Genomic DNA, 576,716 nt, shown 5'->3' with positions numbered 1-576,716 from the left:
CAGGTCTGACGCTATATAATAACACTACAGTATAAGAGTGACATAATACCTCAGGTGTGACGCTATATAATAACACTATAGTATAAGAGTGACACATTACCTCAGGTGTGACGCTATATAATAACACTATAGTATAAGAGTGACATATTACCTCAGGTGTGACGCTATATAATAACACTATAGTATAAGAGTGACATATTACCTCAGGTGTGACGCTATATAGTAACACTACAGTATAAGAGTGACACATTACCTCAGGTGTGACGCTATATAATAACACTATAGTATAAGAGTGGCACATCAGCTCAGGTGTGACGCTATATAATAACACTATAGTATAAGAGTGACACATTACCTCAGGTGTGACGCTATATAATAACACTGTAGTATACGAGTGACATATTACCTCAGGTGTGACGCTATATAATAACACTATAGTATAAGAGTGACATATTACCTCAGGTGTGACGCTATATAGTAACACTACAGTATAAGAGTGACATATTACCTCAGGTGTGACGCTATATAATAACACTATAGTATAAGAGTGACATATTACCTCAGGTGTGACGCTACATAGTAACACTACAGTATAAGAGTGACATAAAGCCTCAGGTGTGACGCTATATAATAACACTATAGTATAAGAGTGACACATTACCTCAGGTGTGACACTATATAATAACACTACAGTATACGAGGGACATATTACCTCAGGTGTGACGCTATATAATAACACTATAGTATAAGAGTGACATATTACCTCAGGTGTGACGCTATATAATAACACTACAGTATAAGAGTGACATAATACCTCAGGTATGACGCTATATAATAACACTACAGTATAAGAGTGACATATTACCTCAGGTGTGACGCTATATAATAACACTACAGTATAAGAGTGACATAATACCTCAGGTGTGACGCTATATAATAACACTACAGTATAAGAGTGACATATTACCTCAGGTGTGACGCTATATAATAACACTATAGTATAAGAGTGACATATTACCTCAGGTGTGACGCTATATAGTAACACTACAGTATAAGAGTGACACATTACCTCAGGTGTGACGCTATATAATAACACTATAGTATAAGAGTGGCACATCAGCTCAGGTGTGACGCTATATAATAACACTATAGTATAAGAGTGACATTACCTCAGGTGTGACGCTATATAATAACACTATAGTATACGAGTGACATATTACCTCAGGTTTGACGCTATATAATAACACTACAGTATAAGAGTGACACATTACCTCAGGTGTGACGCTATATAATAACACTATAGTATAAGAGTGACATATTACCTCAGGTGTGACGCTATATAGTAACACTACAGTATAAGAGTGACACATTACCTCAGGTGTGACGCTATATAATAACACTATAGTATAAGAGTGGCACATCAGCTCAGGTGTGACGCTATATAATAACACTATAGTATAAGAGTGACATTACCTCAGGTGTGACGCTATATAATAACACTATAGTATACGAGTGACATATTACCTCAAGTGTGACGCTATATAATAATACTATAGTATAAGAGTGACATATTACCTCAGGTGTGACGCTATATAATAACACTATAGTATAAGAGTGACATATTACCTCAGGTGTGACGCTATATAGTAACACTACAGTATAAGAGTGACATATTACCTCAGGTGTGACGTTATATAATAACACTATAGTATAAGAGTGACATATTACCTCAGGTGTGACGCTATATAATAACACTATAGTATAAGAGTGACATATTACCTCAGGTGTGACGCTATATAGTAACACTACAGTATAAGAGTGACATAATACCTCCGGTGTGACGCTATATAATAACACTATAGTATAAGAGTGACATATTACCTCAGGTGTGACGCTATATAATAACACTATAGTATAAGAGTGACATATTACCTCAGGTGTGACGCTATATAATAACACTATAGTATAAGAGTGACATATTACCTCAGTGTGACGCTATATAATAACACTATAGTATAAGAGTGACATATTACCTCAGGTGTGACGCTATATAATAACACTACAGTATAAGAGTGACACATTACCTCAGGTGTGACGCTATATAATAACACTATAGTATAAGAGTGACATATTACCTCAGGTGTGACGCTATATAGTAACACTACAGTATAAGAGTGACACATTACCTCAGGTGTGACGCTATATAATAACACTATAGTATACGAGTGACATATTACCTCAGGTGTGACGCTATATAATAACACTACAGTATAAGAGTGACACATTACCTCAGGTGTGACGCTATATAATAACACTATAGTATAAGAGTGACATATTACCTCAGGTGTGACGCTATATAGTAACACTACAGTATAAGAGTGACACATTACCTCAGGTGTAACGCTATATAATAACACTATAGTATAAGAGTGGCACATCAGCTCAGGTGTGACGCTATATAATAACACTATAGTATAAGAGTGACATTACCTCAGGTGTGACGCTATATAATAACACTATAGTATACGAGTGACATATTACCTCAAGTGTGACGCTATATAATAACACTATAGTATAAGAGTGACATATTACCTCAGGTGTGACGCTATATAATAACACTATAGTATAAGAGTGACATATTACCTCAGGTGTGACGCTATATAGTAACACTACAGTATAAGAGTGACATATTACCTCAGGTGTGACGTTATATAATAACACTATAGTATAAGAGTGACATATTACCTCAGGTGTGACGCTATATAATAACACTATAGTATAAGAGTGACATATTACCTCAGGTGTGACGTTATATAATAACAAAATAGTATAAGAGTGACACATTACCTCAGGTGTGACGCTATATCATAACACTATAGTATAAGAGTGACATAATACCTCAGGTGTGACGCTATATAATAACACTATAGTATAAGAGTGACATATTACCTCAGGTGTGACGTTATATAATAACACTATAGTATAAGAGTGACATATTACCTCAGGTGTGACGCTATATAATAACACTATAGTATAAGAGTGACATATTACCTCAGGTGTGACGTTATATAATAACACTATAGTATAAGAGTGACATATTACCTCAGGTGTGACGCTATATAATAACACTATAGTATAAGAGTGACATAATACCTCAGGTGTGACGCTATATAATAACACTATAGTATAAGAGTGACATATTACCTCAGGTGTGACGCTATATAATAACACTATAGTATAAGAGTGACATATTACCTCAGTGTGACGCTATATAATAACACTATAGTATAAGAGTGACATATTACCTCAGGTGTGACGCTATATAATAACACTATAGTATAAGAGTGACATATTACCTCAGGTGTGACGCTATATAATAACACTATAGTATAAGAGTGACATATTACCTCAGTGTGACGCTATATAATAACACTATAGTATAAGAGTGACATATTACCTCATGTGTGACGCTATATAATAACACTATAGTATAAGAGTGACACATTACCTCAGGTGTGACGCTATATAATAACACTATAGTATAAGAGTGACATATTACCTCAGGTGTGACGTTATATAATAACACTATAGTATAAGAGTGACACATTACCTCAGGTGTGACGCTATATAATAACACTACAGTATAAGAGTGACATATTACCTCAGGTGTGACACTATATAATAACACTATAGTATAAGAGTGACATATTACCTCAGGTGTGACGCTATATAATAACACTATAGTATAAGAGTGACATATTACCTCAGGTGTGACGCTATATAATAACACTACAGTATAAGAGTGACACATTACCTCAGGTGTGACGCTATATAATAACACTACAGTATAAGAGTGACATAATACCTCAGGTGTGACGCTATATAATAACACTACAGTATAAGAGTGACATATTACCTCAGGTGTGACGCTATATAATAACACTACAGTATAAGAGTGACATAATACCTCAGGTGTGACGCTATATAATAACACTACAGTATAAGAGTGACATATTACCTCAGGTGTGACGCTATATAATAACACTATAGTATAAGAGTGACATATTACCTCAGGTGTGACGCTATATAGTAACACTACAGTATAAGAGTGACACATTACCTCAGGTGTGACGCTATATAATAACACTATAGTATAAGAGTGGCACATCAGCTCAGGTGTGACGCTATATAATAACACTATAGTATAAGAGTGACATTACCTCAGGTGTGACGCTATATAATAACACTATAGTATACGAGTGACATATTACCTCAGGTGTGACGCTATATAATAACACTACAGTATAAGAGTGACACATTACCTCAGGTGTGACGCTATATAATAACACTATAGTATAAGAGTGACATATTACCTCAGGTGTGACGCTATATAGTAACACTACAGTATAAGAGTGACACATTACCTCAGGTGTGACGCTATATAATAACACTACAGTATAAGAGTGACATATTACCTCAGGTGTGACGCTATATAATAACACTACAGTATAAGAGTGACATATTACCTCAGGTGTGACGCTATATAATAACACTACAGTATAAGAGTGACACATTACCTCAGGTGTGACGCTATATAATAACACTACAGTATAAGAGTGACATAATACCTCAGGTGTGACGCTATATAATAACACTACAGTATAAGAGTGACATAATACCTCAGGTGTGACGCTATATAATAACACTACAGTATAAGAGTGACATATTACCTCAGGTGTGACGCTATATAATAACACTACAGTATAAGAGTGACATAATACCTCAGGTGTGACGCTATATAATAACACTACAGTATAAGAGTGACATATTACCTCAGGTGTGACGCTATATAATAACACTACAGTATAAGAGTGACATATTACCTCAGGTGTGACGCTATATAATAACACTACAGTATAAGGAGTGACATAATACCTCAGGTGTGACGCTATATAATAACACTACAGTATAAGAGTGACATAATACCTCAGGTGTGACGCTATATAATAACACTACAGTATAAGAGTGACATATTACCTCAGGTGTGACGCTATATAACACCACTACAGTATAAGAGTGACACATTACCTCAGGTGTGACGCTATATAATAACACTACAGTATAAGAGTGACATAATACCTCAGGTGTGACGCTATATAATAACACTACAGTATAAGAGTGACATAATACCTCAGGTGTGACGCTATATAATAACACTACAGTATAAGAGTGACATATTACCTCAGGTGTGACGCTATATAATAACACTACAGTATAAGAGTGACATAATACCTCAGGTGTGACGCTATATAATAACACTACAGTATAAGAGTGACATATTACCTCAGGTGTGACGCTATATAATAACACTACAGTATAAGAGTGACATATTACCTCAGGTGTGACGCTATATAATAACACTACAGTATAAGGAGTGACATAATACCTCAGGTGTGACGCTATATAATAACACTACAGTATAAGAGTGACATAATACCTCAGGTCTGACGCTATATAATAACACTACAGTATAAGAGTGACATAATACCTCAGGTGTGACGCTATATAATAACACTATAGTATAAGAGTGACACATTACCTCAGGTGTGACGCTATATAATAACACTATAGTATAAGAGTGACATAATACCTCAGGTCTGACGCTATATAATAACACTACAGTATAAGAGTGACATAATACCTCAGGTGTGACGCTATATAATAACACTATAGTATAAGAGTGACACATTACCTCAGGTGTGACGCTATATAATAACACTATAGTATAAGAGTGACATATTACCTCAGGTGTGACGCTATATAATAACACTATAGTATAAGAGTGACATATTACCTCAGGTGTGACGCTATATAGTAACACTACAGTATAAGAGTGACACATTACCTCAGGTGTGACGCTATATAATAACACTATAGTATAAGAGTGGCACATCAGCTCAGGTGTGACGCTATATAATAACACTATAGTATAAGAGTGACACATTACCTCAGGTGTGACGCTATATAATAACACTATAGTATACGAGTGACATATTACCTCAGGTGTGACGCTATATAATAACACTATAGTATAAGAGTGACATATTACCTCAGGTGTGACGCTATATAGTAACACTACAGTATAAGAGTGACATATTACCTCAGGTGTGACGCTATATAATAACACTATAGTATAAGAGTGACATATTACCTCAGGTGTGACGCTACATAGTAACACTACAGTATAAGAGTGACATAAAGCCTCAGGTGTGACGCTATATAATAACACTATAGTATAAGAGTGACACATTACCTCAGGTGTGACACTATATACTAACACTACAGTATACGAGGGACATATTACCTCAGGTGTGACGCTATATAATAACACTATAGTATAAGAGTGACATATTACCTCAGGTGTGACGCTATATAATAACACTACAGTATAAGAGTGACATAATACCTCAGGTGTGACGCTATATAATAACACTACAGTATAAGAGTGACATATTACCTCAGGTGTGACGCTATATAATAACACTACAGTATAAGAGTGACATAATACCTCAGGTGTGACGCTATATAATAACACTACAGTATAAGAGTGACATATTACCTCAGGTGTGACGCTATATAATAACACTATAGTATAAGAGTGACATATTACCTCAGGTGTGACGCTATATAGTAACACTACAGTATAAGAGTGACACATTACCTCAGGTGTGACGCTATATAATAACACTATAGTATAAGAGTGGCACATCAGCTCAGGTGTGACGCTATATAATAACACTATAGTATAAGAGTGACATTACCTCAGGTGTGACGCTATATAATAACACTATAGTATACGAGTGACATATTACCTCAGGTTTGACGCTATATAATAACACTACAGTATAAGAGTGACACATTACCTCAGGTGTGACGCTATATAATAACACTATAGTATAAGAGTGACATATTACCTCAGGTGTGACGCTATATAGTAACACTACAGTATAAGAGTGACACATTACCTCAGGTGTGACGCTATATAATAACACTATAGTATAAGAGTGGCACATCAGCTCAGGTGTGACGCTATATAATAACACTATAGTATAAGAGTGACATATTACCTCAGGTGTGACGCTATATAATAACACTATAGTATACGAGTGACATATTACCTCAAGTGTGACGCTATATAATAATACTATAGTATAAGAGTGACATATTACCTCAGGTGTGACGCTATATAGTAACACTATAGTATAAGAGTGACATATTACCTCAGGTGTGACGCTATATAGTAACACTACAGTATAAGAGTGACATATTACCTCAGGTGTGACGCTATATAATAACACTATAGTATAAGAGTGACATATTACCTCAGTGTGACGCTATATAATAACACTATAGTATAAGAGTGACATATTACCTCAGGTGTGACGCTATATAATAACACTACAGTATAAGAGTGACACATTACCTCAGGTGTGACGCTATATAATAACACTATAGTATAAGAGTGACATATTACCTCAGGTGTGACGCTATATAGTAACACTACAGTATAAGAGTGACACATTACCTCAGGTGTGACGCTATATAATAACACTATAGTATACGAGTGACATATTACCTCAGGTGTGACGCTATATAATAACACTACAGTATAAGAGTGACACATTACCTCAGGTGTGACGCTATATAACACTATAGTATAAGAGTGACATATTACCTCAGGTGTGACGCTATATAGTAACACTACAGTATAAGAGTGACACATTACCTCAGGTGTGACGCTATATAATAACACTATAGTATAAGAGTGGCACATCAGCTCAGGTGTGACGCTATATAATAACACTATAGTATAAGAGTGACACATTACCTCAGGTGTGACGCTATATAATAACACTATAGTATACGAGTGACATATTACCTCAGGTGTGACGCTATATAATAACACTATAGTATAAGAGTGACATATTACCTCAGGTGTGACGCTATATAGTAACACTACAGTATAAGAGTGACATATTACCTCAGGTGTGACGCTATATAATAACACTATAGTATAAGAGTGACATATTACCTCAGGTGTGACGCTACATAGTAACACTACAGTATAAGAGTGACATAAAGCCTCAGGTGTGACGCTATATAATAACACTATAGTATAAGAGTGACACATTACCTCAGGTGTGACACTATATAATAACACTACAGTATACGAGGGACATATTACCTCAGGTGTGACGCTATATAATAACACTATAGTATAAGAGTGACATTACCTCAGGTGTGACGCTATATAATAACACTATAGTATACGAGTGACATATTACCTCAAGTGTGACGCTATATAATAACACTATAGTATAAGAGTGACATATTACCTCAGGTGTGACGCTATATAATAACACTATAGTATAAGAGTGACATATTACCTCAGGTGTGACGCTATATAATAACACTATAGTATAAGAGTGACATATTACCTCAGGTGTGACGCTATATAGTAACACTACAGTATAAGAGTGACACATTACCTCAGGTGTGACGCTATATAATAACACTATAGTATAAGAGTGACATATTACCTCAGGTGTGACGCTATATAATAACACTATAGTATAAGAGTGACATATTACCTCAGGTGTGACGCTATATAGTAACACTACAGTATAAGAGTGACACATTACCTCAGGTGTGACGCTATATAATAACACTATAGTATAAGAGTGGCACATCAGCTCAGGTGTGACGCTATATAATAACACTATAGTATAAGAGTGACATTACCTCAGGTGTGACGCTATATAATAACACTATAGTATACGAGTGACATATTACCTCAGGTTTGACGCTATATAATAACACTACAGTATAAGAGTGACACATTACCTCAGGTGTGACGCTATATAATAACACTATAGTATAAGAGTGACATATTACCTCAGGTGTGACGCTATATAGTAACACTACAGTATAAGAGTGACACATTACCTCAGGTGTGACGCTATATAATAACACTATAGTATAAGAGTGGCACATCAGCTCAGGTGTGACGCTATATAATAACACTATAGTATAAGAGTGACATATTACCTCAGGTGTGACGCTATATAATAACACTATAGTATACGAGTGACATATTACCTCAAGTGTGATGCTATATAATAATACTATAGTATAAGAGTGACATATTACCTCAGGTGTGACGCTATATAGTAACACTATAGTATAAGAGTGACATATTACCTCAGGTGTGACGCTATATAGTAACACTACAGTATAAGAGTGACATAATACCTCAGGTGTGACGCTATATAATAACACTATAGTATAAGAGTGACATATTACCTCAGGTGTGACGCTATATAATAACACTATAGTATAAGAGTGACATATTACCTCAGGTGTGACGCTATATAATAACACTATAGTATAAGAGTGACATATTACCTCAGTGTGACGCTATATAATAACACTATAGTATAAGAGTGACATATTACCTCAGGTGTGACGCTATATAATAACACTACAGTATAAGAGTGACACATTACCTCAGGTGTGACGCTATATAATAACACTATAGTATAAGAGTGACATATTACCTCAGGTGTGACGCTATATAGTAACACTACAGTATAAGAGTGACACATTACCTCAGGTGTGACGCTATATAATAACACTATAGTATACGAGTGACATATTACCTCAGGTGTGACGCTATATAATAACACTACAGTATAAGAGTGACACATTACCTCAGGTGTGACGCTATATAATAACACTATAGTATAAGAGTGACATATTACCTCAGGTGTGACGCTATATAGTAACACTACAGTATAAGAGTGACACATTACCTCAGGTGTGACGCTATATAATAACACTATAGTATACGAGTGACATATTACCTCAGGTGTGACGCTATATAATAACACTACAGTATAAGAGTGACACATTACCTCAGGTGTGACGCTATATAATAACACTATAGTATAAGAGTGACATATTACCTCAGGTGTGACGCTATATAGTAACACTACAGTATAAGAGTGACACATTACCTCAGGTGTGACGCTATATAATAACACTATAGTATAAGAGTGGCACATCAGCTCAGGTGTGACGCTATATAATAACACTATAGTATAAGAGTGACATTACCTCAGGTGTGACGCTATATAATAACACTATAGTATACGAGTGACATATTACCTCAAGTGTGACGCTATATAATAACACTATAGTATAAGAGTGACATATTACCTCAGGTGTGACGCTATATAATAACACTATAGTATAAGAGTGACATATTACCTCAGGTGTGACGCTATATAGTAACACTACAGTATAAGAGTGACATATTACCTCAGGTGTGACGTTATATAATAACACTATAGTATAAGAGTGACATATTACCTCAGGTGTGACGCTATATAATAACACTATAGTATAAGAGTGACATATTACCTCAGGTGTGACGTTATATAATAACAAAATAGTATAAGAGTGACATAATACCTCAGGTGTGACGCTATATAATAACACTATAGTATAAGAGTGACATATTACCTCAGGTGTGACGTTATATAATAACACTATAGTATAAGAGTGACATATTACCTCAGGTGTGACGCTATATAATAACACTATAGTATAAGAGTGACATATTACCTCAGGTGTGACGTTATATAATAACACTATAGTATAAGAGTGACATATTACCTCAGGTGTGACGCTATATAATAACACTATAGTATAACAGTGACATAATACCTCAGGTGTGACGCTATATAATAACACTATAGTATAAGAGTGACATATTACCTCAGGTGTGACGCTATATAATAACACTATAGTATAAGAGTGACATATTACCTCAGGTGTGACGCTATATAATAACACTATAGTATAAGAGTGACATATTACCTCAGTGTGACGCTATATAATAACACTATAGTATAAGAGTGACATATTACCTCAGGTGTGACGCTATATAATAACACTATAGTATAAGAGTGACATATTACCTCAGGTGTGACGCTATATAATAACACTATAGTATAAGAGTGACATATTACCTCAGTGTGACGCTATATAATAACACTATAGTATAAGAGTGACATATTACCTCAGGTGTGACGCTATATAATAACACTATAGTATAAGAGTGACACATTACCTCAGGTGTGACGCTATATAATAACACTATAGTATAAGAGTGACATATTACCTCAGGTGTGACGTTATATAATAACACTATAGTATAAGAGTGACACATTACCTCAGGTGTGACGCTATATAATAACACTACAGTATAAGAGTGACATATTACCTCAGGTGTGACACTATATAATAACACTATAGTATAAGAGTGACATATTACCTCAGGTGTGACGCTATATAATAACACTATAGTATAAGAGTGACATATTACCTCAGGTGTGACGCTATATAATAACACTACAGTATAAGAGTGACACATTACCTCAGGTGTGACGCTATATAATAACACTACAGTATAAGAGTGACATAATACCTCAGGTGTGACGCTATATAATAACACTACAGTATAAGAGTGACATATTACCTCAGGTGTGACGCTATATAATAACACTACAGTATAAGAGTGACATAATACCTCAGGTGTGACGCTATATAATAACACTACAGTATAAGAGTGACATATTACCTCAGGTGTGACGCTATATAATAACACTATAGTATAAGAGTGACATATTACCTCAGGTGTGACGCTATATAGTAACACTACAGTATAAGAGTGACACATTACCTCAGGTGTGACGCTATATAATAACACTATAGTATAAGAGTGGCACATCAGCTCAGGTGTGACGCTATATAATAACACTATAGTATAAGAGTGACATTACCTCAGGTGTGACGCTATATAATAACACTATAGTATACGAGTGACATATTACCTCAGGTGTGACGCTATATAATAACACTACAGTATAAGAGTGACACATTACCTCAGGTGTGACGCTATATAATAACACTATAGTATAAGAGTGACATATTACCTCAGGTGTGACGCTATATAGTAACACTACAGTATAAGAGTGACACATTACCTCAGGTGTGACGCTATATAATAACACTATAGTATAAGAGTGGCACATCAGCTCAGGTGTGACGCTATATAATAACACGATAGTATAAGAGTGACATTACCTCAGGTGTGACGCTATATAATAACACTATAGTATAAGAGTGACATATTACCTCAGGTGTGACGCTATATAATAACACTATAGTATAAGAGTGACATATTACCTCAGGTGTGACGCTATATAGTAACACTACAGTATAAGAGTGACATAATACCTCAGGTGTGACGCTATATAATAACACTATAGTATAAGAGTGACATATTACCTCAGGTGTGACGTTATATAATAACACTATAGTATAAGAGTGACATATTACCTCAGGTGTGACGCTATATAATAACACTATAGTATAAGAGTGACATAATACCTCAGGTGTGACGCTATATAATAACACTACAGTATAAGAGTGACATATTACCTCAGGTGTGACGCTATATAATAACACTATAGTATAAGAGTGACATTACCTCAGGTGTGACGCTATATAATAACACTATAGTATAAGAGTGACATATTACCTCAGGTGTGACGCTATATAATAACACTATAGTATAAGAGTGACATATTACCTCAGGTGTGACGCTATATAGTAACACTACAGTATAAGAGTGACACATTACCTCAGGTGTGACGCTATATAATAACACTATAGTATAAGAGTGACACATTACCTCAGGTGTGACGCTATATAGTAACACTACAGTATAAGAGTGACATATTACCTCAGGTGTGACGCTATATAGTAACAGTACAGTATAAGAGTGACACATTACCTCAGGTGTGACGCTATATAATAACACTATAGTATAAGAGTGGCACATCAGCTCAGGTGTGACACTATATAATAACACAATAGTATAAGAGTGACATTACCTCAGGTGTGACGCTATATAATAACACTATAGTATACGAGTGACATATTACCTCAGGTGTGACGCTATATAATAACACTATAGTATAAGAGTGACATATTACCTCAGGTGTGACGCTATATAATAACACTATAGTATAAGAGTGACATATTGCCTCAGGTGTGACGCTATATAGTAACACTACAGTATAAGAGTGACATATTACCTCAGGTGTGACGTTATATAATAACACTATAGTATAAGAGTGACATATTACCTCAGGTGTGACGCTATATAATAACACTATAGTATAAGAGTGACATATTACCTCAGGTGTGACGCTATATAGTAACACTACAGTATAAGAGTGACATAATACCTCAGGTGTGACGCTATATAATAACACTATAGTATAAGAGTGACATATTACCTCAGGTGTGACGTTATATAATAACACTATAGTATAAGAGTGACATATTACCTCAGGTGTGACGCTATATAATAACACTATAGTATAAGATTGACATAATACCTCAGGTGTGACGCTATATAATAACACTACAGTATAAGAGTGACATATTACCTCAGGTGTGACGCTATATAATAACACTACAGTATAAGAGTGACACATTACCTCAGGTGTGACGCTATATAATAACACTACAGTATAAGAGTGACATAATACCTCAGGTGTGACGCTATATAATAACACTACAGTATAAGAGTGACATATTACCTCAGGTGTGACGCTATATAATAACACTACAGTATAAGAGTGACATATTACCTCAGGTGTGACGCTATATAATAACACTACAGTATAAGAGTGACACATTACCTCAGGTGTGACGCTATATAATAACACTATAGTATAAGAGTGACATATTACCTCAGGTGTGACGCTATATAATAACACTATAGTATAAGAGTGACATATTACCTCAGGTATGACGCTATATAGTAACACTACAGTATAAGAGTGACACATTACCTCAGGTGTGACGCTATATAATAACACTATAGTATAAGAGTGGCACATCAGCTCAGGTGTGACGCTATATAATAACACTATAGTATAAGAGTGACATATTACCTCAGGTGTGACGCTATATAGTAACACTACAGTATAAGAGTGACATATTACCTCAGGTGTGACGCTATATAATAACACTATAGTATAAGAGTGACATATTACCTCAGGTGTGACGCTATATAGTAACACTACAGTATAAGAGTGACATAAAGCCTCAGGTGTGACGCTATATAATAACACTATAGTATAAGAGTGACACATTACCTCAGGTGTGACACTATATAATAACACTACAGTATACGAGGGACATATTACCTCAGGTGTGACGCTATATAATAACACTATAGTATAAGAGTGACATATTACCTCAGGTGTGACGCTATATAATAACACTACAGTATAAGAGTGACATAATACCTCAGGTGTGACGCTATATAATAACACTACAGTATAAGAGTGACATATTACCTCAGGTGTGACGCTATATAATAACACTACAGTATAAGAGTGACATATTACCTCAGGTGTGACGCTATATAATAACACTATAGTATAAGAGTGACATTACCTCAGGTGTGACGCTATATAATAACACTATAGTATACGAGTGACATATTACCTCAGGTGTGACGCTATATAATAACACTACAGTATAAGAGTGACACATTACCTCAGGTGTGACGCTATATAATAACACTATAGTATAAGAGTGACATATTACCTCAGGTGTGACGCTATATAGTAACACTACAGTATAAGAGTGGCACATCAGCTCAGGTGTGACGCTATATAATAACACTATAGTATAAGAGTGACATTACCTCAGGTGTGACGCTATATAATAACACTATAGTATACGAGTGACATATTACCTCAAGTGTGACGCTATATAATAACACTATAGTATAAGAGTGACATATTACCTCAGGTGTGACGCTATATAATAACACTATAGTATAAGAGTGACATATTACCTCAGGTGTGACGCTATATAGTAACACTACAGTATAAGAGTGACATATTACCTCAGGTGTGACGCTATATAATAACACTACAGTATAAGAGTGACATATTACCTCAGGTGTGACGCTATATAATAACACTACAGTATAAGGAGTGACATAATACCTCAGGTGTGACGCTATATAATAACACTACAGTATAAGAGTGACATAATACCTCAGGTGTGACGCTATATAATAACACTACAGTATAAGAGTGACATAATACCTCAGGTGTGACGCTATATAATAACACTATAGTATAAGAGTGGCACATCAGCTCAGGTGTGACGCTATATAATAACACTATAGTATAAGAGTGACACATTACCTCAGGTGTGACGCTATATAATAACACTATAGTATACGAGTGACATATTACCTCAGGTGTGACGCTATATAATAACACTATAGTATAAGAGTGACATATTACCTCAGGTGTGACGCTATATAGTAACACTACAGTATAAGAGTGACATATTACCTCAGGTGTGACGCTATATAATAACACTATAGTATAAGAGTGACATATTACCTCAGGTGTGACGCTATATAGTAACACTACAGTATAAGAGTGACAAAGCCTCAGGTGTGACGCTATATAATAACACTATAGTATAAGAGTGACACATTACCTCAGGTGTGACACTATATAATAACACTACAGTATACGAGGGACATATTACCTCAGGTGTGACGCTATATAATAACACTATAGTATAAGAGTGACATATTACCTCAGGTGTGACGCTATATAATAACACTACAGTATAAGAGTGACATAATACCTCAGGTGTGACGCTATATAATAACACTACAGTATAAGAGTGACATATTACCTCAGGTGTGACGCTATATAATAACACTACAGTATAAGAGTGACATATTACCTCTGGTGTGACGCTATATAATAACACTATAGTATAAGAGTGACATATTACCTCAGGTGTGACGCTATATAGTAACACTACAGTATAAGAGTGACACATTACCTCAGGTGTGACGCTATATAATAACACTACAGTATAAGAGTGGCACATCAGCTCAGGTGTGACGCTATATAATAACACTATAGTATAAGAGTGACATTACCTCAGGTGTGACGCTATATAATAACACTATAGTATACGAGTGACATATTACCTCAAGTGTGACGCTATATAATAACACTATAGTATAAGAGTGACATATTACCTCAGGTGTGACGCTATATAGTAACACTACAGTATAAGAGTGACATATTACCTCAGGTGTGACGTTATATGATAACACTATAGTATAAGAGTGACATATTACCTCAGGTGTGACGCTATATAATAACACTATAGTATAAGAGTGACATATTACCTCAGGTGTGACGCTATATAGTAACACTACAGTATAAGAGTGACATAATACCTCAGGTGTGACGCTATATAATAACACTATAGTATAAGAGTGACATATTACCTCAGGTGTGACGTTATATAATAACACTATAGTATAAGAGTGACATATTACCTCAGGTGTGACGCTATATAATAACACTATAGTATAAGAGTGACATAATACCTCAGGTGTGACGCTATATAATAACACTACAGTATAAGAGTGACATATTACCTCAGGTGTGACGCTATATAATAACACTATAGTATAAGAGTGACATTACCTCAGGTGTGACGCTATATAATAACACTATAGTATAAGAGTGACATATTACCTCAGGTGTGACGCTATATAGTAACACTACAGTATAAGAGTGACACATTACCTCAGGTGTGACGCTATATAATAACACTATAGTATAAGAGTGACATTACCTCAGGTGTGACGCTATATAATAACACTATAGTATACGAGTGACATATTACCTCAGGTGTGACGCTATATAATAACACTACAGTAGAAGAGTGACACATTACCTCAGGTGTGACGCTATATAATAACACTATAGTATAAGAGTGACATATTACCTCAGGTGTGACGCTATATAGTAACACTACAGTATAAGAGTGACACATTACCTCAGGTGTGACGCTATATAATAACACTATAGTATAAGAGTGGCACATCAGCTCAGGTGTGACGCTATATAATAACACTATAGTATAAGAGTGACATTACCTCAGGTGTGACGCTATATAATAACACTATAGTATACGAGTGACATATTACCTCAGGTGTGACGCTATATAATAACACTATAGTATAAGAGTGACATATTACCTCAGGTGTGACGCTATATAGTAACACTACAGTATAAGAGTGACATATTACCTCAGGTGTGACGTTATATAATAACACTATAGTATAAGAGTGACATATTACCTCAGGTGTGACGCTATATAATAACACTATAGTATAAGAGTGACATATTACCTCAGGTGTGACGCTATATAGTAACACTACAGTATAAGAGTGACATAATACCTCAGGTGTGACGCTATATAATAACACTATAGTATAAGAGTGACATATTACCTCAGGTGTGACGTTATATAATAACACTATAGTATAAGAGTGACACATTACCTCAGGTGTGACGCTATATAATAACACTATAGTATAAGAGTGACATAATACCTCAGGTGTGACGCTATATAATAACACTATAGTATAAGAGTGACATATTACCTCAGGTGTGACGTTATATAATAACACTATAGTATAAGAGTGACATATTACCTCAGGTGTGACGCTATATAATAACACTATAGTATAAGAGTGACATTACCTCAGGTGTGACGCTATATAATAACACTATAGTATAAGAGTGACATATTACCTCAGGTGTGACGCTATATAATAACACTATAGTATAAGAGTGACATATTACCTCAGGTGTGACGCTATATAATAACACTATAGCATAAGAGTGACATATTACCTCAGGTGTGACGCTATATAATAACACTATAGTATAAGAGTGACATATTACCTCAGGTGTGACGCTATATAATAACACTATAGTATAAGAGTGACATATTACCTCAGGTGTGACGCTATATAATAACACTATAGTATAAGAGTGACATATTACCTCAGTGTGACGCTATATAATAACACTATAGTATAAGAGTGACATATTACCTCAGGTGTGACGCTATATAATAACACTATAGTATAAGAGTGACATAATACCTCAGGTGTGACGCTATATAATAACACTATAGTATAAGAGTGACACATTACCTCAGGTGTGACGCTATATAATAACACTATAGTATAAGAGTGACATATTACCTCAGGTGTGACGCTATATAATAACACTATAGTATAAGAGTGACATATTACCTCAGGTATGACGCTATATAGTAACACTACAGTATAAGAGTGACACATTACCTCAGGTGTGACGCTATATAATAACACTATAGTATAAGAGTGGCACATCAGCTCAGGTGTGACGCTATATAATAACACTATAGTATAAGAGTGACACATTACCTCAGGTGTGACGCTATATAATAACACTATAGTATACGAGTGACATATTACCTCAGGTGTGACGCTATATAATAACACTATAGTATAAGAGTGACATATTACCTCAGGTGTGACGCTATATAGTAACACTACAGTATAAGAGTGACATATTACCTCAGGTGTGACGCTATATAATAACACTATAGTATAAGAGTGACATATTACCTCAGGTGTGACGCTATATAGTAACACTACAGTATAAGAGTGACATAAAGCCTCAGGTGTGACGCTATATAATAACACTATAGTATAAGAGTGACACATTACCTCAGGTGTGACACTATATAATAACACTACAGTATACGAGGGACATATTACCTCAGGTGTGACGCTATATAATAACACTATAGTATAAGAGTGACATATTACCTCAGGTGTGACGCTATATAATAACACTACAGTATAAGAGTGACATAATACCTCAGGTGTGACGCTATATAATAACACTACAGTATAAGAGTGACATATTACCTCAGGTGTGACGCTATATAATAACACTACAGTATAAGAGTGACATATTACCTCAGGTGTGACGCTATATAATAACACTATAGTATAAGAGTGACATTACCTCAGGTGTGACGCTATATAATAACACTATAGTATACGAGTGACATATTACCTCAGGTGTGACGCTATATAATAACACTACAGTATAAGAGTGACACATTACCTCAGGTGTGACGCTATATAATAAAACTACAGTATAAGAGTGACATATTACCTCAGGTGTGACGCTATATAATAACACTACAGTATAAGAGTGACATATTACCTCTGGTGTGACGCTATATAATAACACTATAGTATAAGAGTGACATATTACCTCAGGTGTGACGCTATATAGTAACACTACAGTATAAGAGTGACACATTACCTCAGGTGTGACGCTATATAATAACACTACAGTATAAGAGTGGCACATCAGCTCAGGTGTGACGCTATATAATAACACTATAGTATAAGAGTGACATTACCTCAGGTGTGACGCTATATAATAACACTATAGTATACGAGTGACATATTACCTCAAGTGTGACGCTATATAATAACACTATAGTATAAGAGTGACATATTACCTCAGGTGTGACGCTATATAATAACACTATAGTATAAGAGTGACATATTACCTCAGGTGTGACGCTATATAGTAACACTACAGTATAAGAGTGACATATTACCTCAGGTGTGACGTTATATGATAACACTATAGTATAAGAGTGACATATTACCTCAGGTGTGACGCTATATAATAACACTATAGTATAAGAGTGACATATTACCTCAGGTGTGACGCTATATAGTAACACTACAGTATAAGAGTGACATAATACCTCAGGTGTGACGCTATATAATAACACTATAGTATAAGAGTGACATATTACCTCAGGTGTGACGTTATATAATAACACTATAGTATAAGAGTGACATATTACCTCAGGTGTGACGCTATATAATAACACTATAGTATAAGAGTGACATTACCTCAGGTGTGACGCTATATAATAACACTATAGTATAAGAGTGACATATTACCTCAGGTGTGACGCTATATAATAACACTATAGTATAAGAGTGACATATTACCTCAGGTGTGACGCTATATAATAACACTATAGTATAAGAGTGACATATTACCTCAGGTGTGACGCTATATAATAACACTATAGTATAAGAGTGACATATTACCTCAGGTGTGACGCTATATAATAACACTATAGTATAAGAGTGACATATTACCTCAGGTGTGACGTTATATAATAACACTATAGTATAAGAGTGACATATTACCTCAGGTGTGACGCTATATAATAACACTATAGTATAAGAATGACATTACCTCAGGTGTGACGCTATATAATAACACTATAGTATAAGAGTGACATATTACCTCAGGTGTGACGCTATATAATAACACTATAGTATAAGAGTGACATATTACCTCAGGTGTGACGCTATATAATAACACTATAGTATAAGAGTGACATATTACCTCAGGTGTGACGCTATATAATAACACTATAGTATAAGAGTGACATATTACCTCAGGTGTGACGCTATATAATAACACTATAGTATAAGAGTGACATATTACCTCAGGTGTGACGCTATATAATAACACTATAGTATAAGAGTGACATATTACCTCAGGTGTGACGCTATATAATAACACTATAGTATAAGAGTGACATATTACCTCAGTGTGACGCTATATAATAACACTATAGTATAAGAGTGACATATTACCTCAGGTGTGACGCTATATAATAACACTATAGTATAAGAGTGACATAATACCTCAGGTGTGACGCTATATAATAACACTATAGTATAAGAGTGACACATTACCTCAGGTGTGACGCTATATAATAACACTATAGTATAAGAGTGACATATTACCTCAGGTGTGACGCTATATAATAACACTATAGTATAAGAGTGACATATTACCTCAGGTATGACGCTATATAGTAACACTACAGTATAAGAGTGACACATTACCTCAGGTGTGACGCTATATAATAACACTATAGTATAAGAGTGACATTACCTCAGGTGTGACGCTATATAATAACACTATAGTATAAGAGTGACATATTACCTCAGGTGTGACGCTATATAGTAACACTACAGTATAAGAGTGACACATTACCTCAGGTGTGACGCTATATAATAACACTATAGTATAAGAGTGACATTACCTCAGGTGTGACGCTATATAATAACACTATAGTATACGAGTGACATATTACCTCAGGTGTGACGCTATATAATAACACTACAGTAGAAGAGTGACACATTACCTCAGGTGTGACGCTATATAATAACACTATAGTATAAGAGTGACATATTACCTCAGGTGTGACGCTATATAGTAACACTACAGTATAAGAGTGACACATTACCTCAGGTGTGACGCTATATAATAACACTATAGTATAAGAGTGGCACATCAGCTCAGGTGTGACGCTATATAATAACACTATAGTATAAGAGTGACATTACCTCAGGTGTGACGCTATATAATAACACTATAGTATACGAGTGACATATTACCTCAGGTGTGACGCTATATAATAACACTATAGTATAAGAGTGACATATTACCTCAGGTGTGACGCTATATAGTAACACTACAGTATAAGAGTGACATATTACCTCAGGTGTGACGTTATATAAAAACACTATAGTATAAGAGTGACATATTACCTCAGGTGTGACGCTATATAATAACACTATAGTATAAGAGTGACATATTACCTCAGGTGTGACGCTATATAGTAACACTACAGTATAAGAGTGACATAATACCTCAGGTGTGACGCTATATAATAACACTATAGTATAAGAGTGACATATTACCTCAGGTGTGACGTTATATAATAACACTATAGTATAAGAGTGACACATTACCTCAGGTGTGACGCTATATAATAACACTATAGTATAAGAGTGACATAATACCTCAGGTGTGACGCTATATAATAACACTATAGTATAAGAGTGACATATTACCTCAGGTGTGACGTTATATAATAACACTATAGTATAAGAGTGACATATTACCTCAGGTGTGACGCTATATAATAACACTATAGTATAAGAGTGACATTACCTCAGGTGTGACGCTATATAATAACACTATAGTATAAGAGTGACATATTACCTCAGGTGTGACGCTATATAATAACACTATAGTATAAGAGTGACATATTACCTCAGGTGTGACGCTATATAATAACACTATAGTATAAGAGTGACATATTACCTCAGGTGTGACGCTATATAATAACACTATAGTATAAGAGTGACATATTACCTCAGGTGTGACGCTATATAATAACACTATAGTATAAGAGTGACATATTACCTCAGGTGTGACGCTATATAATAACACTATAGTATAAGAGTGACACATTACCTCAGGTGTGACGCTATATAATAACACTATAGTATAAGAGTGACATATTACCTCAGGTGTGACGCTATATAATAACACTATAGTATAAGAGTGACATATTACCTCAGGTGTGACGCTATATAATAACACTATAGTATAAGAGTGACATAATACCTCAGGTGTGACGCTATATAATAACACTATAGTATAAGAGTGACACATTACCTCAGGTGTGACGCTATATAATAACACTATAGTATAAGAGTGACATATTACCTCAGGTGTGACGCTATATAATAACACTATAGTATAAGAGTGACATATTACCTCAGGTATGACGCTATATAGTAACACTACAGTATAAGAGTGACACATTACCTCAGGTGTGACGCTATATAATAACACTATAGTATAAGAGTGGCACATCAGCTCAGGTGTGACGCTATATAATAACACTATAGTATAAGAGTGACACATTACCTCAGGTGTGACGCTATATAATAACACTATAGTATAAGAGTGACATATTACCTCAGGTGTGACGTTATATAATAACACTATAGTATAAGAGTGACATATTACCTCAGGTGTGACGCTATATAATAACACTATAGTATAAGAGTGACATAATACCTCAGGTGTGACGCTATATAATAACACTACAGTATAAGAGTGACATATTACCTCAGGTGTGACGCTATATAATAACACTATAGTATAAGAGTGACATTACCTCAGGTGTGACGCTATATAATAACACTATAGTATAAGAGTGACATATTACCTCAGGTGTGACGCTATATAGTAACACTACAGTATAAGAGTGACACATTACCTCAGGTGTGACGCTATATAATAACACTATAGTATAAGAGTGACATTACCTCAGGTGTGACGCTATATAATAACACTATAGTATACGAGTGACATATTACCTCAGGTGTGACGCTATATAATAACACTACAGTAGAAGAGTGACACATTACCTCAGGTGTGACGCTATATAATAACACTATAGTATAAGAGTGACATATTACCTCAGGTGTGACGCTATATAGTAACACTACAGTATAAGAGTGACACATTACCTCAGGTGTGACGCTATATAATAACACTATAGTATAAGAGTGGCACATCAGCTCAGGTGTGACGCTATATAATAACACTATAGTATAAGAGTGACATTACCTCAGGTGTGACGCTATATAATAACACTATAGTATACGAGTGACATATTACCTCAGGTGTGACGCTATATAATAACACTATAGTATAAGAGTGACATATTACCTCAGGTGTGACGCTATATAGTAACACTACAGTATAAGAGTGACATATTACCTCAGGTGTGACGTTATATAATAACACTATAGTATAAGAGTGACATATTACCTCAGGTGTGACGCTATATAATAACACTATAGTATAAGAGTGACATATTACCTCAGGTGTGACGCTATATAGTAACACTACAGTATAAGAGTGACATAATACCTCAGGTGTGACGCTATATAATAACACTACAGTATAAGAGTGACATATTACCTCAGGTGTGACGTTATATAATAACACTATAGTATAAGAGTGACACATTACCTCAGGTGTGACGCTATATAATAACACTATAGTATAAGAGTGACACAATACCTCAGGTGTGACGCTATATAATAACACTATAGTATAAGAGTGACATATTACCTCAGGTGTGACGTTATATAATAACACTATAGTATAAGAGTGACATATTACCTCAGGTGTGACGCTATATAATAACACTATAGTATAAGAATGACATTACCTCAGGTGTGACGCTATATAATAACACTATAGTATAAGAGTGACATATTACCTCAGGTGTGACGCTATATAATAACACTATAGTATAAGAGTGACATATTACCTCAGGTGTGACGCTATATAATAACACTATAGTATAAGAGTGACATATTACCTCAGGTGTGACGCTATATAATAACACTATAGTATAAGAGTGACATATTACCTCAGGTGTGACGCTATATAATAACACTATAGTATAAGAGTGACATATTACCTCAGGTGTGACGCTATATAATAACACTATAGTATAAGAGTGACATATTACCTCAGGTGTGACGCTATATAATAACACTATAGTATAAGAGTGACATATTACCTCAGTGTGACGCTATATAATAACACTATAGTATAAGAGTGACATATTACCTCAGGTGTGACGCTATATAATAACACTATAGTATAAGAGTGACATAATACCTCAGGTGTGACGCTATATAATAACACTATAGTATAAGAGTGACACATTACCTCAGGTGTGACGCTATATAATAACACTATAGTATAAGAGTGACATATTACCTCAGGTGTGACGCTATATAATAACACTATAGTATAAGAGTGACATATTACCTCAGGTATGACGCTATATAGTAACACTACAGTATAAGAGTGACACATTACCTCAGGTGTGACGCTATATAATAACACTATAGTATAAGAGTGGCACATCAGCTCAGGTGTGACGCTATATAATAACACTATAGTATAAGAGTGACACATTACCTCAGGTGTGACGCTATATAATAACACTATAGTATACGAGTGACATATTACCTCAGGTGTGACGCTATATAATAACACTATAGTATAAGAGTGACATATTACCTCAGGTGTGACGCTATATAGTAACACTACAGTATAAGAGTGACACATTACCTCAGGTGTGACGCTATATAATAACACTATATAATAACACTATAGTATAAGAGTGGCACATCAGCTCAGGTGTGACGCTATATAATAACACTATAGTATAAGAGTGACACATTACCTCAGGTGTGACGCTATATAATAACACTATAGTATACGAGTGACATATTACCTCAGGTGTGACGCTATATAATAACACTATAGTATAAGAGTGACATATTACCTCAGGTGTGACGCTATATAGTAACACTACAGTATAAGAGTGACATATTACCTCAGGTGTGACGCTATATAATAACACTACAGTATAAGAGTGACATTACCTCAGGTGTGACGCTATATAATAACACTATAGTATAAGAGTGACATTACCTCAGGTGTGACGCTATATAATAACACTATAGTATACGAGTGACATATTACCTCAGGTGTGACGCTATATAATAACACTATAGTATAAGAGTGACATATTACCTCAGGTGTGACGCTATATAATAACACTATAGTAGAAGAGTGACATATTACCTCAGGTGTGACGCTATATAATAACACTATAGTATAAGAGTGACATAATACCTCAGGTGTGACGCTATATAATAACACTATAGTATAAGAGTGACATATTACCTCAGGTGTGACGTTATATAATAACACTATAGTATAAGAGTGACATATTACCTCAGGTGTGACGCTATATAATAACACTATAGTATAAGAGTGACATTACCTCAGGTGTGACGCTATATAATAACACTATAGTATACGAGTGACATATTACCTCAGGTGTGACGCTATATAATAACACTATAGTATAAGAGTGACATATTACCTCAGGTGTGACGCTATATAATAACACTATAGTAGAAGAGTGACATATTACCTCAGGTGTGACGCTATATAATAACACTATAGTATAAGAGTGACATAATACCTCAGGTGTGACGCTATATAATAACACTATAGTATACGAGTGACATATTACCTCAGGTGTGACGCTATATAATAACACTATAGTATAAGAGTGACATATTACCTCAGGTGTGACGCTATATAATAACACTATAGTAGAAGAGTGACATATTACCTCAGGTGTGACGCTATATAATAACACTATAGTATAAGAGTGACATAATACCTCAGGTGTGACGCTATATAATAACACTATAGTATAAGAGTGACATATTACCTCAGGTGTGACGTTATATAATAACACTATAGTATAAGAGTGACATATTACCTCAGGTGTGACGCTATATAATAACACTATAGTATAAGAGTGACATATTACCTCAGGTGTGACGCTATATAATAACACTATAGTATAAGAGTGACATATTACCTCAGGTGTGACGCTATATAATAACACTATAGTATAAGAGTGACATATTACCTCAGTGTGACGCTATATAATAACACTATAGTATAAGAGTGACATATTACCTCAGGTGTGACGCTATATAATAACACTATAGTATAAGAGTGACATATTACCTCAGGTGTGACGCTATATAATAACACTACAGTATAAGAGTGATACATTACCTCAGGTGTGACGCTATATAATAACACTATAGTATAAGAGTGACATATTACCTCAGGTGTGACGCTATATAATAACACTATAGTATAAGTGACATATTACCTCAGGTGTGACGCTATATAATAACGCTATAGTATAAGAGTGACACATTACCTCAGGTGTGACGCTATATAATAACACTATAGTATAAGAGTGATACATTACCTCAGGTGTGACGCTATATAATAACGCTATAGTATAAGAGTGACATATTACCTCAGGTGTGACGCTATATAATAACACTATAGTATAAGAGTGACATATTACCTCAGGTGTGACGCTATATAATAACACTATAGTATAAGTGACATATTACCTCAGGTGTGACGCTATATAATAACGCTATAGTATAAGAGTGACACATTACCTCAGGTGTGACGCTATATAATAACACTATAGTATAAGAGTGATACATTACCTCAGGTGTGACGCTATATAATAACACTACAGTATAAGAGTGATACATTACCTCAGGTGTGACGCTATATAATAACACTATAGTATAAGAGTGGCACATCAGCTCAGGTGTGACGCTATATAATAACACTATAGTATAAGAGTGACACATTACCTCAGGTGTGACGCTATATAATAACACTATAGTATACGAGTGACATATTACCTCAGGTGTGACGCTATATAATAACACTATAGTATAAGAGTGACATATTACCTCAGGTGTGACGCTATATAGTAACACTACAGTATAAGAGTGACATATTACCTCAGGTGTGACGCTATATAATAACACTATAGTATAAGAGTGACATATTACCTCAGGTGTGACGCTATATAGTAACACTACAGTATAAGAGTGACATAAAGCCTCAGGTGTGACGCTATATAATAACACTATAGTATAAGAGTGACACATTACCTCAGGTGTGACACTATATAATAACACTACAGTATACGAGGGACATATTACCTCAGGTGTGACGCTATATAATAACACTATAGTATAAGAGTGACATATTACCTCAGGTGTGACGCTATATAATAACACTACAGTATAAGAGTGACATAATACCTCAGGTGTGACGCTATATAATAACACTACAGTATAAGAGTGACATATTACCTCAGGTGTGACGCTATATAATAACACTACAGTATAAGAGTGACATATTACCTCTGGTGTGACGCTATATAATAACACTATAGTATAAGAGTGACATATTACCTCAGGTGTGACGCTATATAGTAACACTACAGTATAAGAGTGACACATTACCTCAGGTGTGACGCTATATAATAACACTACAGTATAAGAGTGGCACATCAGCTCAGGTGTGACGCTATATAATAACACTATAGTATAAGAGTGACATTACCTCAGGTGTGACGCTATATAATAACACTATAGTATACGAGTGACATATTACCTCAAGTGTGACGCTATATAATAACACTATAGTATAAGAGTGACATATTACCTCAGGTGTGACGCTATATAATAACACTATAGTATAAGAGTGACATATTACCTCAGGTGTGACGCTATATAGTAACACTACAGTATAAGAGTGACATATTACCTCAGGTGTGACGTTATATGATAACACTATAGTATAAGAGTGACATATTACCTCAGGTGTGACGCTATATAATAACACTATAGTATAAGAGTGACATATTACCTCAGGTGTGACGCTATATAGTAACACTACAGTATAAGAGTGACATAATACCTCAGGTGTGACGCTATATAATAACACTATAGTATAAGAGTGACATATTACCTCAGGTGTGACGTTATATAATAACACTATAGTATAAGAGTGACATATTACCTCAGGTGTGACGCTATATAATAACACTATAGTATAAGAGTGACATAATACCTCAGGTGTGACGCTATATAATAACACTACAGTATAAGAGTGACATATTACCTCAGGTGTGACGCTATATAATAACACTATAGTATAAGAGTGACATTACCTCAGGTGTGACGCTATATAATAACACTATAGTATAAGAGTGACATATTACCTCAGGTGTGACGCTATATAGTAACACTACAGTATAAGAGTGACACATTACCTCAGGTGTGACGCTATATAATAACACTATAGTATAAGAGTGACATTACCTCAGGTGTGACGCTATATAATAACACTATAGTATACGAGTGACATATTACCTCAGGTGTGACGCTATATAATAACACTACAGTAGAAGAGTGACACATTACCTCAGGTGTGACGCTATATAATAACACTATAGTATAAGAGTGACATATTACCTCAGGTGTGACGCTATATAGTAACACTACAGTATAAGAGTGACACATTACCTCAGGTGTGACGCTATATAATAACACTATAGTATAAGAGTGGCACATCAGCTCAGGTGTGACGCTATATAATAACACTATAGTATAAGAGTGACATTACCTCAGGTGTGACGCTATATAATAACACTATAGTATACGAGTGACATATTACCTCAGGTGTGACGCTATATAATAACACTATAGTATAAGAGTGACATATTACCTCAGTGTGACGCTATATAATAACACTATAGTATAAGAGTGACATATTACCTCAGGTGTGACGCTATATAATAACACTATAGTATAAGAGTGACATATTACCTCAGGTGTGACGCTATATAATAACACTATAGTATAAGAGTGACATATTACCTCAGTGTGACGCTATATAATAACACTATAGTATAAGAGTGACATATTACCTCAGGTGTGACGCTATATAATAACACTATAGTATAAGAGTGACATATTACCTCAGGTGTGACGCTATATAATAACACTACAGTATAAGAGTGATACATTACCTCAGGTGTGACGCTATATAATAACACTATAGTATAAGAGTGACATATTACCTCAGGTGTGACGCTATATAATAACGCTATAGTATAAGAGTGACACATTACCTCAGGTGTGACGCTATATAATAACACTATAGTATAAGAGTGATACATTACCTCAGGTGTGACGCTATATAATAACGCTATAGTATAAGAGTGACATATTACCTCAGGTGTGACGCTATATAATAACACTATAGTATAAGAGTGACATATTACCTCAGGTGTGACGCTATATAATAACACTATAGTATAAGTGACATATTACCTCAGGTGTGACGCTATATAATAACGCTATAGTATAAGAGTGACACATTACCTCAGGTGTGACGCTATATAATAACACTATAGTATAAGAGTGATACATTACCTCAGGTGTGACGCTATATAATAACACTACAGTATAAGAGTGATACATTACCTCAGGTGTGACGCTATATAATAACACTATAGTATAAGAGTGGCACATCAGCTCAGGTGTGACGCTATATAATAACACTATAGTATAAGAGTGACACATTACCTCAGGTGTGACGCTATATAATAACACTATAGTATACGAGTGACATATTACCTCAGGTGTGACGCTATATAATAACACTATAGTATAAGAGTGACATATTACCTCAGGTGTGACGCTATATAGTAACACTACAGTATAAGAGTGACATATTACCTCAGGTGTGACGCTATATAATAACACTATAGTATAAGAGTGACATATTACCTCAGGTGTGACGCTATATAGTAACACTACAGTATAAGAGTGACATAAAGCCTCAGGTGTAACGCTATATAATAACACTATAGTATAAGAGTGACACATTACCTCAGGTGTGACACTATATAATAACACTACAGTATACGAGGGACATATTACCTCAGGTGTGACGCTATATAATAACACTATAGTATAAGAGTGACATATTACCTCAGGTGTGACGCTATATAATAACACTACAGTATAAGAGTGACATAATACCTCAGGTGTGACGCTATATAATAACACTACAGTATAAGAGTGACATATTACCTCAGGTGTGACGCTATATAATAACACTACAGTATAAGAGTGACATTACCTCTGGTGTGACGCTATATAATAACACTATAGTATAAGAGTGACATATTACCTCAGGTGTGACGCTATATAATAACACTATAGTATACGAGTGACATATTACCTCAAGTGTGACGCTATATAATAACACTATAGTATAAGAGTGACATATTACCTCAGGTGTGACGCTATATAATAACACTATAGTATAAGAGTGACATATTACCTCAGGTGTGACGCTATATAGTAACACTACAGTATAAGAGTGACATATTACCTCAGGTGTGACGTTATATGATAACACTATAGTATAAGAGTGACATATTACCTCAGGTGTGACGCTATATAATAACACTATAGTATAAGAGTGACATATTACCTCAGGTGTGACGCTATATAGTAACACTACAGTATAAGAGTGACATAATACCTCAGGTGTGACGCTATATAATAACACTATAGTATAAGAGTGACATATTACCTCAGGTGTGACGTTATATAATAACACTATAGTATAAGAGTGACATATTACCTCAGGTGTGACGCTATATAATAACACTATAGTATAAGAGTGACATAATACCTCAGGTGTGACGCTATATAATAACACTACAGTATAAGAGTGACATATTACCTCAGGTGTGACGCTATATAATAACACTATAGTATAAGAGTGACATTACCTCAGGTGTGACGCTATATAATAACACTATAGTATAAGAGTGACATATTACCTCAGGTGTGACGCTATATAATAACACTACAGTATAAGAGTGATACATTACCTCAGGTGTGACGCTATATAATAACACTATAGTATAAGAGTGACATATTACCTCAGGTGTGACGCTATATAGTAACACTACAGTATAAGAGTGACATATTACCTCAGGTGTGACGCTATATAATAACACTACAGTATAAGAGTGACATTACCTCAGGTGTGACGCTATATAATAACACTATAGTATAAGAGTGACATTACCTCAGGTGTGACGCTATATAATAACACTATAGTATACGAGTGACATATTACCTCAGGTGTGACGCTATATAATAACACTATAGTATAAGAGTGACATATTACCTCAGGTGTGACGCTATATAATAACACTATAGTAGAAGAGTGACATATTACCTCAGGTGTGACGCTATATAATAACACTATAGTATAAGAGTGACATAATACCTCAGGTGTGACGCTATATAATAACACTATAGTATAAGAGTGACATATTACCTCAGGTGTGACGTTATATAATAACACTATAGTATAAGAGTGACATATTACCTCAGGTGTGACGCTATATAATAACACTATAGTATAAGAGTGACATTACCTCAGGTGTGACGCTATATAATAACACTATAGTATACGAGTGACATATTACCTCAGGTGTGACGCTATATAATAACACTATAGTATAAGAGTGACATATTACCTCAGGTGTGACGCTATATAATAACACTATAGTAGAAGAGTGACATATTACCTCAGGTGTGACGCTATATAATAACACTATAGTATAAGAGTGACATAATACCTCAGGTGTGACGCTATATAATAACACTATAGTATACGAGTGACATATTACCTCAGGTGTGACGCTATATAATAACACTATAGTATAAGAGTGACATATTACCTCAGGTGTGACGCTATATAATAACACTATAGTAGAAGAGTGACATATTACCTCAGGTGTGACGCTATATAATAACACTATAGTATAAGAGTGACATAATACCTCAGGTGTGACGCTATATAATAACACTATAGTATAAGAGTGACATATTACCTCAGGTGTGACGTTATATAATAACACTATAGTATAAGAGTGACACATTACCTCAGGTGTGACGCTATATAATAACACTATAGTATAAGAGTGACATAATACCTCAGGTGTGACGCTATATAATAACACTATAGTATAAGAGTGACATATTACCTCAGGTGTGACGTTATATAATAACACTATAGTATAAGAGTGACATATTACCTCAGGTGTGACGCTATATAATAACACTATAGTATAAGAGTGACATTACCTCAGGTGTGACGCTATATAATAACACTATAGTATAAGAGTGACATATTACCTCAGGTGTGACGCTATATAATAACACTATAGTATAAGAGTGACATATTACCTCAGGTGTGACGCTATATAATAACACTATAGCATAAGAGTGACATATTACCTCAGGTGTGACGCTATATAATAACACTATAGTATAAGAGTGACATATTACCTCAGGTGTGACGCTATATAATAACACTATAGTATAAGAGTGACATATTACCTCAGGTGTGACGCTATATAATAACACTATAGTATAAGAGTGACATATTACCTCAGTGTGACGCTATATAATAACACTATAGTATAAGAGTGACATATTACCTCAGGTGTGACGCTATATAATAACACTATAGTATAAGAGTGACATAATACCTCAGGTGTGACGCTATATAATAACACTATAGTATAAGAGTGACACATTACCTCAGGTGTGACGCTATATAATAACACTATAGTATAAGAGTGACATATTACCTCAGGTGTGACGCTATATAATAACACTATAGTATAAGAGTGACATATTACCTCAGGTATGACGCTATATAGTAACACTACAGTATAAGAGTGACACATTACCTCAGGTGTGACGCTATATAATAACACTATAGTATAAGAGTGGCACATCAGCTCAGGTGTGACGCTATATAATAACACTATAGTATAAGAGTGACACATTACCTCAGGTGTGACGCTATATAATAACACTATAGTATACGAGTGACATATTACCTCAGGTGTGACGCTATATAATAACACTATAGTATAAGAGTGACATATTACCTCAGGTGTGACGCTATATAGTAACACTACAGTATAAGAGTGACATATTACCTCAGGTGTGACGCTATATAATAACACTATAGTATAAGAGTGACATATTACCTCAGGTGTGACGCTATATAGTAACACTACAGTATAAGAGTGACATAAAGCCTCAGGTGTGACGCTATATAATAACACTATAGTATAAGAGTGACACATTACCTCAGGTGTGACACTATATAATAACACTACAGTATACGAGGGACATATTACCTCAGGTGTGACGCTATATAATAACACTATAGTATAAGAGTGACATATTACCTCAGGTGTGACGCTATATAATAACACTACAGTATAAGAGTGACATAATACCTCAGGTGTGACGCTATATAATAACACTACAGTATAAGAGTGACATATTACCTCAGGTGTGACGCTATATAATAACACTACAGTATAAGAGTGACATATTACCTCAGGTGTGACGCTATATAATAACACTATAGTATAAGAGTGACATTACCTCAGGTGTGACGCTATATAATAACACTATAGTATACGAGTGACATATTACCTCAGGTGTGACGCTATATAATAACACTACAGTATAAGAGTGACACATTACCTCAGGTGTGACGCTATATAATAAAACTACAGTATAAGAGTGACATATTACCTCAGGTGTGACGCTATATAATAACACTACAGTATAAGAGTGACATATTACCTCTGGTGTGACGCTATATAATAACACTATAGTATAAGAGTGACATATTACCTCAGGTGTGACGCTATATAGTAACACTACAGTATAAGAGTGACACATTACCTCAGGTGTGACGCTATATAATAACACTACAGTATAAGAGTGGCACATCAGCTCAGGTGTGACGCTATATAATAACACTATAGTATAAGAGTGACATTACCTCAGGTGTGACGCTATATAATAACACTATAGTATACGAGTGACATATTACCTCAAGTGTGACGCTATATAATAACACTATAGTATAAGAGTGACATATTACCTCAGGTGTGACGCTATATAATAACACTATAGTATAAGAGTGACATATTACCTCAGGTGTGACGCTATATAGTAACACTACAGTATAAGAGTGACATATTACCTCAGGTGTGACGTTATATGATAACACTATAGTATAAGAGTGACATATTACCTCAGGTGTGACGCTATATAATAACACTATAGTATAAGAGTGACATATTACCTCAGGTGTGACGCTATATAGTAACACTACAGTATAAGAGTGACATAATACCTCAGGTGTGACGCTATATAATAACACTATAGTATAAGAGTGACATATTACCTCAGGTGTGACGTTATATAATAACACTATAGTATAAGAGTGACATATTACCTCAGGTGTGACGCTATATAATAACACTATAGTATAAGAGTGACATTACCTCAGGTGTGACGCTATATAATAACACTATAGTATAAGAGTGACATATTACCTCAGGTGTGACGCTATATAATAACACTATAGTATAAGAGTGACATATTACCTCAGGTGTGACGCTATATAATAACACTATAGTATAAGAGTGACATATTACCTCAGGTGTGACGCTATATAATAACACTATAGTATAAGAGTGACATATTACCTCAGGTGTGACGCTATATAATAACACTATAGTATAAGAGTGACATATTACCTCAGGTGTGACGTTATATAATAACACTATAGTATAAGAGTGACATATTACCTCAGGTGTGACGCTATATAATAACACTATAGTATAAGAATGACATTACCTCAGGTGTGACGCTATATAATAACACTATAGTATAAGAGTGACATATTACCTCAGGTGTGACGCTATATAATAACACTATAGTATAAGAGTGACATATTACCTCAGGTGTGACGCTATATAATAACACTATAGTATAAGAGTGACATATTACCTCAGGTGTGACGCTATATAATAACACTATAGTATAAGAGTGACATATTACCTCAGGTGTGACGCTATATAATAACACTATAGTATAAGAGTGACATATTACCTCAGGTGTGACGCTATATAATAACACTATAGTATAAGAGTGACATATTACCTCAGGTGTGACGCTATATAATAACACTATAGTATAAGAGTGACATATTACCTCAGTGTGACGCTATATAATAACACTATAGTATAAGAGTGACATATTACCTCAGGTGTGACGCTATATAATAACACTATAGTATAAGAGTGACATAATACCTCAGGTGTGACGCTATATAATAACACTATAGTATAAGAGTGACACATTACCTCAGGTGTGACGCTATATAATAACACTATAGTATAAGAGTGACATATTACCTCAGGTGTGACGCTATATAATAACACTATAGTATAAGAGTGACATATTACCTCAGGTATGACGCTATATAGTAACACTACAGTATAAGAGTGACACATTACCTCAGGTGTGACGCTATATAATAACACTATAGTATAAGAGTGACATTACCTCAGGTGTGACGCTATATAATAACACTATAGTATAAGAGTGACATATTACCTCAGGTGTGACGCTATATAGTAACACTACAGTATAAGAGTGACACATTACCTCAGGTGTGACGCTATATAATAACACTATAGTATAAGAGTGACATTACCTCAGGTGTGACGCTATATAATAACACTATAGTATACGAGTGACATATTACCTCAGGTGTGACGCTATATAATAACACTACAGTAGAAGAGTGACACATTACCTCAGGTGTGACGCTATATAATAACACTATAGTATAAGAGTGACATATTACCTCAGGTGTGACGCTATATAGTAACACTACAGTATAAGAGTGACACATTACCTCAGGTGTGACGCTATATAATAACACTATAGTATAAGAGTGGCACATCAGCTCAGGTGTGACGCTATATAATAACACTATAGTATAAGAGTGACATTACCTCAGGTGTGACGCTATATAATAACACTATAGTATACGAGTGACATATTACCTCAGGTGTGACGCTATATAATAACACTATAGTATAAGAGTGACATATTACCTCAGGTGTGACGCTATATAGTAACACTACAGTATAAGAGTGACATATTACCTCAGGTGTGACGTTATATAATAACACTATAGTATAAGAGTGACATATTACCTCAGGTGTGACGCTATATAATAACACTATAGTATAAGAGTGACATATTACCTCAGGTGTGACGCTATATAGTAACACTACAGTATAAGAGTGACATAATACCTCAGGTGTGACGCTATATAATAACACTATAGTATAAGAGTGACATATTACCTCAGGTGTGACGTTATATAATAACACTATAGTATAAGAGTGACACATTACCTCAGGTGTGACGCTATATAATAACACTATAGTATAAGAGTGACATAATACCTCAGGTGTGACGCTATATAATAACACTATAGTATAAGAGTGACATATTACCTCAGGTGTGACGTTATATAATAACACTATAGTATAAGAGTGACATATTACCTCAGGTGTGACGCTATATAATAACACTATAGTATAAGAGTGACATTACCTCAGGTGTGACGCTATATAATAACACTATAGTATAAGAGTGACATATTACCTCAGGTGTGACGCTATATAATAACACTATAGTATAAGAGTGACATATTACCTCAGGTGTGACGCTATATAATAACACTATAGTATAAGAGTGACATATTACCTCAGGTGTGACGCTATATAATAACACTATAGTATAAGAGTGACATATTACCTCAGGTGTGACGCTATATAATAACACTATAGTATAAGAGTGACATATTACCTCAGGTGTGACGCTATATAATAACACTATAGTATAAGAGTGACACATTACCTCAGGTGTGACGCTATATAATAACACTATAGTATAAGAGTGACATATTACCTCAGGTGTGACGCTATATAATAACACTATAGTATAAGAGTGACATATTACCTCAGGTGTGACGCTATATAATAACACTATAGTATAAGAGTGACATAATACCTCAGGTGTGACGCTATATAATAACACTATAGTATAAGAGTGACACATTACCTCAGGTGTGACGCTATATAATAACACTATAGTATAAGAGTGACATATTACCTCAGGTGTGACGCTATATAATAACACTATAGTATAAGAGTGACATATTACCTCAGGTATGACGCTATATAGTAACACTACAGTATAAGAGTGACACATTACCTCAGGTGTGACGCTATATAATAACACTATAGTATAAGAGTGGCACATCAGCTCAGGTGTGACGCTATATAATAACACTATAGTATAAGAGTGACACATTACCTCAGGTGTGACGCTATATAATAACACTATAGTATAAGAGTGACATATTACCTCAGGTGTGACGCTATATAATAACACTATAGTATAAGAGTGACATATTACCTCAGGTGTGACGCTATATAGTAACACTACAGTATAAGAGTGACATAATACCTCAGGTGTGACGCTATATAATAACACTATAGTATAAGAGTGACATATTACCTCAGGTGTGACGTTATATAATAACACTATAGTATAAGAGTGACATATTACCTCAGGTGTGACGCTATATAATAACACTATAGTATAAGAGTGACATAATACCTCAGGTGTGACGCTATATAATAACACTACAGTATAAGAGTGACATATTACCTCAGGTGTGACGCTATATAATAACACTATAGTATAAGAGTGACATTACCTCAGGTGTGACGCTATATAATAACACTATAGTATAAGAGTGACATATTACCTCAGGTGTGACGCTATATAGTAACACTACAGTATAAGAGTGACACATTACCTCAGGTGTGACGCTATATAATAACACTATAGTATAAGAGTGGCACATCAGCTCAGGTGTGACGCTATATAATAACACTATAGTATAAGAGTGACATTACCTCAGGTGTGACGCTATATAATAACACTATAGTATACGAGTGACATATTACCTCAGGTGTGACGCTATATAATAACACTATAGTATAAGAGTGACATATTACCTCAGGTGTGACGCTATATAGTAACACTACAGTATAAGAGTGACATATTACCTCAGGTGTGACGTTATATAATAACACTATAGTATAAGAGTGACATATTACCTCAGGTGTGACGCTATATAATAACACTATAGTATAAGAGTGACATATTACCTCAGGTGTGACGCTATATAGTAACACTACAGTATAAGAGTGACATAATACCTCAGGTGTGACGCTATATAATAACACTACAGTATAAGAGTGACATATTACCTCAGGTGTGACGTTATATAATAACACTATAGTATAAGAGTGACACATTACCTCAGGTGTGACGCTATATAATAACACTATAGTATAAGAGTGACACAATACCTCAGGTGTGACGCTATATAATAACACTATAGTATAAGAGTGACATATTACCTCAGGTGTGACTTTATATAATAACACTATAGTATAAGAGTGACATATTACCTCAGGTGTGACGCTATATAATAACACTATAGTATAAGAATGACATTACCTCAGGTGTGACGCTATATAATAACACTATAGTATAAGAGTGACATATTACCTCAGGTGTGACGCTATATAATAACACTATAGTATAAGAGTGACATATTACCTCAGGTGTGACGCTATATAATAACACTATAGTATAAGAGTGACATATTACCTCAGGTGTGACGCTATATAATAACACTATAGTATAAGAGTGACATATTACCTCAGGTGTGACGCTATATAATAACACTATAGTTTAAGAGTGACATATTACCTCAGGTGTGACGCTATATAATAACACTATAGTATAAGAGTGACATATTACCTCAGGTGTGACGCTATATAATAACACTATAGTATAAGAGTGACATATTACCTCAGTGTGACGCTATATAATAACACTATAGTATAAGAGTGACATATTACCTCAGGTGTGACGCTATATAATAACACTATAGTATAAGAGTGACATAATACCTCAGGTGTGACGCTATATAATAACACTATAGTATAAGAGTGACACATTACCTCAGGTGTGACGCTATATAATAACACTATAGTATAAGAGTGACATATTACCTCAGGTGTGACGCTATATAATAACACTATAGTATAAGAGTGACATATTACCTCAGGTATGACGCTATATAGTAACACTACAGTATAAGAGTGACACATTACCTCAGGTGTGACGCTATATAATAACACTATAGTATAAGAGTGGCACATCAGCTCAGGTGTGACGCTATATAATAACACTATAGTATAAGAGTGACACATTACCTCAGGTGTGACGCTATATAATAACACTATAGTATACGAGTGACATATTACCTCAGGTGTGACGCTATATAATAACACTATAGTATAAGAGTGACATATTACCTCAGGTGTGACGCTATATAGTAACACTACAGTATAAGAGTGACACATTACCTCAGGTGTGACGCTATATAATAACACTATATAATAACACTATAGTATAAGAGTGGCACATCAGCTCAGGTGTGACGCTATATAATAACACTATAGTATAAGAGTGACACATTACCTCAGGTGTGACGCTATATAATAACACTATAGTATACGAGTGACATATTACCTCAGGTGTGACGCTATATAATAACACTATAGTATAAGAGTGACATATTACCTCAGGTGTGACGCTATATAGTAACACTACAGTATAAGAGTGACATATTACCTCAGGTGTGACGCTATATAATAACACTACAGTATAAGAGTGACATTACCTCAGGTGTGACGCTATATAATAACACTATAGTATAAGAGTGACATTACCTCAGGTGTGACGCTATATAATAACACTATAGTATACGAGTGACATATTACCTCAGGTGTGACGCTATATAATAACACTATAGTATAAGAGTGACATATTACCTCAGGTGTGACGCTATATAATAACACTATAGTAGAAGAGTGACATATTACCTCAGGTGTGACGCTATATAATAACACTATAGTATAAGAGTGACATAATACCTCAGGTGTGACGCTATATAATAACACTATAGTATAAGAGTGACATATTACCTCAGGTGTGACGTTATATAATAACACTATAGTATAAGAGTGACATATTACCTCAGGTGTGACGCTATATAATAACACTATAGTATAAGAGTGACATTACCTCAGGTGTGACGCTATATAATAACACTATAGTATACGAGTGACATATTACCTCAGGTGTGACGCTATATAATAACACTATAGTATAAGAGTGACATATTACCTCAGGTGTGACGCTATATAATAACACTATAGTAGAAGAGTGACATATTACCTCAGGTGTGACGCTATATAATAACACTATAGTATAAGAGTGACATAATACCTCAGGTGTGACGCTATATAATAACACTATAGTATACGAGTGACATATTACCTCAGGTGTGACGCTATATAATAACACTATAGTATAAGAGTGACATATTACCTCAGGTGTGACGCTATATAATAACACTATAGTAGAAGAGTGACATATTACCTCAGGTGTGACGCTATATAATAACACTATAGTATAAGAGTGACATAATACCTCAGGTGTGACGCTATATAATAACACTATAGTATAAGAGTGACATATTACCTCAGGTGTGACGTTATATAATAACACTATAGTATAAGAGTGACATATTACCTCAGGTGTGACGCTATATAATAACACTATAGTATAAGAGTGACATATTACCTCAGGTGTGACGCTATATAATAACACTATAGTATAAGAGTGACATATTACCTCAGGTGTGACGCTATATAATAACACTATAGTATAAGAGTGACATATTACCTCAGTGTGACGCTATATAATAACACTATAGTATAAGAGTGACATATTACCTCAGGTGTGACGCTATATAATAACACTATAGTATAAGAGTGACATATTACCTCAGGTGTGACGCTATATAATAACACTACAGTATAAGAGTGATACATTACCTCAGGTGTGACGCTATATAATAACACTATAGTATAAGAGTGACATATTACCTCAGGTGTGACGCTATATAATAACACTATAGTATAAGTGACATATTACCTCAGGTGTGACGCTATATAATAACGCTATAGTATAAGAGTGACACATTACCTCAGGTGTGACGCTATATAATAACACTATAGTATAAGAGTGATACATTACCTCAGGTGTGACGCTATATAATAACGCTATAGTATAAGAGTGACATATTACCTCAGGTGTGACGCTATATAATAACACTATAGTATAAGAGTGACATATTACCTCAGGTGTGACGCTATATAATAACACTATAGTATAAGTGACATATTACCTCAGGTGTGACGCTATATAATAACGCTATAGTATAAGAGTGACACATTACCTCAGGTGTGACGCTATATAATAACACTATAGTATAAGAGTGATACATTACCTCAGGTGTGACGCTATATAATAACACTACAGTATAAGAGTGATACATTACCTCAGGTGTGACGCTATATAATAACACTATAGTATAAGAGTGGCACATCAGCTCAGGTGTGACGCTATATAATAACACTATAGTATAAGAGTGACACATTACCTCAGGTGTGACGCTATATAATAACACTATAGTATACGAGTGACATATTACCTCAGGTGTGACGCTATATAATAACACTATAGTATAAGAGTGACATATTACCTCAGGTGTGACGCTATATAGTAACACTACAGTATAAGAGTGACATATTACCTCAGGTGTGACGCTATATAATAACACTATAGTATAAGAGTGACATATTACCTCAGGTGTGACGCTATATAGTAACACTACAGTATAAGAGTGACATAAAGCCTCAGGTGTGACGCTATATAATAACACTATAGTATAAGAGTGACACATTACCTCAGGTGTGACACTATATAATAACACTACAGTATACGAGGGACATATTACCTCAGGTGTGACGCTATATAATAACACTATAGTATAAGAGTGACATATTACCTCAGGTGTGACGCTATATAATAACACTACAGTATAAGAGTGACATAATACCTCAGGTGTGACGCTATATAATAACACTACAGTATAAGAGTGACATATTACCTCAGGTGTGACGCTATATAATAACACTACAGTATAAGAGTGACATATTACCTCTGGTGTGACGCTATATAATAACACTATAGTATAAGAGTGACATATTACCTCAGGTGTGACGCTATATAGTAACACTACAGTATAAGAGTGACACATTACCTCAGGTGTGACGCTATATAATAACACTACAGTATAAGAGTGGCACATCAGCTCAGGTGTGACGCTATATAATAACACTATAGTATAAGAGTGACATTACCTCAGGTGTGACGCTATATAATAACACTATAGTATACGAGTGACATATTACCTCAAGTGTGACGCTATATAATAACACTATAGTATAAGAGTGACATATTACCTCAGGTGTGACGCTATATAATAACACTATAGTATAAGAGTGACATATTACCTCAGGTGTGACGCTATATAGTAACACTACAGTATAAGAGTGACATATTACCTCAGGTGTGACGTTATATGATAACACTATAGTATAAGAGTGACATATTACCTCAGGTGTGACGCTATATAATAACACTATAGTATAAGAGTGACATATTACCTCAGGTGTGACGCTATATAGTAACACTACAGTATAAGAGTGACATAATACCTCAGGTGTGACGCTATATAATAACACTATAGTATAAGAGTGACATATTACCTCAGGTGTGACGTTATATAATAACACTATAGTATAAGAGTGACATATTACCTCAGGTGTGACGCTATATAATAACACTATAGTATAAGAGTGACATAATACCTCAGGTGTGACGCTATATAATAACACTACAGTATAAGAGTGACATATTACCTCAGGTGTGACGCTATATAATAACACTATAGTATAAGAGTGACATTACCTCAGGTGTGACGCTATATAATAACACTATAGTATAAGAGTGACATATTACCTCAGGTGTGACGCTATATAGTAACACTACAGTATAAGAGTGACACATTACCTCAGGTGTGACGCTATATAATAACACTATAGTATAAGAGTGACATTACCTCAGGTGTGACGCTATATAATAACACTATAGTATACGAGTGACATATTACCTCAGGTGTGACGCTATATAATAACACTACAGTAGAAGAGTGACACATTACCTCAGGTGTGACGCTATATAATAACACTATAGTATAAGAGTGACATATTACCTCAGGTGTGACGCTATATAGTAACACTACAGTATAAGAGTGACACATTACCTCAGGTGTGACGCTATATAATAACACTATAGTATAAGAGTGGCACATCAGCTCAGGTGTGACGCTATATAATAACACTATAGTATAAGAGTGACATTACCTCAGGTGTGACGCTATATAATAACACTATAGTATACGAGTGACATATTACCTCAGGTGTGACGCTATATAATAACACTATAGTATAAGAGTGACATATTACCTCAGTGTGACGCTATATAATAACACTATAGTATAAGAGTGACATATTACCTCAGGTGTGACGCTATATAATAACACTATAGTATAAGAGTGACATATTACCTCAGGTGTGACGCTATATAATAACACTATAGTATAAGAGTGACATATTACCTCAGTGTGACGCTATATAATAACACTATAGTATAAGAGTGACATATTACCTCAGGTGTGACGCTATATAATAACACTATAGTATAAGAGTGACATATTACCTCAGGTGTGACGCTATATAATAACACTATAGTATAAGAGTGACATATTACCTCAGGTGTGACGCTATATAATAACGCTATAGTATAAGAGTGACACATTACCTCAGGTGTGACGCTATATAATAACACTATAGTATAAGAGTGATACATTACCTCAGGTGTGACGCTATATAATAACGCTATAGTATAAGAGTGACATATTACCTCAGGTGTGACGCTATATAATAACACTATAGTATAAGAGTGACATATTACCTCAGGTGTGACGCTATATAATAACACTATAGTATAAGTGACATATTACCTCAGGTGTGACGCTATATAATAACGCTATAGTATAAGAGTGACACATTACCTCAGGTGTGACGCTATATAATAACACTATAGTATAAGAGTGATACATTACCTCAGGTGTGACGCTATATAATAACACTACAGTATAAGAGTGATACATTACCTCAGGTGTGACGCTATATAATAACACTATAGTATAAGAGTGGCACATCAGCTCAGGTGTGACGCTATATAATAACACTATAGTATAAGAGTGACACATTACCTCAGGTGTGACGCTATATAATAACACTATAGTATACGAGTGACATATTACCTCAGGTGTGACGCTATATAATAACACTATAGTATAAGAGTGACATATTACCTCAGGTGTGACGCTATATAGTAACACTACAGTATAAGAGTGACATAAAGCCTCAGGTGTAACGCTATATAATAACACTATAGTATAAGAGTGACACATTACCTCAGGTGTGACACTATATAATAACACTACAGTATACGAGGGACATATTACCTCAGGTGTGACGCTATATAATAACACTATAGTATAAGAGTGACATATTACCTCAGGTGTGACGCTATATAATAACACTACAGTATAAGAGTGACATAATACCTCAGGTGTGACGCTATATAATAACACTACAGTATAAGAGTGACATATTACCTCAGGTGTGACGCTATATAATAACACTACAGTATAAGAGTGACATTACCTCTGGTGTGACGCTATATAATAACACTATAGTATAAGAGTGACATATTACCTCAGGTGTGACGCTATATAATAACACTATAGTATACGAGTGACATATTACCTCAAGTGTGACGCTATATAATAACACTATAGTATAAGAGTGACATATTACCTCAGGTGTGACGCTATATAATAACACTATAGTATAAGAGTGACATATTACCTCAGGTGTGACGCTATATAGTAACACTACAGTATAAGAGTGACATATTACCTCAGGTGTGACGTTATATGATAACACTATAGTATAAGAGTGACATATTACCTCAGGTGTGACGCTATATAATAACACTATAGTATAAGAGTGACATATTACCTCAGGTGTGACGCTATATAGTAACACTACAGTATAAGAGTGACATAATACCTCAGGTGTGACGCTATATAATAACACTATAGTATAAGAGTGACATATTACCTCAGGTGTGACGTTATATAATAACACTATAGTATAAGAGTGACATATTACCTCAGGTGTGACGCTATATAATAACACTATAGTATAAGAGTGACATAATACCTCAGGTGTGACGCTATATAATAACACTACAGTATAAGAGTGACATATTACCTCAGGTGTGACGCTATATAATAACACTATAGTATAAGAGTGACATTACCTCAGGTGTGACGCTATATAATAACACTATAGTATAAGAGTGACATATTACCTCAGGTGTGACGCTATATAATAACACTACAGTATAAGAGTGATACATTACCTCAGGTGTGACGCTATATAATAACACTATAGTATAAGAGTGACATATTACCTCAGGTGTGACGCTATATAGTAACACTACAGTATAAGAGTGACATATTACCTCAGGTGTGACGCTATATAATAACACTACAGTATAAGAGTGACATTACCTCAGGTGTGACGCTATATAATAACACTATAGTATAAGAGTGACATTACCTCAGGTGTGACGCTATATAATAACACTATAGTATACGAGTGACATATTACCTCAGGTGTGACGCTATATAATAACACTATAGTATAAGAGTGACATATTACCTCAGGTGTGACGCTATATAATAACACTATAGTAGAAGAGTGACATATTACCTCAGGTGTGACGCTATATAATAACACTATAGTATAAGAGTGACATAATACCTCAGGTGTGACGCTATATAATAACACTATAGTATAAGAGTGACATATTACCTCAGGTGTGACGTTATATAATAACACTATAGTATAAGAGTGACATATTACCTCAGGTGTGACGCTATATAATAACACTATAGTATAAGAGTGACATTACCTCAGGTGTGACGCTATATAATAACACTATAGTATACGAGTGACATATTACCTCAGGTGTGACGCTATATAATAACACTATAGTATAAGAGTGACATATTACCTCAGGTGTGACGCTATATAATAACACTATAGTAGAAGAGTGACATATTACCTCAGGTGTGACGCTATATAATAACACTATAGTATAAGAGTGACATAATACCTCAGGTGTGACGCTATATAATAACACTATAGTATACGAGTGACATATTACCTCAGGTGTGACGCTATATAATAACACTATAGTATAAGAGTGACATATTACCTCAGGTGTGACGCTATATAATAACACTATAGTAGAAGAGTGACATATTACCTCAGGTGTGACGCTATATAATAACACTATAGTATAAGAGTGACATAATACCTCAGGTGTGACGCTATATAATAACACTATAGTATAAGAGTGACATATTACCTCAGGTGTGACGTTATATAATAACACTATAGTATAAGAGTGACATATTACCTCAGGTGTGACGCTATATAATAACACTATAGTATAAGAGTGACATATTACCTCAGGTGTGACGCTATATAATAACACTATAGTATAAGAGTGACATATTACCTCAGGTGTGACGCTATATAATAACACTATAGTATAAGAGTGACATATTACCTCAGTGTGACGCTATATAATAACACTATAGTATAAGAGTGACATATTACCTCAGGTGTGACGCTATATAATAACACTATAGTATAAGAGTGACATATTACCTCAGGTGTGACGCTATATAATAACACTACAGTATAAGAGTGATACATTACCTCAGGTGTGACGCTATATAATAACACTATAGTATAAGAGTGACATATTACCTCAGGTGTGACGCTATATAATAACACTATAGTATAAGTGACATATTACCTCAGGTGTGACGCTATATAATAACGCTATAGTATAAGAGTGACACATTACCTCAGGTGTGACGCTATATAATAACACTATAGTATAAGAGTGATACATTACCTCAGGTGTGACGCTATATAATAACGCTATAGTATAAGAGTGACATATTACCTCAGGTGTGACGCTATATAATAACACTATAGTATAAGAGTGACATATTACCTCAGGTGTGACGCTATATAATAACACTATAGTATAAGTGACATATTACCTCAGGTGTGACGCTATATAATAACGCTATAGTATAAGAGTGACACATTACCTCAGGTGTGACGCTATATAATAACACTATAGTATAAGAGTGATACATTACCTCAGGTGTGACGCTATATAATAACACTACAGTATAAGAGTGATACATTACCTCAGGTGTGACGCTATATAATAACACTATAGTATAAGAGTGGCACATCAGCTCAGGTGTGACGCTATATAATAACACTATAGTATAAGAGTGACACATTACCTCAGGTGTGACGCTATATAATAACACTATAGTATACGAGTGACATATTACCTCAGGTGTGACGCTATATAATAACACTATAGTATAAGAGTGACATATTACCTCAGGTGTGACGCTATATAGTAACACTACAGTATAAGAGTGACATATTACCTCAGGTGTGACGCTATATAATAACACTATAGTATAAGAGTGACATATTACCTCAGGTGTGACGCTATATAGTAACACTACAGTATAAGAGTGACATAAAGCCTCAGGTGTGACGCTATATAATAACACTATAGTATAAGAGTGACACATTACCTCAGGTGTGACACTATATAATAACACTACAGTATACGAGGGACATATTACCTCAGGTGTGACGCTATATAATAACACTATAGTATAAGAGTGACATATTACCTCAGGTGTGACGCTATATAATAACACTACAGTATAAGAGTGACATAATACCTCAGGTGTGACGCTATATAATAACACTACAGTATAAGAGTGACATATTACCTCAGGTGTGACGCTATATAATAACACTACAGTATAAGAGTGACATATTACCTCTGGTGTGACGCTATATAATAACACTATAGTATAAGAGTGACATATTACCTCAGGTGTGACGCTATATAGTAACACTACAGTATAAGAGTGACACATTACCTCAGGTGTGACGCTATATAATAACACTACAGTATAAGAGTGGCACATCAGCTCAGGTGTGACGCTATATAATAACACTATAGTATAAGAGTGACATTACCTCAGGTGTGACGCTATATAATAACACTATAGTATACGAGTGACATATTACCTCAAGTGTGACGCTATATAATAACACTATAGTATAAGAGTGACATATTACCTCAGGTGTGACGCTATATAATAACACTATAGTATAAGAGTGACATATTACCTCAGGTGTGACGCTATATAGTAACACTACAGTATAAGAGTGACATATTACCTCAGGTGTGACGTTATATGATAACACTATAGTATAAGAGTGACATATTACCTCAGGTGTGACGCTATATAATAACACTATAGTATAAGAGTGACATATTACCTCAGGTGTGACGCTATATAGTAACACTACAGTATAAGAGTGACATAATACCTCAGGTGTGACGCTATATAATAACACTATAGTATAAGAGTGACATATTACCTCAGGTGTGACGTTATATAATAACACTATAGTATAAGAGTGACATATTACCTCAGGTGTGACGCTATATAATAACACTATAGTATAAGAGTGACATAATACCTCAGGTGTGACGCTATATAATAACACTACAGTATAAGAGTGACATATTACCTCAGGTGTGACGCTATATAATAACACTATAGTATAAGAGTGACATTACCTCAGGTGTGACGCTATATAATAACACTATAGTATAAGAGTGACATATTACCTCAGGTGTGACGCTATATAGTAACACTACAGTATAAGAGTGACACATTACCTCAGGTGTGACGCTATATAATAACACTATAGTATAAGAGTGACATTACCTCAGGTGTGACGCTATATAATAACACTATAGTATACGAGTGACATATTACCTCAGGTGTGACGCTATATAATAACACTACAGTAGAAGAGTGACACATTACCTCAGGTGTGACGCTATATAATAACACTATAGTATAAGAGTGACATATTACCTCAGGTGTGACGCTATATAGTAACACTACAGTATAAGAGTGACACATTACCTCAGGTGTGACGCTATATAATAACACTATAGTATAAGAGTGGCACATCAGCTCAGGTGTGACGCTATATAATAACACTATAGTATAAGAGTGACATTACCTCAGGTGTGACGCTATATAATAACACTATAGTATACGAGTGACATATTACCTCAGGTGTGACGCTATATAATAACACTATAGTATAAGAGTGACATATTACCTCAGTGTGACGCTATATAATAACACTATAGTATAAGAGTGACATATTACCTCAGGTGTGACGCTATATAATAACACTATAGTATAAGAGTGACATATTACCTCAGGTGTGACGCTATATAATAACACTATAGTATAAGAGTGACATATTACCTCAGTGTGACGCTATATAATAACACTATAGTATAAGAGTGACATATTACCTCAGGTGTGACGCTATATAATAACACTATAGTATAAGAGTGACATATTACCTCAGGTGTGACGCTATATAATAACACTACAGTATAAGAGTGATACATTACCTCAGGTGTGACGCTATATAATAACACTATAGTATAAGAGTGACATATTACCTCAGGTGTGACGCTATATAATAACGCTATAGTATAAGAGTGACACATTACCTCAGGTGTGACGCTATATAATAACACTATAGTATAAGAGTGATACATTACCTCAGGTGTGACGCTATATAATAACGCTATAGTATAAGAGTGACATATTACCTCAGGTGTGACGCTATATAATAACACTATAGTATAAGAGTGACATATTACCTCAGGTGTGACGCTATATAATAACACTATAGTATAAGTGACATATTACCTCAGGTGTGACGCTATATAATAACGCTATAGTATAAGAGTGACACATTACCTCAGGTGTGACGCTATATAATAACACTATAGTATAAGAGTGATACATTACCTCAGGTGTGACGCTATATAATAACACTACAGTATAAGAGTGATACATTACCTCAGGTGTGACGCTATATAATAACACTATAGTATAAGAGTGGCACATCAGCTCAGGTGTGACGCTATATAATAACACTATAGTATAAGAGTGACACATTACCTCAGGTGTGACGCTATATAATAACACTATAGTATACGAGTGACATATTACCTCAGGTGTGACGCTATATAATAACACTATAGTATAAGAGTGACATATTACCTCAGGTGTGACGCTATATAGTAACACTACAGTATAAGAGTGACATATTACCTCAGGTGTGACGCTATATAATAACACTATAGTATAAGAGTGACATATTACCTCAGGTGTGACGCTATATAGTAACACTACAGTATAAGAGTGACATAAAGCCTCAGGTGTAACGCTATATAATAACACTATAGTATAAGAGTGACACATTACCTCAGGTGTGACACTATATAATAACACTACAGTATACGAGGGACATATTACCTCAGGTGTGACGCTATATAATAACACTATAGTATAAGAGTGACATATTACCTCAGGTGTGACGCTATATAATAACACTACAGTATAAGAGTGACATAATACCTCAGGTGTGACGCTATATAATAACACTACAGTATAAGAGTGACATATTACCTCAGGTGTGACGCTATATAATAACACTACAGTATAAGAGTGACATTACCTCTGGTGTGACGCTATATAATAACACTATAGTATAAGAGTGACATATTACCTCAGGTGTGACGCTATATAATAACACTATAGTATACGAGTGACATATTACCTCAAGTGTGACGCTATATAATAACACTATAGTATAAGAGTGACATATTACCTCAGGTGTGACGCTATATAATAACACTATAGTATAAGAGTGACATATTACCTCAGGTGTGACGCTATATAGTAACACTACAGTATAAGAGTGACATATTACCTCAGGTGTGACGTTATATGATAACACTATAGTATAAGAGTGACATATTACCTCAGGTGTGACGCTATATAATAACACTATAGTATAAGAGTGACATATTACCTCAGGTGTGACGCTATATAGTAACACTACAGTATAAGAGTGACATAATACCTCAGGTGTGACGCTATATAATAACACTATAGTATAAGAGTGACATATTACCTCAGGTGTGACGTTATATAATAACACTATAGTATAAGAGTGACATATTACCTCAGGTGTGACGCTATATAATAACACTATAGTATAAGAGTGACATAATACCTCAGGTGTGACGCTATATAATAACACTACAGTATAAGAGTGACATATTACCTCAGGTGTGACGCTATATAATAACACTACAGTATAAGAGTGACATATTACCTCTGGTGTGACGCTATATAATAACACTATAGTATAAGAGTGACATATTACCTCAGGTGTGACGCTATATAGTAACACTACAGTATAAGAGTGACACATTACCTCAGGTGTGACGCTATATAATAACACTACAGTATAAGAGTGGCACATCAGCTCAGGTGTGACGCTATATAATAACACTATAGTATAAGAGTGACATTACCTCAGGTGTGACGCTATATAATAACACTATAGTATACGAGTGACATATTACCTCAAGTGTGACGCTATATAATAACACTATAGTATAAGAGTGACATATTACCTCAGGTGTGACGCTATATAATAACACTATAGTATAAGAGTGACATATTACCTCAGGTGTGACGCTATATAGTAACACTACAGTATAAGAGTGACATATTACCTCAGGTGTGACGTTATATGATAACACTATAGTATAAGAGTGACATATTACCTCAGGTGTGACGCTATATAATAACACTATAGTATAAGAGTGACATATTACCTCAGGTGTGACGCTATATAGTAACACTACAGTATAAGAGTGACATAATACCTCAGGTGTGACGCTATATAATAACACTATAGTATAAGAGTGACATATTACCTCAGGTGTGACGTTATATAATAACACTATAGTATAAGAGTGACATATTACCTCAGGTGTGACGCTATATAATAACACTATAGTATAAGAGTGACATAATACCTCAGGTGTGACGCTATATAATAACACTACAGTATAAGAGTGACATATTACCTCAGGTGTGACGCTATATAATAACACTATAGTATAAGAGTGACATTACCTCAGGTGTGACGCTATATAATAACACTATAGTATAAGAGTGACATATTACCTCAGGTGTGACGCTATATAGTAACACTACAGTATAAGAGTGACACATTACCTCAGGTGTGACGCTATATAATAACACTATAGTATAAGAGTGACATTACCTCAGGTGTGACGCTATATAATAACACTATAGTATACGAGTGACATATTACCTCAGGTGTGACGCTATATAATAACACTACAGTAGAAGAGTGACACATTACCTCAGGTGTGACGCTATATAATAACACTATAGTATAAGAGTGACATATTACCTCAGGTGTGACGCTATATAGTAACACTACAGTATAAGAGTGACACATTACCTCAGGTGTGACGCTATATAATAACACTATAGTATAAGAGTGGCACATCAGCTCAGGTGTGACGCTATATAATAACACTATAGTATAAGAGTGACATTACCTCAGGTGTGACGCTATATAATAACACTATAGTATACGAGTGACATATTACCTCAGGTGTGACGCTATATAATAACACTATAGTATAAGAGTGACATATTACCTCAGTGTGACGCTATATAATAACACTATAGTATAAGAGTGACATATTACCTCAGGTGTGACGCTATATAATAACACTATAGTATAAGAGTGACATATTACCTCAGGTGTGACGCTATATAATAACACTATAGTATAAGAGTGACATATTACCTCAGTGTGACGCTATATAATAACACTATAGTATAAGAGTGACATATTACCTCAGGTGTGACGCTATATAATAACACTATAGTATAAGAGTGACATATTACCTCAGGTGTGACGCTATATAATAACACTACAGTATAAGAGTGATACATTACCTCAGGTGTGACGCTATATAATAACACTATAGTATAAGAGTGACATATTACCTCAGGTGTGACGCTATATAATAACGCTATAGTATAAGAGTGACACATTACCTCAGGTGTGACGCTATATAATAACACTATAGTATAAGAGTGATACATTACCTCAGGTGTGACGCTATATAATAACGCTATAGTATAAGAGTGACATATTACCTCAGGTGTGACGCTATATAATAACGCTATAGTATAAGAGTGACATATTACCTCAGGTGTGACGCTATATAATAACACTATAGTATAAGTGACATATTACCTCAGGTGTGACGCTATATAATAACGCTATAGTATAAGAGTGACATATTACCTCAGGTGTGACGCTATATAATAACACTATAGTATAAGAGTGACATATTACCTCAGGTGTGACGCTATATAATAACACTATAGTATAAGTGACATATTACCTCAGGTGTGACGCTATATAATAACGCTATAGTATAAGAGTGACACATTACCTCAGGTGTGACGCTATATAATAACACTATAGTATAAGAGTGATACATTACCTCAGGTGTGACGCTATATAATAACACTACAGTATAAGAGTGATACATTACCTCAGGTGTGACGCTATATAATAACACTATAGTATAAGAGTGGCACATCAGCTCAGGTGTGACGCTATATAATAACACTATAGTATAAGAGTGACACATTACCTCAGGTGTGACGCTATATAATAACACTATAGTATAAGAGTGACATATTACCTCAGGTGTGACGCTATATAGTAACACTACAGTATAAGAGTGACATATTACCTCAGGTGTGACGCTATATAATAACACTATAGTATAAGAGTGACATATTACCTCAGGTGTGACGCTATATAGTAACACTACAGTATAAGAGTGACATAAAGCCTCAGGTGTAACGCTATATAATAACACTATAGTATAAGAGTGACACATTACCTCAGGTGTGACACTATATAATAACACTACAGTATACGAGGGACATATTACCTCAGGTGTGACGCTATATAATAACACTATAGTATAAGAGTGACATATTACCTCAGGTGTGACGCTATATAATAACACTACAGTATAAGAGTGACATAATACCTCAGGTGTGACGCTATATAATAACACTACAGTATAAGAGTGACATATTACCTCAGGTGTGACGCTATATAATAACACTACAGTATAAGAGTGACATTACCTCTGGTGTGACGCTATATAATAACACTATAGTATAAGAGTGACATATTACCTCAGGTGTGACGCTATATAATAACACTATAGTATACGAGTGACATATTACCTCAAGTGTGACGCTATATAATAACACTATAGTATAAGAGTGACATATTACCTCAGGTGTGACGCTATATAATAACACTATAGTATAAGAGTGACATATTACCTCAGGTGTGACGCTATATAGTAACACTACAGTATAAGAGTGACATATTACCTCAGGTGTGACGTTATATGATAACACTATAGTATAAGAGTGACATATTACCTCAGGTGTGACGCTATATAATAACACTATAGTATAAGAGTGACATATTACCTCAGGTGTGACGCTATATAGTAACACTACAGTATAAGAGTGACATAATACCTCAGGTGTGACGCTATATAATAACACTATAGTATAAGAGTGACATATTACCTCAGGTGTGACGTTATATAATAACACTATAGTATAAGAGTGACATATTACCTCAGGTGTGACGCTATATAATAACACTATAGTATAAGAGTGACATAATACCTCAGGTGTGACGCTATATAATAACACTACAGTATAAGAGTGACATATTACCTCAGGTGTGACGCTATATAATAACACTATAGTATAAGAGTGACATTACCTCAGGTGTGACGCTATATAATAACACTATAGTATAAGAGTGACATATTACCTCAGGTGTGACGCTATATAATAACACTACAGTATAAGAGTGATACATTACCTCAGGTGTGACGCTATATAATAACACTATAGTATAAGAGTGACATATTACCTCAGGTGTGACGCTATATAGTAACACTACAGTATAAGAGTGACATATTACCTCAGGTGTGACGCTATATAATAACACTACAGTATAAGAGTGACATTACCTCAGGTGTGACGCTATATAATAACACTATAGTATAAGAGTGACATTACCTCAGGTGTGACGCTATATAATAACACTATAGTATACGAGTGACATATTACCTCAGGTGTGACGCTATATAATAACACTATAGTATAAGAGTGACATATTACCTCAGGTGTGACGCTATATAATAACACTATAGTAGAAGAGTGACATATTACCTCAGGTGTGACGCTATATAATAACACTATAGTATAAGAGTGACATAATACCTCAGGTGTGACGCTATATAATAACACTATAGTATAAGAGTGACATATTACCTCAGGTGTGACGTTATATAATAACACTATAGTATAAGAGTGACATATTACCTCAGGTGTGACGCTATATAATAACACTATAGTATAAGAGTGACATTACCTCAGGTGTGACGCTATATAATAACACTATAGTATACGAGTGACATATTACCTCAGGTGTGACGCTATATAATAACACTATAGTATAAGAGTGACATATTACCTCAGGTGTGACGCTATATAATAACACTATAGTAGAAGAGTGACATATTACCTCAGGTGTGACGCTATATAATAACACTATAGTATAAGAGTGACATAATACCTCAGGTGTGACGCTATATAATAACACTATAGTATACGAGTGACATATTACCTCAGGTGTGACGCTATATAATAACACTATAGTATAAGAGTGACATATTACCTCAGGTGTGACGCTATATAATAACACTATAGTAGAAGAGTGACATATTACCTCAGGTGTGACGCTATATAATAACACTATAGTATAAGAGTGACATAATACCTCAGGTGTGACGCTATATAATAACACTATAGTATAAGAGTGACATATTACCTCAGGTGTGACGTTATATAATAACACTATAGTATAAGAGTGACATATTACCTCAGGTGTGACGCTATATAATAACACTATAGTATAAGAGTGACATATTACCTCAGGTGTGACGCTATATAATAACACTATAGTATAAGAGTGACATATTACCTCAGGTGTGACGCTATATAATAACACTATAGTATAAGAGTGACATATTACCTCAGTGTGACGCTATATAATAACACTATAGTATAAGAGTGACATATTACCTCAGGTGTGACGCTATATAATAACACTATAGTATAAGAGTGACATATTACCTCAGGTGTGACGCTATATAATAACACTACAGTATAAGAGTGATACATTACCTCAGGTGTGACGCTATATAATAACACTATAGTATAAGAGTGACATATTACCTCAGGTGTGACGCTATATAATAACACTATAGTATAAGTGACATATTACCTCAGGTGTGACGCTATATAATAACGCTATAGTATAAGAGTGACACATTACCTCAGGTGTGACGCTATATAATAACACTATAGTATAAGAGTGATACATTACCTCAGGTGTGACGCTATATAATAACGCTATAGTATAAGAGTGACATATTACCTCAGGTGTGACGCTATATAATAACACTATAGTATAAGAGTGACATATTACCTCAGGTGTGACGCTATATAATAACACTATAGTATAAGTGACATATTACCTCAGGTGTGACGCTATATAATAACGCTATAGTATAAGAGTGACACATTACCTCAGGTGTGACGCTATATAATAACACTATAGTATAAGAGTGATACATTACCTCAGGTGTGACGCTATATAATAACACTACAGTATAAGAGTGATACATTACCTCAGGTGTGACGCTATATAATAACACTATAGTATAAGAGTGGCACATCAGCTCAGGTGTGACGCTATATAATAACACTATAGTATAAGAGTGACACATTACCTCAGGTGTGACGCTATATAATAACACTATAGTATACGAGTGACATATTACCTCAGGTGTGACGCTATATAATAACACTATAGTATAAGAGTGACATATTACCTCAGGTGTGACGCTATATAGTAACACTACAGTATAAGAGTGACATATTACCTCAGGTGTGACGCTATATAATAACACTATAGTATAAGAGTGACATATTACCTCAGGTGTGACGCTATATAGTAACACTACAGTATAAGAGTGACATAAAGCCTCAGGTGTGACGCTATATAATAACACTATAGTATAAGAGTGACACATTACCTCAGGTGTGACACTATATAATAACACTACAGTATACGAGGGACATATTACCTCAGGTGTGACGCTATATAATAACACTATAGTATAAGAGTGACATATTACCTCAGGTGTGACGCTATATAATAACACTACAGTATAAGAGTGACATAATACCTCAGGTGTGACGCTATATAATAACACTACAGTATAAGAGTGACATATTACCTCAGGTGTGACGCTATATAATAACACTACAGTATAAGAGTGACATATTACCTCTGGTGTGACGCTATATAATAACACTATAGTATAAGAGTGACATATTACCTCAGGTGTGACGCTATATAGTAACACTACAGTATAAGAGTGACACATTACCTCAGGTGTGACGCTATATAATAACACTACAGTATAAGAGTGGCACATCAGCTCAGGTGTGACGCTATATAATAACACTATAGTATAAGAGTGACATTACCTCAGGTGTGACGCTATATAATAACACTATAGTATACGAGTGACATATTACCTCAAGTGTGACGCTATATAATAACACTATAGTATAAGAGTGACATATTACCTCAGGTGTGACGCTATATAATAACACTATAGTATAAGAGTGACATATTACCTCAGGTGTGACGCTATATAGTAACACTACAGTATAAGAGTGACATATTACCTCAGGTGTGACGTTATATGATAACACTATAGTATAAGAGTGACATATTACCTCAGGTGTGACGCTATATAATAACACTATAGTATAAGAGTGACATATTACCTCAGGTGTGACGCTATATAGTAACACTACAGTATAAGAGTGACATAATACCTCAGGTGTGACGCTATATAATAACACTATAGTATAAGAGTGACATATTACCTCAGGTGTGACGTTATATAATAACACTATAGTATAAGAGTGACATATTACCTCAGGTGTGACGCTATATAATAACACTATAGTATAAGAGTGACATAATACCTCAGGTGTGACGCTATATAATAACACTACAGTATAAGAGTGACATATTACCTCAGGTGTGACGCTATATAATAACACTATAGTATAAGAGTGACATTACCTCAGGTGTGACGCTATATAATAACACTATAGTATAAGAGTGACATATTACCTCAGGTGTGACGCTATATAGTAACACTACAGTATAAGAGTGACACATTACCTCAGGTGTGACGCTATATAATAACACTATAGTATAAGAGTGACATTACCTCAGGTGTGACGCTATATAATAACACTATAGTATACGAGTGACATATTACCTCAGGTGTGACGCTATATAATAACACTACAGTAGAAGAGTGACACATTACCTCAGGTGTGACGCTATATAATAACACTATAGTATAAGAGTGACATATTACCTCAGGTGTGACGCTATATAGTAACACTACAGTATAAGAGTGACACATTACCTCAGGTGTGACGCTATATAATAACACTATAGTATAAGAGTGGCACATCAGCTCAGGTGTGACGCTATATAATAACACTATAGTATAAGAGTGACATTACCTCAGGTGTGACGCTATATAATAACACTATAGTATACGAGTGACATATTACCTCAGGTGTGACGCTATATAATAACACTATAGTATAAGAGTGACATATTACCTCAGTGTGACGCTATATAATAACACTATAGTATAAGAGTGACATATTACCTCAGGTGTGACGCTATATAATAACACTATAGTATAAGAGTGACATATTACCTCAGGTGTGACGCTATATAATAACACTATAGTATAAGAGTGACATATTACCTCAGTGTGACGCTATATAATAACACTATAGTATAAGAGTGACATATTACCTCAGGTGTGACGCTATATAATAACACTACAGTATAAGAGTGACATATTACCTCAGGTGTGACGCTATATAATAACACTACAGTATAAGAGTGATACATTACCTCAGGTGTGACGCTATATAATAACACTATAGTATAAGAGTGACATATTACCTCAGGTGTGACGCTATATAATAACGCTATAGTATAAGAGTGACACATTACCTCAGGTGTGACGCTATATAATAACACTATAGTATAAGAGTGATACATTACCTCAGGTGTGACGCTATATAATAACGCTATAGTATAAGAGTGACATATTACCTCAGGTGTGACGCTATATAATAACACTATAGTATAAGAGTGACATATTACCTCAGGTGTGACGCTATATAATAACACTATAGTATAAGTGACATATTACCTCAGGTGTGACGCTATATAATAACGCTATAGTATAAGAGTGACACATTACCTCAGGTGTGACGCTATATAATAACACTATAGTATAAGAGTGATACATTACCTCAGGTGTGACGCTATATAATAACACTATAGTATAAGAGTGGCACATCAGCTCAGGTGTGACGCTATATAATAACACTATAGTATAAGAGTGACACATTACCTCAGGTGTGACGCTATATAATAACACTATAGTATACGAGTGACATATTACCTCAGGTGTGACGCTATATAATAACACTATAGTATAAGAGTGACATATTACCTCAGGTGTGACGCTATATAGTAACACTACAGTATAAGAGTGACATATTACCTCAGGTGTGACGCTATATAATAACACTATAGTATAAGAGTGACATATTACCTCAGGTGTGACGCTATATAATAACACTACAGTATAAGAGTGACATAATACCTCAGGTGTGACGCTATATAATAACACTACAGTATAAGAGTGACATATTACCTCAGGTGTGACGCTATATAATAACACTACAGTATAAGAGTGACATTACCTCTGGTGTGACGCTATATAATAACACTATAGTATAAGAGTGACATATTACCTCAGGTGTGACGCTATATAATAACACTATAGTATACGAGTGACATATTACCTCAAGTGTGACGCTATATAATAACACTATAGTATAAGAGTGACATATTACCTCAGGTGTGACGCTATATAATAACACTATAGTATAAGAGTGACATATTACCTCAGGTGTGACGCTATATAGTAACACTACAGTATAAGAGTGACATATTACCTCAGGTGTGACGTTATATGATAACACTATAGTATAAGAGTGACATATTACCTCAGGTGTGACGCTATATAATAACACTATAGTATAAGAGTGACATATTACCTCAGGTGTGACGCTATATAGTAACACTACAGTATAAGAGTGACATAATACCTCAGGTGTGACGCTATATAATAACACTATAGTATAAGAGTGACATATTACCTCAGGTGTGACGTTATATAATAACACTATAGTATAAGAGTGACATATTACCTCAGGTGTGACGCTATATAATAACACTATAGTATAAGAGTGACATAATACCTCAGGTGTGACGCTATATAATAACACTACAGTATAAGAGTGACATATTACCTCAGGTGTGACGCTATATAATAACACTATAGTATAAGAGTGACATTACCTCAGGTGTGACGCTATATAATAACACTATAGTATAAGAGTGACATATTACCTCAGGTGTGACGCTATATAGTAACACTACAGTATAAGAGTGACACATTACCTCAGGTGTGACGCTATATAATAACACTATAGTATAAGAGTGACATTACCTCAGGTGTGACGCTATATAATAACACTACAGTAGAAGAGTGACACATTACCTCAGGTGTGACGCTATATAATAACACTATAGTCAGTGATCGCGCTGAGACCAAATAAAAGTGGGTCCCAGGGACCCCTCACTTTTAAAAATTGGGGTCCTACTTGTCCTTTTCTGGGTCCCATCGGAATGAAGGTTTTAATTAGTCTTATTAATGATTCAAACATAAAAACACAAACTTGATTTGGACACTACAAAAGGGGTGCAAGGGGGAGGATGGGGTGACGATGCTGCTGGGCTGTGTAGCATACAGGACACCCCGCACTTTAGATGTAATTAGACATTTTGGTGACCTTGTGGCAGAAAGAGAATTGGTTCTCCCGCACTGAGACTGAAAACTGTGACAGTGCGCGCCGAAGGCGCGCTGGAATTTTTTAGGGGCGTAGCTTCGTGGGGAAGGGGCGTGGTCACATAATAGTACCAATTCACATTATTCCACACAGTAGTGCCGCTTATACACATTGCACCAGGTAGAACCTCCTATACACACTGAGCCAAGGAGAGCACGTTATTCACATTGCACCAGGTAGAGCACGTTATACACATTGCGCCACACATTGCACCAGGTAGAGCACGTTATACACATTGCGCCACACATTGCACCAGGTAGAGCACGTTATACACATTGCGCCACACATTGCACCAGGTAGAGCACGTTATACACATTGCGCCACACATTGCACCAGGTAGAGCACGTTATACGTATTGCGCCAGGTATAGCACGTTATTCACATTGCGCCAGGCAGAGCACATTATTCACATTGCGCCAGGCAGAGCACGTTATTCACATTGCGCCAGGTAGAGCACTTAACAATTATATGATTAAAAAACAGGACAACATTATTAAATAATACATTTTCTATATGTAATGGCTTTATGGTGCCGCTATAATAGAGCCCCAGACTGGATTTAGACACTACAAAAGTGTTGTGGGGGAGGGAGGGTGACAATGCTGCTGGGCTGTTATCATATCGGAAGTATGCATTCAGGATCCTGGCTGTCGGGATCCCAGCAGCCGTAATACCGATGCCGGAATCCTGACAGCAGCCACAATACCAACACTGGCATCCAGAGGTGATCAGGATCCCGGCAACGATATCCTGACAGTCAGGATCCTGAAGGGAAGTATGCACTGCCGCCACTGGTTTAGCGTGCAAGTGGGAAGGGGGGGGGGGGGTTAGGATATGGTGTTGGGGAGGGTTAGGCTGCAGAGGGGGGGGGGGTATAGGTGTTAGGCACTAAGGGGGTGGGTTGGGTTTAGGCTGCGGGAAACGGAGGGTTAGGGGTGGGAGGTTAGGGTACCCTCTGCACTCGTCACTCTTGTCGGCTTTGCTGCGATCGGGATGCTGGTGTCGGTATACTAAATGCCAACATCCTGACGACGACTTCGGACACTTGGTACAACCACTGGATTTGAGTCATGCTGCCTGTAATTTATGTGCTGACTGATCAACTTCAGTGACACTCACTGTGCTGGCTGCCTTTACAGTAACCAGCGGCAACCAGCAGTAACCAACAGCAACCAGCAGTAACCAACAAAGGCAGACAAGCACAGTGAGTGTCACTGAAGTTGATCAGTCAGCACATAAATTACAGGCAGCATGACTCGAATCCAGTGGTTGTATCAAGGGTCCTGTATGCTGCAGAGACCAGCAGCACTGTCACCCTCTCGCCTCACCCCCACTCCATACCACAAAAATGTTGCGTTTAACACCTGTTTGCAGGCGCCATGCAGCCCCCATCTCCGCCATCCCACCGATATGAACAGCCCCCCTGCCGCCACCGTAAGTCCAGCTCACCCCTCCGCACAGCAAGCACAGTCCCCGGTCACCGGCGTTCAACATCCCCGCAGCACAGTGTGTAGCGCGCCGCAGAGCCGTCCTCACTGTCTGTCCGGCTCCCGTGAAGCTCCAGCGGGTGATCGGCGGGGGCGTCCTCACTCTGTCCGGCTCCGTGAAGCTCCAGCGGGTGATCGGCGGGGGGGGGGCGTCCTCACTCTGTCCGGCTCCGTGAAGCTCCAGCGGGTGATCGGCGGGGGGGGCGTCCTCACTCTGTCCGGCTCCGTGAAGCTCCAGCGGGTGATCGGCGGGGGGGGGCGTCCTCACTCTGTCCGGCTCCGTGAAGCTCCAGCGGGTGATCGGCGGGGGGGGCGTCCTCACTCGGTCCGGCTCCCTTGAGGCTCCAGCGGGTGATCGGGGGGGGGGGGGGGGAGGCGGGCCGCACCGCCACAAGAGGACTTATAGAAGACCAGCTTCAGCGGAGCATCTTGCCCCCGGTGTGATGTGTGTGCGCGGTGTAGGGGGCGGGGCCTTCTGGGTGCATGCGGATAGAGAGATGCGGCGGCGATTGGATGAGGAGGCGCGGCGGTGATTGGATGGGAAGACAGAGTCTCCTATTGGTGCAGTGATACACAGCGCGTCCTATGGGACCCGCTCATTTTTTAAAACCGGGTACGTCTCTTCCTGTAGCGCGTAAAAACGCGCTATAGCGCGTATTTTGCGATCACTGTATAGTATAAGAGTGACATATTACCTCAGTGTGACGCTATATAATAACACTATAGTATAAGAGTGACATATTACCTCAGGTGTGACGCTATATAATAACACTATAGTATAAGAGTGACATATTACCTCAGGTGTGACGCTATATAATAACACTACAGTATAAGAGTGATACATTACCTCAGGTGTGACGCTATATAATAACACTATAGTATAAGAGTGACATATTACCTCAGGTGTGACGCTATATAACACTATAGTATAAGTGACATATTACCTCAGGTGTGACGCTATATAATAACGCTATAGTATAAGAGTGACACATTACCTCAGGTGTGACGCTATATAATAACACTATAGTATAAGAGTGACACATTACCTCAGGTGTGACGCTATATAATAACGCTATAGTATAAGAGTGACATATTACCTCAGGTGTGACGCTATATAATAACACTATAGTATAAGAGTGACATATTACCTCAGGTGTGACGCTATATAATAACACTATAGTATAAGTGACATATTACCTCAGGTGTGACGCTATATAATAACGCTATAGTATAAGAGTGACACATTACCTCAGGTGTGACGCTATATAATAACACTATAGTATAAGAGTGATACATTACCTCAGGTGTGACGCTATATAATAACGCTATAGTATAAGAGTGACACATTACCTCAGGTGTGACGCTATATAATAACACTATAGTATAAGAGTGATACATTACCTCAGGTGTGACGCTATATAATAACACTACAGTATAAGAGTGATACATTACCTCAGGTGTGACGCTATATAATAACACTATAGTATAAGAGTGATACATTACCTCAGGTGTGACGCTATATAATAACACTATAGTATAAGAGTGACACATTACCTCAGGTGTGACGCTATATAATAACACTATAGTATACGAGTGACATATTACCTCAGGTGTGACGCTATATAATAACACTATAGTATAAGAGTGACATATTACCTCAGGTGTGACGCTATATAGTAACACTACAGTATAAGAGTGACATATTACCTCAGGTGTGACGCTATATAATAACACTATAGTATAAGAGTGACACATTACCTCAGGTGTGACACTATATAATAACACTACAGTATACGAGGGACATATTACCTCAGGTGTGACGCTATATAATAACACTATAGTATAAGAGTGACATATTACCTCAGGTGTGACGCTATATAATAACACTACAGTATAAGAGTGACATATTACCTCAGGTGTGACGCTATATAATAACACTACAGTATAAGAGTGACATATTACCTCAGGTGTGACGCTATATAATAACACTATAGTATAAGAGTGACATATTACCTCAGGTGTGACGCTATATAGTAACACTACAGTATAAGAGTGACACATTACCTCAGGTGTGACGCTATATAATAACACTATAGTATAAGAGTGGCACATCAGCTCAGGTGTGACGCTATATAATAACACTATAGTATAAGAGTGACATTACCTCAGGTGTGACACTATATAATAACACTATAGTATACGAGTGACATTACCTCAGGTGTGACGCTATATAATAACACTACAGTATAAGAGTGACACATTACCTCAGGTGTGACGCTATATAATAACACTATAGTATAAGAGTGACATATTACCTCAGGTGTGACGCTATATAGTAACACTACAGTATAAGAGTGACACATTACCTCAGGTGTGACGCTATATAATAACACTATAGTATAAGAGTGGCACATCAGCTCAGGTGTGACGCTATATAATAACACTATAGTATAAGAGTGACATTACCTCAGGTGTGACGCTATATAATAACACTATAGTATAAGAGTGACATATTACCTCAGGTGTGACGCTATATAGTAACACTACAGTATAAGAGTGACATATTACCTCAGGTGTGACGTTATATAATAACACTATAGTATAAGAGTGACATATTACCTCAGGTGTGACGCTATATAATAACACTATAGTATAAGAGTGACATATTACCTCAGGTGTGACGCTATATAGTAACACTACAGTATAAGAGTGACATAATACCTCAGGTGTGACGCTATATAATAACACTATAGTATAAGAGTGACATATTACCTCAGGTGTGACGTTATATAATAACACTATAGTATAAGAGTGACATATTACCTCAGGTGTGACGCTATATAATAACACTACAGTATAAGAGTGACATATTACCTCAGGTGTGACGCTATATAATAACACTATAGTATAAGAGTGACATTACCTCAGGTGTGACGCTATATAATAACACTATAGTATAAGAGTGACATATTACCTCAGGTGTGACGCTATATAATAACACTATAGTATAAGAGTGACATATTACCTCAGGTGTGACGCTATATAATAACACTATAGTATAAGAGTGACATATTACCTCAGTGTGACGCTATATAATAACACTATAGTATAAGAGTGACATATTACCTCAGGTGTGACGCTATATAATAACACTATAGTATAAGAGTGACACATTACCTCAGGTGTGACGCTATATAATAACACTATAGTATAAGAGTGACACATTACCTCAGGTGTGACGTTATATAATAACACTATAGTATAAGAGTGACACATTACCTCAGGTGTGACGCTATATAATAACACTACAGTATAAGAGTGACATATTACCTCAGGTGTGACGCTATATAATAACACTATAGTATAAGAGTGACATATTACCTCAGGTGTGACGCTATATAATAACACTATAGTATAAGAGTGACATATTACCTCAGGTGTGACGCTATATAGTAACACTACAGTATAAGAGTGACATTACCTCAGGTGTGACGCTATATAATAACACTATAGTATAAGAGTGACATTACCTCAGGTGTGACGCTATATAATAACACTACAGTATAAGAGTGACATATTACCTCAGGTGTGACGCTATATAATAACACTATAGTATAAGAGTGACATTACCTCAGGTGTGACGCTATATAATAACACTATAGTATAAGAGTGACATTACCTCAGGTGTGACGCTATATAATAACACTACAGTATAAGAGTGACATATTACCTCAGGTGTGACGCTATATAATAACACTACAGTATAAGAGTGACATATTACCTCAGGTGTGACGCTATATAATAACACTATAGTATAAGAGTGACATATTACCTCAGGTGTGACGCTATATAGTAACACTACAGTATAAGAGTGACACATTACCTCAGGTGTGACGCTATATAATAACACTATAGTATAAGAGTGGCACATCAGCTCAGGTGTGACGCTATATAATAACACTATAGTATAAGAGTGACATTACCTCAGGTGTGACGCTATATAATAACACTATAGTATAAGAGTGACATATTACCTCAGGTGTGACGCTATATAGTAACACTACAGTATAAGAGTGACATATTACCTCAGGTGTGACGTTATATAATAATACTATAGTATAAGAGTGACATATTACCTCAGGTGTGACGCTATATAATAACACTATAGTATAAGAGTGACATATTACCTCAGGTGTGACGCTATATAGTAACACTACAGTATAAGAGTGACATAATACCTCAGGTGTGACGCTATATAATAACACTATAGTATAAGAGTGACATATTACCTCAGGTGTGACGTTATATAATAACACTATAGTATAAGAGTGACATATTACCTCAGGTGTGACGCTATATAATAACACTACAGTATAAGAGTGACATATTACCTCAGGTGTGACGCTATATAATAACACTATAGTATAAGAGTGACATTACCTCAGGTGTGACGCTATATAATAACACTATAGTATAAGAGTGACATAATACCTCAGGTGTGACGCTATATAATAACACTACAGTATAAGAGTGACACATTACCTCAGGTGTGACGCTATATAATAACACTATAGTATAAGAGTGACATATTACCTCAGGTGTGACGCTATATAGTAACACTACAGTATAAGAGTGACACATTACCTTAGGTGTGACGCTATATAATAACACTATAGTATAACAGTGGCACATCAGCTCAGGTGTGACACTATATAATAACACTATAGTATAAGAGTGACATTACCTCAGGTGTGACGCTATATAATAACACTATAGTATAAGAGTGACATATTACCTCAGGTGTGACGCTATATAATAACACTATAGTATAAGAGTGACATATTACCTCAGGTGTGACGCTATATAGTAACACTACAGTATAAGAGTGACATATTACCTCAGGTGTGACGTTATATAATAACACTATAGTATAAGAGTGACATATTACCTCAGGTGTGACGCTATATAATAACACTATAGTATAAGAGTGACATATTACCTCAGGTGTGACGCTATATAGTAACACTACAGTATAAGAGTGACATAATACCTCAGGTGTGACGCTATATAATAACACTATAGTATAAGAGTGACATATTACCTCAGGTGTGACGTTATATAATAACACTATAGTATAAGAGTGACATATTACCTCAGGTGTGACGCTATATAATAACACTACAGTATAAGAGTGACATAATACCTCAGGTGTGACGCTATATAATAACACTACAGTATAAGAGTGACATATTACCTCAGGTGTGACGCTATATAATAACACTATAGTATAAGAGTGACATTACCTCAGGTGTGACGCTATATAATAACACTATAGTATAAGAGTGACATATTACCTCAGGTGTGACGCTATATAGTAACACTACAGTATAAGAGTGACACATTACCTCAGGTGTGACGCTATATAATAACACTATAGTATAAGAGTGACATATTACCTCAGGTGTGACGCTATATAATAACACTACAGTATAAGAGTGACACATTACCTCAGGTGTGACGCTATATAATAACACTATAGTATAAGAGTGACATATTACCTCAGGTGTGACGCTATATAGTAACACTACAGTATAAGAGTGACACATTACCTCAGGTGTGACGCTATATAATAACACTATAGTATAAGAGTGGCACATCAGCTCAGGTGTGACGCTATATAATAACACTATAGTATAAGAGTGACATTACCTCAGGTGTGACGCTATATAATAACACTATAGTATACGAGTGACATATTACCTCAGGTGTGACGCTATATAATAACACTATAGTATAAGAGTGACATATTACCTCAGGTGTGACGCTATATAGTAACACTACAGTATAAGAGTGACATATTACCTCAGGTGTGACGTTATATAATAACACTATAGTATAAGAGTGACATATTACCTCAGGTGTGACGCTATATAATAACACTATAGTATAAGAGTGACATATTACCTCAGGTGTGACGCTATATAGTAACACTACAGTATAAGAGTGACATAACACCTCAGGTGTGACGCTATATAATAACACTATAGTATAAGAGTGACACATTACCTCAGGTGTGACGTTATATAATAACACTATAGTATAAGAGTGACACATTACCTCAGGTGTGACGCTATATAATAACACTATAGTATAAGAGTGACATAATACCTCAGGTGTGACGCTATATAATAACACTATAGTATAAGAGTGACATATTACCTCAGGTGTGACGTTATATAATAACACTATAGTATAAGAGTGACATATTACCTCAGGTGTGACGCTATATAATAACACTATAGTATAAGAGTGACATATTACCTCAGGTGTGACGTTATATAATAACACTATAGTATAAGAGTGACATATTACCTCAGGTGTGACGCTATATAATAACACTATAGTATAAGAGTGACATAATACCTCAGGTGTGACGCTATATAATAACACTATAGTATAAGAGTGACATATTACCTCAGGTGTGACGCTATATAATAACACTATAGTATAAGAGTGACATATTACCTCAGGTGTGACGCTATATAATAACACTATAGTATAAGAGTGACATATTACCTCAGTGTGACGCTATATAATAACACTATAGTATAAGAGTGACATATTACCTCAGGTGTGACGCTATATAATAACACTATAGTATAAGAGTGACATATTACCTCAGGTGTGACGCTATATAATAACACTATAGTATAAGAGTGACATATTACCTCAGTGTGACGCTATATAATAACACTATAGTATAAGAGTGACACATTACCTCAGGTGTGACGCTATATAATAACACTATAGTATAAGAGTGACACATTACCTCAGGTGTGACGCTATATAATAACACTATAGTATAAGAGTGACATATTACCTCAGGTGTGACGTTATATAATAACACTATAGTATAAGAGTGACACATTACCTCAGGTGTGACGCTATATAATAACACTATAGTATAAGAGTGACATATTACCTCAGGTGTGACGTTATATAATAACACTATAGTATAAGAGTGACACATTACCTCAGGTGTGACGCTATATAATAACACTACAGTATAAGAGTGACATATTACCTCAGGTGTGACACTATATAATAACACTATAGTATAAGAGTGACATATTACCTCAGGTGTGACGCTATATAATAACACTATAGTATAAGAGTGACATATTACCTCAGGTGTGACGTTATATAATAACACTATAGTATAAGAGTGACATATTACCTCAGGTGTGACGCTATATAATAACACTATAGTATAAGAGTGACATAATACCTCAGGTGTGACGCTATATAATAACACTATAGTATAAGAGTGACATATTACCTCAGGTGTGACGCTATATAATAACACTATAGTATAAGAGTGACATATTACCTCAGGTGTGACGCTATATAATAACACTATAGTATAAGAGTGACATAATACCTCAGGTGTGACGCTATATAATAACACTATAGTATAAGAGTGACATATTACCTCAGGTGTGACGCTATATAATAACACTATAGTATAAGTGACATATTACCTCAGGTGTGACGCTATATAATAACGCTATAGTATAAGAGTGACACATTACCTCAGGTGTGACGCTATATAATAACACTATAGTATAAGAGTGACATATTACCTCAGGTGTGACGCTATATAATAAGAATTTACTTACCGATAATTCTATTTCTCGGAGTCCGTAGTGGATGCTGGGGTTCCTGAAAGGACCATGGGGAATAGCGGCTCCGCAGGAGACAGGGCACAAAAGTAAAGCTTTCCGATCAGGTGGTGTGCACTGGCTCCTCCCCCTATGACCCTCCTCCAAGCCAGTTAGGTACTGTGCCCGGACGAGCGTACACAATAAGGGAGGAATTTTGAATCCCGGGTAAGACTCATACCAGCCACACCAATCACACCGTACAACTTGTGATCTAAACCCAGTTAACAGTATGATAACAGCGGAGCCTCTGAAAAGATGGCTCACAACAATAATAACCCGATTTTTGTAACTATGTACAAGTATTGCAGATAATCCGCACTTGGGATGGGCGCCCAGCATCCACTACGGACTCCGAGAAATAGAATTATCGGTAAGTAAATTCTTATTTTCTCTATCGTCCTAGTGGATGCTGGGGTTCCTGAAAGGACCATGGGGATTATACCAAAGCTCCCAAACGGGCGGGAGAGTGCGGATGACTCTGCATCACCGAATGAGAGAACTCCAGGTCCTCCTTAGCCAGGGTATCAAATTTGTAGAATTTAGCAAACGTGTTTGCCCCTGACCAAGTAGCTGCTCGGCAAAGTTGTAAAGCCGAGACCCCTCGGGCAGCCGCCCAAGATGAGCCCACCTTCCTTGTGGAATGGGCATTTACATATTTTGGCTGTGGCAGGCCTGCCACAGAATGTGCAAGCTGAATTGTATTACACATCCAACTAGCAATAGTCTGCTTAGAAGCAAGAGCACCCAGTTTGTTGGGTGCATACAGGATAACAGCAAGTCAGTTTTCCTGACTCCAGCCGTCCTGGAACATATTTTCAGGGCCCTGACAACATCTAGCAACTTGGAGTCCTCCAAGTCCCTAGTAGGTGCAAGGCACCACAATAAGCTGGTTCAGGTGAAACACTGACACCACCTTAGGGAGAGAACTGGGGACGAGTCCGCAGCTCTGCCCTGTCCGAATGGACAAACAGATATGGGCTTTTTTGAGAAAAAACCACCAATTTGACACTCGCCTGGTCCAGGCCAGGGCCAAGAGCATGGTCACTTTTCATGTGAGATGCTTCAAATCCACAGATTTGACTGGTTTTAAACCAATGTGATTTGAGGAATCCCAGAACTACGTTGAGATCCCACAGTGCCACTGGAGGCACAAAAGGGGGTTGTATATGCAATACTCCCTTGACAAACTTCTGGACTTCAGGAACTGAAGCCAATTCTTTCTGGAAGAAAATCGACAGGGCCGAAATTTGAACCTTAATGGACCCCAATTTGAGGCCCATAGACACTCCTGTTTGCAGGAAATGCAGGAAACGACCGAGTTGAAATTTCTTTGTGGGGCCTTCCTGGCCTCACACCACGCAACATATTTTCGCCACATGTGGTGATAATGTTGTGCGGTCACCTCCTTTCTGGCTTTGACCAGGGTAGGAATGACCTCTTCCGGAATGCCTTTTTCCCTTAGGATCCGGCTTTCCACCGCCATGCCGACAAACGCAGCTGCGTTAAGTCTTGGAACAGACATGGTACTTGCTGAAGCAAGTCCCTTCTTAGCGGCAGAGGCCATAAGACCTCTGTAAGCATCTCTTGAAGTTCCGGGTACCAAGTCCTTCTTGGCCAATCCGGAGCCATGAGTATAGTTCTTACTCCTCTACGTCTTATAATTCTCAGCACCTTAGGTATGAGAAGCAGAGGAGGGAACACATACACCGACTGGTACACCCACGGTGTTACCAGAACGTCCACAGCTATTGCCTGAGGGTCTCTTGACCTGGCGCAATACCTGTCCCGTTTTTTGTTCAGACGGGACGCCATCATGTCCACCTTTGGTATTTCCCAACGGTTTACAATCATGTGGAAAAAACTTCCCGATGAAGTTTCCACTCTCCCGGGTGGAGGTCGTGCCTGCTGAGGAAGTCTGCTTCCCAGTTTCCATTCCCGGGATGAAACACTGCTGACAGTGTTATCACATGATTTTCCGCCCAGCGAAAAGTCCTTGCAGTTTTTGCCATTGCCCTCCTGCTTCTTGTGTCGCCCTGTCTGTTTACGTGGGCGACTGCCGTGATGTTTATCCCACTGGATCAATACCGGCTGACCTTGAAGCAGAGGTCTTGCTAAGCTTAGAGCATTATAAATTTACCCTTAGCTCCAGTATATTTATGTGGAGAAAAGTCTCCAGACTTGATCACACTCCCTGGAAATTTTTTCCTTGTGTGACTGCTCCCCAGCCTCTCGGGCTGGGCTCCGTGGTCACCAGCATCCAATCCTGAATGCCGAATCTGCGGCCCTCTAGAAGATGAGCACTCTGTAACCACCACAGGAGAGACACCCTTGTCCTTGGATATAGGGTTATCCGCTGATGCATCTGAAGATGCGATCCGGACCATTTGTCCAGCAGATCCCACTGAAAAGTTCTTGCGTGAAATCTGCCGAATGGAATTGCTTCGTAGGAAGCCACCATTTTTACCAGGACCCTTGTGCAATGATGCACTGTTTTTAGGAGGTTCCTGACTAGCTCGGATAACTCCCTGGCTTTCTCTTCCGGGAGAAACACCTTTTTTTGGACTGTGTCCAGAATCATCCCTAGGCACAGCAGACGTGTCGTCGGGATCAGCTGCGATTTTGGAATATTTAGAATCCACACGTGCTGTTGTAGCAGTATCCGAGATAGTGCTACTCCGACCTCCAACTGTTCCCTGGACTATGCCCTTATCAGGAGATCGTCCAAGTAAGGGATAATTAAGACGCCTTTTCTTCGAAGAAGAATCATCATTTCAGCCATTACCTTGGTAAAGACCCGGGGTGCCGTGGACAATCCAAACGGCAGCGTCTGAAACTGATAGTGACAGTTCTGCACCACGAACCTGAGGTACCCTTAGTGAGAAGGGCAAATTTGGGACATAGAGGTAAGCATCCCTGATGTCCCGGGACACTATATAGTCCCCTTCTTCCTGGTTCGTTATCACTGCTCTGAGTGACTTCATCTTGATTTGAACCCTTGTAAGTGTTCAAAAAAAATTTTTTAGAATAAGTCTCACCTAGCCTTCTGGCTTCAGTACCACAATATAGTGTGGAATAATACCCCTTTTCTGTAGTAGGAGGGGTAATTTAATTATCACCTGCTGGGAATACAGCTTGTGAATTTTTTCCCATACTGCCTCCTTGTCGGAGGGAGACCTTGGTAAAGCAGACTTCAGGAGCCTGCGAAGGGGAAACGTCTCGACATTCCAATCTGTACCCCCGGGATACTACTTGTAGGATCCAGGGGTCCTGTACGGTCTCAGCGCCATGCTGAGAACTTGTCAGAAGCGGTGGAACGCTTCTGTTCCTGGGAATGGGCTGCCTGCTGCAGTCTTCTTCCCTTTCCTCTATCCCTGGGCAGATATGATCTTATAGGGACGAGAGGACTGAGGCTGAAAAGACGGTGTCTTTTTCTGCAGAGATGTGACTTAGGGTAAAAAACGGTGGATTTTCCAGCAGTTGCCGTGGCCACCAGGTCCGATGGACCGACCCCAAATAACTCCTCTTCCTTTATACGGCAATACACCTTTGTGCCGTTTGGAATCTGCATCACCTGACCACTGTCGTGTCCATAACATCTTCTGGCAGTTATGGACATCGCATTTACTCATGATGCCAGAGTGCAAATATCCCTCTGTGCATCTCGCATATATAGAAATGCATCCTTTAAATGCTCTATAGTCAATAAAATACTGTCCCTGTCAAGGGTATCAATATTTTTAGTCAGGGAATCCGACCAAGCCACCCCAGCTCTGCACATCCAGGCTGAGGCGATCGCTGGTCGCAGTATAACACCAGTATGTGTGTATATACTTTTTATGATATTTTCCAGCCTCCTGTCAGCTGGTCCTTGAGGACGGCCCTATCTATAGACGGTACCGCCACTTGTTTTGATAAGCGTGTGAGCGCCTTATCCACCTTAAGGGGTGTTTCCCAACGCGCCCTAACTTCTGGCGGGAAAGGGTATACCGCCCATAATTTTCTATCGGGGGGAACCCACGCATCATCACACACTTTATTTAATTTATCTGATTCAGGAAAAACTATGGTAGTTTTTTCACATCCCACATAATACCCTCTTTTGTGGTACTTGTAGTATCAGAAATATGTAACACCTCCTTCATTGCCTTTAACGTGTGGCCCTAATAAGGAATACGTTTGTTTATTCACCGTCGACACTGGATTCAGTGTCCCTGTCTGTGTCTGTGTCGACCGACTAAAGTAAACGGGCGTTTTAAAAACCCCTGACGGTGTTTTTGAGACGTCTGGACCGGTACTAATTGTTTGTCGGCCGTCTCATGTCGTCAACCGACCTTGCAGCGTGTTGACATTATCACGTAATTTCCTAAATAAGCCATCCATTCCGGTGTCGACTCCCTAGAGAGTGACATCACCATTACAGGCAATTGCTCCGCCTCCTCACCAACATCGTCCTCCTACACGTGTGTGTCGACACACACGTACCGACACACAGCACACACACAGGGAATGCTCTGATAGAGGACAGGACCCACTAGCCCTTTGGAGAGACAGAGGGAGAGTTTGCCAGCACACACCAAAAACGCTATAATTATATAGGGACAACCTTATATAAGTGTTTTCCCTTATAGCATCTTAATATATAAGCATATCGCCAAATTAGTGCCCCCCCTCTCTGTTTTAACCCTGTTTCTGTAGTGCAGTGCAGGGGAGAGCCTGGGAGCCTTCCCTCCAGCCTTTCTGTGAGGGAAAATGGCGCTGTGTGCTGAGGAGATAGGCCCCGCCCCTTTTTCGGCGGCCTCGTCTCCCGCTCTTAACGGATTCTGGCAGGGGTTAAATATCTCCATATAGCCTCCGGAGGCTATATGTGAGGTATTTTTAGCCAAAATAGGTATTCATTTGCCTCCCAGGGCGCCCCCCTCCCAGCGCCCTGCACCCTCAGTGACTGCCGTGTGAAGTGTGCTGAGAGGAAAATGGCGCACAGCTGCAGTGCTGTGCGCTACCTTTAGAAGACTGAGGAGTCTTCTGCCGCCGATTCTGGACCTCTTCTTACTTCAGCATCTGCAAGGGGGCCGGCGGCAAGGCTCCGGTGACCATCCAGGCTGTACCTGTGATCGTCCCTCTGGAGCTGATGTCCAGTAGCCAAGAAGCCAATCCATCCTGCACGCAGGTGAGTTCACTTCTTCTCCCCTAAGTCCCTCGTTGCAGTGATCCTGTTGCCAGCAGGACTCACTGTAAAATAAAAAACCTAAGCTAAACTTTTCTAAGCAGCTCTTTAGGAGAGCCACCTAGATTGCACCCTTCTCGGCCGGGCACAAAAATCTAACTGGCTTGGAGGAGGGTCATAGGGGGAGGAGCCAGTGCACACCACCTGATCGGAAAGCTTTACTTTTGTGCCCTGTCTCCTGCGGAGCCGCTATTCCCCATGGTCCTTTCAGGAACCCCAGCATCCACTAGGACGATAGAGAAAATAACACTATAGTATAAGAGTGACATATTGCCTCAGGTGTGACGCTATATAGTAACACTACAGTATAAGAGTGACACATTACCTCAGGTGTGACGCTATATAATAACACTATAGTATAAGAGTGACATATTACCTCAGGTGTGACGCTATATAGTAACACTATAGTATAAGAGTGACATAATACCTCAGGTGTGACGCTATATAATAACACTATAGAATAAGAGTGACATATTACCTCAGGTGTGACGCTATATAATAACACTATAGTATAAGAGTGACATATTACCTCAGGTGTGACGCTATATAATAACACTATAGTATAAGAGTGACATATTACCTCAGGTGTGACGCTATATAATAACACTATAGTATAAGAGTGACACATTACCTCAGGTGTGACGCTATATAATAACACTACAGTATAAGAGTGACACATTACCTCAGGTGTGACGCTGTATAGTAAGCAGTATGTAGTACAGTGTGTGTCAGGATCTCCAGGGTCCACAGTGCTAGCATAGCAGGTCAGGAAACAGGTACAACCGTTCCAAAATGGCACCGGAAACAGCCCGTAGTCCGGCCCCATCCTCCGCGTCATCCATGGTAGGCGGGAGTTGTTGCTGTGGTAACGGTGAGACCATGGGGTAATGGCGCCGCGCTGCTGGTGTAATAATAATACGGTAGTGATATAATTCCCGTGTAACCGTTTCATTAGTGATGAGTCAGTGTAGCAGTGACAGTGATCCGCCATGTAGGAGACGCCGCCCGTACTTTCCCCTTCATATATATATATATATATATATATATATATATATATATAGCACAGCTCCGGGCTACAGCAAAATGGCCGCCGTTCACAGACACACAGCACACATCGTGAGTAACTAGCTTTATCACCTCTTCCGGCAGCTTCAGCGCCCTCTACTGCCCAGACTTCTTCCCAACGCTTATTGCTTATATAGATACAGAGGGCCCGCAGTCACACTTTGTAACACTAAGGATCACGAGAGAATAAAAGAGCCATACACAAAAGAAGAAAACCCCCCATAAATATATATATATGAGACCTATACATTAAGCATCAGGCAGATCAGTGATATTAGGCCTGATACAAAGATGGGCACATTGGCACAGGTGCTGTGAGGGGTGGTCTTCAGTATGCCGGCTCTTGGGATCCCGGCGCACAGTATACAGACACCGGGATCCCGACAGCCGGCATACTGACACTTATTCTCCCTCGCGGGGATCCACGACGCCCCTGGAGGGAAAATAAAATAGTGTGGCGCGCGTAACACGCCACCGTGACCGTAGCGTGGCGAGCGCAGTGAGCCCGCAAGGGGTTAATTTACGCTCGCCACACTGTCGGTAAACCACCGGGAGCCCGACCGCCGGCATATCGTAGTGAACCCGCTGTGAGTCTGTACGCAGCGGATGTGTTCATTGTAGCACCCTGCACCTTTCAAAACCTGTGTAGTTCCTCTTTCCTGCCTGGGGTGTCGCTCTCTCTACTGAGATACGGACCAGAGTATGCTAGAAGCACCAGAGCAGAGAGTGACACACCAGGCAGAAAAGAGGTACTACATGGGTTGTGATAGGGAAATGGTTCTAAATTGCACACCCTCCAGTAATGAAAGGTGCTATGCTGCTGAGAATAAAGTAGTACACACAGACAAAAGGGGGTGCAGATGCACTAAGCGATCATTACAGTATAATATAGTAAATCATAAGAGGTTGTTAGTATATCGTTGGCCAATGATATTGGCCTACCCACCAATCGTCCAGGTCACCTCTTGTCGGGCAGGTTCCTAACACTATGGGGCCAACATCCGGAACAAACGAAACCCCCAAACATGATCCAGCAAAGGACCCCCCCCAGGGCATCACACTAAAAAATAGTGATAGTAAAGGGATATAAAGTGTGAGTATATGGAGGTCCCTACTATGAGTTTAAAGGTAGAAAGTATGTGAAAAAAAATGTGCATACATAAATAATAGACAAACAGGATATAAAAAGTGACTGTGTATTTAAATGGTGATGCCCTGAGACAGTCCAGCCAGAACAGGCACGGGGGACCCTACGTCCAAACACCGACCCCAAGTTGACTGACACTATGTATACATAAATAGGACTTACTTGCTGCACAGTGACAAAGGCATAATTTTAAGTAAGTCCTCTTTATTATATTATATATTTATAGCCGTCTATTCCCCATGGTCCTTACGGAGTCCCCCAGCATCCACTACGGACTACGAGAAATAGAATTACCGGTGAGTAAATTCTTATTTTTCCCTGGAAGCTTTCCCCCTGCGTGACTGCTCCCCAGCCTCGGAGACTCGCATCCGTGGTCACTACAATCCAGTCCTGGATCCCGAACCTGCGTCCCTCTAGGATGTGAGAGCTGTGCAGCCACCACAGGAGTGAGATTCTGGTCTTGGAGGCCAGGGTTGTCGTTCGGTGCATGTGCAGATGGAATCCGGACCACTTGTCTAATAGGTCCCACTGAAACACTGTGGCATGGAATCTGCCAAACTGAATGGCCTCGTAGGCCGCCACCATCTTCCCCAGCAACCAAGTGCATTGATGGATCGATACTCCTGCTGGTTTCAGAATTTGTTTGACCAGGTTCTGAATTTCCAGAGCCTTTTCCACTGGAAGGAAAACGCTCTGTAATTCTGTGTCCAGAATAATTCCCAAAAACGACAGCCGTCTCGTCGGAACAAACTGCGACTTTGGCAAGTTTACGAGCCAACCATGTTGCTGCAGAATTGTCAGAGATAGCGTAATGTTCTGCAGCATTTAGTCTTCTCGCCTTTATCAGGAGATCGTCCAAGTACGGTATAATTGTGACTCCTTGTTTGCACAGGAGAACCATCATTTCGGCCATTACTTTGGTGAAAACCCTCTGAGCCATGGACAGATCAAACGGCAACGTCTGAAATTGGTAATGACAATCCTGAATAGCAAACCTCAGGTAAGCCTGATGTGGAGGATAAATGGGAACATGGAAGTAGGTATCCTTTATGTCTACCGACACCATAAAATCCCCCTCCTCGAGACTGGGGATCACAGCCCGGAGAGATTCCATCTTGAATTTGAATTTTCTCAGGTAGAAATGGAGGGATTTGAGGTTCAGGATTGGCCTGACTGAGCCGTCCAGCTTCGGGACCACGAACAGGCTCGAATAAAAGCCTTCTCCCTGTTGTGACGGGGGAACCCTGACAATGACTTGGTTGTGTCACAATTTTTGTATTGCAGTGCATACCACTTCCCTGTCTGGAAGAGAAGCTGGTAAGGCAGATTTGAAAAATCGGTGAGGGGGGACGTCTTGAAACTCCAGTTTGTACCCTTGGGACACTATTTCTAAAACCTATGGGTCCAGGCCCGAACGAGCCCAGAACTGACTGAAGAGCCCGAGACGTGCCCCCACCGATGCATACTCCCGCAGAGGAGCCCAGTGTCATGCGGTGGACTTGGCAGAAGCTGGGGAGGACTTCTGCTCCTGGGAACCGGCCACGGCCGGTGATCGCTTACCCTTTCCCTTTCCTCTAGCAGCAAGGAAGGAAGATCCTCTGCCTTTTCTGTATTTATTGGGCCGAAAGGACTGCATCTGATAGTGTGCTTTATTTTGTGGTGCAGGCACATAAGGTTAAAATGATGACTTACCCACGGGTAGCCGTAGATACCAACTCAGCAAGGCCGTCACCAAAGAATACACCACCTTTATACGGTAGAGACTCCATAGCTTTCTTAGAGTCAGCATCAGCATTCCATTGATGAATCCATGTTCTCCTAGCTGAGACTGCCATGGCATTGGCCCGTGATCCCAAGAGGCCAATATCTCTCACAGCTTCCTTTAGGTAGACTGCAGCGTCCCTGATATGACCCAGTGTCAGAAGAATGCTATCCCTGTCCAGGGTATCTATTTCAGATGACAAGTTATCTGCCCATTTTTAGATAGCACTACTCACCCATGCAGATGCAATAGGTGGTCTGAGTAGCGTTCCCGTGGTGATATAAATGGATTTCAGTGTACTTTCCTGCCTACAATCCGCAGGATCCTTTAGGGCTGCCGTGTCAGGGGACGGAAGAGCCACCTTTTTGGACAGCCTTGATAGAGCTTTGTCCACAATGGGTGGTGACTCCCACTTTTCCCTATCCCCAGAGGGAAACGGATATGCCACAACAATCCTTTTGGGAATCTGAAACTTTTTGTCAGGATTTTCCTAAACCTTTTCACAAAGCGCGTTCTGTTCATGAGAGGGAGGAAAAGTAACCTCAGGTTTCTTCCCTTTAAACATACAGACCCTAGTATCAGGAACAGTAGGGTCCTCTGTGATATGTAATACATCTTTTATAGCCACAATCATGTACTGAATGCTCTTTGCCAGTTTTGGATCTAACCTGACATCACTATAGTCGACACTGGAATCAGAGTCCGTGTCGGTATCCATGTCTGCCAGCTGGGCAAATTAACGTTTTTGTGACCCCGAGGGGGTCTGGACTTGAGACAACACATCCTTTACGGATTTCTTCCAAGCCTGGTTCTGAGACTCAGATTTATCCAATCTTTTATTTATCAGAGCCACATTTGCATTCAAAGCACTCAAAACATTCACCCAATCAGGTGTCGGTGGTGGCGAGAGGATCACTCCCACAGCGTTTTGTGTCCCTAACATAGTCTCCTCCTGGGAAGAACACTCCGCCTCAGACATGCCGACACACGTGCACCCACCACACGCAGATACACTGGGCCTATAGGGGACAGACCTACAGTAAAGCCTGTCAGACACAGCGGGAGATATTGCCAGCTCACACCCCAGCGCCTAATCCCGGTCTGAAAACACTAAGAATGTCCCAGACCTGCAGCGCTTTTATAATATAATATAATGCACCAAAATCACTGTGCCCCCCCCACCGTTGTACAGCAGTGTTGAGGAAGGACCAGCGTCTCTGCAGCTTGTGGAGAGAAAATGGCGACGGGCTGTGTGCTGTGAGGACTAAGCCCCGCCCCCGTACTGGTACGCTTCAGACCAGCTCTTTTTAAAAACTTTTTTATACTGGCGGGGGTCCGGACAGAACCCTGGAACTTAGTCCGCTGTTGCTAGTCCGATATGTGAGGTTTATATGCTGCCCAGGGCGCCCCCCCGCCCTGTAGTACCGCTGAATGTGGGAGCATGGCGCGCTGTGCGGTACCTCAAAGCCGTCACTGAAGTCTTCTGATCTTCTACTCACCTATCTTCTGCCTCTGCTAGGGACCCCAAATATACAGACACCTTGATGCGGCTTTGGGGCTTATTCACACATTTGCGCAAATATGTGTAACGAAGATCTCTGAATTCTGTTATCATGTGGAATTTATATCTGGTTACGGTTATGATTTAGGGTGCTGGGGGAAACAAATGGCTTTTTTTCTCGCTTAGAAATACCCCTCCCTTTCGAGCACCTGAATGATATCACGAAGCTAATTGAGCATCTACCAATATACGTGTCTGTTATGAGAGGCAGAGAGGTTCCTGCATTAGGAGGAGGTGCAGGCCCTGACATGCCACAGGGAGCATTATAGGGTTGCTCCAAGGTAGGTAGCTCTTAACTTATACATATTGTAGCAAGGAGCCATTGTCATGTGGCTCCTTGCTGGTTAATCTTAGACCCAGATTGGGGTAATGGAGGTGTGAGGTGTGGTGCCTCTGGACTAGCTGAGCTGCATGGCCTTAGTGTGGCATACCTTTACATTCTATTAACACTTTTCACTTATTAATTTCTTAACACTATTTCTCTATTTTAATTCTATTTCATTTTGTATCACTTTCTCTATAGCTTCGGCTTCCTAAATACTAATTTATTAACACTATAGTTTTTTCACTAATATGCTACGCTGGGCTTTCTGGTTTATGCTGGTGTTTTGGGGTGCCACACCATGCACCTAGATATAGCGCCAGGGACCCCAAATATACAGAGACGCCTTGATGCGGCTTTGGGGCTTATTCACACATTTGCTCAAATATGTGTAACGAAGATCTCTGAATTCTGTTATCATGTGGAATTTATATCTGGTTACGGTTATCATTCAGGGTGCTGGGGGAAACAAATGCCTTTTTCTCTGCAAGGGGGGTGACAGCGGGCTCTGGGAACGAGCATCTAGGCGTACCTAGTGCTCAAACCCTCAGGAGCTAATGGTGTCCTGTAGCCAAAGAAGCAGATCCTTTAAACTCACAGAAGTAGGTCTGACTTCTCTCCCCTAAGTCCCACGAAGCAGGGAGACCGTTGCCAGCAGTGCTCCCTGAAAATAAAAAACCTAGCATAAGTCTTTTTCAGAGAAACTCAGTAGAGCTGCTCAGTGTGCATCCAGTCTGCCTGGGCACATATTCTAAACTGGAGTCTAGAAGAGGGGCATAGAGGGAGGAGCCAGTTCACACCCCTTTGAAAGTCTTAAAGTGCCCATGTCTCCTGTGGATCCCATCTATACCCCATGGTTCTTGAAGTATCCCCAGCATCCTCTAGGACGTACGAGAAAGGATAACCATGGTGCAAAACTGACGAAGGGGACGTCTTGAAAGAGACTGCGTACCCGTGAGAGACAACTTCTCGTACCCATGCGTCTGAAGTGGTCTTTAATCAGACCTGGGTGAACTGCAGAAGTCAGCCTCCCACCCTCGGGTCCCCCCAGGGAAAGGCCCGCCCTGTCATGCGACAGGCTAGTCTCATTTATAAGCAGGCTGATGGGCCGCCCAGGACTGCTTTGTCTTGGGCATAGTGGTTTTGGAAGCACAAGATTGTCTCGGGTATGCCAGACCTATTGCTTTCCCTTGAGGCCAAAAGGAAAGAAAAGTGGTACCTTTTGCCTTCTGTGCAGGAGTAGTATTTGGGAGAAAGGCAGTCTTAGCTGCCGCCAATTCAGACACAATTTTATTTAGGTCCTCCCCAAATAAAATGTCTCCCTTAAAAGGGAGTACCTCCAAGGTCTTTTTGGAGTCCAGGTCCACCTTCCATGACCTCAACAACAGAATACGGCGAGCCAGGACAGACGTAGTAGACGCCTTGGCAGCCAACACACCCACCTCAGACGATGCCTCCTGAATGTATTAGGCAGTGGTGGTGACTTGCTACATAACTCTGCGCAGAGAGGATAGCGAGCTAAGGCGCGTTTAGACAGAGGGTATTTCTTTCCTTGACTAAACCAGGGTTCCTGCCTGATGTCTACCAAATGTTCAGAATGGGGTAATATGTTTAAAACGGCAGAAGGTCGTTAAAATAGGATTTTACTTACCTCCCGGTAAATCCTTTTCTCGTAGTCCGTAAAGGATGCTGGGGTGCACATTAGTACCATGGGGTGTAGACGGGTCCATCAGATGCCATTGGCACTTTAAGAGTTTGAGAGTGTGGGCTGGCTCCACCCTCTATGCCCCGCCTACCAGACTCAGTCTAGAATCTGTGCCCGGTGAGATGAACATCTTCGAGAAAAGGATTATACACAGATAGTGGCCAGATTCACACCAGCTCACAGATATAAGGCAAACCAAGCTAACCAGCTCGAAACGCAGCAACAGCTGAAACCTTACTTAACCAAGTAACAAGGCAGTACGTAACCAAGAACAAAGTCGTACTGAACCAGATAACCATTGCAGGATAACGACGCGGGCACCCAGCATCTTCTACGGACTAAGAGAAAAGGATTTACCGGTAGGTAATTAAAATCCTATTTTCTCTTATGTCCTAGAAGATGCTGGGGTCCACATTAGTACCATGGGGATGTACCAAAGCTCCCAAAATGGGAGGGAGAGCACGGAGGCTCCTGCAGAACTGATTGACCAAACTTTAGGTCCTCACAGGCCAAAGTATTGAACTTGTAGAACTTAGCAAACGTGTTCGACACTGACCAAGTAGCCGCTCGGCAAAGTTGTAAAGCTGAGACACCCCGGGCAGCCACCCAGGAAGACCCCACCTTACAAGTGGAGAGGGCCTTAACCGATTTCGGACACGGCAATCGTGCCATAGAATATGCATGCTGGATAGTGAACCTGATCCAGCGGGAAATCGTCTGCTTCGAAGCAGGACACCCAATTTACTTGGGATCATACAGAAGAAACAGAGTCCGATTTTCTGTGACGAGCAGTCCTCTTCACATAGATCCTCAAAGCCCTCACAACATCCAAGGACTTTGATGTAATCGAGGAGTCAGTAGCCACTGGCACCACAATAGGTTGGTTGATCTGAAAAGCCGACACAACATTTGGAAGGAACTGCTGATGCGTCCTGAGCTCAGGTCTATCTTCATGGAAGATTAAATAGGGGCTTTTAAAGGACAAAGCCCCCAATTCCGACAAACGTCGAGCAGAAGCTAAGGCCAGCAAAGTGACAGCTTTCCACGTGAGAAACGTAACCTCAGCCTCCTGTAAAGGCTCCAACCAATCTGATTGCAGGAACTGCAACACCACGTTAAGATGCCAGGGTGCCGTCGGCGCCACAAAGGGAGGTTGGATGTGCAGAACCCCTTTCAAAAAGGTCTGAACCGCAGTGAGGGCAGATTAGAAAATGGATAAGGCTGAAATCTGGACCTTTACGGATCCCAAACGCAGACCCATATCCACACCTCCTTGCAGGAAGAGGAGAAACCGTCCAAGGTGAAACTCCGTAGGAAATTTCTTGAATTCACACCAAGACACACATTTTTTTCCAAATGCGATGGTAATGTTTAGACGTTAGCCCTTTCCTAGCCTGAATCAGGGTATAAATAACCTTGCTTGGAATACCCTTTCGGGCTAAGATCTGGCGGTCAACCGCCATGTCGTCAAATGTAGCCGCGGTAATTCCTGATAAGCGAACGGCCCCTGTTGCAGAAGGTCCTCGCGAAGAGGAAGAGGCCATGGTTCTTCCAGCAGTAGGTCCAGAAGATCAGCGTACCAAGCTCGCCTTGACCTGTCCGGAGCAATGAGAATTGCCTGAACGTTTGTTCTCTTTATGAGCTTTAGAATTCTTGTAATTTATGGAAGTGGAGGGAACACATACACTGAATTGAACACCCACCGAGTTACCAGGGCATCCACCGCCACTGCTTGTGGGTCTCTCGGTCTTGAACAGTACCTCTGAAGTTTCTTGTTGAGATGTGAGGCCATCATGTCTATTTGAAGCACGCCCCAACAAATGGTCACGTCTGTAAACACCTCCGGATGGAGGCCCCATAGAAGGGTCGAGCATGGAATCTTCCGTACTGTAAAGCCTTGTAGGAGGCAACCATCTTCCCCAGAAGGCGGATGCACTGATGAACCGATACCCGGGCAGGCTTCAAGACATCCCGGACCATAGGTTGTATCACCAACGCTTTCTCCATTGGAAGAAACACCCTCTGCACTTCCGTGTCGAGGACCATCCACAGGAAAAACAATCTCCTTGGCTCCAAATGTGATTTCGGAAGGTTCAGGATCCAACCGTGATTCCTGAGCAGTTGAGTCATAAGAGCAATGGACTGCAACAACCTCTTCCTGGACACTGCCTTTATCAGCAGATCATCCAGGTATGGAATTATGTTCACTCCTTGCCTGTGAATAACAATCATCTCTGCCATCACTTTGGTGAACACCCTGGGTGCCGTGGAGAGACCGAATGGCAGTGCCTGGAACTGAAAGTGACTGTCTAACAGTGCGAATCAGAGATAAGCCTGATGCGGCTGCCAAATTGGAATGTGGAGGTACGCATCCCTGATATCCAGGGATACCAGAAACTTTCCCTCTTCCAGACGTGAGATCACCGCTCTCAGAGATTCCATTTTGAATTTTAACTCCCTCAGATAGGGGTTTAACGATTTCAAATTCAAAATTGGCCTGACTGAACCATTCGGTTTCAGTACCATGAAAAGGTTCGAACAGTAACCCTTGTTTTGCATATGAGGTGGAACTGGGACAATGACCTGTGACCCTTCCAATTTTTGGATGGCTTCCTGTAGGATAGCCCTGTCAGCCAGTAAAGCTGGAAAGCCTTATTTGAAGAAATGGTGAAGCAGAACTTCTTGAAATTTCAGTCTGCACCCCTGGGATACAATATCCTGCACCCAGGGGTCCAGGCCGGACACCACCCAGATGTGGCTGAACCTTCCGAGCCTCGCCCCCACCGGTCCTTCCTACAGGCTGTATGGTCCACCATCATGCTGAGGATTTTGATGTATCAGAAACAGACTTCTGGTCCTGGGAGCCTGCTGTAGCAGGTATTTTGGATTTTGCCCGACCTCCACTAAAGAAGGTGTTAGGCGGCTTGTTCTTTCTTGTTTTAGGTGACCAAAAGGACTGTGACGCAGCTGAAGAAAAAGGTTTCTTCGTAGCAGGCGCAGCTGAAGGAAGAAAAGGTGACTTATCTGCAGTTGCCATGGAAGTCTACACAGCTAGCGTTTCCCCAAATAGAGCCTGACCTGTGTAGGCTAGGTTCTCTACACCTCTTCTGTATTCTGTGTCAGCAGACCATTGGCGCAGCCAGAGTCCTCTACGAGCTGAGACAGACATGGACGATATACCTGCAGCCATCGAACCCAGGTATGTCAGAGATTCCACCATAAATCCCGCAGAATACTGTGTTACGCAAGAACAATTCCACGTCACTTTTATCCATTGTATCCAATTCTTCAAGTAACGTACCAGACCACTTTACTATAGCTTTAGAGATCCATGCACAGGCTATAGTAGGCCATAGTATCGCCCCTGAAGCCGTGTATATGGATATGAGCGTAGTGTCAATTTTGCGATCAGCCGGTTCTTTCAACGCGGCAGATCCCGGGACAGGTAAAACCACCTTCTTTCATAGTCTGGACACAGATGCGTCAACTATGGGTGGGTTTTCCCATTTCTTTCTATCCTCCTCAGGGAAGGGGGACGCAACCAGAACCTTTCTGGGAGTCTGGAATTTTTCTCCGGGTTTTCACAGGATTTTTCAAATATAGCATTTAACTCCTTAGACGCAGGGAAGGTTAGCAAAGCTTTCTTATTATCCATTAAGTAAGCCTCCTCAGCCTGCTGAGGTAATGCGTCAGCAATATTCAACACATCTCTAATGGCTTCAATCATCAACTGCACCCCTTTTGCAAGAGATGCCCCACCCCTCGCAGCACATCCTCATCACCGTCTATCATGTCAGAGTCGATATCCGTGTCATCTTGCATAATCTACGCTTTTGAGAATGAATTGACAGGGGTCCTGAAGGTGCCGCATCGGTCCAAACTGCCATAGAGTTCTGTAATACCTGAGTTGCAGTCTCATTCTACGCTACCCTAGTATAAATCTGAGAGATCATACCCTTAATAGAGGTTCACCACTTTTACCAGAATCTGTGCTAAAACAGTGCAATCCTGATTACATGGAATGGGATCATCCTGAGAAGACATAACCTGTGCAGCATATGACACAGAGTCCCTAGACATGGCTTTTAGGAGACCACAGTCACTCCACACACACACACACACACACACACACACACGGAGATGGCAGACAGAAGAATGCCAAGAGAGACACAGATATTGGAGCCAACCCACACACAGCGCTTTTTGGATAGAGAACAGCCACTATCCTGCACTTACTGTGCACCTTAATAGTTTACACAGTATCTACACAGCCTCCCCCTCCCATCTACAACCCCCTAGTTCCGTACTAGATAGCTGGAGATGATGAGGAAGGACAGCTCTCCCTTTCAGCGTCTCTGCAGGTAGGGAAAATGGCGCTGAACTCTGCTGGGTCTGCTCTGAAACGCTCCGCCCCCATTCATGGCGCAGCTTCCTGCTCTGTTTGAATTATACTGGCCTGAAGTATGTGCCGGCAGTGATCCGGGGTCCCTGACAGGCTTGCCAACCAGTGTAGGGTGTAGGCGCGGGCTCAGGGCACCCCTCACAGCACCACACCATGTACCGCTGAGCCCCGGAGCGCAGTTAGTACTGCGCTCCCTACCCTGTTGCCGCCATCTTCACACCGGCTCCCCGCTTGCTAGGGGGGCCGGTGACTAACTCGCCATCGATCTTTTGGGTCTGTAAGAGGGTGGCGGCATGCTGCTGGTGTGAGCGATCCCCTGTGGCAGCGATCGTTCAATCCCCTCAGGAGCTCAGTGTCCTGTCAGCGGAGATAGCAGCTCAGACCCCTTAGGGCGGAAACTACTCCCCCCTTTAGTCCCACGAAGCAGGGGTGCTGTCGCCAGCAGCCTTCCTGTGCCTAAACTCTATTTAAAATAATAGAACTAGAGAAACTCCTATTGAGCTTCCTAGCTGTGACCGGCTCCTTGGGGCACATTTACTAAACTGAGTCTGGTAGGAGGGGCATAGAGGGAGGAGCCAGCCCACACTCTCAAACTCTTAAAGTGCCAATGGCTCCTGGTGGATCCGTCTATACCCCATTGTACTAATGTGGACCCCAGCATCCTCTAAGACGTAAGAGAAAAACCTATCAGTTTTCTTAGTTACAGCAGTGGGTTCCTCATCATCAGTAATTTGTAGGATTTGCTTAATAACAACCACTAACGCAGGGATATCAATTTGCATTGTAGAATCCTCTTCAGAAACACCTGATTCAGTGTCTGACAGGACAGTATGCTCCCCCTCCTCTTCAGATGAAACATCTGATGGATTTGTGGATTGTGAGAAGGAAGCAGCCCGCTTAGATGACCCAGAGACACAGGAGTGTCCTGGAGTAGATTTTTGTCTGACCAAGGAATGATTTAACTGCTGCAACTGGTTAGACAAGTTTTCCGCTTTAGGCGGATTAACCATAGGGACTATTTGAGGCTGTAATGACACAGGTGGTCCAATACGGGGGCATAAGGCGTTCCACTAGAGTAACCAGTAGGGTTGAGAATGCTGCCCACGGTGGCTCCTGATTGGGTACAAGAGCTTCAGGTAAATCTTTGGCGCATGCCCTGCATGATGCAGGAGCTTCCACAGACTTACTGCCCTTCTTATAAGACATTGTACACACATGCAACAATAGAGCGGTTTAGTACGATGAAGCCAGAGTATAATACCTGTGAATAAATCCGTTAGTATGTGACTGAATCCCCAGTACACGACACCTGCAAATAAATCCGGTAATATGTGACTGAGTACACAGTGGAATACACGTAATGGGTAAATACTGTGACGCACTATATAAATGAACCTGATGCACCTAGTCCCTTAGGGCACAGAATACAGTGATAGATCATTGGTAAACACTGACCGTGAAACCTCACAGCAGATACAGGCACACACAGTCACATTGGCAATGCAGATTATTAGTATGACAATAAAACTGCACTGGACTAGTATATGTAGATATATATATATACACACACACACACACACACACACACACACACACACACACACACACAATACATGGTACTAGACCGGAGGTATATATCAGAATACACGTACAATATATACTGTAATGGTACACTTTTTCTTTTTTTCAAAAACGTTTTTATTAGTTTTTACAGAAAAGCAATCGGCACAGGGAGCAATATATAATGGTAACAATCATAATCAGACATGTTAATGTTAATACAAATCAGTAAAGTCCCTGACATATACAAATATAAAGTATAAAGAGAGGAGGGGGAGGGGATAGAAAGAGGAAAGGGGGGAGGGGGGAGGGGGGGACAAGGGGTATGGAACATCAAGCATCATCAGTCAATAATTATAACAATCGGACGAACCGTAAATATGGAGAAAGTCCAAAGCGTGAAAGTGAGGTATGGTACAACTTGAAGAGCAAGAAATGAGGAGAAAAAAACAAAAAGAATATAGCAAGCAAAATTGACATAAAATCAGGAAAACAGGTCACTATGTATTACCAGACATCTTGCGAGCAGTCGGCTATATACCAGCAGTAAGGTTACGTCTGAGAGACCAGCTAGTACTTTCAAAGACCTGCATAACTTTGTCTCGGGTAAGGGAGTCGAGTGATTCAACAAAGGGGCCCCATTTCTTATAGAATGAGACTACACCGTATTTTAGAGCTGGAAAAACGGTGTGTCTATCATAATAAAGAGTTTTCAACAAAAGGGATTTAACCGTTCCCAAAAAAGGGGGGGTTGAATTAGTCCAAACACATGAAATCGCCTTCTTCGCAATCGTTACTATATTAGTCAACAAGGGGATGAAGGCAGCGCTGTCGGAACCTAAGGACCAATGATTACAATTTGCGCATAATAGAGCAAGGGGTTCAGCTTGGAGTTGTAAATGAAAAATAGAATTGATATAGTTTGTTACCTTGCCCCAAAATTTACGTATTTTTGGTCACAACCACATGTTGTGAAAAAAGGTTGCGTTCTGGCGCTTACACTTTAGGCACTCACCCGACTCCCCTGGGACAATATACTTTCTCCTGGCTTGGGAGATATACACCCTATTAAGTGTGTTGACGTGAACCTCTTATAAACCAGGTGCAGCGTAAATATTTAATGTAGATTTGAAATGATGAAGTCAGAATAAGATACAGAAGGAAGGTCACGCTCCCAGGCTGCTACAGTCTGCTTCCAAGTTCTAGTAGGTACCGATCTAGTCAATTCGGCACTCAGGTATTTCGTTTTATATGTGTGTAGAACAATAAATGCTTGGAGTGATTGTATGGGATCATGTGACGGCAAGAGCAGTAGCCGTGAGGTAACTGACCTAGCGTAGTGAGAAGCCTGGAGATGCATAAAAACTGCTGGTGTGGAATCTGGTATGTGGCCTGCAAATCAGAAACCTGTAAAATCGTGCTGCCAGGATCAAAAACAGCCATAATTTTTTAAATACCTTTTAATATCCAATGTGAGAACATAACATTGTTTAGCCCAGGGGTGAATTGAGGGTTCCCACAAAAGGGTATATAATCGAGACGCAGTATATGGCCGAGAAAGCTTAAAACAAATGGCCTTCCATACTACATACGTATCATGGAACATAATCTTATTATAGATACTGGGGGGAGAAGGCGTTTCGGGGTGTGGAGCAGTGTGTGCGCAGAAAAAGGAGCAAAAAGAGCTGCCTCAGACAAAGCATGGGTATATATTTCTCTACCCAACAACCAGTCGCTGATATACCTAACAAATATTGAGTTAGTAAACAGTTTAATGTCCGGGAGACCTAAACCACCTTTGGATTTATGGAGCAATAATTTGACAAGAGCTATGCGAGGGTGTCCTCCCTTCCACAAAAAAGCGGTAAATAATTTTACGCAAAATTTGATATCAATGGGGGGAAAGGGCATAGGTAGCATCTGAATCCGGTAAGACAATTTGGGGAGTATTATACTTTTAATTAGCGCTATCCTTCCCAACAGTGATAATGGCAATACTTTCAGTGGCGCACGCAGGGGGGTTTCTGAGCACCCAGAATCCCCTCCTCCAATCAAAAAAAAAATATATATATTTTTTGCTGCATGAGTATTATTAATGGCTGTCTATGGTCCTCTGCAGCCTGCTGTCTTCCTGGTGGCACCTGTAAGTGGCTAATAAAAGTTTACTTTATTTTAATTATAGTACACATATATCCATGTGCATACATACACATATATATACTTACATGTAAACACACACACACATACACGTGATATATATACATGCGTATATATACACTTGTACTGTATGTGTATATATGTGTATACACGGTATATATATATATATATATATATGTGTAGGTATATATATATATATATATATATATATATATATACACATACATACACATACATATATACAGACACACTAGTTTTATGGACCCAGCATATACTGGGTCACCTCAGTCCCCACCCCTGTGCTTGGCTCCACCCAGTTCTGGACCCCCCCCCCCCCCCCATGCAAATCCTGCATTTGCCACTGACTTTCCATGAGTCCAGCAGTTTGAGACATTATTGGGGAGAAATTAGAGCGGTATAAGGCTGACAATGACAACGGGATATTTATACATAAATATTTAAATTGAGTGTGGGTGACACGAAAATTACTGAACACGGAATCTAGGAGTCAGAGGCGTCTGGGCCAGAGAGTGGAAGAAGTTCAGATTTATGTAAGTTGATTTTATAGCACGCAAAGTACCCAAACATAAACAGTATTGATATTATATGTGGAATGGAGGTTTTGGGATCCGAGACAAAAAAAACAGCACATCATCCGCGAAAAGGGACAATTTGAAATCAGACCGACTCAACGTAATCCCTTTAAAACTGTCAGAAGAGCGAAGAACTATAACAAGCGGTTCCAGTGCAATCGCAAACAATAACAGGGACAGGAAAAAATAAGAATTTACTTACCGATAATTCTATTTCTCGGAGTCCGTAGTGGATGCTGGGGTTCCTGAAAGGACCATGGGGAATAGCGGCTCCGCAGGAGACAGGGCACAAAAAGTAAAGCTTTCCGATCAGGTGGTGTGCACTGGCTCCTCCCCCTATGACCCTCCTCCAAGCCTCAGTTAGGTACTGTGCCCGGACGAGCGTACACAATAAGGGAGGAATTTTGAATCCCGGGTAAGACTCATACCAGCCACACCAATCACACCGTACAACTTGTGATCAAAAACCCAGTTAACAGTATGATAACAGAGGAGCCTCTGAAAGATGGCTTCCTAAACAATAACCCGAATTAGTTAACAATAACTATGTACAATTATTGCAGATAATCCGCACTTGGGATGGGCGCCCAGCATCCACTACGGACTCCGAGAAATAGAATTATCGGTAAGTAAATTCTTATTTTCTCTATCGTCCTAGTGGATGCTGGGGTTCCTGAAAGGACCATGGGGATTATACCAAAGCTCCCAAACGGGCGGGAGAGCGCGGATGACTCTGCAGCACCGAATGAGAGAACTCCAGGTCCTCCTTAGCCAGAGTATCAAATTTGTAAAATTTTACAAACGTGTTCTCCCCTGACCACGTAGCTGCTCGGCAAAGTTGTAATGCCGAGACCCCTCGGGCAGCCGCCCAAGATGAGCCCACCTTCCTTGTGGAGTGGGCCTTTACAGATTTAGGCTGTGGCAGGCCTGCCACAGAGTGTGCAAGTTGGATTGTGCTACAGATCCAACGAGCAATCGTCTGCTTAGACGCAGGAGCACCCATCTTGTTGGGTGCATACAATATAAACAACGAGTCAGATTTTCTGACTCCAGCTGTCCTTGCAATATATATTTTCAATGCTCTGACAACGTCCAGTAACTTGGAGTCCTCCAAGTCACTTGTAGCCGCAGGCACTACAATAGGCTGGTTCAGATGAAATGCTGACACCACCTTAGGGAGAAAATGCGGACGAGTCCGCAGTTCTGCCCTGTCCGAATGGAAAATCAGATATGGGCTTTTGTAAGATAAAGCTGCCAGTTCTGACACTCTCCTGGCCGAAGCCAGGGCTAGTAACATGGTCACTTTCCATGTGAGATATTTTAAATCCACATTTTTTAGTGGTTCAAACCAATGAGATTTTAGAAAGTCCAAAACCACATTGAGATCCCACGGTGCCACTGGAGGCACCACAGGAGGCTGTATATGCAGCACTCCCTTAACAAAAGTCTGGACTTCAGGAACTGAAGCCAATTCTTTTTGAAAGAAAATCGACAGGGCCGAAATTTGAACCTTAATAGATCCCAATTTGAGACCCATAGACAATCCTGATTGCAGGAAATGTAGGAATCGACCCAGTTGAAATTCCTCCGTCGGAGCACTCCGATCCTCGCACCACGCAACATATTTTCGCCAAATGCGGTGATAGTGTTGCACGGTTACTTCCTTCCTTGCTTTAATCAAAGTAGGAATGACTTCTTCCGGCATGCCTTTTTCCTTTAGGATCCGGCGTTCAACCGCCATGCCGTCAAACGCAGCTGCGGTAAGTCTTGAAACAGACAGGGACCCTGCTGAAGCAAGTCCCTCCTTAGAGGTAGAGGCCACGGATCTTCCGTGATCATCTCTTGAAGTTCCGGGTACCAAGTCCTTCTTGGCCAATCCGGAACCACTAGTATCGTTCTTACGCCTCTTTGTCGTATAATTCTCAATACTTTTGGTATGAGAGGCAGAGGAGGAAACACATACACCGACTGGTACACCCAAGGCGTTACCAGCGCGTCCACAGCTATTGCCTGCGGATCTCTTGACCTGGCGCAATACCTGTCCAGTTTTTTGTTGAGGCGAGACGCCATCATGTCCACCATTGGTCTTTCCCAACGGGTTACCAGCATGTGGAAGACTTCTGGATGAAGTCCCCACTCTCCCGGGTGAAGGTCGTGTCTGCTGAGGAAGTCTGCTTCCCAGTTGTCCACTCCCGGGATGAACACTGCTGACAGTGCTATCACATGATTCTCTGCCCAGCGAAGAATCCTTGCAGCTTCTGCCATTGCACTCCTGCTTCTTGTGCCGCCCTGTCTGTTTACATGGGCGACTGCCGTGATGTTGTCCGACTGGATCAACACCGGTTTTCCCTGAAGCAGAGGTTCTGCCTGGCTTAGAGCATTGTAGATTGCTCTTAGTTCCAGAATGTTTATGTGAAGAGACGTTTCCAGGCTCGTCCATACTCCCTGGAAGTTTCTTCCTTGCGTGACTGCTCCCCAGCCTCCAGGCTGGCGTCCGTGGTCACCAGGATCCAATCCTGTATGCCGAATCTGCGGCCCTCCAATAGATGAGCACTCTGCAACCACCACAGAAGAGATACCCTTGTCCTTGGAGACAGGGTTATCCGCTGGTGCATCTGAAGATGCGACCCTGACCATTTGTCCAACAGATCCCTCTGGAAAATTCTTGCATGGAATCTGCCGAATGGAATTACTTCGTAAGAAGCCACCATTTTTCCCAGGACTCTTGTGCATTGATGTACAGACACCTTTCCTGGTTTTAGGAGGTTCCTGACAAGCTCGGATAACTCCTTGGCTTTTTCTTCCGGGAGAAAAACCTTTTTCTGAACCGTGTCCAGAATCATCCCTAGGAACAGCAGACGAGTTGTCGGCATTAACTGGGATTTTGGAATATTCAGAATCCAGCCGTGCTGTTTTAGCACTTCTTGAGACAGTGCTAATCCCATCTCTAGCTGTTCTCTGGACCTTGCCCTTATTAGGAGATCGTCCAAGTATGGGATAATTAATACGCCTTTTCTTCGAAGAAGAATCATCATCTCGGCCATTACCTTTGTAAAGACCCGAGGTGCCGTGGACAATCCGAACGGCAGCGTCTGAAACTGATAGTGACAGTTTTGTACAACGAACCTGAGGTACCCCTGGTGTGAGGGGTAAATTGGAACGTGGAGGTACGCATCCTTGATGTCCAAGGACACCATAAAGTCCCCTTCTTCCAGGTTCGCTATCACTGCTCTGAGTGACTCCATTTTGAACTTGAACTTCTTTATGTACAGGTTCAAGGACTTCAGATTTAGAATAGGTCTTACCGAGCTGTCCGGCTTCGGTACCACAAATAGAGTGGAATAATACCCCTTTCCTTGTTGTAGAAGAGGTACCTTGACTATCACCTGCTGAGAGTACAGCTTGTGAATGGCTTCCAAGACCGTCTCCCTTTCGGAGGGGGACGTTGGTAAAGCAGACTTCAGGAAACGGCGAGGCGGATCTGTCTCTAGTTCCAACCTGTACCCCTGAGATATTATCTGCAGGATCCAGGGATCTACCTGCGAGTGAGCCCACTGCGCGCTGAAATTCTTGAGACGACCGCCCACCGCCCCCGAGTCCGCTTGAGAAGCCCCAGCGTCATGCTGAGGCTTTTGTAGAAGCGGGGGAGGGCTTCTGTTCCTGGGAAGGAGCTGCCTGTTGGTGTCTCTTCCCCTTTCCTCTGCCTCGTGGCAGATATGAATATCCCTTTGCTCTCTTGTTTTTAAAGGAACGAAAGGGCTGCGGTTGAAAAGTCGGTGTCTTTTTCTGTTGGGGAGTAACTTGAGGTAAAAAGGTGGATTTCCCGGCTGTAGCCGTGGCCACCAAATCTGATAGACCGACTCCAAATAACTCCTCCCCTTTATACGGCAAAACTTCCATATGCCGTTTTGAGTCCGCATCGCCTGACCACTGTCGCGTCCATAAACTTCTTCTGGCCGAAATGGACATAGCACTTACCCGTGATGCCAGTGTGCAGATATCCCTCTGTGCATCACGCATATAAAGAAATGCATCCTTTATTTGCTCTAAAGACAGTAAAACATTGTCCCTATCCAGGGTATCAATATTTTCAATCAGGGACTCTGACCAAGCTACTCCAGCACTGCACATCCAGGCTGTCGCTATAGCTGGTCGTAGTATAACACCTGTATGTGTGTATATACTTTTTTGGATATTTTCCATCCTCCTATCTGCTGGATCTTTAAGTGCGGCCGTCTCAGGAGAGGGTAACGCCACTTGTTTAGATAAGCGTGTGAGCGCCTTGTCCACCCTAGGAGGTGTTTCCCAGCGCGCCCTAACCTCTGGCGGGAAAGGGTATAGAGCCAATAACTTCTTTGAAATTAGCATCTTTTTATCGGGGGCAACCCACGCTTCATCACACACGTCATTTAATTCTTCTGATTCAGGAAAAACTATAGGTAGTTTTTTCACACCCCACATAATACCCTGTTTAGTGGTACCTGTAGTATCAGCTAAATGTAACGCCTCCTTCATTGCCAAAATCATATAACGTGTGGCCCTACTGGAAAATACGGTTGATTCGTCACCGTCGCCACTGGAATCAGTGCCTGTGTCTGGGTCTGTGTCGACCGACTGAGGCAAAGGGCGTTTTACAGCCCCTGACGGTGTTTGAGGCGCCTGGACAGGCACTAATTGATTGTCCGGCCGTCTCATGTCGTCAAACGACTGCTTTAGCGTGTTGACACTATCCCGTAATTCCATAAATAAAGGCATCCATTCTGGTGTCGACACCCTAGGAGGTGACATCCCCATATTTGGCAATTGCTCCGCCTCCACACCAATATCGTCCTCATACATGTCGACACACACGTACCGACACACAGCAGACACACAGGGAATGCTCTTAACGAAGACAGGACCCCACTAGCCCTTTGGGGAGACAGAGGGAGAGTTTGCCAGCACACACCAAAAGCGCTATATATGACAGGGATAGCCTTATAATAAGTGCTCCCTGTATAGCTGCTTTTATAATATAATTTTTGCCACCCCTCTCTTGTTTTACCCTGTTTCTGTAGTGCAGTGCAGGGGAGAGACCTGGGAGCCGTCCTGACCAGCGGAGCTGTGTAAGGAAAATGGCGCTGTGTGCTGAGGAGATAGGCCCCGCCCCCTTTTCGGCGGGCTCGTCTCCCGCTCTTTAGTGTATACTGGCAGGGGTTAAATATCTCCATATAGCTCCCGGAGGCTATATGTGAGGTATTTTTTTAGCCAAATAGGTTTTCATTTGCCTCCCAGGGCGCCCCCCTCCCAGCGCCCTGCACCCTCAGTGACTGCCGTGTGAAGTGTGCTGAGAGGAAAATGGCGCACAGCTGCAGTGCTGTGCGCTACCTTTAGAAGACTGAGGAGTCTTCTGCCGCCGATTCTGGACCTCTTCTTGTTTCAGCATCTGCAAGGGGGCCGGCGGCGAGGCTCCGGTGACCATCCAGGCTGTACCTGTGATCGTCCCTCTGGAGCTGATGTCCAGTAGCCAAGAAGCCAATCCATCCTGCACGCAGGTGAGTTCACTTCTTCTCCCCTAGGTCCCTCGTTGCAGTGATCCTGTTGCCAGCAGGACTCACTGTAAATTAAAAAACCTAAGCTAAACTTTTCTAAGCAGCTCTTTAGGAGAGCCACCTAGATTGTACCCTTCTCGGCCGGGCACAAAAATCTAACTGAGGCTTGGAGGAGGGTCATAGGGGGAGGAGCCAGTGCACACCACCTGATCGGAAAGCTTTACTTTTTGTGCCCTGTCTCCTGCGGAGCCGCTATTCCCCATGGTCCTTTCAGGAACCCCAGCATCCACTAGGACGATAGAGAAATAGCCATTGCTGGACACTTGTTTTAGAGGAGAGGAATACACTAAAATTAACTGGGAGAGGAAGGAGGAGAGGAATAACCTAAAATTCCCTGGGAACCCAAACCGTGTAAGGGCGTGAAATAAATGATCCCATGTAACTAGGTCAAACACCTTCTCCGTGTCCATAGAAATAATAGGCTGATGAGAGCGGATCGCAGAGAAGGTGGCCACCTCTTGCACCGCAATCACTTTTCTTATGTTAACAGTGGAGTGCCTACCCCAAATAAAACCGGTTTGGTCGGGAGCAATAACAGAAGGCAAAATTAATTTCAATTGTTCAGCCATAACTTTCATTAACAATTTATAATCTACATCTAATAAAGATATCGGGCGATAGGAGGGATGGTAGTTCAGGGTCGCACCCTGGTTTAGGAAGTACCTTTATTACCGCAGAATTAAAATGAAGGGGGATAACATAATCAGAAAGGATAGTATTAAAGAAGGCGGTGAGAGGGGTAGCAATTTTTATGTTGAGTATTTTGAAAAACTCCCCTGAGTACCCATCCGGGACGGGGGCTTTCATGGGTTTCAATGTTTTATGGCAGCTTCCACCTCCTCAACGGTGATGGGGGCTATCAGCACATCAGCATGGGCAGAGCTAATCAGAGGAATATCTGCCGGATTCCAAAAGGCTGATTTTTTAGTTAGATTAATAGTGGGGTAAAAATAAAGGTCTTCATAGAAATCTCTAAAAAGGTTAACTATGTCCTAACCTTTACGTATTACATTGCCAGAGGGATCCCGAAGAATCAAAATGGAAGTGGGGGCAGTATAGCAGCGCAATAGATTAGAAAGTAGCCTGCCTGTTTTATTTCCATTTACGAAAGGTATGCCTGGAGGCTAATTGATCCATAACGCCTTCAAAATGAACTTTGTCTTTCAAATATTGTGAGCAGGTAGATAGAGAAGTTGGAGTCCTATACACTTGAAACGAGGATGTGAGCCTAGCTTGAGCCTGAATATAGAGACTTTCACAGTTTTTCCTATGCTGTGCTACGTAGGCCATAATTTCCCAAGAAGGACAGACTTCGCAGCTTGCCAATACAAGGTAGGATCTTTGGTATGAACTGCATTACTATGGGCATAATCCAGCCACTTTGCTTCCAGCAAAATCCTAAATAATTCTGAACTGGCTAAATATGAGGGAAATCACCAAGGCTTATAAGATCCACTGTCAACAACTGGGATGAAAGTAAACCATACAAGTGCGTGGTCGGAAAAGGAGATTTATGGTAGACTTACCATGGTTAAATCTTTCTGCGAGGTACACTGGGTTCCACAGGGAATACATTGGGGTGTAGAGATGGATCTTGATCCAGAGGCACCAACAGGCTAAAGCTTTAGACTGTCCCAGGATGCATTGGGGCCGCCTCTATATAACCCCATCTCCAGGCACTGTGAAAATCAGTTTTGTTAACCAGTCCAATGCAGGAGCAAGTAAAAGAGAAGGTAGATGTTAGTCACATAGAACCACGTTCTCACGACAAGAGAAGGGACTAGCGGCTAATGCCATACAAACCCCTAGAAGCTAGGTGCGTCAGGGTTGTGCCCTGTGGAACCCAGTGTACCTCGCAGAAAGAGATTTAGCCATGGTAAGTCTACCATAAATCTCCTTTTCTGCAGTGGGGTACACTGTGTTCCACAGGGAATACATTGCGGATGTCCTAAAGCAGTTCCTCAAGGGAGGGGACGTGCCTTAGCAGGTATGAGAACCCGGCGTCCAAAGGAAGCATCCCGGAAGGTGGAAGTATCAAAGGAATAGAACATAATGAACTTGTTAACTGAGGACCATGTATCCGCCTTGCACAATTGTTCAGCGGACGCGCCACGTCGGGCCGCCCAAGAGGGTCCAACAGACCGAGTAGAATGGGCTTTAATAGCAGCAGAAGCTGGAGTCCAGCCTGCGCATAAGCTTGTGCAATCCCCATTCTAATCCATCTGGCCAAGGTTTGCTTATTCGCAGGCCAGCCACGTTTGCAGAAACCAAACTGGACAAAAAGGGCATCTGACCTCCTGACAGAGGCAGCCCTCTTCACATATATATACGGAGAGCCCTTACCACATACAAAGACCGCTCTTTGAAGGACAAGTCAGAAGAGATAAAGGTCGGAACCGCAATCTCTTGGTTAAGGTGAAAAGATGTCATCACCTTAGGTAAATAACCTAGGCAAGTTCTAGAACTGCCAGGTCACGATGAAAGATCAGAAAGGGTGGATGACAGGACAATGCACCTAAGTCCATTATCCTTCTGTCAGAGGCAATAGCCAGTCAGAAGAGGACCTTAGCCATTTCCATGTAAGGTCCACTAACTCAAGAGGTTCAAATGGAGACTCTTGCAGGGCATTTACGACAACAGACAGATCCCATGGAGCCACAGGAGGGACATAGGGAGGCTGAATCTGCAACACGCCCTGAGTGATGTATGAACGTCAGGTATAGACACAATTTTTTCTCTGAAACCACACTGACACGGCATATAAGTGAACCTTGAGGGAGGCCAGACGAAGGTCTAAGTCCAGGCCTTGCTGCAGAAAAGCCAGAATTCTGGAAGTTCGGAATCTGCATGCATCATAATTCTTAGCAGCACACCAGATGAAGAATTCCAGACCCTATAATAAATCTGCGCAGAAGTCGGTTTGCGGGTCTTCAGCATAGTTTGGATAACAGACTCGGAGAATCCTTTGGCCCTCGGGAGCTTTAAGAGCCATGCCATCAAAGCCGGTCCGGCCAGGTCCGAAAACACCAGGGCCCTGAGCAAGGAGTTCTGGGCATTGAGGAAGTAGAAGAGGACGCTCTATAGATAGACCCTGCATGCCTGTGAACCAATGACGTCTGGACCATGCTTGAGTGACTAGAAGTAGGGAACACGTAGGGCAGCCGAAAGTTCCATGGAATTGCCAGTGCGTCCACGAACGCTGCTTGAGGATCCCTGCTTCTTGATGCAAAGACCGGAACTTTGTGGTTGTGTCAAGACGCCATCAGGTCTATATCTGGTAGACCCCACTTGTCCACTAGGAGTTAAAAGACTTTCCGGATGAAGGCTACACTCTCCGGCGTGCACGTCCTGATGACTGAGGAAATCCGCTTCCCAGTTGAGGACTCCCGGAATGAACACTGCTGATATTGCTGGCAGATGGTGTAACGCCCAATGAAGGATTTTTGACACTTCCATCATTGCCATGTGGCTTCGAGTGCCACCTTGATGGATTATGTACGCCACCATGGAGATGTTGTCTGATCGGACTTGAACAGGCCTGTTCTATATCCGATGCAGGGCGAGAGACAAAGCATTGAACACTGCTCGCAATTCCAGCATGTTTATTGGAGGGAGTGATTCCCCCTAGGTCCACCGACCCTGGGAAGAGTGTTGCCCCAACATCGCGCCCCAACCCCTTAGACTGGCGTCTGTAGTCAGTACGACCCACTTGGGGATTCAGGAAGGATGGCCACTACTCAACTGCTGGTCCTGTAGCCACCAGGTCAGCGATAGACAAACCTTCGGAATCAATAAGATCATGTGAGACCTGATCCGATGAGGCAGGCCATTCCACTTGAAAAGGATTAACCAGTTAGTTACCTGTAGTAGTCAATGCCTTGGCTACCAACACACGTGCCTCAGGGGACACCTACTGAATGTAATAGGCGGCGGTGGTAATGTGAAACAGGCACTGTCTGGCAATGTCAGATATATCCTGAGGCAGCTCTTCCTCTAATGCCTGAACCCATGCTTTAATTCCTTTTGCAGCTCAGGAGGCTGCTATAGTGGGTCTATGTACAGCACCTGTAAGGGAGTAAATAGACTTCAGGCATCCCTGCACATGCTTATCTGTCGGTTACTTCAGTGAGGTGATGGTAGTGACAGGCAGAGTAGACGACGCCACTAGATGGGCGATATGGAAATCCATGTTACACAACTCTGTAGGGAGAGGACAGCGAGCTACCATCTGTTTAGACAGGGAGAATTTCTATCCTGGAGAAGACCAGGTTCTTGTCATATGTCCACTTGGACAGAATGCGGTAATATTTCAGTTACCTTTTGACGTTTAAACTTATCAGGTTTATTTTACACCATAGTGGAATTCTCAACAACAACAGTGATTTGTAGGATCTGCTTAATAGCAACCACTAAGTCAGGGATATCAACCTACGTAGTAAATTCCTCGTCAGAAGCAGCTGTGTCAGTGTCTGACAGGATAGTCTACTCCCCATCCTCATCAGAAAAATCTTCTGAGATTAGTGGATTGTGAGGTGGAAGTATCCTGCTTAGATGACCCCATGACGCGAGAGTGACTTGGGGCATTTTTATATCTAACCAAGGATTGACGCATTCGTTGCAACTTGGTAGACAAAATGATCCGCCCAAGGCGGATTTACCATAGGGACAATATGTGGCTGAAATTGCACAGGAGGTCCCATATGGGGGCGTAAGGCGTGTCACAAGCGTATGTAGCATAGCGGAGAACGCCACCCCAGGTGGCACTTGATTGGTTACAGGAGCTGCAGACTGACCAGGAGATATATGGCACATAGTACACAGACGTCATATAAAACTTACCCCGCAGGCAAATCCTTGGCGCATGCGCTGCAGGAGCGTCCTCGGATTTCCCGCTCTTTGTGTTAGACATTATATGTGAATGCAACCGCAGAGCGTATTAGTATAATACAGCCTCAATACAGAGTACAATACCTGCAAATAAATTCCCTAGTATGTGACTGCACACACAGTACACAAATACCAGTGAATAAGTCCGGTATTATGCGACTGAGTGCCCAGTAGACAACACCAGTGAATGAATCCGGCATTAGGTGACTGGGTACACAGTAGAGTACACTTTAATCGGCAAATACTGTGAAGCACTATATATGGACCCTGACGCACCTAGCCCCTTAGGTTACAGAATATAGTGATAGATATAGCTGGGATACACTGAACGTTAAATCCACACAGCAGATACAGGCACACACAGTCACAGTGACAATGCAACTAATTATTTTAGTAACACAAAAATGCACTGGACTAGCATATGTATATTATCTATAACAATCCACAGTCTGAGACCGGATGTATATATCAGAATACTCGTACAATATATTCTGGCAGAGGTGCACTTGTTCTTAACTAACACTGTCTTAATATTGACATGTAGAATACTTAAGTGCTTGTAAAACCACGGCGCTGATGTACAGGCGGGTTTACAAGGGAGACCTTGCCCTGCAGTCTCGTAGACCCGCCGCATCTTTTTTAGAAAATGGCGCCCAGTGTCTCAGTCAGGGAGTGAGGGAGAGTGTGAGGCAGCTCTAGGGTTGGAACACCAGCAGTAGATGGCGCCCTGGGCCAAGGAATGGGCTACAGGTCAAGTGCCGGCTCCCCTATGCTGGACTTCATCACATGGTACTATGGAGTCTTATTAAAGTTGATATTAGTATATCCGACCTCTACTCCTATGCCCTTGTGGATATAGTGGGGTCCCTGCTCGGTCACAGTGTCCACACCAGCATCGCAGTCCGTCTCCCTAGACCAGGGCTGGCCAAACCAGTCCTCGAGATCTACCAACAGTACACATTTTCCAGACCACCTAGCTGGTGCACAGGTGTAGTCATTACTAATTAAGATGTGCTGCATTCATTCCTGACAATTCTACAGATCTCCAGGAGGCCTGGAAAACATGAACTGTTGGTAGATCTCGAGGACCGGTTTGGCCAGCCCTGCCCTAGACTGTGATCAGAACACGATTTAATGGCGGGTCCCGCCTAGGGGACCCTCTTACCTCCTCCCTTCAGTAGCAGCCACGCAAACCAGGAGAGCGTCTGCGACAGTGTGCCTATTGCCGGAGCGCCTCCGCCGCAAGTACCTGGGAACAGAGCCAGCGGGAGTATGCAACGCCGATTGGGAGGTGACGGAGCTGCAGCACAGAATGTCACCCTGACATGTAAGTGCTGCAGCCCTTGAAGTCTTCTTTAAAAGCTTTTTCAGGGCTGCAGAGTTAAGTACAGAATAACCCATAGTGTTAAGCTTTACAAGTTTGAGTGGGAGTGGGGGGGAAGGTGGGTTTCCTGCAGCAGCACTACGTCCACACCTAATTTTCTCACATAGTAAAAGGATTCTCATGCGTTTAATGGAGGAGTTTATTCCTCACACATTCCACGTACAGATCTTAGTGGGTCCATAACAAAGATTAAAGAAAAAATAGAGAACTGGCCTTTATAGTATAGGAGTAATATAATGAAAAAGGCAGAAGAATGTACCCATAATAATTATAAAAATATGTGAAAGTTGACACCATACTTAGAAAAACAATGAACATAAACCAGCGCAATAGGACATACCAACACTTTTGCTTGATGAGAGGGGGAGAATAGAATAAAGATAAACGTGGATCAAAACACAGAAAAATAAAAACAAACAAAAAAAAACACACTGCAAAGGAATAAATTTCCTGCAGCCAACAGGCGTATATTAGACTTCCGGCGAGATACACTCAACAGTCCCTATGTGGTGTACAGAGACACCACATAAGGAATCAAAGCGAACAGAGATCGGATAGGGAGAATGGGAGGGGGGGGGGGGGGGGGGGGCTGGGGGAAGGGTTCCAAGGAGATGCAGCAGGGGGGGGGGGGGGGGAAAGTCCCACCCATCAAATCACAGTAAAACAAAATACATAGTGCGATAAGTTGCAAGGTGGGGATATATACTACCAACAGTCGGACCAGCACCAAGACAACTTTAAAGAGAAAAAGAACAAAAAATAATAATAATACCGTATATACTCGAGTATAAGTCGACCCGAATATAAGCCGAGGCACCTAATTTTACCACAAAAACCTGGGAAAACTCATTGACTCGAGTATAAGCCTAGGGTGGGAAATGCAGCTCTAGCCGTACACAGGCCTCAGTGCCAGATATGCCCTCATACTGCCAGATATGTCCCACAGTGCCAGATATGCCCTCATGCTGCCAGATATGCCCCACAGTGCCAGGAAGGGTACTTACCCTCCATCGCTCCTGCGTTGTCTTCTGTGTCCCTCCTGCGTCTCCGTCTCCAGCGGCGTGTGTGTATTAAATGAAGTGCCGGTTCGTGAGCCAATCAGAGGTCACGAACGCGGCAGTTCATTTAACACTCACACGCCGCCGGAGACGGAGACGCAGGAGGGACACAGGGGAGCCGCACGCTGTGCCCTCCGTGTCCCTCCTTCCACTGACTCGGGTATAAGCCGAGGGGGCTTTTTCAGCACAAAAAAACGTGCTGAAAAAGTCGGCTTATACTCGAGTATATACGGTAATTTCCATAATTGCAATAACAGGAAACAGTAAGTAATAACCAAGGGTACCCTTGCAACCATAGGGTAGAAAAAGCACACAAAAATGCCACTCAAGTATCATAAGAAGTATACATGATACAAATACTTTCCAAAGCAAAGAGGCATGAGATAAGCAATATGTATAGGGAGTAAAGAATCCAAGGAAGAAACAGGTCATATAAATACCATTTATCAAGTATCCAAGGGATTCATACGATACCAAACTCTCCATTCGGAAGGACCAGCAAATAAAGATGAAGTGAAAATGTCCAAGATAGCAATGAACTAGAAAATAGTCCCAACAAATAATGCAGGAGGAGGTCAATCCTGAGTGCTCATGCTGATAGGGGTGCCTATCAGCATGAGCACTCTAGAACTTCACAAACATGTTCTAACCAGACCAAGTAGCAGCTCGGCACAATTGCAAGGCCGAGACGCCCCGGGCAGCCGCCCAGGGAGAACCCACTGACCTTGTGGAGTGGGCCTGAACAGAAGTCGGCAAAGGCAATGTCGCCGAAGAACCGGCCTGATGAATGGTCAATCTGAGCCATCGAGCATTGGACTGCTTAGAAGCAGGACAAACAAATTTGGCAGCGTCATAAAGGACAAAGACCGAGTCAGACTTTCTGTGATGAGTCGTCCTCTTGACGTAAATCCATAACGCCCTCACAACGTCCAAGGACTTTGGAGCAACTGATGTGTCAGACAATACCGGAATCACAACTGGTTGATTAATGTGAAAATAACACTTTCGGCAAAAAGTGTGGTAGAGTCCTGAGCTCTGCCCTATCCTCGTGAAAATTCAAATAAGGGCTCTTACAGGATAAGGCCCCCAGTTCTGACACACATCTTGCAGAGGCTAAAGCCGTGGGAGGGACAAAAGGTGGTTGAATGCGAAGAACACCCTTCAGGAATGTTTGTACTTCCGGAAGCACGGCCAGCTGTTTCTGGAAGAAGATGGAGAGCCGAACTTTGATGGATCCTAATCGTGGGCCCATATCCACACCTGCTTGCAGGAAGAGCAGAAAACGGCCAAGTCAAAACTCCCCCGGAGAGTATTTCCTACCCTCACACCATGAAACATATTTCTTCCAGATTCAGTGGTAATGTTTAGACGTGACCACCTTCCGGGCCTGGACCATAGTTGTGAGGGAAGCCCTTTCCTGGCTAGAATCTCCCTTTCAACCTCCAGGCCGTCAAATGTTGCTGCAGTAAGTCTGGATAGAGGAACATGCCTTGTTGAAGTAGATCCTTGAGGAGTGGTAGAGGCCAGGGATCCTCTAAAGATGGTCAGGAGGTCCACATACCAGGCCCTTCGCAGCCAATCCGGGCAATCAGAATTGCCTGACCATCTTCCCTTTTGAGTCTTTTTAGAACTCTGGGAATGAGAGGAATTGGAGGAAACAGGTACACAAACTGGTAACTCCAAGATGCCATCAGAGCATCCACCGCTGCAGCTGCGGATCCCTCGTTCTGGAACAGTAACGACGTAGCTTCTTGTTAAGACGAGAAGCCATCAGGTCTATCTGTGGACAGCCACACTGGTGAACTAGTTGTTGAAACACCTGGAAGGTGAATGCCCCATTCACCTGGATGGAGGTCGTGCCTGCTGAGGAAGTACGCTACACAGTTGTCCATTCCCGGAATGAATATGGCATGCAGAAGAGCATTGTAAATTGCCCTGAGTTCCAGAACATTTATTGGGAGGGAGGATTCCTGACTCGACCACTTTCCCTGGAACTGAGCCCCTTGGGTCACTGCCCACCAACCTCGGAGGCTGGCATCTGTTGTCAGTAGAGACCACGAATGGGTACTGAAACTTTGACCCTCCACCAGATGAGACTTTTAACCACCACAAGAGGTAGATCTATGCTTTTGGCGACAGAGCAATACTCTGGTGCATGTGCAGGTGAGATCCTGACCACTTGTCCAGCAGACCCAGCTGGAACAGACGGGCATGGAATCCGCTGTACTGGATAGCCTCATAGAAGGCCACCATCTTGCCCAGTTGGTGAATGCAAAGATGAATCAAAATCTTGCGGGGTCTGAGCACCAAGCGGACCATAGCTTTAATAGTCAAAGCCTTGTCCATGGGGAGGAATACCTTCATAGACACAGTGTCCAGTATAATTCCCAGGAACTGAATTCAATTCTCTGTGACGGCTCCAGGTGAGACTTCTGGAAATTCAGGATCCATTCATGATCCGTAAGAAGGCGAGTAGTCAGGTTGATGCTGTTCAGCAGACTTTCCCTGGACACCGCCTTTATCAGGAAATCGTCCAAGTAAGGAACTATGTTGACTCCCTTCATGTGGAGTTGAAGCATCATCTCTGCCATAACTTTGGTGAATACCCTTGGAGCGGTGGAGAGACCAAAGGGTAATGCCTGAAACTGGAAGTCCAAGACAGCAAATCTGAGATAATCTTGATAAGAGGGCCATATCCAGATGTGTAGATATGCATCCTTGACATCCAGCGACACCAGAATTCCCCTTCCTCCAGTCCAGAGATCACCGCACGTAGGGATTCCAACTTGAACTTTTGCAGGTACGGGTTCAGAGATTTGAGTTTCAAGATCTGTCGTACCGAGCCGTCTTGCTTCGGTACCACAAACAGACTTGAGTAAAATCCCGTAGTACAACTGAGGAGGTACTGGAAAAATAACCTTTGTTTGCAGTAGTTTCTGAATGGCATCTTGCAAGGTAACTTGCTAAAGATTAAGCTGGACTTGAAGAATCTGTGAGGACGTAGTGCTTGAAATTCTAATCAGTACACCTGGGATATAGGGTCATGGCCGAAGCTCGCCCAGACATGGGCGAAGTGTTGAAGATGAGCACCTACCTGAAATTTGCCCTGCAGCTGGGGTCAACCGTCATGCGGAAGGCTTAGTGAAGGAGGATCCGGAGGTCTGGTCCAAAGATCCAGCAGCTGCTGATTTACGGGACATAGCTCTATTTCCTCTAGCTGTATTTGAGGCGCCTCTGGCTCTAAATATGGTCACATGGAAGGACTGCAGAGAGCCCAGGATGTCTAGCAGGAGGCGCAGCAGATGGCAGATATGTAGACTTACCCGCCATATCTTGAGAAATCCATTTGTTCAGCTCTTCCCCAACAAGGCATCCCCTGCAAAAGGAAGATTTTCTACGCCTTTTTTGGAATCAGCATCTGTTGACCATTGTCGCAGCCACAGAGCCCTGCGACCCGATTCCGCCATTGCTGTGGCATGGGCATTGATGAGGCCTATTTCCTTGATCGCCTCACATGAAATTTGCGGCATCCTGGATATGATGCAGTAGAGTCAGGACCACATCCTGAGGTAGAGTGTCAAACCCCACTATTATATTATCAGTCCATTTTACCATGGCCCTTGTAATCCAACCGCAAGCAATAGTGGGCCTATGCCCACTGCTGAATAAATTGATTTGAGTGTTATCTCAATTTTACGGTCAGCTGGATCTTTGAGAGAGATAGCCCCAGGTACAGGCAGCACAATCTTACGTGACAGCCTGGACATTGAAGAATCCACGCATGGAGGTTCTTTTCCGATACTTTACTATCTTCGGGCGGGAAAGGAAAAGTATTTAGCAACCGTTTTGGTGTTTGAATTTTTTTGTCAGGATTGATCCATGCTCCTTTAACCAATTAACTGACGATTTATTTCGCAGAAAACCTCTCCGAAATTGTCAGGGTCTTTTATGAGTGAATTAACTGAAGAACATGACTTTAACCCTATCCCAAATGATTATAGTTAAAAAAAAAAAAAAAAAGAAAAAAAAAAAATTATTAAAAATAAATACATTTTGTAACCCCCCCCCAAGCATCGAAACATCGACCGGGAACATCGAGACTTTCATTTTGAAAGCCGGGACAGCCTGCAGGTAGGGTCAGGGGGTGACAAGGGAGGGTTCATTTACTCTCCCCAGCGGCTGCCATTGTCTGCAGCTGCTGGAGGGGGGGGGGGGGGATCCTGCCGTGCTGATCGATCAGCAGTAATCGGCAGCACGGCAATCCATAGGGGAGCGTGCAGGGAGGCAGAGGGACCTTACGGTCCCTCTGACAGCAGCAGCGGAGGGAAGTTTATCTTCCCTGCTGCTGCTAAAACTCTCTGACTGGTCGCATCCTGTGCGACCAGGTCAGATAGAGCATTTGCAGGCATGGTCGCATCTGATGCCACCATGCCAGGCAAGTGGTTAAAGAGCGAATTCAATTCCTTGAATATAGGGAAGGTGGCAGAAGATTTTGGTTTTATATTGAAAAACAATTCTTCCTGACGCTTTGTCTCCTTATCCGGTATGCTGAGGACTTCTCTGGTAGAATAAATGAAAGCCTCCACACCCGCAGACAGAGTACTACCACCCTCCATATCCCCCTCCCCTTCATTCAGATCTAACATGTCATTATCAGAATCAGATTGGAGAACATGTGAAAGCGTGCATTTATGAGAGACCAGCAGGGAGGGCTAAGAAGCCTGTACTTGGTCAGCAGCCCTGATAAAAAAAAATCAACCACAGATTTGTTTAAGGGTCTGCCTTTCCTGTCTGGCAGTGGCCAATTCCGTATTAATATTAGTAATCATGCCTTAAATGATTCTAACCACTCCTGAACACTGCTACCCAGTGAAGGTAGATAACACTGGGTACACATGAGAGATCCCCCTGAAAAAGGGACAAACTTAGTGTTACATGAGGGACACACCCCAGACATTCTGATTGAGCAGAAACACACAGAGTTCAGTTAAATAACACAGCTCAGTGAAAACACAGGAGAGTGACAACACAGTAAACCCCAGACAGCCTGATGGAGTGACAGAGAGGAATGAGACCAGCACACAATACCTCAGTCAAAGCAGTGCTCTGCTGGGTATAATTCCAGAGCCTTAGCAAGGCAGAATGTGTAAACAAACCTTAACGCTCCCCCCTCACTATAAAACCTCCTGGTACCAGTATAATTGGTGATTCAGTGGGTTTTGTGGAGGAGCATCTCTTGCATGCAGCCTGGCAGTCAGCAGCAGCAGTAAATCACACCTTTCAGCAGCTGGTCCCGCTCTCCAGGAAGCCTCGCCCCCTCGATGCTGCGGTCCCTAAATACTTATACTGGCTTAAATAGTGTAAAAAGGAGATTAAAACACCCTTCATGTAGGACCAGTGTTGCTGTCTCAGCGGGCACCTGGCCGACCTGTATGGCGCCACCTACACCAGGGACCCACTAACTGGGACATCGGTGGCTGTACTCACCGCACCTTCAGCATCTGTTAGGGGTGGCGGCATGCTGCCGACGTGTGCGGACACCCTGGGGGCATGTGAAACAGTGCCTCAGGAGATTAATGTCCTCTCAAAAGAGATACGAACCTGTAACTATATAGGAGGTTGGTTCAGTCCCCCTCTAAGTTCCACGATGCCGGCAGACTGGTGCCAGCCAGTGCTGCCTAAAAAATGGGAAGAACTTACCGCTGTTAAATCTCTTTCTGCGAGGTACACTGGGCTATAAACGGATTAACATCGGGGTGTAGAGTAGGGTCTTGATCCGAGGATGCACAGCGCCGCCTCCTCTATAACCCCGCATCCCTGCACAGGAGCTCAGTTTCGTTAACCAGCCCAATGCAGTAGCAAGTACCAGAGACGACAATCGCTCGTAGCCAATTACCCCACACACTCACCACAGGAGAGGGTGTCAGCGGCTATGCCAATACCAACCCAAAGAAACTAAGTGCTTCAGGGTGGGCACCTTGTGGAGCCCAGTGTACCTCGCAGAAAGATTTAACAACCGTAAATTCTTACCATAAATCTCGTTTTCTGCTGCGGGGTACACTGGTATTCCACAAGGATTAACATCAGGGATGTCCTCAAGCAGTTCCTCATGGGAGGGGAGGCACTGTAGCAAGCACAAGAAAACAGTATCCAAAGGAAGCATCCTGGGAAGCGGCGGTATCGCAGGCATAGAACCTTATAAACGTGTTCCTGGAAGACCACGTTGCCGCCTTGCACAATTGTTCAAGGGTCGCACCACGGTGGGCCGCCCAAGAAGGTCCAACCGACCGAGTAGAATGGGCTTTAATGGTAGCAGGAACCGGACGACCAGCCTGTACATAAGCATGTGCAATCAGCATTCTAATCCATCTGGCCCAAGTCTGCTTGGAAGCAGGCCAGCCACGTTTGTGAAAACCAAACAATACAAAAAGAGAATCAGATTTCCTAATGGAGGAAGTTCTCTTCAAATAAATACGGAGAGCCCGTACCACATCCAAAGACCGCTCTTTGGAAGACAACTCAGGAGAATTACAGGCCGGAACCACAAACTCCTGGTTAAGGTGGAAGGAAGATACCACCTTAGGCAAACACCCTGGCCGCATTCTAAGAACCTCCCAGTCACGGTGAAAAATCAAATAGGGAGACTTACATGATAAGGCACCCAAGTACGAGACCCTTCTAGCCAAAGCAATCGCCAGCAAGAAAAGGACCTTAAGGGAAAGCCACTTAAGGTCAGCAGAGGCAAGAGTCTCAAACGGAGACTCTTGTAAGGCCTGAAAAAAAACCACAGACAAGTCCCAAGGGGCCACAGGTGGCACATAAGGAGGCTGAATCCGCAACACACCCTGAGTGAATGAATGGACATGAGATAACCAAACAGACAAGGCAGAGATGTGAACCTTGAGGGAGGCCAGACGCAGGCCTAAGTCCAGGCCCTGTTGTAGAAAGGCCAATAGTTTGGCCGTACTAAACTTGAAAACGTAATGATCGTGAGACGCACACCAAGTAAAGTAAGCATTCCAGACCCTATGGTAGACCGGAGCAGAAGCCGGCTTACGGGCCGTCAACATAGACTCACTAGAATCTTGACGTGAGTCAGCCTTCTGACAAACTTTTGACAAGCGCCCGTGAATTAATGTGGTAATCTTTTTTTTACTTTGCTGTATTCAAAGTGTTGGTGACACTTTTTACCTCATATCCAGGCTGCCTGTCATGGCGCAAGTGTGTGTGATCATTCTTTACATTTGAAATTGTCTGTTTCATCTCTTTGAACGCACATCTGCTGCCATGTTTCGGAACAGAGATGATAGATTGAGGAAGTTTGATTCCTTATTTTCTACATCTCTGGTCGAAAACAGTGTACTAGATGAAGATCTAGATAATATTCTTCACAAATTAGAAATGGTGCTTTTAAAGGAAAATATAATCTGGTGGGAGGTTGTCACCCTAGAAAAATACCTCAAATGTAAAATCATTCCTAGAGGACTTAAGGTTGATAAAAAAGCCATCTTCACCACAGCATCTGAACAATTCCGACATGAATGGGATCAGATCATCAAAGATTGTTCCTTTAAACTTATGGAACTCATCATTGGTGAGAGAAAAAGAGACCTAAGAGCCTTAGATGATGTGATAAAAGGATACAAAGAGATGATCATCCCATTCATGGATCAAATTGAATTTAAGGAAAAAGAGTAAAGGATAGAATCTAGAATAGAGAGAACTGCGAAAACCATCATGACAAGGAAAAAGAGCAAATTCCTAAGAGATAAAAAAAGAATTAGAAACTGGGGATGTAGAACCAAGGGAAAGGGAGGAACCCTCAGTAGTTAATACTACTCGAACCACGACAAAACCAGTCCCAGAGGACAATAGAAGGGAACCACAGAAAAATAGAACTTCTAAGAATAATGGACATCTCTACGATCAGGGAATGTGGCGGAATAAGTATAAACGCCAAAAAGAAAGGGCATATTCCAACATTTGGGACAAAAATACTCCCAATTGGAGGAATTCTAGACCAGAAAGAGGACCAATTAGGAGACAATATGAGAGGAATGAGGGTCAGAGCCCAATTTATACTAGGAACAGATTTCAGCCTTTAGAGGACAAAGAACATCGGACGTCTTTTTTAGAGAGGGGGAGAAGATCCCGGGACCTAAGATAAAGAGACAACATAGGGGCACTAGAGGAGGCCTCAGGAGGAAGAGAAATAGTAAAAGAAAATCGAAATCCATTCGAGAAATCCCGAAGGATCATACCCAAGGAAGTGAGCTTATTGAGAAAGTAAATATTTTCAATTTAAGCGCACACACCCTTCTAGAAGCAGAACGGTCTTTATTTGAAAAAGGACTGAACTATGCTCCCTCCATTAAAGTAAATCAATTTGATCTCTTTATTGACATTGAGAAATTTACCAGAATGTTAATCCTAAAAAAGTTCTTTAAAATCAAAGAAGGTGAAGTGTTAGATACAGAACTTAATCAATCTAACACCTTTAAACCAAAATCTACGTTTTATCCAGCTTATTTGAAGTGATGTTTTATAGAGACTTTTGCACATTCAGTAAGGGAAGATTTTGAAAAATTGGAAAAAGAAAAAATAGGATTTTGGTACCTACCGGTAAATCCTTTTCTCTTAGTCCGTAGAGGATGCTGGGGACTCCGAAAGGACCATGGGGTATAGACGGATCCGCAGGAGGCTGGGCACACTATAAAGACTTAAACTGGGTGTGAACTGGCTCCTCTCTCTATGCCCCTACTCCAGACCTCAGTTAGACTTTGTGCCCAGGAGTGATGTGTCACACACTAGGGGAGCTCTACTGAGTTTCTCTGAAAGACTTTGTTAGGTTTTTTATTTTCAGGGAGACCTGCTGGCTACAGGCTCCCTGCAGCGTGCAAGTGAGGGGAGAGAAGCAGGACCTACTTCTGTGAGTTTCAAGGCTTCTGCTTCTCGGCTACTGCACACTATTAGCTGCAGAGGGTTCGACCACTTGGTGCGCCTAGCTGCTTGTTCCCGGAGCCACGCCATCAATCCCCTCACAGAAGCCAGAAGAAAGAAGCCGGGTGAGTATGAGAAGAACAGAAGACTTCAGTGATGGCAGAAGACTTCAGTAATGGAGGTACAGTGTTAGTGCTGCGCTCCATGCTCCCACACACCAACGCACTCTCAGGGTGCACGGCGCTGGGGGGGGAGCGCCCTGGGCAGCAGTTACTGGGTTTTCCTGGGTCTGACATGAAAGTAGCCCCCGTCAGCATATAGCACCCTCTCCCTCCTTCCTTCCCTCAGCAGTCAGCGCTGGGGAAGGGGGGCGCCCTGGCCAGCTTATAGGGGCCATTGTATAGTTTAGTTTTATTTAAAACGATTTTATACTTTATTGTGTAAAGTTGCTGCCGGGGCTCCGGGTCCCCGGCAGCTCATTGTGGCGCATTACGCGCCATTGCCTGGCCGCCGCTGGTTTTCCCGGGTGCAGGGCGCTCGGGAGGGGAGCGCCCTGGACGACGTAGTTTTACTATAGCGTCCGGCGGGGCCGAGGCGCTGTCCCCCGGACCCCGCCAGCAAGTTCCCGCACACTTCGCGCCGGGGTTCTCTGACGCCGGCTCCAGAGTGGCAGGGCGCCAATGGGGGAGAAGAGACGTAAGCTGTCGGGGCCGGGGTTCTGTAGCTCGGACCCCGCCAGCGTGGTGGAGCGCACTGGGCGCCATCTCTACTCCGCCTCCGGCCTCGTGGGTGCAGGACGCCGGGCGGGAGCGTCCTGGGCGGCAGGTTCTCAGGTGAGCTCTACGATACTTCGCTCCCCAACACCAACGGGTTTCGTGGGTGCGGGGCGCGGCGTCCTGGGCTGCGAGTGATATGTGTGTGTGTATATATATATGCCTATATATATATATATATATATATATATACACACACACACACACACACACACACACACACATTTGTGGGCATATATGCAGGGGTTTAATCCCTTTATGTAAGTGCCTAAATTTCAGATTTAGGTTGTGCAAGCTTAAGCGCGCCGGGAGGGGCGGAGCTTAGCTCTTACACAGGTGTCAACGCCATTTTTTCCCTCAGGTCCCCGCCAAAAGTTACTGAAGGAAGGGGGACACAGTACTATTAATGCTATATGCGTCAAATATAGCATTATGTTAATGAGCGCATACTCCTGGTTGTGTTACCAAAAAGTCGTCGTTTCCCTTTTTACTTACACACTGTTCGTTAACGACATATGTCGACAGGTGTGAGGGCTTTGTCAGAGCTCCTGTGGGGATAACAGTTGGTTTCGCCGACGCTTGCCGGTACTTGATTCATGTAATTAAGTTTTAGCTGGTTGCTTGTGTGTTTTAAAAACAAGTAAATACACTAGAGGAGACCAGACGGTCGGTCGATGTCCTGACGGCATCGAAGGTAATACCTGAGTAAAAGATTTAACAGGCTGTTATTGCCTTGTACCTGTATTGAAAGATATATATATATATATATATATATATATATATATACACAGGTTGAGTATCCCATATCCAAATATTCCGAAATACGGAATATTCCGAAATACGGACTTTTTTGAGTGAGACTGAGATAGTGAAACCTTTGTTTTTTGATGGCTCAATGTACACAAACTTTGTTTAATACACAAAGTTATTATAAATATTGTATTAAATGACCTTCAGGCAGTGTATATAAGCTGTATATGAAACATAAATGAATTGTGTGAATGTAGACACACTTTGTTTAATGCACAAAGTTATAAAAAATATTGGCTAAAATGACCTTCAGGCTGTGTGTATAAGGTGTATATGTGACATAAATGCATTCTGTGCTTAGATTTAGGTCCCATCACCATGATATCTCATTATGGTATGCAATTATTCCAAAATACGGAAAAATCCCATATCCAAAATACCTCTGGTCCCAAGCATTTTGGATAAGGGAGACTCAACCTGTAATGTGTTTTTACAATGGTAGAGGTATGCTTTCCTCAGACCCCTTGGGGTCCCCAGGTTATTATTATTATTATTTCTGCCCGTTTACTATTCCGTGCTGTCGACATTTAATCAGTGTCTGTCGGCCGTAAAGTTCCTGGTAGATTCACATTGGGGGCACGTCAGTACATGGTCATACACATTCACAACACATTTTTGTCACTAGGGACCTGCGGATCTGGACAAATCCTCTTGCGTATAGGTTGTGTCTATATGTGTATAGCTGTAGATATAACTTTATATATGCATGATCCCATGTGGGTGTTGTAGTGTGTATTACATTTATATATATTCATGAATGCGGAAATAATGGTATTCTTCTCGTGCTGACCGCTCTGTTGATTAAGCTCTAGATTGGCCAGGACGAGTCGGTTTCGATCCTCTCAAGGAGTCCAAATATTAGTCTCTTCACAACGCGGAGAGAAAGTTATGATAGTCGTCTCTGGGTCGACGCAGAGCCCGGTCGCAAAGGATCATACACAGGCAGCTAAGTGAAATTTTATTTCTATACGTTGACCTTATATATGCATGTATGCAATGTATGCACTGGAGGGAGTGTAGTAGTCAGGTAGGCATCCGATAGAATGATCCTATCCAGGGTGCGTAGGCTTGCCTATGTTTATTTTTCCTTATACCATTACAGCAGGCTGTCACGTGATGGCAGGTGGTGTGACCGGGAAAATGCGGAGAAGGTCTCTGGGAGATACTGGTGGAAGCTACATGACTGTTGGGGTGGCCTCTCTTCAGTCAATCTCGGCGGTACCCGCTGGTAAGTCTAAATTCGTGAGTTCACCTCCTTCACAACGGTTGATGACCCATTCTTTTGTGGGATGCAGTCTTTTAACCGGCCCGATACCGTTTTTTCTTTACTTTTCTGGGTAGACTGTGTAAGGTGCAAAGGGAGGTGTTCTGCAGCCTTATTAGGTTCGCAGAAGTGGACGTAGTTTCTGTTTCCACTACATACACCTCTTGTCGCTGAGTCTATCTGGCTGATCCTTACTCCGGTGACCATTTGTCTACTAAATTTTAGTTAGTCCGGGAATGGGCTAGGACCTGTGTGTTATTCATAGGAGCCAAAAGGGGGACCATTCTGGGTTACGGTTGCTTCCCCTTGCTGTGTTTCTAATAGATCTTGCCTCTCCCCTATGGAAGGGGAGATAGCATGCTACACCATACAAAAGTGCGTCAGGTTCAGGACATGGGCTTGTGGTCCCTGTCAAAAAGGTACATATAGGTGTTTACCTCTGACGGTTCTTCGGCGAAGGAAGTGGCCTGTTGTTCCCAACGACGCAGATGTCAGAAGTGGTTTTCAGAGAGGTCTGAGGATCCAGAGTTGGAGCACCTTTGAGGTGACATCTCATCAATAGGTTCCATTAAGAAGACAGGTAGCTGCGGCATAAGAGGTCTTTTTCGGTGAGTAAGTCTAATACCAGAGTGGTTTTCATGCGACCAGTTGGATACGTGGTTCGGGTCTCACCTGCGCATGCACCGGAATATAATGAAGATGGCTAGGACATAGCTACTGTGGTGTCTGGTCAGTTCTTTCCTTCTAGAGAAATGAAGGTTAGGGATCCTGGTTAGATCCTGGTGTCTGTGCATATAGATCTCCGAAGCCGGGGAGCAGTCCTTTGCTAGGGAAGTAAATCCAGAGGATGAGGGCAAGTTGGGGTAACTTGTCTGCTGTAAGCTGGCTTGAATGAAGAGCTAGTTTAGACGAACGTATTCTTCGTGTTCTGCTCGTGTTCATTCTGCCAGAAAACTTGTCAGCAATAGAGTAAGTAAGCCGCTAGGGCGTAACAAGGAAAAAGCGGAAATGGCAGAAGATGCACAGTTTGCTGTTGAGTGGGAAGTCTGGAAAACGCTATGTTAGCAGTCTTAGTTACTGAAGTAAACGACGAAAAAATAAATTTTCCTTGAGGACACGGTATCCAGCCTGGAGAAATACTGTCATTATCAGGAAGCTTTCCCAAAGGTGTCAGGTCTTTGTGGAGTGTCGAAATTGGACAGGTTGGCGTCTCGCCTCAACGAGGGGTCTCGAGGAGATTGTCCTAGGTTAAGGGACACTCAGGATATAGCAGTGGATATCCTCGTGACACCGCAGGTGTTTTTAGTCGGTCTCTGTGGCCTCTCCGTTTTCACTTTTCTGACAGTGGTAATCGTAAGATGATCAATGGTTCCAGTGATCCTCTGGAATCCGGTCTAACCAGTGAGGATTGGATATCCAGTTTTTCATGGTTTACTCATAGAAGATTACTGCCCTCTTCCTTTAAGTGAGGTAATGTTACGGCTAGTTCGGGGCGTGTATCAGGACTTACCGCGGCTGCATTTAACGGCGGGGCGGTTGAATGTCGTGTCCTAAGCCGAATGGGTGTTCCCAGTGAAGTAGTTTCTTCAATTCTTCAGGCTAGGAAAGAACTGACGGCATGGCGTTACCACAGTTGTTGGAGTAATGGTGTGTCTCCGTGTGTATCCAGGAAGGCTACTATGGAGGATTTTCAGCTAGGTCGTGCTTATCCATACTTTACAAGCCGATGTGGAGACAAACCTAATACGTTTCTTTAAGGAATTTCTCTTTTGGAAAATGGTCAGGTTATTGTCTTTGACATCCGCAAGGCGGGTGTCGGAAGTGGTGGTTTTGTCTCGCAAGAGCCTTGTTTGATCTTTCAGGTGGATAGAGAGGAATTGAGTACTCGATTGGTAGTTGGTAGAAGCAGAAGCCTTGAAACTCACAGAAGTAGGTCCTGCTTCTCTCCCCTCACTCCCACGCTGCAGGGAGCCTGTAGCCAGCAGGTCTCCCTGAAAATAAAAAACCTAACAAAGTCTTTCAGAGAAACTCAGTAGAACTCCCCTAGTGTGTGACCCATCACTCCTGGGCACAAAGTCTAACTGGGGTCTGGAGGAGGGGCAGAGGGAGGAGCCAGTTCACACCCAGTTTAAGTATTTTTAGTGTGCCCAGCCTCCTGCGGATCCGTCTATACCCCATGGTCCTTTCGGAGTCCCCAGCATCCTCTAGGACGTATGAGAAAATTTACTATAACCTCATCTCCCAAGAAAGGGGAGCAATTAAGACCCTCACCTCTAATAAAGACCTGATCATTAAGCCCGCCGATAAGGGGGGCGCATTGTCTTGTTGGACAGGAAGAATTATGAGGATGAGATTTATCGACAATTAGAGGATAAGTCGATATATAAAAAGATGAGGGTTGATCCTACTAAAAAAATTCAAGCTCAGTTAAAAGAGTTGATAGAGAAGTACAATAAGAAGGGAGTCATCACTGAAACTGAATGTCAATTCCTATTTATTGAATATCCCGTGATACCAACTATATACGTCCTGCCCAAATTACATAAAAGTCAGGTCAACCCCCCAGGCAGGCCTATAGTTTCTGGAATAGGTTCCATGACTGCTAATTTATCACACATGATAGATAATTATCTGCAACCTTTTGTCTTACTGAACCTTTCGCATTTAAGGGACACAGGAGATATTTTACGCATCCTGAAGGACATCACATGGAAAGAGACATATTTCATGGTAACGGCTGATGTGAATGAATTATATACTAATATAGAACATCAACAAGGGTTAAAAGCAATAAAGGAAATGCTATTGAAATCAGATCTGTCTTCTAATATACAAGAATTTTTAGTTGAAAGTATCCATTTCATTCTGTTTAATAACTATTTAATCTTCAAGGATGATTTTTTTTCTGCAGAAATGTGTTACTGCCATGGGCACTAGGTTCGCCCCTAGCTATGCCAACATTTTCATGGGTAAAAATAAAGATATATACAGCGCTAATAAAAAACTGGATATGGGAAATTAATAATCACAATTTATTATAAAACATTGTTGCAACAACTAAATTCATTATAAAAAAGACATTATTTTGTCAATATAAAAATTAGAAAAATATCTATAGGGCAGGCACAGCAATTTTTGTTTTGATAATTTACCACACGAGGAAGCCGAATATGTACACTGGTATGAGTCCTTGGAATGGTAGCCACAGTCCTAGGGTGCAGTTTTCAGTGCTTAGCAGGTAAGGTCCAAATGCAAAGGCAGATCTTTAAGGTGTTTGATCCGGACTGGATTGAGTCCTGTTGGATTGCTGGATCTTTCTACGCCTTATGGACATCCGCTATTTTTCCCAATTTGCTGGTGGACTTCTAGGCTGGTTTCCAAGTATCGTGAAAAAGCTGTGAATACAGCGAAACGCGTTGGTTCTGAGGAGCCATATACCACTGGAATTACTCTCGATACTTGGAAACCAGCCTAGAAGTCCACCAGCAAATTGGGAAAAATAGCGGATGTCCATAAGGCGTAGAAAGATCCAGCAATCCAACAGGACTCAATCCAGTCCGGATCAAACACCTTAAAGATCTGCCTTTGCATTTGGACCTTACCTGCTAAGCACTGAAAACTGCACCCTAGGACTGTGGCTACCATTCCAAGGACTCATACCAGTGTACATATTCGGCTTCCTCGTGTGGTAAATTATCAAAACAAAAATTGCTGTGCCTGCCCTATAGATATTTTTCTAATTTTTATATTGACAAAATAATGTCTTTTTTATAATGAATTTAGTTGTTGCAACAATGTTTTATAATAAATTGTGATTATTAATTTCCCATATCCAGTTTTTTATTAGCGCTGTATATATCTTTATTTTTGTCAATTACTCAGGGACTAACTATCCCTTTAAACAGCAGCTGAAAAGGATTAGCATATCCTCTTAACAGCGCCGGACAAATTACCTTGGTAATTTATTCCTAACATTTTCATGGGTGCCTGGGATGACAGTTATGTCTGGACCGGTGGCACACATGGGGCAAACCTGGTGTCCTGGCATGGATATATTGATGACATTTTGTTTATTTGGGAGGGGGATGAGGAAACCTTAAACCGGTTTTGTACCCATCTGAACACTAATGATCATCATATAAAACTGACATTTGACATCAGTCGAGAACAGGTGAACTTTCTGGATCTCAGTATTTATATCGAGGAAGGAACTATCAAAACCAAAACATTTGTCAAACCCACGGACTCTAGATCTTACATTAATAGGCTGAGCTGCCATCATGATAATTGGTTAGGCAGCATACCAGCCAGCCAATTTAAAAGATTAAAAAGGAATTGCTCTGACCTACGGGTATTCCTGTCCCAAGCTTCCAATATGGAAGATAGCTTTGTGGATGCAGGCTATGGTAAACAGGTACTCAAACAATCTCAGGATACCATTTCTGCAATGGACAAAACAATCCTCATTGAATTTAAAAATAAAGAAAAAATTGATGTCAACGACAATTTCAAATGGGCGTTCACTACCAATTTTTCCTCTCAACACAATAAAGTTAGGAATATTTTGAGAAAACACTGGGCAACACTGAAAAAAGATCCTGTGATCGGTACTGAATTACCGGATAAACCCACTTGTAGTTATAGAAGAGCACCTAACCTACAGTCGAAAATGGTTCGGAGGTTTCATGTTACACCTCCTAACCAACCGACAATAATTTCCAAGGGATTCTACAGGTGTGGGACATGCATTGCCTGTAGAAATATTGCTAATACCTTTGGGAATAAGAAGGAGGAAGTCATCATTAACAATAAAAAATGTGCAGTGAAGGACTTTATTACATGCCACATTACCAATGTGATATACTGCATTGAATGCAGCTGTGATAAATTTTACATTGGTCGGACAAGTAGGGCATTAAAAATTAGGATGGGGGAACATCTCCGAAATTTCCAATAAGGTCTTGAGTCTCATGCCTTATCGGCACATTTTAAGAATATCCATAATTCCAATTCTGCTAACATTAAGAATTTCTATGCTTAAAAAAAAGTAATATCAGATAGAAGAGGGGGCGATCCGCATAAGAAATTGGCTAAGATAGAAATGCAAACCATTTTCACATATAAAACTTTAGAGACAATGGGTCTCATTAAAGATTTTGAGACCAAATGGTTCCTATGAACAATGGCATAGCTACAGATTTGAACTTTTGATATAACAGTGGTTTTATGTTTATTTTTATTAGCGGAGAATGTTCTTATAGTGTATAATTCAATATTCATTCCAGACCTGTGAGTATAGAGTGTATATTTGGATATTAATACATGTCTGTTTTTAACATTTGTTTTGTTTTTCCTCATATGTGACGTTTGGTCTCCATTAAAATGGCGCTCAGCAAACACTGTGAGGGAAGGGACATTCTTCATTCTCTACTGTTGAAACCGCCACGAACGGACACTGCACTTCCGGCTCCAGATATTATGGTGCCGGACAACCTGAGTGACGCACTTCCGCCACAATGAACTACCGCATAATGGTTATGGAGGATAAGGACAACATACGTCGGTGCACTTCCGCCGGAAATGATACCCGCATTGCAGGACGCACAGGGGACGGTGTAAGGAATAGTATTTCCGCCTGAAATAGCATCATCGTGACGAGATACAATTTGGGAAACAATAGAAAGAGACAGATTTGACGGGAACGGAGAGAATGATATTATGGAATGGACATATCGGATTGGTTTTTAATTTAATTGGTTATAGGAAGTTTAGCAGTTAGGAGTTCCATGTCTGGCAATAGGATTTTCTTGTGATTTAACGGGTGGGGTATAAATACCCCAGCTGTATAGATACCTATACACCTTGAAAAAGATAGCAGATTGCTATTGAAACGCATTGGTAAAAGGTATCTGGGAACACGTGGAGGACTTACCTGCCGTTGATAACGACACCTGGGGACGGCTGGTTGAATCTGTAATAACGTGCATTTGTCTACTTATGTTTGTAGACCATTCGATCTGGTGAGCGTCCACTTGCTCTTTGAGTTTTTATGTTGCTGTATTCAAATTATTTTATTGTGGTAATACACTATTGAGCTCCTCTTCATTCACATATCCACTGTGCATGGGTTAATCGAGAGAAGAGCTGTATTCCATAAGAATTGAAGGAGGATCTTACTATCCCTGCGAGTCGGTGATCCGCTCCCATATATAATGAATACTGTCTACTTTATTGTAGACCATCACATTTGCTACGAGTCTGAATTAGAAGGCGATTTGACTTATTGTGTCAATGTTATACAGTTACACTATTATGTGTCCATATTGGTTTAAAGGTCACGATATCACTAGAATCTTGACGTGAGTCAGCCTTCTGACAAACTTTTGACAAGCGCCCGTGAATTAATGTGGTAACCTTTTTTTTTACTTTGCTGTATTCAAAGTGTTGGTGACACCTTTTACCTCATATCCAGGCTGCCTGTCTTGACGCAAGTGTGTGTGATCATTCTTTACATTTGAAATAGTTTGAACAACCGCCTCAGAAAAACTCTTGGCCCTCAGGATGAAAGCTTCAAGAGCCATGCCGTCAAAGCCAAACAGGCCAAGTCCTGGTAAACACAAGGGCCCTGAACGAGGAGGTCTGGTCATTGTGGAAGTAGAAGGGGACGATCCCACGAGAGACCCAGTGCTGGCTGGGCCACACTGGAGCGACCAGAAGCAGGTTTCCTCCCTCTTGCTTGAACTTCCGTATTACTCTGGGCAGGAGTGACACTGGAGGGAACACATACGGTAGCTGAAATTTCCATGGAATTGCCGAAGCATCCACGAACGCAGCTTGAGGATCCCTTGTACTTGCTCTGAAGACCGGAACCTTGCGATTGTGTTGAGACGCCATCAGATCCACATCTGGAAGACCCCACGTGTCCACGAGAAGTTGAAACACCTCGAACACTGTGGATATGGCCGGCAGATAGCGCTCCACCCACTGAAGAATCCGTGATACTTCCCTCATTGCCATGCGGCTTCGAGTGCCGAATTGATGATTTATGTACGCCACTGTGGTGGCGTTGTCCGACTGTACTTGAACAGGTCTGTTCTGTATTAGATGCTGGGCCATTGTCAACGCAATGAACACGGCCCTCAGTTCCAGAATATTGATTGGGAGCAGAGACTCCTCCTTGGTCCACCAACCCAGAAGAGAGTGTTGTTCCAACACAGCGCCCCAACCTCTCAGACTGGCATCCGTCGTCCGAAGGACCCAGTCGGCTATACAGAAGGGCCAGCCTCTGCTCAATTGTTGGTCCTGAAGCCACCAACTCAGTGACAGGCGGACCTCCGGAGACAATGAGATCTTGTGAGATCTGATCCGGTGAGGCAGGCCATCCCACTTGGTCAAAATTAACTTCTGCAGAGGGCGAGAGTGCAAATGAGCATACTCCACCATGTTGAAAGCTGACACCATGAGACCCAGCACTTGAATTGCCGAATGTATCGACACTTGCAGACGAGATAGGAAGCATCGAATCCTGTCTTGAAGCTTCAGGACTTTCTCCTGAGACAGGAACAACCGTTGGTTGTGAGTATTCAATAACGCTCCCAGATGTAACATGCTCCGAGCAGGAACCAGGGAAGATTTCTTCCAGTTGATCAGCCACCCAAGGTCTTTCATACAGTGGACCGTCAGATCGAGATGACACAGGAGAAGTTCTGGGATCAACAAATCGTCCAAGTACGGTAGGATCCTGACCCCTTGACGGCAGAGTGTAGCTGTCATGACAGCCATAACTTTGGTGAAAACTCGGGGAACAGTTGTCAAACCAAAGGGTAACACCTGAAATTGGTAATGAAGGTTGCCCACCGCAAACCTCAGGTACGGCTGATGAGATACCGCAATAGGAATATGTAAGTAGCCATCCTGTATGTCCAGGGAGACCATATAGTTCCCAGGCTCCATGGCCAAAACAATAGAGCGCAGCGTTTCCATACAAAACTTGGAGATATGCACATGCTTGTTCAAGGACTTCGGATTGAGAATGGGCCGCAAGGACCAGTTTGGTTTCGGAACTAGGAACAGCGGTGAATAGTACCCCTTGCCTCTCTGAGCCAGAGGCACCTGTAATACCACTCCTGTGGTCAGGAGGGAGTGTACCCCCGAGTGCAAAGTGTTTGCTTTTGCCTGATCAAGAGGCACATCTGTCAGGCAAAATCGATGAGGGGGACAATTCTTGAAGGGTATGGTGTAACCTTGAGCGACGACTTGCCTCACCCAGGTATCTGAAGTGATCTTCAACCATTCATGGGCAAAACCTAGAAGTCAGCCCCCCCACCCTGGGTTCCCCCAAAGGGAGGCCCGCCCCGTCATGCGGCAGGTTGGTCAGTTTTGGAAGCTGTCTGACGGGCAGCCCAGGCACTCTTCGGTCTGGGCTTGGCAGGTCTGGAAGCACAAGCTTGTTTTGGGTACACCTGACCTTTACCTTTTCCTGGAGGACGAAAGGGACAAGGGAAAGTACTTTTAGCCTCCTGTATGGAAGGAGCCGTACTAGGTAGGCAAGCTGTTTTGGCAGTAGCCAGATCAGCCACAATCTTATTGAGGTCTTCTCCAAAGAGAATGTGACCCTTAAAAAGAAGCACCTCCTTTCTTGGAATCCATATACACCGACCAGGATCTCAACCAAAGGATACATCTTGCCAAGACGGACGTAGTAGCAGCCTTGGGCGCGAGCACCACGGCATCGGAGGCAGCCTCCTTAGGGCTGAAACACACTACCCGGCTTTTGCCGGAAGGGAAAAAGCCGGACGGCTTTTTCCCGTGCCAGCATTGTAGTTAACAGTGTGAGGGCTAGGGTCCCTTCACACTGCACGGCCCCGGCCCGGCTGCCGGGTTGCAGCCGGGTCTCACCACTGGAAGGTCCGGCGGCCGGGCGGCCGCCGGGCCATCTTTGGAGCCAGTAAACAATGTGTGTGAAGGGGAGCTTTCACACACAACGTTTTTTTCTGAAGCCGTGTCTGATGCTGCGCATGCGCACAGCATCACACACGGCTCAAAGCCGTCCTGTGTGACAGACACTGCCGGTTTCTCCCGGATGGCAAAAAGTCGGACAAAGTTTGTCCGGTTTTTTGCCATCCGGGAAAAACCGGAGTGTGTGTTACAGCCCTTAAGGTACAGAGAAGCCGTGGCAATATACGAGACATTGTCGAGCATGCTCAGATGCGTTGGAAGGCAGTTCCGCCTCAAGCTACTGAGCCCACACCTCAACAGCACAAGTTACTGCAATGTTTGGCCTATGCACAGCCCCCGTTAGGGTATAAATAACTTTTAAACAGCCCTCCACATGTCTATACGTCGGTTCCTCCAGAGAGGCAACGGTAGTACTGGCAGAGCAGAGGAAACAACCATACGCGCCACATGAGAATCTACAGGCAGAGGGGTTTTCCAATTCTTACATATCTCCACAGAAAAAGGATAGCGAGCCAACAGTCTCTTTTATTCGGTGTGAATTTTGTCCCCGGATTTCACGAGGATTCCTGACGTATGTCAACCAGGTGTTCAGAATAAGGTAAAACTTGTTTAACCACCTTCTTACGTTTAAACCTATCCGGTTTCTTAGAGACAGTCTCAAGATCATCAGACACCTGAAGAATGAGCCTGATTGCCTCAATCAAATCCGGGACATCCACCAATAACTTCCCTTCCCCTTCAGAAACATCTGTGTCAGTGTCTGTGGGGTCAGTATATGCACCGTCCTCATCAGAGGACGTGTCTGGAATAGCAGTGGATTGGGAGGAGGTGATTCCCCGTTTAGAAGACGACTTAGTCTTAGGTGGGCGAGAGTGACACTTAGATTTAGTCATTGACCGGTTCAAATGCTGTAACTGAGTGGAAAGTTGATCCGCCCATGGCGGGTTAATAGCAGGGACCATATACTGCTACAGTGGCACAGGTGGTCCCACAGGGGGCGTCAATTTAGTTACAAGCATGTTTAACAATGTGGAAACTGTAGCACAAGGTGGGTCATGTTATGCCCCAGGTGCTACCGACGCACTGGGGGGTAAGGAACCCCCTGAACCTGAACACTCAGCTGCCATATTATCCTCCGTCACGTCCGTGGTCTCACTACCACGCAGTGTAGTATCGTTGCCACGTGTAGCAGACATAATGATGTGAACAATATTGGGCAACTTGGTATAAATTGTAGCATCAATATACCTAGCAAGAACACTCGGTGAAGTGTGCCTGCGTCAGCAAAAACCGGGAGTTCAAGCTATATAAACTATATGGTGACTATAAATCACAAGTAAAAATACACTGCACATATATCTTGTGATACAATCCTATATTATACAGAAAGAAACCTGATACACTTGGCCCCCTAAGGTATAACAATGTAGGAATAGCCCACTGAGTGAAATACCCTGTAATAAGGCAACAATGCAGAAGCTACACACAGACACATATATAGTTACAAGCATACCATGCAGAATAAAACTGCACTGGACTAGCAATACAAAATAATACTCAGTATGGCTATATGTGTTAACAATAGATATAACAAAGCACAGTAGATACTGGATGTATATCACAGGATGTTTATACCACACAACCCTGAATGTATGCACTCTTTCTTAACTAACACTGTCCCATTGACAGGTAGAATACTCAAGTGTCTTGTATGAAGCACAGCACTGGCAATCAGGCGGTTCTACAAAGGAGGATTTGCCCCAGCAGTCCCAGGAGCAGCTCATCTCAATCTGTGATGGCTGCTGGTCAGGAGTGAAGGGGAGATATGCAGCTCCAGGGCGGAAACAATTGAAGAAATGGAACCCTGGGGCTGGGGGGAGGGGCCTCAGGTCCGACCTGCTCCCCCTCCTGGCATCTCCAAAGGGCGCTGAGGGCAGTGAAAAGCGTGGTTTATACAGTTAAAAAAAAAAAACTAGACCTGTGCCCCTTAATGTCCCTGGTGGATAGCGGAGCGGTTGCCCAGTAATTAGTGCCTACGGCCGCGCTGGATCGTGGTAAAGTGCGGGCACAGAAGCTCCATACCTCCCCTGTACCTGCGGCCCCACGATCTGGCAGGACGGCGGTGTGTGTGTGACTGATGTTTAGAAGGAACTGGAGCCTCCGCTGCAGTGACCCGGCAACCAGGGCGCGGGAGTATACAGCGCCACTGGGGGTGACGGAGCTGCAGGCAGAAAAGTATACGAGACTTTGCCTGCTGCAGCCTTTGTAGTCTTCAGAAGAATCTTCATTGTTTTCTTTTAAAAAAAGCTATCAATAGGCTGCCTGAGGCAGCCCTCCTGTTAAGTGCCTGCATACTGCATGGCACCAACTTACAAACTGAGCTCCTGTGCACGGAGGCGGGGGTTATAAAGGAGGCGGCGCTGTGCATCTTGGGAACGGTCAAAAGCTTTGAGCATGTTGGTGCCTTGGATCAAGATCCAACTCTACACCCCAATGTTAATCCTTGTAGAGCAGAAACAAACAAATTCTGTAGAAAACTTTCTGGAACTCCAGATAATGCACCCACCTCTTTAAGCACATTTTTCTAAACTGAGTCTGCAGGAGGGGCATAGAAGGGAGGAGCCAGCACACACTGATTGATTTCTTAAAGTGCCAAGGCTCTAATGGCTCCTAGGATGTTAGAGAAATATTGAGCACCACCTGTTGATCTTTTAAAATGTGTCAGTGAGTAATGAGTACATGACCTGAAAATTGTGAACTTTGTGGGGTCCTGAGGACTAAATTTGAGAACCACTGCAAGAGCATCCTAGCGACTGCCATAAAGTTAAGAGAGCATCCTAGTGACCATAATACAATACAGAGAACATCATAGTAACTGATATAAAATAGAAATTTAGTGAGCTCCAAACAATAGAGAGCATAGTAACTGACATAAAACAGAAATCTAGTGAGCGCCATACAAGAGAGCATGTGCATACATTATTTTACCTGTCCTCCATAACTCTGGGAAGTCTACATACTTTTGAGTTTACACTGACAATGCACTTTTGCCTGTGTTTATAGTGTTTCTGAATCATATCAATGTATTTTACATTTAAAATATTACTGAAACTTCATCTCGTGTCTATAAGCTCACAGAAATGTATTTCCCCCTGTGAACATTCTCTGATCAAAGTAGTGATATATGTAAAACATTTCCCGCACTCAGAACATACAAATGGCTACTCTGTGTGTGTTCTGATGTTCAACAAGACTTGCTTTACGTGCAAACACATTCCCACACTCAAAGCATGTAAACGGTTTCTCACCTGTGTGAGTTCTCTGATGTGTAACAAGATGTGCTTTAGTTATGAAACCTTTCCCACACTCAGTGCATAGAAATGGTTTCTCACCTGTGTGACTTCTCTGATGTGCAACAAGTACTGATTTCTGTGTAAAACATTTCCCACAATCAGAGCATGGAAATGGTTTCTCACCTGTGTGACTTCTCTTATGTGTAAGAAGACATGATTTACGTGCAAACACATTCCCACACTCAGAACATGGAAATGGCTTTTCACCTGTGTGAGTTCTCTCATGTCTAACAAGATGTGCTTTAGTTATGAAACCTTTCCCACACTCAGAGCATGGAAAGGGCCTCTCACCTGTGTGACGTCTCTGATGCACAACAAGTCTTGATTTAGATGCAAACGCATTCCCACACTCAGAGCAAGTAAGTGGCTTCTCACCTGTGTGAGTCTCTAGTCTCTGATGTACAACAAGAGCGGATTTCGTTATGAAACACTTTCCACAGTCAGCACATGGAAATGGTTTCTCACCTGTGTGAGTTCTCTGATGTACAACAAGATCAGATTTATTTATGAAACATTTCCCACACTCAGCACATGGAAATGGTTTCTCACCAGTGTGAGTTCTCTGATGTGCAATAAGATCTGATTTCCTTGTAAAACATCTCCCACACTCAGTACATGGATATGGTTTTTCACCTGTGTGAGTTCTCTGATGTACATCAAGTTCTGATTTATTTCTAAAACATTTACCACACTCAGAACATGGAAATGGCTTCTCACCTGTGTGACTTTTCTGATGTTCAACAAGAACTGATTTCTGCATAAAACATTTCCCACACTCAGAACATAGAAATGGCCTCTCACCTGTGTGACTTCTCTGATGTCTAACAAGATGTGCTTTAGTTATGAAACATTTTCCACACTCAGAACATGGGTATGGTTTCTCACCTGTGTGAGTTCTCTGATGTACAACAAGATCTGATTTCCTTCTAAACCATTTCCCACACTCAGAACATGGAAATGGTTTTTCACCTGTGTGAATTCTATGATGTTCAACAAGATCTGATTTACTTCTAAAACATTTACCACACTCAGAACATGGAAATGGTTTGTCCTCAGTGTGTGATCTCTGATGCCTAATTAGACTTTTGTTTGTTTTACAATATTTCCCACACTCAGAACATGGAAATGATTTTTCACCTGTGTGACTTTGATGTATAACTAAAACGCATTTACTATTACCACACTCAGAAAATGAAAAGTCTGTATCACTTGAATCAATTGCACTTTGTGTAGCAATAACAGATTTATCAGTAGAACATTCCTCATGCTTAGAGGGCTCAGCTGATTTATCTGCACTGATAAATACTGGATGTGTTTTTACGGTAATGGTGTTTTCTTCTGAAGAACCTTGTGTGATGTTAATTTCTGTTTTAAAATCTGGATACAAAATGAGTTGTCCCTCCAAAGGATCCCTGCTTGTGCATCCATCTGCTGGAAATAACAGAATTTCATAGTATTAGTCAGTGCAAGAGATCTAGTTGTTTAACGACTTTAGTGCTAAGGGTTAGTAAAACTCATCCTCAGCAATGAACACTCAAAGAATTCAAACGGGGAGGGGTGGGGATTATCTACCTTTCATGTAATGTAACAAGAGGGGCAGAGATAATGCCACTACACTACAGAAAACATTGACAATCGGGTAGGAATGTACATTAACTATCTACTTCAATCTGGCAGATATAAATATGATGGTTCCCCCATTTGAAAGGAAAACACGATTTTAACGCAATGTAAAATCTATTCCTAGAAGGCCACGTGGGGGATGCCATTACCTCTGGGATATGCATAGTGTGCTGTGGAGGCGTGCACTAACTAGTTTGAAATTGTCTCCCACCCCTTATATAACCCCTCCTCCTCCAACAGAGCTTCAGTCAAAGTTTAACAAAGCTGTTAGAGAACTCACCACCAAGGAACTAAACTCAGAAACCACAGGTTATGATTATAAAACCAAACAAGGGAGGCATCCCAGCATCCCCCAGATGGACTTCAAGGAATAGATTTTATGGTTATCATCCATCTGTGGGATGCCATTGGGAACTAACCAATGCAAGCTAATTAATGTAGGGGGGTCGGAACCAGCCACTCTAAGAATTTTACGTCCAACGCAGGTATCTTTTGTGCCAAAAGTATGGAAAAGAGCTGCTCTAGTGGGGCTGCTCCATTACGTACAGCACAGGAAGCCACAACAGCACGAGTCGAGTGAGCCTAGTTGAAGCCGGAACCATTACATTTGAAGCCAAATATACCTGTCGAATGGTGGCTGTGCCCCATAGTGATGGATTCATTAGAGGCTGGACAGTCTCTTTTTGGGGAATCAATACCAGCAGGGATTCCGTACATCTTAGAGACACAGTACGTTCCAGGTAAATGTGAAACGCCTTCACCACATCCAACAGGGCTAAGGAAGAAGCTTTACTAGAAGCTGAAGCATGGTGAAAGGCTGGGAGACCTATGTCCTGATTGATGTGGAATGCTGACACAACCTTAGGAAGAAATGAAGGTTTAGTGGTCTGTCCTAATGAAATATGAGAAGTGGTGGTCTACAGGAAAGGGCTGATAATTCAGAGACTCTTCTAGCTGAGTCAATTACTAGCAAAAAGACAACTTTCAAAGTGAGGTATTGCAATGCCACCAAATCCAAAGGTTCAAATGCCACTTTTTGAAGCGCTCCCAAAACCAAACTTAAGTACCAAAGAGGAACCGGCAGGACATGTGGAGGCTGAATTTGAATAACATCCTGTAAGAAAGTTTGAAACTCCGGATTGGATGCCAATTTCCTTTGAAACAGGAAAGCCCTTGTCAACCCATCCAGCAAAAAAGATAGCAAACAAGATAAGCTAATCATCTCATGTATGAATTTATTATGTTCACAGCAGGAAATATATATCCTCCAAACTCGATAATATATCTTTGAGGTGACTGGTTTGGAGCCTGTATCATGGTTTTCACTACCGACTGAAAACCCTTTAACCCTCAATATCTTGGACTCAAGTACCATGCCATCAAAGACAACGAGAAAAATCGGGGTGACAGCAAGGGCCCTGAACTAACAGATCTGGATGTTTAGGTAGACATAATGGCTCGTCTACCAACATGCTCTGCAGAGTTACGTACCAAAGTTGGCATGGCCAATCTGATGCTACTAGAATGACAGGCCTTGCTACTGATCAAATACTCTGAAGTACCCTTGGTAACATTACCAGACGGGGAAAGATGTACCCCAACTGGAACAACCAGGGTGCTGTCACGGCATCTACAAGGGTTCCGTAACTCGGAAGCTTCCTGTAGAGACAAGAGGCAATCAGATCCATTTCTGGATGTCCCCATCTCACTACTATCTCGGCAATCACTTCCTGGTATAATTCCTATTCCCATTGATGTACTGTGCGAGACTTAAGAAGTCTGCCTCCCAGTTTTCCACCCCTGAAATGTGAATCGCAGAGATTGAAAAATCCAATTCTCTGCCCAATGAAGGAAGTGAGCAACTTCCTTCATTGCTCACCAGCTGCGGGTACTGCCCTGCTTGTTCATGTATGCTACTGATGTAGCACTGTCCGACTGGATATGTACTGACAAGCCACTTACTTGATCCCGACCGCCAGGATCCCATACCCAACCCAGTAAGACACCAGACAGAGAAAATGAGATTTATGGTAACAACTTAACTTTGTTAAATCTCTTTCAGCAAGGTACACTGGGTTCCCCAGGGATAACATCGGGAATGTCCTAAATCAGTTCCTCATGGGAGGGGATGCACTGTAGTGGGCACAAGAACCCGGCGTCCAAAGGAAGCATCCTGAGAGGTGGATGTATCGAAGGCATAGAACCTTATGAACGTGTTCACCGAGGACCACATAGCCGCCTTGCACAAATGTTCAAGGGTCGCACCACGGCTGGCCGCCCAAGAAGGTTCAACAGACAGAGTAAAATGGGCATTGATGGTAGCAGGAGCTGGAAGGCAAGCCTGTACATAAGCATGTGCAATCACCATTCTAATCCATCTGGCCAAGGTCGGCTTATTGGCAGGCCAGCCACGTTTGTGAAAACAAAAAAGGACAAAGAGGAATCAGATCTCCTAAGAGAAGTTATTCTCATTACATAAATACAGAAAGATCGCTCTTTGGAGGACAAACCTGGAGAGGTAAATGCCGGAACCACAATCTCCTGGTTAAGGTGGAAAGACGACACCACCTTAGGCAAATAACCAGGGCGAGTTCTAAGAACCGCCCGGTCACAGTGAAAAATCAGAAAGGCTGATCGATAGGACAAGGCACCCAAGTCTGAAACCCATCTAACAGAGGCAATAGCATAGATATTTTCCTGAGCAGCAAAGAATATTTTTCACTTTTGATTTCAAAGCTAAAAAGCATTTTTTCATCCTTCATCATCTCATTTTTTCATTTTTCATTTTTCTTTATTATCATATTTATTATCATATTTCATTATTATTATTATTGGCTGTAATTTTTACTTTTTCTTTATATGTGTTTTCTGTGAACAATTCAAAAGATCCCTCAAAGACAACTAATTACCCAAGCATAAATGTTTTTTTTGCATAAAAAATCCTCACTGGTTTTTATCATCTCTTTATTATTTATTATTTATTTTTTATTTATTAGTTTTTCATTATTTTATCTTTTTTGTCTGGTCTTTTAAAATAAAATACTGGCTATTGTAGCTCTATTCACAATTTATTCATTAAGTATTATATTAATATAAAACAAACATCTACACATGATCCGTGGGTTTACTATTAGAAGCTACAAAGCATGCAGATACTAAGTGATACAAAAACCCAGATGGACTTTGACAATTGAAGTCCAAATTGATCCTAATTAAATCATTAAGTCTACATTTTAGTAAACTATACAAGATTGACTCAGTACATATGGTTAGTATCTTAGAATATTACTTGTATATGAATTTTATTACATTTATATCTCCAGTATGTCTCTTATTTTGTGTTTAATCGTTTATAATAATTTTAAGTATCAATTAACCACAACTGATTGCCATGAAAGCAATCAGACAGGTATATATTTGAGATCATGGAGAGGGGAAGTATCCGTCTTGAGGAAGTCTCCGTTGCTAGGAGACGAAACGCGTTGACGCCCACTCTCGATACACTTCTCACTTGGTGATACCCGCCGAAAGGACCCAGTCCGCAGCTCAGCATAAACCGTGACAGCTTCGGTCACAGCCTTCTGCCGCACGCTGGATTCATCATTGCCGCACGGCTGTACAAACACTGGTCAGGTGAGTTCTGTGTGACCCCCGCTGTGGGGCCTAACACCTGTTTCCAGTAGTTTGTTCACGGCGGCTAAATCCATCTAAATTGAACATTGCTGCTATATTTACAATTAACAAAACCTTACCGGGAAAGACGGCAACTACCAGCTGTAATTATAACAGGAAATAAAGCACATATTATCACTCCACGTGTATTTCATCTAATGAGGACCCTGTTTATATACTAACGCAGGAACCAGCACGGGAGCATTAATTACAGATTGCACCTTTCCTTTAAAGAACTATATTAATATCTGAGACTGTGAGACTGTCAATTATCCCTGCGGGAATTACAAACCCAAAATAATACACTGGGACGCCAGTGTTGTGATTTTTTATTATCACCATTTGAATATAATCATTTAATTGTTTTATTTTTATCCTTATGTTTATTTTTATTTTCAGTTTAGTTTATCTAATAAATTGTAAAACTGTCATTATTTTAATTCATTCTATATGTGGCATACTCTGCTTTAATTGATACCATAAAAAGTGTTTTTTTTATTATCATTCTGAAGTTGTACTGAGTCTATCTTCTGTGTCCGACTGCACATCTAATTTTTGATATATTGTTTCAAGCGCAAAGCATACTCCCCTCCTTTTTCTCTCTTTAGATTTTAACGTTGCAACCTGGCAAGTTGTTTATGCTTAGCTGCTGAAACATCTCAAATATATAACTATTTACACTATTACAGCGCCGGGTTATCACAAACGGTTTCCGTTTTGTGATCTTTTTCTTTTCTAGAGGCAATAGCCAGCAAGAAAAAGACCTTAAGAGTAAGCCACTAAAGGTCCACAGACTCGAGAGGTTTAAACAGAGACTCTTGCAAGGCATTCAGAACACCCAACAAATCCCAAGGAGCCACAGGTGGGACATAGGGAGGTTGAATCCGTAAAACACCCGAGTGAATGTACCAGGCAGAATCACAATTTCTCTCTGAAACCATATCGACAAGGCAGAAATATAAACCTTGAGGGAGGCCAGACGAAGGCCTAAGTCCAGGCCCTGTTGCTGGAAAGCCAAGTTTTGCAGTACTGAACTTGTATGCGTCATAATGGTTAGTCTCACACCAGGTGAAGTAAGTATTCCAGCCCCTATGATAAATCCGAGCAGACACCGGTTTACGGGCCTTTAACATAGTTTGAATGACCGCCTCAGAAAATCCTTTGGCCCTCAGTCCGGAAGCTTAAAGAGCCACACTGTCAAAGCCATCCGGGCCAAATCCTGGTAGACACAAGGGCCCTGAACGAGGAGGTCTGGGCGTTGCGGAAGTAGAAGAGGACGCTCTATCGAGAGACCCGGCAGGTCTGAGAACCAATGCCGTCTGGTCCATGCTGGAGCGATTAGTAGTAGTATTCATCCTTCTTGCTTGAACTTCCTTATCACCCTGGACAGAAGTGACACCGGAGGGAACACGTACAGCAGCCGAAAGTTTCATGGAATTGCCAGTGCGTCCACGAACGCTGCTTGAGGATCCCTTATCCTTGCTCCGAATACCAGAGCCTTGTGATTGTGTCGAGATGCCATCAGGTCTACATCTGGTAGTCTCCACTGAGGAAGACTCTTTGCAGTTGAAACGCGTTGGTATTTTGGTGTACCTTGAACAAACCATTGAAGGATCCTTGCAGAGTAATCAGGAGGGCAGTTCCACCCAGGTTTCACCATCTGTTCTGTCCATGTGTTTACTTATGCCTTGGGACCAACAAGGCTTCATACGGTACCACGCTTTATTTTTAATGTGATTTTTATCATCAATACATTTTGTTTGTCTACTTATTACACTATGTGGAGCATGTTTATATCTCTTTCAGGGAGATATACATTGGTTACTTAAAGATCCATTACAGTGCGTGAAAGTCACAAGGTGTGAATTCAAAAGGAGCCATGTGATGAATTGTATGTCCTATACGTGAAATTTGGCCTAGTGGAGGCTTCTAAAGAGGGTACAAAGTAAATCTCGTCTCTGTGTTTCTCTATTTGTGCCTTTCACGCTCATTTTATCAAAATTATCTGATGCACACTATGAGAAGTGTTTTCTGTCATTTCTATGAGGTCATTCTGAGGATATAAAGAAGAGTTCCCATTGCGACCATCACAAGACTGTACAAGAGACAATATACAAAGACTTATCACAATTCCAATTTAGGAACTCCTAATCCATTCTTTATTTTGTTATATCATTGTTGGGTGGGTGTCAGGATTATTTGTAGCACCATTTTTGAAGCGCAGGGTACCGCATACTTGTTTCTCATATACTGGAACAGCTGACTCCTGAAGATGGAGTGTGTCCAGGACCATCTCTACCAACAGATACTCTTGATAAAGAATGAGAATCATCCTCCCAATTGGAAGTATCTTCCCAATCATAATCCAACTCGCCCTCTTCTTAAAAAGAGGTGGCTGAAACCTTGTTATCCTGGAAATCTAATAAAGCAGCGCCAATACGCTTTATTCAAAGACGTTTGCCAGCTCTGCTAGGCAACGAACCATATTCTGGGCCCATCTGGGCTCGATAAAGGTATCAGACAAAACAGGAGCTTGTGTGCTGGGTAACTATAGTTAGCCTGAGAGTGGCGCAATTCCTCTGTGGCATCTGCCATGGACCTGGTCCATTCAGGCATACCCGACTGTTCAGCCAAACTTCTGGGTAATGACACACCCTGTGAACAATTTCAACAAAGCGAACCTGGGTCCGTACCGTCTTTTGGCAATTTTGCTCACATTTAGTACAAGCATAATAAGTGACTGTTCCTTTTTTGGAACTCTTGTCTGGTTTTTCCATGATAGAAAGAAAGACAAATCTAACCATACAGAACCTACCTATATTTTTTCAAAAATGCAGTACTGTATAAAAGACCAAATCTTGCAGCAATATACTAAACACACACTTAATGTAGTTTGGTTAATAAGTCACTAATACTTAAAAGTAGTGAGAAAGAACACATGCCATATGCAGATCTCTGTCTGAAACTGCTTCCAGAAAAAGAGCAATAACATAGGTGTATACACATATGTACAACATAAATCACCAATTTAAATTATACAATATAAATAATCCTGCTGTACTGCTCATCTACTGGTTAGCCTTTCCCCCAGCATGCCTACTTCTCAGGCACAGCAGTGCTCAAACCACCTCCAACAGTGGTGTGTGTTTCTAGCCTGTTTCCGATTACAGGCAGCTGCTGCTAATTTTTTTTTTGGGGGGGAGGGGGGGAAATGGGGGGGGGGGGGGGGGGGTGTACAGATGCATGGGGGTGTGTCTGCCAATTTCCCCTCAAGATCAGATAAGCCTGGGCATGTCCAGTGGGGTGTGCCTGTAGGCTCTGAAAAAGGCCTGCTGCAGCATACTTACTCTGCAACACCACACAGCCAGCACACACTTGAGTGGTAACATGCCCAGCTGCTTGCTCTGTAAAATGGCGTGCCGGGATAGCAGCAATACAGCAAATAAGGATTTTACATTTTAAATGTTAACATTTAAATGGTTTACCTTCTTTGTGGCCTCCTCAGATGTGTGTCTGGAATGGTGGGAGAGACACAGGGACCTGTGCGGTTTGGTGACTCTCCCAGAGTACGTCTTTAGTGCACGGTGAGTGACACCATACCCAGACACTCTGGTTATATAAGAAGCAGTGTGCTGGGAAACCGTTTAGGAAACAACAGGGTTTTGGTACATACCGATAAATCCCTTTCTCCGAGTCCATAGGGGACGCTGGAGTTTAGTACCATGGAGTATATAGATGGGGAGATCAGGCGAGGCTGCACTTTAAAATTTTAATGTGTGTGACTGGCTCCTCCTCCTCTATACCTCTCCCCAGACCAGTTAAGAAGGAGAGAGTGCTCGAGAAGAGAGGCAACACGACCAACAGAGTAGGAGGTAAGCAAGAGATCTAGAAAGAGATCTCTCGAAAGCAGGAACAGTAGAAACACACATAGATGTACATAACCATACAAAAAAAAAAAAAAAGGCAAAATGACAGTAACGCAAGAAAGCCTTGCAAACAGGTTCTAAAGATACCCAGCCACCCAAATCTACAGGGGCAACCAGAAAGATAACCAAACTGATGAAAAAAAGCAGCACAGGGTGGGCGTCCAACGTCCTCTATAGACTCAGAGAAAGGGATTTATCGGTAAGTACCAAAATCCTGTTTTCTCTATCATCCATAGGGGAAACTGCAGTTCAGTACCATGGGGACATCCCAGAGCTTACCAAATGGGCGGGAGAGTGCTGAGAATATTGTAAAACTGTGCAGCCAAGCCCAGACTCGAGGCCACAACCGAGAGAACTTGGGAGTGTGACAAAAGATGTCAAGCAACCTAAGATGCAGTATGACCCAGATACAGAGACCCACCAAAAAAACGAAAAGGAGGTGAGACAGATGCCAGGAACAGCCAAGAAAACGCAGCAGCTCTGATTGGCCAAGAAAACAAGATAACTGTGAGACATATATCGCACCAATAGCCCTGCCAGCGAATCAAAAGAACCAACTGCGCTCAATAAAATAATGTAAATTTTATATTGGCCTAAAATACCAAAATACAGATATTCAATAAAAATACATAAACACAATGACAAAAAACAAATAAAAGAAATGTGTACTGAATAAAAACAGAGCCTTATTTAGCCAATCTCTGAACTACAATTACTCTCTCTTATTCCGGCATTTGCATACAGATTGCCCTAAGCAATTTGTGCTGATGAATATAAAGATCCTGCAGGACACACATAAGCATATGTTTTGTAGCATCCAAATTGGAGATGAATAATTACCAAGTCCCTTGTGGTGTTTCAGCTGGGTATGCCACCTAGCGAGGGTACAGTGTTCTTTTTATCCAACGCAATTACAGTGGTGTTTCTCCCTGTATTAGTGTCCACAGGAAAGAGACTGGAAACTCCCAATGTGCATAAGACTTTGTGTACTGTCCTGTGGAATTTTCAGCAGTGCCCTGGTCAGAGATATGGCTCCCTTATACATACATATATACAACATTTAGAATAACAGTCGCTATCAGGAGCCGCTGCAGAGAAGAAAAAGAGCTTGTGTCACTGCCTTTTCTCCTCTATGTGGTATAGCCGCCATTTGACCCAGGAACCACGCTAACGAGGCCCCCGGGCTATACATACCAAGCGTCGTACTTTCAGCCATGCTGTTGGTGGCCGTGGGCTGCGTGGGGCTCCTTCTCAGCAGGGAACTGCTGGATGCGAGACACCCAGGGACTGATGTCCCTGCAGCCGGGAACTCTGGCTACAGACCCCATAGGGTGGGACAGAGCCTCCCCCGGCAGCTCCCTCGTAGCAAACTGCCAGACTGCAGAAGAGTTTTTAAAGTAAAAAATGAAATGCATCTCTTGAGCTCCAAAGTGACTGGCTCTCCCAGGCCCATTTCTAAAACTGGTCTGGGGAGGGTTTAGAAGGGGAGGAGCCAGCCACACACATTAAAATTTTAAAGTGCCGGCTCGCCTGATCACCCCATCTATACCCCATGGTACTGAACTCCAGCGTCCCCCATCGATGATAGAGAAAATGTTTTTTTGCTTACCCTTTTTGCCTGAGGCCTCCTCAGATGTTTGTCTGGAGTAGGGAAGAGACCCGGGAACCTGTGCGGTTTAGTGACTCTCCAAGAGGCCGTCTTTAGAGTGGGACACAGGGATCACACAAACCTTCTTACTAACTCCCACTCTGTTAGTGCTTGCCGTTTGTTTTGCCACAGACTAAGCACCCAAACTTTTAAAGAAAAAAAAGAAATGAAACCGAACTAAAAGCTAGGAACTAGCTAGTGCCTTCTCTAAGGCACTAAAAACAAGACGGAAGCTCTGTTGGAGGAGGAGGGGTTTTAGAGGGGGCGGAAGCCAGTTTCAAACTAGTTGGTGCACGCAGCCCACTACGCATAACCCACAGGTAATGGCATCCCCCAGGTGGATGAAAAAGGAATAGTGTGGTCACTAGACAATAATCCCAACACTATGCAAATAATTCTAAAATCCAGAAAATTGGGGAAAAGCTTAAATAAATTAGTTACCTTCATGTGGAGAAGGGGGTTTTACGGTCTGTCAAATGATGCAGGGATGGGGAGAAAATTTAAGGAGACCAAACTGGCTTGTACTGGCACCTACAGACCCAGGTACCTTCTCGTTCTAGAAAACTATATTATTCCTACAAATACAGTTTCTGCATTTCATTCCAACTATTAAAAAAATAAATAAGATTTTACTTACCGGTAAATCTATTTCTCGTAGTCTGTAGAGGATGCTGGGGACTCCGTAAGGACCATGGGGAATAGACGGGCTCCGCAGGAGATAGGGCACTTTAAGAAAGCTTTGGATTCTGGGTGTGCACTGGCTCCTCCCTCTAAGTCCCTCCTCCAAACCTCAGTTAGAGAAACTGTGCCCAGAGGAGATGAACAGTACGAGGAAAGGATTTTTGTAAATCTATGGGCAAGACTCATACCAACCACACCAATCACACCGTATAACTTGTGATAAACTACCCAGTTAACAGTATGAACAATAACATAGCCTCGGTTCAAACCCAATCAACTATAACATAACCCTTATGTAAGCAATAACTATATACAAGTCTTGCAGAAGAAGTCCACACTTGGGACGGGCGCCCAGCATCCTCTACGGACTACGAGATATATTTTTACCGGTAAGTAAAATTTTATTTTCTCTAACATCCTAGAGGATGCTGGGGACTCCGTAAGGACCATGGGGATTATACCAAAGCTCCCAAACGGGCGGGAGAGTGCGGATGACTCTGCAGCACCGATTGAGCAAACAGGAGGTCCTCCTCAGCCAGGGTATCAAACTTATAGAACTTTGCAAAGATGTTTGTCCCCGACAAAGTAGCAGCTCGGCACAGTTGTAGTGCCGAGACCACTCAGGCAACCGCCCAAGAGGAGCCCACCTTCCTAGTGGAATGGGCCTTAACCGATTTAGGCAATGGCAATCCTGCCGAAGAATGCGCCTGCTGAATCGTGTTACAGATCCAGCGAGCAATAGTCTGCTTTGAAGCAGGAGCGCCAACCTTGTTGGCCGCATACAGAACAAACAAAGCTTTGGTCTTCCTGATCCTAGCTGTTCTGGTTACATAAATCTTCAAAGCCCTGACCACATCCAGGGACTCGGAATCCTCCAAGTCCCGTGTAGTCACAGGCACGACAATAGGTTGGTTCATATGAAAAGATGAGACCACCTTGGGCAGAAATTGAGGACGAGTCCTCAACTCTGCCCTATCCACGTGAAAAATCAGGTATGGGCTTTTATGCAATAAAGCCGCCAATTCCGAAACCTGCCTTGCAGAAGCTAAGGCCAACAACATGACCACTTTCCAAGTGAGGTATTTCAACTCCACTGTTTTGAGTGGTTCAAACCAAGGTGACTTGAGGAAACTTAATACCACGTTAAGGTCCCAAGGCGCCACCGGAGGTACAAAGGGGAGGCTGAATATGCAGCACGCCCTTCACAAAAATAGGATTTTGGTACTTACCAGGTAAATCCTTTTCTATGAAACCATAGGGGGCACTGGAGTACTCTTGGGATATGGACGGTTTACACAGGAACAGGGCACTGAATATTTAAATTTAGAACACTCCACCCCTCCATATCCCCGAGTACTTCAGTGTTTTTTACTGAGCCGAACAGGAACTAGAGAGAGGTTGACAATGGAGTATTACATATAACATAACGGACAACAACAAAGTTGACACATAACGTTACTGACAACTAAACAGTTGACACCCTAACCAGCACTTGACAATTTGAACCAGTCGGTGAGAGTGTGTTACCATAAGATCCTCTGAACTTACCACAAACCAGGTAAAACTGCTCTGGGAGGGCGTCCAGTGCCCCCTATGGATTCAAAGAAAAGAATTTACCTGGTAAGTACCAAAATCCGATTTTCTTTTTCATCCACTAGGGGTCACTGGAGTACTCTTGGGACGTACCAAAGCTTCCCCCGTGGGCGGGAGAGCTGTTTGGCACCTGTAACACTAGGCGGCCAAAGCTAGATGCTGATGCCGCAAACGTATCAAACTTGTAAAAGCGCACAAACGTGTGCACTGAAGACCATGTAGCCGCACGGCAAAGCTGCGTTGTAGAAGTTCCACGACCAGCTGCCCATGAAGTTCCCCACAGAACGTGTGGAATGAGCTGTTACTGATGTAGGCGGCCGTAACCTAGCATGAAGGTAAGCCTGACGTATGGTCAGTTTTATCCATCTGGATAAGGTCTGTTTAGACGCTGGCCAACCCATCTTGGCAGCATCATAGAGAACAAACAACGTGTTCGTTTTACGAACTGAAGACGTTCGGGATACATAAACGCGTAATGCGCGTACCACATCCAGAGTTCCAGAATGTGCTGTTAACACAGGAACTACTATGGGTTGATTCATGTGAAAAGATGACACTACCTTTGGTAAGAAAGCGGGATTCGTCCGAAGTTCCACTCTGTCATCATGAAACACCAAATACGGTGGCTTGCATGACAAGGCACCCAAATCTGAAACACGCCTTGCCGAAGCTAAGGCTAGAAGAAAAATTGTTTTCCAAGTGAGAAACTTTATATCCACTTGCTGTAAGGGTTCAAAATATGAAGACTGTAAGAAATCTAAAACCAGATTCAAGTCCCATGGTGCTGTAGGTGGAATGAATGGAGGCTGTAGTCTGAGGACACCCTGCTGAAAAATGTGTACCGACGGCAATAGAGCCAATCGTCTTTGAAAATAAATTGACAACACAGATACCTGCACCTTTAGTGTAGATTAACGCAGTGCTCCATCTAACCCCTTCTGTAGAAATAGCAAAAGACAGGATAACTTGAAAGATGATGTCGGAAACTTCCGAGTTTCACACCAACCTATATAGGCACGCCAAATTCTGTAATAATGAGCTGCCGTCACTGGCTTCCTAGCTCGTAACATGGTTGGTATAACCAATTCTGGAATGCCCTCTCTTCTAAAGAGGGCGGTCTCAACAGCCACCCCGTCAAACGCAGCCGCGCTAAATCGGGGTAAAGGAACTGTTGTAACAAGTCCGGACGTAGAGGGAGCGGCCAAGGATCGTCTGCGAGTAGTCCGCGAAGATCCGAGAACCAAGCTCTCCGAGGCCAATGAGGCGCCACTAGTATGACTGTGACAGACTGTCTTTTGATCCGTTTTAGCACCAGAGGGAGCAACGGAAACGGTGGAAACAGATACACAAGGCTGTACGGCCACGCGACGGTGAGAGCATCCACCGCCACTGCCTTCGGATCTCTCGTTCTGGACACATACTGGAGCGTTTGGTGATTGTGTCGAGACGCCATCAGGTCCACCTGAGGATAACCCCACCGCTGAACCAACATGTGAAACACTTCTGGATTTAATGCCCATTCTCCTGGATGAAATTCCCGACGACTGAGATAATCCGCTTCCCAGTTGTCCACTCCCGGAATGAACACTGCCGACAATATCACCTGGTGGTATTCCGCCCAATTGAGGATTCGAGCTACTTCCCGCATTGCCATGCGGCTTCTCGTTCCTCCTTGTTTGTTGATGTATGCGACTGCCGTCGCATTGTCTGACTGCACCTGGACAGTGTGAGACCGAAGCATGTGCACTGCTTGTCGTAGCGCATTGTAAATTGCGCGGAGTTCCAGGACATTTATAGACAGCAACCTTTCGTGATCCGCCCAGAGACCCTGGAGCTGACAATTTTGAACTACAGCTCCCCAACCTCTGAGACTGGCGTCCGTCGTTAGAATTATCCAATTCCAGCCGCCGAACAGTTTTCCTGCGGTTAAATTGTGTTCCTTGAGCCACCAGAGCAGAGACACCCTTGCCCTTGGCGACAACCTCACCCTGTGGTGAATCTGCAGATGCGAGCCTGACCACTGTGCGAGCACATCCAGCTGAAATGGACGCGAGTGAAATCTTCCGAACTGAATCGCTTCGAAAGCCGCAACCATTGTGCCTAAGAGGCGAATGCACAAATGTACCGAGACTGTGCGTAGCTAGAGCACTAATTGTACCAGATGACGTATAATCTGTACTTTCTGTTGTAGTAGGTAAATTCTTTGATTGACCGTATCGAAAATCATACCTAGGAATTGAAGGCGTTGAGACGGAATTAGATGTGATTTCCTGAAGTTGACAATCCAACCGTGGTGAACCAGTACATTGTACGTTAGCAGCGCATGTTGGAGAAGTATCTGTTGAGACGGGGCTTTGATGAGCAGATCGTCTAAATACGGAACTATTGTCACTCCCAGGGATCTGAGATGAGCTATCATCACAGACATCACTTTGGTGAACACCCGAGGCGCTGACGATAGGCCAAACGGTAGAGCCTGAAACTGTTAATGGTTCTGGCGTATTGCAAACCGCAAGAATCTCTGATGAGGCTGCCAAATCGGAATGTGTAAGTACGCATCCTTTAGATCTAGCAATCATGAATTCCTTTGGCTCTAAACCCGCAATCACGGAATGCAGAGATTCCATCTTGAATCTGTAGTAAGTTACGTACCGATTGAGACCCTTTAAGTTCAATATTGGTCTGACTGAGCCATCCGGCTTCGGTACCACAAACAGACTGGAATAATAACCCTGATCCTGTGTACAGGAACCGGAATCAAAACTGCTGAATCCAGTAGGGACTGAATGGCAATTTGCAGAACCGCCCTCTTGTCGTCCGACAGAGGCAATCCTGTCTTGAAAAACCGCAGTGGCGGAAGACAGTCGAACTCTATTTTGTAACCTTTTAACACTAAATTGCGGATCCACCCATCCGCAGATGTCTTGAACCACGCCAAATGGAACGTCTGAAGGCGTGCTCCCACAATCGGAGAACCGAGATGGGCTGGTAACCCGTCATGCCACTGGCTTGTCGTAACCTTAGCGTCCTGGCGACTTGTGTTGCTTTGTTGGAAACCACGTCCACGACCACGTCTACCAGGCGTGGCTGTTCCTCTGCCACGTCCTCGAAAGGACTGAGGTCTAAAGGATTTGAACGAAGGTCCAGCGTACCTCCTTCTTGGTACCGGTGGAGGCAAAGGTAAGAAAATCGACTTTCCTCCCGTAGCCTCAGCAATCCATGCGTCCAATTCAGGACCAAACAACTTCTTGCCATCGTAAGGTAACGCCTCTATACCTCGTTTGACCTCTGCCTCCGCTTGATAAGCACGCAGCCAGAGTGCTCGTCGTGCCGTAACTAGCGACGATGAAATACGAGAAGTGAGCTGACAGACGTCAGTAGACGTTGTACAGAGATACTCTGCAGCCTCACACATTTGTTCTGCAAGAAGTATCGGGTGTTCGTCATGTAAGGCAGACTTGAGTTCTGTTATCCATATTATGAGCGCCTTAGTGACCCAGAGATGCCAACCAAGCCAGGTCTCAGCATCACTCCTGCTGCTACATACATGGACTTTAGCATAGTTTCTATTTTGCGATCTGAAGGGTCTTTAAGCGTAGTAGCCGCTGGCACTGGTATGGTTAATTTCTTGGTAAGCTCCGACACTGACAAATCAACTATTGGTGTATTATCCCATGTACATGTTACCGAGTCTGGAAACGGGTAACTAGACTTAAATCTGCTAGGTATAGAAAACCGTTTATCTGGATTCTGTCGTGTTTCTACTAACATCTGATTAAAAGATTCCGACACAGGAAAACTTATTGGAGTTCTTTGTCGTTTAGTAAATACGACCTGATCATTTGTGAGAGGCTCCTCAGTTTCTGTAAACCTCAGAGACTGACGCACCGCTCTGATGAGATTATCAATGCCGGAGCTGTTAAAATACTCACTATCTGACTCCACTTCGCCCTCCTCACCCTCATCTTGTGCCGTGAGGTCTGGCATGGAATCGTCAGAATGCAACATAGCAGAAACTGGTAAATCATAAGACATATGAAATTTATCCCGTCTACCCAAAATGGATTTGGACCTTTCGCAAGGCTGAGACGCCTCTGGTAGTTCTGGCGGTCTCACCCTAGACTCAGATCTTGTCGTTTCCCGCTCCTGTCGAGGGCCGGTCAATTCTGATTGCAACCCAGCCAGTACATTGGCTAGCATTTCCCAAGGAGGGTCCGGGGAGGAAATTGGCTTTAGAACCGGAGCAGAATTTTTATTCGGAACCGAATCCACAAAACATACTGTACATGTGGTAGATCCATCCGGTATCACACTGCTACAGACTTTGCAAATATGCTTTTTAGTTTTTGCTGGTGCCTTACTCATTATGGCGACAGACAATACAATACACCAAAAACAGACACTTGCACGACTCAGTAAAATAGTACTACGGTGTCTCTCTCTCTCTCTCTCTATATATATATATATATATATATATCTGGCCAAGTGCAGTACATCTGGCCAGGACTATGAAATGTGATCCCAAATTCCCACTAACACCCCTACGCCTCCGGTGGAGTAGTACTGGAACGTTCTGGAATTACAGCAGGAAGACACAGGAAGCATGGTTAAAATGGCCCCCATGCTTACACTTATAGTCACAGTACAGGTTACAAGCTTTTAAACTGATATATAACCCTGTATGAAAAATCCTGTGTAATCATCCCTGCAGCCTAGCATCTGCTGTTGCTGCAGGTTTATCTTATGCTGCTGTATTGCCCCCTCTGTTATCTAAATACCGTGCTTAATGCCCCCTCTCCCCCCTGCATGCTCCTATGCAGAGCGGGCGGTCAGCGCAGCGTGTGGGGCCGCCAGCGGGAGCCGGGTATCGGGCGCAGTGACAGAGAGCGGGGATCGCGTTATGAGCAGCGGCCGTACAGCGGTGGGGGCCGGAGCAGCGTGAGCAGCTGGAGCAGCGGAGGAGGCCGAAGCCGGCGGCGGACATCTGCAGAAGGATCCCGGCGCAGTAACAATGTCCCAACACCTCGGGGCGGCAGCGGGAGCTGACCGCCCCGTTCACATACCTTCTGTACAAGCGCCAGCCAGCCTGTGCAGGAGGATCTGTGTGTCGCTGTGAGGGAGCTCATTCAGTGAGGACCGACACGCCACTGCTGCTATCAGCAGCTTGCACTATCCCTGACCCTGCCTTTTGGAACGGGGAAAGGGATGTTAAAAAAAAAAAACTTAAACAAAAATTAGTAAAAAGAATTGTAGACCCAGCCACATATGACTTGTTGCTACTTCGAGCACAGAAAAAACACTGAGGTACTCGGGGATATGGAGGGGTGGAGTGTTCTAAATTTAAATATTTAGTGCCCTGTTCCTACGGAAACCGTCCATATCCGAAGAGTACTCCAGTGACCCCTAGTGGATGAAAAAGAAAGTCTGTACTTCAGGAAGAGAAGCCAATTCTCTTTGAAAGAAAATGGATAAGGCCGAAATTTGAACCTTTATGGACCCTAATTTTAGGCCCAATTCACTCCCGTTTGAAGGAAGTGAAGCAGACGGCCCAACTGGAACTCCTCCGTAGGAGCAGCTCTGGCCTCACACAAGAAACATATTTTCTCCATATACAGTGATAATGTTTCATCACGTCTTTCCTAGCCTTGATCAGGGTAGGAATGACCTCCTCCGGAATCCCTTTTTACGATATGATCCGACGTTCAACCGCCATGCCGTAAAACGCAGCCGCGGTAAGTCTTGGAACAGACAGGGCCCATGCCGCAGCAGTTCCTGCCTTAGCGGAAGAGGCCACGTATCTTCTGTGAGCAACTCTTGCAGCTCCGGATACCAAGTCCTCCGTGGCCAATCTGGAACAATAAGGATTGTTCTGACCCTGCTTATTCTTATTATTCTCAACACCTTGGGTATGAGAGGAAGAGGAGGAAACACATAGACCGATCTGAACACCCAGGTGTCACCACAGCGTCTACCGCTACCGCCTGAGGGTCCCTTGACCTGGCGCAATATCGCTTAAGCTTTTTGTTGAGACGGGACGCCATCATGTCTATTTGAGGCAGCCCCCACCGACCCGTGATCTGTGCGAAGACTTCTTGATGAAGTCCCCACTCTCCCGGATGCAGGTCGTGCCTGCTGAGGAAATCCGCCTCCCAGTTGTCCACCCCCGGGATGAACACTGCTGATAGTGCGCTTACATGGCCTTCCTCCCAGCGTAGAATCCAGGTCGCTTCTGCCATGGCCACTCTGCTTCGCATTCCGCCTTGGCAGTTTACATGAGCCACTGCCGTGACATTGTCTGACTGAATCAGAACAGTTTTTTTCCGAAGCAATTCCTCCGCTTGACGCAGGGCGTTGTATATGGCTCTCAACTCCAGGACGTTGATGTGGAGACAAGTCTCTAGATTTGACCAGAGACCTTGGAAATTTCTTCCCAGTGTGACTGCTACCCAGCTTTGGAGGCTTACGTCCGTGGTCACCAGGACCCAGTCCTGAATGCCGAATCTGCGACCCTCTAGTAGGTGAGCACTGTGCAGCCACCACAGGAGAGATACCCTGGTCCTGGGAGACAGGGTGATCCTTTGATGCATTTGTAAATGGGACCCTGACCAATTGTCCAAGAGGTCCCATTGAAAAGTCCTCGCATGGAACCTGCCGAAGGGGATGGCCTCGTATGAAGCTACCATCTTCCCCAGAACCCGTGTGCAATGATGCACTGAAACCTTTTTTGGCTTTATATGGTTCCTGACCAGGGCTATGAGCTCCTGAACCTTTTCGATCGGAAGAAAAAACCTTTTTCTGGTCTGTGTCCAGAATCAGGCCCAAAAAGGTCAGACACGTTGTAGGGACTAGCTGGGACTTCGTTATATTGAGAATCCAACCGTGTAACTGCAACGTCTTCATGGACAGAGACAAGCTGTCCAGCAACTTCTCCCGAGATCTCGCCTTTATGAGGTGATCGTCCAAGTATGAAATAATTGTGACACCCTGCCATCATTTCTGCCATTACCTTAGTGAAAATTCTCGGGGCCATGGAATGCCCAAACGGCAACGTCTGAAATTGGTAGTGACAGTCCTGCACTGCAAATCTCAGGAACGCCTGGTGAGGGGGGAATATTGGAACATGAAGGTAAGCATCCTTTATGTACAGGGACACCATCCATCCCCCCCCCATCCAGGCCTCAAGTACAGGTTCAGGGATTTTAGATTTAAAATGGGTCTGACTGAACAGTCTGGTTTCGGGACCACAAACAGGGTTTAGTAATATCCCTCTCCTTGCTGGAGATGAGGAACTCTGATAATCACCTGTTGAATATACAAATTTTGGATTGCTGCCAACTCTAGCTCCCTCTCTGACGGGGAAGCTGGCAGAGCCGATTTGAAAAACCGGCGAGGAGGCAAGTCTTCGAATTACAGCCTGTATCCCTGAGAAACAATCTCCAATGCCCAGGGGTCCACCTGCGAGCGAACCCAGACGTGGCTGAAACACCGAAGACGAGCCCCCACTAGATCTGCCTCCCCCCGGGAAGCCCCAGCGTCATGCGATGGACTTTGCAGATGCAGGGGAGGACTTCTGCTCCTGGGAACTAGCTGTGTGCAGCCTTTTTCCCTTGCCTTTTCCTTTGGCAACAAAGGACGATCCCCGTATCTTCTTGCTCTTATTAGAATGAAAGGACTGCATTTGATAACGAGGTGCCTTTTTTGTATGCTGCGGGGGGACATAAGGTAAGAAATTTGACTTACCAGCCGTAGCAGTAGAGACAAGGTCTGAGAGGCCGTCTCCAAACAACTCCTCCCCCTTGTAGGGCAAGGACTCCATATGCCGATTTGAATCGGCGTCTCCCGTCCACTGTCGGGTCCACAAGAGCCGCCTAGCAGAAATAGACACAGCGTTTATTCTGTAGCTTAGTAAACAAATGTCTCTTTGAGCATCTCTCATATGCAAGGCAGCCTCCCTGATATGCTCTATGGTCATTAAAATGGCATCCCTATCTAAGGTGTCAAGCTCCATAGATAAGGAATCTGCCCATGCCACGACAGCACTACAAACCCAGGCCGACGCCATAGCCGGTCTAACAATAGTACCGGAATGAGTGTAAATGTGCTTCATGGTAATTTCCTGTCTGCGATCAGCAGGATCCTTGAGGGAAGCCGTATCCTGCGAAGGCAGTGCCACCTTTTTGGATAAGCGTGTCAGCGCCTTGTCTACTTTAGGAGATTCCCATCGTATCCTATCCGTTTGTGGATAAGGATACGCCATAAGAATCCTTTTGGGAACTTGTAATCTCCTGTCTGGAGATTCCCAAGCCTTTTCGCACAATTCGCTCAGCTCAAATGAGGACGGAAAGGTGACCTCAGGCTTTTTCCCTTTATACATGTGTACCCTTGTGTCAGGGACAGGGTGTTCCTCAGTAATATGCAAAACCTCTTTAATGGCAATAATCATGTACCGAATACCTTTTGCCACCTTCGGCTGTAATTTTGCATCTTCATAGTCGACACTAGAGTCAGTGTCGGTATCTGTGTCATCGATCTGGGATATGGTGCGCTTCTGAGGCCCCGAAGGTCCTGGCGCCACAGGGACAGGCATGCTCTGGCTACCTGACTGATCCCTAGCTTCAGCCTTGTCTAACCTTTTATGCAATTGATTGACATTTGCATTTAAGACATTCAGCATATCCATCCATTCCTGTGTCGGCGCTGCCGACGGCGATATGACATTCAAGCACTCCCCATCCACATTAAGCGAGACTTCCTTGTCAAACATGTCGACACGCGTACCGACACACTTCACACACACACACAGGGAAACTCTTTTCTGAAGACAGTATCCGCTCAAAGTTCTTAAAAAATGGCGGGGGCTCTTTTATATACATGTACAGTGCCTGTACATGTATATTGTCTTTTGCCATAAGAGAGGTGTTATATTGCTGCCCAGGGTGCCCCCCCCCCTGCACCCTTACAGTGACCGGAGTATGTGAGGTGTATGGGAGCAATGACGCACAGCTGCAGTGCTGTGCGTTACCTCAGTGAAGCTCTGAAGGCTTCTGCCGCCTGAGACGTCTTCTGACGTCGTTTCTTCTGGCTCTGTGAGAACAACGGCTCGGCTCTGGGGGTGGATGCCCAGTAAGAACCTGTGTTCACCCCCTCTGGAGCTAATGGTGTCCAGTAGCCAAGGAAGCAGAGCCTATCAATTAAGAAGGTCTGCCCCTCTCTCCTCAGTCCCTCGATGCAGGGAGCCTGTTGCCAGCAGTGCTCCCTGTAAAAATGTAGAAAAAACCCAAACAAAAATGCTTCCTAGGCAGAGAACTCCGGGGAGCTCCCTGCAGTGCACCCATCTCGCTCTGGGCACAGTGTAAAACTGAGGTCTGGAGGAGGGACATAGAGGGAGGAGCCAGTGCACACCCAGAATCCAAAGCTTTCTTAAAGTGCCCTATCTCCTGCGGAGCCCGTCTATTCCCCATGGTTCTTACGGAGTCCCCAGCATCCTCTAGGACGTTAGAGAAATTAGTATTTTAATACCTACCGGTAAATCCTTTTCTCTTAGTCCGTAGAGGATGCTGGGGTCACTTCAAGAACCATGGGGTGTAGACGGGATCCGCAGGAGACATGGCCACTTTAAGACTTTCAACGGGGTGTGAACTGGCTCCTCCCTCTATGCCTCTCCTCCAGACTCCAGTTATAGGAACTGTGCCCAGGGAGACGGACATTTTGAGGAAAAGGATTTATTGTTAAACTAAGGTGAGATACAGACCAGCTCACACCTCAGGCACGCCGTACAACATGGCATTCCACACAACGCAAGTCAACTGCAGGAACAACATCAGCAACAGGCTGACTATAAATGTAACACAACATGTGTGTAACCACAACTAATAACTGCAGATACAGTACGCACTGGGACGGGCGCCCAGCATCCTCTACGGACTAAGAAAAGGATTTACCGGTAGGTATTAAAATCCTATTTTCTCATACGTCCTAGAGGATGCTGGGGTCACTTCAAGAACCATGGGGTGTATACCAAAGCTCTAGAACGGGCAGGAGAGGGCGGATGACTCTGCAGCACCGATTGACCAAACATGAGGTCCTCATCAGCAAGGGTATCAAACTTGTAGAAATTCGCAAAGGTGTTTGAACCCAACCAAGTAGCCGCTCTGCAAAGTTGTAATGCAGGACGAGCCCACCTTTCTGGTAGAATGGGCCTTCACCGATTTCGGTAAAGACAATCCACCCATAGAATGAGCCTGCTGAATCGTATGACAGATCCAGCGTGCAATGGTCTGCTTGGAAGCAGAAGCCCCAATTTTGTTGTGAGCATACAGGACAAACAGAGGCTCTGTTTTCCTAAACTGAGCCGTTCTGGCCACATAAATTTTCAAAGCTCTGACTACGTCAAGAAACTTCAATTCCAGCAAGGCGTCAGTAGACACTGGCACCACAATAGTTTGGTTTAAGTGGAACGACGAAACCACTTTTGGCAGACTCTGCTGACGAGTCCTCAACTCTGCTCTATCTTCATGAAAGATCAAATAAGGGCTCTTGTGAGACAAGGCCGCCAATTCAGACACCCGCCTGGCGGATGCCAAGGCCAACAGCATGACCACTTTCCAAGTGAGGAATTTCAACTCCACCTTTTGTAAAGGTTCAAACCAATGAGATTGAAGGAATTGCAACACCACGTTAAGATCCCATGGTGCCACAGGGGGCACAAAGGGAGGTTGGATGTGCAACACGCCTTTCACAAAGGTCTGAACTTCTGGAAGGGAAGCCAATAGTTTTTGGAAAAAAATGATAAGGCTGAAATTTGTACTTTAATGGAGCCCAACTTTAGGCCCGCATCCACACCGGCTTGCAGAAAATGGAGAAAACATCCTAACTGAAATTCTTCTGTAGGAAACTTCTTGGATTCACACCAAGACACGTATTTTCTCCAAATACGGTGGTAATGTTTAGACGTTACTCCTTTCCTGGCCTGAACAAGAGTGGGGATGACCTCCTCGGGAATACCCTTTCAGGCTAGGATCCGGCATTCAACCTCCAAGCCGTCAAACGAAGTTGCGGTAAGTCTTGGAACATGCACGGCCCCTGCTGTAACAGATCCTCTTCAGAGGAAGAGGCCAGGGATCTCATATGAGTTATTCCTGAAGATCCGGATACCAAGCCTTCCTTGGCCAGTCTGGAACTGTCGAAGTCAAAAAAATATTACATAAAGAGAACATACAAACTACACACATATAAGTCGCTATACTTGCAAATATGCGCAGCGAGCACAGCAATGTATGGTAACACACACATTTACACGGACATGCCATAGAGTGGATTTGACACTTATTTCATACAGTACATAATTATAATAATATCAAGCACCCGACATCATGATGATTTAGAATTGTATATGATGGAGTGGTGTCATGTATGTGTATTATTTGAACGAAACCAGATAGACCGGTCATGTTTACTATTGAAGCAACCAGATTGATGTGTAGATTCATTTGATGCTTGTTGTGGGACATTGCAGCGGATAATTATGATTACATGTATAAAAGCTAAAATCACTTTTATTAGAACAATACATAGACCAAACAGGTAGTGGACAGGAAACTCAGGCCAACCCTTTGGACGTACCCAAGGCTGAACCTGTTCAGCATATACAAAGGAACTGGTGACTCATCGTAAATCCCTCCCCCAGAAACTAGATAACACATTGACCACACAGGAAGTTAGTGGCTGTAAGGTCTGAGACGATGATGGACTTGCTGACAGATCAGTTCCTGTATTTATTTACAGAGAGAGAGAGTGATATGGAAAGACTAATTTATATAACTTAAAGGATAATGGTATTGTATGCTGGCATGTAACTGTATGTAACTATGTATTAACTGCTTACTGTGTGAGTTGTAATCATGTAACTATAGGTATACTATACTTTGTAATATATATTGAACCCATATCCTTCTAATAACAAATATATACATCAATGAGCTTTGGAACTCAGATAATGTGTGGGTGTATTGTTTTCTCTTATGGGATGCAGTGTTTTGCGATGTATAGCGCACATTCATGGGATATGGTAATAAGAGATGCAGACATTTACAATATATATTAGAGCGGGCATTTTAAATATTTGTGAGAAATCAATTTGGCATTCTTAGAACAATGAGGATCGCTTGAACCTTTGTTCTTCTTAGGATCTTTATCACTTTTAGAATGAGTGGAAGCGGAGGAAACACGTACACCGACCGAAACACCCACAGTGTCACTCGGGTGTCCACTGCTATTGCTTGAGGGTCTCTCGACCTGGAACAAGATCACTGAAGTTTCTTGTTGAGGCGAGACGCCATCATGTCTATTTGAGGAATTCCCCAAAGACTTGTCACTTCTGTAAAGACCTCTTGATGAAGACCCCACTCTCCTTGATGGAGATTGCGTCTGCTGAGGAAGTCTGCTTCCCAGTTGTCCACTCCTGGAATGAACATCGCTGACAGAGCGCTTGTATGCCTTTCCGCCGAACGGAGCACCTTTGTGGCATCTGTCATTGCCACTCTGCTTTTTGTTCCACCCTGGCGGTTTATGTACGCTACTGCTGTTATGTTGTCCGCCTGAATCAAGATGGGCCGACTGTGAAGATGTTCCGCTTGCAGAAGGCTATTGTAAATGGCCCTTAGCTCCAGAATGTTTATGTGTAGACAAATTTCCTGCCTTGACCATCTTCGCTGGAAGCTTTCCCCCTGAGTGACTGCTCCCCAGCCCCAAAAACTCACATCTGTGGTCACTAAGATCCAGTCCTGGATCCCGAACCTGCGTCACTCTAGGACAGGCTTTCCCAACCACGGTCCTCAAGGCACACCAACAGTGCATGTTTTAGTGATATCCAGGCTTCAGCACAGGTGACTTAATTAGTAGCTCAGTTATTTTGATTGAACCATCTGTGCTGCAGCCTGGATATCACTAAAACCTGCACTGTTGGTGTGCCTTGAGGACCGTGGTTGGGAAAGCCTGCTCTAGGAGGTGAGAGCTGTGCAGCCGCCACAGGAGTGAGATTCTGGTCCCGGAATACAGGATTATCCTTCGGTGCATGTGCAGATGGGACCCAGACCAATTGTCCAACAGGTCCCACTGTAACACTCTGGCATGGAATCTGCCAAACTGAATGGCCGCCATCATCTTCCCCAGCAACCGAGTGCATTGATGGATCGATACCTTTGCTGGTTTCAGAATTTGTTTGACCAGGTTCTGAATTTCCAGCGCCTTTTCTACTGGAAGAAAAACTCTCTGTAATTCTGTGTCCAGAATCATTCCCAAAAACGACAGCCGTCTCGTCGGAACCAACTGATTTTGGCAATTTTAGGAGCCAACCATGTTGCTGCAGAATTGTCAGGGAGAGCGTAATGTTCTGCAGTAATTGGTCTTTGGACCTCGCCTTTATCAGGAGATCGGCCAAGTACGGGATAATTGTGACCCCCTTGCTTGCGCAGTAGAACCATCATTTAGGCCATTACTTTGGTGAAAATCCTCGGAGCCGTGGACAGACCAAACGGCAACGTCTGGAATTGGTAATGACAATCCTGAACTGCAAATCTCAGGTAAGGCTGATGTGGAGGATAAATGGGAACATGTAAGTAGGCATCCTTTATGTCTACCGACTCCATAAAATCTCCCTCCACCACACTGGAGATCACTGCCCTGAGAGATTCCATTTTGAATTTCCTTAGGTAGAAATTTAGGGATTTGAGGTTCAGGATTGCTCTGGCTTCGGGACCACAAACAGGCTTGAGTAAAAGCCTTCTCCCTGTTGCGACGGGGGAACCCTGACAATGACTTGATTGTGACACAATTTTTGTATTGCGGAGTATACCACCTCCCTGTCCGGACGAGAAGCTGGTAAGGCCGATTTGAAAAATCGGTGGATTTGGCAGAAGCCAGGGAGGACTTCTGTTCCTGGGAACCGGCCACGGCTAGTGATCTTCTTTTACCTTTTCCGTTTCCTCTATTAGCAAGGAAGGAAGACCCTCTGACTTTTCTGTAATTTATTGGGCCGAAAGGACTGCATCTGATAGTGGTGGTTTCTTTTGTGGTGCAGGCACATAAGGTAAAAATGATGACTTACACGCGGTAGCCGTAGATACCAAATCAGCGAGGCCCTCACCAAACAATACACTACCTTTATATGGGAGAGACTCCATAGCTTTCTTAGAGTCAGCATCAGTGTTCCATTGATGAATCCACAATGCTCTCCAAGCTGAGAATGCCATGGAATTGGCCCTTGATCCCAAAAGGCCAATATCCCTCACAGCTTTCTTTAGGTAGACTGCAGCATCCCTGATATAACCTAGTGTCAAAAGAGCGCTATCCCTATCCAGGGTATCTATTTCAGATGACAAGTTATCTGCCCATTTTTCGATACCCACGCAGATGCAATGGCTGGTCAGAGTAGCGTACCCATGGTGACATAAATGGATTTCAATGTATTTTCCTGCCTACGATTCGCAGGATCCTTTAGGGCTGCCGTGTCAGGGGACGGAAGAGCCACCTTTTTGGACAGTCGAGATAGAGCTTTGTCCACAATGGGGGGTGAGTCCGTTTTTCCCTATCCCCAGAGGGAAACGAATACGCCACTGGAATCCTTTTGGGAATCTGAAACATTTTGTCAGGATTTTCCCAAACCTTATCACAAAGCATGTTCAGTTCATGAGAGGGAGGAAACATTACCTCAGGTTTCTTTCCTTTATACATACAGACCCTAGTATCAGGAACAGTAGGGTCCTCACTGATATGTAATACGTCTTTTATTGCCACAATCATGTACTGAATGCTCTTTGCCAGTTTTGAATCTAATCTGGCATCACTATAGTCGACACTTGAGTCGGTGTCCGTGTCGGTATCTGTGTCAGCCAGCTGGGCAAATTAACGTTTTTGTGACCCCGAGGGGGTCTGGACTTGAAACAACACATCCTCTACGGATTTCTTCCATGCCTGGTTCTGAAACTCAGATTTATCCAATCTCTTATTTATCAGAGCCACATTAGCATTCAATGCACTCAACACATTTAAGCAATCAGGTGTCGGTGGTGCCGACAGGGTCACTCCCGCAGCCGTTTGTGTCCCTAACAGTCTCCTCCTGGGAAGAGGACTCCGCCTCAGACATGCCGATACACATGCACCCAACACATGCACTCTGGGCCTATAGAGGACAGACCCAGAGTAAAGCCTGTCAGAGAGACACAGAGGGAGTTATTGCCAGCTCACACCCCAGTGCCCAATCCCGGTCTGAAAACACCACAGAAAATGTCCCAGACCTGCAGCGCTTTTATAAGTTACATATAATGCACCAAAATAACTGTGTCCCCGCCGTTTTGCACTGTTACTTGTACAGCAGTGTGAGGAAGGAAGTGTGAGGAAGGACCAGCATCTCTGCAGCCTTGTGTAGAGAAAATGGCGCCAGGCTGTGTGCTGTGAGGGCTATGCTCCGCCCCCGTAATGGCGCACTTCCCGCTCTTTTAAAAAAAAATTATACTGGCGGGGGTCCGGACAGTGCCCTGGCACTTAGTCCACTCATGCCAGTTAGTTATTGAGGCTAGATATGTGGCCCAGGGCGCCCGCCCCCCACAACCCACTACACCCAGTAGTTCCGCTGTGTAGTGGGAGCATGGTGTGCAGCGAGCGATCACGGTACGGTACCTCAAAGCAGTCACTGAAGTCTTCTGATTTTCTTCTACTCACCTGTCTTCTGACTTCTGGCTCTGCAAGGGGGGTGACGGCCGGCTCTGGGAACGAGCATCTAGGCGTACCTAGCGATCAGACCCTCAGAGCTAATGGTGTCCTGTAGCCAAAGAAGCAGAGCCATTAAACTCACAGAAGTAGGTCTGACTTCTCTCCACTAAGTCCCACGAAGCAGGAAGCCTGTTGCCAGCAGTACTCCCTGAAAATTAAAAACCTAACAAAGTATTTTCAGAGAAACTCAGTACAGCTCCTCAGAGTGCATCCAGTCTGCCTGTGCGCAGATTCTAAACTGGAGTCTGGAGGAGGGGCATAGAGGGAGGAGCCAGTTCACACCCCTTTGAAAGTCTTAAAGTGCCCATGGCTCCTGTGGATCCCGTCTATACCCCATGGTTCTTGAAGTGACCCCAGCATCCTCAAGGACGTATGAGAAATATATATATATCATTTTCCAGAGCAGATTCTGTTATGAAAACCTATCAGTAGTATCCCAGGTTTTGTAGTTTTGAAAAAATAAGATTTTAAAACTACCGGTAAATCTTTTTCTCGTAGTCCGTAGAGGATGCTGGGGACTCCGTAAGGACCATGGGAATAGACGGGCTCCGCAGGAGACATGGGCACTTTAAGTAAGACTTTAGGTCTGGGTGTGCACTGGCTCCTCCCTCTATGCCCCTCCTCTAGACCTCAGTTAGAGAAACTGTGCCCAGAGGAGACGGACAGTACGAGGAAAGGATTTTTGTTAATCCAAGGGCAAGATTCATACCAGCCACACCAATCACACCGTATAACTTGTCTATCTATTAAACAGTTAACAGTATGAAAAAACAACGTAGCATCAGTCCAACCTGATGAAACTATAACATAACCCTTATGTAAGCAAAACTGTATACAAGTCTCGCAGAAGTAGTCCACACTTGGGACGGGCGCCCAGCATCCTCTACGGACTACGAGAAAAAGATTTACCGGTAGGTTTAAAATCTTATTTTCTCTAACGTCCTAGAGGATGCTGGGGACTCCGTAAGGACCATGGGGATTATACCAAAGCTCCCAAACGGGCGGGAGAGTGCGGATGACTCTGCAGCACCGAATGAGCAAACCTTAGGTCCTGTTCAGCCAGGGTATTAAACTTACAGAACTTTACAAAGGTGTTTGAACCCGACCATGTAGCCACTCGGCACAGTTGTAGTGCCGAGACCCCTCGGGCAGCCGCCCAAGAAGAGCCCACCTTCCTAGTGGAATGGGCCTTGACCGATTTCGGTAATGGCAATCCAGCCGTAGAATGCGCCTGCTGAATCGTGTTACAGATCCAGCGAGCAATAGTCTGCTTCGAAGCAGAGGCGCCAACCTTGTTGGCTGCATATAGGACAAACAGTGCTTCTGTTTTCCTGACTCTAGCCGTTCTGGCCACATAAATTTTCAAAGCCCTGACTACATCAAGGGACTCGGAATCCTCCAAATCTTGTGTAGCCACAGGCACCACAATAGGTTGGTTCATATGAAAAGATGACGCCACCTTAGGAAAGAATTGAGGACGGGTCCGCAATTCCGCCCTATCCATATGGAAAAACAGATGGGGGATTTTAGGAGACAAAGCCTCCAATTCCGACACTCGCCTAGCCGAAGCCAAGGCTAATAACATGACCACCTTCCAAGTGAGATATTTTAACTCCACCGTTTGAAGTGGTCCAAACCAGTGCGACTTAAGGAAACTCAACACCACGTTAAGGTCCCAAGGCGCCACCGGAGGTATAAAAGGAGGCTGAATATGCAGCACTCTCTACACAAAAGTCTGTACTTCTGGGAGAGAAGCAAATTCTTTTTGAAAGAAAATGGATAAGGCCGAAATCTGAACCTTAATGGAGCCTAATTTTAGGCCCAAATTCACTCCAGTCTGTAGGAAGTGAAGGAAACGGCCCAGATGGAATTCTTCCGTATTTTCACCATATCCGGTGATAATGTTTTGCTGTCACTTCTTTCCTAGCCTTTACCAGAGTAGGAATGAGCTCATCCGGAATTCCCTTTTCCACTAGGATCCGCCGTTCAACCGCCATGCCGTCAAACACAGCCGCGGTAAGTCTTCGAACAGACATGGCCCCTGTTGTAACAGGTCCTGTCTTAGAGGAAGAGGCCACGGATCTTCTGTGAGCATTGCCAGCAGATACGGATACTAGGTCCTTTGTGGCCAATGTGGAACAATGAGAATTGTTCTCACTCCTCTTTTTCTTATTATTCTCAACACCTTTGGTATGAGAGGAAGAGGAGGAAACACATAGACCGACTGGAACACCAACGGTGTCACTAGGGCGTACACAGCTACCACCTGAGGGTCTTTTGATTTGGCACAATACCTCTGCAGCTTTTGTTAAGGCGGGACGCCATCATGTCTATCTGGGGCAGTCCCCACTGACTTGCAATTTGTGCGAAGAATTCCCGATGAAGTCCCCACTCTCCTGGATGCAGGTCGTGTCTGCTCAGGAAGTCTGTTTCCCAGTTGTCCACTCCCGGAATGAACACTGCTGACAGTGCGCTTACATGATTTTCCGCCCAGCGAAGAATCCTGGTGGCTTCCGCCATTGCCACTCTGCTCCTTGTGCCGCCTTGGCGGTTTACATGAGCCACTGCGGTGATGTTGTCTGACTGGATCAGAACTGGTTGGTCGCAAAGTTCTCCGCTTGACGTAGGGCGTTGTATATGGCCCTCAGTTCCAGGATGTTGATGTGAAGGCAAGTCTCTTGACTTGTCCAAAGTCCTTGGAAATGTCTTCCCTGTGTGACTGCTCCCCTCCCTCTGAGGCTCGCGTCCGTGGTCACCAGGATCCAATCCTGAATGCCGAACCTGCGGCCTTCCAAAAGGTGAGCACTCTGCAGCCACCACAGGAGAGATACCCAGGCCCTGGGGGACAGGGTGATCAGCTGATGAATTTGTAGATGTGACCCGGACCACTTGTCCAATAGGTCCCATTGGAAAGTCCTTGCATGGAACCTGCCGAAGGGAATGGCTTCGTATGTTGCCACCATTTTTCCCAGGACTTGAGTGCAATGATGCACAGACACTTGTTTTGGCTTCAATAGGTTCTTGACTAGAGTCATGAGTTCCTGAGCTTTTTCTATAGGAAGAAAAACCCTTTTTTTGGTCTGTGTCCAGAATCATGCCCAAGAAGGTCAGACAAGTTCGTAGGAACCAGCTGTGACTTCGGGATATGGAGAATCCAGCAGTGTTGCTGTAACACCTTCAATGAAAGTGACACGCTGTTTAGTAACTTCTCTCGTGATCTCGCTTTTATGAGGAGATCGTCCAAGTACGGGATAATTGTGACACGTTGCTTGCGCAGGAGCACCATCATTTCCGCCATTACCTTGGTGAAAATCCTCGGGCCGTGGAAAGCCCAAACGGCAACGTCTGAAATTGGTAATGACAATTCTGTACCGCATATCTCAGGTATGCCTGGTGAGGTGGATAAATGGGGACATGAAGGTATGCATCCTTTATGTCCAGAGATACCATAAAATCCCCTCCTTCCAGGCTGGTGATGACCGCTCTGAGCGATTCCATCTTGAACTTGAACCGTTTTAAGTATAGGTTCAGGGATTTTAAATTCAATATGGGTCTGACCGAAGCGTCCAGTTTTGGAACTACAAACAGGGTTGAGTAGTATCCCTTCCCTCTCTGAAGCAGCGGAACTTCGACCCCCACTTGTTGAAGACACAATTTGTGAATAGCATTTAACACCATCTCCCTTTCTAGGCGAGAAGTCGGTAGAGCCGATTTGAAAAACCGGCGAGGAGGCACCTCTTCGAATTCCAGCTTGTATCCCTGAGAAACAATTTCTATTGCCCAGGGATCCACCTGTGAGTGAACCCAGATGTGGCTGAAAAGTCGAAGACGTGCCCCCACTGGGGCGGACTCCCTCAGCGGAGCCCCAGCGTCATGCGGTGGATTTTGCAGAGGACTTCTGTTCCTGGGAACTAGCTGTGCAGCTTTTTACCTCTGCCCTCCCCTCTGGTAAGAAAGAACGATCCACGTACACTTTTGCTTTTATTTGAACGAAAGGATTGCATTTGATAACGTGGCGCTTTCTTAGGTTGTGAGGGAACATAAGGCAAAAAATTTGATTTACCTGCCGTAGCGTGGAGACCAGGTCCGAGAGCCCTTCCCCAAACAATTCCTCACCCCTGTAAGGTAAGACCTCCATATGTCTTTTTCAGAAGCCATCACCTGTCCACTGCCGGGTCCAGAGGACTCGTCTAGCAGAAATTGACATAGCGTTTATTCTGGAACCCAGTAAACTAATGTCTCTTTGAGCATCTGTCATATATAAGATTGCATCCTTTATATGGCCTAGAGTCAATAAAATGGTATCCTTATCTAGGGTCTGAATTTCCGCTGATAAGGAATCTGTCCATGCTGCTACAGCGCTACAAACCCAGGCCGATGCAATTGCCGGTCTGAGTAATGTACCAGAATGTGTGTAAATGGATTTCAAGGTAACCTCCCGCTTGCCGTCAGCAGGATCCTTGAGGGTAGCCGTATCTTGGGATGGCAGCGCTATCTTTTTTGACAAGAGTGTCAACGCTTTGTCCACCTTAGGGGAGGATTCCCACCGTATCCTGTCCATTGGCGGGAAAGGATACGCCATAAGAATCCTTTTGGGAATCTGCAGTTTTTTGTCTGGAGATTCCCACGTTTTTTCACATAATTCGTTCAACTCATGCGAGTTCTTTCCCTTGTATATGTGTACCCTCGTGTCAGGGACAGGGGGTTCATCTGTGATATGCAAAACTTCTTTTATTGCAATAATCATATCGAATACATTAAGCCACTTTTGGCTGTAACTCTGCATCATCGTAGTCGACAGTGTATTCCGAATCTGTGTCGGTATCTGTGTCTCCTATCTGGGATAGTGGGCACTTCTGAGACCCTGAAGGTCCCGGCGACATAGGGACAGACATCGGTTCACTCCCTGACTGTTCCTTAGCTTCAGCTTTGTCTAATCTTTTGTGCAATAAGTTCACACTAGCACTTAAAATTCCAAATATCCATCCAGACCCCACATTCATATGCTCCCCCTCCTCCCTAGGTGAGCCTTCTACCTCAGACATGTCTACACACGCGTACCGACACCACACACAGGGAACCTTTTATCTGTAGATAGTTTCCCCACCAGGCCCTTTGGAGAGACAGAGAGAGAGTATGCCAGCACACACCCCAGCGCTATATGACCCTGGAAAAAAACTAAATGTTTATCCCGTAGCGCTGTTTATACTTTATATCCGCCAAATTTGTGCCCCCCCCCCCCCCTATTAAAACCCCTCTATCACCGTGTATTAGCAGGGGAGAGTCCGGGGAGCTTCCTCTCAGCGCTGTGCTGTGGAGAAAAATGGCGCTGGTGAGTGCTGAGGGAGAAGTCCCGCCCCCTCGGCGGCGGGCTTCTGTTCCGCTCAAAATTCCTAAAAACTGGCGGGGGCTCCGTTATATACATGTACAGTGCCCATCTGTACATGTATATACTTATTTTGCCAATGGAGAGGTTTTATTGCTGCCCAGTGCGCCCCCCCCTGCGCCGTGCACCCTTACAGTGACTGCGGTGTGTGAGGTGTATGGGAGCAATGGCGGACAGCTGCAGTGCTGTGTGTTACCTCAGTGAAGATCATGAAGTCTTCTGCCACCTCTGAAGTCTTCTTTTCTTCTCATACTCACCCGGCTTCTATCTTCCGGCTCTGCGAGGAGGACGGCGGCGCGGCTCTGGGACGGACGGAGAGGGTGAGACCTGCGTTCCAATCCCTCTGGAGCTAATGGTGTCCAGTAGCCTAAGAAACAGAGCCTTGAAACTCACAGAAGTAGGTCTGTTTCTCTCTCCTCAGTCCCTCGATGCAGGGAGTCTGTTGCCAGCAGGCTCCCTGAAAATAAAAAACCTAACAAATATACTTTCTTTCAGGAAACTCAGGAGAGCTCCCTGTAATGCACCCAGTTTCCTCTGGGCAAAGTAGTAAACTGAGGACTGGAGGAGGGGCATAGAGGGAGGAGCCCGTGCACACTCAGACCTAAAGTCTTTCTTAAAGTGCCCATGTCTCCTGCGGAGCCCGTCTATTCCCATGGTCATTACAGAGTCCCCAGAATCCTCTAGGACGTTAGAGAAAGATGGATTAATGCCGAAGCGAGAACCACAATTTACTTATTTTGGGTGTTTAGTTTTTATAAATTCATACATGCATTTGCTTTTATGTCCCACGTTTGAAATTTCAATGATATTTAGTTTTCTTGTACATTTTTGGTAGACTTTAGAAGATGTGTCAGGAGGAATAAGCAAACTAACGCTACACCCTGGAATGCAATGCCTTCTGGGTAACTAAGGTATAGTGACACTGCAGATTCAATAGAGATGAGAACTGAGCAGACAGGAGAGTAACAGGATAGCGGTAGCAAGTGTTTATTACTCACCTGTGCCGATATCTCTAGGGATTTCCTCCTCCTTACACTGCTGATCACCCCTCACATACGTCTCTTCTTCTACCTCTATATCTTCTGCCTTCATATCAGTCACATACGTCTCTTCTTCTCCCTCTATATCTTCTGCCTTTATATCAGTCACATACGTCTCTTCTTCTCCCTCTGTATCTTCTGTCTTCATATCAGTTACATACATCTTTTCTTCTCCTTCTATATCTTCTTTATTATCATCAGTCACATATGTCTCTTCTTCTCCTTCTTTATCTTCTGCCTTTATATCAGTCACATACGTCTCTTCTTCTTCTTTCTTTATATCTTTTACTTTAATAAGAGTCAGATCTTCTCCCTAAATAATCCATAAATCAATAAAAGAATACTGTAATAATGTATGCATTCATTAACCGAGATTGAAAAGTATAATGTTAGTGCATAAGACACACAGCTTCTCTACACATCATATAGTGACAGTCACTTTTATATATTGGTGAGACCCTAAATCCCACCTACCTGATCCTCCTGCAGAATCCTCTGATTCTTCTCTGTACAATCCTGGGAATACAGAGGACGGGGACATCTCTCTTGGGTATCTCTGTTACTGGGCCCATCTGTAAGAGACACACAGTGACTGAGTACAGTGTATATATGTGATTATCAGGTGATGTGTGTATATAGGGGCACCCATACCTGCTCTACCCTGTACAATACGTGACAGTCTCCTCTTACCCAGTGATGTGAGGGGCCGGTGATTCTCCATCATCACGTTCTTGTACAGATCCCTGTATTCCTCTATATACTCCTCCTCCTGCATGGAGACATAAACAGTGACCTCCTGACACCTTATAGGAACCTGACACACACAGTGATACAGTCATCACCCAGTCACATCCCCTGGTGTTACTGTATAAAGTCCCATTACCGGCAGTCACCTCTACAGTCATCACCCAGACACGTCCCCTGGTGTTACTATATAATGCCCCATTCCCAGCAGTCACCTCTCCAGTCAGCAGCTGAATGATCTTGTTGGTGAGTTCCAGGATCTTCTGGTCATTGTGTCTCTCATGTATCAGTGAGTGAGGTGGATGCACCGTGATGGGGCTCTGGGTCCTGCTCAGTCCTCCTGACACACGGAGAAGTCTGCTGGGAGTCTCACTCTCACGTGATGTCTTCCTCTCTACTGTGTAATCCTGTGTATTGGGCAACACATTACTAAAGGTAAATGAGAAGTATAAATAATTGTAACTTTTGGATTTTATTATTCATGGTCCATAGGCTCTACAGGAATACCATGGGGTGTAGGTGGTTTGGAACGAACCAGGCACAATACAGTTGAAGCTTTTCAGTCCCAGTCAGTTTTTTTATGTACCAGAGCTGAAAGTATCAGATGGCCGATGGACAATGGTGCCGCGACACTGGTGATGAGGTCCAGTGTTTAAGTGGGCACCAGTAAAGCATATACTAGCTATTGCTTTCCTGGGCCCAGAACCACAGGCGGACGAGGGAAGGTAAGTGGTGGTTCAAGGGCTCCAGAGTTGGAGACGCTCTGAAGGCACGGATAGCGTACACCGGGTCACTCGCATCTTCCGCTAGACCACCATGGCATACATATACAAGCATAGGGACGCTTGTAACCTGGTAGCCCAAGGGAAGGGGGAATATCAGTATAGGGGAGGAAGGCTCTCCCCGTTAGCCCCTCCCCCACAACAAAGCGTAATATTTTTAGAGATTCACTACTTTTTCTGGGCTGTAAAATACTACCCTCCACTCCCCCAGTTACACTCAGACAGTAACACTATAGTATAAGAGAGACACATTATCTCAGGTGTGACGCTATACAATAACACTATAGTATAAGAGTGACATATTACCTCAGGTGTGACGCTATATAATAACACTATAGTATAAGAGTGACACATTACCTCAGGTGTGACGCTATATAATACTCTAATAATATAGTGTTATTATATAGCGTCACACCTGAGGTAATGTATCACTCTTATACTATAGTAATATTATATAGCGTCACACCTGAGTTAGTGTATCACTCTTATACTATAGTGATACACTACCTCAGGTGAGACGCTATATAACACTACAGTATAAGAGTGACACATTACCTCAGGTGTGACGCTATATAATAACACTATAGTATAAGAGTGACACACTACTTCAGGTGTAAAGCTATATAATAACACTATAGTATAAGAGTGACACATTACCTCAGTGTGACGCTATATAATAACACTATAGTATAAGAGTGACATATTACCTCAGGTGTGACGCTATATAATAACACTATAGTATAAGAGTGACATATTACCTAAGGTGTGTCGCTATATAATAACACTATAGTATAAGAGTGACATATTACCTCAGGTGTGACGCTATATAATAACACTACAGTATAAGAGTGACACATTACCTCAGTTGTGACGCTATATAATAACACTATAGTATAAGAGTGACACATTACCTCAGGTGTGACGCTATATAATAACACTATAGTATAAGAGTGACACACTACTTCAGGTGTAAAGCTATATAACAACACTATAGTATAAGAGTGACACATTACCTCAGGTGTGATGCTATATAATAACACTATAGTATAAGAGTGATACATTACCTCAGTAGTGACGCTATATAATAACACTACAGTATAAGAGTGATACATTACCTCAGGTGTGACGCTATATAATAACACTACAGTATAAGAGTGACACATTACCTCAGGTGTGACGCTATATAATAACACTATAGTATAAGAGTGACACTACTTTAGGTTCAAAGCTATATAATAACACTATAGTATAAGAGTGACACATTACCTCAGGTGTGACGCTATATAATAACACTATAGTATAAAAGTGACACACTACTTCAGGTGTAAAGCTATATAATAACACTATAGTATAAGAGTGACATATTACCTCATGTGTGACGCTATATAATAACACTATAGTATAAGAGTGACACATTACCTCAGGTGTGACGCTATATAATAACACTATAGTATAAGAGTGACATATTACCTCAGGTGTGACGCTATATAATAACACTATAGTATAAGAGTGACACATTACCTCAGGTGTTACACTATATAATAACACTATAGTATAAGAGTGATACATTACCTCAGGTGTGACGCTATATAATAACACTACAGTATAAGAGTGACACATTACCTCAGGTGTGACGCTATATAATAACACTATAGTATAAGAGTGACACATTACCTCATGTGTGATGCTATATAATAACACTACAGTATAAGAGTGATACATTACCTCAGGTGTGACGCTATATAATAACACTATAGTATAAGAGTGACATATTACCTCAGTGTGACGCTATATAATAACACTATAGTATAAGAGTGACATATTACCTTAGGTGTGACGCTATATAATAACACTATAGTATAAGAGTGATACATTACCTCAAGTGTGACGCTATATAATAACACTATAGTATAAGAGTGACATATTACCTCAGGTGTGACGCTATATAATAACACTATAGTATAAGAGTGACACATTACCTCAGGTGTGACGCTATATAATAACACTACAGTATAAGAGTGATACATTACCTCAGTGTGACGCTATATAATAACACTATAGTATAAGAGTGATACATTACCTCAGGTGTGACGCTATATAATAACACTATAGTATAAGAGTGACATATTACCTCAGGTGTGACGCTATATAATAACACTATAGTATAAGAGTGACATTACCTCAGGTGTGACGCTATATAATAACACTACAGTATAAGAGTGACATATTACCTCAGGTGTGACGCTATATAATAACACTATAGTATAAGAGTGACACACTACTTCAGGTGTAAAGCTATATAACAACACTATAGTATAAGAGTGACACATTACCTCAGGTGTGACGCTATATAATAACACTATAGTATAAGAGTGACACACTACTTCAGGTGTAAAGCTATATAATAACACTATAGTATAAGAGTGACACACTACTTCAGGTGTAAAGCTATATAATAACACTATAGTATAAGAGTGACACATTACCTCAGGTGTGACGCTATATAATAACACTATAGTATAAGAGTGATACATTACCTCAGGTGTGACGCTATATAATAACACTATAGTATAAGAGTGACATATTACCTCAGTGTGACGCTATATAATAACACTATAGTATAAGAGTGACATATTACCTTAGGTGTGACGCTATATAATAACACTATAGTATAAGAGTGATACATTACCTCAAGTGTGACGCTATATAATAACACTATAGTATAAGAGTGACATATTACCTCAGGTGTGACGCTATATAATAACACTATAGTATAAGAGTGACACATTACCTCAGGTGTGACGCTATATAATAACACTACAGTATAAGAGTGATACATTACCTCAGGTGTGACGCTATATAATAACACTACAGTATAAGAGTGACACATTACCTCAGGTGTGACGCTATATAATAACACTATAGTATAAGAGTGACACACTACTTCAGGTGTAAAGCTATATAACAACACTTAAGTATAAGAGTGACACATTAACTCAGTTGTGACGCTATATAATAACACTATAGTATAAGAGTGATACATTACCTCAGGTGTGACGCTATATAATAACACTATAGTATAAGAATGACACATTACTTCAGGTGTAAAGCTATATAACAACACTTAAGTATAAGAGTGACACATTAACTTAGTTGTGACGCTATATAATAACACTATAGTATAAGAGTGATACATTACCTCAAGTGTGACGCTATATAACAACACTATAGTATAAGAGTGACATATTACCTCAGGTGTGACGCTATATAATAACACTATAGTATAAGAGTGACACATTACCTCAGGTGTGACGCTATATAATAACACTACAGTATAAGTGATACATTACCTCAGGTGTGACGCTATATAATAACACTACAGTATAAGAGTGACACATTACCTCAGGTGTGACGCTATATAATAACACTATAGTATAAGAGTGACACATTACCTCAGGTGTGACGCTATATAATAAAACTATAGTATAAGAGTGACACATTACCTCAGGTGTGACGCTAAATAATAACACTATAGTATGAGAGTGACACATTACCTCAGGTGTGACGCTATATAATAACACTACAGTATAAGAGTGATACATTACCTCAGGTGTGACGCTATATAATAACACTATAGTATAAGAGTGACATATTACCTCAGTGTGACGCTATATAATAACACTATAGTATAAGAGTGACATATTACCTTAGGTGTGACGCTATATAATAACACTATAGTATAAGAGTGATACATTACCTCAAGTGTGACGCTATATAATAACACTATAGTATAAGAGTGACATATTACCTCAGGTGTGACGCTATATAATAACACTATAGTATAAGAGTGACACATTACCTCAGGTGTGACGCTATATAATAATACTACAGTATAAGAGTGATACATTACCTCAGGTGTGACGCTATATAATAACACTACAGTATAAGAGTGACACATTACCTCAGGTGTGACGCTATATAATAACACTATAGTATAAGAGTGATACATTACCTCAAGTGTGACGCTATATAATAACACTATAGTATAAGAGTGACATATTACCTCAGGTGTGACGCTATATAATAACACTATAGTATAAGAGTGACACATTACCTCAGGTGTGACGCTATATAATAACACTACAGTATAAGAGTGATACATTACCTCAGGTGTGACGCTATATAATATCACTACAGTATAATAGTGATACATTACCTCAGGTGTGACGCTATATAATAACACTATAGTATAAGAGTGACACACTACTTCAGGTGTAAAGCTATATAACAACACTATAGTATAAGAGTGACACATTACCTCAGGTGTGACGCTATATAATAACACTATAGTATAAGAGTGACATATTACCTTAGGTGTGACGCTATATAATAACACTATAGTATAAGAGTGATACATTACCTCAAGTGTGACGCTATATAATAACACTATAGTATAAGAGTGACATATTACCTCAGGTGTGACGCTATATAATAACACTATAGTATAAGAGTGACACATTACCTCAGGTGTGACGCTATATAATAACACTACAGTATAAGAGTGATACATTACCTCAGGTGTGACGCTATATAATATCACTACAGTATAAGAGTGACACATTACCTCAGGTGTGACGCTATATAATAACACTATAGTATAAGAGTGACATATTACCTCAGTGTGACGCTATATAATAACACTATAGTATAAGAGTGATACATTACCTCAGGTGTGACGCTATATAATAACACTATAGTATAAGAGTGACATATTACCTCAGGTGTGACGCTATATAATAACACTATAGTATAAGAGTGACATTACCTCAGGTGTGACGCTATATAATAACACTACAGTATAAGAGTGACATATTACCTCAGGTGTGACGCTATATAATAACACTATAGTATAAGAGTGACACACTACTTCAGGTGTAAAGCTATATAACAACACTATAGTATAAGAGTGACACATTACCTCAGGTGTGATGCTATATAATAACACTATAGTATAAGAGTGACACATTACCTCAGGTGTGATGCTATATAATAACACTACAGTATAAGAGTGATACATTACCTCAGGTGTGACGCTATATAATAACACTATAGTATAAGAGTGACATATTACCTCAGGTGTGACGCTATATAATAACACTATAGTATAAGAGTGACATATTACCTTAGGTGTGACGCTATATAATAACACTATAGTATAAGAGTGATACATTACCTCAAGTGTGACGCTATATAATAACACTATAGTATAAGAGTGACATATTACCTCAGGTGTGACGCTATATAATAACACTATAGTATAAGAGTGACACATTACCTCAGGTGTGACGCTATATAATAACACTACAGTATAAGAGTGATACATTACCTCAGGTGTGACGCTATATAATAACACTACAGTATAAGAGTGACACATTACCTCAGGTGTGACGCTATATAATAACACTATAGTATAAGAGTGATACATTACCTCAGGTGTGACGCTATATAATAACACTATAGTATAAGAGTGACATATTACCTCAGTGTGACGCTATATAATAACACTATAGTATAAGAGTGACATATTACCTTAGGTGTGACGCTATATAATAACACTATAGTATAAGAGTGATACATTACCTCAGGTGTGACGTTATATAATAACACTACAGTATAAGAGTGACACATTACCTCAGGTGTGACGCTATATAATAACACTATAGTATAAGAGTGATACATTACCTCAAGTGTGACGCTATATATCAGGATTTTGGTACTTACCGATAAATCCCTTTCTCCGATTCCACAGGGGCCACTGGAGCGTAGTTACAATGGGGAATAGTAGGCAGTAATTGGGAGCTGGCACTTTAAACAAAATTCTAACCCTGTGGCTAGCTCCTCCCCTACAATCTCCCCTCCAAGCCAGTCTACGTAAAACTGTGCCCAAGGAGAGCTGTAATAGAGAAACCTATAAAGGTAGAGGAGGTTATTGACGTCTACTGAACCAGGATAATCCAAACTAACCCTGGAATCGAACCTAATAATCATAAACAGGTTAACCTGAACTCAACCAACGGTCATCAATTGAACCGCAGACCGTTAAACAAAAAACAACAAGGAAGAACAGCGCTGGGCGGGCGTCCAGTGGCCCCTGTGGAATCGGAGAAAGGGATTTATCGGTAAGTACCAAAATCCTGATTTCTCCTTCATCCACTAGGGGCCACTGGAGCGTAGTTACAATGGGGACGTCCCAGAGCTCCCAGAACGGGTGGGAGAGCGCTGAGAGTCCTGTAAAACCGCTCGGCCAAAGTGAGATGCAGAGGCCGCAAAAGTGTCAAACTTGTAGAATCTGATAAAAGTATGACGGCCGGACCAAGTAGCCGCCCGACATAAAGTAGTCATAGAGACCCCCCGGGCAGCCGCCCAAGAAGGTCCCACAGAGCGTGTGGAGTGTGCTGAAATAGAAGATGGAGGTTCCCGAGAAGCCGCCAAATAAGCTTGTCTGATGGTCAGTCTAATCCATCGAGACAAGGTCTGCTTAGATGCCGGCCAACCACGGCGGGCAGCATCGTACAGCACAAATAGGGAATCAGACTTCCGAATAGTCGAAGTCCTATCCACATAGATCTTGAGCGCTCTTACCACGTCCAATGATCTCACATCTGGAGAGTCCCCTGAGAGGGCCGGTACAACAATCGGCTGATTGATGTGAAAATCAGACACCACTTTTGGTAGAAAGGACATACGAGTACGAAGCTCGGCCCTATCCGCATGAAACACCAGGTAAGGAGACCTGCAAGAGAGAGCCCCCAGTTCCGACACCCGTCTAGCTGAAGCCAGTGCCAGGAGCAGAACCACCTTCCAGGTGAGATATTTTATCTCTACTGATTCCAGGGGCTCAAACATTGAAGACTGCAGAAAGGACAGGACCAGACTGAGGTCCCATGGTGCTGTCGGAGGACGAAAGGGAGGCTGTATTCGAAGAATCCCTTGAAAGAAGGTCTGAACCTCAGGCAGCAAGGCTAACCGTTTCTGGAAGTAAACCGAAAGAGCAGAGACCTGCACCTTTAGTGAGCCTAGTCTTAGGCCTGCTGAAAAACCCGCCTGCAAAAAACGGAGAAGACGGGCTAAGCTATACACGGAAGGAGAATACTGTCGACTTTCACACCATGCTACATAAGCCTTCCAAATGCGGTAGTAGTGAGAAGATGTAACCGACTTTCTAGCCCGAAGAATAGTAGGTATAACTGTACGAGGAATCCCCTTCCTTGTCAAGATGGCTTTCTCAACAGCCACGCCGTCAAACGTAGCCTGCGTAAGTCTGGATAACAAAAGGGGCCCTGTTGTAGAAGGTCGTCTCGTAGTGGTAGGGTCCAAGGCTCGGCCACCGACAACTGATGTAGAGCGGAGTACCAAACCCTGCGCGGCCAATCTGGAGCTACTAGGAGAACCAGAGCGTCTTCTCTCTTGATGCGTTGCAGAACCCTTGGCAACAGCGGAAACGGAGGAAAGAGGTAAACGAATTGGAAATTCCAAGGAGCCGTTAGAGCATCCACGCCCGCCGCCGCCTGGTCCCTCGTCCGAGAGTAGTAAAGAGGCAACTGATGGTTCAGGCGGGACGCCATGAGGTCGATCTGTGGTCTTCCCCACCGGCGGACCAGTTGCCCAAACACCTGGGGATGTAGCGACCATTCTCCCGGGTGCATGTCCTGCCGACTTAGATAGTCGGCTTCCCAATTGTCCACTCCCGGGATGAATATTGCCGAGAAGGACAGAGCATACTTCTCCGCCCAGAGAATGATGTTGGTGACTTCCCTCATCGCTGCTCGGCTGCGAGTGCCGCCCTGACGGTTGATGTATGCTACCGTCGTGGCGTTGTCGGACTAAACTCTCTGACCGCTCGACCTTGCAGGAGGTGATGTGCCTGCAGCAGGGCGTTGTACACCGCCCTTAGTTCGAGGATGTTTATGTGGAGAGCGGATTCGTGGATTGACCAGCGCCCCTGAAACTGATGTCCCAGGGTCACTGCTCCCCATCCTCGCATACTGGCGTCCGTGGTGAGGAGAGTCCAATCCCATATGCCGAACAGTCTTCCTTCCAACAGATGGGTCGACTGGAGCCACCAGAGCAGCGATGACCGTGCTTTTGGAGATAGCGTCACCCGCTGATGAAGGAACAGATGAGATCCTGACCATTGATTTAGAAGACATAGCTGAAACGGTCGAGAGTGGAAGCGACCGTACGGAAGAGCCTCGAACGCCGCTACCATCTTTCCCAGCAGGCGAATGCACAGATATACCGACACCCGACGGTGCTGAAGGACCAGTCTTACCAGTGTCTGCAGAGAAAGTATCTTGTCCCGCGGAAGGAAAACCCTCTGACGGACCGTGTCGAGAATCATTCCCAGAAACAACAGCCGTTGTGCGGGGCATAAGTGAGACTTCGGGAAATTCAGGACCCACCCGTGTCGGATCAGAAAGTCCTGTGTCATCTGGATATTCTGAAGTAACCGTTCTGCTGTGTTTGCTTTTATTAGCAGATCGTCCAGATAGGGGACAATTGTCACACCCTGCTTCCGAAGTAGGGCCATCATGACCGCCATGATCTTTGTGAACACTCTGGGGGCAGAAGAGAGACCGAAAGGAAGGGCCTGGAACTGTAAATGAGTGTCCTGTATTGCGAACCGGAGAAAAGCCTGGTGAGGAGGCCAAATGGGAACATGTAAGTATGCGTCCTTGATGTCTAAGGATGCCAGAAACTCGTCCTTTTCCAACCCCGCAATAACAGACTGGAGAGACTCCATCTTGAACTTGAACACCTTCAAATACGGATTGAGGTCCTTCAAGTTCAGGATTGGTCTGACTGAGCCGTCCGGCTTCGGTACTAGAAACAGGCTTGAGTAATAGCGCTGTTTTCGATGATGCGAGGGAACCGGGATCACTACCCTTGCAGACAGAAGCTTCTGGACCGCGGTTTGTAAGGCAACTCCCCGGTTGTCGGAAACTGGCAAACCCGTGGTAAAGAACAGCTGGGGTGGTTGTTCCCGAAAAACGAGCTTGTAACCGCAAGTGATGAGATCCCGGACCCAAGCATCTGGGCAGGACTGTATCCAGACCTCCCTGAAATCCCACAAACGAGCTCCCACCCTGTGATCTCCCAGGTGGGAGGGAGGCCCGTCATGCGGTGGCAGTGCCAGAAGACTTAACGTCTGACTGGGTTGAGGCTGCGGAACCTCTACCCCTGCCACCGCCTCTACCTCTATGGCCACGGAAGGTAGAAGCTCCACCCCTGGCCCGTCCTCGAAACCTGGAAGGGGCACGAAAGGATCGAAAAGAGGGACCCCTATATGGTCTGCGAGCGGCTGGAGCAGTAGAAGGAAGATAAGCCGACTTACCCCCCGTAGCCGTAGAGATCCAGGCATCCAGATCCTTACCAAACAGAAACTCACCCGTAAAGGGTAATGCCTATGCCGCCCTTTTGGATTCCGTATCCGCCTGCCAATTTCGGAGCCATAACGTTCTGCGGGCCGCAATTGTTAAAGCGGAAATTCTAGCTCCAAGAACACCTATGTCCTTGGACGCTTCGCAAAGATAAAGGGCTGATTCACGGATGTGCTCCGCCAGGTCTATCAATTGATCCGCCGGTAATTCGTCACGAATTCCAGAGGACAATTGTTCCGCCCAAGCTTCGATCGCCTTGTTGACCCAACAACCTACCTGTGCCGGGCGCTGCAAAACCCCTGCCGCAGAGTAAATATTCTTTAAGGTAGACTCCAACTTCCTATCTGGCGCCTCCTTAAGTGAAGTTGCCCCCGAAACAGGCAGGACCGTCTTTTTGGACAGATGAGACACAGAAGGATCCACGATCGGAGAGTTCTCATAGCGCGTTCTGCTATCTGCGGGAAAAGGATAGGAAGACAACATTTTTCTTGATACCTGAAATCTTGCGTCTGGATGCTTCCAGGCTGTCGTTATGAGTGCATCCAGCTCCTCCGAAACTGGAAAAGTCACCGGCAGGTATTGGTCTGTGCCAAACCTTGAAGGGCGTAAGGTGTCTTCCGTCTCCTCCACCTGTAACACTGAGCGAATAGCAGTAATAAGAGCCTCTATACCCTGTGCTACTGGTTCAGAGTCCCCATATACCTGATCGTCCACAGTATCCTGGATATCCACATCCTGTATATCCTGTACATCTACCTCCGCCTCATCTAATTGAGGCATATCATCGTCAAAGTCCTGTAACACCGAGGCTAGCAATCTCTTTTTTGCAGCCTGTTGGGGGGGGACTAAAGGACGGGGCTTGGGAAGGTATTACAGCCCTGGAAAGTCCTTCCACTGACTTTGCCAATGAGACTGCCCATGCAGGTTCTGGCACCGGTACCGGGACAAGCTGTCGGAACTGGGCCGCCTCTCTATCTTTCCGAGAGGCTTTAAGTTCCCCAGTCAGCAGGGACATCACCTCTGTGAGTTGTGTCGTCCATGTCGGGGCGCTCTGGGGTTCCGAGGAGGTCTGGGCTGATTGTTGTGATTCCTCACTTAAAACCTGACCCTGCTTTTGAGCTGCCTTGGAGCCTTTAGTGGCCATGGCAGCACCTAAACTTGATACCCTTCCCCCACAGGAAACAGCTATAGGCAGAATGGGAGGGAGGGGAGGGAAGCAGGGAAGAACGTAGCCACAGCAGCCTATCTGTCCTGCACGATACTGTGTGCAGTGACAGGCTGCAATAAACAAAACCTGTACCTGCAGTGCCCCCGAGTGCCCCCCCTTCCCCACTGTAACTCACTTGCCGTGTCGCGTGGCCTCCGTCCCGCGCTGCTGAAGAACGGGTCCCCGCCGCGCTGTACTTCCGGGCGCGCAGAGCGGGATTAAGCCCCGCCCCCCTCCTTGACGGCGCCAAATTTAAAACTGCAATGTGGCAATGCGCGCCTATGTCGGATCCCTGTAGCGGCTCTGTGAGCCGCGCTGCCAGGGATCCGAGCAGTGAGGAGAGCGGGCGGCTGGCGGTCGGGCGGATGTGAGCGCGGCACAGCGCTCTTTTTTTTTTTTTTTTTATAATAATAATCCGAGGGGGGGGAGGTGGTGGGTTGGGTGAGTGGGTGGTTGTCAGGGTGCTAAGTCACTTGTAGTCACTGACAGTCTAGTTATAGCTAGAGAAGGAGCACTAACCCTCTAGTCTATAGAAGGGCTCAATATAAAATTAATTCAGTAAAAAACCCCTTGTCACCCCTTCAACCCATGTCTGGGTGGGGGGTATGCACACACTCACCTTTCAGTGGTGGGGGGTGGCCCCGACACACGCCGCACGCAGCGGTGTCCGGCCGCAGATACTCACCGCTGCCATGCTGCCGGAATCTTCTGCTGGGTGGAGTGGCCGCGACACGCGCCGCACGCAGCGGTGTCCGCCAACTCAGGAGAGCTCAGTGTCTCCCTCAGCCGGGGCCCATCCCTAGCCGCACGCAGCTGCGATGGGACCCCGCCGGCAGCTCCCACGGTGCAGACTGGCAGTGGCAGAGCAGCCAGTCTGTGTGTGTAAGAAAAAATAAAATAATAAAGAAAAAATTAAAATTTCTTCAGCTAAACCCAAGTGAACCAGCTCCCTTGGGCACTAAACTAAGACTGGCTTGGAGGGGAGATAGTAGGGGAGGAGCTAGCCACAGGGTTAGAATTTTGTTTAAAGTGCCAGCTCCCAATTACTGCCTACTATTCCCCATTGTAACTACGCTCCAGTGGCCCCTAGTGGATGAAGGAGAAAATAACACTATAGTATAAGAGTGACATATTACCTCAGGTGTGACGCTATATAATAACACTACAGTATAAGAGTGACATAATACCTCAGGTGTGACGCTATATAATAACACTATAGTATAAGAGTGACATATTACCTCAGGTGTGACGCTATATAATAACACTATAGTATAAGAGTGACATATTACCTCAGGTGTGACGCTATATAATAACACTACAGTATAAGAGTGATACATTACCTCAGGTGTGACGCTATATAATAACACTACAGTATAAGAGTGACACATTACCTCAGGTGTGACGCTATATAAGAACACTATAGTATAAGAGTGATACATTACCTCAGGTGTGACGCTATATAATAAAACTATAGTATAAGAGTGATACATTACCTCAAGTGTGACGCTATATAATAACACTATAGTATAAGAGTGACATATTACCTCAGGTGTGACGCTATATAATAACACTATAGTATAAGAGTGACACATTACCTCAGGTGTGATGATATATAATAACACTACAGTATAAGAGTGATACATTACCTCAGGTGTGACGCTATATAATAACACTATAGTATAAGAGTGACATATTACCTCAGTGTGACGCTATATAATAACACTATAGTATAAGAGTGACATATTACCTCAGGTGTGACGCTATATAATAACACTATAGTATAAGAGTGACACATTACCTCAGGTGTGACGCTATATAATAACACTATAGTATAAGAGTGACACATTACCTCAGGTGTGATGCTATATAATAACACTACAGTATAAGAGTGATACATTACCTCAGGTGTGACGCTATATAATAACACTATAGTATAAGAGTGACATATTACCTCAGTGTGACGCTATATAATAACACTATAGTATAAGAGTGACATATTACCTCAGGTGTGACGCTATATAATAACACTATAGTATAAGAGTGATACATTACCTCAAGTGTGACGCTATATAATAACACTATAGTATAAGAGTGACATATTACCTCAGGTGTGACGCTATATAATAACACTATAGTATAAGAGTGACACATTACCTCAGGTGTGACGCTATATAATAACACTACAGTATAAGAGTGATACATTACCTCAGGTGTAACGCTATATAATATCACTACAGTATAAGAGTGACACATTACCTCAGGTGTGACGCTATATAATAACACTATAGCATAAGAGTGATACATTACCTCAGGTGTGACGCTATATAATAACACTATAGTATAAGAGTGACACATTACCTCAGGTGTGACGCTATATAATAACACTATAGTATAAGAGTGACACATTACCTCAGGTGTGACGCTATATAATAACACTACAGTATAAGAGTGATACATTACCTCAGGTGTGACGCTATATAATAACACTATAGTATAAGAGTGACATATTACCTCAGTGTGACGCTATATAGTAACACTATAGTATAAGAGTGACATATTACCTTAGGTGTGACGCTATATAATAACAGTATAGTATAAGAGTGATACATTACATCAAGTGTGACGCTATATAATAACACTACAGTATAAGAGTGACACATTACCTCAGGTGTGACGCTATATAATAACACTATAGTATAAGAGTGATACATTACCTCAAGTGTGACGCTATATAATAACACTATAGTATAAGAGTGACATATTACCTCAGGTGTGACGCTATATAATAACACTATAGTATAAGTGTGACACATTACCTCAGGTGTGACGCTATATAATAACACTACAGTATAAGAGTGATACATTACCTCAGGTGTGACGCTATATAATAACACTACAGTATAAGAGTGACACATTACCTCAGGTGTGACGCTATATAATAACACTATAGTATAAGAGTGATACATTACCTCAGGTGTGACGCTATATAATAAAACTATAGTATAAGAGTGACACATTACCTCAGGTGTGACGCTATATAATAACACTATAGTATAAGAGTGACACATTATCTCAGGTGTGATGCTATATAATAACACTACAGTATAAGAGTGATACATTACCCTCAGGTGTGACGCTATATAATAACACTATAGTATAAGAGTGACATATTACCTCAGTGTGACGCTATATAATAACACTATAGTATAAGAGTGATACATTACCTCAAGTGTGACGCTATATAATAACACTACAGTATAAGAGTGACACATTACCTCAGGTGTGACGCTATATAATAACACTATAGTATAACACTACAGTATAAGAGTGATACATTACCTCAGGTGTGACGCTATATAATATCACTACAGTATAAGAGTGACACATTACCTCAGGTGTGACGCTATATAATAACACTATAGTATAAGAGTGACACACTACTTCAGGTGTGACGCTATATAATAACACTATAGTATAAGAGTGACACACTACTTCAGGTGTAAAGCTATATAATAACACTATAGTATAAGAGTGATACATTACCTCAAGTGTGACGCTATATAATAACACTATAGTATAAGAGTGACATATTACCTCAGTGTGACGCTATATAATAACACTATAGTATAAGAGTGACATATTACCTTAGGTGTGACGCTATATAATAACACTATAGTATAAGAGTGATACATTACCTCAAGTGTGACGCTATATAATAACACTATAGTATAAGAGTGACATATTACCTCAGGTGTGACGCTATATAATAACACTATAGTATAAGAGTGACACATTACCTCAGGTGTGACGCTATATAATAACACTACAGTATAAGAGTGATACATTACCTCAGGTGTGACGCTATATAATAACACTACAGTATAAGAGTGACACATTACCTCAGGTGTGACGCTATATAATAACACTATAGTATAAGAGTGATACATTACCTCAGGTGTGACGCTATATAATAACACTATAGTATAAGAGTGATACATTACCTCAGTGTGACGCTATATAATAACACTATAGTATAAGAGTGACACACTACTTCAGGTGTAAAGCTATATAACAACACTATAGTATAAGAGTGACACATTACCTCAGGTGTGACGCTATATAATAACACTATAGTATAATAGTGATACATTACCTCAGGTGTGACGCTATATAATAACACTATAGTATAAGAGTGATACATTACCTCAGGTGTGACGCTATATAATAACACTACAGTATAAGAGTGACACATTACCTCAGGTGTGACGCTATATAATAACACTATAGTATAAGAGTGATACATTACCTCAGGTGTGACGCTATATAATAAAACTATAGTATAAGAGTGACACATTACCTCAGGTGTGACGCTATATAATAACACTATAGTATAAGAGTGACACATTACCTCAGGTGTGATGCTATATAATAACACTATAGTATAAGAGTGACACATTACCTCAGGTGTGACGCTATATAATAAAACTATATTATAAGAGTGATACATTACCTCAGGTGTGACGCTATATAATAACACTATAGTATAAGAGTGACATATTACCTCAGTGTGACGCTATATAATAACACTATAGTATAAGAGTGACATATTACCTTAGGTGTGACGCTATATAATAACACTATAGTATAAGAGTGATACATTACCTCAAGTGTGACGCTATATAAGAACACTATAGTATAAGAGTGACACATTACCTCAGGTGTGACGCTATATAATAACACTATAGTATAAGAGTGACACATTACCTCAGGTGTGACGCTATATAATAATACTACAGTATAAGAGTGATACATTACCTCAGGTGTGACGTTATATAATAACACTACAGTATAAGAGTGACACATTACCTCAGGTGTGACGCTATATAATAACACTATAGTATAAGAGTGACACATTACCTCAGGTGTGACGCTATATAATAACACTATAGTATAATAGTGATACATTACCTCAGGTGTGACGCTATATAATAACACTATAGTATAAGAGTGACACACTACTTCAGGTGTAAAGCTATATAACAACACTTAAGTATAAGAGTGACACATTAACTCAGTTGTGACGCTATATAATAACACTATAGTATAAGAGTGATACATTACCTCAGGTGTGACGCTATATAATAATACTACAGTATAAGAGTGATACATTACCTCAGGTGTGACGTTATATAATAACACTACAGTATAAGAGTGACACATTACCTCAGGTGTGACGCTATATAATAACACTATAGTATAAGAGTGACACACTACTTCAGGTGTAAAGCTATATAACAACACTATAGTATAAGAGTGACACATTACCTCAGGTGTGACGCTATATAATAACACTACAGTATAAGAGTGATACATTACCTCAGGTGTGACGCTATATAATAACACTACAGTATAAGAGTGACACATTACCTCAGGTGTGACGCTATATAATAACACTATAGTATAATAGTGATACATTACCTCAGGTGTGACGCTATATAATAACACTATAGTATAAGAGTGACACACTACTTCAGGTGTAAAGCTATATAACAACACTTAAGTATAAGAGTGACACATTAACTCAGTTGTGACGCTATATAATAACACTATAGTATAAGAGTGATACATTACCTCAGGTGTGACGCTATATAATAAAACTATAGTATAAGAGTGACACATTACCTCAGGTGTGACGCTATATAATAACACTATAGTATAAGAGTGACACATTACCTGAGGTGTGACGCTATATAATAACACTACAGTATAAGAGTGATACATTACCTCAGGTGTGACGCTATATAATAACACTATAGTATAAGAGTGACACACTACTTCAGGTGTAAAGCTATATAACAACACTATAGTATAATAATGATACATTACCTCAGGTGTGACGCTATATAATAACACTATAGTATAAGAGTGACATATTACCTCAGTGTGACGCTATATAATAACACTATAGTATAAGAGTGACATATTACCTTAGGTGTGACGCTATATAATAACACTATAGTATAAGAGTGATACATTACCTCAAGTGTGACGCTATATAATAACACTATAGTATAAGAGTGACATATTACCTCAGGTGTGACGCTATATAATAACACTATAGTATAAGAGTGACACATTACCTCAGGTGTGACGCTATATAATAACACTACAGTATAAGAGTGATACATTACCTCAGGTGTGACGCTATATAATAACACTACAGTATAAGAGTGACACATTACCTCAGGTGTGACGCTATATAATAACACTATAGTATAAGAGTGATACATTACCTCAGGTGTGACGCTATATAATAACACTATAGTATAAGAGTGATACATTACCTCAGTGTGACGCTATATAATAACACTATAGTATAAGAGTGACACACTACTTCAGGTGTAAAGCTATATAACAACACTATAGTATAAGAGTGACACATTACCTCAGGTGTGACGCTATATAATAACACTATAGTATAATAGTGATACATTACCTCAGGTGTGACGCTATATAATAACACTATAGTATAAGAGTGATACATTACCTCAGGTGTGACGCTATATAATAACACTACAGTATAAGAGTGACACATTACCTCAGGTGTGACGCTATATAATAACACTATAGTATAAGAGTGATACATTACCTCAGGTGTGACGCTATATAATAAAACTATAGTATAAGAGTGACACATTACCTCAGGTGTGACGCTATATAATAACACTATAGTATAAGAGTGACACATTACCTCAGGTGTGATGCTATATAATAACACTATAGTATAAGAGTGACACATTACCTCAGGTGTGACGCTATATAATAAAACTATATTATAAGAGTGATACATTACCTCAGGTGTGACGCTATATAATAACACTATAGTATAAGAGTGACATATTACCTCAGTGTGACGCTATATAATAACACTATAGTATAAGAGTGACATATTACCTTAGGTGTGACGCTATATAATAACACTATAGTATAAGAGTGATACATTACCTCAAGTGTGACGCTATATAAGAACACTATAGTATAAGAGTGACACATTACCTCAGGTGTGACGCTATATAATAACACTATAGTATAAGAGTGACACATTACCTCAGGTGTGACGCTATATAATAATACTACAGTATAAGAGTGATACATTACCTCAGGTGTGACGTTATATAATAACACTACAGTATAAGAGTGACACATTACCTCAGGTGTGACGCTATATAATAACACTATAGTATAAGAGTGACACACTACTTCAGGTGTAAAGCTATATAATAACACTATAGTATAAGAGTGACACACTACTTCAGGTGTAAAGCTATATAATAACACTATAGTATAAGAGTGACACATTACCTCAGGTGTGACGCTATATAATAACACTATAGTATAAGAGTGACACATTACCTCAGGTGTGACGCTATATAATAATACTACAGTATAAGAGTGATACATTACCTCAGGTGTGACGTTATATAATAACACTACAGTATAAGAGTGACACATTACCTCAGGTGTGACGCTATATAATAACACTATAGTATAAGAGTGACACACTACTTCAGGTGTAAAGCTATATAATAACACTATAGTATAAGAGTGACACACTACTTCAGGTGTAAAGCTATATAATAACACTATAGTATAAGAGTGACACACTACTTCAGGTGTAAAGCTATATAACAACACTATAGTATAAGAGTGACACATTACCTCAGGTGTGACGCTATATAATAACACTATAGTATAATAGTGATACATTACCTCAGGTGTGACGCTATATAATAACACTATAGTATAAGAGTGACATATTACCTCAGTGTGACGCTATATAATAACACTATAGTATAAGAGTGACATATTACCTTAGGTGTGACGCTATATAATAACACTATAGTATAAGAGTGATACATTACCTCAAGTGTGACGCTATATAATAACACTATAGTATAAGAGTGACATATTACCTCAGGTGTGACGCTATATAATAACACTATAGTATAAGAGTGACACATTACCTCAGGTGTGACGCTATATAATAACACTACAGTATAAGAGTGATACATTACCTCAGGTGTGACGCTATATAATAACACTACAGTATAAGAGTGACACATTACCTCAGGTGTGACGCTATATAATAACACTATAGTATAAGAGTGATACATTACCTCAGGTGTGACGCTATATAATAACACTATAGTATAAGAGTGATACATTACCTCAAGTGTGACGCTATATAATAACACTATAGTATAAGAGTGACATATTACCTCAGGTGTGACGCTATATAATAACACTATAGTATAAGAGTGACACATTACCTCAGGTGTGACGCTATATAATAATACTACAGTATAAGAGTGATACATTACCTCAGGTGTGACGCTATATAATAACACTACAGTATAAGAGTGATACATTACCTCAGGCTCAGGTGTGACGCTATATAATAACACTATAGTATAAGAGTGACACACTACTTCAGGTGTAAAGCTATATAACAACACTATAGTATAAGAGTGACACATTACCTCAGGTGTGACGCTATATAATAACACTATAGTATAATAGTGATACATTACCTCAGGTGTGACGCTATATAATAACACTATAGTATAAGAGTGATACATTACCTCAGGTGTGACGCTATATAATAACACTACAGTATAAGAGTGACACATAACCTCAGGTGTGACGCTATATAATAACACTATAGTATAAGAGTGATACATTACCTCAGGTGTGACGCTATATAATAAAACTATAGTATAAGAGTGACACATTACCTCAGGTGTGACGCTATATAATAACACTATAGTATAAGAGTGACACATTACCTCAGGTGTGACGCTATATAATAAAACTATAGTATAAGAGTGATACATTACCTCAGGTGTGACGCTATATAATAACACTATAGAATAAGAGTGACATATTACCTCAGTGTGACGCTATATAATAACACTATAGTATAAGAGTGACATATTACCTTAGGTGTGACGCTATATAATAACACTATAGTATAAGAGTGATACATTACCTCAAGTGTGACGCTATATAAGAACACTATAGTATAAGAGTGACACATTACCTCAGGTGTGACGCTATATAATAATACTACAGTATAAGAGTGATACATTACCTCAGGTGTGACGTTATATAATAACACTACAGTATAAGAGTGACACATTACCTCAGGTGTGACGCTATATAATAACACTATAGTATAAGAGTGACACACTACTTCAGGTGTAAAGCTATATAATAACACTATAGTATAAGAGTGACACACTACTTCAGGTGTAAAGCTATATAATAACACTATAGTATAAGAGTGACACATTACCTCAGGTGTGACGCTATATAATAACACTATAGTATAAGAGTGACATATTACCTCAGTGTGACGCTATATAATAACACTATAGTATAAGAGTGACATATTACCTTAGGTGTGACGCTATATAATAACACTATAGTATAAGAGTGATACATTACCTCAAGTGTGACGCTATATAATAACACTATAGTATAAGAGTGACATATTACCTCAGGTGTGACGCTATATAATAACACTATAGTATAATAGTGATACATTACCTCAGGTGTGACGCTATATAATAACACTATAGTATAAGAGTGACACACTACTTCAGGTGTAAAGCTATATAACAACAATTAAGTATAAGAGTGACACATTAACTCAGTTGTGACGCTATATAATAACACTATAGTATAAGAGTGATACATTACCTCAGGTGTGACGCTATATAATAAAACTATAGTATAAGAGTGACACACTACTTCAGGTGTAAAGCTATATAACAACAATTAAGTATAAGAGTGACACATTACCTCAGGTGTGACGCTATATAATAACACTATAGTATAAGAGTGACACATTACCTCAGGTGTGACGCTATATAATAACACTACAGTATAAGAGTGATACATTACCTCAGGTGTGACGCTATATAATAACACTATAGTATAAGAGTGACACACTACTTCAGGTGTAAAGCTATATAATAACACTATAGTATAAGAGTGACACATTACCTCAGGTGTGACGCTATATAATAACACTATAGTACAAGAGTGATACATTACCTCAGGTGTGACGCTATATAATAACACTATAGTATAAGAGTGACATATTACCTCAGTGTGACGCTATATAATAACACTATAGTATAAGAGTGACATATTACCTTAGGTGTGACGCTATATAATAACACTATAGTATAAGAGTGATACATTACCTCAAGTGTGACGCTATATAATAACACTATAGTATAAGAGTGACATATTACCTCAGTGTGACGCTATATAATAACACTATAGTATAAGAGTGACATATTACCTTAGGTGTGACGCTATATAATAACACTATAGTATAAGAGTGATACATTACCTCAAGTGTGACGCTATATAATAACACTATAGTATAAGAGTGACACATTACCTCAGGTGTGACGCTATATAATATCACTACAGTATAAGAGTGACACATTACCTCAGGTGTGACGCTATATAATAACACTATAGTATAAGAGTGATACATTACCTCAGGTGTGACGCTATATAATAACACTATAGTATAAGAGTGACACACTACTTCAGGTGTAAAGCTATATAATAACACTATAGTATAAGAGTGACACACTACTTCAGGTGTAAAGCTATATAATAACACTATAGTATAAGAGTGACACATTACCTCAGGTGTGACGCTATATAATAACACTATAGTATAAGAGTGATACATTACCTCAGGTGTGACGCTACATAATAACACTATAGTATAAGAGTGACACACTACTTCAGGTGTAAAGCTATATAATAACACTATAGTATAAGAGTGACACACTACTTCAGGTGTAAAGCTATATAATAACACTATAGTATAAGAGTGACACACTACTTCAGGTGTAAAGCTATATAATAACACTATAGTATAAGAGTGACACATTACCTCAGGTGTGACGCTATATAATAACACTATAGTATAAGAGTGACATATTACCTCAGTGTGACGCTATATATAACACTATAGTATAAGAGTGACATATTACCTTAGGTGTGACGCTATATAATAACACTATAGTATAAGAGTGATACATTACCTCAAGTGTGACGCTATATAATAACACTATAGTATAAGAGTGACATATTACCTCAGGTGTGACGCTATATAATAACACTATAGTATAATAGTGATACATTACCTCAGGTGTGACGCTATATAATAACACTATAGTATAAGAGTGACACACTACTTCAGGTGTAAAGCTATATAACAACAATTAAGTATAAGAGTGACACATTAACTCAGTTGTGACGCTATATAATAACACTATAGTATAAGAGTGATACATTACCTCAGGTGTGACGCTATATAATAAAACTATAGTATAAGAGTGACACACTACTTCAGGTGTAAAGCTATATAACAACAATTAAGTACAAGAGTGACACATTACCTCAGGTGTGACGCTATATAATAACACTATAGTATAAGAGTGACACATTACCTCAGGTGTGACGCTATATAATAACACTACAGTATAAGAGTGATACATTACCTCAGGTGTGACGCTATATAATAACACTATAGTATAAGAGTGACACACTACTTCAGGTGTAAAGCTATATAATAACACTATAGTATAAGAGTGACACATTACCTCAGGTGTGACGCTATATAATAACACTATAGTATAAGAGTGATACATTACCTCAGGTGTGACGCTATATAATAACACTATAGTATAAGAGTGACATATTACCTCAGTGTGACGCTATATAATAACACTATAGTATAAGAGTGACATATTACCTAAGGTGTGACGCTATATAATAACACTATAGTATAAGAGTGATACATTACCTCAAGTGTGACGCTATATAATAACACTATAGTATAAGAGTGACATATTACCTCAGTGTGACGCTACATAATAACACTATAGTATAAGAGTGACATATTACCTTAGGTGTGACGCTATATAATAACACTATAGTATAAGAGTGATACATTACCTCAAGTGTGACGCTATATAATAACACTATAGTATAAGAGTGACACATTACCTCAGGTGTGACGCTATATAATATCACTACAGTAAAAGAGTGACACATTACCTCAGGTGTGACGCTATATAATAACACTATAGTATAAGAGTGATACATTACCTCAGGTGTGACGCTATATAATAACACTATAGTATAAGAGTGACACACTACTTCAGGTGTAAAGCTATATAATAACACTATAGTATAAGAGTGACACACTACTTCAGGTGTAAAGCTATATAATAACACTATAGTATAAGAGTGACACATTACCTCAGGTGTGACGCTATATAATAACACTATAGTATAAGAGTGATACATTACCTCAGGTGTGACGCTATATAATAACACTATAGTATAAGAGTGACATATTACCTCAGTGTGACGCTATATAATAACACTATAGTATAAGAGTGACATATTACCTTAGGTGTGACGCTATATAATAACACTATAGTATAAGAGTGATACATTACCTCAAGTGTGACGCTATATAATAACACTATAGTATAAGAGTGACATATTACCTCAGGTGTGACGCTATATAATAACACTATAGTATAAGAGTGACACATTACCTCAGGTGTGACGCTATATAATAACACTACAGTATAAGAGTGATACATTACCTCAGGTGTGACGCTATATAATAACACTACAGTATAAGAGTGACACATTACCTCAGGTGTGACGCTATATAATAACACTATAGTATAAGAGTGATACATTACCTCAGGTGTGACGCTATATAATAACACTATAGTATAAGAGTGATACATTACCTCAGTGTGACGCTATATAATAACACTATAGTATAAGAGTGACATATTACCTCAGGTGTGACGCTATATAATAACACTATAGTATAAGAGTGATACATTACCTCAAGTGTGACGCTATATAATAACACTATAGTATAAGAGTGACATATTACCTCAGGTGTGACGCTATATAATAACACTATAGTATAAGAGTGACACATTACCTCAGGTGTGACGCTATATAATAATACTACAGTATAAGAGTGATACATTACCTCAGGTGTGACGCTATATAATAACACTACAGTATAAGAGTGATACATTACCTCAGGTGTGACGCTATATAATAACACTATAGTATAAGAGTGACACACTACTTCAGGTGTAAAGCTATATAACAACACTATAGTATAAGAGTGACACATTACCTCAGGTGTGACGCTATATAATAACACTATAGTATAATAGTGATACATTACCTCAGGTGTGACGCTATATAATAACACTATAGTATAAGAGTGATACATTACCTCAGGTGTGACGCTATATAATAACACTACAGTATAAGAGTGACACATTACCTCAGGTGTGACGCTATATAATAACACTATAGTATAAGAGTGACACATTACCTCAGGTGTGATGCTATATAATAACACTATAGTATAAGAGTGACACATTACCTCAGGTGTGACGCTATATAATAAAACTATAGTATAAGAGTGATACATTACCTCAGGTGTGACGCTATATAATAACACTATAGTATAAGAGTGACATATTACCTCAGTGTGACGCTATATAATAACACTATAGTATAAGAGTGACATATTACCTTAGGTGTGACGCTATATAATAACACTATAGTATAAGAGTGATACATTAGCTCAAGTGTGACGCTATATAAGAACACTATAGTATAAGAGTGACATATTACCTCAGGTGTGACGCTATATAATAACACTATAGTATAAGAGTGACACATTACCTCAGGTGTGACGCTATATAATAATACTACAGTATAAGAGTGATACATTACCTCAGGTGTGACGTTATATAATAACACTACAGTATAAGAGTGACACATTACCTCAGGTGTGACGCTATATAATAACACTATAGTATAAGAGTGACACACTACTTCAGGTGTAAAGCTATATAATAACACTATAGTATAAGAGTGACACACTACTTCAGGTGTAAAGCTATATAATAACACTATAGTATAAGAGTGACACATTACCTCAGGTGTGACGCTATATAATAACACTATAGTATAAGAGTGACACATTACCTCAGGTGTGACGCTATATAATAATACTAAAGTATAAGAGTGATACATTACCTCAGGTGTGACGTTATATAATAACACTACAGTATAAGAGTGATACATTACCTCAGGTGTGACGCTATATAATAACACTATAGTATAAGAGTGACACACTACTTCAGGTGTAAAGCTATATAATAACACTATAGTATAAGAGTGACACACTACTTCAGGTGTAAAGCTATATAATAACACTATAGTATAAGAGTGACACATTACCTCAGGTGTGACGCAATATAATAACACTATAGTATAAGAGTGATACATTACCTCAGGTGTGACGCTATATAATAACACTATAGTATAAGAGTGACATATTACCTCAGTGTGACGCTATATAATAACACTATAGTATAAGAGTGACATATTACCTTAGGTGTGACGCTATATAATAACACTATAGTATAAGAGTGATACATTACCTCAAGTGTGATGCTATATAATAACACTATAGTATAAGAGTGACATATTACCTCAGTGTGACGCTATATAATAACACTATAGTATAAGAGTGACATATTACCTTAGGTGTGACGCTATATAATAACACTATAGTATAAGAGTGATACATTACCTCAAGTGTGACGCTATATAATAACACTATAGTATAAGAGTGACACATTACCTCAGGTGTGACGCTATATAATATCACTACAGTATAAGAGTGACACATTACCTCAGGTGTGACGCTATATAATAACACTATAGTATAAGAGTGATACATTACCTCAGGTGTGACGCTATATAATAACACTATAGTATAAGAGTGACATATTACCTCAGGTGTGACGCTATATAATAACACTATAGTATAAGAGTGATACATTACCTCAAGTGTGACGCTATATAATAACACTATAGTATAAGAGTGACATATTACCTCAGGTGTGACGCTATATAATAACACTATAGTATAAGAGTGACACATTACCTCAGGTGTGACGCTATATAATAATACTACAGTATAAGAGTGACACACTACTTCAGGTGTGACGCTATATAATAAAACTATAGTATAAGAGTGACACATTACCTCAGGTGTGACGCTATATAATAACACTATAGTATAAGAGTGACACATTACCTCAGGTGTGACGCTATATAATAAAACTATAGTATAAGAGTGACATATTACCTCAGTGTGACGCTATATAATAACACTATAGTATAAGAGTGACATATTACCTTAGGTGTGACGCTATATAATAACACTATAGTATAAGAGTGATACATTACCTCAAGTGTGACGCTATATAAGAACACTATAGTATAAGAGTGACATATTACCTCAGGTGTGACGCTATATAATAACACTATAGTATAAGAGTGACACATTACCTCAGGTGTGACGCTATATAATAATACTACAGTATAAGAGTGATACATTACCTCAGGTGTGACGTTATATAATAACACTACAGTATAAGAGTGATACATTACCTCAAGTGTGACGCTATATAATAACACTATAGTATAAGAGTGACATATCACCTCAGGTGTGACGCTATATAATAACACTATAGTATAAGAGTGACACATTACCTCAGGTGTGACGCTATATAATAACACTACAGTATAAGAGTGATACATTACCTCAGGTGTGACGCTATATAATAACACTACAGTATAAGAGTGATACATTACCTCAGGTGTGACGCTATATAATAACACTATAGTATAAGAGTGATACATTACCTCAGGTGTGACGCTATATAATAAAACTATAGTATAAGAGTGACACATTACCTCAGGTGTGACGCTATATAATAACACTATAGTATAAGAGTGATACATTACCTCAGGTGTGACGCTATATAATAACACTATAGTATAAGAGTGCCATATTACCTCAGTGTGACGCTATATAATAACACTATAGTATAAGAGTGACATATTACCTTAGGTGTGACGCTATATAATAACACTATAGTATAAGAGTGATACATTACCTCAAGTGTGACGCTATATAATAACACTATAGTATAAGAGTGACATATTACCTCAGGTGTGACGCTATATAATAACACTATAGTATAAGAGTGACACATTACCTCAGGTGTGACGCTATATAATAACACTACAGTATAAGAGTGATACATTACCTCAGGTGTGACGCTATATAATATCACTACAGTATAAGAGTGACACATTACCTCAGGTGTGACGCTATATAATAACACTATAGTATAAGAGTGATACATTACCTCAGGTGTGACGCTATATAATAACACTATAGTATAAGAGTGACACATTACTTCAGGTGTAAAGCTATATAATAACACTATAGTATAAGAGTGACACATTACCTCAGGTGTGACGCTATATAATAACACTATAGTATAAGAGTGATACATTACCTCAGGTGTGACGCTATATAATAAAACTATAGTATAAGAGTGACACATTACCTCAGGTGTGACGCTATATAATAACACTATAAGAGTGACACATTACCTCAGGTGTGACGCTATATAATAACACTACAGTATAAGAGTGATACATTACCTCAGGTGTGACGCTATATAATAACACTATAGTATAAGAGTGACACACTACTTCAGGTGTAAAGCTATATAATAACACTATAGTATAAGAGTGACACACTACTTCAGGTGTAAAGCTATATAACAACAATTAAGTATAAGAGTGACACATTAACTCAGTTGTGACGCTATATAATAACACTATAGTATAAGAGTGATACATTATCTCAGGTGTGACGCTATATAATAAAACTATAGTATAAGAGTGACACATTACCTCAGGTGTGACGCTATATAATAACACTATAGTATAAGAGTGACACATTACCTCAGGTGTGACGCTATATAATAATACTACAGTATAAGAGTGATACATTACCTCAGGTGTGACGTTATATAATAACACTACAGTATAAGAGTGACACATTACCTCAGGTGTGACGCTATATAATAACACTATAGTATAAGAGTGACACACTACTTCAGGTGTAAAGCTATATAATAACACTATAGTATAAGAGTGACACACTACTTCAGGTGTAAAGCTATATAATAACACTATAGTATAAGAGTGACACATTACCTCAGGTGTGACGCAATATAATAACACTATAGTATAAGAGTGATACATTACCTCAGGTGTGACGCTATATAATAACACTATAGTATAAGAGTGACATATTACCTCAGTGTGACGCTATATAATAACACTATAGTATAAGAGTGACATATTACCTTAGGTGTGACGCTATATAATAACACTATAGTATAAGAGTGATACATTACCTCAAGTGTGACGCTATATAATAACACTATAGTATAAGAGTGACACATTACCTCAGGTGTGACGCTATATAATATCACTACAGTATAAGAGTGACACATTACCTCAGGTGTGACGCTATATAATAACACTATAGTATAAGAGTGATACATTACCTCAGGTGTGACGCTATATAATAACACTATAGTATAAGAGTGATACATTACCTCAGGTGTGACGCTATATAATAACACTATAGTATAAGAGTGACATATTACCTCAGGTGTGACGCTATATAATAACACTATAGTATAAGAGTGATACATTACCTCAAGTGTGACGCTATATAATAACACTATAGTATAAGAGTGACATATTACCTCAGGTGTGACGCTATATAATAACACTATAGTATAAGAGTGACACATTACCTCAGGTGTGACGCTATATAATAATACTACAGTATAAGAGTGATACATTACCTCAGGTGTGACGCTATATAATAACACTACAGTATAAGAGTGATACATTACCTCAGGTGTGACGCTATATAATAACACTATAGTATAAGAGTGACACACTACTTCAGGTGTGACGCTATATAATAAAACTATAGTATAAGAGTGACACATTACCTCAGGTGTGACGCTATATAATAACACTATAGTAGAAGAGTGACACATTACCTCAGGTGTGACGCTATATAATAACACTATAGTATAATAGTGATACATTACCTCAGGTGTGACGCTATATAATAACACTATAGTATAAGAGTGATACATTACCTCAGGTGTGACGCTATATAATAACACTACAGTATAAGAGTGAAACATTACCTCAGGTGTGACGCTATATAATAACACTATAGTATAAGAGTGATACATTACCTTAGGTGTGACGCTATATAATAAAACTATAGTATAAGAGTGACACATTACCTCAGGTGTGACGCTATATAATAACACTATAGTATAAGAGTGACACATTACCTCAGGTGTGATGCTATATAATAACACTATAGTATAAGAGTGACACATTACCTCAGGTGTGACGCTATATAATAAAACTATAGTATAAGAGTGACATATTACCTCAGTGTGACGCTATATAATAACACTATAGTATAAGAGTGACATATTACCTTAGGTGTGACGCTATATAATAACACTATAGTATAAGAGTGATACATTACCTCAAGTGTGACGCTATATAAGAACACTATAGTATAAGAGTGACATATTACCTCAGGTGTGACGCTATATAATAACACTATAGTATAAGAGTGACACATTACCTCAGGTGTGACGCTATATAATAATACTACAGTATAAGAGTGATACATTACCTCAGGTGTGACGTTATATAATAACACTACAGTATAAGAGTGATACATTACCTCAAGTGTGACGCTATATAATAACACTATAGTATAAGAGTGACATATCACCTCAGGTGTGACGCTATATAATAACACTATAGTATAAGAGTGACACATCACCTCAGGTGTGACGCTATATAATAACACTACAGTATAAGAGTGATACATTACCTCAGGTGTGACGCTATATAATAACACTACAGTATAAGAGTGATACATTACCTCAGGTGTGACGCTATATAATAACACTATAGTATAAGAGTGATACATTACCTCAGGTGTGACGCTATATAATAAAACTATAGTATAAGAGTGACACATTACCTCAGGTGTGACGCTATATAATAACACTATAGTATAAGAGTGATACATTACCTCAGGTGTGACGCTATATAATAACACTATAGTATAAGAGTGCCATATTACCTCAGTGTGACGCTATATAATAACACTATAGTATAAGAGTGACATATTACCTTAGGTGTGACGCTATATAATAACACTATAGTATAAGAGTGATACATTACCTCAAGTGTGACGCTATATAATAACACTATAGTATAAGAGTGACATATTACCTCAGGTGTGACGCTATATAATAACACTATAGTATAAGAGTGACACATTACCTCAGGTGTGACGCTATATAATAACACTACAGTATAAGAGTGATACATTACCTCAGGTGTGACGCTATATAATATCACTACAGTATAAGAGTGACACATTACCTCAGGTGTGACGCTATATAATAACACTATAGTATAAGAGTGATACATTACCTCAGGTGTGACGCTATATAATAACACTATAGTATAAGAGTGACACATTACTTCAGGTGTAAAGCTATATAATAACACTATAGTATAAGAGTGACACATTACCTCAGGTGTGACGCTATATAATAACACTATAGTATAAGAGTGATACATTACCTCAGGTGTGACGCTATATAATAAAACTATAGTATAAGAGTGACACATTACCTCAGGTGTGACGCTATATAATAACACTATAAGAGTGACACATTACCTCAGGTGTGACGCTATATAATAACACTACAGTATAAGAGTGATACATTACCTCAGGTGTGACGCTATATAATAACACTATAGTATAAGAGTGACACACTACTTCAGGTGTAAAGCTATATAATAACACTATAGTATAAGAGTGACACACTACTTCAGGTGTAAAGCTATATAACAACAATTAAGTATAAGAGTGACACATTAACTCAGTTGTGACGCTATATAATAACACTATAGTATAAGAGTGATACATTATCTCAGGTGTGACGCTATATAATAAAACTATAGTATAAGAGTGACACATTACCTCAGGTGTGACGCTATATAATAACACTATAGTATAAGAGTGACACATTACCTCAGGTGTGACGCTATATAATAACACTATAGTATAAGAGTGACATACTACTTCAGGTGTAAAGCTATATAATAACACTATAGCATAAGAGTGACACACTACTTCAGGTGTAAAGCTATATAATAACACTATAGTATAAGAGTGACACATTACCTCAGGTGTGACGCTATATAATAACACTATAGTATAAGAGTGACACATTACCTCAGGTGTGACGCTATATAATAATACTACAGTATAAGAGTGATACATTACCTCAGGTGTGACGTTATATAATAACACTACAGTATAAGAGTGACACATTACCTCAGGTGTGACGCTATATAATAACACTATAGTATAAGAGTGACACACTACTTCAGGTGTAAAGCTATATAATAACACTATAGTATAAGAGTGACACACTACTTCAGGTGTAAAGCTATATAATAACACTATAGTATAAGAGTGACACATTACCTCAGGTGTGACGCAATATAATAACACTATAGTATAAGAGTGATACATTACCTCAGGTGTGACGCTATATAATAACACTATAGTATAAGAGTGACATATTACCTCAGTGTGACGCTATATAATAACACTATAGTATAAGAGTGACATATTACCTTAGGTGTGACGCTATATAATAACACTATAGTATAAGAGTGATACATTACCTCAAGTGTGACGCTATATAATAACACTATAGTATAAGAGTGACACATTACCTCAGGTGTGACGCTATATAATATCACTACAGTATAAGAGTGACACATTACCTCAGGTGTGACGCTATATAATAACACTATAGTATAAGAGTGATACATTACCTCAGGTGTGACGCTATATAATAACACTATAGTATAAGAGTGATACATTACCTCAGGTGTGACGCTATATAATAACACTATAGTATAAGAGTGACATATTACCTCAGGTGTGACGCTATATAATAACACTATAGTATAAGAGTGATACATTACCTCAAGTGTGACGCTATATAATAACACTATAGTATAAGAGTGACATATTACCTCAGGTGTGACGCTATATAATAACACTATAGTATAAGAGTGACACATTACCTCAGGTGTGACGCTATATAATAATACTACAGTATAAGAGTGATACATTACCTCAGGTGTGACGCTATATAATAACACTACAGTATAAGAGTGATACATTACCTCAGGTGTGACGCTATATAATAACACTATAGTATAAGAGTGACACACTACTTCAGGTGTGACGCTATATAATAAAACTATAGTATAAGAGTGACACATTACCTCAGGTGTGACGCTATATAATAACACTATAGTAGAAGAGTGACACATTACCTCAGGTGTGACGCTATATAATAACACTATAGTATAATAGTGATACATTACCTCAGGTGTGACGCTATATAATAACACTATAGTATAAGAGTGATACATTACCTCAGGTGTGACGCTATATAATAACACTACAGTATAAGAGTGAAACATTACCTCAGGTGTGACGCTATATAATAACACTATAGTATAAGAGTGATACATTACCTTAGGTGTGACGCTATATAATAAAACTATAGTATAAGAGTGACACATTACCTCAGGTGTGACGCTATATAATAACACTATAGTATAAGAGTGACACATTACCTCAGGTGTGATGCTATATAATAACACTATAGTATAAGAGTGACACATTACCTCAGGTGTGACGCTATATAATAAAACTATAGTATAAGAGTGACATATTACCTCAGTGTGACGCTATATAATAACACTATAGTATAAGAGTGACATATTACCTTAGGTGTGACGCTATATAATAACACTATAGTATAAGAGTGATACATTACCTCAAGTGTGACGCTATATAAGAACACTATAGTATAAGAGTGACATATTACCTCAGGTGTGACGCTATATAATAACACTATAGTATAAGAGTGACACATTACCTCAGGTGTGACGCTATATAATAATACTACAGTATAAGAGTGATACATTACCTCAGGTGTGACGTTATATAATAACACTACAGTATAAGAGTGATACATTACCTCAAGTGTGACGCTATATAATAACACTATAGTATAAGAGTGACATATCACCTCAGGTGTGACGCTATATAATAACACTATAGTATAAGAGTGACACATCACCTCAGGTGTGACGCTATATAATAACACTACAGTATAAGAGTGATACATTACCTCAGGTGTGACGCTATATAATAACACTACAGTATAAGAGTGATACATTACCTCAGGTGTGACGCTATATAATAACACTATAGTATAAGAGTGATACATTACCTCAGGTGTGACGCTATATAATAAAACTATAGTATAAGAGTGATACATTACCTCAGGTGTGACGCTATATAATAAAACTATAGTATAAGAGTGACACATTACCTCAGGTGTGACGCTATATAATAACACTATAGTATAAGAGTGATACATTACCTCAGGTGTGACGCTATATAATAACACTATAGTATAAGAGTGCCATATTACCTCAGTGTGACGCTATATAATAACACTATAGTATAAGAGTGACATATTACCTTAGGTGTGACGCTATATAATAACACTATAGTATAAGAGTGATACATTACCTCAAGTGTGACGCTATATAATAACACTATAGTATAAGAGTGACATATTACCTCAGGTGTGACGCTATATAATAACACTATAGTATAAGAGTGACACATTACCTCAGGTGTGACGCTATATAATAACACTACAGTATAAGAGTGATACATTACCTCAGGTGTGACGCTATATAATATCACTACAGTATAAGAGTGACACATTACCTCAGGTGTGACGCTATATAATAACACTATAGTATAAGAGTGATACATTACCTCAGGTGTGACGCTATATAATAACACTATAGTATAAGAGTGACACATTACTTCAGGTGTAAAGCTATATAATAACACTATAGTATAAGAGTGACACATTACCTCAGGTGTGACGCTATATAATAACACTATAGTATAAGAGTGATACATTACCTCAGGTGTGACGCTATATAATAAAACTATAGTATAAGAGTGACACATTACCTCAGGTGTGACGCTATATAATAACACTATAAGAGTGACACATTACCTCAAGTGTGACGCTATATAATAACACTACAGTATAAGAGTGATACATTACCTCAGGTGTGACGCTATATAATAACACTATAGTATAAGAGTGACACACTACTTCAGGTGTAAAGCTATATAATAACACTATAGTATAAGAGTGACACACTACTTCAGGTGTAAAGCTATATAACAACAATTAAGTATAAGAGTGACACATTAACTCAGTTGTGACGCTATATAATAACACTATAGTATAAGAGTGATACATTATCTCAGGTGTGACGCTATATAATAAAACTATAGTATAAGAGTGACACATTACCTCAGGTGTGACGCTATATAATAACACTATAGTATAAGAGTGACACATTACCTCAGGTGTGACGCTATATAATAACACTATAGTATAAGAGTGACATACTACTTCAGGTGTAAAGCTATATAATAACACTATAGTATAAGAGTGACACACTACTTCAGGTGTAAAGCTATATAATAACACTATAGTATAAGAGTGACACATTACCTCAGGTGTGACGCTATATAATAACACTATAGTATAAGAGTGACACATTACCTCAGGTGTGACGCTATATAATAATACTACAGTATAAGAGTGATACATTACCTCAGGTGTGACGTTATATAATAACACTACAGTATAAGAGTGACACATTACCTCAGGTGTGACGCTATATAATAACACTATAGTATAAGAGTGACACACTACTTCAGGTGTAAAGCTATATAATAACACTATAGTATAAGAGTGACACACTACTTCAGGTGTAAAGCTATATAATAACACTATAGTATAAGAGTGACACATTACCTCAGGTGTGACGCTATATAATAACACTATAGTATAATAGTGATACATTACCTCAGGTGTGACGCTATATAATAACACTATAGTATAAGAGTGACATATTACCTCAGTGTGACGCTATATAATAACACTATAGTATAAGAGTGACATATTACCTTAGGTGTGACGCTATATAATAACACTATAGTATAAGAGTGATACATTACCTCAAGTGTGACGCTATATAATAACACTATAGTATAAGAGTGACATATTACCTCAGGTGTGACGCTATATAATAACACTATAGTATAAGAGTGACACATTACCTCAGGTGTGACGCTATATAATAACACTACAGTATAAGAGTGATACATTACCTCAGGTGTGACGCTATATAATAACACTATAGTATAAGAGTGATACATTACCTCAGTGTGACGCTATATAATAACACTATAGTATAAGAGTGACATATTACCTCAGGTGTGACGCTATATAATAACACTATAGTATAAGAGTGATACATTACCTCAAGTGTGACGCTATATAATAACACTATAGTATAAGAGTGACATATTACCTCAGGTGTGACGCTATATAATAACACTATAGTATAAGAGTGACACATTACCTCAGGTGTGACGCTATATAATAATACTACAGTATAAGAGTGATACATTACCTCAGGTGTGACGCTATATAATAACACTACAGTATAAGAGTGATACATTACCTCAGGTGTGACGCTATATAATAACACTATAGTATAAGAGTGACACACTACTTCAGGTGTGACGCTATATAATAAAACTATAGTATAAGAGTGACACATTACCTCAGGTGTGACGCTATATAATAACACTATAGTAGAAGAGTGACACATTACCTCAGGTGTGACGCTATATAATAACACTATAGTATAATAGTGATACATTACCTCAGGTGTGACGCTATATAATAACACTATAGTATAAGAGTGATACATTACCTCAGGTGTGACGCTATATAATAACACTACAGTATAAGAGTGAAACATTACCTCAGGTGTGACGCTATATAATAACACTATAGTATAAGAGTGATACATTACCTCAGGTGTGACGCTATATAATAAAACTATAGTATAAGAGTGACATATTACCTTAGGTGTGACGCTATATAATAACACTATAGTATAAGAGTGATACATTACCTCAAGTGTGACGCTATATAATAACACTATAGTATAAGAGTGACACATTACCTCAGGTGTGACGCTATATAATAACACTATAGTATAAGAGTGACACATTACCTCAGGTGTGACGCTATATAATAACACTACAGTATAAGAGTGATACATTACCTCAGGTGTGACGCTATATAATATCACTACAGTATAAGAGTGACACATTACCTCAGGTGTGACGCTATATAATAACACTATAGTATAAGAGTGATACATTACCTCAGGTGTGACGCTATATAATAACACTATAGTATAAGAGTGACACATTACTTCAGGTGTAAAGCTATATAATAACACTATAGTATAAGAGTGACACATTACCTCAGGTGTGACGCTATATAATAACACTATAGTATAAGAGTGATACATTACCTCAGGTGTGACGCTATATAATAAAACTATAGTATAAGAGTGACACATTACCTCAGGTGTGACGCTATATAATAACACTATAAGTGTGACACATTACCTCAGGTGTGACGCTATATAATAACACTACAGTATAAGAGTGATACATTACCTCAGGTGTGACGCTATATAATAACACTATAGTATAAGAGTGACACACTACTTCAGGTGTAAAGCTATATAATAACACTATAGTATAAGAGTGACACACTACTTCAGGTGTAAAGCTATATAACAACAATTAAGTATAAGAGTGACACATTAACTCAGTTGTGACGCTATATAATAACACTATAGTATAAGAGTGATACATTATCTCAGGTGTGACGCTATATAATAAAACTATAGTATAAGAGTGACACATTACCTCAGGTGTGACGCTATATAATAACACTATAGTATAAGAGTGACACATTACCTCAGGTGTGACGCTATATAATAACACTATAGTATAATAGTGATACATTACCTCAGGTGTGACGCTATATAATAACACTATAGTATAAGAGTGACACACTACTTCAGGTGTAAAGCTATATAATAACACTATAGTATAAGAGTGACACACTACTTCAGGTGTAAAGCTATATAATAACACTATAGTATAAGAGTGACACACTACTTCAGGTGTAAAGCTATATAACAACACTTAAGTATAAGAGTGACACATTAACTTAGTTGTGACGCTATATAATAACACTATAGTATAAGAGTGACACATTACCTCAGGTGTGACACTATATAATAATGCTACAGTATAAGAGCGATACATTACCTCAGGTGTGACGTTATATAATAACACTACAGTATAAGAGTGACACATTACCTCAGGTGTGACGCTATATAATAACACTATAGTATAAGAGTGACACACTACTTCAGGTGTAAAGCTATATAATAACACTATAGTATAAGAGTGACACACTACTTCAGGTGTAAAGCTATATAATAACACTATAGTATAAGAGTGACACATTACCTCAGGTGTGACGCTATATAATAATACTACAGTATAAGAGTGATACATTACCTCAGGTGTGACGTTATATAATAACACTACAGTATAAGAGTGACACATTACCTCAGGTGTGACGCTATATAATAACACTATAGTATAAGAGTGACACACTACTTCAGGTGTAAAGCTATATAATAACACTATAGTATAAGAGTGACACACTACTTCAGGTGTAAAGCTATATAATAACACTATAGTATAAGAGTGACACATTACCTCAGGTGTGACGCTATATAATAACACTATAGTATAATAGTGATACATTACCTCAGGTGTGACGCTATATAATAACACTATAGTATAAGAGTGACATATTACCTCAGTGTGACGCTATATAATAACACTATAGTATAAGAGTGACATATTACCTTAGGTGTGACGCTATATAATAACACTATAGTATAAGAGTGATACATTACCTCAAGTGTGACGCTATATAATAACACTATAGTATAAGAGTGACATATTACCTCAGGTGTGACGCTATATAATAACACTATAGTATAAGAGTGACACATTACCTCAGGTGTGACGCTATATAATAACACTACAGTATAAGAGTGATACATTACCTCAGGTGTGACGCTATATAATAACACTATAGTATAAGAGTGATACATTACCTCAGTGTGACGCTATATAATAACACTATAGTATAAGAGTGACATATTACCTCAGGTGTGACGCTATATAATAATACTACAGTATAAGAGTGATACATTACCTCAGGTGTGACGCTATATAATAACACTACAGTATAAGAGTGATACATTACCTCAGGTGTGACGCTATATAATAACACTATAGTATAAGAGTGACACACTACTTCAGGTGTGACGCTATATAATAAAACTATAGTATAAGAGTGACATTACCTCAGGTGTGACGCTATATAATAACACTATAGTATAAGAGTGACACATTACCTCAGGTGTGACGCTATATAATAATACTACAGTATAAGAGTGATACATTACCTCAGGTGTGACGCTATATAATAACACTACAGTATAAGAGTGATACATTACCTCAGGTGTGACGCTATATAATAACACTATAGTATAAGAGTGACACACTACTTCAGGTGTAAAGCTATATAACAACATTATAGTATAAGAGTGACACATTACCTCAGGTGTGACGCTATATGATAACACTATAGTATAATAGTGATACATTACCTCAGGTGTGACGCTATATAATAACACTATAGTATAAGAGTGATACATTACCTCAGGTGTGACGCTATATAATAACACTACAGTATAAGAGTGACACATTACCTCAGGTGTGACGCTATATAATAACACTATAGTATAAGAGTGATACATTACCTCAGGTGTGACGCTATATAATAAAACTATAGTATAAGAGTGACACATTACCTCAGGTGTGACGCTATATAATAACACTATAGTATAAGAGTGACACATTACCTCAGGTGTGACGCTATATAATAAAACTATAGTATAAGAGTGATACATTACCTCAGGTGTGACGCTATATAATAACACTATAGTATAAGAGTGACATATTACCTCAGTGTGACGCTATATAATAACACTATAGTATAAGAGTGACATATTACCTTAGGTGTGACGCTATATAATAACACTATAGTATAAGAGTGATACATTACCTCAAGTGTGACGCTATATAAGAACACTATAGTATAAGAGTGACACATTACCTCAGGTGTGACGCTATATAATAACACTATAGTATAAGAGTGACACATTACCTCAGGTGTGACGCTATATAATAATACTACAGTATAAGAGTGATACATTACCTCAGGTGTGACGTTATATAATAACACTACAGTATAAGAGTGACACATTACCTCAGGTGTGACGCTATATAATAACACTATAGTATAAGAGTGACACACTACTTCAGGTGTAAAGCTATATAATAACACTATAGTATAAGAGTGACACACTACTTCAGGTGTAAAGCTATATAATAACACTATAGTATAAGAGTGACACATTACCTCAGGTGTGACGCTATATAATAACACTATAGTATAAGAGTGACATATTACCTCAGGTGTGACGCTATATAATATCACTACAGTATAAGAGTGACACATTACCTCAGGTGTGACGCTATATAATAACACTATAGTATAAGAGTGATACATTACCTCAGGTGTGACGCTATATAATATCACTACAGTATAAGAGTGACACATTACCTCAGGTGTGACGCTATATAATAACACTATAGTATAAGAGTGATACATTACCTCAGGTGTGACGCTATATAATAACACTATAGTATAAGAGTGACATATTACCTCAGGTGTGACGCTATATAATAACACTATAGTATAAGAGTGATACATTACCTCAAGTGTGACGCTATATAATAACACTATAGTATAAGAGTGACATATTACCTCAGGTGTGACGCTATATAATAACACTATAGTATAAGAGTGACATATTACCTTAGGTGTGACGCTATATAATAACACTATAGTATAAGAGTGATACATTACCTCAAGTGTGACGCTATATAAGAACACTATAGTATAAGAGTGACACATTACCTCAGGTGTGACGCTATATAATAACACTATAGTATAAGAGTGACACATTACCTCAGGTGTGACGCTATATAATAATACTACAGTATAAGAGTGATACATTACCTCAGGTGTGACGTTATATAATAACACTACAGTATAAGAGTGACACATTACCTCAGGTGTGACGCTATATAATAACACTATAGTATAAGAGTGACACACTACTTCAGGTGTAAAGCTATATAATAACACTATAGTATAAGAGTGACACACTACTTCAGGTGTAAAGCTATATAATAACACTATAGTATAAGAGTGACACATTACCTCAGGTGTGACGCTATATAATAACACTATAGTATAAGAGTGACATATTACCTCAGGTGTGACGCTATATAATATCACTACAGTATAAGAGTGACACATTACCTCAGGTGTGACGCTATATAATAACACTATAGTATAAGAGTGATACATTACCTCAGGTGTGACGCTATATAATATCACTACAGTATAAGAGTGACACATTACCTCAGGTGTGACGCTATATAATAACACTATAGTATAAGAGTGATACATTACCTCAGGTGTGACGCTATATAATAACACTATAGTATAAGAGTGACATATTACCTCAGGTGTGACGCTATATAATAACACTATAGTATAAGAGTGATACATTACCTCAAGTGTGACGCTATATAATAACACTATAGTATAAGAGTGACATATTACCTCAGGTGTGACGCTATATAATAACACTATAGTATAAGAGTGACACATTACCTCAGGTGTGACGCTATATAATAATACTACAGTATAAGAGTGATACATTACCTCAGGTGTGACGCTATATAATAACACTACAGTATAAGAGTGATACATTACCTCAGGTGTGACGCTATATAATAACACTATAGTATAAGAGTGACACACTACTTCAGGTGTGACGCTATATAATAAAACTATAGTATAAGAGTGACACATTACCTCAGGTGTGACGCTATATAATAACACTATAGTATAAGAGTGACATATTACCTTAGGTGTGACGCTATATAATAACACTATAGTATAAGAGTGATACATTACCTCAAGTGTGACGCTATATAATAACACTATAGTATAAGAGTGACACATTACCTCAGGTGTGACGCTATATAATATCACTACAGTATAAGAGTGACACATTACCTCAGGTGTGACGCTATATAATAACACTATAGTATAAGAGTGATACATTACCTCAGGTGTGACGCTATATAATAACACTATAGTATAAGAGTGACATATTACCTCAGGTGTGACGCTATATAATAACACTATAGTATAAGAGTGATACATTACCTCAAGTGTGACGCTATATAATAACACTATAGTATAAGAGTGACATATTACCTCAGGTGTGACGCTATATAATAACACTATAGTATAAGAGTGACACATTACCTCAGGTGTGACGCTATATAATAATACTACAGTATAAGAGTGATACATTACCTCAGGTGTGACGCTATATAATAACACTACAGTATAAGAGTGATACATTACCTCAGGTGTGACGCTATATAATAACACTATAGTATAAGAGTGACACACTACTTCAGGTGTGACGCTATATAATAAAACTATAGTATAAGAGTGACATTACCTCAGGTGTGACGCTATATAATAACACTATAGTATAAGAGTGACACATTACCTCAGGTGTGACGCTATATAATAACACTCTAGTATAATAGTGATACATTACCTCAGGTGTGACGCTATATAATAACACTATAGTATAAGAGTGATACATTACCTCAGGTGTGACGCTATATAATAACACTACAGTATAAGAGTGACACATTACCTCAGGTGTGACGCTATATAATAACACTATAGAATAAGAGTGATACATTACCTCAGGTGTGACGCTATATAATAACACTATAGTATAAGAGTGACACATTACCTCAGGTGTGATGCTATATAATAACACTATAGTATAAGAGTGACACATTACCTCAGGTGTGACGCTATATAATAAAACTATAGTATAAGAGTGACATATTACCTCAGTGTGACGCTATATAATAACACTATAGTATAAGAGTGACATATTACCTTAGGTGTGACGCTATATAATAACACTATAGTATAAGAGTGATACATTACCTCAAGTGTGACGCTATATAAGAACACTATAGTATAAGAGTGACATATTACCTCAGGTGTGACGCTATATAATAACACTATAGTATAAGAGTGACACATTACCTCAGGTGTGACGCTATATAATAATACTACAGTATAAGAGTGATACATTACCTCAGGTGTGACGTTATATAATAACACTACAGTATAAGAGTGACACATTACTTCAGGTGTGACGCTATATAATAACACTATAGTATAAGAGTTATACATTACCTCAAGTGTGACGCTATATAATAACACTATAGTATAAGAGTGACATATCACCTCAGGTGTGACGCTATATAATAACACTATAGTATAAGAGTGACACATTACCTCAGGTGTGACGCTATATAATAACACTACAGTATAAGAGTGATACATTACCTCAGGTGTGACGCTATATAATAAAACTATAGTATAAGAGTGACACATTACCTCAGGTGTGACGCTATATAATAACACTATAAGAGTGACACATTACCTCAGGTGTGACACTATATAATAACACTACAGTATAAGAGTGATACATTACCTCAGGTGTGACGCTATATAATAACACTATAGTATAAGAGTGACACACTACTTCAGGTGTAAAGCTATATAATAACACTATAGTATAAGAGTGACACACTACTTCAGGTGTAAAGCTATATAACAACAATTAAGTATAAGAGTGACACATTAACTCAGTTGTGACGCTATATAATAACACTATAGTATAAGAGTGATACATTATCTCAGGTGTGACGCTATATAATAAAACTATAGTATAAGAGTGACACATTACCTCAGGTGTGACGCTATATAATAACACTATAGTATAAGAGTGACACATTACCTCAGGTGTGACGCTATATAATAACACTACAGTATAAGAGTGATACATTACCTCAGGTGTGGCGCTATATAATAACACTATAGTATAAGAGTGACACACTACTTCAGGTGTAAAGCTATATAACAACACTATAGTATAAGAGTGACACATTACCTCAGGTGTGACGCTATATAATAACACTATAGTATAATAGTGATACATTACCTCAGGTGTGACGCTATATAATAACACTATAGTATAAGAGTGACACACTACTTCAGGTGTAAAGCTATATAACAACACTTAAGTATAAGAGTGACACATTAACTTAGTTGTGACGCTATATAATAACACTATAGTATAAGAGTGACACATTACCTCAGGTGTGACGCTATATAATAATACTACAGTATAAGAGTGATACATTACCTCAGGTGTGACGTTATATAATAACACTACAGTATAAGAGTGACACATTACCTCAGGTGTGACGCTATATAATAACACTATAGTATAAGAGTGACACACTACTTCAGGTGTAAAGCTATATAATAACACTATAGTATAAGAGTGACACACTACTTCAGGTGTAAAGCTATATAATAACACTATAGTATAAGAGTGACACATTACCTCAGGTGTGACGCTATATAATAACACTATAGTATAAGAGTGACACATTACCTCAGGTGTGACGCTATATAATAATACTACAGTATAAGAGTGATACATTACCTCAGGTGTGACGTTATATAATAACACTACAGTATAAGAGTGACACATTACCTCAGGTGTGACGCTATATAATAACACTATAGTATAAGAGTGACACACTACTTCAGGTGTAAAGCTATATAATAACACTATAGTATAAGAGTGACACACTACTTCAGGTGTAAAGCTATATAATAACACTATAGTATAAGAGTGACACACTACTTCAGGTGTAAAGCTATATAACAACACTATAGTATAAGAGTGACACATTACCTCAGGTGTGACGCTATATAATAACACTATAGTATAATAGTGATACATTACCTCAGGTGTGACGCTATATAATAACACTATAGTATAAGAGTGACATATTACCTCAATGTGACGCTATATAATAACACTATAGTATAAGAGTGACATATTACCTTAGGTGTGACACTATATAATAACACTATAGTATAAGAGTGATACATTACCTCAAGTGTGACGCTATATAATAACACTATAGTATAAGAGTGACATATTACCTCAGGTGTGACGCTATATAATAACACTATAGTATAAGAGTGACACATTACCTCAGGTGTGACGCTATATAATAACACTACAGTATAAGAGTGATACATTACCTCAGGTGTGACGCTATATAATAACACTATAGTATAAGAGTGACACATTACCTCAGGTGTGACGCTATATAATAATACTACAGTATAAGAGTGATACATTACCTCAGGTGTGACGTTATATAATAACACTACAGTATAAGAGTGACACATTACCTCAGGTGTGACGCTATATAATAACACTATAGTATAAGAGTGACACACTACTTCAGGTGTAAAGCTATATAATAACACTATAGTATAAGAGTGACACACTACTTCAGGTGTAAAGCTATATAATAACACTATAGTATAAGAGTGACACATTACCTCAGGTGTGACGCTATATAATAACACTATAGTATAAGAGTGACACATTACCTCAGGTGTGACGCTATATAATAATACTACAGTATAAGAGTGATACATTACCTCAGGTGTGACGTTATATAATAACACTACAGTATAAGAGTGATACATTACCTCAGGTGTGACGCTATATAATAACACTATAGTATAAGAGTGACACACTACTTCAGGTGTAAAGCTATATAATAACACTATAGTATAAGAGTGACACACTACTTCAGGTGTAAAGCTATATAATAACACTATAGTATAAGAGTGACACATTACCTCAGGTGTGACGCTATATAATAACACTATAGTATAAGAGTGACATATTACCTCAGTGTGACGCTATATAATAACACTATAGTATAAGAGTGACATATTACCTTAGGTGTGACGCTATATAATAACACTATAGTATAAGAGTGATACATTACCTCAAGTGTGACGCTATATAATAACACTATAGTATAAGAGTGACATATTACCTCAGGTGTGACGCTATATAATAACACTATAGTATAATAGTGATACATTACCTCAGGTGTGACGCTATATAATAACACTATAGTATAAGAGTGACACACTACTTCAGGTGTAAAGCTATATAACAACAATTAAGTATAAGAGTGACACATTAACTCAGTTGTGACGCTATATAATAACACTATAGTATAAGAGTGATACATTACCTCAGGTGTGACGCTATATAATAAAACTATAGTATAAGAGTGACACACTACTTCAGGTGTAAAGCTATATAACAACAATTAAGTATAAGAGTGACACATTACCTCAGGTGTGACGCTATATAATAACACTATAGTATAAGAGTGACACATTACCTCAGGTGTGACGCTATATAATAACACTACAGTATAAGAGTGATACATTACCTCAGGTGTGACGCTATATAATAACACTATAGTATAAGAGTGACACATTACCTCAGGTGTGACGCTATATAATAACACTACAGTATAAGAGTGATACATTACCTCAGGTGTGACGCTATATAATAACACTATAGTATAAGAGTGACACACTACTTCAGGTGTAAAGCTATATAATAACACTATAGTATAAGAGTGACACATTACCTCAGGTGTGACGCTATATAATAACACTATAGTATAAGAGTGATACATTACCTCAGGTGTGACGCTATATAATAACACTATAGTATAAGAGTGACATATTACCTCAGTGAGACGCTATATAATAACACTATAGTATAAGAGTGACATATTACCTTAGGTGTGACGCTATATAATAACACTATAGTATAAGAGTGATACATTACCTCAAGTGTGACGCTATATAATAACACTATAGTATAAGAGTGACATATTACCTCAGTGTGACGCTATATAATAACACTATAGTATAAGAGTGACATATTACCTTAGGTGTGACGCTATATAATAACACTATAGTATAAGAGTGATACATTACCTCAAGTGTGACGCTATATAATAACACTATAGTATAAGAGTGACACATTACCTCAGGTGTGACGCTATATAATATCACTACAGTATAAGAGTGACACATTACCTCAGGTGTGACGCTATATAATAACACTATAGTATAAGAGTGATACATTACCTCAGGTGTGACGCTATATAATAACACTATAGTATAAGAGTGACACACTACTTCAGGTGTAAAGCTATATAATAACACTATAGTATAAGAGTGACACACTACTTCAGGTGTAAAGCTATATAATAACACTATAGTATAAGAGTGACACATTACCTCAGGTGTGACGCTATATAATAACACTATAGTATAAGAGTGATACATTACCTCAGGTGTGACGCTATATAATAACACTATAGTATAAGAGTGACATATTACCTCAGTGTGACGCTATATAATAACACTATAGTATAAGAGTGACATATTACCTTAGGTGTGACGCTATATAATAACACTATAGTATAAGAGTGATACATTACCTCAAGTGTGACGCTATATAATAACACTATAGTATTAGAGTGACATATTACCTCAGGTGTGACGCTATATAATAACACTATAGTGTAAGAGTGACACATTACCTCAGGTGTGACGCTATATAATAACACTACAGTATAAGAGTGATACATTACCTCAGGTGTGACGCTATATAATAACACTACAGTATAAGAGTGACACATTACCTCAGGTGTGACGCTATATAATAACACTATAGTATAAGAGTGATACATTACCTCAGGTGTGACGCTATATAATAACACTATAGTATAAGAGTGATACATTACCTCAGTGTGACGCTATATAATAACACTATAGTATAAGAGTGACATATTACCTCAGGTGTGACGCTATATAATAACACTATAGTATAAGAGTGATACATTACCTCAAGTGTGACGCTATATAATAACACTATAGTATAAGAGTGACATATTACCTCAGGTGTGACGCTATATAATAACACTATAGTATAAGAGTGACACATTACCTCAGGTGTGACGCTATATAATAATACTACAGTATAAGAGTGATACATTACCTCAGGTGTGACGCTATATAATAACACTATAGTATAAGAGTGACACATTACCTCAGGTGTGACGCTATATAATAACACTATAGTATAAGAGTGATACATTACCTCAGGTGTGACGCTATATAATAACACTATAGTATAAGAGTGATACATTACCTCAGGTGTGACGCTATATAATAACACTACAGTATAAGAGTGACACATTACCTCAGGTGTGACGCTATATAATAACACTATAGTATAAGAGTGATACATTACCTCAGGTGTGACGCTATATAATAAAACTATAGTATAAGAGTGACACATTACCTCAGGTGTGACGCTATATAATAACACTATAGTATAAGAGTGACACATTACCTCAGGTGTGATGCTATATAATAACACTATAGTATAAGAGTGACACATTACCTCAGGTGTGACGCTATATAATAAAACTATAGTATAAGAGTGACATATTACCTCAGTGTGACGCTATATAATAACACTATAGTATAAGAGTGACATATTACCTTAGGTGTGACGCTATATAATAACACTATAGTATAAGAGTGATACATTACCTCAAGTGTGACGCTATATAAGAACACTATAGTATAAGAGTGACATATTACCTCAGGTGTGACGCTATATAATAACACTATAGTATAAGAGTGACACATTACCTCAGGTGTGACGCTATATAATAATACTACAGTATAAGAGTGATACATTACCTCAGGTGTGACGTTATATAATAACACTACAGTATAAGAGTGACACATTACTTCAGGTGTGACGCTATATAATAACACTATAGTATAAGAGTGATACATTACCTCAAGTGTGACGCTATATAATAACACTATAGTATAAGAGTGACATATCACCTCAGGTGTGACGCTATATAATAACACTATAGTATAAGAGTGACACATTACCTCAGGTGTGACGCTATATAATAACACTACAGTATAAGAGTGATACATTACCTCAGGTGTGACGCTATATAATAACACTACAGTATAAGAGTGACACATTACCTCAGGTGTGACGCTATATAATAACACTATAGTATAAGAGTGATACATTACCTCAGGTGTGACGCTATATAATAAAACTATAGTATAAGAGTGACACATTACCTCAGGTGTGACGCTATATAATAACACTATAGTATAAGAGTGACACATTACCTCAGGTGTGACGCTATATAATAACACTACAGTATAAGAGTGATACATTACCTCAGGTGTGACGCTATATAATAACACTATAGTATAAGAGTGCCATATTACCTCAGTGTGACGCTATATAATAACACTATAGTATAAGAGTGACATATTACCTTAGGTGTGACGCTATATAATAACACTATAGTATAAGAGTGATACATTACCTCAAGTGTGACGCTATATAATAACACTATAGTATAAGAGTGACATATTACCTCAGGTGTGACGCTATATAATAACACTATAGTATAAGAGTGACACATTACCTCAGGTGTGACGCTATATAATAACACTACAGTATAAGAGTGATACATTACCTCAGGTGTGACGCTATATAATATCACTACAGTATAAGAGTGACACATTACCTCAGGTGTGACGCTATATAATAACACTATAGTATAAGAGTGATACATTACCTCAGGTGTGACGCTATATAATAACACTATAGTATAAGAGTGACACACTACTTCAGGTGTAAAGCTATATAATAACACTATAGTATAAGAGTGACACATTACCTCAGGTGTGACGCTATATAATAACACTACAGTATAAGAGTGATACATTACCTCAGGTGTGACGCTATATAATAACACTATAGTATAAGAGTGACACACTACTTCAGGTGTAAAGCTATATAATAACACTATAGTATAAGAGTGACACACTACTTCAGGTGTAAAGCTATATAATAACACTATAGTATAAGAGTGACACATTACCTCAGGTGTGACGCTATATAATAACACTATAGTATAAGAGTGACATATTACCTCAGTGTGACGCTATATAATAACACTATAGTATAAGAGTGACATATTACCTTAGGTGTGACGCTATATAATAACACTATAGTATAAGAGTGATACATTACCTCAAGTGTGACGCTATATAATAACACTATAGTATAAGAGTGACATATTACCTCAGGTGTGACGCTATATAATAACACTATAGTATAATAGTGATACATTACCTCAGGTGTGACGCTATATAATAACACTATAGTATAAGAGTGACACACTACTTCAGGTGTAAAGCTATATAACAACAATTAAGTATAAGAGTGACACATTAACTCAGTTGTGACGCTATATAATAACACTATAGTATAAGAGTGATACATTACCTCAGGTGTGACGCTATATAATAAAACTATAGTATAATAGTGATACATTACCTCAGGTGTGACGCTATATAATAACACTATAGTATAAGAGTGACACACTACTTCAGGTGTAAAGCTATATAACAACAATTAAGTATAAGAGTGACACATTACCTCAGGTGTGACGCTATATAATAACACTATAGTATAAGAGTGACACATTACCTCAGGTGTGACGCTATATAATAACACTACAGTATAAGAGTGATACATTACCTCAGGTGTGACGCTATATAATAACACTATAGTATAAGAGTGACACATTACCTCAGGTGTGACGCTATATAATAACACTACAGTATAAGAGTGATACATTACCTCAGGTGTGACGCTATATAATAACACTATAGTATAAGAGTGACACACTACTTCAGGTGTAAAGCTATATAATAACACTATAGTATAAGAGTGACACATTACCTCAGGTGTGACGCTATATAATAACACTATAGTATAAGAGTGATACATTACCTCAGGTGTGACGCTATATAATAACACTATAGTATAAGAGTGACATATTACCTCAGTGAGACGCTATATAATAACACTATAGTATAAGAGTGACATATTACCTTAGGTGTGACGCTATATAATAACACTATAGTATAAGAGTGATACATTACCTCAAGTGTGACGCTATATAATAACACTATAGTATTAGAGTGACATATTACCTCAGGTGTGACGCTATATAATAACACTATAGTATAAGAGTGACACATTACCTCAGGTGTGACGCTATATAATAACACTACAGTATAAGAGTGATACATTACCTCAGGTGTGACGCTATATAATAACACTACAGTATAAGAGTGACACATTACCTCAGGTGTGACGCTATATAATAACACTATAGTATAAGAGTGATACATTACCTCAGGTGTGACGCTATATAATAACACTATAGTATAAGAGTGATACATTACCTCAGTGTGACGCTATATAATAACACTATAGTATAAGAGTGACATATTACCTCAGGTGTGACGCTATATAATAACACTATAGTATAAGAGTGATACATTACCTCAAGTGTGACGCTATATAATAACACTATAGTATAAGAGTGACATATTACCTCAGGTGTGACGCTATATAATAACACTATAGTATAAGAGTGACACATTACCTCAGGTGTGACGCTATATAATAATACTACAGTATAAGAGTGATACATTACCTCAGGTGTGACGCTATATAATAACACTACAGTATAAGAGTGATACATTACCTCAGGTGTGACGCTATATAATAACACTATAGTATAAGAGTGACACACTACTTCAGGTGTAAAGCTATATAATAAAACTATAGTATAAGAGTGACACATTACCTCAGGTGTGACGCTATATAATAACACTATAGTATAAGAGTGACACATTACCTCAGGTGTGATGCTATATAATAACACTATAGTATAAGAGTGACACATTACCTCAGGTGTGACGCTATATAATAAAACTATAGTATAAGAGTGATACATTACCTCAGGTGTGACGCTATATAATAACACTATAGTATAAGAGTGACATATTACCTCAGTGTGACGCTATATAATAACACTATAGTATAAGAGTGACATATTACCTTAGGTGTGACGCTATATAATAACACTATAGTATAAGAGTGACACACTACTTCAGGTGTAAAGCTATATAATAACACTATAGTATAAGAGTGACACACTACTTCAGGTGTAAAGCTATATAATAACACTATAGTATAAGAGTGACACATTACCTCAGGTGTGACGCTATATAATAACACTATAGTATAAGAGTGACACATTACCTCAGGTGTGACGCTATATAATAATACTACAGTATAAGAGTGATACATTACCTCAGGTGTGACGTTATATAATAACACTACAGTATAAGAGTGATACATTACCTCAGGTGTGACGCTATATAATAACACTATAGTATAAGAGTGACACTACTTCAGGTGTAAAGCTATATAATAACACTATAGTATAAGAGTGACACACTACTTCAGGTGTAAAGCTATATAATAACACTATAGTATAAGAGTGACACATTACCTCAGGTATGACGCAATATAATAATACTATAGTATAAGAGTGATACATTACCTCAGGTGTGACGCTATATAATAACACTATAGTATAAGAGTGACATATTACCTCAGTGTGACGCTATATAATAACACTATAGTATAAGAGTGACATATTACCTTAGGTGTGACGCTATATAATAACACTATAGTATAAGAGTGATACATTACCTCAAGTGTGACGCTATATAATAACACTATAGTATAAGAGTGACATATTACCTCAGTGTGACGCTATATAATAACACTATAGTATAAGAGTGACACATTACCTCAGGTGTGACGCTATATAATAATACTACAGTATAAGAGTGATACATTACCTCAGGTGTGACGCTATATAATAACACTACAGTATAAGAGTGATACATTACCTCAGGTGTGACGCTATATAATAACACTATAGTATAAGAGTGACACACTACTTCAGGTGTGACGCTATATAATAAAACTATAGTATAAGAGTGACACATTACCTCAGGTGTGACGCTATATAATAACACTATAGTATAAGAGTGACACATTACCTCAGGTGTGACGCTATATAATAACACTATAGTATAATAGTGATACATTACCTCAGGTGTGACGCTATATAATAACACTATAGTATAAGAGTGATACATTACCTCAGGTGTGACGCTATATAATAACACTACAGTATAAGAGTGACACATTACCTCAGGTGTGACGCTATATAATAACACTATAGTATAAGAGTGATACATTACCTCAGGTGTGACGCTATATAATAAAACTATAGTATAAGAGTGACACATTACCTCAGGTGTGACGCTATATAATAACACTATAGTATAAGAGTGACACATTACCTCAGGTGTGACGCTATATAATAACACTATAGTATAAGAGTGACACATTACCTCAGGTGTGACGCTATATAATAAAACTATAGTATAAGAGTGACATATTACCTCAGTGTGACGCTATATAATAACACTATAGTATAAGAGTGACATATTACCTTAGGTGTGACGCTATATAATAACACTATAGTATAAGAGTGATACATTACCTCAAGTGTGACGCTATATAAGAACACTATAGTATAAGAGTGACATATTACCTCAGGTGTGACGCTATATAATAACACTATAGTATAAGAGTGACACATTACCTCAGGTGTGACGCTATATAATAATACTACAGTATAAGAGTGATACATTACCTCAGGTGTGACGTTATATAATAACACTACAGTATAAGAGTGACACATTACTTCAGGTGTGACGCTATATAATAACACTATAGTATAAGAGTGATACATTACCTCAAGTGTGACGCTATATAATAACACTATAGTATAAGAGTGACATATCACCTCAGGTGTGACGCTATATAATAACACTATAGTATAAGAGTGACACATTACCTCAGGTGTGACGCTATATAATAACACTACAGTATAAGAGTGATACATTACCTCAGGTGTGACGCTATATAATAACACTACAGTATAAGAGTGACACATTACCTCAGGTGTGACGCTATATAATAACACTATAGTATAAGAGTGACACATTACCTCAGGTGTGACGCTATATAATAACACTACAGTATAAGAGTGATACATTACCTCAGGTGTGACGCTATATAATAACACTATAGTATAAGAGTGCCATATTACCTCAGTGTGACGCTATATAATAACACTATAGTATAAGAGTGACATATTACCTTAGGTGTGACGCTATATAATAACACTATAGTATAAGAGTGATACATTACCTCAAGTGTGACGCTATATAATAACACTATAGTATAAGAGTGACATATTACCTCAGGTGTGACGCTATATAATAACACTACAGTATAAGAGTGATACATTACCTCAGGTGTGACGCTATATAATATCACTACAGTATAAGAGTGACACATTACCTCAGGTGTGACGCTATATAATAACACTATAGTATAAGAGTGATACATTACCTCAGGTGTGACGCTATATAATAACACTATAGTATAAGAGTGACACACTACTTCAGGTGTAAAGCTATATAATAACACTATAGTATAAGAGTGACACATTACCTCAGGTGTGACGCTATATAATAACACTATAGTATAAGAGTGATACATTACCTCAGGTGTGACGCTATATAATAACACTATAGTATAAGAGTGACACACTACTTCAGGTGTAAAGCTATATAATAACACTATAGTATAAGAGTGACACATTACCTCAGGTGTGACGCTATATAATAACACTATAGTATAAGAGTGATACATTACCTCAGGTGTGACGCTATATAATAAAACTATAGTATAAGAGTGACACATTACCTCAGGTGTGACGCTATATAATAACACTATAAGAGTGACACATTACCTCAGGTGTGACGCTATATAATAACACTACAGTATAAGAGTGATACATTACCTCAGGTGTGACGCTATATAATAACACTATAGTATAAGAGTGACACACTACTTCAGGTGTAAAGCTATATAATAACACTATAGTATAAGAGTGACACACTACTTCAGGTGTAAAGCTATATAACAACAATTAAGTATAAGAGTGACACATTAACTCAGTTGTGACGCTATATAATAACACTATAGTATAAGAGTGATACATTATCTCAGGTGTGACGCTATATAATAAAACTATAGTATAAGAGTGACACATTACCTCAGGTGTGACGCTATATAATAAAACTATAGTATAAGAGTGACACATTACCTCAGGTGTGACGCTATATAATAACACTATAGTATAAGAGTGACACATTACCTCAGGTGTGACGCTATATAATAACACTACAGTATAAGAGTGATACATTACCTCAGGTGTGACGCTATATAATAACACTATAGTATAAGAGTGCCATATTACCTCAGTGTGACGCTATATAATAACACTATAGTATAAGAGTGACATATTACCTTAGGTGTGACGCTATATAATAACACTATAGTATAAGAGTGATACATTACCTCAAGTGTGACGCTATATAATAACACTATAGTATAAGAGTGACATATTACCTCAGGTGTGACGCTATATAATAACACTATAGTATAAGAGTGACACATTACCTCAGGTGTGACGCTATATAATAACACTACAGTATAAGAGTGATACATTACCTCAGGTGTGACGCTATATAATATCACTACAGTATAAGAGTGACACATTACCTCAGGTGTGACGCTATATAATAACACTATAGTATAAGAGTGACACATTACCTCAGGTGTGACGCTATATAATAACACTATAGTATAAGAGTGACACACTACTTCAGGTGTAAAGCTATATAATAACACTATAGTATAAGAGTGACACATTACCTCAGGTGTGACGCTATATAATAACACTATAGTATAAGAGTGACACACTACTTCAGGTGTAAAGCTATATAATAACACTATAGTATAAGAGTGACACATTACCTCAGGTGTGACGCTATATAATAACACTATAGTATAAGAGTGATACATTACCTCAGGTGTGACGCTATATAATAAAACTATAGTATAAGAGTGACACATTACCTCAGGTGTGACGCTATATAATAACACTGTAAGAGTGACACATTACCTCAGGTGTGACGCTATATAATAACACTACAGTATAAGAGTGATACATTACCTCAGGTGTGACGCTATATAATAACACTATAGTATAAGAGTGACACACTACTTCAGGTGTAAAGCTATATAATAACACTATAGTATAAGAGTGACACACTACTTCAGGTGTAAAGCTATATAACAACAATTAAGTATAAGAGTGACACATTAACTCAGTTGTGACGCTATATAATAACACTATAGTATAAGAGTGATACATTATCTCAGGTGTGACGCTATATAATAAAACTATAGTATAAGAGTGACACATTACCTCAGGTGTGACGCTATATAATAACACTATAGTATAAGAGTGACACATTACCTCAGGTGTGACGCTATATAATAACACTACAGTATAAGAGTGATACATTACCTCAGGTGTGGCGCTATATAATAACACTATAGTATAAGAGTGACACACTACTTCAGGTGTAAAGCTATATAACAACACTATAGTATAAGAGTGACACATTACCTCAGGTGTGACGCTATATAATAACACTATAGTATAATAGTGATACATTACCTCAGGTGTGACGCTATATAATAACACTATAGTATAAGAGTGACACACTACTTCAGGTGTAAAGCTATATAACAACACTTAAGTATAAGAGTGACACATTAACTTAGTTGTGACGCTATATAATAACACTATAGTATAAGAGTGACACATTACCTCAGGTGTGACGCTATATAATAATACTACAGTATAAGAGTGATACATTACCTCAGGTGTGACGTTATATAATAACACTACAGTATAAGAGTGACACATTACCTCAGGTGTGACGCTATATAATAACACTATAGTATAAGAGTGACACACTACTTCAGGTGTAAAGCTATATAATAACACTATAGTATAAGAGTGACACACTACTTCAGGTGTAAAGCTATATAATAACACTATAGTATAAGAGTGATACATTACCTCAAGTGTGACGCTATATAATAACACTATAGTATAAGAGTGACATATTACCTCAGGTGTGACGCTATATAATAACACTATAGTATAAGAGTGACACATTACCTCAGGTGTGACGCTATATAATAACATTATAGTATAATAGTGATACATTACCTCAGGTGTGACGCTATATAATAACACTATAGTATAAGAGTGATACATTACCTCAGGTGTGACGCTATATAATAACACTACAGTATAAGAGTGACACATTACCTCAGGTGTGACGCTATATAATAACACTATAGTATAAGAGTGATACATTACCTCAGGTGTGACGCTATATAATAAAACTATAGTATAAGAGTGACACATTACCTCAGGTGTGATGCTATATAATAACACTATAGTATAAGAGTGACACATTACCTCAGGTGTGACGCTATATAATAAAACTATAGTATAAGAGTGATACATTACCTCAGGTGTGACGCTATATAATAACACTATAGTATAAGAGTGACATATTACCTCAGTGTGACGCTATATAATAACACTATAGTATAAGAGTGACATATTACCTTAGGTGTGACGCTATATAATAACACTATAGTATAAGAGTGATACATTACCTCAAGTGTGACGCTATATAAGAACACTATAGTATAAGAGTGACACATTACCTCAGGTGTGACGCTATATAATAATACTACAGTATAAGAGTGATACATTACCTCAGGTGTGACGTTATATAATAACACTACAGTATAAGAGTGACACATTACTTCAGGTGTGACGCTATATAATAACACTATAGTATAAGAGTGATACATTACCTCAAGTGTGACGCTATATAATAACACTATAGTATAAGAGTGACATATCACCTCAGGTGTGACGCTATATAATAACACTATAGTATAAGAGTGACATATTACCTTAGGTGTGACGTTATATAATAACACTATAGTATAAGAGTGACACATTACCTCAGGTGTGACGCTATATAATAACACTACAGTATAAGAGTGATACATTACCTCAGGTGTGACGCTATATAATAACACTATAGTATAAGAGTGCCATATTACCTCAGTGTGACGCTATATAATAACACTATAGTATAAGAGTGACATATTACCTTAGGTGTGACGCTATATAATAACACTATAGTATAAGAGTGATACATTACCTCAAGTGTGACGCTATATAATAACACTATAGTATAAGAGTGACATATTACCTCAGGTGTGACGCTATATAATAACACTATAGTATAAGAGTGACACATTACCTCAGGTGTGACGCTATATAATAACACTACAGTATAAGAGTGATACATTACCTCAGGTGTGACGCTATATAATTTCACTACAGTATAAGAGTGACATTACCTCAGGTGTGACGCTATATAATAACACTATAGTATAAGAGTGATACATTACCTCAGGTGTGACGCTATATAATAACACTATAGTATAAGAGTGACACACTACTTCAGGTGTAAAGCTATATAATAACACTATAGTATAAGAGTGACACACTACTTCAGGTGTAAAGCTATATAATAACACTATAGTATAAGAGTGACACATTACCTCAGGTGTGACGCTATATAATAACACTATAGTATAAGAGTGATACATTACCTCAGGTGTGACGCTATATAATAAAACTATAGTATAAGAGTGACACATTACCTCAGGTGTGACGCTATATAATAACAATATAAGAGTGACACATTACCTCAGGTGTGACGCTATATAATAACACTACAGTATAAGAGTGATACATTACCTCAGGTGTGACGCTATATAATAAAACTATAGTATAAGAGTGACACATTACCTCAGGTGTGACGCTATATAATAACACTATAGTATAAGAGTGACACATTACCTCAGGTGTGATGCTATATAATAACACTATAGTATAAGAGTGACACATTACCTCAGGTGTGACGCTATATAATAAAACTATAGTATAAGAGTGATACATTACCTCAGGTGTGACGCTATATAATAACACTATAGTATAAGAGTGACATATTACCTCAGTGTGACGCTATATAATAACACTATAGTATAAGAGTGACATATTACCTTAGGTGTGACGCTATATAATAACACTATAGTATAAGAGTGATACATTACCTCAAGTGTGACGCTATATAATAACACTATAGTATAAGAGTGATACATTACCTCAGGTGTGACGCTATATAATAACACTATAGTATAAGAGTGATACATTACCTCAAGTGTGACGCTATATAATAACACTATAGTATAAGAGTGACATATTACCTCAGGTGTGACGCTATATAATAACACTATAGTATAAGAGTGACACATTACCTCAGGTGTGACGCTATATAATAACACTACAGTATAAGAGTGATACATTACCTCAGGTGTGACGCTATATAATATCACTACAGTATAAGAGTGACACATTACCTCAGGTGTGACGCTATATAATAACACTATAGTATAAGAGTGACACATTACCTCAGGTGTGACGCTATATAATAACACTATAGTATAAGAGTGACACACTACTTCAGGTGTAAAGCTATATAATAACACTATAGTATAAGAGTGACACATTACCTCAGGTGTGACGCTATATAATAACACTATAGTATAAGAGTGATACATTACCTCAGGTGTGACGCTATATAATAACACTATAGTATAAGAGTGACACACTACTTCAGGTGTAAAGCTATATAATAACACTATAGTATAAGAGTGACACATTACCTCAGGTGTGACGCTATATAATAACACTATAGTATAAGAGTGATACATTACCTCAGGTGTGACGCTATATAATAAAACTATAGTATAAGAGTGACACATTACCTCAGGTGTGACGCTATATAATAACACTATAAGAGTGACACATTACCTCAGGTGTGACGCTATATAATAACACTACAGTATAAGAGTGATACATTACCTCAGGTGTGACGCTATATAATAACACTATAGTATAAGAGTGACACACTACTTCAGGTGTAAAGCTATATAATAACACTATAGTATAAGAGTGACACACTACTTCAGGTGTAAAGCTATATAACAACAATTAAGTATAAGAGTGACACATTAACTCAGTTGTGACGCTATATAATAACACTATAGTATAAGAGTGATACATTATCTCAGGTGTGACGCTATATAATAAAACTATAGTATAAGAGTGACATTACCTCAGGTGTGACGCTATATAATAACACTATAGTATAAGAGTGACACATTACCTCAGGTGTGACGCTATATAATAACACTACAGTATAAGAGTGATACATTACCTCAGGTGTGGCGCTATATAATAACACTATAGTATAAGAGTGACACACTACTTCAGGTGTAAAGCTATATAACAACACTATAGTATAAGAGTGACACATTACCTCAGGTGTGACGCTATATAATAACACTATAGTATAATAGTGATACATTACCTCAGGTGTGACGCTATATAATAACACTATAGTATAAGAGTGACACACTACTTCAGGTGTAAAGCTATATAACAACACTTAAGTATAAGAGTGACACATTACCTCAGGTGTGACGCTATATAATAACACTATAGTATAAGAGTGACACATTACCTCAGGTGTGACGCTATATAATAATACTACAGTATAAGAGTGATACATTACCTCAGGTGTGACGTTATATAATAACACTACAGTATAAGAGTGACACATTACCTCAGGTGTGACGCTATATAATAACACTATAGTATAAGAGTGACACACTACTTCAGGTGTAAAGCTATATAATAACACTATAGTATAAGAGTGACACACTACTTCAGGTGTAAAGCTATATAATAACACTATAGTATAAGAGTGATACATTACCTCAAGTGTGACGCTATATAATAACACTATAGTATAAGAGTGACATATTACCTCAGGTGTGACGCTATATAATAACACTATAGTATAAGAGTGACACATTACCTCAGGTGTGACGCTATATAATAACATTATAGTATAATAGTGATACATTACCTCAGGTGTGACGCTATATAATAACACTATAGTATAAGAGTGATACATTACCTCAGGTGTGACGCTATATAATAACACTACAGTATAAGAGTGACACATTACCTCAGGTGTGACGCTATATAATAACACTATAGTATAAGAGTGATACATTACCTCAGGTGTGACGCTATATAATAAAACTATAGTATAAGAGTGACACATTACCTCAGGTGTGATGCTATATAATAACACTATAGTATAAGAGTGACACATTACCTCAGGTGTGACGCTATATAATAAAACTATAGTGTAAGAGTGATACATTACCTCAGGTGTGACGCTATATAATAACACTATAGTATAAGAGTGACATATTACCTCAGTGTGACGCTATATAATAACACTATAGTATAAGAGTGACACATTACCTCAGGTGTGACGCTATATAATAATACTACAGTATAAGAGTGATACATTACCTCAGGTGTGACGTTATATAATAACACTACAGTATAAGAGTGACACATTACTTCAGGTGTGACGCTATATAATAACACTATAGTATAAGAGTGATACATTACCTCAAGTGTGACGCTATATAATAACACTATAGTATAAGAGTGACATATCACCTCAGGTGTGACGCTATATAATAACACTATAGTATAAGAGTGACACATTTCCTCAGGTGTGACGCTATATAATAACACTACAGTATAAGAGTGATACATTACCTCAGGTGTGACGCTATATAATAACACTATAGTATAAGAGTGCCATATTACCTCAGTGTGACGCTATATAATAACACTATAGTATAAGAGTGACATATTACCTTAGGTGTGACGCTATATAATAACACTATAGTATAAGAGTGATACATTACCTCAAGTGTGACGCTATATAATAACACTATAGTATAAGAGTGACATATTACCTCAGGTGTGACGCTATATAATAACACTATAGTATAAGAGTGACACATTACCTCAGGTGTGACGCTATATAATAACACTACAGTATAAGAGTGATACATTACCTCAGGTGTGACGCTATATAATTTCACTACAGTATAAGAGTGACACATTACCTCAGGTGTGACGCTATATAATAACACTATAGTATAAGAGTGATACATTACCTCAGGTGTGACGCTATATAATAACACTATAGTATAAGAGTGACACACTACTTCAGGTGTAAAGCTATATAATAACACTATAGTATAAGAGTGACACACTACTTCAGGTGTAAAGCTATATAATAACACTATAGTATAAGAGTGACACATTACCTCAGGTGTGACGCTATATAATAACACTATAGTATAAGAGTGATACATTACCTCAGGTGTGACGCTATATAATAAAACTATAGTATAAGAGTGACACATTACCTCAGGTGTGACGCTATATAATAACAATATAAGAGTGACACATTACCTCAGGTGTGACGCTATATAATAACACTACAGTATAAGAGTGATACATTACCTCAGGTGTGACGCTATATAATAAAACTATAGTATAAGAGTGACACATTACCTCAGGTGTGACGCTATATAATAACACTATAGTATAAGAGTGACACATTACCTCAGGTGTGATGCTATATAATAACACTATAGTATAAGAGTGACACATTACCTCAGGTGTGACGCTATATAATAAAACTATAGTATAAGAGTGATACATTACCTCAGGTGTGACGCTATATAATAACACTATAGTATAAGAGTGACATATTACCTCAGTGTGACGCTATATAATAACACTATAGTATAAGAGTGACATATTACCTTAGGTGTGACGCTATATAATAACACTATAGTATAAGAGTGATACATTAGCTCAAGTGTGACGCTATATAAGAACACTATAGTATAAGAGTGACATATTACCTCAGGTGTGACGCTATATAATAACATTATAGTATAAGAGTGACACATTACCTCAGGTGTGACGCTATATAATAATACTACAGTATAAGAGTGATACATTACCTCAGGTGTGACGTTATATAATAACACTACAGTATAAGAGTGACACATTACCTCAGGTGTGACGCTATATAATAACACTATAGTATAAGAGTGACACACTACTTCAGGTGTAAAGCTATATAATAACACTATAGTATAAGAGTGACACACTACTTCAGGTGTAAAGCTATATAATAACACTATAGTATAAGAGTGACACACTACTTCAGGTGTAAAGCTATATAATAACACTATAGTATAAGAGTGATACATTACCTCAAGTGTGACGCTATATAATAACACTATAGTATAAGAGTGACATATTACCTCAGGTGTGACGCTATATAATAACACTATAGTATAAGAGTGACACATTACCTCAGGTGTGACGCTATATAATAACATTATAGTATAATAGTGATACATTACCTCAGGTGTGACGCTATATAATAACACTATAGTATAAGAGTGATACATTACCTCAGGTGTGACGCTATATAATAACACTACAGTATAAGAGTGACACATTACCTCAGGTGTGACGCTATATAATAACACTATAGTATAAGAGTGATACATTACCTCAGGTGTGACGCTATATAATAAAACTATAGTATAAGAGTGACACATTACCTCAGGTGTGATGCTATATAATAACACTATAGTATAAGAGTGACACATTACCTCAGGTGTGACGCTATATAATAAAACTATAGTATAAGAGTGATACATTACCTCAGGTGTGACGCTATATAATAACACTATAGTATAAGAGTGACATATTACCTCAGTGTGACGCTATATAATAACACTATAGTATAAGAGTGACATATTACCTTCGGTGTGACTCTATATAATAACACTATAGTATAAGAGTGATACATTACCTCAGGTGTGACGCTATATAAGAACACTATAGTATAAGAGTGACACATTACCTCAGGTGTGACGCTATATAATAAAACTATAGTATAAGAGTGACACATTACCTCAGGTGTGACGCTATATAATAACACTATAGTATAAGAGTGACACATTACCTCAGGTGTGATGCTATTGATGCTATATAATAACACTATAGTATAAGAGTGACACATTACCTCAGGTGTGACGCTATATAATAATAACTATAGTATAAGAGTGACATATTACCTCAGTGTGACGCTATATAATAACACTATAGTATAAGAGTGACATATTACCTTAGGTGTGACGCTATATAATAACACTATATAGTATAAGAGTGATACATTACCTCAAGTGTGACGCTATATAAGAACACTATAGTATAAGAGTGACATATTACCTCAGGTGTGACGCTATATAATAACACTATAGTATAAGAGTGACACATTACCTCAGGTGTGACGCTATATAATAATACTACAGTATAAGAGTGATACATTACCTCAGGTGTGACGTTATATAATAACACTACAGTATAAGAGTGACACATTACTTCAGGTGTGACGCTATATAATAACACTATAGTATAAGAGTGATACATTACCTCAAGTGTGACGCTATATAATAACACTATAGTATAAGAGTGACATATCACCTCAGGTGTGACGCTATATAATAACACTATAGTATAAGAGTGACACATTACCTCAGGTGTGACGCTATATAATAACACTACAGTATAAGAGTGATACATTACCTCAGGTGTGACGCTATATAATAACACTACAGTATAAGAGTGACACATTACCTCAGGTGTGACGCTATATAATAACACTATAGTATAAGAGTGATACATTACCTCAGGTGTGACGCTATATAATAAAAACTATAGTATAAGAGTGACACATTACCTCAGGTGTGACGCTATATAATAACACTATAGTATAAGAGTGACACATTACCTCAAGGGTGTGACGCTATATAATAACACTACAGTATAAGAGTGATACATTACCTCAGGTGTGACGCTATATAATAACACTATAGTATAAGAGTGCCATATTACCTCAGTGTGACGCTATATAATAACACTATAGTATAAGAGTGACATATTACCTTAGGTGTGACGCTATATAATAACACTATAGTATAAGAGTGATACATTACCTCAAGTGTGACGCTATATAATAACACTATAGTATAGAGAGTGACATAATTACCTCAGGTGTGACGCTATATAATAACACTATAGTATAAGAGTGGACACATTACCTCAGGTGTGACGCTATATAATAACACTACAGTATAAGAGTGATACATTACCTCAGGTGTGACGCTATATAATATCACTACAGTATAAGAGTGACACATTACCTCAGGTGTGACGCTATATAATAACACTATAGTATAAGAGTGACACATTACCTCAGGTGTGACGCTATATAATAAACACTATAGTATAAGAGTGACACACTACTTCAGGTGTAAAGCTATATAATAACACTATAGTATAAGAGTGACACATTACCTCAGGTGTGACGCTATATAATAACACTATAGTATAAGAGTGATACATTACCTCAGGTGTGACGCTATATAATAACACTATAGTATAAGAGTGACACACTACTTCAGGTGTGAAAGCTATATAATAACACTATAGTATAAGAGTGACACATTACCTCAGGTGTGACGCTATATAATAACACTATAGTATAAGAGTGATACATTACCTCAGGTGTGAACGCTATATATAAAACTATAGTATAAGAGTGACACATTACCTCAGGTGTGACGCTATATAATAACACTATAAGAGTGACCACATTACCTCAGGTGTGACGCTATATAATAACACTACAGTATAAGAGTGATACATTACCTCAGGTGTGACGCTATATAATAACACTATAGTATAAGAGTGACACACTACTTCAGGTGTAAAGCTATATAATAACACTATAGTATAAGAGTGACACACTACTTCAGGTGTAAAGCTATATAACAACAATTAAGTATAAGAGTGACACATTACCTCAGGTGTGACGCTATATAATAACACTATAGTATAAGAGTGACACATTACCTCAGGTGTGACGCTATATAATAACACTACAGTATAAGAGTTGATACATTAACTCAGGTGTGGCGCTATATAATAACACTATAGTATAAGAGTGACACACTACTTCAGGTGTAAAGCTATATAACAACACTATAGTATAAGAGTGACACATTACCTCAGGTGTGACGCTATATAATTAACACTATAGTATAATAGTGATACATTACCTCAGGTGTGACGCTATATAATAACACTATAGTATAAGAGTGACACACTACTTCAGGTTGTAAAGCTATATAACAACACTTAAGTATAAGAGTGACACATTAACTTAGTTGTGACGCTATATAATAACACTATAGTATAAGAGTGACACACTTACCATCAGGTGTGACCGCTATATAATCAATACTACAGTATAAGAGTGATACATTACCTCAGGTGTGACGTTATATAATTAACACTACAGTATAAGAGTGACACATTACCTCAGGTGTGACGCTATATAATAACAACTATAGTATAAGAGTGACACACTACTTCAGGTGTAAAGCTATATAATAACACTATAGTATAAGAGTGACACACTACTTCAGGGTGTAAAGCTATATAATAACACTATAGTATAAGAGTGATACATTACCTCAAGTGTGACGCTATATAATAACACTATAGTATAAGAGTGACACATTACCTCAGGTGTGACGCTATATAATAACACTATAGTATAAGAGTGACACATTACCTCAGGTGTGACGCTATAATAATAACATATAGTATAATAGTGATACATTACCTCAGGTGTGACGCTATATAATAACACTATAGTATAAGAGTGATACATTACCTCAGGTGTGACGCTATATAATAACACTACAGTATAAGAGTGGACACATTACCTCAGGTGTGTACGCTATATAATAACACTATAGTATAAGAGTGATACATTACCTCAGGTGTGACGCTATATAATAAAACTATAGTATAAGAGTGACACATTACCTCAGGTGTGATGCTATATAATAAACACTATAGTATAAGAGTGACAGCATTACCTCAGGTGTGACGCTATATAATAAAACTATAGTATAAGAGTGATACATTACCTCAGGTGTGACGCTATATAATAACACTATAGTATAAGAGTGCCATATTACCTCAGTGTGACGCTATATAATAACACTATAGTATAAGAGTGACATATTACCTTAGGTGTGACGCTATATAATAACACTATAGTATAAGAGTGATACATTACCTCAAGTGTGACGCTATATAATAACACTATAGTATAAGAGTGACATATTACCTCAGGTGTGACGCTATATAATAACACTATAGTATAAGAGTGACACATTACCTCAGGTGTGACGCTATATAATAACACTACAGTATAAGAGTGATACATTACCTCAGGGTGTGACGCTATATAATTTCACTACAGTATAAGAGTGACACATTACCTCATGGTGTGACGCTATATAATAACACTATAGTATATGAGTGATACATTACCTCAGGTGTGACGCTATATAATAACACTATAGTATAAGAGTGACACACTACTTCAGGTGTAAAGCTATATAATAACACTATAGTATAAGAGTGACACACTACTTCAGGTGTAAAGCTATATAATAACACTATAGTATAAGAGTGACACATTACCTCAGGTGTGACGCTATATAATAACACTATAGTATAAGAGTGATACATTACCCTCAGGTGTGACGCTATATAATAAAACTAATATAATAACAATATAAGAGTGACACATTACCTCAGGTGTGACGCTATATAATAACACTACAGTATAAGAGTGATACATTACCTCAGGTGTGACGCTATATAATAAAACTATAGTATAAGAGTGACACATTACCTCAGGTGTGACGCTATATAATAACACTATAGTATAAGAGTGACACATTACCTCAGGTGTGATGCTATATAATAACACTATAGTATAAGAGTGACACATTACCTCAGGTGTGACGCTATATAATAAAACTATAGTATAAGAGTGATACATTACCTCAGGTGTGACGCTATATAATAACACTATAGTATAAGAGTGACATATTACCTCAGTGTGACGCTATATAATAACACTATAGTATAAGAGTGACATATTACCTTAGGTGTGACGCTATATAATAACACTATAGTATAAGAGTGATACATTACCTCAAGTGTGACGCTATATAATAACACTATAGTATAAGAGTGATACATTACCTCAGGTGTGACGCTATATAATAACACTATAGTATAAGAGTGATACATTACCTCAAGTGTGACGCTATATAATAACACTATAGTATAAGAGTGACATATTACCTCAGGTGTGACGCTATATAATAACACTATAGTATAAGAGTGACACATTACCTCAGGTGTGACGCTATATAATAACACTACAGTATAAGAGTGATACATTACCTCAGGTGTGACGCTATATAATATCACTACAGTATAAGAGTGACACATTACCTCAGGTGTGACGCTATATAATAACACTATAGTATAAGAGTGACACATTACCTCAGGTGTGACGCTATATAATAACACTATAGTATAAGAGTGACACACTACTTCAGGTGTAAAGCTATATAATAACACTATAGTATAAGAGTGACACATTACCTCAGGTGTGACGCTATATAATAACACTATAGTATAAGAGTGATACATTACCTCAGGTGTGACGCTATATAATAAAACTATAGTATAAGAGTGACACATTACCTCAGGTGTGACGCTATATAATAACACTATAAGAGTGACACATTACCTCAGGTGTGACGCTATATAATAACACTACAGTATAAGAGTGATACATTACCTCAGGTGTGACGCTATATAATAACACTATAGTATAAGAGTGACACACTACTTCAGGTGTAAAGCTATATAATAACACTATAGTATAAGAGTGACACACTACTTCAGGTGTAAAGCTATATAACAACAATTAAGTATAAGAGTGACACATTAACTCAGTTGTGACGCTATATAATAACACTATAGTATAAGAGTGATACATTATCTCAGGTGTGACGCTATATAATAAAACCTATAGTATAAGAGTGACATTACCTCAGGTGTGACGCTATATAATAACACTATAGTATAAGAGTGACACATTACCTCAGGTGTGACGCTATATAATAACACTACAGTATAAGAGTGATACATTACCTCAGGTGTGGCGCTATATAATAACACTATAGTATAAGAGTGACACACTACTTCAGGTGTAAAGCTATATAACAACACTATAGTATAAGAGTGACACATTACCTCAGGTGTGACGCTATATAATAACACTATAGTATAATAGTGATACATTACCTCAGGTGTGACGCTATATAATAACACTATAGTATAAGAGTGACACACTACTTCAGGTGTAAAGCTATATAACAACACTTAAGTATAAGAGTGACACATTACCTCAGGTGTGACGCTATATAATAACACTATAGTATAAGAGTGACACATTACCTCAGGTGTGACGCTATATAATAATACTACAGTATAAGAGTGATACATTACCTCAGGTGTGACGTTATATAATAACACTACAGTATAAGAGTGACACATTACCTCAGGTGTGACGCTATATAATAACACTATAGTATAAGAGTGACACACTACTTCAGGTGTAAAGCTATATAATAACACTATAGTATAGAGTGACACACTACTTCAGGTGTAAAGCTATATAATAACACTATAGTATAAGAGTGATACATTACCTCAAGTGTGACGCTATATAATAACACTATAGTATAAGAGTGACATATTACCTCAGGTGTGACGCTATATAATAACACTATAGTATAAGAGTGACACATTACCTCAGGTGTGACGGCTATATAATAACATTATAGTATAATAGTGATACATTACCTCAGGTGTGACGCTATATAATAACACTATAGTATAAGAGTGATACATTACCTCAGGTGTGACGCTATATAATAACACTACAGTATAAGAGTGACACATTACCTCAGGTGTGACGCTATATAATAACACTATAGTATAAGAGTGATACATTACCTCAGGTGTGACGCTATATAATAAAACTATAGTATAAGAGTGACACATTACCTCAGGTGTGATGCTATATAATAACACTATAGTATAAGAGTGACACATTACCTCAGGTGTGACGCTATATAATAAAACTATAGTATAAGAGTGATACATTACCTCAGGTGTGACGCTATATAATAACACTATAGTATAAGAGTGACATATTACCTCAGTGTGACGCTATATAATAACACTATAGTATAAGAGTGACATATTACCTTAGGTGTGACGCTATATAATAACACTATAGTATAAGAGTGATACATTACCTCAAGTGTGACGCTATATAAGAACACTATAGTATAAGAGTGACACATTACCTCAGGTGTGACGCTATATAATAATACTACAGTATAAGAGTGATACATTACCTCAGGTGTGACGTTATATAATAACACTACAGTATAAGAGTGACACATTACTTCAGGTGTGACGCTATATAATAACACTATAGTATAAGAGTGATACATTACCTCAAGTGTGACGCTATATAATAACACTATAGTATAAGAGTGACATATCACCTCAGGTGTGACGCTATATAATAACACTATAGTATAAGAGTGACACATTACCTCAGGTGTGACGCTATATAATAACACTACAGTATAAGAGTGATACATTACCTCAGGTGTGACGCTATATAATAACACTATAGTATAAGAGTGCCATATTACCTCAGTGTGACGCTATATAATAACACTATAGTATAAGAGTGACATATTACCTTAGGTGTGACGCTATATAATAACACTATAGTATAAGAGTGATACATTACCTCAAGTGTGACGCTATATAATAACACTATAGTATAAGAGTGACATATTACCTCAGGTGTGACGCTATATAATAACACTATAGTATAAGAGTGACACATTACCTCAGGTGTGACGCTATATAATAACACTACAGTATAAGAGTGATACATTACCTCAGGTGTGACGCTATATAATTTCACTACAGTATAAGAGTGACACATTACCTCAGGTGTGACGCTATATAATAACACTATAGTATAAGAGTGATACATTACCTCAGGTGTGACGCTATATAATAACACTATAGTATAAGAGTGACACACTACTTCAGGTGTTAAAGCTATATAATAACACTATAGTATAAGAGTGACACACTACTTCAGGTGTAAAGCTATATAATAACACTATAGTATAAGAGTGACACATTACCTCAGGTGTGACGCTATATAATAACACTATAGTATAAGAGTGATACATTACCTCAGGTGTGACGCTATATAATAAAACTATAGTATAAGAGTGACACATTACCTCAGGTGTGACGCTATATAATAACAATATAAGAGTGACACATTACCTCAGGTGTGACGCTATATAATAACACTACAGTATAAGAGTGATACATTACCTCAGGTGTGACGCTATATAATAAAACAATAGTATAAGAGGACACATTACCTCAGGTGTGACGCTATATAATAACACTATAGTATAAGAGTGACACATTACCTCAGGTGTGATGCTATATAATAACACTATAGTATAAGAGTGACACATTACCTCAGGTGTGACGCTATATAATAAAAACTATAGTATAAGAGTGATACATTACCTCAGGTGTGACGCTATATAATAACACTATAGTATAAGAGTGACATATTACCTCAGTGTGACGCTATATAATAACACTATAGTATAAGAGTGACATATTACCTTAGGTGTGACGCTATATAAATACACTATAGTATAAGAGTGATACATTAGCTCAAGTGTGACGCTATATAAGAACACTATAGTATAAGAGTGACATATTACCTCAGGTGTGACGCTATATAATAACACTATAGTATAAGAGTGACACATTACCTCAGGTGTGACGCTATATAATAATACTACAGTATAAGAGTGATACATTACCTCAGGTGTGACGTTATATAATAACACTACAGTATAAGAGTGACACATTACCTCAGGTGTGACGCTATATAATAACACTATAGTATAAGAGTGACACACTACTTCAGGTGTAAAGCTATATAATAACACTATAGTATAAGAGTGACACCTACTTCAGGTGTAAAGCTATATAATAACACTATAGTATAAGAGTGACACACTACTTCAGGTGTAAAGCTATATAATAACACTATAGTATAAGAGTGATACATTACCTCAAGTGTGACGCTATATAATAACACTATAGTATAAGAGTGACATATTACCTCAGGTGTGACGCTATATAATAACACTATAGTATAAGAGTGACATTACCTCAGGTGTGACGCTATATAATAACATTATAGTATAATAGTGATACATTACCTCAGGTGTGACGCTATATAATAACACTATAGTATAAGAGTGATACATTACCTCAGGTGTGACGCTATATAATAACACTATAGTATAAGAGTGACACATTACCTCAGGTGTGACGCTATATAATAACACTATAGTATAAGAGTGACACATTACCTCAGGTGTGACGCTATATAATAACACTATAGTATAAGAGTGACACACTACTTCAGGTGTAAAGCTATATAATAACACTATAGTATAAGAGTGACACATTACCTCAGGTGTGACGCTATATAATAAACACTATAGTATAAGAGTGACACACTACTTCAGGTGTAAAGCTATATAACAACACTATAGTATAAGAGTGACACATTACCTCAGGTGTGACGCTATATAATAACACTATAGTATAATAGTGATACATTACTCAGGTGTGACGCTATATAATAACACTATAGTATAAGAGTGACACACTACTTCAGGTGTAAAGCTATATAACAACACTTAAGTATAAGAGTGACACATTAACTTAGTTGTGACGCTATATAATAACACTATAGTATAAGAGTGACACATTACCTCAGGTGTGACGCTATATAATAATACTACAGTATAAGAGTGATACATTACCTCAGGTGTGACGTTATATAATAACACTACAGTATAAGAGTGACACATTTACCTCAGGTGTGACGCTATATAATAACACTATAGTATAAGAGTGACACACTACTTCAGGTGTAAAGCTATAATAATAACACTATAGTATAAGAGTGACACACTACTTCAGGTGTAAAAGCTATATAATAACACTATAGTATAAGAGTGACACATTACCTCAGGTGTGACGCTATATAATAACACTATAGTATAAGAGTGATACATTACCTCAGGTGTGACGCTATATAATAAAACTATAGTATAAGCGTGACACATTACCTCAGGTGTGACGCTATATAATAACACTATAAGAGTGACACATTACCTCAGGTGTGACGCTATATAATAACACTACAGTATAAGAGTGATACATTACCTCAGGTGTGACGCTATATAATAACACTATAGTATAAGAGTGACACACTACTTCAGGTGTAAAGCTATATAATAACACTATAGTATAAGAGTGACACACTACTTCAGGTGTAAAGCTATATAACAACAATTAAGTATAAGAGTGACACATTAACTCAGTTGTGACGCTATATAATAACACTATAGTATAAGAGTGATACATTATCTCAGGTGTGACGCTATATAATAAAACTATAGTATAAGAGTGACACATTACCTCAGGTGTGACGCTATATAATAACACTATAGTATAAGAGTGACACATTACCTCAGGTGTGACGCTATATAATAACACTACAGTATAAGAGTGATACATTACCTCAGGTGTGGCGCTATATAATAACACTATAGTATAAGAGTGACACACTACTTCAGGTGTAAAGCTATATAACAACACTATAGTATAAGAGTGACACATTACCTCAGGTGTGACGCTATATAATAACACTATAGTATAATAGTGATACATTACCTCAGGTGTGACGCTATATAATAACACTATAGTATAAGAGTGACACACTACTTCAGGTGTAAAGCTATATAACAACACTTAAGTATAAGAGTGACACATTAACTTAGTTGTGACGCTATATAATAACACTATAGTATAAGAGTGACACATTACCTCAGGTGTGACGCTATATAATAATACTACAGTATAAGAGTGATACATTACCTCAGGTGTGACGTTATATAATAACACTACAGTATAAGAGTGACACATTACCTCAGGTGTGACGCTATATAATAACACTATAGTATAAGAGTGACACACTACTTCAGGTGTAAAGCTATATAATAACACTATAGTATAAGAGTGACACACTACTTCAGGTGTAAAGCTATATAATAACACTATAGTATAAGAGTGATACATTACCTCAAGTGTGACGCTATATAATAACACTATAGTATAAGAGTGACACATTACCTCAGGTGTGACGCTATATAATAACACTATAGTATAAGAGTGACACATTACCTCAGGTGTGACGCTATATAATAACATTATAGTATAATAGTGATACATTACCTCAGGTGTGACGCTATATAATAACACTATAGTATAAGAGTGATACATTACCTCAGGTGTGACGCTATATAATAACACTACAGTATAAGAGTGACACATTACCTCAGGTGTGACGCTATATAATAACACTATAGTATAAGAGTGATACATTACCTCAGGTGTGACGCTATATAATAAAACTATAGTATAAGAGTGACACATTACCTCAGGTGTGATGCTATATAATAACACTATAGTATAAGAGTGACACATTACCTCAGGTGTGACGCTATATAATAAAACTATAGTATAAGAGTGATACATTACCTCAGGTGTGACGCTATATAATAACACTATAGTATAAGAGTGACATATTACCTCAGTGTGACGCTATATAATAACACTATAGTATAAGAGTGACATATTACCTTATGTGTGACGCTATATAATAACACTATAGTATAAGAGTGATACATTACCTCAAGTGTGACGCTATATAAGAACACTATAGTATAAGAGTGACACATTACCTCAGGTGTGACGCTATATAATAATACTACAGTATAAGAGTGATACATTACCTCAGGTGTGACGTTATATAATAACACTACAGTATAAGAGTGACACATTACTTCAGGTGTGACGCTATATAATAACACTATAGTATAAGAGTGATACATTACCTCAAGTGTGACGCTATATAATAACACTATAGTATAAGAGTGACATATCACCTCAGGTGTGACGCTATATAATAACACTATAGTATAAGAGTGACACATTACCTCAGGTGTGACGCTATATAATAACACTACAGTATAAGAGTGATACATTACCTCAGGTGTGACGCTATATAATAACACTATAGTATAAGAGTGCCATATTACCTCAGTGTGACGCTATATAATAACACTATAGTATAAGAGTGACATATTACCTTAGGTGTGACGCTATATAATAACACTATAGTATAAGAGTGATACATTACCTCAAGTGTGACGCTATATAATAACACTATAGTATAAGAGTGACATATTACCTCAGGTGTGACGCTATATAATAACACTATAGTATAAGAGTGACACATTACCTCAGGTGTGACGCTATATAATAACACTACAGTATAAGAGTGATACATTACCTCAGGTGTGACGCTATATAATTTCACTACAGTATAAGAGTGACACATTACCTCAGGTGTGACGCTATATAATAACACTATAGTATAAGAGTGATACATTACCTCAGGTGTGACGCTATATAATAACACTATAGTATAAGAGTGACACACTACTTCAGGTGTAAAGCTATATAATAACACTATAGTATAAGAGTGACACACTACTTCAGGTGTAAAGCTATATAATAACACTATAGTATAAGAGTGACACATTACCTCAGGTGTGACGCTATATAATAACACTATAGTATAAGAGTGATACATTACCTCAGGTGTGACGCTATATAATAAAACTATAGTATAAGAGTGACACATTACCTCAGGTGTGACGCTATATAATAACAATATAAGAGTGACACATTACCTCAGGTGTGACGCTATATAATAACACTACAGTATAAGAGTGATACATTACCTCAGGTGTGACGCTATATAATAAAACAATAGTATAAGAGGGACACATTACCTCAGGTGTGACGCTATATAATAACACTATAGTATAAGAGTGACACATTACCTCAGGTGTGATGCTATATAATAACACTATAGTATAAGAGTGACACATTACCTCAGGTGTGACGCTATATAATAAAACTATAGTATAAGAGTGATACATTACCTCAGGTGTGACGCTATATAATAACACTATAGTATAAGAGTGACATATTACCTCAGTGTGACGCTATATAATAACACTATAGTATAAGAGTGACATATTACCTTAGGTGTGACGCTATATAATAACACTATAGTATAAGAGTGATACATTAGCTCAAGTGTGACGCTATATAAGAACACTATAGTATAAGAGTGACATATTACCTCAGGTGTGACGCTATATAATAACACTATAGTATAAGAGTGACACATTACCTCAGGTGTGACGCTATATAATAATACTACAGTATAAGAGTGATACATTACCTCAGGTGTGACGTTATATAATAACACTACAGTATAAGAGTGACACATTACCTCAGGTGTGACGCTATATAATAACACTATAGTATAAGAGTGACACACTACTTCAGGTGTAAAGCTATATAATAACACTATAGTATAAGAGTGACACACTACTTCAGGTGTAAAGCTATATAATAACACTATAGTATAAGAGTGACACACTACTTCAGGTGTAAAGCTATATAATAACACTATAGTATAAGAGTGATACATTACCTCAAGTGTGACGCTATATAATAACACTATAGTATAAGAGTGACATATTACCTCAGGTGTGACGCTATATAATAACACTATAGTATAAGAGTGACATTACCTCAGGTGTGACGCTATATAATAACATTATAGTATAATAGTGATACATTACCTCAGGTGTGACGCTATATAATAACACTATAGTATAAGAGTGATACATTACCTCAGGTGTGACGCTATATAATAACACTATAGTATAAGAGTGACACATTACCTCAGGTGTGACGCTATATAATAACACTATAGTATAAGAGTGACACATTACCTCAGGTGTGACGCTATATAATAACACTATAGTATAAGAGTGACACACTACTTCAGGTGTAAAGCTATATAATAACACTATAGTATAAGAGTGACACATTACCTCAGGTGTGACGCTATATAATAACACTATAGTATAAGAGTGATACATTACCTCAGGTGTGACGCTATATAATAACACTATAGTATAAGAGTGACACACTACTTCAGGTGTAAAGCTATATAATAACACTATAGTATAAGAGTGACACATTACCTCAGGTGTGACGCTATATAATAACACTATAGTATAAGAGTGATACATTACCTCAGGTGTGACGCTATATAATAAAACTATAGTATAAGAGTGACACATTACCTCAGGTGTGACGCTATATAATAACACTATAAGAGTGACACATTACCTCAGGTGTGACGCTATATAATAACACTACAGTATAAGAGTGATACATTACCTCAGGTGTGACGCTATATAATAACACTATAGTATAAGAGTGACACACTACTTCAGGTGTAAAGCTATATAATAACACTATAGTATAAGAGTGACACACTACTTCAGGTGTAAAGCTATATAACAACAATTAAGTATAAGAGTGACACATTAACTCAGTTGTGACGCTATATAATAACACTATAGTATAAGAGTGATACATTATCTCAGGTGTGACGCTATATAATAAAACTATAGTATAAGAGTGACACATTACCTCAGGTGTGACGCTATATAATAACACTATAGTATAAGAGTGACACATTACCTCAGGTGTGACGCTATATAATAACACTACAGTATAAGAGTGATACATTACCTCAGGTGTGGCGCTATATAATAACACTATAGTATAAGAGTGACACACTACTTCAGGTGTAAAGCTATATAACAACACTATAGTATAAGAGTGACACATTACCTCAGGTGTGACGCTATATAATAACACTATAGTATAATAGTGATACATTACCTCAGGTGTGACGCTATATAATAACACTATAGTATAAGAGTGACACACTACTTCAGGTGTAAAGCTATATAACAACACTTAAGTATAAGAGTGACACATTAACTTAGTTGTGACGCTATATAATAACACTATAGTATAAGAGTGACACATTACCTCAGGTGTGACGCTATATAATAATACTACAGTATAAGAGTGATACATTACCTCAGGTGTGACGTTATATAATAACACTACAGTATAAGAGTGACACATTACCTCAGGTGTGACGCTATATAATAACACTATAGTATAAGAGTGACACACTACTTCAGGTGTAAAGCTATATAATAACACTATAGTATAAGAGTGACACACTACTTCAGGTGTAAAGCTATATAATAACACTATAGTATAAGAGTGACACATTACCTCAGGTGTGACGCTATATAATAACACTATAGTATAAGAGTGATACATTACCTCAGGTGTGACGCTATATAATAAAACTATAGTATAAGCGTGACACATTACCTCAGGTGTGACGCTATATAATAACACTATAAGAGTGACACATTACCTCAGGTGTGACGCTATATAATAACACTACAGTATAAGAGTGATACATTACCTCAGGTGTGACGCTATATAATAACACTATAGTATAAGAGTGACACACTACTTCAGGTGTAAAGCTATATAATAACACTATAGTATAAGAGTGACACACTACTTCAGGTGTAAAGCTATATAACAACAATTAAGTATAAGAGTGACACATTAACTCAGTTGTGACGCTATATAATAACACTATAGTATAAGAGTGATACATTATCTCAGGTGTGACGCTATATAATAAAACTATAGTATAAGAGTGACACATTACCTCAGGTGTGACGCTATATAATAACACTATAGTATAAGAGTGACACATTACCTCAGGTGTGACGCTATATAATAACACTACAGTATAAGAGTGATACATTACCTCAGGTGTGGCGCTATATAATAACACTATAGTATAAGAGTGACACACTACTTCAGGTGTAAAGCTATATAACAACACTATAGTATAAGAGTGACACATTACCTCAGGTGTGACGCTATATAATAACACTATAGTATAATAGTGATACATTACCTCAGGTGTGACGCTATATAATAACACTATAGTATAAGAGTGACACACTACTTCAGGTGTAAAGCTATATAACAACACTTAAGTATAAGAGTGACACATTAACTTAGTTGTGACGCTATATAATAACACTATAGTATAAGAGTGACACATTACCTCAGGTGTGACGCTATATAATAATACTACAGTATAAGAGTGATACATTACCTCAGGTGTGACGTTATATAATAACACTACAGTATAAGAGTGACACATTACCTCAGGTGTGACGCTATATAATAACACTATAGTATAAGAGTGACACACTACTTCAGGTGTAAAGCTATATAATAACACTATAGTATAAGAGTGACACACTACTTCAGGTGTAAAGCTATATAATAACACTATAGTATAAGAGTGATACATTACCTCAAGTGTGACGCTATATAATAACACTATAGTATAAGAGTGACACATTACCTCAGGTGTGACGCTATATAATAACACTATAGTATAAGAGTGACACATTACCTCAGGTGTGACGCTATATAATAACATTATAGTATAATAGTGATACATTACCTCAGGTGTGACGCTATATAATAACACTATAGTATAAGAGTGATACATTACCTCAGGTGTGACGCTATATAATAACACTACAGTATAAGAGTGACACATTACCTCAGGTGTGACGCTATATAATAACACTATAGTATAAGAGTGATACATTACCTCAGGTGTGACGCTATATAATAAAACTATAGTATAAGAGTGACACATTACCTCAGGTGTGATGCTATATAATAACACTATAGTATAAGAGTGACACATTACCTCAGGTGTGACGCTATATAATAAAACTATAGTATAAGAGTGATACATTACCTCAGGTGTGACGCTATATAATAACACTATAGTATAAGAGTGACATATTACCTCAGTGTGACGCTATATAATAACACTATAGTATAAGAGTGACATATTACCTTAGGTGTGACGCTATATAATAACACTATAGTATAAGAGTGATACATTACCTCAAGTGTGACGCTATATAAGAACACTATAGTATAAGAGTGACACATTACCTCAGGTGTGACGCTATATAATAATACTACAGTATAAGAGTGATACATTACCTCAGGTGTGACGTTATATAATAACACTACAGTATAAGAGTGACACATTACTTCAGGTGTGACGCTATATAATAACACTATAGTATAAGAGTGATACATTACCTCAAGTGTGACGCTATATAATAACACTATAGTATAAGAGTGACATATCACCTCAGGTGTGACGCTATATAATAACACTATAGTATAAGAGTGACACATTACCTCAGGTGTGACGCTATATAATAACACTACAGTATAAGAGTGATACATTACCTCAGGTGTGACGCTATATAATAACACTATAGTATAAGAGTGCCATATTACCTCAGTGTGACGCTATATAATAACACTATAGTATAAGAGTGACATATTACCTTAGGTGTGACGCTATATAATAACACTATAGTATAAGAGTGATACATTACCTCAAGTGTGACGCTATATAATAACACTATAGTATAAGAGTGACATATTACCTCAGGTGTGACGCTATATAATAACACTATAGTATAAGAGTGACACATTACCTCAGGTGTGACGCTATATAATAACACTACAGTATAAGAGTGATACATTACCTCAGGTGTGACGCTATATAATTTCACTACAGTATAAGAGTGACACATTACCTCAGGTGTGACGCTATATAATAACACTATAGTATAAGAGTGATACATTACCTCAGGTGTGACGCTATATAATAACACTATAGTATAAGAGTGACACACTACTTCAGGTGTAAAGCTATATAATAACACTATAGTATAAGAGTGACACACTACTTCAGGTGTAAAGCTATATAATAACACTATAGTATAAGAGTGACACATTACCTCAGGTGTGACGCTATATAATAACACTATAGTATAAGAGTGATACATTACCTCAGGTGTGACGCTATATAATAAAACTATAGTATAAGAGTGACACATTACCTCAGGTGTGACGCTATATAATAACAATATAAGAGTGACACATTACCTCAGGTGTGACGCTATATAATAACACTACAGTATAAGAGTGATACATTACCTCAGGTGTGACGCTATATAATAAAACTATAGTATAAGAGTGACACATTACCTCAGGTGTGACGCTATATAATAACACTATAGTATAAGAGTGACACATTACCTCAGGTGTGATGCTATATAATAACACTATAGTATAAGAGTGACACATTACCTCAGGTGTGACGCTATATAATAAAACTATAGTATAAGAGTGATACATTACCTCAGGTGTGACGCTATATAATAACACTATAGTATAAGAGTGACATATTACCTCAGTGTGACGCTATATAATAACACTATAGTATAAGAGTGACATATTACCTTAGGTGTGACGCTATATAATAACACTATAGTATAAGAGTGATACATTACCTCAAGTGTGACGCTATATAATAACACTATAGTATAAGAGTGATACATTACCTCAGGTGTGACGCTATATAATAACACTATAGTATAAGAGTGATACATTACCTCAAGTGTGACGCTATATAATAACACTATAGTATAAGAGTGACATATTACCTCAGGTGTGACGCTATATAATAACACTACAGTATAAGAGTGATACATTACCTCAGGTGTGACGCTATATAATATCACTACAGTATAAGAGTGACACATTACCTCAGGTGTGACGCTATATAATAACACTATAGTATAAGAGTGACACATTACCTCAGGTGTGACGCTATATAATAACACTATAGTATAAGAGTGACACACTACTTCAGGTGTAAAGCTATATAATAACACTATAGTATAAGAGTGACACATTACCTCAGGTGTGACGCTATATAATAACACTATAGTATAAGAGTGATACATTACCTCAGGTGTGACGCTATATAATAACACTATAGTATAAGAGTGACACACTACTTCAGGTGTAAAGCTATATAATAACACTATAGTATAAGAGTGACACATTACCTCAGGTGTGACGCTATATAATAACACTATAGTATAAGAGTGATACATTACCTCAGGTGTGACGCTATATAATAAAACTATAGTATAAGAGTGACACATTACCTCAGGTGTGACGCTATATAATAACACTATAAGAGTGACACATTACCTCAGGTGTGACGCTATATAATAACACTACAGTATAAGAGTGATACATTACCTCAGGTGTGACGCTATATAATAACACTATAGTATAAGAGTGACACACTACTTCAGGTGTAAAGCTATATAATAACACTATAGTATAAGAGTGACACACTACTTCAGGTGTAAAGCTATATAACAACAATTAAGTATAAGAGTGACACATTAACTCAGTTGTGACGCTATATAATAACACTATAGTATAAGAGTGATACATTATCTCAGGTGTGACGCTATATAATAAAACTATAGTATAAGAGTGACATTACCTCAGGTGTGACGCTATATAATAACACTATAGTATAAGAGTGACACATTACCTCAGGTGTGACGCTATATAATAACACTACAGTATAAGAGTGATACATTACCTCAGGTGTGGCGCTATATAATAACACTATAGTATAAGAGTGACACACTACTTCAGGTGTAAAGCTATATAACAACACTATAGTATAAGAGTGACACATTACCTCAGGTGTGACGCTATATAATAACACTATAGTATAATAGTGATACATTACCTCAGGTGTGACGCTATATAATAACACTATAGTATAAGAGTGACACACTACTTCAGGTGTAAAGCTATATAACAACACTTAAGTATAAGAGTGACACATTACCTCAGGTGTGACGCTATATAATAACACTATAGTATAAGAGTGACACATTACCTCAGGTGTGACGCTATATAATAACACTACAGTATAAGAGTGATACATTACCTCAGGTGTGACGTTATATAATAACACTACAGTATAAGAGTGACACATTACCTCAGGTGTGACGCTATATAATAACACTATAGTATAAGAGTGACACACTACTTCAGGTGTAAAGCTATATAATAACACTATAGTATAAGAGTGACACACTACTTCAGGTGTAAAGCTATATAATAACACTATAGTATAAGAGTGATACATTACCTCAAGTGTGACGCTATATAATAACACTATAGTATAAGAGTGACATATTACCTCAGGTGTGACGCTATATAATAACACTATAGTATAAGAGTGACACATTACCTCAGGTGTGACGCTATATAATAACATTATAGTATAATAGTGATACATTACCTCAGGTGTGACGCTATATAATAACACTATAGTATAAGAGTGATACATTACCTCAGGTGTGACGCTATATAATAACACTACAGTATAAGAGTGACACATTACCTCAGGTGTGACGCTATATAATAACACTATAGTATAAGAGTGATACATTACCTCAGGTGTGACGCTATATAATAAAACTATAGTATAAGAGTGACACATTACCTCAGGTGTGATGCTATATAATAACACTATAGTATAAGAGTGACACATTACCTCAGGTGTGACGCTATATAATAAAACTATAGTATAAGAGTGATACATTACCTCAGGTGTGACGCTATATAATAACACTATAGTATAAGAGTGACATATTACCTCAGTGTGACGCTATATAATAACACTATAGTATAAGAGTGACATATTACCTTAGGTGTGACGCTATATAATAACACTATAGTATAAGAGTGATACATTACCTCAAGTGTGACGCTATATAAGAACACTATAGTATAAGAGTGACACATTACCTCAGGTGTGACGCTATATAATAATACTACAGTATAAGAGTGATACATTACCTCAGGTGTGACGTTATATAATAACACTACAGTATAAGAGTGACACATTACCTCAGGTGTGACGCTATATAATAACACTATAGTATAAGAGTGACACACTACTTCAGGTGTAAAGCTATATAATAACACTATAGTATAAGAGTGACACACTACTTCAGGTGTAAAGCTATATAATAACACTATAGTATAAGAGTGATACATTACCTCAAGTGTGACGCTATATAATAACACTATAGTATAAGAGTGACATATCACCTCAGGTGTGACGCTATATAATAACACTATAGTATAAGAGTGACACATTACCTCAGGTGTGACGCTATATAATAACACTACAGTATAAGAGTGATACATTACCTCAGGTGTGACGTTATATAATAACACTACAGTATAAGAGTGACACATTACTTCAGGTGTGACGCTATATAATAACACTATAGTATAAGAGTGATACATTACCTCAAGTGTGACGCTATATAATAACACTATAGTATAAGAGTGACATATCACCTCAGGTGTGACGCTATATAATAACACTATAGTATAAGAGTGACACATTACCTCAGGTGTGACGCTATATAATAACACTACAGTATAAGAGTGATACATTACCTCAGGTGTGACGCTATATAATAACACTATAGTATAAGAGTGCCATATTACCTCAGTGTGACGCTATATAATAACACTATAGTATAAGAGTGACATATTACCTTAGGTGTGACGCTATATAATAACACTATAGTATAAGAGTGATACATTACCTCAAGTGTGACGCTATATAATAACACTATAGTATAAGAGTGACATATTACCTCAGGTGTGACGCTATATAATAACACTATAGTATAAGAGTGACACATTACCTCAGGTGTGACGCTATATAATAACACTACAGTATAAGAGTGATACATTACCTCAGGTGTGACGCTATATAATTTCACTACAGTATAAGAGTGACACATTACCTCAGGTGTGACGCTATATAATAACACTATAGTATAAGAGTGATACATTACCTCAGGTGTGACGCTATATAATAACACTATAGTATAAGAGTGACACACTACTTCAGGTGTAAAGCTATATAATAACACTATAGTATAAGAGTGACACACTACTTCAGGTGTAAAGCTATATAATAACACTATAGTATAAGAGTGACACATTACCTCAGGTGTGACGCTATATAATAACACTATAGTATAAGAGTGATACATTACCTCAGGTGTGACGCTATATAATAAAACTATAGTATAAGAGTGACACATTACCTCAGGTGTGACGCTATATAATAACAATATAAGAGTGACACATTACCTCAGGTGTGACGCTATATAATAACACTACAGTATAAGAGTGATACATTACCTCAGGTGTGACGCTATATAATAAAACAATAGTATAAGAGGGACACATTACCTCAGGTGTGACGCTATATAATAACACTATAGTATAAGAGTGACACATTACCTCAGGTGTGATGCTATATAATAACACTATAGTATAAGAGTGACACATTACCTCAGGTGTGACGCTATATAATAAAACTATAGTATAAGAGTGATACATTACCTCAGGTGTGACGCTATATAATAACACTATAGTATAAGAGTGACATATTACCTCAGTGTGACGCTATATAATAACACTATAGTATAAGAGTGACATATTACCTTAGGTGTGACGCTATATAATAACACTATAGTATAAGAGTGATACATTAGCTCAAGTGTGACGCTATATAAGAACACTATAGTATAAGAGTGACATATTACCTCAGGTGTGACGCTATATAATAACACTATAGTATAAGAGTGACACATTACCTCAGGTGTGACGCTATATAATAATACTACAGTATAAGAGTGATACATTACCTCAGGTGTGACGTTATATAATAACACTACAGTATAAGAGTGACACATTACCTCAGGTGTGACGCTATATAATAACACTATAGTATAAGAGTGACACACTACTTCAGGTGTAAAGCTATATAATAACACTATAGTATAAGAGTGACACACTACTTCAGGTGTAAAGCTATATAATAACACTATAGTATAAGAGTGACACACTACTTCAGGTGTAAAGCTATATAATAACACTATAGTATAAGAGTGATACATTACCTCAAGTGTGACGCTATATAATAACACTATAGTATAAGAGTGACATATTACCTCAGGTGTGACGCTATATAATAACACTATAGTATAAGAGTGACATTACCTCAGGTGTGACGCTATATAATAACATTATAGTATAATAGTGATACATTACCTCAGGTGTGACGCTATATAATAACACTATAGTATAAGAGTGATACATTACCTCAGGTGTGACGCTATATAATAACACTATAGTATAAGAGTGACACATTACCTCAGGTGTGACGCTATATAATAACACTATAGTATAAGAGTGATACATTACCTCAGGTGTGACGCTATATAATAAAACTATAGTATAAGAGTGACACATTACCTCAGGTGTGATGCTATATAATAACACTATAGTATAAGAGTGACACATTACCTCAGGTGTGACGCTATATAATAAAACTATAGTATAAGAGTGATACATTACCTCAGGTGTGACGCTATATAATAACACTATAGTATAAGAGTGACATATTACCTCAGTGTGACGCTATATAATAACACTATAGTATAAGAGTGACATATTACCTTCGGTGTGACTCTATATAATAACACTATAGTATAAGAGTGATACATTACCTCAGGTGTGACGCTATATAAGAACACTATAGTATAAGAGTGACACATTACCTCAGGTGTGACGCTATATAATAATACTACAGTATAAGAGTGATACATTACCTCAGGTGTGACGTTATATAATAACACTACAGTATAAGAGTGACACATTACTTCAGGTGTGACGCTATATAATAACACTATAGTATAAGAGTGATACATTACCTCAAGTGTGACGCTATATAATAACACTATAGTATAAGAGTGACATATCACCTCAGGTGTGACGCTATATAATAACACTATAGTATAAGAGTGACACATTACCTCAGGTGTGACGCTATATAATAACACTACAGTATAAGAGTGATACATTACCTCAGGTGTGACGCTATATAATAACACTATAGTATAAGAGTGCCATATTACCTCAGTGTGACGCTATATAATAACACTATAGTATAAGAGTGACATATTACCTTAGGTGTGACGCTATATAATAACACTATAGTATAAGAGTGATACATTACCTCAAGTGTGACGCTATATAATAACACTATAGTATAAGAGTGACATATTACCTCAGGTGTGACGCTATATAATAACACTATAGTATAAGAGTGACACATTACCTCAGGTGTGACGCTATATAATAACACTACAGTATAAGAGTGATACATTACCTCAGGTGTGACGCTATATAATTTCACTACAGTATAAGAGTGACACATTACCTCAGGTGTGACGCTATATAATAACACTATAGTATAAGAGTGATACATTACCTCAGGTGTGACGCTATATAATAACACTATAGTATAAGAGTAACACACTACTTCAGGTGTAAAGCTATATAATAACACTATAGTATAAGAGTGACACACTACTTCAGGTGTAAAGCTATATAATAACACTATAGTATAAGAGTGACACATTACCTCAGGTGTGACGCTATATAATAACACTATAGTATAAGAGTGATACATTACCTCAGGTGTGACGCTATATAATAAAACTATAGTATAAGAGTGACACATTACCTCAGGTGTGACGCTATATAATAACAATATAAGAGTGACACATTACCTCAGGTGTGACGCTATATAATAACACTACAGTATAAGAGTGATACATTACCTCAGGTGTGACGCTATATAATAAAACTATAGTATAAGAGTGACACATTACCTCAGGTGTGACGCTATATAATAACACTATAGTATAAGAGTGACACATTACCTCAGGTGTGATGCTATATAATAACACTATAGTATAAGAGTGACACATTACCTCAGGTGTGACGCTATATAATAAAACTATAGTATAAGAGTGATACATTACCTCAGGTGTGACGCTATATAATAACACTATAGTATAAGAGTGACACATTACCTCAGGTGTGATGCTATATAATAACACTATAGTATAAGAGTGACACATTACCTCAGGTGTGACGCTATATAATAAAACTATAGTATAAGAGTGATACATTACCTCAGGTGTGACGCTATATAATAACACTATAGTATAAGAGTGACATATTACCTCAGTGTGACGCTATATAATAACACTATAGTATAAGAGTGACATATTACCTTAGGTGTGACGCTATATAATAACACTATAGTATAAGAGTGATACATTAGCTCAAGTGTGACGCTATATAAGAACACTATAGTATAAGAGTGACATATTACCTCAGGTGTGACGCTATATAATAACACTATAGTATAAGAGTGACACATTACCTCAGGTGTGACGCTATATAATAATACTACAGTATAAGAGTGATACATTACCTCAGGTGTGACGTTATATAATAACACTACAGTATAAGAGTGACACATTACCTCAGGTGTGACGCTATATAATAACACTATAGTATAAGAGTGACACACTACTTCAGGTGTAAAGCTAAATAATAACACTATAGTATAAGAGTGACACACTACTTCAGGTGTAAAGCTATATAATAACACTATAGTATAAGAGTGACACATTACCTCAGGTGTGACGCTATATAATAACACTATAGTATAAGAGTGACACATTACCTCAGGTGTGACGCTATATAATAATACTACAGTATAAGAGTGATACATTACCTCAGGTGTGACGTTATATAATAACACTACAGTATAAGAGTGATACATTACCTCAGGTGTGACGCTATATAATAACACTATAGTATAAGAGTGACACACTACTTCAGGTGTAAAGCTATATAATAACACTATAGTATAAGAGTGACACACTACTTCAGGTGTAAAGCTATATAATAACACTATAGTATAAGAGTGATACATTACCTCAGGTGTGACGCTATATAATAACACTATAGTATAAGAGTGACATATTACCTCAGGTGTGACGCTATATAATAACACTATAGTATAAGAGTGACACATTACCTCAGTGTGACGCTATATAATAACACTATAGTATAAGAGTGACATATTACCTTAGGTGTGACGCTATATAATAACACTATAGTATAAGAGTGATACATTACCTCAAGTGTGACGCTATATAATAACACTATAGTATAAGAGTGACATATTACCTCAGTGTGACGCTATATAATAACACTATAGTATAAGAGTGACATATTACCTTAGGTGTGACACTATATAATAACACTATAGTATAAGAGTGATACATTACCTCAAGTGTGACGCTATATAATAACACTATAGTATAAGAGTGACACATTACCTCAGGTGTGACGCTATATAATATCACTACAGTATAAGAGTGACACATTACCTCAGGTGTGACGCTATATAATAACACTATAGTATAAGAGTGATACATTACCTCAGGTGTGACGCTATATAATAACACTATAGTATAAGAGTGACATATTACCTCAGGTGTGACGCTATATAATAACACTATAGTATAAGAGTGATACATTACCTCAAGTGTGACGCTATATAATAACACTATAGTATAAGAGTGACATATTACCTCAGGTGTGACGCTATATAATAACACTATAGTATAAGAGTGACACATTACCTCAGGTGTGACGCTATATAATAATACTACAGTATAAGAGTGATACATTACCTCAGGTGTGACGCTATATAATAACACTACAGTATAAGAGTGATACATTACCTCAGGTGTGACGCTATATAATAACACTATAGTATAAGAGTGACACACTACTTCAGGTGTAAAGCTATATAACAACACTATAGTATAAGAGTGACACATTACCTCAGGTGTGACGCTATATAATAACACTATAGTATAATAGTGATACATTACCTCAGGTGTGACGCTATATAATAACACTATAGTATAAGAGTGATACATTACCTCAGGTGTGACGCTATATAATAACACTACAGTATAAGAGTGACACATTACCTCAGGTGTGACGCTATATAATAAAACTATAGTATAAGAGTGACACATTACCTCAGGTGTGACGCTATATAATAACACTATAGTATAAGAGTGACACATTACCTCAGGTGTGACGCTATATAATAACACTATAGTATAAGAGTGATACATTACCTCAGGTGTGACGCTATATAATAAAACTATAGTATAAGAGTGACACATTACCTCAGGTGTGACGCTATATAATAACACTATAGTATAAGAGTGACACATTACCTCAGGTGTGATGCTATATAATAACACTATAGTATAAGAGTGACACATTACCTCAGGTGTGACGCTATATAATAAAACTATAGTATAAGAGTGATACATTACCTCAGGTGTGACGCTATATAATAACACTATAGTATAAGAGTGACATATTACCTCAGTGTGACGCTATATAATAACACTATAGTATAAGAGTGACATATTACCTTAGGTGTGACGCTAAATAATAACACTATAGTATAAGAGTGATACATTACCTCAAGTGTGACGCTATATAAGAACACTATAGTATAAGAGTGACATATTACCTCAGGTGTGACGCTATATAATAACACTATAGTATAAGAGTGACACATTACCTCAGGTGTGACGCTATATAATAATACTACAGTATAAGAGTGATACATTACCTCAGGTGTGACGTTATATAATAACACTACAGTATAAGAGTGACACATTACTTCAGGTGTGACGCTATATAATAACACTATAGTATAAGAGTGATACATTACCTCAAGTGTGACGCTATATAATAACACTATAGTATAAGAGTGACACATTACCTCAGGTGTGACGCTATATAATAACACTACAGTATAAGAGTGATACATTACCTCAGGTGTGACGCTATATAATAACACTACAGTATAAGAGTGACACATTACCTCAGGTGTGACGCTATATAATAACACTATAGTATAAGAGTGATACATTACCTCAGGTGTGACGCTATATAATAAAACTATAGTATAAGAGTGATACATTACCTCAGGTGTGACGCTATATAATAAAACTATAGTATAAGAGTGACACATTACCTCAGGTGTGACGCTATATAATAACACTATAGTATAAGAGTGATACATTACCTCAAGTGTGACGCTATATAATAACACTATAGTATAAGAGTGACATATCACCTCAAGTGTGACGCTATATAATAACACTATAGTATAAGAGTGACACATTACCTCAGGTGTGACGCTATATAATATCACTACAGTATAAGAGTGACACATTACCTCAGGTGTGACGCTATATAATAACACTATAGTATAAGAGTGATACATTACCTCAGGTGTGACGCTATATAATAACACTATAGTATAAGAGTGACATATTACCTCAGGTGTGACGCTATATAATAACACTATAGTATAAGAGTGATACATTACCTCAAGTGTGACGCTATATAAGAACACTATAGTATAAGAGTGACATATTACCTCAGGTGTGACGCTATATAATAACACTATAGTATAAGAGTGACACATTACCTCAGGTGTGACGCTATATAATAATACTACAGTATAAGAGTGATACATTACCTCAGGTGTGACGTTATATAATAACACTACAGTATAAGAGTGACACATTACTTCAGGTGTGACGCTATATAATAACACTATAGTATAAGAGTGATACATTACCTCAAGTGTGACGCTATATAATAACACTATAGTATAAGAGTGACATATCACCTCCGGTGTGACGCTATATAATAACACTATAGTATAAGAGTGACACATTACCTCAGGTGTGACGCTATATAATAACACTACAGTATAAGAGTGATACATTACCTCAGGTGTGACGCTATATAATAACACTACAGTATAAGAGTGACACATTACCTCAGGTGTGACGCTATATAATAACACTATAGTATAAGAGTGATACATTACCTCAGGTGTGACGCTATATAATAAAACTATAGTATAAGAGTGACACATTACCTCAGGTGTGACGCTATATAATAACACTATAGTATAAGAGTGACACATTACCTCAGGTGTGACGCTATATAATAACACTACAGTATAAGAGTGATACATTACCTCAGGTGTGACGCTATATAATAACACTATAGTATAAGAGTGCCATATTACCTCAGTGTGACGCTATATAATAACACTATAGTATAAGAGTGACATATTACCTTAGGTGTGACGCTATATAATAACACTATAGTATAAGAGTGATACATTACCTCAAGTGTGACGCTATATAATAACACTATAGTATAAGAGTGACATATTACCTCAGGTGTGACGCTATATAATAACACTATAGTATAAGAGTGACACATTACCTCAGGTGTGACGCTATATAATAACACTATAGTATAAGAGTGATACATTACCTCAGGTGTGACGCTATATAATATCACTACAGTATAAGAGTGACACATTACCTCAGGTGTGACGCTATATAATAACACTATAGTATAAGAGTGATACATTACCTCAGGTGTGACGCTATATAATAACACTATAGTATAAGAGTGACACACTACTTCAGGTGTAAAGCTATATAATAACACTATAGTATAAGAGTGACACACTACTTCAGGTGTAAAGCTATATAATAACACTATAGTATAAGAGTGACACATTACCTCAGGTGTGACGCTATATAATAACACTATAGTATAAGAGTGATACATTACCTCAGGTGTGACGCTATATAATAAAACTATAGTATAAGAGTGACACATTACCTCAGGTGTGACGCTATATAATAACACTATAAGAGTGACACATTACCTCAGGTGTGACGCTATATAATAACACTACAGTATAAGAGTGATACATTACCTCAGGTGTGACGCTATATAATAACACTATAGTATAAGAGTGACACACTACTTCAGGTGTAAAGCTATATAATAACACTATAGTATAAGAGTGACACACTACTTCAGGTGTAAAGCTATATAACAACAATTAAGTATAAGAGTGACACATTAACTCAGTTGTGACGCTATATAATAACACTATAGTATAAGAGTGATACATTACCTCAGGTGTGACGCTATATAATAAAACTATAGTATAAGAGTGACACATTACCTCAGGTGTGACGCTATATAATAACACTATAGTATAAGAGTGACACATTACCTCAGGTGTGACGCTATATAATAACACTACAGTATAAGAGTGATACATTACCTCAGGTGTGGCGCTATATAATAACACTATAGTATAAGAGTGACACACTACTTCAGGTGTAAAGCTATATAACAACACTATAGTATAAGAGTGACACATTACCTCAGGTGTGACGCTATATAATAACACTATAGTATAAGAGTGACACATTACCTCAGGTGTGACGCTATATAATAATACTACAGTATAAGAGTGATACATTACCTCAGGTGTGACGTTATATAATAACACTACAGTATAAGAGTGACACATTACCTCAGGTGTGACGCTATATAATAACACTATAGTATAAGAGTGACACACTACTTCAGGTGTAAAGCTATATAATAACACTATAGTATAAGAGTGATACATTACCTCAAGTGTGACGCTATATAATAACACTATAGTATAAGAGTGACATATTACCTCAGGTGTGACGCTATATAATAACACTATAGTATAAGAGTGACACATTACCTCAGGTGTGACGCTATATAATAACATTACAGTATAATAGTGATACATTACCTCAGGTGTGACGCTATATAATAACACTATAGTATAAGAGTGATACATTACCTCAGGTGTGACGCTATATAATAACACTACAGTATAAGAGTGACACATTACCTCAGGTGTGACGCTATATAATAACACTATAGTATAAGAGTGATACATTACCTCAGGTGTGACGCTATATAATAAAACTATAGTATAAGAGTGACACATTACCTCAGGTGTGACGCTATATAATAACACTATAGTATAAGAGTGACACATTACCTCAGGTGTGATGCTATATAATAACACTATAGTATAAGAGTGACACATTACCTCAGGTGTGACGCTATATAATAAAACTATAGTATAAGAGTGATACATTACCTCAGGTGTGACGCTTTATAACAACACTATAGTATAAGAGTGACATATTACCTCAGTGTGACGCTATATAATAACACTATAGTATAAGAGTGACATATTACCTTAGGTGTGACGCTATATAATAACACTATAGTATAAGAGTGATACATTACCTCAAGTGTGACGCTATATAAGAACACTATAGTATAAGAGTGACATATCACCTCAGGTGTGACGCTATATAATAACACTATAGTATAAGAGTGACACATTACCTCAGGTGTGACGCTATATAATAACACTACAGTATAAGAGTGATACATTACCTCAGGTGTGACGCTATATAATAACACTATAGTATAAGAGTGCCATATTACCTCAGTGTGACGCTATATAATAACACTATAGTATAAGAGTGACATATTACCTTAGGTGTGACGCTATATAATAACACTATAGTATAAGAGTGATACATTACCTCAGGTGTGACGCTATATAATAAAACTATAGTATAAGAGTGACACATTACCTCAGGTGTGACGCTATATAATAACACTATAAGAGTGACACATTACCTCAGGTGTGACGCTATATAATAACACTACAGTATAAGAGTGATACATTACCTCAGGTGTGACGCTATATAATAACACTATAGTATAAGAGTGACACACTACTTCAGGTGTAAAGCTATATAATAACACTATAGTATAAGAGTGACACACTACTTCAGGTGTAAAGCTATATAACAACAATTAAGTATAAGAGTGACACATTAACTCAGTTGTGACGCTATATAATAACACTATAGTATAAGAGTGATACATTACCTCAGGTGTGACGCTATATAATAAAACTATAGTATAAGAGTGACACATTACCTCAGGTGTGACGCTATATAATAACACTACAGTATAAGAGTGACACATTACCTCAGGTGTGACGCTATATAATAACACTATAGTATAAGAGTGACACACTACTTCAGGTGTAAAGCTATATAATAACACTATAGTATAAGAGTGACACACTACTTCAGGTGTAAAGCTATATAATAACACTATAGTATAAGAGTGATACATTACCTCAGGTGTGACGCTATATAATAACACTATAGTATAAGAGTGACATATTACCTCAGTGTGACGCTATATAAAAACACTATAGTATAAGAGTGACATATTACCTTAGGTGTGACGCTATATAATAACACTATAGTATAAGAGTGATACATTACCTCAAGTGTGACGCTATATAATAACACTATAGTATAAGAGTGACATATTACCTCAGTGTGACGCTATATAATAACACTATAGTATAAGAGTGACATATTACCTTAGGTGTGACGCTATATAATAACACTATAGTATAAGAGTGACACATTACCTCAGGTGTGACGCTATATAATAATACTACAGTATAAGAGTGATACATTACCTCAGGTGTGACGTTATATAATAACACTACAGTATAAGAGTGACACATTACCTCAGGTGTGACGCTATATAATAACACTATAGTATAAGAGTGAGACACTACTTCAGGTGTAAAGCTATATAATAACACTATAGTATAAGAGTGATACATTACCTCAAGTGTGACGCTATATAATAACACTATAGTATAAGAGTGACATATTACCTCAGGTGTGACGCTATATAATAACACTATAGTATAAGAGTGACACATTACCTCAGGTGTGACGCTATATAATAACATTACAGTATAATAGTGATACATTACCTCAGGTGTGACGCTATATAATAACACTATAGTATAAGAGTGATACATTACCTCAGGTGTGACGCTATATAATAACACTACAGTATAAGAGTGACACATTACCTCAGGTGTGACGCTATATAATAACACTATAGTATAAGAGTGATACATTACCTCAGGTGTGACGCTATATAATAAAACTATAGTATAAGAGTGACACATTACCTCAGGTGTGACGCTATATAATAACACTATAGTATAAGAGTGACACATTACCTCAGGTGTGATGCTATATAATAACACTATAGTATAAGAGTGACACATTACCTCAGGTGTGACGCTATATAATAAAACTATAGTATAAGAGTGATACATTACCTCAGGTGTGACGCTTTATAATAACACTATAGTATAAGAGTGACATATTACCTCAGTGTGACGCTATATAATAACACTATAGTATAAGAGTGACATATTACCTTAGGTGTGACGCTATATAATAACACTATAGTATAAGAGTGATACATTACCTCAAGTGTGACGCTATATAAGAACACTATAGTATAAGAGTGACATATCACCTCAGGTGTGACGCTATATAATAACACTATAGTATAAGAGTGACACATTACCTCAGGTGTGACGCTATATAATAACACTACAGTATAAGAGTGATACATTACCTCAGGTGTGACGCTATATAATAACACTATAGTATAAGAGTGCCATATTACCTCAGTGTGACGCTATATAATAACACTATAGTATAAGAGTGACATATTACCTTAGGTGTGACGCTATATAATAACACTATAGTATAAGAGTGATACATTACCTCAAGTGTGACGCTATATAATAACACTATAGTATAAGAGTGACATATTACCTCAGGTGTGACGCTATATAATAACACTATAGTATAAGAGTGACACATTACCTCAGGTGTGACGCTATATAATAACACTACAGTATAAGAGTGATACATTACCTCAGGTGTGACGCTATATAATATCACTATAGTATAAGAGTGATACATTACCTCAGGTGTGACGCTATATAATAACACTATAGTATAAGAGTGACACATTACCTCAGGTGTGACGCTATATAATAACACTATAGTATAAGAGTGATACATTACCTCAGGTGTGACGCTATATAATAAAACTATAGTATAAGAGTGACACATTACCTCAGGTGTGACGCTATATAATAACACTATAAGAGTGACACATTACCTCAGGTGTGACGCTATATAATAACACTACAGTATAAGAGTGATACATTACCTCAGGTGTGACGCTATATAATAACACTATAGTATAAGAGTGACACACTACTTCAGGTGTAAAGCTATATAATAACACTATAGTATAAGAGTGACACACTACTTCAGGTGTAAAGCTATATAACAACAATTAAGTATAAGAGTGACACATTAACTCAGTTGTGACGCTATATAATAACACTATAGTATAAGAGTGATACATTACCTCAGGTGTGACGCTATATAATAAAACTATAGTATAAGAGTGACACATTACCTCAGGTGTGACGCTATATAATAACACTACAGTATAAGAGTGACACATTACCTCAGGTGTGACGCTATATAATAACACTATAGTATAAGAGTGACACACTACTTCAGGTGTAAAGCTATATAATAACACTATAGTATAAGAGTGACACACTACTTCAGGTGTAAAGCTATATAATAACACTATAGTATAAGAGTGATACATTACCTCAGGTGTGACGCTATATAATAACACTATAGTATAAGAGTGACATATTACCTCAGTGTGACGCTATATAAAAACACTATAGTATAAGAGTGACATATTACCTTAGGTGTGACGCTATATAATAACACTATAGTATAAGAGTGATACATTACCTCAAGTGTGACGCTATATAATAACACTATAGTATAAGAGTGACATATTACCTCAGTGTGACGCTATATAATAACACTATAGTATAAGAGTGACATATTACCTTAGGTGTGACGCTATATAATAACACTATAGTATAAGAGTGATACATTACCTCAAGTGTGACGCTATATAATAACACTATAGTATAAGAGTGACATATTACCTTAGGTGTGACGCTATATAATAACACTATAGTATAAGAGTGATACATTACCTCAAGTGTGACGCTATATAATAACACTATAGTATAAGAGTGACACATTACCTCAGGTGTGACGCTATATAATAACAATATAGTATAAGAGTGACATATTACCTCAGTGTGACGCTATATAATAACACTATAGTATAAGAGTGACATATTACCTTAGGTGTGACGCTATATAATAACACTATAGTATAAGAGTGATACATTACCTCAAGTGTGACGCTATATAATAAAACTATAGTATAAGAGTGATACATTACCTCAGGTGTGACGCTATATAATAACACTATAGTAGAAGAGTGCCATATTACCTCAGTGTGACGCTATATAATAACACTATAGTATAAGAGTGACATATTACCTTAGGTGTGACGCTATATAATAACACTATAGTATAAGAGTGATACATTACCTCAAGTGTGACGCTATATAATAACACTATAGTATAAGAGTGACATTACCTCAGGTGTGACGCTATATAATATCACTACAGTATAAGAGTGACACACTACTTCAGGTGTAAAGCTATATAATAACACTATAGTATAAGAGTGACACATTACCTCAGGTGTGACGCTATATAATAACACTATAGTATAAGAGTGACATATTACCTCAGTGTGACGCTATATAATAACACTATAGTATAAGAGTGACATATTACCTTAGGTGTGACGCTATATAATAACACTATAGTATAAGAGTGATACATTACCTCAAGTGTGACGCTATATAATAAAACTATAGTATAAGAGTGATACATTACCTCAGGTGTGACGCTATATAATAACACTATAGTATAAGAGTGACACATTACCTCAGGTGTGACGCTATATAATAACACTACAGTATAAGAGTGATACATTACCTCAGGTGTGACGCTATATAATATCACTACAGTATAAGAGTGACACATTACCTCAGGTGTGACGCTATATAATAACACTATAGTATAAGAGTGATACATTACCTCAGGTGTGACGCTATATAATAACACTATAGTATAAGAGTGACACACTACTTCAGGTGTAAAGCTATATAACAACACTATAGTATAAGAGTGACACATTACCTCAGGTGTGACGCTATATAATAACACTATAGTATAATAGTGATACATTACCTCAGGTGTGACGCTATATAATAACACTATAGTATAAGAGTGATACATTACCTCAGGTGTGACGCTATATAATAACACTACAGTATAAGAGTGACACATTACCTCAGGTGTGACGCTATATAATAACACTATAGTATAAGAGTGATACATTACCTCAGGTGTGACGCTATATAATAAAACTATAGTATAAGAGTGACACATTACCTCAGGTGTGACGCTATATAATAACACTATAGTATAAGAGTGACACATTACCTCAGGTGTGATGCTATATAATAACACTATAGTATAAGAGTGACACATTACCTCAGGTGTGACGCTATATAATAACACTATAGTATAAGAGTGACATATTACCTCAGTGTGACGCTATATAATAACACTATAGTATAAGAGTGACATATTACCTTAGGTGTGACGCTATATAATAACACTATAGTATAAGAGTGATACATTACCTCAAGTGTGACGCTATATAAGAACACTATAGTATAAGAGTGACATATTACCTCAGGTGTGACGCTATATAATAACACTATAGTATAAGAGTGACACATTACCTCAGGTGTGACGCTATATAATAATACTACAGTATAAGAGTGATACATTACCTCAGGTGTGACGTTATATAATAACACTACAGTATAAGAGTGACACATTACTTCAGGTGTGACGCTATATAATAACACTATAGTATAAGAGTGATACATTACCTCAAGTGTGACGCTATATAATAACACTATAGTATAAGAGTGACATATCACCTCCGGTGTGACGCTATATAATAACACTATAGTATAAGAGTGACACATTACCTCAGGTGTGACGCTATATAATAACACTACAGTATAAGAGTGATACATTACCTCAGGTGTGACGCTATATAATAACACTACAGTATAAGAGTGACACATTACCTCAGGTGTGACGCTATATAATAACACTATAGTATAAGAGTGATACATTACCTCAGGTGTGACGCTATATAATAAAACTATAGTATAAGAGTGACACATTACCTCAGGTGTGACGCTATATAATAACACTATAGTATAAGAGTGACACATTACCTCAGGTGTGACGCTATATAATAACACTACAGTATAAGAGTGATACATTACCTCAGGTGTGACGCTATATAATAACACTATAGTATAAGAGTGCCATATTACCTCAGTGTGACGCTATATAATAACACTATAGTATAAGAGTGACATATTACCTTAGGTGTGACGCTATATAATAACACTATAGTATAAGAGTGATACATTACCTCAAGTGTGACGCTATATAATAACACTATAGTATAAGAGTGACATATTACCTCAGGTGTGACGCTATATAATAACACTATAGTATAAGAGTGACACATTACCTCAGGTGTGACGCTATATAATAACACTACAGTATAAGAGTGATACATTACCTCAGGTGTGACGCTATATAATATCACTACAGTATAAGAGTGACACATTACCTCAGGTGTGACGCTATATAATAACACTATAGTATAAGAGTGATACATTACCTCAGGTGTGACGCTATATAATAACACTATAGTATAAGAGTGACACACTACTTCAGGTGTAAAGCTATATAATAACACTATAGTATAAGAGTGACACACTACTTCAGGTGTAAAGCTATATAATAACACTATAGTATAAGAGTGACACATTACCTCAGGTGTGACGCTATATAATAACACTATAGTATAAGAGTGATACATTACCTCAGGTGTGACGCTATATAATAACACTATAGTATAAGAGTGACACACTACTTCAGGTGTAAAGCTATATAATAACACTATAGTATAAGAGTGACACATTACCTCAGGTGTGACGCTATATAATAACACTATAGTATAAGAGTGACACATTACCTCAGGTGTGATGCTATATAATAACACTATAGTATAAGAGTGACACATTACCTCAGGTGTGACGCTATATAATAACACTATAGTATAAGAGTGACATATTACCTCAGTGTGACGCTATATAATAACACTATAGTATAAGAGTGACATATTACCTTAGGTGTGACGCTATATAATAACACTATAGTATAAGAGTGATACATTACCTCAAGTGTGACGCTATATAAGAACACTATAGTATAAGAGTGACATATTACCTCAGGTGTGACGCTATATAATAACACTATAGTATAAGAGTGACACATTACCTCAGGTGTGACGCTATATAATAATACTACAGTATAAGAGTGATACATTACCTCAGGTGTGACGTTATATAATAACACTACAGTATAAGAGTGACACATTACTTCAGGTGTGACGCTATATAATAACACTATAGTATAAGAGTGATACATTACCTCAAGTGTGACGCTATATAATAACACTATAGTATAAGAGTGACATATCACCTCCGGTGTGACGCTATATAATAACACTATAGTATAAGAGTGACACATTACCTCAGGTGTGACGCTATATAATAACACTACAGTATAAGAGTGATACATTACCTCAGGTGTGACGCTATATAATAACACTACAGTATAAGAGTGACACATTACCTCAGGTGTGACGCTATATAATAACACTATAGTATAAGAGTGATACATTACCTCAGGTGTGACGCTATATAATAAAACTATAGTATAAGAGTGACACATTACCTCAGGTGTGACGCTATATAATAACACTATAGTATAAGAGTGACACATTACCTCAGGTGTGACGCTATATAATAACACTACAGTATAAGAGTGATACATTACCTCAGGTGTGACGCTATATAATAACACTATAGTATAAGAGTGCCATATTACCTCAGTGTGACGCTATATAATAACACTATAGTATAAGAGTGACATATTACCTTAGGTGTGACGCTATATAATAACACTATAGTATAAGAGTGATACATTACCTCAAGTGTGACGCTATATAATAACACTATAGTATAAGAGTGACATATTACCTCAGGTGTGACGCTATATAATAACACTATAGTATAAGAGTGACACATTACCTCAGGTGTGACGCTATATAATAACACTACAGTATAAGAGTGATACATTACCTCAGGTGTGACGCTATATAATATCACTACAGTATAAGAGTGACACATTACCTCAGGTGTGACGCTATATAATAACACTATAGTATAAGAGTGATACATTACCTCAGGTGTGACGCTATATAATAACACTATAGTATAAGAGTGACACACTACTTCAGGTGTAAAGCTATATAATAACACTATAGTATAAGAGTGACACACTACTTCAGGTGTAAAGCTATATAATAACACTATAGTATAAGAGTGACACATTACCTCAGGTGTGACGCTATATAATAACACTATAGTATAAGAGTGATACATTACCTCAGGTGTGACGCTATATAATAACACTATAGTATAAGAGTGACACACTACTTCAGGTGTAAAGCTATATAATAACACTATAGTATAAGAGTGACACATTACCTCAGGTGTGACGCTATATAATAACACTATAGTATAAGAGTGATACATTACCTCAGGTGTGACGCTATATAATAACACTATAAGAGTGACACATTACCTCAGGTGTGACGCTATATAATAACACTACAGTATAAGAGTGATACATTACCTCAGGTGTGACGCTATATAATAACACTATAGTATAAGAGTGACACACTACTTCAGGTGTAAAGCTATATAATAACACTATAGTATAAGAGTGACAAACTACTTCAGGTGTAAAGCTATATAACAACAATTAAGTATAAGAGTGACACATTAACTCAGTTGTGACGCTATATAATAACACTATAGTATAAGAGTGATACATTACCTCAGGTGTGACGCTATATAATAAAACTATAGTATAAGAGTGACACATTACCTCAGGTGTGACGCTATATAATAACACTATAGTATAAGAGTGACACATTACCACAGGTGTGACGCTATATAATAACACTACAGTATAAGAGTGATACATTACCTCAGGTGTGGCGCTATATAATAACACTATAGTATAAGAGTGACACACTACTTCAGGTGTAAAGCTATATAACAACACTATAGTATAAGAGTGACACATTACCTCAGGTGTGGCGCTATATAATAACACTATAGTATAAGAGTGACACACTACTTCAGGTGTAAAGCTATATAACAACACTATAGTATAAGAGTGACATTACCTCAGGTGTGACGCTATATAATAACACTATAGTATAATAGTGATACATTACCTCAGGTGTGACGCTATATAATAATACTACAGTATAAGAGTGATACATTACCTCAGGTGTGACGTTATATAATAACACTACAGTATAAGAGTGACACATTACCTCAGGTGTGACGCTATATAATAACACTATAGTATAAGAGTGACACACTACTTCAGGTGTAAAGCTATATAATAACACTATAGTATAAGAGTGACACACTACTTCAGGTGTAAAGCTATATAATAACACTATAGTATAAGAGTGACACATTACCTCAGGTGTGACGCTATATAATAACACTATAGTATAAGAGTGACACATTACCTCAGGTGTGACGCTATATAATAATACTACAGTATAAGAGTGATACATTACCTCAGGTGTGACGTTATATAATAACACTACAGTATAAGAGTGACACATTACCTCAGGTGTGACGCTATATAATAACACTATAGTATAAGAGTGACACACTACTTCAGGTGTAAAGCTATATAATAACACTATAGTATAAGAGTGATACATTACCTCAAGTGTGACGCTATATAATAACACTATAGTATAAGAGTGACATATTACCTCAGGTGTGACGCTATATAATAACACTATAGTATAAGAGTGACACATTACCTCAGGTGTGACGCTATATAATAACATTACAGTATAATAGTGATACATTACCTCAGGTGTGACGCTATATAATAACACTATAGTATAAGAGTGATACATTACCTCAGGTGTGACGCTATATAATAACACTACAGTATAAGAGTGACACATTACCTCAGGTGTGACGCTATATAATAACACTATAGTATAAGAGTGATACATTACCTCAGGTGTGACGCTATATAATAAAACTATAGTATAAGAGTGACACATTACCTCAGGTGTGACGCTATATAATAACACTATAGTATAAGAGTGACACATTACCTCAGGTGTGATGCTATATAATAACACTATAGTATAAGAGTGACACATTACCTCAGGTGTGACGCTATATAATAAAACTATAGTATAAGAGTGATACATTACCTCAGGTGTGACGCTTTATAATAACACTATAGTATAAGAGTGACATATTACCTCAGTGTGACGCTATATAATAACACTATAGTATAAGAGTGACATATTACCTTAGGTGTGACGCTATATAATAACACTATAGTATAAGAGTGATACATTACCTCAAGTGTGACGCTATATAAGAACACTATAGTATAAGAGTGACATATTACCTCAGGTGTGACGCTATATAATAACACTATAGTATAAGAGTGACACATTACCTCAGGTGTGACGCTATATAATAACACTACAGTATAAGAGTGATACATTACCTCAGGTGTGACGCTATATAATATCACTATAGTATAAGAGTGATACATTACCTCAGGTGTGACGCTATATAATAACACTATAGTATAAGAGTGACACATTACCTCAGGTGTGACGCTATATAATAACACTATAGTATAAGAGTGATACATTACCTCAGGTGTGACGCTATATAATAAAACTATAGTATAAGAGTGACACATTACCTCAGGTGTGACGCTATATAATAACACTATAAGAGTGACACATTACCTCAGGTGTGACGCTATATAATAACACTACAGTATAAGAGTGATACATTACCTCAGGTGTGACGCTATATAATAACACTATAGTATAAGAGTGACACACTACTTCAGGTGTAAAGCTATATAATAACACTATAGTATAAGAGTGACACACTACTTCAGGTGTAAAGCTATATAACAACAATTAAGTATAAGAGTGACACATTAACTCAGTTGTGACGCTATATAATAACACTATAGTATAAGAGTGATACATTACCTCAGGTGTGACGCTATATAATAAAACTATAGTATAAGAGTGACACATTACCTCAGGTGTGACGCTATATAATAACACTATAGTATAAGAGTGACACATTACCTCAGGTGTGACGCTATATAATAACACTACAGTATAAGAGTGATACATTACCTCAGGTGTGGCGCTATATAATAACACTATAGTATAAGAGTGACACACTACTTCAGGTGTAAAGCTATATAACAACACTATAGTATAAGAGTGACACATTACCTCAGGTGTGACGCTATATAATAACACTATAGTATAATAGTGATACATTACCTCAGGTGTGACGCTATATAATAACACTATAGTATAAGAGTGACACACTACTTCAGGTGTAAAGCTATATAACAACACTTAAGTATAAGAGTGACACATTAACTTAGTTGTGACGCTATATAATAACACTATAGTATAAGAGTGACATATTACCTCAGTGTGACGCTATATAATAACACTATAGTATAAGAGTGACACATTACCTCAGGTGTGACGCTATATAATAACACTACAGTATAAGAGTGATACATTACCTCAGGTGTGACGCTATATAATATCACTACAGTATAAGAGTGACACATTACCTCAGGTGTGACGCTATATAATAACACTATAGTATAAGAGTGATACATTACCTCAGGTGTGACGCTATATAATAACACTATAGTATAAGAGTGACACACTACTTCAGGTGTAAAGCTATATAACAACACTATAGTATAAGAGTGACACATTACCTCAGGTGTGACGCTATATAATAACACTATAGTATAATAGTGATACATTACCTCAGGTGTGACGCTATATAATAACACTATAGTATAAGAGTGATACATTACCTCAGGTGTGACGCTATATAATAACACTACAGTATAAGAGTGACACATTACCTCAGGTGTGACGCTATATAATAACACTATAGTATAAGAGTGATACATTACCTCAGGTGTGACGCTATATAATAAAACTATAGTATAAGAGTGACACATTACCTCAGGTGTGACGCTATATAATAACACTATAGTATAAGAGTGACACATTACCTCAGGTGTGATGCTATATAATAACACTATAGTATAAGAGTGACACATTACCTCAGGTGTGACGCTATATAATAACACTATAATATAAGAGTGACATATTACCTCAGTGTGACGCTATATAATAACACTATAGTATAAGAGTGACATATTACCTTAGGTGTGACGCTATATAATAACACTATAGTATAAGAGTGATACATTACCTCAAGTGTGACGCTATATAAGAACACTATAGTATAAGAGTGACATATTACCTCAGGTGTGACGCTATATAATAACACTATAGTATAAGAGTGACACATTACCTCAGGTGTGACGCTATATAATAATACTACAGTATAAGAGTGATACATTACCTCAGGTGTGACGTTATATAATAACACTACAGTATAAGAGTGACACATTACTTCAGGTGTGACGCTATATAATAACACTATAGTATAAGAGTGATACATTACCTCAAGTGTGACGCTATATAATAACACTATAGTATAAGAGTGACATATCACCTCCGGTGTGACGCTATATATTAACACTATAGTATAAGAGTGACACATTACCTCAGGTGTGACGCTATATAATAACACTACAGTATAAGAGTGATACATTACCTCAGGTGTGACGCTATATAATAACACTACAGTATAAGAGTGACACATTACCTCAGGTGTGACGCTATATAATAACACTATAGTATAAGAGTGATACATTACCTCAGGTGTGACGCTATATAATAAAACTATAGTATAAGAGTGACACATTACCTCAGGTGTGACGCTATATAATAACACTATAGTATAAGAGTGATACATTACCTCAGGTGTGACGCTATATAATAACACTATAGTATAAGAGTGCCATATTACCTCAGTGTGACGCTATATAATAACACTATAGTATAAGAGTGACATATTACCTTAGGTGTGACGCTATATAATAACACTATAGTATAAGAGTGATACATTACCTCAAGTGTGACGCTATATAATAACACTATAGTATAAGAGTGACATATTACCTCAGGTGTGACGCTATATAATAACACTATAGTATAAGAGTGACACATTACCTCAGGTGTGACGCTATATAATAACACTACAGTATAAGAGTGATACATTACCTCAGGTGTGACGCTATATAATATCACTACAGTATAAGAGTGACACATTACCTCAGGTGTGACGCTATATAATAACACTATAGTAAAAGAGTGACACACTACTTCAGGTGTAAAGCTATATAATAACACTATAGTATAAGAGTGACACACTACTTCAGGTGTAAAGCTATATAATAACACTATAGTATAAGAGTGACACATTACCTCAGGTGTGACGCTATATAATAACACTATAGTATAAGAGTGATACATTACCTCAGGTGTGACGCTATATAATAACACTATAGTATAAGAGTGACACACTACTTCAGGTGTAAAGCTATATAATAACACTATAGTATAAGAGTGACACATTACCTCAGGTGTGACGCTATATAATAACACTATAGTATAAGAGTGATACATTACCTCAGGTGTGACGCTATATAATAACACTATAAGAGTGACACATTACCTCAGGTGTGACGCTATATAATAACACTACAGTATAAGAGTGATACATTACCTCAGGTGTGACGCTATATAATAACACTATAGTATAAGAGTGACACACTACTTCAGGTGTAAAGCTATATAATAACACTATAGTATAAGAGTGACACATTAACTCAGTTGTGACGCTATATAATAACACTATAGTATAAGAGTGATACATTACCTCAGGTGTGACGCTATATAATAAAACTATAGTATAAGAGTGACACATTACCTCAGGTGTGACGCTATATAATAACACTATAGTATAAGAGTGACACATTACCTCAGGTGTGACGCTATATAATAACACTACAGTATAAGAGTGATACATTACCTCAGGTGTGGCGCTATATAATAACACTATAGTATAAGAGTGACACACTACTTCAGGTGTAAAGCTATATAACAACACTATAGTATAAGAGTGACGCATTACCTCAGGTGTGGCGCTATATAATAACACTATAGTATAAGAGTGACACACTACTTCAGGTGTAAAGCTATATAACAACACTATAGTATAAGAGTGACATTACCTCAGGTGTGACGCTATATAATAACACTATAGTATAATAGTGATACATTACCTCAGGTGTGACGCTATATAATAATACTACAGTATAAGAGTGATACATTACCTCAGGTGTGACGTTATATAATAACACTACAGTATAAGAGTGACACATTACCTCAGGTGTGACGCTATATAATAACACTATAGTATAAGAGTGACACACTACTTCAGGTGTAAAGCTATATAATAACACTATAGTATAAGAGTGACACACTACTTCAGGTGTAAAGCTATATAATAACACTATAGTATAAGAGTGACACATTACCTCAGGTGTGACGCTATATAATAACACTATAGTATAAGAGTGACACATTACCTCAGGTGTGACGCTATATAATAATACTACAGTATAAGAGTGATACATTACCTCAGGTGTGACGTTATATAATAACACTACAGTATAAGAGTGACACATTACCTCAGGTGTGACGCTATATAATAACACTATAGTATAAGAGTGACACACTACTTCAGGTGTAAAGCTATATAATAACACTATAGTATAAGAGTGATACATTACCTCAAGTGTGACGCTATATAATAACACTATAGTATAAGAGTGACATATTACCTCAGGTGTGACGCTATATAATAACACTATAGTATAAGAGTGACACATTACCTCAGGTGTGACGCTATATAATAACATTACAGTATAATAGTGATACATTACCTCAGGTGTGACGCTATATAATAACACTATAGTATAAGAGTGATACATTACCTCAGGTGTGACGCTATATAATAACACAACAGTATAAGAGTGACACATTACCTCAGGTGTGACGCTATATAATAACACTATAGTATAAGAGTGATACATTACCTCAGGTGTGACGCTATATAATAAAACTATAGTATAAGAGTGACACATTACCTCAGGTGTGACGCTATATAATAACACTATAGTATAAGAGTGACACATTACCTCAGGTGTGATGCTATATAATAACACTATAGTATAAGAGTGACACATTACCTCAGGTGTGACGCTATATAATAAAACTATAGTATAAGAGTGATACATTACCTCAGGTGTGACGCTTTATAATAACACTATAGTATAAGAGTGACATATTACCTCAGTGTGACGCTATATAATAACACTATAGTATAAGAGTGACATATTACCTTAGGTGTGACGCTATATAATAACACTATAGTATAAGAGTGATACATTACCTCAAGTGTGACGCTATATAAGAACACTATAGTATAAGAGTGACATATTACCTCAGGTGTGACGCTATATAATAACACTATAGTATAAGAGTGACACATTACCTCAGGTGTGACGCTATATAATAACACTACAGTATAAGAGTGATACATTACCTCAGGTGTGACGCTATATAATATCACTATAGTATAAGAGTGATACATTACCTCAGGTGTGACGCTATATAATAACACTATAGTATAAGAGTGACACATTACCTCAGGTGTGACGCTATATAATAACACTATAGTATAAGAGTGATACATTACCTCAGGTGTGACGCTATATAATAAAACTATAGTATAAGAGTGACACATTACCTCAGGTGTGACGCTATATAATAACACTATAAGAGTGACACATTACCTCAGGTGTGACGCTATATAATAACACTACAGTATAAGAGTGATACATTACCTCAGGTGTGACGCTATATAATAACACTATAGTATAAGAGTGACACACTACTTCAGGTGTAAAGCTATATAATAACACTATAGTATAAGAGTGACACACTACTTCAGGTGTAAAGCTATATAACAACAATTAAGTATAAGAGTGACACATTAACTCAGTTGTGACGCTATATAATAACACTATAGTATAAGAGTGATACATTACCTCAGGTGTGACGCTATATAATAAAACTATAGTATAAGAGTGACACATTACCTCAGGTGTGACGCTATATAATAACACTATAGTATAAGAGTGACACATTACCTCAGGTGTGACGCTATATAATAACACTACAGTATAAGAGTGATACATTACCTCAGGTGTGGCGCTATATAATAACACTATAGTATAAGAGTGACACACTACTTCAGGTGTAAAGCTATATAACAACACTATAGTATAAGAGTGACACATTACCTCAGGTGTGACGCTATATAATAACACTATAGTATAATAGTGACACATTACCTCAGGTGTGACGCTATATAATATCACTACAGTATAAGAGTGACACACTACTTCAGGTGTAAAGCTATATAATAACACTATAGTATAAGAGTGACACATTACCTCAGGTGTGACGCTATATAATAACACTATAGTATAAGAGTGACATATTACCTCAGTGTGACGCTATATAATAACACTATAGTATAAGAGTGACATATTACCTTAGGTGTGACGCTATATAATAACACTATAGTATAAGAGTGATACATTACCTCAAGTGTGACGCTATATAATAAAACTATAGTATAAGAGTGATACATTACCTCAGGTGTGACGCTATATAATAACACTATAGTATAAGAGTGCCATATTACCTCAGTGTGACGCTATATAATAACACTATAGTATAAGAGTGACATATTACCTTAGGTGTGACGCTATATAATAACACTATAGTATAAGAGTGATACATTACCTCAAGTGTGACGCTATATAATAACACTATAGTATAAGAGTGACACACTACTTCAGGTGTAAAGCTATATAATAACACTATAGTATAAGAGTGACACACTACTTCAGGTGTAAAGCTATATAATAACACTATAGTATAAGAGTGACACATTACCTCAGGTGTGACGCTATATAATAACACTATAGTATAAGAGTGATACATTACCTCAGTGTGACGCTATATAATAACACTATAGTATAAGAGTGACATATTACCTCAGGTGTGACGCTATATAATAACACTATAGTATAAGAGTGATACATTACCTCAAGTGTGACGCTATATAATAACACTATAGTATAAGAGTGACATATTACCTCAGGTGTGACGCTATATAATAACACTATAGTATAAGAGTGACACATTACCTCAGGTGTGACGCTATATAATAATACTACAGTATAAGAGTGATACATTACCTCAGGTGTGACGCTATATAATAACACTACAGTATAAGAGTGATACATTACCTCAGGTGTGACGCTATATAATAACACTATAGTATAAGAGTGACACACTACTTCAGGTGTAAAGCTATATAACAACACTATAGTATAAGAGTGACACATTACCTCAGGTGTGACGCTATATAATAACACTATAGTATAATAGTGATACATTACCTCAGGTGTGACGCTATATAATAACACTATAGTATAAGAGTGATACATTACCTCAGGTGTGACGCTATATAATAACACTACAGTATAAGAGTGACACATTACCTCAGGTGTGACGCTATATAAGAACACTATAGTATAAGAGTGATACATTACCTCAGGTGTGACGCTATATAATAAAACTATAGTATAAGAGTGACACATTACCTCAGGTGTGACGCTATATAATAATACTACAGTATAAGAGTGATACATTACCTCAGGTGTGACGCTATATAATAACACTACAGTATAAGAGTGATACATTACCTCAGGTGTGAGGCTATATAATAACACTATAGTATAAGAGTGATACATTACCTCAGGTGTGACGCTATATAATAACACTACAGTATAAGAGTGACACATTACCTCAGGTGTGATGCTATATAATAACACTATAGTATAAGAGTGACACATTACCTCAGGTGTGACGCTATATAATAAAACTATAGTATAAGAGTGATACATTACCTGAGGTGTGACGCTATATAATAACACTATAGTATAAGAGTGACATATTACCTCAGTGTGACGCTATATAATAACACTATAGTATAAGAGTGACATATTACCTTAGGTGTGACGCTATATAATAACACTATAGTATAAGAGTGATACATTAGCTCAAGTGTGACGCTATATAAGAACACTGTAGTATAAGAGTGACATATTACCTCAGGTGTGACGCTATATAATAACACTATAGTATAAGAGTGACACATTACCTCAGGTGTGACGCTATATAATAATACTACAGTATAAGAGTGATACATTACCTCAGGTGTGACGTTATATAATAACACTACAGTATAAGAGTGACACATTACCTCAGGTGTGACGCTATATAATAACACTATAGTATAAGAGTGACACACTAATTCAGGTGTAAAGCTATATAATAACACTATAGTATAAGAGTGACACATTACCTCAGGTGTGACGCTATATAATAAAACTATAGTATAAGAGTGATACATTACCTCAGGTGTGACGCTATATAATAACACTATAGTATAAGAGTGACATATTACCTCAGTGTGACGCTATATAATAACACTATAGTATAAGAGTGACACATTACCTCAGGTGTGACGCTATATAATAACACTATAGTATAAGAGTGACATATTACCTCAGTGTGACGCTATATAATAACACTATAGTAGAAGAGTGACATATTACCTTAGGTGTGACGCTATATAATAACACTATAGTATAAGAGTGATACATTACCTCAAGTGTGACGCTATATAATAACACTATAGTATAAGAGTGACATATTACCTCAGTGTGACGCTATATAATAACACTATAGTATAAGAGTGACACACTACTTCAGGTGTAAAGCTATATAACAACACTATAGTATAAGAGTGACACATTACCTCAGGTGTGACGCTATATAATAACACTATAGTATAATAGTGATACATTACCTCAGGTGTGAGGCTATATAATAACACTATAGTATAAGAGTGATACATTACCTCAGGTGTGACGCTATATAATAACACTACAGTATAAGAGTGACACATTACCTCAGGTGTGACGCTATATAATAACACTATAGTATAAGAGTGATACATTACCTCAGGTGTGACGCTATATAATAAAACTATAGTATAAGAGTGACACATTACCTCAGGTGTGACGCTATATAATAACACTATAGTATAAGAGTGACACATTACCTCAGGTGTGATGCTATATAATAACACTATAGTATAAGAGTGACACATTACCTCAGGTGTGACGCTATATAATAAAACTATAGTATAAGAGTGATACATTACCTCAGGTGTGACGCTATATAATAAAACTATAGTATAAGAGTGATACATTACCTCAGGTGTGACGCTATATAATAACACTATAGTATAAGAGTGACATATTACCTCAGTGTGACGCTATATAATAACACTATAGTATAAGAGTGACATATTACCTTAGGTGTGACGCTATATAATAACACTATAGTATAAGAGTGATACATTAGCTCAAGTGTGACGCTATATAAGAACACTATAGTATAAGAGTGACATATTACCTCAGGTGTGACGCTATATAATAACACTATAGTATAAGAGTGACACATTACCTCAGGTGTGACGCTATATAATAATACTACAGTATAAGAGTGATACATTACCTCAGGTGTGACGTTATATAATAACACTACAGTATAAGAGTGACACATTACCTCAGGTGTGACGCTATATAATAACACTATAGTATAAGAGTGACACACTATTTCAGGTGTAAAGCTATATAATAACACTATAGTATAAGAGTGACACACTACTTCAGGTGTAAAGCTATATAATAACACTATAGTATAAGAGTGACACATTACCTCAGGTGTGACGCTATATAATAATACTACAGTATAAGAGTGATACATTACCTCAGGTGTGACGTTATATAATAACACTACAGTATAAGAGTGATACATTACCTCAGGTGTGACGCTATATAATAACACTATAGTATAAGAGTGACACACTACTTCAGGTGTAAAGCTATATAATAACACTATAGTATAAGAGTGACACACTACTTCAGGTGTAAAGCTATATAATAACACTATAGTATAAGAGTGACACACTACTTCAGGTGTAAAGCTATATAATAACACTATAGTATAAGAGTGACACATTACCTCAGGTGTGACGCTATATAATAACACTATAGTATAAGAGTGACACATTACCTCAGGTGTGACGCTATATAATAAAACTATAGTATAAGAGTGATACATTACCTCAGGTGTGACGCTATATAATAACACTATAGTATAAGAGTGACATATTACCTCAGTGTGACGCTATATAATAACACTATAGTATAAGAGTGACATATTACCTTAGGTGTGACGCTATATAATAACACTATAGTATAAGAGTGATACATTAGCTCAAGTGTGACGCTATATAAGAACACTATAGTATAAGAGTGACATATTACCTCAGGTGTGACGCTATATAATAACACTATAGTATAAGAGTGACACATTACCTCAGGTGTGACGCTATATAATAATACTACAGTATAAGAGTGATACATTACCTCAGGTGTGACGTTATATAATAACACTACAGTATAAGAGTGACACATTACCTCAGGTGTGACGCTATATAATAACACTATAGTATAAGAGTGACACACTACTTCAGGTGTAAAGCTATATAATAACACTATAGTATAAGAGTGACACACTACTTCAGGTGTAAAGCTATATAATAACACTATAGTATAAGAGTGACACATTACCTCAGGTGTGACGCTATATAATAACACTATAGTATAAGAGTGACACATTACCTCAGGTGTGACGCTATATAATAATACTACAGTATAAGAGTGATACATTACCTCAGGTGTGACGCTATATAATAACACTACAGTATAAGAGTGACACATTACCTCAGGTGTGACGCTATATAATAACACTATAGTATAAGAGTGATACATTACCTCAGGTGTGACGCTATATAATAAAACTATAGTATAAGAGTGACACATTACCTCAGGTGTGACGCTATATAATAACACTATAGTATAAGAGTGACACATTACCTCAGGTGTGATGCTATATAATAACACTATAGTATAAGAGTGACACATTACCTCAGGTGTGACGCTATATAATAAAACTATAGTATAAGAGTGATACATTACCTCAGGTGTGACGCTATATAATAAAACTATAGTATAAGAGTGATACATTACCTCAAGTGTGACGCTATATAATAACACTATAGTATAAGAGTGACATATTACCTCAGTGTGACGCTATATAACACTACTATAGTATAAGAGTGACATATTACCTTAGGTGTGACGCTATATAATAACACTATAGTATAAGAGTGATACATTACCTCAAGTGTGACGCTATATAATAACACTATAGTATAAGAGTGACACATTACCTCAGGTGTGACGCTATATAATATCACTACAGTATAAGAGTGACACATTACCTCAGGTGTGACGCTATATAATAACACTACAGTATAAGAGTGACACATTACCTCAGGTGTGAGGCTATATAATAACACTATAGTATAAGAGTGATACATTACCTCAGGTGTGACGCTATATAATAACACTACAGTATAAGAGTGACACATTACCTCAGGTGTGACGCTATATAATAACACTATAGTATAAGAGTGATACATTACCTCAGGTGTGACGCTATATAATAAAACTATAGTATAAGAGTGACACATTACCTCAGGTGTGACACTATATAATAACACTATAGTATAAGAGTGACACATTACCTCAGGTGTGATGCTATATAATAACACTATAGTATAAGAGTGACACATTACCTCAGGTGTGACGCTATATAATAAAACTATAGTATAAGAGTGATACATTACCTCAGGTGTGACGCTATATAATAACACTATAGTATAAGAGTGACATATTACCTCAGTGTGACGCTATATAATAACACTATAGTATAAGAGTGACATATTACCTTAGGTGTGATGCTATATAATAACACTATAGTATAAGAGTGATACATTACCTCAAGTGTGACGCTATATAAGAACACTATAGTATAAGAGTGACATATTACCTCAGGTGTGACGCTATATAATAACACTATAGTGTAAGAGTGACACATTACCTCAGGTGTGACGCTATATAATAATACTACAGTATAAGAGTGACACATTACCTCAGGTGTGACGTTATATAATAACACTACAGTATAAGAGTGACACATTACTTCAGGTGTGACGCTATATAATAACACTATAGTATAAGAGTGATACATTACCTCAAGTGTGACGCTATATAATAACACTATAGTATAAGAGTGACATATCACCTCAGGTGTGACGCTATATAATAACACTATAGTATAAGAGTGACACATTACCTCAGGTGTGACGCTATATAATAACACTACAGTATAAGAGTGATACATTACCTCAGGTGTGACGCTATATAATAACACTACAGTATAAGAGTGACACATTACCTCAGGTGTGACGCTATATAATAACACTATAGTATAAGAGTGATACATTACCTCAGGTGTGACGCTATATAATAAAACTATAGTATAAGAGTGACACATTACCTCAGGTGTGACGCTATATAATAACACTATAGTATAAGAGTGACACATTACCTCAGGTGTGACGCTATATAATAACACTACAGTATAAGAGTGATACATTACCTCAGGTGTGACGCTATATAATAACACTATAGTATAAGAGTGACATATTACCTCAGGTGTGACGCTATATAATAACACTATAGTATAAGAGTGACACATTACCTCAGGTGTGACGCTATATAATAACACTACAGTATAAGAGTGATACATTACCTCAGGTGTGACGCTATATAATATCACTACAGTATAAGAGTGACACATTACCTCAGGTGTGACGCTATATAATAACACTATAGTATAAGAGTGACACACTACTTCAGGTGTAAAGCTATATAATTACACTATAGTATAAGAGTGACACACTACTTCAGGTGTAAAGCTATATAATAACACTATAGTATAAGAGTGACACATTACCTCAGGTGTGACGCTATATAATAACACTATAGTATAAGAGTGATACATTACCTCAGGTGTGACGCTATATAATAAAACTATAGTATAAGAGTGACACATTACCTCAGGTGTGACGCTATATAATAACACTATAAGAGTGACACATTACCTCAGGTGTGACGCTATATAATAACACTACAGTATAAGAGTGATACATTACCTCAGGTGTGACGCTATATAATAACACTATAGTATAAGAGTGACACACTACTTCAGGTGTAAAGCTATATAATAACACTATAGTATAAGAGTGACACACTACTTCAGGTGTAAAGCTATATAACAACAATTAAGTATAAGAGTGACACATTAACTCAGTTGTGACGCTATATAATAACACTATAGTATAAGAGTGATACATTACCTCAGGTGTGACGCTATATATTAACACTACAGTATAAGAGTGATACATTACCTCAGGTGTGGCGCTATATAATAACACTATAGTATAAGAGTGACACACTACTTCAGGTGTAAAGCTATATAACAACACTATAGTATAAGAGTGACACATTACCTCAGGTGTGACGCTATATAATAACACTATAGTATAATAGTGATACATTACCTCAGGTGTGACGCTATATAATAACACTATAGTATAAGAGTGACACACTACTTCAGGTGTAAAGCTATATAACAACACTTAAGTATAAGAGTGACACATTAACTTAGTGACACATTAACTTAGTTGTGACGCTATATAATAACACTATAGTATAAGAGTGACACATTACCTCAGGTGTGACGCTATATAATAATACTACAGTATAAGAGTGATACATTACCTCAGGTGTGACGTTATATAATAACACTACAGTATAAGAGTGACACATTACCTCAGGTGTGACGCTATATAATAACACTATAGTATAAGAGTGACACACTACTTCAGGTGTAAAGCTATATAATAACACTATAGTATAAGAGTGACACACTACTTCAGGTGTAAAGCTATATAATAACACTATAGTATAAGAGTGACACATTACCTCAGGTGTGACGCTATATAATAACACTATAGTATAAGAGTGACACATTACCTCAGGTGTGACGCTATATAATAATACTACAGTATAAGAGTGATACATTACCTCAGGTGTGACGTTATATAATAACACTACAGTATAAGAGTGATACATTACCTCAGGTGTGACGCTATATAATAACACTATAGTATAAGAGTGACACACTACTTCAGGTGTAAAGCTATATAATAACACTATAGTATAAGAGTGACACATTACCTCAGGTGTGACGCTATATAATAACACTATAGTATAAGAGTGACATATTACCTCAGTGTGACGCTATATAATAACACTATAGTATAAGAGTGACATATTACCTTAGGTGTGACGCTATATAATAACACTATAGTATAAGAGTGATACATTACCTCAAGTGTGACGCTATATAATAACACTATAGTATAAGAGTGATACATTACCTCAGTGTGACGCTATATAATAACACTATAGTATAAGAGTGACACATTACCTCAGGTGTGACGCTATATAAGAACACTATAGTATAAGAGTGATACATTACCTCAGGTGTGACGCTATATAATAAAACTATAGTATAAGAGTGACACATTACCTCAGGTGTGACGCTATATAATAATACTACAGTATAAGAGTGATACATTACCTCAGGTGTGACGCTATATAATAACACTACAGTATAAGAGTGATACATTACCTCAGGTGTGAGGCTATATAATAACACTATAGTATAAGAGTGATACATTACCTCAGGTGTGACGCTATATAATAACACTACAGTATAAGAGTGACACATTACCTCAGGTGTGATGCTATATAATAACACTATAGTATAAGAGTGACACATTACCTCAGGTGTGACGCTATATAATAACACTATAGTATAAGAGTGATACATTACCTCAGTGTGACGCTATATAATAACACTATAGTATAAGAGTGACATATTACCTCAGGTGTGACGCTATATAATAACACTATAGTATAAGAGTGATACATTACCTCAAGTGTGACGCTATATAATAACACTATAGTATAAGAGTGACATATTACCTCAGGTGTGACGCTATATAATAACACTATAGTATAAGAGTGACACATTACCTCAGGTGTGACGCTATATAATAATACTACAGTATAAGAGTGATACATTACCTCAGGTGTGACGCTATATAATAACACTACAGTATAAGAGTGATACATTACCTCAGGTGTGACGCTATATAATAACACTATAGTATAAGAGTGACACACTACTTCAGGTGTAAAGCTATATAACAACACTATAGTATAAGAGTGACACATTACCTCAGGTGTGACGCTATATAATAACACTATAGTATAATAGTGATACATTACCTCAGGTGTGACGCTATATAATAACACTATAGTATAAGAGTGATACATTACCTCAGGTGTGACGCTATATAATAACACTACAGTATAAGAGTGACACATTACCTCAGGTGTGACGCTATATAAGAACACTATAGTATAAGAGTGATACATTACCTCAGGTGTGACGCTATATAATAATACTACAGTATAAGAGTGATACATTACCTCAGGTGTGACGCTATATAATAACACTACAGTATAAGAGTGATACATTACCTCAGGTGTGAGGCTATATAATAACACTATAGTATAAGAGTGATACATTACCTCAGGTGTGACGCTATATAATAACACTACAGTATAAGAGTGACACATTACCTCAGGTGTGACGCTATATAACACTATAGTATAAGAGTGATACATTACCTCAGGTGTGACGCTATATAATAAAACTATAGTATAAGAGTGACACATTACCTCAGGTGTGACGCTATATAATAACACTATAGTATAAGAGTGACACATTACCTCAGGTGTGATGCTATATAATAACACTATAGTATAAGAGTGACACATTACCTCAGGTGTGACGCTATATAATAAAACTATAGTATAAGAGTGATACATTACCTCAGGTGTGACGCTATATAATAACACTATAGTATAAGAGTGACATATTACCTCAGTGTGACGCTATATAATAACACTATAGTATAAGAGTGACATATTACCTTAGGTGTGACGCTATATAATAACACTATAGTATAAGAGTGATACATTAGCTCAAGTGTGACGCTATATAAGAACACTGTAGTATAAGAGTGACATATTACCTCAGGTGTGACGCTATATAATAACACTATAGTATAAGAGTGACACATTACCTCAGGTGTGACGCTATATAATAATACTACAGTATAAGAGTGATACATTACCTCAGGTGTGACGTTATATAATAACACTACAGTATAAGAGTGACACATTACCTCAGGTGTGACGCTATATAATAACACTATAGTATAAGAGTGACACACTAATTCAGGTGTAAAGCTATATAATAACACTATAGTATAAGAGTGACACATTACCTCAGGTGTGACGCTATATAATAAAACTATAGTATAAGAGTGATACATTACCTCAGGTGTGACGCTATATAATAACACTATAGTATAAGAGTGACATATTACCTCAGTGTGACGCTATATAATAACACTATAGTATAAGAGTGACACATTACCTCAGGTGTGACGCTATATAATAACACTATAGTATAAGAGTGACATATTACCTCAGTGTGACGCTATATAATAACACTATAGTATAAGAGTGACATATTACCTTAGGTGTGACGCTATATAATAACACTATAGTATAAGAGTGACACATTACCTCAAGTGTGACGCTATATAATAACACTATAGTATAAGAGTGACATATTACCTCAGGTGTGACGCTATATAATAACACTATAGTATAAGAGTGACACATTACCTCAGGTGTGACGCTATATAATAACACTACAGTATAAGAGTGATACATTACCTCAGGTGTGACGCTATATAATAACACTATAGTATAAGAGTGATACATTACCTCAGGTGTGACGCTATATAATAACACTATAGTATAAGAGTGATACATTACCTCAGTGTGACGCTATATAATAACACTATAGTATAAGAGTGACATATTACCTCAGGTGTGACGCTATATAATAACACTATAGTATAAGAGTGATACATTACCTCAAGTGTGACGCTATATAATAACACTATAGTATAAGATTGACATATTACCTCAGGTGTGACGCTATATAATAACACTATAGTATAAGAGTGACACATTACCTCAGGTGTGACGCTATATAATAATACTACAGTATAAGAGTGATACATTACCTCAGGTGTGACGCTATATAATAACACTACAGTATAAGAGTGATACATTACCTCAGGTGTGACGCTATATAATAACACTATAGTATAAGAGTGACACACTACTTCAGGTGTAAAGCTATATAACAACACTATAGTATAAGAGTGACACATTACCTCAGGTGTGACGCTATATAATAACACTATAGTATAATAGTGATACATTACCTCAGGTGTGACGCTATATAATAACACTATAGTATAAGAGTGATACATTACCTCAGGTGTGACGCTATATAATAACACTACAGTATAAGAGTGACACATTACCTCAGGTGTGACGCTATATAAGAACACTATAGTATAAGAGTGATACATTACCTCAGGTGTGACGCTATATAATAAAACTACAGTATAAGAGTGACACATTACCTCAGGTGTGACGCTATATAATAATACTACAGTATAAGAGTGATACATTACCTCAGGTGTGACGCTATATAATAACACTACAGTATAAGAGTGATACATTACCTCAGGTGTGACGCTATATAATAACACTATAGTATAAGAGTGACACACTACTTCAGGTGTAAAGCTATATAACAACACTATAGTATAAGAGTGACACATTACCTCAGGTGTGACGCTATATAATAACACTATAGTATAAGAGTGACACATTACCTCAGGTGTGACGCTATATAATAACACTACAGTATAAGAGTGATACATTACCTCAGGTGTGACGCTATATAATAACACTATAGTATAAGAGTGACACATTACCTCAGGTGTGACGCTATATAATAAAACTATAGTATAAGAGTGATACATTACCTCAGGTGTGACGCTATATAATAACACTCTAGTATAAGAGTGACATATTACCTCAGTGTGACGCTATATAATAACACTATAGTATAAGAGTGACACACTATTTCAGGTGTAAAGCTATATAATAACACTATAGTATAAGAGTGACACACTACTTCAGGTGTAAAGCTATATAATAACACTATAGTATAAGAGTGACACATTACCTCAGGTGTGACGCTATATAATAACACTATAGTATAAGAGTGACACATTACCTCAGGTGTGACGCTATATAATAATACTACAGTATAAGAGTGATACATTACCTCAGGTGTGACGTTATATAATAACACTACAGTATAAGAGTGATACATTACCTCAGGTGTGACGCTATATAATAACACTATAGTATAAGAGTGACACACTACTTCAGGTGTAAAGCTATATAATAACACTATAGTATAAGAGTGACACACTACTTCAGGTGTAAAGCTATATAATAACACTATAGTATAAGAGTGACACACTACTTCAGGTGTAAAGCTATATAATAACACTATAGTATAAGAGTGACACATTACCTCAGGTGTGACGCTATATAATAACACTATAGTATAAGAGTGACACATTACCTCAGGTGTGACGCTATATAATAAAACTATAGTATAAGAGTGATACATTACCTCAGGTGTGACGCTATATAATAACACTATAGTATAAAAGAGTGACATATTACCTCAGTGTGACGCTATATAATAACACTATAGTATAAGAGTGACATATTACCTTAGGTGTGACGCTATATAATAACACTATAGTATAAGAGTGATACATTAGCTCAAGTGTGACGCTATATAAGAACACTATAGTATAAGAGTGACATATTACCTCAGGTGTGACGCTATATAATAACACTATAGTATAAGAGTGACACATTACCTCAGGTGTGACGCTATATAATAATACTACAGTATAAGAGTGATACATTACCTCAGGTGTGACGTTATATAATAACACTACAGTATAAGAGTGACACATTACCTCAGGTGTGACGCTATATAATAACACTATAGTATAAGAGTGACACACTACTTCAGGTGTAAAGCTATATAATAACACTATAGTATAAGAGTGACACACTACTTCAGGTGTAAAGCTATATAATAACACTATAGTATAAGAGTGACACATTACCTCAGGTGTGACGCTATATAATAACACTATAGTATAAGAGTGACACATTACCTCAGGTGTGACGCTATATAATAATACTACAGTATAAGAGTGATACATTACCTCAGGTGTGACGCTATATAATAACACTACAGTATAAGAGTGACACATTACCTCAGGTGTGACGCTATATAATAACACTATAGTATAAGAGTGATACATTACCTCAGGTGTGACGCTATATAATAAAACTATAGTATAAGAGTGACACATTACCTCAGGTGTGACGCTATATAATAACACTATAGTATAAGAGTGACACATTACCTCAGGTGTGATGCTATATAATAACACTATAGTATAAGAGTGACACATTACCTCAGGTGTGACGCTATATAATAAAACTATAGTATAAGAGTGATACATTACCTCAGGTGTGACGCTATATAATAACACTATAGTATAAGAGTGACATATTACCTCAGTGTGACGCTATATAATAACACTATAGTATAAGAGTGACATATTACCTTAGGTGTGACGCTATATAATAACACTATAGTATAAGAGTGATACATTAGCTCAAGTGTGACGCTATATAAGAACACTATAGTATAAGAGTGACATATTACCTCAGGTGTGACGCTATATAATAACACTATAGTATAAGAGTGACACATTACCTCAGGTGTGACGCTATATAATAATACTACAGTATAAGAGTGATACATTACCTCAGGTGTGACGTTATATAATAACACTACAGTATAAGAGTGATACATTACCTCAGGTGTGACGCTATATAATAACACTATAGTATAAGAGTGACACACTACTTCAGGTGTAAAGCTATATAATAACACTATAGTATAAGAGTGACACACTACTTCAGGTGTAAAGCTATATAATAACACTATAGTATAAGAGTGACATATTACCTCAGTGTGACGCTATATAATAACACTATAGTATAAGAGTGACATATTACCTTAGGTGTGACGCTATATAATAACACTATAGTATAAGAGTGATACATTACCTCAAGTGTGACGCTATATAATAACACTATAGTATAAGAGTGACATATTACCTCAGTGTGACGCTATATAATAACACTATAGTATAAGAGTGACATATTACCTTAGGTGTGACGCTATATAATAACACTATAGTATAAGAGTGATACATTACCTCAAGTGTGACGCTATATAATAACACTATAGTATAAGAGTGACACATTACCTCAGGTGTGACGCTATATAATATCACTACAGTATAAGAGTGACACATTACCTCAGGTGTGACGCTATATAATAACACTACAGTATAAGAGTGACACATTACCTCAGGTGTGACGCTATATAATAACACTATAGTATAAGAGTGATACATTACCTCAGGTGTGACGCTATATAATAAAACTATAGTATAAGAGTGACACATTACCTCAGGTGTGACACTATATAATAACACTATAGTATAAGAGTGACACATTACCTCAGGTGTGATGCTATATAATAACACTATAGTATAAGAGTGACACATTACCTCAGGTGTGATGCTATATAATAAAACTATAGTATAAGAGTGATACATTACCTCAGGTGTGACGCTATATAATAACACTATAGTATAAGAGTGACATATTACCTCAGTGTGACGCTATATAATAACACTATAGTATAAGAGTGACATATTACCTTAGGTGTGATGCTATATAATAACACTATAGTATAAGAGTGATACATTACCTCAAGTGTGACGCTATATAAGAACACTATAGTATAAGAGTGACATATTACCTCAGGTGTGACGCTATATAATAACACTATAGTATAAGAGTGACACATTACCTCAGGTGTGACGCTATATAATAATACTACAGTATAAGAGTGACACATTACCTCAGGTGTGACGTTATATAATAACACTACAGTATAAGAGTGACACATTACTTCAGGTGTGACGCTATATAATAACACTATAGTATAAGAGTGATACATTACCTCAAGTGTGACGCTATATAATAACACTATAGTATAAGAGTGACATATCACCTCAGGTGTGACGCTATATAATAACACTATAGTATAAGAGTGACACATTACCTCAGGTGTGACGCTATATAATAACACTACAGTATAAGAGTGATACATTACCTCAGGTGTGACGCTATATAATAACACTACAGTATAAGAGTGACACATTACCTCAGGTGTGACGCTATATAATAACACTATAGTATAAGAGTGACACATTACCTCAGGTGTGACGCTATATAATAACACTATAGTATAAGAGTGACACATTACCTCAGGTGTGACGCTATATAATAACACTACAGTATAAGAGTGATACATTACCTCAGGTGTGACGCTATATAATAACACTATAGTATAAGAGTGACATATTACCTCAGGTGTGACGCTATATAATAACACTATAGTATAAGAGTGACACATTACCTCAGGTGTGACGCTATATAATATCACTACAGTATAAGAGTGACACATTACCTCAGGTGTGACGCTATATAATAACACTATAGTATAAGAGTGACACACTACTTCAGGTGTAAAGCTATATAATTACACTATAGTATAAGAGTGACACACTACTTCAGGTGTAAAGCTATATAATAACACTATAGTATAAGAGTGACACATTACCTCAGGTGTGACGCTATATAATAACACTATAGTATAAGAGTGATACATTACCTCAGGTGTGACGCTATATAATAAAACTATAGTATAAGAGTGACACATTACCTCAGGTGTGACGCTATATAATAACACTATAAGAGTGACACATTACCTCAGGTGTGACGCTATATAATAACACTACAGTATAAGAGTGATACATTACCTCAGGTGTGACGCTATATAATAACACTATAGTATAAGAGTGACACACTACTTCAGGTGTAAAGCTATATAATAACGCTATAGTATAAGAGTGACACACTACTTCAGGTGTAAAGCTATATAACAACAATTAAGTATAAGAGTGACACATTAACTCAGTTGTGACGCTATATAATAACACTATAGTATAAGAGTGATACATTACCTCAGGTGTGACGCTATATATTAACACTACAGTATAAGAGTGATACATTACCTCAGGTGTGGCGCTATATAATAACACTATAGTATAAGAGTGACACACTACTTCAGGTGTAAAGCTATATAACAACACTATAGTATAAGAGTGACACATTACCTCAGGTGTGACGCTATATAATAACACTATAGTATAATAGTGATACATTACCTCAGGTGTGACGCTATATAATAACACTATAGTATAAGAGTGACACACTACTTCAGGTGTAAAGCTATATAACAACACTTAAGTATAAGAGTGACACATTAACTTAGTGACACATTAACTTAGTTGTGACGCTATATAATAACACTATAGTATAAGAGTGACACATTACCTCAGGTGTGACGCTATATAATAATACTACAGTATAAGAGTGATACATTACCTCAGGTGTGACGTTATATAATAACACTACAGTATAAGAGTGACACATTACCTCAGGTGTGACGCTATATAATAACACTATAGTATAAGAGTGACACACTACTTCAGGTGTAAAGCTATATAATAACACTATAGTATAAGAGTGACACACTACTTCAGGTGTAAAGCTATATAATAACACTATAGTATAAGAGTGACACATTACCTCAGGTGTGACGCTATATAATAACACTATAGTATAAGAGTGACACATTACCTCAGGTGTGACGCTATATAATAATACTACAGTATAAGAGTGATACATTACCTCAGGTGTGACGCTATATAATAACACTATAGTATAAGAGTGACACACTACTTCAGGTGTGACGCTATATAATAACACTATAGTATAAGAGTGATACATTACCTCAGGTGTGACGCTATATAATAACACTATAGTATAAGAGTGACATATTACCTCAGTGTGACGCTATATAATAACACTATAGTATAAGAGAAACATATTACCTTAGGTGTGACGCTATATAATAACACTATAGTATAAGAGTGATACATTACCTCAAGTGTGACGCTATATAATAACACTATAGTATAAGAGTGACACATTACCTCAGGTGTGACGCTATATAATATCACTACAGTATAAGAGTGACACACTACTTCAGGTGTAAAGCTATATAATAACACTATAGTATAAGAGTGACACATTACCTCAGGTGTGGCGCTATTTAATAACACTATAGTATAAGAGTGACATATTACCTCAGTGTGACGCTATATAATAACACTATAGTATAAGAGTGACATATTACCTTAGGTGTGACGCTATATAATAACACTATAGTATAAGAGTGATACATTACCTCAAGTGTGACGCTATATAATAACACTACAGTATAAGAGTGATACATTACCTCAGTGTGACGCTATATAATAACACTATAGTATAAGAGTGACATATTACCTCAGGTGTGACGCTATATAATAACACTATAGTATAAGAGTGACACATTACCTCAGGTGTGACGCTATATAATAACACTACAGTATAAGAGTGATACATTACCTCAGGTGTGACGCTATATAATAACACTACAGTATAAGAGTGACACATTACCTCAGGTGTGACGCTATATAATAACACTATAGTATAAGAGTGATACATTACCTCAGGTGTGACGCTATATAATAACACTATAGTATAAGAGTGACATATTACCTCTGGTGTGACGCTATATAATAACACTATAGTATAAGAGTGATACATTACCTCAAGTGTGACGCTATATAATAACACTACAGTATAAGAGTGATACATTACCTCAGTGTGACGCTATATAATAACACTATAGTATAAGAGTGACATATTACCTCAGGTGTGACGCTATATAATAACACTAAGGTATAAGAGTGACACATTACCTCAGGTGTGACGCTATATAATAATACTAAAGTATAAGAGTGATACATTACCTCAGGTGTGACGCTATATAATAACACTACAGTATAAGAGTGATACATTACCTCAGGTGTGACGCTATATAATAACACTAAAGTATAAGAGTGACACACTACTTCAGGTGTAAAGCTATATAACAACACTATAGTATAAGAGTGACACATTACCTCAGGTGTGACGCTATATAATAACACTATAGTATAATAGTGATACATTACCTCAGGTGTGACGCTATATAATAACACTATAGTATAAGAGTGATACATTACCTCAGGTGTGACGCTATATAATAACACTACAGTATAAGAGTGACACATTACCTCAGGTGTGACGCTATATAAGAACACTATAGTATAAGAGTGATACATTACCTCAGGTGTGACGCTATATAATAAAACTATAGTATAAGAGTGACACATTACCTCAGGTGTGACGCTATATAATAACACTATAGTATAAGAGTGACACATTACCTCAGGTGTGATGCTATATAATAACACTATAGTATAAGAGTGACACATTACCTCAGGTGTGACGCTATATAATAAAACTATAGTATAAGAGTGATACATTACCTCAGGTGTGACGCTATATAATAACACTATAGTATAAGAGTGACATATTACCTCAGTGTGACGCTATATAATAACACTATAGTATAAGAGTGACATATTACCTTAGGTGTGACGCTATATAATAACACTATAGTATAAGAGTGATACATTACCTCAAGTGTGACGCTATATAAGAACACTATAGTATAAGAGTGACATATTACCTCAGGTGTGATGCTATATAATAACACTATAGTATAAGAGTGACACATTACCTCAGGTGTGACGCTATATAATAAAACTATAGTATAAGAGTGATACATTACCTCAGGTGTGACGCTATATAATAACACTATAGTATAAGAGTGATACATTACCTCAGGTGTGACGCTATATAATAACACTATAGTATAAGAGTGACATATTACCTCAGTGTGACGCTATATAATAACACTATAGTATAAGAGTGACATATTACCTTAGGTGTGATGCTATATAATAACACTATAGTATAAGAGTGATACATTACCTCAAGTGTGACGCTATATAAGAACACTATAGTATAAGAGTGACATATTACCTCAGGTGTGACGCTATATAATAACACTATAGTATAAGAGTGACACATTACCTCAGGTGTGACGCTATATAATAATACTACAGTATAAGAGTGACACATTACCTCAGGTGTGACGTTATATAATAACACTACAGTATAAGAGTGACACATTACTTCAGGTGTGACGCTATATAATAACACTATAGTATAAGAGTGATACATTACCTCAAGTGTGACGCTATATAATAACACTATAGTATAAGAGTGACATATCACCTCAGGTGTGACGCTATATAATAACACTATAGTATAAGAGTGACACATTACCTCAGGTGTGACGCTATATAATAACACTACAGTATAAGAGTGATACATTACCTCAGGTGTGACGCTATATAATAACACTACAGTATAAGAGTGACACATTACCTCAGGTGTGACGCTATATAATAACACTATAGTATAAGAGTGATACATTACCTCAGGTGTGACGCTATATAATAAAACTATAGTATAAGAGTGACACATTACCTCAGGTGTGACGCTATATAATAACACTATAGTATAAGAGTGACACATTACCTCAGGTGTGACGCTATATAATAACACTACAGTATAAGAGTGATACATTACCTCAGGTGTGACGCTATATAATAACACTATAGTATAAGAGTGCCATATTACCTCAGTGTGACGCTATATAATAACACTATAGTATAAGAGTGACATATTACCTTAGGTGTGACGCTATATAATAACACTATAGTATAAGAGTGATACATTACCTCAAGTGTGACGCTATATAATAACACTATAGTATAAGAGTGACATATTACCTCAGGTGTGACGCTATATAATAACACTATAGTATAAGAGTGACACATTACCTCAGGTGTGACGCTATATAATAACACTACAGTATAAGAGTGATACATTACCTCAGGTGTGACGCTATATAATATCACTACAGTATAAGAGTGACACATTACCTCAGGTGTGACGCTATATAATAACACTATAGTATAAGAGTGACACACTACTTCAGGTGTAAAGCTATATAACAACACTATAGTATAAGAGTGACACATTACCTCAGGTGTGACGCTATATAATAACACTATAGTATAATAGTGATACATTACCTCAGGTGTGACGCTATATAATAACACTATAGTATAAGAGTGATACATTACCTCAGGTGTGACGCTATATAATAACACTACAGTATAAGAGTGACACATTACCTCAGGTGTGACGCTATATAATAACACTATAGTATAAGAGTGCCATATTACCTCAGTGTGACGCTATATAATAACACTATAGTATAAGAGTGACATATTACCTTAGGTGTGACGCTATATAATAACACTATAGTATAAGAGTGACACATTACCTCAGGTGTGACGCTATATAATAACACTATAGTATAAGAGTGACACACTACTTCAGGTGTAAAGCTATATAATAACACTATAGTATAAGAGTGACACACTACTTCAGGTGTAAAGCTATATAATAACACTATAGTATAAGAGTGACACATTACCTCAGGTGTGACGCTATATAATAACACTATAGTATAAGAGTGATACATTACCTCAGGTGTGACGCTATATAATAACACTATAGTATAAGAGTGACATATTACCTCAGGTGTGACGCTATATAATAACACTATAGTATAAGAGTGACACATTACCTCAGGTGTGACGCTATATAATAACACTATAGTATAAGAGTGATACATTACCTCAGGTGTGACGCTATATAATATCACTACAGTATAAGAGTGACACATTACCTCAGGTGTGACGCTATATAATAACACTATAGTATAAGAGTGATACATTACCTCAGGTGTGACGCTATATAATAACACTATAGTATAAGAGTGATACATTACCTCAGGTGTGACGCTATATAATAACACTATAGTATAAGAGTGACACATTACCTCAGGTGTGACGCTATATAATAACACTACAGTATAAGAGTGATACATTACCTCAGGTGTGACGCTATATAATATCACTACAGTATAAGAGTGACACATTACCTCAGGTGTGACGCTATATAATAACACTATAGTATAAGAGTGATACATTACCTCAAGTGTGACGCTATATAATAACACTATAGTATAAGAGTGATATATTACCTCAGTGTGACGCTATATAATAACACTATAGTATAAGAGTGACATATTACCTTAGGTGTGACGCTATATAATAACACTATAGTATAAGAGTGATACATTACCTCAAGTGTGACGCTATATAATAACACTATAGTATAAGAGTGACACATTACCTCAGGTGTGACGCTATATAATATCACTACAGTATAAGAGTGACACATTACCTCAGGTGTGACGCTATATAATAACACTATAGTATAAGAGTGACACACTACTTCAGGTGTAAAGCTATATAATAACACTATAGTATAAGAGTGACACACTACTTCAGGTGTAAAGCTATATAATAACACTATAGTATAAGAGTGACACATTACCTCAGGTGTGACGCTATATAATAACACTATAGTATAAGAGTGATACATTACCTCAGGTGTGACGCTATATAATAACACTATAGTATAAGAGTGACATATTACCTCAGGTGTGACGCTATATAATAACACTATAGTATAAGAGTGACACATTACCTCAGGTGTGACGCTATATAATAACACTACAGTATAAGAGTGATACATTACCTCAGGTGTGACGCTATATAATAACACTACAGTATAAGAGTGACACATTACCTCAGGTGTGAAGCTATATAATAACACTATAGTATAAGAGTGACATATTACCTCAGGTGTGACGCTATATAATAACACTATAGTATAATAGTGATACATTACCTCAGGTGTGACGCTATATAATAACACTATAGTATAAGAGTGACACACTACTTCAGGTGTAAAGCTATATAACAACAATTAAGTATAAGAGTGACACATTAACTCAGTTGTGACGCTATATAATAACACTATAGTATAAGAGTGATACATTACCTCAGGTGTGACGCTATATAATAAAACTATAGTATAAGAGTGACACATTACCTCAGGTGTGATGCTATATAATAACACTACAGTATAAGAGTGATACATTACCTGAGGTGTGACGCTATATAATAACACTATAGTATAAGAGTGACATATTACCTCAGTGTGACGCTATATAATAACACTATAGTATAAGAGTGACATATTACCTTAGGTGTGACGCTATATAATAACACTATAGTATAAGAGTGATACATTACCTCAAGTGTGACGCTATATAATAACACTATAGTATAAGAGTGATATATTACCTCAGTGTGACGCTATATAATAACACTATAGTATAAGAGTGACATATTACCTTAGGTGTGACGCTATATAATAACACTATAGTATAAGAGTGATACATTACCTCAAGTGTGACGCTATATAATAACACTATAGTATAAGAGTGACACATTACCTCAGGTGTGACGCTATATAATATCACTACAGTATAAGAGTGACACATTACCTCAGGTGTGACGCTATATAATAACACTATAGTATAAGAGTGATACATTACCTCAGGTGTGACGCTATATAATAACACTATAGTATAAGAGTGACACACTACTTCAGGTGTAAAGCTATATAATAACACTATAGTATAAGAGTGACACACTACTTCAGGTGTAAAGCTATATAATAACACTATAGTATAAGAGTGACACATTACCTCAGGTGTGACGCTATATAAAAACACTATAGTATAAGAGTGATACATTACCTCAGGTGTGACACTATATAATAACACTACAGTATAAGAGTGACATATTACCTCAGTGTGACGCTATATAATAACACTATAGTATAAGAGTGACATATTACCTTAGGTGTGACGCTATATAATAACACTATAGTATAAGAGTGATACATTACCTCAAGTGTGACGCTATATAATAACACTATAGTATAAGAGTGACATATTACCTCAGGTGTGACGCTATATAATAACACTATAGTATAAGAGTGACACATTACCTCAGCTGTGACGCTATATAATAACACTACAGTATAAGAGTGATACATTACCTCAGGTGTGACGCTATATAATAACACTACAGTATAAGAGTGACACATTACCTCAGGTGTGACGCTATATAATAACACTATAGTACAAGAGTGACATATTACCTCAGGTGTGACGCTATATAATAACACTACAGTATAATAGTGATACATTACCTCAGGTGTGACGCTATATAATAACACTATAGTATAAGAGTGACACACTACTTCAGGTGTAAAGCTATATAACAACAATTAAGTATAAGAGTGACACATTAACTCAGTTGTGACGCTATATAATAACACTATAGTATAAGAGTGATACATTACCTCAGGTGTGACGCTATATAATAAAACTATAGTATAAGAGTGACACATTACCTCAGTGTGACGCTATATAATAACACTACAGTATAAGAGTGATACATTACCTCAGGTGTGACGCTATATAATAACACTATAGTATAAGAGTGCCATATTACCTCAGTGTGACGCTATATAATAACACTATAGTATAAGAGTGACATATTACCTTAGGTGTGACGCTATATAATAACACTATAGTATAAGAGTGATACATTACCTCAAGTGTGACGCTATATAATAACACTATAGTATAAGAGTGACATATTACCTCAGGTGTGACGCTATATAATAACACTATAGTATAAGAGTGACACATTACCTCAGGTGTGACGCTATATAATAACACTACAGTATAAGAGTGATACATTACCTCAGGTGTGACGCTATATAATATCACTACAGTATAAGAGTGACACATTACCTCAGGTGTGACGCTATATAATAACACTATAGTATAAGAGTGATACATTACCTCAGGTGTGACGCTATATAATAACACTATAGTATAAGAGTGACACACTACTTCAGGTGTAAAGCTATATAATAACACTATAGTATAAGAGTGACACACTACTTCAGGTGTAAAGCTATATAATAACACTATAGTATAAGAGTGACACATTACCTCAGGTGTGACGCTATATAATAACACTATAGTATAAGAGTGATACATTACCTCAGTGTGACGCTATATAATAACACTATAGTATAAGAGTGACATATTACCTTAGGTGTGACGCTATATAATAACACTATAGTATAAGAGTGATACATTACCTCAAGTGTGACGCTATATAATAACACTATAGTATAAGAGTGACATATTACCTCAGGTGTGACGCTATATAATAACACTATAGTATAAGAGTGACACATTACCTCAGGTGTGACGCTATATAATAACACTACAGTATAAGAGTGATACATTACCTCAGGTGTGACGCTATATAATAACACTACAGTATAAGAGTGACACATTACCTCAGGTGTGACGCTATATAATAACACTATAGTATAAGAGTGACATATTACCTCAGGTGTGACGCTATATAATAACACTATAGTATAATAGTGATACATTACCTCAGGTGTGACGCTATATAATAACACTATAGTATAAGAGTGACACACTACTTCAGGTGTAAAGCTATATAACAACAATTAAGTATAAGAGTGACACATTAACTCAGTTGTGACGCTATATAATAACACTATAGTATAAGAGTGATACATTACCTCAGGTGTGACGCTATATAATAAAACTATAGTATAAGAGTGACACATTACCTCAGTGTGACGCTATATAATAACACTACAGTATAAGAGTGATACATTACCTCAGGTGTGACGCTATATAATAACACTATAGTATAAGAGTGCCATATTACCTCAGTGTGACGCTATATAATAACACTATAGTATAAGAGTGACATATTACCTTAGGTGTGACGCTATATAATAACACTATAGTATAAGAGTGATACATTACCTCAAGTGTGACGCTATATAATAACACTATAGTATAAGAGTGACATATTACCTCAGGTGTGACGCTATATAATAACACTATAGTATAAGAGTGACACATTACCTCAGGTGTGACGCTATATAATAACACTACAGTATAAGAGTGATACATTACCTCAGGTGTGACGCTATATAATATCACTACAGTATAAGAGTGACACATTACCTCAGGTGTGACGCTATATAATAACACTATAGTATAAGAGTGATACATTACCTCAGGTGTGACGCTATATAATAACACTATAGTATAAGAGTGACACACTACTTCAGGTGTAAAGCTATATAATAACACTATAGTATAAGAGTGACACACTACTTCAGGTGTAAAGCTATATAATAACACTATAGTATAAGAGTGACACATTACCTCAGGTGTGACGCTATATAATAACACTATAGTATAAGAGTGATACATTACCTCAGTGTGACGCTATATAATAACACTATAGTATAAGAGTGACATATTACCTTAGGTGTGACGCTATATAATAACACTATAGTATAAGAGTGATACATTACCTCAAGTGTGACGCTATATAATAACACTATAGTATAAGAGTGACATATTACCTCAGGTGTGACGCTATATAATAACACTATAGTATAAGAGTGACACATTACCTCAGGTGTGACGCTATATAATAACACTACAGTATAAGAGTGATACATTACCTCAGGTGTGACGCTATATAATAACACTATAGTATAATAGTGATACATTACCTCAGGTGTGACGCTATATAATAACACTATAGTATAAGAGTGACACACTACTTCAGGTGTAAAGCTATATAACAACAATTAAGTATAAGAGTGACACATTAACTCAGTTGTGACGCTATATAATAACACTATAGTATAAGAGTGATACATTACCTCAGGTGTGACGCTATATAATAAAACTATAGTATAAGAGTGACACATTACCTCAGGTGTGACGCTATATAATAACACTATAGTATAAGAGTGACACATTACCTCAGGTGTGACGCTATATAATAACACTACAGTATAAGAGTGATACATTACCTCAGGTGTGACGCTATATAATAACACTATAGTATAAGAGTGACACACTACTTCAGGTGTAAAGCTATATAATAACACTATAGTATAAGAGTGACACACTACTTCAGGTGTAAAGCTATATAATAACACTATAGTATAAGAGTGACACATTACCTCAGGTGTGACGCTATATAATAACACTATAGTATAAGAGAGATACATTACCTCAGGTGTGACGCTATATAATAACACTATAGTATAAGAGTGACATATTACCTCAGTGTGACGCTATATAATAACACTATAGTATAAGAGTGACATATTACCTTAGGTGTGACGCTATATAATAACACTACAGTATAAGAGTGATACATTACCTCAGGTGTGACGCTATATAATATCACTACAGTATAAGAGTGACACATTACCTCAGGTGTGACGCTATATAATAACACTATAGTATAAGAGTGATACATTACCTCAGGTGTGACACTATATAATAACACTATAGTATAAGAGTGACACACTACTTCAGGTGTAAAGCTATATAATAACACTATAGTATAAGAGTGACACACTACTTCAGGTGTAAAGCTATATAACAACAATTAAGTATAAGAGTGACACATTAACTCAGTTGTGACGCTATATAATAACACTATAGTATAAGAGTGATACATTACCTCAGGTGTGACGCTATATAATAAAACTATAGTATAAGAGTGACACATTACCTCAGGTGTGACGCTATATAATAACACTATAGTATAAGAGTGACACATTACCTCAGGTGTGACGCTATATAATAACACTACAGTATAAGAGTGATACATTACCTCAGGTGTGACGCTATATAATAACACTATAGTATAAGAGTGACACACTACTTCAGGTGTAAAGCTATATAATAACACTATAGTATAAGAGTGACACACTACTTCAGGTGTAAAGCTATATAATAACACTATAGTATAAGAGTGACACATTACCTCAGGTGTGACGCTATAGAATAACACTATAGTATAAGAGTGATACATTACCTCAGGTGTGACGCTATATAATAACACTATAGTATAAGAGTGACATATTACCTCAGTGTGACGCTATATAATAACACTATAGTATAAGAGTGACATATTACCTTAGGTGTGACGCTATATAATAACACTATAGTATAAGAGTGATACATTACCTCAAGTGTGACGCTATATAATAACACTATAGTATAAGAGTGATATATTACCTCAGTGTGACGCTATATAATAACACTATAGTATAAGAGTGACATATTACCTTAGGTGTGACGCTATATAATAACACTATAGTATAAGAGTGATACATTACCTCAAGTGTGATGCTATATAATAACACTATAGTATAAGAGTGACACACTACTTCAGGTGTAAAGCTATATAATAACACTACAGTATAAGAGTGACACACTACTTCAGGTGTAAAGCTATATAATAACACTATAGTATAAGAGTGACACATTACCTCAGGTGTGACGCTATATAAAAACACTATAGTATAAGAGTGATACATTACCTCAGGTGTGACGCTATATAATAACACTATAGTATAAGAGTGACATATTACCTCAGTGTGACGCTATATAATAACACTATAGTATAAGAGTGACATATTACCTTAGGTGTGACGCTATATAATAACACTATAGTATAAGAGTGATACATTACCTCAAGTGTGACGCTATATAATAACACTATAGTATAAGAGTGACATATTACCTCAGGTGTGACGCTATATAATAACACTATAGTATAAGAGTGACACATTACCTCAGGTGTGACGCTATATAATAACACTACAGTATAAGAGTGATACATTACCTCAGGTGTGACGCTATATAATAACACTACAGTATAAGAGTGACACATTACCTCAGGTGTGACGCTATATAATAACACTATAGTACAAGAGTGACATATTACCTCAGGTGTGACGCTATATAATAACACTATAGTATAATAGTGATACATTACCTCAGGTGTGACGCTATATAATAACACTATAGTATAAGAGTGACACACTACTTCAGGTGTAAAGCTATATAACAACAATTAAGTATAAGAGTGACACATTAACTCAGTTGTGACGCTATATAATAACACTATAGTATAAGAGTGATACATTACCTCAGGTGTGACGCTATATAATAAAACTATAGTATAAGAGTGACACATTACCTCAGTGTGACGCTATATAATAACACTACAGTATAAGAGTGATACATTACCTCAGGTGTGACGCTATATAATAACACTATAGTATAAGAGTGCCATATTACCTCAGTGTGACGCTATATAATAACACTATAGTATAAGAGTGACATATTACCTTAGGTGTGACGCTATATAATAACACTATAGTATAAGAGTGACACATTACCTCAGGTGTGACGCTATATAATAACACTACAGTATAAGAGTGATACATTACCTCAGGTGTGACGCTATATAATATCACTACAGTATAAGAGTGACACATTACCTCAGGTGTGACGCTATATAATAACACTATAGTATAAGAGTGATACATTACCTCAGGTGTGACGCTATATAATAACACTATAGTATAAGAGTGACACACTACTTCAGGTGTAAAGCTATATAATAACACTATAGTATAAGAGTGACACACTACTTCAGGTGTAAAGCTATATAATAACACTATAGTATAAGAGTGACACATTACCTCAGGTGTGACGCTATATAATAACACTATAGTATAAGAGTGATACATTACCTCAGGTGTGACGCTATATAATAACACTATAGTATAAGAGTGACATATTACCTTAGGTGTGACACTATATAATAACACTATAGTATAAGAGTGATACATTACCTCAAGTGTGACGCTATATAATAACACTATAGTATAAGAGTGACATATTACCTCAGGTGTGACGCTATATAATAACACTATAGTATAAGAGTGACACATTACCTCAGGTGTGACGCTATATAATAACACTACAGTATAAGAGTGATACATTACCTCAGGTGTGACGCTATATAATATCACTACAGTATAAGAGTGACACATTACCTCAGGTGTGACGCTATATAATAACACTATAGTATAAGAGTGATACATTACCTCAGGTGTGACGCTATATAATAACACTATAGTATAAGAGTGACACACTACTTCAGGTGTAAAGCTATATAATAACACTATAGTATAAGAGTGACACATTACCTCAGGTGTGACGCTATATAATAACACTATAGTATAAGAGTGATACATTACCTCAGTGTGACGCTATATAATAACACTATAGTATAAGAGTGACATATTACCTTAGGTGTGACGCTATATAATAACACTATAGTATAAGAGTGATACATTACCTCAAGTGTGACGCTATATAATAACACTATAGTATAAGAGTGACATATTACCTCAGGTGTGACGCTATATAATAACACTATAGTATAAGAGTGACACATTACCTCAGCTGTGACGCTATATAATAACACTACAGTATAAGAGTGATACATTACCTCAGGTGTGACGCTATATAATAACACTACAGTATAAGAGTGACACATTACCTCAGGTGTGACGCTATATAATAACACTATAGTACAAGAGTGACATATTACCTCAGGTGTGACGCTATATAATAACACTATAGTATAATAGTGATACATTACCTCAGGTGTGACGCTATATAATAACACTATAGTATAAGAGTGACACACTACTTCAGGTGTAAAGCTATATAATAACACTATAGTATAAGAGTGACACACTACTTCAGGTGTAAAGCTATATAAAAACACTATAGTATAAGAGTGACATTACCTCAGGTGTGACGCTATATAATAACACTATAGTATAAGAGTGATACATTACCTCAGTGTGACGCTATATAATAACACTATAGTATAAGAGTGACATATTACCTTAGGTGTGACGCTATATAATAACACTATAGTATAAGAGTGATACATTACCTCAAGTGTGACGCTATATAATAACACTATAGTATAAGAGTGACATATTACCTCAGGTGTGACGCTATATAATAACACTATAGTATAAGAGTGACACATTACCTCAGGTGTGACGCTATATAATAACACTACAGTATAAGAGTGATACATTACCTCAGGTGTGACGCTATATAATAACACTACAGTATAAGAGTGACACATTACCTCAGGTGTGACGCTATATAATAACACTATAGTATAATAGTGATACATTACCTCAGGTGTGACGCTATATAATAACACTATAGTATAAGAGTGACACACTACTTCAGGTGTAAAGCTATATAACAACAATTAAGTATAAGAGTGACACATTAACTCAGTTGTGACGCTATATAATAACACTATAGTATAAGAGTGATACATTACCTCAGGTGTGACGCTATATAATAAAACTATAGTATAAGAGTGACACATTACCTCAGGTGTGACGCTATATAATAACACTATAGTATAAGAGTGACACATTACCTCAGGTGTGACGCTATATAATAACACTACAGTATAAGAGTGATACATTACCTCAGGTGTGACGCTATATAATAACACTATAGTATAAGAGTGACACACTACTTCAGGTGTAAAGCTATATAATAACACTATAGTATAAGAGTGACACACTACTTCAGGTGTAAAGCTATATAATAACACTATAGTATAAGAGTGACACATTACCTCAGGTGTGACGCTATATAATAACACTATAGTATAAGAGAGATACATTACCTCAGGTGTGACGCTATATAATAACACTATAGTATAAGAGTGACATATTACCTCAGTGTGACGCTATATAATAACACTATAGTATAAGAGTGACATATTACCTTAGGTGTGACGCTATATAATAACACTACAGTATAAGAGTGATACATTACCTCAAGTGTGACGCTATATAATAACACTACAGTATAAGAGTGACACATTACCTCAGGTGTGACGCTATATAATAACACTATAGTATAAGAGTGACACATTACCTCAGGTGTGACGCTATATAATAACACTACAGTATAAGAGTGATACATTACCTCAGGTGTGACGCTATATAATAACACTACAGTATAAAAGTGACACATTACCTCAGGTGTGACGCTATATAATAACACTATAGTATAAGAGTGACATATTACCTCAGGTGTGACGCTATATAATAACACTATAGTATAATAGTGATACATTACCTCAGGTGTGACGCTATATAATAACACTATAGTATAAGAGTGACACACTACTTCAGGTGTAAAGCTATATAACAACAATTAAGTATAAGAGTGACACATTAACTCAGTTGTGACGCTATATAATAACACTATAGTATAAGAGTGATACATTACCTCAGGTGTGACGCTATATAATAAAACTATAGTATAAGAGTGACACATTACCTCAGGTGTGACGCTATATAATAACACTATAGTATAAGAGTGACACATTACCTCAGGTGTGACGCTATATAATAACACTACAGTATAAGAGTGATACATTACCTCAGGTGTGACGCTATATAATAACACTATAGTATAAGAGTGACACACTACTTCAGGTGTAAAGCTATATAATAACACTATAGTATAAGAGTGACACACTACTTCAGGTGTAAAGCTATATAATAACACTATAGTATAAGAGTGACACATTACCTCAGGTGTGACGCTATATAATAACACTACAGTATAAGAGTGATACATTACCTCAGGTGTGACGCTATATAATAACACTATAGTATAAGAGTGACACACTACTTCAGGTGTAAAGCTATATAATAACACTATAGTATAAGAGTGACACACTACTTCAGGTGTAAAGCTATATAATAACACTATAGTATAAGAGTGACACATTACCTCAGGTGTGACGCTATATAATAACACTATAGTATAAGAGTGATACATTACCTCAGGTGTGACGCTATATAATAAAACTATAGTATAAGAGTGACACATTACCTCAGGTGTGACGCTATATAATAACACTACAGTATAAGAGTGATACATTACCTCAGGTGTGACGCTATATAATAACACTATAGTATAAGAGTGCCATATTACCTCAGTGTGACGCTATATAATAACACTATAGTACAAGAGTGACATATTACCTTAGGTGTGACGCTATATAATAACACTATAGTATAAGAGTGACATATTACCTCAGGTGTGACGCTATATAATAACACTATAGTATAAGAGTGACACATTACCTCAGGTGTGACGCTATATAATAACACTACAGTATAAGAGTGATACATTACCTCAGGTGTGACGCTATATAATATCACTACAGTATAAGAGTGACACATTACCTCAGGTGTGACGCTATATAATAACACTATAGTATAAGAGTGATACATTACCTCAAGTGTGACGCTATATAATAACACTATAGTATAAGAGTGATATATTACCTCAGTGTGACGCTATATAATAACACTATAGTATAAGAGTGACATATTACCTTAGGTGTGACGCTATATAATAACACTATAGTATAAGAGTGATACATTACCTCAAGTGTGACGCTATATAATAACACTATAGTATAAGAGTGACACATTACCTCAGGTGTGACGCTATATAATATCACTACAGTATAAGAGTGACACATTACCTCAGGTGTGACGCTATATAATAACACTATAGTATAAGAGTGACACACTACTTCAGGTGTAAAGCTATATAATAACACTATAGTATAAGAGTGACACACTACTTCAGGTGTAAAGCTATATAATAACACTATAGTATAAGAGTGACACATTACCTCAGGTGTGACGCTATATAATAACACTATAGTATAAGAGTGACACACTACTTCAGGTGTAAAGCTATATAATAACACTATAGTATAAGAGTGACACACTACTTCAGGTGTAAAGCTATATAATAACACTATAGTATAAGAGTGACACATTACCTCAGGTGTGACGCTATATAATAACACTATAGTATAAGAGTGACATATTACCTCAGTGTGACGCTATATAATAACACTATAGTATAAGAGTGACATATTACCTTAGGTGTGACGCTATATAATAACACTATAGTATAAGAGTGATACATTACCTCAAGTGTGACGCTATATAATAACACTATAGTATAAGAGTGACATATTACCTCAGGTGTGACGCTATATAATAACACTATAGTATAAGAGTGACACATTACCTCAGGTGTGACGCTATATAATAACACTACAGTATAAGAGTGATACATTACCTCAGGTGTGACGCTATATAATAACACTACAGTATAAAAGTGACACATTACCTCAGGTGTGACGCTATATAATAACACTATAGTATAAGAGTGATACATTACCTCAGGTGTGACGCTATATAATAACACTATAGTATAAGAGTGACACATTACCTCAGGTGTGACGCTATATAATAACACTACAGTATAAGAGTGATACATTACCTCAGGTGTGACGCTATATAATAACACTATAGTATAAGAGTGACACACTACTTCAGGTGTAAAGCTATATAATAACACTATAGTATAAGAGTGACACACTACTTCAGGTGTAAAGCTATATAATAACACTATAGTATAAGAGTGACACATTACCTCAGGTGTGACGCTATATAATAACACTACAGTATAAGAGTGATACATTACCTCAGGTGTGACGCTATATAATAACACTATAGTATAAGAGTGACACACTACTTCAGGTGTAAAGCTATATAATAACACTATAGTATAAGAGTGACACACTACTTCAGGTGTAAAGCTATATAATAACACTATAGTATAAGAGTGACACATTACCTCAGGTGTGACGCTATATAATAACACTATAGTATAAGAGTGATACATTACCTCAGGTGTGACGCTATATAATAAAACTATAGTATAAGAGTGACACATTACCTCAGGTGTGACGCTATATAATAACACTACAGTATAAGAGTGATACATTACCTCAGGTGTGACGCTATATAATAACACTATAGTATAAGAGTGCAATATTACCTCAGTGTGACGCTATATAATAACACTATAGTACAAGAGTGACATATTACCTTAGGTGTGACGCTATATAATAACACTATAGTATAAGAGTGACATATTACCTCAGGTGTGACGCTATATAATAACACTATAGTATAAGAGTGACACATTACCTCAGGTGTGACGCTATATAATAACACTACAGTATAAGAGTGATACATTACCTCAGGTGTGACGCTATATAATATCACTACAGTATAAGAGTGACACATTACCTCAGGTGTGACGCTATATAATAACACTATAGTATAAGAGTGATACATTACCTCAAGTGTGACGCTATATAATAACACTATAGTATAAGAGTGATATATTACCTCAGTGTGACGCTATATAATAACACTATAGTATAAGAGTGACATATTACCTTAGGTGTGACGCTATATAATAACACTATAGTATAAGAGTGATACATTACCTCAAGTGTGACGCTATATAATAACACTATAGTATAAGAGTGACACATTACCTCAGGTGTGACGCTATATAATATCACTACAGTATAAGAGTGACACATTACCTCAGGTGTGACGCTATATAATAACACTATAGTATAAGAGTGACACACTACTTCAGGTGTAAAGCTATATAATAACACTATAGTATAAGAGTGACACACTACTTCAGGTGTAAAGCTATATAATAACACTATAGTATAAGAGTGACACATTACCTCAGGTGTGACGCTATATAATAACACTATAGTATAAGAGTGATACATTACCTCAGGTGTGACGCTATATAATAACACTATAGTATAAGAGTGACATATTACCTCAGTGTGACGCTATATAATAACACTATAGTATAAGAGTGACATATTACCTTAGGTGTGACGCTATATAATAACACTATAGTATAAGAGTGATACATTACCTCAAGTGTGACGCTATATAATAACACTATAGTATAAGAGTGACATATTACCTCAGGTGTGACGCTATATAATAACACTATAGTATAAGAGTGACACATTACCTCAGGTGTGACGCTATATAATAACACTACAGTATAAGAGTGACACATTACCTCAGGTGTGAAGCTATATAATAACACTATAGTATAAGAGTGACATATTACCTCAGGTGTGACGCTATATAATAACACTATAGTATAATAGTGATACATTACCTCAGGTGTGACGCTATATAATAACACTATAGTATAAGAGTGACACACTACTTCAGGTGTAAAGCTATATAACAACAATTAAGTATAAGAGTGACACATTAACTCAGTTGTGACGCTATATAATAACACTATAGTATAAGAGTGATACATTACCTCAGGTGTGACGCTATATAATAAAACTATAGTATAAGAGTGACACATTACCTCAGGTGTGATGCTATATAATAACACTACAGTATAAGAGTGATACATTACCTGAGGTGTGACGCTATATAATAACACTATAGTATAAGAGTGACATATTACCTCAGTGTGACGCTATATAATAACACTATAGTATAAGAGTGACACATTACCTCAGGTGTGACGCTATATAATAACACTACAGTATAAGAGTGATACATTACCTCAGGTGTGACGCTATATAATAACACTACAGTATAAGAGTGATACATTACCTCAGGTGTGACGCTATATAATAAAACTATAGTATAAGAGTGACACATTACCTCAGGTGTGACGCTATATAATAACACTACAGTATAAGAGTGATACATTACCTCAGGTGTGACGCTATATAATAACACTATAGTATAAGAGTGCCATATTACCTCAGTGTGACGCTATATAATAACACTATAGTATAAGAGTGACATATTACCTTAGGTGTGACGCTATATAATAACACTATAGTATAAGAGTGACATATTACCTCAGGTGTGACGCTATATAATAACACTATAGTATAAGAGTGACACATTACCTCAGGTGTGACGCTATATAATAACACTACAGTATAAGAGTGATACATTACCTCAGGTGTGACGCTATATAATATCACTACAGTATAAGAGTGACACATTACCTCAGGTGTGACGCTATATAATAACACTATAGTATAAGAGTGATACATTACCTCAAGTGTGACGCTATATAATAACACTATAGTATAAGAGTGATATATTACCTCAGTGTGACGCTATATAATAACACTATAGTATAAGAGTGACATATTACCTTAGGTGTGACGCTATATAATAACACTATAGTATAAGAGTGATACATTACCTCAAGTGTGACGCTATATAATAACACTATAGTATAAGAGTGACACATTACCTCAGGTGTGACGCTATATAATATCACTACAGTATAAGAGTGACACATTACCTCAGGTGTGACGCTATATAATAACACTATAGTATAAGAGTGACACACTACTTCAGGTGTAAAGCTATATAATAACACTATAGTATAAGAGTGACACACTACTTCAGGTGTAAAGCTATATAATAACACTATAGTATAAGAGTGACACATTACCTCAGGTGTGACGCTATATAATAACACTATAGTATAAGAGTGATACATTACCTCAGGTGTGACGCTATATAATAACACTATAGTATAAGAGTGACATATTACCTCAGTGTGACGCTATATAATAACACTATAGTATAAGAGTGACATATTACCTTAGGTGTGACGCTATATAATAACACTATAGTATAAGAGTGATACATTACCTCAAGTGTGACGCTATATAATAACACTATAGTATAAGAGTGACATATTACCTCAGGTGTGACGCTATATAATAACACTATAGTATAAGAGTGACACATTACCTCAGGTGTGACGCTATATAATAACACTACAGTATAAGAGTGATACATTACCTCAGGTGTGACGCTATATAATAACACTACAGTATAAGAGTGACACATTACCTCAGGTGTGAAGCTATATAATAACACTATAGTATAAGAGTGACATATTACCTCAGGTGTGACGCTATATAATAACACTATAGTATAATAGTGATACATTACCTCAGGTGTGACGCTATATAATAACACTATAGTATAAGAGTGACACACTACTTCAGGTGTAAAGCTATATAACAACAATTAAGTATAAGAGTGACACATTAACTCAGTTGTGACGCTATATAATAACACTATAGTATAAGAGTGATACATTACCTCAGGTGTGACGCTATATAATAAAACTATAGTATAAGAGTGACACATTACCTCAGGTGTGATGCTATATAATAACACTACAGTATAAGAGTGATACATTACCTGAGGTGTGACGCTATATAATAACACTATAGTATAAGAGTGACATATTACCTCGGTGTGACGCTATATAATAACACTATAGTATAAGAGTGACATATTACCTTAGGTGTGACGCTATATAATAACACTATAGTATAAGAGTGATACATTACCTCAAGTGTGACGCTATATAATAACACTATAGTATAAGAGTGATATATTACCTCAGTGTGACGCTATATAATAACACTATAGTATAAGAGTGACATATTACCTTAGGTGTGACGCTATATAATAACACTATAGTATAAGAGTGATACATTACCTCAGGTGTGACGCTATATAATAACACTATAGTATAAGAGTGACACACTACTTCAGGTGTAAAGCTATATAATAACACTATAGTATAAGAGTGACACACTACTTCAGGTGTAAAGCTATATAATAACACTATAGTATAAGAGTGACACATTACCTCAGGTGTGACGCTATATAATAACACTATAGTATAAGAGTGACATATTACCTCAGTGTGACGCTATATAATAACACTATAGTATAAGAGTGACATATTACCTTAGGTGTGACGCTATATAATAACACTATAGTATAAGAGTGATACATTACCTCAAGTGTGACGCTATATAATAACACTATAGTATAAGAGTGATATATTACCTCAGTGTGACGCTATATAATAACACTATAGTATAAGAGTGACATATTACCTTAGGTGTGACGCTATATAATAACACTATAGTATAAGAGTGATACATTACCTCAAGTGTGATGCTATATAATAACACTATAGTATAAGAGTGACACATTACCTCAGGTGTGACGCTATATAATATCACTACAGTATAAGAGTGACACATTACCTCAGGTGTGACGCTATATAATAACACTATAGTATAAGAGTGATACATTACCTCAGGTGTGACGCTATATAATAACACTATAGTATAAGAGTGACACACTACTTCAGGTGTAAAGCTATATAATAACACTACAGTATAAGAGTGACACACTACTTCAGGTGTAAAGCTATATAATAACACTATAGTATAAGAGTGACACATTACCTCAGGTGTGACGCTATATAAAAACACTATAGTATAAGAGTGATACATTACCTCAGGTGTGACGCTATATAATAACACTATAGTATAAGAGTGACATATTACCTCAGTGTGACGCTATATAATAACACTATAGTATAAGAGTGACATATTACCTTAGGTGTGACGCTATATAATAACACTATAGTATAAGAGTGATACATTACCTCAAGTGTGACGCTATATAATAACACTATAGTATAAGAGTGACATATTACCTCAGGTGTGACGCTATATAATAACACTATAGTATAAGAGTGACACATTACCTCAGGTGTGACGCTATATAATAACACTACAGTATAAGAGTGATACATTACCTCAGGTGTGACGCTATATAATAACACTACAGTATAAGAGTGACACATTACCTCAGGTGTGACGCTATATAATAACACTATAGTACAAGAGTGACATATTACCTCAGGTGTGACGCTATATAATAACACTATAGTATAATAGTGATACATTACCTCAGGTGTGACGCTATATAATAACACTATAGTATAAGAGTGACACACTACTTCAGGTGTAAAGCTATATAACAACAATTAAGTATAAGAGTGACACATTAACTCAGTTGTGACGCTATATAATAACACTATAGTATAAGAGTGCCATATTACCTCAGTGTGACGCTATATAATAACACTATAGTATAAGAGTGACATATTACCTTAGGTGTGACGCTATATAATAACACTATAGTATAAGAGTGACACATTACCTCAGGTGTGACGCTATATAATAACACTACAGTATAAGAGTGATACATTACCTCAGGTGTGACGCTATATAATATCACTACAGTATAAGAGTGACACATTACCTCAGGTGTGACGCTATATAATAACACTATAGTATAAGAGTGATACATTACCTCAGGTGTGACGCTATATAATAACACTATAGTATAAGAGTGACACACTACTTCAGGTGTAAAGCTATATAATAACACTATAGTATAAGAGTGACACACTACTTCAGGTGTAAAGCTATATAATAACACTATAGTATAAGAGTGACATATTACCTCAGGTGTGACGCTATATAATAACACTATAGTATAAGAGTGACACATTACCTCAGGTGTGACGCTATATAATAACACTACAGTATAAGAGTGATACATTACCTCAGGTGTGACGCTATATAATATCACTACAGTATAAGAGTGACACATTACCTCAGGTGTGACGCTATATAATAACACTATAGTATAAGAGTGATACATTACCTCAGGTGTGACGCTATATAATAACACTATAGTATAAGAGTGACACACTACTTCAGGTGTAAAGCTATATAATAACACTATAGTATAAGAGTGACACACTACTTCAGGTGTAAAGCTATATAATAACACTATAGTATAAGAGTGACACATTACCTCAGGTGTGACGCTATATAATAACACTATAGTATAAGAGTGATACATTACCTCAGTGTGACGCTATATAATAACACTATAGTATAAGAGTGACATATTACCTTAGGTGTGACGCTATATAATAACACTATAGTATAAGAGTGATACATTACCTCAAGTGTGACGCTATATAATAACACTATAGTATAAGAGTGACATATTACCTCAGGTGTGACGCTATATAATAACACTATAGTATAAGAGTGACACATTACCTCAGGTGTGACGCTATATAATAACACTACAGTATAAGAGTGATACATTACCTCAGGTGTGACGCTATATAATAACACTACAGTATAAGAGTGACACATTACCTCAGGTGTGACGCTATATAATAACACTATAGTATAAGAGTGACATATTACCTCAGGTGTGACGCTATATAATAACACTATAGTATAATAGTGATACATTACCTCAGGTGTGACGCTATATAATAACACTATAGTATAAGAGTGACACACTACTTCAGGTGTAAAGCTATATAACAACAATTAAGTATAAGAGTGACACATTAACTCAGTTGTGACGCTATATAATAACACTATAGTATAAGAGTGATACATTACCTCAGGTGTGACGCTATATAATAAAACTATAGTATAAGAGTGACACATTACCTCAGGTGTGACGCTATATAATAACACTATAGTATAAGAGTGACACATTACCTCAGGTGTGACGCTATATAATAACACTACAGTATAAGAGTGATACATTACCTCAGGTGTGACGCTATATAATAACACTATAGTATAAGAGTGACACACTACTTCAGGTGTAAAGCTATATAATAACACTATAGTATAAGAGTGACACATTACCTCAGGTGTGACGCTATATAATAACACTATAGTATAAGAGTGATACATTACCTCAGGTGTGACGCTATATAATAACACTATAGTATAAGAGTGACATATTACCTTAGGTGTGACGCTATATAATAACACTATAGTATAAGAGTGATACATTACCTCAAGTGTGACGCTATATAAAAACACTATAGTATAAGAGTGATACATTACCTCAGGTGTGACGCTATATAATAACACTATAGTATAAGAGTGACATATTACCTCAGTGTGACGCTATATAATAACACTATAGTATAAGAGTGACATATTACCTTAGGTGTGACGCTATATAATAACACTACAGTATAAGAGTGATACATTACCTCAGGTGTGACGCTATATAATATCACTACAGTATAAGAGTGACACATTACCTCAGGTGTGACGCTATATAATAACACTATAGTATAAGAGTGACACACTACTTCAGGTGTAAAGCTATATAACAACAATTAAGTATAAGAGTGACACATTAACTCAGTTGTGACGCTATATAATAACACTATAGTATAAGAGTGATACATTACCTCAGGTGTGACGCTATATAATAAAACTATAGTATAAGAGTGACACATTACCTCAGTGTGACGCTATATAATAACACTACAGTATAAGAGTGATACATTACCTCAGGTGTGACGCTATATAATAACACTATAGTATAAGAGTGCCATATTACCTCAGTGTGACGCTATATAATAACACTATAGTATAAGAGTGACATATTACCTTAGGTGTGACGCTATATAATAACACTATAGTATAAGAGTGACACATTACCTCAGGTGTGACGCTATATAATAACACTACAGTATAAGAGTGATACATTACCTCAGGTGTGACGCTATATAATATCACTACAGTATAAGAGTGACACATTACCTCAGGTGTGACGCTATATAATAACACTATAGTATAAGAGTGATACATTACCTCAGGTGTGACGCTATATAATAACACTATAGTATAAGAGTGACACACTACTTCAGGTGTAAAGCTATATAATAACACTATAGTATAAGAGTGACACACTACTTCAGGTGTAAAGCTATATAATAACACTATAGTATAAGAGTGACACATTACCTCAGGTGTGACGCTATATAATAACACTATAGTATAAGAGTGATACATTACCTCAGGTGTGACGCTATATAATAACACTATAGTATAAGAGTGACATATTACCTTAGGTGTGACACTATATAATAACACTATAGTATAAGAGTGATACATTACCTCAAGTGTGACGCTATATAATAACACTATAGTATAAGAGTGACATATTACCTCAGGTGTGACGCTATATAATAACACTATAGTATAAGAGTGACACATTACCTCAGGTGTGACGCTATATAATAACACTACAGTATAAGAGTGATACATTACCTCAGGTGTGACGCTATATAATATCACTACAGTATAAGAGTGACACATTACCTCAGGTGTGACGCTATATAATAACACTATAGTATAAGAGTGATACATTACCTCAGGTGTGACGCTATATAATAACACTATAGTATAAGAGTGACACACTACTTCAGGTGTAAAGCTATATAATAACACTATAGTATAAGAGTGACACATTACCTCAGGTGTGACGCTATATAATAACACTATAGTATAAGAGTGATACATTACCTCAGTGTGACGCTATATAATAACACTATAGTATAAGAGTGACATATTACCTTAGGTGTGACGCTATATAATAACACTATAGTATAAGAGTGATACATTACCTCAAGTGTGACGCTATATAATAACACTATAGTATAAGAGTGACATATTACCTCAGGTGTGACGCTATATAATAACACTATAGTATAAGAGTGACACATTACCTCAGCTGTGACGCTATATAATAACACTACAGTATAAGAGTGATACATTACCTCAGGTGTGACGCTATATAATAACACTACAGTATAAGAGTGACACATTACCTCAGGTGTGACGCTATATAATAACACTATAGTACAAGAGTGACATATTACCTCAGGTGTGACGCTATATAATAACACTATAGTATAATAGTGATACATTACCTCAGGTGTGACGCTATATAATAACACTATAGTATAAGAGTGACACACTACTTCAGGTGTAAAGCTATATAATAACACTATAGTATAAGAGTGACACACTACTTCAGGTGTAAAGCTATATAAAAACACTATAGTATAAGAGTGACATTACCTCAGGTGTGACGCTATATAATAACACTATAGTATAAGAGTGATACATTACCTCAGTGTGACGCTATATAATAACACTATAGTATAAGAGTGACATATTACCTTAGGTGTGACGCTATATAATAACACTATAGTATAAGAGTGATACATTACCTCAAGTGTGACGCTATATAATAACACTATAGTATAAGAGTGACATATTACCTCAGGTGTGACGCTATATAATAACACTATAGTATAAGAGTGACACATTACCTCAGGTGTGACGCTATATAATAACACTACAGTATAAGAGTGATACATTACCTCAGGTGTGACGCTATATAATAACACTACAGTATAAGAGTGACACATTACCTCAGGTGTGACGCTATATAATAACACTATAGTATAATAGTGATACATTACCTCAGGTGTGACGCTATATAATAACACTATAGTATAAGAGTGACACACTACTTCAGGTGTAAAGCTATATAACAACAATTAAGTATAAGAGTGACACATTAACTCAGTTGTGACGCTATATAATAACACTATAGTATAAGAGTGATACATTACCTCAGGTGTGACGCTATATAATAAAACTATAGTATAAGAGTGACACATTACCTCAGGTGTGACGCTATATAATAACACTATAGTATAAGAGTGACACATTACCTCAGGTGTGACGCTATATAATAACACTACAGTATAAGAGTGATACATTACCTCAGGTGTGACGCTATATAATAACACTATAGTATAAGAGTGACACACTACTTCAGGTGTAAAGCTATATAATAACACTATAGTATAAGAGTGACACACTACTTCAGGTGTAAAGCTATATAATAACACTATAATATAAGAGTGACACATTACCTCAGGTGTGACGCTATATAATAACACTATAGTATAAGAGAGATACATTACCTCAGGTGTGACGCTATATAATAACACTATAGTATAAGAGTGACATATTACCTCAGTGTGACGCTATATAATAACACTATAGTATAAGAGTGACATATTACCTTAGGTGTGACGCTATATAATAACACTACAGTATAAGAGTGATACATTACCTCAGGTGTGACGCTATATAATATCACTACAGTATAAGAGTGACACATTACCTCAGGTGTGACGCTATATAATAACACTATAGTATAAGAGTGACACACTACTTCAGGTGTAAAGCTATATAATAACACTATAGTATAAGAGTGACACACTACTTCAGGTGTAAAGCTATATAATAACACTATAGTATAAGAGTGACACATTACCTCAGGTGTGACGCTATATAATAACACTATAGTATAAGAGTGACATATTACCTCAGTGTGACGCTATATAATAACACTATAGTATAAGAGTGACATATTACCTTAGGTGTGACGCTATATAATAACACTATAGTATAAGAGTGATACATTACCTCAAGTGTGACGCTATATAATAACACTATAGTATAAGAGTGACATATTACCTCAGGTGTGACGCTATATAATAACACTATAGTATAAGAGTGACACATTACCTCAGGTGTGACGCTATATAATAACACTACAGTATAAGAGTGATACATTACCTCAGGTGTGACGCTATATAATAACACTACAGTATAAAAGTGACACATTACCTCAGGTGTGACGCTATATAATAACACTATAGTATAAGAGTGACATATTACCTCAGGTGTGACGCTATATAATAACACTATAGTATAATAGTGATACATTACCTCAGGTGTGACGCTATATAATAACACTATAGTATAAGAGTGACACACTACTTCAGGTGTAAAGCTATATAACAACAATTAAGTATAAGAGTGACACATTAACTCAGTTGTGACGCTATATAATAACACTATAGTATAAGAGTGATACATTACCTCAGGTGTGACGCTATATAATAAAACTATAGTATAAGAGTGACACATTACCTCAGGTGTGACGCTATATAATAACACTATAGTATAAGAGTGACACATTACCTCAGGTGTGACGCTATATAATAACACTACAGTATAAGAGTGATACATTACCTCAGGTGTGACGCTATATAATAACACTATAGTATAACAGTGACACACTACTTCAGGTGTAAAGCTATATAATAACACTATAGTATAAGAGTGACACACTACTTCAGGTGTAAAGCTATATAATAACACTATAGTATAAGAGTGACACATTACCTCAGGTGTGACGCTATATAATAACACTACAGTATAAGAGTGATACATTACCTCAGGTGTGACGCTATATAATAACACTATAGTATAAGAGTGACACACTACTTCAGGTGTAAAGCTATATAATAACACTATAGTATAAGAGTGACACACTACTTCAGGTGTAAAGCTATATAATAACACTATAGTATAAGAGTGACACATTACCTCAGGTGTGACGCTATATAATAACACTATAGTATAAGAGTGACACATTACCTCAGGTGTGACGCTATATAATAACACTACAGTATAAGAGTGATACATTACCTCAGGTGTGACGCTATATAATAACACTATAGTATAAGAGTGCCATATTACCTCAGTGTGACGCTATATAATAACACTATAGTACAAGAGTGACATATTACCTTAGGTGTGACGCTATATAATAACACTATAGTATAAGAGTGACATATTACCTCAGGTGTGACGCTATATAATAACACTATAGTATAAGAGTGACACATTACCTCAGGTGTGACGCTATATAATAACACTACAGTATAAGAGTGATACATTACCTCAGGTGTGACGCTATATAATATCACTACAGTATAAGAGTGACACATTACCTCAGGTGTGACGCTATATAATAACACTATAGTATAAGAGTGATATATTACCTCAGTGTGACGCTATATAATAACACTATAGTATAAGAGTGACATATTACCTTAGGTGTGACGCTATATAATAACACTATAGTATAAGAGTGATACATTACCTCAAGTGTGACGCTATATAATAACACTATAGTATAAGAGTGACACATTACCTCAGGTGTGACGCTATATAATATCACTACAGTATAAGAGTGACACATTACCTCAGGTGTGACGCTATATAATAACACTATAGTATAAGAGTGACACACTACTTCAGGTGTAAAGCTATATAATAACACTATAGTATAAGAGTGACACACTACTTCAGGTGTAAAGCTATATAATAACACTATAGTATAAGAGTGACACATTACCTCAGGTGTGACGCTATATAATAACACTATAGTATAAGAGTGACACACTACTTCAGGTGTAAAGCTATATAATAACACTATAGTATAAGAGTGACACACTACTTCAGGTGTAAAGCTATATAATAACACTATAGTATAAGAGTGACACATTACCTCAGGTGTGACGCTATATAATAACACTATAGTATAAGAGTGACATATTACCTCAGTGTGACGCTATATAATAACACTATAGTATAAGAGTGACATATTACCTTAGGTGTGACGCTATATAATAACACTATAGTATAAGAGTGATACATTACCTCAAGTGTGACGCTATATAATAACACTATAGTATAAGAGTGACATATTACCTCAGGTGTGACGCTATATAATAACACTATAGTATAAGAGTGACACATTACCTCAGGTGTGACGCTATATAATAACACTACAGTATAAGAGTGATACATTACCTCAGGTGTGACGCTATATAATAACACTACAGTATAAAAGTGACACATTACCTCAGGTGTGACGCTATATAATAACACTATAGTATAAGAGTGACATATTACCTCAGGTGTGACGCTATATAATAACACTATAGTATAATAGTGATACATTACCTCAGGTGTGACGCTATATAATAACACTATAGTATAAGAGTGACACACTACTTCAGGTGTAAAGCTATATAACAACAATTAAGTATAAGAGTGACACATTAACTCAGTTGTGACGCTATATAATAACACTATAGTATAAGAGTGATACATTACCTCAGGTGTGACGCTATATAATAACACTATAGTATAAGAGTGACACATTACCTCAGGTGTGACGCTATATAATAACACTACAGTATAAGAGTGATACATTACCTCAGGTGTGACGCTATATAATAACACTATAGTATAAGAGTGACACACTACTTCAGGTGTAAAGCTATATAATAACACTATAGTATAAGAGTGACACACTACTTCAGGTGTAAAGCTATATAATAACACTATAGTATAAGAGTGACACATTACCTCAGGTGTGACGCTATATAATAACACTACAGTATAAGAGTGATACATTACCTCAGGTGTGACGCTATATAATAACACTATAGTATAAGAGTGACACACTACTTCAGGTGTAAAGCTATATAATAACACTATAGTATAAGAGTGACACACTACTTCAGGTGTAAAGCTATATAATAACACTATAGTATAAGAGTGACACATTACCTCAGGTGTGACGCTATATAATAACACTATAGTATAAGAGTGATACATTACCTCAGGTGTGACGCTATATAATAAAACTATAGTATAAGAGTGACACATTACCTCAGGTGTGACGCTATATAATAACACTACAGTATAAGAGTGATACATTACCTCAGGTGTGACGCTATATAATAACACTATAGTATAAGAGTGCCATATTACCTCAGTGTGACGCTATATAATAACACTATAGTACAAGAGTGACATATTACCTTAGGTGTGACGCTATATAATAACACTATAGTATAAGAGTGACATATTACCTCAGGTGTGACGCTATATAATAACACTATAGTATAAGAGTGACACATTACCTCAGGTGTGACGCTATATAATAACACTACAGTATAAGAGTGATACATTACCTCAGGTGTGACGCTATATAATATCACTACAGTATAAGAGTGACACATTACCTCAGGTGTGACGCTATATAATAACACTATAGTATAAGAGTGATATATTACCTCAGTGTGACGCTATATAATAACACTATAGTATAAGAGTGACATATTACCTTAGGTGTGACGCTATATAATAACACTATAGTATAAGAGTGATACATTACCTCAAGTGTGACGCTATATAATAACACTATAGTATAAGAGTGACACATTACCTCAGGTGTGACGCTATATAATATCACTACAGTATAAGAGTGACACATTACCTCAGGTGTGACGCTATATAATAACACTATAGTATAAGAGTGACACACTACTTCAGGTGTAAAGCTATATAATAACACTATAGTATAAGAGTGACACACTACTTCAGGTGTAAAGCTATATAATAACACTATAGTATAAGAGTGACACATTACCTCAGGTGTGACGCTATATAATAACACTATAGTATAAGAGTGATACATTACCTCAGGTGTGACGCTATATAATAACACTATAGTATAAGAGTGACATATTACCTCAGTGTGACGCTATATAATAACACTATAGTATAAGAGTGACATATTACCTTAGGTGTGACGCTATATAATAACACTATAGTATAAGAGTGATACATTACCTCAAGTGTGACGCTATATAATAACACTATAGTATAAGAGTGACATATTACCTCAGGTGTGACGCTATATAATAACACTATAGTATAAGAGTGACACATTACCTCAGGTGTGACGCTATATAATAACACTACAGTATAAGAGTGACACATTACCTCAGGTGTGAAGCTATATAATAACACTATAGTATAAGAGTGACATATTACCTCAGGTGTGACGCTATATAATAACACTATAGTATAATAGTGATACATTACCTCAGGTGTGACGCTATATAATAACACTATAGTATAAGAGTGACACACTACTTCAGGTGTAAAGCTATATAACAACAATTAAGTATAAGAGTGACACATTAACTCAGTTGTGACGCTATATAATAACACTATAGTATAAGAGTGATACATTACCTCAGGTGTGACGCTATATAATAAAACTATAGTATAAGAGTGACACATTACCTCAGGTGTGATGCTATATAATAACACTACAGTATAAGAGTGATACATTACCTGAGGTGTGACGCTATATAATAACACTATAGTATAAGAGTGACATATTACCTCAGTGTGACGCTATATAATAACACTATAGTATAAGAGTGACACATTACCTCAGGTGTGACGCTATATAATAACACTACAGTATAAGAGTGATACATTACCTCAGGTGTGACGCTATATAATAACACTACAGTATAAGAGTGATACATTACCTCAGGTGTGACGCTATATAATAAAACTATAGTATAAGAGTGACACATTACCTCAGGTGTGACGCTATATAATAACACTACAGTATAAGAGTGATACATTACCTCAGGTGTGACGCTATATAATAACACTATAGTATAAGAGTGCCATATTACCTCAGTGTGACGCTATATAATAACACTATAGTATAAGAGTGACATATTACCTTAGGTGTGACGCTATATAATAACACTATAGTATAAGAGTGACATATTACCTCAGGTGTGACGCTATATAATAACACTATAGTATAAGAGTGACACATTACCTCAGGTGTGACGCTATATAATAACACTACAGTATAAGAGTGATACATTACCTCAGGTGTGACGCTATATAATATCACTACAGTATAAGAGTGACACATTACCTCAGGTGTGACGCTATATAATAACACTATAGTATAAGAGTGATACATTACCTCAAGTGTGACGCTATATAATAACACTATAGTATAAGAGTGATATATTACCTCAGTGTGACGCTATATAATAACACTATAGTATAAGAGTGACATATTACCTTAGGTGTGACGCTATATAATAACACTATAGTAGAAGAGTGATACATTACCTCAAGTGTGACGCTATATAATAACACTATAGTATAAGAGTGACACATTACCTCAGGTGTGACGCTATATAATATCACTACAGTATAAGAGTGACACATTACCTCAGGTGTGACGCTATATAATAACACTATAGTATAAGAGTGACACACTACTTCAGGTGTAAAGCTATATAATAACACTATAGTATAAGAGTGACACACTACTTCAGGTGTAAAGCTATATAATAACACTATAGTATAAGAGTGACACATTACCTCAGGTGTGACGCTATATAATAACACTATAGTATAAGAGTGATACATTACCTCAGGTGTGACGCTATATAATAACACTATAGTATAAAAGTGACATATTACCTCAGTGTGACGCTATATAATAACACTATAGTATAAGAGTGACATATTACCTTAGGTGTGACGCTATATAATAACACTATAGTATAAGAGTGATACATTACCTCAAGTGTGACGCTATATAATAACACTATAGTATAAGAGTGACATATTACCTCAGGTGTGACGCTATATAATAACACTATAGTATAAGAGTGACACATTACCTCAGGTGTGACGCTATATAATAACACTATAGTATAAGAGTGACACACTACTTCAGGTGTAAAGCTATATAACAACAATTAAGTATAAGAGTGACACATTAACTCAGTTGTGACGCTATATAATAACACTATAGTATAAGAGTGATACATTACCTCAGGTGTGACGCTATATAATAAAACTATAGTATAAGAGTGACACATTACCTCAGGTGTGACGCTATATAATAACACTATAGTATAAGAGTGACACATTACCTCAGGTGTGACGCTATATAATAACACTACAGTATAAGAGTGATACATTACCTCAGGTGTGACGCTATATAATAACACTATAGTATAAGAGTGACACACTACTTCAGGTGTAAAGCTATATAATAACACTATAGTATAAGAGTGACACATTACCTCAGGTGTGACGCTATATAATAACACTATAGTATAAGAGTGATACATTACCTCAGGTGTGACGCTATATAATAACACTATAGTATAAGAGTGACATATTACCTTAGGTGTGACGCTATATAATAACACTATAGTATAAGAGTGATACATTACCTCAAGTGTGACGCTATATAAAAACACTATAGTATAAGAGTGATACATTACCTCAGGTGTGACGCTATATAATAACACTATAGTATAAGAGTGACATATTACCTCAGTGTGACGCTATATAATAACACTATAGTATAAGAGTGACATATTACCTTAGGTGTGACGCTATATAATAACACTACAGTATAAGAGTGATACATTACCTCAGGTGTGACGCTATATAATATCACTACAGTATAAGAGTGACACATTACCTCAGGTGTGACGCTATATAATAACACTATAGTATAAGAGTGACACACTACTTCAGGTGTAAAGCTATATAACAACAATTAAGTATAAGAGTGACACATTAACTCAGTTGTGACGCTATATAATAACACTATAGTATAAGAGTGATACATTACCTCAGGTGTGACGCTATATAATAAAACTATAGTATAAGAGTGACACATTACCTCAGTGTGACGCTATATAATAACACTACAGTATAAGAGTGATACATTACCTCAGGTGTGACGCTATATAATAACACTATAGTATAAGAGTGCCATATTACCTCAGTGTGACGCTATATAATAACACTATAGTATAAGAGTGACATATTACCTTAGGTGTGACGCTATATAATAACACTATAGTATAAGAGTGACACATTACCTCAGGTGTGACGCTATATAATAACACTACAGTATAAGAGTGATACATTACCTCAGGTGTGACGCTATATAATATCACTACAGTATAAGAGTGACACATTACCTCAGGTGTGACGCTATATAATAACACTATAGTATAAGAGTGATACATTACCTCAGGTGTGACGCTATATAATAACACTATAGTATAAGAGTGACACACTACTTCAGGTGTAAAGCTATATAATAACACTATAGTATAAGAGTGACACACTACTTCAGGTGTAAAGCTATATAATAACACTATAGTATAAGAGTGACACATTACCTCAGGTGTGACGCTATATAATAACACTATAGTATAAGAGTGATACATTACCTCAGGTGTGACGCTATATAATAACACTATAGTATAAGAGTGACATATTACCTTAGGTGTGACACTATATAATAACACTATAGTATAAGAGTGATACATTACCTCAAGTGTGACGCTATATAATAACACTATAGTATAAGAGTGACATATTACCTCAGGTGTGACGCTATATAATAACACTATAGTATAAGAGTGACACATTACCTCAGGTGTGACGCTATATAATAACACTACAGTATAAGAGTGATACATTACCTCAGGTGTGACGCTATATAATATCACTACAGTATAAGAGTGACACATTACCTCAGGTGTGACGCTATATAATAACACTATAGTATAAGAGTGATACATTACCTCAGGTGTGACGCTATATAATAACACTATAGTATAAGAGTGACACACTACTTCAGGTGTAAAGCTATATAATAACACTATAGTATAAGAGTGACACATTACCTCAGGTGTGACGCTATATAATAACACTATAGTATAAGAGTGATACATTACCTCAGTGTGACGCTATATAATAACACTATAGTATAAGAGTGACATATTACCTTAGGTGTGACGCTATATAATAACACTATAGTATAAGAGTGATACATTACCTCAAGTGTGACGCTATATAATAACACTATAGTATAAGAGTGACATATTACCTCAGGTGTGACGCTATATAATAACACTATAGTATAAGAGTGACACATTACCTCAGCTGTGACGCTATATAATAACACTACAGTATAAGAGTGATACATTACCTCAGGTGTGACGCTATATAATAACACTACAGTATAAGAGTGACACATTACCTCAGGTGTGACGCTATATAATAACACTATAGTACAAGAGTGACATATTACCTCAGGTGTGACGCTATATAATAACACTATAGTATAATAGTGATACATTACCTCAGGTGTGACGCTATATAATAACACTATAGTATAAGAGTGACACACTACTTCAGGTGTAAAGCTATATAATAACACTATAGTATAAGAGTGACACACTACTTCAGGTGTAAAGCTATATAAAAACACTATAGTATAAGAGTGACATTACCTCAGGTGTGACGCTATATAATAACACTATAGTATAAGAGTGATACATTACCTCAGTGTGACGCTATATAATAACACTATAGTATAAGAGTGACATATTACCTTAGGTGTGACGCTATATAATAACACTATAGTATAAGAGTGATACATTACCTCAAGTGTGACGCTATATAATAACACTATAGTATAAGAGTGACATATTACCTCAGGTGTGACGCTATATAATAACACTATAGTATAAGAGTGACACATTACCTCAGGTGTGACGCTATATAATAACACTACAGTATAAGAGTGATACATTACCTCAGGTGTGACGCTATATAATAACACTACAGTATAAGAGTGACACATTACCTCAGGTGTGACGCTATATAATAACACTATAGTATAATAGTGATACATTACCTCAGGTGTGACGCTATATAATAACACTATAGTATAAGAGTGACACACTACTTCAGGTGTAAAGCTATATAACAACAATTAAGTATAAGAGTGACACATTAACTCAGTTGTGACGCTATATAATAACACTATAGTATAAGAGTGATACATTACCTCAGGTGTGACGCTATATAATAAAACTATAGTATAAGAGTGACACATTACCTCAGGTGTGACGCTATATAATAACACTATAGTATAAGAGTGACACATTACCTCAGGTGTGACGCTATATAATAACACTACAGTATAAGAGTGATACATTACCTCAGGTGTGACGCTATATAATAACACTATAGTATAAGAGTGACACACTACTTCAGGTGTAAAGCTATATAATAACACTATAGTATAAGAGTGACACACTACTTCAGGTGTAAAGCTATATAATAACACTATAGTATAAGAGTGACACATTACCTCAGGTGTGACGCTATATAATAACACTATAGTATAAGAGAGATACATTACCTCAGGTGTGACGCTATATAATAACACTATAGTATAAGAGTGACATATTACCTCAGTGTGACGCTATATAATAACACTATAGTATAAGAGTGACATATTACCTTAGGTGTGACGCTATATAATAACACTACAGTATAAGAGTGATACATTACCTCAGGTGTGACGCTATATAATATCACTACAGTATAAGAGTGACACATTACCTCAGGTGTGACGCTATATAATAACACTATAGTACAAGAGTGACATATTACCTCAGGTGTGACGCTATATAATAACACTATAGTATAATAGTGATACATTACCTCAGGTGTGACGCTATATAATAACACTATAGTATAAGAGTGACACACTACTTCAGGTGTAAAGCTATATAATAACACTATAGTATAAGAGTGACACACTACTTCAGGTGTAAAGCTATATAAAAACACTATAGTATAAGAGTGACATTACCTCAGGTGTGACGCTATATAATAACACTATAGTATAAGAGTGATACATTACCTCAGTGTGACGCTATATAATAACACTATAGTATAAGAGTGACATATTACCTTAGGTGTGACGCTATATAATAACACTATAGTATAAGAGTGATACATTACCTCAAGTGTGACGCTATATAATAACACTATAGTATAAGAGTGACATATTACCTCAGGTGTGACGCTATATAATAACACTATAGTATAAGAGTGACACATTACCTCAGGTGTGACGCTATATAATAACACTACAGTATAAGAGTGATACATTACCTCAGGTGTGACGCTATATAATAACACTACAGTATAAAAGTGACACATTACCTCAGGTGTGACGCTATATAATAACACTATAGTATAAGAGTGACATATTACCTCAGGTGTGACGCTATATAATAACACTATAGTATAATAGTGATACATTACCTCAGGTGTGACGCTATATAATAACACTATAGTATAAGAGTGACACACTACTTCAGGTGTAAAGCTATATAACAACAATTAAGTATAAGAGTGACACATTAACTCAGTTGTGACGCTATATAATAACACTATAGTATAAGAGTGATACATTACCTCAGGTGTGACGCTATATAATAAAACTATAGTATAAGAGTGACACATTACCTCAGGTGTGACGCTATATAATAACACTATAGTATAAGAGTGACACATTACCTCAGGTGTGACGCTATATAATAACACTACAGTATAAGAGTGATACATTACCTCAGGTGTGACGCTATATAATAACACTATAGTATAAGAGTGACACACTACTTCAGGTGTAAAGCTATATAATAACACTATAGTATAAGAGTGACACACTACTTCAGGTGTAAAGCTATATAATAACACTATAGTATAAGAGTGACACATTACCTCAGGTGTGACGCTATATAATAACACTACAGTATAAGAGTGATACATTACCTCAGGTGTGACGCTATATAATAACACTATAGTATAAGAGTGACACACTACTTCAGGTGTAAAGCTATATAATAACACTATAGTATAAGAGTGACACACTACTTCAGGTGTAAAGCTATATAATAACACTATAGTATAAGAGTGACACATTACCTCAGGTGTGACGCTATATAATAACACTATAGTATAAGAGTGACACATTACCTCAGGTGTGACGCTATATAATAACACTACAGTATAAGAGTGATACATTACCTCAGGTGTGACGCTATATAATAACACTATAGTATAAGAGTGCCATATTACCTCAGTGTGACGCTATATAATAACACTATAGTACAAGAGTGACATATTACCTTAGGTGTGACGCTATATAATAACACTATAGTATAAGAGTGACATATTACCTCAGGTGTGACGCTATATAATAACACTATAGTATAAGAGTGACACATTACCTCAGGTGTGACGCTATATAATAACACTACAGTATAAGAGTGATACATTACCTCAGGTGTGACGCTATATAATATCACTACAGTATAAGAGTGACACATTACCTCAGGTGTGACGCTATATAATAACACTATAGTATAAGAGTGATACATTACCTCAAGTGTGACGCTATATAATAACACTATAGTATAAGAGTGATATATTACCTCAGTGTGACGCTATATAATAACACTATAGTATAAGAGTGACATATTACCTTAGGTGTGACGCTATATAATAACACTATAGTATAAGAGTGATACATTACCTCAAGTGTGACGCTATATAATAACACTATAGTATAAGAGTGACACATTACCTCAGGTGTGACGCTATATAATATCACTACAGTATAAGAGTGACACATTACCTCAGGTGTGACGCTATATAATAACACTATAGTATAAGAGTGACACACTACTTCAGGTGTAAAGCTATATAATAACACTATAGTATAAGAGTGACACACTACTTCAGGTGTAAAGCTATATAATAACACTATAGTATAAGAGTGACACATTACCTCAGGTGTGACGCTATATAATAACACTATAGTATAAGAGTGACACACTACTTCAGGTGTAAAGCTATATAATAACACTATAGTATAAGAGTGACACACTACTTCAGGTGTAAAGCTATATAATAACACTATAGTATAAGAGTGACACATTACCTCAGGTGTGACGCTATATAATAACACTATAGTATAAGAGTGACATATTACCTCAGTGTGACGCTATATAATAACACTATAGTATAAGAGTGACATATTACCTTAGGTGTGACGCTATATAATAACACTATAGTATAAGAGTGATACATTACCTCAAGTGTGACGCTATATAATAACACTATAGTATAAGAGTGACATATTACCTCAGGTGTGACGCTATATAATAACACTATAGTATAAGAGTGACACATTACCTCAGGTGTGACGCTATATAATAACACTACAGTATAAGAGTGATACATTACCTCAGGTGTGACGCTATATAATAACACTACAGTATAAAAGTGACACATTACCTCAGGTGTGACGCTATATAATAACACTATAGTATAAGAGTGACATATTACCTCAGGTGTGACGCTATATAATAACACTATAGTATAATAGTGATACATTACCTCAGGTGTGACGCTATATAATAACACTATAGTATAAGAGTGACACACTACTTCAGGTGTAAAGCTATATAACAACAATTAAGTATAAGAGTGACACATTAACTCAGTTGTGACGCTATATAATAACACTATAGTATAAGAGTGATACATTACCTCAGGTGTGACGCTATATAATAACACTATAGTATAAGAGTGACACATTACCTCAGGTGTGACGCTATATAATAACACTACAGTATAAGAGTGATACATTACCTCAGGTGTGACGCTATATAATAACACTATAGTATAAGAGTGACACACTACTTCAGGTGTAAAGCTATATAATAACACTATAGTATAAGAGTGACACACTACTTCAGGTGTAAAGCTATATAATAACACTATAGTATAAGAGTGACACATTACCTCAGGTGTGACGCTATATAATAACACTACAGTATAAGAGTGATACATTACCTCAGGTGTGACGCTATATAATAACACTATAGTATAAGAGTGACACACTACTTCAGGTGTAAAGCTATATAATAACACTATAGTATAAGAGTGACACACTACTTCAGGTGTAAAGCTATATAATAACACTATAGTATAAGAGTGACACATTACCTCAGGTGTGACGCTATATAATAACACTATAGTATAAGAGTGATACATTACCTCAGGTGTGACGCTATATAATAAAACTATAGTATAAGAGTGACACATTACCTCAGGTGTGACGCTATATAATAACACTACAGTATAAGAGTGATACATTACCTCAGGTGTGACGCTATATAATAACACTATAGTATAAGAGTGCCATATTACCTCAGTGTGACGCTATATAATAACACTATAGTACAAGAGTGACATATTACCTTAGGTGTGACGCTATATAATAACACTATAGTATAAGAGTGACATATTACCTCAGGTGTGACGCTATATAATAACACTATAGTATAAGAGTGACACATTACCTCAGGTGTGACGCTATATAATAACACTACAGTATAAGAGTGATACATTACCTCAGGTGTGACGCTATATAATATCACTACAGTATAAGAGTGACACATTACCTCAGGTGTGACGCTATATAATAACACTATAGTATAAGAGTGATACATTACCTCAAGTGTGACGCTATATAATAACACTATAGTATAAGAGTGATATATTACCTCAGTGTGACGCTATATAATAACACTATAGTATAAGAGTGACATATTACCTTAGGTGTGACGCTATATAATAACACTATAGTATAAGAGTGATACATTACCTCAAGTGTGACGCTATATAATAACACTATAGTATAAGAGTGACACATTACCTCAGGTGTGACGCTATATAATATCACTACAGTATAAGAGTGACACATTACCTCAGGTGTGACGCTATATAATAACACTATAGTATAAGAGTGACACACTACTTCAGGTGTAAAGCTATATAATAACACTATAGTATAAGAGTGACACACTACTTCAGGTGTAAAGCTATATAATAACACTATAGTATAAGAGTGACACATTACCTCAGGTGTGACGCTATATAATAACACTATAGTATAAGAGTGATACATTACCTCAGGTGTGACGCTATATAATAACACTATAGTATAAGAGTGACATATTACCTCAGTGTGACGCTATATAATAACACTATAGTATAAGAGTGACATATTACCTTAGGTGTGACGCTATATAATAACACTATAGTATAAGAGTGATACATTACCTCAAGTGTGACGCTATATAATAACACTATAGTATAAGAGTGACATATTACCTCAGGTGTGACGCTATATAATAACACTATAGTATAAGAGTGACACATTACCTCAGGTGTGACGCTATATAATAACACTACAGTATAAGAGTGACACATTACCTCAGGTGTGAAGCTATATAATAACACTATAGTATAAGAGTGACATATTACCTCAGGTGTGACGCTATATAATAACACTATAGTATAATAGTGATACATTACCTCAGGTGTGACGCTATATAATAACACTATAGTATAAGAGTGACACACTACTTCAGGTGTAAAGCTATATAACAACAATTAAGTATAAGAGTGACACATTAACTCAGTTGTGACGCTATATAATAACACTATAGTATAAGAGTGATACATTACCTCAGGTGTGACGCTATATAATAAAACTATAGTATAAGAGTGACACATTACCTCAGGTGTGATGCTATATAATAACACTACAGTATAAGAGTGATACATTACCTGAGGTGTGACGCTATATAATAACACTATAGTATAAGAGTGACATATTACCTCAGTGTGACGCTATATAATAACACTATAGTATAAGAGTGACACATTACCTCAGGTGTGACGCTATATAATAACACTACAGTATAAGAGTGATACATTACCTCAGGTGTGACGCTATATAATAACACTACAGTATAAGAGTGATACATTACCTCAGGTGTGACGCTATATAATAAAACTATAGTATAAGAGTGACACATTACCTCAGGTGTGACGCTATATAATAACACTACAGTATAAGAGTGATACATTACCTCAGGTGTGACGCTATATAATAACACTATAGTATAAGAGTGCCATATTACCTCAGTGTGACGCTATATAATAACACTATAGTATAAGAGTGACATATTACCTTAGGTGTGACGCTATATAATAACACTATAGTATAAGAGTGACATATTACCTCAGGTGTGACGCTATATAATAACACTATAGTATAAGAGTGACACATTACCTCAGGTGTGACGCTATATAATAACACTACAGTATAAGAGTGATACATTACCTCAGGTGTGACGCTATATAATATCACTACAGTATAAGAGTGACACATTACCTCAGGTGTGACGCTATATAATAACACTATAGTATAAGAGTGATACATTACCTCAAGTGTGACGCTATATAATAACACTATAGTATAAGAGTGATATATTACCTCAGTGTGACGCTATATAATAACACTATAGTATAAGAGTGACATATTACCTTAGGTGTGACGCTATATAATAACACTATAGTATAAGAGTGATACATTACCTCAAGTGTGACGCTATATAATAACACTATAGTATAAGAGTGACACATTACCTCAGGTGTGACGCTATATAATATCACTACAGTATAAGAGTGACACATTACCTCAGGTGTGACGCTATATAATAACACTATAGTATAAGAGTGACACACTACTTCAGGTGTAAAGCTATATAATAACACTATAGTATAAGAGTGACACACTACTTCAGGTGTAAAGCTATATAATAACACTATAGTATAAGAGTGACACATTACCTCAGGTGTGACGCTATATAATAACACTATAGTATAAGAGTGATACATTACCTCAGGTGTGACGCTATATAATAACACTATAGTATAAAAGTGACATATTACCTCAGTGTGACGCTATATAATAACACTATAGTATAAGAGTGACATATTACCTTAGGTGTGACGCTATATAATAACACTATAGTATAAGAGTGATACATTACCTCAAGTGTGACGCTATATAATAACACTATAGTATAAGAGTGACATATTACCTCAGGTGTGACGCTATATAATAACACTATAGTATAAGAGTGACACATTACCTCAGGTGTGACGCTATATAATAACACTACAGTATAAGAGTGATACATTACCTCAGGTGTGACGCTATATAATAACACTACAGTATAAGAGTGACACATTACCTCAGGTGTGAAGCTATATAATAACACTATAGTATAAGAGTGACATATTACCTCAGGTGTGACGCTATATAATAACACTATAGTATAATAGTGATACATTACCTCAGGTGTGACGCTATATAATAACACTATAGTATAAGAGTGACACACTACTTCAGGTGTAAAGCTATATAACAACAATTAAGTATAAGAGTGACACATTAACTCAGTTGTGACGCTATATAATAACACTATAGTATAAGAGTGATACATTACCTCAGGTGTGACGCTATATAATAAAACTATAGTATAAGAGTGACACATTACCTCAGGTGTGATGCTATATAATAACACTACAGTATAAGAGTGATACATTACCTGAGGTGTGACGCTATATAATAACACTATAGTATAAGAGTGACATATTACCTCGGTGTGACGCTATATAATAACACTATAGTATAAGAGTGACATATTACCTTAGGTGTGACGCTATATAATAACACTATAGTATAAGAGTGATACATTACCTCAAGTGTGACGCTATATAATAACACTATAGTATAAGAGTGATATATTACCTCAGTGTGACGCTATATAATAACACTATAGTATAAGAGTGACATATTACCTTAGGTGTGACGCTATATAATAACACTATAGTATAAGAGTGATACATTACCTCAGGTGTGACGCTATATAATAACACTATAGTATAAGAGTGACACACTACTTCAGGTGTAAAGCTATATAATAACACTATAGTATAAGAGTGACACACTACTTCAGGTGTAAAGCTATATAATAACACTATAGTATAAGAGTGACACATTACCTCAGGTGTGACGCTATATAATAACACTATAGTATAAGAGTGACATATTACCTCAGTGTGACGCTATATAATAACACTATAGTATAAGAGTGACATATTACCTTAGGTGTGACGCTATATAATAACACTATAGTATAAGAGTGATACATTACCTCAAGTGTGACGCTATATAATAACACTATAGTATAAGAGTGATATATTACCTCAGTGTGACGCTATATAATAACACTATAGTATAAGAGTGACATATTACCTTAGGTGTGACGCTATATAATAACACTATAGTATAAGAGTGATACATTACCTCAAGTGTGATGCTATATAATAACACTATAGTATAAGAGTGACACATTACCTCAGGTGTGACGCTATATAATATCACTACAGTATAAGAGTGACACATTACCTCAGGTGTGACGCTATATAATAACACTATAGTATAAGAGTGATACATTACCTCAGGTGTGACGCTATATAATAACACTATAGTATAAGAGTGACACACTACTTCAGGTGTAAAGCTATATAATAACACTACAGTATAAGAGTGACACACTACTTCAGGTGTAAAGCTATATAATAACACTATAGTATAAGAGTGACACATTACCTCAGGTGTGACGCTATATAAAAACACTATAGTATAAGAGTGATACATTACCTCAGGTGTGACGCTATATAATAACACTATAGTATAAGAGTGACATATTACCTCAGTGTGACGCTATATAATAACACTATAGTATAAGAGTGACATATTACCTTAGGTGTGACGCTATATAATAACACTATAGTATAAGAGTGATACATTACCTCAAGTGTGACGCTATATAATAACACTATAGTATAAGAGTGACATATTACCTCAGGTGTGACGCTATATAATAACACTATAGTATAAGAGTGACACATTACCTCAGGTGTGACGCTATATAATAACACTACAGTATAAGAGTGATACATTACCTCAGGTGTGACGCTATATAATAACACTACAGTATAAGAGTGACACATTACCTCAGGTGTGACGCTATATAATAACACTATAGTACAAGAGTGACATATTACCTCAGGTGTGACGCTATATAATAACACTATAGTATAATAGTGATACATTACCTCAGGTGTGACGCTATATAATAACACTATAGTATAAGAGTGACACACTACTTCAGGTGTAAAGCTATATAACAACAATTAAGTATAAGAGTGACACATTAACTCAGTTGTGACGCTATATAATAACACTATAGTATAAGAGTGCCATATTACCTCAGTGTGACGCTATATAATAACACTATAGTATAAGAGTGACATATTACCTTAGGTGTGACGCTATATAATAACACTATAGTATAAGAGTGACACATTACCTCAGGTGTGACGCTATATAATAACACTACAGTATAAGAGTGATACATTACCTCAGGTGTGACGCTATATAATATCACTACAGTATAAGAGTGACACATTACCTCAGGTGTGACGCTATATAATAACACTATAGTATAAGAGTGATACATTACCTCAGGTGTGACGCTATATAATAACACTATAGTATAAGAGTGACACACTACTTCAGGTGTAAAGCTATATAATAACACTATAGTATAAGAGTGACACACTACTTCAGGTGTAAAGCTATATAATAACACTATAGTATAAGAGTGACATATTACCTCAGGTGTGACGCTATATAATAACACTATAGTATAAGAGTGACACATTACCTCAGGTGTGACGCTATATAATAACACTACAGTATAAGAGTGATACATTACCTCAGGTGTGACGCTATATAATATCACTACAGTATAAGAGTGACACATTACCTCAGGTGTGACGCTATATAATAACACTATAGTATAAGAGTGATACATTACCTCAGGTGTGACGCTATATAATAACACTATAGTATAAGAGTGACACACTACTTCAGGTGTAAAGCTATATAATAACACTATAGTATAAGAGTGACACACTACTTCAGGTGTAAAGCTATATAATAACACTATAGTATAAGAGTGACACATTACCTCAGGTGTGACGCTATATAATAACACTATAGTATAAGAGTGATACATTACCTCAGTGTGACGCTATATAATAACACTATAGTATAAGAGTGACATATTACCTTAGGTGTGACGCTATATAATAACACTATAGTATAAGAGTGATACATTACCTCAAGTGTGACGCTATATAATAACACTATAGTATAAGAGTGACATATTACCTCAGGTGTGACGCTATATAATAACACTATAGTATAAGAGTGACACATTACCTCAGGTGTGACGCTATATAATAACACTACAGTATAAGAGTGATACATTACCTCAGGTGTGACGCTATATAATAACACTACAGTATAAGAGTGACACATTACCTCAGGTGTGACGCTATATAATAACACTATAGTATAAGAGTGACATATTACCTCAGGTGTGACGCTATATAATAACACTATAGTATAATAGTGATACATTACCTCAGGTGTGACGCTATATAATAACACTATAGTATAAGAGTGACACACTACTTCAGGTGTAAAGCTATATAACAACAATTAAGTATAAGAGTGACACATTAACTCAGTTGTGACGCTATATAATAACACTATAGTATAAGAGTGACACATTACCTCAGGTGTGATGCTATATAATAACACTACAGTATAAGAGTGATACATTACCTGAGGTGTGACGCTATATAATAACACTATAGTATAAGAGTGACATATTACCTCGGTGTGACGCTATATAATAACACTATAGTATAAGAGTGACATATTACCTTAGGTGTGACGCTATATAATAACACTATAGTATAAGAGTGATACATTACCTCAAGTGTGACGCTATATAATAACACTATAGTATAAGAGTGATATATTACCTCAGTGTGACGCTATATAATAACACTATAGTATAAGAGTGACATATTACCTTAGGTGTGACGCTATATAATAACACTATAGTATAAGAGTGATACATTACCTCAGGTGTGACGCTATATAATAACACTATAGTATAAGAGTGACACACTACTTCAGGTGTAAAGCTATATAATAACACTATAGTATAAGAGTGACACACTACTTCAGGTGTAAAGCTATATAATAACACTATAGTATAAGAGTGACACATTACCTCAGGTGTGACGCTATATAATAACACTATAGTATAAGAGTGACATATTACCTCAGTGTGACGCTATATAATAACACTATAGTATAAGAGTGACATATTACCTTAGGTGTGACGCTATATAATAACACTATAGTATAAGAGTGATACATTACCTCAAGTGTGACGCTATATAATAACACTATAGTATAAGAGTGATATATTACCTCAGTGTGACGCTATATAATAACACTATAGTATAAGAGTGACATATTACCTTAGGTGTGACGCTATATAATAACACTATAGTATAAGAGTGATACATTACCTCAAGTGTGATGCTATATAATAACACTATAGTATAAGAGTGACACATTACCTCAGGTGTGACGCTATATAATATCACTACAGTATAAGAGTGACACATTACCTCAGGTGTGACGCTATATAATAACACTATAGTATAAGAGTGATACATTACCTCAGGTGTGACGCTATATAATAACACTATAGTATAAGAGTGACACACTACTTCAGGTGTAAAGCTATATAATAACACTACAGTATAAGAGTGACACACTACTTCAGGTGTAAAGCTATATAATAACACTATAGTATAAGAGTGACACATTACCTCAGGTGTGACGCTATATAAAAACACTATAGTATAAGAGTGATACATTACCTCAGGTGTGACGCTATATAATAACACTATAGTATAAGAGTGACATATTACCTCAGTGTGACGCTATATAATAACACTATAGTATAAGAGTGACATATTACCTTAGGTGTGACGCTATATAATAACACTATAGTATAAGAGTGATACATTACCTCAAGTGTGACGCTATATAATAACACTATAGTATAAGAGTGACATATTACCTCAGGTGTGACGCTATATAATAACACTATAGTATAAGAGTGACACATTACCTCAGGTGTGACGCTATATAATAACACTACAGTATAAGAGTGATACATTACCTCAGGTGTGACGCTATATAATAACACTACAGTATAAGAGTGACACATTACCTCAGGTGTGACGCTATATAATAACACTATAGTACAAGAGTGACATATTACCTCAGGTGTGACGCTATATAATAACACTATAGTATAATAGTGATACATTACCTCAGGTGTGACGCTATATAATAACACTATAGTATAAGAGTGACACACTACTTCAGGTGTAAAGCTATATAACAACAATTAAGTATAAGAGTGACACATTAACTCAGTTGTGACGCTATATAATAACACTATAGTATAAGAGTGCCATATTACCTCAGTGTGACGCTATATAATAACACTATAGTATAAGAGTGACATATTACCTTAGGTGTGACGCTATATAATAACACTATAGTATAAGAGTGACACATTACCTCAGGTGTGACGCTATATAATAACACTACAGTATAAGAGTGATACATTACCTCAGGTGTGACGCTATATAATATCACTACAGTATAAGAGTGACACATTACCTCAGGTGTGACGCTATATAATAACACTATAGTATAAGAGTGATACATTACCTCAGGTGTGACGCTATATAATAACACTATAGTATAAGAGTGACACACTACTTCAGGTGTAAAGCTATATAATAACACTATAGTATAAGAGTGACACACTACTTCAGGTGTAAAGCTATATAATAACACTATAGTATAAGAGTGACATATTACCTCAGGTGTGACGCTATATAATAACACTATAGTATAAGAGTGACACATTACCTCAGGTGTGACGCTATATAATAACACTACAGTATAAGAGTGATACATTACCTCAGGTGTGACGCTATATAATATCACTACAGTATAAGAGTGACACATTACCTCAGGTGTGACGCTATATAATAACACTATAGTATAAGAGTGATACATTACCTCAGGTGTGACGCTATATAATAACACTATAGTATAAGAGTGACACACTACTTCAGGTGTAAAGCTATATAATAACACTATAGTATAAGAGTGACACACTACTTCAGGTGTAAAGCTATATAATAACACTATAGTATAAGAGTGACACATTACCTCAGGTGTGACGCTATATAATAACACTATAGTATAAGAGTGATACATTACCTCAGTGTGACGCTATATAATAACACTATAGTATAAGAGTGACATATTACCTTAGGTGTGACGCTATATAATAACACTATAGTATAAGAGTGATACATTACCTCAAGTGTGACGCTATATAATAACACTATAGTATAAGAGTGACATATTACCTCAGGTGTGACGCTATATAATAACACTATAGTATAAGAGTGACACATTACCTCAGGTGTGACGCTATATAATAACACTACAGTATAAGAGTGATACATTACCTCAGGTGTGACGCTATATAATAACACTACAGTATAAGAGTGACACATTACCTCAGGTGTGACGCTATATAATAACACTATAGTATAAGAGTGACATATTACCTCAGGTGTGACGCTATATAATAACACTATAGTATAATAGTGATACATTACCTCAGGTGTGACGCTATATAATAACACTATAGTATAAGAGTGACACACTACTTCAGGTGTAAAGCTATATAACAACAATTAAGTATAAGAGTGACACATTAACTCAGTTGTGACGCTATATAATAACACTATAGTATAAGAGTGATACATTACCTCAGGTGTGACGCTATATAATAACACTATAGTATAAGAGTGACACACTACTTCAGGTGTAAAGCTATATAATAACACTATAGTATAAGAGTGACACATTACCTCAGGTGTGACGCTATATAATAACACTATAGTATAAGAGTGATACATTACCTCAGGTGTGACGCTATATAATAACACTATAGTATAAGAGTGACATATTACCTTAGGTGTGACGCTATATAATAACACTATAGTATAAGAGTGATACATTACCTCAAGTGTGACGCTATATAATAACACTATAGTATAAGAGTGACATATTACCTCAGGTGTGACGCTATATAATAACACTATAGTATAAGAGTGACACATTACCTCAGGTGTGACGCTATATAATAACACTACAGTATAAGAGTGATACATTACCTCAGGTGTGACGCTATATAATAACACTACAGTATAAAAGTGACACATTACCTCAGGTGTGACGCTATATAATAACACTATAGTATAAGAGTGACATATTACCTCAGGTGTGACGCTATATAATAACACTATAGTATAATAGTGATACATTACCTCAGGTGTGACGCTATATAATAACACTATAGTATAAGAGTGACACACTACTTCAGGTGTAAAGCTATATAACAACAATTAAGTATAAGAGTGACACATTAACTCAGTTGTGACGCTATATAATAACACTATAGTATAAGAGTGATACATTACCTCAGGTGTGACGCTATATAATAACACTACAGTATAAGAGTGATACATTACCTCAGGTGTGACGCTATATAATAACACTATAGTATAAGAGTGACACACTACTTCAGGTGTAAAGCTATATAATAACACTATAGTATAAGAGTGACACACTACTTCAGGTGTAAAGCTATATAATAACACTATAGTATAAGAGTGACACATTACCTCAGGTGTGACGCTATATAATAACACTATAGTATAAGAGTGATACATTACCTCAGGTGTGACGCTATATAATAAAACTATAGTATAAGAGTGACACATTACCTCAGGTGTGATGCTATATAATAACACTACAGTATAAGAGTGATACATTACCTCAGGTGTGACGCTATATAATAACACTATAGTATAAGAGTGACATATTACCTCAGTGTGACGCTATATAATAACACTATAGTATAAGAGTGACATATTACCTTAGGTGTGACGCTATATAATAACACTATAGTATAAGAGTGATACATTACCTCAAGTGTGACGCTATATAATAACACTATAGTATAAGAGTGATATATTACCTCAGTGTGACGCTATATAATAACACTATAGTATAAGAGTGACATATTACCTTAGGTGTGACGCTATATAATAACACTATAGTATAAGAGTGATACATTACCTCAAGTGTGACGCTATATAATAACACTATAGTATAAGAGTGACACATTACCTCAGGTGTGACGCTATATAATATCACTACAGTATAAGAGTGACACATTAACTCAGGTGTGACGCTATATAATAACACTATAGTATAAGAGTGATACATTACCTCAGGTGTGACGCTATATAATAACACTATAGTATAAGAGTGACACACTACTTCAGGTGTAAAGCTATATAATAACACTATAGTATAAGAGTGACACACTACTTCAGGTGTAAAGCTATATAATAACACTATAGTATAAGAGTGACACATTACCTCAGGTGTGACGCTATATAAAAACACTATAGTATAAGAGTGATACATTACCTCAGGTGTGACACTATATAATAACACTATAGTATAAGAGTGACATATTACCTCAGTGTGACGCTATATAATAACACTATAGTATAAGAGTGACATATTACCTTAGGTGTGACGCTATATAATAACACTATAGTATAAGAGTGATACATTACCTCAAGTGTGACGCTATATAATAACACTATAGTATAAGAGTGACATATTACCTCAGGTGTGACGCTATATAATAACACTATAGTATAAAAGTGACACATTACCTCAGCTGTGACGCTATATAATAACACTACAGTATAAGAGTGATACATTACCTCAGGTGTGACGCTATATAATAACACTACAGTATAAGAGTGACACATTACCTCAGGTGTGACGCTATATAATAACACTATAGTACAAGAGTGACATATTACCTCAGGTGTGACGCTATATAATAACACTACAGTATAATAGTGATACATTACCTCAGGTGTGACGCTATATAATAACACTATAATATAAGAGTGACACTACTTCAGGTGTAAAGCTATATAACAACAATTAAGTATAAGAGTGACACATTAACTCAGTTGTGACGCTATATAATAACACTATAGTATAAGAGTGATACATTACCTCAGGTGTGACGCTATATAATAAAACTATAGTATAAGAGTGACACATTACCTCAGTGTGACGCTATATAATAACACTACAGTATAAGAGTGATACATAACCTCAGGTGTGACGCTATATAATAAAACTATAGTATAAGAGTGACACATTACCTCAGTGTGACGCTATATAATAACACTACAGTATAAGAGTGATACATTACCTCAGGTGTGACGCTATATAATAACACTATAGTATAAGAGTGCCATATTACCTCAGTGTGACGCTATATAATAACACTATAGTATAAGAGTGACATATTACCTTAGGTGTGACACTATATAATAACACTATAGTATAAGAGTGATACATTACCTCAAGTGTGACGCTATATAATAACACTATAGTATAAGAGTGACATATTACCTCAGGTGTGACGCTATATAATAACACTATAGTATAAGAGTGACACATTACCTCAGGTGTGACGCTATATAATAACACTACAGTATAAGAGTGATACATTACCTCAGGTGTGACGCTATATAATATCACTACAGTATAAGAGTGACACATTACCTCAGGTGTGACGCTATATAATAACACTATAGTATAAGAGTGATACATTACCTCAGGTGTGACGCTATATAATAACACTATAGTATAAGAGTGACACACTACTTCAGGTGTAAAGCTATATAATAACACTACAGTATAAGAGTGACACATTACCTCAGGTGTGACGCTATATAATAACACTATAGTATAAGAGTGATACATTACCTCAGTGTGACGCTATATAATAACACTATAGTATAAGAGTGACATATTACCTTAGGTGTGACGCTATATAATAACACTATAGTATAAGAGTGATACATTACCTCAAGTGTGACGCTATATAATAACACTATAGTATAAGAGTGACATATTACCTCAGGTGTGACGCTATATAATAACACTATAGTATAAGAGTGACACATTACCTCAGGTGTGACGCTATATAATAACACTACAGTATAAGAGTGACACATAACCTCAGGTGTGACGCTATATAATAACACTATAGTATAAGAGTGACATATTACCTCAGGTGTGACGCTATATAATAACACTATAGTATAATAGTGATACATTACCTCAGGTGTGACGCTATATAATAACACTATAGTATAAGAGTGACACACTACTTCAGGTGTAAAGCTATATAACAACAATTAAGTATAAGAGTGACACATTAACTCAGTTGTGACGCTATATAATAACACTATAGTATAAGAGTGATACATTACCTCAGGTGTGACGCTATATAATAAAACTATAGTATAAGAGTGACACATTACCTCAGTGTGACGCTATATAATAACACTATAGTATAAGAGTGACATATTACCTCAGGTGTGACGCTATATAATAACACTATAGTATAAGAGTGACACATTACCTCAGGTGTGACGCTATATAATATCACTACAGTATAAGAGTGACACATTCCCTCAGGTGTGACGCTATATAATAACACTATAGTATAAGAGTGATACATTACCTCAGGTGTGACGCTATATAATAACACTATAGTATAAGAGTGACACACTACTTCAGGTGTAAAGCTATATAATAACACTACAGTATAAGAGTGACACACTACTTCAGGTGTAAAGCTATATAATAACACTATAGTATAAGAGTGACACATTACCTCAGGTGTGACGCTATATAAAAACACTATAGTATAAGAGTGATACATTACCTCAGGTGTGACGCTATATAATAACACTATAGTATAAGAGTGACATATTACCTCAGTGTGACGCTATATAATAACACTATAGTATAAGAGTGACATATTACCTTAGGTGTGACGCTATATAATAACACTATAGTATAAGAGTGATACATTACCTCAAGTGTGACGCTATATAATAACACTATAGTATAAGAGTGACATATTACCTCAGGTGTGACGCTATATAATAACACTATAGTATAAGAGTGACACATTACCTCAGGTGTGACGCTATATAATAACACTACAGTATAAGAGTGACACATTACCTCAGGTGTGACGCTATATAATAACACTATAGTACAAGAGTGACATATTACCTCAGGTGTGACGCTATATAATAACACTATAGTATAATAGTGATACATTACCTCAGGTGTGACGCTATATAATAACACTATAATATAAGAGTGACACTACTTCAGGTGTAAAGCTATATAACAACAATTAAGTATAAGAGTGACACATTAACTCAGTTGTGACGCTATATAATAACACTATAGTATAAGAGTGATACATTACCTCAGGTGTGACGCTATATAATAAAACTATAGTATAAGAGTGACACATTACCTCAGTGTGACGCTATATAATAACACTACAGTATAAGAGTGATACATAACCTCAGGTGTGACGCTATATAATAACACTATAGTATAAGAGTGCCATATTACCTCAGTGTGACGCTATATAATAACACTATAGTATAAGAGTGACATATTACCTCAGGTGTGACGCTATATAATAACACTATAGTATAAGAGTGACACATTACCTCAGGTGTGACGCTATATAATAACACTACAGTATAAGAGTGATACATTACCTCAGGTGTGACGCTATATAATATCACTACAGTATAAGAGTGACACATTACCTCAGGTGTGACGCTATATAATAACACTATAGTATAAGAGTGATACATTACCTCAGGTGTGACGCTATATAATAACACTATAGTATAAGAGTGACACACTACTTCAGGTGTAAAGCTATATAATAACACTATAGTATAAGAGTGACACTACTTCAGGTGTAAAGCTATATAATAACACTATAGTATAAGAGTGACACATTACCTCAGGTGTGACGCTATATAATAACACTATAGTATAAGAGTGATACATTACCTCAGGTGTGACGCTATATAATAACACTATAGTATAAGAGTGACATATTACCTCAGTGTGACGCTATATAATTACACTATAGTATAAGAGTGACATATTACCTTAGGTGTGACGCTATATAATAACACTACAGTATAAGAGTGATACATTACCTCAGGTGTGACGCTATATAATAACACTACAGTATAAGAGTGACACATTACCTCAGGTGTGACGCTATATAATAACACTATAGTATAAGAGTGACATATTACCTCAGGTGTGACGCTATATAATAACACTATAGTATAATAGTGATACATTACCTCAGGTGTGACGCTATATAATAACACTATAGTATAAGAGTGACACACTACTTCAGGTGTAAAGCTATATAACAACAATTAAGTATAAGAGTGACACATTAACTCAGTTGTGACGCTATATAATAACACTATAGTATAAGAGTGATACATTACCTCAGGTGTGACGCTATATAATAAAACTATAGTATAAGAGTGACACATTACCTCAGGTGTGACGCTATATAATAACACTATAGTATAAGAGTGACACATTACATCAGGTGTGACGCTATATAATAACACTACAGTATAAGAGTGATACATTACCTCAGGTGTGACGCTATATAATAACACTATAGTATAAGAGTGACACACTACTTCAGGTGTAAAGCTATATAATAACACTATAGTATAAGAGTGACACACTACTTCAGGTGTAAAGCTATATAATAACACTATAGTATAAGAGTGACACATTACCTCAGGTGTGACGCTATATAATAACACTATAGTATAAGAGTGATACATTACCTCAGGTGTGACGCTATATAATAACACTATAGTATAAGAGTGACATATTACCTCAGTGTGACGCTATATAATAACACTATAGTATAAGAGTGACATATTACCTTAGGTGTGACGCTATATAATAACACTATAGTATAAGAGTGATACATTACCTCAAGTGTGACGCTATATAATAACACTATAGTATAAGAGTGATATATTACCTCAGTGTGACGCTATATAATAACACTATAGTATAAGAGTGACATATTACCTTAGGTGTGACGCTATATAATAACACTATAGTATAAGAGTGATACATTACCTCAAGTGTGACGCTATATAATAACACTATAGTATAAGAGTGACACATTACCTCAGGTGTGACGCTATATAATATCACTACAGTATAAGAGTGACACATTACCTCAGGTGTGACGCTATATAATAACACTATAGTATAAGAGTGATACATTACCTCAGGTGTGACGCTATATAATAACACTATAGTATAAGAGTGACACACTACTTCAGGTGTAAAGCTATATAATAACACTATAGTATAAGAGTGACACACTACTTCAGGTGTAAAGCTATATAATAACACTATAGTATAAGAGTGACACATTACCTCAGGTGTGACGCTATAAAAAAACATTATAGTATAAGAGTGATACATTACCTCAGGTGTGACGCTATATAATAACACTATAGTATAAGAGTGACATATTACCTTAGGTGTGACGCTATATAATAACACTATAGTATAAGAGTGACATATTACCTCAGGTGTGACGCTATATAATAACACTATAGTATAAGAGTGACACACTACTTCAGGTGTAAAGCTATATAACAACAATTAAGTATAAGAGTGACACATTAACTCAGTTGTGACGCTATATAATAACACTATAGTATAAGAGTGATACATTACCTCAGGTGTGACGCTATATAATAACACTATAGTATAAAAGTGACACATTACCTCAGGTGTGACGCTATATAATAACACTACAGTATAAGAGTGATACATTACCTCAGGTGTGGCGCTATATAATAACACTATAGTATAAGAGTGACACACTACTTCAGGTGTAAAGCTATATAACAACACTATAGTATAAGAGTGACACATTACCTCAGGTGTGACGCTATATAATAACACTATAGTATAATAGTGATACATTACCTCAGGTGTGACGCTATATAATAACACTATAGTATAAGAGTGACACACTACTTCAGGTGTAAAGCTATATAATAACACTATAGTATAAGAGTGACACACTACTTCAGGTGTAAAGCTATATAATAACACTATAGTATAAGAGTGACACATTACCTCAGGTGTGACGCTATAAAAAAACATTATAGTATAAGAGTGATACATTACCTCAGGTGTGACGCTATATAATAACACTATAGTATAAGAGTGACATATTACCTCAGTGTGACGCTATATAATAACACTATAGTATAAGAGTGACATATTACCTTAGGTGTGACGCTATATAATAACACTATAGTATAAGAGTGATACATTACCTCAGGTGTGACGCTATATAATAACACTATAGTATAAGAGTGACATATTACCTCAGGTGTGACGCTATATAATAACACTATAGTATAAGAGTGACATATTACCTTAGGAGTGACGCTATATAATAACACTATAGTATAAGAGTGATACATTACCTCAAGTGTGACGCTATATAATAACACTATAGTATAAGAGTGACATATTACCTCAGGTGTGACGCTATATAATAACACTATAGTATAAGAGTGATACATTACCTCAGGTGTGACGCTATATAATAAAACTATAGTATAAGAGTGACACATTACCTCAGGTGTGACGCTATATAATAACACTATAGTATAAGAGTGACACATTACCTCAGGTGTGACGCAATATAATAACACTACAGTATAAGAGTGATACATTACCTCAGGTGTGACGCTATATAATAACACTATAGTATAAGAGTGCCATATTACCTCAGTGTGACGCTATATAATAACACTATAGTATAAGAGTGACATATTACCTTAGGTGTGACGCTATATAATAACACTATAGTAGAAGAGTGATACATTACCTCAAGTGTGACGCTATATAATAACACTATAGTATAAGAGTGACACACTACTTCAGGTGTAAAGCTATATAATAACACTATAGTATAAGAGTGACACACTACTTCAGGTGTAAAGCTATATAATAACACTATAGTATAAGAGTGACATATTACCTCAGGTGTGACGCTATATAATAACACTATAGTATAAGAGTGACACATTACCTCAGGTGTGACGCTATATAATAACACTACAGTATAAGAGTGATACATTACCTTAGGTGTGACGCTATATAATAACACTACAGTATAAGAGTGACACATTACCTCAGGTGTGACGCTATATAATAACACTATAGTATAAGAGTGACATATTACCTCAGGTGTGACGCTATATAATAACACTATAGTATAATAGTGATACATTACCTCAGGTGTGACGCTATATAATAACACTATAGTATAAGAGTGACACACTACTTCAGGTGTAAAGCTATATAACAACAATTAAGTATAAGAGTGACACATTAACTCAGTTGTGACGCTATATAATAACACTATAGTATAAGAGTGATACATTACCTCAGGTGTGACGCTATATAATAAAACTATAGTATAAGAGTGACACATTACCTCAGGTGTGACGCTATATAATAACACTATAGTATAAGAGTGACACATTACATCAGGTGTGACGCTATATAATAACACTACAGTATAAGAGTGATACATTACCTCAGGTGTGACGCTATATAATAACACTATAGTATAAGAGTGACACACTACTTCAGGTGTAAAGCTATATAATAACACTATAGTATAAGAGTGACACACTACTTCAGGTGTAAAGCTATATAATAACACTATAGTATAAGAGTGACACATTACCTCAGGTGTGACGCTATATAATAACACTATAGTATAAGAGTGATACATTACCTCAGGTGTGACGCTATATAATAACACTATAAGAGTGACATATTACCTCAGTGTGACGCTATATAATAACACTATAGTATAAGAGTGACATATTACCTTAGGTGTGACGCTATATAATAACACTATAGTATAAGAGTGATACATTACCTCAAGTGTGACGCTATATAATAACACTATAGTATAAGAGTGACACATTACCTCAGGTGTGACGCTATATAATATCACTACAGTATAAGAGTGACACATTACCTCAGGTGTGACGCTATATAATAACACTCTATAGTATAAGAGTGATACATTACCTCAGGTGTGACGCTATATAATAACACTATAGTATAAGAGTGACACACTACTTCAGGTGTAAAGCTATATAATAACACTATAGTATAAGAGTGACACACTACTTCAGGTGTAAAGCTATATAATAACACTATAGTATAAGAGTGACACATTACCTCAGGTGTGACGCTATAAAAAAACATTATAGTATAAGAGTGATACATTACCTCAGGTGTGACGCTATATAATAACACTATAGTATAAGAGTGACATATTACCTCAGGTGTGACGCTATATAATAACACTATAGTATAAGAGTGACACATTACCTCAGGTGTGACGCTATATAATAACACTACAGTATAAGAGTGATACATTACCTCAGGTGTGACGCTATATAATAACACTACAGTATAAGAGTTACACATTACCTCAGGTGTGACGCTATATAATAACACTATAGTACAAGAGTGACATATTACCTCAGGTGTGACGCTATATAATAACACTATAGTATAATAGTGATACATTACCTCAGGTGTGACGCTATATAATAACACTATAGTATAAGAGTGACACATTAACTCAGTTGTGACGCTATATAATAACACTATAGTATAAGAGTGATACATTACCTCAGGTGTGACGCTATATAATAAAACTATAGTATAAGAGTGACACATTACCTCAGGTGTGACGCTATATAATAACACTATAGTATAAAAGTGACACATTACCTCAGGTGTGACGCTATATAATAACACTACAGTATAAGAGTGATACATTACCTCAGGTGTGGCGCTATATAATAACACTATAGTATAAGAGTGACACACTACTTCAGGTGTAAAGCTATATAACAACACTATAGTATAAGAGTGACACATTACCTCAGGTGTGACGCTATATAATAACACTATAGTATAATAGTGATACATTACCTCAGGTGTGACGCTATATAATAACACTATAGTATAAGAGTGACACACTACTTCAGGTGTAAAGCTATATAATAACACTATAGTATAAGAGTGACACACTACTTCAGGTGTAAAGCTATATAATAACACTATAGTATAAGAGTGACATATTACCTCAGTGTGACGCTATATAATAACACTATAGTATAAGAGTGACATATTACCTTAGGTGTGACGCTATATAATAACACTATAGTATAAGAGTGATACATTACCTCAGGTGTGACGCTATAAAAAAACATTATAGTATAAGAGTGATACATTACCTCAGGTGTGACGCTATATAATAACACTATAGTATAAGAGTGACATATTACCTCAGTGTGACGCTATATAATAACACTATAGTATAAGAGTGACATATTACCTTAGGTGTGACGCTATATAATAACACTATAGTATAAGAGTGATACATTACCTCAGGTGTGACGCTATATAATAACACTATAGTATAAGAGTGACATATTACCTCAGGTGTGACGCTATATAATAACACTATAGTATAAGAGTGACATATTACCTTAGGAGTGACGCTATATAATAACACTATAGTATAAGAGTGATACATTACCTCAAGTGTGACGCTATATAATAACACTATAGTATAAGAGTGACATATTACCTCAGGTGTGACGCTATATAATAACACTATAGTATAAGAGTGATACATTACCTCAGGTGTGACTCTATATAATAAAACTATAGTATAAGAGTGACACATTACCTCAGGTGTGACGCTATATAATAACACTATAGTATAAGAGTGACACATTACCTCAGGTGTGACGCTATATAATAACACTACAGTATAAGAGTGATACATTACCTCAGGTGTGACGCTATATAATAACACTATAGTATAAGAGTGCCATATTACCTCAGTGTGACGCTATATAATAACACTATAGTATAAGAGTGACATATTACCTTAGGTGTGACGCTATATAATAACACTATAGTAGAAGAGTGATACATTACCTCAAGTGTGACGCTATATAATAACACTATAGTATAAGAGTGACATATTACCTCAGGTGTGACGCTATATAATAACACTATAGTATAAGAGTGACACATTACCTCAGGTGTGACGCTATATAATAACACTACAGTATAAGAGTGATACATTACCTCAGGTGTGACGCTATATAATATCACTACAGTATAAGAGTGACACATTACCTCAGGTGTGACGCTATATAATAACACTATAGTATAAGAGTGATACATTACCTCAGGTGTGACGCTATATAATAACACTATAGTATAAGAGTGACACACTACTTCAGGTGTAAAGCTATATAATAACACTATAGTATAAGAGTGACACACTACTTCAGGTGTAAAGCTATATAATAACACTATAGTATAAGAGTGACACATTACCTCAGGTGTGACGCTATATAATAACACTATAGTATAAGAGTGATACATTACCTCAGGTGTGACGCTATATAATAACACTATAGTATAAGAGTGACATATTACCTCAGTGTGACGCTATATAATAACACTATAGTATAAGAGTGACATATTACCTTAGGTGTGACGCTATATAATAACACTATAGTATAAGAGTGATACATTACCTCAAGTGTGACGCTATATAATAACACTATAGTATAAGAGTGACATATTACCTCAGGTGTGACGCTATATAATAACACTATAGTATAAGAGTGACACATTACCTCAGGTGTGACGCTATATAATAACACTACAGTATAAGAGTGATACATTACCTCAGGTGTGACGCTATATAATAACACTACAGTATAAGAGTGACACATTACCTCAGGTGTGACGCTATATAATAACACTATAGTATAAGAGTGACATATTACCTCAGGTGTGACGCTATATAATAACACTATAGTATAATAGTGATACATTACCTCAGGTGTGACGCTATATAATAACACTATAGTATAAGAGTGACACACTACTTCAGGTGTAAAGCTATATAACAACAATTAAGTATAAGAGTGACACATTAACTCAGTTGTGACGCTATATAATAACACTATAGTATAAGAGTGATACATTACCTCAGGTGTGACGCTATATAATAAAACTATAGTATAAGAGTGACACATTACCTCAGGTGTGACGCTATATAATAACACTATAGTATAAGAGTGACACACTACTTCAGGTGTAAAGCTATATAATAACACTATAGTATAAGAGTGACACACTACTTCAGGTGTAAAGCTATATAATAACACTATAGTATAAGAGTGACACATTACCTCAGGTGTGACGCTATATAATAACACTATAGTATAAGAGTGATACATTACCTCAGGTGTACACTATAGTATAAGAGTGACACATTACCTCAGGTGTGACGCTATATAATAACACTATAGTATAAGAGTGACATATTACCTCAGTGTGACGCTATATAATAACACTATAGTATAAGAGTGACATATTACCTCAGTGTGACGCTATATAATAACACTATAGTATAAGAGTGACATATTACCTTAGGTGTGACGCTATATAATAACACTATAGTATAAGAGTGACACATTGCCTCAGGTGTAAAGCTATATAATAACACTATAGTATAAGAGTGACACACTACTTCAGGTGTAAAGCTATATAATAACACTATAGTATAAGAGTGACACATTACCTCAGGTGTGACGCTATATAATAACACTATAGTATAAGAGTGATACATTACCTCAGGTGTGACGCTATATAATAACACTAAAGTATAAGAGTGACATATTACCTCAGTGTGACGCTATATAATAACACTATAGTATAAGAGTGACACATTACCTCAGGTGTGACGCTATATAATAACACTATAGTATAAGAGTGACATATTACCTTAGGTGTGACGCTATATAATAACACTATAGTATAAGAGTGATACATTACCTCAAGTGTGACGCTATATAATAACACTATAGTATAAGAGTGACATATTACCTCAGGTGTGACGCTATATAATAACACTATAGTATAAGAGTGACACATTACCTCAGGTGTGACGCTATATAATAACACTACAGTATAAGAGTGATACATTACCTCAGGTGTGACGCTATATAATAACACTACAGTATAAGAGTTACACATTACCTCAGGTGTGACGCTATATAATAACACTATAGTACAAGAGTGACATATTACCTCAGGTGTGACGCTATATAATAACACTATAGTATAATAGTGATACATTACCTCAGGTGTGACGCTATATAATAACACTATAGTATAAGAGTGACACACTACTTCAGGTGTAAAGCTATATAACAACAATTAAGTATAAGAGTGACACATTAACTCAGTTGTGACGCTATATAATAACACTATAGTATAAGAGTGATACATTACCTCAGGTGTGACGCTATATAATAAAACTATAGTATAAGAGTGACACATTACCTCAGGTGTGACGCTATATAATAACACTATAGTATAAGAGTGACACATTACCTCAGGTGTGACGCTATATAATAACACTACAGTATAAGAGTGATACATTACCTCAGGTGTGGCGCTATATAATAACACTATAGTATAAGAGTGACACACTACTTCAGGTGTAAAGCTATATAACAACACTATAGTATAAGAGTGACACATTACCTCAGGTGTGACGCTATATAATAACACTATAGTATAATAGTGATACATTACCTCAGGTGTGACGCTATATAATAACACTATAGTATAAGAGTGACACACTACTTCAGGTGTAAAGCTATATAATAACACTATAGTATAAGAGTGACACACTACTTCAGGTGTAAAGCTATATAATAACACTATAGTATAAGAGTGACACATTACCTCAGGTGTGACGCTATAAAAAAACATTATAGTATAAGAGTGATACATTACCTCAGGTGTGACGCTATATAATAACACTATAGTATAAGAGTGACATATTACCTCAGTGTGACGCTATATAATAACACTATAGTATAAGAGTGACATATTACCTTAGGTGTGACGCTATATAATAACACTATAGTATAAGAGTGATACATTACCTCAGGTGTGACGCTATATAATAACACTATAGTATAAGAGTGACATATTACCTCAGGTGTGACGCTATATAATAACACTATAGTATAAGAGTGACATATTACCTTAGGAGTGACGCTATATAATAACACTATAGTATAAGAGTGATACATTACCTCAAGTGTGACGCTATATAATAACACTATAGTATAAGAGTGACACATTACCTCAGGTGTGACGCTATATAATAAAACTATAGTATAAGAGTGACACATTACCTCAGGTGTGACGCTATATAATAACACTATAGTATAAGAGTGACACATTACCTCAGGTGTGACGCTATATAATAACACTATAGTATAAGAGTGACATATTACCTTAGGAGTGACGCTATATAATAACACTATAGTATAAGAGTGACATATTACCTCAGGTTTGACGCTATATAATAACACTATAGTATAAGAGTGATACATTACCTCAGGTGTGACGCTATATAATAAAACTATAGTATAAGAGTGACACATTACCTCAGGTGTGACGCTATATAATAACACTATAGTATAAGAGTGACACATTACCTCAGGTGTGACGCTATATAATAACACTACAGTATAAGAGTGATACATTACCTCAGGTGTGACGCTATATAATAACACTATAGTATAAGAGTGCCATATTACCTCAGTGTGACGCTATATAATAACACTATAGTATAAGAGTGACATATTACCTTAGGTGTGACGCTATATAATAACACTATAGTAGAAGAGTGATACATTACCTCAAGTGTGACGCTATATAATAACACTATAGTATAAGAGTGACATATTACCTCAGGTGTGACGCTATATAATAACACTATAGTATAAGAGTGACACATTACCTCAGGTGTGACGCTATATAATAACACTACAGTATAAGAGTGATACATTACCTCAGGTGTGACGCTATATAATATCACTACAGTATAAGAGTGACACATTACCTCAGGTGTGACGCTATATAATAACACTATAGTATAAGAGTGACACACTACTTCAGGTGTAAAGCTATATAATAACACTATAGTATAAGAGTGACACACTACTTCAGGTGTAAAGCTATATAATAACACTATAGTATAAGAGTGACACATTACCTCAGGTGTGACGCTATATAATAACACTATAGTATAAGAGTGATACATTACCTCAGGTGTGACGCTATATAATAACACTATAGTATAAGAGTGACATATTACCTCAGTGTGACGCTATATAATAACACTATAGTATAAGAGTGACATATTACCTTAGGTGTGACGCTATATAATAACACTATAGTATAAGAGTGATACATTACCTCAAGTGTGACGCTATATAATAACACTATAGTATAAGAGTGACATATTACCTCAGGTGTGACGCTATATAATAACACTATAGTATAAGAGTGACACATTACCTCAGGTGTGACGCTATATAATAACACTACAGTATAAGAGTGACACATTACCTCAGGTGTGACGCTATATAATAACACTATAGTATAAGAGTGACATATTACCTCAGGTGTGACGCTATATAATAACACTATAGTATAATAGTGATACATTACCTCAGGTGTGACGCTATATAATAACACTATAGTATAAGAGTGACACACTACTTCAGGTGTAAAGCTATATAACAACAATTAAGTATAAGAGTGACACATTAACTCAGTTGTGACGCTATATAATAACACTATAGTATAAGAGTGACATATTACCTCAGGTGTGACGCTATATAATAAAACTATAGTATAAGAGTGACACATTACCTCAGGTGTGACGCTATATAATAACACTATAGTATAAGAGTGACACACTACTTCAGGTGTAAAGCTATATAATAACACTATAGTATAAGAGTGACACACTACTTCAGGTGTAAAGCTATATAATAACACTATAGTATAAGAGTGACACATTACCTCAGGTGTGACGCTATATAATAACACTATAGTATAAGAGTGATACATTACCTCAGGTGTACACTATAGTATAAGAGTGACACATTACCTCAGGTGTGACGCTATATAATAACACTATAGTATAAGAGTGATACATTACCTCAGGTGTGACGCTATATAATAACACTATAGTAAAAGAGTGACATATTACCTCAGTGTGACGCTATATAATAACACTATAGTATAAGAGTGACATATTACCTTAGGTGTGACGCTATATAATAACACTATAGTATAAGAGTGACACATTACCTCAGGTGTGACGCTATATAATAACACTATAGTATAAGAGTGACACATTACCTCAGGTGTGACGCTATATAATAACACTATAGTATAAGAGTGACACATTACCTCAGGTGTGACGCTATATAATAACACTATAGTATAAGAGTGACACACTACTTCAGGTGTAAAGCTATATAATAACACTATAGTATAAGAGTGACACACTACTTCAGGTGTAAAGCTATATAATAACACTATAGTATAAGAGTGACACATTACCTCAGGTGTGACGCTATATAATAACACTATAGTATAAGAGTGATACATTACCTCAGGTGTGACGCTATATAATAACACTATAGTATAAGAGTGACATATTACCTCAGTGTGACGCTATATAATAACACTATAGTATAAGAGTGACATATTACCTTAGGTGTGACGCTATATAATAACACTATAGTATAAGAGTGATACATTACCTCAGGTGTGACGCTATATAATAACACTATAGTATAAGAGTGACACACTACTTCAGGTGTAAAGCTATATAATAACACTATAGTATAAGAGTGACACATTACCTCAGGTGTGACGCTATATAATAACACTATAGTATAAGAGTGATACATTAACTCAGGTGTGACGCTATATAATAACACTATAGTATAAGAGTGACATATTACCTCAGGTGTGACGCTATATAATAACACTATAGTATAAGAGTGACACATTACCTCAGGTGTGACGCTATATAATAACACTACAGTATAAGAGTGACACATTACCTCAGGTGTGACGCTATATAATAACACTATAGTATAAGAGTGACATATTACCTCAGGTGTGACGCTATATAATAACACTATAGTATAATAGTGATACATTACCTCAGGTGTGACGCTATATAATAACACTATAGTATAAGAGTGACACACTACTTCAGGTGTAAAGCTATATAACAACAATTAAGTATAAGAGTGACACATTAACTCAGTTGTGACGCTATATAATAACACTATAGTATAAGAGTGATACATTACCTCAGGTGTGACGCTATATAATAAAACTATAGTATAAGAGTGATACATTACCTCAAGTGTGACGCTATATAATAACACTATAGTATAAGAGTGACATATTACCTCAGGTGTGACGCTATATAATAACACTATAGTATAAGAGTGACACATTACCTCAGGTGTGACGCTATATAATAACACTACAGTATAAGAGTGATACATTACCTCAGGTGTGACGCTATATAATAACACTACAGTATAAGAGTTACACATTACCTCAGGTGTGACGCTATATAATAACACTATAGTACAAGAGTGACATATTACCTCAGGTGTGACGCTATATAATAACACTATAGTATAATAGTGATACATTACCTCAGGTGTGACGCTATATAATAACACTATAGTATAAGAGTGACACACTACTTCAGGTGTAAAGCTATATAACAACAATTAAGTATAAGAGTGACACATTAACTCAGTTGTGACGCTATATAATAACACTATAGTATAAGAGTGATACATTACCTCAGGTGTGACGCTATATAATAAAACTATAGTATAAGAGTGACACATTACCTCAGGTGTGACGCTATATAATAACACTATAGTATAAGAGTGACACATTACCTCAGGTGTGACGCTATATAATAACACTACAGTATAAGAGTGATACATTACCTCAGGTGTGGCGCTATATAATAACACTATAGTATAAGAGTGACACACTACTTCAGGTGTAAAGCTATATAACAACACTATAGTATAAGAGTGACACATTACCTCAGGTGTGACGCTATATAATAACACTATAGTATAATAGTGATACATTACCTCAGGTGTGACGCTATATAATAACACTATAGTATAAGAGTGACACACTACTTCAGGTGTAAAGCTATATAATAACACTATAGTATAAGAGTGACACACTACTTCAGGTGTAAAGCTATATAATAACACTATAGTATAAGAGTGACACATTACCTCAGGTGTGACGCTATAAAAAAACATTATAGTATAAGAGTGATACATTACCTCAGGTGTGACGCTATATAATAACACTATAGTATAAGAGTGACATATTACCTCAGTGTGACGCTATATAATAACACTATAGTATAAGAGTGACATATTACCTTAGGTGTGACGCTATATAATAACACTATAGTATAAGAGTGATACATTACCTCAGGTGTGACGCTATATAATAACACTATAGTATAAGAGTGACATATTACCTCAGGTGTGACGCTATATAATAACACTATAGTATAAGAGTGACATATTACCTTAGGAGTGACGCTATATAATAACACTATAGTATAAGAGTGATACATTACCTCAAGTGTGACGCTATATAATAACACTATAGTATAAGAGTGACACATTACCTCAGGTGTGACGCTATATAATAAAACTATAGTATAAGAGTGACACATTACCTCAGGTGTGACGCTATATAATAACACTATAGTATAAGAGTGACACATTACCTCAGGTGTGACGCTATATAATAACACTATAGTATAAGAGTGACATATTACCTTAGGAGTGACGCTATATAATAACACTATAGTATAAGAGTGACATATTACCTCAGGTTTGACGCTATATAATAACACTATAGTATAAGAGTGATACATTACCTCAGGTGTGACGCTATATAATAAAACTATAGTATAAGAGTGACACATTACCTCAGGTGTGACGCTATATAATAACACTATAGTATAAGAGTGACACATTACCTCAGGTGTGACGCTATATAATAACACTACAGTATAAGAGTGATACATTACCTCAGGTGTGACGCTATATAATAACACTATAGTATAAGAGTGCCATATTACCTCAGTGTGACGCTATATAATAACACTATAGTATAAGAGTGACATATTACCTTAGGTGTGACGCTATATAATAACACTATAGTAGAAGAGTGATACATTACCTCAAGTGTGACGCTATATAATAACACTATAGTATAAGAGTGACATATTACCTCAGGTGTGACGCTATATAATAACACTATAGTATAAGAGTGACACATTACCTCAGGTGTGACGCTATATAATAACACTACAGTATAAGAGTGATACATTACCTCAGGTGTGACGCTATATAATATCACTACAGTATAAGAGTGACACATTACCTCAGGTGTGACGCTATATAATAACACTATAGTATAAGAGTGACACACTACTTCAGGTGTAAAGCTATATAATAACACTATAGTATAAGAGTGACACACTACTTCAGGTGTAAAGCTATATAATAACACTATAGTATAAGAGTGACACATTACCTCAGGTGTGACGCTATATAATAACACTATAGTATAAGAGTGATACATTACCTCAGGTGTGACGCTATATAATAACACTATAGTATAAGAGTGACATATTACCTCAGTGTGACGCTATATAATAACACTATAGTATAAGAGTGACATATTACCTTAGGTGTGACGCTATATAATAACACTATAGTATAAGAGTGATACATTACCTCAAGTGTGACGCTATATAATAACACTATAGTATAAGAGTGACATATTACCTCAGGTGTGACGCTATATAATAACACTATAGTATAAGAGTGACACATTACCTCAGGTGTGACGCTATATAATAACACTACAGTATAAGAGTGACACATTACCTCAGGTGTGACGCTATATAATAACACTATAGTATAAGAGTGACATATTACCTCAGGTGTGACGCTATATAATAACACTATAGTATAATAGTGATACATTACCTCAGGTGTGACGCTATATAATAACACTATAGTATAAGAGTGACACACTACTTCAGGTGTAAAGCTATATAACAACAATTAAGTATAAGAGTGACACATTAACTCAGTTGTGACGCTATATAATAACACTATAGTATAAGAGTGATACATTACCTCAGGTGTGACGCTATATAATAAAACTATAGTATAAGAGTGACACATTACCTCAGGTGTGACGCTATATAATAACACTATAGTATAAGAGTGACACACTACTTCAGGTGTAAAGCTATATAATAACACTATAGTATAAGAGTGACACACTACTTCAGGTGTAAAGCTATATAATAACACTATAGTATAAGAGTGACACATTACCTCAGGTGTGACGCTATATAATAACACTATAGTATAAGAGTGATACATTACCTCAGGTGTACACTATAGTATAAGAGTGACACATTACCTCAGGTGTGACGCTATATAATAACACTATAGTATAAGAGTGATACATTACCTCAGGTGTGACGCTATATAATAACACTATAGTAAAAGAGTGACATATTACCTCAGTGTGACGCTATATAATAACACTATAGTATAAGAGTGACATATTACCTTAGGTGTGACGCTATATAATAACACTATAGTATAAGAGTGACACATTACCTCAGGTGTGACGCTATATAATAACACTATAGTATAAGAGTGACACATTACCTCAGGTGTGACGCTATATAATAACACTATAGTATAAGAGTGACACATTACCTCAGGTGTGACGCTATATAATAACACTATAGTATAAGAGTGACACACTACTTCAGGTGTAAAGCTATATAATAACACTATAGTATAAGAGTGACACACTACTTCAGGTGTAAAGCTATATAATAACACTATAGTATAAGAGTGACACATTACCTCAGGTGTGACGCTATATAATAACACTATAGTATAAGAGTGATACATTACCTCAGGTGTGACGCTATATAATAACACTATAGTATAAGAGTGACATATTACCTCAGTGTGACGCTATATAATAACACTATAGTATAAGAGTGACATATTACCTTAGGTGTGACGCTATATAATAACACTATAGTATAAGAGTGATACATTACCTCAGGTGTGACGCTATATAATAACACTATAGTATAAGAGTGACACACTACTTCAGGTGTAAAGCTATATAATAACACTATAGTATAAGAGTGACACATTACCTCAGGTGTGACGCTATATAATAACACTATAGTATAAGAGTGATACATTAACTCAGGTGTGACGCTATATAATAACACTATAGTATAAGAGTGACATATTACCTCAGGTGTGACGCTATATAATAACACTATAGTATAAGAGTGACACATTACCTCAGGTGTGACGCTATATAATAACACTACAGTATAAGAGTGACACATTACCTCAGGTGTGACGCTATATAATAACACTATAGTATAAGAGTGACATATTACCTCAGGTGTGACGCTATATAATAACACTATAGTATAATAGTGATACATTACCTCAGGTGTGACGCTATATAATAACACTATAGTATAAGAGTGACACACTACTTCAGGTGTAAAGCTATATAACAACAATTAAGTATAAGAGTGACACATTAACTCAGTTGTGACGCTATATAATAACACTATAGTATAAGAGTGATACATTACCTCAGGTGTGACGCTATATAATAAAACTATAGTATAAGAGTGATACATTACCTCAAGTGTGACGCTATATAATAACACTATAGTATAAGAGTGACATATTACCTCAGGTGTGACGCTATATAATAACACTATAGTATAAGAGTGACACATTACCTCAGGTGTGACGCTATATAATAACACTACAGTATAAGAGTGATACATTACCTCAGGTGTGACGCTATATAATAACACTACAGTATAAGAGTTACACATTACCTCAGGTGTGACGCTATATAATAACACTATAGTACAAGAGTGACATATTACCTCAGGTGTGACGCTATATAATAACACTATAGTATAATAGTGATACATTACCTCAGGTGTGACGCTATATAATAACACTATAGTATAAGAGTGACACACTACTTCAGGTGTAAAGCTATATAACAACAATTAAGTATAAGAGTGACACATTAACTCAGTTGTGACGCTATATAATAACACTATAGTATAAGAGTGATACATTACCTCAGGTGTGACGCTATATAATAAAACTATAGTATAAGAGTGACACATTACCTCAGGTGTGACGCTATATAATAACACTATAGTATAAGAGTGACACATTACCTCAGGTGTGACGCTATATAATAACACTACAGTATAAGAGTGATACATTACCTCAGGTGTGGCGCTATATAATAACACTATAGTATAAGAGTGACACACTACTTCAGGTGTAAAGCTATATAACAACACTATAGTATAAGAGTGACACATTACCTCAGGTGTGACGCTATATAATAACACTATAGTATAATAGTGATACATTACCTCAGGTGTGACGCTATATAATAACACTATAGTATAAGAGTGACACACTACTTCAGGTGTAAAGCTATATAATAACACTATAGTATAAGAGTGACACACTACTTCAGGTGTAAAGCTATATAATAACACTATAGTATAAGAGTGACACATTACCTCAGGTGTGACGCTATAAAAAAACATTATAGTATAAGAGTGATACATTACCTCAGGTGTGACGCTATATAATAACACTATAGTATAAGAGTGACATATTACCTCAGTGTGACGCTATATAATAACACTATAGTATAAGAGTGACATATTACCTTAGGTGTGACGCTATATAATAACACTATAGTATAAGAGTGATACATTACCTCAGGTGTGACGCTATATAATAACACTATAGTATAAGAGTGACATATTACCTCAGGTGTGACGCTATATAATAACACTATAGTATAAGAGTGACATATTACCTTAGGAGTGACGCTATATAATAACACTATAGTATAAGAGTGATACATTACCTCAAGTGTGACGCTATATAATAACACTATAGTATAAGAGTGACACATTACCTCAGGTGTGACGCTATATAATAAAACTATAGTATAAGAGTGACACATTACCTCAGGTGTGACGCTATATAATAACACTATAGTATAAGAGTGACACATTACCTCAGGTGTGACGCTATATAATAACACTATAGTATAAGAGTGACATATTACCTTAGGAGTGACGCTATATAATAACACTATAGTATAAGAGTGACATATTACCTCAGGTTTGACGCTATATAATAACACTATAGTATAAGAGTGATACATTACCTCAGGTGTGACGCTATATAATAAAACTATAGTATAAGAGTGACACATTACCTCAGGTGTGACGCTATATAATAACACTATAGTATAAGAGTGACACATTACCTCAGGTGTGACGCTATATAATAACACTACAGTATAAGAGTGATACATTACCTCAGGTGTGACGCTATATAATAACACTATAGTATAAGAGTGCCATATTACCTCAGTGTGACGCTATATAATAACACTATAGTATAAGAGTGACATATTACCTTAGGTGTGACGCTATATAATAACACTATAGTAGAAGAGTGATACATTACCTCAAGTGTGACGCTATATAATAACACTATAGTATAAGAGTGACATATTACCTCAGGTGTGACGCTATATAATAACACTATAGTATAAGAGTGACACATTACCTCAGGTGTGACGCTATATAATAACACTACAGTATAAGAGTGATACATTACCTCAGGTGTGACGCTATATAATATCACTACAGTATAAGAGTGACACATTACCTCAGGTGTGACGCTATATAATAACACTATAGTATAAGAGTGACACACTACTTCAGGTGTAAAGCTATATAATAACACTATAGTATAAGAGTGACACACTACTTCAGGTGTAAAGCTATATAATAACACTATAGTATAAGAGTGACACATTACCTCAGGTGTGACGCTATATAATAACACTATAGTATAAGAGTGATACATTACCTCAGGTGTGACGCTATATAATAACACTATAGTATAAGAGTGACATATTACCTCAGTGTGACGCTATATAATAACACTATAGTATAAGAGTGACATATTACCTTAGGTGTGACGCTATATAATAACACTATAGTATAAGAGTGATACATTACCTCAAGTGTGACGCTATATAATAACACTATAGTATAAGAGTGACATATTACCTCAGGTGTGACGCTATATAATAACACTATAGTATAAGAGTGACACATTACCTCAGGTGTGACGCTATATAATAACACTACAGTATAAGAGTGACACATTACCTCAGGTGTGACGCTATATAATAACACTATAGTATAAGAGTGACATATTACCTCAGGTGTGACGCTATATAATAACACTATAGTATAATAGTGATACATTACCTCAGGTGTGACGCTATATAATAACACTATAGTATAAGAGTGACACACTACTTCAGGTGTAAAGCTATATAACAACAATTAAGTATAAGAGTGACACATTAACTCAGTTGTGACGCTATATAATAACACTATAGTATAAGAGTGATACATTACCTCAGGTGTGACGCTATATAATAAAACTATAGTATAAGAGTGACACATTACCTCAGGTGTGACGCTATATAATAACACTATAGTATAAGAGTGACACACTACTTCAGGTGTAAAGCTATATAATAACACTATAGTATAAGAGTGACACACTACTTCAGGTGTAAAGCTATATAATAACACTATAGTATAAGAGTGACACATTACCTCAGGTGTGACGCTATATAATAACACTATAGTATAAGAGTGATACATTACCTCAGGTGTACACTATAGTATAAGAGTGACACATTACCTCAGGTGTGACGCTATATAATAACACTATAGTATAAGAGTGATACATTACCTCAGGTGTGACGCTATATAATAACACTATAGTAAAAGAGTGACATATTACCTCAGTGTGACGCTATATAATAACACTATAGTATAAGAGTGACATATTACCTTAGGTGTGACGCTATATAATAACACTATAGTATAAGAGTGACACATTACCTCAGGTGTGACGCTATATAATAACACTATAGTATAAGAGTGACACATTACCTCAGGTGTGACGCTATATAATAACACTATAGTATAAGAGTGACACATTACCTCAGGTGTGACGCTATATAATAACACTATAGTATAAGAGTGACACACTACTTCAGGTGTAAAGCTATATAATAACACTATAGTATAAGAGTGACACACTACTTCAGGTGTAAAGCTATATAATAACACTATAGTATAAGAGTGACACATTACCTCAGGTGTGACGCTATATAATAACACTATAGTATAAGAGTGATACATTACCTCAGGTGTGACGCTATATAATAACACTATAGTATAAGAGTGACATATTACCTCAGTGTGACGCTATATAACAACACTATAGTATAAGAGTGACATATTACCTTAGGTGTGACGCTATATAATAACACTATAGTATAAGAGTGATACATTACCTCAGGTGTGACGCTATATAATAACACTATAGTATAAGAGTGACACACTACTTCAGGTGTAAAGCTATATAATAACACTATAGTATAAGAGTGACACATTACCTCAGGTGTGACGCTATATAATAACACTATAGTATAAGAGTGATACATTAACTCAGGTGTGACGCTATATAATAACACTATAGTATAAGAGTGACATATTACCTCAGGTGTGACGCTATATAATAACACTATAGTATAAGAGTGACACATTACCTCAGGTGTGACGCTATATAATAACACTACAGTATAAGAGTGATACATTACCTCAGGTGTGACGCTATATAATAACACTACAGTATAAGAGTGACACATTACCTCAGGTGTGACGCTATATAATAACACTATAGTATAAGAGTGACATATTACCTCAGGTGTGACGCTATATAATAACACTATAGTATAATAGTGATACATTACCTCAGGTGTGACGCTATATAATAACACTATAGTATAAGAGTGACACACTACTTCAGGTGTAAAGCTATATAACAACAATTAAGTATAAGAGTGACACATTAACTCAGTTGTGACGCTATATAATAACACTATAGTATAAGAGTGATACATTACCTCAGGTGTGACGCTATATAATAAAACTATAGTATAAGAGTGACACATTACCTCAGGTGTGACGCTATATAATAACACTATAGTATAAGAGTGACACACTACTTCAGGTGTAAAGCTATATAATAACACTATAGTATAAGAGTGACACACTACTTCAGGTGTAAAGCTATATAATAACACTATAGTATAAGAGTGACACATTACCTCAGGTGTGACGCTATATAATAACACTATAGTATAAGAGTGATACATTACCTCAGGTGTGACGCTATATAATAACACTATAGTATAAGAGTGACATATTACCTCAGTGTGACGCTATATAATAACACTATAGTATAAGAGTGACATATTACCTTAGGTGTGACGCTATATAATTACACTATAGTATAAGAGTGATACATTACCTCAAGTGTGACGCTATATAATAACACTATAGTATAAGAGTGACATATTACCTCAGTGTGACGCTATATAATAACACTATAGTATAAGAGTGACATATTACCTTAGGTGTGACGCTATATAATAACACTATAGTATAAGAGTGATACATTACCTCAAGTGTGACGCTATATAATAACACTATAGTATAAGAGTGACACATTACCTCAGGTGTGACGCTATATAATATCACTACAGTATAAGAGTGACACATTACCTCAGGTGTGACGCTATATAATAACACTATAGTATAAGAGTGATACATTACCTCAGGTGTGACGCTATATAATAACACTATAGTATAAGAGTGACATATTACCTCAGTGTGACGCTATATAATAACACTATAGTATAAGAGTGACATATTACCTTAGGTGTGACGCTATATAATAACACTATAGTATAAGAGTGATACATTACCTCAAGTGTGACGCTATATAATAACACTATAGTATAAGAGTGACATATTACCTCAGGTGTGACGCTATATAATAACACTATAGTATAAGAGTGACACATTACCTCAGGTGTGACGCTATATAATATCACTACAGTATAAGAGTGACCCATTACCTCAGGTGTGACGCTATATAATAACACTATAGTATAAGAGTGATACATTACCTCAGGTGTGACGCTATATAATAACACTATAGTATAAGAGTGACACACTACTTCAGGTGTAAAGCTATATAATAACACTATAGTATAAGAGTGACACATTAACTCAGGTGTGACTCTATATAATAACACTATAGTATAAGAGTGATACATTACCTCAGGTGTGACGCTATATAATAACACTATAGTATAAGAGTGACATATTACCTCAGTGTGACGCTATATAATAACACTATAGTATAAGAGTGATACATTACCTCAAGTGTGACGCTATATAATAACACTATAGTATAAGAGTGACACATTACCTCAGGTGTGACGCTATATAATAACACTACAGTATAAGAGTGATACATTACCTCAGGTGTGACGCTATATAATAACACTATAGTATAAGAGTGACACACTACTTCAGGTGTAAAGCTATATAACAACACTATAGTACAGTGGTTCTCAAACTCGGTCCTCAGGACCCCACACAGTGCATGTTTTGCAGGTAACCCAGCAAGTGCACAGGTGTATTAATTACTCACTGACACATTTTAAAAGGTCCACAGGTGGAGCTAATTATTTCACTTGTGATTCTGCGAGGAGACCTGCAAAACATGCACCGTGTGGGGTCCTGAGGACCGAGTTTGAGAACCTGTGCTATAGTATAAGAGTGACACATTACCTCAGGTGTGACGCTATATAATAACACTATAGTATAATAGTGATACATTACCTCAGGTGTGACGCTATATAATAACACTATAGTATAAGAGTGACACACTACTTCAGGTGTAAAGCTATATAACAACACTTAAGTATAAGAGTGACACATTAACTTAGTTGTGACGCTATATAATAACACTATAGTATAAGAGTGATACATTACCTCAGGTGTGACGCTATATAATAACACTACAGTATAAGAGTGACACATTACCTCAGGTGTGACGCTATATAATAACACTACAGTATAAGAGTGATACATTACCTCAGGTGTGACGCTATATAATATCACTACAGTATAAGAGTGACACATTACCTCAGGTGTGACGCTATATAATAACACTATAGTATAAGAGTGATACATTACCTCAGGTGTGACGCTATATAATAACACTAAAGTATAAGAGTGACACACTACTTCAGGTGTAAAGCTATATAATAACACTATAGTATAAGAGTGACACATTACCTCAGGTGTGACGCTATATAATAACACTATAGTATAAGAGTGATACATTACCTCAGGTGTGACGCTATATAATAACACTATAGTATAAGAGTGACATATTACCTCAGGTGTGACGCTATATAATAACACTATAGTATAAGAGTGATACATTACCTCAGGTGTGACGCTATATAATAACACTATAGTATAAGAGTGACACATTACCTCAGGTGTGATGCTATATAATAACACTACAGTATAAGAGTGATACATTACCTCAGGTGTGACGCTATATAATAACACTATAGTATAAGAGTGACATATTACCTCAGTGTGACGCTATATAATAACACTATAGTATAAGAGTGACATATTACCTTAGGTGTGACGCTATATAATAACACTATAGTATAAGAGTGATACATTACCTCAAGTGTGACGCTATATAATAACACTATAGTATAAGAGTGACATATTACCTCAGGTGTGACGCTATATAATAACACTATAGTATAAGAGTGACACATTACCTCAGGTGTGACGCTAAAAAATAACACTACAGTATAAGAGTGATACATTACCTCAGGTGTGACGCTATATAATATCACTATAGTATAAGAGTGACACACTACTTCAGGTGTAAAGCTATATAATAACACTATAGTATAAGAGTGATACATTACCTCAGGTGTGACGCTATATAATAACACTACAGTATAAGAGTGATACATTACCTCAGGTGTGACGCTATATAATAACACTATAGTATAAGAGTGATACATTACCTCAGGTGTGACGCTATATAATAACACTATAGTATAAGAGTGACATATTACCTCAGGTGTGACGCTATATAATAACACTATAGTATAAGAGTGACATATTACCTCAGTGTGACGCTATATAATAACACTATAGTATAAGAGTGATACATTACCTCAGGTGTGACGCTATATAATAACACTATAGTATAAGAGTGACACATTAACTCAGGTGTGACGCTATATAATAACACTATAGTATAAGAGTGATACATTACCTCAGGTGTGACGCTATATAATAACACTATAGTATAAGAGTGACATATTACCTCAGTGTGACGCTATATAATAACACTATAGTATAAGAGTGACATATTACCTTAGGTGTGACGCTATATAATAACACTATAGTATAAGAGTGATACATTACCTCAAGTGTGACGCTATATAATAACACTATAGTATAAGAGTGATACATTACCTCAGGTGTGACGCTATATAATAACACTACAGTATAAGAGTGATACATTACCTCAGGTGTGACGCTATATAATAACACTATAGTATAAGAGTGACATATTACCTCAGGTGTGACGCTATATAATAACACTATAGTATAATAGTGATACATTACCTCAGGTGTGACGCTATATAATAACACTATAGTATAAGAGTGACACACTACTGCAGGTGTAAAGCTATATAACAACAATTAAGTATAAGAGTGACACATTAACTCAGTTGTGACGCTATATAATAACACTATAGTATAAGAGTGATACATTACCTCAGGTGTGACGCTATATAATAAAACTATAGTATAAGAGTGACACATTACCTCAGGTGTGACGCTATATAATAACACTATAGTATAAGAGTGACACACTACTTCAGGTGTAAAGCTATATAATAACACTATAGTATAAGAGTGACACACTACTTCAGGTGTAAAGCTATATAATAACACTATAATATAAGAGTGACACATTACCTCAGGTGTGACGCTATATAATAACACTATAGTATAAGAGTGATACATTACCTCAGGTGTGACGCTATATAATAACACTATAGTATAAGAGTGACATATTACCTCAGTGTGACGCTATATAATAACACTATAGTATAAGAGTGACATATTACCTTAGGTGTGACGCTATATAATAACACTATAGTATAAGAGTGATACATTACCTCAAGTGTGACGCTATATAATAACACTATAGTATAAGAGTGACATATTACCTCAGTGTGACGCTATATAATAACACTATAGTATAAGAGTGACATATTACCTTAGGTGTGACGCTATATAATAACACTATAGTATAAGAGTGATACATTACCTCAAGTGTGACGCTATATAATAACACTATAGTATAAGAGTGATACATTACCTCAGGTGTGACGCTATATAATAAAACTATAGTATAAGAGTGACACATTACCTCAGGTGTGACGCTATATAATAACACTATAGTATAAGAGTGACACACTACTTCAGGTGTAAAGCTATATAATAACACTATAGTATAAGAGTGACACACTACTTCAGGTGTAAAGCTATATAATAACACTATAATAATAAGAATTTACTTACCGATAATTCTATTTCTCGTAGTCCGTAGTGGATGCTGGGGACTCCGTCAGGACCATGGGGATTAGCGGGCTCCGCAGGAGACAGGGCACATCTAAAAAAACTTTTAGGTCACATGGTGTGTACTGGCTCCTCCCCCTATGACCCTCCTCCAAGCCTCAGTTAGGTACTGTGCCCGGACGAGCGTACACAATAAGGAAGGATCTTGAATCCCGGGTAAGACTCATACCAGCCACACCAATCACACCGTACAACTTGTGATCTGAACCCAGTTAACAGTATGATAACAAAACGAAGTAGCCTCTGAAAGGATGGCTCACAACAATAGTAATAACCCGATTTTTGTAACAATAACTATGTACAAGCATTGCAGACAATCCGCACTTGGGATGGGCGCCCAGCATCCACTACGGACTACGAGAAATAGAATTATCGGTAAGTAAATTCTTATTTTCTCTAACGTCCTAGTGGATGCTGGGGACTCCGTCAGGACCATGGGGATTATACCAAAGCTCCCAAACGGGCGGGAGAGTGCGGATGACTCTGCAGCACCGAATGAGAGAACTCCAGGTCCTCCTTAGCCAGAGTATCAAATTTGTAAAATTTTACAAACGTGTTCTCCCCTGACCACGTAGCTGCTCGGCAAAGTTGTAATGCCGAGACCCCTCGGGCAGCCGCCCAAGATGCGCCCACTTTCCTAGTGGAGTGGGCCTTTACAGATTTAGGCTGTGGCACGCCTGCCACAGAATGTGCAAGTTGGATTGTGCTACAGATCCAACGTGCAATCGTCTGTTTAGACGCAGGAGCACCCATCTTGTTGGGTGCATACAAAATAAACAACGAGTCAGATTTTCTGACTCCAGCTGTCCTTGAAATATATATTTTTAATGCTCTGACAACGTCCAGTAACTTGGAGTCCTCCAAGTCGCTAGTAGCCGCAGGCACCACAATAGGCTGGTTCAAGTGAAAATCCGAAACCACCTTAGGGAGAAATTGAGGACGTGTCCGCAATTCTGCCCTGTCCGAATGGAAAATCAGATATGGGCTCTTTTACGATAAAGCCGCCAACTCTGACACTCTCCTGGCTGAAGCCAGGGCCAATAGCATGGTTACCTTCCATGTAAGGTATTTTAAATCTACCGATTTTAAAAGGCTCAAACCAATGAGATTTGAGAAAATTTAAAACCACATTCAAATCCCACGGTGCCACTGGAGGCACTATTGGGGGTTGTATATGTAGTACACCTTTTACAAAAGTTTGTACTTCAGGCACTGACGCCAATTCTTTCTGGAAGAAAATTGATAAGGCCGAAATTTGAACTTTAATGGACCCCAATTTTAGGCCCATAGACAATCCTGCTTGCAGGAAATGTACGAATCGACCCAATTGAAATTCTTCCGTTGGGGCCTTCTTGGCCTCACACCACGCAACATATTTTCTCCAAATGCGGTGATAATGTTGTGCGGTCACATCTTTCCTGGCTTTAATTAAGTAGGAATAACTTCCTCAGGAATGCCCTTTTCTTTTAGAATCCGGCGTTCAACCGCCATGCCGTCAAACGCAGTCGCGGTAAGCCTTGGAACAGACAAGGTCCCTGCTGGAGCAGGTCCTTTCTTAGAGGCAGATGCCACGGTTCCTCCTGGAACAGACATGGTTCTTGCTGAAAGCAAATCCCATCTTAGCTCCCGAGGCCATTAGTCCTCTGTGAGCATCTCTTAAAGTTCCGGGTACCAAGTCCCTCTTGGTCAATCCGGAGCCACGAGTATAGTTCTTACTCCTCTACGTCTTATAATTCTCAATACCTTGGTTATGAGAAACAGAGGAGAGAACACATACACCGACTGTTACACCCACGGTGTTACCAGGACGTCCACAGCTATCGCCTGAAGGTCTCGTGACCTGGCGCAATACCTGTCCCGTTTTTTGTTCGGGCGGGACGCCATCCTGTCCACCTTTGGTCTTTCCCAACGGTTCACAATCATGCGGAAAACTTCCCGATGAAGTTCCCACTCTCCCGGGTGGAGGTCGTGCCTGCTGAGGAAGTCTGCTTCCCAGTCGGCCACTCCCGGAATGAACACTGCTGACAGTGCTAACACATGACTTTCCACCTAGCGAAAAATCCTTGCAGTCTTGACCACTGCCCTCCTGCTTCTTGTGCCGCCCTTTCTGTTTACGTGGGCGACTGCCGTGATGTTATCCCACTGGATCAATACCGGCTGACCTTGAAGCAGAGGCCTTGCTAATCTTAGAGCATTATAAATTTGCTCTTAGCTCCAGTATATTTATGTGGAGAGAATTTTCCAGACTTGATCACACTCCCTGGAAATTTTTTCCCTGTGTGACTGCTCCCCAGCCTCTCAGGCTGGCCTCCGTGGTTACCAGCATCCAATCCTGAATGCCGAATCTGCGGCCCTCTAGAAGATGAGCACTCTGTAATCACCACAGGAGAAACACCCTTGTCCTTGGATATAGGGTTATCCGCTTATGCATCTGAAGATGCGATCCGGACCATTTGTCCAGCAGATCCCACTGAAGAGTTCTTGTGTGAAATCTGCCGAATGGAAGTGCTTCGTAATACGCCACCATTTTTACCAGGACTCTTGTGCAATGATGCACTGACACTTTTCCTGGTTTTAGGAGGATCCCGATTAGCTCGGATAACTCCCTGGCTTTCTCCTCTGGGAGAAACACCTTTTTCTGGACTGTGTCCAGAATCATCCCTAGGAACAGTAGACGTGTCCTCGGAAAAAGCTGCGATTTTGGAATATTTAGAATCCACTCGTGCTGTCGTAGAACTATTAAAGATAGTGCTACTCCGACCTTCAACTGTTCTCTGGACCTTGCCCTTATCAGGAAAGCGTCCAAGTTTCTTTTAAGAAGAATCATCATTTCGGCCATTACCTTGGTAAAGACCCGGGGCGCCGTGGACAATCCAACCGGCAGCGTCTGAACTGATAGTGACAGTTCTGTACCACGAACCTGAAGTACCCTTGGTGAGAAGGGCAAATTTGGGCATGTAGGTAAATGTCCCTGATATCCAGTGACACCATATCGTCCCCTTCTTCCTGGTTCGCTATCACTGCTCTGAGTGACTCCATCTTGATTTGAACGCTTGTATGTAAGTGTTCAACTAGTTCAGATCTCACCGAGCCGTTTGGCTTCAGTACCACAATATAGTGTGGAATAATACCCCCTCCCTTGTTGTAGGAGGGGTACTTTGATTATCACCTGCTGAGAATACAGCCTGTGAATTGTTTCCAATACTGCCTCCCTGTCGGAGGTAGACGTTGGTAAAACAGACTTCCGGAACTTGTGAGGAGGAGACGTCTCGAATTTCCAATGTACACCTGGGATACTACATGTAGGATCCAGGAGTCCCCTTGCGAGTGAGCCCACTGCGTGCTGAAACTCTTGAGATGACCCCCTACCGCACCTGAGTCCGCTTGTACTGCCCCAGCGTCATGCTGCGGACTTGGCAGAAGCTGTGAAGGGCTTCTGTTCCTGGGAATGGGCTGCTTGCTGCAGTCTTCTTCCCTCTCCTGTACCCCTGGGCAGATATGACTGGCCTTTGCCCGCCTGCCCGTATGAGGACGAAAGGACTGAGACTGAAAAGACTGTGTCCTTTTCTGCTGAGATGTGACTCGGGGAACAAAAAGTGGATTTTTCAGCTGTTGCCATGGCCACCAGGTCCGATGGACCGCCCCTTTATACGGCAATACTTCCATATGCCGTCTGGAATCTGCCTCACCTGACCACTGTCGTGTCTTCGTCTGGCAGATATGTACATCACATTTACTCTTGATGCCAGAATGCAAATATGCCTCTGCGCATCACGCATATATAGAAATGCATCCTTAAAATGCTCTATAGTCAATAAAATCTTGTCCCTGTCAAGGGTATCAAAATTTTCAGTCAGGAAATCCGACCAAGCCCCCTCAGCGCTGCCCATCCAGGCTGAGGCGATTGCTGGTCGTAGTATAACACCAGTATGTGTGTATATACTGTTATGATATTTTCCAGCTTCCTATCAGCTGGCTCCTTGAGGGCGGCCGTATCTGGAAACGGTAACGCCATGTTTTTATAAGCGTGTGAGCGCCTTATCCACCCTAAGGTGTGTTTTCCAACTCGCCCTTACTTCTGGCGGGAAAGGGTATACCGCCCATAACTTTCTATCGGAGGAACCCCACGTATCATCACACACTTCATTTAATTTATCTGATTCAGGCAAAACTACAAGTAGTTTATTCCCACCCTACAAAATACCCTTATTTGTGGTACTTGTGGTATCAGAAAATAAGAATTTACTTACCGATAATTCTATTTCTCGGAGTCCGTAGTGGATGCTGGGGTTCCTGAAAGGACCATGGGGAATAGCGGCTCCGCAGGAGACAGGGCACAAAAAAGTAAAGCTTTACTAGGTCAGGTGGTGTGCACTGGCTCCTCCCCCTATGACCCTCCTCCAGACTCCAGTTAGGTACTGTGCCCGGACGAGCATACACAATAAGGGAGGCATTTTGAATCCCGGGTAAGACTCATACCAGCCACACCAATCACACCGTACAACTTGTGATCTAAACCCAGTTAACAGTATGACAACAGAAAGGGCCTCTTAAGATGGCTCCTTAACAATAACCCGAATTAGTTAACAATAACTATGTACAAGTATTGCAGATAATCCGCACTTGGGATGGGCGCCCAGCATCCACTACGGACTCCGAGAAATAGAATTATCGGTAAGTAAATTCTTATTTTCTCTATCGTCCTAAGTGGATGCTGGGGTTCCTGAAAGGACCATGGGGATTATACCAAAGCTCCCAAACGGGCGGGAGAGTGCGGATGACTCTGCAGCACCGAATGAGAGAACTCCAGGTCCTCCTTTGCCAGGGTATCAAATTTGTAAAATTTTACAAACGTGTTCTCCCCCGACCACGTAGCTGCTCGGCAGAGTTGTAATGCCGAGACCCCTCGGGCAGCCGCCCAAGATGAGCCCCCCTTCCTTGTGGAGTGGGCTTTTACAGTTTTAGGCTGTGGCAGGCCTGCCACAGAATGTGCAAGTTGAATTGTGTTACAAATCCAACGAGCAATCGACTGCTTAGAAGCAGGTGCGCCCAACTTGTTGGGTGCATACAATAAAAACAGCGAGTCAGATTTTCTGACTCCAGCCGTCCTTGCAATGTATATTTTTAAGGCTCTGACAACGTCCAACAACTTGGAGTCCTCCAAGTCGCTAGTGGCCGCAGGCACCACAATAGGTTGGTTCAGATGAAATGCTGATACCACTTTAGGGAGAAAATGCGGACGAGTCCGCAGTTCTGCCCTATCCGAATGGAAGATTAGATAAGGACTTTTATAAGATAAAGCCGCCAATTCAGATACTCTCCTGGCAGAGGCCAGGGCTAGTAACATAGTCACTTTCAATGTGAGATATTTCAAATCCACCTTTTTCAATGGTTCAAACCAATGGGATTTGAGGAAATCTAAAACTACATTTAGATCCCACGGTGCCACCGGAGGCACCACAGGAGGCTGTATATGCAGTACTCCCTTGACAAAAGTCTGGACCTCAGGGACAGAGGCCAATTCTTTTTGGAAGAATATTGACAGGGCCGAAATTTGAACCTTAATGGATCCCAATTTGAGACCCATAGATAATCCTGATTGCAGGAAATGTAGGAAACGACCCAGTTGGAATTCCTCCGTCGGAACCCTCCGATCCTCGCACCACGCTACATATTTTCGCCAAATGCGGTGATAATGTTTCACGGTGACTTCCTTCCGTGCCTTAATCAAGGTAGGAATGACTTCTTCTGGAATGCCTTTCCCTTTTAGGATCTGGCGTTCAACCGCCATGCCGTCAAACGCAGCCGCGGTAAGTCTTGAAAAAGACAGGGACCCTGCTGTAGCAGGTCCCTATTCAGAGGTAGAGGCCACGGTTCGTCCGTGAGCATCTCTTGAAGTTCCGGATACCAAGTCCTTCTCGGCCAATCCGGAACCACTAGTATTGTTCTTACTCTTCTTTGCCGTATGATCTTCAATACCTTTGGTATGAGCGGCAGAGGAGGAAACACATACACTGACTGGTACACCCAAGGAGTTACCAGTGCGTCCACAGCTATTGCCTGTGGATCTCTTGACCTGGCGCAATATTTGTCCAGTTTCTTGTTGAGGCGAGACGCCATCATGTCTACAATTGGTCTTTCCCAACGGTCTATTAACATGTTGAAGACTTCTGGATGTAGACCCCACTCTCCCGGATGAAGATCGTGTCTGCTGAGGAAGTCTGCTTCCCAGTTGTCCACGCCCGGGATGAACACTGCTGACAGTGCTATCACGTGATTCTCCGCCCAGCGAAGAATCTTGGCAGCTTCTGCCATTGCACTCCTGCTTCTTGTGCCGCCCTGCCTGTTTACATGGGCGACCGCCGTGATGTTGTCCGACTGAATCAACACCGGCTTTCCTTGCAGGAGAAGTTCCGCCTGGCTTAGAGCATTGTAGATTGCTCTTAGTTCCAGAATGTTTATGTGAAGAGACTTTTCCAGACTCGTCCATACTCCCTGGAAGTTTCTTCCTTGTGTGACTGCTCCCCAGCCTCTCAGGCTGGCGTCCGTGGTCACCAGGATCCAATCCTGAATGCCGAATCTGCGGCCTTCTAATAGGTGAGCCTTCTGCAACCACCACAGAAGTGACACCCTTGTCTTTGGTGACAGGGTTATTCGCAGGTGCATCTGCAGATGCGACCCTGACCATTTGTCCAACAGATCCCTTTGGAATATTCTTGCATGGAATCTGCCGAATGGAATTGCTTCGTAAGAAGCCACCATTTTTCCCAGGACTCTTGTGCATTGATGTACTGACACTTTTCCTGGTTTTAGGAGGTTCCTGACCAGATCGGATAACTCCTTGGCTTTTTCCTCTGGAAGGAAAACCTTTTTCTGAACCGTGTCCAGAATCATTCCTAGGAACAGCAGACGAGTTGTCGGGATTAAATGGGATTTTGGAATATTCAGAATCCACCCGTGTTGTCTTAGCACCTCTTGAGATAGTGCTAAAGCTGTCTCCAGCTGTTCTCTGGACCTTGCCCTTATTAGGAGATCGTCCAAGTATGGGATAACTAATACGCCTTTTCTTCGAAGAAGAATCATCATCTCGGCCATTACCTTGGTAAAGACCCGAGGCGCCGTGGACAATCCGAACGGCAGCGTCTGAAACTGATAGTGACAGTTTTGAACAATGAACCTGAGGTACCCCTGGTGTGCGGGGTAAATCGGAACGTGTAGATACGCATCCTTGATGTCCAAGGATACCATAAAGTCCCCTTCTTCCAGGTTCGCTATCACTGCTCTGAGTGACTCCATCTTGAACTTGAACTTTTTTATGTAGAGGTTCAAGGACTTCAGATTTAGAATAGGCCTTACCGAGCCATCCGGCTTCGGTACCACAAATAGAGTGGAATAATACCCCTTTCCTTGTTGTAATAGGGGTACTTTGACTATCACCTGCTGAGCGTACAGCTTGTGAATGGCTTCCAACACCCTCTCCCTTTCGGAAGAGACGGTTGGTAAGGCAGACTTCAGGAAACGATGAGGAGGATCCGTCTCTAATTCCAACCTGTACCCCTGAGATATTATCTGCAGGATCCAGGGGTCTACCTGCGAGTGAGCCCACTGCGCGCTGTAATTTTTGAGACGGCCCCCCACTGTCCCCGAGTCCGCTTGAGAGGCCCCAGCGTCATGCTGAGGTTTTTGCAGGAGCCGGGGAGGGCTTCTGTTCCTGGGAAGGAGCTGCCTGTTGGTGTCTCTTCCCTCTTCCTCTGCCTCGTGGCAGATACGACAAGCCCTTTGCTCTCTTATTTTTGTAGGAGCGAAAAGGCTGCGGTTGAAAGGTCGGTGCCTTTCTCTGTTGGGGAGTGACTTGAGGTAAAAAAGTGGATTTCCCGGCAGTAGCCGTGGCCACCAAGTCTGATAGACCAACTCCAAATAACTCCTCCCCTTTATACGGCAAAACCTCCATGTGACGTTTTGAATCCGCATCGCCTGTCCACTGTCGTGTCCATAAGGCTCTTCTGGCTGAAATGGACATAGCACTCATCCGAGATGCCAGTGTGCAAATATCCCTCTGTGCATCACGCATATAGATAAATGCATCCTTTATTTGTTCTAACGACAGTAAAACATTGTCCCTATCTAGGGTATCAATATTTTCAATCAGGGATTCTGACCAAACTACTCCAGCACTGCACATCCAGGCAGTTGCTATAGCTGGTCGTAGTATAACACCTGCATGTGTGTATATATTCTTTTGAATAACTTCCATCTTTCTATCTGATGGATCCTTAAGTGCGGCCGTCTCAGGAGAGGGTAACGCCACTTGTTTGGATAAGCGTGTGAGCGCCTTGTCCACCTTAGGGGGTGTTTCCCAGCGCGCCCTAACCTCTGGCGGGAAAGGGTATAATGCCAATAACTTTTTTGAAATTATCAACTTTTTATCAGGAGCAACCCACGCTTCATCACACACGTCATTTAATTCTTCTGATTCAGGAAAAACTGTTTGTAGTTTTTTCACACCATACATAATACCCTGTTTTACGGTATCTGTAGTATCAGCTAAATGTAACGTCTCCTTCATTGCCAAAATCATATAACGTGTGGCCCTACTGGAAAATACGTTTGAATTTCTACCGTCGTCACTGGAATCAGTGCCCGTGTCTGGGTCTGTGTCGACCGACTGAGGCAAAGGGCGTTTTACAGCCCCTGACGGTGTTTGAGGCGCCTGGACAGGCATTAATTGATTGTCCGGCCGCCTCATGTCCTCAACTGACTGTTTAAGGGAAGATAAACCATCACGTAATTCCACAAATAAAGGCATCCATTCTGGTGTCGACCCCCTGGGGGGTGACATCTGCATATTTGGCAATTGCTCCGCCTCCACACCAATATCGTCCTCATACATGTCGACACCACGTACCGACACACACCGCAAACTCACAGGGAATGCTCTAATGAAGACAGGACCCACTAGCCCTTTTGGGGAGACAGAGGGAGAGTCTGCCAGCACACACCACAAAGCGCTATATATACAAGGGATATCCTTATATTAAGTGCTCCCTTATAGCTGCTTTAATATATATATATATAGCCATTAATGTGCCCCCCCTCTCTGTTTTACCCTGTTTCTGTAGTGCAGTGCAGGGGAGAGACCTGGGAGCCGTTCTGACCAGCGGAGCTGTGACAGAAAATGGCGCCGTGTGCTGAGGAGATAGGCCCCGCCCCTTTTTCGGCGGGTTCTTCTCCCGCTATTTTTCCAGTCAGGCAGGGGTTAAATATCTCCATATAGCCCCTATGGGCTATATGTGAGGTATTTTTAGCCTTGTATAAGGTTTATATTTGCCTCTCAGAGCGCCCCCCCCCAGCGCTCTGCACCCTCAGTGACTGCCCAGTGAAGTGTGCTGAGAGGAAAATGGCGCACAGCTGCAGTGCTGTGCGCTACCTTATGAAGACTGAGGAGTCTTCAGCCGCCGGTTTCCGGACCTCTTCACGCTTCAGCATCTGCAAGGGGGTCGGCGGCGCGGCTCCGGGACCGGACTCCACGGCTGGGCCTGTGTTCGATCCCTCTGGAGCTAATGGTGTCCAGTAGCCAAGCAGCAAATCCACTCTGCATGCAGGTGAGTTTACTACTTTCCCCCTAAGTCCCACGTTGCAGTGATCCTGTTGCCAGCAGGACTCACTGTAAAGAAAAAAACCTAAACTAAACTTTCTCTAAGCAGCTCTTTAGGAGAGCCACCTAGATTGCACCCTTCTCGTTCGGGCACAAAATCTAACTGGAGTCTGGAGGAGGGTCATAGGGGGAGGAGCCAGTGCACACCACCTGACCTAGTAAAGCTTTACTTTTTTGTGCCCTGTCTCCTGCGGAGCCGCTATTCCCCATGGTCCTTTCAGGAACCCCAGCATCCACTTAGGACGATAGAGAAATATGTAACACCTCCTTCATTGCCCTTAACATGTAACTTGTGGCCCTAAAGGAAAAATACGTTTGTTTCTTCACCGTCGACACTGGGGTCAGTGTCCGTGTCAGTGTCTGTCGACCGACTAAGGTAAATGGGCGTTTTTACAAGCCCCTGACGGTGTCTGAGACGCCTGGACCGATACTAATTTGCCCGCCGGCTGTCTCATGTCGTCAACCGGCTTGCAGCGTGTTCACATTATCACGTAATTCCATAAGTAAGCCATCCATTCCGGTGTCGACTCCCTAGAGAGTGACATCACCATTACAGGCAATTTTCTCCGTCTCCTCACCAACATTTTCCTCATACATGTCGACACACACGTACCGACCTTCAGCACACACACCGGGAATGCTCTGATAGAGGACAGGACCCACTAGCCCTTTGGGGAGACAGAGGGAGAGTTTGCCAGCACACACCAAAAGCGCTATAATGTATATAACAACCCTAGAAGGTGTTGTTTCTATATATGCGCTCTTAATATATATCGCCAATTTATGCCCCCCTTCTCTTTAACCCTGTTTCTGTAGTGCAGTGCAGGGGAGAGTGGGATCCCTCCTCACCAGCGGAGCTGATCAGGAAAATGGCGCTGAGTGCTGAGGAGAATAAGCTCCGCCCCTTTCACGGCGGGCTTTTCTCCCGGTTTTTAGGAAACCTAGCCTGGGTTAAATACATACATATAGCCTTAATGGCTATATGTGATGTATTTATTTGCCTCTAAGGTAATCTATATTGCTGCCCAGGGCGCCCCCAGCAGCGCCCTGCACCCTCCGTGACCGAGATCAGTGAGCCGTGTAGCAACAATGGCGCACAGCTGCAGTGCTGTGCGCTACCTTCATGAAGACTGAGGGGTCTTCTGCCGCCTGTTTCCGGACCTCCGTTCTGCCGTTCTTCAGCGTCTGTAAGGGGGATCGGCGGCGCGGCTCCGGGACGAACCCCAGGCTGACCTGTGTTCCGACTCCCTCTGGAGCTCAGTGTCAAGTAGCCTAAGACTTCAATCCTCCTGCACGCAGGTGAGTTGCAAGTCTCTCCCCTAAGTCCCTCGTTGCAGTGATCCTGTCGCCAGCAGGAATCACTGATTAGAAACCTAAAAAACAACTTTTCTAAACAGCTCTTTAAGAGAGCCACCTAGATTGCACCCTCTCGGACGGGCACAAAAACCTAACTGAGGCTTGGAGGAGGGTCATAGGGGGAGGAGCCAGTACACACCATGTGACCTAAAAGTTTTTTTAGATGTGCCCTGTCTCCTGCGGAGCCCGCTAATCCCCATGGTCCTGACGGAGTCCCCAGCATCCACTAGGACGTTAGAGAAATAAGAGTGACACATTACCTCAGGTGTGACGCTATATAATAACACTATAGTATAAGAGTGATACATTACCTCAGGTGTGACGCTATATAATAACACTACAGTATAAGAGTGACACATTACCTCAGGTGTAAAGCTATATAATAACACTATAGTATAAGAGTGACATATTACCTCAGTGTGACGCTATATAATAACACTATAGTATAAGAGTGACATATTACCTTAGGTGTGACGCTATATAATAACACTATAGTATAAGAGTGATACATTACCTCAAGTGTGACGCTATATAATAACACTATAGTATAAGAGTGATACATTACCTCAGGTGTGACGCTATATAATAACACTATAGTATAAGAGTGACACACTACTTCAGGTGTAAAGCTATATAACAACACTATAGTATAAGAGTGACATATTACCTCAGGTGTGACGCTATATAATAACACTATAGTATAAGAGTGACATATTACCTCAGGTGTGACGCTATATAATAACACTATAGTATAAGAGTGACACATTACCTCAGGTGTGACGCTATATAATAACACTACAGTATAAGAGTGATACATTACCTCAGGTGTGACGCTATATAATATCACTACAGTATAAGAGTGACACATTACCTCAGGTGTGACGCTATATAATAACACTATAGTATAAGAGTGACACACTACTTCAGGTGTAAAGCTATATAATAACACTATAGTATAAGAGTGACACACTACTTCAGGTGTAAAGCTATATAATAACACTATAGTATAAGAGTGACACATTACCTCAGGTGTGACGCTATATAACAACACTATAGTATAAGAGTGATACATTACCTCAGGTGTGACGCTATATAATAACACTATAGTATAAGAGTGACATATTACCTCAGTGTGACGCTATATAATAACACTATAGTATAAGAGTGACATATTACCTTAGGTGTGACGCTATATAATAACACTATAGTATAAGAGTGATACATTACCTCAAGTGTGACGCTATATAATAACACTATAGTATAAGAGTGACATATTACCTCAGGTGTGACGCTATATAATAACACTATAGTATAAGAGTGACACATTACCTCAGGTGTGACGCTATATAATAACACTACAGTATAAGAGTGATACATTACCTCAGGTGTGACGCTATATAATAACACTACAGTATAAGAGTGACACATTACCTCAGGTGTGACGCTATATAATAACACTATAGTATAAGAGTGACATATTACCTCAGGTGTGACGCTATATAATAACACTATAGTATAATAGTGATACATTACCTCAGGTGTGACGCTATATAATAACACTATAGTATAAGAGTGACACACTACTTCAGGTGTAAAGCTATATAACAACAATTAAGTATAAGAGTGACACATTAACTCAGTTGTGACGCTATATAATAACACTATAGTATAAGAGTGATACATTACCTCAGGTGTGACGCTATATAATAAAACTATAGTATAAGAGTGACACATTACCTCAGGTGTGACGCTATATAATAACACTATAGTATAAGAGTGACACACTACTTCAGGTGTAAAGCTATATAATAACACTATAGTATAAGAGTGACACACTACTTCAGGTGTAAAGCTATATAATAACACTATAGTATAAGAGTGACACATTACCTCAGGTGTGACGCTATATAATAACACTATAGTATAAGAGTGATACATTACCTCAGGTGTACACTATAGTATAAGAGTGACACATTACCTCAGGTGTGACGCTATATAATAACACTATAGTATAAGAGTGATACATTACCTCAGGTGTGACGCTATATAATAACACTATAGTATAAGAGTGACATATTACCTCAGTGTGACGCTATATAATAACACTATAGTATAAGAGTGACATATTACCTCAGGTGTGACGCTATATAATAACACTATAGTATAAGAGTGACACATTACCTCAGGTGTGACGCTATATAATAACACTATAGTATAAGAGTGACACATTACCTCAGGTGTGACGCTATATAATAACACTATAGTATAAGAGTGACACACTACTTCAGGTGTAAAGCTATATAATAACACTATAGTATAAGAGTGACACACTACTTCAGGTGTAAAGCTATATAATAACACTATAGTATAAGAGTGACACATTACCTCAGGTGTGACGCTATATAATAACACTATAGTATAAGAGTGATACATTACCTCAGGTGTGACGCTATATAATAACACTATAGTATAAGAGTGACATATTACCTCAGTGTGACGCTATATAATAACACTATAGTATAAGAGTGACATATTACCTTAGGTGTGACGCTATATAATAACACTATAGTATAAGAGTGATACATTACCTCAGGTGTGACGCTATATAATAACACTATAGTATAAGAGTGACACATTACCTCAGGTGTGACGCTATATAATAACACTATAGTATAAGAGTGACACATTACCTCAGGTGTGACGCTATATAATAACACTATAGTATAAGAGTGACACATTACCTCAGGTGTGACGCTATATAATAACACTATAGTATAAGAGTGACACACTACTTCAGGTGTAAAGCTATATAATAACACTATAGTATAAGAGTGAAACACTACTTCAGGTGTAAAGCTATATAATAACACTATAGTATAAGAGTGACACATTACCTCAGGTGTGACGCTATATAATAACACTATAGTATAAGAGTGATACATTACCTCAGGTGTGACGCTATATAATAACACTATAGTATAAGAGTGACATATTACCTCAGTGTGACGCTATATAATAACACTATAGTATAAGAGTGACATATTACCTTAGGTGTGACGCTATATAATAACACTATAGTATAAGAGTGATACATTACCTCAGGTGTGACGCTATATAATAACACTATAGTATAAGAGTGACACACTACTTCAGGTGTAAAGCTATATAATAACACTATAGTATAAGAGTGACACATTACCTCAGGTGTGACGCTATATAATAACACTATAGTATAAGAGTGATACATTAACTCAGGTGTGACGCTATATAATAACACTATAGTATAAGAGTGACATATTACCTCAGGTGTGACGCTATATAATAACACTATAGTATAAGAGTGACACATTACCTCAGGTGTGACGCTATATAATAACACTACAGTATAAGAGTGATACATTACCTCAGGTGTGACGCTATATAATAACACTACAGTATAAGAGTGACACATTACCTCAGGTGTGACGCTATATAATAACACTATAGTATAAGAGTGACATATTACCTCAGGTGTGACGCTATATAATAACACTATAGTATAATAGTGATACATTACCTCAGGTGTGACGCTATATAATAACACTATAGTATAAGAGTGACACACTACTTCAGGTGTAAAGCTATATAACAACAATTAAGTATAAGAGTGACACATTAACTCAGTTGTGACGCTATATAATAACACTATAGTATAAGAGTGATACATTACCTCAGGTGTGACGCTATATAATAAAACTATAGTATAAGAGTGACACATTACCTCAGGTGTGACGCTATATAAGAACACTATAGTATAAGAGTGACACACTACTTCAGGTGTAAAGCTATATAATAACACTATAGTATAAGAGTGACACATTACCTCAGGTGTGACGCTATATAATAACACTATAGTATAAGAGTGATACATTACCTCAGGTGTGACGCTATATAATAACACTATAGTATAAGAGTGACATATTACCTCAGTGTGACGCTATATAATAACACTATAGTATAAGAGTGACATATTACCTTAGGTGTGACGCTATATAATAACACTATAGTATAAGAGTGATACATTACCTCAAGTGTGACGCTATATAATAACACTATAGTATAAGAGTGACATATTACCTCAGTGTGACGCTATATAACACTATAGTATAAGAGTGACATATTACCTTAGGTGTGACGCTATATAATAACACTATAGTATAAGAGTGATACATTACCTCAAGTGTGACGCTATATAATAACACTATAGTATAAGAGTGACACATTACCTCAGGTGTGACGCTATATAATATCACTACAGTATAAGAGTGACACATTACCTCAGGTGTGACGCTATATAATAACACTATAGTATAAGAGTGACACACTACTTCAGGTGTAAAGCTATATAATAACACTATAGTATAAGAGTGACACACTACTTCAGGTGTAAAGCTATATAATAACACTATAGTATAAGAGTGACACATTAACTCAGGTGTGACGCTATATAATAACACTATAGTATAAGAGTGATACATTACCTCAGGTGTGACGCTATATAATAACACTATAGTATAAGAGTGACATATTACCTCAGTGTGACGCTATATAATAACACTCTAGTATAAGAGTGACATATTACCTTAGGTGTGACGCTATATAATAACACTATAGTATAAGAGTGATACATTACCTCAAGTGTGACGCTATATAATAACACTATAGTATAAGAGTGACACATTACCTCAGGTGTGACGCTATATAATATCACTACAGTATAAGAGTGATACATTACCTCAAGTGTGACGCTATATAATAACACTATAGTATAAGAGTGACATATTACCTCAGGTGTGACGCTATATAATAACACTTAAGTATAAGAGTGACACATTAACTTAGTTGTGACGCTATATAATAACACTATAGTATAAGAGTGATACATTACCTCAGGTGTGACGCTATATAATAAAACTATAGTATAAGAGTGACACATTACCTCAGGTGTGACGCTATATAATAACACTATAGTATAAGAGTGACACATTACCTCAGGTGTGACGCTATATAATAACACTACAGTATAAGAGTGATACATTACCTCAGGTGTGACGCTATATAATAACACTATAGTATAAGAGTGACACACTACTTCAGGTGTAAAGCTATATAACAACACTATAGTATAAGAGTGACACATTACCTCAGGTGTGACGCTATATAATAACACTATAGTATAATAGTGATACATTACCTCAGGTGTGACGCTATATAATAACACTATAGTATAAGAGTGACACACTACTTCAGGTGTAAAGCTATATAACAACACTTAAGTATAAGAGTGACACATTAACTTAGTTGTGACGCTATATAATAACACTATAGTATAAGAGTGATACATTACCTCAGGTGTGACGCTATATAATAACACTATAGTATAAGAGTGACATATTACCTCAGGTGTGACGCTATATAATAACACTATAGTAAAAGAGTGACATATTACCTCAGTGTGACGCTATATAATAACACTATAGTATAAGAGTGATACATTACCTCAGGTGTGACGCTATATAATAACACTATAGTATAAGAGTGACACATTAACTCAGGTGTGACGCTATATAATAACACTATAGTATAAGAGTGATACATTACCTCAGGTGTGACGCTATATAATAACACTATAGTATAAGAGTGACATATTACCTCAGTGTGACGCTATATAATAACACTATAGTATAAGAGTGACATATTACCTTAGGTGTGACGCTATATAATAACACTATAGTATAAGAGTGATACATTACCTCAAGTGTGACGCTATATAATAACACTATAGTATAAGAGTGATACATTACCTCAAGTGTGACGCTATATAATAACACTATAGTATAAGAGTGACATATTACCTCAGGTGTGACGCTATATAATAACACTATAGTATAAGAGTGACACATTACCTCAGGTGTGACGCTATATAATAACACTACAGTATAAGAGTGATACATTACCTCAGGTGTGACGCTATATAATAACACTATAGTATAAGAGTGACATATTACCTCAGTGTGACGCTATATAATAACACTATAGTATAAGAGTGACATATTACCTTAGGTGTGACGCTATATAATAACACTATAGTATAAGAGTGATACATTACCTCAAGTGTGACGCTATATAATAACACTATAGTATAAGAGTGACATATTACCTCAGTGTGACGCTATATAATAACACTATAGTATAAGAGTGACATATTACCTTAGGTGTGACGCTATATAATAACACTATAGTATAAGAGTGATACATTACCTCAAGTGTGACGCTATATAATAACACTATAGTATAAGAGTGACACATTACCTCAGGTGTGACGCTATATAATATCACTACAGTATAAGAGTGACACATTAACTCAGTTGTGACGCTATATAATAACACTATAGTATAAGAGTGATACATTACCTCAGGTGTGACGCTATATAATAAAACTATAGTATAAGAGTGACACATTACCTCAGGTGTGACGCTATATAATAACACTATAGTATAAGAGTGACACACTACTTCAGGTGTAAAGCTATATAATAACACTATAGTATAAGAGTGACACACTACTTCAGGTGTAAAGCTATATAATAACACTATAATATAAGAGTGACACATTACCTCAGGTGTGACGCTATATAATAACACTATAGTATAAGAGTGATACATTACCTCAGGTGTGACGCTATATAATAACACTATAGTATAAGAGTGACATATTACCTCAGTGTGACGCTATATAATAACACTATAGTATAAGAGTGACATATTACCTTAGGTGTGACGCTATATAATAACACTATAGTATAAGAGTGACACATTACCTCAGGTGTGACGCTATATAATAACACTACAGTATAAGAGTGATACATTACCTCAGGTGTGACGCTATATAATAACACTATAGTATAAGAGTGCCATATTACCTCAGTGTGACGCTATATAATAACACTATAGTATAAGAGTGACATATTACCTTAGGTGTGACGCTATATAATAACACTATAGTAGAAGAGTGATACATTACCTCAAGTGTGACGCTATATAATAACACTATAGTATAAGAGTGACATATTACCTCAGGTGTGACGCTATATAATAACACTATAGTATAAGAGTGACACATTACCTCAGGTGTGACGCTATATAACAACACTACAGTATAAGAGTGATACATTACCTCAGGTGTGACGCTATATAATATCACTACAGTATAAGAGTGACACATTACCTCAGGTGTGACGCTATATAATAACACTATAGTATAAGAGTGATACATTACCTCAGGTGTGACGCTATATAATAACACTATAGTATAAGAGTGACACACTACTTCAGGTGTAAAGCTATATAATAACACTATAGTATAAGAGTGACACACTACTTCAGGTGTAAAGCTATATAATAACACTATAGTATAAGAGTGACACATTACCTCAGGTGTGACGCTATATAATAACACTATAGTATAAGAGTGATACATTACCTCAGGTGTACACTATAGTATAAGAGTGACACATTACCTCAGGTGTGACGCTATATAATAACACTATAGTATAAGAGTGATACATTACCTCAGGTGTGACGCTATATAATAACACTATAGTATAAGAGTGACATATTACCTCAGTGTGACGCTATATAATAACACTATAGTATAAGAGTGACATATTACCTTAGGTGTGACGCTATATAATAACACTATAGTATAAGAGTGACACATTACCTCAGGTGTGACGCTATATAATAACACTATAGTATAAGAGTGACACATTACCTCAGGTGTGACGCTATATAATAACACTATAGTATAAGAGTGACACATTACCTCAGGTGTGACGCTATATAATAACACTATAGTATAAGAGTGACACACTACTTCAGGTGTAAAGCTATATAATAACACTATAGTATAAGAGTGACACACTACTTCAGGTGTAAAGCTATATAATAACACTATAGTATAAGAGTGACACATTACCTCAGGTGTGACGCTATATAATAACACTAAAGTATAAGAGTGACATATTACCACAGTGTGACGCTATATAATAACACTATAGTATAAGAGTGACATATTACCTTAGGTGTGACGCTATATAATAACACTATAGTATAAGAGTGATACATTACCTCAGGTGTGACGCTATATAATAACACTAAAGTATAAGAGTGACACACTACTTCAGGTGTAAAGCTATATAATAACACTATAGTATAAGAGTGACACATTACCTCAGGTGTGACGCTATATAATAACACTATAGTATAAGAGTGATACATTACCTCAGGTGTGACGCTATATAATAACACTACAGTATAAGAGTGATACATTACCTCAGGTGTGACGCTATATAATAACACTATAGTATAAGAGTGACATATTACCTCAGGTGTGACGCTATATAATAACACTATAGTATAAGAGTGACACATTACCTCAGGTGTGACGCTATATAATAACACTACAGTATAAGAGTGATACATTACCTCAGGTGTGACGCTATATAATAACACTACAGTATAAGAGTGACACATTACCTCAGGTGTGACGCTATATAATAACACTATAGTATAAGAGTGACATATTACCTCAGGTGTGACGCTATATAATAACACTATAGTATAATAGTGATACATTACCTCAGGTGTGACGCTATATAATAACACTATAGTATAAGAGTGACACACTACTTCAGGTGTAAAGCTATATAACAACAATTAAGTATAAGAGTGACACATTAACTCAGTTGTGACGCTATATAATAACACTATAGTATAAGAGTGACACACTACTTCAGGTGTAAAGCTATATAATAACACTATAGTATAAGAGTGACACACTACTTCAGGTGTAAAGCTATATAATAACACTATAGTATAAGAGTGATACATTACCTCAGGTGTACACTATAGTATAAGAGTGACACATTACCTCAGGTGTGACGCTATATAATAACACTATAGTATAAGAGTGATACATTACCTCAGGTGTGACGCTATATAATAACACTATAGTATAAGAGTGACATATTACCTCAGTGTGACGCTATATAATAACACTATAGTATAAGAGTGACATATTACCTTAGGTGTGACGCTATATAATAACACTATAGTATAAGAGTGACACATTACCTCAGGTGTGACGCTATATAATAACACTATAGTATAAGAGTGACACATTACCTCAGGTGTGACGCTATATAATAACACTATAGTATAAGAGTGACACACTACTTCAGGTGTAAAGCTATATAATAACACTATAGTATAAGAGTGACACACTACTTCAGGTGTAAAGCTATATAATAACACTACAGTATAAGAGTGATACATTACCTCAGGTGTGACGCTATATAATAACACTATAGTATAAGAGTGATACATTACCTCAGGTGTGACGCTATATAATAACACTATAGTATAAGAGTGACATATTACCTCAGGTGTGACGCTATATAATAACACTATAGTATAAGAGTGACATATTACCTCAGTGTGACGCTATATAATAACACTATAGTATAAGAGTGATACATTACCTCAGGTGTGACGCTATATAATAACACTATAGTATAAGAGTGATACATTACCTCAGGTGTGACGCTATATAATAACACTATAGTATAAGAGTGACATATTACCTCAGTGTGACGCTATATAATAACACTATAGTATAAGAGTGACATATTACCTTAGGTGTGACGCTATATAATAACACTATAGTATAAGAGTGATACATTACCTCAGGTGTGACGCTATATAATAACACTAAAGTATAAGAGTGACACACTACTTCAGGTGTAAAGCTATATAATAACACTATAGTATAAGAGTGACACATTACCTCAGGTGTGACGCTATATAATAACACTATAGTATAAGAGTGATACATTACCTCAGGTGTGACGCTATATAATAACACTACAGTATAAGAGTGATACATTACCTCAGGTGTGACGCTATATAATAACACTATAGTATAAGAGTGATACATTACCTCAGGTGTGACGCTATATAATAACACTATAGTATAAGAGTGACATATTACCTCAGGTGTGACGCTATATAATAACACTATAGTATAAGAGTGACATATTACCTCAGTGTGACGCTATATAATAACACTATAGTATAAGAGTGACATAATACCTCAGGTGTGACGCTATATAATAACACTATAGTATAAGAGTGACACATTACCTCAGGTGTGACGCTATATAATAACACTACAATATAAGAGTGATACATTACCTCAGGTGTGACGCTATATAATAACACTACAGTATAAGAGTGACACATTACCTCAGGTGTGACGCTATATAATAACACTATAGTATAAGAGTGACATATTACCTCAGGTGTGACGCTATATAATAACACTATAGTATAATAGTGACACATTACCTCAGGTGTGACGCTATATAATAACACTATAGTATAAGAGTGATACATTACCTCAGGTGTGACGCTATATAATAACACTATAGTATAAGAGTGACATATTACCTCAGTGTGACGCTATATAATAACACTATAGTATAAGAGTGACATATTACCTTAGGTGTGACGCTATATAATAACACTATAGTATAAGAGTGATACATTACCTCAAGTGTGACGCTATATAATAACACTATAGTATAAGAGTGACATATTACCTCAGTGTGACGCTATATAATAACACTATAGTATAAGAGTGACATATTACCTTAGGTGTGACGCTATATAATAACACTATAGTATAAGAGTGACACACTACTTCAGGTGTAAAGCTATATAATAACACTATAGTATAAGAGTGACACACTACTTCAGGTGTAAAGCTATATAATAACACTATAATATAAGAGTGACACATTACCTCAGGTGTGACGCTATATAATAACACTATAGTATAAGAGTGATACATTACCTCAGGTGTGACGCTATATAATAACACTATAGTATAAGAGTGACATATTACCTCAGTGTGACGCTATATAATAACACTATAGTATAAGAGTGACATATTACCTTAGGTGTGACGCTATATAATAACACTATAGTATAAGAGTGATACATTACCTCAAGTGTGACGCTATATAATAACACTATAGTATAAGAGTGATACATTACCTCAGGTGTGACGCTATATAATAACACTATAGTATAAGAGTGACACACTACTTCAGGTGTAAAGCTATATAACAACACTATAGTATAAGAGTGACATATTACCTTAGGAGTGACGCTATATAATAACACTATAGTATAAGAGTGACACATTACCTCAGGTGTGACGCTATATAATAACACTATAGTATAAGAGTGACACATTACCTCAGGTGTGACGCTATATAATAACACTACAGTATAAGAGTGATACATTACCTCAGGTGTGACGCTATATAATAACACTATAGTATAAGAGTGCCATATTACCTCAGTGTGACGCTATATAATAACACTATAGTATAAGAGTGACATATTACCTTAGGTGTGACGCTATATAATAACACTATAGTAGAAGAGTGATACATTACCTCAAGTGTGACGCTATATAATAACACTATAGTATAAGAGTGACATATTACCTCAGGTGTGACGCTATATAATAACACTATAGTATAAGAGTGACACATTACCTCAGGTGTGACGCTATATAATAACACTACAGTATAAGAGTGATACATTACCTCAGGTGTGACGCTATATAATATCACTACAGTATAAGAGTGACACATTACCTCAGGTGTGACGCTATATAATAACACTATAGTATAAGAGTGATACATTACCTCAGGTGTGACGCTATATAATAACACTATAGTATAAGAGTGACACACTACTTCAGGTGTAAAGCTATATAATAACACTATAGTATAAGAGTGACACACTACTTCAGGTGTAAAGCTATATAATAACACTATAGTATAAGAGTGACACACTACTTCAGGTGTAAAGCTATATAATAACACTATAGTATAAGAGTGACACACTACTTCAGGTGTAAAGCTATATAATAACACTATAATATAAGAGTGACACATTACCTCAGGTGTGACGCTATATAATAACACTATAGTATAAGAGTGATACATTACCTCAGGTGTGACGCTATATAATAACACTATAGTATAAGAGTGACATATTACCTCAGTGTGACGTTATATAATAACACTATAGTATAAGAGTGACATATTACCTTAGGTGTGACGCTATATAATAACACTATAGTATAAGAGTGACATATTACCTCAGTGTGACGTTATATAATAACACTATAGTATAAGAGTGACATATTACCTTAGGTGTGACGCTATATAATAACACTATAGTATAAGAGTGATACATTACCTCAAGTGTGACGCTATATAATAACACTATAGTATAAGAGTGACATATTACCTCAGGTGTGACGCTATATAATAACACTATAGTATAAGAGTGACACATTACCTCAGGTGTGACGCTATATAATAACACTACAGTATAAGAGTGATACATTACCTCAGGTGTGACGCTATATAATAACACTACAGTATAAGAGTGACACATTACCTCAGGTGTGACGCTATATAATAACACTATAGTATAAGAGTGACATATTACCTCAGGTGTGACGCTATATAATAACACTATAGTATAATAGTGATACATTACCTCAGGTGTGACGCTATATAATAACACTATAGTATAAGAGTGACACACTACTTCAGGTGTAAAGCTATATAACAACAATTAAGTATAAGAGTGACACATTAACTCAGTTGTGACGCTATATAATAACACTATAGTATAAGAGTGACACATTACCTCAGGTGTGACGCTATATAATAAAACTATAGTATAAGAGTGACACATTACCTCAGGTGTGACGCTATATAATAACACTATAGTATAAGAGTGACACACTACTTCAGGTGTAAAGCTATATAATAACACTATAGTATAAGAGTGACACACTACTTCAGGTGTAAAGCTATATAATAACACTATAGTATAAGAGTGACACATTACCTCAGGTGTGACGCTATATAATAACACTATAGTATAAGAGCGATACATTACCTCAGGTGTACACTATAGTATAAGAGTGACATTACCTCAGGTGTGACGCTATATAATAACACTATAGTATAAGAGTGATACATTACCTCAGGTGTGACGCTATATAATAACACTATAGTATAAGAGTGACATATTACCTCAGTGTGAGGCTATATAATAACACTATAGTATAAGAGTGACATATTACCTTAGGTGTGACGCTATATAATAACACTATAGTATAAGAGTGACACATTACCTCAGGTGTGACGCTATATAATAACACTATAGTATAAGAGTGACACATTACCTCAGGTGTGACGCTATATAATAACACTATAGTATAAGAGTGACACATTACCTCAGGTGTGACGCTATATAATAACACTATAGTATAAGAGTGACACACTACTTCAGGTGTAAAGCTATATAATAACACTATAGTATAAGAGTGACACACTACTTCAGGTGTAAAGCTATATAATAACACTATAGTATAAGAGTGACACATTACCTCAGGTGTGACGCTATATAATAACACTATAGTATAAGAGTGATACATTACCTCAGGTGTGACGCTATATAATAACACTATAGTATAAGAGTGACATATTACCTCAGTGTGACGCTATATAATAACACTATAGTATAAGAGTGACATATTACCTTAGGTGTGACGCTATATAATAACACTATAGTATAAGAGTGATACATTACCTCAGGTGTGACGCTATATAATAACACTAAAGTATAAGAGTGACACACTACTTCAGGTGTAAAGCTATATAATAACACTATAGTATAAGAGTGACACATTACCTCAGGTGTGACGCTATATAATAACACTATAGTATAAGAGTGATACATTACCTCAGGTGTGACGCTATATAATAACACTACAGTATAAGAGTGATACATTACCTCAGGTGTGACGCTATATAATAACACTATAGTATAAGAGTGATACATTACCTCAGGTGTGACGCTATATAATAACACTATAGTATAAGAGTGACATATTACCTCAGGTGTGACGCTATATAATAACACTATAGTATAAGAGTGACATATTACCTCAGTGTGACGCTATATAATAACACTATAGTATAAGAGTGATACATTACCTCAGGTGTGACGCTATATAATAACACTATAGTATAAGAGTGATACATTACCTCAGGTGTACACTATAGTATAAGAGTGACACATTACCTCAGGTGTGACGCTATATAATAACACTATAGTATAAGAGTGATACATTACCTCAGGTGTGACGCTATATAATAACACTATAGTATAAGAGTGACACATTACCTCAGGTGTGACGCTATATAATAACACTATAGTATAAGAGTGATACATTACCTCAGGTGTGACGCTATATAATAACACTATAGTATAAGAGTGACATATTACCTCAGTGTGACGCTATATAATAACACTATAGTATAAGAGTGACATATTACCTTAGGTGTGACGCTATATAATAACACTATAGTATAAGAGTGACATATTACCTCAGGTGTGACGCTATATAATAACACTATAGTATAAGAGTGACACATTACCTCAGGTGTGACGCTATATAATAAAACTATAGTATAAGAGTGACACATTACCTCAGGTGTGACGCTATATAATAACACTATAGTATAAGAGTGACACATTACCTCAGGTGTGACGCTATATAATAACACTACAGTATAAGAGTGATACATTACCTCAGGTGTGACGCTATATAATAACACTATAGTATAAGAGTGCCATATTACCTCAGTGTGACGCTATATAATAACACTATAGTATAAGAGTGACATATTACCTTAGGTGTGACGCTATATAATAACACTATAGTAGAAGAGTGATACATTACCTCAAGTGTGACGCTATATAATAACACTATAGTATAAGAGTGACATATTACCTCAGGTGTGACGCTATATAATAACACTATAGTATAAGAGTGACACATTACCTCAGGTGTGACGCTATATAATAACACTACAGTATAAGAGTGATACATTACCTCAGGTGTGACGCTATATAATATCACTACAGTATAAGAGTGACACATTACCTCAGGTGTGACGCTATATAATAACACTATAGTATAAGAGTGATACATTACCTCAGGTGTGACGCTATATAATAACACTATAGTATAAGAGTGACACACTACTTCAGGTGTAAAGCTATATAATAACACTATAGTATAAGAGTGACACACTACTTCAGGTGTAAAGCTATATAATAACACTATAGTATAAGAGTGACACATTACCTCAGGTGTGACGCTATATAATAACACTATAGTATAAGAGTGATACATTACCTCAGGTGTGACGCTATATAATAACACTACAGAATAAGAGTGATACATTACCTCAGGTGTGACGCTATATAATAACACTATAGTATAAGAGTGATACATTACCTCAGGTGTGACGCTATATAATAACACTATAGTATAAGAGTGATACATTACCTCAGGTGTGACGCTATATAATAAAACTATAGTATAAGAGTGACACATTACCTCAGGTGTGACGCTATATAATAACACTATAGTATAAGAGTGACACACTACTTCAGGTGTAAAGCTATATAATAACACTATAGTATAAGAGTGACACACTACTTCAGGTGTAAAGCTATATAATAACACTATAATATAAGAGTGACACATTACCTCAGGTGTGACGCTATATAATAACACTATAGTATAAGAGTGATACATTACCTCAGGTGTGACGCTATATAATAACACTATAGTATAAGAGTGACATATTACCTCAGTGTGACGCTATATAATAACACTATAGTATAAGAGTGACATATTACCTTAGGTGTGACGCTATATAATAACACTATAGTATAAGAGTGATACATTACCTCAAGTGTGACGCTATATAATAACACTATAGTATAAGAGTGACATATTACCTCAGTGTGACGCTATATAATAACACTATAGTATAAGAGTGACATATTACCTTAGGTGTGACGCTATATAATAACACTATAGTATAAGAGTGATACATTACCTCAAGTGTGACGCTATATAATAACACTATAGTATAAGAGTGACACATTACCTCAGGTGTGACGCTATATAATATCACTACAGTATAAGAGTGACACATTAACTCAGTTGTGACGCTATATAATAACACTATAATATAAGAGTGACACATTACCTCAAGTGTGACGCTATATAATAACACTATAGTATAAGAGTGATACATTACCTCAGGTGTGACGCTATATAATAACACTATAGTATAAGAGTGACACACTACTTCAGGTGTAAAGCTATATAACAACACTATAGTATAAGAGTGACATATTACCTTAGGAGTGACGCTATATAATAACACTATAGTATAAGAGTGATACATTACCTCAAGTGTGACGCTATATAATAACACTATAGTATAAGAGTGACATATTACCTCAGGTGTGACGCTATATAATAACACTATAGTATAAGAGTGACACATTACCTCAGGTGTGACGCTATATAATAACACTATAGTATAAGAGTGACACACTACTTCAGGTGTAAAGCTATATAATAACACTATAATATAAGAGTGACACATTACCTCAAGTGTGACGCTATATAATAACACTATAGTATAAGAGTGATACATTACCTCAGGTGTGACGCTATATAATAACACTATAGTATAAGAGTGACACACTACTTCAGGTGTAAAGCTATATAACAACACTATAGTATAAGAGTGACATATTACCTTAGGAGTGACGCTATATAATAACACTATAGTATAAGAGTGATACATTACCTCAAGTGTGACGCTATATAATAACACTATAGTATAAGAGTGACATATTACCTCAGGTGTGACGCTATATAATAACACTATAGTATAAGAGTGACACATTACCTCAGGTGTGACGCTATATAATAAAACTATAGTATAAGAGTGACACATTACCTCAGGTGTGACGCTATATAATAACACTATAGTATAAGAGTGACACATTACCTCAGGTGTGACGCTATATAATAACACTACAGTATAAGAGTGATACATTACCTCAGGTGTGACGCTATATAATAACACTATAGTATAAGAGTGCCATATTACCTCAGTGTGACGCTATATAATAACACTATAGTATAAGAGTGACATATTACCTTAGGTGTGACGCTATATAATAACACTATAGTAGAAGAGTGATACATTACCTCAAGTGTGACGCTATATAATAACACTATAGTATAAGAGTGACATATTACCTCAGGTGTGACGCTATATAATAACACTATAGTATAAGAGTGACACATTACCTCAGGTGTGACGCTATATAATAACACTACAGTATAAGAGTGATACATTACCTCAGGTGTGACGCTATATAATATCACTACAGTATAAGAGTGACACATTACCTCAGGTGTGACGCTATATAATAACACTATAGTATAAGAGTGATACATTACCTCAGGTGTGACGCTATATAATAACACTATAGTATAAGAGTGACACACTACTTCAGGTGTAAAGCTATATAATAACACTATAGTATAAGAGTGACACACTACTTCAGGTGTAAAGCTATATAATAACACTATAGTATAAGAGTGACACACTACTTCAGGTGTAAAGCTATATAATAACACTATAGTATAAGAGTGACACACTACTTCAGGTGTAAAGCTATATAATAACACTATAATATAAGAGTGACACATTACCTCAGGTGTGACGCTATATAATAACACTATAGTATAAGAGTGATACATTACCTCAGGTGTGACGCTATATAATAACACTATAGTATAAGAGTGACATATTACCTCAGTGTGACGCTATATAATAACACTATAGTATAAGAGTGACATATTACCTTAGGTGTGACGCTATATAATAACACTATAGTATAAGAGTGATACATTACCTCAAGTGTGACGCTATATAATAACACTATAGTATAAGAGTGATACATTACCTCAGGTGTGACGCTATATAATAACACTATAGTATAAGAGTGACACACTACTTCAGGTGTAAAGCTATATAACAACACTATAGTATAAGAGTGACATATTACCTTAGGAGTGACGCTATATAATAACACTATAGTATAAGAGTGATACATTACCTCAAGTGTGACGCTATATAATAACACTATAGTATAAGAGTGACATATTACCTCAGGTGTGACGCTATATAATAACACTATAGTATAAGAGTGACACATTACCTCAGGTGTGACGCTATATAATAAAACTATAGTATAAGAGTGACACATTACCTCAGGTGTGACGCTATATAATAACACTATAGTATAAGAGTGACACATTACCTCAGGTGTGACGCTATATAATAACACTACAGTATAAGAGTGATACATTACCTCAGGTGTGACGCTATATAATAACACTATAGTATAAGAGTGCCATATTACCTCAGTGTGACGCTATATAATAACACTATAGTATAAGAGTGACATATTACCTTAGGTGTGACGCTATATAATAACACTATAGTAGAAGAGTGATACATTACCTCAAGTGTGACGCTATATAATAACACTATAGTATAAGAGTGACATATTACCTCAGGTGTGACGCTATATAATAACACTATAGTATAAGAGTGACACATTACCTCAGGTGTGACGCTATATAATAACACTACAGTATAAGAGTGATACATTACCTCAGGTGTGACGCTATATAATATCACTACAGTATAAGAGTGACACATTACCTCAGGTGTGACGCTATATAATAACACTATAGTATAAGAGTGATACATTACCTCAGGTGTGACGCTATATAATAACACTATAGTATAAGAGTGACACACTACTTCAGGTGTAAAGCTATATAATAACACTATAGTATAAGAGTGACACACTACTTCAGGTGTAAAGCTATATAATAACACTATAGTATAAGAGTGACACATTACCTCAGGTGTGACGCTATATAATAACACTATAGTATAAGAGTGATACATTACCTCAGGTGTGACGCTATATAATAACACTATAGTATAAGAGTGACATATTACCTCAGTGTGACGCTATATAATAACACTATAGTATAAGAGTGACATATTACCTTAGGTGTGACGCTATATAATAACACTATAGTATAAGAGTGATACATTACCTCAAGTGTGACGCTATATAATAACACTATAGTATAAGAGTGACATATTACCTCAGGTGTGACGCTATATAATAACACTATAGTATAAGAGTGACACATTACCTCAGGTGTGACGCTATATAATAACACTACAGTATAAGAGTGATACATTACCTCAGGTGTGACGCTATATAATAACACTACAGTATAAGAGTGACACATTACCTCAGGTGTGACGCTATATAATAACACTATAGTATAAGAGTGACATATTACCTCAGGTGTGACGCTATATAATAACACTATAGTATAATAGTGATACATTACCTCAGGTGTGACGCTATATAATAACACTATAGTATAAGAGTGACACACTACTTCAGGTGTAAAGCTATATAACAACAATTAAGTATAAGAGTGACACATTAACTCAGTTGTGACGCTATATAATAACACTATAGTATAAGAGTGATACATTACCTCAGGTGTGACGCTATATAATAAAACTATAGTATAAGAGTGACACATTACCTCAGGTGTGACGCTATATAATAACACTATAGTATAAGAGTGACACACTACTTCAGGTGTAAAGCTATATAATAACACTATAGTATAAGAGTGACACACTACTTCAGGTGTAAAGCTATATAATAACACTATAGTATAAGAGTGACACATTACCTCAGGTGTGACGCTATATAATAACACTATAGTATAAGAGTGATACATTACCTCAGGTGTACACTATAGTATAAGAGTGACACATTACCTCAGGTGTGACGCTATATAATAACACTATAGTATAAGAGTGATACATTACCTCAGGTGTGACGCTATATAATAACACTATAGTATAAGAGTGACATATTACCTCAGTGTGACGCTATATAATAACACTATAGTATAAGAGTGACATATTACCTTAGGTGTGACGCTATATAATAACACTATAGTATAAGAGTGATACATTACCTCAGGTGTGACGCTATATAATAACACTATAGTATAAGAGTGACATATTACCTCAGTGTGACGCTATATAATAACACTATAGTATAAGAGTGACATATTACCTTAGGTGTGACGCTATATAATAACACTATAGTATAAGAGTGATACATTACCTCAGGTGTGACGCTATATAATAACACTAAAGTATAAAAGTGACACACTACTTCAGGTGTAAAGCTATATAATAACACTATAGTATAAGAGTGACACATTACCTCAGGTGTGACGCTATATAATAACACTATAGTATAAGAGTGATACATTACCTCAGGTGTGACGCTATATAATAACACTACAGTATAAGAGTGATACATTACCTCAGGTGTGACGCTATATAATAACACTATAGTATAAGAGTGATACATTACCTCAGGTGTGACGCTATATAATAACACTATAGTATAAGAGTGACATATTACCTCAGGTGTGACGCTATATAATAACACTATAGTATAAGAGTGACATATTACCTCAGTGTGACGCTATATAATAACACTATAGTATAAGAGTGATACATTACCTCAGGTGTGACGCTATATAATAACACTATAGTATAAGAGTGATACATTACCTCAGGTGTGACGCTATATAATAACACTATAGTATAAGAGTGACACATTAACTCAGGTGTGACGCTATATAATAACACTATAGTATAAGAGTGATACATTACCTCAGGTGTGACGCTATATAATAACACTATAGTATAAGAGTGACATATTACCTCAGTGTGACGCTATATAATAACACTATAGTATAAGAGTGACATATTACCTTAGGTGTGACGCTATATAATAACACTATAGTATAAGAGTGATACATTACCTCAAGTGTGACGCTATATAATAACACTATAGTATAAGAGTGATACATTACCTCAAGTGTGACGCTATATAATAACACTATAGTATAAGAGTGACATAGTACCTCAGGTGTGACGCTATATAATAACACTATAGTATAAGAGTGACACATTACCTCAGGTGTGACGCTATATAATAACACTACAGTATAAGAGTGATACATTACCTCAGGTGTGACGCTATATAATAACACTACAGTATAAGAGTGACACATTACCTCAGGTGTGACGCTATATAATAACACTATAGTATAAGAGTGACACACTACTTCAGGTGTAAAGCTATATAACAACAATTAAGTATAAGAGTGACACATTAACTCAGTTGTGACGCTATATAATAACACTATAGTATAAGAGTGATACATTACCTCAGGTGTGACGCTATATAATAAAACTATAGTATAAGAGTGACACATTACCTCAGGTGTGACGCTATATAATAACACTATAGTATAAGAGTGACACACTACTTCAGGTGTAAAGCTATATAATAACACTATAGTATAAGAGTGACACACTACTTCAGGTGTAAAGCTATATAATAACACTATAATATAAGAGTGACACATTACCTCAGGTGTGACGCTATATAATAACACTATAGTATAAGAGTGATACATTACCTCAGGTGTACACTATAGTATAAGAGTGACACATTACCTCAGGTGTGACGCTATATAATAACACTATAGTATAAGAGTGACACATTACCTCAGTGTGACGCTATATAATAACACTATAGTATAAGAGTGACATATTACCTTAGGTGTGACGCTATATAATAACACTATAGTATAAGAGTGACACATTACCTCAGGTGTGACGCTATATAATAACACTATAGTATAAGAGTGACACACTACTTCAGGTGTAAAGCTATATAATAACACTATAGTATAAGAGTGACACACTACTTCAGGTGTAAAGCTATATAATAACACTATAGTATAAGAGTGACACATTACCTCAGGTGTGACGCTATATAATAACACTATAGTATAAGAGTGATACATTACCTCAGGTGTGACGCTATATAATAACACTATAGTATAAGAGTGACATATTACCTCAGTGTGACGCTATATAATAACACTATAGTATAAGAGTGACATATTACCTTAGGTGTGACGCTATATAATAACACTATAGTATAAGAGTGATACATTACCTCAGGTGTGACGCTATATAATAACACTAAAGTATAAGAGTGACACACTACTTCAGGTGTAAAGCTATATAATAACACTATAGTATAAGAGTGACACATTACCTCAGGTGTGACGCTATATAATAACACTATAGTATAAGAGTGATACATTACCTCAGGTGTGACGCTATATAATAACACTACAGTATAAGAGTGATACATTACCTCAGGTGTGACGCTATATAATAACACTATAGTATAAGAGTGATACATTACCTCAGGTGTGACGCTATATAATAACACTATAGTATAAGAGTGACATATTACCTCAGGTGTGACGCTATATAATAACACTATAGTATAAGAGTGACATATTACCTCAGTGTGACGCTATATAATAACACTATAGTATAAGAGTGATACATTACCTCAGGTGTGACGCTATATAATAACACTATAGTATAAGAGTGATACATTACCTCAGGTGTGACGCTATATAATAACACTATAGTATAAGAGTGACACATTAACTCAGGTGTGACGCTATATAATAACACTATAGTATAAGAGTGATACATTACCTCAGGTGTGACGCTATATAATAACACTATAGTATAAGAGTGACATATTACCTCAGTGTGACGCTATATAATAACACTATAGTATAAGAGTAACATATTACCTTAGGTGTGACGCTATATAATAACACTATAGTATAAGAGTGATACATTACCTCAAGTGTGACGCTATATAATAACACTATAGTATAAGAGTGATACATTACCTCAAGTGTGACGCTATATAATAACACTATAGTATAAGAGTGACATAGTACCTCAGGTGTGACGCTATATAATAACACTATAGTATAAGAGTGACACATTACCTCAGGTGTGACGCTATATAATAACACTACAGTATAAGAGTGATACATTACCTCAGGTGTGACGCTATATAATAACACTACAGTATAAGAGTGACACATTACCTCAGGTGTGACGCTATATAATAACACTATAGTATAAGAGTGACACACTACTTCAGGTGTAAAGCTATATAACAACAATTAAGTATAAGAGTGACACATTAACTCAGTTGTGACGCTATATAATAACACTATAGTATAAGAGTGATACATTACCTCAGGTGTGACGCTATATAATAAAACTATAGTATAAGAGTGACACATTACCTCAGGTGTGACGCTATATAATAACACTATAGTATAAGAGTGACACACTACTTCAGGTGTAAAGCTATATAATAACACTATAGTATAAGAGTGACACACTACTTCAGGTGTAAAGCTATATAATAACACTATAATATAAGAGTGACACATTACCTCAGGTGTGACGCTATATAATAACACTATAGTATAAGAGTGATACATTACCTCAGGTGTGACGCTATATAATAACACTATAGTATAAGAGTGACATATTACCTCAGTGTGACGCTATATAATAACACTATAGTATAAGAGTGACATATTACCTTAGGTGTGACGCTATATAATAACACTATAGTATAAGAGTGATACATTACCTCAAGTGTGACGCTATATAATAACACTATAGTATAAGAGTGACATATTACCTCAGTGTGACGCTATATAATAACACTATAGTATGAGTGACATATTACCTTAGGTGTGACGCTATATAATAACACTATAGTATAAGAGTGATACATTACCTCAAGTGTGAAGCTATATAATAACACTATAGTATAAGAGTGACACATTACCTCAGGTGTGACGCTATATAATATCACTACAGTATAAGAGTGACACATTAACTCAGTTGTGACGCTATATAATAACACTATAGTATAAGAGTGATACATTACCTCAGGTGTGACGCTATATAATAAAACTATAGTATAAGAGTGACACATTACCTCAGGTGTGACGCTATATAATAACACTATAGTATAAGAGTGATACATTACCTCAGGTGTGACGCTATATAATAAAACTATAGTATAAGAGTGACACATTACCTCAGGTGTGACGCTATATAAGAACACTATAGTATAAGAGTGACACACTACTTCAGGTGTAAAGCTATATAATAACACTATAGTATAAGAGTGACACATTACCTCAGGTGTGACGCTATATAATAACACTATAGTATAAGAGTGATACATTACCTCAGGTGTGACGCTATATAATAACACTATAGTATAAGAGTGACATATTACCTCAGTGTGACGCTATATAATAACACTATAGTATAAGAGTGACATATTACCTTAGGTGTGACGCTATATAATAACACTATAGTATAAGAGTGATACATTACCTCAAGTGTGACGCTATATAATAACACTATAGTATAAGAGTGACATATTACCTCAGTGTGACGCTATATAACACTATAGTATAAGAGTGACATATTACCTTAGGTGTGACGCTATATAATAACACTATAGTATAAGAGTGATACATTACCTCAAGTGTGACGCTATATAATAACACTATAGTATAAGAGTGACACATTACCTCAGGTGTGACGCTATATAATATCACTACAGTATAAGAGTGACACATTACCTCAGGTGTGACGCTATATAATAACACTATAGTATAAGAGTGACACACTACTTCAGGTGTAAAGCTATATAATAACACTATAGTATAAGAGTGACACACTACTTCAGGTGTAAAGCTATATAATAACACTATAGTATAAGAGTGACACATTAACTCAGGTGTGACGCTATATAATAACACTATAGTATAAGAGTGATACATTACCTCAGGTGTGACGCTATATAATAACACTATAGTATAAGAGTGACATATTACCTCAGTGTGACGCTATATAATAACACTCTAGTATAAGAGTGACATATTACCTTAGGTGTGACGCTATATAATAACACTATAGTATAAGAGTGATACATTACCTCAAGTGTGACGCTATATAATAACACTATAGTATAAGAGTGACACATTACCTCAGGTGTGACGCTATATAATATCACTACAGTATAAGAGTGATACATTACCTCAAGTGTGACGCTATATAATAACACTATAGTATAAGAGTGACATATTACCTCAGGTGTGACGCTATATAATAACACTTAAGTATAAGAGTGACACATTAACTTAGTTGTGACGCTATATAATAACACTATAGTATAAGAGTGATACATTACCTCAGGTGTGACGCTATATAATAAAACTATAGTATAAGAGTGACACATTACCTCAGGTGTGACGCTATATAATAACACTATAGTATAAGAGTGACACATTACCTCAGGTGTGACGCTATATAATAACACTACAGTATAAGAGTGATACATTACCTCAGGTGTGACGCTATATAATAACACTATAGTATAAGAGTGACACACTACTTCAGGTGTAAAGCTATATAACAACACTATAGTATAAGAGTGACACATTACCTCAGGTGTGACGCTATATAATAACACTATAGTATAATAGTGATACATTACCTCAGGTGTGACGCTATATAATAACACTATAGTATAAGAGTGACACACTACTTCAGGTGTAAAGCTATATAACAACACTTAAGTATAAGAGTGACACATTAACTTAGTTGTGACGCTATATAATAACACTATAGTATAAGAGTGATACATTACCTCAGGTGTGACGCTATATAATAACACTATAGTATAAGAGTGACATATTACCTCAGGTGTGACGCTATATAATAACACTATAGTAAAAGAGTGACATATTACCTCAGTGTGACGCTATATAATAACACTATAGTATAAGAGTGATACATTACCTCAGGTGTGACGCTATATAATAACACTATAGTATAAGAGTGACACATTAACTCAGGTGTGACGCTATATAATAACACTATAGTATAAGAGTGATACATTACCTCAGGTGTGACGCTATATAATAACACTATAGTATAAGAGTGACATATTACCTCAGTGTGACGCTATATAATAACACTATAGTATAAGAGTGACATATTACCTTAGGTGTGACGCTATATAATAACACTATAGTATAAGAGTGATACATTACCTCAAGTGTGACGCTATATAATAACACTATAGTATAAGAGTGATACATTACCTCAAGTGTGACGCTATATAATAACACTATAGTATAAGAGTGACATATTACCTCAGGTGTGACGCTATATAATAACACTATAGTATAAGAGTGACACATTACCTCAGGTGTGACGCTATATAATAACACTACAGTATAAGAGTGATACATTACCTCAGGTGTGACGCTATATAATAACACTATAGTATAAGAGTGACATATTACCTCAGTGTGACGCTATATAATAACACTATAGTATAAGAGTGACATATTACCTTAGGTGTGACGCTATATAATAACACTATAGTATAAGAGTGATACATTACCTCAAGTGTGACGCTATATAATAACACTATAGTATAAGAGTGACATATTACCTCAGTGTGACGCTATATAATAACACTATAGTATAAGAGTGACATATTACCTTAGGTGTGACGCTATATAATAACACTATAGTATAAGAGTGATACATTACCTCAAGTGTGACGCTATATAATAACACTATAGTATAAGAGTGACACATTACCTCAGGTGTGACGCTATATAATATCACTACAGTATAAGAGTGACACATTAACTCAGTTGTGACGCTATATAATAACACTATAGTATAAGAGTGATACATTACCTCAGGTGTGACGCTATATAATAAAACTATAGTATAAGAGTGACACATTACCTCAGGTGTGACGCTATATAATAACACTATAGTATAAGAGTGACACACTACTTCAGGTGTAAAGCTATATAATAACACTATAGTATAAGAGTGACACACTACTTCAGGTGTAAAGCTATATAATAACACTATAATATAAGAGTGACACATTACCTCAGGTGTGACGCTATATAATAACACTATAGTATAAGAGTGATACATTACCTCAGGTGTGACGCTATATAATAACACTATAGTATAAGAGTGACATATTACCTCAGTGTGACGCTATATAATAACACTATAGTATAAGAGTGACATATTACCTTAGGTGTGACGCTATATAATAACACTATAGTATAAGAGTGACACATTACCTCAGGTGTGACGCTATATAATAACACTACAGTATAAGAGTGATACATTACCTCAGGTGTGACGCTATATAATAACACTATAGTATAAGAGTGCCATATTACCTCAGTGTGACGCTATATAATAACACTATAGTATAAGAGTGACATATTACCTTAGGTGTGACGCTATATAATAACACTATAGTAGAAGAGTGATACATTACCTCAAGTGTGACGCTATATAATAACACTATAGTATAAGAGTGACATATTACCTCAGGTGTGACGCTATATAATAACACTATAGTATAAGAGTGACACATTACCTCAGGTGTGACGCTATATAACAACACTACAGTATAAGAGTGATACATTACCTCAGGTGTGACGCTATATAATATCACTACAGTATAAGAGTGACACATTACCTCAGGTGTGACGCTATATAATAACACTATAGTATAAGAGTGATACATTACCTCAGGTGTGACGCTATATAATAACACTATAGTATAAGAGTGACACACTACTTCAGGTGTAAAGCTATATAATAACACTATAGTATAAGAGTGACACACTACTTCAGGTGTAAAGCTATATAATAACACTATAGTATAAGAGTGACACATTACCTCAGGTGTGACGCTATATAATAACACTATAGTATAAGAGTGATACATTACCTCAGGTGTACACTATAGTATAAGAGTGACACATTACCTCAGGTGTGACGCTATATAATAACACTATAGTATAAGAGTGATACATTACCTCAGGTGTGACGCTATATAATAACACTATAGTATAAGAGTGACATATTACCTCAGTGTGACGCTATATAATAACACTATAGTATAAGAGTGACATATTACCTTAGGTGTGACGCTATATAATAACACTATAGTATAAGAGTGACACATTACCTCAGGTGTGACGCTATATAATAACACTATAGTATAAGAGTGACACATTACCTCAGGTGTGACGCTATATAATAACACTATAGTATAAGAGTGACACATTACCTCAGGTGTGACGCTATATAATAACACTATAGTATAAGAGTGACACACTACTTCAGGTGTAAAGCTATATAATAACACTATAGTATAAGAGTGACACACTACTTCAGGTGTAAAGCTATATAATAACACTATAGTATAAGAGTGACACATTACCTCAGGTGTGACGCTATATAATAACACTAAAGTATAAGAGTGACATATTACCACAGTGTGACGCTATATAATAACACTATAGTATAAGAGTGACATATTACCTTAGGTGTGACGCTATATAATAACACTATAGTATAAGAGTGATACATTACCTCAGGTGTGACGCTATATAATAACACTAAAGTATAAGAGTGACACACTACTTCAGGTGTAAAGCTATATAATAACACTATAGTATAAGAGTGACACATTACCTCAGGTGTGACGCTATATAATAACACTATAGTATAAGAGTGATACATTACCTCAGGTGTGACGCTATATAATAACACTACAGTATAAGAGTGATACATTACCTCAGGTGTGACGCTATATAATAACACTATAGTATAAGAGTGACATATTACCTCAGGTGTGACGCTATATAATAACACTATAGTATAAGAGTGACACATTACCTCAGGTGTGACGCTATATAATAACACTACAGTATAAGAGTGATACATTACCTCAGGTGTGACGCTATATAATAACACTACAGTATAAGAGTGACACATTACCTCAGGTGTGACGCTATATAATAACACTATAGTATAAGAGTGACATATTACCTCAGGTGTGACGCTATATAATAACACTATAGTATAATAGTGATACATTACCTCAGGTGTGACGCTATATAATAACACTATAGTATAAGAGTGACACACTACTTCAGGTGTAAAGCTATATAACAACAATTAAGTATAAGAGTGACACATTAACTCAGTTGTGACGCTATATAATAACACTATAGTATAAGAGTGACACACTACTTCAGGTGTAAAGCTATATAATAACACTATAGTATAAGAGTGACACACTACTTCAGGTGTAAAGCTATATAATAACACTATAGTATAAGAGTGATACATTACCTCAGGTGTACACTATAGTATAAGAGTGACACATTACCTCAGGTGTGACGCTATATAATAACACTATAGTATAAGAGTGATACATTACCTCAGGTGTGACGCTATATAATAACACTATAGTATAAGAGTGACATATTACCTCAGTGTGACGCTATATAATAACACTATAGTATAAGAGTGACATATTACCTTAGGTGTGACGCTATATAATAACACTATAGTATAAGAGTGACACATTACCTCAGGTGTGACGCTATATAATAACACTATAGTATAAGAGTGACACATTACCTCAGGTGTGACGCTATATAATAACACTATAGTATAAGAGTGACACACTACTTCAGGTGTAAAGCTATATAATAACACTATAGTATAAGAGTGACACACTACTTCAGGTGTAAAGCTATATAATAACACTACAGTATAAGAGTGATACATTACCTCAGGTGTGACGCTATATAATAACACTATAGTATAAGAGTGATACATTACCTCAGGTGTGACGCTATATAATAACACTATAGTATAAGAGTGACATATTACCTCAGGTGTGACGCTATATAATAACACTATAGTATAAGAGTGACATATTACCTCAGTGTGACGCTATATAATAACACTATAGTATAAGAGTGATACATTACCTCAGGTGTGACGCTATATAATAACACTATAGTATAAGAGTGATACATTACCTCAGGTGTGACGCTATATAATAACACTATAGTATAAGAGTGACATATTACCTCAGTGTGACGCTATATAATAACACTATAGTATAAGAGTGACATATTACCTTAGGTGTGACGCTATATAATAACACTATAGTATAAGAGTGATACATTACCTCAGGTGTGACGCTATATAATAACACTAAAGTATAAGAGTGACACACTACTTCAGGTGTAAAGCTATATAATAACACTATAGTATAAGAGTGACACATTACCTCAGGTGTGACGCTATATAATAACACTATAGTATAAGAGTGATACATTACCTCAGGTGTGACGCTATATAATAACACTACAGTATAAGAGTGATACATTACCTCAGGTGTGACGCTATATAATAACACTATAGTATAAGAGTGATACATTACCTCAGGTGTGACGCTATATAATAACACTATAGTATAAGAGTGACATATTACCTCAGGTGTGACGCTATATAATAACACTATAGTATAAGAGTGACATATTACCTCAGTGTGACGCTATATAATAACACTATAGTATAAGAGTGACATAATACCTCAGGTGTGACGCTATATAATAACACTATAGTATAAGAGTGACACATTACCTCAGGTGTGACGCTATATAATAACACTACAATATAAGAGTGATACATTACCTCAGGTGTGACGCTATATAATAACACTACAGTATAAGAGTGACACATTACCTCAGGTGTGACGCTATATAATAACACTATAGTATAAGAGTGACATATTACCTCAGGTGTGACGCTATATAATAACACTATAGTATAATAGTGACACATTACCTCAGGTGTGACGCTATATAATAACACTATAGTATAAGAGTGATACATTACCTCAGGTGTGACGCTATATAATAACACTATAGTATAAGAGTGACATATTACCTCAGTGTGACGCTATATAATAACACTATAGTATAAGAGTGACATATTACCTTAGGTGTGACGCTATATAATAACACTATAGTATAAGAGTGATACATTACCTCAAGTGTGACGCTATATAATAACACTATAGTATAAGAGTGACATATTACCTCAGTGTGACGCTATATAATAACACTATAGTATAAGAGTGACATATTACCTTAGGTGTGACGCTATATAATAACACTATAGTATAAGAGTGACACACTACTTCAGGTGTAAAGCTATATAATAACACTATAGTATAAGAGTGACACACTACTTCAGGTGTAAAGCTATATAATAACACTATAATATAAGAGTGACACATTACCTCAGGTGTGACGCTATATAATAACACTATAGTATAAGAGTGATACATTACCTCAGGTGTGACGCTATATAATAACACTATAGTATAAGAGTGACATATTACCTCAGTGTGACGCTATATAATAACACTATAGTATAAGAGTGACATATTACCTTAGGTGTGACGCTATATAATAACACTATAGTATAAGAGTGATACATTACCTCAAGTGTGACGCTATATAATAACACTATAGTATAAGAGTGATACATTACCTCAGGTGTGACGCTATATAATAACACTATAGTATAAGAGTGACACACTACTTCAGGTGTAAAGCTATATAACAACACTATAGTATAAGAGTGACATATTACCTTAGGAGTGACGCTATATAATAACACTATAGTATAAGAGTGACACATTACCTCAGGTGTGACGCTATATAATAACACTATAGTATAAGAGTGACACATTACCTCAGGTGTGACGCTATATAATAACACTACAGTATAAGAGTGATACATTACCTCAGGTGTGACGCTATATAATAACACTATAGTATAAGAGTGCCATATTACCTCAGTGTGACGCTATATAATAACACTATAGTATAAGAGTGACATATTACCTTAGGTGTGACGCTATATAATAACACTATAGTAGAAGAGTGATACATTACCTCAAGTGTGACGCTATATAATAACACTATAGTATAAGAGTGACATATTACCTCAGGTGTGACGCTATATAATAACACTATAGTATAAGAGTGACACATTACCTCAGGTGTGACGCTATATAATAACACTACAGTATAAGAGTGATACATTACCTCAGGTGTGACGCTATATAATATCACTACAGTATAAGAGTGACACATTACCTCAGGTGTGACGCTATATAATAACACTATAGTATAAGAGTGATACATTACCTCAGGTGTGACGCTATATAATAACACTATAGTATAAGAGTGACACACTACTTCAGGTGTAAAGCTATATAATAACACTATAGTATAAGAGTGACACACTACTTCAGGTGTAAAGCTATATAATAACACTATAGTATAAGAGTGACACACTACTTCAGGTGTAAAGCTATATAATAACACTATAGTATAAGAGTGACACACTACTTCAGGTGTAAAGCTATATAATAACACTATAATATAAGAGTGACACATTACCTCAGGTGTGACGCTATATAATAACACTATAGTATAAGAGTGATACATTACCTCAGGTGTGACGCTATATAATAACACTATAGTATAAGAGTGACATATTACCTCAGTGTGACGTTATATAATAACACTATAGTATAAGAGTGACATATTACCTTAGGTGTGACGCTATATAATAACACTATAGTATAAGAGTGACATATTACCTCAGTGTGACGTTATATAATAACACTATAGTATAAGAGTGACATATTACCTTAGGTGTGACGCTATATAATAACACTATAGTATAAGAGTGATACATTACCTCAAGTGTGACGCTATATAATAACACTATAGTATAAGAGTGACATATTACCTCAGGTGTGACGCTATATAATAACACTATAGTATAAGAGTGACACATTACCTCAGGTGTGACGCTATATAATAACACTACAGTATAAGAGTGATACATTACCTCAGGTGTGACGCTATATAATAACACTACAGTATAAGAGTGACACATTACCTCAGGTGTGACGCTATATAATAACACTATAGTATAAGAGTGACATATTACCTCAGGTGTGACGCTATATAATAACACTATAGTATAATAGTGATACATTACCTCAGGTGTGACGCTATATAATAACACTATAGTATAAGAGTGACACACTACTTCAGGTGTAAAGCTATATAACAACAATTAAGTATAAGAGTGACACATTAACTCAGTTGTGACGCTATATAATAACACTATAGTATAAGAGTGACACATTACCTCAGGTGTGACGCTATATAATAAAACTATAGTATAAGAGTGACACATTACCTCAGGTGTGACGCTATATAATAACACTATAGTATAAGAGTGACACACTACTTCAGGTGTAAAGCTATATAATAACACTATAGTATAAGAGTGACACACTACTTCAGGTGTAAAGCTATATAATAACACTATAGTATAAGAGTGACACATTACCTCAGGTGTGACGCTATATAATAACACTATAGTATAAGAGCGATACATTACCTCAGGTGTACACTATAGTATAAGAGTGACATTACCTCAGGTGTGACGCTATATAATAACACTATAGTATAAGAGTGATACATTACCTCAGGTGTGACGCTATATAATAACACTATAGTATAAGAGTGACATATTACCTCAGTGTGAGGCTATATAATAACACTATAGTATAAGAGTGACATATTACCTTAGGTGTGACGCTATATAATAACACTATAGTATAAGAGTGACACATTACCTCAGGTGTGACGCTATATAATAACACTATAGTATAAGAGTGACACATTACCTCAGGTGTGACGCTATATAATAACACTATAGTATAAGAGTGACACATTACCTCAGGTGTGACGCTATATAATAACACTATAGTATAAGAGTGACACACTACTTCAGGTGTAAAGCTATATAATAACACTATAGTATAAGAGTGACACACTACTTCAGGTGTAAAGCTATATAATAACACTATAGTATAAGAGTGACACATTACCTCAGGTGTGACGCTATATAATAACACTATAGTATAAGAGTGATACATTACCTCAGGTGTGACGCTATATAATAACACTATAGTATAAGAGTGACATATTACCTCAGTGTGACGCTATATAATAACACTATAGTATAAGAGTGACATATTACCTTAGGTGTGACGCTATATAATAACACTATAGTATAAGAGTGATACATTACCTCAGGTGTGACGCTATATAATAACACTAAAGTATAAGAGTGACACACTACTTCAGGTGTAAAGCTATATAATAACACTATAGTATAAGAGTGACACATTACCTCAGGTGTGACGCTATATAATAACACTATAGTATAAGAGTGATACATTACCTCAGGTGTGACGCTATATAATAACACTACAGTATAAGAGTGATACATTACCTCAGGTGTGACGCTATATAATAACACTATAGTATAAGAGTGATACATTACCTCAGGTGTGACGCTATATAATAACACTATAGTATAAGAGTGACATATTACCTCAGGTGTGACGCTATATAATAACACTATAGTATAAGAGTGACATATTACCTCAGTGTGACGCTATATAATAACACTATAGTATAAGAGTGATACATTACCTCAGGTGTGACGCTATATAATAACACTATAGTATAAGAGTGATACATTACCTCAGGTGTACACTATAGTATAAGAGTGACACATTACCTCAGGTGTGACGCTATATAATAACACTATAGTATAAGAGTGATACATTACCTCAGGTGTGACGCTATATAATAACACTATAGTATAAGAGTGACACATTACCTCAGGTGTGACGCTATATAATAACACTATAGTATAAGAGTGATACATTACCTCAGGTGTGACGCTATATAATAACACTATAGTATAAGAGTGACATATTACCTCAGTGTGACGCTATATAATAACACTATAGTATAAGAGTGACATATTACCTTAGGTGTGACGCTATATAATAACACTATAGTATAAGAGTGACATATTACCTCAGGTGTGACGCTATATAATAACACTATAGTATAAGAGTGACACATTACCTCAGGTGTGACGCTATATAATAAAACTATAGTATAAGAGTGACACATTACCTCAGGTGTGACGCTATATAATAACACTATAGTATAAGAGTGACACATTACCTCAGGTGTGACGCTATATAATAACACTACAGTATAAGAGTGATACATTACCTCAGGTGTGACGCTATATAATAACACTATAGTATAAGAGTGCCATATTACCTCAGTGTGACGCTATATAATAACACTATAGTATAAGAGTGACATATTACCTTAGGTGTGACGCTATATAATAACACTATAGTAGAAGAGTGATACATTACCTCAAGTGTGACGCTATATAATAACACTATAGTATAAGAGTGACATATTACCTCAGGTGTGACGCTATATAATAACACTATAGTATAAGAGTGACACATTACCTCAGGTGTGACGCTATATAATAACACTACAGTATAAGAGTGATACATTACCTCAGGTGTGACGCTATATAATATCACTACAGTATAAGAGTGACACATTACCTCAGGTGTGACGCTATATAATAACACTATAGTATAAGAGTGATACATTACCTCAGGTGTGACGCTATATAATAACACTATAGTATAAGAGTGACACACTACTTCAGGTGTAAAGCTATATAATAACACTATAGTATAAGAGTGACACACTACTTCAGGTGTAAAGCTATATAATAACACTATAGTATAAGAGTGACACATTACCTCAGGTGTGACGCTATATAATAACACTATAGTATAAGAGTGATACATTACCTCAGGTGTGACGCTATATAATAACACTACAGAATAAGAGTGATACATTACCTCAGGTGTGACGCTATATAATAACACTATAGTATAAGAGTGATACATTACCTCAGGTGTGACGCTATATAATAACACTATAGTATAAGAGTGATACATTACCTCAGGTGTGACGCTATATAATAAAACTATAGTATAAGAGTGACACATTACCTCAGGTGTGACGCTATATAATAACACTATAGTATAAGAGTGACACACTACTTCAGGTGTAAAGCTATATAATAACACTATAGTATAAGAGTGACACACTACTTCAGGTGTAAAGCTATATAATAACACTATAATATAAGAGTGACACATTACCTCAGGTGTGACGCTATATAATAACACTATAGTATAAGAGTGATACATTACCTCAGGTGTGACGCTATATAATAACACTATAGTATAAGAGTGACATATTACCTCAGTGTGACGCTATATAATAACACTATAGTATAAGAGTGACATATTACCTTAGGTGTGACGCTATATAATAATACTATAGTATAAGAGTGATACATTACCTCAAGTGTGACGCTATATAATAACACTATAGTATAAGAGTGACATATTACCTCAGTGTGACGCTATATAATAACACTATAGTATAAGAGTGACATATTACCTTAGGTGTGACGCTATATAATAACACTATAGTATAAGAGTGATACATTACCTCAAGTGTGACGCTATATAATAACACTATAGTATAAGAGTGACACATTACCTCAGGTGTGACGCTATATAATATCACTACAGTATAAGAGTGACACATTAACTCAGTTGTGACGCTATATAATAACACTATAATATAAGAGTGACACATTACCTCAAGTGTGACGCTATATAATAACACTATAGTATAAGAGTGATACATTACCTCAGGTGTGACGCTATATAATAACACTATAGTATAAGAGTGACACACTACTTCAGGTGTAAAGCTATATAACAACACTATAGTATAAGAGTGACATATTACCTTAGGAGTGACGCTATATAATAACACTATAGTATAAGAGTGATACATTACCTCAAGTGTGACGCTATATAATAACACTATAGTATAAGAGTGACATATTACCTCAGGTGTGACGCTATATAATAACACTATAGTATAAGAGTGACACATTACCTCAGGTGTGACGCTATATAATAACACTATAGTATAAGAGTGACACACTACTTCAGGTGTAAAGCTATATAATAACACTATAATATAAGAGTGACACATTACCTCAAGTGTGACGCTATATAATAACACTATAGTATAAGAGTGATACATTACCTCAGGTGTGACGCTATATAATAACACTATAGTATAAGAGTGACACACTACTTCAGGTGTAAAGCTATATAACAACACTATAGTATAAGAGTGACATATTACCTTAGGAGTGACGCTATATAATAACACTATAGTATAAGAGTGATACATTACCTCAAGTGTGACGCTATATAATAACACTATAGTATAAGAGTGACATATTACCTCAGGTGTGACGCTATATAATAACACTATAGTATAAGAGTGACACATTACCTCAGGTGTGACGCTATATAATAAAACTATAGTATAAGAGTGACACATTACCTCAGGTGTGACGCTATATAATAAAACTATAGTATAAGAGTGACACATTACCTCAGGTGTGACGCTATATAATAACACTATAGTATAAGAGTGACACATTACCTCAGGTGTGACGCTATATAATAACACTACAGTATAAGAGTGATACATTACCTCAGGTGTGACGCTATATAATAACACTATAGTATAAGAGTGCCATATTACCTCAGTGTGACGCTATATAATAACACTATAGTATAAGAGTGACATATTACCTTAGGTGTGACGCTATATAATAACACTATAGTAGAAGAGTGATACATTACCTCAAGTGTGACGCTATATAATAACACTATAGTATAAGAGTGACATATTACCTCAGGTGTGACGCTATATAATAACACTATAGTATAAGAGTGACACATTACCTCAGGTGTGACGCTATATAATAACACTACAGTATAAGAGTGATACATTACCTCAGGTGTGACGCTATATAATATCACTACAGTATAAGAGTGACACATTACCTCAGGTGTGACGCTATATAATAACACTATAGTATAAGAGTGATACATTACCTCAGGTGTGACGCTATATAATAACACTATAGTATAAGAGTGACACACTACTTCAGGTGTAAAGCTATATAATAACACTATAGTATAAGAGTGACACACTACTTCAGGTGTAAAGCTATATAATAACACTATAGTATAAGAGTGACACACTACTTCAGGTGTAAAGCTATATAATAACACTATAGTATAAGAGTGACACACTACTTCAGGTGTAAAGCTATATAATAACACTATAATATAAGAGTGACACATTACCTCAGGTGTGACGCTATATAATAACACTATAGTATAAGAGTGATACATTACCTCAGGTGTGACGCTATATAATAACACTATAGTATAAGAGTGACATATTACCTCAGTGTGACGCTATATAATAACACTATAGTATAAGAGTGACATATTACCTTAGGTGTGACGCTATATAATAACACTATAGTATAAGAGTGATACATTACCTCAAGTGTGACGCTATATAATAACACTATAGTATAAGAGTGATACATTACCTCAGGTGTGACGCTATATAATAACACTATAGTATAAGAGTGACACACTACTTCAGGTGTAAAGCTATATAACAACACTATAGTATAAGAGTGACATATTACCTTAGGAGTGACGCTATATAATAACACTATAGTATAAGAGTGATACATTACCTCAAGTGTGACGCTATATAATAACACTATAGTATAAGAGTGACATATTACCTCAGGTGTGACGCTATATAATAACACTATAGTATAAGAGTGACACATTACCTCAGGTGTGACGCTATATAATAAAACTATAGTATAAGAGTGACACATTACCTCAGGTGTGACGCTATATAATAACACTATAGTATAAGAGTGACACATTACCTCAGGTGTGACGCTATATAATAACACTACAGTATAAGAGTGATACATTACCTCAGGTGTGACGCTATATAATAACACTATAGTATAAGAGTGCCATATTACCTCAGTGTGACGCTATATAATAACACTATAGTATAAGAGTGACATATTACCTTAGGTGTGACGCTATATAATAACACTATAGTAGAAGAGTGATACATTACCTCAAGTGTGACGCTATATAATAACACTATAGTATAAGAGTGACATATTACCTCAGGTGTGACGCTATATAATAACACTATAGTATAAGAGTGACACATTACCTCAGGTGTGACGCTATATAATAACACTACAGTATAAGAGTGATACATTACCTCAGGTGTGACGCTATATAATATCACTACAGTATAAGAGTGACACATTACCTCAGGTGTGACGCTATATAATAACACTATAGTATAAGAGTGATACATTACCTCAGGTGTGACGCTATATAATAACACTATAGTATAAGAGTGACACACTACTTCAGGTGTAAAGCTATATAATAACACTATAGTATAAGAGTGACACACTACTTCAGGTGTAAAGCTATATAATAACACTATAGTATAAGAGTGACACATTACCTCAGGTGTGACGCTATATAATAACACTATAGTATAAGAGTGATACATTACCTCAGGTGTGACGCTATATAATAACACTATAGTATAAGAGTGACATATTACCTCAGTGTGACGCTATATAATAACACTATAGTATAAGAGTGACATATTACCTTAGGTGTGACGCTATATAATAACACTATAGTATAAGAGTGATACATTACCTCAAGTGTGACGCTATATAATAACACTATAGTATAAGAGTGACATATTACCTCAGGTGTGACGCTATATAATAACACTATAGTATAAGAGTGACACATTACCTCAGGTGTGACGCTATATAATAACACTACAGTATAAGAGTGATACATTACCTCAGGTGTGACGCTATATAATAACACTACAGTATAAGAGTGACACATTACCTCAGGTGTGACGCTATATAATAACACTATAGTATAAGAGTGACATATTACCTCAGGTGTGACGCTATATAATAACACTATAGTATAATAGTGATACATTACCTCAGGTGTGACGCTATATAATAACACTATAGTATAAGAGTGACACACTACTTCAGGTGTAAAGCTATATAACAACAATTAAGTATAAGAGTGACACATTAACTCAGTTGTGACGCTATATAATAACACTATAGTATAAGAGTGATACATTACCTCAGGTGTGACGCTATATAATAAAACTATAGTATAAGAGTGACACATTACCTCAGGTGTGACGCTATATAATAACACTATAGTATAAGAGTGACACACTACTTCAGGTGTAAAGCTATATAATAACACTATAGTATAAGAGTGACACACTACTTCAGGTGTAAAGCTATATAATAACACTATAGTATAAGAGTGACACATTACCTCAGGTGTGACGCTATATAATAACACTATAGTATAAGAGTGATACATTACCTCAGGTGTACACTATAGTATAAGAGTGACACATTACCTCAGGTGTGACGCTATATAATAACACTATAGTATAAGAGTGATACATTACCTCAGGTGTGACGCTATATAATAACACTATAGTATAAGAGTGACATATTACCTCAGTGTGACGCTATATAATAACACTATAGTATAAGAGTGACATATTACCTTAGGTGTGACGCTATATAATAACACTATAGTATAAGAGTGATACATTACCTCAGGTGTGACGCTATATAATAACACTATAGTATAAGAGTGACATATTACCTCAGTGTGACGCTATATAATAACACTATAGTATAAGAGTGACATATTACCTTAGGTGTGACGCTATATAATAACACTATAGTATAAGAGTGATACATTACCTCAGGTGTGACGCTATATAATAACACTAAAGTATAAAAGTGACACACTACTTCAGGTGTAAAGCTATATAATAACACTATAGTATAAGAGTGACACATTACCTCAGGTGTGACGCTATATAATAACACTATAGTATAAGAGTGATACATTACCTCAGGTGTGACGCTATATAATAACACTACAGTATAAGAGTGATACATTACCTCAGGTGTGACGCTATATAATAACACTATAGTATAAGAGTGATACATTACCTCAGGTGTGACGCTATATAATAACACTATAGTATAAGAGTGACATATTACCTCAGGTGTGACGCTATATAATAACACTATAGTATAAGAGTGACATATTACCTCAGTGTGACGCTATATAATAACACTATAGTATAAGAGTGATACATTACCTCAGGTGTGACGCTATATAATAACACTATAGTATAAGAGTGATACATTACCTCAGGTGTGACGCTATATAATAACACTATAGTATAAGAGTGACACATTAACTCAGGTGTGACGCTATATAATAACACTATAGTATAAGAGTGATACATTACCTCAGGTGTGACGCTATATAATAACACTATAGTATAAGAGTGACATATTACCTCAGTGTGACGCTATATAATAACACTATAGTATAAGAGTGACATATTACCTTAGGTGTGACGCTATATAATAACACTATAGTATAAGAGTGATACATTACCTCAAGTGTGACGCTATATAATAACACTATAGTATAAGAGTGATACATTACCTCAAGTGTGACGCTATATAATAACACTATAGTATAAGAGTGACATAGTACCTCAGGTGTGACGCTATATAATAACACTATAGTATAAGAGTGACACATTACCTCAGGTGTGACGCTATATAATAACACTACAGTATAAGAGTGATACATTACCTCAGGTGTGACGCTATATAATAACACTACAGTATAAGAGTGACACATTACCTCAGGTGTGACGCTATATAATAACACTATAGTATAAGAGTGACACACTACTTCAGGTGTAAAGCTATATAACAACAATTAAGTATAAGAGTGACACATTAACTCAGTTGTGACGCTATATAATAACACTATAGTATAAGAGTGATACATTACCTCAGGTGTGACGCTATATAATAAAACTATAGTATAAGAGTGACACATTACCTCAGGTGTGACGCTATATAATAACACTATAGTATAAGAGTGACACACTACTTCAGGTGTAAAGCTATATAATAACACTATAGTATAAGAGTGACACACTACTTCAGGTGTAAAGCTATATAATAACACTATAATATAAGAGTGACACATTACCTCAGGTGTGACGCTATATAATAACACTATAGTATAAGAGTGATACATTACCTCAGGTGTACACTATAGTATAAGAGTGACACATTACCTCAGGTGTGACGCTATATAATAACACTATAGTATAAGAGTGACACATTACCTCAGTGTGACGCTATATAATAACACTATAGTATAAGAGTGACATATTACCTTAGGTGTGACGCTATATAATAACACTATAGTATAAGAGTGACACATTACCTCAGGTGTGACGCTATATAATAACACTATAGTATAAGAGTGACACACTACTTCAGGTGTAAAGCTATATAATAACACTATAGTATAAGAGTGACACACTACTTCAGGTGTAAAGCTATATAATAACACTATAGTATAAGAGTGACACATTACCTCAGGTGTGACGCTATATAATAACACTATAGTATAAGAGTGATACATTACCTCAGGTGTGACGCTATATAATAACACTATAGTATAAGAGTGACATATTACCTCAGTGTGACGCTATATAATAACACTATAGTATAAGAGTGACATATTACCTTAGGTGTGACGCTATATAATAACACTATAGTATAAGAGTGATACATTACCTCAGGTGTGACGCTATATAATAACACTAAAGTATAAGAGTGACACACTACTTCAGGTGTAAAGCTATATAATAACACTATAGTATAAGAGTGACACATTACCTCAGGTGTGACGCTATATAATAACACTATAGTATAAGAGTGATACATTACCTCAGGTGTGACGCTATATAATAACACTACAGTATAAGAGTGATACATTACCTCAGGTGTGACGCTATATAATAACACTATAGTATAAGAGTGATACATTACCTCAGGTGTGACGCTATATAATAACACTATAGTATAAGAGTGACATATTACCTCAGGTGTGACGCTATATAATAACACTATAGTATAAGAGTGACATATTACCTCAGTGTGACGCTATATAATAACACTATAGTATAAGAGTGATACATTACCTCAGGTGTGACGCTATATAATAACACTATAGTATAAGAGTGATACATTACCTCAGGTGTGACGCTATATAATAACACTATAGTATAAGAGTGACACATTAACTCAGGTGTGACGCTATATAATAACACTATAGTATAAGAGTGATACATTACCTCAGGTGTGACGCTATATAATAACACTATAGTATAAGAGTGACATATTACCTCAGTGTGACGCTATATAATAACACTATAGTATAAGAGTAACATATTACCTTAGGTGTGACGCTATATAATAACACTATAGTATAAGAGTGATACATTACCTCAAGTGTGACGCTATATAATAACACTATAGTATAAGAGTGATACATTACCTCAAGTGTGACGCTATATAATAACACTATAGTATAAGAGTGACATAGTACCTCAGGTGTGACGCTATATAATAACACTATAGTATAAGAGTGACACATTACCTCAGGTGTGACGCTATATAATAACACTACAGTATAAGAGTGATACATTACCTCAGGTGTGACGCTATATAATAACACTACAGTATAAGAGTGACACATTACCTCAGGTGTGACGCTATATAATAACACTATAGTATAAGAGTGACACACTACTTCAGGTGTAAAGCTATATAACAACAATTAAGTATAAGAGTGACACATTAACTCAGTTGTGACGCTATATAATAACACTATAGTATAAGAGTGATACATTACCTCAGGTGTGACGCTATATAATAAAACTATAGTATAAGAGTGACACATTACCTCAGGTGTGACGCTATATAATAACACTATAGTATAAGAGTGACACACTACTTCAGGTGTAAAGCTATATAATAACACTATAGTATAAGAGTGACACACTACTTCAGGTGTAAAGCTATATAATAACACTATAATATAAGAGTGACACATTACCTCAGGTGTGACGCTATATAATAACACTATAGTATAAGAGTGATACATTACCTCAGGTGTGACGCTATATAATAACACTATAGTATAAGAGTGACATATTACCTCAGTGTGACGCTATATAATAACACTATAGTATAAGAGTGACATATTACCTTAGGTGTGACGCTATATAATAACACTATAGTATAAGAGTGATACATTACCTCAAGTGTGACGCTATATAATAACACTATAGTATAAGAGTGACATATTACCTCAGTGTGACGCTATATAATAACACTATAGTATGAGTGACATATTACCTTAGGTGTGACGCTATATAATAACACTATAGTATAAGAGTGATACATTACCTCAAGTGTGAAGCTATATAATAACACTATAGTATAAGAGTGACACATTACCTCAGGTGTGACGCTATATAATATCACTACAGTATAAGAGTGACACATTAACTCAGTTGTGACGCTATATAATAACACTATAGTATAAGAGTGATACATTACCTCAGGTGTGACGCTATATAATAAAACTATAGTATAAGAGTGACACATTACCTCAGGTGTGACGCTATATAATAACACTATAGTATAAGAGTGACACACTACTTCAGGTGTAAAGCTATATAATAACACTATAGTATAAGAGTGACACACTACTTCAGGTGTAAAGCTATATAATAACACTATAATATAAGAGTGACACATTACCTCAGGTGTGACGCTATATAATAACACTATAGTATAAGAGTGATACATTACCTCAGGTGTGACGCTATATAATAACACTATAGTATAAGAGTGACATATTACCTCAGTGTGACGCTATATAATAACACTATAGTATAAGAGTGACATATTACCTTAGGTAAGACGCTATATAATAACACTATAGTATAAGAGTGATACATTACCTCAAGTGTGACGCTATATAATAACACTATAGTATAAGAGTGATACATTACCTCAGGTGTGACGCTATATAATAACACTATAGTATAAGAGTGACACACTACTTCAGGTGTAAAGCTATATAACAACACTATAGTATAAGAGTGACATATTACCTTAGGAGTGACGCTATATAATAACACTATAGTATAAGAGTGATACATTACCTCAAGTGTGACGCTATATAATAACACTATAGTATAAGAGTGACATATTACCTCAGGTGTGACGCTATATAATAACACTATAGTATAAGAGTGACACATTACCTCAGGTGTGACGCTATATAATAAAACTATAGTATAAGAGTGACACATTACCTCAGGTGTGACGCTATATAATAACACTATAGTATAAGAGTGACACATTACCTCAGGTGTGACGCTATATAATAACACTACAGTATAAGAGTGATACATTACCTCAGGTGTGACGCTATATAATAACACTATAGTATAAGAGTGCCATATTACCTCAGTGTGACGCTATATAATAACACTATAGTATAAGAGTGACATATTACCTTAGGTGTGACGCTATATAATAACACTATAGTAGAAGAGTGATACATTACCTCAAGTGTGACGCTATATAATAACACTATAGTATAAGAGTGACATATTACCTCAGGTGTGACGCTATATAATAACACTATAGTATAAGAGTGACACATTACCTCAGGTGTGACGCTATATAATAACACTACAGTATAAGAGTGATACATTACCTCAGGTGTGACGCTATATAATATCACTACAGTATAAGAGTGACACATTACCTCAGGTGTGACGCTATATAATAACACTATAGTATAAGAGTGATACATTACCTCAGGTGTGACGCTATATAATAACACTATAGTATAAGAGTGACACACTACTTCAGGTGTAAAGCTATATAATAACACTATAGTATAAGAGTGACACACTACTTCAGGTGTAAAGCTATATAATAACACTATAGTATAAGAGTGACACATTACCTCAGGTGTGACGCTATATAATAACACTATAGTATAAGAGTGATACATTACCTCAGGTGTGACGCTATATAATAACACTATAGTATAAGAGTGACATATTACCTCAGTGTGACGCTATATAATAACACTATAGTATAAGAGTGACATATTACCTTAGGTGTGACGCTATATAATAACACTATAGTATAAGAGTGATACATTACCTCAAGTGTGACGCTATATAATAACACTATAGTATAAGAGTGACATATTACCTCAGGTGTGACGCTATATAATAACACTATAGTATAAGAGTGACACATTACCTCAGGTGTGACGCTATATAATAACACTACAGTATAAGAGTGATACATTACCTCAGGTGTGACGCTATATAATAACACTACAGTATAAGAGTGACACATTACCTCAGGTGTGACGCTATATAATAACACTATAGTATAAGAGTGACATATTACCTCAGGTGTGACGCTATATAATAACACTATAGTATAATAGTGATACATTACCTCAGGTGTGACGCTATATAATAACACTATAGTATAAGAGTGACACACTACTTCAGGTGTAAAGCTATATAACAACAATTAAGTATAAGAGTGACACATTAACTCAGTTGTGACGCTATATAATAACACTATAGTATAAGAGTGATACATTACCTCAGGTGTGACGCTATATAATAAAACTATAGTATAAGAGTGACACATTACCTCAGGTGTGACGCTATATAATAACACTATAGTATAAGAGTGACACACTACTTCAGGTGTAAAGCTATATAATAACACTATAGTATAAGAGTGACACACTACTTCAGGTGTAAAGCTATATAATAACACTATAGTATAAGAGTGACACATTACCTCAGGTGTGACGCTATATAATAACACTATAGTATAAGAGTGATACATTACCTCAGGTGTACACTATAGTATAAGAGTGACACATTACCTCAGGTGTGACGCTATATAATAACACTATAGTATAAGAGTGATACATTACCTCAGGTGTGACGCTATATAATAACACTATAGTATAAGAGTGACATATTACCTCAGTGTGACGCTATATAATAACACTATAGTATAAGAGTGACATATTACCTTAGGTGTGACGCTATATAATAACACTATAGTATAAGAGTGATACATTACCTCAGGTGTGACGCTATATAATAACACTATAGTATAAGAGTGACATATTACCTCAGTGTGACGCTATATAATAACACTATAGTATAAGAGTGACATATTACCTTAGGTGTGACGCTATATAATAACACTATAGTATAAGAGTGATACATTACCTCAGGTGTGACGCTATATAATAACACTAAAGTATAAAAGTGACACACTACTTCAGGTGTAAAGCTATATAATAACACTATAGTATAAGAGTGACACATTACCTCAGGTGTGACGCTATATAATAACACTATAGTATAAGAGTGATACATTACCTCAGGTGTGACGCTATATAATAACACTACAGTATAAGAGTGATACATTACCTCAGGTGTGACGCTATATAATAACACTATAGTATAAGAGTGATACATTACCTCAGGTGTGACGCTATATAATAACACTATAGTATAAGAGTGACATATTACCTCAGGTGTGACGCTATATAATAACACTATAGTATAAGAGTGACATATTACCTCAGTGTGACGCTATATAATAACACTATAGTATAAGAGTGATACATTACCTCAGGTGTGACGCTATATAATAACACTATAGTATAAGAGTGATACATTACCTCAGGTGTGACGCTATATAATAACACTATAGTATAAGAGTGACACATTAACTCAGGTGTGACGCTATATAATAACACTATAGTATAAGAGTGATACATTACCTCAGGTGTGACGCTATATAATAACACTATAGTATAAGAGTGACATATTACCTCAGTGTGACGCTATATAATAACACTATAGTATAAGAGTGACATATTACCTTAGGTGTGACGCTATATAATAACACTATAGTATAAGAGTGATACATTACCTCAAGTGTGACGCTATATAATAACACTATAGTATAAGAGTGATACATTACCTCAAGTGTGACGCTATATAATAACACTATAGTATAAGAGTGACATAGTACCTCAGGTGTGACGCTATATAATAACACTATAGTATAAGAGTGACACATTACCTCAGGTGTGACGCTATATAATAACACTACAGTATAAGAGTGATACATTACCTCAGGTGTGACGCTATATAATAACACTACAGTATAAGAGTGACACATTACCTCAGGTGTGACGCTATATAATAACACTATAGTATAAGAGTGACACACTACTTCAGGTGTAAAGCTATATAACAACAATTAAGTATAAGAGTGACACATTAACTCAGTTGTGACGCTATATAATAACACTATAGTATAAGAGTGATACATTACCTCAGGTGTGACGCTATATAATAAAACTATAGTATAAGAGTGACACATTACCTCAGGTGTGACGCTATATAATAACACTATAGTATAAGAGTGACACACTACTTCAGGTGTAAAGCTATATAATAACACTATAGTATAAGAGTGACACACTACTTCAGGTGTAAAGCTATATAATAACACTATAATATAAGAGTGACACATTACCTCAGGTGTGACGCTATATAATAACACTATAGTATAAGAGTGATACATTACCTCAGGTGTGACGCTATATAATAACACTATAGTATAAGAGTGACATATTACCTCAGTGTGACGCTATATAATAACACTATAGTATAAGAGTGACATATTACCTTAGGTGTGACGCTATATAATAACACTATAGTATAAGAGTGATACATTACCTCAAGTGTGACGCTATATAATAACACTATAGTATAAGAGTGACATATTACCTCAGTGTGACGCTATATAATAACACTATAGTATAAGAGTGACATATTACCTTAGGTGTGACGCTATATAATAACACTATAGTATAAGAGTGACACATTACCTCAGGTGTGACGCTATATAATATCACTACAGTATAAGAGTGACACATTAACTCAGTTGTGACGCTATATAATAACACTATAGTATAAGAGTGATACATTACCTCAGGTGTGACGCTATATAATAAAACTATAGTATAAGAGTGACACATTACCTCAGGTGTGACGCTATATAATAACACTATAGTATAAGAGTGACACACTACTTCAGGTGTAAAGCTATATAATAACACTATAGTATAAGAGTGACACACTACTTCAGGTGTAAAGCTATATAATAACACTATAGTATAAGAGTGACACATTACCTCAGGTGTGACGCTATATAATAACACTATAGTATAAGAGTGATACATTACCTCAGGTGTGACGCTATATAATAACACTATAGTATAAGAGTGACATATTACCTCAGTGTGACGCTATATAATAACACTATAGTATAAGAGTGACATATTACCTTAGGTGTGACGCTATATAATAACACTATAGTATAAGAGTGATACATTACCTCAAGTGTGACGCTATATAATAACACTATAGTATAAGAGTGATACATTACCTCAGGTGTGACGCTATATAATAACACTATAGTATAAGAGTGACACACTACTTCAGGTGTAAAGCTATATAACAACACTATAGTATAAGAGTGACATATTACCTTAGGAGTGACGCTATATAATAACACTATAGTATAAGAGTGATACATTATCTCAAGTGTGACGCTATATAATAACACTATAGTATAAGAGTGACATATTACCTCAGGTGTGACGCTATATAATAACACTATAGTATAAGAGTGACACATTACCTCAGGTGTGACGCTATATAATAAAACTATAGTATAAGAGTGACACATTACCTCAGGTGTGACGCTATATAATAACACTATAGTATAAGAGTGACACATTACCTCAGGTGTGACGCTATATAATAACACTACAGTATAAGAGTGATACATTACCTCAGGTGTGACGCTATATAATAACACTATAGTATAAGAGTGCCATATTACCTCAGTGTGACGCTATATAATAACACTATAGTATAAGAGTGACATATTACCTTAGGTGTGACGCTATATAATAACACTATAGTAGAAGAGTGATACATTACCTCAAGTGTGACGCTATATAATAACACTATAGTATAAGAGTGACATATTACCTCAGGTGTGACGCTATATAATAACACTATAGTATAAGAGTGACACATTACCTCAGGTGTGACGCTATATAATAACACTACAGTATAAGAGTGATACATTACCTCAGGTGTGACGCTATATAATATCACTACAGTATAAGAGTGACACATTACCTCAGGTGTGACGCTATATAATAACACTATAGTATAAGAGTGATACATTACCTCAGGTGTGACGCTATATAATAACACTATAGTATAAGAGTGACACACTACTTCAGGTGTAAAGCTATATAATAACACTATAGTATAAGAGTGACACACTACTTCAGGTGTAAAGCTATATAATAACACTATAGTATAAGAGTGACACATTACCTCAGGTGTGACGCTATATAATAACACTATAGTATAAGAGTGATACATTACCTCAGGTGTGACGCTATATAATAACACTATAGTATAAGAGTGACATATTACCTCAGTGTGACGCTATATAATAACACTATAGTATAAGAGTGACATATTACCTTAGGTGTGACGCTATATAATAACACTATAGTATAAGAGTGATACATTACCTCAAGTGTGACGCTATATAATAACACTATAGTATAAGAGTGACATATTACCTCAGGTGTGACGCTATATAATAACACTATAGTATAAGAGTGACACATTACCTCAGGTGTGACGCTATATAATAACACTACAGTATAAGAGTGATACATTACCTCAGGTGTGACGCTATATAATAACACTACAGTATAAGAGTGACACATTACCTCAGGTGTGACGCTATATAATAACACTATAGTATAAGAGTGACATATTACCTCAGGTGTGACGCTATATAATAACACTATAGTATAATAGTGATACATTACCTCAGGTGTGACGCTATATAATAACACTATAGTATAAGAGTGACACACTACTTCAGGTGTAAAGCTATATAATAACACTATAGTATAAGAGTGACACACTACTTCAGGTGTAAAGCTATATAATAACACTATAGTATAAGAGTGACACATTACCTCAGGTGTGACGCTATATAATAACACTATAGTATAAGAGTGATACATTACCTCAGGTGTACACTATAGTATAAGAGTGACACATTACCTCAGGTGTGACGCTATATAATAACACTATAGTATAAGAGTGATACATTACCTCAGGTGTGACGCTATATAATAACACTATAGTATAAGAGTGACATATTACCTCAGTGTGACGCTATATAATAACACTATAGTATAAGAGTGACATATTACCTTAGGTGTGACGCTATATAATAACACTATAGTATAAGAGTGACACATTACCTCAGGTGTGACGCTATATAATAACACTACAGTATAAGAGTGACACATTACCTCAGGTGTGACGCTATATAATAACACTATAGTATAAGAGTGACACATTACCTCAGGTGTGACGCTATATAATAACACTATAGTATAAGAGTGACACACTACTTCAGGTGTAAAGCTATATAATAACACTATAGTATAAGAGTGACACACTACTTCAGGTGTAAAGCTATATAATAACACTATAGTATAAGAGTGACACATTACCTCAGGTGTGACGCTATATAATAACACTATAGTATAAGAGTGATACATTACCTCAGGTGTGACGCTATATAATAACACTATAGTATAAGAGTGACATATTACCTCAGTGTGACGCTATATAATAACACTATAGTATAAGAGTGATACATTACCTCAGGTGTGACGCTATATAATAACACTATAGTATAAGAGTGACACACTACTTCAGGTGTAAAGCTATATAATAACACTATAGTATAAGAGTGACACATTACCTCAGGTGTGACGCTATATAATAACACTATAGTATAAGAGTGATACATTAACTCAGGTGTGACGCTATATAATAACACTATAGTATAAGAGTGACATATTACCTCAGGTGTGACGCTATATAATAACACTATAGTATAAGAGTGACACATTACCTCAGGTGTGACGCTATATAATAACACTACAGTATAAGAGTGATACATTACCTCAGGTGTGACGCTATATAATAACACTACAGTATAAGAGTGACACATTACCTCAGGTGTGACGCTATATAATAACACTATAGTATAAGAGTGACATATTACCTCAGGTGTGACGCTATATAATAACACTATAGTATAATAGTGATACATTACCTCAGGTGTGACGCTATATAATAGCACTATAGTATAAGAGTGACACACTACTTCAGGTGTAAAGCTATATAACAACAATTAAGTATAAGAGTGACACATTAACTCAGTTGTGACGCTATATAATAACACTATAGTATAAGAGTGATACATTACCTCAGGTGTGACGCTATATAATAAAACTATAGTATAAGAGTGACACATTACCTCAGGTGTGACGCTATATAATAACACTATAGTATAAGAGTGACACACTACTTCAGGTGTAAAGCTATATAATAACACTATAGTATAAGAGTGACACACTACTTCAGGTGTAAAGCTATATAATAACACTATAGTATAAGAGTGACACATTACCTCAGGTGTGACGCTATATAATAACACTATAGTATAAGAGTGATACATTACCTCAGGTGTGACGCTATATAATAACACTATAGTATAAGAGTGACATATTACCTCAGTGTGACGCTATATAATAACACTATAGTATAAGAGTGACATATTACCTCAGGTGTGACGCTATATAATAACACTATAGTATAAGAGTGACACATTACCTCAGGTGTGACGCTATATAATAACACTACAGTATAAGAGTGATACATTACCTCAGGTGTGACGCTATATAATAACACTACAGTATAAGAGTGACACATTACCTCAGGTGTGACGCTATATAATAACACTATAGTATAAGAGTGACATATTACCTCAGGTGTGACGCTATATAATAACACTATAGTATAATAGTGATACATTACCTCAGGTGTGACGCTATATAATAACACTATAGTATAAGAGTGACACACTACTTCAGGTGTAAAGCTATATAATAACACTATAGTATAAGAGTGACACACTACTTCAGGTGTAAAGCTATATAATAACACTATAGTATAAGAGTGACACATTACCTCAGGTGTGACGCTATATAATAACACTATAGTATAAGAGTGATACATTACCTCAGGTGTACACTATAGTATAAGAGTGACACATTACCTCAGGTGTGACGCTATATAATAACACTATAGTATAAGAGTGATACATTACCTCAGGTGTGACGCTATATAATAACACTATAGTATAAGAGTGACATATTACCTCAGTGTGACGCTATATAATAACACTATAGTATAAGAGTGACATATTACCTTAGGTGTGACGCTATATAATAACACTATAGTATAAGAGTGACACATTACCTCAGGTGTGACGCTATATAATAACACTACAGTATAAGAGTGACACATTACCTCAGGTGTGACGCTATATAATAACACTATAGTATAAGAGTGACACATTACCTCAGGTGTGACGCTATATAATAACACTATAGTATAAGAGTGACACACTACTTCAGGTGTAAAGCTATATAATAACACTATAGTATAAGAGTGACACACTACTTCAGGTGTAAAGCTATATAATAACACTATAGTATAAGAGTGACACATTACCTCAGGTGTGACGCTATATAATAACACTATAGTATAAGAGTGATACATTACCTCAGGTGTGACGCTATATAATAACACTATAGTATAAGAGTGACATATTACCTCAGTGTGACGCTATATAATAACACTATAGTATAAGAGTGATACATTACCTCAGGTGTGACGCTATATAATAACACTATAGTATAAGAGTGACACACTACTTCAGGTGTAAAGCTATATAATAACACTATAGTATAAGAGTGACACATTACCTCAGGTGTGACGCTATATAATAACACTATAGTATAAGAGTGATACATTAACTCAGGTGTGACGCTATATAATAACACTATAGTATAAGAGTGACATATTACCTCAGGTGTGACGCTATATAATAACACTATAGTATAAGAGTGACACATTACCTCAGGTGTGACGCTATATAATAACACTACAGTATAAGAGTGATACATTACCTCAGGTGTGACGCTATATAATAACACTACAGTATAAGAGTGACACATTACCTCAGGTGTGACGCTATATAATAACACTATAGTATAAGAGTGACATATTACCTCAGGTGTGACGCTATATAATAACACTATAGTATAATAGTGATACATTACCTCAGGTGTGACGCTATATAATAGCACTATAGTATAAGAGTGACACACTACTTCAGGTGTAAAGCTATATAACAACAATTAAGTATAAGAGTGACACATTAACTCAGTTGTGACGCTATATAATAACACTATAGTATAAGAGTGATACATTACCTCAGGTGTGACGCTATATAATAAAACTATAGTATAAGAGTGACACATTACCTCAGGTGTGACGCTATATAATAACACTATAGTATAAGAGTGACACACTACTTCAGGTGTAAAGCTATATAATAACACTATAGTATAAGAGTGACACACTACTTCAGGTGTAAAGCTATATAATAACACTATAGTATAAGAGTGACACATTACCTCAGGTGTGACGCTATATAATAACACTATAGTATAAGAGTGATACATTACCTCAGGTGTGACGCTATATAATAACACTATAGTATAAGAGTGACATATTACCTCAGTGTGACGCTATATAATAACACTATAGTATAAGAGTGACATATTACCTTAGGTGTGACGCTATATAATAACACTATAGTATAAGAGTGATACATTACCTCAAGTGTGACGCTATATAATAACACTATAGTATAAGAGTGACATATTACCTCAGTGTGACGCTATATAATAACACTATAGTATAAGAGTGACACATTAACTTAGTTGTGACGCTATATAATAACACTATAGTATAAGAGTGATACATTACCTCAGGTGTGACGCTATATAATAAAACTATAGTATAAGAGTGACACATTACCTCAGGTGTGACGCTATATAATAACACTATAGTATAAGAGTGACACATTACCTCAGGTGTGACGCTATATAATAACACTACAGTATAAGAGTGATACATTACCTCAGGTGTGACGCTATATAATAACACTATAGTATAAGAGTGACACACTACTTCAGGTGTAAAGCTATATAACAACACTATAGTATAAGAGTGACACATTACCTCAGGTGTGACGCTATATAATAACACTATAGTATAATAGTGATACATTACCTCAGGTGTGACGCTATATAATAACACTATAGTATAAGAGTGACACACTACTTCAGGTGTAAAGCTATATAACAACACTTAAGTATAAGAGTGACACATTAACTTAGTTGTGACGCTATATAATAACACTATAGTATAAGAGTGATACATTACCTCAAGTGTGACGCTATATAATAACACTATAGTATAAGAGTGACATATTACCTCAGGTGTGACGCTATATAATAACACTATAGTATAAGAGTGACACATTACCTCAGGTGTGACGCTATATAATAACACTACAGTATAAGAGTGATACATTACCTCAGGTGTGACGCTATATAATATCACTACAGTATAAGAGTGACACATTACCTCAGGTGTGACGCTATATAATAACACTATAGTATAAGAGTGATACATTACCTCAGGTGTGACGCTATATAATAACACTAAAGTATAAGAGTGACACACTACTTCAGGTGTAAAGCTATATAATAACACTATAGTATAAGAGTGACACATTACCTCAGGTGTGACACTATATAATAACACTATAGTATAAGAGTGATACATTACCTCAGGTGTGACGCTATATAATAACACTATAGTATAAGAGTGACATATTACCTCAGGTGTGACGCTATATAATAACACTATAGTATAAGAGTGATACATTACCTCAGGTGTGACGCTATATAATAAAACTATAGTATAAGAGTGACACATTACCTCAGGTGTGACGCTATATAATAACACTATAGTATAAGAGTGACACATTACCTCAGGTGTGATGCTATATAATAACACTACAGTATAAGAGTGATACATTACCTCAGGTGTGACGCTATATAATAACACTATAGTATAAGAGTGACATATTACCTCAGTGTGACGCTATATAATAACACTATAGTATAAGAGTGACATATTACCTTAGGTGTGACGCTATATAATAACACTATAGTATAAGAGTGATACATTACCTCAAGTGTGACGCTATATAATAAAATAAGAATTTACTTACCGATAATTCTATTTCTCGGAGTCCGTAGTGGATGCTGGGGTTCCTGAAAGGACCATGGGGAATAGCGGCTCCGCAGGAGACAGGGCACAAAAAAGTAAAGCTTTACTAGGTCAGGTGGTGTGCACTGGCTCCTCCCCCTATGACCCTCCTCCAGACTCCAGTTAGGTACTGTGCCCGGACGAGCATACACAATAAGGGAGGCATTTTGAATCCCGGGTAAGACTCATACCAGCCACACCAATCACACCGTACAACTTGTGATCTAAACCCAGTTAACAGTATGACAACAGAAAGGGCCTCTTAAAGATGGCTCCTTAACAATAACCCGAATTAGTTAACAATAACTATGTACAAGTATTGCAGATAATCCGCACTTGGGATGGGCGCCCAGCATCCACTACGGACTCCGAGAAATAGAATTATCGGTAAGTAAATTCTTATTTTCTCTATCGTCCTAAGTGGATGCTGGGGTTCCTGAAAGGACCATGGGGATTATACCAAAGCTCCCAAACGGGCGGGAGAGTGCGGATGACTCTGCAGCACCGAATGAGAGAACTCCAGGTCCTCCTTTGCCAGGGTATCAAATTTGTAAAATTTTACAAACGTGTTCTCCCCCGACCACGTAGCTGCTCGGCAGAGTTGTAATGCCGAGACCCCTCGGGCAGCCGCCCAAGATGAGCCCACCTTCCTTGTGGAGTGGGCTTTTACAGTTTTAGGCTGTGGCAGGCCTGCCACAGAATGTGCAAGTTGAATTGTGTTACAAATCCAACGAGCAATCGACTGCTTAGAAGCAGGTGCGCCCAACTTGTTGGGTGCATACAATATAAACAGCGAGTCAGATTTTCTGACTCCAGCCGTCCTTGCAATGTATATTTTTAAGGCTCTGACAACGTCCAACAACTTGGAGTCCTCCAAGTCGCTAGTGGCCGCAGGCACCACAATAGGTTGGTTCAGATGAAATGCTGATACCACTTTAGGGAGAAAATGCGGACGAGTCCGCAGTTCTGCCCTATCCGAATGGAAGATTAGATAAGGACTTTTATAAGATAAAGCCGCCAATTCAGATACTCTCCTGGCAGAGGCCAGGGCTAGTAACATAGTCACTTTCAATGTGAGATATTTCAAATCCACCTTTTTCAATGGTTCAAACCAATGGGATTTGAGGAAATCTAAAACTACATTTAGATCCCACGGTGCCACCGGAGGCACCACAGGAGGCTGTATATGCAGTACTCCCTTGACAAAAGTCTGGACCTCAGGGACAGAGGCCAATTCTTTTTGGAAGAATATTGACAGGGCCGAAATTTGAACCTTAATGGATCCCAATTTGAGACCCATAGATAATCCTGATTGCAGGAAATGTAGGAAACGACCCAGTTGGAATTCCTCCGTCGGAACCTTCCGATCCTCGCACCACGCTACATATTTTCGCCAAATGCGGTGATAATGTTTCACGGTGACTTCCTTCCGTGCCTTAATCAAGGTAGGAATGACTTCTTCTGGAATGCCTTTCCCTTTTAGGATCTGGCGTTCAACCGCCATGCCGTCAAACGCAGCCGCGGTAAGTCTTGAAAAAGACAGGGACCCTGCTGTAGCAGGTCCCTTCTCAGAGGTAGAGGCCACGGTTCGTCCGTGAGCATCTCTTGAAGTTCCGGATACCAAGTCCTTCTCGGCCAATCCGGAACCACTAGTATTGTTCTTACTCTTCTTTGCCGTATGATCTTCAATACCTTTGGTATGAGCGGCAGAGGAGGAAACACATACACTGACTGGTACACCCAAGGAGTTACCAGTGCGTCCACAGCTATTGCCTGTGGATCTCTTGACCTGGCGCAATATTTGTCCAGTTTCTTGTTGAGGCGAGACGCCATCATGTCTACAATTGGTCTTTCCCAACGGTCTATTAACATGTTGAAGACTTCTGGATGTAGACCCCACTCTCCCGGATGAAGATCGTGTCTGCTGAGGAAGTCTGCTTCCCAGTTGTCCACGCCCGGGATGAACACTGCTGACAGTGCTATCACGTGATTCTCCGCCCAGCGAAGAATCTTGGCAGCTTCTGCCATTGCACTCCTGCTTCTTGTGCCGCCCTGCCTGTTTACATGGGCGACCGCCGTGATGTTGTCCGACTGAATCAACACCGGCTTTCCTTGCAGGAGAAGTTCCGCCTGGCTTAGAGCATTGTAGATTGCTCTTAGTTCCAGAATGTTTATGTGAAGAGACTTTTCCAGACTCGTCCATACTCCCTGGAAGTTTCTTCCTTGTGTGACTGCTCCCCAGCCTCTCAGGCTGGCGTCCGTGGTCACCAGGATCCAATCCTGAATGCCGAATCTGCGGCCTTCTAATAGGTGAGCCTTCTGCAACCACCACAGAAGTGACACCCTTGTCTTTGGTGACAGGGTTATTCGCAGGTGCATCTGCAGATGCGACCCTGACCATTTGTCCAACAGATCCCTTTGGAATATTCTTGCATGGAATCTGCCGAATGGAATTGCTTCGTAAGAAGCCACCATTTTTCCCAGGACTCTTGTGCATTGATGTACTGACACTTTTCCTGGTTTTAGGAGGTTCCTGACCAGATCGGATAACTCCTTGGCTTTTTCCTCTGGAAGGAAAACCTTTTTCTGAACCGTGTCCAGAATCATTCCTAGGAACAGCAGACGAGTTGTCGGGATTAAATGGGATTTTGGAATATTCAGAATCCACCCGTGTTGTCTTAGCACCTCTTGAGATAGTGCTAAAGCTGTCTCCAGCTGTTCTCTGGACCTTGCCCTTATTAGGAGATCGTCCAAGTATGGGATAACTAATACGCCTTTTCTTCGAAGAAGAATCATCATCTCGGCCATTACCTTGGTAAAGACCCGAGGCGCCGTGGACAATCCGAACGGCAGCGTCTGAAACTGATAGTGACAGTTTTGAACAATGAACCTGAGGTACCCCTGGTGTGCGGGGTAAATCGGAACGTGTAGATACGCATCCTTGATGTCCAAGGATACCATAAAGTCCCCTTCTTCCAGGTTCGCTATCACTGCTCTGAGTGACTCCATCTTGAACTTGAACTTTTTTATGTAGAGGTTCAAGGACTTCAGATTTAGAATAGGCCTTACCGAGCCATCCGGCTTCGGTACCACAAATAGAGTGGAATAATACCCCTTTCCTTGTTGTAATAGGGGTACTTTGACTATCACCTGCTGAGCGTACAGCTTGTGAATGGCTTCCAACACCCTCTCCCTTTCGGAAGAGACGGTTGGTAAGGCAGACTTCAGGAAACGATGAGGAGGATCCGTCTCTAATTCCAACCTGTACCCCTGAGATATTATCTGCAGGATCCAGGGGTCTACCTGCGAGTGAGCCCACTGCGCGCTGTAATTTTTGAGACGGCCCCCCACTGTCCCCGAGTCCGCTTGAGAGGCCCCAGCGTCATGCTGAGGTTTTTGCAGGAGCCGGGGAGGGCTTCTGTTCCTGGGAAGGAGCTGCCTGTTGGTGTCTCTTCCCTCTTCCTCTGCCTCGTGGCAGGTACGACAAGCCCTTTGCTCTCTTATTTTTGTAGGAGCGAAAAGGCTGCGGTTGAAAGGTCGGTGCCTTTCTCTGTTGGGGAGTGACTTGAGGTAAAAAAGTGGATTTCCCGGCAGTAGCCGTGGCCACCAAGTCTGATAGACCAACTCCAAATAACTCCTCCCCTTTATACGGCAAAACCTCCATGTGACGTTTTGAATCCGCATCGCCTGTCCACTGTCGTGTCCATAAGGCTCTTCTGGCTGAAATGGACATAGCACTCACCCGAGATGCCAGTGTGCAAATATCCCTCTGTGCATCACGCATATAGATAAATGCATCCTTTATTTGTTCTAACGACAGTAAAACATTGTCCCTATCTAGGGTATCAATATTTTCAATCAGGGATTCTGACCAAACTACTCCAGCACTGCACATCCAGGCAGTTGCTATAGCTGGTCGTAGTATAACACCTGTATGTGTGTATATATTCTTTTGAATAACTTCCATCTTTCTATCTGATGGATCCTTAAGTGCGGCCGTCTCAGGAGAGGGTAACGCCACTTGTTTGGATAAGCGTGTGAGCGCCTTGTCCACCTTAGGGGGTGTTTCCCAGCGCGCCCTAACCTCTGGCGGGAAAGGGTATAATGCCAATAACTTTTTTGAAATTATCAACTTTTTATCAGGAGCAACCCACGCTTCATCACACACGTCATTTAATTCTTCTGATTCAGGAAAAACTGTTTGTAGTTTTTTCACACCATACATAATACCCTGTTTTACGGTATCTGTAGTATCAGCTAAATGTAACGTCTCCTTCATTGCCAAAATCATATAACGTGTGGCCCTACTGGAAAATACGTTTGAATTTCTACCGTCGTCACTGGAATCAGTGCCCGTGTCTGGGTCTGTGTCGACCGACTGAGGCAAAGGGCGTTTTACAGCCCCTGACGGTGTTTGAGGCGCCTGGACAGGCATTAATTGATTGTCCGGCCGCCTCATGTCCTCAACTGACTGTTTAAGGGAAGATAAACCATCACGTAATTCCACAAATAAAGGCATCCATTCTGGTGTCGACCCCCTGGGGGGTGACATCTGCATATTTGGCAATTGCTCCGCCTCCACACCAATATCGTCCTCATACATGTCGACACCACGTACCGACACACACCGCAAACTCACAGGGAATGCTCTAATGAAGACAGGACCCACTAGCCCTTTTGGGGAGACAGAGGGAGAGTCTGCCAGCACACACCACAAAGCGCTATATATACAAGGGATATCCTTATATTAAGTGCTCCCTTATAGCTGCTTTAATATATATATATATAGCCATTAATGTGCCCCCCCTCTCTGTTTTACCCTGTTTCTGTAGTGCAGTGCAGGGGAGAGACCTGGGAGCCGTTCTGACCAGCGGAGCTGTGACAGAAAATGGCGCCGTGTGCTGAGGAGATAGGCCCCGCCCCTTTTTCGGCGGGTTCTTCTCCCGCTATTTTTCCAGTCAGGCAGGGGTTAAATATCTCCATATAGCCCCTATGGGCTATATGTGAGGTATTTTTAGCCTTGTATAAGGTTTATATTTGCCTCTCAGAGCGCCCCCCCCCCAGCGCTCTGCACCCTCAGTGACTGCCCAGTGAAGTGTGCTGAGAGGAAAATGGCGCACAGCTGCAGTGCTGTGCGCTACCTTATGAAGACTGAGGAGTCTTCAGCCGCCGGTTTCCGGACCTCTTCACGCTTCAGCATCTGCAAGGGGGTCGGCGGCGCGGCTCCGGGACCGGACTCCACGGCTGGGCCTGTGTTCGATCCCTCTGGAGCTAATGGTGTCCAGTAGCCAAGCAGCAAATCCACTCTGCATGCAGGTGAGTTTACTACTTTCCCCCTAAGTCCCACGTTGCAGTGATCCTGTTGCCAGCAGGACTCACTGTAAAGAAAAAAAACCTAAACTAAACTTTCTCTAAGCAGCTCTTTAGGAGAGCCACCTAGATTGCACCCTTCTCGTTCGGGCACAAAATCTAACTGGAGTCTGGAGGAGGGTCATAGGGGGAGGAGCCAGTGCACACCACCTGACCTAGTAAAGCTTTACTTTTTTGTGCCCTGTCTCCTGCGGAGCCGCTATTCCCCATGGTCCTTTCAGGAACCCCAGCATCCACTTAGGACGATAGAGAAAACTATAGTATAAGAGTGACACATTACCTCAGGTGTGACGCTATATAATAACACTATAGTATAAGAGTGACACACTACTTCAGGTGTAAAGCTATATAATAACACTATAGTATAAGAGTGACACACTACTTCAGGTGTAAAGCTATATAATAACACTATAATATAAGAGTGACACATTACCTCAGGTGTGACGCTATATAATAACACTATAGTATAAGAGTGACACATTACCTCAGGTGTGACGCTAAAAAATAACACTACAGTATAAGAGTGATACATTACCTCAGGTGTGACGCTATATAATATCACTATAGTATAAGAGTGACACACTACTTCAGGTGTAAAGCTATATAATAACACTATAGTATAAGAGTGATACATTACCTCAGGTGTGACGCTATATAATAACACTACAGTATAAGAGTGATACATTACCTCAGGTGTGACGCTATATAATTACACTATAGTATAAGAGTGATACATTACCTCAGGTGTGACGCTATATAATAACACTATAGTATAAGAGTGACATATTACCTCAGGTGTGACGCTATATAATAACACTATAGTATAAGAGTGACATATTACCTCAGTGTGACGCTATATAATAACACTATAGTATAAGAGTGATACATTACCTCAGGTGTGACGCTATATAATAACACTATAGTATAAGAGTGACATATTACCTTAGGTGTGACGCTATATAATAACACTATAGTATAAGAGTTAGTGTTCACTCTAGGATTTTTTTAGGGCAGGGTGCTGATCACGGGTAGGGCACATTTTTCATTCGGGAGGGCACATTTTTCGTTCGGGAGGGCACATTTTTCAGTTAGAAGGGCAAAATTAGGTACATACTATAATGCTTGGTCCTCCCATTCCCACATGATAAAGAATGGGCAGTGCGCGCCGAAGGCGCGCAGCAAAAATTTAGGGGCGTTGTTTTTCGTGGGTAAGGGGCATGGCCACATAATAGTGGCAATTCACATTACACCACACAGTAGTGCAGCTAATACACACTGCACCAGGTAGAACCTCCTATACACACTGCGACAGGTAGAGCACGTTATACATATTGCGCCAGGCAGAGCACATTCTACACTTTGCGCCAGGCAGAGCACGTTATACACATTGCACCAGGTAGAGAGCACTGAGACACACTGCACCAAGTAGAGAGCACCGAGAAACATTGCACCAGGTAGAGAGCACCGAGAAACATTGCACCAGGTAGAGAGCACCGAGAAACATTGCACCAGGTAGAGAGCACCGAGAAACATTGCACCAGGTAGAGAGCACGTTATACACATTGCACCAGGTAGAGAGCACTGAGACACATTGCACCAGGTAGAGAGCACTGAGAAACATTGCACCAGGTAGAGAGCACGTTATACACATTGCACCAGGTAGAGAGCACTAAGACACACTGCACCAGGTAGAGAGCACTGAGACACATTGCACCAGGTAGAGAGCACTGAGACACATTGCACCAGATAGAGAGCACTGAGACACATTGCACCAGGTAGAGAGCACTGAGACACATTGCACCAGGTAGAGAGCACTGAGAAACATTGCACCAGGTAGAGAGCACTGAGACACATTGCACCAGGTAGAGAGCACTGAGAAACATTGCACCAGGTAGAAAGCACTGAGAAACACTGCACCAGGTAGAGAGCACTGAGGCACATTGCACCAGGTAGAGAGCACTGAGAAACATTGCACCAGGTAGAGAGCACTGAGAAACACTGCACCAGGTAGAGAGCACTGAGAAACACTGCACCAGGTAGAGAGCACTGAGAAACACTGCACCAGGTAGAGAGCACTGAGACACATTGCACCAGGTAGAGAGCACTGAGACACATTGCACCAGGTAGAGAGCACTGAGAAACATTGCACCAGGTAGAAAGCACTGAGAAACACTGCACCAGGTAGAGAGCACTGAGACACATTGCACCAGGTAGAGAGCACTGAGAAACATTGCACCAGGTAGAAAGCACTGAGAAACACTGCACCAGGTAGAGAGCACTGAGACACATTGCACCAGGTAGAGAGCACTGAGAAACATTGCACCAGGTAGAGAGCACTGAGAAACACTGCACCAGGTAGAGAGCACTGAGAAACATTGCACCAGGTAGAGAGCACTGAGAAACATTGCACCAGGTAGAGAGCACTGAAAAACATTGCACCAGGTAGAGAGCACAAGACACACTGCACCAGGTAGGGCACATTTTTGATCTCCGCTTTTTTTGTGCCAATCTTACATACTGGGGGCTGATGCTGCGGGTCACCCCTCACACACCGCGGAGCTGGTTGAAAATGGCCACAACACTGATCCATGTACACAGAGGAGGGAGGGCTGGGTTTGTCTCGGCGGGAGAGGCAAACCCAGCCCTCCTGTCTCATCAGATCATGAGCAGACCTATAGTCTGCTCACAGAGGAGGGGAGCTGCGACGGCTGACAGCTAAGGACGGGCGGGACGCGGAGGTCTCTGTCTCTCATGCAGGGAGACACAGTGATCTCGCTGAGCCAAAAAAAAAGTGGGTCCCAGGGACCCCTCAGTTTTAAAAATTTGGGTCCTACTTCAGTTTCTGGGTCCCACAGCAACGTATGCTTTTGAGATCCCCTTATGCCTCCCCACATAGCATTAGACCACCCCACATGGTAGATAGCAGTTATGGCAGTATTGGGGGGCAAATAGAGGGTTAGGTGCAGGTAGTGCTGTAGGCAGTGTTAGGGGTAGGGAGGCATCAGTACCCAGGATTCGGTGCTTCCTGCTCCCCGTCAACTTTTAAGATCAGCTTCTCTGTGTCCTTGTTGAAGCCCTACCGCTATAACACGAGGTGTGTGCGTATGCTGGGCACTGCTTTGGTTTCGGGATTGTTTGTGTGTATGCTGAGCACTGTGTGGGTGTGGCAGTTGTGTCTATGCTGAGCACTGTGTGTGGATATGGGAGTTTATGTATGCTGGTCACTGTGTATAGGGGGATGTATCCTGGGCACTGTGGGTATGGAGTACCCATATGCTAGGCGCTTTGGGAAGGGGGGGGGGGGGGGGGGATGAGCAATGTGTGGGTATGGGTTGTGCGTATGATGGCCACTGTGCGGGTGTGTGGGTATAGAGGGTGCTATGAGCATTGTAAGTGTGTATAATGAGTACTGTGTGGGTATAGAGCATTATGAGAGCTGTGGGGGGTGTATAATGGGCACTGTGTGGTATAGGGGTGTGCATATGATGGGCGCTGTGTGGTATAGGGGTGTGCATATGATGGGCGCTGTGTGGTTTGGGTGTGCGTATGATGGTCACTATGGGGGTGTGCATACTGGACATTGTGTGGGTTTAGAGGGTTTTATGAGCTCTGGCGGGTGTATAATGAGCACTGTGTGGGCATGGAGTGTGTGTATGATGGGCACTGTGGGGGTGTGAATACTGAGCACTGTGTGGGTATGGGTGTGTTTATAATGGGCACTGTGTGGGTATGTGGGGTATAATGGGTGCAGTAGTGGTGGTAGCAGCAGGGGACAGGATAGGTGCAGTAGTGGTGGTATCAGGGGGCATGATGGGTGCAGTAGTGGTAGGGGGTAGGATAGGTGCAGTAGTGGTAGCAGGGGGTAAGATAGGTTGCGCAGTGGTAGGAGGCAGGATGGGTGCAGTAGTGGTAGCAGGGGGTAAGATAGGTGCAGCAGTGGTAGGAGGCAGGATGGGTGCAGTAGTGGTGGTAGCAGGGGGTAGGATAGGTGCAGTAGTGGTAGCAGGGGGTAAGATAGGTGCAGCAGTGGTAGGAGGCAGGATGGGTGCAGTAGTGGTGGTAGCAGGGGGTAAGATAGGTGCAGCAGTGGTAGGAGGCAGGATGGGTGCAGTAGTGGTGGTAGCAGGGGGTAAGATAGGTGCAGCAGTGGTAGGAGGCAGGATGGGTGCAGTAGTGGTGGTAGCAGGGAGTAGGATAGGTGCAGTAGTGGTAGCAGGGGGTAAGATAGGTGCAGCAGTGGTAGGGGGTAGGATAGGTGCAGTAGTGGTAGCAGGGGGTAAGATAGGTGCAGCAGTGGTAGGAGGCAGGATGGTTGCAGTAGTGGTGGTAGCAGGGGGCAGGATGGGTGCAGTAGTGGTAGCAGAGGGCAGGATGTGTGCACTAGTAGTTGGGACGCTGGGGGAATAAGATGCAGCGTAACAGGAAGCGCCCTCACAGGTATAATGTGCAGGTATTGGCCATGTTATTTAATAAATATAGGAAAGGCCCGCCTGCACGTTTGTGAAACGAAAGATTTATCACCATTCCCCCAGGTCGCAGCGCTCTGACCTCTTGGTACTTTGCAGTCGTGGTGCCCGACCGCACTGACATGTCCCGCTCGGCCCCAGCTCATGTTCTCTGCAGCAGACCCACCGGGCTGCCCCTGGTGAAAGCGCTCCTCTCCTCCTCGGCTCCCTCCTGCATCTTCCATTCTCCTGTCATCGTGATGTCCGCGCCCGGTTGCCACCAGCACATTCAATGGGTTGGAGATCAGCGCAGGGAGGAGGGACCGACGTCTCAGGTGGCGCTTGGATTGGGAGACGCTGCCGGCAGCGATTGGATGTTGAGAAGCTGCCGGCGGCTATTGGCTGGTGAGGCAGGGCTTGGGGATTTCTATTGGCTGTGAGGCGGCTGTGAGGCGGCTGTCAGCAAAAAACAGCGCGTCCTGCGGGACCCGCTCACTTTTAAAATCCGAGTCCCTCTTTGCGATCACTGCAGTGTGGTTAATGTGTCCGGCGGGCAGCAAAGTGCGGGGCGGGAGGGCGCACACAAACGGGCAGGGCGGCATTCAGGTGTCTAAAAAAGGGGCAGGGCGCAGCGCCCTGTGAAAGACACCTAGAGTGAACACTAAGAGTGATACATTACCTCAAGTGTGACGCTATATAATAACACTATAGTATAAGAGTGATACATTACCTCAAGTGTGACGCTATATAATAACACTATAGTATAAGAGTGACACATTACCTCAGGTGTGACGCTATATAATAACACTACAGTATAAGAGTGATACATTACCTCAGGTGTGACGCTATATAATAACACTATAGTATAAGAGTGACATATTACCTCAGGTGTGACGCTATATAATAACACTATAGTATAATAGTGATACATTACCTCAGGTGTGACGCTATATAATAACACTATAGTATAAGAGTGACACACTACTTCAGGTGTAAAGCTATATAACAACAATTAAGTATAAGAGTGACACATTAACTCAGTTGTGACGCTATATAATAACACTATAGTATAAGAGTGATACATTACCTCAGGTGTGACGCTATATAATAAAACTATAGTATAAGAGTGACACATTACCTCAGGTGTGACGCTATATAATAACACTATAGTATAAGAGTGACACACTACTTCAGGTGTAAAGCTATATAATAACACTATAATATAAGAGTGACACATTACCTCAGGTGTGACGCTATATAATAACACTATAGTATAAGAGTGATACATTACCTCAGGTGTGACGCTATATAATAACACTATAGTATAAGAGTGACATATTACCTCAGTGTGACGCTATATAATAACACTATAGTATAAGAGTGACATATTACCTTAGGTGTGACGCTATATAATAACACTATAGTATAAGAGTGATACATTACCTCAAGTGTGACGCTATATAATAACACTATAGTATAAGAGTGATACATTACCTCAGGTGTGACGCTATATAATATCACTACAGTATAAGAGTGACACATTAACTCAGTTGTGACGCTATATAATAACACTATAGTATAAGAGTGATACATTACCTCAGGTGTGACGCTATATAATAAAACTATAGTATAAGAGTGACACATTACCTCAGGTGTGACGCTATATAATAACACTATAGTATAAGAGTGACACACTACTTCAGGTGTAAAGCTATATAATAACACTATAGTATAAGAGTGACACACTACTTCAGGTGTAAAGCTATATAATAACACTATAATATAAGAGTGACACATTACCTCAGGTGTGACGCTATATAATAACACTATAGTATAAGAGTGATACATTACCTCAGGTGTGACGCTATATAATAACACTATAGTATAAGAGTGACATATTACCTCAGTGTGACGCTATATAATAACACTATAGTATAAGAGTGACATATTACCTTAGGTGTGACGCTATATAATAACACTATAGTATAAGAGTGACATATTACCTCAGTGTGACGCTATATAATAACACTATAGTATAAGAGTGATACATTACCTCAGGTGTGACGCTATATAATAACACTATAGTATAAGAGTGACACACTACTTCAGGTGTAAAGCTATATAACAACACTATAGTATAAGAGTGACACATTACCTCAGGTGTGACGCTATATAATAACACTATAGTATAATAGTGATACATTACCTCAGGTGTGACGCTATATAATAACACTATAGTATAAGAGTGACACACTACTTCAGGTGTAAAGCTATATAACAACACTTAAGTATAAGAGTGACACATTAACTTAGTTGTGACGCTATATAATAACACTATAGTATAAGAGTGATACATTACCTCAGGTGTGACGCTATATAATAACACTACAGTATAAGAGTGACACATTACCTCAGGTGTGACGCTATATAATAACACTATAGTATAAGAGTGATACATTACCTCAAGTGTGACGCTATATAATAACACTATAGTATAAGAGTGACATATTACCTCAGGTGTGACGCTATATAATAACACTATAGTATAAGAGTGACACATTACCTCAGGTGTGACGCTATATAATAACACTACAGTATAAGAGTGATACATTACCTCAGGTGTGACGCTATATGATATCACTACAGTATAAGAGTGACACATTACCTCAGGTGTGACGCTATATAATAACACTATAGTATAAGAGTGATACATTACCTCAGGTGTGACGCTATATAATAACACTAAAGTATAAGAGTGACACATTACCTCAGGTGTGACGCTATATAATAACACTACAGTATAAGAGTGATACATTACCTCAGGTGTGACGCTATATAATAACACTACAGTATAAGAGTGACACATTACCTCAGGTGTGACGCTATATAATAACACTATAGTATAAGAGTGACATATTACCTCAGGTGTGACGCTATATAATATCACTACAGTATAAGAGTGACACATTACCTCAGGTGTGACGCTATATAATATCACTACAGTATAAGAGTGACACATTACCTCAGGTGTGACGCTATATAATAACACTATAGTATAAGAGTGATACATTACCTCAGGTGTGACGCTATATAATAACACTATAGTATAAGAGTGACACACTACTTCAGGTGTAAAGCTATATAATAACACTATAGTATAAGAGTGACACACTACTTCAGGTGTAAAGCTATATAATAACACTATAGTATAAGAGTGACACATTAACTCAAGTGTGACGCTATATAATAACACTATAGTATAAGAGTGACATATTACCTCAGGTGTGACGCTATATAATAACACTTAAGTATAAGAGTGACACATTAACTTAGTTGTGACGCTATATAATAACACTATAGTATAAGAGTGATACATTACCTCAGGTGTGACGCTATATAATAAAACTATAGTATAAGAGTGACACATTACCTCAGGTGTGACGCTATATAATAACACTATAGTATAAGAGTGACACATTACCTCAGGTGTGACGCTATATAATAACACTACAGTATAAGAGTGATACATTACCTCAGGTGTGACGCTATATAATAACACTATAGTATAAGAGTGACATATTACCTCAGTGTGACGCTATATAATAACACTATAGTATAAGAGTGACATATTACCTTAGGTGTGACGCTATATAATAACACTATAGTATAAGAGTGATACATTACCTCAAGTGTGACGCTATATAATAACACTATAGTATAAGAGTGACATATTACCTCAGGTGTGACGCTATATAATAACACTATAGTATAAGAGTGACACATTACCTCAGGTGTGACGCTATATAATAACACTACAGTATAAGAGTGATACATTACCTCAGGTGTGACGCTATATAATAACACTACAGTATAAGAGTGACACATTACCTCAGGTGTGACGCTATATAATAACACTATAGTATAAGAGTGATACATTACCTCAGGTGTGACGCTATATAATAACACTAAAGTATAAGAGTGACACACTACTTCAGGTGTAAAGCTATATAATAACACTATAGTATAAGAGTGATACATTACCTCAGGTGTGACGCTATATAATAACACTACAGTATAAGAGTGACACATTACCTCAGGTGTGACGCTATATAATAACACTATAGTATAAGAGTGATACATTACCTCAGGTGTGACGCTATATAATAACACTACAGTATAAGAGTGATACATTACCTCAGGTGTGACGCTATATAATAACACTATAGTATAAGAGTGACACACTACTTCAGGTGTAAAGCTATATAACAACACTATAGTATAAACGTGACATATTACCTTAGGTGTGACCCTATATAATAACACTATAGTATAAGAGTGATACATTACCTCAAGTGTGACGCTATATAATAACACTATAGTATAAGAGTGACACATTACCTCAGGTGTGACGCTATATAATAATACTACAGTATAAGAGTGATACATTACCTCAGGTGTGACGTTATATAATAACACTATAGTATAAGAGTGATACATTAACTCAGGTGTGACGCTATATAATAACACTATAGTATAAGAGTGACATATTACCTCAGGTGTGACGCTATATAATAACACTATAGTATAAGAGTGACATTACCTCAGGTGTGACGCTATATAATAACACTATAGTATAAGAGTGACATATTACCTCAGTGTGACGCTATATAATAACACTATAGTATAAGAGTGATACATTACCTCAGGTGTGACGCTATATAATAACACTATAGTATAAGAGTGATACATTACCTCAGGTGTGACGCTATATAATAACACTATAGTATAAGAGTGATACATTAACTCAGGTGTGACGCTATATAATAACACTATAGTATAAGAGTGACATATTACCTCAGGTGTGACGCTATATAATAACAGTATAGTATAAGAGTGACATATTACCTCAGTGTGACGCTATATAATAACACTATAGTATAAGAGTGATACATTACCTCAGGTGTGACGCTATATAATAACACTATAGTATAAGAGTGACACTATATAATAACACTATAGTATAAGAGTGACATATTACCTCAGGTGTGACGCTATATAATAAGACTATAGTATAAGAGTGACATAATACCTCAGGTGTGACGCTATATAATAACACTATAGTATAAGAGTGACATATTACCTCAGGTGTGACGCTATATAATAACACTATAGTATAAGAGTGATACATTACCTCAGGTGTGACGCTATATAATAACACTATAGTATAAGAGTGATACATTACCTCAGGTGTGACGCTATATAATAACACTATAGTATAAGAGTGATACATTAACTCAGGTGTGACGCTATATAATAACACTATAGTATAAGAGTGACATATTACCTCAGGTGTGACGCTATATAATAACACTATAGTATAAGAGTGACATATTACCTCAGTGTGACGCTATATAATAACACTATAGTATAAGAGTGATACATTACCTCAGGTGTGACGCTATATAATAACACTACAGTATAAGAGTGATACATTACCTCAGGTGTGACGCTATATAATAACACTACAGTATAAGAGTGACACATTACCTCAGGTGTGACGCTATATAATAACACTATAGTATAAGAGTGATACATTACCTCAGGTGTGACGCTATATAATAAAACTATAGTATAAGAGTGACACATTACCTCAGGTGTGACGCTATATAATAATACTACAGTATAAGAGTGATACATTACCTCAGGTGTGACGCTATATAATAACACTACAGTATAAGAGTGACACATTACCTCAGGTGTGACGCTATATAATAACACTATAGTATAAGAGTGATACATTACCTCAAGTGTGACGCTATATAATAACACTATAGTATAAGAGTGACATATTACCTCAGGTGTGACGCTATATAATAACACTATAGTATAAGAGTGACACATTACCTCAGGTGTGACGCTATATAATAACACTACAGTATAAGAGTGATACATTACCTCAGGTGTGACGCTATATAATATCACTACAGTATAAGAGTGACACATTACCTCAGGTGTGACGCTATATAATAACACTACAGTATAAGAGTGATACATTACCTCAGGTGTGACGCTATATAATAACACTACAGTATAAGAGTGACACATTACCTCAGGTGTGACGCTATATAATAACACTATAGTATAAGAGTGATACATTACCTCAGGTGTGACGCTATATAATAAAACTATAGTATAAGAGTGACACATTACCTCAGGTGTGACGCTATATAATAATACTACAGTATAAGAGTGATACATTACCTCAGGTGTGACGCTATATAATAACACTACAGTATAAGAGTGACACATTACCTCAGGTGTGACGCTATATAATAACACTATAGTATAAGAGTGATACATTACCTCAAGTGTGACGCTATATAATAACACTATAGTATAAGAGTGACATATTACCTCAGGTGTGACGCTATATAATAACACTATAGTATAAGAGTGACACATTACCTCAGGTGTGACGCTATATAATAACACTACAGTATAAGAGTGACACATTACCTCAGGTGTGACGCTATATAATATCACTACAGTATAAGAGTGACACATTACCTCAGGTGTGACGCTATATAATAACACTATAGTATAAGAGTGATACATTACCTCAGGTGTGACGCTATATAATAACACTAAAGTATAAGAGTGACACACTACTTCAGGTGTAAAGCTATATAATAACACTATAGTATAAGAGTGACACATTACCTCAGGTGTGACGCTATATAATAACACTATAGTATAAGAGTGACATATTACCTCAGGTGTGACACTATATAATAACACTATAGTATAAGAGTGATACATTACCTCAGGTGTGACGCTATATAATAACACTATAGTATAAGAGTGACATATTACCTCAGGTGTGACGCTATATAATAACACTATAGTATAAGAGTGATACATTACCTCAGGTGTGACGCTATATAATAAAATAAGATTTTACTTACCGATAAATCTATTTCTCGTAGTCCGTAGTGGATGCTGGGACTCCGTAAGGACCATGGGGAATAGCGGCTCCGCAGGAGACAGGGCACAAAATAAAAGCTTGAATATCAGGTGGTGTGCACTGGCTCCTCCCCCTATGACCCTCCTCCAAGCCAGTTAGGATACTGTGCCCGGACGAGCGTACATAATAAGGAAGGATATTGAATCCCGGGTAAGACTCATACCAGCCACACCAATCACACCGTACAACTCGTGATCTGAACCCAGTTAACAGTATGATAAATGCAAAGGAGCCTCTGAAAAGATGGCTCAACAATAATAACCCGAATTTTTTTGTAACAATAACTATATACAAGTATTGCAGACAATCCGCACTAGGGATGGGCGCCCAGTATCCACTACGGACTACGAGAAATAGATTTATCGGTAAGTAAAATCTTATTTTCTCTAACGTCCTAAGTGGATGCTGGGACTCCGTAAGGACCATGGGGATTATACCAAGGCTCCCAAACGGGCGGGAGAGTGCGGATGACTCTGCAGCACCGAGTGAGAGAACTCCAGGTCCTCCTCAGCCAGGGTATCAAATTTGTAGAATTTAGCAAACGTGTTTGCCCCTGACCAAGTAGCTGCTCGGCAAAGTTGTAAAGCCGAGACCCCTCGGGCAGCCGCCCAAGATGAGCCCACTTTCCTTGTGGAATGGGCTTTTACTGACTTTGGCTGTGGCAATCCTGCCACAGAATGTGCAAGCTGAATTGTACTACAAATCCAACGAGCAATCGTCCGCTTTGAAGCAGGAGCACCCAGCTTGTTGGGTGCATACAGGATAAACAACGAGTCAGATTTCCTGACTCCAGCCGTCCTGGAAACATATATTTTCAAGGCCCTGACAACGTCCAGCAACTTAGAGTCCTCTAAGTCCCTAGTAGCCGCAGGTACCACAATAGGTTGGTTCATGTGAAATGCAGAAACCACCTTATGTAGAAATTGAGGACGAGTCCTCAATTCCGCCCTGTCAGAATGAAAAATTAGGTAAGGGCTTTTACATGATAAAGCCGCCAATTCTGACACACGCCTGGCTGAAGCCAAGGCCAACAGCATCGACACCTTCCACGTGAGATATTTTAAATCTACCGTAGCCAATGGTTCAAACCAGTGCGATTTTAGAAATCTCAACACAACATTGAGATCCCAAGGTGCCACTGGAGGCACAAAAGGAGGCTGTATGTGCAGCACCCCTTTCACAAAAGTCTGAACTTCAGGTACTGAAGCCAATTCTTTCTGGAAGAATATCGACAAGGCCGAAATTTGAACCTTAATGGACCCTAATTTTAGGCCCATAGACAGTCCTGTTTGCAGGAAATGCAAGAAACGACCCAGTTGAAATTCCTCTGTAGGGGCCTTCTTGGCCTCACACCACGCAACATATTTACGCCAAATGCGGTGATAATGTTTTGCGGTTACTTCCTTTCTGGCTTTTACCAGAGTAGGGATGACTTCTTCTGGAATGCCCTTGTCCTTTAGGATCCGGCGTTCAACCGCCATGCCGTCAAACGCAGCCGCGGTAAGTCTTGGAACAGACAAGGCCCCTGCAGTAGCAGGTCCATTCTTAGAGGTAGAGGCCACGGTTCGTCCGTGAGCATCTCTTGAAGTTCCGGGTACCAAGACCTTCTTGGCCAATCCGGAACCACGAGTATAGTTCTTACTCCTCTCCTTCTTATTATTCTCAATACCTTTGGTATGAGGGGCAGAGGAGGGAACATACACACTGACTGGTACACCCACGGCGTTACCAGAGCGTCCACTGCTATTGCCTGAGGGTCCCTTGACCTGGCGCAATATCTGTCCAGTTTTTTGTTTAGACGTGACGCCATCATATCCACCTTTGGTTTTTCCCAACGGTTTACAATTTGGTGGAAGACTTCTGGGTGAAGTCCCCACTCTCCCGGGTGAAGGTCGTGTCTGCTGAGGAAGTCTGCTTCCCAGTTGTCCACTCCCGGAATGAACACTGCCGACAGTGCTATCACATGATTCTCCGCCCAGCGAAGAATCCTTGCAGTTTCTGCCATTGCCCTTCTGCTTCTCGTGCCGCCCTGTCTGTTTACGTGGGCGACTGACGTGATGTTGTCCGATTGGATCAATACCGCCTGACCCTGAAGCAGAGGTTTTGCTTGAATTAAGGCATTGTAAATGGCCCTTAGTTCCAGAATGTTTATATGAAGAGATGTTTCCATGCTTGACCACAAGCCCTGGAAATTCCTTCCCTGTGTGACTGCTCCCCAGCCTCTCAGGCTGGCATCCGTGGTTACCAGGATCCAATCCTGAATGCCAAATCTGCGGCCCTCTAGTAGATGAGCACTCTGAAGCCACCACAGGAGAGACACCCTTGTCCTTGGCGACAGGGTTATCCGTTGATGCATCTGAAGATGCGATCCGGACCATTTTCCCAGTAGATCCCACTGAAACGTTCTTGCATGGAATCTTCCGAATGGAGTCGCTTCGTAAGAAGCCACCATTTTTCCCAGGACCCTCGTGCACTGATGCACTGAGACCTGTCCTGGTTTTAGGAGGTTCCTGACTAGCTCGGATAACTCCCTGGCCTTCTCCTCCGGGAGAAACACCTTCTTCTGGACTGTGTCCAGAATCATTCCTAAGAACAGTAGACGTGTCGTTGGAATCAGCTGCGATTTTGGGATATTTAGAATCCATCCGTGCTGTCTTAGCACTACCTGAGTTAGTGCCACTCCGACTTCTAACTGTTCCTTGGATCTTGCCCTTATCAGGAGATCGTCCAAGTAAGGGATAATTAAGATGCCTTTTCTTCGTAGAAGAATCATCATTTCGGCCATTACCTTGGTAAAGACCCGAGGCGCCGTGGACAATCCAAACGGCAGCGTCTGAAACTGATAATGACAGTTTTGTACTACAAACCTGAGGTACCCTTGGTGTAACTAAACTTTTATTCTAAGCAGCTCAGGAGAGCCACCTAGTTTGCACCCTTCTCGGCCGGGCACAAAAATCTAACTGGCTTGGAGGAGGGTCATAGGGGGAGGAGCCAGTGCACACCACCTGATATTCAAGCTTTTATTTTGTGCCCTGTCTCCTGCGGAGCCGCTATTCCCCATGGTCCTTACGGAGTCCCAGCATCCACGTAGGACGTTAGAGAAAACTATAGTATAAGAGTGACACATTACCTCAGGTGTGACGCTATATAATAACACTATAGTATAAGAGTGATACATTACCTCAGGTGTGACGCTATATAATAACACTATAGTATAAGAGTGACATATTACCTCGGTGTGACGCTATATAATAAGATTTTACTTACCGATAAATCTATTTCTCGGAGTCCGTAGTGGATGCTGGGGTTCCTGAAAGGACCATGGGGAATAGCGGCTCCGCAGGAGACAGGGCACAAAAAGTAAAGCTTTTTCCGATCAGGTGGTGTGCACTGGCTCCTCCCCCTATGACCCTCCTCCAGACTCCAGTTAGGTACTGTGCCCGGACGAGCGTACACAATAAGGGAGGATTTTGAATCCCGGGTAAGACTCATACCAGCCACACCAATCACACCGTACAACTTGTGATCTAAACCCAGTTAACAGTATGATAACAGCGGAGCCTCTGAAAGATGGCTTCCTTCAACAATAACCCGAATTAGTTAACAATAACTATGTACAATTTATGCAGATAATCCGCACTTGGGATGGGCGCCCAGCATCCACTACGGACTCCGAGAAATAGATTTATCGGTAAGTAAAATCTTATTTTCTCTATCGTCCTAGTGGATGCTGGGGTTCCTGAAAGGACCATGGGGATTATACCAAAGCTCCCAAACGGGCGGGAGAATGCGGATGACTCTGCAGCACCGAATGAGAGAACTCCAGGTCCTCCTTAGCCAGAGTATCAAATTTGTAAAATTTTACAAACGTGTTCTCCCCTGACCACGTAGCTGCTCGGCAAAGTTGTAATGCCGAGACCCCTCGGGCAGCCGCCCAAGATGAGCCCACCTTCCTTGTGGAGTGGGCCTTTACAGATTTAGGCTGTGGCAGGCCTGCCACAGAATGTGCAAGTTGGATTGTGCTACAGATCCAACGAGCAATCGTCTGCTTAGACGCCGGAGCACCCATCTTGTTGGGTGCATACAATATAAACAACGAGTCAGATTTTCTGACTCCAGCTGTCCTTGCAATATATATTTTTAATGCTCTGACAACGTCCAGTAACTTGGAGTCCTCCAAGTCACTTGTAGCCGCAGGCACTACAATAGGCTGGTTCAGATGAAATGCTGACACCACCTTAGGGAGAAAATGCGGACGAGTCCGCAGTTCTGCCCTGTCCGAATGGAAAATCAGATATGGGCTTTTGTAAGATAAAGCTGCCAATTCTGACACTCTCCTGGCAGAAGCCAGGGCTAGAAGCATGGTCACTTTCCATGTGAGATATTTCAAATCCACCTTTTTTAGTGGTTCAAACCAATGAGATTTTAGGAAATCCAAAACCACATTGAGATCCCACGGTGCCACTGGAGGCACCACAGGAGGCTGTATATGCAGCACTCCCTTAACAAAGGTCTGGACTTCAGGGACTGAAGCCAATTCTTTTTGAAAGAAAATCGACAGGGCCGAAATTTGAACCTTAATAGATCCCAATTTGAGACCCATTGACAATCCTGATTGCAGGAAATGTAGGAATCGACCCAGTTGAAATTCCTCCGTCGGAGCACTCCGATCTTCGCACCACGCAACATATTTTCGCCAAATTCGGTGATAATGTTGCACGGTTACTTCCTTCCTTGCTTTAATCAAAGTAGGAATGACTTCTTCCGGCATGCCTTTTTCCTTTAGGATCCGGCGTTCAACCGCCATGCCGTCAAACGCAGCCGCGGTAAGTCTTGAAACAGACAGGGACCCTGCTGAAGCAAGTCCCTCCTTAGAGGTAGAGGCCACGGATCTTCCGTGATCATCTCTTGAAGTTCCGGGTACCAAGTCCTTCTTGGCCAATCCGGAACCACTAGTATCGTTCTTACGCCTCTTTGCCGTATAATTCTCAATACTTTTGGTATGAGAGGCAGAGGAGGAAACACATACACCGACTGGTACACCCAAGGCGTTACCAGCGCGTCCACAGCTATTGCCTGCGGATCTCTTGACCTGGCGCAATACCTGTCCAGTTTTTTGTTGAGGCGAGACGCCATCATGTCCACCATTGGTCTTTCCCAACGGGTTACCAGCATGTGGAAGACTTCTGGATGAAGTCCCCACTCTCCCGGGTGAAGATCGTGTCTGCTGAGGAAGTCTGCTTCCCAGTTGTCCACTCCCGGGATGAACACTGCTGACAGTGCTATCACATGATTCTCTGCCCAGCGAAGAATCCTTGCAGCTTCTGCCATTGCACTCCTGCTTCTTGTGCCGCCCTGTCTGTTCACATGGGCGACTGCCGTGATGTTGTCCGACTGGATCAACACCGGTTTTCCCTGAAGCAGAGGTTCTGCCTGGCTTAGAGCATTGTATATTGCTCTTAGTTCCAGAATGTTTATGTGAAGAGACGTTTCCAGGCTCGTCCATACTCCCTGGAAGTTTCTTCCTTGTGTGACTGCTCCCCAGCCTCTCAGGCTGGCGTCCGTGGTCACCAGGATCCAATCCTGTATGCCGAATCTGCGGCCCTCCAATAGATGAGCACTCTGCAACCACCACAGAAGAGACACCCTTGTCCTTGGAGACAGGGTTATCCGCAGGTGCATCTGAAGATGCGACCCTGACCATTTGTTCAACAGATCCCTTTGGAAAATTCTTGCGTGGAATCTGCCGAATGGAATTGCTTCGTAAGAAGCCACCATTTTTCCCAGGACTCTTGTGCATTGATGTACAGACACCTTTCCTGGTTTTAGGAGGTTCCTGACAAGCTCGGATAACTCCTTGGCTTTTTCCTCCGGGAGAAAAACCTTTTTCTGAACCGTGTCCAGAATCATCCCTAGGAACAGCAGACGAGTTGTCGGCATTAACTGGGATTTTGGAATATTCAGAATCCACCCGTGCTGTTTTAGCACTTCCTGAGACAGTGCTAATCCCATCTCTAGCTGTTCTCTGGACCTCGCCCTTATTAGGAGATCGTCCAAGTATGGGATAATTAATACGCCTTTTCTTCGAAGAAGAATCATCATCTCGGCCATTACCTTTGTAAAGATCCGAGGTGCCGTGGACAATCCGAACGGCAGCGTCTGAAACTGATAGTGACAGTTTTGTACAACGAACCTGAGGTACCCCTGGTGTGAGGGGTAAATTGGAACGTGGAGATACGCATCCTTGATGTCCAAGGATACCATAAAGTCCCCCTCTTCCAGGTTCGCTATCACTGCTCTGAGTGACTCCATTTTGAACTTGAACTTCTTTATGTACAGGTTCAAGGACTTCAGATTTAGAATAGGCCTTACCGAGCCATCCGGCTTCGGTACCACAAAAAGAGTGGAATAATACCCCTTCCCTTGTTGCAGAAGAGGTACCTTGACTATCACCTGCTGAGAGTACAGCTTGTGAATGGCTTCCAACACCGTCTCCCTTTCGGAGGGGGACGTTGGTAAAGCAGACTTCAGGAAACGGCGAGGTGGATCTGTCTCTAATTCCAACCTGTATCCCTGAGATATTATCTGCAGGATCCAGGGATCTACTTGCGAGTGAGCCCACTGCGCGCTGTAATTTTTGAGACGACCCCCCACGGTCCCCGAGTCCGCTTGAGAAGCCCCAGCGTCATGCTGAGGCTTTTGTAGAAGCCGGGGAGGGCTTCTGATCCTGGGAAGGAGCTGCGTGTTGCTGTCTCTTCCCTCGACCTTTGCCTCGTGGCAGATATGAATAGCCCTTTGCTCTCTTATTTTTAAAGGAACGAAAGGGCTGCGGTTGAAAAGTCGGTGCCTTTTTCTGTTGGGGAGTGACTTGAGGTAGAAAGGTGGATTTCCCGGCTGTAGCCGTGGCCACCAAATCTGATAGACCGACTCCAAATAACTCCTCCCCTTTATACGGCAAAACTTCCATATGCCGTTTTGAATCCGCATCGCCTGTCCACTGTCGCGTCCATAAAGCTCTTCTGGCCGAAATGGACATAGCACTTACCCGTGATGCCAGTGTGCATATATCCCTCTGTGCATCACGCATATAAAGAAATGCATCCTTTATTTGTTCTAACAACAGTAAAATATTGTCCCTGTCCAGGGTATCAATATTTTCAATCAGGGATTCTGACCAAACTACCCCCGCACTGCCCATCCAGGCAGTCGCTACAGCTGGTCGTAGTATAACACCTGCATGTGTGTATATACTTTTTTGGATATTTTCCATCCTCCTATCTGATGGATCTTTAAGTGCGGCCGTCTCAGGAGAGGGTAACGCCACTTGTTTAGATAAGCGTGTTAGCGCCTTGTCCACCCTAGGAGGTGTTTCCCAGCGCTCCCTAACCTCTGGCGGGAAAGGGTATAATGCCAATAATTTCTTTGAAATTATCAGCTTTTTATCAGGGGCAACCCACGCTTCATTACACACGTCATTTAGTTCTTCTGATTCAGGAAAAACTATAGGTAGTTTTTTCATACCCCACATAATACCCTGTTTAGTGGTACCTGTAGTATCAGCTAAATGTAACGCCTCCTTCATTGCCAAAATCATATAACGTGTGGCCCTACTGGAAAATACGGTTGATTCGTCACCGTCACCACTGGAGTCATCGCCTGTGTCTGGGTCTGTGTCGACCGACTGAGGCAAAGGGCGTTTCACAGCCCCTGACGGTGTTTGAGTCGCCTGGACAGGCACTAATTGATTGTCCGGCCGTCTCATGTCGTCAAACGACTGCTTTAGCGTGTTGACACTATCCCGTAGTTCCATAAATAAAGGCATCCATTCTGGTGTCGACTCCCTAGGGGGTGACATCCTCATATTTGGCAATTGCTCCGCCTCCACACCAATATCGTCCTCATACATGTCGACACACACGTACCGACACACAGCAGACACACAGGGAATGCTCCTAACGAAGACAGGACCCACTAGCCCTTTGGGGAGACAGAGGGAGAGTTTGCCAGCACACACCAAAAGCGCTATATATATATCAGGGATAGCCTTATAATAAGTGCTCCCTTATAGCTGCTTTGTTATATCAAAATATCGCCATAAATGTGCCCCCCCCTCTCTGTTTTACCCTGTTTCTGTAGTGCAGTGCAGGGGAGAGACTTGGGAGCCGTCCTGACCAGCGGAGCTGTGAGAGGAAATGGCGCCGTGTGCTGAGGAGATAGGCCCCGCCCCTTTTCCGGCGGGCTCGTCTCCCGCTATTTAGAAAAATTAGGCAGGGGTTAAATATCTCCATATAGCCTCTAGGGCTATATGTGAGGTATTTTTAGCCTTTATAGGTACTCATTTGCCTCCCAGGGCGCCCCCCTCCCAGCGCCCTGCACCCTCAGTGACTGCCGTGTGAAGTGTGCTGAGAGGAAAATGGCGCACAGCTGCAGTGCTGTGCGCTACCTTTAGAAGACTGCAGGAGTCTTCAGCCGCCGATTCTGGACCTCTTCTGATTTCAGCATCTGCAAGGGGGCCGGCGGCGTGGCTCCGGTGACCATCCAGGCTGTACCTGTGATCGTCCCTCTGGAGCTTGATGTCCAGTAGCCAAGAAACCAATCCATCCTGCACGCAGGTGAGTTGACTCCTTCTCCCCTCAGTCCCTCGCTGCAGTGATCCTGTTGCCAGCAGGAATCACTGTAAAATAAAAAACCTAGCTAAACTTTCTCTAAGCAGCTCTTTAGGAGAGCCACCTAGATTGCACCCTTCTCGGCCGGGCACAAAAATCTAACTGGAGTCTGGAGGAGGGTCATAGGGGGAGGAGCCAGTGCACACCACCTGATCGGAAAAAGCTTTACTTTTTGTGCCCTGTCTCCTGCGGAGCCGCTATTCCCCATGGTCCTTTCAGGAACCCCAGCATCCACTAGGACGATAGAGAAAATAACACTATAGTATAAGAGTGACATATTACCTCAGGTGTGACGCTATATAATAACACTATAGTATAAGAGTGACATATTACCTCGGTGTGACGCTATATAATAACACTATAGTATAAGAGTGACATATTACCTTAGGTGTGACGCTATATAATAACACTATAGTATAAGAGTGATACATTACCTCAAGTGTGACGCTATATAATAACACTATAGTATAAGAGTGACATATTACCTCAGATGTGACGCTATATAATAACACTATAGTATAAGAGTGACACATTACCTCAGGTGTGACGCTAAAAAATAACACTACAGTATAAGAGTGATACATTACCTCAGGTGTGACGCTATATAATATCACTATAGTATAAGAGTGACACACTACTTCAGGTGTAAAGCTATATAATAACACTATAGTATAAGAGTGACACATTACCTCAGGTGTGACGCTATATAATAACACTATAGTATAAGAGTGATACATTACCTCAGGTGTGACGCTATATAATAACACTATAGTATAAGAGTGACACATTACCTCAGGTGTGACGCTATATAATAACACTATAGTATAAGAGTGATACATTACCTCAGGTGTGACGCTATATAATAACACTATAGTATAAGAGTGACATATTACCTCAGGTGTGACGCTATATAATAACACTATAGTATAAGAGGGACATATTACCTCAGGTGTGACGCTATATAATAACACTATAGTATAAGAGTGACATATTACCTCAGTGTGACGCTATATAATAACACTATAGTATAAGAGTGACATATTACCTCAGGTGTGACGCTATATAATAACACTATAGTATAAGAGTGACACATTACCTCAGGTGTGACGCTATATAATAACACTATAGTATAAGAGTGATATATTACCTCAGGTGTGACGCTATATAATAACACTATAGTATAAGAGTGACATATCACCTCAGGTGTGACGCTATATAATAACACTATAGTATAAGAGTGATATATCACCTCAGGTGTGACGCTATATAATAACACTATAGTATAAGAGTGACATATCACCTCAGGTGTGACGCTATATAATAACACTATAGTATAAGAGTGACACATTACCTCAGGTGTGACGCTATATAATAACACTATAGTAGAAGAGTGACATATTACCTCAGGTGTGACGCTATATAATAACACTATAGTATAAGAGTGATATATTACCTCAGGTGTGACGCTATATAATAACACTATAGTATAAGAGTGACATATCACCTCAGGTGTGACGCTATATAATAACACTATAGTATAAGAGTGACATATTACCTCAGGTGTGACGCTATATAATAACACTATAGTATAAGAGTGACATTACCTCAGGTGTGACGCTATATAATAACACTATAGTATAAGAGTGATATATTACCTCAGGTGTGACGCTATATAATAACACTATAGTATAAGAGTGACATAATACCTCAGGTGTGACGCTATATAATAACACTATAGTATAAGTGACATATTACCTCAGGTGTGACGCTATATAATAACACTATAGTATAAGAGTGACATAATACCTCAGGTGTGACGCTATATAATAATACTACAGTATAAGAGTGATACATTACCTCAGGTGTGACGCTATATAATAACACTATAGTATAAGAGTGACACATTACCTCAGGTGTGACGCTATATAATAACACTATAGTATAAGAGGGACATATTACCTCAGGTGTGACGCTATATAATAACACTATAGTATAAGAGTGACATATTACCTCAGTGTGACGCTATATAATAACACTATAGTATAAGAGTGACATATTACCTCAGGTGTGACGCTATATAATAACACTATAGTATAAGAGTGACATATTACCTCAGGTGTGACGCTATATAATAACACTATAGTATAAGAGTGACATATCACCTCAGGTGTGACGCTATATAATAACACTATAGTATAAGAGTGACATATTACCTCAGGTGTGACGCTATATAATAACACTATAGTATAAGAGTGACATATTACCTCAGTGTGACGCTATATAATAACACTATAGTATAAGAGTGACATATCACCTCAGGTGTGACGCTATATAATAACACTATAGTATAAGAGGGACATATTACCTCAGGTGTGCCGCTATATAATAACACTATAGTATAAGAGTGACATATTACCTCAGTGTGACGCTATATAATAACACTATAGTATAAGAGTGACATATTACCTCAGGTGTGACGCTATATAATAACACTATAGTATAAGAGTGACATATTACCTCAGGTGTGACGCTATATAATAACACTATAGTATAAGAGTGATATATTACCTCAGGTGTGACGCTATATAATAACACTATAGTATAAGAGTGACATATCACCTCAGGTGTGACGCTATATAATAACACTATAGTATAAGAGGGACATATTACCTCAGGTGTGCCGCTATATAATAACACTATAGTATAAGAGGGACATATTACCTCAGTGTGACGCTATATAATAACACTATAGTATAAGAGTGACATATTACCTCAGGTGTGACGCTATATAATAACACTATAGTATAAGAGTGACATATTACCTCAGGTGTGACGCTATATAATAACACTATAGTATAAGAGTGATATATTACCTCAGGTGTGACGCTATATAATAACACTATAGTATAAGAGTGACATATCACCTCAGGTGTGACGCTATATAATAACACTATAGTATAAGAGTGACACATTACCTCAGGTGTGACGCTATATAATAACACTATAGTAGAAGAGTGACATATTACCTCAGGTGTGACGCTATATAATAACACTATAGTATAAGAGTGACATATTACCTCAGGTGTGACGCTATATAATAACACTATAGTATAAGAGTGATATATCACCTCAGGTGTGACGCTATATAATAACACTATAGTATAAGAGTGACATATCACCTCAGGTGTGACGCTATATAATAACACTATAGTATAAGAGTGACATATTACCTCAGGTGTGACGCTATATAATAACACTATAGTATAAGAGTGACATATTACCTCAGTGTGACGCTATATAATAACACTATAGTATAAGAGTGACATATCACCTCAGGTGTGACGCTATATAATAACACTATAGTATAAGAGGGACATATTACCTCAGGTGTGCCGCTATATAATAACACTATAGTATAAGAGTGACATATTACCTCAGTGTGACGCTATATAATAACACTATAGTATAAGAGTGACATATTACCTCAGGTGTGACGCTATATAATAACACTATAGTATAAGAGTGACACATTACCTCAGGTGTGACGCTATATAATAACACTATAGTATAAGAGTGATACATTACCTCAGGTGTGACGCTATATAATAACACTATAGTATAAGAGTGACACATTACCTCAGGTGTGACGCTATATAATAACACTATAGTATAAGAGTGATACATTACCTCAGGTGTGACGCTATATAATAACACTATAGTATAAGAGTAACACATTAACTCAGGTGTGACGCTATATAATAACACTATAGTATAAGAGTGATACATTACCTCAGGTGTGACGCTATATAATAACACTATAGTATAAGAGTGACATATTACCTCAGGTGTGACGCTATATAATAACACTATAGTATAAGAGTGACACATTACCTCAGGTGTGACGCTATATAATAACACTATAGTATAAGAGGGACATATTACCTCAGGTGTGACGCTATATAATAACACTATAGTATAAGAGTGACATATTACCTCAGTGTGACGCTATATAATAACACTATAGTATAAGAGTGACATATTACCTCAGGTGTGACGCTATATAATAACACTATAGTATAAGAGTGACATATTACCTCAGGTGTGACGCTATATAATAACACTATAGTATAAGAGTGACACATTACCTCAGGTGTGACGCTATATAATAACACTATAGTATAAGAGTGATATATTACCTCAGGTGTGACGCTATATAATAACACTATAGTATAAGAGTGATATATTACCTCAGGTGTGACGCTATATAATAACACTATAGTATAAGAGTGACATATCACCTCAGGTGTGACGCTATATAATAACACTATAGTATAAGAGTGACACATTACCTCAGGTGTGACGCTATATAATAACACTATAGTAGAAGAGTGACATATTACCTCAGGTGTGACGCTATATAATAACACTATAGTATAAGAGTGATATATTACCTCAGGTGTGACGCTATATAATAACACTATAGTATAAGAGTGACATATCACCTCAGGTGTGACGCTATATAATAACACTATAGTATAAGAGTGACATATTACCTCAGGTGTGACGCTATATAATAACACTATAGTATAAGAGGGACATATTACCTCAGGTGTGACGCTATATAATAACACTATAGTATAAGAGTGACATATTACCTCAGTGTGACGCTATATAATAACACTATAGTATAAGAGTGACATATTACCTCAGGTGTGACGCTATATAATAACACTATAGTATAAGAGTGACACATTACCTCAGGTGTGACGCTATATAATAACACAATAGTATAAGAGTGATATATTACCTCAGGTGTGAAGCTATATAATAACACTATAGTATAAGAGTGACATATCACCTCAGGTGTGACGCTATATAATAACACTATAGTATAAGAGTGATATATTACCTCAGGTGTGACGCTATATAATAACACTATAGTATAAGAGTGACACACTACTTCAGGTGTAAAGCTATATAATAACACTATAGTATAAGAGTGACATATTACCTTAGGTGTGACGCTATATAATAACACTATAGTATAAGAGTGATACATTACCTCAGGTGTGACGCTATATAATAACACTACAGTATAAGAGTGATACATTACCTCAGGTGTGACGCTATATAATAACACTACAGTATAAGAGTGACACATTACCTCAGGTGTGACGCTATATAATAACACTATAGTATAAGAGTGATACATTACCTCAGGTGTGACGCTATATAATAACACTATAGTATAAGAGTGACACACTACTTCAGGTGTAAAGCTATATAACAACACTATAGTATAAGAGTGACATATTACCTTAGGTGTGACGCTATATAATAACACTATAGTATAAGAGTGATACATTACCTCAAGTGTGACGCTATATAATAACACTATAGTATAAGAGTGACATATTACCTCAGGTGTGACGCTATATAATAACAATATAGTATAAGAGTGACACATTACCTCAGGTGTGACGCTATATAATAATACTACAGTATAAGAGTGATACATTACCTCTGGTGTGACGTTATATAATAACACTACAGTATAAGAGTGATACATTACCTCAGGTGTGACGCTATATAATAACACTATAGTATAAGAGTGATACATTAACTCAGGTGTGACGCTATATAATAACACTATAGTATAAGAGTGACATATTACCTCAGGTGTGACGCTATATAATAACACTATAGTATAAGAGTGACATTACCTCAGGTGTGACGCTATATAATAACACTATAGTATAAGAGTGACATATTACCTCAGGTGTGACGCTATATAATAACACTATAGTATAAGAGTGACATAATACCTCAGGTGTGACGCTATATAATAACACTATAGTATAAGAGTGATACATTACCTCAGGTGTTACGCTATATAATAACACTACAGTATAAGAGTGATACATTACCTCAGGTGTGACGCTATATAATAACACTATAGTATAAGAGTGATACATTAACTCAGGTGTGACGCTATATAATAACACTATAGTATAAGAGTGACATATTACCTCAGGTGTGACGCTATATAATAACACTATAGTATAAGAGTGACATATTACCTCAGGTGTGACGCTATATAATAACACTATAGTATAAGAGTGACATATTACCTCAGTGTGACGCTATATAATAACACTATAGTATAAGAGTGATACATTACCTCAGGTGTGACGCTATATAATAACACTATAGTATAAGAGTGACACTATATAATAACACTATAGTATAAGAGTGACATATTACCTCAGGTGTGACGCTATATAATAAGACTATAGTATAAGAGTGACATAATACCTCAGGTGTGACGCTATATAATAACACTATAGTATAAGAGTGACATATTACCTCAGGTGTGACGCTATATAATAACACTATAGTATAAGAGTGATACATTACCTCAGGTGTGACGCTATATAATAACACTATAGTATAAGAGTGATACATTACCTCAGGTGTGACGCTATATAATAACACTATAGTATAAGAGTGATACATTACCTCAGGTGTGACGCTATATAATAACACTATAGTATAAGAGTGATACATTAACTCAGGTGTGACGCTATATAATAACACTATAGTATAAGAGTTACATATTACCTCAGGTGTGACGCTATATAATAACACTATAGTATAAGAGTGATACATTACCTCAGGTGTGACACTATATAATAACACTATAGTATAAGAGTGATACATTACCTCAGGTGTGACGCTATATAATAACACTATAGTATAAGAGTGACATATTACCTCAGTGTGACGCTATATAATAACACTATAGTATAAGAGTGATACATTACCTCAGGTGTGACGCTATATAATAACACTATAGTATAAGAGTGACATAATACCTCAGGTGTGACGCTATATAATAACACTATAGTATAAGTGACATATTACCTCAGGTGTGACGCTATATAATAACACTATAGTATAAGAGTGACATAATACCTCAGGTGTGACGCTATATAATAATACTACAGTATAAGAGTGATACATTACCTCAGGTGTGACGCTATATAATAACACTATAGTATAAGAGTGACACATTACCTCAGGTGTGACGCTATATAATAACACTATAGTATAAGAGGGACATATTACCTCAGGTGTGACGCTATATAATAACACTATAGTATAAGAGTGACATATTACCTCAGTGTGACGCTATATAATAACACTATAGTATAAGAGTGACATATTACCTCAGGTGTGACGCTATATAATAACACTATAGTATAAGAGTGACATATTACCTCAGGTGTGACGCTATATAATAACACTATAGTATAAGAGTGACATATCACCTCAGGTGTGACGCTATATAATAACACTATAGTATAAGAGTGACATATTACCTCAGGTGTGACGCTATATAATAACACTATAGTATAAGAGTGACATATTACCTCAGTGTGACGCTATATAATAACACTATAGTATAAGAGTGACATATCACCTCAGGTGTGACGCTATATAATAACACTATAGTATAAGAGGGACATATTACCTCAGGTGTGACGCTATATAATAACACTATAGTATAAGAGTGACATATTACCTCAGTGTGACGCTATATAATAACACTATAGTATAAGAGTGACATATCACCTCAGGTGTGACGCTATATAATAACACTATAGTATAAGAGTGACATATTACCTCAGGTGTGACGCTATATAATAACACTATAGTATAAGAGTGACACATTACCTCAGGTGTGACGCTATATAATAACACTATAGTATAAGAGGGACATATTACCTCAGGTGTGACGCTATATAATAACACTATAGTATAAGAGTGACATATTACCTCAGTGTGACGCTATATAATAACACTATAGTATAAGAGTGACATATTACCTCAGGTGTGACGCTATATAATAACACTATAGTATAAGAGTGACATATTACCTCAGGTGTGACGCTATATAATAACACTATAGTATAAGAGTGACACACTACTTCAGGTGTAAAGCTATATAATAACACTATAGTATAAGAGTGACATATTACCTTAGGTGTGACGCTATATAATAACACTATAGTATAAGAGTGATACATTACCTCAAGTGTGACGCTATATAATAACACTATAGTATAAGAGTGACATATTACCTCAGGTGTGACGCTATATAATAACACTATAGTATAAGAGTGACACATTACCTCAGGTGTGACGCTATATAATAACACTACAGTATAAGAGTGATACATTACCTCAGGTGTGACGCTATATAATAACACTACAGTATAAGAGTGACACATTACCTCAGGTGTGACGCTATATAATAACACTATAGTATAAGAGTGATACATTACCTCAGGTGTGACGCTATATAATAACACTATAGTATAAGAGTGATACATTACCTCAGGTGTGACGCTATATAATAACACTATAGTATAAGAGTGACACACTACTTCAGGTGTAAAGCTATATAACAACACTATAGTATAAGAGTGACATATTACCTTAGGTGTGACGCTATATAATAACACTATAGTATAAGAGTGATACATTACCTCAAGTGTGACGCTATATAATAACACTATAGTATAAGAGTGACATAACTCCTCAGGTGTGACGCTATATAATAACAATATAGTATAAGAGTGACACATTACCTCAGGTGTGACGCTATATAATAATACTACAGTATAAGAGTGATACATTACCTCAGGTGTGACGTTATATAATAACACTACAGTATAAGAGTGATACATTACCTCAGGTGTGACGCTATATAATAACACTATAGTATAAGAGTGATACATTAACTCAGGTGTGACGCTATATAATAACACTATAGTATAAGAGTGACATATTACCTCAGGTGTGACGCTATATAATAACACTATAGTATAAGAGTGACATTACCTCAGGTGTGACGCTATATAATAACACTATAGTATAAGAGTGACATATTACCTCAGGTGTGACGCTATATAATAACACTATAGTATAAGAGTGACATAATACCTCAGGTGTGACGCTATATAATAACACTATAGTATAAGAGTGATACATTACCTCAGGTGTTACGCTATATAATAACACTACAGTATAAGAGTGATACATTACCTCAGGTGTGACGCTATATAATAACACTATAGTATAAGAGTGATACATTAACTCAGGTGTGACGCTATATAATAACACTATAGTATAAGAGTGACATATTACCTCAGGTGTGACGCTATATAATAACACTATAGTATAAGAGTGACATATTACCTCAGGTGTGACGCTATATAATAACACTATAGTATAAGAGTGACATATTACCTCAGTGTGACGCTATATAATAACACTATAGTATAAGAGTGATACATTACCTCAGGTGTGACGCTATATAATAACACTATAGTATAAGAGTGACACTATATAATAACACTATAGTATAAGAGTGACATATTACCTCAGGTGTGACGCTATATAATAAGACTATAGTATAAGAGTGACATAATACCTCAGGTGTGACGCTATATAATAACACTATAGTATAAGAGTGACATATTACCTCAGGTGTGACTCTATATAATAACACTATAGTATAAGAGTGACACACTACTTCAGGTGTGACGCTATATAATAACACTATAGTATAAGAGTGATACATTAACTCAGGTGTGACGCTATATAATAACACTATAGTATAAGAGTTACATATTACCTCAGGTGTGACGCTATATAATAACACTATAGTATAAGAGTGATACATTACCTCAGGTGTGACACTATATAATAACACTATAGTATAAGAGTGATACATTACCTCAGGTGTGACGCTATATAATAACACTATAGTATAAGAGTGACATATTACCTCAGTGTGACGCTATATAATAACACTATAGTATAAGAGTGATACATTACCTCAGGTGTGACGCTATATAATAACACTATAGTATAAGAGTGACATAATACCTCAGGTGTGACGCTATATAATAACACTATAGTATAAGTGACATATTACCTCAGGTGTGACGCTATATAATAACACTATAGTATAAGAGTGACATAATACCTCAGGTGTGACGCTATATAATAATACTACAGTATAAGAGTGATACATTACCTCAGGTGTGACGCTATATAATAACACTATAGTATAAGAGTGACACATTACCTCAGGTGTGACGCTATATAATAACACTATAGTATAAGAGGGACATATTACCTCAGGTGTGACGCTATATAATAACACTATAGTATAAGAGTGACATATTACCTCAGTGTGACGCTATATAATAACACTATAGTATAAGAGTGACATATTACCTCAGGTGTGACGCTATATAATAACACTATAGTATAAGAGTGACATATTACCTCAGGTGTGACGCTATATAATAACACTATAGTATAAGAGTGACATATCACCTCAGGTGTGACGCTATATAATAACACTATAGTATAAGAGTGACATATTACCTCAGGTGTGACGCTATATAATAACACTATAGTATAAGAGTGACATATTACCTCAGTGTGACGCTATATAATAACACTATAGTATAAGAGTGACATATCACCTCAGGTGTGACGCTATATAATAACACTATAGTATAAGAGGGACATATTACCTCAGGTGTGACGCTATATAATAACACTATAGTATAAGAGTGACATATTACCTCAGTGTGACGCTATATAATAACACTATAGTATAAGAGTGACATATCACCTCAGGTGTGACGCTATATAATAACACTATAGTATAAGAGTGACATATTACCTCAGGTGTGACGCTATATAATAACACTATAGTATAAGAGTGACACATTACCTCAGGTGTGACGCTATATAATAACACTATAGTATAAGAGGGACATATTACCTCAGGTGTGACGCTATATAATAACACTATAGTATAAGAGTGACATATTACCTCAGTGTGACGCTATATAATAACACTATAGTATAAGAGTGACATATTACCTCAGGTGTGACGCTATATAATAACACTATAGTATAAGAGTGACATATTACCTCAGGTGTGACGCTATATAATAACACTATAGTATAAGAGTGACACATTACCTCAGGTGTGACGCTATATAATAACACTATAGTATAAGAGTGATATATTACCTCAGGTGTGACGCTATATAATAACACTATAGTATAAGAGTGATATATTACCTCAGGTGTGACGCTATATAATAACACTATAGTATAAGAGTGACATATCACCTCAGGTGTGACGCTATATAATAACACTATAGTATAAGAGTGACACATTACCTCAGGTGTGACGCTATATAATAACACTATAGTATAAGAGTGATATATTACCTCAGGTGTGACGCTATATAATAACACTATAGTATAAGAGTGACATATCACCTCAGGTGTGACGCTATATAATAACACTATAGTATAAGAGTGACATATTACCTCAGGTGTGACGCTATATAATAACACTATAGTATAAGAGGGACATATTACCTCAGGTGTGACGCTATATAATAACACTATAGTATAAGAGTGACATATTACCTCAGTGTGACGCTATATAATAACACTATAGTATAAGAGTGATACATTACCTCAGGTGTGACGCTATATAATAACACTATAGTATAAGAGTGACATAATACCTCAGGTGTGACGCTATATAATAACACTATAGTATAAGTGACATATTACCTCAGGTGTGACGCTATATAATAACACTATAGTATAAGAGTGACACATTACCTCAGGTGTGACGCTATATAATAACACTATAGTATAAGAGTGACATATCACCTCAGGTGTGACGCTATATAATAACACTATAGTATAAGAGTGACATATTACCTCAGGTGTGACGCTATATAATAACACTATAGTATAAGAGTGACATATTACCTCAGTGTGACGCTATATAATAACACTATAGTATAAGAGTGACATATCACCTCAGGTGTGACGCTATATAATAACACTATAGTATAAGAGGGACATATTACCTCAGGTGTGCCGCTATATAATAACACTATAGTATAAGAGTGACATATTACCTCAGTGTGACGCTATATAATAACACTATAGTATAAGAGTGACATATTACCTCAGGTGTGACGCTATATAATAACACTATAGTATAAGAGTGACATATTACCTCAGGTGTGACGCTATATAATAACACTATAGTATAAGAGTGACATATTACCTCAGGTGTGACGCTATATAATAACACTATAGTATAAGAGTGACACATTACCTCAGGTGTGACGCTATATAATAACACTATAGTATAAGAGTGATATATTACCTCAGGTGTGACGCTATATAATAACACTATAGTATAAGAGTGATATATTACCTCAGGTGTGACGCTATATAATAACACTATAGTATAAGAGTGACATATCACCTCAGGTGTGACGCTATATAATAAGAATTTACTTACCGATAATTCTATTTCTCGGAGTCCGTAGTGGATGCTGGGGTTCCTGAAAGGACCATGGGGAATAGCGGCTCCGCAGGAGACAGGGCACAAAAGTGAAGCTTTTACAGGTCAGGTGGTGTGTACTGGCTCCTCCCCCTATGACCCTCCTCCAGACTCCAGTTAGGTACTGTGCCCGGACGAGCGTACACAATAAGGGAGGATTTTGAATCCCGGGTAAGACTCATACCAGCCACACCAATCACACCGTACAACTTGTGATCTAAACCCAGTTAACAGTATGATAACAGAGGAGCCTCTGAAAGATGGCTTCCTAAACAATAACCCGAATTAGTTAACAATAACTATGTACAAGTATTGCAGATAATCCGCACTTGGGATGGGCGCCCAGCATCCACTACGGACTCCGAGAAATAGAATTATCGGTAAGTAAATTCTTATTTTCTCTATCGTCCTAAGTGGATGCTGGGGTTCCTGAAAGGACCATGGGGATTATACCAAAGCTCCCAAACGGGCGGGAGAGTGCGGATGACTCTGCAGCACCGAATGAGAGAACTCCAGGTCCTCCTTTGCCAGGGTATCAAATTTGTAAAAATTTACAAACGTGTTCTCCCCTGACCACGTAGCTGCTCGGCAGAGTTGTAATGCCGAGACCCCTCGGGCAGCCGCCCAAGATGAGCCCACCTTCCTTGCGGAATGGGCCTTAACAGATTTAGGCTGTGGCAGGCCTGCCACAGAATGTACAAGTTGAATTTTGTTACAAATCCAACGAGCAATCGACTGCTTAGAAGCAGGTGCACCCAACTTGTTGGGTGCATACAGTATAAACAGCGAGTCAGATTTTCTGACTCCAGCCGTCCTTTAAATGTATATTTTTAAGGCTCTGACAACGTCCAACAACTTGGAGTCCTTCAAGTCGTCTGTAGCCGCAGGCACTACAATAGGCTGGTTCAGGTGAAACGCTGATACCACCTTAGGGAGAAAATGCGGACGCGTCCGCAGCTCTGCCCTATGTCGAATGGAAAATTAAATAAGGGCTTTTATAAGACAAAGCCGCCAGTTCAGATACTCTCCCGGCCGAAGCCAGGGCCAGTAACATAGTCACTTTCCATGTGAGATATTTCAAATCCACATTCTTTAGTGGTTCAAACCAATTGGATTTGAGGAAATCTAAAACTACATTTAGATCCCACGGTGCCACCTTAGGCACCACAGGAGGCTGTATATGCAGTACTCCTTTGATAAAAATCTGGACCTCAGGGACTGAGGCCAATTCTTTTTGGAAGAATATTGATAGGGCCGAAATTTGAACCTTAATAGATCCCAATTTGAGACCCATAGACAATCCTGATTGCAGGAAATGTAGGAAAACGACCCAGTTGAAATTCCTCCATCGGAGCACTCCGCTGCTCGCACCACGCAACATATTTTCGCCAAATACGGCGATAATGCTTCGCGGTGACTTCCTTCCTTGCCTTTATCAAGGTAGGAATGACTTCTTCTGGAATGCCTTTTCCTTTTAGGATCTGGCATTCAAACGCCATGCCGTCAAACGCAGCCGCGGTAAGTCTTGAAAAAGACAAGGACCCTGCTGAAGCAGGTCCCTTCTCAGAAGTAGAGGCCACGGATCGTCCGTGACCATCTCTTGAAGTTCCGGGTACCAAGTCCTTCTTGGCCAATCCGGAGCCACTAGTCTTACTCCTCTTTGCCGTATAATCCTCAATACCTTTGGTATGAGAGGCAGAGGAGGAAACACATATACCGACTGGTACACCCAATGTGTTACCAGCGCGTCCACAGCTATTGCCTGCGGATCTCTTGACCTGGCGCAATACCTGTCCAGTGTTTTGTTGAGGCGAGACGCCATCATGTCCACCATTGGTTTTACCCAACGGTTTAATAGCATGTGGAAAACTTCTGGATGAAGTCCCCACTCTCCCGGGTGAAGGTCGTGTCTGCTGAGGAAGTCTGCTTCCCAGTTGTCCACGCCCGGGATGAATACTGCTGACAGTGCTATCACGTGATTCTCCGCCCAGCGAAGGATCCTGGCAGCTTCTGCCATTGCCCTCCAGCTTCTTGTGCCGCCCTGTCTGTTTACATGGGCGACTGCCGTGATGTTGTCCGACTGGATCAACACCGGTCTTCCTTGAAGCAGAGGTTTCGCCTGGCTTAGAGCATTGTAGATTGCTCTTAGTTCCAGAATGCTTATGTGAAGAGACTTTTTCAGGCTCGACCACACTCCCTGGAAATTTCTTCCCTGTGTGACTGCTCCCCAGCCTCTCAGGCTGGCATCCGTGGTCACCAGGATCCAATCCTGCATGCCGAATCTGCGGCCCTCCAATAGATGAGCCTCCTGCAACCACCACAGAAGGGATACCCTTGTCCTCGGCGACAGGGTTATCCGCAGGTGCATCTGAAGATGCGACCCTGACCATTTGTCCAACAGATCCCTTTGCATGGAATCTGCCGAAAGGGATTGCTTCGTAAGAAGCTACCATTTTTTCCCAGGACTCTTGTGCATTGATGTACAGACACCTTTCCTGGTTTTAGGAGGTTCCTGACCAGGTCAGATAACTCCTTGGCTTTTTCTTCGGGAAGAAAAACCTTTTTCTGAACTGTGTCCAGAATCATCCCCAGGAACAGCAGATGAGTTGTCGGCATTAATTGGGATTTTGGAATATTCAGAATCCATCCGTGCTGCTTTAGCACCTCTTGAGATAGTGCTAAACCCATCTCTAGCTGTTCTCTGGACCTTGCCCTTATTAGGAGATCGTCCAAGTATGGGATAATTAATACGCCTTTTCTTCGAAGAAGAAATATTATCTCGGCCATTACCTTTGTAAAGACCCGAGGTGCCGTGGACAAACCAAACGGCAGCGTCTGAAACTGATAGTGACAGTTTTGTACAACGAACCTGAGGTACCCCTGGTGTGAGGGGTAATTGGAACGTGGAGATACGCATCCTTGATGTCCAAGGATACCATAAAGTCCCCTTCTTCCAGGTTCGCTATCACTGCTCTGAGTGACTCCATCTTGAACTTGAACTTCTTTATGTACAGGTTCAAGGACTTCAGATTTAGAATAGGCCTTACCGAGCCATCCGGCTTCGGTACCACAAAAAGAGTGGAATAATACCCCTTCCCTTGTTGTAGAAGAGGTACCTTGACTATCACCTGCTGAGAATACAGCTTGTGAATGGCTTCCAAAACCGTCTCCCTTTCTGAGGGGGACGTTGGTAAAGCAGACTTCAGGAAACGGCGAGGTGGCTCTGTCTCTAATTTCAACCTGTACCCCTGAGATATTATCTGCAGGATCCAGGGATTTACCTGCGAGTGAGCCCACTGCGCGCTGTAATTCTTGAGACGACCGCCTACCGCCCCCGAGTCCGCTTGCGAAGCCCCAGCGTCATGCTGAGGCTTTTGTAGAAGCCGGGGAGGGCTTCTGTTCCTGGGAAGGAGCTGCCTGTTGCTGTCTCTTCCCTCGTCCTCTGCCTCGTGGCAGATATGAATAGCCCTTTGCTCTCTTATTTTTAAAGGAACGAAAGGGCTGCGGTTGAAAGGTCGGTGCCTTTTTCTGTTGGGGAGTGACTTGAGGTAGAAAGGTGGATTTCCCGGCCGTAGCCGTGGCCACCAAATCCGATAGACCGACCCCAAATAACTCCTCTACGCATCGCCTGTCCACTGTCGTGTCCATAAAGCTCTTCTGGCCGAAATGGACATAGCACTTACCCGTGATGCCAGTGTGCAGATATCTCTCTGTGCATCACGCATATAAAGAAATGCATCCTTTATTTGTTCTAACGACAGTAAAATATTGTCCCTGTCCAGGGTATCAATATTTTCGATCAGGGACTCTGACCAAACTACCCCAGCACTGCACATCCAGGCAGTCGCAATAGCTGGTCGTAGTATAACACCTGCATGTGTGTATATACCTTTTTGGATATTTTCCATCCTCCTATCTGATGGATCTTTAAGTGCGGCCGTCTCAGGAGAGGGTAACGCCACTTGTTTTGATAAGCGTGTTAGCGCTTTGTCCACCCTAGGAGGTGTTTCCCAGCGCTCCCTAACCTCTGGCGGGAAAGGGTATAAAGCCAATAACTTCTTTGAAATTAGCAGTTTTTTATCGGGGCACCCCACGCTTCATCACACACGTCATTTAATTCTTCTGATTCGGTAAAAACTACTGGTAGTTTTTTCACACCCCACATAATACCCTGTTTAGTGGTACCTGTAGTATCAGCTAAATGTAACATCTCCTTTATTGCCAAATTCATATAACGTGTGGCCCTACTGGAAAATACGGTTGATTCGTCACCTTCACCACCGGAATCAGTGCCTGTGTCTGGGTCTGTGTCGACCGACTGAGGCAAGGGGCGTTTTACAGCCCCTGACGGTGTTTGAGGCGCCTGGACAGGCACTAATTGAGTGTCCGGCCGCCTCATGTCGGCAAACGACTGCTTAAGCGAGTTGACGCTATCCCGTAATTCCACAAATAAAGGCATCCATTCTGGTGTCGACCCCCTAGGAGGTGACATCCTCATATTTGGCAATTGCTCCGCCTCCACACCAATAACGTCCTCATACATGTCGACACACACGTACCGACACACAGCAGACACACAGGGAATGCTCTATACGAAGACAGGACCCACTAGCCCTTTGGGGAGACAGAGGGAGAGTCTGCCAGCACACACCAAAAAGCGCTATATATGACAGGGATAGCCTTATGATTAAGTGCTCCCTTATAGCTGCTTTTATATTAATATATATTGCCATTTATTTTGCCCCCCCTCTCTGTTATACCCTGTTTCTGTAGTGCAGTGCAGGGGAGAGACCTGGGAGCCTTCCTGACCAGCGGAGCTGTGACAGAAAATGGCGCCGTGTGCTGAGGAGATAGGCCCCGCCCCTTTTTCGGCGGGCTCGTCTCCCGCTATTTAGTACATTTAGGCAGGGGTAAATATCTCCATATAGCCTCTGGGGCTATATGTGAGGTACTTTTAGCCTTTTTAAAGGTTTTCATTTGCCTCCCAGGGCGCCCCCCCCCCCAGCGCCCTGCACCCTCAGTGACTGCCGTGTGAAGTGTGCTGAGAGGAAAATGGCGCACAGCTGCAGTGCTGTGCGCTACCTTAAGAAGACTGCAGGAGTCTTCAGCCGCCGATTCTGGACCTCTTCTTGCTTCAGCATTTGTGAGGGGGCCGGCGGCGTGGCTCCGGTGACCATCCAGGCTGTACCTGTGATCGTCCCTCTGGAGCTTCATGTCCAGTAGCCAAGAAGCCAATCCATCCTGCACGCAGGTGAGTTCACTTCTTCTCCCCTCTGTCCCTCGTTGCAGTGATCCTGTTGCCAGCAGGAATCACTGTAAAATAAAAAACCTAAGCTAAACTCTCTAAGCAGCTCTTTATGAGAGCCACCTAGAATTGCACCCTTCTCGGCCGGGCACAAAAATCTAACTGGAGTCTGGAGGAGGGTCATAGGGGGAGGAGCCAGTACACACCACCTGACCTGTAAAAGCTTCACTTTTGTGCCCTGTCTCCTGCGGAGCCGCTATTCCCCATGGTCCTTTCAGGAACCCCAGCATCCACTTAGGACGATAGAGAAAATAACACTATAGTATAAGAGTGACATATTACCTCAGGTGTGACGCTATATAATAACACTATAGTATAAGAGGGACATATTACCTCAGGTGTGACGCTATATAATAACACTATAGTATAAGAGTGACATATTACCTCAGTGTGACGCTATATAATAACACTATAGTATAAGAGTGACACATTACCTCAGGTGTGACGCTATATAATAACACTATAGTATAAGAGTGACATATTACCTCAGGTGTGACGCTATATAATAACACTATAGTATAAGAGTGATACATTACCTCAGGTGTGACGCTATATAATAACACTATAGTATAAGAGTGACATATCACCTCAGGTGTGACGCTATATAATAACACTATAGTATAAGAGTGACACATTACCTCAGGTGTGACGCTATATAATAACACTACAGTATAAGAGTGACACATTACCTCAGGTGTGACGCTATATAATAACACTATAGTATAAGAGTGATACATTACCTCAGGTGTGACGCTATATAATAACACTATAGTATAAGAGTGACATATTACCTCAGGTGTGACGCTATATAATAACACTATAGTATAAGAGTGACATATTACCTCAGGTGTGACGCTATATAATAACACTACAGTATAAGAGTGACACATTACCTCAGGTGTGACGCTATATAATAACACTATAGTATAAGAGTGACATATTACCTCAGGTGTGACGCTATATAATAACGCTATAGTATAAGAGTGACATATTACCTCAGGTGTGACGCTATAGAATAACACTATAGTATAAGAGTGACATTACCTCAGGTGTGACGCTATATAATAACACTATAGTATAAGAGTGACATATTACCTCAGGTGTGACGCTATATAATAACACTATAGTATAAGAGTGACACATTACCTCAGGTGTGACGCTATATAATAACACTATAGTATAAGAGTGATATATTACCTCAGGTGTGACGCTATATAATAACACTATAGTATAAGAGTGACATATCACCTCAGGTGTGACGCTATATAATAACACTATAGTATAAGAGTGACACATTACCTCAGGTGTGACGCTATATAATAACACTATAGTAGAAGAGTGACATATTACCTCAGGTGTGACGCTGTATAATAACACTATAGTATAAGAGTGATATATTACCTCAGGTGTGACGCTATATAATAACACTATAGTATAAGAGTGACATATTACCTCAGGTGTGACGCTATATAATAACACTATAGTATAAGAGTGACATATTACCTCAGGTGTGACGCTATATAATAACACTATAGTATAAGAGTGACATATCACCTCAGGTGTGCCGCTATATCATAACACTATAGTATAAGAGTGACATATTACCTCAGGTGTGCCGCTATATAATAACACTATAGTATAAGAGTGACATATTACCTCAGTGTGACGCTATATAATAACACTATAGTATAAGAGTGACATATTACCTCAGGTGTGACGCTATATAATAACACTATAGTATAAGAGTGACATATTACCTCAGGTGTGACGCTATATAATAACACTATAGTATAAGAGTGACATATCACCTCAGGTGTGACGCTATATAATAACACTATAGTATAAGAGTGACACATTACCTCAGGTGTGACGCTATATAATAACACTATAGTATAAGAGTGACACATTACCTCAGGTGTGACGCTATATAATAACACTATAGTATAAGAGGGACATATTACCTCAGGTGTGACGCTATATAATAACACTATAGTATAAGAGTGACATATTACCTCAGGTGTGACGCTATATAATAACACTATAGTATAAGAGTGACACATTACCTCAGGTGTGACGCTATATAATAACACTATAGTATAAGAGTGATATATTACCTCAGGTGTGACGCTATATAATAACACTATAGTATAAGAGTGATATATTACCTCAGGTGTGACGCTATATAATAACACTATAGTATAAGAGTGACATATCACCTCAGGTGTGACGCTATATAATAACACTATAGTATAAGAGTGACACATTACCTCAGGTGTGACGCTATATAATAACACTATAGTAGAAGAGTGACATATTACCTCAGGTGTGACGCTATATAATAACACTATAGTATAAGAGTGATATATTACCTCAGGTGTGACGCTATATAATAACACTATAGTATAAGAGTGACATATCACCTCAGGTGTGACGCTATATAATAACACTATAGTATAAGAGTGACATATTACCTCAGGTGTGACGCTATATAATAACACTATAGTATAAGAGGGACATATTACCTCAGGTGTGACGCTATATAATAACACTATAGTATAAGAGTGACATATTACCTCAGTGTGACGCTATATAATAACACTATAGTATAAGAGTGACACATTACCTCAGGTGTGACGCTATATAATAACACTATAGTATAAGAGTGACATATTACCTCAGGTGTGACGCTATATAATAACACTATAGTATAAGAGTGATATATTACCTCAGGTGTGACGCTATATAATAACACTATAGTATAAGAGTGACATATCACCTCAGGTGTGACGCTATATAATAACACTATAGTATAAGAGTGACATATTACCTCAGGTGTGACGCTATATAATAACACTATAGTATAAGAGGGACATATTACCTCAGGTGTGACGCTATATAATAACACTATAGTATAAGAGTGACATATTACCTCAGTGTGACGCTATATAATAACACTATAGTATAAGAGTGACACATTACCTCAGGTGTGACGCTATATAATAACACTATAGTATAAGAGTGACATATTACCTCAGGTGTGACGCTATATAATAACACTATAGTATAAGAGTGATACATTACCTCAGGTGTGACGCTATATAATAACACTATAGTATAAGAGTGACATATCACCTCAGGTGTGACGCTATATAATAACACTATAGTATAAGAGTGACATATTACCTCAGGTGTGACGCTATATAATAACACTACAGTATAAGAGTGACACATTACCTCAGGTGTGACGCTATATAATAACACTATAGTATAAGAGTGATACATTACCTCAGGTGTGACGCTATATAATAACACTATAGTATAAGAGTGACATATTACCTCAGGTGTGACGCTATATAATAACACTATAGTATAAGAGTGACATTACCTCAGGTGTGACGCTATATAATAACACTATAGTATAAGAGTGACATATTACCTCAGGTGTGACGCTATATAATAACACTACAGTATAAGAGTGACACATTACCTCAGGTGTGACGCTATATAATAACGCTATAGTATAAGAGTGACATATTACCTCAGGTGTGACGCTATAGAATAACACTATAGTATAAGAGTGACATTACCTCAGGTGTGACGCTATATAATAACACTATAGTATAAGAGTGACATATTACCTCAGTGTGACGCTATATAATAACACTATAGTATAAGAGTGACATATCACCTCAGGTGTGACGCTATATAATAACACTATAGTATAAGAGTGACACATTACCTCAGGTGTGACGCTATATAATAACACTATAGTATAAGAGTGACATATTACCTCAGGTGTGACGCTATATAGTAAGCAGTATGTATTACCGTCTGTGGTCGGGATCTCCAGCTTCCTCAAACGGGCGCTTGCGCCGGAAACAGCCCGTGGCCCCGCCCTTTCCAGTGCGTCATCCATTGTAGGCGGGAGACGTCGCTGTGGTAACGCTGAGACTATGGTATAATGGCGCCGCGCTGCCAGTGTAATAATAATACAGTAAATTGTTAAAAGAAATTATCACTTCAGTCCGTTTCCTCATTTTGTTTAGGTTTGTGAGACATATGATCAGTTATGTAGAAGACAGCACCCGTACTGTACCTATCATGCGGAGCGCAGCTCCGGGCTACTAGAAAATGGCCGCCGCTCATAGATACACTGTAGACCCTTGTTAAATAGCTATGTTATCATGGTAAAATGTTAGGAAGTCTGGGTCACACCTTTAATTACTAAAATAATATATACCCAGGACATGACCTATGTAGTACAGTATTCCCAATACACCTCTTTAGACGTGGATTCTGCAATAAAATATCAACATATAAAAACTGTCCATCAACAGATCACACATTAAATCCTACAAAATCCTCCTACGTTGCAAATGTACACAAAATGTTTCACTGGCTCGCCGCATTTAGCCGTCCGCAGCGCAGATGCTCTTTACTTGCAAATTTTCCCGTTGTTTTACCTGTGAGCAATCTTCACTGTCTTATATGCCAAATGGGAGCATCTTGAATGATCTTTGGGCACAGCGACGGATCACAGAAGCATAGTGAATAGTGGGAAAAGTGATCATCCCTCACTATCTGTGGGGGATGGGGGGGGGGGGCGGGGTGTTTGAGGGCAGTGGTGCAAGTAGAAAAAAATTCTTAGTGGTACTGTGTGCACTCGCCAAAAAAAATGGGTGTGGCATACATGCCACATGGGAAGTGGCCAATGAAAATGATACACATATGCCCCCAATAGTGCCGTGCCAGATACATTTCCCCACAGCATACCTCCCAAATTTATCCTTTGGTAAAGAGGGACACACCCCCGGAAAGGGGCGTGACATATGAAAAGGGGATGTGGCTTCACGGGAGGACCCACGATCGCGAGCCACGCCCGTTTTAATCACTGACAGGGCATGCTCAGCGCTCTATTCTCCTGTCTGCACTGAATAGACGCTGTGCGCATGCGCACAGCGTCTATTCACCGCAAGTGCAGGAGCCTCCCAACTGCCCCCACCTCCACCCCCCCACCGCACCGTAGCCCGCGGGTGGGACAGCCCCAAAAAATCAGGACTGTCCCGCGAAAATCGTGACAGTTGGGTGGTATGCCACAGTGCTAGATACACATATGCCCCCAATAGTGCCAGATACACTAATATCCCCACAGTGCCAGATTCACATATTCTCCCACAGTGCCAGATACATTCTCCCACAGTGCCAGATATGCCCCCACGTTGCCAGATACACATGCCCCCACAGTACTAGATATGACCCACAGTGTCAGCTACATATATGCCCCTAGAGTGCCAGATATGCCCAGTGTCAGATATACCCCCACATTGCCAGATACACATGTCCCTACAGTGCTAGATATGCCCCCACAATGCTAGATATGCCCCCAGTGCCACATATGTCCCCACAGTGCTAGATATGCCCCCGAAGTGCCAGATATGCCCCCACAGTGCTAGATATGCCCCCACTTTTCCAGATACACATGCCCACACAGTGCCTAACATGCCCCCAGCAGTGCAACTCACCATTGTGGCTGCTGTTGCCTGGGGCCGGCACTGTCTGCTGCTGCTGTCGGGGAGAGCACAGCACGCACCCCTCTCCTGCCCTCAGCCCAGTCTCCGAATCCTCCTGCGGCGGCGCCAGGTATATCAGATCTGGAGCCAATCAGAGCTCGTGGTCCGGCAGTGGTAATACACGTCGCCGCCAGACTCTGGGAGTGACTAGGCAGACAGGAGAGGCACATGCTACGCTCTCCTATCTCCAACACCCGGTGTCTGCAAGGTGGCGCCCGGTGGTACTGTGTACCGGCTGGGACTTTCTTACCCGTACGAATTACCGCCCCGTACCGCCATACTTGCCGTACTGGGTAAGGCAGACTGGAACAGAACAGCCAGTGGTTAGAGAATCATGCGCTTATAAAGCTGGAGAACAGGGAAATGGTAAAGACTTTTTCACAAAAAAATAAGTAAACTCTTCATATAGTAATATTATTAGTCTGGAATAATGTGACAGTGTCAGTTGCTCTTTCAGACTAAGGACACAAGGGGCAATAGGTAAATGTTAGGGAACTCCAGCACTATTGTGTGAGACCTCTAGAGCTGGTGAGAGGGCCTTCTGCCTGTAACAGCCTCCGCATTGTTCCCTTAGTGTATGATGTACATGCTGATACTTAGGTTACCACCAGGATGTAAACCTCTAGCAGTAGGGGCTTACACAATAGGCTGGAGACCACAAAGTAATTGTGTGGAGAAGTGACTAAGAACAAGTAACGGGCAGGATTGGAACTCACTTGGTGAAGGTCAGGACTGGGTCAGGATCTCAGCGAGGCAGATGAGACATTGTGAGGTGCAATAAGTGCACTGTGCAGTTGGTAAATATCTTGCGGGCTGAGCAACACATAACACTGAGGAGGCAAACAAGAGGTTAAAAAACACTGGAACAGGACAAGGGTTCAGACAAAGCAACGGCAGATTTAGTTCTTCTTAATGGCCTGGAAACAGCTATAGACAGACGTGTCTATGTAAAGCCAGTGTAGGGTGGTCCAGACTTTGGGGGCAATTCAGAAATGGTCGCAGCTGCGCATCTGTAAGCAGCGGCCACATCCATCTGGTCTGCGCACAGGATGAAGTGTACGTGTGCTCCCCTTCTCCTTCCGGATGCATCCTGAATGGTTGCGGCCGCAAGGTGATTGACAGGGGCGGGCAACCTTGCAGGGGCACTGTGCAAGTGTCACACTGAGACCAAGGATAAGGTATGCTACCTGCCAGTGGTAGCAACAGTAATTGATGCCTAGAACATGTAAGTGCAGGTTGAGTGTCAGGCAAATAGCACATTTCCCTAGTGTGCATAATTGGACTATGATAACGCAGCATAGTTGTAGTGTGATCGCAACAGCACACAATTTGTACAGGCAACGATATGCATGCAGGTTGTAAATGAGGCTATGTGGAAGCACGTGTAGGTAATTGCAAGTTAGGAGCAGACAACACACTGGTGTATTACGACAGGTAGTGACTGCAGATGGAACTCACGGCTAAGATGATATTGTGCTGAATACAGGGCTGATAGCGGGCAGTAACCAAAGATGCAGCGCACTGCAGAGAACCGGAGAGCAGTGGCGCAGGTGTACAACACAGAACACTAACAGGAAGTGCTGGAATCAGACAACAGAACTACTGACGCTGGAACCAGGAACTAGTGTAGACAAGATGTACTGGCAATGAGCAGGTGCATAGGAAAAGTTTAAATAGGGAGCTCTGGACTAGGATTGGATACTCAGATCATGTGGAAACTAAACCTTCTGTGTTTGGCAGTACTTGTGCTATGGAAATAATTCAATACTATCAGCCACCATCCACCAATTGGTATAGAGTACATGCATTATTTCTAATATGGTCGTTATCCTGATCGATGGGGGACTACCACTTGGAGGACTTCCATAGGAGAAGGGTGAGAGCTAGTCTGTCAGCACCTGTTGTCCTAATTATATCAGGTAGTAATCTGGCCATTGGGGGTTATTCAGAACCCATAGCAATTGCTATGGGATACGCTAAGTACCAATTATCAGTACTTTGCGTGGGACCTGTTATGTGAGTGCGTGATCGAGTCCTGCAATGAAGGCAGCAGGCTGCCAGTGATTTACAGACTGCTGCCATCTGTCTTGGTGGGGAGGGGGCAGCGACGGCCTCCACTTCCCAAAACAGAGGTGTGCCGCAGCTGTTTATGGGGAGGAAGAGATTGGGGCTCTCTGTCGTAGGATGTAGATTTCTTGGCCCCTGCGATGGCCATCTAGCTCAGCACCATGGGTGCCATAAGCCGGCCAATTGTGGGAGAGAGATTCAATGTTACATCCTAAGACACAGGTGAGGTCACTACTGCAGCAGGAGGCGTCTGCGTGTAATAGATGCCTCCTGCTACATTGCCATACAGCTCTATAACTGCTGCTCCCAAGGAAGTGATAGCACCTCCAACCACATCTGATTCAGGCCCATTGGTCATGACTCGCTAAAGATCCAGATGTCATAAGAAGTTTATAACTGATAAAGGAGTTATTCACCAATAACATTGCCAATGACTGCGATGTTAACTTGTAAATCCTGAATGGAGAATAAAAGGTATCAGTGATTTTAATAAATGTATTTTTCACTACGACGGACTTCATTCATTTTGGTTTCTAATTGGACTATAGCGATGTGTAATTCTCTTCATTCATTGCTTTGTGTGGTTGACTACCTCATCGCAACACGTAATAGAGGAGGGAATGTTATTGTTTGAGTTTATTGAACACTCTCCTGTCCCAGTACCCCAAGAACAGTGACAGTGTATTCAACGCAAATGTTTGGGTGTGCAGAGCAAAACAACCTCCCCCTCCCACAGCCTAACCCCTGTACATACCCTCTTTGGGATCTCACTGTTAGGGTCCCGACTGCTAGTATTTTGGGCTCCTCCCCTTGCTAGAGTTCCAGCTTAGAGAAGAGACTTCATCAGTGCTACAGCTCTGTTGGTCAGAACATCCATAATAGGGTTTGCATGAGCAAGTGACCTCAGACAGTGAAGGATTTTGAGCTAATTGTTGCGGGGAGATCATCAGTCCTATTCAACAACTTTCCTTACAATGGTATTGAGGTGAATTTTACCTGCTACGAATATGAAGCCGTATTAAGGTAAACCATAACCCAGAGATACAGCTTCTTGCACCCAAGCATCTGTTGTCGACTGCTGCCATATCTGTGCAAACTGAAGAAGTCGGCCCCCTACCCTGGGGTCCTCCAGGCGGAGGCCCGCACCATCTGGCTGATGACTTATCTTCTGGTTTTGAAGCTGGCCCTCTGGTGGCCCATTGCTTCTTTGCCTTAGCAAACTTATTGTATTGGGGCTGCTTACGATCAGTTTTTCCTTTTGTTTTTCCTTGCGACCAAAATGGCTGAAAAACCGAACCCTTAGGCCTGGGGTTATAATTGGCAGGAAACCTGACCTTCTTGAATTCTGCTTCTGATTCCAGAATATCTGTCAATTTCTTACCAAAAACAGAATATTACCAACAAAAGGCAAAGATTCCAGAACACTCTTAGATTCTGAATCAGCTTTCCATGTACGTAGCCAGATTGCTCTGCGAGCAGCTGCCGCTTCTTCTAAGAATACCGCAGCCTGCTTCATGTGAGCTATATGGGATTCCTGCTCCCTAGTAGGCTCGGAAAGCCCTGTTTTCCAGTACCTCAACCCATTCAGCTACCGCCTTTGCCATCCAAGCTGAAGCCATAGCTGGCCTTATGACTGCCCCTGACAGAGAAAATATGTTTTTCAAAATCCCATCCACTCTTCTGTCTGTGACATCATTTAATGATGTTGACGGTAAAGGCAATATAGATTTTCACACTAATCGAATGACGTGAGTATCTACCTTAGGAGGCACTTCTCTTTTTAAACAGTCCCCAGTTGCAAAAGGGTAATAGGAATCCCATTTTTTTTGGAATTCTGTATTTTTTATTGGGTGTAGCCCAAGCTTCCGCCATGATTTCCGTCAGCTGATCTGACCCTGGAAACTCGACTAACTGTTTTGGGACGTTTACACACAGGTGCCTTCGTTTTTAACATCGGCTCTGCTGAATCCACTAAGGACAGAATAGCCTTCATTGCTCCAATTAATTCAGCTATATCCTCTGAGCTGATACCTGCTACCTGTTCTTTATATGCTGAAGCAGAGTATATAGAGCTATCATCATCATCTGATGTATCAACCTGTGTAGTCTGTGAATTTGATGATATATTTACACTCGGTTTATCAGCTTGTTTTCTTGCAGAAGCTGTTGGAGATATGCCGTAAGAAGTGAGCTGCATGTATGGGTTAATACGGCTTCACATTCGTAGTGTATGGGTTAATAGTGTACCCTACAATATGTGACTGTAATCACTTTACTATATTAAAGTGATACCAATCTGACCCCATCCCATGCACCAGAATAAAGGCTCAGAAGAAACCACTGACATACCTATATAAAGTCAGCAATCACACTAGCAATCAATCACGTTATATATTATGCATATATTATATATATATATATATATATATATATATAATTATATTAGTCATATAAGCATATTATCAACTACAAACACATTTCAAAGTATGTAGGAGTAAATATTACTGAATTCTGTTTTATACAGATCTTAACGTATTCAGACGCATTGCGAAGAAAACTACAGTATTGTACACAGACTTATATGCAATAGGCACTAAACTTATTCATACTGACAAAAAGTAGATAGAAATTTAGTGCTGTATAGCCCGTACTCAGAGTGGGATACAGGGAGACTTGCCTCACGGTAGCGACTACGTTGCGACCGAGATCCCGCGTGGTAGCGTCTGACACGGAAGTGAGGCAATCAGTTCATGGCGGGAGACCGATGGAAACTGGTCATGAACTGGGCGGGAAGGGCGACCAGGAGAGCGTCTGACTGCCCACCGCTGACATCAACCCTAGGGATCACAGCCTCATACTACTCCTGGTGCCTTATGATCCCTAAGGCCTAGCGCTGGACCACCCGTGGTGGTGGCGCGCCAGCAACTGTTTGGTAGTCTCCTCCCAATACAGTGCGGCTGTGTCCGTTATTCCTCTAATAAGTGGAACCGATGCCTTACCTTCTCCCCGTGCTCCGGCCACAGCCTGGTAACATCTGCTGAACTTGCTAGTATAGACGACACAGACGCCCGTCGAGACAGCACTTGTACATTGGGTAAACGTTTTTACGACCTGGCGGAGAGTTGTTGGAGCGATTCTTTCCAATATGCGTGTAAGACGCTGTTAGGAAAGATCACTCAGAAAACTTAGTAAGATAATAAAATAAAATTAAGAAAGCTTAGGGCTGCCAAAAACAGCAGCCCTGTAACCATGGTCCGGCTCCTGCCGCAACAAACAAAAAACTGATTTGCCTGAGCCAGTGGGCGGGGATATATAGATGGGCCCGTTGCATCCTGGGAGGACTGAAAGCTTGTGATCATTTGCTGCCAATCCGCTATCGCTCCATCATATCCCATTGTTATCCTGTGGATAACCTGTGGACCCTGCCGAAGAAAATAATAATACCACATATCAGCGTGTGCCGGGAGCTGTGTTATACCGGTCACATATCACTGAATGGTGACCTGTCCCCTATATAATAATAATACCACATAGCGTGTGCCGGGAGCTGTGTTATTCCCCTTAAACATCACTGTACGGTCCCCTCTCCCCTATATAATAATACCACATATCAGCGTGTGCCGGGAGCTGTGTTATTCCCCCTCATACATCACTGTACGGTTCCCTCTCCCCTATATAATAATACCACATATCAGCGTGTGCCGGGAGCTGTGTTATTCCCCCTCATATATCAATGTACAGTCCATTCTCCCCTATATAATAAGGGGGGGTCATTCAGAGTTGCTCACTCGTTGCCGATTTTCGCTATACTGCGATTAGTCGAATACTGCGCATGCGCAAGGTTCGCAGAACGCATGCGCTTAGTAATTTTACACAAAAGTTTGGTATTTTACTCACGGCATAACAAAGCTTTTTCATCGTTCTGGTGATCGTAGTGTGATTGACAGGAAGTGGATGTTTCTGGGCGGAAACTGGCGGTTTTCTGGGAGTGTGCGAAAAAACGCTGGCGTTTCTGGGGAAAACGCGGGAGTGTCTGAAGAAACGGGGGAGTGTCTAGGCGAACGCTGGGTGTGTTTGTGACGTCAAACCAGGAACAAAACTGACTGAACTGATCGCAATGTAGGAGTAAGTCTCAAGCTACTCAGAAACTGCTAAGAAATTTCTATTCGCAATTCTGCTAATTTTTCGTTCGCAACTCTGCTATGCTAAGATACACTCCCAGAGGGCGGTGGCTTAGCGTGTGCAATGCTGCTAAAATCTGCTAGCGAGCGAACAACTTGGAATGACCCCCAATAATACCACATATCAGTGTGTGCAGGGAGCTGTGTTATTCCCCTCATATATCACTGTACGGTCCCCTCGCCCCTATATAATAGTAATACCACATATCAGTGTGTGTCAGGGGCTGTTATTCCCTCACATATTACTGTACGGTCCCCTCTCCCCTATATGACACCACATATCAGCGTGTGCAGGGAGCTATGTTATTCCCCCTCATATATCACTGTACGGTCCCCTCTGCCCTATATAATAATAATACCACATATCAGTGTGTGCCAGGGGCTGTGTTATTCCCCCTCATATATCACTGTACTGTCCCCTCTCACCTATATAATAATAATACCACATATCAGCATGTGCCGGGAGCGGTGTTATTCCCCCTCATACATCACTGTACGGTTCCCTCTCCCCCTTAATAATAATAATACCACATATCAGCGTGTGCCGGGAGCTGTATTATTCCCCCTCATATATCACTGTATGGTCCCCTCTCCCCTATATAATAATACAACATATCAGTGTGTGTCGGGAGCTGTGTTATTTCCCTCATATATCACTGTACGGTTCCCTCTCCCCTATATAATAGTAATACCACATATCAGTGTGTACCGGGAGCTGTGTTATTCCCCCTCATATATCACTGTACGGTCCCTACTCCCCTATATAATAATACCACATATAGGCCCTCATTCCGAGTTGTTCGCTCTGTGTTTTTCATCGCATCGCAGTGAGAATTTGCTTAGTGCGCATGCGCAATGTTCGCACTGCGACTGCGCCAAGTAATTTTGCTATGAAGATAGTATTTTTACTCACGGCTTTTTCCTCGCTCCGGCGATCGCATTGTGATTGACAGGAAATGGGTGTTAATGGGCGGAAACACGGCGTTTTAGGGGCGTGTGACTGAAAACGCTACCGTTTCCGGAAAAAACGCAGGAGTGGCCGGAGAAACGGTGGGAGTGCCTGGGCGAACGCTGGGTGTGTTTGTGACGTCAACCAGGACCGACAAGCACTGAACTGATCGCACAGGCAGAGTAAGTCTGAAGCTACTCTGAAACTGCTACGAGGTTTGTGATCGCAATATTGCGAATACATCGGTCGCACTTTTAAGAAGATAAGATTCACTCCCAGTAGGCGTAGGCTTAGCGTGTGTAACTCTGCTACATTCGCCTTGCGAGCGATCAACTCGGAATGAGGGCCATAGTGTGTGCCGGGAGCTGTGTTATTCCCCCTCATATATCACTGTACGGTCCCCTCTCCTCTATATAATAATAATAATACCAACACATATCAGCGTGTGCAGGGAGTTATGTTATTCCCGTCATATATTACTGTACGATCCCTTCTCACCTACACTTGCAAGAAAAAGTATGTGAACCCTTTGGAATTTCCTGGATTTGTGCATAAATTGATCATAAAATGTGTTCTGATCTTCATCTAAGTCACAACAATAGACAAGCACAGTCTGCTGAAACTAATACCACACAAGCAATTATATGTTTTCATGTTTTTATTGAACACACCATGTAAACATTCACAGTGCAGGGTGGACAAAGTATGTGAACCCCAAGGCTAATGAATTCTCCAAGAGCTAATAAGGGTCTATGCCTTCGATACTGCTGCTTCCCAGGATGCTTACTTTGGACGCCGGGTTCTTGTGCCCACTACAGTGCATCCCCTCCCGTAAGGAACTGCTTTAGGACATCCCCTATGTCTTTCCTTGTGGAGCCCAGTGTACCCCGCAGCAGAAAACAAGTTTTATGGTTAGAACTTACCTTTGTTAAAACGCTTTCTGCACTTAGCTTCTTTGGGTTGGTATGGCATTAGCCGCTGACACTTCTCCTGTCGTGAGAGTGTGATGTATGTGGCTACTAACTGTTGTCCTCTCTTTTCCTGCTACTGCATTGGGCTGGTTGACTAAAAACTGAGCTCCTGTGCAGGAAGGCGGGGTTATAGAGGAGGCGGCGCTATGCATTCTGGGAACAGTCAAAGCTTTTCCGCCTGTTGGTGCCTCGGATCAAGATCCGACTCTACACCCCTATGTCTTTCCTTGTGGAGCCCAGTGTACCACGCAGCAGAAATAGAAATATACGCAAGTCGTGAGGAGATTTGCAGAGGAGTGTGATATAGAATTGTGCATTGTGATGTTTAGAATTGTGAATTGAAGTAAAGGTTTTGTGTTATGCTCCGGCTGAGGAGCGCAGCTTGTGGATTCGACTCCAGTGGTCGTAGGGCGGATAGGTAACAAATACCTATACGCTGTGCGATTGGACCGCATGTTTGTGTGTGCGATACGCGGCGCAACTTGATACCCTTTTGCGAGCTTTTGCGTAAAACCGGGGTTTCATTAGCGCCGTGTAGAGCATACGCAAGCGTCATTTGTGTATAGCAAAAAGGGAAGTTTTCGTTGGTCTCTCTCAGGAAAATCTTCAACGGTAGATATTCACTGGAAAAGGTAAGTCATTCCTAAAACTTCCAGTGAGTAGGAAACCAGGTAGGAGCCTCACTGGGTACGCGGTGTTCACTACTGGAGTGAGTCGTGGTACGTCAGCGGAGAAGGAGCGTGTGGAAAGCGCTCGGAGGACTTTCACCGTCATCTGGTTTGTGCAGTTGGGGATTGCGTTCACAGGCAAAAAGTCAGCGATGGGATCCAATAGCACAAGCGAGGGGCGTTCGGCAGCCAGGGTTCAGGCTGGAGAGCTGCGGCCCAGGGGGTCAGCTCGGTTTATAATGTGTGAGAAGTATGGTCCACACGCGGAGGCTTTTTGCAATGAATGGGTGCGTATGACTGCTGAAGATAGGGCATCATTCCCTAGGGTGGGCAGCTTTGAATCAGAGGTATTGCAGAGCATAAGGATTAGAATATGTCTGGTCAAATCCTGAAAACAGAGGATCAGACATACCGACTGTTTAAATCTGTTGCAGCAAGAGGGGGAGGTACAAAGGGAACTGGCTCGGACAGCAAGTTCCAAACCTAGCGGGAAAGCGATTGCGAGCGCACGACCACCGCCATATGTCGATGGGGAGAAATTGGCTACAACCAATGGTGCATTGGTAAAGAATAGCAAAGTGATAAATCAGTGTGTTAACCCTAACCCTTGCCCAAGGTTGTGAGAACTTTTCCCAAGGTTGTGAGGAGGATGACGAGCCCAGCACGATATCGGCACTCTCTTTAGCAGCTACCGTACAGGATACCCAGGTGGGCACGGCCCAACCACCAAGAGTAGTAGCGATACCCCCCAGCGGAGGGAAAAATAAGAATTTACTTACCGATAATTCTATTTCTCGTAGTCCGTAGTGGATGCTGGGGACTCCGTCAGGACCATGGGGAATAGCGGCTCCGCAGGAGACAGGGCACAAAAGCAAGCTTTTAGGATCACATGGTGTGTACTGGCTCCTCCCCCTATGACCCTCCTCCAAGCCTCAGTTAGGTACTGTGCCCGGACGAGCGTACACAATAAGGAAGGATCTTGAATCCCGGGTAAGACTCATACCAGCCACACCAATCACACCGTACAACTTGTGATCTGAACCCAGTTAACAGTATGATAACAAAGAAGTAGCCTCTTAAAAAAGATGGCTCACAACAATAATAACCCGATTTTTGTAACAATAACTATGTACAAGTAATGCAGACAATCCGCACTTGGGATGGGCGCCCAGCATCCACTACGGACTACGAGAAATAGAATTATCGGTAAGTAAATTCTTATTTTCTCTAACGTCCTAGTGGATGCTGGGGACTCCGTCAGGACCATGGGGATTATACCAAAGCTCCCAAACGGGCGGGAGAGTGCGGATGACTCTGCAGCACCGAATGAGAGAACTCCATGTCCTCTTTAGCCAGAGTATCAAATTTGTAAAATTTTACAAACGTGTTCTCCCCTGACCACGTAGCTGCTCGGCAAAGTTGTAATGCCAAGACCCCTCGGGCAGCCGCCCAAGATGAGCCCACCTTCCTTGTGGAGTGGGCTTTTACAGTTTTAGGCTGTGGCAGGCCTGCCACAGAATGTGCAAGTTGAAATGTGCTACAGATCCATCGAGCAATCATCTGCTTAGACGCAGGAGCACCCATCTTGTTGGGTGCATACAAGATAAACAACGAGTCAGATTTTCTGACTCCAGCAGTCCTTGAAATATATATTTTCAATGCTCTGACAACGTCCAGTAACTTGGAGTCCTCCAAGTCGCTAGTAGCCGCAGGCACCACAATAGGCTGGTTCAAGTGAAAAGCCAAAACCACCTTAGGGAGAAAATGAGGACGTGTCCGCAGTTCTGCCCTGTCCGAATGGAAAATCAGATATGGGCTTTTGTACGATAAAGCCGCCAACTCTGAAACTCTCCTGGCTGAAGCCAGGGCCAATAGCATGGTTACTTTCCATGTAAAATACTTCAAATCTACCGATTTGAGAAGCTCAAACCAATGGGATTTGAGAAAATCCAAAACGTCGTTTAGATCCCACGGTGCCACTGGAGGCACAATTGGGGGTTGTATATGTAGTACACCCTTGACAAAAGTTTGTACTTCAGGCACTGAAGCCAATTCTTTCTGGAAGAAGATTGATAAGGCCGAAATTTGAACTTTAATAGACCCCAATTTGAGGCCCATAGACAATCCTGCCTGCAGGAAATGTAGGAATCGACCCAATTGAAATTCTTCTGTTGGGGCCTTCTTGGCCTCACACCACGCAACATATTTTCTCCAAATGCGGTGATAATGTTGTGCGGTCACTTCCTTCCTAGCTTTAATCAAGGTAGGAATAACTTCCTCTGGAATGCCCTTTTCTTTTAGAATCCGGCGTTCAACCGCCATGCCGTCAAACGCAGTCGCGGTAAGTCTTGGAACATACAAGGTCCCTGCTGAAGCAGATCCCTTCTTAGAGGTAGAGGCCACGGATCTTCCGTGAGCATCTCTTGAAGTTCCGGATACCAAGTTCTTCTTGGCCAATCCGGAGCCACTAGTATTGTTCTTACTCCCCTTTTCCGTATAATTCTCAGTACCTTTGGTATGAGAGGCAGAGGAGGAAACACATACACTGACTGGTACACCCACGGTGTTACCAGAGCGTCCACAGCTATTGCCTGAGGGTCTCTTGACCTGGCGCAATATCTGTCCAGTTTTTTGTTGAGGCGAGACGCCATCATGTCCACCTTTGGTTTTTCCCAATGGTTCACAATCATGTGGAAAACTTCCGGATGAAGTCCCCACTCTCCCGGGTGAAGGTCGTGTCTGCTGAGGAAGTCTGCTTCCCAGTTGTCCACTCCCAGGATGAACACTGCTGACAGTGCTATGACATGATTTTCCGCCCAGCGAAGAATCCTTGCAGCTTCTGTCATTGCTCTTCTGCTTCTCGTGCCACCTTGTCTGTTTACGTGGGCGACTGCCGTGATGTTGTCCGACTGGATCAACACCGGCTGACCCTGAAGCAGCGGTTTCGCCAAGCTTAGAGCATTGTAGATCGCTCTTAGCTCCAGTATATTTATGTGAAGAGACGTCTCCAGGTTTGACCATACACCCTGGAAGTTTCTTCCCTGTGTGACTGCTCCCCAGCCCCGTAGGCTGGCATCCGTAGTCACCAGGACCCAGTCCTGTATGCCGAACCTGCGGCCCTCTAACAGATGGGCACTCTGCAACCACCACAGGAGAGACAACCTTGTCCTTGGTGACAGTGTTATCCGCTGATGCATGTGCAGATGCGATCCGGACCATTTGTCCAGCAGATCCCACTGAAATATTCGTGCATGGAATCTGCCGAATGGAATTGCTTCGTAAGAAGCCACCATCTTTCCCAGGACTCTTGTGCATTGATGTACTGACACATTTCCTGGTTTTAGGAGGTTCCTGACAAGTTCGGATAACTCCCTTGCTTTCTCCTCCGGGAGAAACACCTTTTTCTGAACCGTGTCCAGAATCATTCCCAGGAACAGCAGACGTGTTGTCGGGGACAATTGAGATTTTGGAAGATTCAGAATCCACCCGTGTTGTTGAAGCACTACTTGGGTTAGTGCTACACCGACTTCCAGCTGTTTTCTGGACTTTGCCCTTATCAGGAGATCGTCCAAGTAAGGGATAAGTAATACGCCTTTTCTTCGTAGAAGAACCATCATTTCGGTCATTACCTTGGTAAAGACCCGAGGTGCCGTGGACAAACCAAACGGCAGCGTTTGAAACTGATAATGACAGTCTTGTATCACGAACCTGAGATACCCTTGGTGTGAGGGGTAAATTGGGACATGCAGATAAGCATCTTTTATGTCCAGGGACACCATGAAGTCCCCTTCTTCCAGATTCGCTATCACTGCTCTTAGTGACTCCATCTTGAACTTGAATTTCTGTATGTACAGGTTTCAAGGATTTCAGATTTAGAATAGGTCTTACCGAACCGTCCGGCTTCGGTACCACAAATAGTGTGGAATAATACCCCTTTCCCTGTTGTAGGAGGGGTACCTTGACTATCACCTGCTGAGAATACAGCTTGTGAATGGCTTCCAATACCGTCGCCCTTTCTGAGGGAGACGTTGGTAAAGCAGACTTTAGGAAACGGCGAGGGGGAGATCCTTCGAATTCCAACATGTAACCCTGAGATACTATCTGCAGGATCCACGGGTCCACCTGTGAGCGAGCCCACTGATTGCTGAAAATCTTTAGTCGACCCCCCACCGCTCCTGAGTCCGCTTGTAAAGCCCCAGCGTCATGCTGATGGCTTTGTAGAACCCGGGGCGGGCTTCTGGTCCTGGGCAGGGGCTGCTTGCTGCCCTCTCTTACCCTTTCCTCTGCCTCGTGGCAGATAAGACTGTCCTTTTGCCCGCTTGTTTTTATAGGAGCGAAAGGACTGCAGCTGAAAAGACGGTGTCTTTTTCTGTTGGGAGGGGGTCTGAGGTAAAAAAGTGGATTTGCCGGCAGTTGCCGTGGCCACCAGATCCGATAGACCAACCCCAAATAATTCCTCTCCTTTATATGGCAATACTTCCATATGCCTTTTGGAATCCGCATCACCTGACCACTGTCGCGTCCATAAACTTCTTCTGGCAGATATGGACATCGCACTTACTCTCGATGCCAGAGTGCAAACATCCCTCTGAGCATCTCGCATATAAAGAAACGCATCCTTTAATTGCTCTAGAGTCAATAAAATACTGTCCCTATCCAGGGTATCAATATTTTCAGTCAGGGAATCCAACCACACTACCCCAGCACTGCACATCCAGGCTGAGGCTATTGCTGGTCGGAGTATAACACCAGTATGCGTGTATATACTCTTCAGGGTAGTTTCCAGCCTCCTATCTGCTGGATCCTTGAGGGCGGCCGTATCTGGAGACGGCAACGCCACTTGTTTTGATAAACGTGTGAGCGCTTTATCCACCCTAGGGGGTGTTTCCCAGCGCGCCCTAACCTCTGGTGGGAAAGGGTATAATGCCAATAACTTCTTAGAAATTAGCAGTTTTCTATCTGGGTTAACCCACGCTTCATCACACACATCATTCAATTCCTCTGATTCTGGAAAAGCTACAGGTAGTTTTTTCACCCCCCACATAATACCCCTTTTTGAGGTACCTGCAGTATCAGAGATCTGCAAAGCCTCCTTCATTGCCGTGATCATATAACGTGTGGCCCTATTGGAAAATACGTTTGTTTCTTCACCGTCGACACTAGATTCATCTGTGTCGGTACCTGTGTCGACTGACTGAGGTAAGGGACGCTTTACAGCCCCTGACGGCGTCTGAGACGCCTGAGCAGGTACTAACTGGTTTTCCGGCCGTCTCATTTCGTCAACTGACTTTTGTAATGTACTAACATTATCACGTAATTCCATAATTAAAGCCATCCATTCCGGTGTCGACTCCCTAGGGGGTGACATCACCATTACCGGCAATTGCTCCGCCTCCACACCAACATCGTCCTCATACATGTCGAAACACACGTACCGACACACAGCAGACACGCAGGGAATGCTCTTATCGAAGACAGGACCCCACTAGCCCTTTGGGGAGACAGAGGGAGAGTTTGCCAGCACACACCAAAAAGCGCTATAAAATGTATATAAACAACCCTGTTATATGCGCTTTAAATATATAAATATCGCCAAAATATGCCCCCCTTCTCTGTTTTACCCTGTTTCTGTAGTGCAGTGCAGGGGAGAGTCCTGGGAGCCTTCCTCACAGCGGAGCTGAGCAGGAAAATGGCGCTGTGTGCTGAGGAGAATAAGCCCCGCCCCCTTTTCGGCGGGCTTTTCTCCCGGGTTTTGAGATATCTGGCCTGGGTTAAATACATACATATAGCCTCAATGGCTATATGTGATGTATTCTTTGCCATCAAAGGTATTAAATATTGCTGCCCAGGGCGCCCCCAGCAGCGCCCTGCACCCTCCGTGACCGTTCAGTGTGAAGTGTGTAGCAACAATGGCGCACAGCTGCAGTGCTTTGCGCTACCTTCATGAAGGCTGAAGAGCCTTCTGCCGCCTGTTACCGGACCCTCGATCTTCAGCATCTGTAAGGGGGATCGGCGGCGCGGCTCCGGGACGAACCCCAGGATGACCTGTGTTCCGACTCCCTCTGAAGCTATGTCCAGTAGCCTAAGACTCCAATCCATCCTGCACGCAGGTGAGTTGAAAATCTCTCCCCTAAGTCCCTCGATGCAGTGAGCCTGTTGCCAGCAGGACTCACTGAAAATAATAAACCTAAAAACTTTTTCTAAGCAGCTCTTTAGGAGAGCCACCTAGATTGCACCCTACTCGGACGGGCACAAAAACCTAACTGAGGCTTGGAGGAGGGTCATAGGGGGAGGAGCCAGTACACACCATGTGATCCTAAAAGCTTGCTTTTGTGCCCTGTCTCCTGCGGAGCTGCTATTCCCCATGGTCCTGACGGAGTCCCCAGCATCCACTAGAACGTTAGAGAAAGTGAGGTTGTGTCCACCGGTAAGTACGGTACCATAAATTATGCAGAGACAATAGCCCCCCGTATTATAGAATCAAACAAAAATGATGTGGTTGAGTTAAATCCAGTCAGGGTGATTGCAGTGCCCAATGGGAGAACTGATAGTCAGGGAGTAACTCCCATCAGGAACATTTCAATGCATTGTCCTTGGTCCCGATCAGAACTGAGATCAATTATGTCAGAATTTCCCGAACCCAGAAAAGATCTAGTCGGATGCCAGAAATTTATTAAAGAATTGGGCAATGCCCATGAGCCCACAAATAAAGATTGGCTAACAGTGCTACGAGTATGTTTACCCTCAAATATTGAAATCCCAAAATTCATAACCGATTGTAAACTAGATGCAGAAGTGCATCTCACTGATAAGTACAACCAGGAGAATGTAAGGCAAATTAACCTACAATTAAGAGTGTATTTCCCTACTGTTGTTAAATGAAAACATTTTCTCCATAAGGCAGAAGGACAGTGAAATGGCATCTGAGTATTTCCATAGAGCACTGCAGGAAATGGCTAGATACACTGGGATAGAGGATATTAAGGAGAATGCCAACCACAGGGAGGTAGCGGTCTCTGTGCTAATGGATGGATTAAAAGAGGCACTGAGGACAAGGGTGCAAACCTCTCTGCCAAATTGGAGCGGTATCTCGGTGGCTGCGCTAAGAGAGTCCGCTATCGAGCATGATCGTAACAAACACAGGGATTAACGGGAAAGGTGCAGCAATATCCTTTTAGTAGACCTGCAGAGATTATGATAGAGCCATTGCAAACAAAACATTCTTTTCTGCTGGCTGTGTCGGCTCCAACTAATCTACTGGGCAGAGACTTGTTGTGTAAAATGCGGTGTGTCATATATTGTACCCCTGAGGGTGTATTCTTAGATATACCTGAGAACCACGCACAATAGGTGCAAGATATATTAGACACCCCTCAAAGGCTAATGTTGCACTCTACTGTTATAGACATGTGTCCATCAGAGGTAGAGGAAATTATCTCGCAAATACTAGGTTCCCTTTGGACCAAAGATGAACAGGACACTGGATTGATGGTGAATGTAGCCCCAGTAGCAGTACAAGTAAAAGATGGAAGGATAGCTCCAAAAATTCCCCAGTATCCTCTGAGGTAGAATTAGTAGTGTACCCCGTCATAGAACGGCTGCTGCAGCAGGGCATCCTAGTCAGGACGTCCAGCACAGCCAATAGTCCCATCTTTCCTGCGAAAAAGAGTAGGGGGAGGGGTTACAGGCTAGTGCAGGATCTAAGGGTGATAAACAAGATAGTTGAGAGCCAATTCCCCGTAGTGCCCAATCCAGTTGTCATCCTAATGAGATTCCCTCAACCTCCTAGTTCTCTGCTCTGCTTTCTTTTCTGTCCCTCTCCACCCTGACAACCAATACCTCTTTGCCTTCACGTACAGGGGAGTACAGTACACCTGTACTCGTCTTCCCCAAGGTTTCATTGACAGCCCAAGTATTTTCTCCCAAGCCTTACATGACTGTTTACAATCTTTTCAACCTGAGAGTGGGTCAGTGCTAATACAATACGTTGATGATTTGTTGTTGTGTTTTGACTCATTCGAGTCATCCTTGGCAGACACTAAAGAGCTTCTGTTTCATCTCTCCCAGACAGGACACAAGGTTTCAAAGGAGAAGTTGCAGTTGTGTCGGGCTAAGGTTAAATACTTGGGGCATTGCTTGACGCAGGGACTTAGGCACCTGACCACTGACCGAATACAGGCCATCAGCGACATGACTATGCCACAAACTCAGCAACAGATCCGCACTTTCCTTGGAATATGTGGGTACTGTCGGAACTGGATTCCAGGGTTCTCTATACTGGCACTACTGCTGCAAGAAATGATCTCCTCAAATAAACCAGAACGATTCTCTCACACAGATGAGTACATAACTGGCGTTTGAGAGACTAAAATAGTGTTCATCACAAGACCTGCATTAGGTATGCCAGATCATGAGAAGCCCTTTGAATTATACGGTACTGAAAATGCTGGGTGCGCGGCAGGAGTCTTAACACAGAAACATGGTGATGCCAGCAGACCAGTAGCCTACTACAGTGCACAGTTGGACACTGTAGCACAGTCTCTCCCCATTTGCTTGCAAAGTGTTGCAGCCATAGCTCTCCTGGTAAGTAAATGTGGGGACGTAGTGTTAAGACACGACCATCCATACACCTCATGCAGTATCAGCCTTGCTAAACTCCGCCCAAACCAGACATGTCTCATCCGCTCGATTTACAAGGTGGGAACTATCACTGATGGCCCCTGTAAACATCACCATAAAGAGGTGCAGCTCACTAAATCCTGCAACTTACTTGCCAAGTGTGCCTGGTCATGCACAAAGGGTGGAGGCTGAGAACAACGGTGAAGGAGGATTTAGTGCAGATACTGATACTCATGATCGTAAGGAATACCTGAACCAAACTTTCACTGCGAGACCTGACATCAGTGACAACCCACTGGAAGGAGTAGACTTTACCTTCTACACTGACGGTAGTTACCACAGACAGACGGAATCGGGAGACCTGTGCACCAGATACGCAGTTGTAGATGACGAAGGTATCATAGAAGCTGAACCCCTTGGCCCACTTCACTCAGCACAAGTCGCTGAGCTGGTAGCACTGACCAGAGCATGTGAGTTGGCAAAGGGTAAGTCAGCCAATATATACACGGATTCTAGGTACGCGTTCGAAATGGTGCATGATTTTGGGGCCCTGTGACGCTTCAGAAGTTTCATGACAGCAGCTGCCATGCCTGTAGCGCATGCGTTTTACATCAAAAGATTTCTAACAGCCATACAGGAACCGGACAGAGTGGCTGTTATCAAGTGTAAAGCACACACAACCAAGACCCAATCTCACTTGGTAACAGCCCGGCAGACGAAGCAGAAAAATCAGCAGCAAGCACTCCCATACAGATGAACATCACACCACTGATGACATTTAACACGGTTAATATGCAACAGTTAATTTGTGTTCCCTACAGGAAAAGGCAGTCAGGAAGGTGAAGGGATGTGGTCAGGAGTCCTCAGGAGTTTGGACATATGGACACGGTAAGCCAGTGGCCCCCAGGGCATATTTCCCAAGCCCAGCTGAGGCGGCACACGGACTGACTCATCTGGGTAAGGAAGGTATGTGCAAACTGGTAAGAGCCTACTGGAGTGCACCAGGAGTCTCTTCTCATGCAGGTAAGAGAGCAATGACATGTCTTACTTGCTTGAGGAAGAATAGTGGTAAAGCAATACCAACAGAGCCATCCCATATCCCTCCAACAGACGGACCTTTTCAGGTAATACAAATTGACTTCATACAGTTACCACCCTGTAGGAATTTGAAATATGTGTTAGTATGTACTGATGTGTTTTCAAACTGGGTAGAAGCATTCCCTGCTGCCACAAATACTGCTGTGTTCACTGCAAAGAAAATCATGCAGGAATTTGTGTGCAGATGGGATCCGGACTGAAAGTCGACAGTAACTAGGTCGACCACTATTGGTCGACAGTAACTAGGTCGACAGGGTCAAAAGGTCGACAGGGCCAAAAGGTCGACATGTTCTAGGTCGACAGGTCAAAAGGTCGACATGAGTTTTTCACAATTTTTTTCTTTTTTTGAACCTTTTCATACTTAACGATCCACGTGGACTACGATTGGAACGGTAATCTGTGCCGAGCGAAGCGAAGGCACAATGCCCGAAGCATGGCGAGCGAAGCGAGCCATGCGAGGGGACGCGGTGCACTAATTGGGGTTCCCGGTCACTCTACGAAGAAAATGACACCAAAATAACATTAAAAATTCATGTTGACCTTTTGACCTGTCGACCTAGAACATGTCGACCTTTTGACCCTGTCGACCTAGTTACTGTCGACCAATAGTGGTCGACCTAGACATTGTCGACCTAGTTACTGTCGACTTTCAATACCACACCCGTGCAGATATGGGGGTAAATTTACTAAGATGGGAGTTCTATTTAAGATGGGATGTTGCCCATAGCAACCAATCAGATTCTACTTCTCATTTAGAAGATAATACCTGGAATCTGATTGGTTGCTATGGGCAACATCCCATATGAAATAGAACTCCCATCTTAGTAAATTGACCCCATGGTATCCCTAGAATAATTGAAAGTGATAGGGGTATCCATTTTACAGGTGAAGTCTTTCAGGTCATGTGCAAACTGATGGGAATTAATAGCAATCTGCACACTCCATACCGACCACAGGTGAGTGCGAAGGTGGAGCGAATGAATAGCACTATTAAGAATAAACTGAGCAAAGTGATGGCTGAAACTGGATTGTTGTGGCCAGAAGCTTTACCATTAGTGTTGTACAGCATCAGAACCACTCCCAGGTCACCGCTTAACTTATCACCCTTCGAAGTTCTTTTTGGTCGCCAACCCCATGTAATGATAGACCCCCAGGATGATTTGAAGTGCAATAACGAAATAACTGTGCAATATTTGGATAGGATGAGCCAGCAGCTGAGAAATCAGCAAAGGAATCTAAAACTGGCGATTCCTGACCTACCAAGCAGCAATTGTTATGACATTGAGCCTGGGAAATTATGTGATGATTCAAACATTTTTACGCTCAGGTTGCCTCGTAGACAGGTGGGAAGGACCGTATCAAGTTTTGTTGATCAGCACGACAGCACTAAAGGTTGCAGAGAGAGAGACTTGGGTCCACTCGTCCCACTGCAAGAAGGTTGCTGACCTGGAGAAAACTCATGACAAAGCAAGGTAAAGAGAACCTCGTATCACTAGAGAATTTGTTCCGGGAAAGCTGAGAGGCAAGAACTGTTGAACGGCACCTGAGCGTGGAGAACAACAAAAATCAAGGACGTTTGTCGTACCATTTTTCTTTTTTCACCCCCGCCCCCACTTATTTTTATTTTATTTTTCCCTTCTTATTTTTCTTTTTTGCTGCTTAACGAAATGGCTCTACCTCAAGAGCCTGTGTTTCGGCTTTTTCTGGTGACTCTGTTTTTGATCAGGACAATCTGTTTTTGTGATGGACCTAGAGATGTTGAGCAAGAATCTGGAATGGGTTCTGATGGCGAGTAGCACATCACTCTAGTAAAGGCTGGTATCAGTAAGCGGTCTGGTAGTCACGGAGCTCGGAGACAATGTGAAGGGTTATTGTCTGAGGAATATTGTATATGTAAGCATTGCGAGAAAATAGTCGAAGATGGGTGCATCCAGAGATGTCAGGCAAATAGTAATATCAACATTAGCCGACATCCTTTGAGTGATTACCACTCATTAGTGGGTACGGTCTTAAACCAAACGGACTGCTGGGTGTGCTCTCAAGTACATCAAGGACAGAGTAAGTCGGGATTAGTGCCATATCCTTTAATGATAGATGAGGTACTCTAATTACGGGGTGGGAGACCGGTGGACAAGAAATTCAATATATCTAGGCCCCCTAGCTTGAAGCTCCACCAATACCACGTAGATAGGTCACTGTTATGTTTTAATGTGTCCAATTTTCAGAAACCAGAAAATTGGGAAGTGACTTGGAATAACCAGACAATGGGGATCATTCTGAGTTGTTCGCTCGCTAGCTGCTTTTAGCAGCATTGCACACACTAGGCCGCCGCCCTCTGGTAGTGTATTTTAGCATAGCAGAATTGCGAACGAAAGATTAGCAAAACTGCTACTAAATAATTCTTTACAGTTTCTGAGTAGCTCCAGACCTACTCACAGATTGCGATCAGCTCAGTCCGTTTAGTTCCTGGTTTGACGTCTCAAACACGCCCTGCGTTCGGCCAGCCACTCCCCCGTTTCTCCAGACACTCCTGCGTTTTTCCCTGACACGCCTGCGTTTTTTAGCACACTCCCGGAAAACGGTCAGTTACCCCTCAGAAACGCCCCTTTCCTGTCAATCATTCACCGATCAGCAGTACGACTGAAAAGTGTTGCACGAACACCAGCAAATCTACTAAGTTTTGGGTTAAATAACTTAGCGCATGTGCTTTGCGTACCATGCGCATGCAGCAACAAATCGCAGCATAGCGAAAATCGGCAACGAGCGAACTCGCAATGACCACCCATGTGTACAGGAAACATTTTCTGACTCATCTACCTGCAGTGTGAAGGATGAGTACACTATAAGGGACATTCTGTGACACACTCCCTTGCCTGAATTTAATGGCAGAACAGGGAAGCTGAACCGTAGAGTGGGTAATTAGGGAGTCCTATAATAGACAACAGTAGGGACCTCTGCCTCCTGGAACAAAAAAGGGCCAGTAGTAATACTCAAGTTTTATATATATTATACTCTATATACAATAGCTTCTCACTGTTTGTATGCATTATAGTTATTTAGTGTATTATCTGTACAGTAGTTTCCATGAACCTCCATGTTGGTTATAAATCTGTTTAACGGCTTATAAGTGCATTTACTCCAGAACTTCATGGGTGGGCATCCCTGAAATTGCCTCAGTGCCTATTAGTGGTCCAGTGAGGCTAAATGTACTGTACCACCTGTACCAAATCTCCGGTTAATGGGATCCAGGTACAGTCCTCATCCCTGAGGTCCATGACTACAGCTTATAACAGATCCTGCAAAACATTTATTGAATGACCCGCAGCAGCATGTCTGCTTACTCCAACTGGGCCGAGGCTGAGATCAGAAAACTACTGCTCATCAGGTAAAAAGGAAGAAATTAGACACCAGATGATTGGAACCCGTTAACCCCATAGCGCACTCCTCCTCAACTGCACCATCCTGCTCCAGTCAGATGCAGAGGAGTCAGGAGACACTGGCCACTACGCAAGCTACCCTGTTGCCCTTGCAATGCAGCCCACCATCTTGCTCCTACTGTCTGACAACGTTGTAGAAACAGGTTCACTACGGCTGGCCGGCGGTCGGGCTCCCGGCGCCCAGCATACCGGCGCCGGGAGCCCGACCGCCGGCTGACCGACAGTGTGGCGAGCGCAAATGAGCCCCTTGCGGGCTCGCCACGCTACGGGCACGGTGGCGCTTCTCCCTCTATGGGGGTCGTGGACCCCCACGAGGGAAAATAAGTGTCGGTATGCCGGCGGTCGGGCTCCCGGCGCCGGTATACTGAGCGCCGGGAGCCCGACCGCCGGCATACAGAATGCCACCCGTAGAAACTAGTGGGATAGATTCCTCAACGAAAGCAGACAGCACCAATGCCATGATAGATGATGTAGTCGAGGTAAACTTGGAGACATTGCGCCCGAAAAATACCCCGCCACTACGCTCAAATACTATAAAACTAAAAAACCCACACACTACATTCAATGAAATCCAAACATTAAACGGTTGCAGAGTGCCGCTAGCATGCAGGTGGGAGAAGGCCACAAGCGTATGTACACAAACACCACTGCTATCTGTATATGCCCTCAGTGGTTATTGTCATTTTTAAAAATAATTTTATTACTTCCACTTGCAGTCTACAATGTGCCAGCTAGAAAGAAGAAACCAAACAGGTCAGAGATAGCGTCCAAGCCATGACGTCTGTTATCATAGAGCATCTCCGTGAATTGGACAGCAAGATGCAGGTCAAAGATGATGCCTGCATGGAGGTGTTTCTAGAGGCGAGAAGCAAATACAGCAGTTATTTATATTGCAGTTTATGGCTATACAGGACAGACAAGTGGCCCCACCCCTTCTATTTTGTGACCTCATCTTTGTGAGCCTAAATAGGTCCATTTTGAATGACATCCATAGGTTCTGTAGGGCTTACCTAGGTTCACTGTAAATCGAGCCGACTTGAGAACCACCTGGGTCGAAGTGTTTTGTAAAAGGGTCTGAAGCTGTGTCCAACCCAGGATTGACCAGTGTTCAACTTCCTGGGTCCGACCCAGGATTTTGGTGTAAAAGGGGTATAACGGGGTCAGGAGAACAGGTACCATCTCCTGGGGTAGATGGCAGGATACAGCAGCTGAGAGATCACACAAGTCTGTTGATTTGGTGCAACTGGCCTCAACCAGTTTTATTGTGCAGCAAAACAGAAATAAACATTAAAATAAAATACCTTGCCGTCCAGTACTAACTATACACAAGTTAATCCTAAATCATAAAAAAAAAAAAATACAGAGTAGTTCACCAGGCACAGCGCACTGGCTTACAACAGTCTTTTTAATACACACATACAGCTGAAAGCCCTAATTATTGTTCTTTGAGGCTAACATCCCAAAGACCCGAACTAGGCTTAAATGGATGGAGAACCCGCCTTCTCTTCTCACATCCAACCCCAGGACTGCTTAACCCGGCTTTTATTAAAAGCCAAAAGCTCTCAGCAGAACCAATACAACATTCCTGGGGTTTTAAAATACAAATGTATGAAATCTGGGGCAAATATAGAAACACAGAATTTGACGGCAGATACAAACCACTTGGCCCATCTAGTCTGCCCCTTTTTTTATCCTTTAGGTAATCTCAACCCTTCTTGAACATTAACTTTTTGTAAGGATATTTATATGCCTATCCCGAGCATGTTTAAATTGCTCTACAGTCTTAGCCTCTAGCACCTCTGATGCACCTCTGATGGGAGGCTATTCTACTTATCCACTAACCTTTCGGTGAAGTAATTTTTCCTTAAATTTTCCCTGAACCTATATACCTGCCTTACACCACAATTCCAGTGATCTTATCACAATAGATAGAAAATAACATGACCCTATACATAAAACATTCTATGGGTTCAATTCAACCAGGCGTGAATTCCTTGCAGCCGTGAATAAATGCGGCTATATGCTGCACTTATTTTTCCTCCAGACTATTTGTTTGTTTGTAGCCCCATACTCCCCACCCTCACACCTAATTGAACTGACCTCTATTAGTCACTGTTAAAATAAGATTTTAAACTTACCGGTAAATCTTTTTCTCCTAGTCCGTAGAGGATGCTGGGGACTCCGTAAGGACCATGGGGTATAGATGGGCTCCGCAGGAGACATGGGCACTCTAAAGACTTTAGATGGGTGTGCATTGGCTCCTCCCTCTATGCCCCTCCTACAGACCTCAGTTAGAGAACTGTGCCCAGAGGAGACGGACAGTACGAGGAAAGGATTTTTGTTAATCTAAGGGCAAGATACATACCAGCCCACACAATCCACACCGTACAACATGGAATATACGAGTTAACAGTATGAAACAAAACAGCATCAGCCAGAGACTGATCAAACTGTAACATAACCCTTATGTAAGCAATAACTATATGAAAGCCTTGCAGAATAGTCAGCACTGGGAGGGGCGTCCAGCATCCTCTACGGACTAGGAGAAAAAGATTTACCGGTAGGTTTAAAATCTTTTTTTCTCTTACGTCCTAGAGGATGCTGGGGTCTCCGTAAGGACCATGGGGATTATACCAAAGCTCCAGACCGGGCGGGAGAGTGCGGATGACTGCAGCATCCATTGAGCAAACACGAGTTCCTCCTCAGCCAAGGTATCAAACTTATAGAGTTTAGCAAAAGTGTTTGAACCCGACCAAGTAGCTGCTCGGCAAAGTTGTAATGCCGAGACACCTTGGGCAGCCGCACAAGAAAAGCCCACCTTCCTAGTGGAATGGGCCTTTACCGAATTTGGTAACGGCAATCCAGCCGTAGAATGAGCCTGCTGAATCGTGTTACAGATCCAGCGGGCAATAGTCTGCTTAGAAGCAGGAGCTCCGTCCTGGCTACATAAACTTTTAAGGCCCTGACTACATCAAGAGACTTGGAATCCTCCAAGTCACCCATAGCCACAGGCACCACAATAGGTTGGTTCATATGAAACTATAAAACCACCTTAGGCAGAAATTGAGGACGAGTCCTCAACTCTGCTCTATCCACATGGAAAATCAGATAGGGGCTTTTGTGAGACAAAGCCGCCAATTCGGACACCCGCCTCGCAGATGCCAAGGCTAACACCATGACCACTTTTCAAGTGAGAAATTGTAACTCAACTGTTTGAAGAGGTTCAAACCACTGAGACTTAAGGAACTGTAACACCATGTTAAGGTCCCATGGCACCACTCGGGGCACAAAAGGAGGCTGGATGTGCAGCACTCCCTTTACAAAAGTCTGGACTTCTGGGAGAGAAGCCAATTCCTTCTGAAAGAATATTGACAGGGCCGAAATCTGCACCTTAATGGAGCCTAACTTTAGGCCCATATCCACTCCTGTCTGCAGAAAGTGGAGAAAACTGCCCAGGTGGAAATCTTCCGTAGGAGCATTCTTGGCTTCACACCAAGATACATATTTCCTCCAGATACGGTGATAATGTTTCGCTGTCACCTCCTTCCTAGCTTTTATCAGAGTAGGGATGACTTCCCCCGGAATACCTTTCCTAGCTAGGATTTGGTGTTCAACCGCCATGCCGTCAAACGTAACCGCGGTAAGCCTTGGAACACGCAGAGCCCCTGCTGCAACAGGTCCTCCATGGGAGGAAAAGGCCACGGATCTTCTGTGAGCATTTCCTGAAGATCTGAATACCAGGCCCTTCGAGGCCAATCCGGAACAATGATTAATGCCTGGACTCTTTTTCGTCTTATGATTCTCAGTATTTTTGAGATGAGTGGAAGAGGAGGGAAGACATAGACCGACGAAAACACCCACAGTGTCACCAGGGCGTCTACCGCTACAGCTTGAGGGTCCCTTGACCTGGAACAATACCTCCGCCGTTTCTTATTGAGGCGTGACGCCATCATGTCTATTTGAGGAAGCCCCCAACGACTTATCTCTGCAAAAACTTCTTGATGAAGACCCCACTCTCCTGGATGGAGATCGTGTCTGCTGAGGAAGTCTGCTTCCCAGTTGTCCACTCCTGGAATAAAGACTGCTGACAGCGCGCTTACGTGATTTTCCGCCCAGCGAAGAATCCTGGTGGCTTCCGCCATTGCCACTCTGCTCCTTGTCCCGCCTTGGCGGTTTACATGAGCCACGGCTGTGACGTTGTCCGATTGAATCAGAACAGGTAGGTCGCAAAGAAGAGTCTCCGCTTGTCGTAGGCCGTTGTATATGGCCCTTAATTCCAGCACGTTGATGTGTAGACAAGCCTCCTGGCTTGACCACAGTCCCTGAAAATGTCTTACTTGTGTGACTGCTCCCCATCCTCGGAGGCTCGCGTCCGTGGTTACCAGAACCCAGTCTTGAATGCGACCCTCTAGAAAGTGAGCACTCTGCAGCCACCACAGGAGAGACACCCTGGCCCTGGGGGACAGGCTTATTTTCTGATGTATTTGTAGATGGGACCCCAACCACTTGTCCAGAAGGTCCCACTGAAAGGTCCTCGCATGGAACCTGCCGAAGGGGATGGCCTCGTAGGCCGCCACAATCTTTCCCAGTACTCGAGTGCATTGATGAACTGACACTCTTTTTGGCTTTAACAGGTCTCTGACCATGCTCTGGAGTTCCTGGGCTTTTTCCGTTGGGAGAAAAACATTCTTCTTTTCCGTGTCCAGAATCATGCCTAAAAATGATAGCCGAGTCGTTGGAATCAACTGCGACTTTGGCAGATTTAGGATTAAGCCGTGTTGCTGCAGCACTCTCAGGGAGAGTGACACGCTTTTCAGCAACTGATCTCTCGATCTCGCTTTTATCAGGAGATCGTCCAAGTATGGGATAATTGTGACTCCTTGCCTGCAGAGAAGCAACATCCTTTCCGCCATTACCTTGGTGAAAATCCTCGGGGCCGTGGACAGCCCAAACGGCAACGTCTGGAACTGGTAATGACAGTCCTGTACAGCGAATCTCAGGTACACCTGATGAGGAGGTTAAATGGGGACATGAAGGTATGCATCCTTTATGTCTAGTGATACCATAAAATACCACCCTTCCAGGCTGGAGACCACTGCCCGGAGAAATTCCATCTTGAATTTGAATTTTTTTAGATACAGGTTTAGGGATTTTAGATTCAGAATGGGTCTGACCGAGCCATCCGGTTTCGGGACCACAAATAGGGTTGCATAGTACCCTTTCCCATGTTGTTATTAGGGGGAACCTTGATAATCACTTGCTGTCGACACAGCTTTTGTATTGCAGCTAAAACTATTTCCCTCTTTGGGGGAGAAGCTGGCAATGCCGATTTGAAAAATCGTCGAGGAGGCACTTCTTCGAATTCCAGTTTGTAGCCTGGGGATACAATTTCTATCACCCAAGGATCCAAATCTGACATAACTAAGACCTGGCTGAAGAGTCGAAGAAGTGCCCCCACCGGTGCGGACTCCCGCAGTGGAGCCCCAGCGTCATGCGGTGGATTTTGTAGAAACCGAGGAGGAAATCTGTTCCTGGGAACTAGCCGTAGCAGGCATTCTTTTCCCTCTACCCTTACGTCTGGCGAGGAAGGAAGAGCCCCGACCTCGTCTGGACTTATGCGACCGAAAGGACTGCATCTGATATTGAGGTGTTTTCTTTTGCTGTGGGGGAACATAAGTCAAAAAAGAAGATTTACCCGTGGTAGCTGTGGAAACCAGGTCCACGAGGCCCTCGCCAAATAAAACTTCACCCTTGTAAGTCAAAGTTTCCATATGTCTCATTGAATCGGCATCACCCGTCCATTGGCGGGTCCACAGGGCTCGCCTAGCAGAAATTGCCATGGCATTGGCTCTTGAACCCAACGTCTCTCGCAGCGTAACTCATATATAACGCTGCATATAATATGACCCAAGGTCAATAAAATGCTATCCTTATCTAGGGTGTCAATGTCAGATAACAAGTTATCTGCCCATGCTGCTATTGCGCTACATACCCATGCCGACGCTACTGCCGGTCTGAGCAAGGCACCCATATGTGTATAAATTGATTTTAAGGTAGTCTCCTGTCTGCGATCAGCAGGATCCTTGAGGGCTGCCGTGTCTGGAGACGGTAGCGCCACCTTTTTGGACAAGCGCATCAAATCCTTGGCCACCCTGGGCGAGGATTCCTACCGTAACCTGTCCTGTACGGGGAAAGGATACGCCATAAGAATTCTCTTGGGAATCTGGAGTTTCCCAAGCTTTTTCAAATAAAGCGTTCAGCTCATGAGATGGGGGAAAGGTTACCTCAGGTTTCTTCTCCTTAAACATGCATACCCTCGTGTCAGGCACAGAGGGGTCCTCTGTGATATGCAAAACATCTGTTATTGCAATAATCATATAATAAAAACTTTTGGCCACCCTTGGGTGTAACCTTGCATCATCGTAGTCGACACTGGAGTCAGAATCCGTGTCGGTATCAGTGTCTGCTACCTGGGACAGGGGACGTTTATGAGAGCCCGAAGGGACTTGTGACACAGTCAAAGCCATGGATTGACTCCCTGCTTTTTCACTGGACTCTGCTTTGTCCAATCTTTTATGTAATAAAGACACATTTGCATTTAAAACATTCCAAATATCCAACCAATCAGGTGTTGGCGTCGCCGACGGAGACACCACAATCATCTGCTCTACCTCCTCCTTAGACGAGCCTTCCGCTTCAGACATGTCGACACACTCGTACTAACACCCCCACACACACTGGGATATACAATTATGGGGACAGCCCCCCAATAAGGCCCTTTGGAGAGACAGAGAGTGAGAATGCCAGCACACACCCAGCGCCACTGAAATAAAATCCCAGACTGTACAGCGCTCTTTATAGAATAAATAATACACTCACTGCGCCAATTAAATGTGCGCCCCCCCCCTCTTTTTTGCCCTCTGTACTTGCTCAGCAGGGGAGAGTCTGGGGAGCAGCTTCTCAGCAGCTTGATGTGGAGAAAAATGGCGCTGGTTAGTGCTGGAGAATCAAGCGCTGCCCCCTCAATGGTGGGCTTCGGTCCCACTCAAATTCTTTATACTGGCGGGGGGGGGGTTCAAAATACTGCCTCCGCAGTATCTAATATATTAGCCAGTGTCCCTTGAGGTTATTATTGCTGCCCAGGACACCCCCCCCCTGCGCCCTGCACCCATATTGTGCCTTCTGTGTTTGTATGTGTGGGAGCAATGGCACGCAGCGTTACCGCTGCGCGGTACCTCAGTGAAGATCTGAAGTCTTCTGCCGCCTGTGAAGTCTTCTTTTTTCTTATACTCACCCGGCTTCTATCTTCCGGCTCTGTGAGGAGGACGGCAGCGCGGCTCCGGGACGAACAGCGAGGACGACACCTGTGTTCCGACCCTCTGGAGCTAATGGTGTCCAGTAGCCTAAGAAGCAGAGCCTATCAGTTAAGTAGGTCTGCTTCTCTCCCCTCAGTCCCACGATGCAGGGAGCCTGTTGCCAGCAGTGCTCCTTGAAAATAAAAAAACCTAACAAAAAGTATTTTCAGAGAAACTCAGTAGAGCTCACTTGCGGTGCATCCAGTCTCCTCTGGGCACAGGATCTAACTGAGGTCTGGAAGAGGGGCATAGAGGGAGGAGCCAGTGCACACCCATCTAAAGTCTTTAGAGTACCCATGTCTCCTGCGGAGCCCGTATATACCTCATGGCCCTTACGGAGTCACCAGCATCCTCTAGGACGTAAGAGAAAACAACAATATACTGTATGAGCCATTACAAAACTCAGGCCGGCAGTGTATCACAAGGTGCATCTACAGAGTGACCTTTGTAGAGCTCTGTTTAAGGTGGTCCATGCACTCTGACATGTAAGGGTTGAGAATGTAAAGAGTCTCTGGAAAATATTCTGTAAGTGACTTCAGGTAGGTGGGAGTATATCAGCTGTAGGTAGGGCTAGGACACAGTCATCACTAACCACATCAGTGATGAGCAAGGCCAATGCAGCGCACAAAGGTAGGTGGAATAACAGCAAAGGCAGGCACAGCTAACACACAAGTAGACAAATCATTGTTTACTATGACAAGAAATGCTGTATTTACAAAATACATCCCACTTCGGGAGTTAACACTGTAGCAAGCCAGTGCAGTTTATAGATTTCTAGGACACAAATGTGTGCCTACAGCAGTACGCGATATTAACACCTTGCTAAATACAAACTACACAAAGGTATAACACATATTACACAGTATATTATTCATAGAACACAATATAAAATATCAGGTGACAACATAGTGTTTAAATGCTCATATTATAATACAATATACATTAATTACACACTGTATAAGATCACAGGGCAGATTAGTGGTTGCTGGGTGTCCACTGGGATGGACAGGTAACTTTCTGATGGGAGCAAACACAAGCTCTTCTACCAAGTGCCAGCAATGACAATTAGGCATGGTGAAAACTGTTGGGATGGGCTTTTCCTAATCTACGTGCGGCTTTATATAGCCAATGAAATTGATGTATGAGAAGCATCATAGTAACCAATATAAAATAGAGATTTCTAATCACCGCCATACAAGACAGAAAACATTTGTATATATTATGTTACCTAGCCTTCATAACTCGGGAAAGTCTACATACCTTTGAGTATACTCTGAAAAATAAGAATTTACTCACCGGTAATTCTATTTCTCGTAGTCCGTAGTGGATGCTGGGAACTCCGTAAGGACCATGGGGAATAGAGGGCTCCGCAGGAGACTGGGCACAACTAAGAAAGAATTAGGACTACCTGGTGTGCACTGGCTCCTCCCTCCATGCCCCTCCTCCAGACCTCAGTTAGGAAACTGTGCCCAGAAGAGCTGAAACAATAAGGAAAGGATTTGGAATCCCGGGTAAGACTCATACCAGCCACACCGTACAACTCGTGATACTATACCCAGTTAACAGTATGAAAAACAGCTGAGCCTCTCAACAGATGGCTCCAACAATAACCCTTTAGTTAAGCAATAACTATATACAAGTATTGCAGACAATTCGCACTTGGGATGGGCGCCCAGCATCCACTACGGACTACGAGAAATAGAATTACCGGTGAGTAAATTCTTATTTTCTCTGACGTCCTAGTGGATGCTGGGAACTCCGTAAGGACCATGGGGATTATACCAAAGCTCCCAAACGGGCGGGAGAGTGCGGATGACTCTGCAGCACCGAATGAGCAAACTCAAGGTCCTCCTCAGCCAGGGTATCAAACTTGTAGAATTTAGCAAACGTGTTGGAACCCTGACCAAGTAGCAGCTCGGCAAAGTTGTAAAGCAGAGACCCCTCGGGCAGCCACCCAAGAAGAGCCCACCTTCCTCGTGGAATGGGCTTTCACTGATTTAGGATGCGGCAGTCCAGCCGCAGAATGTGCAAGCTGAATTGTGCTACAGATCCAGCGAGCAATAGTCTGCTTTGAAGCAGGAGCACCCAGCTTGTTGGGTGCATACAGGATAAATAGCGAGTCAGTTTTCCTGACTCTAGCCGTCCTGGAAACATAAATTTTCAGGGCCCTGACTACATCCAGCAACTTGGAATCCTCCAAGTCCCGAGTAGCCGCAGGCACCACAATAGGTTGGTTCAAATGAAACGCTGAAACCACCTTAGGAAGAAATTGGGGACGAGTCCTCAATTCCGCCCTATCCATATGGAAAATCAGATAAGGGCTTTTACATGACAAAGCCGCCAATTCTGACACACGCCTGGCCGAAGCCAGGGCCAATAGCATGACCACTTTCCACGTGAGTTATTTTAGCTCCACAGTTTTTAGTGGCTCAAACCAATGCGACTTAAGGAAATCCAACACCACGTTGATATCCCAAGGTGCCACTGGAGGTACAAAAGGGGCTGAATATGCAGCACTCCTTTAATAAAAGTCTGAACTTCAGGCAGTGAAGCCAGTTCTTTCTGGAAGAAAATAGACAGAGCCGCAATCTGGACCTTAATGGAACCCAATTTTAGGCCCATAGTCACCACTGACTGTAGGAAGTGCAGAAATCGACCCAGCTGAAATTCCTCTGTTAGGGCCTTCCTGGCCTCACACCAAGCAACATATTTCCGCCATATGCGGTGATAATGTTTTGCGGTCACATCCTTCCTAGCTTTAATCAGCGTAGGAATGACTTCCTCCGGAATGCCCTTTTCCTTTAGGATCCGGTGTTCAACCGCCATGCCGTCAAACGCAGCCGCGGTAAGTCTTGGAACAGACAGGGCCCCTGCTGCAGCAGGTCCTGTCTGAGCGGCAGAGGCCATGGGTCCTCTGAGATCATTTCTTGAAGTTCTGGGTACCAAGCTCTTCTTGGCCAATCCGGAACGAGTATAGTTCTTACTCTTCTCCTTATTATTATCCTCAGTACCTTGGGTATGAGAGGAAGAGGAGGGAACACATAAACCGACTGGTACACCCATGGTGTCACTAGAGCGTCCACAGCTATCACCTGAGGGTCCCTTGACCTGGCGCAATATCTTTTCAGCTTTTTGTTGAGGCGGGACGCCATCATGTCCACCTGTGGCCTTTCCCAACGGTTTACAATCATTTTGAAGACTTCTGGATGAAGTCCCCACTCTCCCGGGTGGAGATCGTGTCTGCTGAGGAAGTCTGCTTCCCAGTTGTCCACTCCCGGAATGAACACTGGTGACAGTGCTAACGCGTGATTTTCCGCCCATCGGAGAATCCTTGTGGCTTCTGCCATCGCCCTCCTGCTTCTTGTGCCGCCCTGTCGGTTTACATGGGCGACAGCCGTGATGTTGTCTGACTGGATCAGCACCGGCTGGTTTTGAAACAGGGGTCTTGCCTGACTTAGGGCATTGTAAATGGCCCTTAGTTCCAGAATATTTATGTGTAGGGAAGTCTCCTGACTTGACCATAGTCCTTGGAAGTTTCTTCCCTGTGTGACTGCCCCCCAGCCTCGAAGGCTGGCATCCATGGTCACCAGGACCCAGTCCTGTATGTCGAACCTGCAACCCTCTAGCAGATGAGCCCTCTGCAGCCACCACAGCAGAGACACCCTGGTCCTTGGAGACAGGGTTATCAGCCGATGCATCTGAAGATGCGATCCGGACCACTTGTCCAACAGATCCCACTGAAAGATCCTGGCATGGAACCTGCCGAATGGAATTGCTTCGTAAGAAGCTACCATCTTTCCCAGGACTCGCGTGCAGTGATGCACCGACACCTGTTTCGGTTTTAGGAGGTCTCTGACAAGAGATGACAGCTCCTTGGCTTTCTCCTCCGGGAGAAACACTTTTTTCTGGGCTGTGTCCAGAACCATCCCCAGGAACAGTAGACGTGTCGTAGGAACCAGCTGCGACTTTGGAATATTCAGAATCCAGCCGTGCTGTTGTAGCACTTCCCGAGATAGTGCTATTCCGATCAACAACTGCTCCCTGGACCTCGCCTTTATAAGGAGATCGTCCAAGTACGGGATAATTAAAACTCCCTTTTTCCGAAGGAGTATCATCATTTTGGCCATTACCTTGGTAAACACCCTTGGTGCCGTGGACAGACCAAACGGCAACGTCTGGAATTGGTAATGACAGTCCTGTACCACAAATCTGAGGTACTCCTGGTGAGGAGGGTAAATGGGGACATGCAGGTAAGCATCCTTGATGTCCAGTGATACCATGTAATCCCCTTCGTCCAGGCTTGCAATAACCGCCCTGAGCGATTCCATCTTGAACTTGAACCTTCTTATATAAGTGTTCAAGGATTTCAAATTTAAAATGGGTCTCACCGAACCGTCCGGTTTCGGTTCCACAAACAGTGTGGAATAGTAACCCCGTCCTTGTTGAAGGAGGGGCACCTTGATTATCACCTGCTGAGAATACAGCTTGTGAATCACCTCCAGCACTGCCTCCCTTCTGGGGGAGTTGTTGGTAAGGCGGATTTGAGGAAACGGCGAGGGGGAGACATCTCGAATTCCAGCTTGTACCCCTGATATACCACTTGTAGAATGTAGAATCCAGGGATCCATCCGTGAGCGAGCCCACTGGTCGCTGAAGTGTCTGAGACGGGCCCCCACCGCACTGGCTCCGCCTGTGGAGCCCCAGCGTCATGCGGTGGACTTAGAGGAAGCGGGGGAGGACTTTTGTTCCTGGGAACTGGCTGTATGTTGCAGCTTTTTCCCTCTACCTCTGCCTCTGGGCAGAAAGGACGCGCCTTTAACCCGCTTGCCTTTCTGGGGCCGAAAGGACTGTACCTGATAATACGGTGCTTTCTTTGGCTGTGAGGGAACATGGGGTAAAAATGTCAACTTCCCAGCTGTTGCTGTGGAAACTAGGTCCGAGAGACCGTCCCCAAACAATTCCTCACCCTTGTAAGGCAAAACCTCCATGTGCCTTTTAGAATCTGCATCACCTGTCCACTGCCGAGTCCACAATACTCTCCTGGCAGAAATGGACATTGCATTAATTCTAGATGCCAGTCGGCAAATATCCCTCTCTGCATCTCTCATGTATAAGACTGCGTCTTTAATATGCTCTATGGTTAGCAATATAGTGTCCCTGTCTAGGGTATCAATATTTTCAGACAGGGAATCTGACCACGCAGCTGCAGCACTGCACATCCATGCTGAAGCAATAGCCGGTCTCAGTATAATACCTGAGTGTGTATATACAGACTTCAGGATAGCCTCCTGCTTTCTATCAGCAGGCTCCTTTAGGGCGGCCGTGTCCGGAGACGGTAGTGCCACCTTCTTTGATAGACGTGTGAGCGCTTTATCCACCCTAGGGGATGTCTCCCAGCGTAACCTGTCCTCTGGCGGGAAAGGGTACGCCAAGAGTAACTTTCTAGAAACCACCAGTTTCTTATCGGGGGAAGCCCATGCTGCTTCACGCTTCATTTAACTCATCTGATGGGGGAAAAACCACTGGCAGCTTTTTCTCCCCAAACATAATACCCTTTTTTGTGGTACCTGGGTTAACGTCAGAAATGTTCAACACATTTTTAATTGCCTTAATCATGTAACGTGTGGCTCTATTGGAATGTACACTAGTCTCATCGTCACTGGAGTCAGTATCCGTGTCGACATCTGTGTTTGCCATCTGAGGTAGCGGGCGTTTTTGAGCCCCTGATGGCTTTTGAGACGCCTGGGCAGGCACAGGCTGAGAAGCCGTCTGTCCCACATCTGCTATGTCGTCAAACCTCTTATGTAAGGAGTTGACACTGTCGCGTAATTCCTTCCACATATCCATCCACTCAGGTGTCGACCCCGCAGGGGGTGATATCACATTTATCGGCACCTGCTCCGCCTCCACATAAGCCTCATCAAACATGTCGACACAGCTGTACCGACACACCGCGCACACAGGGAATGCTCTGACTGAGGACAGGACCCCACAAAGTCCTTTGGGGAGACAGAGAGTATGCCAGCACACACCAGAGCGCTATATAATACAGGGATTCACACTACACAGTGATTTTTCCCCTATACCTGCTAATATTATACAGATTGCGCCTAAATGTAGTGCCCCCACTCTCTTTTTTACCCTATGGAGTCTGGAAACTGCAGGGGAGAGCCTGGGGAGCGATCCTTCCAGCTGAGCTGTGAGGGAAAATGGCGCCAGTGTGCTGAGGGAGATAGCCTCGCCCCTTTTTTGGCGGACTTCTCCCGCTTTTTTATATATATTTATGGCAGGGGATTTTACACATATATAGTCTTAATGACTATATTATGTGTTAATTTGCCAAGTAAGGTACTCTTATTGCAGCCCAGGCCGCCCCCCCCCAGCGCCCTGCACCCATCAGTGACCGGAGTGTGTGGTGTGCATGGGGAGCAATGGCGCACAGCTGCAGTGCTGTGCGCTACCTTAATGAAGACCGAAGTCTTCTGCCGCCGATTTCCAGGAACGTCTTCTTGCTTCTGGCTCTGCAAGGGGGACGGCGGCGCGGCTCCAGGACCGGACGACCGAGGCTGGGCCTGTGTTCGATCCCTCTGGAGCTAATGGTGTCCAGTAGCCTAGAAGCCCAAGCTAGCTGCAAGCAGGTAGGTTCGCTTCTCTCCCCTAAGTCCCTCGTAGCAGTGAGTCTGTTGCCAGCAGATCTCACTGAAAATAAAAAACATAAAATATACTTTCTTTTCTAGGAGCTCAGGAGAGCCCCTAGTGTGCAACCAGCTCGGCCGGGCACAAAATTCTAACTGAGGTCTGGAGGAGGGGCATGGAGGGAGGAGCCAGTGCACACCAGGTAGTCCTAAATCTTTCTTAGTTGTGCCCAGTCTCCTGCGGAGCCCGCTATTCCCCATGGTCCTTACGGAGTTCCCAGCATCCACTAGGACGTCAGAGAAATGTATTTATGCCTTAATTTATAATGTTCATGAATAACAGAACTGGCTTTTACATTATGTAAAATATTACTGCAGCTTCGTCTCGTATCTATAAGCTTACGGAGATGTATTTTCCCCTGTGTGCATTATCTGATGTTTAAGAAGAAGTGATTTATATGTAAAACATTTCCCACACTCAGTACACTGAAATGGCTTCTCACCTGTGTGACTTCTCTGATGTTTAACAAGATCTGATTTTTGTGCAAAACATTTCCCACACTCAGAGCATGGAAAAGGCTTCTCACCTGTGTGGATTCTCTGATGTAGAACAAGATGTTGTTTCCGTGTAAAACATTTCCCACACTCAGAGCATGGAAATGGTTTCTCACCTGTGTGACTTCTCTGATGTATAATAAGATGTTGTTTCCGTGTAAAATATTTCCCACATTCAGTGCATGAAAATGGCTTCTCACCTGTGTGACTTCTCTGATGTTTAATCAAAGCTGATTTCTGTATAAACCATTTACCACACTCAGAACATGGAAAGGGCCTCTCACCTGTGTGACATCTCTCATGTGCAACAAGAGTTGATTTCTGTGTAAAACATTTCCCACACTCAGAGCATGGAAATGGTTTCTCACCTGTGTGACTTCTCTGATGTCTAACGAGATGTTTTTTCCAAGTAAAAAATTTACCACACTCAGAGCATGGAAAGGGCTTCTCACATGTGTGACTTAACTGATGTTCAACTAGACTTGATTTACGTGCAAACACATTCCCACACTCAGAGCACAGAAATGGCTTCTCCCCTGAGTGAATTCTCTTATGTCTTACAAGATGTGTTTTAGTTCGGAAACATTTCGCACACTCAGAGCATGGAAATGGTTTCTCACCTGTGTGAATATTCTGATGTGAAACAAGAGCTGATTTTTTTGGAAAACATTTCCCACACTCAGAACATGGAAATAACTTCTCACCTGTGTGACTTCTCTGATGGTCAACAAGATTTGATTTCTGTGTAAAACCTTTCCCACACACAGAACAAGGAAATGGCTTCTCACCTGTGTGACTTAACCCATGTCTAATAAGATGTGTTTTCTTAATGAAACATTTCCCACACTCACCACATGGAAATGGTTTCCCATTGGTATGATATCTTTGATGTCTAATAAGATCTGGTTTAATTGTAAAACATTTCCCACATTCAGAGCATGAAAATGGTTTCACAGATGTGTGAGTTCTCTCATGTATAACAAGTCCTTCTTTGCGTTTAAAATATTTCCCACACACAGAACACTGAAATGGTTTGTCACCTGTGTGACTTACCTCATGTCTAACAAGATGTGATTTCTTTATGAAACATTTCCCACACTCACCACATGGAAATGGCTTCTCACCTGTGTGAATTTTCTGATGTGTAACAAGATCTGATTTCTCTGTAAAACATTTCCCACACTCAGAACACTTAAATGGTTTGTCACCAGTGTGCGTTCTCTGATGCCTAATTAGACTTTTGCTCTTTTTAAAACATTTTCCACACTCACCACATGGAAATTGCTTCTCATCTGTGTGGTGTACCAGATGTCTAACAAGAGATGTTTTTTTAAAGAAACATTTTCCACATTTAGAGCATGAAAATGTTTTTTTAGCTGCGTGAGTTCTCTCATGAATAACAAGACCATCTTTGTGTTTAAAACATTTCCCACATACAGAACACTGAAATGGTTTGTCACCTGTGTGACTTCTCTCATGTCTAACAAGATGTGATCTCTTTATGAAACATTTCCCACACTCACCACATGAAAATGGCTTTTCACCTGTGTGAATTCTCTGATGCTTAATTAGACTTTTGTTGTTTTTAAAACATTTCCCACACTCAGAACATGAAAATGGTTTCTCACATGTGTCACTTCTCTCATATAGAACAAAATGCGATTCCTGTGTAAAACATTTCCCACACTCAGAACATGAAAATGTTATTTCACCTGTGTGACTTCTATGTAAAACGTACTTACTTTTACCACACTCTGAACATGAAAAGACTGTATCACTTGTATCAGTTGTACTATGTGTAGCAATAACCGATTCTATATGATTAGAGGACTCAGCTAATTTATCTGCATTAATAAATACTGGATGTATTTTTAGGGTAACGGGGTTTCCGTCTGAGGAATCTTGTGTGATGTAATCTTCTATTTTAAAACCTGTAGACAAAACGAGATGTCCCTCCGAAGGATCCTTGCTTGTGCATCCGTCTGCTGGAAAAACATAATTTCATAGTATTAGTTAGTGCAAGAGCTCTAGTTGTTTAACTCCTTCAATGCTAAGGAATAGTAAGACATCCTCAGCATATACCTCAAATTGAACATTGAAGGCATTTCAAATGTGGAGGGGTGGGGATTACCTACTTTTCCTATGTGTGTGACAATGCAACAAAGGGGCAATAGTAGCACTTGTAAAAAAAAATATATTATAATTTTCAAGAGCAAATTATATTATGAAAATCTATTAGTATAACCCCTGCATTTGTTGTTTTGGAAAGGTGGATACTGCCGAAACAAGAACCACAAAGTATTTCTTGTTGGGGTTAGGATTTTATTATTTTTTCCATGCGTTTGCTTTTAGGTGCCACAGTTGCAATTTCAATGACAAAATAAATATCAGAAGTTATGGTAGACTTATCTATGGTAGACAACGATAACTCTATTCCCCCGAAGTCCACAGTATCCGCAGGCTATACCTTGAGATATTCGGTAGAGACAGCGGAACGAGTACAAAACGATCTAAGCTTTTCAGTCTCCCAGGATGCAACGGGCTAGCCCCCTATATCCCCGTCTCCTGGCTCAGGAAATTCAGTTGGTTTCAAAGCTCAAAAAAGTAGCAGATTTATCGAGAGGGAGACCTATTCAGGTGTGAAGAATACACACACACACCCTCACCAGAAGGTAGAGGTTAGTAAGTGTAAAGATTCTCAAATCCGGTGCATCAGGGTGGAATCCCTGTGGATTTCAGAGAAATAGAGTTATCGATGGAAAGTGTACCATAACTTCTGATTTCTCCTTGGGATGTCCCAAAGCAGTAACTAAGGGAGGGGGGGCTCCTGATAGGACAGGAGAATCTTTCACCCGAGAGGAGCATCCTGAGAGGCACAGGTATCAAAGACAAAATGTCTAATGAATGTGTTAATTGATGACCATGTGGCTGCCTTATATTGTTGCTCAGCTGAGGCGCCACAACGTTGGGCTGCCCATGAAGGACCGACCGAACGATTTGAGTGGGCAGAGATATTATTCGTGATCGGGAGATCAGCTTGAAGTATGCTTCTGAGATAGTCATTCAAACCCATCTAGACAGTGTTTGTTTTTGGCAGGCCTTCCTCCCTTGTAAAATTCATACATGACGTAGACTGTGTCTGTCTTTCTGATGGCACTGGTACAATCCACGTAGATCCTTAATGCATGAACTACATCCAATAATGCATCTCCAGCAGAGAGGTCCTGTACCTGAAAAGCCAGAACTATTATTTTTTTTATTAAGATGGAACTTTGAGACCACCTTAGGAAGATATCCAGAGTTAGTTCAGAGAACTGCTCTGTCTGGATAATATACCAGAAATGGAGGATGACACAATAGTGCCCCTAAATCTGATACTCTTCTAGTTGAAGCAATTTCCAGTAGAAAAATAACTTTAGCTGTCAACCATTTGAGATCCACATTATTCAGTGGTTCAAATGGAGCAACTTAAAGTGGGTGTGGTTCATCAAATCGACAGTATCTAGGTCGACAATGTTTAGGTCAACCACCATAGGTCGACAGTCACTAGGTCGACATGGATGGAAGGTCGACAGGGTTTCTAGGTCGACATGTGCTAGGTCGACAGGTCAACATGAGGTTGTTGTTTTTTGTGTCGTTTGCTTCGTAGTGTGACCGGGATCTCAAATTAGTGCACCGCGTCCCCTCGCATGGCATAGTGCCTTCGCTTTGCTCGGCACAGATTACCGTTCCAATCGTAGTCCACGTGGATCGTTAAGAATGAAAAAATTTAAAAAAAGAAAAAAAAAATGTGAAAAACTCATGTCGACCTTTAGACATGTCGACCTAGCACATGTCGACCTAGCACATGTCGACCTAGAAACCCTGTCGACCTTCCATCCATGTTGACCTAGTGACTGTCGACCTACAGTGGTCGACCTAAACATTGTCGACCTTCAGACCGGATCCCCTTAAAGCGCCCTGAGCACTATTTCTTCTAGATCCCAAGCGGCTGTAGGGGGAACAAAAGGAGGTAGAATGTGGAGCATTCCTTGGAAAAAAAGTGCGAATATCCTGTAGGTTATCAATTTTATTTTGGAACCATACAGATAATGCTGACACTTGTACCTTCATGGAAGCTAAGCGAATTCTTGACACTCTGAAAGACATAGGGTCATATTTTCTGGCAGCGCACCAGTGAAAATACGCATTCCATATCTGGTAATAGATGCGAGCTGAGGATGGTTTCCTTGCTTTAAGCATCATTTGAAGTACCTCTTGTAAAAACCCTTTCGCATTCAAGGTGGATGCTTCAAGAGCCACTTGCTGTTCGTAGAGACAGGGACCCTGGATCAGTAGATCTGGACGTTGAGTCAGAAGGAGTGTCCACGGACAGCCTCTGCAGATCTATGTACCAATTTCGACTGGGCCAAGCCGGAGCTATTATTATCCTGGTGCCCCTTTACTGTTTGAATTTACGAATCACCCTAGGCAACAGGGAGATTAGTGGAAAAACACATGCCAGATGAAATTCCCATTTCACTGACAGGGCATCCACGAAGATTGCTTCAGGATCCTTTGTTCTTTCCCATTATGCGAATACTTAATTGTTCTGAACAAAAGGCCCTGAGGTCAATTTCTGGCTGTACCTACTTGTTTACCAGAATGTGAAAGATTTCTGGGTGCAAGGCCCATTTGCTTGCATGAATGTCATGACGGCTGAGAAAATCAGATGCCCAATTTAGGACTCCCGGTAGGAATACTGTGGACACGGCTGGATGACGAAGTTCTGGCCACCTTAACGTGCGGCTTACCTCTTTCATTGCCCTTTGGCTGCAAGTGCGTCCTTGGTGATTGAGGTACTCTACTGGCCTAGCATTGTCGGAGAGAACGTATATGCCCGAAATTCCAGAACATTGATTGGCAGGCAACTTTCTTGGTCCAGTGTACCTGGTAGAAGTACTGTTCTGTCACGGCTCCCCAGCCCTGAAGACTGGTGTCCGTTGTCCGAACCTCTCAACCTGAGGTCCAAAAGGGTCAACCTCTGTCCAATGGGATGTCTATAGCCACCAGGCTAATGACCGACACACTTCCTGAGGAAGAACTATAGTCTGAATTTTTATTGTCTGATGCTGCCGTACCATTTGGAGAGAATCAGAAGAAGGGTCCTTTAATGGAATTGAGCATATTCTATAATGTCGAGACCATCGATCCGAGAACTCGCATTGCTGCATAGAAGGATACTCTCCGGCTGTGTAGCAACCCCTGAAGCCTAGTCTGTACTGTGGATATTTTGTTCAGAGGTAGAAAGATTCTTGAAGACTGGTATCCAATACAGCCCCCAGATGCGTCATCCGCTGTGAAGGAACTAAGGAGGACTTTCCCCAATTTATGAGCCAGCTGTGAGCCTGTAAGCAGGATATTGTCACTTGAAGATGGAATTGCAGAGTTTTCTGGGACTGAGCCAGGATTAGCAAGTAATCTAGATATGGGAAAATCCTTATTACCTAACGACAAAGATAAGCTGCCATCACCAAAATAATCTTGGTAAATACTCTTGGAGCTGTAGCCAGTCCAAAGGCTGGAGCCTAAAACTGGAAATGTTGCCGGAGGATAGCGAACCTGAGATAGCACTGATGGGAAGGTGCTATAGGTACATGTAGATAACCATACTCAATATCTAGGGACAGTATAAAATCCCCTGGATCCATTGCCAAGATAATGGTACACAAAGTTTCCATATGGAATCGAGGCACACAAAGATGTTTGTTTAGAGCTTTGAGATTGAGAATGGGATGCTAGAACCCAGATGGTTTCTGAACTAGAAACAGGTTGAAAGAGAAAACTCATCCCCGCTGTGTTTAGGGAATCGGTACTATAACTCCTGATTGTAGTAACTTCTAAACTGTCTCTTGTAGTGTCCTGGTCTTCGTTTCCACCGGAGATGGGCTGGTACAGAAGAATTTTTAAAGAGGGTGTCTCTTGAAGAAAAAAACGTAATCGTGAGACACAGCTTCTTGCACCCAGGTATCTGTGGTGGACTGCTGCCAAACCTGTGCAAATAGAAGAAGTCGGCCTCTCACTCTGGGGTCCCTCCGGTGCATCAGTCTGATGGCTTGTCTTCTGGTTTAGATGCCGGGCATATGGTTTCCCAAGGCTACTTAGTCTTACCAGATTTATCTGTTTGAGACTGTTTGCCGCAAACCTTTCCCTTTGCTTTACCTTGGGTCCAAAAGGACCAGAAAGCTGGAAATCTGGGCTTAACTTTATATGTCGAAGGAATCTTCACTTTTTTGGAGTCTGCTTCAGACTTAAGAATGTTATTTAATTCTGTACCAAACAAAATATTTCCAACAAAACGCAGGGATTCCAGTACCTTCTTGGATTGCAAGTCAGCCTTCCATGTACATAGCCAAACAGTTCTGCAAGCCGCTACTGGGGAAGCTGATGCTTGAGAAGCTTCTATACCCATATTAAGGGCAGCTTCTTCCATAAAAGCAGCTGACTGCTTTACATGTGCAATATGGGATAACTGGTCTTTCGTTACCATCTTCCAAGGCTTCCGCTGAGCCTGCCACTGCTTTAACCACCCAAGCTGTGGCAATAGCTGGCCTAAGTCGAGGAAGCAATAGTAAGAAAACCATCAACCTTTCTGTCTGTTACATCTTTTAATGATGTTGAAGGCAGAGATAGCGTAGATTTGCGCACTAGTCAAATTAAGGACTACTTTGGGAGGAACTTCCCTTTTCAAACAGCCCACAGCAGGAAGAGGATAATAAGAACCCCATTTCTTAGGAATCTTACATTTCTTACTAGGTGTAACCCATGCCTCTTGCATCATTTTCATCATCTGCTCTGAATTTGGAAATTCTGCTTTAACAGTTTTTGGAGTTTAAACACAGGAGCCTTAGATTTTAACACAGGCTCTGCTGCCTCCTCCAAAGACAGACTGGATTTAATTGCATAGAATTAACTCAGGTATATCTACTAGATGCAGATTGAGAATGGGAGAAATCAGCTTCATCATCTGAAGTATCCCGATTCTGAAACATGTGTAGATTGTGAAGATGTTGCTCCATGTCTATGTGATTTCAAAACAGCCTGTTTCTGCTGAAAAGCAGCTGAGGTCTGAACTAAATCCTGAACTGGATGTGACATAATCCAAGGGGAATGTAAGGTTTAAATGGATACCTTATACCTGGTAACGTAGCTTGCGCCATTCGCTCAGCCAAATTGGATAACATCTGTGCAGAAGACGCCCACAGAGGGTCTTGTGTCTGAACCGGTGCCTGGCTTAAAGCAGGTTTATTAAGAGGACTTTTATGGAAAGAATAACAATTTGCACATAACACATCTTGTACCAGGTCTTGAGAGGTTAACACCACTTTGCAGGACAAATATGATGTTAATGTAGGTGCCTCTTGACCCTTGCCTTTCTTGGACACAGCAACAATTTAATCACACACACAGAGTTAACTATGCTTCAAATGTGACAGTCCTCACTTTATATGATTTTTAAAGTGAAGTACAATCTGATCCTACCCTGCTTGCACCAGCAATGAGGATTTGAGAAAACAAAACTGACAAACAAAGTTTAAAGTCAGCAGCCGCTCTAACAATCAGTCACATAAAACGCATTAGTATACATTTGCAAAATGAGCACAATTTCAACTACTCAATACATATAAGTAGGCAGGAGGAAACATTACTGTACTTACCTTATACCGGAGAACTAGCGTATTCAGACGCACAGAGAATATTACAGCAGTAAATGTTCATAAACGGCCATTTGCATCAGACACTTTTTTCAACTACTCAATACCGCCAGGGTAGGTAGGAACTCAGTGCTGTATCACCTGCCTCAGGAGAGCGGGATACAGGGAGACTTAAACCCCGCTTCGTATTCAACCACTCCGCTAAGACAGCTGGGAGAAACAGACGCACCAGTGAACACAGATGCACAGCAACTCAAACTTAAACTGGTCATGAACTGGGGGTGGGGTGGGGGGGAGGGGGGGAAGAGGAGCATCTTACTCCCCACTGCTGACATCGACCCCATGGATCGCAGCCTCTACTAATCCCCAGAACCTATGATCCCTGGTGCCTAGCGCTGGTACACCAGAGTCAGCAACTGTCCGGTAGTCTCCCCCCGAGACAGTAAGGCTGCGTCAAGTGCGTCTTAAACAGCTAACTGGAAAATATACGCTATGGTAAGAACTTACGGTTGATAGTGGTATTTATCCTAAGTCCACAGGTTCCACAGTATAACAATGGGATATGATAGAGTGACAGCGGATTGGCACCAAACGATCACAAGCTTTCAGGCCTCCCAGGATGCAACGGGCCCGTCCATATATCCTCGCCCACTGTCTCAGGCAAATCAGTTGGATACCAAAGCATCTAGGCAGAAGCGTCATGTAGAGCCCTAATCAGGCGAGAAGAACACACATGCACACCCTTCCGTACAAGGAAGAAAGATGTTAGTGAGTAGCAAGAGCCTCAAATCAGGTGCGTCAGGGTGGGATCCTTGTGGAATCTGTGGACTTAGGAGAAATACCGTTATCAACGGTAAGTTCTTACCATAACGTATATTTCTCCGGCAGGGTCCCCAGGTTATCCACAGGATAACAATGGGATTTCCTAAAGCAATTTTAGTGTGGGGACGCTCCTGATTGGACAGGAGAACCTTTTCGCCCGAATTCAGCGTCATAAGAGGCAAAAGTATCCAAGCATAATGTCTAATGAATGTTAATGGAAGACTATGTGGCTGCCTTACATTCCTGTTCTGCTGAAGCACCATGTTGTGCTGCCTATGAAGGACCTACCTTATGAGTAGAGTGAACAGATACATTAGCCGGAACAGGGAGATCTGCTTGAGAGTATGCTTCCGAAATCGTCATTCGAAGCCCTCTAGCTAGCGTCTATTTAGTAGCAGGCCATCCTCTCTTGTGAATTCCGTAGAAAATGAAGAGAGAATCTGTCTTTCTGATGGCACTTGTGTGATCCACGTAGATCCTTAATGCTCGGACTACGTCCCGCGACGCATCTCCCGCAGACAATCCCGATACCTGAAAAACCGGGACTACAATTTCTTCATTAAGGTAGAATTTAGACACCACCTTAGGAAGATACCCAGCCCTAGTTCTGACAACTGCTTTACCTGGATAAAAAAACAGAAAAGGAGAGCAATATTACAGTGCTCCTAAATCTGATACTCTTCTAGCTGACACCATAGCCAGTAGAAATAGAACTTTAGCTGTCAACCATTTAAGATCCACTTTATTAAGTGGTTCTAATGGAGCAACTTGAAGGGCTTTGAGGACTAGACCTAAGTTTCAAGGCACTATAGGAGGAGCAAAAGGAGGTTGAATGCGCAGCATTCCCTGGAAAAAGTATGCACATCCTGTAAATTGCAAATTTTTCTTGTGGAACCCTACAGTCAATGCTGATACTTGTACTCTCAAGGAAGCCACCTTCAAACCCTTATCCATTCCTGTATGAAGAAAATCTAAGACCCCGGAAACTTGGAAAGATTTCAGGTCTATATTTCTTTCACTGCACCATAAATATAGGCCTGTGATAAATGCGAGCTGAGGAGGGTTTCCTTGCTTTGTGCAATGTTTGAAATTACCTGTAACGAGAATCCTCTTGACTTCAGGATAGAGGTTTCAAGAGCCACGCCGTCAACGATAGTCGATCCAAATGCCTGTGATAACAAGGACCCTGCATTAGTAGATCTGAACGCTGAGGGAGCAGACGTGGAGCATCCATCGACATTCTCTGTAGATTTGTGTACCATTGCCATTCTGGTCCAAGCCGGAGCTATTAGAATCATGGCACCCTTTGCTTCTTTTATCTTCCTCACCACCCTGGTAGCAGGATGATCGGAGGAAATATATACGCCAGATAAAACTCCCATTTCACTGACAAGGCGTCCACAAAGATCGCTCCGGGATCCTTTGTTCTTGCCCCATATGCAGACACTTAGTTGTTCAGACGGGACGCCATAAAATTTATCTCTGGCAAAACCCCAGTTGTCTACCAAAGTCTGAAAGACTTCCGGGTGTAGAGCCCATTCGCTTGCTTGAATGGCGTGTCGACTGAGAAAATCTGCTTCCCAGTTTAGGACTCCCGGATCGAATACTGCGGACAATGCTGGAAGATGGAGTTGTGCACACTTTAGTATGCGACTTACCTCCTTCATTCCTGTTTGGCTGCGTGTTCCTCCCTGATGGCTGAGGTACATCCCCGCCGTTAAATTGTCTGAGCGGATCTGGACTGGTTTTCCTTGAAGAGTGTCTCTTGTCTGATCCAGTGCCATGTATATGGCCCGAAGTTCTAACAGATTTATTGGCAGGCAACCTTCTTCTATGGTCCATTGTCTCCTGGAACCATGATCTTCCGGACACTGCTCCCCAGCCCTGGAGACTGGCATCTGTTGTCAGGATCTCCCATCTGATATCTAAAAGATTCTCCCTTTGTCTAGATGGGATGTCTATAGCCACCAGGCTGATGACTTTCTTACCTTGTGTGAAAGTACCATAGTCTGTTTCTTTATGGTCTGATGTATTCCATTCCATCTTGCTAGAATCAGACGCTGCCGAGGTCTTGAGTAGAATTGTGTTTACTCCACCATGTCGAATGTTGACACCATCAAACCCATCAGTCGCAAAGCTGCGTGGATGGATATCGTTTGACTGTGTAACAACTCCTGAGTACTTGACTGTACCTTGGATATCTTGTTCCGAAGTAATCCATTTTCTGCAGACTGGAATTCAGTACAGCCCCACAGTGAGTCATCCGTTGTGACGGAACCCGAGATGACTTTGCCCAATTTATGAACCACCAGTGCCTCTGCAGACAAGTCATTGTCTGTTGGAGATGGCACAGAAGCCTTTCCTGTGCCAGGATAAAAAAAAGGTGGTCGAAGTATGACAGTTTTCTTATCCCCTTCTTGCGGAGATAAGATGCCATAATCCTCATAATTTTGGTAAATACTCTGGAGGCTGTGGCTAACCCCAAGGGTCAGGTCTGGAACTAAAAATGCTGCCGGAGTATGGTGAACCTTGAGATAACACTGATAGAACAGTGCTATAGGAATCTGTAGGTAAACATCCTCACTATCCAGGGTAACCCTGTAATTCCCTGGCTCCATGCCAAAACTATGGAGCGCAACGTCTCCCTGTGAACCGTGGTACCTAAACTTATTTGTTTAGGATTTTTGAGATTGGGGTGAAAGGATCCTTCTGAACATAAAACCCGGTTGGAGTCAAACCCCCTGTCCCTATTGTACAGGGGTTACTGGAATGCCTATTCCTGACCAAAGCAATTTCTGAACTTCTTCTTGCAATGTCCTTCGCCTGTTTGTAAACGGTTACCAGATCTGTGCAGATTCTATCCTGGGGTCCCCCAGAAGGAGGCCCGCACCATCATGCTGATGGCTTATCCTGTGGTTTGGAAGCTGGCCCTCTGGTTGCCTTTTCTTCTTTGCCTTACCAAACTTATTGTTTTGGGGCTATGTTCCTATATGACCGACAAGGCCGAAAACCGGACCCCGATGTTTGGTGTTATATGTGGAAGGAACGTGACCTTCTTGAAGTCTGATTTTGACTCCAGAATATCTGTGAACTCCTTACCAAACAGAAACTTCCAGCCAAAGGCAAATTTTCCAGAACCTTCTTTTATTCTGAATCAGCTTTTCATGTATGTAAGCAACAGTGCTCTGCGATTAACTATTGTTAATGCTGATGCCCTAGAACATTAGTGAGCTATATGGGATTCATGCTCCTTTGCAGGTGCTGAAAAACCTGTCTTCCAGTACCTCAGCCTAGTGTACCTACAGCACCTGGTATTCCAAGATGGTCTTCCATCCAAGAACTACCCAGGCCCAACAATGCTTAGCTTCCAAGATCTAGTGAGATTGGGCCTATCCAGTGTGGTGTGCTGTAGATTGCAAGGTGAAGTCATGGTTGGCCTTATGACTGTCCCAGACAGAGACGATATGGTTTTCAGAAAACCATCCCTCTTTTGACGTTGACGGCAAAGGCCATATATATTTTCGCACTATCAAATGATATGCATCTCTCTATAGGAGGCATTTCCCATTTTTAAACAGCCATCAGCTGGAAAAGGATATTTGGACGTTTAAACATAGGTACCTTGTTTTTAACACAGGCTCTGCCGAACCCTGTAAAGACAGAAAAGCCTTTACTGCTCTCATTAACTCAGCTATATTTACCTGTTGTATGCCGAAGAAGAGTATATAGAGGTTTCATTGTCTGATGAATCATCCAGTGTAGCCTGTGCAGTTGAAGATTTATTTACCTTCGGTTTCTCAGCTTGTTTTATTAGAGAAGCTTTTGGGGATACCGTAGGTAGAGAGCTGCCTGTATGGGTTAATAATGAACTCTATTCCTGGTATCGAAGCTGTAGGAATTAACCTTTCAGCTATATTGGACAAGGTCTGTGCAAACATCGCCCCAAAGAGGAATTATCTATTATGCTGACAAGCAAACCATTTTACACATGAACCAGATCAGAGAGGATATTGCAAGACAACATATTAGTGTTGGTGTTACTTTAAGTGTACTCTCATCACCTTTGCCGCTCTTAGACATTATAAAACAGGATTTTGGTACTTACCGATAAATCCCTTTCTCCGATTCCACAGGGGCCACTGGAGCGTAGTTACAATGGGGATATAGTAGGCAGTAATTGGGAGCTGGCACTTTAAAATTCTCAACCTGTGGCTAGCTCCTCCCCTACTATCTCCCCTCCAAGCCAGTCTACGTAAAACTGTGCCCGATGAGAGATGGAATAAACAAACCTTAAGGTAGAGGAGGTTAATGACGCCCTGTAAACCAGGATAACCCAAACTAAACCTGGAACAGAACCTGACAAAAAACCAGGCTAGCCTGAACTCAACAAGCAGTCATATGGTGATCTGCAAACCGTTAAGCAAAAAACAAGGAGGAACAGCGCTGGGCGGGCGTCCAGTGGCCCCTGTGGAATCGGAGAAAGGGATTTATCGGTAAGTACCAAAATCCTGTTTTCTCCTTCATCCACTAGGGGCCACTGGAGCGTAGTTACAATGGGGACGTCCCAGAGCTCCCAAAAACGGGCGGGAGAGCGCTGAGAGTCCTGTAAAAACTGCTCGGCCAAACTGTGATGCAGAGGCCGCAAAAGTGTCAAACTTGTAGAATTTGACAATAGGAATGTCAGTCCGACCAAGTAGTCGCCCGACAAACTATTTATGGAGACCCCACGGGCAGCCGCCCACAAAGGTCTTACCACGCGCGTTAAGTGCGCTGAAATGGAATACGGAGGCTCCCTAGCAACCTCCAAGAAGACTGTCTGATGGTCAGATGTATCCAACGGCCCAGCGTATGTTGGGACCCCGGCTATTTAGCACGGGAGCATTGTACAGCACCAAGAAGAAAACACTTTGTCGAATAGCCGAAGACCTCTGTAGGGAGAGTCGGCGAGCCATGACAACATTCAAAGAGGACCAAAAAACACTAGTGTCAGATTTGTCGGAAAAATGGACATCCCCTCAGGAAGAAACGACCGCTGAGACCGAAGCTCAGCTGGGGGAGATGCCATAGAGCACTCCCTGAAAAAGAGGCCGAACCTACGGCCGCTAGGCTAATCTCTTTTGGAAGAAAACCGAAAAAAACAGAGACCTAAAATTCAGGTCAGTGTGGTATGAAGCGCAGCGGAGCAAAACCTTCCAGAGAAACCAAAGATGATGGCTGAATGGTAACTGAAAGAAGGGGAAAACCCCTTTTATGCTTATTATGTCCCATACAGTTTTCCAAAAGTGGCAAAAGCGAGAAGAGGTAACAGACTTCTGAAATCGGGGCCCGGTAGGCCTAACCAACCTAGGGAACTACTCCCTTCTGAGGTCTCGTGAACAGTCACACGGTTACACGGAACCAGTGTAAGATTGAACAAGGAAAAGTTGTTGAAGTGGACAGTCCAGTCGAGGTAGTAGCACAGGCTCCTCTACTGACAACAGGTGTATCTGTATCTTCAAGACATCTGTGGCCCAACCAGAGCCACCGAGAGGACTAGCACGCATAATCCCCTCCTGTGTTACCGAACCGGAGGTAGAAATTAAAAAGGGAGGCCGGATAGAATAACCAGAAAACTCCCCGGAGCCCTGAGGGCCTCCTCGGCTACTGCCCGAGCTCACGCCCGAGAGTAGTAAAGGGTTAAAAAGTCAGTCAGAACGCCCTGAGGTCGATCCGAAATCTCCGCCCACAGCGGACCAGCTGACAAAACTCCGGGGAATGTTTTCTCCCCCGGGAGTCTGACCTGGTGGCTTGACCCGGAAAGAAGATTGTTGTCCCCCGCTCAGAGAGGAATGTTGTCCCCCGTTCAGAGAGGAATGTTGTCCCCCGCTCAGAGAGGAATGGAGGCGACCACTCCTTGCGTCGCAACTTGACTGAAGGAATAGAGTACCTGGTGCCGAGGAAGGAAAAATCCTCTGACGGACCAAGTTGAGAAACGTCTATGAGGAGCATAAATTGGATCTGTGTTGAACCATAAGCTCCTGGATCCTCCGGATATTCAGAAGCCACCTAATGTACAGAGTGGGAAAGCAGCAGTAGATTGTCCATTTAGGGAACCAACGTCACCTTCTGCCCTTGAAAGAGAGTTATTCTGTGATCTTCCTGAACTCTGTGGGAGCGGAAGAGAGACCGAGAGGAAAGGACTGACAGTGAAAATGAGAATCCTGTAATGTGAATCTAGGAAAAGCCCGTCCAACTGAAATCAGTAAACAGGCATCTCTGAAGACAAGGGACACGTAAAAACTCCCTTTCTTGTTCAAAAAAAATAGCAATCACAGACTGAAAGGATTCTAAGGCCAGAATAGGTCTGGCCGAGCCAACTGGCTTCGGAACGTGAGAAGAAAACAAAGGCCTGAGAACTGTCCCGATTCAAATGATATGTGAAAAACAGGGATCAACACTCTTTGCGGTTAGAAGCATATGGAGCGCCGCCTGCAGTATGACTCTTGTCATCGTAAATCGGCCGACCCCTGCCGAGGGACTCCTGAGATGGTTGTTCCGAAATCTAGTTTGCCCAAGCCTTCTCAGTTCTTACCATAGGACCACCGACCTGCGCCTACCCTGGGACCCTCCAGGTGGTAGGAAAGTCTGACCTGTAGTGGGTTTATAAGGATGATGCTGAACCTCTGCTTCAGCTCTTTTTTTTTTTTTTTTTTTGAGATCCCCTGGCGACTGAAATATCGCCCGTGTGGAGTCGAAAGTTTCCGAAGGGGCACGGAAAAATCTAAAGGAAAGACCGGTAACGGTCTGTCTTGGAGCTGGGGCAGTATTAGGAGAAAGCAAAGTGGACTTACCTCCAATGGTTCAAGAAATCCTGCAGAAAGTTCCTTCCCCTGAACCATCTGCCCCGTAGGATTACATGTTCACCTGTCACAGTCGCAGCCCCAGAGGTCGACGGTTTAAGACAGCCCAAGCGAAAATGCAGGGTCCGAGTCTGCAGACGTGGTGACCTTCAAAGATCATAGAGCAGAATCGTGATTCGGACCTGTACCAAAGTATCAATTGATCCTGATGTGAAACATCCTGTAACCTAGAGGACAATTGTTCCACAACCTACCTGTTCCGGACAAGGTAGAAACATGCTGCCGTATATGTCTTCGATGGGTCCCTGAACAAGGTTGCTCAGGAAAACGGCAGCTTGTTGGACCGGCGGTACATCGAGGGGTATATCCTAGAAAGGTTCTGATACCATCTCCTGCCGACTGTGGGAAGAGGGTAGGGAAAACAAACATTGTTTGATACCTGATATTGTGTGTTCGGGTGTCTGACGGCCGCCTACCGGAGCCTGCCCAGCTCATCCGAGACTGGGCCAGTCGCTGTCATTTCGTCATTGGCGTCGAACCCTGATGGACTTGACGTGTCCGCCTCCTTTACCTGCAGTACCAGACGAACTGCTGTATAATGCACCTGGATATTCTGAGACACTGGTTCAGACTCCACAGAAAACAGACATCATCAGTATTGTAACCTGGAAGGTTAGCAAGGTTCCTTTAGAAACCTGGAGAGGTGAAATGACGTACAAGATCTCTGGTTAATAGTGACATTACCTGTATAATCTAAGCTGTTCAAACAGGAGTGTCCTGCAGGTGCGTGGAGGGCTCTGCAGATGGCTCCACCGCATACTTCACACCTAAGAGGGAATTCTTTGACTATCCCAGGTGAGAGGAGAAAAGGTGGGTTAAAGAAACACAGCCCTATGTAAAGTCTGCACTATAATATGTAGTGACCGACATCAAATAAACTTTCTGGAGCAGCGGAGACCTGAACCAGTAGCGCTGCGCTGTGGGGCAGGAGTCTTATCCCTAGGCTATAGGGGCTCCCCTTAAAGTTTCTTTATTTTCAAACCCTGGTCCCCCTGTACAGATACCCGCTACTAGCGTACTGAGCCGCAGCGCTATTTGTCTGATGCCTTACACGCATTCCCCAAATTACAAATAGCATTAGTAACTAGCCAAGGAATAATAAAGGGAAGACCACACTGTATGTAGTGTACCGCTAAATTTAGGTGCACCAGATGTTTCTCGGAGGTTCCGCTGGCTTTTCAAAATGGTGACCAGACTGTGAGAAAAGATGGGGGAAATTGTTATGTGGCAAGGAGGTATTTTGTTATTAGAAAACATTGCGGAAGTGGTTTGTTTTATCTTAAAGATGTATGTGGACACCTCTGTACAAACTACACAAAAGTAGGGCACTGGTAGGAACCAGACCCACGCCCTCCATGCCGCAAGGCAGCAACGCCAACCACCACACCATCCGCACTGCCCTATATACGGCATTGTATGCATATATCTATATACATACCTCCACACATCTATATATATATATATATTCATACATACACATCTATATATATATATACACACCCACAGTGAATCCAACCCTGTATGTGAACCCATTAGGGTAGATAAATACTGTAGTATATGTAGGGTAAATAAATTGTGCACATTTTTCAATCATTATGAGATGAGCCCCAGCTCCTGTAATAGAGCAGGCTCCTGTATGAAATGCCTGTCAGAGGACTCTCCTGCAGGGAGGAATGTCAGCAACTCCCTGCACAGAAAATTTAAAAACCCCCCTGAGACAGGATTCGTGCCTAGAGGCAGTGAACGCTGCGATCCGCCGCCGGGAGCCCGCTGAGCAAAGCGGGAATAGCCTTCACCCCCACATCCTACCTTTATCCTCCCTGAACAGCCCGGAGAGGGAAGGGAGCTTGCAGCGGCCGGGGAGCGGTGTGACAGTGCAGCGGCGTGTCCTGTAGCGGCCGGGGGACGGAGCGCACTTAGCCCGCCGAACAGAGCGGGAGTTAGCTCCGCCCCCTCCGCTTCGGCGCCAAATTTAAACCTGCTCTATCATAAGCGGGAAGCGCCCTGTATCTCCCCGGCCGCTTGTAAGCTGTGGCCGGGGAGCGTTTCATGCACCGAGTCCCATGTGACCTTGTGTGCCAGAGTCTGGAGCCTAGCTGTGTGAGCTATAATGACTCTCACTTTTGCAAATAATAATGTGCTAAGTATGCTCCTTAGACTCTGGCATACAGCTTCTATTCTCACTGTGTATCCCCCGGCTGCCTTCTGCAGCCGGGTAGTGAAGAGCGCTGAGCCCGCTTACAGAGCGGGCTGAAGCTCCGCCCCCCATATAATGGCGCCAAGTTCAAATTATTAAGCGCCTTTGATGCACTCCAGCCTTCTATGACTGGAGTATAGGGGACCATACCTATGTTGAAAACTGAAACTGTTTAATTCTGGTCTCGCCAGGATTCAAACACATGATAAAACATACATCAGTGACAAGGGGGGATGTTTGTACTCACCACACTTTAGGCGTACTCCAACTCGACCCCGAGGCTCCGACACACGCCGCACGCAGCGGTGTCCGGTCCCTTTTGTACTCATCTTCTGATGGAGTGGCCCCGACACGAGCCGCACGCAGCGGTGTCCGGTCCCTTTTGTACTCATCTTCTGATGGAGTGGCCCCGACACGAGCCGCACGCAGCGGTGTCCGGCCATTTTTGATACTCACCGCTGCCATGCTGCCGGAATCTTCTGCTGGATGGAGTGGCCGCGACACGCGCCGCACGCAGCGGTGTCCGCCGACTCAGGAGAGCTCAGTGTCTCCCTCAGCCGGGGCCCATCCCTAGCCGCACGCAGCTGCGATGGGACCCCGCCGGCAGCTCCCACGGTGCAGACTGGCAGTGGCAGAGCTGCCAGTCTGTGAGTGTAAGAAAGAAAAATAAAATAATAAAGAAAAAAGAAAAATTTCTTCAGCTAAACCCAAGTGAACCAGCTCACATCGGGCACATACTAAGACTGGCTTGGAGGGGAGATAGTAGGGGAGGAGCTAGCCACAGGTTGAGAATTTTAAAGTGCCAGCTCCCAATTACTGCCTACTATATCCCCATTGTAACTACGCTCCAGTGGCCCCTAGTGGATGAAGGAGAAATAATCAGCACTTTCACAGTGTACTACACAATTTGTGACTGCAACCACTTTATTGTTCTAAAGTGATATCAATCTGACACCTAACCATGCACCAGCATTGAGGATCAGAAGACCAACTGCCAAACATATATTAAAGTCAGCAACCACACTAGCAGTCAGTCACATGTCATGTGTTACTCATATGAGCACATAATCAACTACAAACACATTTTAAAGTATGTAGGAGTACATATTACTGAATTCTGTAATATACAGATCTTAATGTATTCAGATGCATTGCGAAGAAAACCACAGTAATGTACACAAACTCATATGCAATAGGCACTTAAACTTAACTATTCATACTGACAAAAGTAGATAGAAATTTAGTGCTGTATAACCCGTACTCGGTAGAGTGGGATACTGGGAGACTCGCCTCACTTCCAAGATCGATCAATACATCAGCGAATGCTTAGTGGATCCAGTGAACACAGACGCACTGTGCATACAGACGCACCGGCCATACAGACGCCTGTAGCCTGTATTGCGACCGGGTCTCCACGCGGTAGCGCTTAATGAACACAGACTCAGCGGCCTATGCTGTGACTGAGACCCCTCGTGGTAGCGTCTTAGACGGAAGTGAGGCAACAGTTCATGGCGGGAGACTTGCGGAAACTGGTCATGAACTGGGGGGAGGGGCGGCCAGGAGAGTGTCAAACTCCCCACCGCTGACATCAACCCTAGAGATCGCAGCCTCATGCTATTCCTGGTGCCCTAAGGCCTAGCGCTGGAGCACCCGTTTTAGCGGCGCGTCAGCTACTGTTTGGTAGTCTCCTTTCAATACCGTGCAGCTGTGTCCGTATTCCCTGACTATGGGGAACCGATGCCTTACCTTCTCCCCATGCTCCGGCCACAACCTGGTCACGTCTGCTGGACCTGCTAGTATATCCGACACAGACGCCCGCCGAGACAGCACTGTACACATTAGTAAGCGATGTTGCAACCCGGCAGAGAGTTGTTGGAGCGACTCTTTCCAAGACGCTGTTAAGAAAGATAGCTCAAAATCATAGTAAAACTATAAAAATAAATAAGAAAGCTTAGGGCTGACCTAGAACAGCAGCTCTGTGACCATGGTCCGGCTCATGCCGCACCAAACAATAAACTGATTTGCCTGAGCCAGTGGGCGGGGATATATGCACGGGCCCGATGCATCCAGGGAGGCCTGAAAGCTTGTGATCGTTTGGTGCCAATCCGCTGTTGCTCCATCATATCCCATTGTTATCCTGTGGATAACCTGTGGACCCTGCTGGAGAAATAGACGTTATGATAAGAACTTACCGTTAATAACGTGATTTCTCTTATGTCCACAGGTATCCACAGGATAACATTGGGATATGCCGGAGCGACAGCGGAAATGGCACCAAACGGTCACGAGCATTCTAGCCTCCCAGGATGCATCGGGGCTTCACCATATAAGCCAGCCCACTGACTCAGGCAAATCAGTTCTTTCCACAGCAATTAGGCAGGAGCATCAGGTAGAAACTTATTTAGGCGATAAGAACACACATGCACACCCTTCCATACAAGAGGGAAGAGGTTCAGTGATTGTCAAGATCCTCAAATCAGGTCAGGGTGGGACCCCTGTGGATACCTGTGGACATAAGAGAAATCACGCTATCAACGGTAAGTTCTTACCATAACGTCTAATTCTCTGGCTGGGTCCACAGGTTATCCACAGGATAACATTAAGATTCCCAAAGCCAGTTTTAGTGGTGGGGACGCTCCTGATTACACAGGAGGACCTTTCGCCCGAATTCTGCGACATGAGAAGCAAAAGTATCCAAGGCATAATGTCTGATGAATGTGTTAATGGAAGACCATGTGGCTGCCTTGCAAATCTGTTCTGCTGAAGCACCATGTTTTGCTGCCCATGAAGGATCTACCTTACGTGTAGAGTGTGCAGAGACATTAGCCAGAGTAGGGAGATCTGCATGAGAATAAGATTCTGATATTACCATTCGGAGCCATCTTGCCAGCGTCTGTTTACTAGCAGGCCATCCTCTTCTATGAAATCCGACGAGGATGAAGAGAGAATCTGTTTTTCTGATGGCACTAGTACGATCTATGTAGATTCTTAATGCTCGGACTACGTCCAGCGACGCTTCTTCCGCAGAAAGTCCCGATACCTGAAAAGCTGGGACTGCAATCTCTTCGTTAAGGTGAAACTTTGAAACTACCTTCGGAAGATAAAGCAGTTCTCAGAACTAGATCTGGTTATCTGGAAAAAAACTTAGGAAAGGAGACTTACATGACTGCTCCTAAATCTGATACTCTTCTAGCTGAGGCCATTGCCAGTAGAAAGAGTACTTTAGCCGTTAACCATTTAAGATCTGCTCTCTTAAGTGGTTCAAACGGAGGTCCCTGAAGGAATTTAAGAACTAGATTCAAATCCCAGGGAGATGCAGGAGGAACAAATGGAGGTTGAATGTGTACAACTCCCTGAAAGAAAATACGCACATCCTGTAAATCAGCAATCTTTCGCTGAAACCATACAGTTAATGCTGATACTTGAACTCTCAAGGAAGCTACCTTCAAACCCTTATCCAATCCTGCTTGAAGGAAATCCAAAATCCTGGATACTTTAAAAGATCTTGGATTCAAACTTTTTTCACTACACCAATGAATAAAGACTTGCCATATTCAAAGATAAATACGAGCTGAAGAAGGCTTTCTTGCTCTAAGCATAGTTTGAATTACTTGTTTTGAAAATCCTCTAGCTTCTAAGACAGACAATCCAGATGGCTGTGACAAAAAGGACCCTGCATTAGCAGATCTGGACGTTGAGGGAGCAGTATTGGTGCTTCCACGGACATCCTCAGTAGATCTGTGTACCAATGCCCTCTTGGCCAAGCTGGAGCTATTAGAATTATGGCTTCCTTTGCTTGCTTTATTTTTCTCACCACTCTGGTTAACAGAAAGATTGGAGGGAATAGATATGCTAGATGAAATTTCCCGCTCCAGGATCCTTTGTTCTTGATCTGTACCTCGGAACTTTGTTGTTTAGATGAGACGCCATGAGATCTATCTCTGGTAGACCCCATCTGTTCACTATCGTCTGAAACACTTCTGGGTGTAATGCCCATTCGGTTTCCTGAGTGGTGTGTCGACTAAGAAAATCCACTTCCCAGTTCAGTACACCTGGAACAAACACTGTTGACAATGCTGGAAGATGGAGTTCTGTCACCTTAGTATGGGAGTTACCTCCTCCATCAATCTTTTGCTGTGAGTTCCTCCCTGATGATTGAGGTATGCTACTGCTGTTGCATTGTCTGAGTGAATCTGGACCGGTCTTCCTTGCAGACTGTCCTTTGCCTGAACTAGCGCCATATAAATGGCCCTTATTTACAACAGATTTATTGGCAGGTGACTTTCCCTTATGGACCATTTTCCCTGGAACCAGGGTTCGGCACCTGCCACATCAAACAAAAAACGAATTTTCCTGAGCCTGGTATTCTGAAAAGCTTAGATTGTTTGGTGACCGTTCAGCTGTCGCTAACTAATATCCCAAGGTATATCCTGTCGATACCACTTTGGACCCTGTAGGAGAAATATAATTTTCTTGTCTATTTTTGGTAGATTTTAGTCACCGTGTCAGGAGGAATAAGCAAACTAATCCTAGAACCTGAAAATGCGATGCCTTCTGGGAAACCATGGTATAGTTACATTGCAGCTTCAGTAGAAATGAGAACGGAGCAGATAGGAGATCAACAGGACAGTGGGAGTAAGTATGTATTACTCACCTGTGCTGATATCTGTAGGGATTTCCTCCTCCTTACACTGCTGATCACCACTCACATACGTCTCTTCTTCTTCCTGTATATCTTCTGCCTTTATATCAGTCACAAACATCTCTTCTTCTCCCTCTGTAACTGCTGCCCTCACATCAGTCACATACGTCTCTTCTTCTCCCTCTTTATCTTCTGCCTTCATATCAGTTACATACGTCTCTTCTTCTGCCTTCATATCAGTCACATACGTCTCTTCTGCTCCCTCTGTAACTTCTGCCCTCACATCAGTCACATACGTCTCTTCTGCTCCTTCTGTATCTCCTGCCTTCATATCAGTCACACAAGTCTCTTCCTCTCCCTCTATATCTTCTGCCTTTATATCAGTCACATACGTCTCTTCTTCTCCCTCTTTATCTCCTGCCTTTATATCAGTCACATACGTCTCTTCTTCTCCGTCTTTATCTTCTGCCTTCATATCAGTCACATACGTCTCTTCTTCTTTCTCTTTATCTTCTGCCTTTATATCAGTCACATACGTCTCTTCTTCTCCCTCTATATCTTCTGCCTTAATATCAGGCAGATCTTTTTCCTAAATAACCCACAAGTCAGTAAAAATAGGATTTTGATAACCTACCGGTAAATCCTTTTCTCCTAGTCCGTAGAGGATGCTGGGGACGACATCAAGACCATGGGGTATAGACGGGATCCGCAGGAAAGATGGGCACGCTAAAGACTTTTCATTGGGTGTGAACTGGCTCCTCCCTCTATGCCCCTCCTCCAGACCTCAGTTGTAGGAACTGTGCCCAGGGAGACTGACATTTCGAGGAAAGGAATTACTTAACTAGTGGTGAGATATCTACGAACTCACACCCTCAACCATGCCGCACACATGGTATTCAACACAGTTCATGCCTGTTGGCGTGTGTTAATTGCTGCAACATGCTGAAACCAAGATAACACAACTTGTATAACTGCAATAACTAAACTGCAGGTAAAGTACGCACTGGGACGGGTGCTCAGCATCCTCTACGGACTAGGAGGAAATAGGAGAAAAGGATTTACCGGTAGGTTATCAAAATCCTTTTTTCTCATACGTCCTAGAGGATGCTGGGGACGACATCAAGACTATGGGGTCTATACCAAAGCTCCAGTACGGGCTGGAGAGTGCGGATGACCCTGCAGCACCGATTGACCAAACTTTAGGTCCTCATCGGCCAAGGTGTCAAACTTGTAGAATTTTGCAAATGTGTTTGACCCTGACCAAGTAGCTGCTCGGCAAAGTTGTAATGCCGAGACCCCCCGGGCAGCCGCCCAGGAGGGGCCCACCTCACTCGTAGAATGGGCCTTCACCGACATCGGTAACGGCAATCCAGCCATAGAATGAGCTTGCTGAATCGTACCTCTGATCCAGCGCGCAATAGTCTGCTTGGAAGCAGTACACCCAATCTTGTTGGGAACATACAGGACAAACAAAACCTCTGTTTTCTGTATTCGAGCTGTTCTAACGACATAAATCTTCAAAGCTCTAACCACATCTAGAGACTTTGGGGTATATGCAATTGCGGTCGAATTCCCGAAATTGTCGAATTTCGGGTCATTTTCTACCCAAAAAAAAATTCGCCTATGCAATTCAGTGCTTTCCGACCAAAAAACGGACTTTCAAAATTCGACTTTTTGAAATTCGAATTTTTGCAAATTCGACTTTTCTGCAATGATACAAGTGCTGCAATTCGACCAAAGCATATTCAATTCAAGTTTGGAAAATTCGACAGCAGTGCTTTTAGACAGCAAATTCGTCATTTTCAATCCGCCACACTTTGGAGGGTGAAAACAAATAAAAAAAATTTAAACATGTTTTTTTTTGTGTTTTTTTGGGGGGGAATAGCAGATCTATTTATATTAGAAGGGATTACTTATTTTTTTTTTTTTTTTGGAGGCACAAATATTATTTTTATATTTTTTAAAATATTTTTTTTTTTTTTTTTTTTTTTTTTATTGCTGGAACGGTAAAATCCTAAAAAAAAATGGCGTGGGGTCCCCCCCCTCCAAAGCATAACCAGCCTCGGGCTCTTCGAGCTGGTCCTGGTTCTAAAAATGCGGGGAAAAAATTGACAGGGGATCCCCCGTATTTTTAAAACCAGCACCGGGCTCTGCGCCTGGTGCTGGTGCCAAAAATACGGGGGACAAAAAGCGTAGGGGTCCCCCGTATTTTTAACACCAGCATCGGGCTCCACTAGCTGGACAGATAATGCCACAGCCGGGGGTCACTTTTATGCCGTGCCCTGCGGCCGTGGCATTAAATATCCAACTAGTCACCCCTGGCCGGGGTACCCTGGGGGAGTGGGGACCCCTTCAATCAAGGGGTCCCCCCCCCCAGCCACCCATGGGCCAGGGGTGAAGCCCGAGGCTGTCCCTCCCCCATCCAATGGGCTGCGGATGGGGGGGCTGATAGCCTTTTGAGATAATAAAAATATATTGTTTTTTCCAGTAGTACTACAAGTCCCAGCAAGCCTCCCCCGCAAGCTGGTACTTGGAGAACCACAAGTACCAGCATGCGGGAGAAAAACGGGCCCGCTGGTACCTGTAGTACTACTGGAAAAAAAATACCCAAATAAAAACAGGACACACACACCGTGAAAGTAAAACTTTATTTCATACGTCGACACACACATACTTACCTATGTTCACACGCCGACATCGGTCCTCTTCTCCATGTAGAATCCAGGGGTACCTGAAAATAAAAGATCAATATACTCACCTCAGCCATGGTCCAGAGATAAATCCAAGTACTTGGAGAAAAAAACAAACCGGACAACCGACCACACGGACTGAAAGGGGTCCCATGTTGACACATGAGACCCCTATCCCCGAATGCAGAGAGACCTGTCAGTGACAGCTGTCACAGAAAGGTCTCTATAGCCAATCAGGAAGCGCAACTTCGTTGCGCTCATCTGATTGGCTCTGCGCGTCTGAGCAGACAGTGCATCGCACAGCCCAGTCCATTATATTCAATGGTGGGAACTTAGCGGCTAGCGGTGAGGTCACCCGCCGGTCAGCGGCTGACCGGCGGGTGACCCCACCGCTACCCGCAAAGTTCCCACCATTGAAAGTAATGGAGCGGCTTTGCGATGCGCTGTCACAGCACAGACAGCGCACAGCCAATCAGGTGAGCGCCACGGAAGTAGCGCTTCCTGATTGGCTGAAGGGACTTCAGTGACAGGAGTCACGTGATGTCCCGGGATTCGGGGAAAGGGGTCTGATGTGAAAGCATTGGACCCCTTTCAGTCCGGTATGGAGCGGGTATTTGCGTTTTGTTATTTTGCCAAGTACGTGGATTATCTCTCTGGACGTGGATTTATCTCTGGACGCTGGAAGGTGAGTATAATTTTTTCACAGGTACCCTCGGATCGTCGGAGACCGTGGCAGTCGGCGTGTCAACATAGGTAAGTATGTGTGTGAAATAAAGTTTTACTGTCGACGGTGTGTGTGTGTCCTGTTTTTATTTGGGTATTTTTTTCCCAGTAGTACTACAGGTACCAGCGGGCCCGTTTTTCTCCCGCATGATGGTACTTGTGGTTCTCCAAGTACCAGCTTGCGGGGGAGGCTTGCTGGGACTTGTAGTACTACTGGAAAAAACAATATCTTTTTATCATCACAAAAGGCTATCAGCCCCCCATCCGCAGCCCATTGGATGGGGGGGGGACAGCCTCGGGCTTCACCCCTGGCCCTTGGGTGGCTGGGGGGGGGGGACCCCTTGATTGAAGGGGTCCCCACTCCCCCAGGGTACCCCGGCCAGGGGTGACTAGTTGGATATTTAATGCCACGGCCGCAGGGCACGGCATAAAAGTGACCCCCGGCTGTGGCATTATCTGTCCAGCTAGTGGAGCCCGATGCTGGTGTTAAAAATACGGGGGACCCCTACTCTTTTTGTCCCCCGTATTTTTGGCACCAGCACCAGGCGCAGAGCTCGGTGCTGGTTTTAAAAATACGGGGGATCCATGCCCAATTTTTCCCCGCATTTTTAGAACCAGGACCAGCTCGAAGAGCCCGAGGCTGGTTATGCTTTGGAGGGGGGACCCCACGCCATTTTTTTTTCCGGGTTTTTCCCGTTTTTTCCAGTTTTTTAAAATCGTGGCAAAATCCACCAAATCGGCCGATTTTCGCCCGCGGTTCTGGCGAATCCGTTTTTCATTGAATATGGTGAATTCCGTCAGCCACCTGCCGGAATTCACCTGGCGAATTGAGTCGGGGAAAAAAACGGCAAAAAATTTCCGCGATTCGCCCGGGAATTGCATATACCCCTTTGACTCAGCGAACGTGTCAGCAGCAACTGGCACCACAATAGGTTGGTTTATGTGGAAAGAGGAAACCACCTTTGGAAGAAAATGTTGACGAGTTCTCAACTCTGTCCTATCTTCAAGGAAGATCAGATAAGGGCTCTTGTGGGACAAGGCCCCCAATTCAGACACCCGCCTTGCGGATGCCAATGCCAAAAGCATCACCACTTTCCAAGTGAGAAAATTCAACTCTATTTCTTGTAGAGGCTCAAACCAACCCGATTGAAGCAACTGCAACACCACATTAAGGTCCCATGGTGCCACTGGAGGCCCAAATGGAGGCTGGATGTGCAGAACCCCTTTCACGAACGTCTGAACTTCTGGAAAGGAGGCCAATTGTTTTTGAAAGAAAACTGATAAGGCCAAATCCACACCAGCCTGCAGAAAATGGAGAAAACGTCCCAACTCAAACTCTTCCATAGGAGCCTTCTTGGATTCACACCAAGACACATATTTTCTCCAAATACGGTGGTAATGTTTAGACGTTACTGCTTTCCTGTCCTGAATAAGAGTGGGGATGACTTCCTTGGGAATACCCTTTCAGGCTAGGATCCGACGCTCAACAGCCATGCCATCAAATGTAGCCGCGGTAAGTCTTGATACACGCACGGCCCCTGCTGTAGTAGGTCCTCTTGAGGAGGAAGAGGCCGAGGATCTTCTATGAGCAACTCCTGAAGATCTGGATACCAAGCCCTCCTTGGCCAGTCTGGGGAAATGAGGATTGCTCAAACTCTTGTTCTTATTATTATTTTGAGAACTTTTGGAATCAGTGGAAGTGGAGGGAAAACATATACCGACCGAAACACCCACTGGGTCACCAGTGTATCCACTGCTATTGCTTGAGGGTGTCTCTGCAAGGTGAGCAAGCCCACGTGGTGAAACGTACGTCCTAACCGGCTTCACGGACTCCCCACTGCAGGGGGAGCCGTGACCAGCAGCACGAGCATACAGCGGCAGAAGTGGCTTTGAGACGGCTGACAACGGCCGAACGGTATCTCCTCCTCCTTCCTTCCTTCAGGTTCTCTGGCCCCGATGGCGCATCCGAATCCTGCAATGCCCATGGCATCAGGGTTCGCCTAACACCACTCACGGGACCACGAGCCGCCGCCAGCTCTTTCTTTGTTTTCCACGGCTCAACCCGCGGTCTCACTCTCACCTCTCCTCCGCTCTCTGATAAGGTCAGATAGCAAAAGGGATCCTCGGACTCATGTGCTCACTGTTCTTTTTCTTTGGTCTCCCTGTTTTCCTTTTTTCACTGCCCACAGTATAGTTATTCATCATTTTCTATACATCCTGCAGGGCAACTGAATAGCAGTTTAAACCATATGTCACATTGATATTTAATTGGCAGTACACATGCAATTTGATACTGCCTTACAGGTTTAACCACGCAGTGGGAGCTCAAACAAAATGCTCTTGCCAACTGTTGCTAATACACTTTACTTGCTTGTTAGGCCATTTGTGTGCATTTAATTGTGATCTCAATCAGCAAATTAACCAGGCTGTTTGGGGAATTATTTTATATTTTTCTTTTTCTCTTACCTTTATTTTCTATATGCACATTTATCCTTTTTCTAGTGGCGCATTTGGACCCTGCAATGCCTATTGGCATCAAGGTTCACCTAACACCACGTGAGGATTAAAGGTATTTGTGCATCTCCTTTTTTTCTGGACACAGCTCACCCTCCCACTCTCATCTGCCCTCCGCTCTCAGATGAGGTCAGACAGCAGAAGGGTTAAGTGAACTAGAGTGCCCACTTATTCTATCTTTCTGTCTCATTTGTTTCGCCATACGAATATTTTTGTATGGCAATCGCTACACTTACATGTGCTACTTATGATACCACAATTGGATACATAAATCTAGGATTGGCATAATATTATATTGTCTTGCATAAAGAAATTTTTTTTGCCATGTTTAATCCTTGATTGCATTTTTCATGAAGGTTGGGGAGTCATAGAGGAGGCATGCCGATTTAATTTTCATAACTGTGTTTTTCAAACTAGGATTCAGGTGAACATGGTAAATGTATATGCATATTTTCTCTTAGCCACAAGAATTGATGACCGTTAACATATTATGTATGCTACCTGCTGGAATACAGACAGATTACTGTCTCTTGAGTTGCAGAGGAATTACAGACTCAAGTTTTTATGATTATATATGATTTTGTTTAATTTTTGCCACAAGGACAAATTTTATGTCCAACATTATTTTGCTGGGGGAATTGTTTATATGTTATTTGAGTTATATTACCCCTCATATATTTTAGTCTAAAGTTGAAAAATAAAGGTTATGTTTTAACTTAGAATAAACATTTCATCATTACACATATATATGTTTAAAAAAAGAGTGCTCCAAACAAAGGAATTTTCTTTTATCGGCGAGTTGTGGGCTCTACCACACACGTCGGTTATTTGTGTGGGTCTCTCGACTGGAACAATAATATCTCTGAAGCTTCTTGTTTAGACGAGATGCCATCATGTCTACTTGAGGAACTCCCCAAAGACTCGTCACCTCTGCGAAGACTTCTTGGTGGAGGCCCACTCTCCTGGATGGAGATCGTGTCTGCTTAGGAAGTCTTCTTCCCAGTCGTCCACTCCCGGAATGAAAATTGCTGACAGAGCTCTAACATGTCTTTCTGCCCAGTGGAGAATCTTTGTCACCTCTACCACTGCAGCTCTGCTTTTAGTTCCGCCTTGCCTGTTTATGTAAATCACTGCTGTTACATTGTCCGACTGGATCTGCACGGGATCTTGAAGAAGATGTACCGCCTGTAGAAGGCCGTTGTAAATGGCTCTCAATTCCAGCACGTTTATGTGAAGGCAGGCTTCCTGACTTGACCATTTTCCTTGGAAGCTTTTCCCCTGTGTGACAGCTCTCCAGCCTCTGAGACTTGCATCCGTGGTTATTAGGACCCAGTCGTGAATCCCAAACCTGCGTCCCTCTAGTAGGTGAGAACTGTGTAGCCACCACAGGAGCGAAATCCTGGCTTTGGGGGGACAGGATTATTTTCCGGTGTATGTGTAGGTGGCATCCGGACCACTTGTCCAACAGATCCCACTGGAATACTCTGGCATGAAATCGGCTAAACTCTATGGCCTCGTAGGCCGCTACCATTTTCCCCAACAACCGAATGCATTCATGGATCAACACGCTTGTTGGTTTCAATATTTGTTTGACCATTTTCTGGATATCCAGAGCCTTTTCCACTGGAAGAAATACTCTCCGTACTTCTGTGTCCAGAATCATCCCTAAAAAGGACAATCTTGTTGTCGGTTCCAACTGCGACTTTGGAAAATTCATGATCCAACTGTGTTGTTCTGCACCAACTGTTCCCTGGATCTCGCTTTTATCAGGAGATCGTCCAGATAAGGAATTATATTGACTCCTTTTTAACGAAGGAGGACCATCATCTCCGCCATCACCTTGGTGAATACCCTCGGTGCCGAAGGAGAGTCCGAACGGCAACGTCTGAAACTGGTAATGGCAATCCTGTACTGCGAATCTCAGATAAGCTTGGTGAGGAGGATAAATGGGAACATGCAAGAAGCATCTTTTATGTCTACTGACACCATGAAGTCCCCCTCTTGCAGACTGGAAATCACTACCCCCAGGGATTCCATCTTGAACTTGAACCTTTTCAGGTAGAGATTCAGATTTTCAGGGTCTGACCGAGCCGTCCGGCTTCAGAACTACGAAGAGGCTTGAATAAAAAAACCTACCTTACTGTGCCAAGGATACCAGGACAATGACCTGATCCTGACATAATTTTTGAATTGCCGTTGTTACTGCCTCTCTTCCCGGAAGAGAAGCTGGCAAGGTCGATTTGAAAAATCGGCATGGGGGTACGTCTTGAAACTCTAGTTTGTACCCATGGGACACTATTTGTAAGACCCATTGGTACAGGCCAGACTGAATCCAGATTTGGCTGAAAAGTTTCAGACGTGCTCCCACCCGAGCGGACTCCCACCAGGGAGCTCCAGCACTATGCTGCAGATTTGGCAGAAGCAGGGGTGGACTTCTGCTCCTGCGATCCAGGAGATGCTGCGGATTTCTTTCATTTTCCCCTACCTGCAAAAAAAGGGGAGACCTTTGGCCTTTTTGTATTTGTTGGGCCGAAAGGACTGTATGTGAGAGTGGTGTCTTTTTCGCTGGTGTAGGAGCATAAGGCAAGAATGTTGACTTACCTGCGGTAGCCGCTGAGACTAAAGCATCCAGCTCATCACCAAACAAGGTCTCACCTTTATACGGGAGAGCCTCCATATTTTATTTTGGAATCTACATCAGCATTCCACTGGCGAATCCACATCGCCCTCCGAGCCGATACTGCCATGGTAGCGGTACTTGATCCCAAGAAACCTATATATTTCATGGATTCTAGTACGTACGCAGCAGCGTCTTTGATATGACCTAACGTTAGGAGTATCTCGTCTCCATATATTGTGTCAATGTCTAATGACAAGTTTTATGACCACTTTTCAATAGCACTACTCACCCACTCACAGACAATGGTAGGCCTGAGTAGTGTCCCATTGGCCACATTAATAAATCACCTCACTCACTTGCAGTCTGTCGGCTCCTTAAGTGAAGCCATTCCAGGCGCAGGGAGAAACACCTTTTCTCTTTTATGACAGGGCCCTGTCTAAAATGCGGGGTGACTCCCACCTTTTTTGGAAAAAGGTAAGCTGCCTGAATTCCTTTTGGGAATCTGAAATTTCTTTTCAGGTTAAATAAGACCTGAGGTGGAGGGAAAATTACATTACTTCTTTACTAAAGTAAACCCTCTCCTTGTAGTAAAAGAGGGGGCTTCGTAACTTCTAACACCTCCTTTATAGCTAAAACATGTTTTGAATGCTTTTTTGCTAACTTAGGACCTATACCCCTGGAATCACTAGTGTAGACACAGGAATCAGAGTCCGTGTCGGTATCAGTTTGTACTACTTGTGCAAATTTGTATGTGACCCAGAAAGGTCCCTGTGGATGAAAGGCAGAACTATTAAAACTCACATCTTCAACATATTATTTTCATTTTCTGTATGAGATTCAGTCCAACCTCTTACTGATATGATTCACACTATCATGTAACCTTTCACCCAATCAGCCTCTTGGTGTCATATTACACCTCTGTGTCCCTGACATGTCTCCACAGAAGTCCCTGCCACAGACATGTCACACACTGCACAAACACACCACAGACACTCCGGGACTTATTGAGGACAGACCCACAGTAAAATCTGTCAGAGGGACACATATGGGATTTGCCAGTTCACAACCCAGCGCCAGTAACACAATGTCTGTGAACACAAAATGCCCACTGACATTCAGCGCTTTTATAATGTTAATCACACAATTACATAGCACCAAATTCACTGTGGCCCCCCTGTTTTGCACCCTGATACTTGTTCAGTAGTGGAGGAGGAGCAGCCTGAGGAGAGAGAGAAAATGGCGTTGAGCAGTGTGCTGGCTGACTGAGGAGGAAGCTCCACTCTTCAATGGTGTGTTTCGCCTCAGCTTTTATGAGGTAATTTTTTATACTGGTGGGGGTAGGGACTGTGCCTCAGCAACTTATGCCCCTTATTTATGCCAGTTTCCATAGGTTTCATGCTGCCCTGCAGTGCCTGTGTATGTGTGGGCAACATGGCATGCTGCGCTCCCGCCAGCCGCGTGGTACCTTTAGCCGTCACTTTCTTGATTGAAGATCTGTCTTCTAACACTCACCTGTCTTCTGACTTAAGGCTCTGTGAGGGGGGTGACGGCGTGCTGTGGGAGTGAGCATCTAGGCACGGCTAGCGTTCAGTTCCCTTCAGGAGCTAATGGTGTCCTGTCAGCCAGAGGCAGAGCCATGAAACTCTTTAGGAAGTTGGTTCCTACTTCTGCCCCATCAGTCCCACGAAGCAGGGAGTCTGATGCCAGCAGATCTCCCTGAAAATAAAAAAACTAACATAAGTCTTTTCAGAGAAACTCAGTAGAGCACCTAAGAATGCATCCAGTCGACCTGAGCACATTTCTAAAACTGAGGTCTGGAGGAGGGGCATGGAAGCAGGAGCCAGTTCACACCCAATGAAAAGTCTTTAGCGTGCCCATGTCTCCTGCGGATCCCGTCTATACCCCATGGTCTTGATGTCGCCCCCAGCATCCTCTAGGACGTATGACAAATAATATTGTAATAATGTATACTATCATTAACGGGGATTAAACAGTATATCAGTGTATCAGACACACACAGCTTCTCTACAGATCACATAGTTACAGTCACTTTGGTATATTGGTGAGACCCTATATCCCACCTACCTGATCCTCCTGTGGGATCCTGCGATTCTCCTCTGTACAATCCTGTGAATACGGAGGACGGGTACATCTCTCCGGGGTATCTCTGTTACTGGGTCCATCTGTAGGAGACACACAGTGACTGAGTACAGTGTATATATGTGATTATCAGATGATGTGTGTATATAGGGGGCCCTCATACCTGGTCTCCCCTGTACAATACATGACAGTCTCCTCTTACCCAGTGATGTGAGGGGCCGGTGATTCTCCATCATCACGTCCTTGTACAGACCCCTGTGTTCCTCTATATACTCCCCCTCCTGCATGGAGACATAGACAGTGACATCCCGACACCTTATAGGAACCTGACACACACACAGTGATACAGTCATCACCCAGACACCTCCCCTGGTGTTACTGTATAATGTCCAATTCCCAGCAGTCACCTCTCCAGTCATCACCCAGACACATCCCCTGGTGTTACTGTATAATGCCCCATTCCCAGCAGTCACCTCTCCCGTCATCACCCAGACACATCCCCTGGTGTTACTGTATAATGTCCCATTCCCAGCAGTCACCTCTCCAGTCATCACCCAGACACGTCCCCTGGTGTTACTGTATAATGTCCCATTCCCAGCAGTCACCTCTCAAGTCATCACCCAGACACTTCCCCTGGTGCTACTATATAATGCCCCATTCCCAGCAGTCACCTCTCCAGCCATCACCCAGACACATCCCCTGGTGTTACTGTATAATGTCCCATTCCCAGCAGTCACCTCTCCAGCCATCACCCAGACACATCCCCTGGTGTTACTGTATAATGTCCCATTCCCAGCAGTCACCTCTCCAGTCATCATCCAGACACATCCCCTGGTGTTACTGTATAATGTCCCATTCCCAGCAGTCACCTCTCCAGTCATCATCCAGACACATCCCCTGGTGTTACTGTATAATGTCCCATTCCCAGCAGTCACCTCTCCAGTCATTACCCAGACACATCCCCGGTGTTACTGTATAATGCCCCATTCCCAGCAGTCACCTCTCCAGTCATTACCCAGACACATCCCCGGTGATACTGTATAATGTCCCATTCCCGGCAATCACCTCTCTAGTCAGCAGCTGAATGATCTTGTTGGTGAATTCCAGAATCTTCTGGTCAGTGTGCCTCTCATGTATCAGTGAGTGAGGTGGAGGCACAGTGATGGGGCTCTGGGTCCTGCTCAGTCCCTCTGATACACAGGGACAGCTGCTGGGTGCCTCACACTCACTAGATGTCTTCTTTACTACCGTGTAATTCTGTGTATTGGAGATTTGGGATTTTTTTTTTTACTTTTACTTTATTAAAACATATGTGACAACACTGTATAAAGTGCGGAACACAATATCAAATGAGGGTTACATGGTGAGACAATAGTGCTGTAAGCAAAATTAGTACAAAAATATAAAAAGTACAAAACACATTAGTGACTAGAGAGTAACCATTTTCTAATAAGACACAATGGAGAATAACAAAGGTTCAGAACAAGAAGCCTCCTCAGATAATAACACAAATTAGAGTTATGCAGTAATACAAGGATTGAGGGGAAATCACTTTCATATAAACCGGTCTCATACCAAAGTGTATTTTTGAAACAAACCACAAGTTACTCTCCAATATAGATATAAAAGTTTCTCATGTAGCAAAATACTATCTTCGTGCTGGAGTCTTTTTATAAATATGTAAATATGAAACAAAAGAAATGACAGGAGTGCCTCCTAGTGCAATAGTATATAAACGCCACCCATGGGCAGTGTACAATTATAGGATGAAACCCTACCATATATAAAATATGTAACAACTTATCTATCTCAAGTCGTTTACTGGTCCCCACGTTTCTCAATTTCGAAGGATTATTTATTAGAGAGCAAATCTTTACAATCTGAAAAAATAGGATTTTAATTACCTACCGGTAAATTGTTTTCTCGCAGTCCGTAGATGACGCAGAACTTACCCAAGAACAAGGCAGTACTGAACCAAAGAACCACTGGTTCACATGGAAAGAAGAAACCACCTTTGGAAGAAATTGCTGACGAGTTCTTAGCTCAGCCCTATCTTCATGGAAGATCAAATAAGGGCTCTTGTGAGACAAGGCCCCTAACTCAGACACCCGCCTTGCGGATGCCAAGGCCAACGGCATGACCACTTTCCAAGTGAGAAACTTTAACTCGAATTCTTGGAGAGGTTCAAACCAATCTGATTTAAGGAACTGCAACACCACATTAAGATCCCAAGGTGCCGTAGGAGGCACAAAATGAGGTTGGATGTGCAGAACTCCCTTCACGAACGTCTGAACTTCCGGAAGAGAAGCCAATTGTTTCTGAAAGAAAATGGACAAAGCCGAAATTTGGACCTTGATTGAACCCAATCTTAAGCCTGCATCCACCCCTGCCTGAAGAAATTGGAGAAAACGTCCTAACTGAAATTCTTCCGTTGGAGTCTTCTTGGTTTCACACCAAGACACATACTTTCTCCAAATACGGTGGTAATGTCTAGACGTTACTCCTTTCGTGGCCTGAATAAGCGTGGGAATGATTTACTTGGGAATACACTTTCGGGCTAGGATACAGCGTTCAACAGCCATGCCCTGAAACGTAGTCGCGGTAAGTCTTGATACAAGCCGAAGCAGGTCCTCGCGAAGAGAAAGTGGCCACAGATCTTCTACGAGCAACTCCTGAAGATCTGGATCCCAAGCCCTCCTTGGCCAGTCTGGGACAATGAGGATCGCACAAACCCTTGCTCTTCTTATGATCTTGAGAATTTTTGGTATGAGTGGAAGTGGGGAGGGGGAACACATACACTGACCGATACACCCACTGGGTCACTAGTGCATCCACTGCTATTGCTTGCGGGTCTCTCGACCTGGAACAATATCTCTGAAGCTTCTTGTTGAGACGAGATGCCATCATGTCCACTTGAGGAACTCCCCAACGACCTGTCACCTCTGCGAAGACTTCTTGGTGGAGGCCCCATTCTCCCGGGTGGAGATCGTGTCTGCTGAGGAAGTCCGCTTTCCAGTTGTCCACTCCCGTAATGAAAATTGCAGACAGAGCTCTTGCATGTCTTTCTGCCCAGAGGAGTATCTTTGTCATCCCTGCTATTGCCGCTCTGCTTTTCGTTCCGCCCTGACGGTTTATGTACGCCACCGCTATTACAATGTCTGACTGAATCTGTATGGGTTGATCTTGAAGAAGATGCACCGCTTGTAGAAGGCCGTTGTAAATGGCTCTCAACTCCAGAATGCTTATGAGAAGACAGGTTTCTTGACTTGACCATCTTCCTTGGAAGCTTTCCCCCTGTGTGACTGCTCCCCAGCCTCGGAGACTTGCATCTGTGGTTACTAGGACCCAGTCCTGAATCCCGAACCTGCGTCCCTCTAGAAGGTGAGAACTGTGTAGCCACCACAGGAGCGAAATTCTGGCTTTGGATTACAGGATTATCCTCTGGTGCATGTGTAGATGGGATCCGGACCACTTGTCTAATAGGTCCCACTGGAATACTCTGGCATGGAATCGGCCGAACTGTAGCGCCTCATAGGCCGCTACCATCTTTCCCAACAAATGTATGCATTGATGTATTGACACCTTTGTTGGTTTTAGAATTTGTTTGACCATCCTCTGGACTTCCAGAGCCTTTTCTACTGGAAGAAAATAGGATTTTGGTACTTACCAGGTAAATCCTTTTCTTTGAATCCATAGGGGGCACTGGAGTACTCTTGGGATATGGACGGCTTAGCAGAAATAAAGGCACTGAATATTTAAATTTAGAACTCTCCACCCCTCCATATGCCAGAGTAGCTCAGTGTACGACCTCAGTGTTTTTTACTGAGCGAACAAGAACTATAGAGAGGTTGACAATGGAGAATTCCTATCACATAACGGACAACAACAAAGTTGACCCATAACGTTACTGTCAACTAAACATTTGACACCATAACCGATAGACCTTTATAATTTGAACCAATCGGTGAAAATGTGTTACTATAAGCTCCTCTGAGCTTAATACAACCCAGGTAAAACTGCTCTGGGTGGGCGTCCAGTGCCCCCTATGGATTCAAAGAAAAGGATTTACCTGGTAAGTACCAAAATCCTATTTTCTTTTTCATCCACTAGGAGTCACTGGAGTACTCTTGGGACGTACCAAAGCTTCCCTCGTGGGCGGGAGAGCTGTTTGACACCTGTAACAGTAGGCGGCCAAAGCTAGATGCTGATGCCGCAACCGTTTCATAACGTGTAAACGCGCACAAACGTGTGCACTGAAGACTATGTAGCCGCGTCGTAGACGCTCCACGACCATCTGGTCATGACATTCCCACAGAACCTGTGGGATGAGCTATTACTGACGTAGGCTCCTGTAACCTAGCCTTAAAGTAAGCCTGACTTGTAGTCATTTTTATCCAACTGGATAATGTCTGCTGAGAAACTGGCTAACCCCAGTTGGCAGCATCATAGAGAACAAACAACGTATCGTATTACGAACTGTAGACGTTCGGGACATATAGACGCGTAATGCGTGTACCACATTCAGAATTTTAGAATGTGCTGTCAACACAGGAACCACTATTGGTTTATTGATGGGAAAAATAAGAAATCGGAATTCGTCCGAAGTTCTGCTTTGTCATGAGAAAACCCAAATACGGTGGCTTGGAATACAAGGCACCCAAATGTGAAAACAAGACCCTTGCCGAAGCTAAGGCTAGAAGAAAAACGTTTTCCAAGTGAGAAACTTAATCCCCATTTGTTGTAAGGGTTCAAAATATGAAAACTGTAAGAAATCTGAACCCAGCTTCAAGTCGCATGGCGCTGTAGGTGGGATAAATGGAGGCTGCACTTTGATGACACCTTGTAGAAAGGTGTGTACCGATGCAATAGAGTCAAACGTCTTTGAAAATAAATTGACTACACAGATACCTGCACCCTCAGTGCAGATAAACGCAGTTCTCCATTCCACCCCGTCTGTAAAATAACAGAATACGGGTAATCTTGAAAGATGATGTCGGAAACTTCCGAGCTTCACACCCACCTATATAGGCACACCAAATTTTTGTAATAATGAGCTGCCGTAAGCGGTTTCCTAGCTTATAACATGGTCGGTATAACCGATACTGTAATGCCCTATTTCTTTTCTTAAGAGGGCGGTCTGAACCACCACCCCGTCAACCACAGCCGCGGTACATAGGTAAATAGGGGTAAAAAAACGGTCCCTGTTGTAACAGGTTGGACGTATTATGAGCGGGCAAAGATCGTGTGCGAGTATTCCTTGGAGATTCGAGAAGCAAGTTCTCCGAAACCCATGAGATATCACTAGTATGACTGTGACGAACTGTCTTATGATCCGTTTTTAGCAACGGAGAGAGAGAGCAGCGGAAAACGGTGGAGCCAGATACACGAGGCTGCACACATACTGAGCGTTTGTAATTGTGGCGAGATGCCATCATGTACACCTGAGGGCAACCCCACCTGTGGATGCACATGTGAAACACCTCTGGATTTAATGCCCAGTTTTCTGGATGAAACTCCCGACGGGTGAGATCATCTGTGTAACAGATGTCCACTCCCGGAATGAACCCCGTCGACAACATCACCTAATGGTGTTCTGGGCAATTGAGGATTCGAGCTAACTTCCGCATTGCCATGCGGCTTCTCGGTCCTCCCTGGTTGTTGTGTATGCAACTCCCGTTGCGTTGTCTGACTGCACTTGGACAGACTGAAAGCGAAGCATGTAGTGCATTGTAAATTGCACGGAGTTCCAGGACATTTATAGACAGCAATCTGTCGTGATCCGTTTTAGAACCCTTGTCGCTGTTTGTAATTACAACTCCTCAACCTCTGAGACTCTCGTCCAGAGTATATACACCCTCGGCCCCCTGTGGGAAACGCGAGTGAAACCCGGCGAATAAAGCGCTTTGAAAACACATCATTGTTCCTAATAGGCGAATACACCAATGTACCGCTAGTGTGCGTGGCTTTTGCACTAATTGTACTAGATGGTATATTTGTTCTTCCTGGTGTAGTAGGTAAATCTCTTTGATTTACCGTATTTATAATCATACCTAGGAATTGAAGTAGTTTAGACGGAATTAGATGCGATTGTTTTTGAACTTGACCTGCCACCGTGGTGTACGTTAGTAGCGCAAGTAAGAGGAACCTCTGTTGAGACAGAGTTCTTATAAGCAGATCGTGTAAGTATGGAACGAATGTCACCGCCAGGGCTCTGAGATGAGCTATCATCACCAACATCACTTTGGTGAATACCCGAGGCGTTGACAAGAGGCCAAACGGTAGAACCTGAAATGGTTAATGGTTGTGGCGTATTGCAAAACGCAAGAACCTGTGAAGCGGTGACCAAACCTGAATGGGTAAATACGCATTGTGAAGGTCAAGCGCAATCATGCAATCTTGTGGCTCCAAATATGCAAGTACTAACTGCAGTAAATCCATTTCCAAACTGTAGTAAGTGACTTGCTGATTGAGACTGCGGCGGAGCCCTCCGGCTTCGTTACCCCAAACAGAGGGGAATAAGTAACCCTGACTCTGTTGGTGTACCAGGTCTGGAAATAAAAACAGCTGAAACCAGCAGATACTGAATGGCAACCTGCCAAACCGCCTAATTTCGTCCGACAGAGGCAGTCTTTTAAACTGTAAATAGCGGATACATCCATGAGTGGATGTTTGGAAACCCGTCAAATGTAACGTGTAAAGGCGCGCTTCCACAATTGGAAATTCTAGATGGCCTGAGAGGCCGTTAAGCCACTGGCTTGTTGACTTTAGCACCCTGGCGTTACAAGTCGTGACTGTTTTTGTACCACAGCCTTGAAAAGACTTAAGTCTAAAGGAATTAAACGTCGGGCCAAAGTATTTTCGTTTTGATACCGGAGGTCTGAATATCAAATTTAGGACCAAACAACTTCTGGCCTTGTTTTGGTGAAACTAGCGACGATGAAAAGCGAGAATTGAGGTAACAGGTGTCAGCAGAAGCTTTACCGAGATACTCTGCAGCTTTTTATTAATAGTGATCGTCATTGTTTCCATACATAGAGCGTCTAGTGACCCAAATGTATCCTGGGTGTTTATAATGTTTGTCACAGACGAATTCACCAATGACGGATTGTCCCATTTAGATGTGGAAACGGGTAAATAGAGTTAAATGTTAGTCAGATATTGTAAATAATAACTCTTTGAAGATCTGTGAAAATCGACAGATTAGATGTTAGAGTCTACTTAGTGTCTGTAAAAATTGAGACACTGACTCACTGGTTATTAGAAATGTATGGTTGTCAAAACCCCGCACTATCTGACTGCTGGTCTAATGTACCCTTCTCACTCGTAGGTATCGCTGTGAGGTTTGACATATAATTGTCAGATTAAATTATAAGACCAGTTAAATTAACACCCTGATACCCCAAGGGAAATTGTTTGGAAAGACTGAGACTCCTTTGTTAGAGCTGGCGGAGTAACTTCCGAGACTCCGATCTTACCGCTCCTGTCGAGCGGAGTTATGCTTAACATAGGATCTGGGACTGACCCGGCTTCCGGAGTGGAAACCTACAAACGAACTGAATCTGTGGTAGATTTATGTACAGACATTGTAGTAAACCTTATATTTAGTCTGTGTTGGAGCCTTACCCCTTATACCGACAGACACCACAATAGCCAAAGGACAGACACTTACACTACTTAGTAAAATGTTTACTTAACGTGCGTAATATATATATATATATATATATATATATATATATATATGCGTAAAAATAGAGATTAATACTGCGCCACATGTGATGTATAACAGATATGTATTTGAATAGGCTGCCCTGAATGATACTCCCCTATTGCTAATAATGGGGCGTCAGCTGGGTCTCTCACTAAACCAGGGGTGGTAAACCCTGAGATACAATTGTGAGAGATACGGGGGAAGAGAGATAAATAGCGACCACTGTATCAATAAATAGTATTTAGGCGCCTATAGTAATAAAGTTGATTTAATATAAAGATGCATATAAACATACATAAAAAACATACATAAAAAATGGGACAACAATAAATACACAGCTGGACTAAAAAACACTAAATGAACTAAAAACTACAGTAAAAATATTTTAAAAGTACTTAAAAGCAAATATTCCTTATCTTTAGAGTGAGGTAGGTACAGGTCACCCAACGCGTTTCGTCTGATGAGACTTCTTCAAGACTCCTTTGTTAGAGCTGGCGGAGTAACTTCCGAGACTCCGATCTTACCGCTCCTGTCGAGCGGAGTTATGCTTAACATAGGATCTGGGACTGACCCGGCTTCCGGAGTGGAAACCTACAAACGAACTGAATCTGTGGTAGATTTATGTACAGACATTGTAGTAAACCTTATATTTAGTCTGTGTTGGAGCCTTACCCCTTATACCGACAGACACCACAATAGCCAAAGGACAGACACTTACACTACTTAGTAAAATGTTTACTTAACGTGCGTAATATATATATATTTATGGCTAAATACAGTTTACATGGGCCTATGTGAAACCTGAACCAAAATTCCCACTAACACCCCTGCGCCTTCGGTGGCGTAGAGATGTAGGGCAGGAATGTTCTGGAATTATCACTGGAAGAAACAGGAAACATGATTAAAATGGCCCCTATGCCATGCTTACATTGAAACTCACAGGAGAAGTTACAATACCTGCTGCCACTAAGAATCACAGTCTAGTATACACTGATAATCACAGTCTAGTATACACTGATAATCACAGTCTAGTATACACTGATAATCACAGTCTAGTATACACTGATAATCACATGCAGGTTACAATACAATCACAGGCAGGTGACATTTAATATAAGCTCTGCCTGCAGTTAATTATGTATTAATATCTTCTGTTAATATTAATAACTTCTATAGATATGGCAGCCTTATATATATATATATATATATATATATATATATATATATATATATATAGGCTCAACAGCCTATTCCACCGTTATTTTCCTCTTGAAGCCTCTGGCAGCTGCAGCCACGCAGTAATCAGCCAGGTCCCCCACTCCCCCCCCCCCCCCTTCCCTGTACTCCCTGTAGCGCTGTGTCTCAGCGGGGAGCCGGGAAGCTCATTGCAGGAAAGCGAGGGACCATAGCCCAGAGCAGCAGAGATCGGCTGGCCAGAGCGCGGCGTCGCTAGGCAAGCTGCGCGGTCTCTGAGAGCACCGCTGACGGATCGAAGCTGCGGCGGTTCTCCCTTTGTGCAGCGGGTCTCCCTGTGTGAGCACCGCAAGCTGCGCGGTCTCTGAGAGCACCGCTGACGGATCGAAGCTGCGGCGTTTCTCCCTCTGTGCGGCGGGTCTCCCTGTGTGAGCACCGCTGGCGGTTGTGGCGGACGGCGCGCCTGGCGGGAGAACGGATTGCCTGGTTGGGGGACGGTTGGGCGTCGGAGCGGCAGACGGCTGGAGCGCTATAGTGAGCGGTCGGCTTTACCCACGGACCTTTACACAGCGGGGCGGCAGCCTGCGCTGACCGCCCCGTTTCCCCAGCATACCTTTTGTAGGAAGGTCTGCGTTCCGGTCATGGCTGCGACGGGCTTCTATCTGTAAGCTCCATCCAGCTCTTCAGGTCATGGCTGCGACGGGGCTTCTATCTGTAAGCTCCGTCCAGCTGTTGCAGGAGACAGTGGGCTGCCTGTGGCTGTGAGGGTGCTCTTTGTGAGGACCGACACGCCATGCGCTGCTTGCAGCGGCACCATCCCGGACCCATGTTTTTCCAGAAACTGGGAAGGGATGTGTAAAAATTAAAAAAAAATAATTAAAAATGAATAAAATCTTCCACAAAGTGTGGGAACTCCCACAAGCCGTTGTTAGTGCTTTGAGCACGGAAAAAACACTGAGGTCGTACACTGAGGTACTCTGGGATATGGAGGGGTGGAGAGTTCTAAATTTAAATATTCAGTGCCTTTGTTTCTGCTAAGCCGTCCATATCCCAAGAGTACTCCAGTGACCCCTAGTGGATGAAAAAGAAATACCTTCTGTACCTCTGTGTCCAGTATCATTCCCAGAAATTATAATCTTTTTGTCGGTTCCAATTGTGACTTCGGAAAATTTATGATCCAACCGCGCTGTCTAATTACTGTCAGGGAGAGTGCAATGTTCTGCACCAACTTGTCCTTGGACCTTGACTTTATCAGGAGGTCATCCAGGTAAGGAATTATGTTGACTCCTTGTTTGCGAAGGAGGACCATCATCTCCGCCATCACCTTGGTAAATACCCTTGGCGCCAGGGAGAGCCCGAACGGTAAAGTTTGAAATTGGTAATAACAATCCTGCACTGCAAATCTCAGATAAGCTTGATGTGGAGGATAGATAGGAACATGTAAGTAGGCATCTTTTATGTCCATTGACACTATGAAGTCCTTCTCCTCCAGACTGGAAATCACTGCCCTTAGAGATTCCATCTTGAATTTGAACTTTTTTAGGTAGGGATTCAGTGTTTTCAGGTTTAGAATCGGTCTGACCGAGCCGTCCGGCTTCGGTACTACAAAAAGGCTTGAATAAAACACTTCTCCTTGTTGTGACAAGGGAACCAGGACAATCACTTGATCCTGACACAATTTTTGTATCGCTTCTGACACCACTTCTCTGTCTGGAACAGAAGCTGGTAAGGCCAATTTGAAAAATCGGCATGGGGGAATGTCTTGAAACTCCAACTTGTACCCCTGGGACACTATTTGTAAGATCCAGGGGACCTGTCCCGATTGAACCCAAAGGTAACTGAAGAGTTTCAGACGTGCCCCCACCTGAGCGGACTCCCGCAAGGAAGCTCCAGTGTCATGCTGAAGATTTTGCAGAAGCAGAGGTTGATTTCTGCTCCTGTGATCCTGGAGACGCCGCAGACTTTTTACCTTTTCCGCTTCCTTTACCTGCAAAGAAAGGGGAACCATTGCCTTTCTTGTACTTATTGGGCCGAAAGGACTGCATCTTAGAGTGATGTGTATTTTTTACCGGCGCTGGAGCATTAGGCAGAAATGTCGTCTTACCTGCAGTAGCCACAGAAACTAAGGCATCTAGCCCATCTCCAAGCAACGCCTCACCCTTGTACGGGAGAGCCTCCACATTTCTTTTGGAATCTGCGTCTGCATTCTATTGGCGTATACACAACGCCCTATGTGCTGAAATCGCCATGGTAGTGGCTCTTGAGCCCAAGAGGCCAATATATTTCAAGGCTTCCAGCATGTACGCAGCAGCGTCCTTGATATGACCTAACGTTAGGAGTATCTCGTCTCTAGCTATCGTGTCAATGGAGTTCATTCCAAGTTGATCGCAGCAGGAATTTTGTTAGCAGTTTGGCAAAACCATGTGCACTGCAGGGGAAGCAGATTTAACATGTGCAGAGAGAGTTAGATTTGGGTGTGGTGTGTTCAATCTGCAATCTAAATTGCAATGTAAAAATAAAGCAGCCAGTATTTACTCTGCACAGAAACAAAATAACCCACCCAACATCTAACTCTTTCTGCACATATTATATCCGCCTCCCCTGCAGTGCACATGGTTTTGCCCAACTGCTAAAAAAGTTCCTGCTGCGATCAACTCAGAATTACCCCCAATGTCTGATGACAAGTTTTCTGACCACTTTTCTATAGCACTACTCACCCATGCACAGGAAATGGTAGGCGCAGGGAGAATCACCTTTTTTGTTAACCTTGACAGGGCACTGTCTAAAATGGGGGGGTGACTCCCACCTCTTCCTATCCTCTACAGGAAAGGGGTAAGCTGCCTGAATTCTTTTGGGAATCTGGAATTTCTTTTCAGGGTTTGTCCAGACTCCTTCAAAGAGTCTGTTCAGTTCATAAGATAGAGGGAAAGATACCTCAGGTTTCTTTTCTTTATTAAAGTAAGCCTTCACCTGTGGTAAAGGAGGCGCCTCTGTAACCTCTAACACCTCCCTGATAGCAACAATCATGTATTGAATGCTTTTTGCTAATTTTGGATCAATTCCCCTGGAATCACTAGTGTCGACACAGGAATCAGAGTCCGTGTCGGTATCATTCTGTACTACTTGTGCAAAAGACCTTTTTTGTGAACCAGAGGGGACCCTTATGGATGACAAGGCAGAATTATTAAAAATCACGTCTTCCACGGATTTTCTCCAGTTTTCTGCATGAGACTCAGATTTATCCAATCTCTTACTAATATGATTCACAGTATCACATAATTCTTTCACCCATTCAGGGTCATGGTGTGTCGGCAGCGCCACCAAATTACATCTCTGTGTCACTAAAATGGCTTTCTCAGGGGAAGAGCTCCACGCCCCTGACATGCTACACCGTGCAAATCACACCACAGATACTCCGGGACAACTGGAGACAGACCCGCAGTAAAATCTGTCAGAAGGACACAGAAAAGGAATTGCAGGTCCACAACTCAGCGCCAAAATAACAAATCACTGTGTATCGTTTTTTATAGAGACCTTTCAAGCGCTTATTGCCAATAATAGGTTTTAGCACCTAAAAAAAATACACCCCCCCCCCCTTTTTTGCACCCTGATACTTGTTCAGACGTGGAGAGGAAGATCAGCGCGTCTTCCCCTGCTGCTGCTGGGAGGAAATGGCGCTGAAAAGTGTGCTGGCTGCCTGAGGAGCGCCCTCTATAATGGCACGCTTCCCCTGAGGCTAAACAATCTATATTTATACTGGCGGGGGTGTAGGACGTGATTAAAACAACGTATGTTACCTTTGCCAGTGAGAGTAGGATTCATGCTGCTCGGGCCCCCACCCCCCGATGCACCCTGCTGGGATCTGTGTAAACGGAGAGCATGCTCGAGCAGCGTTCCCGCTCGCTGCGCGGTACCTTATACCGTCACAATGACCGGTGGTCCCTCTCTGTAGATTTCCGGTAACACTACTCACCAGTCTTCTGACTTCTGGCTCTGTTAGGGGGATGACGGCGTGCTGTGTGAGTGAGCGCATAGCCGCAGCTAGTGTTCAGTACCCTTCAGGAGCTAATGGTGTCCTGTCAGCAGAAGCAGAGCCATGAAACTATCTAGGAAGTTGGTTCCTACTTCTTCCCCCTAAGTCCCACGAAGCAGGGAGGCTGTTGCCAGCAGGCTCCCTGTAAAATAAAAAAACCTAAACAAAGGATTTTAGCAGAACTCTGTAGAGCTCCACTAGAGTGCAACCAGCCTTCCTGGGCACATTTTCAAAACTGAGGACTGGAGAAGGGGCATAGAGGGAGGAGCCAGTTCACACTCTGAAAAAGTTTTAAAGTGCCCATGGCTCCTGCGGGGGTTCACTACGGCTGGCCGGCGGTCGGGCTCCCGACAACCAGCATACCGGCGACGGGAGCCAGACCGCCGGCTTACCAACAGTGTGGCGAGCGCAAATGAGCCCCTTGCGGGCTCGCCAAGCTACGGGCTACGCGCGCCACACTATTTTATTCTCCCTCTATGGGGGTCGTGGACCCCCACGAGGGAAAATAAGTGTCGGTATGCCGGCTGTCGGGCTCCCGGCGCCGGTATACTGAGCGCTGGGAGCCCGACCGCCGGCATACAGAAGACCACCCCTCCTGCGGAACCGTCTATACCCCATGGTACTGAAGTGGACCCCAGCATCCTCTAGGTCGTATGAGAAAATAACACTATAGTATAAGAGTGACACATTACCTCAGGAGTGATGCTATATAATAACACTATAGTGACATAAGAGTGACATAATACCTCAGGTGTGACGCTATATAACACAACAGTATAGGAGTGACATATCACCTCAGGTGTGACGCTACACAATAACACTATAGTATAATAGTGACATAATACCTCAGGTGTGACGCTATATAATAACACTATAGTATAAGAGTGACACATTACCTCAGGTGTGACGCTATATAATAACACTATAGTATAAGAGTGATATATTACCTCAGGTGTGACGCTATATAACACTATAGTATAAGAGTGATATACTTCCTCAGGTGTGACGCTATATAATAACACTATAGTATAAGAGTGACACATTACCTCAGGTGTGACGCTATATAATAACACTATAGTATAAGAGTGATATATTACCTCAGGTGTGACGCTATATAACACTATAGTATAAGAGTGATATACTTCCTCAGGTGTGACGCTATATAATAACACTATAGTATAAGAGTGACACATTACCTCAGGTGTGACGCTATATAATAACACTATAGTATAAGAGTGACATATCACCTCAGGTGTGACGCTATATAATAACACTATAGTATAAGAGTGATATATTACCACAGGTGTTACGCTATATAATAACACTATAGTATAAGAGTGACATACTACCTCAGATGTGACGCTATAGAATAACACTATAGTATAAGAGTGATATATTACCTCAGGTGTTACGCTATATAATAACATTATAGTATAAGAGTGATATATTACCTCACGTGTTACGCTATATAATAACATTATAGTATAAGAGTGACATAATGCCTCAGGTGTGACGCTATATAATAACACTATAGTATACGAGTGACATAATACCTCAGGTGTGACGCTATATAATAACACTATAGTATAAGAGTGACACATTACCTCAGGTGTGACGCTATATAATAACACTATAGTATAAGAGTGACATATTACCTCAGGTGTGACGCTATATAATAACACTATAGTACAAGAGTGACACATTACCTCAGGTGTGACGCTATATAATAACACTATAGTATAAGAGTGACACATTACCTCAGGTGTGACGTTATATAATAACACTATAGTATAAGAGTGATACATTACCTCAGTGTGACGCTATATAATAACACTATAGTATAAGAGTGACATATTACCTCAGGTGTGACGCTATATAATAACACTATAGTATAAGAGTGACATAATACCTCAAGTGTGACGCTATATAATAACACTATAGTATAAGAGTGACATATTTACCTCAGGTGTGACGCTGTATAATAACACTATAGTATAAGAGTGACATATTACCTCAGGTGTGACGCTATATAATAACACTATAGTATAAGAGTGATACATTACCTCAGGTGTGACGCTATATAATAATACTATAGTATAAGAGTGACATATTACCTCAGGTGTGACGCTATATAATAACACTATAGTATAAGAGTGACATATTACCTCAGGTGTGACGCTATATAATAACACTATAGTATAAGAGTGACATATTACCTCAGGTGTGACGCTATATAATAACACTATAGTATAAGAGTGACATATTACCTCAGGTGTGACGCTATATAATAAGCCGCATGTAGTACAGTGTGAGGTCGGGATCTCCAGGTTCCACAATGGCGCCGGAAACAGCCCGTAGCTCCGCCCCCGCCGCTGCGTTCCTCATCACAGTCGGGAGACGTTGCTGTAGTAATTGAGAGACTATGGGATAATGGCCGCCGCGCTTCTAGTGTAATAAAAATAATACGGAAAATCGTTGAAACAATACATGAATAGAGACCATTACTTAAGTGATAACGGTTTCATTGTTTATTTTATAAGTGAGACAATTTTAGAAGACAGCGGCATACAGTAGCACGCAGTTTCAAAGCACAGCTCCGGGCTACAACAAAATGGCCGCCGCTCACAGACACATTGTATCTCTCACTTACTGAGACTGACCTCTCCTAGCAGCCGTAGTTCTTCAGCCCCGACTTCCTCCAAATATGGTAGAGTAGAACTGATATATGTTAGCCTCCCTGTAGAGATGTTTTCCTTTATATAAAAGCAACAAACATTGTGTTATATTTTTATATCTTTTATGTAAGTGAAAAAGAATGAAAAATGGCAATGAGAACAAGCCACGCTCGCAGGGGTGTGGATCACACTGTCGACGCTAATTAGGTCGACAATCATTAGGTTGTCCACTATTGGTCGACATAGCAAAGGTCGTCATGGTCAAACGGTCGACACTAGAAAAGTCGCCAGCGACAAAAGGTCGATACTGGAACGCAGCGCTGTAACTACGTGTGTGCCAGGGGTGTGGTATTGAAAGTCGACAGTAACTAGGTCGACAATGTCTAGGTTGACAGTAACTAGGTCGGCAGGGTCAAAAGGTCGACAAGGTCAAAAGGTGAACATTTTCTAGGTCAAAAGGTCGACATGAATTTTTAATTTTATTTTGGTGTCATTTTCTTCGTAGAGTGACCGGGAACCCCAATTAGTGCACCGTGTCCCCTCGCATGGTGCCTTCGCTCCGCCACCGCTTCGCTCGACACAGATTAACGTTCCAATCGTAGTCCACTTGGATTGTTAAGTATGAAAAGGTACAAAAAAAGAAAAAAATTGTGAAAAACTCATGTCGACCATTTGACC

At 39.0% G+C, this 576,716-nt stretch overlaps 2 protein-coding genes and 1 pseudogene across 2 annotated transcripts; all 3 read right to left on the bottom strand.

The window, feature by feature from the left end:
* Positions 1 to 129,198: 129,198 nt before the first annotated feature.
* LOC134984551 (zinc finger protein 260-like) lies at positions 129,199 to 489,337 on the bottom strand. The gene is made up of 6 exons (XM_063950108.1): positions 489,251 to 489,337; positions 165,976 to 166,167; positions 165,707 to 165,785; positions 165,491 to 165,588; positions 164,975 to 165,329; positions 129,199 to 131,110 (listed from the first exon to the last, which is right to left on the bottom strand). Exons 3-6 carry the CDS (start codon positions 165,738 to 165,740, stop codon positions 129,531 to 129,533), a joined length of 2,067 nt encoding a protein of 688 aa, XP_063806178.1. The 5' UTR covers positions 165,741 to 165,785; positions 165,976 to 166,167; positions 489,251 to 489,337; the 3' UTR covers positions 129,199 to 129,530.
* A 37,909-nt stretch (positions 489,338 to 527,246) lies between these two features.
* Positions 527,247 to 575,732, bottom strand: LOC134984550 (zinc finger protein 271-like). Its single transcript, XM_063950107.1, has 6 exons — positions 575,631 to 575,732; positions 561,494 to 561,685; positions 560,631 to 560,709; positions 560,414 to 560,511; positions 549,794 to 550,370; positions 527,247 to 529,512 (listed from the first exon to the last, which is right to left on the bottom strand). The coding sequence occupies exons 3-6, from the start codon at positions 560,662 to 560,664 to the stop codon at positions 527,372 to 527,374; spliced, it is 2,850 nt and encodes a 949-aa protein (XP_063806177.1). The 5' UTR covers positions 560,665 to 560,709; positions 561,494 to 561,685; positions 575,631 to 575,732; the 3' UTR covers positions 527,247 to 527,371.
* On the bottom strand, positions 539,340 to 539,457 carry LOC134984553 (5S ribosomal RNA; annotated as a pseudogene).
* Positions 575,733 to 576,716: the final 984 nt, after the last annotated feature.

The sequence above is a fragment of the Pseudophryne corroboree genome, assembly GCF_028390025.1.
Source record: "Pseudophryne corroboree isolate aPseCor3 chromosome 3 unlocalized genomic scaffold, aPseCor3.hap2 SUPER_3_unloc_62, whole genome shotgun sequence".
NCBI lineage: Eukaryota > Metazoa > Chordata > Amphibia > Anura > Myobatrachidae > Pseudophryne > Pseudophryne corroboree.
This window is presented reverse-complemented; position numbering and strand designations above follow the sequence as displayed.

What these genes read in the sequence shown, in the direction of transcription:
- LOC134984551 (XM_063950108.1), bottom strand. Translation starts at nt 165,740, where the DNA reads ATGATGGAGAATCACCGGCCCCTCACATCACTGG. An exon ending in CCGGCCCCTCACATCACTGG is followed by an intron (nt 165,589 to 165,706) that starts GTAAGAGGAGAC and finishes TGTCTCTTACAG; the next exon opens with ATGGGCCCAGTAACAGAGAT. An exon ending in GGATTCTGCAGGAGGATCAG is followed by an intron (nt 165,330 to 165,490) that starts GTAGGTGGGATT and finishes TGGATTATTTAG; the next exon opens with GGAGAAGATCTGACTCTTAT.
- LOC134984550 (XM_063950107.1), bottom strand. Translation starts at nt 560,664, where the DNA reads ATGATGGAGAATCACCGGCCCCTCACATCACTGG. An exon ending in CCGGCCCCTCACATCACTGG is followed by an intron (nt 560,512 to 560,630) that starts GTAAGAGGAGAC and finishes TGTCTCCTACAG; the next exon opens with ATGGACCCAGTAACAGAGAT. An exon ending in CCCTACAGATATCAGCACAG is followed by an intron (nt 529,513 to 549,793) that starts GTGAGTAATACA and finishes ATGTTTTTCCAG; the next exon opens with CAGACGGATGCACAAGCAAG.